This window comes from Equus asinus, chromosome 11 (genome assembly GCF_041296235.1).
Source record: "Equus asinus isolate D_3611 breed Donkey chromosome 11, EquAss-T2T_v2, whole genome shotgun sequence".
NCBI lineage: Eukaryota > Metazoa > Chordata > Mammalia > Perissodactyla > Equidae > Equus > Equus asinus.
Window position 1 is genome coordinate 83,122,283 of NC_091800.1, and position 576,716 is coordinate 83,698,998.

At 47.9% G+C, this 576,716-nt stretch overlaps 1 protein-coding gene and 2 long non-coding RNA genes across 6 annotated transcripts; all 3 read left to right on the plus strand.

Moving 5' to 3' along the window:
* Positions 1–67,152: 67,152 nt before the first annotated feature.
* LOC123289681 (uncharacterized) lies at positions 67,153–412,851 on the plus strand. Of its 4 annotated transcripts, XR_011506667.1 has the most exons (7): positions 67,153–67,274; positions 173,679–173,729; positions 206,581–208,604; positions 401,471–401,625; positions 403,470–403,605; positions 406,729–408,250; positions 410,680–412,851. It is a non-coding gene; the product is annotated as an uncharacterized lncRNA (long non-coding RNA). The 4 variants fall into 4 exon arrangements; XR_011506666.1 differs by lacking the exon at positions 403,470–403,605 and having other exon boundaries at positions 410,680–412,850; XR_006533749.2 differs by lacking the exons at positions 67,153–67,274; positions 173,679–173,729; positions 206,581–208,604; positions 403,470–403,605 and adding an exon at positions 299,381–299,624 and having other exon boundaries at positions 410,680–412,840.
* On the plus strand, positions 369,646–373,691 carry SOX1 (SRY-box transcription factor 1). Its single transcript, XM_044779687.2, has one exon. The coding sequence runs from the start codon at positions 369,661–369,663 to the stop codon at positions 371,638–371,640; it is 1,980 nt and encodes a 659-aa protein (XP_044635622.2). The 5' UTR covers positions 369,646–369,660; the 3' UTR covers positions 371,641–373,691.
* Positions 412,852–419,601: 6,750 nt separating the features above from the next.
* On the plus strand, positions 419,602–439,662 carry LOC139046525 (uncharacterized). The gene is made up of 5 exons (XR_011506669.1): positions 419,602–420,221; positions 424,766–424,842; positions 425,634–425,694; positions 426,437–426,614; positions 431,320–439,662. It is a non-coding gene; the product is annotated as an uncharacterized lncRNA (long non-coding RNA).
* Positions 439,663–576,716: the final 137,054 nt, after the last annotated feature.

Consider the following 576,716-nt stretch of genomic DNA (forward strand, 5'->3'; position numbering starts at 1 on the left):
CAGAAAGGAGGCAGCAAATGAAATGAAGGAGCCGGAGACTCAGGAAGCGCTGTCTGTGCTCTAGAAAGAGCACCCGTCCAGGGGGTGGGAGGGCTCCTCTCCTGTGTGGGGTTACCTGCAGGACAGGAGGCAGGGCCCGTGGGCCGAGCAGCCGGCTGGACCAGTGCACGTCCCAATGGGGAAGTGGCGGAAGATGCTGGTGGGCTGAGGCTGGCAGCCGCCGCCTTTGTGGCTCCTTTGGGCACCACGGCAGCAGCCTGTGGTGTGGTCCCTTCGGTGGACCCCAGCCTCAGTGCCTTCATGGGGCCGCAAGTCCATCACTAGTATTAGTGTGGGCAGCAGTAGGTGAAGGGCTGCAGTGAAGGAGCTGAAGAAGATAAGATGGTGGACATTGCTTGGCAGTGAGACGAGAAGTCACCGTGATGCCCCGAACACCTGAGAGATCATGCTGTCTCTCTCTCTCTCTCTGTCTCTCTTTTATTGGTACCAGAGTTTAGCACTTTTAATTTGTTCCAAGTCACTGAAGTAAAAATCATGATAAAACATCCTGCTTTTCTTTACAGCTCCCCAAAGCAAAAACAAACAAAAACCAACTTGTGTAGAAAAAAATTAATTTTGTACAATATAAATTCAAAACCTACAGACGACGGTTAGCTTGGTGGTACATCTTTTTAAAAAGTGTCTGTGAAAAGTGTACAGAACCGGGCTGGGGCAGAAGTTGGGGCTGCTAGTGGAGCAGAGAACCAGAACCAGAGCCAGAAAACACCAGTCCGCGTCTGTGGATGGGATGCAGTTTACTACCCAGCCCTCTATGGCCTTTGGGACAGTGTAGGCTCTGGATTCCAGTCACCTGGGTTCAAATCCTTGCTCTGCTGCGCTCTGAGGTCTGGGACCAGTTATTTAAGCACTGGAGGGTCTGGTTTCCGCCAAGTGGGGACAATAGTGGAATCTATCTCCTAGAACAATTATGTGACTTACATGAGATAATTCGTATGGAGGACTGACCTGAGTCCCTTCAGTGTGGGTGGGAATCAACCACGTGCTGTTCACATCATCCTTCACAGAGGAGAGATCGGTTACCGCGAAGCCTGGAGCTTTCCAATCCAGGTCCTTACACCAGGACAGATTTCAACTTTGGCGGTTTCGTCGCCTCCTCAAGGCCCTGCCAAGGGCGGTGGCCTCCCAGCCTCTCTCTTTTCTCATCTGACACCTGCCCTGTTCTGTGTCCTGCCCTCCAGGGGCCAGCCTTTGGGGAAGTAGTGACGCAAAGCGGAATGGATTCCTCTCTCCTACAATTTATACGTGGGAGACTGATTCTGAATTAATCACGCACTCCCTAACGGCCAATTGCCAGTGTCATCTCGGAAAAACTGTCTTATGTCACTCTGTTCTCTGGTTGTTTCTCAGTTGTACATTTCTGAGGTGTGCCGTGTGTCCGAACACACCCTCCTCCTCCTCGTCTTTGTAGTTAAGTTGCTTTTCTTTTAAAATACAAACGCTTTTATCCTGAAATATTTATAGATTCACAGGTGATTGCAAAGAAAAGTATGGGGAGGTTGTGTGTGGAGAGCCAGCCTCCGTCAGTGCTGATGTTGCGTAGCTGTGGTGTGGTGTCGACACCAGGACAGAGCTGTTCCACGTGGGCTTGCTGCTGTGTGTGCATGCGATTCTGTGCTGTGGCCTCACGGGTGTACCTTCGCTAACAGCCCCACACTCCAACCACATACCTGCCCCGTCACCACCAGGCTCCCTTGTCATGCAGAATGTGCCCTTAGAGATTGGACTTTTATACTCAGCATACTTTTTCGAAGTTCGCCCAATTTTTGCGTGTATCGATAATTTGTTCTGCTTTATTGCTATATAGGAATCTGTGGTGTGGATGGACCTCAGTTAGTTTAACCGTTCATCCATGAAAGGACATCTGGGCCGTTTCCAGTTTTTGGCTATTACAGTTAAAGGTGCAATGAACATTCACGGACAGGTTTTTGTGTGGACGTAAGTTTCTTGGGAATAAATGACCAGGAGTGCTATTGTTGGGTTACACGGTAAGTTCATTTTTGCTTTTAAAAGAAACTGTCAGACTTTCCAGAATGGACTCACCATTTCACATTCTAGAAACAGTATGTGGGGGGTCCAGTTTGGCTTCATCCTCACCAGCATCTGATGTCATCACTGTTTCTATTTTCATCATTCTCGTAGGTTTGTGGTGATATCTCGGTGTGGTTTTAATTCGCATTTTCCTAATAGTTAATGGTTTTGAATGTCTTTTCGTGTGCTTACTTGCCATCTGTATGTTCTCTTTGATGAAATATCTATTCAGTCTTTTTCCCATTTTCTTTTTAATTAATTTGTTTATTTATTTATTTATTTATTTATTTATTTTTTGAGGAAGATTAGCCCTGAGCTAACATCTGCTGCCAATCCTCCTCTTTTTGCTGAGGAAGACTGGCCCTGAGCTAACGTCCATGCCCATCTTCCTCTACTTTATATGTGGGACGCCTGCCACAGCATGGCCTGATGAGCGGTGCCATGTCCGCACCCCAGATCCGAACCGGTGAACCCTGGGCCCCCGAAGCAGAACGTGCGCACTTAACCCCTGCGCCAGTGGGCCGGCCCTGTTTATTTATTTTTAAAGATTGGCACCCGAGCTGACATCTGTTGCCAATCATTTTTTTCCCTTCTTCTTCTTCTCCCCAAAGCCCCCCATTACATAGTTATGCATTCTAGTTGTAGGTCCTTCTGGTTGTGCCATGTGGGATGCCGCCTCAACATGGCCTGATGAGTGGTACCATGTCTGGGCCCAGGATCCGAACCACCAAAACCCTGGGCCTCTGAAGCAGAGCGTGTGAACTTAGCCATTTGGCCAAGGGGCTGGCCCCTGCCCACTTTCTAATCAGATTGTTTATTTTTTTACTGTTGAGTTTCAAGAGTTCTTTATATATTCTAGATACAAGTCCTTTGCCTGATATGTGATTTGCATATATTTCTCTCAAGCTAATTGTTTTCTCATCCTCTTAACATTCTCTTAATTAACATTTTTAATTTTGATGAGTTTCAGTTTATCAATTTCTCCTTGCTTTTGGTGTCAAGTCTAAGAATGCTTTGACTAGTTCTAGATTCTAGAGATTTTTCTCTTGTTTTTTTTCCCCTAAGGATTTTATAGTTTTACATTTTGCATTGAGCTTGTGATCCATTTTGAGTTAATTTTTGTATAAGGTGTGAGGATAGGTTCATTTTTTTTTTCTTTTGCCTATGAATGTCCCATTGTTCCGGTACCATTTGTTGAAAAGGCTATCTGTCTGATAAATAGTGTTCACACTTTTGTCAAAAATCAATCGGGGGCCATGTGTATGTGTCTATTTCTGGGTTCTCTCTTCTGTCCCACTGACCCGTGTCTGTCTGCTGCCATCACCACCTCATCCTGATTCCTGTAGATATGTGTCTTGAAATCCTGCAGGCTGATTCCTTCTCTCTTCTTCTCCTTCAAAATTGTTTTGGCTATTCTGAGCCATTTCCCTTTCTACATACATTTTAGAATAAACCTATTTATATTTATAAAGAACTTTGCTGGGATTTAGGTAGCAAGTGTATTAACCCTATGGGTTTATTTGGGGAGAACTGCCGTCTTTACTATGTTGAGTCTTATAATCCATGCACACGGTCTGTCTCCCCGGTTAGTTAGGCCTTCTTTTATTCATTTCATAATTTTCAGCATACAGATCTGGCACATGTTTGTTTCTTTGGAGCAGTTGTAAATGGTATTGCATTTCTGATTTTGGTTTCCCCTTGTTTAATGTTGGTTTATAGAAATGCAGTTGATTTTTGTATGTTTATCTTATAACTGTCATCTTGCTGAACTCAATATATTAGTTCTAGGAGTTTTTGTCGATTCCTTAGGATTTCTACATGGACAATCGCATCATCTGTGAATCTAGGCCATTTCTTTCTTTCCAATGTGTGCGCCTCTTATTTCTCTTTCTTGCCTTGTTGCACTGGCCAGAACGTCTAGCCTTACACTTAATAGGAGTGGTGAGAACAGACATCCATGCCTTGTCCCCAAACTTAGGGAGAAAACGTTCAGTCTTTCATAGCTACGTGTGATGTTAGCTGTGGGTTTTTTGTAACTGTTCTTTATTAGGCGTAGGAAGTTCCTCTTTATTCCTAGTTTGCACAGAATTTTATTGTAAGTGGATATTGGATTTCATCAAGTGCTTTTTCTGCATCAACTAATATAAGCATGTGATTTTTCTCCTTTAGTCTGTTGATCTGGTTGATTCCCTGATTCATTTTTGAATATAAAGTCAGCTTTGCGTACTTGGAATAAAGCCCACTTGGTCATGTGTATTATTCTCTTTGTACTTTGGGGGCTTCGGTTTGCTAATATATTCTGAGTATTTCACATTCAAGTTCATGAGCAATATTAGTCTCTAGTTTTCTTTTATCTCTGGCTAGTTTGGGTATCTGAATAATCCTAGCTTCATACAATGGGTTGGGAAGTACTCTCTTCTATTTTCTGGAGAAGATTGTGTAAAATTGGTGTTAATTTTTTAAGAGTTTGTAAGATTCTCCAGTGAAACCCTCTAGGCATGGAAATTTCTTTTTCTAGAGCTTTTAAATTACAAATTCAAATTTTTAAGGTTGTAAGACTACATATTTTTCTCCTTTTTGAAAAGCAGGAGGCAGGTACTAGGAGAGGTTCTTGGATAAAAAGCACAGGTCTTGTGGGGAGGGAAATAGTAAGACGTGGAGGTAATTTGGGTCAGTGTCACCATGACCCTGAGATTTCTTACTTATAAAATGGTCCATTTGTTGGCTACAGCACGTGCTACAAAAGTTCATCTTTCTTTTTATACATTATGTTCCTAAGACATTTCTGGCATGATCTTGATAAACTTTACCATTTCCTATTTCTCTTTCTCTTTTCAAAATTTTAGACCTTTACAATATAGAAATACTTCTGGTCTTAACCTGGTTTTCACTCTCTCTCTTTCTCTATTATATTTAGAAGTGTGTTCCCAAAGTCAATTTCTTTTCTTGAGTTTGTTACAAAAGAAGCAAGCATCTGCCCTGATAACTAATGGAAACGGAAAATCTCCTCCCAGCATGGTCCCTACTTGTGCAAAGGAAAGTTTTTAAACCATCCCGTGTTCTACTGGCAAGTAAATCGTGGGATCTTCCAGGATCTACATCAGTGTCAGTCAAGACAGCGCCAGTTGTAGGGTGTCGATGCTTCGAGAACATAGAGTCTTCTTTATAGTACTGTTTACAACACGTCTCTGGAAAATATAAGAATATGTGGATGCTCTCTGTATCTGATGTGCTGGCTACTGCGAGTGTGGCTTTTCACAGTTCCTTTCCCTGTGGGACCTAGACGGATACTTGCTACCAAGTAAAGTTTATAAAGGGTTTCAAATGCATTATTTCAAAAATATGGGTGTTTTTTTATTAAGCTGGGGAGGAGATGTAAATTATGTCATCAAGTCCCTTGGAACAATAATTTGCCTTTAGGAAATATATCTTGCAAATGTTCCAAATGTATTTTTTTTTAAAGGAAAACACACTCAAAAGAACACTTGTTTGATCGCCCATGATGGTGAAATAGGGGGAGGATTTCTTCTTCGAGTATGTGATCTACACACAGAAGATTGTAGAATGAAGGACCGCTATTGGCTTGGTTTTTTGTTTGTAGGAACAGCAAAGTAACCCACTTCCTGCCTGGTCACTCACCCAGCAGAGACAAAGCTGGTGCTGCTGCTCTTGCCATCTGGAATCGTCCCACAAGAAAACCTCCTATTATTTAGAAGTGCATTATTGTCGGTAAACAAACATTTTCCTGTTCATGATGTTGAGGGAGAGGATGCTGAATTAATTGCTTGCATCCCGAGGCAGATCGTGTCCCCTGAAAGCAGGTTCTGTATAAATAACAAATTCAGATTCTGTCGATGATATGTCTTTGGACTGCTGCTTATTTTACCTTTAAGATGTGTGAAACGCTGCTGATCCTTTCATTTCTTAGGAGGTGAACAATTGCATCATTAAGAGACATTTAAATGATGTTTGATTTTTAAAGCAAGAACAGGAGACAAATGGATGTGTTCAGCCCAGACTTCAGATCAGGTTTCTGTTTTCTAAACTTAATGTGTGATATCAGCCTATTAAAGGCATTCTTTTACTTGATGCCTTCTCCTCCACATCAGACGTCATCTCCATGGGTGTTTTGTATTGTTTGCATCTTAGCGAGTCTCATATTAAACTATGGTGCAGAAGGGGAAAATAATTAGACTTATGGCTTTGTACTTTTCAGTTTCTAATTTAAAGGTCTATTAAAAACTAACTCACGATAGGGTACATACAAGGCCATTATCTGTTTAAATTAGCTTATCAAAGTGAAATATCTCCTTTGGCTGTTTTTCTGGAGAGGAGAAAGCAGATGGCCGACCCTTCCACTTGGTGAAAACACAACTGGGATTTACCATAACTGCAAAACCCATTCAACACAATAGTCATCGTTAGCCAGTTAGTGATAATAATTTCTATATAATTTTTTGATACTCAATCTTCTCTTAGGACAGCTGGAGGGCGGTGACCTCATGAGCGTTCAGGCCAGCAGGAGGAATTGTTGAGGGCCGGGTCCTGAGCCCCAGCAGGATGCTGTGCCTGCAGCGGCTCCCATGGGAGGAGCAGCAGCACTGATGCTCGAGCTGCCCGTGGTGCATCTTGTACCTCGGGTGGCAGCTCCGACTTGGTCCTAAAGATGGGGGAAAGGAGGCTGCTAGCTTTGCAGGTGTCACGGCTCTAAATACCTGTTCTGTCTGCCGGCTGATTCTAGACCATCTTTTCATGCGATTAAAGATTAAGTTCACACTTAGTTAAAGATAATAGACTTGCAGACACACCAACACGGATTCAGACCTGGGGCGCTCCTATTTTAGACGTTTTACCTTGTGGGGTTTATTTTCACTCTTTGAGTCCATTACTGCAGTTTCAAAGTGTGGACAATATTGTTTTGCTGAAGTATTTTCATGCCTTCTCTGTCTGGGAAACCTTTTCTCACATAAATTAAATGCAGGCTAAGTTTTAAATGGCCCAAGACTTTTCCCTCTTTCCCTAAATTCCCTATGACTCTTCCAGTCATATAGTAGAGTCTTGTGATTTAAACACAGTGTAGAAAGGAAGCTATAAAAATGAAATGTGGACGGTAACGTCAAGTTGGCAGGGATTTGCGTGTCGCCTGCACACGGGAGGAGCTCATGAAGCAGCAGGGTCACGCTTTGCTGCTCTGCACGTGGTGCTGACCACTGAATAGATTTCACTTTCCACGTCACGTGGTGAACATGGACAGCAGCCTCTGACGTGTCTGGAACAGCTGGATCTGGGAGAGAATCCTGAATCGGATACTTACCCACTACGTTGCCTTGGGGTGGTCCTTCAATGTCTTTGTGACTCAGATTCTTTATTTGCAAAACAAGGATACAAATACCCACCTTGAGAGCTGTTGTAAGAATTCTGGGTGTTTCTGTAACAAGCTGGCCAGCATTTCAGAGCTCTAAGGGCACACCTGGTTTCTTAAGGAATTTGCTGGGAATGCCATCTTTATAGCACCTCCAGGAGGCACTATTATTGTTCTTACTGTTGCCTAGACACCCAGGAAGATGGACCCTCGCCACCCTTGCTGCCGTGTAAATGGCTCTCCACGAGCTAGTGGTCCTGCTAGACCCTGACAGCATTTTCCCTAGGGAAGTTCTCTACTTCCTGTAAAGCCGGGTCTCCCCCTCCCTCGCGTGGAGTCTGATGTATGCTGTAGTGATAACAATATACAGAAACCTTCGTCTCTGATGACAGGAGTGACAGTCAGTCCGGACCCTGTACTCATGTTCCAGATATTGATGCAAATCCTTCCTAATTAACTACAGCTCCGTTACAAGTGATCAGCTATAGGGCGGGAAATGATTCGATTCCAAGTAAAATATGGTAACAATGAATTTCAAAATAACTCAAAGCCTCAATGCCTCTTACGAGCTAAAAATAATTTAAACATTTTTTAAAAATCAATGTCTTCAAGGAGAGCTGTCATTTTAAATATACATATCTCTCAGAAAGTTTATCTGACGTGATGGTTTAAGCTTTAGGAAGCATTAGTCAACATGTGACAGGAGGCAAATGATACTTGCAAAAATGACTTCCACTTTTTTCCCGAAGATGTTAATATCTTCAGAAGCCACATGTTCCGTGTGAGGCACCGCATAAAAGGAGCCACACAGGAGACAGCCCAACTTCACTGTTTTCTGGCTGTGTAGCCCAGGATAGTAGAACCTGTGATCTCATCTTTTGAAGCTTAAGGCTCCATATCTGTAAAATGGGATAATGTTACCTACACCTCAGATTTCGAGGATTAAATGAAATAACGTATAAATATACATAAATCGCGTGGCCCACCTTGACACAGCTGGGTGTTTAAGAACCGCTCCCTTCTTTTCCTATGATTATGGGGAAACAGCAAAAGCATTTAGTAATTTATTAAATGTTCTGTCCATTAACATATTTCTGATCTGGGTTTTGAAATCCTGTCCACATACCCTCCAAGGTATCTTTCATCCTGCAGAATCCACAAGCATTTACAGACCTAGTGAATGAAGATAACCCACTGTGGATTCACGGGGGCCACTAATCCACTCCTAGAGCATGACCCCCTCTCGCGAAAAAGATCAACAAATATTTATCAGCTACATAACACCTCGACTCCATTCAATGGAGTCCTTTTATAGGGTTTCCTAAAGGACGGAGATAAGAAAGCCAGGAAGGCTGGCGCTGTTACACCTGTGTGTGTTTATTCAGGTCTTCAAAAGATAAATACTGTAATCAGGGAGTCAAATATTAGGCAATTATAAGACTTCAGAGACTAGATGATGAATTCAGTCCCTGTCTCTCTAGTTGGGTGATGGATTTAAATCAGAAACAATAATCTTGTCCCAAAAGGGAGCTACACTCCCTCCTGGACCGTGAAAGTGCGGGCTGAGCATCCTCTGCCTTCTATTTGTTTGTGTATTTTTCAAAATAAGTTATGCATCTTCTCAAGTAAACCTGGGTGTTAATCAAAAGATCGGTGCGGCTCATCAGCTCCATCCTTGCGCTTGGCTAATTGCATTAAAATTCTTGCATGAGCACACAGCGGATAGCACAGCCGCGTGGAGCGCTCAGTCAGCGCTGTCCGTCTTCTGCCCCCTCTAATTCCCGTTGTGTACTTGCCTGAGCTTATGAACCGGTTTAACTCTGAGAGGTCTCCATGCCTTGGAGCACACACAGTCCTGTCACGGGGTCATCAGGGTTTCCAGAAAAAATTGGGTACCTGCAAATCCACTTTGTGGGATGTTTGGGCCCAGCTGTCACTTTGTCTTCAGTGAGGTCCCTAATTTTGGAGGGCCATGACTCCCCAGTATCTGAAATAGGATTGGGAACCAACCATCCCTATGCATGGAGACCCCAGAAGAGAGACGGGCAGGCACACCTGAGCAGCAGCCAGGAGCAATGTGAAGGCTGTTGCAAAGGGCTGCTGGCTTCTTAGGAGACTGGCCCGGAGGGTGCAGGCCACTTCCCTCGGCCACACACAAAAAAGTGGGGACCTACTGAGGGCCAGGGCAGAGCCCATGGTCTTTCAGATTTGGCGTTCCTTTATGTCCTCCATTTTCCAAGGATGGTGGCCTTTAAAGGGAAGGATGCTAAGCAGGGGACCAGGCCTTCAGAAAAGGAAGGTACTGACCCCCCAGCACTGAGACACCGCCAAGAACACAGTGGGCCCTCAGACAACCAGTGAGCTGGATCACAGAAGAAAAACGGGTGGGGAGAGAGGGAAGTAACAGAGAGAAGAAGGAACAAAACAAAGGAGAAGAAAGCTCCCAGGAGACCAGGGCATGAAGAACAGAGGGCATGAGATGCAGTTACACTTAGAGAGGAGCGACAGGGAGCGAAGACAGTGAGAGAGTGTCCAAGTCAGAACATGTGACGTGGCTGAACAAGGTTTGATGTTGATCACAGTTTCGCTTTATTGAAAATTCCTTACCTATCAGGTACCACGCTGAGTAATTGACATCTGTTGTCCCATGACCTTCCCAAGAAGCCTGGAAGGTGGATATCACTGTCCAGACGTCACAGGTGAGGGAGCCTTGTTTCAACAAGTGAAGTTCCGGGCCACCACACAGCCCAGCCTCGAGGTGACAGAGGCGGAAGTCACAGCCCAGTCAGCCCCACCTGTTTGCTACCACACTGCTCTGGTTTTGTCTACATCAGGGTTGGCGAACTTTTTCTATAAAGGGCAAGATAGTAAATATTTTAATCTTTGCAGGTCAGAAAATCTGTCACAGCTACTCAACCAGACCCCTGCAGGGTGAAAGCAGCCGCAGACAATATGTAAATGAATGGCCGTGGTGATGTACCAATAAAACTTTATCTACAAAACAGACAATGGGACAGATGTGGATGGAGAGCCCACGTTTGCTGATGCCTAGTTTACTTAAAAGTGGGCAGCTCCACTGAGGGGAGAAAATGTCAATTATGTGCCTATGGGGGATAAATAGAGGAGAGTGGAGGAGATGCCAAGAAGCATATTTAATAGGGTCAAAAGCATGTCACGCTACAGGCTACCAGCAGGTTAGGATAATGGTGTTTCTTGCAGCAGTTTACTTTTATAATCTTTTCTGCTTTGAAATATTTTTCATATACTTCAAAAATATAAATTAAGTCAATCAATGTCCTTGGTTTGAATATTTTCTTTCCTAAGCACCAGTCCCCAATATCTTCTGCTTCAGTGACCTCCCTTCCTGAGAATACGCTCAGGTGCCTTCCAAGCCGTCACACAACTCTTGGGGGCCGGGGGAGGCATCCAAGTAGCTGAGCTTATAAAGCATCTTATTTTTCACCTCAGTCCTTTCGTTAGCTCTTCTCTCTTTTGGAGGGGAATCAAAGAATTGTCCAATGTCTTTTTATGTTTCCTACCAAGATATCAAACTCAAGCGTGAACGACTTCTCAGCCAGCAAAAGTCACCTTATGGAAATTGACTTAATAATTTGTATGTGTATTTTCTGTTTGTTGGAAGTGTTCTGCTACAAGTAGACCATTTTACTATAATTCATTTTTGTTGACAGTAAAATACCTTGAAAATACAGCACAGAGGTGTCATATTAGAACAAACTTGAACTTTCAGTTGCAGGGCGTTGATCTGCATTAGCTCTTCAAAGAAAAATACACAAAACGCGGCCTCTTGTCCAACAAGGAAACAATTCAAGGACACAGCTGTTGATGCAGCTTGAGTGAAACTTGCTGTTTTGTTTTGTGCCTGAGTAAGGGCACTACAAAAGCATTACCTTCATTTGCTTTGCCTTTTCCTCGTTTGCATCGCTGCCAGCTTGTTTCACCTCTGTCCATTAGCAATACCGAGAAAAATTTCCTGTTGTCCTCAATTAAAGGGTCTCTTTGAGCCTCCTGCTTCCTAATTGTTTTGTCTCTGCCCATCAGAAGTACCAGGAAAAATTTTTGTTCATCATTAAAGCATTTCCCTTGAATCATAGGATGTTAGAGTCATCCGGGACCTCTGGGGCCATCTGGCTCGTTTTTAAGCCACGTTATGCCCACAAGAGCGCTTTGGTGAAGTCTGGGGGCGTCCTCAGAAGTGGATGTGCTTGGACTGAAATGCCTGGAGATTCTCATGGCTCTCAGAATGCAGATACAAAAGCAGAATGTTGTAATTACCAGAGAGACACCTGGGCGTTTATCCCAGAAATAAGATCTTCCCCAAAGATTAGCAACCTGTTTATTCTCATTTCTGCTTTCATTGTTTGCCCAAGTTGCATGAAATTGATGGTAGTCTTTTTGAGTGCTGGGAAATATTATTTTAAAATGCTTAACCAGGAAGCCAGACATCCTGGAAGACCTGTGTTCCTATTTTCATCAACTATGAAAATACTTTGGGTTGAGCGAGTCTTTGGGGAGTAGACAATCCACATCTGTATTTTTTTTTAAGCACATGGCACCAGTTTGAGGTCATTAGACCTAGCATCCTTGCATTGTAAGAACAAAGCTGTAGAGTGTTAAGGCCCAGCTCAGTGTTAGAGCAGGGGTTGACCAACCACATCTAGGGCCAAATCTGGCCCACACCCATTTCTGTATGAGGTGATCTAAGGATGGTTTTTACATTGTTAAATGGATGGGGAGAAAATTAAAAGGAGAATGGTATTTCATGGCACATGAAAATTATATGAAATTCAAATTTCAGTGTCCCTAAATAAAGTTTGATTGGAACACATGCCCCTTCATTTACATACGGCTGCTTTGGGGCTACAGCAGCAGAGCTGGGTAATTACAACAGAGACTGTCTGGCCTGCCAAGCCAAAAATATTTACTATCTGTCCCTTTAGAGAAAAAGTTGGTGACACCTGCCCTGAAGGTCATACCTGGCACCTTGCTCGCTTCTCTCAGGTACAGCATCTGCTCTGAGTGTTTACTAAGTTCTATTTATGTCCATGGCACTGTGGTTCTGAGATATTTCCAATCTGCTCTGAACCCACAGTGTGGGGAACTTCAAAATGCAACAAAGACATAAACACTGATGGATAAATAAAAATACACAATAGTTGACTGTTTGACATTAAAGATCCAGGCACAGCAGGCAAACCAAACCAGTCCCAATATCAAATCTTTCTCGCTGAATATAATGCATTTCATCAAAGATTTAGGAACCCTGCTTGCTCCAGGCGCAGTGGCCACAGGGCCCAGGCAGCAGCCCTGGAAGAATTGGATGCTTTCTGCCTCCCTCCTCTGGCCCTTCTTTGTTGGGTCTCTGGGGAATCTGAGCCGCAGGGAGCGCCTGCCTTTGTGCTGGCAGATTTCCAGGCAGCGGGGCAAGTGGAGGCAGGGCCAGCATTAATCTGTAGTCAAATGCACATTTGTTTTTCTACTGTTCTGCCCAAAGTTTCTGGAATCTATCAGTTATATGGATTATGTAATAAGAGCCAATCAGCTCAGTGAAAACAAGCTTCCAAAAGGCAGAAAGTTTAACTTGTAACAAGGGGGCCCGTCCATGTCAGGTTTTAGCCTATGGTGCACCTCTCTCTCCCTCTTCCCTGCGAGTCGTCGCTTTCCACTTGGCTCAGTTTCCAATAATTGAATCTGAAGGGTGAGTCCTCATCCTCCAAGAATTGCCGATGGAGCCTGTGATCCTCTTCTGGGCTCCTCGGTGCCCCAGCACTTCGGTTTATTGACAGGTAATTAGATCAGACTGTCACTACATCGATGTCAGTGTAAACATCACGGGGCAAGCAGCTGATCCTCACCAGGTCTCCACTGGGTTGCCAACCGGCTTTGTCAACACGCCAGTTGAGGGCTGTGTCTCCCATCCTGCGCCTAATTCCAACAACTGCAGGAACCGTGACGGGGTAGAAATCTGGCATCTCAAGACTTTCCTACTGACATGTTGACTCTCCTGTTACCTTCAACATTGAAGGGCACCAGTGACAGTAAAACTAAAAAGACAGGGACATGCAGACTCCATCCTCCTCTGCAAGTCCTCCCTCTCGTGTGTCACTTGCAGGAAGAAGTAAGTTCAGCAGAAGGACAGAAGGCACAAAGCCCTGAAATGCCTGTTGGCTACAAGAGCTTCCGCTTTTCCTCCTCCTGAGTTTTAGTTAATGTGAATTTATTTGGGGAAAAGAAGGTTAGTTTCTTATTCTGAGACAGCCTGTTAGACAGATATTTGTTGATAACACTATAACTGACTAGCGGAAATATGCTAGGTAGGTAAACCATAAAAGTTGGTAGAGACTCACTCATAGGTCATCCCCCACCTCTCGACAATGGTGACGTTCACTGTGGCTGCTGTTTGCTGGCATTGGCTGAGCACAGGACACTGTGCTGAGTGTCTGCTCCCACTCCCTCATCTGTCCCTAATAACCCTTTGAAGTAAGTACTCGAGTCCTCCCCATTGTGCCAATGAAGAAGCTGAGTTCAGAGAGGTTTACTGTCTTGCTGAATGTCACACAGGTTGGAATGCAAGTGGAATTTAGGTCTGTCAGACTGTGTCTTCTATGCTCTTAACCATTTGTATTAATGGCAACAGAGAAATTTTCATCTGTTATAATTATTTGCATTAGCAATTCTAGCAATGATGGCCAGCTCAGGAGAGGACGGGTGGTAGACAATAAACCTAAACAATTCTAGCGAGGTCCAGCAGGTAGCCTAGACTCAAAGCAAGAAAACACAACTCCCAGGGTGCTGACCTCCAGATGTTTTGCTTCCTGTAGGATAAATGGCAGAGCCCTTTGGCTGTGGGGAGGAGCAGGGGAGCAGCTACCTTCCCTCTTCTGCTCGGTTCCCTCGTGTGTGCTGGAGGAGTGGGCTCCCCAGATGTGGGTCGGCGCTAAGGGAGAGTCGAGTCTTCCACTGTCCCCTCCCCCCATCAGATGCAGATGGCTCCACTTCTTGTTGCTGTTTTGATGGTTTGGTCGTTGAGCTATCTGAAATCTTCCTTGCTGTTGCCATAACGGAATAGGGGAGCACAGCAGACTGAGAGGGGATCCACTCAGGAAAATTTGTATTTGTAATGGAGCAGAAAACAGCATTTAATTTCTAAAAGAAACTACAAAGAGCTCTTAATAAGGTTCAGTGTGATTTTTCCTGCCTATGAGGTAGCTGGTCCTGATGAGATGATGCATGTAATTAAGGGCAACGTTTTACACTAGAAAAAAAAATGGGGGAAGAATTTATGAAGTGATAAGCAATTTATGGCAAAAATAAGGAAGAGAACCGATGCGAGGTTGTTTTTCTTTTTTGAAGGGGAGACATCTCGGGCAGAGCTTTCTCTGCTTCACGACCTTGACCAGCTGGGCCTGGCTATGTTCTGCCACAAGCAGAGGGAGCTGGACCCAGGTGTGGCCAGGGGCAGCAAGGACTTCTTGCCTCCTCCAAGAAGCCTTGGAGCCGCGCTGAACTTCAGTATCGTTGGCTGCAAAGTGGTGAGGACTCTTGCCTTGTGACTCCCCCACCACGAGATGCTGCCTGTTGATGCATTTGATTTTAGTACTGAGAGGCCTTTGAAGGCGACAGAAATGCTTCAAAATGTCACATCAATCAATAAGGCATATGGCATTTGGGGGAAAGAACAAATAATACGTCTTATCTTCCTTGTGGTGAACGTATGTTCTATTTTATTTTATTTTCGGAAATTAAAAGAAAGTTGGAAAAAGGGTATATGTGCTTGCAGTTAAAAAATAAAAAAAATTAAAGCAGTAAGTACAAAAATAGGCATATTGTGAAAAGTCGTTCTGTTCTTTACAGGCAGCCACGATAACCAGCTTCTCGAATATCTTTCCAGCGGCCTTCTACATGTCTGTAAGCACATGCTGTGTGTACAACCCTCAATCTATAATTGTGTATATATATTTCACTTAATTCATATATTCACTTCTATATGTCTGTGTGTATTCACTTCTATATGTCTGTGTGTATATTTTAAAGATAAGTCGTAAATACTGTTCTGCACCTTATGTAAGATCTCTTGGAGATAATTTCTTATCAGCACACCAGGTTATCCTGCGTTATCTGATCTGACACACGGCTGAGATTCACCTGGCTTGCACAGTAGCCTGCATCTGTTTAACATCTTGCAGTGCTTTTGAGCAATGCGTGAGTGACTACTGCCCTGAGTCCCGAGGTGCCCCCGCTGCCCCACCTGCTGCCTTGGCCCGAGGAGCTCCAGGGGTGCATCCTGAGGGCTGTCCTGGCATGGCCCCCCCATCCCTGCTCCTGCAGCCTGTCTCTTTCCCGTGTCTCCCCTGGCCCATGGGAGAGGACACTCCAGGCCGCAGAGCTGCCACAAAATGAGCGGATGCTTGAGGCCCGTCTCACCCCCAAGCTCTCCTTGTGTGCCATCTGTGAGAAGGGCAGCCTCAGTAGAATACTCTAACTACCTTAAATATCTGTAGCATCAAATCACTTTGGGGCCACCTCACGGTTTTTGACGGCTGTGATAGATTTCATTGCGTGGCTGTACCCTGCGCGTGTTTAACCTGTACTTTCTCTATGGCATTTTACTACTACATAGTGTGGTCAATGAACCTCTTTATACCACGTGCATTGTAGAAGGTGTTACTAGAAATGGGTCAAGGAAATGAGCATTTTAAATTGAGAGCGAGAATTAGTAACTCCCTCCAAACCCGATTTGTTTCAATTGACGCTTGAAGACTGAGCCTACGTGGGCCCAGATTTGTAACAGTGTCACACAGCGAGAGTCCACATGCTGCACAGCTGAGGCTCTGAATGCAGCTGGGTGGACAGGCCAAGGGTCGTTGCTCTGGCTGGAGTCACCAAGGTGGTTTTTGGTGCTGAATTGAGGCTCTGAAACACAGTGTCTTGGATGTCATGGATCCCAAGCCCTGACTTCCCAGGGTTCAGGCTGCTGCCCCTGCCCCTGTCAGCCACAGAGCATCTTCTGAAACCAGCTCGTGCTGAGGACAACGATCCTCTGAGAATCAGGAGCTGGAGGCTGTGACCGTTCAGGGAAACGCCCGTCGCACTTTCTCGTCACCCACCCACCACCACTGTGTTTCCGTTTCTATCCTGAGGTGGCCTCGGGATCAGGACATTAATGAAAAGAAAACTCAACTGGACATTGGCCTTCTTATCCAAACCTTCATAGAATGCAAAGAGAAAGAGGTAAAGAAGCTGCCTTAAAATCAGGAAAGCAGCCTAAAGACAAGAAGAATTGTCGTAACCGGTAAAAGGCATTTTATTTTATGGCCCAATAGTTCTACTTAATAGTTATCTGTGGAATATAATTATACTGTTTCTGTGACATATAAAATATGCTTAAGTTCCTCAAAAAATTAAGCATAGATCTATCATATGACTCAGCAATTCCGCTGTTGGGTATAGACCCCATATAACTGAAATTAAGTACTCAAAGGCACATACAAAATACATGTACACACGTGTTCATAGCAGCAGTATTCACAATGGCCAAAACGTGGAAATAACCTGAATGTCCATCAACAGACGATGGATAAACAACATGTGGTCCATCCATCCAATGGAATATTACTCAGCCTTAAAAAGGAATGAGGCACTGACGCGGGCTACTACATGGATAAAGCTTGAAAACATTGTGCTACATGAAAGAAGCCAGACACAAAAGGCTGCATGGTGTAGGAGCCCATTAATGCAAAAGGTCCAGAATAGGCAAACCCATAGAGAGAGCAAATAGATCGGTGATTGCCAGGGGTTGGGGGAAGGGGAAGGAGGAGAAACTGTTTAATGGGTGTGGGGTCTCCTTTTGGGGTTTTGGAATTAGATGGAAGTGGTGGTTGCACAACATTGTGAATATTCTAAATGACATTGAATTGTTCTCTTTGAAATGGTTCATGTTATGTGAATTTCACTTTAATAAATTTTTTTTAAATGCTTAAAAGGCACAGTACAAGGAAAGATAGCTGACTTTTTCTGTTTCCTGTTCCATTAGGAGATAGAAACTTGCCAATTACGTTTTTGACTCTAGGTCAAGGCCAGCTTTGTTCCGGCCCTGTGTAGGTTTTCTCCTTATCAGGATTTAGCTCAGATGCTACCTGGTGGATCTGGTGTGTAATTTTGGTTTCAGCAAGGGACAGTATTTATCCTTCCGGACAGATTAGTCAGTTGGGTTTATACATTGATAATTTATTTATGAGAAAAAAAACTACACGGTTTTCTCCAGCTTTAAAAGAAGCTGTAAGAGGAAGTCCGTCACTAGGTTTTTTGTGTCTCTGAAGTCTGAAATCCAGGCACGACTCTGGCCCAAGACAGCCTTGTCAGCTCCAACCCCTTCCCGCATGACGGGAAGTGAGTTATTTCATTTATCGGAGTGAGCTGTTTCCACCTCAGAGAGGTCCTGGACGTGTCACAGGGCCATGCGATGGTTCCTCAAGACTTCCCGCTTCACGGAAGCTTCTCTTGGTCCCCCAGATGGCCCTCTCTCTGGCTGCACCCAGACTGGACTGTTTGTGGTCTACCACAGTGGTCCCCGTGGCTGCCTCCGCCACCTGTAAATCCGGGCAGGAGACAACGACTGGTTTCCACGAAGATGGGCTGCCCCCTTCCAAGGGCAGACCTGGGCTCAAGGAGAATGGAAGGGCGTCCTTGTTCTCAAGGAGCCGCTGGCATTGGATGTGGCAGCGAGCGTGCAGATGGTTCCACAGCTCTTCCTCTGGACTCAATAAAACCCACCCACGGGGGTCACACCCCGTGCTCTGAGACACAGGCATGCGCGGTGGGCTGTGGGAAGCGGGGACAGTTTTCAGGAGAGGGACTCAAATATTAGGCAGATTTTGAAGGATGGGTAGAATTTACTTTGTATTTTAATTTAATACCTGTTGTTGTTATTATTATTTTATATAACAAAACTGGGACATAGCTATTATCCCCAAATCAGAAAATACAAACCAGTGAAAAGAGAATGACTAAAGACGATCGTATCTGACTTACCAAGAGACGCACTGTTGGCACTTCCGTGTGCGACTTCAGAACCCTCTCCCCGTGCGCCTCCCTGCCTTATTTGTCTATTTGTACTATTTATGAGCTAATTAGTGTGTATCAGGCACTGTGTTAAGGGTGTATATTTATATATACAGATTTATTTATTGAGAAATAGCATCATAGCATTCATAAAGTTTTATAATCTGCCTTTTTCTCCTAATAACATATTGATTTTTTCCCCATGTAAACAAGTTTATTTCTACAGCATCATTTTAAATGACTGCAAACTATTCTATTATGAGGCTGTATAACAATTACTCCCACATGCCCTTGTGTCGGGTTCTTCCATTTTTGCCAGAATAATCAGACTGTGGCGGACACTCTGGTTCTGATTATTCTGCACGTTCCCAGTTATTTACTTTGGATCAGTTCTCAGAATCATCGCATCAGTGGGCACGTACATCTTACAGGTTTTTTCCAGCATGCCACTAAACGGCCTCCTCAATGGCACCAATTTATGCTCTTGCCAGTAGAACAGGGTTGTGTCTATTGCCCTGAGAGCTCGCTAAGGATGTTTTGCCAGTTTGAGAAGTAAAACTTCACCAGCTGTTTGTGTTTCTTTGCTTACTCCTGAGCGTTAAGTGCCAGGTGCCGCCTAGCTATTTTGTCCTCCCCGCCCTCCTCCCTCCTTCTTCCACTTCCTCCTCCTCGTCTTCTTTAAATTGTCTTTTCACACTTTTGGCCCATTTCTCCTGGTGTTTTAGTTTTGGGTTTATGGAAGCTCTTTACTTATTAAGAATATTTGTCTTAAAAGCTGAAACCGCACTTGCAGGTGAACGTCCCTGGGACTCGCAAAGGGGTAGGGGAGAGTCTTCTAAGCAAAAGGAAGGAGACGAGCCATGGTTCAGGTGGAAATGATGACGCTCGCTTAGGAAAACACGTGACTCTTGTGTGAGCTGCAAAGTGGGTATAAGAGGATGAGAACAAACGTGGACGAGAGCAGCTGAGGCCAGAGCACAGGGGGCCTCAGATGCCAGACTCCAAACTCTGAGCAGAAATCCCCCCAACACCCCTGAGCAGGTTAAAAGGGGTGTGTGTGTGTGTGTGTGTAGCTGACCAGAGGCCAGTACGTTATTCTCCTTGATACGACCGTGATCTCTTTCGTCGATGGGAGTGGAAGGAGTTTTCCGGTGTGAGAGTTTTCAGAAATGCCAGTAGCTTAGAGATCAGATTTCCTGCTGCGTCTCCCCACAGTGGGAACAGGAATTTTCAAAGACCTAGCTCCGAGCACGGGTCATTTTCGTTGGATGAAGGCAGTAGCTTTCGAGATCTCACTGTGCTTGGTGCTGTGGGAGATCCTAAGCTCTGGAGGTGTTTCCAGCTCCCGGGGAGAGACAGTCGGGGGAACTAAAGCACTCGCACACCCTGACTCCGTCCTCCAGATATGTGACGTCCCCTAAGATGTGTGCTTCCAAAATGGAGGAGTCACACTTGGTTGGGGAGCAAAGAAAGACCAACGAGGCTTCGGGGGGTTGGCTGATGCTGGAGCTCTGTCATCCTTTCGACCTTTGTCCTCAGAGGTCCAGGCGCTGGGGCCTGGGGCTCTGAGTTTCTTCTTCATCTGACCCCGCTCACATCCTGCCCCAGCTCACACGAACAGCCTACAGCGGGTGAGACGCCAAGGCTGCAGGCGTCTGTGTTTTTCTGGAAGATGTTCTCCTGAGGCAAAGTTTAGAGGTTTGGAACAGGAAAGGGTCTAACCTTTTGGGTTAGGCTAGGCTGTTTCAGAGGTCAACTCCAGCCCTGCTGGGCTCCAGGAAATTGTGTGTCACTCGGCCCCTCTGAGCTCGAATCATCTCACGTGTCAAATAGTCCTAATCCTACTGTGTAGGTTGAAAATGTCCCACCCAAAGTCATATGTTGGAGCCATAACCCCAGAACCGCAGAATGTGACCTCATTTGAACAAGGTCATTGCAGATGCAGTTAGTTAGATGCGGTCCTCCTGGGGGAGGGTGTCCCTAATCAAGTGACGGGCGTCCTTATAAAAGGGGAGGTTTGAACACAGAGAAGACACCACAGGGAGGACGCCATGGAAGACTGGACTTGTGCTGCCACAAGCCAGGGAACCACTGGGAGCCTTGGAGAGGCCTGGACAGAGGCTCCCCCAACGCCTCCAGAGGGAGGTGGCCCTGCCACCCCTGTGTCCCGGACTTCTGCCTCCCAGACTGTGCGAGAATAAAGCTCCGTTGTTTAAGCCCCCAGCCAGGGCACTTTGTTGCCCCAGGACACTGATGCACATACCTACCAGGGAAGATTTGGGGAGCTCTGGATGGGCTACACGTGTGAAGGAGGTCCTGGAGCAGCCCATTCCTGCAGGCCTCTCCTGTCCCCTGGCAGGATGTTGTGGGGCCGGGATAAAAGCATTGTTCCCAATTTTGCCTTCTCAGCTGTCAAAATACAAGAAGTCACCCCCATGAAAAAGAAGCCATTTCAGTTTTTTCTCTTGTTTGCGAAGTTACAGGGCAAATGTTCTTGTTTATTTTCGACTCTTTCTGAACTTGCATGATGCAAATCCCCAGAACCCAAAAGAGACCTCTTGGAAAACACTCCACGATTTGTGGCAAGGAAGGTCAGATTGCTTGAAAATGACTAATGATTAGTTTACGGTGCTTATAATACAGGTTCCATAACAATGGAATTAATCTTTAGAGAGAAAAATTAAAAGGTAGTTTGCTCCCGAGGGAGCTGTTCAGGGTTTGCACATCAGGGTGATGAGCACTCATCGGGACAGACAGCAGAACCCCAGGGCGCCTCATTGTTTAATCAGTGTGGGGAGCATCACGCTGATTAATCCTCCCGCTTCCCTCTGACAGCGCTGCTCGCCGCTGCCTGCGTCCTGGGTCTGCTTCCCTTCTGCAGGATGCCCAGGCTCTGTGCCCAGGGCTGCTGGCCTCTCTGCCCGGCCTGGGGGCAGCCATGGGCGTTGGCTGGTTGTGCATCCCTCTGCTTTGGGCCCGTCGCTGTTGTCATTTGGTTTGTTGCAAACCCCAACCTGAAGGGCAGCACACCTGGAAGGCGCCCACAGGTGGGGAGGGGGTTTTTCTTCCCTTCTGTGCATGCAGAGGGGTCCCCACTTTCCGTGCTGGAGCCTCCAGCCTCCGCTCGAGCTGGCAGGCGGTCCCAACAGTGTACACAGACGCTACCAAATTGAACGTCTCCCGGGGACCTTGCACCCCACATCTGCAAACACGGCCACTAACTGCATCTACACCTTGGTTGTCAGAGAGGAAGTGCACACCTGCAGAAGTAGAAAGGGCTCCATGAAGTCCAAGAGCTCCCCCTTGATCGCCCTGAATAGGGAGTTCCCAGAGACCCCCAGGCTGAGAGCCTGGGCGTGGGGCAGGTAATTAAGATAAAATAAACACGCGCTGCACCTGTCACTCGACCCAGTGTTCTGGGTGCAATCAAAACCACTCCTTTCCCATTACAAGGGAATTAGTTAAAAGTATTGTATCTATTTTGATTGATACAGTTTGTTCTAAGAGGGTGAATGTGCTTGTTTATCCATTTATCCATTTTATGTACATCATTACACCGTGGTGTGAAATGCTGGGATTCCAGGAGGCCCCTTAGCATTGCCGCTCAATAAGGCTCCTGACTCCACGGCATCCTCACGGCAGCTTTGAGGCAGAAGTGAGCTGTGGCTGCATGGGGCCCTCACTTCTGATGGTGCAGCTTTTGTGCAGATGCTTGGCTCCACAGGGGAGGAGGGTGTGCGAGCCTGTAAATAACCGAGGTGGGGGATAAAGCTGCCTGGCGGGAAGGGACAAGGCGTGGTGGTTGGATGACATCCTTACGTTCCCTCACGCTGGACTTGGATGATGGAGAGGAGATGGTGGACGACACGATGCTGCATTGGATGGAACTTTCTGTGTGTTCAGATTCAGAGACTCGGAATTGCACAGTGAATTTCCCGGCTCCAGTCTCCATTTGCATAGTCTGACATTTCACTGTCTCCTAATTTTAGAATCTTGGAATAGTTCTGAAGTGGTAGCTTTGGCAACTTCAGAATCTTATTCTAAGGGCAACAAAGAAAATTAGCATGTATATATTAGCGTGATTTTTTATTAGCCTCGAAGAGAAATACAGCTTGCTATTTTCAAAACTGCTCAGCAGCAAACAAGGAGCATTTATCAGTATTATTGAAGAGAAGAGGAATTTTCTGTCATGTTACCTTGTGGCACAATTAAATAATCTTTTATATGAAGAATTTTACTATTTGTAAAATATATTGTCTTATAAAAGGTTGCTTGTTTCGTTTTATGGAAAACACAAAGACCTCTTACAACAGTAAGGCATTCTCTTAACATCTTAGAACCATATAATAAAATTGTGCATACTGCCATGCCAGTGGGATGGATTTCCTCCAAAATTTCTGGATGTTAGCATATTAGTGATTGAAAAAGCTATTGTTTGCCCTCAAGGGAAAATCTCTTAGCATCTTACCAACAAATTTTGAAAAGGTATATGTTTAAAATAAATCTTCACCTTACTTTTGAAAGAAAAGTGTAAACATAGCAACAATTTAAAATCTGCCCAGATTTGGCGCCCTCGGAGGAGAAGGAGGCCGAGGAGCAGAAGGGTCCCTCAAATGCTCCTGCGAGCCTGGCCTGGTGGGGTCGTTGTTTCCTCCTCAGGCTGAGAGCATTTTATTTTTATTCTCCACATGTTTGTTTATATTTTCTTTCATATGAGCTTAGCTTCATTTCTAGAGTGTGATTAGCTTTCCCTGGGGAAAAAGCAAAGTGGCCCCAATATTGGGTAACTGCCGATGGAGGTGCTGATATTCCATGTTGCGTGCGTGGAAGGTGTTTCCCCTCCAAGGACGTTCAGTCGGTGGTAACTGGAAGCTTCCTCATTAACAGCGAGTTTTCCTAGATGCAGCCATGGGGAATCTCCCTGGCATTGCCATCTCCTTTGCTGGTGTTTGACGAATGGCTGCCATCTTACAAATCAGGGCATGCCTGGTTGGGAAAATATGAAAATAATGTGATGTGCTGACAGAATCCACTGCAAACACACCCAAGAGGAGATCCCCCAGCCTCCATCCGCCCCTCTCGGCCACCACCCTGCCACCGTCTCCACGTGAACTCGTTCATGGTCCTAGAGGCCAAAGTGGGGGCTCACCAAGTCGCTTGTGTCTCAAAGCTCTGAACTGGAAAGCTCTGTGACCGTGACTTCTAGTCTTCCATGGCTGCTCCTGTGTGCTCTGGGAAAGCAATACGCAGAGTTCAAAAAGGAAATAGAAAAACCTATCGCTAATGTGGACCTGGAAGTCATCCTGGGCATTCTGATAGAAAGAGGATGGGACAGCTGATTGTCGCTGAGCAGAGGCCAAGGATCTGATGGCAGTCCTTTCTCTGGACACCTGCTCCACCTCTCCTAAGAGCGTTGTCCGGGGCTTTGATTGAGCACCTGCTGCGTGCCTGGGACTGTACGAAGCGTTGTATGTATGTTAGCTCATTGAGTATCTACAACCATCCTGCGAGGTTCGTGTCGCCCTCACTGTGTAGATGAAATATCCACACAGATGAGTAGCTGTCCCAATATCACAGCCCACGTGTGACAGGATGCAAACCCAGGTCTGCTCCGCTCCAAACCAAGGTCGTATGCTGTGACCTTGTGGTTACTGGGGTCATATTTGAGGGGTAAGCTCTTATCCGAAAGGATGATGTGCCCAGTGAGGGCCATCAAGAGCCATCTGCCTCCAGCAGGAGAGAGAGAGAACATGTTACATGGCAGCAGAATTTCCCTGTAGTGAAGGCAGAAATCCCTGGGGGAGCTCTTGAAGAGGACTGCGAGATTTCTTCTATAAGAAGCAGCAGCAGCCTCTTCCGTCCGGAAAGGTTTGTGTGTGGTGCTGCCTTGAGGTTGAGCACAGGGTCCCAAACAGCTGTTCTTGTGCTAAGGTTCTTATTTCTTGGAATAACTAGAGAAAATAATTTCTGTTTCTTTCCACCTGTGGATATTAATGTGAGTATATTTAAAATGCATGAATTTGGTTACATAAAAAACCAAATCACAGAAGATTACCTCTATTCTCCTAGGCCCAATCAGCGTCTTTCTTAACTCCTATACAGGGTGGAATTGAGTGGGATAGGAGAAGTGGGGGAGGAGCTGGGGAACTGAGTCTTCTCTGGAGTATTCCAGCTCCAGAAATATGCCGAAGACGGAGCAGATGATCAACGAGATCATCCGGGCGGTGTCTCTGGAACAAAATGGTTCCTCTTTCCTTTTGAGACTGTGAGGACCGCACAGAAATTAGGCAGCCTCAGTGTGGCTCTGTGACCTGTGCACAGGGGTCTGGAATTAGATGCTGGTGTCAGGGCCCAGTTTTCACTGCTCATGGGGCCCCTTCTGTCCTCTGTCCTCTGGTCACGGCCTCTTCTGCAGGACCTTCATGAGAAAGAGTGCTGGGTCCAGTTTTAGAATGTTTATTGACAATTTAAGCTTAAAGATTCTGAAAATACTTCCTAAGGAGAAAGGAGACAAGTTTTTCGTTCCTTTCTTACATTTTAAAATTCCACTAAGAAAGCAGGCCTTGAAAAATTCTTTGAATGACACCTAGGACTTTTTGGGGGCAAGTCTATAAAACCTCCACATGGGTACAACCATAGGTGCCTTGGAGCAGGACCGCCCTGCCGTCACTGTTGTGCTGTAGCTGTGAGGCAGAGCTTGGGGTCCCCTGGGGGAGTCACAGACGTTGCTTCAGTGCATGTCGGGGACAGGCGTCCTGCTGTGAGGAAGAGCCAGCGTTTCCTAGGGCAGACAGGCTGTTGTGTGACAGCTCGGGCTCTGTGGCACCAGGAATGTCCCTGACAGGGACGTTGACATAGAATGAAGTAGGAGGGGCACCCTGAGGGGACAGCAGGTGGCTCTGAGGTCAAACATATTCCAGCACCTGTGAGCCAGACGAGAAGCCATCAGCATCAACCTTGTTATTTGGGGAGTGGCTAGATGGCATCTTGCTCACCTCGTCTTTGAATCTGTCTTTTAACTCTAAGTAGTAAAGAGTTGGAAGACCTGCTGGGAACCAGCCTAATGGGCTTCAGCTCGAAAGGCACTGGTGGCCTTTAAGTGTACATCTGCATTTCTCCCTGTTGCAATCCCTAAAGGCGAGAAGGAAACAGTTTAAGGCATGACCAAGAAGGAAAGGATGTTTGTAAAGACGAAGGTACTGTAGCTGTTTGCATCCATCAGGGTTTTTTCCTCCTTCCCTTCTCCCCGTAAAACGTCCTTACACTCAGGCCCATCGGAAAAGGCTGTGTCTGAGGTCAGGGAAAGTTTCAAAACTTTACAAACACATTTCACGCCATAAAATGGATCTGGACGTTGACCACAGGGCAGCTCATGTAATGTCTCTGGTGGTGAAGATGATGATGATGATTCCTGCAGACACGCGTATCGAACTGAAAGGGCTTCCACGTGTCGCCTCGAGTTAGACCTGAGACAGCAGAGAATAGATCACGTTGTGATGAGGAGAGGGGCTCTGAGCATCCGAGAGCCGCCTGGTGTCCTGCGACGTCAGGCCCCGTCTCTACTGGACAAGGCTGAGTGAGGTCAGCCTTGCGTGCTAGTGGGGTACATACCTGATCAAAGGGACACAATTCCCTAACAGGGCAAAGTGTGAGTCTGGCTGATGGGGTTGGAAATATGGGGTCTATCATTCATCCTTTCATTCTTTTGGTCAACATGATTGATCAGGCCCTTTCTCTGTTCTAGACCCGACTTCTGGCTGCAGACACCAGAGTGAACAAAGGAAACGGGGAAGCCCATGGTTAGTAGAGGAGATAGGAAACTAGTGAAGCACAGTACGCGTCCTGTGAGGACAGACGTGCATGGTGTGAGGGGAGCACGTGGTCCCTATCCAGGGAGGATGGGTGGGGCAGGATCCAGAGGCAGTAGAGGTGTGGGTCTGGGCAGGAAGCTGCAGGCATGAGGACCGCAGGCCCATCCCATGTGGGAGGGAGGGCAGAGGGGAGGCTGGAGGCACACCCAGGCCTCGTCCTGAATGGTCCTGGACTCCCATGGGAAAGCTGCTTTGGAGAGTTTTAGCAGGGTGACGTCATACACAAACATTCATCCTTTTACATGAATGAAGAAGAAAGCCCCCAGGGTGGAGGTGGTCTCCTGGGGGTCAGGCCAGAGGTTTGTCAGGCCAGACCTGAGTGGACAGTGGTGTCCAGACAAGAGACATCTGGGGAGAAAGGTGGATGAAATGTGGGACTGATGACACGAGAGGTGGAGGGCAGGGCGGGGTCAAGGGTGTTGACTGGTCATCTGGCTTTGGTACGGGTGAAAGGTAGTGCCCTTCCCAGAAGCAGAGAGGACCGAGCAAGGAGCAGATTGGGGTTCAGCGGGGGAGAAGATGAGTTTATCTTGAGATGGTGGCAGAACATTCTAGTGGGGATGACAGCAGTGGATTTGCAGGTGGCATCTCAGCAGACAGGCACAGATCTGAGGCCATGGGAAGCAGGATGATTGATGCTAGCTGCTGAGCAGACCAACCCCAAATCTCAGAGGCTTAATATAGCAAAGGCTCATTTCCCATATGCACGTGTCTGATGGGGGGCCTTCCCAGACAGGCACATCTCCTGGACATCATTCTCCAAATCGAGGTCCAGAGACCCATCTCGATCCTTCCATCTTGTGGTGCTGCCCCCTCTTCTGGCCTCCTGGAGTCCTTCCAGCCAAAGCAGATGCAGTGAAAGTCTGGAGAATCTCCCGGGAGATCTTACAGGCCCAAAGGTCCCATGTCCCAGCGCAGCTGCAAGGGAGGCTGAGGAATGTAGTTCAGCTGCATGTGGGGTGAAGGAACGGGTCTGGGGACCTCCAGCCAGCCTTTGCAACCCATGGGAATGACTGTGGTCTCCCAGGGGATTTGGCAGAACCACCCATGTTTAGGGCACAAACCAAGAAGAAGGAAACCATGGAAGTTCTGGCAAAGGCCGTAAGTGGGAGGACTGCATGGGGGAGGTCACAGAAGGTGAGCTCCAAGAGTGTCCTGGAAGGAGGGAGTGGGCAGTCACTGCTCAGAGGTCAGAGTCACAGTAGACACATACCTACTGGCTTCAGGAAAGGAAAACTGCCTGCCGTTTCTGGTCTGGACAGTAAGGCGAAGCTCCCCATTCATTTACTTTATTTGTTTACCTTCCCCGTCTGGTGTGGACTAAATAGACCAAGTTGGAAATGTGTTCTTATGTATTCACAGCTTTCAAGTTCTCAGCTTGTGTAATTACAAGGGACAGAAGCTGAAATTTCATCTGTGCTATGTCAACTTGAAAGGAGTCAGGACTGGAAGTGACTGGAGCTCTGATTTGCACTTCCATAACTGAAGTGAAGAAAATTGATAGTTCTGGACGGGAAAGAATGACCAGGTCTAATTCTGTAGACCTTAAATGTTATCCAGGGGAGAAAATTCAGCAAATGGGACAAAGATAAACTCGGTTGTTCATTAATATATATTCTAACACCTATGAGAGATGTAAAAATTGGCCTCATTAGATTGGTACCTTGCTATACATTTTTGCCATTAATATTGTTCATTTTGAGCAGAGATCTGGGCTTACCACCTAAGAAAGAGAGTTCTGTAAATCAACATTTCAGTTAAGGTCAGGCAAATAAGAGGGCATCTGAAGGGCAATAGCGCCCCGGGGTCCGCTTCACCTGCACACGGTTCTGGGCGGACCTCAGCATCCTTGGTAAAGTCTGCCCATCTTCAGACATGGCTCCGTCCTCACTCACAACACACTGTGCTGTGGTTACTGGGTTGCGTGCCTCTCTCCCTGCCTGCTCTGCATCCATAGTGCTTAACACAGATGTGGCACATAGTAGGTACACAATAAATGCTGAATTGTTGAAAGAGTGTATTTGAACCATTTTGTTTGATTCTCTCCCTACCCTGCCAAGGTGAGACAGGACCAGTAGTTTTCAGATTTACACCTTAGGATGATAAGGACGTAGAGTGACTTGTGCTAGTGGGTAGGAGTTAACTTGGATTGTCTGACTTTGAGGCAAGTGTCCCTCTAGCATCTAGAAGCTTCTAGGAGCATCTAGAAGCACCAATAGCTTCTAACACAACTGGGATTTTTAGACCTGCTTGTTCTAACATACTGTATTTATATAGTTCTTATATCTCAATTTTATTTTGATCACAAGTATTATAGCAACAATGTGTGGATTTCGTAAAAGCAGAGGTTTAATGATGCTCAGTCTTGCTCTTCCTCCGTCCTTGGGAAGGGCATTCTGATAAGTGACTACATTAAAAATAATCAAGGTATCTTCATTTAAGTCACTGGTGGAGGATTTAAAAATTTTCTATCAGGGTTTCGGGCATCACCAGGACCCTTCAGCCTCAGAGTCCTGGGTGTGGGTTAAGAGGCTGCCCAAGGTGCTGCTGCCATTCTCCTCTCAGTTGTTATGGCTCAAATTCACCTTCCAGAGAGAAACACCATCGTCTGAGCTATTTATGAGCCTCCACACAAACAGTGCACCTGACAAGACTTGGGCTCTTCTCTCGGGAGTTTACAGCCTGGGATAGTGACTACTGCTAAGACTCTGCCATCCGGTCTACCCGGTTGTCCCAGTGTAATTATTAGCAGTGCCATCTTGCTCTTCCAAGAGAGAGAGTGGGAATTGTCTTGTGATCGCCCTGCTTAGAGCCAACATCTGTGAGTCGTCTTGGCTCGAACTAAGCACTGTGTACCGTCTGCATGGTGCGCTCACTGCCCAGTTTAACCTTCACCACATCACCAAGAGAGCTTTGTGCCCTTTGATGGCACAGATCCTGGCGCTGCCGCTTGGGTTCAGATGCTGACACTGTCATCCACGAGCTGTGGACCTGGGGAGAGCTGTTGAATGTCCTCGAGCCCAGTTCTTCCATCCGTCTGTGAGGACACCAAGGACAGTAATGGCCCTGGTGGTTGGAATAAGGACAAAGCACCGAGCCTTTGCAGAGCACTTAGAGCTGAGGCACAGGGAGAGAATTTGGTAGATAGGTTGTTACTGTCCCCATTTTACAGATAAGGAAACTGAGGCTCAGAGAAGTGATTTACCCACAATAACATAGCCGATGACCTGCAGAGCTAGAATCTCATGTGTTTTTTGTTTAAGTTTATTTTAAGTTCAAATAAGGAATACATATATTTGATGGGAAACTAAGGTAGGAGGGAATCATCCAAAACAATCTCACTGAAAATATCAGGAATGTGAGGCCAAAGAAAGAAATAACTTGGCAAATTTCTGATGACCAGTTAGTTGAAAAGCCAGGACTGAAACCCAGATGTCTTGTTTCTCTAGTTTTAATTTTACTATAATTCTTCCAATTCACCAAAGAAGAAAGCCTTAATTTTAATATTACCAGTAGTATGCAATGGTGATCAAGGACTGGTAGATGCTCTAGAATCCCCACCCCCTCCCCCACTATCACCCACCCCATCGTCACCCCAACCCCATTCCCAGCATCACCCTGTGCCTTCCCAACCATCACCCCTGCCCCCACCCCACCGCACCCCACCCCCTCCCCCACCATCACTCCCATCCCTTCCCCCGCCATCACCCCACCCCCTTCCCCACCATCACCCTCATACCTTCCCCCACCATCACCTCATCCCCTCCCCCACCATCACCCCACCCCTCTCCCACCATCACCCCACCCCTCTCCCACCATCACCCCACTCCCTTCCCCACCATCACCCTCATACCTTCCCCCACCATTACCCCACCCCTCCCCAACCATCATCCCCATCCCTTCCCCCACCATCACCCCACCCCCTTCCCCACATCACCCACCCTCTCCCCTCCCCTCACCCCACCTCCTTCCCTCCCATCACTCTACCCTCTTCCCACCATCACCCCCACCCCCACCCTGGCCATCACCCCACCCCCCAGGTCCATCAAAGATTCAAGAGCCGAATTAACAATTTTAGCCATTAAGTAGGGCATAGGCTTGGATTCTGAAGAATAACAGCCTTTTTGATCTTTTATGTCTGTATTTATTTAAAAAAAAAGCAATACAGACCCTATTAGGCTGGATCAAACTGGGTAATATGTTGGAAGTGTTTTATAAGCTCTGCTATCTTTCTTTTTATCTTATTTAATTTTTCTTTGTTAAATATTTTAAAGTCATTCCACATGCAAAATAATGCCTGTGGGCTAGAGAAATGAGGAATTACTATATAGAATCCCTATTTTTAAGGCACCTACTATTTATTTGAGGAGACAGGAAAATAAACTCAAAGAAAAATTAACCGAAAGGCAGATTGATAATATGGTTTAGCAGACAGTGTTACAATGACGATGACAAGGGTGACAGAGCGGGAGGGAGGAAGCCCTCGAGGGCGTCAGGAGGGGATCCACAGAGTGAGCCTGGAAGGGCCGAGGCTGCACATGAATTCTACAAAACAGACTTTTCTTGCCCGTCTAAGATAAACTTGTGGTTTTATTTCATACGTGAAAAGAAACCTTGTGTTTGATAGGACTGTGAGAGAATCGGAAACTGCTTTCAACAGAGGTAGCATGAAATTAAACATGGTTTTTAAAAACAGAAAACAATGGCCTTTTATCCTAACAAATCTCGTTATACTGAGGATTAATAAATAAGGCTCATGGAATGTTTACTGCATACTTGATGTGGTTTCCACATGGCTTGACTAATTTCAGCCTTACCGAAAATTTACAGGTGAGGCACTATTATTATCTCCAATTTGCAGAGGAAGAACCTGAGGGTCAGAGAGGCTAAGTAACCTCTCCAAGGTGGCAGAGCTGCCAAGTGACAGACCTGAGATGTGAGCTGAGGCCGCCCGGAGGCCGTGTCCTCTTTGCTGGGGAGACACGGCCTGCTCTTCTGTAAAGACTCAGTAGAACGCAGGCAGTTTGGCCCCGGGGCTCCTGAATTCGCTAATTCTTTACATTCCTTGGAACCTAGAGCCAGCTGCTTTTCCAGGGAAATGTCATTTCTTTCCTTATTCTACAAACCTGGAAAGCCATTCTTTAATGGGCACCTGGAGTAGATTCCTGGGGCTGCGGTAACAAAGCCCCCCAAACTGGGCGGCTGAGGCACAGAGCTTTCTTCTCTCACAGTTCCTAGGCCAGAAGCCCAAGATGGAGGCGTGAGCAGGGCCCTGCTCCCTCCCAAGGCTCTAGGGGAGGATCCTGTCCTTGTCTTTTCTGGCTTCTGGCGGCCCCAGGAGTTCCTTGGTTTGTGGATGCATCTCTTACATCTCTGCCTCCGTCCTCACATGGCATCTTTCCCCTGTCGTCTCCTCTCTGAGCCCAAATTTCCCTCTTCTTGTAAGGACACTGGTTCTGTGTGACCAGGGCCACTCTACTCAGGGCTGACCTCATCTTAACTAGTTACGTCTGCAACATTCCTATTTCCAAAGGAGGTCACAGTCTGAGGCTCTGGGGGTTAGGGCTTCACCCGTCTTTCTGGGCACACGACTCAACCGTCACAGCCCCACACAGAAAAGGCGTGGACCCTGGGAGAATCATACTCGACATGTTCAATAACCATGAGATTCAAGTTCTGACCGATCAGAACAGATGCTTGGCTGACTGGACACAAACCAAAAGGAATGGACACCTGTCTGTGGACCCCTGACCAGTCCAAACAGGGGTGCACTGGTCAGGCCAGGCAGCCTCTCCTACCCCTGGTCAGGCTGAACGAGTCTAAAGGGCCACCCTGGCCAGCACCACCAACGCCTTAGTGTTCCACTCAGCTCGGCCAATGGCTGGACACCATCTCTCGCCTTGACTGAGGGACCTGGGCGCTTACGTGGAGTGCCAACACCTCACCCGTGTCTGTACGTGGGTAGAGGTGTCCTAAGCCCACCAGTCTGGAGAGCGTGAGGTCTGAGACCACCACCTGCACCAGAATAGGAGAATTCCCTCTTTCTCACCCGGGGGCAGAGGTGCTGGCTGTGTTTGTGATGCCGGAATGTGGTCAGAAGGAGCGCCTATCTCTCCAGCTGTCCCCGAACCTGCAGTGTCCAGGAGAGATCAGCCTCCTTCTTAATGGGATGAAGATAAAAATCAATGGGGACGGCGGTAGCCATGCCCCACGCTCCGTTCCCCTCCGAGTCCTAGAAGATAGGGTCCTATAGACAGGTTTCAGGATCTTGTTTTGAAGGAAGAAAATGTATCAAATATAAATAGAAGTTGCTTTAATTTTCTGGGTTCTTATAATAAATTGTGGCATCCTGGTCAAGGAGTGTACTTACGTTTATTCAGATCTCTTAAACAGCATCTCCCAAGTAGCTAGAAGGTGAGAGTTACTGAATTGTTCTCAATTCCATCTCTTACCTAGTCTTGACCCTCTTGTATTTGGGGAGAAGGACCAGTAGCCCTCAGCACTAAATTAAACCTCTTTGCACTCCCCCTGCCTCCGGCGTCTCCACTTTGCCGGGGCGCTGCTTGTCTGAGAACTGCTCTTTCTCTTTGTAGAGAAGTTTTCTTTTCCTCTGATGTCTTTAACTTAAAAACAAAAATCAAAGAGTTGTACGATTCCCATCGGGACACATTATGCAGGAGGAAATTATTCCCATTAGAATCCAGTAAATTTCACATAGATCTAGGATTGCTTTTATAATAAAAAATAAATGTTCTATAAGTGATAGTACCAGGGGAATAGCACCAGTCCTGACAGAAGCCTGCTTGATTTTGTGCTCAGAAGCCAGTTTTTCTGACTCGTTTTTGTGTTTCGTCTTCCTGGGTCACCACCACGTAGCAGTATGACGTGACTTCACAGCACCTAGTATTTGGTGGGTGTTCTTGGAAATAACCCTTTATTTGTGCCTTAAATATTACTTCCTTTAGATTCTCAGTACGTTCAGTGTTATCGCACCATTTCACCTTAAAAGGCTTGCACTTCATCAGGGGTCCCCTGACCGTGCACGACCACAATGCTGTGCTCCTGCAGGACCGGGCCCTCTCCCTGGGGCTGAGGTCAGCCCGAGAGATTCTCTCGACCACAAGGTGAGTGACAGTTGAAAGACAATGTCAGAAAAATATCCCGGCACGAGGAGAGTGAGACGCAGGGTCTCCAGCATACGCGGTGTGAAGCGAAGGATTAAACTTGTCTAGAGAAGGGAAGCTGGTGGGCTATTGGAGAAGAGGGGGCAGCCCGTGCAGGAGGGGGCACGCCCAGCTTCACGTGCCAGTGCTCAGGGGTCTGCTCGATTTTAGAGCTGCTGGTGGGATTCAGAGAAGAATAAAGCTGTGGTGTGTAAATTAAATAGCCACTGTAAATTAAAATACCCCAAACCACAGTGTGGAAATTTCAAAGTCAGAATCTCTCACTTGTTTACCGATTGAGCTATGAAATAAAAACCAAACCAAGTCTCTCTTTCTCATTGTCTCTCTTTTACACAGACACAGAGAGAAAACGAAAGACTTTATTCTGTCTTTGCAAAGTTCACAGCCTTCACACAAATATTTGGGTCTGTCTCTTTAGGTTTATTTTGTACTGGGGTGCAGGTAAAAATTCTGGGGAAGAAAGGCCAGGAGGCTTGTGGCTCCAGGAGCTGTCCCAGCCTCTTAGAAGTGATGCACTCTTTATGTTAATTTAAAAAAAAATGTTGGTCTCCATTTGTTTAATGGGATAAAGCAGTTTCTTTTAGCTTGCTTGAACTCTCCCTGCTGGATTTCGCGGGAGAACGTTATTTATAGATTTCAACATCGTTTTCGGCACATGGCTGTGAGCTACGGCTGTGCAGCCTCCAGAATGCTAGAAGCAAGCGCCTCCCGAATGAACATGCGGGGACCTCGTTGTTTTCCTTCCTTTCTCTCTGCTGTCGCGAGGGCTGGAGCGGAGTTTGGTTCACATCACAGTTACAGTGTTAACTAGGTGACATATGGGTGGGGGACATTCCTGCTTGTCCACTGCAGCAGGGGAGGGGGGCGTTTCCATAGAGATAAGAAGCAAAAGTGCTCCGTGCCACCTCATTGGTATGCATCCCCAGTTCAGGTTCATTGTGCTCGTGCTAATGACAGGGTGTCTCGGTAATAAGGATGGTGCACTGGAGAAATTTGCTGCCTTGGTATATTTTTCCCTGGCAGAAAACTACTTAGAGACTGTAGTCAGTAAGAAGAGTGACTGGCAGGCTGAAGAGGCTGCTTCCCAGCATATGGGGAAGACTGGTGCTCTGTGCCACATGCATATGCTGCCATTAAACTCCAGCTTTGCGCTTTGTGTGTTCCTGGGCCCGTGCCAGGAAGCCCACCTGCTGCAAGAATACTTGTAAAGCCCAACTCAAAAGTGATTGAAAAGCTACGAGAATAAACTGTAATAACACAGTGCTTCACAGATGGGACATAATTGCACGCTAAAGTGTACAGCCTCTGCAGTAATGAAAACACGAGCCATTAAATTAAAGTCATAAGGGAAAAAACGATAAAAGTCTGTTGATTTTTTTTTTTTAGTTTTATTGCAAAAACTTCAATTTTCCTGCCCTCATTAATCAAATACCATAAAACTATAGTGTGACTTTGTTCTGGTGGAGGTTCAGGCAATTAGAGTGATGAATGTTGATGAAAATGATGTAACTTTTGTCATTCACTTGCTAGGATAGCTCAAAGCCTCTGTAACGGGAGCCGCTGGATTCCGACCCGTATCTATCAGTTTGAAGATTGAAAGGGCTCCGGGCCTCTGGCCCGGGAGTCCGTGGGGTGGTTTCTCTAAGTCTGTCCAAGATGAGGGCCATATGAAACAGAACTTTGGGTTTCTTTGCTCAGTCTGAACACATGTGCGAAGTGCATCCTTTCTCCCTCATCAGCCCACTCCTTTTTCTTGAATATTAGTAATTTTCCACTTTTTTGGGCAATTAAGAGAGACTCGCCACACTGTGTGAACACATGAACCACTTGAGAGATGTCAATGCGGCTGTAATTGGGGGTGGCCGGGGGGCTGGAGCGCCAGGCTGACATGTAATTAGCGGGCCAGGCGTGTGGGAGGGTGGGAGGGTCGGGGCCTGAATGGGCCGGCGGCCGAGCCGGAGGCCTCTCCAGGGCTGTCTGTACAAGAGGGCCGGCTCCATTGTCTGCTCCTTTCTGTGGGTGGGCCCTGTGAGGAGAAAGAAACATTTGTGTCTCTGTCATCACCCAAGTAAACAGCCCTTAAAAGACTTTCTTTTCTCATTTTTAATTATGCATTTCTTTGGCATTCCTCACGGCAAAGTAGAAGAATTCCCATCCATTCAAAGAAAAAAAAAGAAAAACAATTAAAAAACAAAACGAAAAGCCCCAGAGACCATGGGATAAATATGTTTTCAATTTACAAATGGAGGCAGGTGCACGGCCCCGTGTCATCTCGAGCGTGTTTATGGAGGAAAAGGCACCCGACTTTGGAAGCATGGTTTTTCTTCTTTCCCTGCGCATGGCCCTCAGAAGGACGTTGGGGTTATTTCTCTCCAGTTTCCCTTGCTTCAGGGTCTCCTAGTCACTAGAGGTGCTGAGAAGTCGCTCACAAAGCTGCTTGGCCCCTTTCTGCAGTAGCCGCAGCTACCCCACTCCCCAGGAGGTGGGTGTGCAGCTGCCTGACAGCTCCCAGCAGGCTAGTGGTGGGTTCAGAAACTGATGATAAACAGAGGCACACGTCATTGCACAGTCCGGGGCTGAAGATGACCCACGGGCACAGGGAAAGCAACAGGGCGGGCAGAACGTGGCCATTTAATCACTGGACTGTTGCAGACTGTTTTTCCATGGGCAAGGCCATAGGAGCCCTGATTCCAGGTGTGGCCTTGTTCTCAGGGCGCCCTGACGGTTAGAGGACAGCACGGCCAGGAGTCAGCCTCCTGGATGCTTCCGTCTGCCATGTGTGGGGGTTCCTCCTGCGTGGGACTGCGCGATGCCTACCTGCCGTGAATATCCCGATGCTCAGGGTACAGTGGGCTTCAGTCACTGGAGATATTATTACTGCTTTCCCACCCGAGCGTTTGCGGGGTCCTGCTGGGCCAGGATGTGTGGAGTGTCACCCTGTGATGCACTGTTTGTGTTGTGGCTCTGGCTCACACTGCCTGCCACCCGCCTTCCTCGAACTGCCCGCTTCACAACGAGTTGCCCCCAGATGACTGCCGGGTCTGCTGTCCTGCGGCGGCCGGCCCATCAGCCCAGCTCTGAGTGGCCCTGGCAGGTGTCTGGAACGCGGTAGGTCTGGAGAGGACTGAATCAGATGAAATCTGGGAAGGAATTTCGGCTCTGATGTGAACTTGAGAAGGAAGCAATATTTGGCCTTACCCGGCTGTGTGCTGGCTTGGCGTGAACCTCCTTCATGATCAGATCCGAGGGGAGAGCAGGTGCCTTCCTGACATCCCCTTCATGGGGCTGCGGCTCCCGCTGTTGCCTCCTGCCGTCTGCTCTAGACTGAAACACGGCCAAAGACGGCCCCTCTAGATGCTGAGAGGGACGTACCCCTGGGCTAAGCATGAAGGGAGAACGGTGGTCGTATTGATGATTTCTCCTCCCTCAGCCTGACGACTGATTCATAGCAAGCGCAGAAGTGTCTGCTTCAACTTAGACACGGTCTGAGGGCCACATTTGTTCCCCCTGAAATTCTAGAGAAGTATTTGAAAGCCAGTACACTGTTTCTGAAGCAACGTGGTGTAATAAGAATTTACCTATGGTTGTTTGAAGGAAGGTCATGGGTGATCCATGGCAAATGAGTAATTTTAGAATACCTGGGACCCCGCGAGTCTAAATTGATTTTTTTTCATTGTGCAGCCTGGCTTGCTGTCTTGTCATTGGGTACCCCAATCTGAAATTCTAACAAAACAGCCAGGCTCAGAGGAACATTGTGAAGACTCAGGAGGTCATACATGAAAGCATGCAAGGCTCAGAATAGCTGCCTGAGAGACCTGAATGTTTCCGCACAGCACAGCTATTAACCAGGGTATGATCAGAGCTATTTCTTAAGAATCCCTTTTATGAGTGTATTTCTCTTATTAAAAAAGATTATTTATGAATAGGGCTTGGGAGTCGACTGTCACCATCCTGAGTGACCACACTCATACCCTGTGGGGGCGTTAGTGGCACATTTGTTCTTCTGGAACCTGATACAAACAAAGGACTTGTCACCTTGACAAACTTTGTGCTTTGCTGACTGATGGCCGGTTTTAGTTGTTGGCTCCTCCTTTCTCTGCATTCTTTCTAATTCCTAAGCCCAAACCCAGATGAGATGCTCAATACGTTGCCTGCTCGCTAATGGGGTTGCTGAAATTGAGGTAGTTCGAGGTTATAGGACCGTCACACACCGGCTTCCCTTCACGCCACATGCTCCGTCTTTGGTGGTGGAATTGGTTGGCTTTCAAGTTGGGTCAGTTGTTTTCTCTCTACCTTAACAAGATGCTTTAAAAGAAAAAAATGGTAGGGCCAGCCCGATGGTGCAGCGGTTAAGTGTGCATGTTCTGCTTCTTGGCAGCCCCGGGGTCGGCCCGGGGTTTGCCGGTTCAGATCCCGGGTGCGGACATGGCACCGCTCATCAAGCCATGCTGTGGCAGGCGTCCCACGTATAAAGTAGAGGAGGATGAGCACTGATCTTAGCTCAGGGCCAGTCTTCCTCAGCAAAAAGAGGAAGATTGGCAGTAGTTAGCTCAGGACTAATCTTCCTCAAAGAAAAAAAAAAAGAAAGAAAAAATGGCAATTTCTTTCATAGTGGAACCCTTCTGGGAAGGATTTGAGGTAACATAATACAAGTGGGTGCTATTTAAAGAAAGGAGTAAAGGTTACATCAGAGGTCTCTGTAAAGGATCGTGAAAAGTTACAGATTTGGGTTTCTGTTATGATATTTTATTGGTTTTTCCCAACTTGCCATCTTCTGGCAACAGTGGAATTGGGAAGAGAATTGCTTCAGCTTCTTAGAGGGTCAAAGCCAACAGCTGTTCTCTGCTGGGGACGCATCACACCCGACACCCTATGTGTCCTTCAAAAACACACCCACTGATGTTCTCAATCATGATGTGGACGCTCCCCGTCTCTCCAGAGTCCAGAACTATGGGAAACAAATTCTAGAACACAACGGTCCTCATCTTAGATTCACTGGGGCCAAACACCTCTAGCTGGGCTGTGCTTCACACTTTGTTTTTTTTCAAAGGACCTGTCTGTGCTTAGCCACAAAAATCAATCTCCGCTCCCCACCTCAGTGTCTCTCGGCTGTTGCTAAACGCCTTTTGGGCAGTTTTTGCCTTTCTTCCTCTTCTGGCTCCCTCCTCAACAGTTCGTCCACGTCCTTAGCCGTGTGCAGCCCTCCTGACTCCGAGTTCCTTTGCTGATCCTGGAAGTGTCTGACACTTGGATGAGAAACCTTTCTGTGCTCCTCGTTGGGCCTCAGGCTCACATGACTGTGGGGGTTCTTTTCCCAGGTGGGCAGGATGACAGCCTATGATCAGCCACTTGGAGCTTCTGCATGGCATCAGTTTAGCAACAAGGTAAATCAGAAGTGATTTGTAAGGCCTTGCTTGTGTCCTTCGGAGGTGAATACGCATGTGGAAAGCTCACCCGCGGAGCCATGGTGGGTCCCCTGAGGTATCGACGATGATGGTTCTCACCCCTGTCCAGCGTCTGAGGCTGCCCCCAATGGCTCTGAGCTTATTTTTGACTCCTCCTGCCCAGGGGAATTGCATCTGGCTCTCAGCTCAGGGTAGGGGCCCTGCCTGAAAGATCGTGTTAGGGCTGCAGTAGGTCGAATTAAATCATTAAAACTTTCCCACCAGTGTGACCAACCTGTCTGATTGCAGTGGTCCAGCTGGGATGGCAGCAGTGCCTGGTGGGACCCCGGCCAGCATGGCCAGTGGCCTGTCATCATAAGTAGGGGGAGCGTCACCCCGCACTTACTTCTGGAGGGGGCGTCAGGTCCCCTCAGCTCCAGTATTCTAACAGGCTACTAGAAAAGTGGCAAGGAGAACAAAGGCTCTGAGGCCCAAATGGTCCAATGCTGCTCCCAGCTTAGCAGTTGGATAGAGCAGGGGAGGAGTTTGAAGGCCCGGGTTTCACCACGAATTTTATTGCCTGGGCTTCATAGCACCGGTCACAGCACTGGGCTCCCTTCCCGGAGACAGGTGCGTGTGCCGGCATGCACACAGCTGTCCGTGGAAGGATGGAGAGCTCTGGAAAGCTTTCATTGCAAATGTAGTGAAGCAGCATTAGTGGAATTCCTTGTGAATTAAGGAAAAGGTCTTCCCTGCACCCCTACCACCCCAAAACATTGCTCCCTGTGGGGTTGGATTCCCTGGGAGACAGACTCTGAGGTAGAGATCTGCGCGCAGAACTGGTGGAGGGCGAGCTGGGGTGAGACGCAGTTCAGCAGAGACCTCGGCACTCGCATGGGCATCTCCGGGGGTGGGGTGGCTCTTCAAGTACACCGCAGCTTCAGCCTAGGAGGGCCCACATAGTGCAGGGGAGTGACCTTGGAAGGATGCTTGGTCTCCCGGGACGGCCGTTAACAAAGTACCACAAACCAGGAGGCAGAAAGCAACAGAAATTAGTTGTCGCAGAGTTCTGGAGCCCAGAGGTCTGTAATCAAGGTGCCGACAGGGCCGAGCTCCCTCTGAAAACTGAAGGGGAGGGTCCTTCCTGCCTCTTCCAGCTTCTGGTGTTTCCTGGCTTGTAGAACCATCGCTCCAATCTGCCCCCATCGTCACGTGGCTGTTTTCACTCTGTGTGGGTTTCTGTGTCTCCTCTCCTCTTACAAGGACACCCCCTGCTCCAGTATGACCTCATCTTAACTAATTACATCTACAAAGACCCTGTTTTCAAACATGGTCACATTCTGAGGTTCCTATTGTCATTGAGGGATACCACTCGACCTAGAACCAAGGGGCAGCTTCCTCTGGCTGAGGCAATCCTTGAGGGGGTCTCAGCCGTGAGCCATCGGCCCTCTCTTACTGGGGGCTGTGGTCCTGGAGGGGGCATTTGTCCATCATGGACCTTGCTCCGTCCTCATGTGCTCTCCCTGTGAGCTCTTACTTGGGCTTGATGGAAGGGGCAAAGTTAGATAGGGCAGGAGTTTCTGGAACTCTTGCACGTGAGGATGATAACGTGGGATTGTCACTTTGGTCCTTGTGACAGGATCTGGACCCCTGGCTACCTACTGTCCTCACTTTCTCCCCTGGTCATTTTCTCTGCACCCGCTTGACCCACCCACCCTCAGACACTGCTCTTGCCGCTTCCTTCTTCCTTCAGTGTCAGACTCTGCCTTCTTCAGCCGCATACTCTTACCAACCTGGCCCCACAGTCGTGGCCTTCTTTTCCTTAGGATGGAAGGAACGTTGCAGGAAAGAGGCTCCAGTCAGCACTGGGAAAGCCAGGATAAGCTCATCTGAGGAGTGGAATGGGAGCCCGTGAGGGCTGTGCAGAGGTTCTGCAGAGGAGGGAAGGGCTCTGAGAGGTTTGTGTCCCACAAGCTCGTCACCTGGGACCACAGGTGTGAGGACTCGAGGTATGAAATTCAACCCTTTATATGAACCCTGAAGGGTCGTGTAATGGAGAGACACTAGAAGACAGTGTACCTAACAATCCGGGGGTCAGATTCTCACAAATCAATAAACAGCGAACTGAGACAAAGGCCAAGCCAGCCCACTGGGTGTCTGATGGGGAAGGCGCCACGCTGGGCCCTTTGCTGGGATGTCATCATCTCCCTACGGGCGGATCATTGTCTACCGGTCCCGTGGCATTGATCATGCTTTAGCTTCGAGAGAGCACATGACAGTGTCTGCTGCACAGGGAGGTTGTGTCTCTGGTCAGAGAGCAGCTCAGCAGAGCTCCTACTGCCCAGGGCTGCCCGCTCCGCCCGTGACACTGCCCGCCTCAGCTCCAGCTTTGTCCTTTCTGTCGGTCCTTCACACAGACCAGGAAGAGCACAGGGTTCGCCCGCCCCGCTGTTGGTCCTGGGCGATTCCTGCCCCTCACACATGTGAATATAGGGTGCCCTGGGTGAAAGTGTACCCCCAAATTCTTGTCCTTCCCAGAACCTCAGAATGTGACCTTATATGGAAAAGGGTCACTGCAGAGGTAGTTAGTTAAGGTGAGATGAGGTCACACCGGAGCAAGGTGGCCCTAGTCCAATATAACCGGCGTTCTCATAAGAGGAGGAGAAGAGACACGGACTGTCAGAGGGAAGACACCCTGTATGACAGGGGCAGGTTGGAGTGATGAGTCTGCGAGTTGAGGAAGGAATGCCAAGGATCACTGGAGCCACCCGGAGCTAGGGAGAGGGCCCAGCCCTGCCCACACCTTAATCCCAGACTCCAACTTCCAGACATGGAAGTCATGTTTGGTTGCTCTAAAGCACTGAGTCCTGGCAGTTTGTGACTGCAGCCCTGGGGCACTGATACCGAGGGTTGCCCCAGTTCTAATGGGCCTGGGACGCAGGGGTCCTGCGGAGGAGGAGCGAGAGTTCCCAGAGGGATGCTGTGGGGCTGGGTGGGAGGGCTGGGTGAGCGGGTGGAGGGGCCAGGGTGCCAGGCTGTTGGTGGAGGGAGCCTCAGTGAGACGGGGGCCAGAGGCATGTGGGCTGCACTGGAAAGACTCCACAGGGGAGGCTGCTGAGGGCATTGTGATCTTCTGGGGATGAGGACAGGCCTGGGTGAGGGAGGTGGAACCATGATGGCTGAGTCCTTTCTTCCAGAAGCCACTGCAGGGCCGTTGCTCCTGACATCCGTGAAGTTCCTGTGCCCCCTGCCCCCACGGAACACTGCTTCTCCAGTATTCCACGACTCCGAAGGGAGAACTGCAATTTATTTTTCTTTCTTGGCTACAATTAGGCTTCCAACCACGGTGAGCCGTTCCCTCCATCACAACTTAAGACAATGAGCGAGGGTACGGAGCGAAAGCTACGAGGCGCCGCGCGGTTGGGCAGGGCTTTATTCCCGAGCTCAGGCCCAGGGCGCAGAGGCCTCACTCTCCAGCAAGACACAAATCTGAATGTGGAATGTCATTAGAGACTCGTTCCCCCAGTACCGCTTCTTTTTAGAATAACAAAAACACATCGGTGGTGAGTTTCAGTGTTATTTTTAATAAAAGAAAACCCTTTAATTTACATATATTTAAGGCTAAGTAAATGAAAATGCATTATGTTACCACCGTTCTACTGAATAATGAGCCCACAGGGTTCAGAAGAACATTTGCTTTTCAGAGCTCGCACACCCCCAGCTCGAGGCTGCCGCTGGGTCGAGGGAGGGGGCACGCTCGGTGTTGTCAGGGCCACACTCAGTGTTGTACGAGCTGGGCTGGCAATGCCCCAGCGGGAGACTTGGGACAAATGGAGTCTACGTCAAGTGACAGCCCCAAACCTGCTCATCTGGGCCCTGCGCCCTACAGATGCTCTGAGCCCGTCTCCGTGGCAGGTGAGCCCGGGGTTGGCATTGTGGCACACACCCCTCCCTGTCCTGAAAGCCCGGCTTGTGGCACTGCCCGTCCAACACCGAGGCCGTGAAAGCCAGGGAAACAAAAGAAATCACACACACACACACACGTCAATTCCCCTACATTTTATTAGAAGAAACATGCCCTTGGAATCACTGAAAAATCAACCTTTCCCCAGACCTTCGTGACAGGTGTGGCTTCCCCGCCCTCCCAGCCTTCCCCAGAGAGGACGCGCTGAAGCCGTGTGTCTTCTCTGGGGTAACATGGGCGAAGCGTTTAGCGCAGAGTCTGGCGTGCGTTCCCCGAGAAGGAAGATTAGCCATTGTTACTACCGAAATCTTATTAACGAGCAGTTCCTGTGTTCTGCACTGACTTCAGTGGTGGCCATGTTTCCTTTTCCGAGAGAGAACTTCTTGTCAACTTAAATAAAGAGGTAAACTGAGGCAAGTTCAAATGACCAGAAACTGAGTTTATTCAGGAATAGCAGAAGAGTTGCAATTTGGGAAACACAGGCTGTAGCACGCACAGGCGAGTCTGTGGAGGGTTTGGGGTGGGCTGTGTGTGGGACAAGAAGTGCAAAGACGGGGTCCAGCCAGAGTTCCAGCAGGAAGCCCATTGGCTTGAGGATGGGGAGAGATTCTCGGCAGGTGTCCATCGGTCAGGAGATAGGTTTCGGTTTTTCCATAAATTGGTTTCTTGGTTCTTCAGTTTTGTTTTCCTGAGGGCACAGACATGAAAGTCTATTTCACATCCTGCGGTTCCATCTCAGATTGAAATCCTTTCACATTCTCTGCCTCCAAGGGCACGTGCGGCCCGAGAGTCTCCCCTCCTGGGTTCTCTGCCCTCCTGCTGCTGGGAAGTGTGGGCTGCACATGGGAGAAAGAAACCACCACCAGGGAGGCCTCTTGTCTCCTTCTGTCGGCTCCCTGGGAGTTCTGAGAAATTCCAGCTAGCATCACTTTGAGGCCGGCTGCAGCTTCATCCACAGAGCAGGCCCAGAGCCTGGAACCCTGTAAGCTGAGCTGGGACCCAGGTCTCACGGGGTCCTTTCCACCCCGGAGCAGGTTGGCCGGGCTTCACGGAGGAGGTGGCTTTAGCATCCAGCCCTGAAGGGCACTGAGAAAGGAGCCAGCCACCTGCTGGCCAAGGGGCTGAGTGGCCCCCAGGAGACCCGGCCAGCGGGAGCAGCGAGCCACGACAGGCTAGTCTCCTGGCCTTTCAGTGACATTTACTGCCTCCGTGCAAGGACACGCTCTTTTCTCTCTGTTTCTATTTTCTCCAGTTAATCAGGTGTCTTGAAAAGAAGCTAGATAGGGGCATTGTTTGCCCTGACAACACCCTGATGATCCTGTCTGAGGAGATCAGAGGGAGATGTTGCCTTTCTGAGCGATAGAGTCATTAGGGAGACCTCTCATCGCCTCAGAGCATCTCGGTTAATTAGCACAGAAAACCTGGAAATGGCAGCTATAATTTTTCTCCAGGAAGTATCACTATTTTTACTCTTGAGGCATAAAATGCCCATGAAAGAGCTTCGAAGGACCCCATTTTGCAGTTCAATGGTGTGATAATTTTCGTGGAATGGCTGTCTATACTCCTATTCGAAGGACACTATCTTGTGCATTTGATTAAATTTGGGCTGCAAGTTATGAACTGGACTAATGAAATCCACTCCTATCTCCCAATGGCCCGTTGGTCATCAATGAACACGCAGGTTTATCTACCGCAGTGTCTTGCTGTGAAACGGAGATGAAGGACGTCTGGGGATGCACGTGACCACCTTGAAATGAGTTTATTTCTGTTTAGAAAATCGTAAGACGACATTTACCAAACAGCATAAGGTAACAGGCTTCTGGCTTTGGGTTATCGTGAAAGTTACGGCAAGGAATGCCATTCAGAGAATTTGGACCATTGGTTTTATCTTAGACCATTATTATGAACCTGTGTGACTCTGGTGGTGTTTAAAAATGTAACATAAGATACTTGGTCTGTTTGCATTGTGATGCCAAAAAAGTGTATTGTTCTATGTTAAAATTTCTAATGAAGGGATAGACTGCTTTTGTGATGGTGACACCTCTTTATTTCCTCTGGCTCTTAAATTGGATGAAACTTGAAATGGCTCATTTTAAACCTGGTTCCTAGAGCGTTTCTTTTGATCCTCCAACCATCCGCTGGAGGTGTGGCCTGACTGCCAACCAGACGTCCAGGGTGCTGTTCATCCTTTGCTTTCAGGAGTGCTTGTGTTTTAGTTTTGGTTACAGATAGCCTTCGGCACACTGTTCAAAGTCTTGTGACCCTCAAAGGGTTGGGGAGAATGACATTTGAATCTTCTCTTCCTCCCGAGATTCCCCTGTTTTTTTACCAGCTGTTTGGAGACTGGCTGCCCGAGCCTGCCTGAGCACGTCCTCATGAGGAGCTGCAGAGGGCGTGGGTGCTCTTGGTGGCGTAGGGACAAAGGCTGGGGAGGGCTGGCTGGAGGCATGAGGACGCACCTCCCTGTGGAACGCGCGGTCCTCTGCGCAGGAGTGGCTGGAGCGAGCTGGGGAGGAAGTGTGAGGTTGTAGGGAAGGAAGGTGCAGCCTAAGCATCGGTCGGCTTCCCAGGTCTGTGGGCATCAAGGCAGCAGGCAGCACCTTGGTTAATTCCAACCCCGCTTCTTTCGGGAAGCCCTTCGTGAGTGTCCACATTCTTAGCACAGTGTGATGGATGTCTGTGATTTTATGAGATGTGCCTGTGTCTCTCGTAAACTGCAAGCTCTGGAAGAGGGGGCCACACTTTCCTTGTTGTGGGGACCCCAGGAGAACACAGTACCCAGCTCGCGGATGCCTGCTCAGGGGAGGATGGCTCATGTTCCCATGTGGTTCAGCACAGGCTCCTCCCAGCAGCGCTTCCCGAGGACCTTTTCGCTGGTGCTAGAACGCTCTTTGCGGGAACCCGATTCTGCATGTTTTACACGTTGAAGCAGGTGACTCAGCAGGATGTCATGTGTTACCTTTAAGGACACGATCTCATTAGAGATTTGTGGGGCTATTTTCCACGAAGGCCAACGCTCTGCTAAACTCATTCTTTAGGTTCCATAGTGTGCCATTTGGAGATGAGCTCACCCAGGTTAGGAGCAGGTCCCCCTTCCAGCTTCCCTTAGGGGGGAGTCATAACTGTCAGAAGCATGATAGGACTGTCAAAAGTGCATGAAATCAGCTATGCAAATGGTGAAACAAGTCACAGTTCCCTTTGTTCTGTGACAGGGTAAAAATTTCAAATTTTTCATCATAGAGGAAGTTAGAATTCCAACACTTACACATCTAAATACTGGGGGCCTGTTCCCTTTCCCACTTCTCGTAACCAACAGTCAGTGGTGCAGAGTCAACTAGTGACTCTGACCCAAGATTACAAACTGGACAGCAGCTAAATCCACGCCAAATATGTTCTGTTTGGCTAAGAAAACCTGAAACCGTTAGATGGGCAAACACGTTTTCAGTCTGATCCCCGGCCCCAAACTCAGCGTTCTCTGGGCCTCTGCCCGGGTCTCATGGATGGTTGGGTCTCTCCTTGCAGAGAAGTTCTCAGGGAAGACCTTTCTTCGTTTTCACTGCCTCCCTAGTTCCGTTGACCTGCCTGTGACAGACCCACCAGGATGGCTTAACCCGAGGGCCTTGAGGAAGGAGCAGGGAAGTCTTCAGCTTCCAGGGCCTGCTTGCTCCCCTGCCTCAGTGGTCCTTGTGCGCTGAAACAGCTGTTCCATCTCCAGTCGTCTGCCTATGTCCCAGCAGGGAAGACCGAGGAGAGAGCAGGACAAAGGGTGTGGCCAGCTGGTCTGCCGCCTCCCTCCGTACTCCTAGGAAGACAGTTGCCTTACCCAGTCCCACCCCAACCTCCTCACTCGCTCCCACCATCAGACCGGGTCCGGGGGCCTCTGGGCTGCCAGAGCGGTGAGGGTCTGCCCTGCACCCAGTCAGACTTCCAGACACCAAGGGGCCCTCAGGAACACCACTTCTTGAGGCATCAATCCCTGATGAAGTGCTTTCAATAGTTTGCTTGTCTTCAAACTGACTAGTTCTAAAGGTCAAGAGAGTGTCATGGAGCCTTCGCTTAAGGAGCTCCAGCAAGGGCGTGCTCAGGGCCGGCTTCTTCCCGCCTGCGCTCCGTCCTCGGTCAGACTGAACTCTGTGTTGGAGAGTCCGCCTCTGGTGAGGATGTCACACAGTGCTGGGGCGGGCAGGAGTGGGAACTGGCCGTGCTGTCTTGGACGGGGAGGGACAGGCAAAGCACCATCCCCCAGAGAGGCCGCCTGGTTCAAGGAGGCCACCTGTTCCGGGTCCCGCAGTGGGACCATCTGTGGGGTCCAGAGCACATTCCCAGTTGGACCCCAGATGTCTGTTTCATGATGCGCTCTGCGGGTTAGGCTTGAGCTGTTAGTCACGCCGGCACATGCTGTGCTTGTCTTGGTTCTGCCCTGTGTCCGTCACCTGCCAGAATCCTGCACTAATAAACCCACACACAGAGACCACCATCTGGGCAGGGCCGCCCTCAAGAACCAGAATAACACAGTACAGAAAGGAGAGTTTCAAGGACAACCAGGGCTACCTCCCCGGAGCCTCTAGGTCTCAGAGCTCAACTGCCATCTCCACCTTCTCTGCCTGTTCCCTGTCACCTGTCCCTGGTCCCTCAGGCCACGGGTGAGAAGCAGAAAATGCACCAGGGAGAAGTACCCATCAGCAGGGGGGACAGAGAGAATGTTCTGGAAGAACAAAGGTTGGAGCAGAGTCCCAGGGAGTTTTGGTTCTTTCCCTCTCCCCCCAGTGAGGAAGGCAGGAGAGAGGAGCCATGCCCTCCAGGTGCAGGTCACCCTGGGACCCTCGTGCCCTTTCTCTAACAGGGGAGGAGAAGGCCCCTCATCCTGGCCTCGCCCCGCATGCCTGCCCTTGATCCTGCAGAGAACTTGGGGCCATATGGCGACATCCACCAGCCCAAGGTCTTCCACTCCTCAGTGGCTGCAGGCCCAGAACTCATGCTTTGGGGGGAAACAGAGTCCCCCCTCCTCGCTCTGTCTGGTCTCGCACCTCCTGCCTCGCAACTTGTTCTACAAAACAGAGAGGCGGCTACACTCCCAGCCCGGGGACTCAGGGTGTGCAGCCTTTGGATGGGGGTGGATCTTCAGGAGGCAACGCGGCGTTGGACATGATCAGAATTCTGGGCGCCCAGGGACTGCAGGGGCTGTATTTTCTCTCTGCTGCTGACTGCGGTGCTGGAGAAGACCCTGAACACGCCCCTTCTCAGCCTTTCCACCCGCGCTGCTCAGAGTCATCACCAGATCGTTGGTCAAATGGAATGTCAGGATCCTGCAAACACTTGTAGCTGCATAAATATTGAATAATTACGAGAGCAAACTCCACATGCACATGCCACTTTTCACGTATTTTTTGCAGGGGGAGGGCGATGCCTGGAGCTTCATCCTTTCAGAAGTGTGAGCAAAGCTTACTCCCTCAAGGAAATTCATTCATTCATGCTTCATTCATGCATGCTGGCCTCCGATAGTGATGGCATACTTACTGTGTGCCAGGAGCCACGCTGGGCACAGCCAGTGTCCCAGCCTTGGAGGAATCCACCCAGTGGTCCATTGGTCACCAACGTCAGAGTCCCCTGGGAACTTTTCATAGGCAGCTCCCTGACCTTTGCCTCAGACCAAACAAATCAGGGCTCACAGGGGTGGTCCCCAGGAATCTGCATTTCCTCAAACACCCTGCAATGCTGGCGACACTCAACTTTGGGACTCGCTTGTCAAGGAAGACGGTTTCTGGCCAGTGATGTCTGTAGGGGCAGGTATAGTGGGGTGGGGTCTACTGTGGCTCTCTCCGATGTGTGACCTCCAATGTGAAACCCCTAATGAGGAGCCCTCAGTCTGGTGTCCCCACACGGAACCCCCAATGTGCCACACCCAATGTGGAGCCTTCAACGAAGAACCACCAAATGTGGAACCCTCAAATGTGAAATCTTAATTTGGAAACTCAGTGTGGTATCCCCAACGTGGCTTTCACAGGATAAGTTGTCAAAGTGGTTGTGACTACTCAATTCTTGGAATGGCTGCTTAAAATACTGGAGGAAAAGACTAGTATGGTATATTAAAAGGCAGCTTTGAAATTCGCATGTCCAAATTTAGATATAAATTTTCCTCCACCTGAAGGAGATAAGGAATCAAAGTCACAGTGTAACTTTAGTTCACATAAGAAAGCAGCTTGTCTCATAAGTTTCATAGATTCTCATGTTATAGGATCAAAATAAATATATCGTGTGGTCGTGTGTACATTTTCTGAATAAATAGAGTGGAAGAGCAGCTTCACGTCGCACCTGTTTGCTCAGCCCTGAGTGTAGACAGACTCTCCTGCTCTCTACATGCATTAGAACTTTTAGTTCCAAATGATAGAAACCCAACCAAAACTAACTGGAGGAAAGGAGGGGCTATGTGGGTCCATGCTGCCAGGAAGGCCAAGAGTGGGAGGACCTCCACGCTGGATGCGGGCTCTGAGAGCGTCGCCAGGTCTTGCCCTGCATTTGTCAGCTGACCTTACCCCCGATTGTTCTCAGGACTTTGGGAAAGATGGGCACTGGACCCCGAGCTAGAGGACAACCGTCCCTGACCCAGGGGAAGAGATTCCGTGCTCCCAGCCTTCATGCATCGGGCTGTGTCCACACCTCAGGTCGCACACTGTCTTCTACTGTCATGCAGCCACACAAAATGAGGGGTCCTCTGGAGGTGAGACCTCTGGGTAAACAGCCAACATCTGCCCACACACATCATCTGCCCTTTAGGACCCTAACCCCCAAGCCCGGACCTGAAGCATTCCTGCCTATTCTCAGTGTATTCACCAGGAAGACTGGCAACTTTATGCTGTGCCCACCAGGCGCCCCACCTGCCTGGGCACGGCTGTGGTGTCACCTGTATGGGGACCAATCCCCGCCCTTGTGGTCCAGGTGCCTCCAGGCCACTGTGTGGGTGTAGGAGGTGGAGTCCCCTGTGCTGTGTGGGCCCAGGTGGGCTGCAGCTCCTCTCACTTCCATGCTGACACAGGGAGGAGATCGCCCGCCTCCCTGGGTCCTCTTGCCTCAAGGGTGGAGCTGGACCAGGGTGTCACCCAGAGAGATAGTCCTCACGGGGACGTGGCTTTGTTACTGGGCCAAAGCTGCCGGCTGCCTGAGCCCCTTCTCCATTCGGGTAAGTGTTCTCTCGGGCAGTTCTCGAGGTCCCCCATCCACCTCATCGTGGCTTCGTTAGTCAGCTTGGGCCGTCACATCAAAGTGCCAGAGGCAGAGGGATTGAACAACGGAAGTTTGTTTCTCACAGCCCGGAGGCTGGAGGTCGAGGTCAGGGTGTCGCAGGGCTGGTTCCCTCTGCGGCCTCTCTCCTTGGGGTGTAGATGGCCGTCTCCTCCCTGTGTCCTCGTGGGGTCGTCCCTCTGTGTGTGCCTGTGTCCTGATCTCCTCTCCTTCGAAGGACTCCAGTCAGGTTGGATCAGGGCCACCCCGCTGACCTCGTTTTACCTTAGCTACCTCTTTAAAGGCCCCAGCTCCAAAGGCCGTCACCTTCTGAGTACTGGAGGTTAGGACTTCCTCACGTGGATTTTGGGGGACACAGTTCAGCCCGTGACAGCAGCCTCTCCTGTCCTTGCTCCACACATGAGGGCAGGAAAGGGGACGCTTTCGTTCCCAAGGGGCAGCGGCTCATACTTTTTGGTGAAGCTCGAGGTCAACACCGTTAGTAGTTGGAGTCATTTGTCAAGGCGCCCTGGTGAGTCCATCCTCATGGGTTTGGCCGTCTTCATCAGCCATGTTTTAGGGGTAAGAGCATCACTTCCCATTTTCGAATGTCTAAAAATATCAAAAACAACCTCCATGTTATCGTTTCCTTTTTAGGTTTTCTATACATTTTTCATAATTAAAATCATGATAAGAAACTGAAATTATTAAATGTTTTTAAATTCAGAAAATTTTACTGAAAAAGGTGGAGCCTGGCCACTGAAGACCAACTTTTGCCTTTGCGAGAGTGTTTTTCTCCAGTGCGTGCAGCGCCTCAAAGGGACCACTGTCTCCGGGCGGTTCCCCCACTTCTGAGCAGTTGGCAGGGGTCCTGGTGGCTCTCCTGGGACACACACCTGTCATCGACCCTCGGTGGATTTTGGGGACGGAAACCTTTCCCACAATTAAGGTTCACAGAGAGGAGCAATCTGCTTGTAGTCGGAAACCGGATAGTGTAAGCCAGCTGTAGACTGAAGGCCAGCTCCTCTTCCTTTGCTGAGTGGGTGGAGGGGCCATCCCTGTCCTCTGCTCCCTGTGCCCTTTTGTGTCTGCTGCAGGATCCGAGATGATGGCATAATTGTTTTCCAAGCCATTTGCAGGGACTTGAAATAGCTTTTGTTGGCTGGTTGAGGTTGTCACATGTTGGGGGGGAAAGAAAAATGAAGTCAGAATTCTTTGTTCTACAACCTGTTGGACGGGGAGCCCTCTGCTGTGGGGTGAGGCTCCCGGTGGTACCGGGGGAGCTGGGCCTATGCCCAGAGAGTCATCACAAGAAATGCAGAGCTGCCCCGTTTTCACGTTAGACCGCCCCCTCTTCCATCCCAGACGGGTTCTGGACAACGCCTGTTCTGATTCACTAGGTTAAGAGCAGGACGTTGTATATGTTTCCTATCAGAACTCAGGGCTCTGAAGATAATTTATGATGCAGAATTTCTGTTGACTTTGATCCTTTTTGGTGGTTAAGTACTAAGAAAATGGAGACTAGATGTCGCACAGCTGGTGTCCGGAGCTATCCAAGGACTGAAATCCTCAGACATTAATCCTCCTCGGGCCTCCGTCCTGCTCTCAGGGAGGGGTCACCGCGTGGGTGAGGGACGGACTCGTCTGTGCCCAGGGTCTCCTTGCTGGACCTTCCTCACTGGTAATCTCACTTCCCATTTACCGCCGGCCTCATCTCACAGACGATCTCGTGGGCTCCGAGTTCCAGTGCTTGTCCAATGGCTGCCAGGCTCTGTGTGGCAGGAGGGGGGTGGAGAGCCGGGCCTGGCTGCCGCTCCCGGTCCCTTCCACCACAGCTTCCTCCAGAACTGAGATCAAGTCCAGTTGGACAGTCCTGGGCTCATGTGGCTTTACCACGGCTGTTTCCCAAAGAACGCACCACACGTCAACAGTGGCTCTGTGACCCAGGCAAGCTGATTAAGTATGACTCCGTGAACTCTTCTTCTATCCTAAGGATGATGTTTTAGGACCTTTTCTTTAAAAGGGTTTCCAGGGTTGGGTTCCTGGGAAAAGAGATTCTGAGACCTGGATTTTGTGCAGGAAGTTCACTGGGGACTCTCTTAAGAAGTGCCTCTGTCGGGGAGGGAGCGAGGCAGAACCAGCAGAGGAATTGGAGTGGCAGTGCAGGCCCCAGACAGTCCCAGGGGAGCTCTGCACGGGGTCACCCCTGCTCCACCCGCATAACCGAGATCACCTCTTTGTCCTGCTCCGTCGGCCAGTCACGAGGGACCTGCCCCCGTGGGGTGATTGAGGGAGAGACACTAGTGCCATGGTGGGAGAGGATGTGGGGTTGGGTCCCTTCTCTGGGTGTGTCTGATCCCAGATGCACCCCTCCATGCTTGACAGACTTCTAGGGGGCTGTGGACCTGATTGTTCCCACTCATGACGAGCAGTTCTGGTGACATGGTCACTCCACTGACAGGTGCTCAGTCTCTACTTGGCCCCCTAGGATGCCAGATGCCTTCTGTCAAATGATGCCTAATGCCTGGCTGTGGATGGCACAGCCTCGCCTCAGAGCCCTGTGGTCTAGGAGGAGATTCTCCCCTTGGTGTGCTACGACGCAGCACATTTCCCACCACGATGCCTCCAGTCCTGGAGGGACTTTCAGGCCATGGGTCCACGGTGAGGATTGCCTGCACCACTGCCTGGACCGGCTGTGTGTTCCTTTCCTTCACTGGGACCACCATGGCTGGGAGCTCTTTCTGTTGCTAGGTCAACATGGGAGCCTTCCAGCCTGCTGGAAGCTGCCTCCAGAGCCCAGAGAGGCCGCGGGTTGTGACTGCTTCTATGTGGTGGAAGATGTGAGCATTGATCATTTCCATCTGCTCCAGAGGGGGCGTCTCAGCCCTGAAGCTGTGCTCGTTCCTAGGGTTTATCTCCCGCCCTCTGAAGCTCTTGCATCTTCCCATGGCCTTCAGCATGCTTCTCAGTTCTGGCTCTTGTGCCATCGATGTGGTGGACCAATGTGGTGTTCCGTGGAGAACTTGGACAGTGAAAGTCCCGTAGGACCACCCGTGGCAGAGGGCACGGAGGCGTTCTGCATCCATCCCCTGCGAATGTGAGCTGCTTTGGTCCTTCTTACTGTTAGGGATGGAGCAAGGGCCCTTCCAGATCAGTGGCTGCATCTCAAATTCCTGACGCCTTGGGAACTTTTCCTCGTGGAGAGTCCTCTCTGGGCGCGGCAGCTGCCGTGGGGGCTGCTGCTCCAGCTGAGTCTGCAGTTATCCAGGCTCCTTGACGTTTTGTGGAGGACGCACTGTCGAGTTAGGTGGAATATGGCAGAGGCGACCACCCTCATATCCTTTGAGTCCTTCTGGAGTGTAATATCATCTTTGATTTGCTAATTTATTTGGGGAGGGGGCAAATTTCCAGGTTTCCCTCGACCCTCTCCACTCTGGTAGCTCTGCGCCTGCGGTCCGGGGAGCCACGTAGGGCCATTCCAATTTTACGGAACACATTTAGGTATACGCTTAGCTGTCGGGGAAATTACCTTGATGTGGGTCTGTCCGTGGACCTGGGTTTCCGATGCAAAAAGTGTACTTGAAGTGTTCAGAATTACCCAAGAGAAAGAAATGTCATGTAACTTTATACTTAACGAGGTGACCTCAATTTAAGACTGGTTATTTTTTATTTGAAAGACCACACAAACGAGTACATTAGTCTAGTTAAATTTATTAGCTCATACCTCAAACTTTGGCTCAGAAATATAGCTATTTGACCAAGTGAGGAAGAGTCTTGGAGGATGCAGGATTTGGACTGGCCTTTTGGGTAAGACTGGGGCCAGGTTTGGGCAGCAGAGTGCTTCAAGTAGGGGCCGAGCTAAGGCCAGGCCGGGGGCAGGAGCAAAGGTGAGGGAGGGTCACAAGCTCACAGCTGATCCCTTCTCTCCTGGCCTGGCTTTCCAGCACACGGACAAAAAGGGCTGGCAGAATATCTGTTTCCTGTTAAAAGCGATGTTTTCTTTGTGGCTTCTTTGGCTGTTTTATTATTGTTTGATGCTGCTCAGGTGCCAGGATTACGAGTGTAGGACGTGGTGTGTATGATTCGCAGAAGCCCCAGCCTCCGTCAGTTTAGGCATGAAAATCCATATGAAGAAAGTGCAACAGAGCAGAGCCGGCAGGCGTGCAGAGGGGAGGGCGGAGTCATTCCAGTGGAGGGGCGTTGGCTTGGGGTGGATGCACCATGGAAGGAAATGCAAACATTTGGTATGGACATGTCCGTCCCCCCATACATATAGATGATCATCTATCTATGATCTGGAGTTAACATGCGTCCTCAGAAAATGATTTGTCCACAGTTATCGTTTTGATTTGGCCTAAATGTGCTCTGGGTTACTGCCTCTCGAACTTGATGGTGCACACAAGTTCCTTGGCATCTTGTTGAAATGCTGATGCTGGCTCTTTGGGTCCAGGAGAGGCCCGAGACTCTGCCTTTCCAACAGGCTCCCAGGAGATGCTGGTGCTGTGGGTCTGCGGCCTGCACCTTGACCAGCGAGGCGCTGGGCCTGTTAGCCAATGAGATCTGAGGACGGTCAGTCATGGAGAACCCGAACCGGCTGGGTCAGACGCCGCCACGGCTGACGCTGGGAGGGAGGAACCTCGTTGCCTGTGGAGCCACCCCGTGGCCTGGTCCACCTCGGGCTGCCCTGGGGCTCCCTGCCCAGCTGCAGCTGCAAGTGCCTGCTCTCTGTCTCTGACCCAGCCTGGTCCTGTGGCCGGCTGAACGGCCTTGTCTTCCTTCTAGTTCCGCAGAAGCAGAGCTTTGGGCGAGGGTTCGAGTGCAGGCCAGTTATTTGGGAGGATGGTGAGGGGTGGGCACAGAGCCCCCTTCTACCCTACAGTCTCCTCAGAAGAGCATCACCAGCCACTCATTCATCCAAATCAGAAAATGTGCTTTTGTTTACTAGTCATGTTCCAGTCAGTCTCAGTTCTGTCTCCTAAATAGCCCTCAACATCTGCTTCTCTGAACCGTCCCTGCCTCTGCCTACTCTGGGCGGCTGCCGCCTCTCACCTGGACCCTGCGCATTTCCTACCTGGCCTCCACTCATCCGTCCGCCGGGCCTCAGCGCCATGCATCCCCTCCTGAAAACGCAAATTTACCGCCCTTCTGTGTGGAGCATCTAGTGGCTGCTCCCGGCCCTTGGGACAAACTCTAAAACCTTCAATACAGCTTAGAAGGCTGTGTCGTTTGGCCCTCCGTCTTCAAACTTCGAGTCACACCACTCACCCTCTCTCTGCTCAGGAGTCATCACTCACAGTGGGACTAAGATAGTGTCTATATGTGTGTGTGTTGTGTGTGTGAGGCCGTGCACTTTGGATATGTTGAGTTGAGGAGAAAGAAAGAAGACCATGACCTTTACTTTGGGATGGATGGCATTTTTGTGCAGTTGCCCTAGAAGGTGGATGTCTTTATCCTGGATAGAAGTTTTCAGGCTCCACTGCGTGCAGTCAAGTATCGCTCCAGGCTGCCATTCCTGAGCCACAGAGATTTAAGTACCTGTAGTCTGTGTTCTATCTAGAATAAGTTCTCGTGACTGGGGCCTGGAATGTATGTCACGGAAGTCACGCTTGCTTGCTATAGGAGATCTGGTTGAACAGTGTATTGATCTCAAGAGTGAGACCCTTATTTGGTTTTAAAAATGATTACAGTGACATATTTAATTGGACATTCATAGCCCGCAAGTTTGAAGGAGAAAAATCTCCCTCTAGCTTTTGCTCTCTCAACAGAAAAAACAAATTGCGCAGCACTGTCAGATCTTTTTAGACCGCCCGTTTTCCCTGAACCAGCAAGTTGATGTCATAAACCACTGCTAGCCTTCCTACTGCTGTCCTGGGTCACCAGACTGATAGCGTGCTTGTTCAGTGACGTCTGACGGTCTGCTCGAAATCAGCATTTTCAAACATGTTTACAGGACAGAGCAGTATTGTTACAGGTCTCACTGGTTCGATGGTTTTGGCATTATTTGGTAAGTGATAGAGACATCACAGCATGTAAACTATTGTTTTGTTTAAAACAAGAAGCAACAGAACTTTTCGACATGTTTTAGCAAATCTTAGGAAAATTCACAGGTCTCCTCCCTGTGGGTTTTGGAGGTGAAAGTGAAAAGTGATTTCAATATACACTAGTTCACGGTGAATTGTGGAAAATTAAGAGGAAGATTGTCACCCAGTGGAAAAAGGTGTCTAGAAATATGTGAGAAACTTGTTCTTTCTTTCACTTCCAGCCTCAAGCTAAAAACAAACAAACTCTCTCTCTATATATATATTTCATCTCCAGGAAGAAGAGCAACTGTCCAGGTGTAAGGTGTGGAAGTACAGAGGTGATTTGTAAAACAGAGGAATTAGTACAGAAAAAGTGTGTAAACAAAACAAACCAGGATTAACTGATGCCATTTTGGACTTGGAAAGCCTCTAATAATGACACATCCCTCAGACACCTCCATTGTGACCGAGAGCAGGACGTGCAAATTGTTTCTCTCTCTGATTTGCCCAGATCGCTTTCTCCTCTCTGCCCAGACCACCTCCAGACAGTGGCTGACTCTCCGCTGCTCAGCTGGTTTCTCCCCCTAAATGCAAGAGCCGTGCTGTGGGAATCCTGGCTCCGTTGTTTGTCCTGGAAAGAGGGCGGTACAGGGCACCGGAGGATGGCGAATTTTCTCCTCTCTTCTCCTTTCTCTTAATTCTATGGCAGTGAGCATGGGTAGCATACGGTTGCCTCGATTTCAAGGTGCTTTCCTCTGCCCCCTTCTTCCATGAGGCATCTTGCCTCTCTTGTGCTAACAGTGGGCTCCTCACCTTGCACACAGTAGGCGCTTGATAAATAGATGTAGAAGGAATGGATGATTAAATTAAAGTATGTTTGTTGGAAGGACCTGTGGCCTCTGATACAAGTGCTCACATGTCAGGAGGAGAAGCTTAAATGAAGAGAGACTGGCAAAGGCAATTGGCCTCCTTGACTTGCCCCCATGGCCGCCCGCCTCACAGGGGCTCTGGCTGGGGTCGCAGCACTCCCAGAGGCAGCCTACTGCCCTGTCTACTCTCCCACCAATGCAACCTTTTTCTTTAAAAAAAAAAGAGTTCCTCAAGTCTATTTATCCTTATAATTCTTTTTGTTTAAAATATATTTTCTCTTCCTAAATCTTAATCTCATCTATTCTTATATTTTTCACTTCACATCTAGTGGGTTTTAGACTTTTATCTTACTCTTCCCTCTCCATCATCTTTTGAGCTTCTTATCTCAGTTGAGTTAGCTTTTTGGATTTAGCTTTTATTTAATCCTCATCAACCATATCCTCAACGCTTCTTTTTAAAGGAGGATGCTCCACATGGGCTTGTAGGCTTTGGGATCAGACTGTTCAAACACAGCTTGGGGAAGCTGTTTGGGCTTTGGATCTTGAAGGTCATCTGTAAGACGGGGACATGAGTGGGAGCCGGGTCATGGCAATGCTCTCATAATTAATACTGTGCACCTGCACAGGGCAAGCTCTCCATAATTTTTAGATGCTATGAGAGGGATCTTGATTATCATCATCTTGGGATTTTGAGTCTTTTGCTTTCCAATTTCTCCTTTATTTTCACTTATTTATTTCTACTTCATTGCCTATTTTAATCTATCTAGTATGTGGTTTTCCTATTTTAATATAAACAATCTCGTTAAAATATAATTTAAAAATACGTCACAAATAAAAATAGCATAAATAAATGTACAAATTAAAAATAATAACACTAACAATTGTTTATTCACCACTCAACTTGAAAACATAGCACATGGCTAGCCTGTGCCACTCCCTCTCAGGCATAGAACTTCTGGTCTCCCACACAGAAACCGCACCACACTGTGTGACAGTTATGTCCGTGCCGTTCTTCACAATTTCAGCACAAATTCATGTATCCTGAAACAGTGTACTGAATGGTTTTCTGAAATGGTTTTGCTGAAGTGGAATTATACTCTATGCCTTGCTTTTTCCACTCACCATTATATTTTTGAGATTCGTCCATTTTCACTATTTAACACAATTCGTTTATCCCTTCTGATGAGAGAGATATTTGGGTTTTGTACGGTTGCGGGATTTTTTCCTGTAGTGACCACAGCTGCCCTGGACCCTCTTGTACGTGCCTCCTTGCTCACTCTGCCGTAGTTTCTCCAGGTGTGGGATGGCTAGGCCACGGGGCATGCGCAGCTTCAACGTGAATATGTGGTGACAAAGTGTTTAACAAGTTGACCCCCTCCAGCAGTGGGAAGGAGTTCTTGGCTGCTCTGCATCTTCACAAGCACTTAATGTGGTCAGACTTTTTTACTTTTTTAAGAAATAGAGCCAGAAAGTGTGAAATGGTATTTCACTGGGGCTTAACTTGGCATTTCCCGGGTCGTAGTAAATACAGTCCGTCCTGTACCAATGGCCGCTGCTGTGAGATGCCTAACGTCATCTTTCACCTGTTTTTCCATGGAGTTGATGGTTTTTTTCTTATTGATTCAAGAAAGTTCTTCATGTCATCTGGATATTATTTCTTTGATGGTATATGTGTTGCATTTATCTTCTACCAGTTTGTGATTTATTTTCATTTACTGTGGAGTCTTTCAATGAACACAAATTCTAAATATTAATGCAGGTGAATGTATACATCCTTTCTTTTATGGTCTGTGCTTTTTCTAACTTAAAAAAATTTCCTTTATGAAATTTATAAATATGTTATCCAATATTTTCTTCTAAATGAAAAAATATCCTCTCACCTCTAGGCTACTAATCCATTCTTTTCGTATATGGTATGTGGCAGGGAGCCCAATTCTTGGTTTCTTTGCATTACCAGTTGTCCTATTCTTTTCCACTCAACTGCAATGCCAGCTTCATCAGAAATCGAGTTTCCATATATGTGTGGCTCTGTTTCTAGGATCTATACTTTATTCCATTTGTTTGTCCATCCTCATGCCAATACTGCACCATCGTGATTACTATAACTGTATAGCAAGTCTCAGTATTTGGTATATGGTTTCCCTACTTTAAGCTGCTAATATGATAGTTATATTAATATGATTTTTAATGCAAAAGCAATCTGAAAATCCTGTAATAAACTCCATTTGGACGTGGCTTTCATTTGCTATTGATTTTGTTAGTATTTTTGCATTTGTGTACATGTGTGTTGTTCATGTGTGAGATTGGCTTGTCATCTTTCTCATACTACCTCTGATTTTGATAACTAGCCCAATAAAATGAGTTGAAGGAATGTTTATTCTTTCTATAATCTCTGGAATGTTTGTGTGATAGAATTATACCATACTTGGTAGAACTCACTTATAAAATCATCTGTATTTTCTTTGTAGATAGATTTTTAAATATTGATTTAAAGCATTTAATGGTTACAGGATCGTTCAGTCCTTTTGGGGTTAGTTTGGCTAACTTGTTTTATGTAAGATTTTGTTATTTTCACGTTTTTAAAAATTCATCAGCCTAAATGTATTCCTAGTACTCTTTGATATTTTAAATCTCATCATATATGCATTATTACCTACTTTTTTAATTTATGCTATGTGTATTTGATTTTCACTCTTTTTATCTTGATCATCTCCAGAGATTTGTTAATTTTATTCTTTTTTTTTTTTTAACAACTGTAGTCAATCTTTTTCTTCTTCTTTTTCTTCTCCTCAAAGCTCCCCAGTACATAGTTGTATGTTCTAGTCGTGAGTGCCTCTGGTTGTGGCATGTGGAATGCTGCCTCAGCATGGCCTGATGAGTGGTGCCATGTCCATGCCCAGGATCCGAACCAGCGAAACCCCAGGCTGCTGAAGCAGAGCACGCAAACTTAACCGCTTGGCCATGGGGCTAGCCCCTTATTAGTCTTTTTTAAAGAACCAAATTTTGGCATTGTTGATCCTTTCTCCCATACCTTTATTTTCAATTGCATTAAATTTTGTTGCTTATCATTTCCTTTCTTTTGCTTTGTAGGATTTATTTGCTATTCTTATATTTTATTCATTTCCAGGCTGTTTTCTTTTCTAATATAATTTAAGGCTGTAAATTTGCCTCTTGTCATGACTTTGGCTGCATCCCACACTTCTTGATACCTAGCATTTTTATTATTGTTCAGCTTTAAGTATTTTTCAGTTTCCATTGTGATTACTATTTTGATCCATAAGGTTTTTGAAACTGTGTTTCTTGCTTCACAAATACATGGATTTGTTTTAAAATTATTTTGTTACTGATTTTGAACTTAACATAATTTATTGAGTCTAAAATTCTATACAAGGAGTATTCAGATTTCAGAAATGTTAAAGTGTGGAAAAAATGGTGACAGCAATTATAAGAAGTCACTGATTGTAAGATATATTGCAATTTAGAGATATTAAAAACTGAAAAATAAAATTGTGCCTTAGAATCTATAAAATTTTGTTGCAGTCAGAAATTATGTGTCTCTGTTATATTAACTTCTCTAATTATGGTGCAATTTGCTTTACTTGCTAGTATATGGTCAATATTTGTAAATGTTTCCTTGAGTGTTTAAGAAAATTGTTCATTCTCTACTTCTATATATCCCTATTACATTAACTTCTTTAGTAATGTTAATCAAATATTTTATGTCCTTACTGATTTTTGTCTATTTGGTCTATTGGTTATTTATAGGAGTGTTTTAAAAATTTACCTCATTGATGCTAGATTTCCCACTTTCTCCTTGAATTCCATCTAATTTTGTTTTATATATTTTGAAACTGTGTTATTAGATACAAACTGTGCTTAGAATTGTTATGTTTTCCTGTTAAACTGAGCCCTTTATCAATACGTAGTGATCTTTTTTAAAATGTCTCTGGAAATGCCTCTTGCCTTACAGTTCTTTGTTTTTAACTGATACCGATCTATCAACACCAACTTTCTTTGGTTATTTGTCTGGAGCATATTTTTCCATTATTTTGCTTTTTACCTGTCTATGCCCTTATATTTTAGGTATTATAAATGTCATATAGCGGGTATTTTAAAAATTCAGCCTAGTTATCTTAACCTTTTAATTAGGAAGTTCTGTTCCCGGGTATTCATTGTGCTCACTCACACGTGTGAGCTCCTTCCTCCTGCTTCACTTCCTGCTCTGTCTGCTCCGCCTTTCTGAGGTTTCCTTTTTCCTTCTGTTCTCACCTCCTTTTAAGTTCATTGAATTTTTTCTTCCTTCTTCATCTTATTTTCCAACTTAATTTGGAAGAAATACATTTGATTTCTATGATGTATTTGGTTACTCTAAAATATTAATGTCATAAACCATTTGACAGCTAATATTTACGCTCCTTACAAATGTCACAAACACGTCAGGGTGCTTCATTATAAATTCTGTGTTGCAGTTGTTCTGGTTCTTAGTTCTGTCTTGTTATTTTTAACCACAGAAATTATATGGTATTATTTTCCACAGCTAATGTTTGTTCAGACTTCTCCACATATTTACTATTTTCTTTGATAAACATTCCTTCTTGCATCTCAGATCTTTTTTTCTGGGATCCTTTCTCTCTTCCTAGAGTTCACCCTATAAAAGTTTCTCTAATGAGGGTCAATCATGAGATTTTTGAAATGTCTTTATTTCATCATCATTTTTGAAAACACATTTAACTGACTTACAGTTTTAATCAACATCTATTTTTCCCCCAGCACTTTAAAGATACTATTCCATTGTCTTTGGCTTCCCCTATTACTGTTGAGAAGCCAGCTATCTTTCTAATTCTTGTTTCATTTTAGGGAACTTCTTTTTGTCCTCCCTGGCCATTTAAAAAAGTCTTCCTTTGTCATTAGTATTCATCACTTTTGCTAGGATATGTCTCAGTGTGAATTATTTTTAATTACTTTTGGGAGTTTATAGGCATCTTAAATGTGAATAGTCATATCCTTGAAAAATGTTGGAAAAACTTCCACCATTATCCTTTCAAATACTGTCTCTCTCCTATTCTATTTTCTTTCTAGAATTATGATTATAAATATGATATTTTCTCATATTATGCCACACCTCTTAAATTTTATTCTATATTTTTCTTCTCTTTCCTTTCTCTATCTGCTCCATTCTGGGTAACTTTTGAGAATTGAGATCTATCTTCCAGTCATATAATTCTCTCTCCAACTGTATCTAGTCTTCTGTGTAAACTTTCTGTTAGTTTCTGCTTTCAATTATTAGATTTTTCATTCTTTTAAAAATTTGGTTCTCAGGCCACTGTTCTATGAATGGTCAAGAAAGATTCCAGCTTTTGCTAGTGCACTTTGCTCATTGTTAAGTTCTAGCAGCTGTGCAAAATATGTTAGGAAGAAAAAATGGCTGTTAGATATCATTAACTTTTCCTTGATCCTCAACTGTGTGGTCAGAAATTGATTAGGGCACATGTGATCAGCTCAACAGAAATCCGTGGATCTTGCTGTTTAAACCAAACCTGTGCACTAATGCTACTTTGAGCTGTGGCCGGTTTGTCAGCTTAGGTAGGAATCCCAGGGGGGAATACAAAACGGTTACAGACCCTTTTCACTTAGATTATCAGTTAATGACTGGCTACTAGTTTTAGATGAGCTAGATGACTACCTCCATGACAGAGGATAGGAACAGAAATATTGTCCTGTGTGCTCTCATTTGGTGGCAAACCCTGACTCCAACTGATAAGAGGCTGTTTATAATCTTGATCCCATTTGTCATGAGCATTCATACACTTCACTGCAGAAATATTGATTTGCTTGATTATGGTCTGCTGCCTGCGATCCTCCGGCATGTTAAATAAAATATGGTATTTGACAGAATTTCCTTTCCAAAATTTGAAAAGTTATTGATTCTGAAAAGCAACTGGCCCTAGGGATTTTAGATAAGAATTTTAGTCCTGTAATACTTATGTCATTGTGCTCTGGTAAGAATTAAATAAAATAAAGTATAGCTCTTTACATACTGTTTGGTATTGAGTAAACCCTCCATAAACAGCAACTACTGCTATTATTATTATTGAATAGTTCCAGATACCTCTCTGATTGTTGTACTTCCTAAAGTGGTCTTGGGGACAAGGGGGCAGGAAATATTGAGCCAGGCATCTTAATGTTTATATGATGTCTTGCATTTCACATGTTTCAGAGTGCAAGGTATGTGAGCATTTCGGAAACACATTAGGCACTGATATAGATTGGAGCCAGCAGGACTGAGAACTTAAATCTAAATGGTTCAATGGGGAGGGAGGGAAATAGGAATGTGGAACAGTCTGCTTCGGAAGTCAGAATCTGTTCTGGGGGTTATGAGAACCGTGTTGAAAAATTATTGGGGCAGCAAATGAGCTCCTTGCTTTCCAGCAGGTGGTCTCAGTCAAAGGGACTCAGCAGGAGGCGGCAGGGGAAGCATTTTCTTCTTAATCAAATTAGCAAATATTTTTAAAGATTACTTAATGCAAATATTTTTAAAGATAAATGCTGGCTGATTGGTTAAGTTGAAAAATAGCTCTTTGTTACACTAAAGCAATAACTCTTTGTAACACTAAAGCAATTTGGCAATATTTATCAATGCTCTTAAGAATGTCCATGTCTTTTAACTTACACTCTCCATTTGCAGGAATCAGTTTCAGAGAAATGATGTGAAATGGGAAAAAATGCCTATGCAGGAAGATGTTCATCACAGTGTAATATGTAGTATATAATAGAGAAAGATTGGATACTTGTGGGAATGTCTCGGGATCAGTGAGTGAGAGGAGGCCACGCTGTCTCTCGTCTCCTTTGTGGGGAGGAGACAACAGGGAAGCAGGATGCCATGTGCTGCCTGCTCCAGGCCCCTGTGTCTCTCCGCAGGCTCTGAGAATTCTGAGTCACAGACTGTACATAATACACATTTAAAAACGCATTTAAACATCAGTCATTTCCTCCTTAAGCTTTCCTAAACAGTGAACGCCATCACGACCCACTCGGGTGTCGTAAAGGACGCAGATGCGCACTGGAGTTACTGCTACGTTAGGATGTTCACACAAGGAGCGCTCAAGTTTTTGCCTACATCCTAACGTGTGTTTCTCCGGTCGCTCACTGAGTCTCAACCGGTAGCAGATCCAGGCTTCTTGCAGACGCCTGAAGCTTACACAGTATAGCCCCCATTAAGGAAAATCATAATAAAGTATTATTATGAAATTCAAGGCCCATTCCCAGGTCCTTAGAAGGGGCTATAAAAGAGGCCTGAAGTTGAAGCTTCAGCAGCCTCATGATGAAGGGACCGTGATGAATATGACCCCTGACTCAAGGCTGCCCTGAGCACCTGACCCGACCCTGACTCCTTGAGCCTTCTTCTCCTCTAGGCTGTGAGGAGACTGCAGGACTCTGCCGGCTGTACGTGGCGTCCTTGCTCCTGGTCCAGGGGGCGTCTCCCCTGAGTTCACCTGAGATGGTGCAGCCTGAACCCTCCGCCTGCTCACCTCCATTCTCTCTGCAGGAATCCGTGCCTCTTCCAGGGGCAATCCAACGGGCTTTTGACTGAGTGTTGCAGGCAAAAGACCTGACGTTGTGACACAAGCTGCTCTCTGGTATGGCTGTGAGCCCACTTATCACTGAAAAGTAGAGGAGAGACTCCTGAGAAAGGAAGAGAGACCCTACGAGCGAGGGGTGAGGGGAGACGCCTAGAGGAAGGCTTCCCTTCTCACTGACCGAGGCTACAGTTTAGGGGTGTCAGGTGGAGGACTCAAGTCCAGAACAAGTGTTAGGGACCGATGGATGCCCCCGGAGGGAGGCTCCTGGAGGGTGGAAGGGTCTCCCCACCTGTTTACTTCTGATTCCAGCCCCCCGCCCAGGCCTGGCGCAGAGCAGACTCTTCATGCAGTGACCGGAGCCTGGGTGGGGACGGGACGGAGCGCAGGGCTGCAGATGTGCAGGGCTGAAACCAGAGGGAAATTGGACACAAAACGGAGGTGAATGAGGGGGCCAGTCTAGTCCTTCCCACAAAGGAAATGAGCTTTGCCAGGAACGTGTGGAGAGTGGATCCCAAACTGCTGGCTGGAGGAAGAGAGGAAATTGCTCGCACTGAGAGCTCCTGCGGTGAGAGGGGTGTCGGAGCACCACCTCCATCGGGCCCAGAAGGGCGGATGACTATGTCTTCAAGCACCGCCCTCCCAGGGTGAGGCCACTCACACTTTCATTGAAAGGAGGGGATGCAGCATCCCGGGAATATTTGAATTAGTGTTGAAAACGGCCGGGATGGTGCTGTGAAGGACCGGCACCAACGGACCAGCACAGAGATTCCAACATAGGTCTAAAGTTGGGCAAGGCTTGAACATATGGACCAAAAACCAACATGAAACCAACTTCTTGGGGCTAACAGCCTCCACAACCACCACAACTAGTTCCAGACATGGCAGAGTTAAAGGTGAAAAGTTTTAAAAAGTGTCTAAAGCAATTTATATCTTTTTAAAGCAAGAGGAAAAATGACTTTGTGAAGAAAGCATGTTGAATTATGGAAGCAGAAAATACAACCTATTAAACAACAAATACAAAATATTAGAAAGATCTCAAGGGATGGGAAGAACACGATCCCGAAGAATTCAGATCTGGGGGCTGATGCCTTGTTTCCATTGAACAAACTGCAAAGGAATTAACATTGTGCTTACACAAGAGGAGGCGGAAGTAAAAACATTTTAAATGTGGTGTAAAACCTTGAGAGAGGAATTCCTGTCAAATTATTAAACTAGTAAACATGGAAAAAATAAATAATAACTCAAGTGTGAGAGGCTGGATTACACAAGCCCACTGCAAACTACTGCTGATAGCAGAGTGAATAAGTGTGAGGTTTCCTGAGAAGAGAGCCACAGAAAGATCCTTCAGGAGACGTGTTGTGGGACTAAGGGGACAAGAAAATCGGAAGCTACAGTGATCAACACTGAACACACCCAAAGCTGTCCACACGACCCCTTAGCTGTTTCTTGGCTCAGAGAAGCTGGAGAAAGGGTCAGGCCAACTGGCAATTGCACCGGGACTAGGAAGAAGTTTCTGCTCGCTCAGATGGGCCCCAAATAGTCTGTGTTGACCTCACCACCTGCTTCCAAGATGGTCTGCTTTCAGTTCTTTGCTTCCTCCTCTGTGCCCAAAGCATTTCCTTCTTTTTTTTTTTTTAAAGATTTTATTTTTTCCTTTTTCTCCCCAAAGCCCCCCGGTACATAGTTGTGTATTCTTCGTTGTGGGTTCTTCCAGTTGTGGCATGTGGGACGCTGCCTCAGTGTGGTCTGATGAGCAGTGCCATGTCCGCGCCCAGGATTCGAACCAACGAAACACTGGGCTGCCTGCAGCGGAGCGCGCGAACTTAACCACTCGGCCACGGGGCCAGCCCCCAAAGCATTTCCTTCTTAACTCAACTGTGATAACAGCTGTGGTGATCCTGGCATAATGTCCACTGGCCACCTACAGTGGGCCGCCTGGCTGAGTGCGTTCACACATCATTCCGGAACAGGAGAGCACCCTGGATGACCTGGATATTGCACAGAGATGGAGATAACAGACAGGTGGAGCCCAGGTACCCTGAAGTCAGGCTGAGAGGGAAAGGGCGTCCAGCCTGATTCTGTGTTCACATTCGAAACGTGAGTCATGACAACGTGCTGGGGCCTGGGCCCAAAAGGCATCGTTTGGAAAGGATTCCTCACAGTGTGATTTTTAAAAGATTGTCTTGAATGTGATTATTCTAATTGGAAAAATAAATGCATGTTGATTGTAGGAAAAGTGCAGTTTTTTAAAGATAAAATCAAGATCATAATGTATGAGACATTTTGTATCCTGAATTTTTTGGTTGGCACTACATCATGAGAATTTTCCCATACCAGTGAATGGTTCTCTAAAATGCTTTCTGAATATTACTCAGTGGTTCCTTATAAATGTGTAGTTATTAATTTTAAGTTTATTTTAAAGTATTCTTCTCTTGATGAACATTTAGGTTTTTATTCCCCAAGTTTGATATAAAAAAAATTACAATTTACATCCTTGGCCCAAATCTGAGTGTATATTTCTGATTGTTTCCTTAGGGGGAAAATTATGAAATACAATTGCCAATTCCATCAGAGGTAAACATTTACAAGGCATCTGAGACACACTGAAAATCTGCACTCCGGAATTTCACACAAATGGACATGCCCATCAATAAGGTATGGAAATGATTCCTGATTCCTAGCTACATTTGACAAACTGAGTATTGTTATTTTAAAAAATCTTTGCCACTTTGACCAGTAAAGAAATGCTATCTAGTTTTAAGTTGTATTCCTTTGGTCACTAGTGAGGGTAAAGAATTTTCATGTGGTGACTGGCTATTTATTGGTCTGCATTTCTGAATTGCTTATTTGTATCCATAGTGCACTATTCTATGGAGATACTTTTTTCCTATTGATTCACAAGTCCTGTTTACATATGGAGGTATTCAATAGCCATTGGGGTATTGTATTTCTTTTAAATATTTTCCCCAATTTGTCATTTGCCATTGTATATTTTTTAACAGTAAAAGGGTATGAACAATTTACATTGTCAAATCCCTCAACATTTTTCTTAGTGTTTCTATTTGGATGCCATGTTTACAAAACCTGTCTTCACACCAGATATTTATGCACATAAAATTTTCTTTCCCTAAATTTTCTTTATGGCTTTGTTGTTGCAATAATCCTTCTTTAGATGTGTGATATGAGTACAAGTGTCAAAATTTATTTATTATTAATAGTTGAACAATTATTCCAGCAGAATTTGCCAAATAATTCAGTTTTTCTCCACTGATTTAAAATACAATTTTATATTACTAAAGAATAAAACATAGTTCGGTTCTATTTCTGCTTTTTTGTCTGTACTATTGAAGTCCTTAGTCGTCTGGCAGTTCTGTAAAAGCTGAGTGAGTGTACTCTCACACAGTATGTTTCAATATGCAGCAGTGGTACACCCCATCATTATTTTTCTCTTTAATGATCTTTATCTTCCTTATTCATTTATATTTCCTTATATAGTTTAATATAACAGTTAAAATTTGCTAAACTATGTTGTTAGAATTTTTCTTGGAATTTCTTTCAATTTATTAAATAATTTGGGTTGAGTTGACATCTTTATAATACATGTAATGGCTTTCCTATCTAGGAATAGTATATGCTTGTTTTATTTATGTCTGCTCCCTTGGTAAATATTTGCTTGATAAAGGTATATTTTTAATCATACTGATTTCAATATTTTTTATGTTGTGTAGTTATTTACAGTTTTTGTAGTTATTTACAGTGTAGTATAAACAGTTTTTTCATTATTGCTGATCTATAGGAATTATGTTAATTCTTGTACATTTGTTTTTCTCCTGATTGTGTAAATAGATACTGTAGTTTACTTTGAAATGTATTATCATTTTTTGGGAGAGAGGTGGAGGACAAAATCTGACTATATGGAAATAATGATAATTATTTTACAGACTTATCGTTCTCAACATTTCCTTTCACCTTTCTCTACCTCTAATAAATTATATACTTTTATCTCTAATGGTTTGAAAAATAAAAACTTAGATTTTCAATCTCTCTAGCGGCTACCCTTAGTGTTTCTAAGACCTGAGTTCAAACTATTCTCTAACTATGCACATCAAAATTTAACTCTCAGCTATGCAAGATTAGGAAATTCTCCTTCCATCCTCTGAAGTAATTTCTGAACATCACTTATTATTATATGTTTAGAAATTATTTGTTAAAAATAATATGTTTAATATGATTACTAAATAAATCAAACAGTATTTAATATAATCTGGGGTTTTAGAGCCAGGTGGTAAGGATAGTGAAGATGATAATGCATAGTACTTTATTTTTCAAGAATATTTTGACCTTTAGGTTTGATTTCAGAATTACATTTACGATTACATAGATTTATTTCTGTGTTTATCTAAGGAGGTCCCCACATTGCATTCTGTGTTCGTGTCCCCCTTGGGTTCCCTGTGTCTTAGATACTTTGTTTGGGAAGATGGAGAGGGTAGTCTTCTTCCTGGGGTCTTCCTGTCTGCGAATGGGGTCTGGCCGGTTTGCATGGGGAACCAACTTGCATGGGGTGAGCACTCTTGTTCACTGCTGTGCATGCGCCACAGAACGTCGTGTCCGCGCATCGCCGGTGCATCTGCCGCGTGACAAAGCCAGAGGACAGCTTCCACTTTGTTTATATGTATTTTTACCCTTAATACCTGAAGGTTTATGAGATTATTTTCTCGCGCTTGAAATTTAATTCACTAGCACATGGTTAGGAGTACGTCTCTTCCTTTTATTTTTTCCCGAATCCTTAGGAAGCGTTTGTGAAGTTTCAGCTCACGGCAGGTGTGCTCTTTGCTTGTTCATTCTCCACAGACATAATGTTTCTCTCTCCTTTAAAACTCTATCGGATCTTTAACCTGCACTCAGGAAAGGAGTTCAAGTTTGTCTTCCAAATCTTGCCTTGAGTTTTCTGTATTATCAGTCGGGCTCTTTCCTGCTTTGATGAAGATTTCAATTCCTCTGTTTCGTTCCGGTTTCTTGGTGACTCTCCCTTGCTCCCCTCTTCGCATCTCCGCTTAATTCTTACCTGTGTCCCTTCTCATCACAGTCTTTGTCTTCACCCCATTTCCTTTCTCCTGGTTTTCATGCAGCGTATGTGATTTTATGGATTGTTATTGAGCACACAAGACGAATACTTTTAGGAACTTTCTTTACTGTTCCACAGCAGATGCTTTTCATTAGTAGGTCTTTCCCCTTCCTCTTGGAAGGATTTCTCCTTTGTTTCCTGTGGTGGACAGTTTAGGAGACACCCTTCTGGATTCTCTTCTCTGCTCATCTTGAACAAGAAGGGAGACGAGGAGGGCAGTGTTCTCGCTGCCCCGTCCTGTCCGCTTTGGGACTATCAGGGTATTTTCCCCGTCTTCAGGGGTGGGAGGACATTGAGCTGGTGTAGCCCTTTTGGACTGAGGAAAGCTGACCTGTTCCTCCTCTAAATGCAGAGAGAAGCACACATTTGTGGATACTTTTAAGAGTAGTCCATCTTTCTTCCTTTTCCTAAAACTATGCATGAAATAGCCATCCCCTAAAATGCATGGCTCACCTCTTTCTCCCTCTTTCTATTGCAATTTTTTCATTCCAAAAGGTATTGCATTTTTGGTCACGACAGGCCCTGTGGGGATATGCAGACTCTCACTGCACCCTGCCCCAGGACACTGTCCCGTCTGCCGTGGCAGGACGAGACGGTCTGTATGTCTCCCTGATTTGTATGCAAAATAAGTGATATTTTGTACTACTGTAAACAGTTACAAAGTTTTACATTTTATTTATCTCCTTGACGTGCTTGGTAGCATCAAGTAGTCATAATTAATGCAAAGAAAAAATAACTTTTAGAAGGGTATTTCACGGAGTCAACCATGCACAGGACATTCTTTAAATCCTGCTGTCTTTGGAATCCCTTTCTGCTGTTTATATTCCCGTGGGTACTCAGGTGGTTCTGGTATTCTTGTGGGGAACCAGAACTTCTCTTGAAGGGGCAGTGAGAGAGAGAGGAGCTGGGTAAATATTTTTTAAATCGTTACCGCTTTTTTTAGGGGAAAAGACACATGGATGAGGGACAGTCGTTGTCGCCCTGTTAATTGAGAACTATTTGCAGTAAACTATCTGTATCACACACGGCATAATCCTTTCTCCAAGTGAAGGTCGGGACAGAGCATCTTATTTTGTCTGCAAGTATTGATGCGCCCGGGAACGTCACCTCTTGGTTCAGAGCTGGACCGTCCTTGCGAGTCGCGAGCCTCCTGACCCTGCAGCAGGCAGCTCTCTGAGGAAGGTGCTTGTGGGCCCCGACTTGAGCCTGGGTGCTGAGGCCGTTATTTTTCCTAAACTAGTGACTCTCTGTGAATCACGTTGCACAGAGCTGGCATGCCGCGTGTGCCCAACAGCTCGTACTTGTGGTGGGGAGCAGTCACGTTGTGGTTCACCGGGATTGCTGGCCCGCCACCTTCAGGCACAGGGCAGGACTGCAGTGTCTGGCCCGCTGTTAAGCAGAATGGACCTTATGACGGGTGTTGCTTCTGGGTCAAAGACTTACTTGTTGGCTAGGACCCTCCCCAGCTCTGTTCCACATCTGCCCAGAAACCGGCCACGTTCAGGAAGGCGCTGCTCCACCGGCCTGGGGGAAGCAAGCCCATGCCGACGCGCAGTGGATGCGTGGTGTGAGCAAGAAGTCCAGCTTCACTGGCTTGCTCCGGGAGACCGTGGAGTCACCTGGTCTTGTGGCACCTGCCGATTCTGACTGCTACGTGACTTTATACAAGAGGTTTTCACCAACTCACGGCGGTATAGAAGGGAGCCCCCTTCACCTCCTTGGAGGTAATCTCGGCCTCTCTGTCCATCATCGTGGCAGCAGAAGGGCCACCAGAGAGGCTTCCTCTCACCCCTGGAAGCTGCGACTGGATCGCGTTCTGTGCAGCAAGGACTTTGTATATGGGATTAAGGTTATGGATCTGAGGACAGCGAGATCCCCCGGGGTGTGTGGTGGACCCAATCGAATCACATAAGCCCTTGAAATCAGCTGGCGAGAGGAGGCAGAGGGGAGCTCAGAGGGACCCAAGGGTGAGATGCACTTGACCCGCCCTTACTGGCTTTGAAGGTGAAGGCGGCCCGGAGCCGGGGGAGTGCACAGCTCGAGGAGCTGAGAACAACCCGCACACAGTCTGCCGGGCAACGGGCTCTCAGCCCTACAACCACAAGGACATGGACTCTGCCAACAACTCAAATGCACCTGGAAGCAAGTCTTCCCCAGAAATTCCAGATGAGCCCACCAGGCTGCAGCACCTCATTTCAGCCTGTGAGCCCCAGTGCAGAGGAACCAGCTGAGCCCACCTGGACTTCTGACCCACACAACTATGTGACGACCCATCTGCATCACTTTAGGATGCTGAGTCTGTGGGACTCTGTTACAGCAGAAATAGGAAACTAGCACACTCTGCTAGCAGACTGGCTTTTTGCCTCAGTTTCCCTGCCTGACACTGCAGCCTGCCCTGAGCCCCTGTCTTGTCTGCAGCCACGACAGTTTCCTCGAGCATTCGTCCTGGGCCCTGCAGTTGGTGGGGCTGAGGTCCTGGCCTGTCCTGTGGCCGAGCCTGCCCGAGGTGCGCAGGGCAGGGTGTCCCACCTACACTACGTCAGCTATGGGCCCAGCAGTGCCCCCCCGGTTCACCTCAGCGATGGCTACATGGAGCTCCCTATGTCTTGGCGACAAGATGCGCTAACATGGTCAGCCTCTTGCTTTGTCTTCTCTAATTCCCTAGAGGGGACAGGAGAGTCGTGAGTCAGGAGGCAGGGGATCCGCACAACGCCGTCCTCAGGGGACACAGGTGGCACCTATGCATCCTTTAGACCGAGCATGCTGTCCTGTCATGCTGCTTCACGTCCGCCACCTGTTTTTATTTAGTTATTTCTGTTTGCTTGGCATCCTACATGTTTTCTTCTAGGCATTAGTAATAATGACACCAATAATAGTACTAACAGCTAGCACAGATAGAGCGTTTACCATCTGCCAGGCCCCACCCTAATCGCTTTCCTTATAGTCTCCCGTGATTCTCACAGTAACCCCGTGCCACGTAGCGTGGGATGTCTTCTTCTGTGGTTCTAGCCTTACGGATCTTCCTCCCTCTTCTTTAACTGAATATTTCGAAGGGAGAGTCTTTCGGTTTGTGTAAGAGAATAAATTCCCTAAAGGGAAATACGGCCACGCAGCTCTGGGGACACACACCATGGCTTTCGCGGACAGGAGCACACGTGGCATCACGGCTCGTCTGAGGTGGGTGGGTGCTGAGCAGCAGCAGGCTGCTTCTGGGCCTCTTTCCATGAGAGTGCCCTCAGGACCATCGCAAACCCCCAGGCGCTCTGTGTGGCTCCACGTGTCCAGGCCGGCCTCGGGCAGAGAAGCCTCCCCTGGCCTGGTCCACTTGCCACCACAGAGCTGGACTGCCTTTCAGAAGGGATTTGCACAAGGCCTGCTTGTGGCCATTGCTGATCTGCCTGACCCCACCGGCCCACAGGTAGCCTGCATCCTGGCTGGGTCAGCACCAACACTGGTCCATGCCTTTGCCACATCCCAAAGCACAGGCCTTCACAGCTGGCCTGCAGCCTCATTTCTCCTGTTGTCCTGTCTCCCCTTCCAAGGGCCTTCCAAGGCCAGCGCCATGTAGCTCCACGCACCCCTGGGGTCCGGGCACTCTGCCGTCCCTCCTTGCCCTCGCTTCCCTCTGTTACACTCACAATAAAGGCTCCACACGTGAGCTTTGTCTCAGGCCCTGGCAAGCTGAGACAGAAATTACTAAGACTAAGGAAGAACAAAAAGGAACACTTACGTAAAAGGCACACAACTGATCAGGAATTTCAAAGGGCACATTTTTGATGTAATGACTGCGTTCTGGTGCCCCAGATGCTGTACACTTCCCATGCCCGGAACTTCCTCCTCCCAGTCTCTGGCTGTTCTCCATATGGGGTCGTGTCTTTTCCACCTTTTGGAAGCCACTTGCCGTGTGTCTGGACCTCCTTTTCAGGTGGCCCTCTCTGAATGCCAATAAATATCTCAGCTTTAAAAGGACAGCAAGCAACTCTTACGATCAGTGTCTGAGACTCATGTGCTTAAGACATCTCGTTCCTCATCCAATGATTACCGTGTGCATGCCGCAGCTATTCAGCGAATGTCTAACTAGCAAGTGGCACACAGGATGCTATGTATCCGTTTGACAACAGGAAGCCATTTAAAGTTTAAGAGCAGGGCATTCTGTAATGAGATTTTTAAGAAGACAACTTTGGCAGCTGTGCAGGAGATGAAGGGGAGGGTAGTGACGTTGCAGACCGAAGGACTAGCTGGGAGGCGATTGCAGAGGTTCAAATGAAAGATGAAGGCTTGAGGTCAAGCAGAAGTAGAGACGAAAAAGGAAGAGCAAAACCAGGAGCTGTCCCAGGGTGGCCCGTTGGATATAGGAAGCCGTTCCTTCCTGATCCCTAGACTTCAGGCTGAGCGCTCTCATTGCTACCTGTCAATCCAAGAGTTTATTTTTGGAGGATCCACCTTGCCTGGATTTTGAAGCTTAGAAGGAACCAGAGCCAAGATAAGGGGTCGGCCACCCCTTTGGACTGTGTCTTTCAGGAAACAGCCACAGCGGGTACTTTAGGGAGAATATTCCAATCGGCAGAGAGTGGAGGAAGCGTTGTGGCCACTGGGAGACTCGTGAAAGGAAGGGCCCAGGTGAGGCGTGGTGAAGCCCCACTGAGCTCTGTGAAGGGAATCTGTGCTCTTCCTCATGGCTGCTCCCTCGTCTCTGCACTCTTCGTGTCATTGTGCCGCTCTGATAGTGACCATCGTATTCTGTACCGAGTCGTGGTGGCGAGTGCATGTATCTTAGATCTTCCCGCCCTCGTCGTGCCATCTGTAGGGCCTCCTGCAGAGCAGGCGGTCAGTCTCTGTGGAATTAGTGCTCTTCTGTTGGCTTGCTTTACCTTCTGCTGATCCCTCTGCCTGGAATGCTGTGTCTTCTCCAACATGCATCCATCTCAACACTGCGACCTAGTGTAGCATCCTCCTCCCCAGGAGGCCTTCGTTGGCCCCCTGCCCCCACCAAGGGCATTTCTCTGTCTCTCGTGGCACCCAGGCTTATCTGTGCCGCTGCTCCTGAAATCAGCCTCCTTGTCCTTCCCACCCGCACTGTGAGGTCTCGGAGGGACGGAACTCTCCCTGTTCATGGCGGGATCTCCAGCACAGAGGCAATGCTCACTTAGCACGTGGTAGGCCCTCAGTGAGGGGTGAACTAAATTGAAGAATCAGAGAAATGACTCTGAACCAAATTCATTCCTGTGGTAGATTGCAAACTGTGGCCACAGATACCTTCCATTCGAGTATGCCCGTCCCACTGCAACGTCATTTGGTCAATCTTCCCATCAAGAGGTAGGGTCTGTTTCCCCACCCTTAGATTCTTGGCTGGCTTGGGACATCCTTTGATCAATAAAATGCAGCAGAAGTAACATATTGCAGCTTCTGGGCCTATGTCTTAACAGGCCTGCAGCTTCTGCCTTCACCCTCCTGACCTCCTACCTGAGGCTCCCAAGTAGAGAAGCCCCTCTAGCCTGCTGGAGGATGAACGAGAACCGGGCAGCCCCGCCCACAGCCATTGCCAACCACCAGACGTGGGCGTGACGCTCAGCCCAGCCAGCCCTCCAACTGCACACAGCCATTTGAGTGAGCATAGGCAAGGCCTGCAGAGGGACCGCCCAGCCAGCCCACATTATGGAAAATAATAAATCGTTCTCAGCCACTAAGTTTTGGGGATGGTTGTTATATAGCAAAACCCAACTAGCACAGTTGTCTTGGATCTGAAGAGGAGAATGATGCAGATAAGGTGATGATGTCGACCATCTGAACTTACCAAAATAGTGGGAAAACGTCATCACTGGCTTTCTGGTGGGTTCTCTCCCACGAGCTGATGTTCACGGCTCTGTCAGAAGCACAACCGAGCCAGAAACATATGGTTTGGAGACACGTGTCTCCCAGGATGCTTGCGGGCTGCAGGTGAGACACGCTGAGCAGGATGGTAATGATGATTGTTGCTGATGATCTTGGGGGAGCACAGTGGAGCACTCATGATTAAGTCAGCACTCTGCGGCAGTGTAAATGGATCTCGACCACAGAGCTTTGCAGTAACCAGGTGGCTCGGGGAGGCACCCGCCAGCCAGATGTGTAAACACCCCAGCTTGGAGTGCCCTTATGCTCAGAGTTGAAGACCGCGGATGCTGCGTGCACATCCGGGTAAACAGCATAGCAGGCTGACTTCTGAACCAGGCGGAGCAGGAAGAGGGAGGGGTGTGGTTTTCAGCTCTCTTCCTTCACCGGGTCACGGAGAAGGCCCTGGCCAGCTGGCTTCAGGCAGGGCCCGGCGTGAGAGGCTGGTTCTCTCCTCTCAGAAGCAATTCACATCTTTAAAGCCGATTAATGAGCCGATGAGATGAGCAGTACCTGGGCATGAAGTGACAGTTCATTTCCATTCGGTAAACACTTAGGACCTGCCTGCTGCACACCTGGCTTGGTGTTCAGCTCTGGAGCCCAAGGGTGAGAGAGGACATCGAGGCATGCAGGCTCTGTGAGGGGAGAGTCCATTCGTCCTATCCAGTCAGTCCCATTCGTTAAAAATGTAGATAAATATGTTTATGTTTAAAAATGTATCTAAGCACACCTGTGTTGGCATAGAGAGGCCTTTCTTAGCTTGGCCTTATCCAGAAGGGTTTTAGATTTTGACCCATGGCTGAACCTGACTCTGGAGCCTAATGCTTGAGAAGAGGTCAGGGTGATGCGCTAAATAAACAGATCAAAGGTCAGAGGTCAGAGGAAATTACACAGACCTGAGACTCAAGCGTGAGGCGAAAGCCAGGCCCCAACCCCTGCCCATGTCACAGGGTTGAGGGTTGAGGCTGGGGTGGCAGCAGAGCCCATTTAGAGAGCAAAAGTGCTGACTCAATGCATCTTGTTCACCTGGGGACTGTCGCTTTAGAAAGAAAAGAAGTTTTCCGTTTCCTTGTACCGCGTGGATCTGGTTTCCAGCTGAAGTGTTCTAGGGTAAACCAGTTCTAGAGTAATCTAGAGCTCTTGGCCATCTCGTGAGCAGACCTTTCCAGATTCCATCAGATGAGGGCGCCCCGCTCTGTGTCACTGTCTGGTATGAGGACACCAGCCATGTTGGATTAGGGCCCAAAGTTCATCAGAGAGGGGGCTGCAGGACCAAAGGGCAGCCCGTGCCCTGAGCTTGTCCACCTGACCTGTGAAGAAACTCTTCAGACTGGGAAAGATGGCCAACTTCGGAAGGCCTCGTGAGGAGCAGGGGCCTGAGCGCCCTCCTGCCGCTGGGGGCTATCTGCCTGTGCTGTGGTGGCGGCCTGGCTGGACAGGGCAGCTTGGGCACAGGTCCTGCTGGCCTCTTTCCCCCACGCATGGTTGGAACCTCTGCCAGAGGAAGCCTGGTGACGTGGCCGCGCCGTGGCCCACCTGCTCTGAGCTGCCTCTCTGTGTCCCAGGTGCGGTGGGGCTGGTCTCCTCTGGGCTCTGGGTTCTGTCCCCAGGAGGCCCCGCTTCCTTTGTAGCACTGGCTGACTCCAACGTGAGTTGTCGTCTTTTTCTAATTCCTTATCGTCTCAGTTTCCTGGGCCCACTGTAACAACGTACCATTAACAGCAGAAGCTGGTCTCTCACGGATCTGGAGACTAGAAGTCCGAAGACAAGGTGTGCGCAGGGCCGTGCTCCCTCAGAAACCTGTGGGGAAGGGTCCTCCCTCACTTCTTCCAGCTTCTAGTGTTGCCGACCGTCCTTGTGTCCTTGGCCTGTAGACGCATCGCTCCAGTCTGTGCCTCTGCCTTCACACGGCCTTCTCCCCGTGTGTCTCTTCTCCTCTTCTTAGAAGGACATCAGTCACATTGGATTAGGGGCCTACCCTGCTCTGATGTAACCCCATCTTAAGTAGTTACATCTGCAATGACCCTATTTCCAAATAAGGTCATATTCACAAGTACCAGGAAGGACATGATTTGGGGGTGATGCTAACTGACCAGTACACTTATCAAATGTTCTTTCCAGGCTGTTGCTTTAGGCCAACTGAGCACGTGGATTCTTCCCTGTGACTGGGCTGCCTGCGTTGTGATGCAGGCTGGGCCGAGCTGGAGGGATGCAGAGTCTGCAGGGGCGAGGGGAGGGGAGGACACATGTGCTCTGCTCTCCCTTCTCCCTCTTGCTTCCCGGCCCCACAGTAACGGCTGTGATCTACCTTTCCACCGCTCTCCTCCAGGATCCTTTCACTCCTGGATCTGCAAACTCTCCTGTTGATGGTATGCCCCCTGTTGCCACCTGGCCATGTTGTCTAGATCAATGAGAGCACTGATTGACTTACCAGTAGTTTCTACCGAGATGAGTCAGCTAGTGGGGGCAGGGAGCAGATAGCTAGAGACAATTAGCTCCCCAAATCTACCTGTTACGTGGGCAGTAGCTGCCCCCCAAGGTTGCAGCAATAGTAATTAAGGCAGCTAAATTTCTAAACCAGATAACCCCCAAAATATCAGGCGTAACACATCAGCTTATTCCCAGCTCCCATTCAGACCATTGTGGGGGTTCCTGGTGGGGCAGTTCTCCAGGTGGTGATGCAGGGATCCAGGCCCTTTCTGTCTGGTGCAACACCATCCTCAGCATGTTGCTCCCAAGGGCACCAGGACATCGTCTCCCCTCCAGCCACCAAGAAAAGGGGAGAAGAACATGGAGCATGGCTCTTGGGAGGTGCAAGCCACTTTCTTCCCCGTTCCATTGCCCCTGCTATGTGCACGGTCCAGTACGAGAAACAGTGTGGAACGAGACAGAGGGAGCCTGTCCTCACAGGGCTCATGTTCTTATTGGGTTAGTGTCACCACTGACCCAGTCGCCCAAGCCAAAATTCCATGCATCAGCCCACTTTTCTTGCAGGATTTCTATACCCAGCCAAAATCTCAATCAAGTTCGACATTTGGTTCAGTGTATTCTTCCTCAATATCTCCTAGATCTGTCTTCTCCTTGACACCTGCCACCTGGACCACCACAACAGCCTTCCGGCTGATCTTGCCTCTTGTGTTGACTGTCTTCAGTCTCCGTACCACATTCCCAACAGAGCCATCCTGATTAACTAGAAATCAGATTGCCATATGGTTTCAAATACAATCGTTTCCCCAGGCTTACTGCATAAGGTCCAAATTCCTTAGATAAAATGCACAATCCTCAGAATCAGGCCTCTGTCAACTTCTCCACCCTTGTCCCTCAGTACCCCCTCACTTCTCTCCAGAACTGTGCACAACATGCCCATTCTCACCAAACCACCTGAGGTCTCGTGGATACTCGTGCCTTATCTCCATGCCGTTGAAGGAATACGGTTCCTTCTTCTTACCCTCTTGGTGAACCCCGATGAATTCTTCACTTTTATTTTTATTACATATTAAACATGCATATAGTTAAAAAGCTGAGTCATTCAACAATATTTGCACGAGACACAGAGGTCCCGAGGCCGAGTTTATCTCTCCTCCCAGACAAGCATGCTCAAGTCCTCTCCGATTCTTTTGGTTTTTCTCTGCACATTCCCAAATAAAAGTGCTTCGATGGCTCCTTGTTGAGTTTCTAATTTTAGGCATTTATTTGTTTGAGTTTCTACTGTGAAAGTGGAGTAGCTTTTTTTTTACCAAATGCCACCAGCCTCCCAGGCTTATAGTACAAACTTATTTTCCATGTTTTTACGTTACAATGACTGTCAAGTGCTATTCGCAGTTAAGACACGCAGTGCACCGTGATGACTTTTCCTTTTCCGCACACATGTCCTGGAGTTAATTGTCTTTTTACCCCTGTGTTTTCTATGTATTTATAACTAATTCCAACCCAAGCTCTAAGTCTCGAAAGCCCTCAATATTTTCAGGTATACCAGATATTTTATCATTTTCATCTTCTTGGAGAATCTCTTCCTGAGTGTCTTCTAATCCAGACTTGTTTCCAGTTCCTCCTGGGGCACCGGTGCCTCCCTGGGACCCCACCTCACCTTGTCTGGGGTCCCTTGCTTTTCTCTCCTCTTGGATCTCTTGTTTCCTGGACCTCGTCTTCTCCTCTTTCCTGATTCACTCCTGCTTTTGTTGGAGCACTTGCTTCAGTATTTTGCTGATAAAGTATACACAAGTGGTATCTGAAAATAATCTTTATTTTATCTTCATTTTTGATTTGAGATTTTTGCCGGATATCGTTTTCATCCAGGGTTTGGAAGGCATTTCTCTGCTGTCTTCCGGCTTCCTCACTTGCTGTTGAGAAGGCTGGTGCTGTTCTGATCCTTTGTCTGTGAGCTGGTTTCTTTTCTCCTCTGTCCTAGAGCTCCATGATGCGGCACCATGACGTAGGTCTTTCTTCATGCATGGTTCTGGGCACGTGGTGGGCTTCCTCAGTTTGGAAACTCATGTCCTGGAGTTTTCTGGAATGATTGCATTGGTGATTTCCTCCTCTCTGTTTTCTCTTCCTAAAACCTCTATGATTTGGACATTGGACTCCTGGACTAATGCTCTGATATTCTTATCTTTCCTTCTTATTTACTATTTCTAAATTTCTATTTCTATTTTCTGTTTATTTGAGTTTTTACTCTAATTTCTGGGAGGTTTACTTATGAGCTTTCCATTTCTGACATCATATATTTAGTTTCCACTTTGTTCTCCGAATGATCCCTTTTTATAGCCTCCTGTTCTTGTTTCTTCAATATATCATCTCTTATCTCTCTCAGGATATTAATGAAGTTCTCTGTAAAGTTTGCTCCCTTCCTGTATAGTCTTTTATTTATCAGAGTAAATGTCTTCTCGCTTATGTGTTTTAATCTCTGTGTTTCAGGTCAGAGCCTTTGCTCATGTGTCTGGTGATACTTGGTTCCTGGTCGTATTTAAGAAGGAGGCAGTGGGCCGGCCCCGTGGCCAAGTGGTTAAGTTTCTGTGCTCTGCTGTGGCGGCCCAGGGTTTCGCCGGTTCAGATTCTGGGCACGGACATGGCACGACTCATCAGGCCATGTTGAGGTGGTGTGCCACGTGCCACAACTAGAAGGACTTGCAACGAAGATATACACCTATGTATGGTGCAGGGGGGGCGGGGTTGGGGAGAGAAAGCAGAAAAAAAAAAAAGAAGATAGGCAACAGTTGTTAGCTCAGGTGCCAATCTTAAAAAAAAAAGGAAGCACTGAAGGCCAACCGGAAGCTCCAGGCCTGTGGGTGGGGTTTGATGGCTGTGGGGTTTTTCTGTGGGGAGGTAACTATTCCTCTAAGTTGGGGCACTTTAATATTAGCATCTTTAGGTCTTTTTTCTTGGCCCAATCAGATGCCCCAACCTCTTGTCTGGACTGCAGGAGGCCTGACAGCTCGCAATCTGAGGGCCTAGCCAGAGAAGGACTGAAGATGTACATGTTTGCTTACTTTCCCTGTTTCTCGTGTGTGCCCCACACAGCCATGCTGCAGCCTCCTGCTTTGCTCGTTCTGAGGCTTAGCCTGTGGTCCTGCCCTGGGATGAGGGGTCCTTCCCCGGCCTGGCTGTATTGGGAATCCGGGTTTTAATCAGACTGCTTGTTTCTATCCCCATTTGATTCACAACTTTCCACGGTCGCGAGTGCTGTCAGCTACTCGACCGACTGTGGGGGGGTCCTGTCCTATGCTGTGGGTCACTCTTCAGTCCTCCTCACGACTGGCTGAGGTTCAGCTCTCCCAGGTCTTTCAGATCAGTCACCAGTCATGCATCTACTCTCCAGCTCCCGAATTTGTGTTCCTGCCCTCACTTCTCCTCTCCTCTCTGTCCCCCTGGGTTTCCACCTTTAAAGGAATCTCAACCCGCCTTCTTGGAGTGGACTCAGAGCACGATTCAGTCTGAGTCTTTCTGGACAGAACACAGGCTCACCTCTCCTTCGGTGTCTTCCTAGTCTCTGTCCAACCAGCCGGCAAAACTGATTGCTTTGCCCCTTTGTTTGGGTCACTCTTGCCCTCAACCACGCCGTCTAGACTGTAGTTCCAGTTTCCTCATAAGCCAGAACTGGGTCTTGGTTTATTTATCTCCAGCCTCTGCCACAGTGCCTGGCATTCAATCACTCATTCACTCATCAAACACTTAAAGAATGCTGGTTATAGACATACAAATATTGGGAATACAAAGATAAACAAGACGTGGCTCATGACACTGAGAGGCTTACCTCAGGTCACAGGTTAGAAATGATGTGAAACATAGAATTCACATAACCTTGTATGTTTGTAGATATATGTGTATATATTTACATACACATATACATATTCAAATATACTGCACTCAATAAAATTTGTATAACAAATGATATAGTCTTTCAAAATATTGACCCCATTTTCAAAGCATAAAGAGCTAATGTGTACAACCTTTGCTCCATTGTCGTATTTACCAGCCTATTAAATGTGAAAAATTTTTTCTGCGTCTGAAATGTATGTGCGTAAAATACATAAGTGTTTGCTCATTAACTCACTGGCCATACCTGGCAGGCAGACAGAAACACTGGTGAGATAAATTTGTCTTGCCGATGTTACGTCTGTGTTTATGAAGTTGTGTGCATTCACTCTTTTCCCTACAACGTCCAGCAAATAATGGTCTCAGAGGGCACAGTATGTGGCAAAGACTTAATAAGTATTGGATGGATGGAGGGATGGGTGGGGGTGGCTGGAAGGGCAGGTGGATTATGGACGGAGGGGGGCGTGGATGGAGGGATGGGTGGGTGGGGGTGGGTGGAAGGGCAGGTGGATTATGGACGGAGGGGGGCGTGGATGGAGGGATGGATGGATGATGGTGAATGGCGGATGAATGGACAGATAGCTTTTGAATTTGAATTAATGATTTCAGAGTATGGGCAGCTTTATTAAAATTAAATGACGTGACGTACTAGAAGACACTTGGCAAACCCTAAAATAAAATGCATGAATCAAGGCATCATATTATATAAATAAAATGCATTATAATCGAGTACTTATATTCTCTATACTGTGCCTGTACACCATTTGTCCTTTTCTGTTTCTTCAATACTCAAGGCCATGACATGGGAAAATGGACAAATGTTTCATTCATGCCCTTTTATCCTAAAGTGCTAAAGATTAATGAGAAGGGGAAGGGTTCAGAAAAATCAGAATTGTATTTATTAACCGTTTCTATTTTATTCTTTATTTTGGTATATCTCTGAAACTTCATCTTCTTTAAAGAAAAAAAAAGAAAATCGTGAGAAATTCTGGGCAATTTTGAGTGTTTAAACTATACGCTTGAATTAACTATACTTAGTCCTTCGAGGAAGGTAAGGGGGTGCAGAGCTTTATTATTTTTCCTGTCCTAAGATCTAGGGCAGTGGTTCTCAACCGTTCTTAACTTGGGCGCTCCCACCAGGGGGAATGTGGCAATATTGAGCGAAATCTTCATCCCTGCTGAGGTGGGGGAGGATGAGGTTATTGGCATCTGGTGGGTAGAGGCCAGGGATGCTGCTAAGCATTTGACAACCCATCGGAGAGCCCCTGCCGCCCACCCCTAAAAGGATTATCTGGTCCAAAATATCAATAGTGCTGACGTTGAGAAACCCTGGCCCGGATGCAATAGAAACTGCAAAGGTCTTGAAAGATCGTGAGTCGTAGAAAGGAAAGGAAGATTTGTGTGAGAAAGCTACACACAGAGCACCTCACTTAAGGATGCCTGAAGACTTGCCCACCCCCCTTTCCTTGTGAATAACCTCCAAAGGCTTGAAAACTCTGGGCTGGGATTGTCGGCTTGTTCATTTTTATCCATAACTGATTTATCTAGGAAATCATGTAACCTAATAAGGCGAAGCATTAATGCCCCCTTGCTGGGATAAAATATTAACTCCATAAAAGGCTAATTTGGGAAAGGAAAAAGCAAGAGCCACATTTCTGAGAATCTCTTCCAAGGACAAAAGCCAGGTTCCTTGCTTTGGACCTCTCACGTTTCCTCAGCTGGAAGCTGTCCCAGTAAACCTGCCTTTCTGGTGGAGAAGTCTGCCTTCCCTTCTCAGAGACGCTCCTCTCACAACCACAGCCGTACTTTGTTCGAGGTTTTGAGTGAATTCTTGAATCTTAAACAAGGAAGAAAAAATAACCAAAATTTACCAAAAATCTACTGTAGTGAACAAAATAATGAGTCGTGGAAGAAGGGCCTCAAAGGAGTCGGCGGATGGAGGGGAGAAGGGGTTTATTACTTTAATTGGCTTCTTAATGATTCTCTGTTTTCCTCTTCTGGCCTTTTTTTTTTTAAGGGGAAAAAACCCTTAAAACAGAAAGGTTAATCTAACTATACATTTTAAGCTTTTAAAGGCTCCATCACAGGACTTATTATGCTAAAAGAAACATACCTGGCATATTGCAGCTTCTAAATGTATCAGCAATGCCTGTAATGATTCACTTAAAACACCATGGTCAGAATTCTTTCACATTATTTCTATGTAAATTGGATGCTTTACAATTACTATAATATGTGTGAAATTCCACTTATTATTTCTTTTAACATGGAAACTTTCATCACTTAACTCACTGGACAGAATATTTGAGCCATTTGCAATCATTAGAGGATTTTTGTTTGGTCAAACCCTTACGGGATTATCCTTCGGAAAAGACGGTGAATTATATTCATTGCAAGAAAACAGCAATTTTAAATATATAAGGGGCACCAGGAAACTTTTCATTTTAGCGCAAATTCAATATTATATCTTACTTCTTTTTACAGCAGGGTGAGCTTTTATCTTTAAGCAATTTATAAAACCCAGCATGTAACAGGAGTGAGGCACGCAGCGCAGATCAATCTGATAGATAACTGGAGCCTTGGGACAGTGTGGAGACGTGGCACAGCTGGGATTCAAGGCAACCGCTCTTTACTCTGCGAAGCTTTCCTTGTGATCCTGGTGGAGGTCCCACACGTCCACTGCTTTCTCCCCACTTCCAACACTGAACGCATGTCCTGCACCTTCCCTGCCCCACTGCCCTGGGCCCTCCGCTTTCCAGGCGGACCCTGGCCAGCCTGAGGGGTGAGCCGGCGACAGGCCCTCTCAGGAAACGTGAGCGTGAACTGTGCAGACCAGCTGACTGGTAATGGTCTCTCCCTTTGAAGGACATCAGATTTTCTCAAATACATTTGGGGAAGAAACTCAAAACCAGAAAAAGAGAGGGGGCATTATTACCTATTGAGCTGATTTCTTTTTGGGTTGATTGGTTCTGTTTATGGATCTGACACTTTAGACAGATGCTCCAGTTGTGGCTTGGCATATAAGTCTCTTTTCTTAGTCATTTGGGATGCTTTCTAGAGAGGACAAATAGCAAGTAAGTGGAAATTTGCATATATACACCCTGAATTTTAAATCAAAGTGTGTGCATGTTTGTTTTTAAATAACAATCGAAAAACTTAAATTCAGACCTTGATTAATAGCTAATTATGTAAACATCTAAATTACTAAACAATGTCTTTTTTTTTTAAATTGTGCCGTTTAAAAATGAGGCAATTTCTAAGTGACACAGCATGATATTTATTTCCCAAATTTTATTCTCCAAACTTTATCAAAGACAAGTTGAGAACTTTTAATGGAAGCTTTTACATATAGAATAAAAATTAAGTGATTTTTATTTGGACTTTTCTTTTCATCTATATCCCTTAAAGAGAAGATATTTACATTCCCCCAGAAAACTGAAAACACAATAGTTGTCATTTTTCTATTAATGTAATGTTACTTCACATTTTGATGGTAATCTTTTTAGACATATGTAAGAAATTTGAAATATGCCATGTAACATACACACTCGTAGCTAGCTACATATTTGTGTGTATTTATGAGTGTGTGTGTGAGAGACAGAGAGACCTGGAGAAGAATGGGTCACAACATTGTGCTTTGTTTCATCCAGAATTTCAGTTGCACAGACTTAACATTGGAACTGTATTAACACTATAATATTATTAGTCGAACGTATAATAAGCTTAATTGTTAACTGTGCCCTATGGAGAGATTTTGGTTTTTAAATAACAGATGAGACTGAAATTCAGGTTCATTCCGCGTTCAAGTGGAGAACAGTCAAGAAATGCAGGCAGGCCCACCAGCAGGCTGTGCCTCCAGGCACAGGAAGCAAACCTTTGGCAAAGCGAGCGATTCTCCCAGGCCGGAGTGAGCCACATGCAGCCAGGACAAGCACACAGGCACGCATATACGTATAGCAGAATTTGGGCATGTCTTGCAAATGACAGAAAGAGACAGCAGCTACCAACTACTGGATAATGGGCAGTCTATCTATAGTAGCTGAAATTGAATATATAAATGTTGCATATCCATTCTCACTGGACTCTTTGCTAGAAACGCGTGGATTCCAGATACTTAGACTGTATGCAGACTTCCAAATAGATGTAGCTACCCTAAGTGAACTAAAGAAAGCTGAAAGATGGGCATTACCCCCTTTGGGTTGAATTATTAGGACCGACTATTTTGTAAATTTTAAATTGATAATGTATTCGTAGCTAAAGCAGAGGAAAACCCAGTATATTTTTATCCCTTTTTTGTCAGTTCGCATATTTTCAAAGACCTCCTATAGTTAACATTATAATATAGTTAGTTGCTACAAATAATCGGGGGTGATTATAGGAAAACTGTCAGTGTCTGCTCAAGGTCTGAAAAGGCTGCAGCAAATAGCTTTTCTCTTTGCCATGGAGACCGGGTTCTGGTTTTCCGGTTACTCTGGAAACCAGAGCCTCGGCTGTTAGTCCTTTTCAGTTACTTTAGCTATTAAACCCTCCGGTTGAGACAAAAGGAAGGAGGGATGCAGACACTTCCTCAGAAAGAAAACCTCTGGGCCCAGGAGGAGCAGGACTCAGGCTGGGGAATGAAGCCTTGTCCATGCAGCTTGGTACCGTTTTATCAAGGGGGCGGCACGCTGCACCCTGCGATGTGGGAGCCCCCTGGAAGGTTAGAATCTGTAATCAGATTCTGCAGCCTGCCCCTCCCCCTTCCCCAAAAGATGGAGCCCGGGCCGCCTTAGGTGTGGAAGACCCCACACCCCCACTGTCCCAGGTTCCTCCTGGGGACGCGGACACAGACAACTGCACGTTTCACGTGAACACAGGGTATCGGACTTGAGAGGGCAGCAGTTCAGGGTCCCTGAACACAATAGGATTGTTTTGTGATGCAAATTCACATTGAGAGATTGTGCATCTTTATTTTGTTTTAAGAAATTGGAGCCAAAAATCATCAATATTCTCTCTATCCTATTAACAGGCCAAATAACAACCTAAGAAGATAGAGAACTCTGTGTTGTCAAATATTTTACAAACTGGGGAAAAAGCAGTTTGGAATATGGAGTTATAACTAGATTCTTGGATTACTTGCAAGCTAGACGGGTCCCCCTTCATTTTTTCTTTTCTTTTCTTTTCTTTTTTTTTTCTTCTTCCTCCAATTAGGAATGCTTTTTTCACCTTTGGCAATAGTTTATTATTGCCAGCATTTATGTTTATCTCACTTTTTGGTTAAAGTGTTCTCCTCTCAAGGAAAAGGAATTCTTCCTAGAAGAAATAGCCATCTAAACAGACCGCAAATAACCTGCTTCTCAGGGGAGCCGTCCATTCCGGCCCGAACATGGTCATACTAAGTGACACGAAACGCTAAGGGCCCCGTGGGGATAAACTGCTTTCAGTGGGCTAAGCATTCAATTATTTTTCATTTGAACAATTAAATGCGTCACCCCAAAATCTCCATTACTATTTCCCCTCCATCCTGCCCATTACTGAGGGTTCTGTCCTGGCCACAGAGTTAAAACTGAAATACTTGCTTTTAAAAGTAGCAACTAAATCAGTAACAATGGATATTTGTTAACAAATAGCAGCATTAAGAAGAAGAAGGAAAAAAGGGAACGCTTTCTTTTTCAATCCACTCTCTGACTGCTGTGCAGTGGTTTTAGTTATTTTAAATCAAAGTGGCAGGTCGACTGAATTCCTCTGTCCCCGTCTGCCTTCAGCATGATGAAGAGTTTACACGGGCTGTCCTTCAGCTTCGATCAGAGTGGGCGGGCGGATCTGAGCAAGTGCACACCCAGATGCATGAGGAGCCTTTCTGTCCCCTCGTTCTGGCAAATTGAAAACAGCAGTAACATAAAGAAAGTCTATAACTAAGTAAAAATTATAAACCCCATCCCCTGGGCGTCACTGCCCCACGTCAGTACTTTTCATGGTCAATGTGGCTTCCATATGACCTTGACCTTGACATGACTAGGATTTTCACAGTTGTCAAAAACACGGGATTCAAGATGGCACCAACACTCCTCAGAAGGCCAATATCGTTTTTAATGGCCCTGTTGTATTTCTATCTAAATCACATTGATTTCTCTCTGAATGAAAATTAAATGATAAATGAGTAAAAGCTTACTAATCAAAATTAAGCTCCTATTTAAAGAGAATTCAGAGCCTAAAGATATACCATTAATACTTTATTAACGATCATGAAATCAGCTTTGGTTTTGGAAAACACAAGTGTAAGGGGATTAATAGAGCCTCAACCCCACTCATTTACATTGTCATTTATTTTCTGGATAACATCATTCATTCATTCATTCATTCATTCAGTTCTTCCAGAGGTTTTTATTGAGTGCCTGCTATGTGCTAGGTCCTATTTCTGGTGCTAGGAGGAGTTTCAGGAGCAAAGGCGTGTGGACGTCTTTCGGGATGCCCTTCTCAGATGCTGTCTGGTAACTGAGCTCCTTGGCACCTCTTGGAGGGAGAGGCCGAGAGAAGGGAGGGAGTCCTGTCCTTGACGAACACACACTCATAATAATGTGGTAGAAATTACTTTGACCCAGGAAGGTGAGGCTTGGTACATATTCCTTTTCTCTTCCTGTTCCCTCTGACCAGTCAAGACAGAAAAATTCCATCAACTGTAAGGGCTGCCTTTTTTTCAGTCACTCATTAAGTAGCAATATTTGTGTAGCTCTGATATTTTCATGATGTCTGTGTTGAACTTAGTACAGCTCAGTAGGTAAAGTGTACCCTTGGGCTCAGGCTCGTTCTGTACACTCCACCTTGATGTTTTACCAGACAGCAGCCTTCTGGGTATTCCTTTTGTTTTGGACTTGTTATTAAAATTGTGATTGAATTTTGGTTGTCTATTAGTATTTTCTGTAACTTTTCAAAGCACATTGTTTCCCTAAGCAAATTTGGTGGCTGCTTCAGAGATGCATATAAATTCTTAATTTGAATTTTTTTACTATTGTTTGAAAATGGTTATGTAATACATATATCCTTTGTGTAATGTCAGACATAACTCTAGGAGTTTATATATTAAAAGCTACCGTCTTTTATAAATTGCTATTTTAAAGTGGATTATTGTTCCTTTGAAACTAGAGTTTTCCAAACAGTAGCTTGTCATACATCAGTCTGAATACAGATTTACGTTATAATTTTCCATGAAATTCAACTTTCCTTTAAGAGTAATTGCATGAATTTGTGTGTGTTCGGGAGGGCCCCAGACTGCTGTGGTTGTCCTCGTGTGCCAAGATCTATTAAAATCTCCCTTACTCTGTAATTCCTTTCGTGGTTACTCCAGGTAAAAATGAGCTTTTTCTACCTGATTCATAACAGTTATTGCCTGTAAAGCTAATTTGACAGTTAAGATTATTGAGTCCTACAATATTTTTACTATGGCAGTGCTATGATATTCTTTAAATTTCATTTCTATGAGTTTCTGTCTCATCTCTGCAAGTGGACCATTAACTCCTCGAGGGCAAGGGTCCTATTTAAATGTCTATGGGTCTCCTTCCTCTCCTCACTCTGTTCCCCATTCCCAGTGCGTGGTGTACTGTTCCGCTCGAAATATTTCCTTTGACTGACGTGGAGTCAGCAGCACCAGCTGACGTGCGTGTCTGAACTGAAACCATGTCTGATTCTGGAGACAAGGGCTTGGAATTCTGGGCCCGCCTCTCCCGGTGGGCGCATCAAAGCAAGCCATGTGGACGTGCATTTTCTTACCTACGAAACTGAGATGGTGCTTCTTTCTGTTCTGTCCAGTCTGAGCATGACAGGTGACAAATGAAGAGATTGGTAGGCAAGCAGTCTCTCTAGTGCCACGACGTGCTTAAGAAGAGACCCAGGCACACAGTGACCTAAGTCCTTGCAAGGCCAGGTTGGCCAGGTGTGTGCCCTGCAGTGTGGGCCTGACCAACCGAGTGGGCATGTCCCTTTGGGGCTTGTTGCTGCTCCTCTTCCCTTTTCGACTCCCATTTCCCTGCTGTGCTAGTGCTGATGTTGAGTAGAACATTCCACTCCATCTGTCTAACCTGCCCTTGCATCATGGAGACGTACTTAACTTTGGAAACCTAGCACCCTGCGTGAAGGCGCTGATTTATAATGGGCAAAGAAACAGTAGATTTCGAAGATCTGTGATTTCAGTTGCATATTAAATAAAATTATGCTCTCTGGGACAATAGGGCCTTTCAGAAAATATAGACAGTTTATAGAGTTTTTTTTTTTTTTAACTCATTTCATTTTTAATAGAATCCTGTATTTTCCCCCGGCTTTATAATTTGTGCAAAATATATCAGAAATATACAAAAGTGAATGAATAAATGTGAAAGCTGCAGATGTGCAGGATTAATCTGTATTTTTTTGTGCAAAGGACATTTTATGCCAGGACAGACAATGAACACATGCTTTTCCTCCTCTGCAGCCTGGTGTTCGAATAGCTACAGTACCAGAAATTGTGTGCGTTAATAGGTAGGTGGATCCAGCGGTTTATTCATTTGTCTGTCTGAGCCATAGACAATCGTTGCAGGAGAATTTCTGGGGGCATTTTGACCATTTTGTAAATACTTTGTTTATGTAAGTTTTATTTATCTGTGTAAAGTATACAGTTTTCCAAGAGCCTCTTTTAGGTCAGAAATACTGGAAAACCTTAACGAGAAATGTCAAGTTAAGGTTCAAAAAGTAAATTCCCAAATGAAATTTTATCCCAGGCACGCTGAGATGTGTGGAATGATAGAACTGAATTTGCCCAATATCTTACCTGGTCTGAAGACTTCTAGAGAATTGCTATAGGTACCAAAAATCTAGACTTTGTTCCTGACACATATCCTGTGTCTTTTGGACTTTTCCCTTTCCCAAATGCTTCTGGACTTCTTTCTCCCGAGTTTTGACAATACACTTCATCAATCACCGTGCGTGTGCATGTGCACACACACATGAAAAAGGAAAAGAAAGAAGGAACGCTCAGGCAGTTTGCACAGAGCGTGAGCCTGCCTATCAGCATAAGGTGAAGGTTCTAAAGGCCGAGTTTGTGGTCCTGGAGTTTTAAAGGCAGGGCTGTGCCCGCACAGCAGCACAAGAGCCCCCTACCAATGTGAGAACAGAGGTGGGAGTGAGGGCCGGAGGACACACCCGCCGTACGCATCCCTCTGCTTGCACTCGAAGAGACTGAGCAGGTCCGAGGTTTCTTACCACTATTAAAAAATAAAGAAAGCTGAAGAGGCTGGGTGTGGTCTGCACGAAGCCCAGGTGATGGGGAGATTTCAATCACAGCGGTTTTATGTAGCGGGCGCCACGGCGCTCCGCCCGTGTGGCTTTGAAGAGGACAAGGAGTTTCCTTGTGTTTACACTTTTTATTACTATATAGGATTAGGTCTGTTGCACACACAGAAGAGGAAGTCATTTTATTTTACACAAATCAGCTACTTAAAGTAAATTGAGATATATAGAATTTACCAATGAAATGAGTGATTTGATGTGAATAAAAGAGGTGGTGTGTTGTAAATCAACACTGACAGCCAAATGGGGAAAATTGACAGAGCACTGTAATCGCTCCCAGCATCCAGCGAAGTTATTGATCCAGAACCTCTATAATCCCCTTCACACAACACAAGCAATTTCATATAATACCTGTAATGACGGTGCATTCAAACTCAAGTAGCCATCTGAAGCATTGTATCTAATGGCGAAGCAGGCCTCTGCGGAGTAAGCGCCACGACTGGAACACAAAAAGCACCAGTGACTCCTGCTTTCATAGGTAACAGCCTCTGATAAGAGCTAGTTTAGAAGATAAACAGTTCCTAATGCCAAAGAAAATGAGCTATTAATTGCTGGCTTGCTAAATATGTTGTAAAAGACGGAGCGATGGGCGCAACATGGAGAGAATGTAACCGGATTGGGGGTTGATAAACTCCTCAGGTTATCCATACGCCCGCTATCTGATGTTAATTACAACAGAGCGAAGACAGCTGACAGGCATTTAGCTGCTGGGTCATTACAGCCTCCCAGGTGTTTTTCCCATGAAATGTTCCTCCACTTTTACAAGCTCCTTCTCTCACTGATGAATTATTCCGCAGCCTTATCAAAGCTTTGCCAGCTCCTCATTAATATATAGAGCAGGCCGCACTGTTCTATATATCATTGTCTTCCTCTTGGGGAGGGCTAATCTGTCAGCCATTATCAGCCAGTCAGCAGAAGGTAGGCAATCAGACCTGACAGCAAAGGATCCTGGGAGATCAGGCAAGGTTAAATGAGGCTGACAGTCGTGATAATGATGATTATACTATAAATTAAGATATGATGATAAAGGAGAATAAAAGACACAATCTGAAGCAATATTTGGTTTAACACGTCTCTCTTTTTCGTTACTGTTAAATGGCCATAACATTTATCACACCGAACAAGAATGGACGTTTAACTACCCTGATAAAACGGGACAGCATCAGATTGAAAACCCAACAAGTTGTGATTACAGTGTCAGGCACTTTTCCACTGGTAGAGAAAAAAAACGGGAGATAGAGCATATGTTATAATCATTCATGCATTATTCTGTAGAATGAAAAGAAAATAGATCTATTTTAGAAATGTCTTTCAGCCTTCTCGATGGAAAGCCAAAGGAAACGGTTAAAATATTCTTCTCCTTCCTGGATCGTTTTTATCAATGAAACAATAGGAAGTTAAGCGATCGTCTCGCCATCAGCCTTCTCCCCCAAATGCGTGTTTATTAGAAGCTGATTCAGAGACGGCAAAGGGGAGTTCTGGGAGTATCTCGTTCTCTGGTGAATTTTTAAATGAAAGCAGCTGGAATCAACCAAGTAGTTCCCGAGTGTGACTTCTCGTAGGCGGCATTTACAGGCTTACAGCAAAACAAAAGTGAGGCGCAGTTCACCTTACTTTCAAAAATTAAGTAGAATAACTGATCTTGCAGAAGGGGTTTTTAATTGCCTTTATTAATACATTTCTTTGGGTACAGAGGCTGTAACCTTTGAAACCTAAAGAAATTTTGACAGCTCCATGGGGGAAAAAAAAAATTAAAAGCAGGATCCTATTTCCCTCTGCAGACTCACATGTTGAATGTCATAGTTTCTAACCGTCAACCTTCCTGCACAGTGGCCTCTGTCGCCCGGATAGCTGTGTTTCACGCAACTTATAGGATGCATGTGCATTGTTTATCTCTGCATGTGGGCGGGCTGATGGTAGCATAAGTTATACCTTCCACAGTTAAATTTGCTTCCACAGTGGGACAACTTGTTTTCCCATCTTGTTTTCACTTTTTTAGTAGAATCTGGGATGGAGGAAGAGAAACCCCTTAATTCTCATTCACCTCCTTTGATGGTTTATCTTTTAGCCAGGAAAGAAAACATATACAGTTGAAAATATCCCCCTTTGCCCTTTCCTTGTGTTTAAGTTTCTGAAGGTGGGAAGTTGGGAGAATAAATTTTAATACCTCAGCTCTCTCTGGTACTGGTGGGTGGGTCAGCCTCTCAGGCTGGGATTTACTTTTTTATTTTTTGCAACTAATTTTTGTCCATTTAAGTCAGGGTTTCTCGACCTCAGTGCCATTGGCATTTTTCAACAAATAATTCTTGGTTGGGGGTGGGGGCTGTCCCGTGCATTGTAGACGTTCAGCGACACGTAGATCGCTGGCCTCTACCACTTGCCAGTAGCACCCACCCCCAGGGTGACAGCACACATTGTCTCCAGACATTGCCAAATGTCCCCTGGGGGCAAACCCGCCTCCAGTTGAGAATTATTGGTTTGAGCCAATAAGTTAGCATGTAGATAGACTGACATTACTATCTGGGACCTTTGCTACTGTCTATGACCCTTATACCACATGACCTCTGCGAGGGCTTCCCCATGATTTCTGGGGCTTCCTCTCTGTCGTGGGTGATTCAGTGGAAATAAGTTATTTTTGTACCATCTAAACAACACATTATAACAACCACTTCTCTACATGGTTATAAACCGACCTATTGCCAATAAACTTTAAAACAGCATATTTATTAACTGATTACTAGCACTTATCAGAGGAATGAAAATTGTACACGTTCCTTATTCGAACTGTGAGAGGAGGTTACAAGCCTTAGTTTATAAACCTGTTGGTTGGTCCTGGAATTGCTTAGGTAAGAACCATGGCCTGGCACTGAGGTTTACACTCAGCAGGGACCAGAAAAGCCGTGCCGGGGTCTCCAGGAAGGACCAAGGACATGTTACGGCGTTTGAAACAAAATGCATTCACGGTACATGCATTGATTGTAATATAAGCGCATGTTGTCACATGCCTCACAGAGTGTGTATATCATGTCGTTACGCAGCTTACACATAAATAAACACTCGTCGGCAAAGATCGTTTTGCTTGGAAACCTGTTACTGCCTCAGAATCGAATCTCCACTGTTGTTATGAAGATGGGGATAGATGGGGACTGCATTTGGCCGTTTATCCTCCCTGTGATCAGACTTGCACGGGGTTTTGACTAAACAGGCAGAGCAGCCTGGCTTCCTGCTCTGCCGACGCTGGGCGAGCTCACCCTGGCAGACCAAGGGCTCAGGCCCGTGAGCGTCCACTCACGCTCCGTTTCAATAGCATCTTTCCTTTAAGTTGCAGGGTGTGCCTGGCAGGGCCGGGGGAGAGAGAATCTGGAACATGGTTCGGCTCTCTCGCGGGGCATTTTGGTGGGTGTTAGAGCATGCCCTCAGCCTGGGGGCAGCCCTCCGGGCCCTCTAGCCCCTGACCTCGCAGCCCCATGCCCACCTGCCTGCAGGTGGTAGGACTTGATTTACAAAGCCCTTAAGATGTGGGGACCCACACGAGGAAAGCTAAAGCAGCCCCTTTATTTCTGGTAAAGGAGTTGTAGATGGAGCTTCAGTGCCTTCTAAATAACCTGGAGGCGTGTGGCGAGCCCTCTGGCTGCCTGGTGTGCCCCGAGGCTCGGCAAGTCCTTCAAACCCACTTAGGGGACCACCTTCAGAAATGCTGCTTATCATCTGGCCCTTGGCTCTAATTTTGGCACATGAGCTGCAGGCAGGACAATATCTTGTTCCTTAGTCCATCTTATTAACTTCATTTTGTTGGCTGGAGCCTGGCGCCGTCTTAGGCCCTGAACAATCACAGCTGTGCAGGTAGCTCCCGGAGAGCAAACGAGAGGCTTTCTTCCCAGGCCATGCTCCTGCAGAAATGATTTGTACCCTCGAGCTGATTGTGACCGACAGAAAATGAGAACCAGGAACATTCAATGCAAAGTAATGTGTTCTGTACAATTACTGGATTAATAATTTTATTCCATTACTGTGTGGGGAGAGAGGACATCAGCCTGAAGATCTGCAATTCTAGTGTATTTCTAAGCGTCCTGTTAAGAGAGTGAGCAGGGTCAGGAAACTTAATTATGCCATAACTAGATAGAAATTGCCAAGTGATAAAAAGAAACATCCAGACAGATTCAGCAGGAAATTACAGCTTTAATAATATAGCATAATGCCTCTTCTATACAATTAGTGGAGACACCCTGAATGGCTCAGAATAACAGGCTTGAGTTTCCAGTAACAACCAAAAATAATCCCACTGAAAATGACATACTGCATCTTGCTGTAAATATTATTTTTTCAAAAAAATAAATAGTACCATTATTCAATGATCAAAAATCTTATACTCCTTCCAGACCAGATGCTATGACCACATTGACACTTTGAAATGATGAGAGGGTTTGAAATTATGAGGGGAGTAATTTACATTTGCAAATTAAGTTTCTGGCATTATATTTTTAAAAAAATTGTCTACTGCATTCAGTCTTTCAGAAGGAAATGCCCCCGATGTGTGGAGGTTTATTCGGTTGCGTGTGAGCTCTGAGGGTCGTGGCACGTATATCACATTCTGTTTCCCTGAGAGCTCCCACTGGGGCTGACGTGGAAGAACGGAATGCCCTTTAACACACGCCTTGGAGGAGGGACTGAAGATGAGTGTGCAATTAATAAACAGGGGCAGCTGGCCCTTCTTCCCCGTCTCCAGAAATGAGGGAGGGAGAAATTTCTAAAGATCACACTGAGAGCCCTGAAATGAAGCGCTCAGGAACCTGAGCCGGTGTTTTCAGTCCCGGAGACTCGCCCTGCACAGCACGCGGCGCATGGCACAGCGACCTTCCTCCGTGGTGTCTCCTGAGTCCTTTTCTGTCCCTCGTGTGGAGGGAAAAGTCGTTTCTCGTGCTCACCCAGGAGAGCCCACGCTTTCATTTTGTATTCTGAGGATGCAGATTAATCAGCCAGCTCCCTACCCAGAGATGGCCATCCTGCGCAGAAATCTGCATATCTGCATATTACTGTTCTTCCCCGAATTTAATTTCCTACAGGAGCTGATATTAATCACCCTATTTAAACAGAGGGGATTTGGGGTCTATAGAAATATGACATTCTTTTTGGTAGAACTTGTAGAATATTTTTCTTTCTTTCTTTCTTTTTTTTCTATTTAAAGAGGCACTAGCCTTACTGGCTTATTCCTAAGTAGTTGCTGTTATTGCGTTTTATTTTTACTTGACTGTTGATTATTTGGATGGTAACAGTGAACCCAGATTCTACTTCTCAGACTCGAGAGGTGCTCAGCGCGTTTGGAAGTAGACAGCCCCTCGCTTTGATGACGGCGACGCCGATTGTCTGTGTACCTCCTCCACCCTCAGGTGGAAGCCAGGAAAAATTCACCGGCTGGCACAGCGGTGTTCAAAGAGCCCTCGCCGCTTCCCCTGGCGTACTGTGTGTAGGGGAGTCAAATTCATCAGCTGCCAGCACCTCTGCCAGGATTATCTGGCGTATTTTACTCTGGCTCCTGCAGCTCAACGGTGGCCCAGGCAGAAACAGGAGACAGACGAACAACGTGCCTGGAGAAAGACGCCGGGTGCCCCTGTGCACCAGTGCCAGCTGTAGGACGGAGGCAGGCATCAGTGGCTGACGAGATACACCGCGGCTATTAAAACGGGAGCTGCCATCCAGGTTTTTGTTTAGACGCGCACCCTGGGCTCTCTGGGCCACAGAGGCTAATTTGGATTGGCACTTTTTCTGCAGGGCCTGGCTCAATGGCACTGGGGACGGTGTGAGCTGGAGAAGCAGGGAAATGTTTGAAAAGCTGAGTTCCAAGGCAAAAGAGCTATGGAGATCCTGGCTGCCACCCTGTCCCGGACACTGAAATGTCCCGGAGCAGACCTCCTCGGAAGAGAAGTGGAGGCAGTGGGCTCTGTGGACTGGCCCCGCAGAGGTCAAACCGCTCCTGTTTTCTCCTCACTGAACAGTTTTGCTGTTGTGACCCGCAACGTGCGTGGGGCAAGGCCCCTCCTAAGTTGAAAGGAAGTTCTGTGGGAGGGGGCATCTTCGTTTATTTCCTCGAGGTCAAGCAGTACGCTTAAAAAGAGAACAGAATTGATGGCTCTCAGCAACCTCCACCATTGGTGATACCGCTCATAATCAAAGCAAAACAGACAACGTTACTTTTTTCTTACTCAACTAAAAAAATAGTAACTTTGTCACATTTCATGTTTTTTCCTTTAATTTGTTTGTGTCACAAAACTGAAAATAGGAACCACTTTTGGAGTGGCCGCCATCCATGAGACGGGCATGTGGAAGCGAAATGTTCAGCAGGTGTGAGATCCAAGGCTCTGCCACCAAGGAGAAGAGATCACCAACGTTCGTGTCACTCTTTCTCAACACCTAGGCTGCAGTATTTTCTTTGCCCATTGTAAATCACAAGGGTATCACCCCAGGCAAATAGCGGCTTAGATTGTTTATCTGTCTGTGCTAATAGCATTTTATTTGAAGTCTTAAAAGTCCCAAGTGGCTTAAAAGGGCACTATTACATGACTTCACATTTTATTACACAATGACTGGGTCCAGCTTCATTTGCTTTGCTTTGAAGTCTTAATGCTGCCAGCTGTCAGATCCACGCGCATCCTTTCCAATTTAAACTTTAAACAGGATCCCCTTGAAACAAGCCCCTTTCTTCTGCAGGGAATAAGGAGCACTTAATAACTTGCAAAAATATTGTTTTCAAGATAGCAATGTGGTTGCCACTGGTGCAATATATCTCACCGGTTGGTTTATTGCCCACATGTCTGAAAAAGAGAATAACAAGTTAAATTACTCTTTTCTAATTGAGGGAGTATACCTTTCTGAGCAGTTGCAGATATTTGTTTTCTGCTAAGTTATTTTTAAAAAGGAAAATCTCCTTTACTCCCCTCCACCGGCATCCTGACATACGTACATGCACACACGCTGAAAATCTCCGAAAGTTGCACAATCCTCGAAATAATAAATTTATTCTCATGAAAAATGTGTCCAAATGTTGGCGTATCTTCAAGCAGAGTTTCAACCCATAGAGATGTATAGGGCCTCAAGACAAGACCCAATGAGGAGAGGTCAGTGGGGTGACAAGAGACGATGTCGACCTTCCTGTGGGCACTGTCAACCCCAAGACCAAACCATCATCAGATGTCAATGTTGCTGCACCACCCAGAGTGAGGACAGCCTCTCCTGCCTTCCACAAAAGTACTGAACCATCCCGTGAGGTTACAGACAGAAACGCCCATGACAATAGTGCAGAAAACCTAAAGGACACTAGTTCACAATGGGTAATAGACCAAAAATTTAACTGGCTGGATCTTACGTGTGCGTGTTTGTGCGTGTGGGGTGTGTCTGTATATATGCGTGTGTGTGTATGTGGTGTGGAGTGTGCTGTGCGTATGTGTTCATGTGTGTGTGTGTGTGTGTGTGTGCCTTGAGGATTAAAATAATGTAAGTAATCTCCTGGATGACATCTCTTAGAGAAACCCCCTGGGGTTTTCACCTGGGCCTTCGATAAGAACATCCACCAAGGAAAACTTCTCTACGTACCTCTGGTAACTGGGACCTTTCTGGGGTTCCTCTCGCTGTCTCATGTGGCTGGAGCTCTCCAGGGTTGCGTGATGCGACACCACAGCCACAACGTCCAGGGAAGCGGGCTCCCAGTCTCATGACTCAGCACTCTTTCTTGGTGTTCTCCTTGGTGCCCATCAGTGGAATTGGACTTTAAGTGGGCTCGCCATATTTGGAACCAAGCCCAAGAGCCTGGGGCAGTCCAGAGCCTGGGGGCTTTCTGGAGGCTTGATATCCCGGTGACAGTGTCTCATGGGTGACTCCCACGCTCTGGAGTCCGCTGCCTCCTCCAACAGTTTCACAGGGTCCTCATTGGCCTGGCGCGGTGGGATGCACACATGAGGGATGGTCCTGCTCGAACACCGCTCCAGCGGGTGGGAGAGCTCGACTCCCACAGAGTCATTTGTCATAGAGTCATTTGCCACTGAGCTCTTGAGGTGCCAGGTGCAGAGGCAGCTTCCAGCCAGGTCAGCACACCATGGTGAGGCTGCACAGTTGGATACCACAGCGAACAATGCTGCCCTTCCTCTGTGCCAGCCACGTGCTCAGGCTTGGCATGAGCACCACAGACACCCTGTTTCACGGAAAAGGAAAGTGGAGCTCAGGCAGTGGAGGTGATTTCCTGAATTTGTCAGCGAGTGGCGCAGCATGGATTCAAACCCAGGCTCGTGACGTCGGAGCCCTGCATCTTTCCCATCACCATTTTTCCTGCCCATTTTATTTCGTTATTAAAAATTAAGGCAGATGCAGAAAAGTAGGATCTTTGGGAGGAAATGTGGTTGGTGCTCTTTGCAGATTTTCACACGACTGACCCTCTGGCTGGGGAGGGGCCATTGTAAACCTGCTGCCCCCCGGCCTCTCCGTTCTTGGAGAGAAATCAAGATTACCAGTGAGAGGGAACGAGGGCAAAATCCTTGGGAGTGAGTCCTCCAGCAAGTGCCAAGTCGGCATCCAGGTAACACTTCCAGGGAAGTGAGGCCATTGTGCCTTGTTAGGAACCCAGGGTGGCACAGTCAAGACAGACACACAGAGCTGATTTTTATTTCTATTTCCTTTTTTTGCCATGCAATTCTGTTTATTTTATCCAAAGTCATGAGAGAGCCCAATCTACAGATATTGGTGTAGAGGAGACGCGTGTCAGAAGAAAGGTAATTGACGGTAAATGTCAAATATTAAAGCCTCTGGTTATTACCCAGCATATTAGCAGTGGAAGCAGCTTAACAATTACAGCTGTGATTGACTAGGTGGGAACCGAAACCCTAAACATCAACTGCCAGAAGGGATAATTATAACACATTAGCACCTGCTTAGACAAGATTGACAGCTCCAGTCTAACATCTGCTTAATATCACTTTCAGACGTTTCTCGTGTTTTTTTTTTCTTTTGAATGGAGGAACATAAGATTTCCTCAAGGATAACAATAACCCAACGTCTATGTTATTCATTCACATTATTACGGTTGCTTGTCGTCTATGGTCGTGGATTCCTGCTGACACGTTTACAATTGAATGAAGAGCATAGAAATGGGCTACTGGGGACTAAGCAGGCACAGTCCTGGTACATTTCTAGCAAAACATCTCTGTCAATGCGACACATTTGAAAGAAATCCCAAAACACAATGCTTACTTTGTTGTTTGGGTCTGTAAAAAAAATACGTACGCACACGCACACACACGTGTTAAAATCGGATTGGCATCTGAAACAACAGTATCATAACCCCACAATAAAAGCCAAGGCAGCAGTGTTGGCGCCCATCAGACACCCAGCGGACAGTGTGTTACCTGGAACTCTGGGGGTCAGCAGGATGCGCTGAGACGAAGGGCATCGCACGTTCCTCCCTCCTTTCTGTGCAAAAATATTCGAGAAGCGCTTTGGAAAAAACCATCTGTCACTTTCTGATTTGGTTTAGCTACATCTCTATGGAACAGAAGGTACAGAGTTCTTGCCAGTATATTAGAGGGGTAGAAATTGGTCTTAATGACTTCCTACCACCCAAGCAATTGTTCTTCATTGTTGGATGAAAACTGTTTCGTTATTTAATATTCTCACTTTCTTTTCTTAGGATAGGGGGCTGGGGTAGTTTTCTTCTGCCTGACGATACCGGAATTGTGTGGTGACCCCTTTGATGTGGCTGGACACATCCACGGGTACTTCCAGGGGACGCACATCAACAGTGGTCAAATGGGAGAAGACTGCAGCATTGAATACGCAGGGGGGAGAGCTTCTCAGAGGTACATGTATTTATTCATTAACTTTTAAATTATACACCCACGCCTCTCTTCATCCTCTGATCACTCATGGATTCTCCCATTTTACAAATATTTATTGAGCATCTGTTACGTCCACGCCCTCTGCCTGGCGAGAAAGGCATTCCCATGGATGAGACGTGAAATCTGACTTCCTGGATTCTGGACTCTCTTGAACTACACCTGCTCTGGTTGGCTCACCACTATCCAGGCCCTGGGCGGGGTCTTTGGGGTCGAGGTGTGGCCCCTGCTTCTGGGAGTTTATCACATAAGAGGAAAGGCAATTGGTGAACAGGTCAGAACAAACACGGCCCGTGTTTCACAGAGCAGGAAGTGAGGCTGCGATGCCTGCCGAGGAGACCTGGGCAGGCAGGAGCCTCGACCTCAAAAAACTATCATTGGACTGAATCCTGAAAGGTAAGCAAGTATTAGTAGGCAAACAGTCATTTCCATCACTAACTTAGCTTCCTAAACTTGGATTTTAAAAAACCATATTAATCAAATACGTAATCTTTATAGTAGTGGATAAACTTATATGATAACGCCTAAGTCCTGTAATGATGAATAAAATTGTATAGGAAAATGCACTGTATTTACAAGCATAAAAATGAGTCCATGTAAAATAAAACCTTATACTGCACTGGGTCTCTTCTTGAAATGGTGCCGTTTCATTAAAAGAAAGATTTAGTGTGCAGATGCTAATAATAATCTGTATGCTAGGAAGGCATCAGTAAGATTAGTTCTTGATGCCTGAGGGCAGAGCTTTGCTAGCATAAGGGTTACTTAAGCGTGGATTTGGGTTCTTAGATCAGTCCTGATACGAGATAAGGAAGCGGCCTCCGATCGAGAGAACTCCAAGAATTGTGATGGGCACCATTGTCCACATGCATGGGGCCATCCAGGATCACACTGGGGTGGGGATAGCTCCTAGAAGATGCCCCCTCCCCAGGGAGAGCACCGAATGCAGAAGACAGAAGGCCAGCACTCCTGGAAGTGGAGCTCCTTGGAAGGAAGCCAGGTCACCAGGGCCAGGATCTCAGACCTTCTGCTTTTCCTTTCCCAATGGGGTCCCCTCCCGTGGTAGTACATCCAGGAGGGAAAATGGGGGAAAGCTTGCCCTCGACTCAACTTTGCCAACGACTGAAAGAGAGAATATACGCCCGGACGCACCTTCACTCCATCCTGACACACGGCATCCCTTACAACACTGGGCGTGTCGTCTAGGTTTAAAAAACATATGATGGAATATTTTCCCTCTTCCTTCTCTTTTCCAGTTCCATACTTCGTGTTTTTATTTCTGCCTCCCCAGTTACATTCTCCACAAGTCCTCTTGTTTAAAGTTGCGTGTGCTTAGCTCCTGGCCATTTATGCATCAGGCACCACAGAAATCCAAGAGGCTGATGTAAGTAGAAGAAACCACGGCTCGTGAAAGCAAAAGGGAATCCTCTCTTAGAAAGGAGAGAGTTGTCAGACATTCAAGACAGAAATTAGCCTTAGACGGTATGAATTGTACAAACTCCAGGCTGTACTAGGAATGGCGACCTTCTTAGCAAAGACCACATGGAACTTGCAGTTTTCTGCATGATGCATATCCTTGCAGCTGTATGAATGCCATGAATTGCATCCGTGCTCATTCTCATCTTCATGTTTCAAATGCTCTTTGAATGCTGCTTTACTGTTTTGGGTGAACAGTCTGCAGGCTTGCAGCAAATTGAGATACAACAATCAGGAAAATATTTGCAAGGGTAATAAATACGAAAGTTGGGATTGCTATTACTAAAAATGTACAGGGCTAGCCAAGAATTTGGACACGGCAGACATTGCTGTGACAGCAGATGATGGCGAGCAGTGTGAGGTGGGACGCTGTTCTTTTCCAGTAGCCTATTTCTGTGCACATCAAAAATGCCGTGACTTTAGGAACAACGGTTCCCACGTTGGGAGGGAAGAATGCAAGAAAGTCCATACCGCCTCTAATTGTCGCTGCTGTTCTCCTTGTCACCTGCACACACTCGGCAGCCTGCTCACCTGCTCTTCCAGCAATTTTTTCCAAGACATCCCACTCCCAATTCTTTCTCTGGGACGCGGGCCGTGCGTGTCAGAGGTGCACGTCCTGCTGAAACAAAGCTGGTGTCTGGGATTAAAATCCACGGAGACTATCGCATCAGCGTCTGCTACACATGGAGTCCTGCCCAACAAATGATTCATTAGCAATGGCAGTTTCAGTAAGTGTCTCTCCACAGAGGCTCACTATAGCCTGGCTCCTGCGGTGGTGTCCTCATTCCTCAACTGCCTGATTGTGGAAACTTCACAGGTGGGTGTGAAGGGACTGACATAAAAAGGGCTCTCCCTTCTGCTTAATATTGCAACATTTTCTAACTAGTTATTAACCTAGAGGAAAATGGCTGACCAAGTAGAGTTTCTTTAGTCTACTAAAAAAAAATTCTTGGGGGTCAGTCCCATGCCTGAGTGGTTGAAGTTCTGCGTGCTCTGCTTTGGCAGCCTGGGGATCACGGGTTCGGATCCTGAGTGTGGACTTACTCCACTCATCAGCCATGCTGTGGAGGTGACCCACATACAAAGCAGAGGAAGAGTGGCACAGGTGGTAGCTCAGGACTAATCTTCCTCAAGCAAAAAAAAGAGAGGTGGATTTGCAACGATGTTAGCTCAGGGCGGACTTCCTGAGCAAAAAAAGAAAAAAAAAATTCTTCACTGCCACCACAAAGAAGCCAATTTGTCAGTGTCCTGGGAATTGCTAATAATTAGACATTTGTACTGTATTAAAGCTTATATATTGTATTTTATATATAATATATTATACATAATATATGATTATAGCATAGTATAACTATAGTATAAAGCATATAATTTATCTATATAAATTATAGATATTTTATAGCTATATATAAATATAGATATTTTTATATATAGTAAATATATAGTAAATATACATTATATATTATACATATCTCTATATATTATATATTAAATATATATAATATATAGATATATAAATAAATTTATATAAATTACATATATCAAAAAATTATAATTTTTGAATATATTAGTCCTTAAGTTGTAAAGTGGCAAGAAATGGCTACTAATAAGTGGTACATATTCTGGAAGTAAACTAATTCTCTCTTTCTTGATGGGGGGGTGTGTGGCAAAAGATTTAGGTAAAGTAACAGAGCAGCCTGGTCCCCCACTCCTAGCCCGGAGCCCCTTCTATCAGCACCCAGAGGAGCACACTTGTGAGAGTTTCTATTTTCTCTAGGACCTGTATCCTCAGACTTAAAATGTTAAAACAGCAAACATCTTCTGAACAATGGCCTGGTTTTAGGAACAGAAAAGTGAGTGAAAAATAGCCCCTGCTCTCGAGGCATTTAAAATCTAGGGGAGTGTTGCAGACAAGCAACTGCAAGACAAGACGGTGGATACTGAGGGTGATGGCAGAGAATCAACAACGTACAAACGGGAACGTGGAAAAGAGAGGCGTCCATTTCCAGGGGAAGTGACAGGGCACTGGACATTGAAGGGTGAGCATCAGGTGGGTGGACAAGCCCCCTGAACAGCACAGTGTGAAGCCAAAGGGGGGTACCTCCCTGGAGGCAGTCTGTAGGTGGCTCAGCCGGGAGCAGGAGAGGAGAAATATTCAGATAGGTTGTCAGGGCTGGTACACGTTAAAGAGTTTTAGACTTATTTGTGGATAATGGGAGATTTGTTGCAAGAAAGCACTCTCCTTTTGTGGGAAAATAAGATTTGTTGCAGAGTGAAGGACGTATTGGAGGAAAGAGACCTTGATGGAGAGAAAAACCAGTCAGAAGTCCTTCATGAAAGCCTTGGAACTGAGGAAGAGAGCCTGAACTTGGTCAGCGGTGATCTTGGAGCGAGGCCAGAGAGGGGGATGGATTTGAGACACACTGGGAAAATGGCGAGGCGGGTCTCACTGCCCTGCGAGGGACTGAGAAGTGAAGGTGTTGAAGATGCTTATAAGGTTCAGGCCTGAGTACTGGGATGATGGTGATGCCGTTAAGAGAATGACGGAAAGACTTGGTGTTGGGTATTATCTGGTATCAATGCCTGACAGCAGGTGGAAAATTGAGAGTTCTCCAGCTAAGGAGTGGAGCCTCAGATGGTGATCTGCAGAGAGGTGACAGCTATTGCATGCAGGTGGTGGTTGAAATGCCATGGTTGTCCAGGAGAATAGTGAGAATAAGATGAGACAGTACAGGATAGTGATAAAAAAATACATTTGTAGATTCTTAAAAAAAACAAAAAATACCTTTGTTGCATGAAAGTGAAATTGTGTCCCATCTGTGTGGCCATCTAACTTCCCTTTCTCTGGACTCTGCTAGAGCTCAGCGTCTCCTTCTTCTCCTTCCACCTATGGGGACAGTGGACCTGAACTCTCAGACCTCTGCCTCCCAGAGGGCAGTTCAAGGTCAGCCTAGCGTCCAGGAAGGAGGGAGGGAGGAGGAACTCTAGTAACCATGTCTGCAGCCTCCTGAGGTTCCTCCCACTGGCTGTGAAAACACCTATGGCCTTGGCCCCTGTGCCATCCTCTCCCCCTGACCTGGTTGCTACCATTTGCAGATTCATGCTTTATCCTCACTTCCTCTCCTGCCCCAGCTCCTGGGTGAGCCCCAGGCTTTGCCCTGAGAAGCAGATGCTTTCTTCTATGCCAGGTTGCCTGGAGTCTACGTCTAACTTTATGATTTCCCATATTAATAGTACTGGAAAATTTGAGTGAAGTAGAAAAGATGGTAGAAAGAATCCTGTTTTTCCTTATATATCGGGCGCCACCTATATTGCTCTCCTTGTAGAAATGATCCCGCTTTTGCACATGAAGACAGACTGCCCCGCGGAACCAAGGATGGGAAGGAGCCCCCGATGAGAAAAGAACAAAGTCTGCCCTCCACGCTCCCTCCCGATTCCGCCAGTCTCTGGCAGCCACTGATCAGATTTGCATCCCTAAGGTTTTGCCTTTTTCAAAATGTCATGTAACAGACTCTTACAATGCTGTAGCCTTTTGAGACTAACTTCTTTAACTTAGCAAAATGAAAGACTTAGCCATCTGGAGCAGGAATCAACAACTACTTTTTCCTGTCTATTGCTACTGTGAACATTCACGTAAAGCTACTATAAAATTCACATAGTTGTGTGTGCATGTGTGAGAACATGAGTTTTGAACTCACTTTGGTAAATACCTAGAAGTGGGATTTCTGGGCTACATGGTGCCTATATGTTTAACTTCATGAGAAGCTACCAAACTGTTTTTGAAAGTGACTGGACACAATCCATCAGCCATCAATGAGAGCTTCTGTTTCTCTGCATCCTTGCCAGCATTTGGTATTGTTAGTTTGGAAAATTTTATTCATTTGTTTTTATTTTAACCATTCTAATTGGTGTGTAGTGATTTGTGTCTCATTGTGGTTTGAATTTCCATTTCCTTAATGACTAAGGATGTTGAGCATCTTTTCATAAGCTTATCTGTCATTGATGTGCCTTCTTTGGTAAAATATCTGATCAGATCTTTTGTCTAGTTTTCATTGTGTTGTTTTCTTTTTATTGTTGGGTTTTAAATATTATTTATATTCTACATAGGAATTCTTTATCGGATATGGATTTACAAATATTTCTGCCAGGTCTGTGGCTTTTATTTTCATTCTCTTAGCAGTGTTTTTCACAGAAGATAAGTTTTTACTTTGATCAAGTACAGTTTATCAACTTTTTGTTAAGGGATCATGCTTTTGTTGTCATATCTAGAAATACATCACCAAATCCAGGGTCAAGTAGGTTTCTTCTAAAAGTTTTATAGTTTTAAATTTTATGTTTAGACATATGATCTTCTTTGAGTTAAATTTTTGGATAAAGTGTGAAGTATGTCTCAAGGGTTTACTTATTTATTTACATAGGGCTGTCCAATATTTCCAGCAACATTTTTAAAAAACCTATCCCTTCTCCATTGAATTGATGTTGCCCCTTTGCCCAAAATCAGTTGCCTATGTTTTACGGGTCTGTTTCTGACTCCATCCCGGCCCACTGGTCTGTGTGTTAATTCTGTTGCTACTATCTGATTCCTATGTCATGAATTTGAGTGAGGTGAGGTCTTCTTTGTCAGAATTGTCTTGCTAGCCTTGTTCCTTTGTTTTTCCTTATGAATTTTAGAATTAGCATGTCGATATCCACAAAGAACCTGTGTGAGATTTGGATTGAGATTATTTTAGTTTGTAGATCCACTTGGGAAGAATTGACATTTTAACAACAATGAGTCTTCTAGTCCAAGTATGTCTTTATTTATATCTTCCTTGATTTCTTTCATTGGCATTTTGTTGTTCATAGTGTACAGATCCTGCACATACTGTGTTCTATTTATACATAAGTACTTCATTTTTTAGTGTTATTTTCAATAATACTGTTTTTTAAAATTTCAAATTCTAATTGTTCAGTGCTCAAGAGCTCAGCTGAACTGAGAGAGCTGAGCTGCCAGATGTCAGAGCAGCTAATTAAGAAAACAAGTCAAGTGGTAAAGTCAAGACAGCAGTCAAGCCTTCCATCACCCATGGTGATCGTGTGAGGAAGAGGCTAAACCAGAGAGAGTGCTGGCTCCCGCATTCCAGTTTTTCTCATAGAATGGCACCAGGTGGGGACAGATGGACTCGTGCAGACATGGAGCCATCTCAGTGCCAGTGCCGAGGGAGCCCCTGCAAAGGCTCCTGTGGTTTTATGGGCCTGGGGGGTGGGGGAAGCCGAGGGGAAGTCGAGGGGAAGGACTGGGAATGGAAAAGTAGTGACTATGAGTCAGAGCAGCGCAAAGTGTCTTCAAGATCTCCCCTTCCTCCTCAGCGTGGAGGTCTCGGTAGAGGCGCCTGAGGAGGGCCCCAGAGGAAGAGGCCCCCACACAGGGATGCCTGGGGAGTGCAGGTATGCACATGAGCATGGCGGGCCTGGGGGCCTGAGTCCTTGGAGCAACTCCCCTTGGAGACCATGATGTGTGGGCTGTGCCCCAGTCCTGGTGAGGGGAGGGCACTTCCCCTGTGAGGTCTGCAGATAGAGCCTTTGTAACTGCCTGTGGTCCAGCCTGAAAGATTGCGTGTAGGTTTGTGGTGGGGAACTGGACTCCTCAGCTGGTATATAGGAATGCAGGTTGACTCTTGTGTTTTGTGTTCTATCCTGTGAACATGCTCAACTCACTTATCAGTTCTAGGAGCTCTTTGAAGATTTTTTTTTTGTTTTTTGTTTTTTATTTTGACATAGACAATCATGTCATTTGCAATAGAAACAATTTCATTTCATCCTTTCCGATCTGTAGGTATTTTATTTCCCTCTCTTGCCCTATTGCGCTGTGTAGGACTTCCAGTACGCTGTTGAATAGAAATGGTAAGCGGGCACGTACTTAACTTGTTCGCAAACTTAGAGGGAAGAATTCAGCCTCATCATTCAGTGTGAGGTCAGCTGTGGGGTTACTGAAGATACTCTTGATCAAGTTAAGGAGGTTCAGCTTCTATTGCTTTTTGCTGAGAGTTTAGATCATGAATGAATGTTCAATTTTGTTGCATGCTTTTTCTGCTTTTATTAAGATGATCATGTAGTTTTTCTGTTTTAGTCTGTTAACATGGGGGTTTATATGCACTGATTTTCAAATGTTGAACTAGCCTTGAATTCCTAGAATGAACCCTACGTAATTGTGTTGCATTATCCTTTTTATATATCATTGGATTTTATTTACTGTTTTCTCCTTTTTCCATCTGTATTTATTTATTTCCCCTTCTTTTCTGCATTCTGTTGTGCTAACTGGGCCTTTTTTATGAGTACATTTAGTCTCCTATATTGACGAATTGTTTATACCTCAAGAAACTCTTCATTTTTCAATATAAATATGTATAGAAGTGTTTGGTTTGCCCTAAAATAATTTTGTACCCATTTCTGTGGAGTGGAAGGCCATTACAACAATCTATGGCCAATTTCTCCCTTCCTGCCTGTGTACTATTTTGGCATAATCTCTACTTTTGCATATGCTATAAACACACAATACATTGCTACTGTCTTTTTCCTTTAAACCAAGGGTCAGCTAAATTTTTATTTACAGGTCCAGATGTTAAATCTTTGAGGCATTAGGGGTATCTGTTGCAACTACTCAATTTTGCTGTTGCAGCATGAAAACAGGCAAGAAGGTATGCAAGTGATGGGTTGCTTTCCAGAAAAGCTTCATTTACAAAAACAAATTGTAGTTGGATTTGACCAACAGGAGATAGTTTTCTCATTCCCACTTTAGACAGTTACCTTTTAGGTTAAGTAAAAAATCAATTTAAGTTTACCGTCATGTATTCGGTTTCCAGTGACTTTTCACATCTTCCTGCAGAGTCAAGTTTGAGTCCAGTATATTCTTTCTGACCAAAGAAATTCCTTGAGAATATCTTTCATAAAATATGTCTGCTGACACTGAATTCCCTCAGTTTTTGTTTTTTTCCTGAGAAAGTTTTTATTTCTCTATTTTTGAAATATATTTTCTCTGGGTATAGAATTCAAGGTCAATGGTTTTTCTTATTCCTACAACTTAGAGGTATGACTCCATTGTTTCCTTGGCTTCTGTGTCCCTCTGGATGTAAAGTGTCCTCTTTCTCTGGCTGCCTTCAAGATTCTCTTTGATTTTTTTGTTGCTGTTTACAGCAGTTTAATGTGAAATCCTAGGCAGGTTTTTTTTCTTTTTAATTTTTGCTTTGTATTTATCTTACTTGATGTTCTCTGAGCTTATTGGATTTGTGGTTTGGTGTCTGTCATTAACGTTTGAGAATTCTTGACCAATATTACTTCAAATATTTCTTCTGCCCTGTTCTCTTTTCTTCTCCTTTGGAATTACACTTTTGCAGTTTGAATGTTTAATATGGTCCCATAGCTCTTGGATGCTCTGTTCTGGTTTTTTTTTTCCTACACACTTTCTCTTTGTGCTTCACTTTGGATAATTTCTATGGCTCTCCCTTCAAGTGTACTGACTCTTTTATGCCTGTGTTGAAGCCACTGATCCACTGATGAGCCTTCAAAGACAATCTTTATTTTTATTATGGTGGGTTTTTTATTTCTAGCATGTCCGTGTGGTTTTTCCTTTAGCTTTCCAGCTCTCTGCTGAAATTCCTGTCTGATCGTGCGTGTGACCCGGTTTTTCTGTTAGAGCCTTTACCGTGCTAATTGTAATTGTTTTAAATTCCCTACCTGATAGTTCCAACAACAGTTTCACATCTGAATCTGGTTCTGATGAGTGTTCTCCTTGGGAATGTGCTGGTTTTCCTCACTTCTTTTAATGCCTCATAATGTTGTATGGAAGCTGCATACGTTGTGTAGGTCGGTGGAGAGTGAGACAGAGTTGTCATGCCTGGACCGGGCCACGCCTTTCTTTCTACTGGACCTGTGGTGTGAGGTTTGCATTGACCTAGTTAGGAGTGGGGCATGTTCATGACTTATCGTTGCTGTAGCTACACTCAGTGCACCTCAGGCTTCTCATTCCTACAGGGATCACTCCGGGGAGGGAGAGGCAGGGAGCGGAGGGCTAGCTGAGCAACACTTGTTTGATTCTATGTTTTTGGTCTTCCCTGGACACTGTGCCTCCGAGAGGGTGCCTCAGAGAGGGTGTCTTGCATGCTCCTGCTCCTCTCCTTTTCCTCCCCCAGCAGGATTCTCAGGATTTCAGTTATTTGTTACTGGAAGCTCCTTATCTCGGTGGTGGGGGGTGTGGTTTCTGGTGCCCCAATTAGGGCTCATTCCCAGGCATGCACCATCCCCCTGGGTCTTGGGGTGTGGCTTACTCCGTTCCCCTGCCCCTCACCTGCAGCAGTTCAGGATTCAGAGCTTAAACTTGAAACCCAGGAGTAGGTTTTGATACCGCGGCTCTGGCAGTCTCCTTCTTCCAGCTGCAGTGAGCGTTCATGGGGCCCCATGGCCAGCAGACCACGGCTTGTTCCACGCTGGAGAAGGAGAGGAGGGCCGAGGTGGGGTGTCTTGCTCTCGCTCCCCCAGCTGCTGCTTTCTTTTCTGGGTCTTCACCCAAGGGCTACTTCCTCTTTCTAATCTTTTCCATGAGCGTTTGGTAGGCTTAGTAGAGAAAGAAGCTACAAGATCAGGAAGACTCCCTGAATTTCACCAGCCAGGGGGCTTCACCCTGGGCTTCCACCAACCCTTAGCTCTTCTGGCTGAACTCCTCTTACTAGTTGTGTTTTGCTGTGTCTGTTTGAAGTGACCCAACATCTGCAACTCCTCTCTCCCTACCAGCACTCTCTCCTTGAATGTTGGGCCAGTCGTTCGCTCTGCGACCTCAGCTCTCTGACAGGATCAAGCAAAGTTGTGGATTTGAAGTTAGGCTGATTCCTTCTCACTGTGAGGATGGGAGCAACAGTCCTTCCAACTCCACTCATCCTGGGAAGAGGCTGAAAGCCTCCAGGGCCCTCATTTTAACGATGCCCCCAAGTGGGCCCAGTGTGCACTAAAGCTGGTGAGTCTGCATTCCAGTGACGCTCACCTTGGCTGCATGTTAGAATCACCCAAGCAGATTTCATCACAATTTATGGGGGTGAGACCCAGGCTTCAGGAATTTTTAAAGCTCCCAGGTGGTTCCAATGTGCAGCCAAGGCTGGGAACCGGCCATCTAATCCTCTGAGAATTTGTTTCTTATGGTCAGCCCACCCATCTGTCCTGATGACCTGCCTTCCTCTGTAAGAGGGCCTCTTCTGAACTGACGGCAGCTATGTTACTTATCCATCCATAAAAGTGGAAACACCCACAGCCTCCTTGTCACTTTTCCCAACAAGGTGCCTCACAAATGACTCCAACAAGATGAAAAATGGCTTTGATTTCTCTAGTCTTTGGCTGGTGATGCTTATTTAAGCTTGCCAAAGGGACTCCTAATTGGTACCTTGTATTATTGTGGTTTCTAGAAACAGATAAAATCAATCTCACATAATCTTCTCAATTTGGTGATTATTTATATATATGTATTCTTCACTTTCCAATTCCCCAATCCAATCTCCCATTACAATTTTTGTCCTTCCATGCAGTTGGTGTTTGGCATTGAACTCTGTCACTATCAAAACGCATTGTGTTTTGTCATTTGGCTCCTTCATTCCTTTCTTAAGAGCCAACTGCTTTAATTTCATTGTTGCCCCCACACATAGCCAGGTTCTCTGGAACGGCTTGAACTAGTTCCTATCCTTGAAGGAAGTATATGCCATTGAAGACATTCATGTTTCAGACAACACCACTCTAATATTTACTCTCTTTCTGCTCCAGCCCGCACTCCGTTTTAAGAGTTTGGACATTCCAGATGCCAATTAGCAGTCGTTTTCAGGCTTCTCTTGTTTGCTCTTCTGTGCACATCTGATCAAGACCAAGGCTATTGTGTTTCCTCCAGATTGTCTGCACCATCTTGCGCTCTCTGATGGGATGTGTGAAACCTCGTGTGCGTTCTAGAACAGCGATTCTCAAACTCGTGTGTGCACCTGATTCTCCTGGGATCTCAGATTGTGGACGGATCTGGAGGTCAGGGGTGGCCTAGGATTCTGCATTTCCCACTGGCTTCCAGGTGCTGCTGGCGCTGCTGGTCCCTTGACCACACTTTGAACATCAAGCTACTAGAAGAGCTAAATAAAATGTACAAAACCACATTTTACCAGTTTCTAGAACTTTTTGTCTTCTTAGTTTTCAAAAAAAATCCCAGCCTAGGTTATAAGGTTCGATTAGTATTGTGTAATTTTCTTCCCTGACCTTATCCTAGATGCATTTCTGTCATACCATGAAGGCAGGGGCCCAGCCCACCAGGCCTGGACAGGGCCTAGGGCTGACAATTGACAATGAACCACTGAGATGGAAAGAGAGTAAAATGAATTGAGAAGGTGGGCAAGATATCAACTCAGAGAAATAAAACCCCATCCTTTTCTTAGTTTCTTTCATCGTCAGAGACCATCACTACAGGTTGATGACCTTGACATAGCTGCCTGGGCAGTTCCCTGGGAGGCCACTGCATCCTGTGGAATGCAAGGAGACAGCTGTCACTTTCCCCTCCTTTCTCCTTCCTTCCACTTTTCTCCCGACCCAGCTCCCACTGCATCCACTCAAACTGAAAAGTCCAGATTTGCCCACAGGGGCAGGGACAATATCTCAGACCTTTCCAGGATGGCCTGACATTTGTCAGAGGCCATGAGCTACCTGGAGATCCCTCAAAAGATGGGAGTCCCTGGCAAAGTGAGCCAACTACTCCAGGGTGCTTCTGCTCCCCTGTCCATGGGAATCTCCTGTCCTTGTGTGTCCTCAGCTCAGAGTCTGATTTGTGGGTTTGGGAACCATCTTGATGCCTCTCTTCAGGAGGACCTGGCAGCATTCCCCAGACACTTGTGGATTCGTCACTCAGTTTAATGACAGTTCACACCCAACACTGCTGGCCCTGACCGGACCCATGCTCTGGTTCCCCTGTGGCTGTCTTCATGATTCCTCACAGCTGGGAAGCCATATTGCGTGCACTTCATTAATTCTCTTCTCCCTCCAAGTACAATAGTTCTGGATTTTCACCAAGATGGAAAAATAGATTATACTCTTTTCGTCTCCTATTTAATAGAACAATCTAGAGAAACCTACATCCATCTGTTCACTGACACATAACATTTTCTTTTCAAAGAAATTTGTCTTTACTTGGTTTCACAACTGTGGCCGTGAAGTAATCTTAAATTCTGTGACCCTCCAAGACAGCACCCTGAAAGGAACACTGTTTGCACCAACCCAATTCAACCATTCACTCGCTCCTTCAACCAACATCCACTGAGCACCCGGGGACGGGAGCACAATACTGAGAGGAGGACGTCCACAGGAGATTCCAACGATGCCTTCTCCTAAGAACCTGCCGTCTACTGGGATCCACAGACACTAGCCATATGTGCCCAAGAGCTGTGACCAAGTCTATTGAGGTGGTTCAGGAATCAGAAGAGGGAGTAAGCAAGCAGACCAGGGAGGCTTGGAGGTTTCAGACACAGCCACGGCAGTCGAGGCCTCTCGTCCTTTCTGTGAGAAGGCTGTCGTTGTTAGGAATGGGTGCTGAATTTTATTAATTTGGGGAAGGGCAAAGGATGCCACGTTTTGAGTTGATTATAGTTCTGCTCTTCAAATCTACTGGTGTGTGTGTGGCTCTGGGAAGCATCCTTATGTTGACTCATTCATACGCTAGGACTAGCTCTGCGTACCGTGGCACATCATGCCCTCACCGGACTGTAATTCCATCCAGTGCTGTTTTATTTATGATTGTTCTATGTCCATAATGCAGTTGGCCTGTAGCGTTCTTTTGTTGCTTTATTTTCATTAGATTTCGATGCCAAGATAAGAATTAATTAATGGTGTAATTGGGCAGCTTTCCATCTGCATATGCAGGATCTAGAAATCTCCTTTCTCTCATTCCCACAGAAGGCACAGGCCCTTTTGCCCTTGTGTGCACCAGTGCCGACTTATTGTTTATTTCTTGACATCTTCAGGTTTGCTGCATCCACATGCCGCAGGCGCGTGTGTGGTGGGCTTGTTTGGCTTTGACAGGATGGCCCCATTAGATGGGAAATCAGCTACTGCTCTTGTTATTGTTTTATGATTTCCATTGTTAGAGTTACCTTTCACAGCACATGGCCAAGTGTGAACATGCACTGCTCTAAATCAAGGGGCATTTTCCAGGACCAGTTTATAGTAAATGCTGAGAAAGAATCTGATAGTGACAAAACAGACAGACTACACTTTCTGAAGTCAAAACCACATGAGTTTGGCCTGTATCCACTGGGAAATTCTCGCTGTTAGAGCTGCAGTCTGAGGAGAACATGACCCCTGGAGGTGACAGGTTTAAGAAGGAGTCACCTGCTACAAGTGCTGCCCTGGGCTCTTTCTCCCTCTGGTTGCATCATTCAACAGCTTACATAAAGATGATGTCTTACAGTTTAGTTTGCTGGTGAGAATGTAAAATGGTGTAGTTGCTATGGAAAACAGTAAGACAGTTCCTCAGAAAGTTCAGCATAGAATTGCCATATGATCCAGCAACTTTACTGCCGTGTATATACACAAAAATATTGAAGCAGGAACTCAAACGGATATTTGTACACTAATGTTCCTAGCAGCATTATTCACAATCGACAAAAGATAGAAACAACCCAATGTTCATCAACAGATGAATGAATAAACAAAAAGTGGTGTTTATGTGCATACAATGGGATATACAGCCTTAAAAAAAAGCGAAATTCTGGCACGTGCTCCACCATGGATGAATGTTGAAGACGTTATGCTCAGTGAAATAAGCCAGACTGAAAAGGACAAGTAGTGTATGATTCCAGTTACATGAAGTACCTAGAATAGTCAGATTCCCAGAGACGGAAAGTAGAATCCTAGTCACCAGGGGCCGCGGGAGGGGGTTGGGGGTTAGTGTTTAAGGGGCACAGAGCTCCAGTTTGGGAAGATGAAACAAGTTCTAGAGATGGATGGTGGTGATGGCTGCACAATAATGTGAATGTACTTAATGCCACTGAACCGTACACTTAGAAATGGTCAAGATGGCAAATTTTATGTTATGTGTATTTTACCACAATAAAACTATCTTATCAGGAGAGCTCGTGCTGGCTATTGGGAGCACTGTCTCAAAATGAGACATTTATATCTTGCCAACACAGGGCGCTCCCTTGGGTGACTGTAATTCATCTCTTGTTTTTAAAAAAAAGAAAACATAGGATAAAGAAGAGTCTCAGGTTATTTTGCTCAGATTTTGTTCCAAGATATTCTAAGAGTTGTCTCAGACATAGATTATTGCTTTGGGTATGGAAAATATATAAAACTATGATAGAATCTTGGGTTGGAAGGGACCTTTGAAGGTCACCATCTGTCCCCACGTGCAGATCCCGTATCACTTAAATTACTGAAGGTGGAGGGGACTCTGTTCTTCTTATGAAAAGGTCTCTTCATATCCCATTTCAGTTTTAAGCATTTCACTGACATGAGAATGTTCTTCATAGATAACCTCAGTCACTCTGTTCAAAGAGTATTGACAGAGAGCCCACCATGGCAACGCCCTGTCTCGGGCATCATGGAGTCAGAAGTGAACGAAGCCATATAATTTTCCTTACCACCCACAGTCCAAGGGAGGGGCCGGCACATGCACGGCTTGCTTCCATGCCTGTACTCTGACCCTGTGGACTGGGGGATCTCCTGGGAGCCATCTTTAAGTCAGGACTGTTGACAAGATGTCAAGACCAGAAGCAGCCTCCCTGCCATCTCCTCCCCACGCGTGATCCCATCTCCCTCCTTGCTTCCATCCAAGATCGTTTTCTAAGTGTCCGATAATCCTTTAAACCATCCGAGGTGAGCCCTGAACAGTTTCCTCACGCCCCTTTTGCTGTGTACCTTGTAAACGAACCTTGTATTGTAGAAAGGCGTCCTGGTTTTCAAAGTAATGGAATAAGTACGTGTGTTACAATTGTTAGAATGGAATTAGACTGGTATGCTTTTGACTGCCCCAGCTCACTTCTAGAATTTACCAAATTGACGAACTCAATCTTCTGTTCCAGAAATGTCCTAGTCTGCAGGGCACATCAGATGTCAGCACTGTCGCATGATCAGGTTTTGGGTGGGAAACACCTTCTGCTGACGGGTGTATGGACTTCTGGCTTATAAATGTCGGGGAAACTCAAGTTGATGGCAACTAGCAGTTTGCCATTTTCAGGGTTAATATCTATACATTATTTCATTATCTAATTGCTGATCAAAAAAATGTTTAGCTGGGACAAGAACTGACTCTTTGAGGAACATGACAGTTTATCAGCTCAGTTTCTCCCTTTAGTCATTGGTCCATTGACAGCTCTTCTCTCTGATCCACGTACTGGTTTACAGAGAGGATCCCCGTCTGCACTCCTCTGAGGCACACAGGGCAGGCGCTGTCCTATGGATGAGGAAGCTGAGGCTCAGGAGACTGTTTTCCCAAACAAGCCAGACTCAAACCTGCATCTCTGACTTCTGAATCCATCATGTTATTATAGAGCCAGCATGAGCATAGGAATTCCAAGTCTCAAATATGGTCAAGGATAAGGCTTGGCGTCCTGTGGGGTGAAATGCATTCTGGGCCACCAGGGGAAGCAGAACCCCATGTTGGTCTCTTGGACTTCTGAAGGTGGTGCTTCTGTTTCTTCATTACTTGCCTGGCTAAGCTGATGGTTCTAACTACTGGAAGGAGATCCAGAGGAGTGGGTATTGATGTAAAGATTAAGTTAAATGCCGTTATAATATGCAGCCTATAGTTGAACTGTTTAATCTATCCTTGTTATCTGTCACATTGCTCGGTGATTGAAAGCAATTGCATTACCAATCTATAAAGCTGGAGCTGCTCCCTGGGTGATAATTGACCAGATTTGTATTTCTATTCATGGGTTTTTAAAAAGAAGGTAAAAGTGGGTTGTGTCCAAGTACAGAATTTGATTGTGTTAATAAATGTGATAATCAGGTTTGGATGGGCAACAAACTGCCTCCCGCAAGTTGTGCGGTAGCACGACCTGCTGGGTGCCTGCAGCCGTGCAAAACCGGAGGCCATTGTCCCCAAATTGCTGTGTTTGTTGTACAGGATTGTTTCCACTGTGCCCACTGGAGTTATTTATTCTAAAAGAAAGTTTTAAATGAAGAGCCATGTGAGAAAAACGGAATTTCTTCCTTTACCCCTTCCTTCCCTTCTTAAGTCAGTGCTTGGCATTTGGGCACAAGGAGGCGGGAACTCCCTGCAATCACAGAGGGGGTCCCTCCCAGGCTGGGCTCCAGGTCTGCCAGTGTGAGCTTGCGTAGTTCCTGGTGGTACAGCCACCGAGACCTGACCAAGATCCTGCTGTCCTGCTCCCGACAAAGCGCCTCGGACGTTGCACAGCTCATGGCACCTTGGCCTTCTTACATGGGGCTCAAACCAACTGCTCACCGCAGCAGAGGACCTGGGACTTGGGACTGGCCTTGGGGTGGAAGGCACTGGACATCAGAAGTCGCCAGGCTCTGGCTTCGGTCTGCCACTTCTCAAGTTCGCTCTCGAACAGATCTTTCCGTCTTTCCTCCTCTTGTCTCCTCATGTCTCCATCCGGGGAAAGAAGCAAATTACCAGCCAGCCATGTGGGTTTACTTTACGTGAGGGCTCCACTCAGTTCCTGCAAAGCAATAGGCTCTCGCACCAATCGTACCAACACCAAGAATAGTTACTCATATTTATAAAGTTTATTAAAACTTTCTTCCGTAGGTTTTGAATCTTGGGAAGCCCAATGTTTAGAGTGGAATACAGAAGAAGTGTGTGTGATGACAGTGGGTTCCGTGGGAAGAGCTGGGGTCAGTTCTCTGCCACTGACCTCACTGGGTGGTCGAGTGACCTGTATGTGTAGGCGTCACCGTCTGTCAGAGGCCAGCCTTGAGCGTCGGGGAGGCAGCCCCAAGTGGGGCACAGTCCACTGTTGGAGTGCGTTGTATCCTGCCATGGTATGGGGAGGGCTCAGGGCCTTTGTCACCAAATGCAGGCGCATTTGGGGACACCATCTACAGCCCAGCAGCCTCTTCAATGCGATGGATGGGATTCCTTCTTTTAAGTGAAACGCCTGCCTCCCTGAGCCTGTCGGCCGCTCTGCTCAGGGCTCCTGGCCGCCCTGCAGCTGAGGCTGCTCCTGAGGGATGGTTCCATGAGGCTTTTCAGGAGGCAAAGGGAGTAAATTCATGGGCGGTAATCACTACCCTGAACTTTCACTTTGCCCCCGGGGGGCCTTAGAGCTGCAGTGACACCATCTGACATTTGGGTTGGCTGAAAATGCTGTGATCCCAGCTCCTTCTTTTCTGTTTTCAGAATCATCTGAGAGCACATGGTTTGTGGGAGAAGGCTCTGAACCTGCGGCTGGAGGCCTTTGCCGTCATGCGGGGAGCGTGGGGCGCAGGCCTTTCCCGCAGTTCATCTTCCGTCTCTCTCCATCTCTATGACTCCCATCACCATGGTACCTCGGATCCCGGCAGGCACAAGGCTAAAAACAGAACCCCGGGGGTGGGGGGCGTGTGCCCTTCCTGACTTCGGATCCTCTGGAGTCTGTTCTTCAGGGAACAAGCTAAGAGCAGCAAAGGACGCCCCCTTCCCTGGGCGCCCGGGAAGGCATGGGGCGTGGGTGGGGCTGCACCCTTGTCCTGGCCTCTGACGTGGGGGCTGACCCAGGCTGCTGCAAGCACAGCCTGCATGGTGCTCGGGGGCCGCTCAGGACCTGGGGGCTGCAACTCTCGCTGATCCATGTGCCTACAGGGGGCAGCTAAGAGGCTAGATGCTGTGCCAGGCGAGGGGTTCACAGTGAGTAACTCGTAGCCCTGTCCTCAAGGACGGAGCAGGCTTGCGCTGATCTGAGTCACGGGAAACTAGTGCTGTGGCAAATGTGCTGGTGGAGCCACTGCAGAAATGTCACAGGGCGTCAGGGAAATCCCAGAGGCTGCTTCGGGAGGGCAGCATGAGCCAGGCTGGACTTTGACCAGTAGAATGGACAGGACGTTCTGAGAGAAGGATGAAGCAACTCGAATACAAGTTGGCAGTAGCAGGTGACACAGGGCAAGCACATGCAACCTCAAGAGACTGGAGCATGGGGGCACCATGGAAACGACACTGAGGCCCAGTCAGGGCTGTTCGCTCAGCAAACACTTCAGAGCTCATGCCTGGAGCCCCCACAGCCCCTACCAGGCAGTGAAGATGCAAACCGAGGTGGGGCTCATGGGAGCATCCCACAGGGCCAGCAAGGGAACGCGGATTTGATGGGGGGCAGGATGGAGCCCAGGGAGAGTTTATTCAGAGAAGTCATCGACTAAATGTGTTTTGGTGTTTTTTGTGTGGGAATTTTCCTGTAAAGTGAAGGTATTTTCAGCAGTGAGTCAGCACTTAACATTACAAACAGAAATACCTTTTCCATGATGTCTGCAGTCATTTAAATTCATAGTTTAGTTCTCTCGTGTGAGGTGGCCCATCTCTGGGCAAAATTGTATTTCAGAGTTCTTTACCATGTACCAGGCATTTTCCGAGACGTGGTTTTAGTTGATTCTGTGGCACGCGGCTGGATGGGTGGGTATTTTCAGCTGCTCTCTGCTGTCGCAGAGGTAGCTATCTGCCTGTCCTTCCTGAGCTGTGAGTGACTTGAGAGGGACTGTGAGTCAGCAATGACCGAGGCATCTCCGGGGCCAGCCCAGTGCTGGTGGAGGAACGGGACACATTTTAGAGTGGACAGAATAAGGTGAGGCTGGTCAAGGCTCAGACTTCCCGGGCCCCAAGCCGTCCCCTCTCCCTATCTCCAGGGCTCTGCTCTGAGGTTACGCCCACAGGACCACCTTGGACTTTGGGACCGTCCTCCCCCCCCCATCTACACCTTCCTCATTCCTTGGGAGAGTTTAGTCATAGTCTCCACTAGCTTTTGGAGGAAGATGTGGTGGACAGGTTCAGCTAATGCTGTAAGATCCTTTATACTTGATGCTTTGAAACTTTAAAATAGGAGGATTTATTCACCGAAAGGACCCAACATCTGGAGATCACATTCTCTCCTAATTTCGGGGCCCTGGGGCCCTTCCTTTTGTTCCGGAACACTTCCACATGGTGCCCATTGCACTTCCTCCCCATCGGGGAGTTTCAGGTTAGGGACGCATAGACAGTCCTATCGCTTGGTCAGCATCTCCTGAGAAGGGGTCTGGTTGAGTCTACTTATAACAACCATCTGAGCAGACTTTTAGGTTGAAACTTGACCAGTTGAGCCAACTGTGTGAAGCTGACTGACTGTTATGGGTTGAATCGTGGCCCTCCAAAACCGTGTTGAAGTCGTAGCCCCCAGCATCTGTGAGTGTGACGATCTGGGAAACACTGTCTGAGGACGAGCAAGTGAAGACGAGGGCATGAGGGTGGCCCTAATCCCATATGACTGTGCCCTTATAAAGAGGGGAAATATGAACACAGGACAGACATCTAGAGAGAGGAGGCCACATGGAGACACAGGGAGAGCGCCACCTACAAGCCAAGGACAGCTGAGGCTACCAGTAGCTGGAGCAGATCCTCCCTCCCAACCTCAGGAGGAACCAACCTGTGGATGCCTCAACACCTCCGTCTCGGACTTCTGGCCTCCAGCCCATGAGTCGGTAAATCTCTGTTACTTAAAGCCCCCAGTCTGCAGGACTTCGTTAGGGGAGCCCCGGGAAACAAACACACTGACCATTAAGTTCAGGGCACAGAGCGGGTTGGCCCTGAGCCAGTCGAATCCCGGGTCGCTTAGGAAAACATTTCATAGATCCTCCACAATTATGTCTCAGGAACGTTTGCTTTAAAAAAATCTCGTATATTTAAAAAGAAATGTGCTATGCTTAGAACGTATTGTTGCAGCCTCTGGGAGAAACAGCCACATTTAACGTGATGCCTTCGTGGTCCAAGGAGAGTCTGGCACATGGGGTGGAGTATCTGGGATCTTGAGGAAATCCGGGGGTGTCGTCATCAGACGAAGCACAGGGGGATCCAGGATGCTTCCTGTAAACAAGGATCCAGCTGGTTGTCTTTCCTTCTTTCGATTTCTGATCTTTCATCACTTTAGATGTGTCTTGTGTGAGAGCTTTTCATCAAATTTGGCCATTTTTCTGCCCTTTATTCTGGCTGTTTAAAGTGCTCCACTGTGATCACTTTCAGTTACATCACTTGGAAAACCCTGATAATTAGATTTAGATCATATAATATGCTAATGCATGCAGATAGTAGCAGGATAAAGATTTCAAAGGCGCCCTAATGTATTCTCCCCTCGGCAGAGACAATGAGGAGCTGTGTGGATAATAGCTCTCTGCTGTCGTGGATCCAGGCAGGTTACATAAGAGGAGCCCAGGAACCCCCCGGGGCTGTGCTTAAGAATCCTGGGACTGGATCGCTGTGACAGTTACAAATTGCGATCCTTCAGTTGCTAAGCATGCTTCCTGGATGTGTTCCATGCCCCGTGCCTGTGACGTTTTGTGCTGCCATCTTTCGTTTTGTTACCGACATTTGTTGAGCATCTGGTGTCAGGGACACAAGTCGTGTGTTGTGGGGCATCTTGAGGTCTCCAGCACGGTCTTGTTCTCGCGGCTACCTGAGGGAACCACAGACCACGGACAGAAAAATGTCACCTGTTGGTGAGATGGGATCCCCGCCTGCCCTGAGTCACTGGGGGCGTGGGAGGGGAGGGGAAGGCACGAGGCCCACAGGCCGACCATTTTCACTTGGAGGAGTGGACACCTCCTGTGGGGAACCGAGGCCGGTAGGGATTGCTGGGCCGAAGCCAAGGTCACAAACGCTTTGTGTTGTCTGATGATGATGCTCTAGGAGACAGAACTCCCGAGGGTGAGAAGCAAGGATGCTAGGCTAACATCAGGAGGGTTGGGGAGGGACCCAGTTCGCTGCGTCCATGACCCTCCACTCAGCTCTGGGCCGGCTCAGGATGGCAAATGCTCGTTGTCTGGTGAGGCACCTGGAGGACGCCGACCCCTCAGTCTTCCACGTAGCTTTCCTCACGGGGTCATACACTTAGGGTCACCCTGCCCAGAGAGAAGAGGGGAGAGAGAGTCAGCCTTCCAGTCTTTTCACAAAGGTGGCTGTGGGGTACAAGCAGATCTGGCCTAACGCACGTTAAACAAAGAAGGATAGTCACGAAATTTAAGCTGGAAACTCAAACCGCTTACAAAGGCACGAGGCTGTCCCGACCCCCCCAAATAAGATCTCATCACCTGCACCCATCCCCCTAAGCTCCTCCCCCAGGACAGACCTGAGCAGACTCTTGTTCCATGTCTAACGCAGATATAAAATATCGAGAAGACTCTTTCTTACCGCTCGTTCCCACCCCCACCAATGAGAGTGCAGGGTCCACGAGCGATGGACGCTTTGTTTCTCCTGTTCCTTTCATGAAAATGGTGCAATTTTACCGCGTCCTGCACTTAGCAGACGTGCAATACCCGCGACACGAATGTCTGACCCCCGAGAGCAAGTGCTGGCACACACACCCCACTGGGGACGCCTGACACTCCTCGGACGCTCACACCTGGCGAGTGCGTGTGTGAGTGAAAGGGTGTTGAGTGACTCCATGTGCTCTGGAATGTCACTGTGCCCTGGGGTTTAAACAACGGCCCGTATCATCGGAAGAACTCAGTCCTTCCCTTCATTTTGCTACACATCTTTCCATTTTGCCTCTTGATCAGTTCAAATTCCACAAAATCGCTTTTCATCATACTATAAAACAGAAAAAGGTTGCTTTGTCAAGCATCGCTGTGACTGTTTTGAAATGCCAGTCTGTCTCTCTGTTAAGATTTAATTATCTGTTGCCAAGAACATCTGTGAATTAATGTTGCCCCACTCGTTTTGGAACAGAAATGATCAAATATTTGGTAGTAAGAAAGCCAAGCAGCGATGGCCACACCAAACACACAGCTTTCTGTGAAGGCTCACATGGAGCAGAATGACAGACAGTGAATCAGAGAGGAAGCAAGGGACAGACCAGCTCACAGGCACAGTGATCATTGGTCTGGTGGCCTCACTAACTTTGTATAATTTTCAGCAACTTTGCCTCACGGCACATGCATGTGTACACACACACATTCTCTGACACAAAGGCTCCAGCCTGGGGACCTTCCCCAGGCACCTGAAATCTGACTTACACGTCACTTTCCACTGGAGCTGCTGTCTCTTGAGATTTACTCCCACACAGTCAGGCTTCTCCAAACCCAATTGTGCTTGTCTCCACTTTGAGGAAATATTTTAATTTCTCCCCAGCCATTTGCACTTCTCCTTTGAAACGATGTTATTGAATACCAAGGCTCCGCTTCACCTTCACCCCCGTTTCACGGTTCAGGCGAAGTCTGGTGCCTTTCCCACAGGGAGCAGGCATTGAGCCCCTGCCTGCTCCCCTCTTCTCCGACACCGTTCTGTAAGCGCTCTCTCATTAAGGGTAATGTTCCTTCTGTCATGGGTATTCTGCCAGGGCTGTTCCTTCTCCAAATATGTTTTTTTCCATATCCACATGTCAATCAGCAACTTGTCTAAAGCTAGAAAATGATAGTCGGGAGAATTGAAACTGCTAACAGTTTTAACACCAAAATTTAACTATTCAATGTTCAGGAAGACTGCAGAATAAATAGTGGCATTTGAAATTGGGTCACGTCGCAAAGGCAAGTCTCCAAATTGGTCAAACATAATCTCCTCCAAAGTTGCAGGAAACATTCAGGCTGAGTCAGTTTCTCTTGAGTGAGTTGAAACTCAAGTGTTTCTGCCACAGGCCTTGCTGGCCCAGCAAACTTACTTCTTGGTTTTAATTTTTTAAGCTCATGTTAATTATTATATGGAACACTCAATTTTTCCTGGCCTCGTGGCCCAGGAGCAGAGCGTCAAGTGGTTTGCTTGTATGGGAACAAGATGGGAGGGGCGGGCAGCGGGCCCCGGAGAGGTGTTGGTCACTGGGCTATAGTATTTGGTCAACATCGCTGGTTCCTTTTCATTTTCGGTGGCTCCAGGAAGCAGGGATTGTCATGTTAACCTGTTCCGTAGAAGGTTCTCAGAAGGCAGAGTTCAGATGCTCGGCCTGGTGTCTTGGAACATACTGGCATCTGTCTACAATGATGGAACAGGCTTGGGGGTGGGCTGGCACTTCATGGAGAGACCCGGCTGCAAGGCCAGTGGGAAGGTGGTAGCTAAACTCCAAAGCGTCCGGCCAGTGTGCAGATGGAGGTCCAGGCAGGACACAGGTCTATGAGGCCAACGTCCCAGTAGGTGAGCGGGGTCACTGGACGTCCTGGAACAGTGATAACGAAGGCAGTCTTGTGACAGCACGGGGCCGCAGCGCTGGGCTTGTTGGAGCGCAGTGCTCTGGGTGGAAGAAGTGGACCCCTGCTGGATCCTACCAGGCTGGTAGGAGCCGAGACTCAGAGTTTCTAGCCCTGGGATGAAATGCATGGAGGCCTTGAGAGAAAAGGCGCCCACTGGGGCCCAGAGGCAGGAGCCAACTGGTAACCTGTTGGCAGTGCCGGTCCTGGATCCTCAGCCCCCTGCCCAGGCCAGCCTGGCTCCTGGAGGCCATGAGGCTAGATGCTGCCAGTGGGGTTCAGGGAGCCCAGGTGTGAAAAGAGGTGAAGCCGTGGCTGAGATCCAGGTGGAGCTGAGGCATGGAGGGCCCCAGTGTACGGATTCATGTGAGCCCTTCACAGAGGGTCCGAGAGAGCAAACATCCTGACCTCCCGGGGGGCCTGCAGGCTATGGAACAGGCCAGAGTCACACACACAAAATGTGATGATGGCGCCGGGTTTAAATGCTGGGACTCAGGAGGCATACCACCTGACGCCGAGGGGAGGATGCTGGTCTCCTGGGACTTCAGACGCACAACTGGAGGGTCCCTTGGGAGGGAGAGGGTCTGAGCAAGTGCGCCGGGTGTGCAGAAGAGGGTAGCAGAGCCAGGCTGGCCAACGTGCCATCAGGGGAGATGAGAAGACAGAGCAGAGACATCAGCCGCTCGCCCAAAGCCCAGACAGTTCTGTTGGCAGAACCAACTATCTGACGCCTCGTTCAGCTCCGTCTTTCCATCCCAAAAACCAATTAAGAGAGATAGTTCTTGCCTTTCCCAGCTCTGCTCTTCCTGGTGGACTGAAACCTTCAACTTACAGATGGGACCCAGGCGACTGGGGAGGCAGGCCTAGGGTTCCGTGCTCACCAGTTCTCCAAGTTTGTAAACCTCTCCAGGAGACTCAATTCCTGGCATCCACCCCTCCCCAGTCCTGGGACCACCTGTCGCAAGCCTGAATTGGGAGTCCCCATTCTGTAGCTCACTCAGGGCCAGCGTGTGGTTCCCCAACAACTGTGGCTGAGCTTTCCCCTGGTCCTGGGGAGCTCCCATGGGGCCACACCAGGCCCTAAGCCCCAGCCCTCCTGAGTGGGGCTCTGACAACCTCCTGTGACACCTCTGAACCCCACTCCTCTATGACTGAGGACTAGGCCACCGCCTGGCTGTGGGTGTCTCCACTTTGGTCCCAACCATGGGCTGGACCCATTGAGCCCTGCACCATTGAGGTGAAGCTCAGGGTCTCATCACCTAGACGCCTCCATGTGTACGACTAGAAACACCCAGACGTCTTCAGCACCATCGCCAGATTTGCCCTTAGGTTTATCCTGGCTATTTCGGGATTTTTCCCAGGGGGGCGCAGAGAGGGGCCACGAGGAGAAGAGTACCATGGGCCTCACCCCCACGCACATGCAAAGCACTGGATCTTTGGTGAATTATTTTGCAGACAGGTGCTTCTAGGAAGCCTCCAGCCTTGAGTTCACAGTGGGGTAATTATGCTGAGGGGTGTGGGGATGTGGATTTTGACTTCTGATAGACACGTGTCATAAAAGAAGGAAATAAAAGCCCGTAAGTCAGTGGGAAGGAAGAGAGGGAGAGCTGGGGAGGATGAAACACTCATGACAACTTAGAAATGACAAAGCTGACGAAACAGAATGACAAGAGTGGCAAAAACAAATATGGTTTAGCAACTGTGATTCTGACAGAAGGGCCTCCCAGATCTGGTGGTAAACACACGTCGGATCCGTGCCTTTGAGAGGAACGGGCTTCCCAAAGCTGTGTTGGTGGTGACGGGGCTGTGTGGGTTACACGTTCCTTTGTGGGACTGGTACAGGCAGAAGGATTTGGTCCTTGTGTGCTCAGACCCTCTCCTGCACCAAAGGTCAAGGACCCCAGGTGGCCGGCCAGGCCCTGCTCTTTCCTGAAAGAGCCCTTCCGAGGCCACGAGCAGGGCGGGGCCATGGCAGGAGGCTCCCCGAGCTGGGGCTCAGAGGCTGTGAAAGGCTGTGCCCAGGTGACTGTCCCCTGCCCCCTTTGAGGACTTGCTTTCAACGTCCTCTGAGCCTCCTTTGGCATGCAGCCACTCAGTCTGTATCCACCTGCTTGCCTTCGGTGTGGACGCTGCTCTGCGGAGCCTGGAGCACCTCCTCTGATGGGAGAAAGGCCCCTGCAGAGAGGACAGGACCGCGGCACACCGGCCTCAGCGCCAAAGACAAATCGGACAGAAGTGGCAACCCCATCTCTCCGACAGCTGCGACGGGACCACGTGCCGATAAGCATCAATACCTTGAAAAGGGCACGATTTAAGTACAAATTAAATACAAATCAAATATTCATCACTTTCCTAATGAGGTTCTCTCTCCATATCCTCTTTTCCTCAGAACGCAGGCTCCCTGCCTGACCCCGACCTTGGCAATAATTAAGCTCTTTGTGAGGGCCCCTCGGCCTGAGCGCCCCTCCCTCCCCGCCTTCATGTCCACGATTCGCCAGTTGGAACAGATGGGTTCGAGCTAAGCGCAGGATCCACACTTGACCCCATCCACACCACCGGTGGGAGGAAGGCAGCTGGAATAATCTCAAGTGGATTTCCAGTTACCAATCCCCACACAACTGGATTCTGTGTCTTTAAACCACTGATAACCGTCCTGACACGAAGTTTCGATCGTTTTCTCTCACCTCTGAGGCTCATTCAAGGCCACTGCGTGCCCTGTCATTATTTTGGCCACACACCCTTTCACATTTTTTATCCTTAATCTCAGTATCTTTCATTTTTCTCCCCTTAATTGCATTCACCACTTACCCTTCTTGGAACCGTCCCCTCAGAGTGACAATGACTTTCACCTCCGTCTTTGTCACCAGCCTGTCCAGTGAATCTCATTAAGCAGTGTTCTTACCATCCTGGGCGTCTTTTCTCCCAGGACTGAGCTGGTCCTGCCCTGCCCTCCGTCGCTGCTTCCTCCAGGAGTGCTTAGTGCCCATTTCCAGAGTCTGGTTGGACCTGGCGTCTTTCCTGCATCGTCCACCCCTGGCCACCATGAGCTGCTGCCAGCTGAGTGTCCTACAACGTCATGAGTGGGCCTCCTAAGTCTGGTCCCTTCTGTTTTCATGTCTTCGAAACAAACCAACAAAAACCACTTATTAAACAATATTCTGGGTAATAAAGCACTAAAAATGGTATTCTACAAGCTGGTCTCAATCGTCCATTGTTTCTTGTTAGCAGATGAAGGAGTTCTGTTTCCCTCAGCTGACTATTAGCTGTAGGAGAAATTTCACTGAGCAGACACTGCAGAAGCTGGGTGCCAGCATGTTGCTCCGTGTGTGTGTGTGTGTGTGTGTGTGCACATGAGCACATGACGTCTTACGAGTGTCTTTGTATTTCTCTGTACACTGTCTTTATGGGATAGAATAGCCAAAATCATTTCTATCCACTGGGACATTATCAGACCCATGATCTTTATCTTTCTCATGAAGCCCAAAATATAAATTTATTTGCTAATTCTTCCTGAAAGCAACACATCTCACTTTCGCTGGGCTTCACCTGCAGGATCTGGAGGCGGATGCTGCCTTAGCCCCGTGGCATCGTGATTGTCGCCTGCACCGTTTCCCGATCACCCGTGTTGACGTGATTCTGATTTCCTTCACCATCCTGGTGCCTCCTTTGGGAAATGTGTGTATTACCATCATCTGCTCCAGCCCCCTTTGTGAATGATGAGAGGAAATATTAATTGATTTTTTTAGGAATTAATTATCATTGCCATGTTTCAGAGACCCTGTTGTCTCTTGGTGGCCTCTGGCTCTATAAAGTTGCATTAAATTGCATAGTTTATCTTAATACTTCATGGGGCCTTCCTTTCATTTCTGAGCATGGCCTTCTCGCCTATTTTTTTTTTTAACTTCTTAAACTTCGGTATGAGGATCATTTTCTCATTCTGCTCTGCCCTGGCACTTTATATCTTATAAGGATTTCTTTTTTTAGCGTTCATCATTTTTACCCTTCCCTCTCCTATGTAATAATAATACTTAGCATTTATATAGTGCTTTTCATCTTCAAAGTGCTCCACAAACTTATGGAGGTTTAATTGTCTTGCCCTTACGGGCACTTCTGAATCAGCTACCAGGGGCCCTGATGCTGTCTTGGAGGTTCAGGCTGGGTACCCTCGGGCCCCGCCAGCTTCTCTCTGACCTCCCAGTTCATTCCACATGCAGGCGGCCTTCTCCATAAGGGAATGAGGAGCACCGTGTCCCTGAGAGCAAGCCACAGAGCGTATTTACACATTTCACCCCATTAAAACTGTAATCGATTTCTACAACCTACACCTTAGGACCGTCAGGGGGAAGCCTGGCACATTTAACACAGGAGAAGATGGAAAATGGGGCTGTGAGCTTGAACGTCTGGCTTCGTTCCACAAGCAGTCAGGGCAGGGGCTTCCTAGAAACGCTCGGCCATGGTGATCTGTGGGCGGGTGAACAGTCCTTCGCGGTACAGCACCGCCGACTGACTGCCTGCGGCGATCTGGCGAGTTTTTTTGAGAGTTGTTGTTCTAGGTAAAGATGTACTGAGTCACTTAATAGCTTTTCTTATAAAAAGCAGCAAGGCCACGTCATAGTCAGAAATGGAGAATTAAGAACAGCTTGTTGCTTTGGACTCCTTCAACATTCGCTTCCCTAGAGAAGCTTTATTTCAAATAAATACTGTGTCATCTTAGTGGACTCTTCTGACATCGTCCGCCCCAGGACCATCTCATCCAGCCCCAAAAGACCATACTCTCTTCATATTGTGTCCTCATCTCTAACTTTCATTTTTAAGCTTCAAAATAAGTATAAATATATAACCAAGCTGGCAATAAACCAATTTCTAGTGGTTACTTTTACTAATACCTCTTGAGCCACATTAAAAAAAAAAACAGTTTATTTACCAATCCCTTGCCTGGAACTTCAACCCATTGGGAGCGTTTACTCATATGTAGAGTTCAGTGACACTGAGGAGCATCCTGATAACTCAGAGGCGTGGCAAATTCTAAAGAGCCTTCTGACTCATTAAAGAAAGATTAGATTTGTTAGGACTAATTTTACTGTGAACTGGATCTTTATTCTAACACCTTGGAAGTTAACCATTCACTTATGGCACACATATAACGAATTTATTAACCAGATTTCTCGTATGCCTAGGGTACTATGCACACTCACTGTATTTATTGGAACAAACAAATGGTAGAGTCATGCCTTTCTAACTTGAGTATTTATTTATACAAGGCACGTGACCATTCCAGGGAAACTGTGATAAAACAGTAATACACAGGGTTCAGGAGTTACTTCTTGTCAAGATAATCACATCTGGATAGCATAATGGTTTTGCAGCCCTGGAAAGTCACATCATTTGTGGGACCCAACGATCGGATAAAGCATTCCATGTGACCTGTGATTAAATTGCTTATCAAGGCCATAAGTGCATTGCAAAGTTTATTGATTTCCCAGAAAATAATAATGTCTTGACCTTGCCATTGTTCAAATGGGATTAAATAATTCTTCCCAGCAGGGTCCACAATAAAAGCAAGCAGCTTTTATCTTAACACGAACGTGCTGAAGCTTTACTCCAAGATACTGTTTGACGCTGTTACTTGTTGGGCACTCAAGGAATGATGTTGAGACGTTCCTTTCCAATTAATCTTGATTGGAATAGGATTATCTTTTCCTCTGGATTTATATCTGGAACTGTGAGCCCTTGTCGCTAAGCGTCCTCAAATTCTAGCCTCTTTCAAACTTTCTGTCACCAGTGATCAAGTGCCCAGGGCATAATTGTGAGCAAAGCCAGACACCGTCCTCACGTGCTATTCTAAGAGTGTATGCACGTGTGCGTGTGAGCATGTGCATGTGTGTGGGTATGTCCATTGGTGCATGTGTGTGTGTGCCTGTGTTGGTGTGTGGGGCAAGGCAGGAAGGCAATTAAAAAGCGTGCTTATGATTTGGCCTGAGCAGAGAGGAGAGGGAAATGTGCAGCTTTCACAGATGGGGAAGCAGAAGTAGGGTTTAGCCCCGAATGCGAAGCACCTCCCTTACTCCCCACAATGACGTTAGAGGAAAACACGTTGACGTTAGAGTAATCCTACTGATGGATATGCAATTGCCTGCAGAGATAAGTCCTCTCGGTGAAGGGAAGAGAGTCCCGGGAAACCATATAACAAAGGAATTAAGGGTCGGGAAGGCTTTTCCAGGTGTAGAACTTGATCTGAGATCGTGATGGGAAAATAGGAGTTAACTATGGAGTGTCTGTCTGGGTTGTTTGCCTGGGTGTGTGTGTTCGGCAGGTTGTGTGTGTACACATATGTGCGCATGTGTGTCTTTGTGTGTTTATACATGTGTTGTGTGTGTGCATGTGAGTGCCTGTGCTTCTGTGTGTGTGTGCGCGTGTGTGTTTGGCAGGTGAGGTGTGTCTGCATATGTGTCTATGCCTGTGCACGTCCCGTGCATGTGTTTGTGTGTGCGTGTGTGTGCGCTGGCACATGGGCAGGTGGGCTGTGGCCCAGACTGAAGGAAGAGCAGGTACGAAGGCTGTGGGGAGAGGCAGCACCTCCCTCTCCAGCACCGGCAGCAGGTCGGGGTAGAGGGCCCGGGAGAAGGGGGCAGGCAGAGCCTGAGGCCAGAGGAGGGTTTCGGCTGCCAGCAGCGTGAAGTCACTGAAGGCGCGTGAGTAGGTCTTGTTAGCGGCATCAGATGCACCTGTCCAGTTCGCTCTGGTGTCAGCGAGGAGAACCGATCCAGGAAGGGCAGCAAAGAGCTTGTGGTGGACGTTTCTGGGGAGATCATTTGTAGTGGCTGCCTTCTCAAGGTCGGCTTCAAGGTACCCATGCAGCCGCGTCTCTTCAGTGCATCAGGTACAGGAGAAGTGAACACTGCCGTCCCCAGGGCGGAGCTGCCCGCCCAGCGCAGAACGGCCCCATCAATGAAGTCTTTCTGTGTCTCCATAATCCGGTCCCTCCGTCCAAATCGTCACCCTGGCTGCCGTGCACGTGCTTGTTGTTCTAGTTGCTTCTCATTGCCCTCTTTCAAAGCTGCCACCCCTAAAAGCAGCTGTGCCCTCAGAAAGCAGGGAGCCCATCCATCCGTGAAGGTGCAGGTGGCAAGGGATTGGCCAGGAGAAGGGCCGATGCGGCTTCACGGGGCGTGCGTTCCCGGCGCTACTTGACTGCAGGGAGGCCTTTTTGGCAGGTAGTTTCGGGGGCCGTAACAAAGTCTCACAAACTGGGGGGCTTCAAACAACAGAAACGTATTCTCTCACAGTCTGGAGACCCGAAGTCTGAAACCCAGGTGCCTCTGCAGGGCCGGTTCCTGCTCGGAGGCTCAGAGGCAGAGCGTGCTCCAGGCCTCTCCACCCGCTTCTGGGGTTGCCGGCAATCCCTGGCGTTCCCCTGCTTTGAAGAAACATCGTTCCAATCTGTCTGTGTCGTCACGTGGCTGTCTTGTCCCTGTCTCTGTGTCTCTTCTTATAAGGACACCAGTCATTGGATTAGGCCTGCCCTCCTCCACTGTCACCTCATCTTAACTAATTACATCTGCAAAGACCTTCTTTCCAATGAGGTCTCGTCTGAGCTCCTGGGGGTAGGACATCAACATGTCTTTGTGGGAGACACAATTCCACCCGCAACAGCTGACTTTCGGTTTTCATCCGCTAGAGTTGGAGGACTCAGATTCCAGGACGAGGACATTTTCCTGGATGGTCTTTCCTGAGACGCTCTGGACAAGCATCAAAGAGGAGAAGCTAGCCCTGCTCCATGCAGAGCTTGGCATTAAAGTCCAGACTTGGATCCTTCCTTCACGAGCACTGTGAGCTCTGGGTCATGAGAACTAGACGCCTGCATCTGAATGTGGCTTCTCGCTGCAGCCCTGAGATTTATTAGAATGATTTGGCCACAGAAAGCTTCATGCACGACCTGGCTAATGGGCAAGGGTCCTTCCCTGCGGAGCTGGCTTCATTACGTGCGGCTTCCTGAGACCTGGAGGGCGGTGGGTTGTTGAGTCGCAGCCGCTTACTGCTGTGTGCCTGCTGCTGTCAGGAGTCTTAAAATAGGCATTGGACACCACTCACTGAGCCTGTTGTGGTCCCGGCTACACTGCTGGTAATAACAGATCCAGGTGGCCTAAATTTTCTGTTTCTGATGGTGGATTAAAAACAGCACCTGAGCGAGGATTCATCCCGCGCCGTAGAGTCTGTGACCTGAGCTGGCAAAGGCAGAGACTTCCTGGTTCCTTCTCCTTCCGTGAAACTGGCAGATGCTTCTTATGCGCCATCCCGTTCCATGCCAGTATCTCCAGTGTCTGTGTTACAGCCATCATTAGCACAGCGGTCGAGGCAGGTCTCCATGAGGATCACCAAGTGAACACAGTTCCTTCAAATGGGCCCGAATCCCCATTACTGCGGTCCCCGAGCCCAGGGTCTTCCCAACCAGAGGGTCATCACCTGTTTCTTGTCACTCCTGACTCTCCTATGTCCTGTTCTTCAATCAGAATATACAGCAGTTAGCACACACTTTGTCACCGATGCCTGGGGTGGTGACACCGCCGCTCTGTGCCTCGGTTTTGTGATCCGTGAACTCTAGGGGCTGGAAGACCACTGAGCTTTCCAGCCAGGGTAGCGGCGGCTACAGATGGCTGCAGGTGTCTGAAAGAGTATCTCCCCTCCCCCGGCCCCTGGAATGGCCGGGCAGGGCCTCCAGCAGCTGGGGTGGTCGCTGGGAATTGCAGCTGTTTACCCCAGCATGCCATACAAATATTGTCATTTTTATGTGCCAGTGGCATGCAAAGGGAAGCCCTAGGATACAGGATCTCAGGGTCCCTTTGAGAGGAAAGCTTTTTATTTAGTTCCAAGTTCTATTCTTTGAGGCTTGATTCAAGTTCTGCACAGTGTTGTGTTGCCTGCCAGTTCCATCCCAGCCATTCAGTAAACATCTATCCCAGACCTACTGTGTGCCAGGCCCTCCTCTCCACACAGGTGAAACTGGGTGCCCAAGACAGTGAAGAGTCCTGCCCTCGGGGACTGACAAGGAACAAACAGAGATGAGTGGTGATGGGATGGTGCTGCGGCACTGAGAAGTGGGGCAATGCAGCCGTGAGTAGCTTGGGAAGAGCAGAAGGTAATTCCCTCAGTGTGATGAGCAGGGAAGACCTCCTGAGGGACCCACATCTGACCTGGAACTTGAGTGACAAGAGAAACCAGCACAGTAAAACGTTGAGACAAGAGAGTACTGGGCAGAGCTCACAGAGTGTCCAATGTCCGGAGGCAACAAAGAGCTGTAGGTGTTGGAGGAAGGAAATGAGGTCACCAGCTTCCTCTCGGTCTTAAAAACCTCCTGACACTCTCCTGTTGAAGACAGACTTGGGGAAATCCATCGAACATGTTTTCCCCACATTGGAGCAAGAAGAACTGTGGCAGTGAAGTGTCTGACATCCACTAAATATATATCTAACACATCTTGGGAAATCAAGTAACCACAATTCTCAACACAGCGTATAATCTGTCCATTTATTTGGGTCAGGTGCTCATTTGCAACACTCCTGTCCAAAAGGAAAGCACTGTTATATTACTGCGTAAATAATGTGCTCAGAAATAGGATTGTGAAATGTAGAATTGAGATTGGCAATAATAATTTGTATTTGTGGACTGCTTTTCCTCCTCTGACCTCAGAATATTTCTCAACTTAGTATGAAAGCGTGAATATGCTTTACACATCCTCATGGCAACACTGTGAGGCAAAGTGGCTAATAATAGTAATATGAAAAATAGCAGAGTTGATATTTACTGAATGCTGACGACAGCCGGGCCACACATATGCCTAAGGCAACAGGGACCGAACTATTTGTTGATAGATTCTAGGTCTAATAACACAATGCGCTGATTAACATGCTGCTGTTCAGCAAACATGCTGAGCCCCTACTGTGTGCCGGGCACAGGGAGTGGACACAATGGGCAAAATCTCTGCTCTCAGAGTTACTCAGTTTCCTTTAATCCTTCCAACATGCTAGCAGATGTTTGCTGTCATTATCCCCATTTTAAAGATGAGAAAACGGAGACGTGGAGACAGTAAGTAACGTGCTCCAAGTCACACAACTAACAAGTGGTAAAGGCAGAGCTGCCTCACCCGTCGTGTGACGTGGAGCGGGTCCCTCCAAATAGGCAGGCGAGGAGACTGCCGAGCGTTACTGTCTTCAGGACGCGCTGAAGGCGCAGGGAGAGCACGGCTCCGACCACCCTCCACCGCTGCCCTGCTCCCCAGAGCAGGTCAAGGTCCCTCCCAAGACACAGGACGTGGACGTGAACCACCCAGGGGTCCTATCCTGGGGGCACAGGAAGTGGACTTTAGTCCAGGACCTTTGTCCTAGAAGTGGTACAGATGGCCCAGGAGTCCAGAGCGAGCCCTTCAAGGCCCATACACTATTCTCCCGACTCACTGTGTCTTGTGTGAAGCGGCCCCTCGACACGCAATGCGATAAGAAGGGACGGTTTCCAGGGAGGTGCTGCCTCAGATTCCCACGCAGAAGATCCAGCGGGAAACAAAGCCGTGTGTGTCTCTTTCCAGGGAGGGCCGTCTGCTTTCCCCTGGGACAGGCGGCCTCAGTGCCTGGGAACGTCTTCCTGTGGGACAATTTACAGCCGTTCAGTTTTCCTTTCCTGATTAAACTTGGTAACCAGATATGCAGAGAAAGCCCTAGCTTCATGTCTCCCAGAGGAATCTCAAGGAATTCTACTCCGGTGAACGGACAACATTTTTGACCACAGAAATGAGGAACAGTGAAGTCATGCGATTGTGACAAACACATAATTCTCCATGATCAGAACGGGCTGGACCAGCGAGTCAAGTTCCGGTATTTTTATACAGAGATGGAGGCGTCCTTTTTGGGAGGGGGCTGATGATACCCTGACGGTCTTTTCTTTGGCAGCTCTTTTCCTAGACCCCGTTGTATCAGGTGGCACATCCAAGGTACTCCAAAACGTAGCAGCTTAAAGCAATGATCGTTTATTTGGCTCACAAGTCTGCAGTTTGGCGGTTTAGATGAGGACTGGTGGAAGGTTCTCTGGTCTCAACTGGGCTCTCTCACGTGTCTGTGGTCAGCTCTAGTCAGACTTGCTCTCTCTCATACCTGGACCCTGGCTTGGGCACCTGGGCTGGCGTAGCCTCTGTGCCCTGTCCTCTCAGCCTCCAGCCAGCCAGTCTGGCAGCTCACAAGAAGTCGGGCAGAAGGTCAAGAGTGAGAGGAAAAGCACACGGGGGGGCCGGGGCCTGGGACTGGCTCAGGGTCCCTTCCACTCAGGTCAGTGCCAAGGCCAGTCCGCCCTCGAGGAGGGGGCGATGGATTCAGCCTCCTGATGGGAAGAGCTGCTGACTCGCCCAGCCCAGAGGTGAGCACTCAGGGAGCAGAAGGCCAGCAGTGGTTTCTACACAGAGCCCACCACCCTCCGGGTCCTGCTCTGGAAGCATTTGAAGACGCAGTCCCATAGGCGACACCACTATTCTGCTGTTCCTTTCACTTCATTTTCCTGGGGATGTCTCACCTCTCATCTTGATTGGACTCAGGTCACACTCTGGTGTCCCTGGTAGACATCTCTCATGAGGACTCAACTCCAGGGCCACCAATCTTTTTGCTGAAACCCCCGGAGGCAGATGTGCGTTGGAGTTCAGAATTCTTCAGATTTCAGAATGATGATACATCCGTACGTTATACCTAGTGCACAGGGTCTGGGCAGTGCTTCGTAATCACACACACAATTCTTCTACATTAAAGCATGAATACTCGCACTTAGCAGGGCAAAGAGCGTCAATAGCCCCACATCGTTCAGCCAAGTTTCTGCTGCCCCATGAGCTCACACCCTGCCACCTGCCACCGACTGAGGATCAACAGCAATGGCAAAACTACAGTGTTCAGGATATCTTGGATCTAGAAATGCAGACAAAGGATTAGGGACCTTTGTAAAGTTTTAAAATAGACTGTGGTTTCCATGAGGGCAGAAGCCGGGCTGTCTCTTGGTTCCATGGTCTCCTCTATACTAAGCAAAGGATCTGAGACACAAATACCCAGTAAATGTTTGAAGACATAAGTCAGCCAACACCTCGTGTACAACGTAACCCTTGAGGCGGGTCCCCTCTGCAGGTGCCTAATCCCTCCCATTTGATGCCAACTCTGATTAAGGTCGTTTTCAGCAGAGGACAAATTCTGACCTGGCCCCATATTCTGTTCCCTGTGGAGGGCTGGAAGACCCCTCTCATGTCCCTAAAAATCTACAGCTATCCAGGCAATGAGCGTGTTATATGAAACGCTGCATCTGGAAAGTTAGGCAGGCAACCAGGGCTTTAGAAGGAGCTGGGAGGCATGGCAGGGAGAACCCGGAAGATTCTGGCCTTTCCTAGGCTCGGTTAATTGCAGGGTCGTCAGTTGGTTACTGCTGTGCTTGCTCTGAACTTTGTTATTCCGTTTCAATTGTTCAGACATTTCCCGAGCGGCTGCTGTGGGAGACACACTGTTCTTAGCGCAGGGGTTCCCAGTTGAGGGGGACACATACATGTAGATTGATATGATATGCTTATGATATGCTCTGTAAAGCAGCGTGAACAAACGCTACGGGAACATTCCGGAAGGAGCTATCCCTTCTGCATGAGGTCAGCAGAGATAATTTCACTAAGGAAGGCACCTTAGAACTGGGTTTTGAGGCTTGTATAGGAGTTTGCAAGGCAGGTAAGAGTTGGGAAGTCTTTCCAGATAGAAAGAAAGGCATGTGCAATGTTTGAAACTGCAATGGGGCCTGTTTGGAACAAGGCACGTAGGCAGACACAGGAACCGGAGAGGAAGTTTACTGTTCAGGTTCCACACAAAATATAAAATATATCCAAAGCTAAATAAAAATTATTTTTAAAGCAATCTGATGTCGTTTCAGTACCACTGCTAAGCAACGTTAATGATTTTTTTAAAAAAGGTAATATCAAGTCTCTGTCCTAAATAATAATATTAAGCATAATTTATTGCATGATTACGATAAGCCAAGAAGTCATCTATTGCTTCGCATGTATTAGCTCACTTAGTCCTCATCGCAACTCTAGGAAAATGTCATTATTACTATCATCATCATCATCATCATCATCCCTGATCAACAGATGAGGAAGCCGAGGTTTAAAGAGGCTGAGTAATTTTCCAAAGGTCACATGGAGAGTGAATGACAAGGTCAGGATTGGAACCAAAGTCCTCTGGCTCCAGAACCAAAACAATTCCCACGAGGATGTTAACGTCTACACCACATGCCGTCCCTCCAGGAAGACAAGCCACATGCCCGTCTTAGATGCCACTGTGGAAGAACAAACGCTATTTAATGCCAAAGCAAGAGGGACCAACGACACAAGCTGAGGGCAAAGAGGGAGATGAAAACCGCGCCGAGCCATTCAAGAGTGGATGTGCCATCTTTTCCCAGGGTTATTATTTTAGAATCATTATCTCTTCTGTTGGTACAGATAAGTTTTCCCAGAGCCACATTTGCGGCATAAAAGCAATGAATAGATGACTTTATATAAATGCAACCACACTTTTTTCAGTGGCAATATGTGTGTCTGTGTGCGTGCGCCTGTGTGGGATTTCAGGGGCTGCTAGTACGTGTGTGTTTGCTTGAGACTCAACAATGAAGAGTGATCGCAGAAAATGGCTCGCCTGGGGGCCGGGCATGAGGAACATTTGCAGCACATGGAGATCTCTCTGATTGTTTTCCTTACTGCTGAAAGTTGAGCTGTAGTTGGTAAACTGCCAGCTGGCAGATAGAATAGACGCCTCGCCTCTCCGTTTCTGCCTCCTGGTTCAGCAACTTGTGCAGCTTCCGTTGCTAGACTAATTAATGAGTATCTGATAAAACGAAAGGCAACATATTTCTTGTTTCAGAGGTGTCACAATGATGTTAAGTTGTTGCTTTATTTTCCAGAATAAGCAATATGATATAGAGCTACATCATTCTTGTTTAACACTGCAAGACAAGGGAAGTGGTCTGTGAACTCAGAGAGCCCGTCCCAGCTCCTCTCTGAGGCCTGGCTGGGCTCTTTCAGGAGTGCTGATGACAAGCAGCGTGGGAGACCTTTACCTCGCAGAAGGGTACTTAACCCAGCACATGTGAACCTAAAGGCTGGCTGCTCCACTGAGGGGGCTTGACCCTACGAATCCCAACATCTGGAATGACATTGGCTCCTGTAGGTCATCCAGACATGAAATAAGTGTCTAGAAAATATAATTAGCCAGACTGCACCTTCTAAGTTAAGTTCTGGTGCTCACATGATGAGAGCAATGATGGGTGCAGGGGAGGACAAACCACTATGTATTTGTAGCTAAACTGTGTTTCTACTTTCCCGTCCCTCAAAAAATAACTTACTTTTTCTTCCTTCTCTCTGCTCAGCCCAAATCACAAATAAACTCATTGACTGCCTTTCTGCCTTTCCGTGCACACAGACACCGACACACACACACATGCACAAACATGCACCGTGAACTAGCACACACACGTGAACACACACCAACACACACGCACACGTATGTGGACACATGGACACACACGTGAACACACACCAACACGCACGCACACGTATGTGGACACATGGACACACACGTGAACACACACCAACACACACGCACACGTATGTGGACACATGGACACACACGTGAACACACACCAACACGCACGCACACGTATGTGGACACATGGACACACACGTGAACACACACCAACACGCACGCACACGTATGTGGACACATGGACACACACGTGAACACACACCAACACACACGCACACGTATGTGGACACATGGACACACACGTGAACACACACCAACACACACGCACACGTATGTGGACACATGGACACACACGTGAACACACACCAACACACACGCACACGTATGTGGACACATGGACACACACGTGAACACACACCAACACACACGCACACGTATGTGGACACATGGACACACACGTGAACACACACCAACACACACGCACACGTATGTGGACACATGGACACACACGTGAACACACACCAACACACACGCACACGTATGTGGACACATGGACACACACGTGAACACACACCAACACACACGCACACGTATGTGGACACATGGACACACACGTGAACACACATGCACTCTTAGAATACACCATCCCAAAGAACTTCCTGTGATGATGGGAATGTTTGCTACCTGTGCTGTCTGTTATGTTCCCCACTGGTAACTGAGTGCTTAAAGTGAGCCAGTGAAAATGAGGAATGGGATTTTTAATGCAATTAAAATTTAATTAATTTCAATTTAAACTTATGGTTTATGGCTACCAAATTGGCCAGCCCAGTTCTAGAATGGAAGCCCCACTAGGATGGGACTCTGTTACCCTCTCCTCTGTACATCCAGCGCAGTGGGTCAAGACCTACTTATCAACCGAATGAGCGGTGCAATCAGAGGACAGGGCTGGACAACTCTGAGAAGCCATTGAAACTATCAGCCCACGAACGTTCATGAGCATCCAGAGAGAATCTTTCCAGTCCTGAATATTGACTGTCTAGGAAAGAGATTGCCTCAATGGAAAGGAATGGAATATTTTAGTTGTTGTTTTGCGTACCAGATTATAACTCTGTCACTCATAAATTTCCCAGTCTTTCAGAATCCATATATATTTCTTATCCATACAACTTGAGGGTGATGAATTCCTTCAAACGTTTCCCGGGGAGAGAAGCAGAATTGTGTGGTACGTCACCTTGTTTGTCATGGAGCTCCCTGGCTCCATTGTCAGTCCCGCATGATCTCAGAGCTGGGATGGAGTCTTCTTGCCCCTTCCCTGCTTTTTCCCTCTTGTCACTGCTCAGCTCCCACGTCTCCAGAACGCCCCCTCCCCACTTTGCTCAGAGCCGGCCAAGGACCGCTCGGCTCCTTCAGTCTCCCCAGACTTCTTTCTTCCCTCTCCTCAGGCTTTCCTGGTTTCAGTATACCTACTTTACAATGTGGCAGCTAAGATGAAATATGTCTTTTTGGGCAAAAATTTACCACCGTCATTGTCAATGTTGTCACGGGGAAAATATAAATTTTGATTATCCTTTGTGATAAGATGTCACGTTTGTTTGGGGGTGTTTTGGGCCATAGTGCCCAATTCTCTAGGAGAGATGTGGGCAGAAGATGCTGTCCATCTGAGCCACACATTTCTCACCTGCACAATGGGACTGGCAGGAGTGACGGTGGGCACATCACAGGGATGCGATGGGGATCACTAGATCTCTGTTAAATGCTCGACGGAGAAGGGCCAGTGCATCCTTGTCACTGCACATGGCTGGCTGCCACAGCTTCACATCTTGCCAGTTCCTTTTTAAGCAAAGTTGGGCAACCGTAAGTTCCAAATGAAAATTGCCAGGGAGCTCAACAAATAGCACATCTATGATGACCCAGTGAATAAACAGACTCCTCTGTGTAAAGCAAACGGCTGGCCCCACATCAACCGGCCTTGGCCCGGCGGACGGCGGCTGGGTGCGCTGACGAGAACATTAAACACACGTGGCCCCCAGATAAATAGGCCTATCCGTGTGCCCATTCTCCAAGCCACACCTGCCTGTAACGAGCTGCCCTGTTTGCAGCCCTGGGAAAGCCAAGTCTCCCGGCAGACAGCCCAGGAGGATAATAAAGGGAAGTGGCACCTGCTGCAGAAGCCGCAGGGCATTTCCACGTGCCCCGCCTGCCTCCTGGCCCTCCTCCTCCTGCTGGCCGCAGCTCGGAGCTTCTGGGGTCCACCTTTGCTCGCTCCACGTTTGGGTCCCACCCTCCCCCCGCCTCCACCCACACTTGCTCCAAGCCCAGCAGAACCACGGGAGTGATGGGGACTCCATCAGGGTGTTGTTAGGGCTGTCTGGGCTCACAATGGCCCATTGCTGGTGATTGACAGCTACTTACACTCAGCCTCCCACCGAGCTATTGGTGCGTGTTCTTGTTCTCTGCAATTTTAAACTGTTCCTGGCCTGAATATTAATACGTAAGGTCCAGTACACAGAAAAAAATAATGGCGTTTTAAACCCTTTAACATCGAATCTGCGTATAGCAAAATCATTCTAAAGTCTCCCCAGAAAGCTCTTAATTTAAGGTTAGCTGAGGCACGAAGGGCAAAGGCTGCATTGTTAGTCGTTTCTTCAGTGCGTATTCATATTTTCTTTATTTGGCTTGTATTAGGCCACTTTTGAAAGAAGAAGCTGAAAAGGACCGCACTCACATTCAAATAAAACGTGACGATGGGTTAGTCTTCTCTCTCTCTACCCTACCAGGGGACGTTCAGAGTTACATGAGACATTTTTAAAAAACTTGTCACGGGAGGGACAATTTGGAACCAATTATACATAACACATCATTTTGCACATCTTTATCTGAGATGTAAAACAACTCTTGCTTTTAATATCATCTTGGTATATATTTTTTTTTAAGGTAAATTATCCAGAATGTAAGAAAACATGTTTTTTCTCATTTGAATAGATTAGGTCTTATCTTTCTGCCTGCATAATCAACAGGATTAAACTTCTGAATGACAGGCGTGGGTGGTCAGGGTTGCGATGCTGAACAGGATTGCTGCAAAGGTGACCCAGTCCTCAGAGGCGCGGGGCTGGAGACACACAGGGTTGATCTTCCCATCTTAATCCCCCCCAAATCCTACCTTTCTTTTATCCTCAAAAAGTGACTGCTCAGATCCCGTTTACGGTACACCTCTCAGCCTCAGCACGTCGTCCCAGGGTGGAGACTGCCGACCTGACCCATGGAGGCTGACACTGGCCTTGCCCCTGGCTGAGGTGTCCTCTCCGGTTTTCTCACCATCAGCTTCCTCTTTCTCTCTGTTGCTATACTGTCCTCTTTGCCGGGAAGCCACTCTGTACCCCCGAAGCTTCAGGGAGGGCGTCGTGCTTCACCGCCTTGAGGGTGAAGCAGCAACAGACACTGTTTGAAATTGCTCTGTGCGGGAGACTTGTCTCTTCTCCTCAATTTATTAATTTATTCAGCTGTTTGTTTTTATCAGTACGGACTCATGGATATGGGAGTCATTTGCTTGTAATTTCATCCTTTTTAAGAACTGCCACCCACGAATAGTGCTTACGAGGTACATAACACACTCTAAAATGATCTCTTATTCGCTAAAACACGGCAGGAGTCTAGGGGATATTTCTGAAATATAAGTATACATTGATTTTATTAAGGACCTTCGAGAATGAAATGATAAGTAGTTGACTTTCACATATCCCTTTCCATAATCTCGTTTTATTATGCCCACTAATTCATTGGCATACACCATTAAAACTAATTTTAGGGATTTTTTTTTTATATTTCCCCTTTTTTCCTGACACGTAGTTCAATCACTTATGTTGGGTCTTTTATGTGAATTAAAAATACATCTGCAAACTTTATACCATTCTATTTAGCAATCCATTTATCCCACCTATTTCCATGAGTTAGTGCTGAGAGTTGAGGAGTGAACAAAATCAACCAGGGCACCCACCGTACGGGGCGGGTGAACCAGCAAGCCAGGCACACAAAAGCAAAGGGAGAAAGAAAACCATTCTCAACAGGAGCAAGAGCTGTAAAGACAGCAAAATGGAGTGCCGAGAGGGCTCTGCGGGCGGGGCGCTGGTTTTGGGGAGGCCAAGGGAAGGGCTTCTGAGGGGACGTGTGTGCTGTCACGTTAATTTCAGACATCTCGGTCTCGAGTCACAGCAGCGGGCATCAGCATATAGTTTCTTCATAATGGCAACCGTGTAAATGCATGTCATTGTGGGTAGACAGAGAACACGAGTGCTGTAGGTATTTTCTGCTTGTAAAACAGTCAGCAGCTTTTAGAGTTCACAGAACTGTTCACAGAGCCGGCCCCTCCTTCAACAGCCCTGGGGAGGAGGGGTGGGTAAGGAGCATGGAGCTATCATCTCACATCCCGGACGAGAGGCATGAGCCGCCTGTCCAACGCCCTGAGCTAGCCAGTGGCACCAATGGGACTCAGATTTAGGTTTTCAGGTTCCAGCTCTGCTGCTGCAAATGTCCTAACGTCTACCGAGCCCAGATTTCTGAAGATCCACCCTGGCTTCCTTCAGGCCCATCTATGACAGTGCCACGAGTCTCGTCAAAAGTCAGGCAGACTGTTCTCAGGGGCCATGGTGGGAACCTGGGTGACACACATTGTGACTAAAAGCAGAGCCGATCTTGTTGGTATCAGGGGAGGAATGGGACCCTCGCCTATTGACTGCTCCCTCTCAATCCCTCACAGGGAAGCAAGTTTACAACCCAAATTCACCCAACTGTTGTCCGGCCTGGTGGCCCGTCCCCTCCCTGAGGCTGTTCGTTTGTTGACTCCCGTCGTGAACACCATGAGCTGCTCCATCAACACATATCAGCACCCGCTGATTTCCAAGTTCTGAACCTCAAGAATCCCAAGTTCTGAAGGCGCCGAGGCGGACTGGAACAACCTCTCCCCTTGTAGAGCTCAGAGTCCAGAAAGAAGACAGATGTTAAGCCAATTATCACCTTCATTCAGCAGATGTAAATGGACAAAGAGCTGAGAAGGAAGTGTCCTGGGATGGTGGTTGTGTAGGGCAGGGGGACCCGACCTAAGGGGGTGGGTGTAGAAAAGGCTCTCCTGGAGAAGGGACGCAGGATGTGAGTCAGACAACAGGGCAGGAAAATTCCAGAAAGAGGAAGCACTTGTGGGAAGATTTGTCGGTTTAGAGAAACTGAAAGGCCAGGATGGAGGAACATTTTAGAAAGGAGAAGGAAATGGCAGGAGATGAAGCTGAGGCCATGACCCTTCACCCCCAGCGCAAAGCCCTAAGTGGTCGGCTCTTCGTCTGCTCTCTCATGGTTCCACGCTGGCTCTGCTCAGACATGTTCCTCTAGACTCCAAGTGGGCTCCACCTCGGCTTCGGAGAGAGAGAGAGCATCTCTCCAGACACCCACAGGCTTGCCCCTCACCTCCTTTGTCCTTGTTCACATGCCACCTGTCAGTCAGGGCCCAGCCACTCTGCTTGTGGCCCACCTGCCCATCCCTTGGGACCCCTGCTTCCTGCATCCCAATCTACTTTTCCCAATGTTCTTACCATCTAACATGCTACTGATTCCTTATGTTTTATTTGGTGTCTGACTTCCCCTCCATAAGGCAGGAATTTTTCTGTTTTGTTCACAGATGGCACCCTAGCGACTAGAACAGGGCATGGTTCTTGACAACTGTCTATGGGAACCGAGTAATGGAGAACCATTCAGAAAGTTTGGGCAGGAAAGTGACATGGGAACATTGGTGCTATTAAAAGATTATTGTCTGCGATGAGGTGGACGCCTTGGAGGGGAGCGAGTTCTCTCAGGGCCACCAGGTAGAATCTTATCAAAATTCTGTTGGCTGTTCTTCCTGGAGGCTGCAGAGACAGAGGTGGCCAGAGTGGGATTATTGGCTATAAAATGATTTTTTAAGCTTCCAGGCAAAACTAATCCTTCTTTAAAAATTAGGTGAACCCCAGGGAGGGAGCCCTGGAATCACAGCTGGAGATTGGGGCCCCGCCGCCTGCATCAGGACATGAACCACACCGATGCGGGCAGATGCAGGCAGCTCTCAAGCGCTGGCTGTGCCTCCTGCCAGCGTCGGGTAAACAAGAGAAAGCTCAGAAATTTGGTAAATTGAGTCCATACTGTATAGCAGAATGCAGCACTTAGGAACAAGCCTGAGAACTCGGAGTGGGTCACAGAATCAAGAAAAAGTATCCAAATTTCTCTACAGAAAACAAGCTCGTTGGCTTTGGAGTGTGGGCCACGACCCTCCATTGGCAAGATGAGGTGGCTCCCGAGGGTCTTCTACTTGCTCTCAGAATAAAAGGGGAGGGGGCTCTGGCTGCCAGGAAAGGGCAGGATGCTACTCCGAAGTCTGAGATTCTAGGGGGAGACGGCTCCCAGGTCTTGGAGACTTTCTTAGAGGATGGAATGACTTCCTTCTCTAAGAACTGAGTCTTCCCTGGGAGCCAGGCAGACTTCCTAGATCAGTGTCATATTAAAGTGCCCACCAGCACAGCAGTTACTGTCACACCCCATCTCTGGGGGTCACAGGGAGCAGCCGTGGTCCTAGAGGTGGCAATGCTGGGACAGACGCAGGTTTCTGGTATCTACCAGAGAGAGATATAAACCTTGGATGCCTGTGACAGATTCACCAAAGCATATGTGGGCTCAGGGAATATTCTTCTGGGCTGTAGGGAAAAATAAGAAGGACTTCCGGAAGGGGAAGAAACAGTGATGGCGCACTCCTGCTGGCAATTTCTTAGCCTTCCTCTATGACGAGGGTCACACAAATTTCCTTCCAGGCAGTAAGTGAGAGGCTTGTACTCAGCAGTTCTCAAAGTATAGTCTGCAGCTCTCAGGGGGTTTCTAGGACCTTTCAAAGTGTCCACAAGATCAGAACTGTTTGCACAAAAGTCAGGGCCGGCTTCATGGGCCTGTGCTTGTAAGGGTCTTGTGCGTGGTCTGATGATCTGCTGTTGGGGTCTTCAAATTCTTAGTAAGTTGTAAACAAGGGCCCCATATTTTCATTTTGCACTGGGCCCTGCAAACTATGTAATTGGTCCTGATGATGGTCCTAAGACCTGGGTGGAAGGCAGAGTCCTAGGATGGTCCCTGGGAGCCCCTCCCGCTGCCGTACACACCCTGTAGCATCCTCTCCCTTTGAGTGAGAGTGGAACTAAGGAATGTGATGAGATCTCACCTCCGTGATTACGTTACACGATACTGCAGATAGAATCAAGGTCCCAAGTAAGTGGACTGAGTTAATCAAAGAGATTCTCTTGCATGGGCCTGGCCTAATCAGGTGAGCCCTTTGAAAGCAGAGATTTTCATTGTCCACTCTGAGAAGCAGAAAGCGAACAGCCGTGATGGGAACCACCTACAGAGAGGGGCGGCCCCCAGGAGCTGGGAGCAGTCAGGCTGAGAGCTAGCGGGAAGACACGGATCTTGGTCATATAATTGCAAGGAACTGAGTTCTGCCAATAACCTGAGTTTGGAAGAGGACCTGAGCCCCAGTGAGAATCACAGCCCCAACTCCCACATCTACTCCAGCTTCGGGAGACCTGAGCAGGGGACATAGCTAAGCACTGCCCAGACTCCAGCCCCGGAAGCTGTGAGATAACAAACGCGTTGTTTTTAGCAGCTGGGTTTGTGGTAAGTTGCTCTGCAGTGATAGAAACGACACAGGACGCCGTGTGCCTCTTTTCTCTCTGCTGGCATTTGCTCTGACGGTGGGTGAAACTCCTGGAGTCCTAGCATCCATCAAGGCAGCAGCCCCCAGCTGCACCAGGACTCCTGCCCTCCTCACCACCGTGCACTTCAGGGGAAAAAGTCAGTTTCACTGCAGACTTTCCTGGATGAAGCCGTAAAAAGTTTTCACCTTATTAACTCTTCGCCCTTGGGTACGTGTCTTTTTAGTACCTGTGTCACCAAACAGTGCGCATGGGTCTCCAGCAGAAGCACTGGTGAGATGCGAGGCTTGCAGCCTGAGCTCAGCCCTCCGCCCGGGGAGCACCGCTTCCGCAGGAAGGAGCGTTACAGACAGACAGATAGCCTCTACTCAGACTCGGGCATCTGGCAGATGTTTCCCGAAAACGTCCCTTCAGAGAAAGTATTGGCAGTGTTGGTTGTCCATAATAAAACTTGAATGTTCAAGTGAAAATTAGAAACTTGGAAAACATACACCTGCCACTGTGAGCTTGGAACCTTAAAGACTTTTCTGCTGAGATTTCTGGGGATTTTAACAAACGTGATTTTTAAAAATATTGTCTCATAAAGTTTGACAGCATTTGGAAGACCTGTGTAACTCTAGGGAACTCATGATTTCCCAATGACAACGCCTGAGAGCAGAAAACCATGCTTTCAAGGGGCCCGACAGAACAATGGAGTTTAATGTGATAGGGTAAAAAAGCGTATTGATTTGGTTTCAGATTCCGTAACTAACCTTTAAGACACTACCGCCTGTTGAGTTTTGGTGGGGTAGCAAACAAGAGTATTCACAAGTGTCTGGAAGGCCATTAAAATACTCCTTTCCAATTGCCCATCTATATGAGGCTGCCTTCCCTTTGCATATTTCAGCCAGATCAACACACACAGCAGCGAGTGGAGTAGGAAGGGGCATGAGATCCAGCTGCCCCTACTAAGCAAGGCATCAAAGACATTTGCAAAAACATAGAACAGTGCCATTCTTCTCACTATTTTTTTTTAAATATACTTATTTTCATTAAAACATGTTATTTGTATTAATGTGTAATGGGTTTATTATAGTTATTTTTAAATGAACTAAAATAAATATGTAAACATTTTCCTATTTTTAATTTCTAGCATGGTAGACGTGAATAGATACAATCCACAGAAACAAACGCTCCTTCTGTTTTTCGATGATTTTTACTACTGTGAAGGAGCGTTGAGCCCAAAACGTTTGAGATCAACGGCTGGTCTAATCTGGCCTCATGTGCGAGGTGGGGGAGGGTGAGGCGGGGTGGGAAGAATATTAACGGCCATCAAGGAGCCAATGGTTGTGGGCTGAATTGCGTCCCTCCACAAAGATATGATCAAGTCCTCACTCCCAGGACCTGTGAATGTGACCTTACTTGGAAATGGGGTCAATGCAGAGGTGATGGAGTTAAAATGAGATCGTTTGGGTGGCCCTAATCTAATATGACTGGTGTCCTTACAAAAAAGGGAACTTTGGGGGCCGGCCCGGTGGCACAGCGGTTAAGTTCACACATTCCGCTTCTTGGTGGCCCCGGGGTTTGCTGGTTCGGATCCCGGGTGAGGACATGGCACCACTTGGCACACCATGCTGTGGTAGGCATCCCACATATAAAGTAGAGGAAGATGGGCACGGATGTTAGCTCAGGGCCAGCCTTCCTCAGTAAAAAGAGGAGGATTGGCAGTGGATGTTAGTTCAGGGCTAATCTTTCTCAGAAAAAAAAAGGGGGAACTTTGGACACAAAGATGGACAGACAAAGGACACAGGGAGAAGATGGCCACTTGGCTGGAGAGATGCATCTACAAGCCAAGGAAGGCCAAAAATTGCTGGCAGCCACCGGAGCTGGAAGACGCGAGGACCAATTCTCCTCCAGAGCCCCAGAGGGAACGCAGCCCTGCCGACACCATGATTCTGGACTTGCGTCCTCCACAGCTGTGAGACAACACGCTTCTGTTGTTTTAAGGTTTGTGGTTCTGTGTTACGGCAGCCCCGGGACGCTGAGTCACCCATGTATGTGCTCCCTGTGCTGGGCCAGTCACTTCACACGAGTTATTTCATTCCATCCCCCCAGGATCAGCAGAAACAGGAGCATTCTGTGTGTTTTACAGACCGGGAAACCCGAGATGAAAAGGAATCAGTGTTTCAAAGTCTGTGCTTGGTCTATTTCCATATGCGGCCCCCTCAGAACGGGGGCTTCTGTCGTTCTTCTACAAATCCACTCCTGTGAGAGCTCAATGGATTTCCTCCGGGTTGTCATAAGCCTGAAATTGACTTTGGCTAAAAACAGTCCATTTGCTGATGCAGAGCTTAACCTTTAATTGTGATATTCATACAAATGAGGTAATTATTATTTGATTATATCGGCCAATTACCTAACAGTAAAGTTAATAATTATTATTTTTACTGCTGAGCATTGTCAGCATCACCATCCAACAGTTTCATCAGCGAGTACAACAATGCAGTCCAACAAAATCTACAGAGTCTCGACTACACAGCAGCAGATGCTGGAGGGGATGCAAAGGGAGGGAGAGGTGCCTGCTAAAGGATGACCAGACACGGCGAGGACGGAGATAACAGCTGACAGAGAAATGCAGACAGGTGCCCTAGGGAGGTCAACGGACACAGGGTCCTACTGGAGAGAACAGGAAAAGTGAACCAAAGAGATGAGCGAGCTGTGCTCCAAGGAGCATTTGGAGGCTGCCCAGGAAATAGGCAGAGGCCTGGGGAGGGGCTCCCCACTCCCCCCGGCATGGGGGGGGTCACGGAGCAAGTGTTTGTACAGCTGCAGGAAGCTCTGGCCGTGCCAGGTGCTTGGGACTGGCCGTTGTCAGAGTCCTTTACAATTGTCCCTTGGATACTTGTTGCCCAGGGACAGGGCAGATCCTGGCCAAGCACGCTTACCTGGAGGCAGCCTACGCTGCTTGTTTTCACCTTTTTCAGATACTGTGTCCCCTCCTGCTCGCCTCCACTCCCCAGTCTTGGGAACCTATGCTTTTTGTGTTTTCTTTCCTTTCCCCTAAGAAAGCCTACCTTCCAGAAAGATTCTGAAGATATTTCACATTAATGTGTTAATGATTCTCCCTGGGGAAGAGAAGTTTGAGCTTTTAACAGGGATGAAAATCTTATTTAACTTAGGTCAACAGTGTGGATATCTGATGATGTGAGTATCAGTGATGTGGAAGGAGGCGGGAGAGGTCACATTTTATGAAAAAGGGCCTTCCCATTGCCCACAAAATCACTTGGTTCACCCACAAGCGGACACAGGCTGGACAAAGGCATGCTCTGCCAAGAACACAGCACCCACTTGTGCCTCAGTGGCCCTCCCACACAATTCCTGGGAAACGCCACCTTTTCAAGATTCATTCTGCATAGTTTAGCCTAAAATAGGTGACTCCTCAAACTCGGGTCTTTGGCCCAGCGTGATAAAAAGCTGAGCCTGGGAAGCAGATCCCGAGAGGGTCCGCTTGCCCTGCCTGGCTCGAGTCACGGCTCTCTAGCTGCTAATCCAAGTCGGGGACTTTTGTAAAGCTGAGAAAGTGTGAGCAGTGGCCTGGTTAGGGAGACACCAATATTCTGTACTTGACAGTTTGTAACATTCCATTTCTATTTCTAAACATGTGAATTGGTTAAGGATCTAGGGCCCGGCCCTGTGGCAGAGTGGTTAATTTTGCGCACTCTGCTTCGGCGGCCCAGGGTTTCGCCGGTTTGGACCCTGGGCGTAGACATGGCACCGCTTGTCAGGCCATGCTGAGGTGGTGTCCCACATGCCACGACTAGAAGGACCCTCAACTGAAAAATGGACAACTATGTACTGGGGGGATTCGGAGGGGAAAAAAAAAAGAAGATTGGCAACAGTTGTTAGCACAGGTGCCAATCTTTAAAAAAACAAAAGAATCCAGGGCCTGGCCCCATGGCCAAGTAGTTAAATTCACGTACTCTGCTTCAGCAGCCCAGGGTTTCACTGGTTTGGAGTTGGGGCACAGACCTAGCACAACTCATCCGGCCATGCTGAGGCAGTGTCCCACATAGCAGAGCCAGAAGGACCTACAGCTAGAGTATACAGCTATGTACTGGGGCTTTGGGGAGAAGAAGAGAAAAAAAAGAGAGCCAGAAGTTAAACTTCTTTCCACCTGGCTAACAATTTTCATGTAACTTGATTGAGAGGCTACTCTTAATTGAGCCCAAACAGGTCACCCACTCCTCCTGCTGTTCGTTGGTGGGCGTGATCTGCATTCCAGGGAAACAAATACTCCAGCGTTCTCCACCAGGCTGTCTACACAGGTCAATGGTGGCAGCTTCTTTTCTTGCCAGGCCACACTCATTGGAGTATTTCATGATTATTTCACATGGCAGAAATCATGGAAATAAGTTGGTGTGGGGGAAATAATAAGCAATTGATTAAAATTGGAGAAGCCAGTTGATGAGGTGCATTTTCCCTGGTGATTTGTGTGAAGTGCAAAGATCAAGCCATCCCTTTGTGCTGTAACTGAGCCGCTCTCACAGCAGACAAAATATTTCCTACCTGGCAATGAACTTGCAGAAGATTAGTCCGTCTCTGTTGTCTGGAGGACAGACCATCTGGTTGGTAGACCATCCAGATTCCTCATTTCTCTCATTACATCTCTTTAAATAATGAGAACTAGTCCCTTGTGTTTGCATGGAAAAGGTGCTCTTGTAAGGCATTGTCTGACTTTCTATCTAGTAATTGCTTCCCTGCCTTCCTGACGGGGTGGTTCGGTTGCTATCTGACGCTGAGAGAAATTAGATAAACTGTCTAAGTTTACACACTTAGTAGGTTGTCCCCTGATAACTGACCACAGCCCTCTCGTCTTTGGCGTTCATGTCGGATGTTTTCTCTTGGATTTTTTCCTGTGCACTGTGGATAAGAAAATGAAACTCAAACTTCTCAGCCTGGACTCTTGCAATGCTTCCTTTGGAGCACATAGATAATATCTATTTATTAAAGTTTACATTCTTGGGTTACCTGTCGCTTTCAGTCATTGAGTCCCGTTTTGCTGGAGACGTAATCAGGCATTGGCTCTATATTTACCTAGTAGATTTTCATCTTTGATTGAGCATAACATTTCTGACAGGTGTGAAGAGGAAACTGATGGCACTGTATCCACTCAGGACCACTTAGTGGATAAGTTTGGGGATGAGCCAAAACGTTGGTCATCTGAATGAAAGGTTTCTTCACAGAAGAGCAGGTCACCATAGACTTGATTCAACTTGATGGCTAAAATGCTTTAACCGGCCTTAAAACCCCCTTTTCAGCAGCCAAGGGTGATGTAAAATACAGGACTAACAGGGCACACTCTCTTCAGCCTGGGAATGCCTCTTGTTATGGAGGTCAATGCGCAAACTGCAAACATCAAAACAAACAGAAATGTAAAATTTGTCACACAACTATTTTCTCAACAACCTGTATGTGAGAACAGTGATGACTCTGCCATTTGTAGTCTAACTTAGAATTTGAATTCAGTAGTTGTCTTGAGTGTGTGATTGCCTTTTTCCTCAGTCTGTGAATCTCACTTAAAATTATTTCACTATCAGTGGTTGACTTTCCAATGAGTGGTTTGGGTTCAGCTCATTTGCTGTAAGTTGAAAAGCTTGTGTCCCTTTACATTTGGCCCAGACCCAAGGAGACTGTCTAGATGGACCATGATGTTGGGCGTGCCTTGTCACCTAAAATAAGCCAAACTTTTCCTACATATTTTCCAGTATAATCTGATAATCTGGTGAATTCTCCCTCCAATGAGAAATCTGACTTTAGTTAGTATAAATGAAATGAAACAATAAGGGTGTTTTCAGAGGGAGTACAAGGAAGGAGCAATATCGCTACTCAGATGGATACTGTGGTTCTGCCTAAGTTTTATTTCCTGAGCCACTGGTGTCATTTAAGATTTCAGCCTAGGTGTCTTCCCTTTCTAGCGGCTCAAAATAAATGAAGAGCATCTTATCCTAACAAAGGCCTTTATTTGATGGAAGAAGGTAACATCCATAAAGTATTGGAAGGATATTCCTTGGGCTTTCCAGATGAATATTTCATGGGTGAGGATGTTTAATTTGCATTGATTATGCTAAGGGCATTCTCAGTAGCCTTCATATAGAATATGATTAGAAGTAGATGTTGAATTAGAACAGCCAATTCCATTCTCTACGCAATTGCAGGCTTTTCAAACCGTTGAGAACATCTTGAGAAAATTCTGGAATATGGCGAAAGGATGTGGCCAGGAATGAGAGAGGGAAAATTTCGTTAAAGAGAGATGTTGGGCCTTGCATCAGAGGAGTCCCCGACGAGCAAGCGCAAAGGCAGGGAGAGAGAGTTATTATGTATGAAAAATCTGGCGTGGAACTAGCATGTAGAGCTGTGACGTGTTGTGCAGACAAAGGGTTAGTCAAAGCTTCATAGGATGGAAGTGAATGGTCAGAGAGCTGAGCTGCAGCATCCAGAACAGCCATAGAAAAGACTTCTGCAGGGAGAGTGGCTCTCGAAACATCATGGCCGGTTCAGGTGTGAAGTGAGAAGGACCTTGATGTATGAAGAAGGATCAGCGGGTAACTGTAGGGAATATGGCGGAAGAACCCTAGAGATATGGGGGAGATAACCATGTATGGGGCCCAGGGCTGAAAGGAAAGGGGGAGCTATCAGAAAACATCAGGAGAGCTGTGTTTACAGTTAAACTTGAGAAGCTGGGGAGGCAAGCAGGTCAAACGTAAACCCATGGGACAAGAAGATGCTCCCATTTGCTTGTTCTAATACTAATGGGCAAATGGAAAATCCTTGTCAGATGAATTGCTTTTTCCTCTTCAAGACACTTGGGGGAAAAATCCAGATATTCCGTTCTGAGGCCTGGCATGTGAGTTCGTTTCTGAATGGTGGTCTGGCCCCACTTCTAGTGCCATCAAGCCCGTCCTTGAAGCCCGATACCAGCCGGTCTTCACTCTCCATGTCAGGGCAGGGACTTTGTCTGTCCTCTCTGGTTGTGGGGCCACGGGCACAGGGAGGGTTGGAGAGAGGAGCTGAGAGCTTATGAGCTCTGGCACCTCTCTAGGAAGGCACAGGTACCTGGCACGCGCTCCATCAATAATCGCTGGGAGAACGAATCAACACATGATTGAGTAGATGCACGTATGTGTCAGACTCCCCGTCTGTGCGCAGGGCCTCCCACACTGTGAGCTCTCAGGAACTACTTAATTTAAACACAGGGCTGTTCAGAGTTCCTGGGCCTTTCCTCCAGGACACACAGAAGAACTGCTTCTCTCTGTGAAGTGAGGCCTGGCCAGGTGACTCGTGTAGGTTAGTGGAATGTGCGCGTGTGTCACTTCTGAGTGGATAAGTTGGAAAGTAGTGGAGGCCTCCACGCCCCCTTTCCCCTGTGACTGTGGAAGTATTAGCTGATATAGAGGTAGCATAAGATAGAAGCTTCCAGAATGCTGAGCCAGCACAGGGAGGACAGCTCTGCAGAGTATCCATGACCCACAACAAAGCTGAGAAATGCTGAGAAACAAGTTTAATTGTCTTCAACCACTGAGGCTTCTGACATTGCACAGCACTGCAGCATAACCTACCCTGACTAAACAGCACGTTTGTTTCCCACTATCCTTCGGTCAAGACGTGCTTGTTGTGGGTTTCTACTGAAGCCATCCTGGGCAGGCCTGGGACTGGGGACAAAGTAAACTGAAAGACTTCCTCGGAAAAGGTTGCCTGGCGTTTCATAAAAATCTCTGAAGAATGGGTCCCCAGCCTCCTGTGGAAATGCCTCCCTGAGCTCGTTCAGTAAAGAGACCCAGAAGGCTCCTCCGGCCTCACCACGGGTCTGCCTCATGCCCGGGGCCTCTCGTCAGACACACACGTAACACTCACAGTGGAGCGGCTCTACTCACACGCACGTCTGTCTGTGTGACCCGAGGGCCCTCCCTTTAGTGATGTGAACGCGTGCGTCCTGCGCTCTGGAGGAAGCCCCGACGGGCTTGAGCATCATACTTCTAATCGGCTCACCCGGCAGCACTTGTGGAGAGCTGGGGCTCTGAACACACAGTCCCCACTCTGAGAGTGGACTGGCCGTCTCGAAGGGCGTTCTCAGTGGGGAGAAGGGGGCTCCAAGCTCAGGACAGAGACCCAGGAGGCCGGCTCCCTGTCAGTCTCCCCAAAAGCGAAACGAGTGGTATTGTCCACACAAGCAGCCTGGCTGATGGCCAACGATTTCCCAGGAAAAAGAAACTGGCCTCTGCTTTTACTCGCAGCGGGGCTTGGATGAGGCAGAAAGGTCGGGGGGGGGGGGCCAAGGATGGAGTCTCTCCGTCCCCCACACTCAGGCCCCGCAGACTTCGCTTCCTCCGCATCTCCCACTTTAAACGTCAGCAAGACTCAGTCTCGGCTCCGTGTGCGTGTGCTCGCTCCTCTGTTGGACGAGTGCTGTGGTGTTTAAGGGAGCAAGGATGACCAGAGGGAGCCCTGGGGTTGGCGCTACTTCCACCCTCTCTGGCAGAGGGGCCGTGTACAGGACATCTCTCCCGAGCCCTTTCTTCAGCTGTGAAACAGAGATGGAAGAACCCTGGTAGCTCCGAGGATCCATGGAATAGCGAATTCCCAAGTCTCTAATGAGCTGGAAAGAACGGGAATCTGTGTCCTTCGCGCTCTGAGATCTCCATGAAGGGCGGGAGCTTCCTCAGGGCAGATTCAGCTCCAGGGAGCTCCGGTCAGTCCCAGCGGCTCCACGCACCGCCCTCCCACCCTCACGGCTTTACAGATGCCCGACACTGCCAGGCCCTCCTGTCGGGGCCTCTGCATTTTCTCTCCTGAAGAGCAGCCTCTACAGGAACCCCTGAGACCACAATAGTGCCGTCACCCAAGCAGGTGCTTCCTTCCAGGACAGGCTCAGAGCTGGAAGAGCATAATTACCCAGGAAGATGTTTAGCCAACCGGACCCTCTGTTTTGCGCTCTCTCCTTTCACCTTCGACTCAGCCTGGAGACCCTGCAGGGGTGGGGCCAGTGGGAGATGGCGACTCTGAGACGAGCCCGGTGCCCCATGCGCCCCGGTACTTCCCTTTCTTCCTGGTGCCATAAACACTTGCAGTGAAGCCCACACTGACTCCTGAAACGGTCTTTTTTTTTTTTTCTTTAATATTCCTCTGATTTCTGTTGAAACGTGACACTCAAATTTGAGACAGGAGCACAGATCAACAAACCCTGTCAGCCCTTGTCAGCCAGGTGTGACAGTACCATTTTCCTAAATTGCCGCTAATCTGCCAGAGATCTCTCCGCCCGCAGCCTCCATCGAGCTGTTTGCTCACAGTCGGTTAACACTTTAAATTTCCCTTTCTGAGGTGTCACCGTGTGCCATTTAGTGAGTAAGAACCGTGAGAGCAGCTCCAAGTGCACGGATTCGGGGTGCTGGAAAAAGCCGATTAGCTATTCAAGGAGAATAATCTTATTGAGAGTAGTAAGAGCCGTATAAAGAATGCTTTTCCCTTCCCAGCAACAATCTTCTAATTATGTTGTCAAGCTTGCTGTTGAGTTCTCCCCCTGTGCCATTAAGGAACCGTTTTCTATGTTAAGAAAGAGATCTCCAGATTGTGATGCTGTTTGCTGATTTTTTTATTGTTTAAAGAATCTGTATGTATTAAACCAAACATTAAAAAATGATTCATGTGCAGCATAATTACTCGAGATGAGGTGCAGTGACACAGGCAGGAAGTGAGGGAGGAAGGGGTGCGTAGGGGTGCTCACGGGGCCGAGTTGGGGCCCAGTGGCGTAAGGAGTAGAATTCCACATCAGTGCATGACGCTTTCACCTCGGGGACAAAATGCAATTACTAATGGGTATCAGCTAGCCGGGTCAAGAGTGGCCGAAAGGAGGGAGCAGCTGTAGGCTTCTGAGTGAAACGAACATTTCTGGTTCTGCGCTGAACAGGAGAAATAAGAAGTTGGAAATGTGCACAAACGTGCCCTCCTGGATCCCCCTCTTCCTGCTGGAGAGGGAAGAACCCAAGTAGCGAGAAGATGGTGACTTTACCGAGCTGCCCCCGCGGAAGTGGCGTGCAGGCCCCAGAGGTCGCACTCTGATCTCAGACGCACACCGAGCGGGAGAGTCAGGGACCAGGTGGAGTGTGTGCCCACTCTTGCTGGCATTGCCTTTCACTTTCAAGCAGGCAGTGTCTTCAGCTGTCTACTACCTGCTAATTTGAATAATGAACAGCGAGAGGCTTTTTCTTCATCTCCGCATGAAGCAGGACATAAAGAGTAGGTATCAAAAGATTTCATTAGAACAAATCCCATCAAGATGAACGAACACTGAAACCAAAGCTGCGTGGGCCACAGGGAGGAGACAGTGTTTCTGGGGAGTCTGCTCACCTGTTGGACCGTACGTACTTGTCACAGAGACTCAGCACCCGTTTCTTTTGCTATAGTAGGATTTTAGGTGGATTCTGGCAAATCCTACAGTTAGACAATTTGGAACTGATATGTTTGTGAGCTTGTCGTAACACCTCCTGGTGTACTGATAAGAGCAAGGGGTTATTGAAAGGACTTTTGTCGTGTTGGCAACCTGCACGATAAGATGACTCCGTCACTTGTCAATTACTGAGCAATTGCTAGGGCCAGAGTCTGCCCTCGGCAGGTACTCGGGAAACAAATGCGAAGAAAGCTTGTTCTTTATCTTCAATATGTCAGAAGTGAAACTCCCAGGAAGGTGTCAGTAGGCAGAAATGAGTGTGGGTGCCGGGTCAGCCCCTCCTGCCCGTGCCACCCTGGACAAAGGTTTGTCCTCTCTGAACCTGGGCTTCCAGACTATTAATAAGAATAGACATTTGTTTCAGGGTTGTTGTAAAGCTTAAAAGAAATTTCCTGGCATAAGTAAGTGCTCAGTAAATTGCATATTTCCTTTAACCAGCTCACAGTGAGAGAACCACCTGAATGCTGGTTTCCATTTTATTTCTTTCTCTCTTTTTCTTTTTTTGAATGAGCAATACATGCACAAAATTCAAAAAATATAGAAGAGTATTGCTGAAAAGTAAGTTCTCTGATTCCCGAGTGTGTGAGGCCCCTCCCTCCTCTATCACACTTGGGGTGGGACCAGGCATGGGGCTCACGCCACGTTGAACCAGAAACCAGGAAGAGGAGGCCCCTACCAACAGCATTCCATTGTTTGATTGTATGGATTACCATAAAAACTACCTAATCAATCTGCCGTCGACTGACTATTCTCAATATTTTACACCGCATCCAATGCTGCAGTGGATTTTCAAACACATGTATTTTGCACATGAGTCAGCATATATGAAAGATAAATTTCCTGAAGTGCAATTTCTGGGTCAAAAAAGGAATGCATTTTTTTATAAGAAATTGCCAAATTGCTGCCTGTAGATTCTGTGCCAACTTGTACTCCCTCAGACTCTGTCGGAGAGGACCCTCTCCCCACATCCGACATCCTCACCAACCCAGGATGTTCCCACTTTTTGATCTCTGCCAGGCTGAGAGGGAGGCAATGGTATCTCACTATAGTTTTAATGTGCGTTTTTCTTTTTATGAGTAAAGTTGGGAGTTTTATGCGTAAAAGGCATTTGTATTTCATTTTCTTTCAACTGTCTACTTGGATCTTGTGGCCATTTATTCTACTAGGTGGCTGGTCTTTTGCTTATTGATTGGTAGAAGTTCTTTATCTACTAGACAAATCAGCACTTTATAATATGAGTTCAAATATTTTGACTGAGTTAGTCATTTGTCTTTTCTCTTTGTTCCTATTCCTTTTTGTAATTCAACATTTTTTCAAATTTTTTATGTGAGGCAAAGATTTCTTAGGCATGACACTAAAAGCTTGATCCATAAAAGAAAAAAAATGATAAATTGAACATAATCAAAATTAAGAACTTCTGCTCTTCAAAGGACAGTTAAGACAGTGAAAAGACACATTACAGACTGGGAGAAAATATTTGCAAATCATATATCTGATAAAGAACTTGCATCCAGAATATATAAGAAACTCTTAGAACTCGATAATAAAAAGACAAATAACCCATTTTAAAAATGAGCAAAAGATTTGAATAGACGTTTCACCAAAGAGATAAAAATGGCCAATGAACACATGAAAAGATGTCCAACAGCATTAGTCACAGGGAAATGCAAATCAAAACCACAATGAGACATCACTTCACACCCACTAAGATGGTTATCATCAACTAGACTGACAATTAACAGGTGTTGGGGAGGATGGGGAGAAACCGGAATCTTCACAAGTTGCTGGTGGGAATGCAAATTAGTGCAGCCACCTTGGAAAACACTTTGGCAGTTCCTTTAAAAAGTTAAACAACTTACCGTATGACCCAGCCATTCCTCTCCTTAGAATCTACCAGGATAAATGAGAACATGTGTCCACACAATGACTTGCACCTGTAGCAGCTTCATTTTATAGCCCAAAATGGAAAAATACCGAAATGTCTAGCAACAGATGAGTGGATGCACACGTTCTGGTATACCCATACAATGGAATATCATTCAGGAATACAAAGGAACAAACTAATGACACACGCAACGAGGTGGGCATATCTCAAAATAATTCTACTGAGCAATGGAAACCAGACAAATAGCGTACACACTGTGTGTACACATGTGCACAACATTCTAGAAAATGCGAACCAGTCTCTAGTGACAGAAGGCAGGTCAGAGGTTGCTGGGGAGGATGGGGGAGGGAAGCAGAGAGGTTGGGGGGCGAGTGACAAAGGGCATGAAGGGACTTTGAGTGTGACTGTGATGGTGTGTATGGTCTTGACTGTGGTGATGTTCTCACAGACACACACGTGTGTTATCATCATCAGACTGTGCACTTTATCAATGTGGGTTTATTGTACATCAAATACACCTCAACAAACTGTTCAAAAAGGGGAAAACGTATGTAGCAGCAATCTCTCTCTTATGGATTCTGAGTTGCATGACTTTTTTTCTCACTCAGATTATGAAAAAAATTCTAAGATTTTTTTTTCTAGTATTTTTTGTAGGGCTAGGCAAAGATTGCTTAGGTATGATCTCATTCTGTTTCATTTTCACATGGGTATAATTCCATCTGGAATTTGTTAGGGTATATGGAGTCAAGTTGAAATGCAGCTTTTCCCCCAATTAGGCCAATGTCGTTCATTGCAAAACTTGATCTTTCTAGACTTACTTGAAATGCTGCCTTGATCATATAACAAATCCTGATTATCTTTGGTTCTGTTTCTGGACTCTCTTTTTTGATCCTTTGTCTATTTTTGTACCAATATTATACTGTTTTGATTACTGTAGCTTTCAAAATATGCTTTAATGTTTAATATCAGAAGTCTAATGATTTCTTTATTACTTTCAATTTTCAAAAACTCTCTGACTATTCTTGCTGATTTGCTTCTCCATGTGAAATTCAGAATTAATATATTTAGTTCAGAAACTCCTGCTTGTGCTTTTTAGAAAGGTGATATTTCGTTAAGTGCTTCGTGCTCTTGAGTTTTCTTAGCATAGAATCTGCTTATCCTAGGATCCTTTCCGTTTATTTGTCTTGTTTTATGCCCACCAGGAGTATTTTAATTTTCTTCATATAGATCTTGTAGGGTTTTCTTGTTCAATTAAATAAATATTTTAAGACCCAAGTTGCCTTATGGAAATTTAAAGATAAGATGGTTTCCTCGGAGAAGTAGCGAAACACTTGTGTGTCAGTGTTGGTTGTGATGTCCAGCCCTGGTGCCTGCTAACCAGCTCGCTGAGCCTGACTCAGGAGACTCAGAGGGGTCCCAGCCCCCGGGGGCTCCCAGACCTCGCCTGCTCTCTCCAAGACAAGCCCGGCGGGAAGCCTTGGCTGCAGGCGGGAGACTAGCAGGTGTGCACAGACCACACCAGCGTCCAGGGAAGACTGGCTGCTGTCCCCATGTCTGGGCACCAGGGCTCTGAGGAGCCCCAGGAGGCAAGTGGCCTCCTCCTGGACCGGCCACTCCTCCTGCTACTTCTCTGAACTCAGGCTGGTTTTCCGTTCTTGACTCCCTGGCCTGCCCTCCAGGCCGTGGTCTTCGTTTGAAACCTTACAACGAGGGCTATTAGGGATGATTGAATGCACACCAGGCCAGAAGGACAGACCTTAGGGCCTTCTGCTGGGCCCCTAGGACCCCATTATTTATAAAAATAATAACAGCCAACAGTTATCAAGCTTTCTACTGGTCAGGCGTCCTGCACGGCTCATTTAATATCCCACCAACTCTGTAAGGCAGGCACTGTTGTCGTGTGGTACAGATGAGCAACTGCCAGGCAAAGTGAAGTGACCAAAGGCCACACAGCCAGGGAGTGGCTGAGTCGAGATCAGAGCCCAAGCATTTTTGTTGCAGGGTCCACAGCCTTAAAATGTGGTTGGTTCACTACCACCCATTTACAGCCAAGGAATGCAAGGCTCCAAGCGTGCAGGGGGAGGGAAGCAGGAGAACTCATAGCTTAGAGGCAGGATTTCTAGGGGAACACGGCAGAGGGGCAGGCTGGCCCTTACGAATTAGAGTAATCCAATATGGCGGCATTGCAGGAGGCCAGGGTACCTCTGTGCTTCCAAACTCCTCTTCCACCTGCAGATCGACTTTTTAAAAGCTTCTGAAAGAGGATCTGGTGAGCCCAGCCAGCAACGCAACATAGGGAAGTGGGTCAGCTGTTTGCCCCAAAATGGGAGTCCAATGGAGTGGAAACATGGAGTGAGCTCACTCCCTGGGTACTAGAGGTCGAGAGCCAGCTCTATGTCCCTCCACACTGCGTGGGACTCGCAGCTGGGCAAGGGGGCGCTGGAGGACCAATGGGGCACCAGCCAACTTCGTCCGAGCTTTGCTGTTCCTGGAAGTGGTCCTCCTCGGTAGGGAAGGCTCAAAGGAAAGAAAGGACTGGATAGGAACAAGACCAGGAATTTCTATTTCCTGGCATTGCTGACATGTCTCAGGAAATCTCTCGTGGCTCTGTGCTAATTAACAAGGCAGGCGTGACACATTATTTCTATTAGCGGCCACTGTGCGAATGCCACCCCCACACGCTCTGAGACCTAGTTACAGAGAGTCCCGTAGAGCAGGGGAAGAGGCGAGGAGGAAAAGGTCAGGATGTGTGTACCCCTGGCAATCATCGCTTAGAACGCGCATCACCCTCCCAGCCCGCACAAACTTAGCATCGTGGCCTTAACTCGAGGTTATTTTTGTGGCTGGCTCCATTCTGTCGCACTGCTGATCACGTTTGCTTTTAAAGCTATAGACTGTCTGGTGAAGTGGAACTTAATAAATGGCCTACCCATCATCGTTCTTTCTCTCTCTCCCTCTCGGCCTCCCACCCGAGAAACACTCACGTGCTCCAGTGCTGGTCTCCTTTCCCTGGAGGAATAAACCGCGGCACCAAGCGTGTGAGTGTCTGTCTCTTGTGAGCTGCCTGGTCATGGGTTCTGGGTTCTCCTTCATGTCTTGGAACCACAGGAGGAAAGGATTTTGAGACAGAGACAGACCTCGAGAAACCGTCAGTCCCAACTCTATCTCGCAGAGAGGAGACTCAGAGTTCAACGTCCGCTGCGGTGGCATTGTTCTCTCTCCCTAACTAGGCTTGGCAGGCTGTTGCTCTGTCCTTCTAGCCAATCAACAGTTATTAATCGCCCAAGCGACACGGAGGAGAAGTTGCCTGGCTGGAAGCACAGAGGCCTCTGCCGTGTTTACAGGCACGACGCTCCACTTCTATGAGCCCAGTTCCTCTGTAGAAAGGCTTGATCATGGCTTCCCTGCATCCCGCTCAGAGCTGTGGGAGTTTCCAACCAGCTGGAGCGTTCTGAATAAGGCCAAGGCAAGTTTGGGATTTTCTGTCTGAGGAATGTGCTGAATAAATGAGTCTTGAGGGTGAGACTAGATTCTCGCTACCCAGTGTGTGTTGGGGGCATAGCTAAAGAAATAGTAATAAAATAAGAGGGCACTTGCTACTGTCCAGTCACTCCCACAATGGATGTCTGCAGAGTGAGATGGCTTGTGAACCGAAGGACAGACGGCCATTCAATCCAGGCCCAACTGCTTTCCAGCTGGGCCGTGCTGGGTGAGCCTCATCGGAGCCTAGCTGCCCCTGGGCTGTTCTGCGGGCTAAATGGGGTGTAGGCTGACCACCAGGTGCTGCACCTGTGCCCAGCGGGTGTCCAGTGAGCCGCTCCTTTTGTCCTAGGCCTCTGCAGCTTCAGGACAGAGGTCTCTGGAAAGGCTCTGTCAGCCCTGGGGGTCTTTCAGAGCTGGGTAGGGGACAGGCGTGGCGTGGGGCCACCTCTCAGGGAGGAAGGACTGGTCCTCCTAGACAAAGCCTGTTTTCCACTGAGTCCATGCGGGCACTCCTGCTCGGGGCCCAGTGAGTCACCTGGAAGAAGCCCATTCCACCTGTGATTTAGTGAACTGAGCTGCAAAGCGTGGACCGACTGATCGACTGGCGGGAGGAGGAGGGGGGAGCACCAGTGAAGGCTGAGATGAACTTAGAGCCAGGGTGTCGGGCCGCTGGAGTGTGGGTGTGAGTGTGTGCGGGTCGTCGGCAGGAGAGGCCCCAGCTGGGTCTGAAAGGAGAAGAGGAAAATCAAATGGTAAAAATCTAAAATCTGATGGCAGAAACTGTCGCTGCAGAGACGATAGACAGGTGTGGAATTGGGGGTCTCGGGTGGTGGGAGTGTGGGCGATGGAGAGAAGAGGAACTGCTGAGAACTGCTCCATGTCTCGGAGAGAGTGTATGAAAAGCAGCTGGAAGCTGAGTGTGCGGAGAAAGCTTGAGGCAAGGTGAATCTGCTCCCGCTGTGCACCTGCTCGGTTCCAGAAGTGGTCATGACGCTGCTGGGGCAGGAGATGCGTGTCCCAGAGGAGCAGGGACGCCACAGTCGCTCCTGGGAGGGGCAAAAGGAGGTCACCCAAGCTCTGCATCTGCCAGGGCAGTGCAGGGGTGAGCTGCACAGCCCGATGTGTCTGCAAGAGCTTCTGAGAGGGGTGCAGACCCGGACACGGGGGCTGGGGGAGGTGGAGAGCAAAGGCCTCTGGACTTGAGGATCCCAAAACTCATGGGCGAGGCCCTCCAAGGCCATCACCACGGTGATGGGCCACACAGGAACAGAAGCTGATGCTGCTTCCTGGTTACAGCGGGAGGGGAGAAGGGGAGAGAAAGCCGGAATTCAACAGGAAGGCAATGCCATCAGATGTTGAAGCACTGTGTGTGACTTGGGGTGCATCTCTGACAGTTGTCACGTGCTGTGGGCTCTGGGTCAACGGGTACCACAACTCGTTTCCTGTAGGGCTCTTCAGGATTGAGCTGGAGCTCATGGAGCCTGCTTATGGGGCATCATAACCTAAGCCCCCACTCCACTTTCCCTCTCGAGTCTTAGCAGACCCAGGCTTGGACTTATGCCCTATTTCAGTCTGAAATCCTAGAGACCTGGAGAAAAGTGGCACCCCAGCCCTGGAGTGGCAGTGGGCAGGCAGGACCGTCAGAGCTGGGGCCGGCTGCACTTGGGGCCATCTTCCACCCTAACCAGCTACATGAGCGAAGGCAGGAGGCGCTCCGACCCGTATAACAACTCTGTCCCCCAGAAAGAAAACGGGTCCTTGAAGTGTGAGAATCGATGCAAACAGAACCCTGTTGAGGGTCTCGATGTTGGAGCCACAGCCACCAGAGGACAGCGGGGGAGACGGGCTGCCCACGGTGGGCTCACTCGGAGGTCGGCAGGCACCAATGTGGGCTTGTCCCCAGGAGTCACAGCTGCCAAGAGAGTGGCTGGATGGCACGTCCTCCACCAGCCCAGGGAGCTTGTGACTTCCCGTGACTTCCTGTGCTTTGTCTGGGAGGCCCCTCTTCTGTGTGGTCAGGAGACAGACTCTGTAGTCAGACCATTGGGAAAATCCACATGTCCTCACTAGCTGGGCGATTGTCCTCTCTGAGCATCCATGCCCTCATCAGTGGACGGGAGATAAGATCCTAGTAACCAGTGACACCCCTTTACAGGGTCAATGTGAGGATTAAAGGAGCCCAGCAGTAGATTCCTGACGCTTCAAGGGCACCCAGCAGATGCTTCAAATGCATTCGTGGATGAAGGAGTGACGGAGCGACAGCAACAAGTGCCCGACACTTGTAGGAGACACTTGCCTAGGACGCCCCCTTCATCCCTGTGACACAGGAGGCGGTGTTAGTGGTCCCATTTTACAGAAGAGAAGACCAAGACTGAGAAAAGTAAGGAATGCGCCCAAGTTTCCACGTGGCAGACCAGGACACAAACCCCAGCACATCAGTGTCCCGGGCAGAGCTGCTTCAGCTTCAGCAGGCCAGTGCCACCTCCAGTCTCACCACCAGCGCCACCCCTGGTCCCAACTCCGGTCCTACCCCTGCTGCCACCTCCAGTGCCACCTCCAAGACCACCTCCAGTCTCACACCTCCAGTGACACCTCTGGTCCCAACTCTGGTCCTACCCCTGGTACCACCTCCAAGACCACCTCCAGTCTCATACTTCCAGTGACACCTCTGGTGCCACCTCTGGTCCTACCCCTGGTGCCACCTCAAGTGCCACCTCCAGTCTCACCTCCAGTCGGCAGTCCAGGCAGCGCTCACCGAGGCTTCGCTGTGGACAGCCGTTTGCTCCGCACATCACCCACCAGATGGGGACTTGGGCTCCTTCTTACTCCAGGGCACACTAAGGGGAAAGCAGAAGGCCAACCAACCCCTGGATAGTGCATCCTTTGTGACGCTGCCACCTCAAATGGACAACTGTTCAGTGTTTCCTTTAGCAGTGAAGCGTTGCCGCCACCCTCCATTTCTCCTTGTGGCTCTGACACTGACTTCGACATTTCACATCAGAGTGATCCAGGCTCAGCCCCCTTATGAAGGAGGTCCGGAGAGTCCCTGCTCCCTCTGCCTGGCACCACATCATTCCACAGGGTTTCAAAGGGGCGACCATGACCCATCCACCTGCAGCCCTTCTCTGAAAGAGCCACAACAAAAAAAAGAAAAAGAAAAAAGAAAAGCTGAATGGCCGCCTGCTCTGTGCAGCCCCAGGTAGGGTCCATAGGAGGCCAGAACCACTGGCCCATGTGAAGTGGTATCAGTCTTTGCACGCGTGCCTTTCATAATGGCCCCCGGCCATCCCGAGAACCGGTTTCCCAGGCTCCCTGGAGAGGAGTTGGTTCAGAACCTCCAAGGGAGGCACCTGGAGCGCTGTCATGAGTGGGACCCAGAGTTAGTGAGAGGCCGATCGCCTCAAGGAGTTGCTAGTCTGAGGGCCACGACTGCTGTGAGGCCCCAGGGGCTCACAGGGTACAGGGGTGACAGGTGCAGCTGGGCAGCCTGTGTCTGCGGATTAAGACGCCCGGTGGGGGGAAACCCGGTACTGCCTGGGACAGGCACAACCCTGCACGCTCAGAGCGAGCCGGCCCCCAGGAGCGAGCAGCCCTCCAGTTGCTGCACTTGGAGCAAAAACCGAGAAAGCACCGCCTTCAGCCCAAGTCCCTGAGTCCCCCCGGTGGACCCGAGGGGCCCTGGGAGAGCACGTGAGAGTCGGGCTTTTATGTTGGGTGGAATCCGCTGCAGGAAATGACAGAAAATTTGGCAGGAATGACCGCCAATGGACGCAAGGGTGTTACATCCTGGCTGTTTGAACCGCCATTGACCCCTTTGCGCAGACACAGTGGCCTCTGTTACCTCCCTCCATTAATCAGCTTAACATTCGCCCATAAATGTAAGGGGAAAACGGGTCATCATGCAGAAGAGACCATCCGGTCCCCATCCATGTGTTCCACCATCCACTCAAGTGCCTTTCGATGGAGCCGCTCTGGGGAGCCCTGGGGGTTTGCCAGGGCAGGATGTCACTGTGGAAGCAAGCCCTGTGGCTCCTGAGGCACAGGGAGTGAGGGTCTGTGCAGTGCTGTGCCCAGATCCTGGCCCCAGAGTCCCTCTCGTCAGGCCCCACCATTCCGGGGCCCACACAACCCCCTCTGCCTTGGCTTTGGCTTTCTGTGCATGGCCTATCACCATCCTGCAAATGGCTCACGGTGCTTCTTTAGGGCAAGAGTGCAGTTCCTGTGCGAGCGCACGCCCCATGAGGGCAGGGCGGGGGTCTGCTGGCCTCCCGGGAGTTGGGAAGGATCACTGGTGTGTGCTGGGTGCTTAGTGAAGATTGCTGAATGCAAACAGGAGAGGGAGGGAAGAGCGGGGGAGGGAGGAAGGAGGAAGAAGAGAAAGCAGGCTAGGAGAGAGGGCAGGCTCACCTCGCAGAGGTGGGTGGCGGGAGCAGCTGTTGATCAGCAGTCTGTCTGTCAATCCGCCTCGAGATTTACGTTCATCGACTATATCGTGGGGCTCCAGTGTGCAATTAGAGTCATAAGTGCCTCCTCACTAAGGTACATAATGATTCATGCTGAGAACGTAATTAAAATATTGTGCTAGTTTAAAAATAATACTCTATTAGGGTAATACACCAAAACGGCTAATTCAGAATGAGTGCTTCCTGCTTTGATTGCGTTGCGGCTCCTATGGTATATCGGATGCTTTCATCTGGAAGGCGACGGCCTCTGTCAATACATCCCTGCGCGGTGCGTTGGATTCCGGGCAGATGACATTTGAAAATCCCTGTGTGCTCCAGGGGTGTCTGCGAGCGACGTCTCGAGCTGACTCTGGGTTTTGAAGTTCTGGCATCGGGACTCGGCAAGGCTCCTCTAAATATCATCTGTGGTCCGTCCATGTGAGGACGGGCTGGACACCTGCTTAGTGACCTTTGCTTCTGTCCTTTTGCAAATTACACAGGTTGGAATTCGGAGACCTGAGCAAAGCACAGAGCCCGCGCTGCTGGCTGGGGAGGGGCCTCTGGGACCCTGGAGTGCCACGCAGGCCCCTCACTGCCAGGGAAAGGGGCCCAGAGCAGGTGGGGTGTTGGCACCCAGGCGCCACCCTCCCTGGTCCCCAGCAGGGCAGACGTGGGTCTCCGAGGGATCAAGGCTCTGGCTTTGCTTCTCTTCCTCCTGAAGGGTCTTGGGACAATGAGGGACCAGCAGCACTGATTGGAGGCCCCTGACACTTATGGAGAACATACCAGAATCACAGACTTTAGCTGCCTCAAAATTGTCCAGAGGCCACCCAGAAACCCAGGGTTTCTGACTCAGAGGGTCTGCAGCCCTCATGGGCTCCCCGGTGACACACAGGCTGCTGACTGGACCACCATGGAGGCCCCGTGCTTCTGGAGTGCCCGGGACAAGCACCTCATGCTGACGAAGGCATCCGGGCCTCAGGCAGCCCTGTCTTGAAGCTGTCAATGTTATCCCTGTGTGCTAATAAAATATAAAGCAAAATTAAAAAGCAGAAATGACACAAAGTGCAGGTTCAGAATCTGCCCAGGTTGACACACAGTGTGGCTCAGGGGCCTGTGCTCTTCTGAGGATGCTGAGTGTGGGCAGAGGAATCAACATGGACCACACTGCTTCCTGGACAAGAACCGCTCCTGTGGCAGTGTCCTGGGGCCACCGAACCAAGTGGCTTTGTTCCCAGATCAGGCGCCTTAAACAACAGAATCATCTTCTCTCACTGTCTGGAGGCGGGAAGTCCTGATCGAGGGGCGGGCAGGTGGGTCCATCCTGAGACCCCGAGGGAGGCTCTGTCCAGGTCCCGCCCCCCACTTCTGGTGGTTGGGGCAATCTTGGTGTTCCTTGGCCCGTAGAAGCGTCACCCCCATCTCTGCCCCCATTGTCACATGGCATCTTCCCTCTGTGTCTGTCTCTGTATCTCTTCTCTTCTCATCAGGACACCGGTTGTCGGATTGGGGCCCACCCTAACGACCTCATCTTAACTAGCTACATCTACACTACCAACCGTATCTCCAAATAAGGCCACATTCTCAGGGACGGAGTAGGGGGTTAGGGGACATCAACAGGTCTGTTTGGGAGACACAGCTCAACCCACAATAGAGGCCGTGTTGTTCTACCACAGCCGGGAAGCGGGATTCTGAACAGGAGCAGAATCCCTGATCCCGGGGCACAGCCCCTGCTGATGTACCCCCGAGGCGGGAGTGCAATGGGCGGGGGGCATGCAGGAAGAAACCTCACTGCCCGTCCCCTCGTCCCCCCCCGGCCCATCCCCAGTACTTCCCACTGGCTGAGCCATCCCAAAGCCAGAGCACCAGGGAGCCTGAGAAATGCAGTTCTCTGAGACCCAGAGCAGAGCTGTGAAGGGGAGCGGGCCTGCGGGCAGAGGCACAGGGAGGCCCACCCGACCTAAATTCTGGTCCTTTCCCCCTTCCGTGCTCATGCTGACCAACACTGCTTGCCGAGTCTAATAGGGTTGGTGAAGTCCTGAGTCCCACACAATCCCTGCCAGCAAGCAGGCTGGGAGAAGAAACTGGAAGGCCCCATCCACGAAGGAATCCAACCTTAAAATGACTCGAACTGCCCTCCTCAGTGGCCTGGCATCCGGCCGTCTTACTGTGAGAGGCTCCATCTTGCCCGGCCTCTCTTCTGGGAGAGGGAAGGAAGCCTGACCCAGCTCAGTCTGCACCCACCTGTGGGATGCTCACGAGGTTCTGTTCAGAGAAAAGATTGGCCTGACTTTTCTTAAGTCGTTCATTCTCATACCAGAGTGGGTGGAGAGTATTTATAGTCCTGGCAGTCGTTAACAAAATCACCTCCCTCTCACAGAGGCGGAGCTCATTTGATTTGTCTCTCTTCTCCAGAGTCTGGATGGTCACAGTATCGCAGGCATGATGTGGGGGTGGAATTAACGTCTGTGTACAGAGAATATGCTTGGCACGTCTATCCCAAGAGACAGGGAATTATACAGTGTCATAGCACAGGTGCTGGGTGGACAGACAAAACATCCTGTGGGTTGAAGGGCCTGGACCCCATCCACAAGCTTGGAGGGGTGATTGCCGAAATAGAGAGGAACTGGGCTCCGGTTTGCTGACAATTAGGGGGAAGGGAGGCGGATTCTCGGTGAAAAGTGAATTTATAATGGTTTCATGACCCAGACACATCATGTCCAAAGGATGGCAAACAGATTGCAAAGAATAGCCTTGAGGCCCAGTGGTGACTTGGGGCTGTCAGCATCACTCGGTCCCCCTCATCCCCAGCTCCCACGCCTGCTGGCGGTGCCTCCCCAGACAGGCCAGCAGGCACCTTTCTCTGTTTCTTCTCCCCGTGTGTCCATCTTTTCCCCACAGACTCCCTCGCAAATGCTACCAGTCCAGCCAGCAGCTCAGACCTCTCCTGGTGCTTGGCGGAGTTGACTCCTGAATTGTGGCCAAGCTGGTTATTTCTGGAAAGATCCTCCATTTTTAGGACCACCAGGCTGTCATGCACAGCTGCTGATTAGCACTGTGATCTCCCACATTACATCACACGGTTAAGCAAACCAGAACAGAGGCTAGGGCATGTTGGCATCTTTTCTCTATGGGTGAAAGTTTCACTTTTTATTTTATTTTTGTTTGTTTCGTTTTGGGAGGAAGATTTCTGGTCTTGACTTTGTTTTGAAGATGAATGTAGAAAGAAGGAGAAAACAGAGGTCAGGAAAGATGGAGCCGTCCCACCAGGCAGACTGCTGTGAGACTAATAAATATTGCACCTCGTTCCCTGTGAAGCGTGGTCTTGTGGGAGTGTGCAGTGGGACACCGGTTGGTGCCTCCAGAGAAATCAGTTTTAAAAAGGGGCTCTCAGGGAGGCCAGCCCCGTGGCCAAGTTGTTAAGTTTGCGTGCTCTGCTTTGGCGACCCAGGGTTTTGCCAGTTCAGATCCTGGGCGTGGACATGGCACCGCTTGTCAGGCCAATGCTGAAGCGGCGTCCCACATGGCACAGCCAGAGACACTCACAACTAGAATACACAACTATGTACTGGGGGGCTTTGGGGAGAAGAAGAAGAAAAAAAAAAGAAGGTTGGCAACAGTTCTTAGCTCAGAGCCAATCTTAAAAAAAAGGGGGAGTGCTCTCAGGAACTGTGCAGAGGGCAGCTTTTTACACTCTTTTATACCCATGTAGCATTAAGAGCGTTTTCAGTACAATGGGAGAGCTTTGGTCCGCCGTTGCTTACCTTGAAAGAAAGAGGCATTTTTGCATGGAAGCTGAATTTTCCTGACAGGCACGCTGGCTCTATCTTCCATGGAGGAAAACATCCTTTGACCCTGGGACCAGGATGCAGCCCCGGGCACCAGTGTGCATTTCATGAGTGGAGGGAGAGGCAGGGGTCTTCCAGGCCCAAGGTCCTCTGCAGAGACGGTGTCCAGGAATGGCACCTCGTGAGGGTAGGATGGGGCAGTGGCTGCCCTGGGAGCAGGTGGCCAGGGTCTGAGTCCCCCGCGCCCTGGCAGGAGTAACCTGTGACTTCTCTTCCCCTTCAAAGCCTTTCTCATTGTCTCTATCCCACTCGCTCAAGAAGAAAGACCTTGCTCAGTGCAAAGAGCAGTGGACTGGGGTCCATCCACCTGCTGTTTATCAATAATGGTCATGACTGTCACCAGGTCACCAATGTTGTCACCATCACCATCTTGTCTTGAGTAATCCCTGGCTAAGTACCTTATCTCAGTGCAGTGACTTCACCCAAACCTGAGAAGCAGTGGCAGTGCTGTCACTCTCCTTTTACCGGAGGAAACAGAAGCTCAGAACCTTTGAATAATGTGCCAGGATCACGCAGACGTCTGGCACCAATAGCCAAGGTGGTCAGCCTGGCCGCAGCACCCCTCCTGCCCTCAGGCAGAGTGTGCATCTCAGCTGCCTCCCTGGGGAGATGACCCACAGCCCTTCTGAAGTGGGCCGGCCCTGAGGTTCAGCAGGGCCCCACTCTCCGTGTCTCCTTGCTCTCCCGCCACTTCCAGTCACCCGGTTCTCATCTCTCCTCATAGACCTTCCTTGGCCCTTGGAGGAGGAATACACGTTTTAATATTTACTTTGTTTCTTGCATAAGACTTGATGCTGCCTGTTCTTGATTCCAAAAGCAGGTGGATTAAAATACCTATATTTCTGTTAGAAAAAGCCATCTTTAAAAACAACTCTTTGTTATTTTTCTGTGGACCACGGGGCCACCTGGAACGAAGATGGGCTGAGCTTCCATAGACAGACTGGCCATTCTGACCTGAGGGCTTGAGTCAACAAGATAATCCCACTTGCTGGTGGTTCCTCTCTGAAGGCTGAGCCACAGCTGGGACAGCACTGGCACGCACGGGCCCACGCAGCCCGCCCTCGTCGCCGCCCACCTGCAGCGTGCCACCTGTAACAGTCAGCACTTACGGTTACCTGCGTGTGCCGGGAACTGGCCAGCCCTCCAGTGACGCCTTCAGTCATCCTCCCCTCCACCTTGTGAAGTAGAGCCACTTCTCTGCCCATTTCACAGATTGGGAAGTGGAGTCACTTGCCCAGTTCCCACAGCTGGTGGGCATTGAGTCCCGGGCCCCCAGTGTCCAGGCCCCCTGGCTCAGCCCCTGTAGCCCCTGTGACGTGCTGCCAGGAAGAGGGTGACAGGGCAGTGGACAAGGAGTCAGACCCAGCTGCTCCAGCCACGTCTCAGCTGAAAACATTGGTGAAACGGAATCAACCAACCCATGGTCAACTATGCCACACACCAAAGAAACCCCTGGACTGAGCAGCTTTTCCGCTGGCTTCAGCAGTGACCATCTCTACCCATTTAGCTAATGTTTTTCCAGGAGGAGATGGGTATTTTCTATAAGAAATAATTACTGTGTTCGACTTGACTCTGACCGCTGTTCCCTTAGGGGTCCTTTCCGAGTTCCCCGCCTGCCGCTCAGCAGTGTTATTTTCTTTGCTGCTCAGCGGGGCACGGGTCAAGCCGTGGATGACCTGCGTGGGATAGCCTGGACATTGCCTCTGGCCTTGGGAAGGCTCTGCCCAGACCCAGGAGAGTCCATCTGCCCGCTCTCGTCACACTCTCCCCAGAGCGGAGAGAATTTCTCCTCAGCTCCTCGGCCAAGGGGACCCCATCACCGGCCAGGCTCTGTGGGCCTTTGCTCAAGGATCTCTCTCCACACCCTCAAGGCTCTGATTGTTGCCGGAGTCCTGGTTGCCCATCCCAGGCTCCTGTGCAGCCCAGACTGGCTGGTGAGAAAGTGCCACATCTGTTCCCAGACTCCAACAAGGCCAGGGCCCACAGGACAGCTGGACTCGGCAATGCAGCCAGCTGGAGTTGGGAAAGATCCTCGCCCGTCTTCCAGAATCCCGCCACATGGCTTCTCCACCAAGGCGTCTGTCCCCCGTGCTGGTGTCAATGAGCGCGGCGACGTTAGGATGCTCACAGGAGTCCTCACGGGAGCAGTCAGTTACACCTCGGAATTTTCATTTAGCTTCGTAATCCCTTTTTAAATTGGGAGGCGCAGAGCCGGCAGCTACACAGCCGATTATTGATGATAGCTCTTAGTAATTACATCCGCACCGTTTTTGAGTGCTTGCTGTGTCTCAGCTCTGTGTGACCGTGTGTTTTAACTATGTTCTCTCATTTAATTCTCATTGACACTCGGTGAACTTGGTGCTCTTGTTTTCTCTTTTCAGATGAGAAGATGCAAGAGGCAAGGAGTTAACTGACCTGGAGACGCTGAGGAGGTAGGTGGCAGAGCAGCCTGTGAGCCCAGTCTGTGCAGCTCACAGCCCAATACTTTCCATCACGCTGTGGCACCTGGCAGTGCCTCTTCGTCTGCAGGTTTATTTGCCTGGTCTCTGTCTTTCCCCTGGACTGTGAGTCCGCAAGGGGAGGCCTCGAGTCTTTTCTTCTCCATCGTGGACCTGACACCTGCCATGGAGACGGGTGCACAGGGGGCTCTCTGCAGATACCAACGAGAGAGCAAGGAGCCGCTCCTCACTCCATCACTGGCAAGGAGCGTTCCTTTTACTGGTGTCCACTCAATTACTGGCTCTTCCCCCGATCACGGGACAAGCTGAAAGGAGGCGTGGAGATGTGGGGAGAATTAGCCCAGCCTCCTGATAACTCTGGGTTGGGCAGAGGAACGGGGAGGGAGATGAGTCCAGAGAGGTCAGGAGCTTGCTAGCTGGCCCCGCGGCCAAGGCTGGTCTTCAAATGAGCATCTTTACAGGAGCTAGAGCATCACCCTAAGACGCCGGAAGGTGGGATCCCGGGGGACCCCTGAGGACAGAAAAGGGTCACTGTGCTGAGAGAAGGGGCAGCAGTGGGTTCAAGAGGTCAAAGGAACCAGCAGGAGGTCAGGACCTGGGAAGCGTGAGTCCCAGGGGAGCAGGCACGCACGGAGGGAGCAAGCTCCTGGGGAAGCCTTTGTGACGAGAGGGATTGGCTAAGCGAGAGTCAACCTAAGAGGAGACCATCCTCCCGGCCTGCCACACTCTGCCCCTCACTCTCAGCCCTGCGCTGATGTCCCCCGCTCAGGGGACATCATCAGGGCACACTGTGGCTTTCTGAAGGCCCAACTTGAACTAGAGGTCCCTCAATGGGCGGCCCAAGTGTCCCCATCTCTCATCTCCCCCACCCTGGGCACACGGCTGCTTGTGAAACCAATTAATCCATGAGTGAATGCATGAGTGTTGAAAGGCCAGGATGAAGAACTCCTATTTTTTTCAGTTCTGCTTTTCCTCTCTGAGAGAAAAAATTTAGAAAGATTAATGGTTGTGATGACAAATATATTTTAAAATTAGGGGTGGCATGTCTTTCCTCATCAATTTCTATTCTCTGGGTCATTAAATCTTGAAGTTTTAAATGGAAAGATGCTCATGCAATTAAAGCAGGGCTTCTGAGATGGGTGGCATGTCAAGGCAGCGGCCCCAAGTTCTTTCGCCATTTGTGACAGTGACAACTTTGTCTTGTCAAATCTTGGCACATCGGCTTAGATTTTTTTAAAGCGTCGTGCTGCTTTGATGGGACCACCTGTCAATTCACATTCCGTCCTGGTCTCCAGCGCGGCTTGTTTTCCGTGTCTCCTGTGCTATGGCCCCAGCACGCTCTGCACATCCCAGACACTCTGCTCCCACATCTGCCAGCGTGGAGCACAGAGGAGCAGGAAGTCAACACCATCAGAGGTGAGGTTGTTAACGTGCCTGAATCACAGGGAAATCCGAAGGCCACACAGCTTGGTCCACTTTTCCCAGTGAAACCCCAGTCCCACACCCTAACTAGCACCTGGCCATCAGCAGGCCGCCCCCTTGGGGGGACCAGAGAGAAGCCACAGCTACATGATGAGCCTTCTTGTCCTTCACGTTTCACTGGCCTGTAGGGCGCCCAGCTTCACCCTGCAGGGCAGGGGCAGGCACTCCTGGACATGCCCGGACTGATCGATACCCACTGCCCACCTGCGCCTGGTGTTCAGTGTCTGTAGCAGTCCCTGGGGCCACGGTTCTGCCTTCTCCTGGCTTGTCCTGTGTGGCTCTGAGCTCAGCGTCCCTCCTCGCAACCCTCCACGTGGTTGGGAGGGGTTGGCAGAGCCAGGAGCTGTCACCAGGGCCCGAGGCTGGTGTGTTCTCACTCCGCAGGACTCTGGTTGGGAAAGGAGTCAAGACTGAAGGCCTTCGGAAGCCACTCCCAGACTGCAACACTCCTCCCTCACCACCCTGCACCCCCATCAGGGTCCTGCTAGACAGTGAGCTCCGGGGACGGGGCCTCGTCCATCACCTTCAGATCCCCACAGCCTGACCCAGGACCTGCCATGTGGCAGGTGCTAACCAATCCTTGTTGAATGAAGGAATTAGAAAGAAGCCAACAGAAGCAATGGCTGAGGTGGCTTATGGGTGCCCTTTGCCGGGTTCTTCAAGACTCAGTGCAAACTCAGGCAACACTTGGCAGGGAAACACCTCCTGACAAGTGCTCACAGGCGCATCTAGAAAGGTGTCTCCAGTCACTGGGGCTGGGAGAGTGTGTGGTTCCTTCTGCGACCCTCAGAGGCCCCAGGACCCTCAGTCTCCCATAGTGGAGGGCGCTACGCCAGTGTTCTCTTCCAGCAGTCTCGGGTACCTGCATCAGGGCTGCCCGGGCACGCTGGTCTGAGCACATCCCCATCCTGCACAGGAGGATGTCGCTTCCTTTCCTTCCTTTTTGATGTCAGGGATGGGGGCAGACTAGCTCCTCCAGTTTATCAAAGTCATGCACACACCTGAGGAGTCCTCACCCCAACAGCGGATGGAACTCACATGTGTACCCAAAGCCCTCTCCTCAAGACTCTGTAAAATGACAATAAAAGGACTTTTTTTTTTTTAAGGGACACAAACCCACAAATGCAGAAAAAAATGGGACAAAGACAATAGGGACATCATTTTAGCTGGAAAACAGATGTATGAGGAGTGACTGACTCAGCAAAAAGTGAGACAGGTGGAAGCTGGGCTGGTGAGAGGGGAATCCAGAAGCTGGTTCATCCTGCAGATCTCACAGGGTCTGGGGCTGGAGGGGCAGTGTGCACGTGGCTGAAAGTCAGTTTAGGAAGCAGGTAGACCCCCGCGTGTTCCCCCAGCCCCCAGGTAGATGGCCACCCTCCCTCCGGGACAGGCAGGAGGCTGGAGAAGAGAATCGCTGGACCCAGGCTCACTGGGCAGAGCTGAGGGCAGAGGAGTCAGGGCAGGTATGTGTGGTTGTGGAGGCCCCAGGCCCTTTTCCAGTGGGCCCCAGATGGGACTGGCAGTGAGCGCTTTAGACCTCAGGCGGGGGAGGTTGGAGGGGTCCTCTCCCGGAAACTGGTGGACCCAAGAGAAAGACCTTTAAACACTTTCAGAGATTTAAGAACAAATAAATAAAAGGATTAGAACCAGGGTCCTTCAGACTTCTCAGCAGCAACGTTTGAAAGTAAGAGACAATGGAAAATTGCCTTTAAAATTTTATGGGAAAGATGATTTCCTCCCTAGAATTTTAACTCAAGCAAACTATTAAGGCTGATCACCTTTTCAGACACATACTTGCTCAATAAACATATCTCCTAGCCACCGTATCAGTGGGCTCCTGGGAGATGCAACACCCCCCCCCCCCCCCGCACCAAAATAAGAGAAAAAGCCAGAGAGACAAAGATATGGCGTTCAGGAAACTGGGACCCCAAAAGGAGACAGGCAAAAGGGATTCCCAGAGAGAGAATGAGAGGAAGTCAGAGCACCCTGGGCGGAGGAGGGGGCAGGAGGCACAGGACAGGTGGCTCCCAGCAGGGGGAAAACGGCAGGTCAGGTCACCTAGCGCCATTTGCAGTTTGAGAGGAGATTGACAGTTCCCACAGAGAGTCGAGATTTAGTGATAGGCACATGAAAAACTTATGCAATGGAAAAGCAAATCAATTAAGTCCAGGGAAAATAAGAGTTGTACAAGGAAGGAAATGGAACCGTAGTACGCGATGCTGGCTTGGCTGTGAAGGATAGCTGCATTGCCATTAAATGGAATCCCATCTACTCAAAAATCGACTACTCGAGTGACTCACGCATTGGGTGCATGGGGGCGGGAAGGCCTAAATAACGGGGAGAGAGAATAGGAGAGCGACACGCCCATTCTCCCTAGAGGAAGTCAGTAGATAAAACTGAAGTTAAAAACTCAAGGGATGGGAGCAGAAGCATGTTGTTTAGAAACGTGGAGATGAATACAAGAAGGAGCAATGGGAAGATGTCTCCCGACTGCCTCTGGAGACCGGAACAGACGATGGGAGTCGGCGGGCAGGACGCAGCTGTTTTGTCATCAGCCAATTTGAGTTTTTAGACTATGTACACGTGCCACTGACAATAGTATTTTTTTGAAGTTTGAAGAAAGAAAAAAGGACCCTGGGGTTCTAACAGCTGGTTTGATGAACTCAATGTGGGAGAGTGATGACTCCGCTGAGCTTCTAGCACTTTCTGGCATTTTCTGGCATTCATACCGTTGACTAGTGTGAATAATTCAGGACCAGAATAATGATTATGTTTTTGCAATTAGCTAAAAAAAAAAAATTAACTGCTTTCTCACCTCATTATCTAATTTTTCCCTATCCCCTAATTATCTGTGTGGACTTTGCAATAATTGTGGGAAATGGTAAAAGATGAGATAGGAAAAAAAGTCAAGATTTGCTTGCAGTGGTTGGTAGTGCTATTTCTGGTTTTAATTGGGCAGCAAGGAGAGCGGTGTCTTTCCTGAGCAAGCACTTCATTCGTCTGAGCCGTATTTTGTACCTACGTAGCTGAGGAAAGTTCTGCGTGAATGGTTTTAATGCGTTCATGCTCAACTTGCAGCTGCGTGGAATGCACATTTAACCAGAAAGGAGGCTGATCTTGCCTTCCTTTGTCTCTTCTTCCTACCTGAAAAGATGATTATGGTGTTTGAGTCCCACATCCTAGAATTTCCCCTCAGAAGAACGGAGGGAAATGCGGGTGCGCCACAGAAGTCCTCTTGATTTCAGTCTCCAGATTCTGCTGGAGCTTCACCCTTTCTGTTTTGCCCAGTGGCCATTGAGCTCGTACAGTGAGTTGGGGGAAAGGGGTGGGAGGCCATCCCTGGATCAGCCCCTGCTGGGATTCAGAGCCGGTCCTCATACAACCCTGTCACTTTAGAGATGAGAACCCAAAGCTCAGAGAGGTTTAGTAACTTGCTCAAGGCTACACAGCGAATGCACGGGCCAGTGGGGATTGGCACCCACATCCGAGTGGCTGTGAGGTCGACTCCTTTGTCCATCCTGGCCATGCCGATTGCATGTGACCTTTGGTGGTGCCTCCGCCCGCCCCATCGAGGGTTCAAGGGGCACGGATGCGAGTTTGCCGCGAGGATTCAGTGGAACAGCCCTGAGGAGCCAGGCACAGAACGATGCAGTGCGTCCCTCCTCCTCCCGTTTCTGTCGTTGCTGGGGTTATTGTTCAGCGACCTGCTTCTCCTCAGGGTTTGTTTTTAATCTAGAGACGCATTGGGACTGAGTGACTGGGTTTTGCACCATCTGCAGGACAGGATCCCACAGGAAGTCACAGATGAGAACTTCTTAGGAACAAGGGAAGGTGGGGATGTGGAGCAGGTGCTGGGAGCAGGCAGAGGCAGGGACACGGGGCGTTTCATTGTCCAAGGTCGTTTACACTGAAAGGGCGCTGTCTCCTGTGACAGAGTAACTCAGAGCTGGGTCTGAAAAGGCAAAGTCAAACGGAGACCCCGGGAAGCCCTCAGCGCCTCCTACGGAGGGACAACAGTCCGGGGCTGCATCCCTGAGCCCAACTGGGACTTGAATGGGTCTCGTTTGTCTGATAAAGGCTCACCTTCTCTTTTCCTGGTGGCTACAGGGGCCCACCTTGGGCGAATATAGACAGGCATCGAGACCAGAGCAGGCAGGCAGCGGATCCCATTGACCCCACACCCACCGCGAGGTCTGGCTCTCCAGGGGGCCAGCTGGGTATCCAGGACCCCAGGACAGAAGGGCCTTCTTCTCGGTCGGCCCCGATAAGCCTTGTCCTGGGCCTTCCCTGCCGGCTCGGAGGGGGCTCACTGGTAATGTGTGGCCCGGGACATTTCTGGGGGTGACGAGGGAGACAGCCCTGCCGGGGGTCGTGGTGGTCACCAGTGGAAGGAACCCTGGAAGTCTTGCGACCTTTTCATGGGGTGGCATCTCTGTTCAAACCGAGTCTTTAGACGCCTGATGTGTAAACTGATAAAACCGCCGCTTCGCTCAACACACTAGTAGGGGCTGGAAGCCCCTGCTTCACCTCCCGCTCGAGCTCACGGCCCCCAGGATCCTGGAGCACTGTTAGAAAGCCAGAGTCTGGGCCGTCCCGAGTCTACCCATGAGGAGACAAGCCCCAGGAGGCAGGGCCTGTTCCGGGCGTGTCCCAGCCGCTGGGACATTCTCTGGCGAGGATCGTGGGCTCCCAGAGCAGAGCCCCGGCTGGGCAGAGCTGCCATCCCCGTCCCCATCTTCAGTGGGATTCGAGTGTTTGGCTCCTTGAGCAGCCTGTGGTGGTTTAGTTCTCAGAAGCTAAGGGGAAGCCACAGCCCTGGCCAAAACCCGCACGACAGGACACACACCCTGGAAACAGGGCTGCGGCTCCCCTGGTCTTCAAGCGCTCGCTTTCAGCCCTGACGCCTCTCTTGATAAACGGGGAACCTGGGCCCTGCCCTCCCCACCCCCCTCGGTCAGAAAGCCGAATGCCTGTCCCGGCTCCACCTCCCAGCCGCTGTCCTCTCTGAGTGTGCAGCCTCAGTGCCGTGGCGTCTGGGGTCATCCAGACCTTTGTAAAGAATGTGGTTTTCCATTAGAGCCTGGCTGTCTGTGCCCAGGGCATCCGCACAGGCGGCCACTTGAGAGCCCGTCCCAGGCTGCTCTGAGGCACCTCGTCCTGATGTCAGCGCAGCGGGCTCTGCAGCCACCACGCCCGGACGTGGGGGTATGCTTCACTGTGGGAACAACTCTGCTGTGCCAGCCAGAGCCTGAATAAGATGCTCAGTCATGCCAGTAACCACTCACACCCCATACTGACCACATCCTGTCACATCCTGCCCATAGCTCATGGCCAGCTTTGACCCGAAGCCTGGGCTGGCTGGCCGATCTGCTTCATTGTCCATCCCAGCCGTTCACTCATGCAGTCACTCAGCAATTATTTCAGCTCACTGCTGTTGGCACTAACTGTGGTGGGCGCTCGAGAGGCAGTGAAGAGCACGATGGGCGCTCTCTGTCCTCACAGCCTCGACAGCTCAGTGGTTTGCATGTTGCAAATATCTGCACAAATGATGACTTACTATTAACAGCACTATGAACACGGCCGTGGGGCGAGCTGTGGGGCGCCCACTGGGGGCCGTCCCTCTCTGGATTTCAGGGGAGGTTTCTGGGAGGAAATGACGTTTTAATGCAACCTGCAGGAAAAGCACCAGGAGGCCAGCAAAGATGCGGGTGAACATCGGCTCTCCAGGCCCCAGGGTTGGGGCTGATGGCAGTGAATGTGGCAGAGCCAGCAGGCAGAGGGGCTCATGGCTGACCCGAGCAGCAGAGAGGGGTGTTGGCTGGAACCCCAGCCACAGGGCCTGGGTGATGGCACTTCACAGAGCATTGGGGGATGGGGAGCTAGGGCCCACACTCAGGGTTCCACGGAGAAACTGCCCCACGGTCCCGGGGAGCTGCATCGGCCCTTGCATCTGTGTCTGCCATTTAAGGAGTAGAAATTCAGCTGCCCCATTAGACGCCAAAGTCCCGGATTTGGTGCTCCAAGGCCAAGGTCAAGGTGGGACAGGGAGCTGCCTGGGGGGCACACCCTTTGTCTTCTGCCTGGTGGGTGAGCCTGCTTAACTCCAGCCCACATGTGGAAATACATGGTGTCCGAGCGCCTGCCTTATGGAGGCGGCTCTAATGGACCCTTCCTTTCCGCTCTCAGGGCCCTAAGGGGCACCTCGCTTCCAGCTGGCTGCTAAGTGTCGGCCCTGAACACTCAGTAATAGAAGGCTGATTGGGGTCCCTGGTCCCAGCCGCTTCACCTACCATCTCAACCAGCTGTCAAGGCAGTGTGACCCTCAGCTGCCTATGATGCCCCTTCTCAGCTAGCACCCTGACCAGTGGATGGCATGGGCCCGACAAGCAGGAGACCCATGTTCTTGCCTTGGAACCTGGAAGGCAGCTGACAGATCCAAGAGGGTGACCCCCCATCTTCTGGAGCCTCGTAGGGATGGCTTTGTGGTTCCCTCGAGTCAACAGTATCCTGTAAGCCAGGGCATCTGGGTGCACCCCCTCCCCAGACTCACTCCTCCCCGTCTATGGTCATAGAGCAGGGCCCCGTGCCCTCCCTGGGCCCAAGAGTTAGGGGTCAGTGTTCTCAAGGCCAGCACTGGGGAGCTGGTGGGCGTCCACCGGGAGGAAGTGTGCGTGTGGTGAGGTGTAGCAAGACCGCCTTTATTCTCCAAGTTGGAAATCTCCTTGTTGAATTAAGGGCAGTGCGGTTTCCTGTAGGGACGTGGGGTGGTTCCTTTGGCATTGCCTCCCAAGAGAAGTGCCCCAGAAGACACCTTCACTGTCTGGGATCACAGGAGGCCCCCGGCAGCCCACGTTTGCAAAAGGAAGGACAAATACATGCAACTCTCTCTCTTAAAAAAACCTGTGAAAAGGAAGTTTCCGTGTGTCCGGGGTGAGGGGGAGTTTGCCAGTTGAAGGGTTGTCTCTTCTCTGAGCAACCCCACCGGCCACACTGGATCTCAGCCATCTGAACAGAGAGGCAGCATGAGTGTGCTCCAGGGCAGCCGGGTCCTTCTCCCAGGAGGCAGGCGCACGTCCTTCCACTTTGGGAAGGGGCCTCAGGCTGCTGGGCACTGCTTCTTGCGCTTTCCTGGGACCCCATGGCCTGAGTCCATCTGCGAGCAAGCCTCACGCCCGCTGGAGCACCCGGCTGAGCTCTCACCCCCCAGACCGTGGACGCCCTGCAGGGGCTCAGCCAGGCCCCCAGCCCCGCCCTCTGAAAGCTGCTGAGGAGGCTCCTTCTCTTTCTTTCGAGAAGCCTCTGTTGGGAGGTCCCGTGCAGTCCTCAGAGTCCTTTATGACCAGCGCTCTGGCTCTCCCAGCACTGAGCGCCGAACCCCATGCAGGCCCCTGCCATCCTCTGCGCCCATCAGCGTCTGAGAGTCGTGCCCGACGTGCCTACGAATTTGCCTCCTTTGTCTGCCTCTCGATCTAGGACTCATTGGCAGACCAGCTCACTATATATTCTCTATAAAAGCCCCTTGTGTCATGGAGAATGTTCTCAAAGGGCAGAGTCACGTTTCCTCCCCCTTCAAAGGGCTGGCCTTGGTGGCAGGAGGGAAGTCGAGCACCAGCCGGGGAGCGACGTTGGCTGTGACTCTTGCAGTGGGAGGTTTTGGCTGAAGTTCAGGTCAGTTCTCTACTTCATCTTCCTCTGACATCTCACCAGTTTGCCCATGTCTGCACTCTACGAAGGGCCCTTGGGGATGAAAAAGGACCTCAAGAAGCCGCTTAGAAGAAGCTGTTCGGGTGGCTTCAACGTGACTGTTGGATAAAATCGTGCTTGGCAAACACTTTTCCCAGGACCCCTGCACAAGGAAGGAAGCTGACTTCTCGGCTGCCTCTGGAAAATCCTGCAGGATGGCCTTCCTGGTCATGCCAGGCTGGGGCCACATCGGCGGGAGCCCCAAAGCGGGCAGTTGCAAGGCCCTGGTGCCCCAGCGAGGAGTTTGACCTGTCCCTCCCTGGGACGGGCCACAGGCCTGCTGAAATCAGACCGGCAGGTGAGCCAGCCTGGAAGATGGTCCCGGGCAGTGGGAGCGGCCCCCCGAGTGTGACCATCGTGGGCTGGCCTGTGCCAGTTGCCCCAGTGGTCCATCCCCTGAGGCTGCCTGAGGCCCCATCGGCTCCAACTGCTCAAGGCCGCCCACCCTGACTTTTCTCAAAAAAAGTCGGTGGTGGGTGAGTGGCAGATCTGGAGGGGCTTCTGCGTCACTTAGGGCCGTCCTGCTGCCTGTTGTGTATCACTCACAGTTGTATTCCCAGGCCTAGAGCAGCGCCTGGCACATCGCAGGTGCTCAGAGATGTTTGTTAACGTTGCATCCCAGGGTCATCTGTTAGCCGTGCCCAGGCCGCCTCCCTCCCTTCCTTCCTTTTCCCTGGAGATGCCAGAGGGCTACTGGGAGCTGTGGACTGACTTGGGGCTTCCTGACCACGTGCTGGTGATTGTGGGGCCAGTACGCAGCCTCCTGCCGCTTGTCTCCACCCAGGGGGTCCTTCTCAGCAGCGGAGCACACGCTGTCCCCAGTTGAGCCCTGCTGTTCCAGGGTGCAGCACCCTTTCTCAGCCTGGGTCTCTTTCAAGGCCGACTGTGGACACCTGGTCTCCAGACAGGAGTCTCCTGGGAGGCCTGCTGGTCCTTCAGTCTCCACTTGTGTCTCCGCTTCGGGGAAGGCACTTGGCCCCCGTCTCCATCACCACCCAGGGGTGGATCCCACACGGGCTGGTGTGTGCCCTTCCGCGAAAGGGATCTCTAGGTCAGGGCCTCTGGCTACTCACCCATGAGCACCCCGGGGGCAGGGACTGCCTGGTTTCGCTCACTGTCTCAGCACGTGGGAGGGCTTAATAAGCGTTTGCTAGGTGAATGAATATATGAATAAATGCAGGACCGTCAGTGTTTCCCTGGAGCGCTCATCACCTTTCCATGTGCTATGCACAGACCTGAGTGTATAATATATAATATCTGATATAGTTACGTATGCCACATGTTAATATATATAGCCCTATAACATTTATTAACCATCTCCTGTGAGCCGCTGCTGCTGCTGACAGGTCAGAGAAGTGGCAGTCCTGACACAGTGGGGTGCTGTGTGACACAGGCAGAGGGGAGATGCTGTTTGCCCTGGTGTCAGTTAGGGGGGGTCCACCCACAGAACCTGGAACGAGTCAGTCCTCATGGCTGGAGGAGTGTGGAACGGCGGGGTGGGAAGGGCAGGCCCGGGCTGCACCTGAGTCACTCTGAGCCACTGGGCAGGTGGGGAGGCGAGGTAATTACTGGGGAAATAGCACGTGCCCAGTTCCAGACACCACATGCCAGGATTTGTGTGTAACACTCATGTGATCTACCCTACAAACATCCGTCAGGGAAGGGAACTTAGGAATCTCTAGTCTGGAGAGTCTCGACTTTCCAAGATTACATCCCAATAACCACACAATTGTGGGTCCCACCACGGTGAAAACAGAAAGTCTACTTTTCACAAACGTATTATAAGGGACATAGAAATCTACACTGCTGTCGAGAGAAAATTTAATGCTTATGGATTTAAATGCCAAAGTGATGAGCACACTAATAGCTATAAAGATGATAAATGTTACTTCTACGAAAGTGCAAAACATAAGTCAATGTTAAGCCATAATATTATGTGCAATTAATGTTCCTGCTTTGACTGGAACAGGAAAGGCAACGCCAGCTGCATTAACAGTGGTGACGCTGTTGTCGGGGCATGGGCCCTGGAGGGGCTGCAGCAGCTCAGGCGATTCCAGGAGCGTCTTCTCCCAGCATCTTGGTCAGAGATGTCACATTTTTTGCTTGAAATTAGCCATCGTGCGAGTATTTACACTGGAGAAATTGGCAAACACTACCAATCAGGGCTTTTTTCTTTTTCTTCTTTCTTCCTTTTTCTTTGAGAGCCAGTTGCTAAAGACTTACCATCACACCTCTGCCTGCATCCCACTGAAACCAAACATCCCAGTATTGGTTTCCCGTGGCAATTCTCTGCTCAGTTCCAGTCCCTCTGACCTCAGCAGACCAATAACAGGTGGAGAAACTGAGATTCAGAGAGACTTGGGCCAGTCCCAAAGTAACTAAGCTCACAACTGCAAAATGAAGGAAAAAATCCGGGCCATTTTTCACCCCACCAAACCTGCTGCTGTTTCTCCCTCTCTCTCCACGTGCTACTGTGGAAGGATACAACAAGCGGGGTTTGATGCAAGACTGCTTTACGTTCAGAACTGCAGGCGTTGGAGCTAACTACTTCAGTGAAGTTACGCTGTACATGGAGTGTCACAGAAGAGCACGTTTGCAAAAATTATTCGAGCGTGTTCTGTTCCTAGGATAGCGTTCACTGTTGCTCAGTTGTGGTCGTTATCTTTTACTCCTGATGAAAACATATTCCCCTAATTGTTCAAAATCATCTCAGGACTGATAAGTATACAATATAAGTATTTTATAGGTGTAATTCAATTAATCTCCAAAGAAAAATATCTGTAGGATGCATGTAAACATACTGGTTAAATTGTACATCTTCATTTCTTCCACTCCAGTGCCTGATACTGTGGAGAATAGACTATAAAAATTGCACCAAAGAGCTTAGTCTCTTTTTATCGCCTGTCAAATTATTGCTGCGACGCCCATCGTTGGTGGTGAAACATTGCGATCCGATGCTAGCTAGCAATGAAACGCCAAGTGTGAGTTGCACATTGAGTTTAGGTAATGTACCAGAAAGCATTGCATGAAAACACTAATTTTCTCAATATATATTAGGAGACGCGATGTTTACCAATGAGAAGTGAAGATGTTTTTAAACAGTTTGTTAAAACTTGAAGTCTTGGCCAGGCTGCGCGTAAACGCTCTCTAACGGGTGTTAAAATTGGGAGCAGAGGCATCCTCGGGGCTACAAGGGCCTGGCTGCACCCTCCACGCCCAGCTGGCCCAGAGAACGTCCTCGATCATGTGGACTGCACCCCAGGCTCTTTCCCTATTTGCTGTTTAGACATCACCAGCATTTGCAACATTCCTCCAAGCACCTGCAGTTTCTTCTCGTTCCTCCGTTCCACCTCTGCTCTGCCTTTGCCGGCGCACCTGACTCCTGAAGGAGAGCCCCACACCCGCTCACCCTTGAGACAGTCATTCTGAGGGAGGGCGGGAGCAAAACGCTGGTTTAATTTAATTTATCAGGCCTATAAAAAATAAAATAAGAGAAGGACGAGATATGTTATTATCAGCCTTAGATAACACGGGCATTCAAACATCTTATTATCTTATTATTGAACAGCATTTCCAAGAAGAGCCTCTTTGTGTCTTACACTGTTCTTATGAAACCTATTCTTCAGTTTTAAGGAATAATTGTTGTCTAAGAGCACCAGGGAAAAAATAGTATCTTGGGGATTTTAAAACGGTTGATCTGAACGAGGTCCGCTAACAGCTGGTTCCAGCTTCACCCCGTTTGACTTCTCGACGCGCCCTTTCCTTAGAGTTCTGTGACATGTTAGACCCTTGAATTTGGTAGACTTCATCCTTCCGCCTTTTTGAATGATCCTCGTGAACCGCACACAAAGTACGAAGAAGGATCGAGACCCGAAAGCGTACCTGGCTCCTGAGCATCGTCGAAATTATGCACAGAGTGTTTTCTGGTTCCCATGAAGTCTGCGGCGGCTGCTGCTGCTTCATCTTCAGACTAAATGCCTGGGAATGAACTGGGCGTTTATCTCACAGAAATAAATGTCTACCAACGTTCAAAGCCGGACACCCTTTCCATGCTCTAGGACCAAGCTAAATTATACACTAATTCAACAACCGCATTAACAAACAGACGGTCAAAGCACTTGTGGCTGGCGGAACAGAATGTCCAGACTGGAGTGCACTTAGCCGACCCGATGCAGAGCCAGAGGGAGCACCGTCTCCCGAGGGAGGGAGCATCCAGGGAACCACGCGTTCTCTCAGATGGCCGGCTGGCGTCTCTATATTTACGTTTACAGCATAACTGTGATCCTTTTAGTGACATCCTATGACCCCAGGAACTGGGTCTGACTGGATTCTATTTAAAGGATTTGGACAGGAAGGAGAAGAGAATTATTTCTCAATGCAATTTGTTTAATAAATGCATTTTATATACATTTTATATTAGTAAAAAAAATGGAGATTTTTCCATAAGACATTTGGAATATATGTAAAATCCCAAAGAAGACAATAAAATCAGCCCTAATATGCTCAGAGGGAAATCTTTGTTAATGAGCGTGGTCCCTCAGATTAGGTATTTCTCCCGTAAGCATCCTATAGTTCCTGAAAACCCTCAGTTCTGTGTAGTTTTAAAAACAAAATTGGGGTTGGGATAGACTCTCAAAATTTGTGGAAGTTTGTAACCAGAGCCCCAACAAAAATGATGTAATCCAGTGCCCCCCAGGGAAACTGAGGCAGGATGCGGAGATGTGCTTGGTTGTCATGACTGGGGATGCTCCTGATCTAGTTCGGTGGGGACCGGGGGTGTTGCTAATACCCACAATGCACAGGGCAGCCCACCACAAAGCATCATCCGGCCAAAATGTCACTAGTGCAGAGACCCCACCAAAACCTTCCCATCCCTGTAAGGTCCCCCTCATGACCTCGATCCTCGTCTGCCCGTTGTTGACTCGCTTATTTCTGCACTCGCTTAGTCATTTACAGACATACGCTGTATGAGAGCACAAAGGTGAAGAGGGCACGCATGTTCCCTCCTGGAGAACCCCACGGTCTAGACAATGAGGCGATACTGACAACATCAACCACGTCTGTTGACTCAGCCAGTCTCAGAGCCACCTGTGAGAAAGTCCTGCGATAACCCATGTTACAGAGGCAGAAATGGGCACATTAAATAACAACCTCGCAAGATGGAAGTGCCCACATCGGCACGCAAATAATGCTGTATGATCACAGCCAAGATTCACTGAATTCTCCACGCCAAGGGCCATGGAGGGAGTGCTGAGCAAAAACACTGATATTTTAGTAAACAATTTAGTAGAGAAACTGGTCGTGTTAATATTATACTCCAAAATGCAAATAAATTTTATTTCATTTTTTAATGCTCATCTTTTAAAAATCGTTTTTCCAAAAACCTGACTTATTCTTTTGTTTTTAAAAGATAAAATATTTCTAATTGCCTTTATATTGATCTGTGGTTTCTGAAAAAAATATATATGCAAGTGTAATTGTCCCATGGGGATAGCATTTTAAAAGAAATATATAAATTAAACAACATCTAAATTAAAAGCTCTCCCCTAAGGACAGCAACAGAAGTGATGAATTGATAGTGACGGATTTTATTTCTTTCATCCCAAGTTTCTAGGACAGTTTTCACACTGTACCGATGAAAATGAAAGAAAACAAGCCAAACTTACAGAATAAGGATTAAATTTTCGAGTAATAAAAATTGACTATTTTCTTGAGAGCCAGAGCTGCAGCTGTGTGGGTGTGTTTGTTTTTCTATGTGTCTCCACGTGTGCTGTGGGTGTGTGTAGCAATAGACGTGCAGAGAAGAGCCTAATCTACGCTGTCCAAAATGGAAGCCACGAGCCACGTGTGGCTTTTAAAATATAAATTTGAATTTAAGTTATTCAAAATCAAATAAAGTTAAAAACTCAGTTCTTCACTCACTAACCATATTTCACACGCCTGACAGCCAGGCCCGGTCAGTGGCCACCTATGGCCTGGGGCAGATGACATTTCCATCATCACGCAAAGTTCTGTTGACAGCGCCGTGATAGACCCCTGTGTTTCTAATTGCCATCTAGCAACAAAACGAGGGTCTGCTACAAATCTCCAACTCTTGGTTTTGTCAGCCTCTGTGAGTATGGATCATACCGCCGTATCAATGTGACATAACTGTTGTGATTGTAAAACTTGTCATTTTTGATGCCTTGAGAGAGAACAATCAGAATTTATATGAATATGTTTTCAAATCTGGCTTTGAAAAGTACTTCGACTTTGACCCTATAAACTGTTCAGAAGTCCCCAAGATCCTACAGCCGTGTTCTAGGATGAAAGGGACTTCCCAAGCGCTGTCTGTGGGATGAGGACCTGTGCACAGAGCAGACCCAGCCGCACGAGGGGAGGGGGGTTGGTGAGGAGTCTGCCTCCAAAGCTGCCTTAGAACCAAAAACTTGTCATTCCAGTGCATCAAAACCCTTTGGGCCATCCAGGGGCCCCCACAGGCTTTAGGGTGCTCTCGTGCGATCACCCTAGAATGGCACAGAGAATCGAAAGCAAGAAATCAAAAGTTTCCTTCAGTTAGAAGATTTGGCTTCACTTCCCTCCTTTTGGGAAACACCAAGATCAGAACAAACAAACAAGTTGAGCTGGAATTGTGTGTGTGTGTTTTCTTTCTTTCTTTTTAATTGAGACATAATTGGCACATAACACTGTGCAAGTTGAAGGAGTACCACGTGTTGATTGGACGCGTTTATATATTGCAGTGTGATTACCACGTGGTGTTGGCTAACACCTCCATCACATCACATAATTATTTCATTTTTCCGTGAGAACATTTAAGATCTAGTCTCTTGGCAGCTTTGAGGGGTAGAATACAGCATTGCTGACTGCAGTCACCGTGCTGTGCGTTAGGTCTCCAGGACTCATTCATCTTCTAGTTGCAGGTTTGCGCTCTTTGACCAGAATCTCCCCAAGTCCCCCACCCCAGCCTCTGGTCACCACCATCTACTCTCTGTTTCTACGAACTGAACGCTTTTTGGTTCCACATATAAGTGAGATCATACAGTATTTGTCTTTGTCTGATTTTTCTCACTTAGCCTAATGTCCTCAAGGTCCATCTATGTTGTCGCAAATGGATTTCCTTCTTTCTCACGGCTGAATAATATTCCACTTATGGGTATATATCCAAAGGAAATAAAAAGAAGATATTGAAAAGGTGTCAGCAGTCCCATGTTGTTGCGGCATTATTCATAGAAGCCAAGCTGTAGAAACAACCTAAGTGTCCCTCAGTGGACGAGTGGATAAAGAAGATGTGCGTGTCTTTTAAGGATAGTGGGTGAGAGATGGAGATTTGTTCCAGCCAACAGCTGGTTGGCTCCCTCCTGGACCTGAGTCCCTGTTAACCTTTCAGGCCTCCAAGCATTCAGTTGGCAGCCCCAGATGGCACTTATCTGCCCTGCCCAGGCTGGGGGTGGGTATTCATTAACTTTGGTGAAAAGTGCCTGCAGTCGCCATGGGGTCCGCATCACTGCAGGGTGGAGGGTTCCCTTCCCTTCCTGTGACTTCCAGATTCTCACCACAGCAATTTCCTTCCCACCTTAACAGGCCCCTGGTGGGGGGAATTCACGGCCCACGCGGGAACCTGGAATCACGAAACAACAGTCATAGGGAGCAGCCTCCACCCTGCACAGCGGGAACACGCTTCTCGGTGGTGGTGCCTTTGAAGGCGGAGAGAGTGCCCGTGCGGGTCTGCGGGGGCGTGCTGCCTCCGTGCAGCTGCGGGCTGATACCATTCTACTCCGGCTTTGTTCCTCACAACCTCTTTGCACTGAACCCCAGATGCAAGTGAGATGGTCACAAAAGAAGTATCTGGGTTAAATGCGTGCTAAACAGGTTTAAAATTACTGCTCATTGTTTGGAAGCAGATGCCAGCCTCAAACAAATGCAAAACATCAAGGCAGATGCAAAAGGGAGGGCGATTTGAAGATCGGGTCTTAAGTGCCCGATGCTGCAGGGGCGAAACGGGCTGGCCCCCCTGGCCGTCCACAGGCGGGCTGGGCAGCTGCCACGAAGGACGGAGCGCCATCCACTGAATCAGGAGCAGGGGAGAAAGGGCGGTCTCCCCTCAGGTCTTTGGCTCCCTTCTGATTCTCTAATTTCGTAAACAGTCATCTTTATTTCCAGTATCCTGGGAGCTCCTATGACAATGAGCATCAAGCTTGCTCCTGCTGTTATTTTCTGGAAACTCGATGAGGTTGTCCAGGAGCTTTTCCCTCTCCACACAGGAAAGCTCCCACAACCCCACCAATAAATAGCCAATATTTAATCATGGGCTAGTTGATACACACTTTTGTACTTTGGTTTTTCCATGGTCCAGTTTGCACGCCAGTGTTGCTTGTGTGTTCTGCAAGTTGCTAACGAACAGGCTCCTGGTTATGCACTCTAACCCTCGAGCCCAGCTTCCTGTGCAAACATGTTTAATACGGGACACGTGCTTCATGGGGATAGTGTTGATCATAGAAGCTGGACCTGTTGTCATGAAGCGCTCTTGGAAAGTCTTCTGTTTTATTGCAGCTCCGTTAGAGAAGACTGTCACAGATCTTATCCCATGCGAGGCATTTTAACACACACTCGACTCTTCCCTCTGTGGGCTAAACGTTCTTCGTCCTGACCGGTTGGGACTCTGAGGTCCGAGAAGGGGTTCAACCTGCAGGAGGCGCCCCTGGGAGCAGAGCGTCTGCCCAGACCTGGCTCCAGAGTCCATGCACTGACTCAGAGGAGAGGGCTCAGGGCCCGGCAGCTCATTCTTTTCGTTTTCAACGTTTTAGTGTCAAGACAATATTCGGGGAAAAAAGGGTATCATTTTACTTTTAAAATCTGACTTTTGATTGAAGTCGAAATATTTTCTTATTTTTAACTCTGTTCCATAAATGTTTTGCCAAAGTGACGGAAAATTATCTCCTGGACCAACGAAGTGCTTTAAACTTTGCTCTCCCTTTGCCACTTACTGCAATTTAGTGTAAAGGGAAATTTTTAAATACTCACATGCTGCTTTAAAAGATGAACCCGCCCACCGCTTATATGGTCTTTGCATGTCTCCTGTTCATGGCGGGGGCGGGGGAGGGGGTTCTAGAAGGACTCTTCCCCAATCATCGTCTGCTGATGTGAGCTTCTTGGTTATTTATTTATAACCAGATGGAGTTGTGATGCTTATCAAACCTTATGAATTATTAGCTCTTTTTGTTGTTGTTTTGTTTTAAGGAAAATTAGCCTTGAGCTAACTGCTGCCAATCCTCCTCTTTTTGCTGAGGAAGCCCGGCCCTGTGCTAACATCCATGCCCATCTTCCTCTACTTTATATGTGGGACGCCTGCCACAGCATGGCTTGCCAAGTGGTGCCATGTCCGTGCCCAGGATCCGAACTGGCGAACCCTGGGCCGCATGAGAAGCGGAACGTGCAAACTTAACCACTTCACCACCAGACAGGCCCCAATATTAGCTCTTTAATAATAAAATATAATAGCTATGAGTGAGCATCTGAAATATATGAACTATTTAATGTAATCCCACAATACAGATATTTCATTGATTCCACAAATACTTCAGAATTGACTATGTACAGAGCCCACCCCAGGGATCAGCCCCCTGTGAATTAGAGAGATGGACAACAAACAAATGAACAAATGCCCAGACGGCAGAGGGTGCAAACACAGTCTCATGCGAGTCAGGTGGGAAAGGCTTCTCTCCTGAGGGGAGTGGGGGGCCTCTGCAGAGGGCAGTGCAAGTGCAAAGGCCCTGAGGTTCAGTGGTTTTGGGAAGAGCCTGGAGGCCAGGGGTTGGGAGTCAGGGGCAGGGGAGATGGGAGGAGGTGACTTCAGGTCACAGGAAGCACTTGGCTTCCACTTTTTGTGAGATGAGAAGCCACAGGGAGATTTTCAGCAGAGGGACCGGACCTTACTCACACTTAATAACATGACTCCAGACGCTGTGCAGACAAACGCAGGAGCAGGGGCCCGGGAGGGGCCTCGGCAATAGTCCGGGGCGCAGGGTGAGAGATGACGGTCTGGACAAGGGGCGTTGTGGTTGAGACAGGGAAGAGTCACAGGTCTCTGAGTCTGTTTAAAGGTTCAGCAAAGAGGAGGCGCTGAGGATGGAGTGACGGGTGAGAAAAACGGAGTCAAGGACAACTCAAGATTTTTCACCTGAGCAGCTGGAAGAGATCTTTCCCTTTCTCGTTCCTTCCTTTCTTCCTCCTTTCCTCCTTCTCCTTCTCTCTCTCTCGGTAGGTCAGGGGCGTCCTGGGGAACCAACAGTTCAGTTTTGTGCGTGGTAAAGATGGGGTACCCATTAGTCCTCCAGTAGACATCCAAGTCAAACGGTTAACGGGTTTGAGACTAAACCTGGGCAGAGAGGGGTGAACTGGCAAGTTGATGTTGTGGGAGCCTGTACACAGGAGGCAACGCAGAGCCCAGGGAAGATCTGCCACAGGGAGTGGCTGCAGAGGGGGAGGGGGGGGGGGTGGAAACAGCAGCCCTGCCACCTGCTGCAGAATTGGGAGATGGGGAGCACTAGCAAACAGCACTGCGGAGGGGCAGCCAGAGAAATAAGAGGTGAGTGCAGAAGGCGGGCCAAGAGGAGTGGATGCAATGAGTGAGGCGGGAGACAGGGCCTGACAGATGGAGCAACCAGGTGGGCGCTGGGGATGCAGCAATCAGTGTTGGCGAGGTGCACGGAGTCTGAGCAGAGGGGTATGGGTGTCTGGGCCTGGAGGAAGTGGGAAAAGGGAGCTGTCCTTAGAGAGGAGTGGGGCCATCCCACATAGGCACAGGGGACAGAGAGCAGTAAGTGAGAACAGACAGATGGTGGCAGAGGCAGCAATGGAAACCTGCAAGTTCTTCTCTGATGGCTGCAATGTTCTTGGTGCTATGGGAAGGAAGCTGAGGGTGAGAAGGAGGGAGATGCTGGAAATTCATGCAAGAGGGGATGGTAACGTGGTCAGCTGGGACGGTAACATGGTCATCCGGGACAGTCACATGGTCAGCTGGGACAGTCACATGGTCAGCTGGGACAGTAACGTGGTCAGCTGGGACAGTAACATGGTCAGCTGGGACAGTCACATGGTCATCTGGGACAGTCACATGGTCAGCTGGGATGGTAACATGGTCAGCTGGGACAGTCACATGGTCATCTGGGACAGTCACGTGGTCAGCTGGGACAGTAACGTGGTCAGCTGGGACAATCACATGGTCAGCTGGGATGGTAATATGGTCAGCTGGGACAGTCACATGGTCATCTGGGAGACAGTCACATGGTCAGCTGGGACAGTAACATGGTCATCCAGGACAGTCACATGGTCATCCGGGACAGTCACATGGTCAGCTGGGACAGTAACGTGGTCAGCTGGGACAGTAACATGGTCATCCAGGACGGTCACATGGTCATCCGGGACAGTCACATGGTCAGCTGGGACAGTAACGTGGTCATCTGGGACAGTAACCTGGTCAGCTGGGATGGTAACGTGGTCAACTGGGAGGGTAACATGGTCATCCGGGACAGTCACATGGTCAGCTGGGACAGTCACATGGTCAGCTGGGATGGTAACGTGGTCAGCTGGGTCAGTAATATGGTCAGCTGGGACAGTAACGTGGTCAGCTGGGACGGTAACATGGTCAGCTGGGTTAGAGGGAGAGCTGCAGGGGTGAGGTGGGAGGGTTCAGGTTGGGGTGGAGGGAGAGGAGCATGTTCCAAGAAGAGGCTGGAGGGAGAAAGTCCTGGAGTTCCAGATGCACAGAGAGAGCTCGCAATGTGTCTGTGCCCGTCCCCTCCGAGCCGGCCTCCCAAAGACACGGCCGCCTTTGCCCCAGGGTGTCTGCGAGGGCTTTTCGAATGATGCTTGAAATCAGTCCAGCAGCCCTTGGAAGGAAAACAGACTTTTCTGGAAGATACTTTTAAAACTCTTTAAGGGATATGAAGAAATTTGCTTTGGGTTCGCACCTGTTCAGCTCAGCCTCGGCAAAGAGAAACTCTCCTCAGAGGAGATGAATCAAGATTACCCTGAAAACCAGCTCCATCCCATTCTTTTGCCTTAATTTCAAGAGGCCTCAGAGAAAAAAAGATAAATTCTCCCCCCAAAATATCACTTTTTTAATGCAATGGCCCTCTACCCGGGGTGAAAGTATTGGCCTGTGTAATAGAAGTGGACGCCGTCCTACAGGGTCAGGCCACTGTGAGGCTGACTCAAGTCCGTTCGTAATTTCCCAGATATTCTTGGAGCTCCTTATCCCGGCTTTGGTTAGTTCGTGCATCTCTCCTTGAAAATGAAAGTTTCACAGTCAGATTAAAAACTTGGCTAAATGTTGGCCAAATGTCAAACATTTTTAACCACTTTGGAAGCATAATCATCATTAAAAAAAAGAATACTTGGTTTCCTGGTCTGAAAACTCATGTTTGAGGCTTATGGATCAGATCGCCTATACTTTCTAAAGAGGTCTTCTTCCTGGAGAAATGTTCCCATACTTGAAAACCTTTTAAGGACAAAGCCCACTAAAATCCTTTACAGATGGGTGTAAGGACTGACTGTGCTCTCTGCTCCTGGCACCACTGGGTCTCCTTAGTCCCCTTCCAGCTGCCTCTGGAACCCTGTCTCGGCTGTGTGGTCAAGATCAGGAGGTGGAACGCGGCCGGCCTCAACCCCCGTCCCGGTGCTGGGCGCCCCGCTCCTCACTGACTGCGCCCTGCACCCCATCCTGCTCTTCACTAACCCCAGTCCATTGCTAACTGGAGCCAGCTCATGGTTTCTTTGAATCGGCTAGAATTGAAATGGCTCACAGGACCTGGAGCTGAGTGTCCATCCAGAGGGAAAGCTGTCCCGAGAGCTGTTGGTGGGTTTGCTTTTGCTGCACCAAATGCCCACTCTGGGGGCCTCTCTGTACAGACCCCAGTGTCCCTGAGGCGAAAGGGCCGAGGTGCTCGGTGCCAGTGCCACACCAGGGAGGTGATGAGTTAATGGGTTCGGTGACGCGCGTGGGGAAGGGTTACCATGGGGACAGGAGGAGTGTGTCCTCTCCCTGTGAAGCACAAGATGGAGCAGGACCCCCGGGGGATGTGGAAAGAGATCCCCACCTTAACCAAGAAAAGCTTCTGAAACAGGAAACCTGGCCGAATCCAGTGGGTTTGGAAGATATGGGGGATCCTAAAACATTAGACAGCTTCTCCACACCTTGACTGTTTAAGATGTAAAGTTGCCTGAAAAAAAGGCAATTTAGGGGACCAGTCCCATGGCCTAGTGGTTAAGTTTTGTGCACTCTGCTTCGGCAGCCTGGGTTTGGTTCCCAGGTGCAGACCTACACCACATCAACGGCCATGCTGTGACAGCAGCTCACATATGAAATAGAGGAAGATTGTCACAGATGTTAGCTCAGGGCCAATCTTCCTCAGCAAAAAAAAAAAGGCAGTTTTTGGACTTAAAGCTGTCGTCTTCATTCAGACCTGCAACAGAAAGGACCATGCAGACTGCAAATGTCCCAAAATCAACTCATGTGGTCCAAGAGCTTGATCAGGACCCCGATGCTGCCAGTCTGGAGAGAAGACTCCCCTCCAAGCAGATGCACATCATGGCTGCGGCCACCTGTGCCTCAGTTTCCTCTTGCAGTTTTGAGCAACAATGCTTCCATGTCTGCTTCACCTCCGAAGACCGAGCAGCCCTTGGGGATCCTCGAGAGAAAGCCTTTGCTTGCTGTGCGTGGCACATTGCAGTTTAAACACTGGAAAGAAAACCATTTGAAACATATTTACTATATTGGTAAAATCACAGTTTTTCACAAACGTGTGAACCCTAGGGGCCGTGAAGATGGTACAACATGGCCCCATTTTGCACCCTATTAAAGCCTGAAGGTGCTTCCTGTCCTCACGAGGGGGAAACTGGAGCAGCGGTGAATTCGTGAGGCTGTTTTCAGTGTACACAATACGAAGCAGAAAATTGAAACAGAGGATTACCAGAGGAGACACATTGTCGTGAGCCGTATAGCCACATTATTTCTCCTTTATTAAGTCCAGACATGATAAAGAGCCCTGCTCCTCCTGGGGTGTGCACAAGTGGGTGCCTAGAACCCTCATAGGCAACAATTATCTTTATAAATAGCCCGGCGGATGCCCGGCCTCCCGTATTCTCCGCGACAGCGTGCACAGCACAGGCTCCCATCCCCCACGGCACTTGAGCCTTCACAAACAGCGCACACAAAGCAGCCAGGTATGCGTCACACAACTTGGTCCAGGGGTGGGAGGCTGAGACACAAAGCGAGGTTAATCAATGGCAACCCCACCTGAAAACATGTTTTCAAAAACATCTTCACTTCCCACACTCCAATTTCCATTAGCAGAGAACAGATGGAGCCCAGACACGGAGGTGTTGAACCTGGCCCTGGAGGCTGTGGGGCGGGGGCGTTTCTGGGAATCAGCAAGGAGCTGGGCCTTCTATTGACATTTGGGATGCACGCCATGCAGGGCACCAGAGACTAACTTACTCACAGGATGAAAGGGTCCTCTGTGTCTCCTCCTGGTTGGGTTGTAAGCACCTTGTGCCGTGGGAATCATCTGGTTCTTTAAATGGGCTCGCTCGTCTCGTGGGTGAGCCTTGTGAATGGCATGGCTTCTCGGTGGGGAAGGAATCTCGAGGGGTTTGGGGGCTAATGTTCAGAGGAAAGCTATCTCCCTCTAGCCAGCACCCCCCTCCCCGAATAGAAGTGTTGCTTGAAGGAAAGCATGAGGCTGTCAAGAACCCACTACAGGATTGGCACAGTTATCCCCAAGCTTCAGACTCCCCGTCTGCAACGTGGCAACAAAAACACTAGCCAGTCCAGGGTTAGTGGCTCTAGCTATAAACTGCACGTGGCGTTTGGAGATGTCTGTTTGGTAGCTGGTCACCTCTCCCTCAGCCTCTTCAGAGGATGTTGGGCATCCAGCATGGCGGGTGTGGGAGTGGAACAATCTTGGCTAAAATGCAGGAACTCTAAGGGGCCGTACAGACCACTGAGGCTGGAGGTTCCCAGCCTGGTGGCCCTGCCCCTATAGGGGCACTTGGGGCTGGAGGTGGTTTAGGGGCACCCCTGGTGCAGTAGGTGGAAGCAAGGATGCTTGAAGACTGAGAGCCAGGGCCAGACTGAGCTTACGAAGAAAGCAGACTCCCAGAGGGTTTCCAGGAGCAGCTTTGGTGTGGCAGAGGAGAGCGAGAGCACGTGGGTGGGGAAGGAGTGGGGACTAGTGTTTTCTGGCTGCCCTGCCGTTTCTCTTTTTTTTTTGACAATGGCATGGATGGCTTTTTTTTTTCCTCCCCACAGCCCCAGTACCTAGTTGTATATTTTAGTTGTAAGTCCTTCCAGCTCTTCTATGTGGGCCGCCTCCACAGCATGGCTGTTGACAGATGAGTGGTGTGGTTCCTCGCCTGGAACCAAACCTGAGCCGCTGAAGCAGAGCCTGCCGAGCTCAACCACGAGGCCATCAGGGCTGCAGGTGAGCCATTGCTACTGTGTGCCAGGTACCGCTGTTATGACCTCACCCCACAGTCTCTTCTCATGGAATTAAACATGTAGAATACAGCACATATATATATATATATGTATATATATATGTGTGTGTGTGTGTGTGTGTGTGTGTGTGTGTGTACACACACACAATTAACATTATGAGTATATTTATATATGACCTAACATCTTTATCACATGTCATTTATATTTGTAGGGGAATCCTAGGATGCACTAGGAAGCAAACATAATGAGGTGGTACCCTGAGGACTTCATTCATCTCCCCTTGGGGGGGGCAGTGCTGAACATGTAGAAGTGGGCCTCCCCCCAGGGGCATCACCCATCAGTTTGTTGGTCAGTCTAGAAAAGGGTTCTGGGTCCGCGTCTTTCCTGGGGCTGCCTAAAGGCCGTGCATGCAGAGCTGTGCCACGGCAGCGATGTGGTATGGCTGGGAGGAAAGGGATGGGCCCAGCCCCACCCAGCGCCCTGGAGGGTACAGTTAGGCACTATAAAGTTTGGTCCATGTCTCCATGTGTGGATGACATGGAGGCCAGTCAAGGAGGAGGCTCGGTGGGTATGCCTAGGGACCATGCACATCCAAACCCAGCTGAAATTACTGAGCATTATTTGAGAAAAATTTGCTAAAAGAAAAATGCATTTGGGGGGCTAATTAAATTAGCATGTTCAGAAAACAAGGTATCCACACTTGTAAAAAAGATTTTAATAGCACACAATAACTCAGAACATCCTGCTGCGTCACAGAAGATCCCAGGGAAGGCTGGGGCGTTTCACTCCCGGGTGAGGACGGGATGCCGCCCCGGGGCGCTGGCCGTGGTCCTGACGCCGGCTTCCGTCTGCGCCGGGTTCTGCCGCTCTCCAGCGCTGCGATCGCGAACAACGTTGCTTACGTCCCTCAGGCTTCCCTTGTCAAAAAACAACAATGTTGATCGAGATTTGCCTGAAAAAGTCTCCATTTCAGCTCTAACCACCCCAGTGGTAGTTCAGTGACTTATATGCCTTTTTTCCATGTGCCGTGGGGATGATGATAGAGCAAGGATAGAGAGTACAAAAGCTCGACCCTTTACGGAGCAGACTCGGCCCCGCCTATCAGGACCTCTCGCAGGAGACGCTTTGGTAGCTGGGGTTTGGTGAAGCCCTGAATCTACCGATGGAAGACTCAGCTGCATCCGTCTACTGTCAGCTCGGTGTTCCCTGCCTCCCCCTGTATGCTGCATCTCCAGAACTGGATGATTCATGTGTTTCTCCAGAGTAACCTTTGACTAATCCAACATGTGTTTTACCTGAATCCTTCCCTCCCTCGTCTTACTGTAGACAGGATGGTTTACTGTTCATTGGCTTGGAAATTTATATCCTGGTTCAAAGTCTAACGCAGATACCACCTCCTACCCCAGGAAAGGGTTTTCCTAAAGGAAAACCACAAGTCCCCCAGGAACTGCAGCTCTGGGGTCTTCACCTGATCTCTGGCTTGAGGCCCCTTTATTCCTTGCCCCTCAGAGGGGCACATGGGAGGCAGCGTGGGCTCCGAGTCATAGCTCACAGACCAGCTGGCGGTGGTCAGACCAGGGTGGAAGGTGAGGGCAGAGGTTGGTCATTTCACAACTCACTATGGAAGGAGCCGCTGAGCTTGCCCATCAACTCTTGCATTCTGTGGGCAGAGGCAATGAGAAACCAAACAGAACTTGAATTAGAAGAAATAAGGTTGCAGCTTCCCTGCAGACATGCAGCAAAGACCCTGCAGTTCCCATTATGTGCAGCATTTATGTGCTGTAAAGTCTCCCTGAATGCTGAGTTAGCAAATATTGACCACTGCTCCCAGGGGAAATACAGGTTTAGGTTCCTGCAAGCGTCTGGTCACAACGTTGTCATCAGCCGATCAGTACATAACCTTACTTTACGTGTGTTTCTGTTTAAAGACACCTTGTTTAGTATATATTGTTGACTCATTAATGTGGAACCCACGGCCAACAGCACCATAACTCGTGCCTGAAGGAAGCTCGTCCAAAATGTAGTTTCTCCACGAGGCACAGCCCAGCCTTCTCACCCTGAGGAACCCGAGACAGCACCTTAGCACCACACTTGGGAGCCATGTAAGACAGAGAGAGCGCCAACAAAAGCACAAACGTGTGAAAATGTGGCACTAACTAGACCTCAGAAAGGACGTTTGCTCACAGTATGAGAGCCAGAAGAGGAAGGCAGAGAGTCACCCTGTTAGACCTCAGCCGGGAACATGCACATCAGGCCACTCAAGGTGTCACCCCTCGCGCCTGTCAGTCAACGGCTGCAAATGCTCTGCAATGAATGACTTTGGGGTTACAAATACATTTTAACAAGCAGACAAACTTATAAATACAGAATATGTGCATACTGAGGATCCTCTGCAGTAATTCCCTGGGGATCAGAGAGAGTTCTCTGCACTGGCCAAGAGCCGAGCAAAGTGTTTAAGAGATGAGGCTCTGATTTCAACCCTGGCCCCATCACTGCTGCTGTGTGACCTTGGGAAAGTTGTTTAACCTGTCTGTGCTCAGGTGTTGTCATCTGTAAAGTGAGAGTGGTTTATATAGTTCTGCGGCAGAGTGTCGTGAGGTTGAGTGAGGTCGTGCACCCAAAGCACGTCTGGCTAGCACATGCTCACTTCAGCAAACACTGATTGCTGTTACTGCTGCTGACAGCTTGTTATTGCAGTCCACTGTAGACATTAAGTCCACCAAGAAGAGTGGGATTATGAACTACCGTGTCCAGGACCCTATGACGCCTAAGCAGACTCTTCCTGAAGACAATACATACAATAATGTTGCCGGGCCTGCATGTAGCACATGGACAAAGTAAACTGCTCTGTTTCTTATTTAATCTACAAATTTTCGGGCTGAAAATTTTCCTATTTGAGATCTGAACTAAATATAGAGAGCCCGTGTCTAAATTTAGTAGGCCGGATCTCTCTATTCAACTCTGGGTCTTTTCACCGTCACCCCGCAGCGTGCCCCACTGGGCTGTGGTGACGCAGACCTCTTGCTGTGGGCTGAAATAGCCGCCCTCTCAGGGCTCGCGTCTGGGAACAGGCGGGGGCAGGGAAAGGCCCTGGGCGCCGTCTGTGCAGAGGGGCAGGAAGGAGCTCCGAGGAACGCGGCAGGGCCTGGTACCTGGTAGTTCCTTCTGTCTGTTTTCTCCTGGAGGAAAAAACATGGGAACCACAGTGAGGGGAAAAGTACAAATCAAAGAGTCAAAAGCAGCTACTATATTTGGTGAGAAGGCAACACGGGCTGGGGAACCTTTTGATTCATTCTGGTAAGAAATGGAAATTGGGATTAATTTGATAAACAGCCTGGGGTAAACTATTCACCTCGGGGAGGGAACTAATAATACTTTCATTGGGGGAGGAGCTTATCTGTTATGACTGGGTTTAGCGCCAAGAAAAGAGACCTAAAAATAAAATAATAAAAAAGAAAGAGAGGAAAGAACAGAAATGCAGAGCCGGCATGCACCTACACACAGACTGGTATGGTGGGCACATGGCCTATAAGAATCAAACTCTTTTCTGCTTTACCATCCTTGGGGAGTGACCCTTGCTCTCATGGTCCAAAATGGCTGTTGGTGCTCCAACCATCAAATCCACATTCCAAGCGGCGGGATGGAGAGGAGAGAGAAAGAAGCATACTCTTTCCCTTTCAAAGAGACTGCACAGAGGTTTCATGCAACACATAACTCCTGCTTACATTTCATTGGAAAAAAAACTTGGTCACAAGGCCCCACACAGCTGCCAGAGAGACGAGGAAATATTGTAACACTGTGCACAGCCAAAAATCATGGTTCTGTTCATTTTGAAAAGAAGAGAAGTGAGTATTTGAGAGGTGAGTTTCAGCCTCCTCCCCAGCACAATCCCCTAACCAAGGTGACTTGTTTCTCGCAACCCTCTAAGGGGGAATGCGACAATGGCAGGAGGAAAAAGGGGAGTATGGCTGTTAGAAAAGTGTCTGCAGGGATGCCATCCAGGTAAGTCAAAGACCAAAATGGCACCGTGTGGTGGCCGTCCTAACAAGATACTAAGTTAATATAACACAAGCTAATAAGGAGGCACAGGGAGGAGTCTGGCCAGTTATAAAATTGGTCCCAGGAAAATTCCCCACCAGGAGCAATCAGTGTGCTGCCCAGAGAGGCTGGCTGCCCAGAGAGGGATCCTACGCGCACTCTGAGCCGGGCCTTCCAAGCCGGTGAGTACAGCCTGCCCCACAAAGTGGTGGTGCCCGGGGCTGGAGAGTCACATGGCAACAGCCTCCGGACAAACCCACGTGCGCCTCCATCACCTTTAAAATGGGCCTGGAAGGGAAGATGTGGAGGTCACCAGGAAAAGCACATTCCCAAGGTCAGCAGGGAGGGCCCCGTTCAAACTCGGTGGGAAGGACCGTGAAATGGGGGGAGGCTGTGGAGGGTGCGCCACTCCTGGGAGGGCAGAGAGCCCTGGAAAAGGCAGCAGGGGGTGTGTGCACACCTCCAGCCCCCTGGCCCCTGGTTTCTCCCATTGTCACCTTCGCTGGCCTCATGTCCTCCTGGCTGGCTTAGACCGGAGCTGTGCTGGGACAAATTCCAGGTCGATCCGGGCTGGCATCACTGCTGGCCTGTGGGGCAGTTCCTATGCTGTGGATGCCCCCACCCCGAAGGTTTCCTGCTGTCAGTACGATGTCACTGAATGTGGAGTTGGGACGAGATGCGTAGTGTGGGGTGCTCTGTCCTCTCCTGACTTGCACGGCCCTTCCCTGAGGTTCTCAGGCCTGCCGGGAGGCAGCCGGTTCTCAGGAGTCACGATCTTCCTCCGGATCTGTTCTCCCCAAGCAGCAAGCTGATTCATACACCTTCTGCTCCCCAGTTACCGCCAGTTTTCACCCCTGGCTCGAGTGGGTCTCCACCCCTCCAGCCTCCAACAGGGGCTTCTTCAGCAATGCCACCAGACCACCTGCGAGGCCACGGGGTTCAGGTCACTCTGACCGCCCTCTCATTTCAAGATGCTGGTCTGTGTCAGCGTGGGACAGGACCCGCGATTCTTCAGGAACACCCCACGCCTCAGTGGCTTCTGCCAAGAAAAGGTTGTATTTGTTCCTGCCGCATGTCCGTCCAGGGTTGGGGGGCTCTGCCCCTCATCTTCTCTCAGGGGCCCGGTTAGCAGAGCCTTCCCTGACATGTCGCCAGTGACCACGGCTCATGTGAGGAGAATGGGGTGATCCCAGCAGCTCCACGGGCCAGAACTGGGGCCACCATGTCGTCACATCAGGCCAGGCCAGTCCTGTGGCCACACCTAACCCAAGAGGGATATGACCAACAGCACTGCTGACCGGTGCGCACACCAAAGTGCGGGGTCTGGGCCCCGATTCGGCCAGGGCGAGGACCAAGGTCAGAGACGACAGCTTTGTATACAGAAGTCATTCCTGGAGAAGCATCTTCCAGTGCAGCTGCCGACTCTGCCCCGAACCACAGAGTTATTGCAATGCCGAGCTAAAGGTCACGAAAGACCCTGACAGAGGCACAAAGATGACAAAATCCCCACAGAGGGGCCGCCACGCTCTTGTTGTCCACCCCGTGACTACCTGCTGAGTGAGGACCTGGGGAGGATGGAAAACAGGAAACGGGATTCTCAGCTGTGGCTGTGGGCCACACTCTCGGGCACATGGAGCATCTTCACCAGATCTTCTTTTGATCTCCATCCGGGCAAAACCATCGCTAAGGTCGTGAAAGGTGAATTCAGGTGGAGAAACATCCAGTGCTCATCTCCCCAGTGCCTGGAGCCTCTCTGCGGGGAGCACGTGAGCTCACGGTAAACCTCAATGACAAGAAAACAGAAGGAGAGTTACATTCTTCCTCCAATAATATTTCACTGCGTACCAACTATTTGCCTGTCAGCATTCCAGGCACAGTGGAGACAGGGCAACTCCAAGATCAGGACGATTTACTACCATTCCTCAGAATAATATAGTCTCGTGGAGTGAGAAATAAAGACTCTGGAAATACAAGAAAACGTAAAACAGAGGAAAGGGGGAGGAGGTCTTGGAGGGTGGGTATGGAGTGTGGAAGCACCTAGTTGAAGGACCTTCACGTCTCGTCTCTGCCCTAGCCGCTCACTTCCTCTCCCTGGGTGTGTCCCATGTCACAGTCGCTCACCTCTCCCGGCAGAGGTGTTTCATGAATGTGCACCTTATACAAGCAAATAATATGTTTTTATTCTTTTCTCCACTTTTACACACAAATAGTAGTATATTAAAGTACAGTATGTCTGGCCTGAGACTTTATTTCAAAGCCTCGCCATGTCAGGGTCCACAGAGAGACTCTTCACTGTCTTTCATGACTACATAGATTAAGTCCCTTGGACGAATAAACTGTAGTTTGTTGAACCAATTCTCTATTGTTGATCTGGTTTTCCAAAATTGTGAAATAATAAAAAATGGACAACATGCACAAGGATACCTGAGAGACTAATTTCTAAGAGAGAAATTGCTATTAGGAGTTCACAAGCATTTTTAACTTGAATGTATATCGTCAAACTGTTCCTTATAGAAGCTGTACGGATTTACACTCCCTCCACTTTGTACAAGAGCTCCTGTCCCTCTGCACCCTCCTTGTCCCTTTCCAGTCTGAGGGGTGAAATGATACATTGTTTTGGCTGTAATTAGCATTTCTCTGATGAGGCTTCAAATATTGAAGGTGCATTCATGTTTCCTTTTCTGTGATTTCACCACTTACGGACCCTGAACATTTCCATTGAGTTGGGAATCTTTTTTATTATTGACTTGTAAGAGCTCTTTATTTCTTAAGGGATTTGACCTTTTAATGAAATAAGTTGCAAATATTCTTCCCAATTGGTCCTTTGTCTTTTCATTTTGTCTGCAAGTGGGGAGCTTCATTCACAAATGTTACGCATTTGAGAGTCAGGTTGATCAATCTTTTCTTTTACCAGTTTTTGTCAGTTACAAAGACTTTCTTACTTTGATATTATCTTTTTAAAAAATATCCTGTGGTTTATTCTATTAGTTTTGTGATTTCGTTTATTATGTCTAAAATTTCTATCTACCGAAAATTTTAATGTAGTGAAAGGTAGGACCACTGGCCACTCAGTTGTTTCAACACTAAAACTGTTAAATAATCCATCTTTCCCTGACTTATTTGAAATGCCACCTTTATCACACACTAACTTCCTATCCGTTTTTCGGTCTCTTTCTAGATTTTCCAGACCATCGTGCATCTGTCTCCTCAGGCACTAATGCTACGGTATTTAGTTATTATGTCTCTATGATACGGTTGACTATCTGCTACAACCGATCACACTTACTCCTTTTTCCTTATTCTTAGTTAGTCTTGGGTGTTTATATTTCTATATAAATCAGCTTACCTTGTTCTCCACACGCTCCCCGCCCCAAAAAAGGAGCCTCTAGTGTTTTTATTGGAATCACATTAAATTTTAGATTAACTCAGAAAGGACATGCATCTCTGGGATCTATGCACCATCCTGTGTAAAACAATGTGCTCCCCTCTTCCTTTGCTCAAGCTTGCTCTGTGCCTTGAGGAGCATTTTCAGTTTTCTTGTAACTTATTCCATGTATTCTATCGTTCTTGCTGCTCTGGGAAGTGGAGCCTCTTCTCCAGTATTTCTCCCCGTAGGCCTTTGCACGTTCTTCCAGGGCCCTGCCTGGCTGCAGATAGTGTGGTTGGTGGATAGTCATCCAAAGATCTCCTTAAAAACAATGATAATTTTGCCATCTTTGATTTTCTTGCATTTCCTGAGCTCTTCACAGCTTGAGGGACGTCCTGCATAGTTGCCTAAGCAAAATCCTTCCCTCTCTGGCTGTGGATTTCTGCAGCCCTGCCTGAAATGTTTTATTGTTTGCCGTGGATCTAGCTAGAAGCTGTGGCTGCTCTGAAACTCTGAAGGCTTCCACGAGCTCTGCACATTTATGCATCATTGTCCTGAACAAATGATGCTCTCTCACTCGAGAAGGCCTCTTCTCTGTAACTATTGACTTAACCTTCTTTTAAGGAAGAAACATACGTTTGTCTACCAAAAATAACTTCCTCACACTTATCAAATCTTTGATCTTCGCTCTGCAGGCCCTGCCATCACCACAGCGCCGCCCGACCACAGTGTCCAGCACAGTGGACTTGAGCTGGCTGCCGCCCAGCCACCCTCTCAGCCACTCACAGGAAGTCGCAGAGAGTTTGGAGGCATGAGGGGCCCAGAGCCACCTGTAGGTTGACGTTGTCAAGAAACGAAAGCATCTCCTCCGGCTTGCCCTTTGGTCCTCATGGATGCACACCTCAGGCAGGTGCTGTGTGCCCACATCCCGAGACATTTGTCTCCTCCCTGAGGCTCCCCATCTATTTCAGTATGAAAGCTCATGTTTCCAGTCCTTCGTACCCAACGTGCACTGGTTCCAACCAATTTTGGGAATGGGCTCTACACTCTCAAAGAATCCTGCCTTCTTCCGTTTTCCACGCCAAGTTCACCAAACTGAGTCACGCGCCCCCAGAAGGCCTTGCATTGACCGGGCTCCACACAGACAGCATCCCTGAGACTCGAACCTGCAAGGTGAGGCCACCTTCTGCCTTTTAGTTTGAGGTGTTTTTCTTTTCTCTTTACTTGTTTATTTAAAGGACGCAGAGAGAAAAAAACTGATCAAGTCACCGCCTTGAAAGGCATTAGTGGGTAAGGGCTCACCCAGTCCACATTTAAGCCCCGTGCAGGCCGAGGGGGGCAACGGCAGAGAGGACACAGCCACCAGGCGAGGCCCCGCCCCCCACCCCTGCCTGGGGAGCTGGGAGCACTGCAGAGCCACCGGGTCCTAGGTACCCGGGACCCATCTGACCCACCTGAGAACCGTGTCATCGTTTACAGGATGGAGAGTATGTGGGAGAAAAGGGAAGTAGCTCTCAGTGTCTGACTGTTCAGTTGCTCACCTCCTTCAGGACAAAACGCCAGAGCTAAAATCATCTCTGCAAACGCTTATTTTTTTTTAGAACAAAATGATCTGTTTATAAAGAACTAGGTTATTTTTTGTAAAGAAGGTGTTTCCCCCTGGTATGATTTCCAGTCTTCTGAAGAGCAGAGCTGTCACGGACACAGGAGCAGAGGCTGAGCAGCCTCCCGCGGGAACACGGCTGGAGAGGGACGCTCTGCGGGCGGGAGGAGCGCGGGCGGCGGTGCTCGCTTCACCGGCCCTGGGGCAGAAGCAGAGCTCACCCTGGGACAGAGGACAGAAGGGCCCCATGTACGGCCGTCTCAGGTCAAAGTACCTTCAAGGGAGAGGAAGCTGCCAGTGACAGACAGACGTGCATGGCTTTGGAAGACAAGACCCTGCGTGGCGTTCTGACATTTCCAGAGCTGGCTGTCCATGGAGGGTGATCAGGAGGAAATCAAAAACACACCAAGTTGGAACTCACTGCATAATACAGATCAAGGGCAGTGTGCACAGAATGAACAGTTCTTCGAAGGACAAAACACGTTGGCCATTCCTCAGTGTGAAATTCCTAAGGTGTCTGTACGATGTGAGGAAAAGAAGAAGCTTAGAGGACGTGATGAAGAGATGGATGACCCATGCCAAGCTCCCACCCACCGAGAACCCATTCTGGAATGGAGACGGGTCAGCCAGACCTGTGTGTTCTTTAAGCAAGGCCAAATCTTTCCTTTCTTCCACCAGCTCTTCACAGAGCCCATGCTCCCTTATGGAAGGACTCTTTACCGTATTTTGTGACCCATTTCTTCTCCCGGTATCTAGACCAGTTTCTTCAGGTTTGAGGTTTGGGCCCATGCTGAGGTGCCCTCTCTGAAGAAGGCTGGTCCTGTCATTGGTTCTTAGACAATTTGATCCTTGAGGATGCTAGAATCCAGAAGAAACAGAAAAAAAAGATCCCTCAGAGCCCAGTGACTACACCAGCTGAATCTTGCTGGCTTCCTTATCAATCTCTCAACCCTGGAACAATTAACCCGGACCAACACGTCGAGAAAGGTCGATCTGGATTTGGATTACAAATTGCACCCATCTGAGAGGAGATGGAAGCTGTTCCCAAGACTTTTACTCCACAGCTGAGGGTTCCCAGACAGCCACAGCCCCGCCTGAGCCATCCGCCCTCCTCCCGTAAGTACGTGCATGCTTCCTAGCTCTGCTGAGAAGGGGGAGTTCCAGCAGGGTGCCTGCAGTGCTGGAAGGTTCTGGAAGATGCCTGCTTCCATGACGTGTTCATGGCGGATGGGGGGATTTCATCTCCAGATTTCATGGAATGTTACTGCCGTTTTCTGTTCCTTCAAATCTCATAATTATTCAGACAAGGAAACCTAGATTCAGAAAGAATTTGCTCGGGCTGATGCACGCTAATCGACAGAGGAGAATGGCCACCTCACATTTTTGTTTCCTTATAAAAAGGGGAGGGCTGGAAAACAGACAGGTAAAAGAACCATTGGAATTAGGAAAAATTGGGTCATAAAAAAGAGAAAAAAAGTTATAAACGGAATCCAGCTAGGTTTAGAAAGTGTCCCAATATAGAGTGAAAGCTTGAATGAATCTGGGTTTCTTGGATCTGGGGAAGAAGAAAGCCATGGGTAAGAGGAACCGTGCCTCAGGGAGGCTGAGATCCCCCGAGTGGCCACGGTGCCCAGGGGAGTGTGGACCACAGATCTCCTGAAACGATGGGGGAAGGGTTGCAGATTTAACAGACTGATGGCTTGTACCTGAAAAAGATGAATGCTGCAGGCGAGGGCCTGTCCCCCAGGTGCCTCATGGCTCCTTGGAGCTGTCCGGTTTGAAGGACTTGAAGACCAAGGCCTGACACACACACCTGGGCTGTGCTCTTGCCTCCCCAGGCGGGGGGAGCCTGCCAGCACCTCGGGCCCTGGGCTGGGAGCACAGGGGCAGCAGAGGGGGCTTCTCTGGGAGCTCTCTCAGGAGCTCCCACCCCAGCGAATTTTCCAAAGCTAAGGCGAGAGTAGAACCTCCCATGTCTTGAGAAGTGGTATTATTTTTTCCAGTTCTGTGAATTTCTGTTCAGTTGATGAAATGTTGTTTAAAAATACGAAGTGATTATTTCCTGACAAAATCAGTCATTCCTGTGGCACTCAAGGTTGCAGTACAACTGGTACTTTCATACGTTGTTGAGGGCATGGATGTCTTTAGAACGGAATTTTGCCGTATATTCTGCCATCCAAAGTAAACTCTGACCCACTAATTCCACTCTCAGGAATTTTTCCTAAGGAAAAAAGCTCAAGAACATACATGAAAATTTACATGATAATCCACTTACAGTAGCCGAAAATTGGTAAAAAGGCAGTAGCAGAACTATTTTATAAATTATAATGAATAAACCTGTTGGCATTTTTTGAAACTATTTGACGATACAGAAATTGCTCCTAACAGTGTAAAATGACCAGTGCGAGATATGGATATGGATTATACACTCAGATTACGTGTATAAGAAAAAGTAATTTATGGAAAAAGAGAAGCTGCAAAGGAATAAGCCTTATAATTAGATGTCATGACATTTTATTGTAATTTCTGGTATATTTGAATTTGTATTAGCCTCTTATTTTATACTTTCTATTTACTCCAGCTTGTGTTAGGCAGAATTCAAGGTGTTCCCCAGGATTCCCGCCCTGGTGAACACACCGTGCGTAACTGTGAAGCGATTAGCTTTCCTGGAGAGAGTGGGGCCTCCCTTGCCAGAGAATTTTTCTCAATGTCACCTCATTCTCAGTCAGGCCTCCCTTTTCACGGTGCCCCAGCAGCTCTCCCTCCACGTGCTGGCCTCTCCCCCCGGGAGACCGCTGGGCTTGCCACGTGGCACCTGCCAGCCTGGTGCTGTGAGTCGAGGACTGGCTCTGTTGCCCTGATGCCGACCCGTCTTGGCAGGTGCGGCCTCCCTGGCTCTTGGGAGGGGAGCTCTCAGTAACCCTTTCTCTCTGGGAAGTGGGAAATCTCTAACGGTTCAGATTCAGATGGCTTCCTGCTCCTCACCCAGGGGTAGAGGGTGGTGCTTTTCCCTTCCCCAGCTGCAGTGCCTTCTCATCTGTGCCCTGGGAGTGGCAGGGTTTGTTGCCCTTTTCCCCTTCGGTTGTGGCTCTTGTTCTGTCTTGGAGAAGGGTCCAGGTGAGGCTGTCTGCTCCACCTGCATTGGCAGGCATTCCTCTCCTGCAACCCACCCCCATGAGCGGAGCTTTGTCAGTCTTCCTCATGGGATCCTAGTAAAGGAACATAGAGGAGAGCCCACAGGTGGGTGCAAACTCCCCTTGGCTCTGTGACTCCTGTGGGTTTTCTACTCTTGCATTAGCCCACACTCAGCCTTGGGCAATTTAAAACTTTTAGCTGAGTTCTTCTCGGCCATCTTACCATGGGTAGCCCTGTCTTCTTTCTGTGCTTTGACCCAGGGATGTCGAAGTTCACGTCTTGTCTCTCCTGCCAGGCATGTCTCTATCCTTAGATTTCAGGTTAGTTGGTTGACCTGCATCCTCAGGGCTCTGATGGGTCCAAGAAAAGTCATGTTTGTGGATTATTGGCTTTTTCTTGTTGGTAGAGTAATGGCGACGCTATTTCCAGCTTTCTGCATCTGCTGCTCAGCATCCAGCAACTGCTTGCAATTGTATCTTTAGCCAGTTCCCTCTGATGGACATTTTGTTTATTCCCCATCCTTTGCTGTTTCAAACAGCTCTTGAAAAATAACATCATTTTTCACACTCATAGGTATCTCTGAGTAAATTCCTGGAAGTGTATTTGCTGGGTCAGAGGGAAAACGCGTCTGTAATGTGTCTATTTATTGCCATATTGCCCTCTTTAAACTATGGGACTTCACACTCACGCCAGCTCTCATCAACGCATCGTTATCACACTTTGATCTTTGCCTGCCCAGGAGGTAGAAGATGGTTTCTGTGTAGTTTTAACTTGCTTTTCTCTTATAGTGAAGTTGAGCTTCTTTTCATATATTAAAGCTATTTGCACACTGGACTGTATACTTAAAAATGGTGAGGAGAGTAAATTATATGTTACGTGTTTTTTTACCACAATAAGAAGCTACTTGCATTTTTTTCTGTGAATGAAAGATTCATATTTTTACCCACTTTACAATCGATGTGTTTGTCTAATATGTTTCCTTTGATTCTTCTGGGTTTCTAAGTAGATAATCGTATTTTCTGCAAAAAAAAAAAAAAAAAATGAGGATAACATTGTATTCCCCCATAAGTAATACTGGGGAGAGTAGACATTCTTATCTTCTCTTTGACTTTACTAGGGATCCTCCCCCTTCTTGCCATTAACTACACGGCTGATTATTGGTTTGATGTGGTCAGTCTTTATTAGAAGCAATCTATTTCTATCCCTACTTTCCTAAAAATGTCTTTTAGTCAAGAAACATTTTGTTTTCCTAAACAAATGCAGTTGAAATTGATTCGTATTGCATTTAATCAACAAATTAGTTTCAGAAGAACTACAGTTACCTGGTTGCTGGTGTTTAGTCCTACGTATGGATGGATGCAGTATCTACCACCGTTCCTTGTACATCAGCACGCTCCTATCTTGAGTCATTACTCATTCTTCTTTGAGTTAGCTAATCTATATATTTGAGTGATTTTTCAGGAATAATACGTGGCAGTATACTTCCTGAATTCTTACTTAAGTAGCAATATGTTTCTGTTGCCTTCCCCCATGAACAATAACTCAGCTGGACAACAAATTCTTGATTCCCAACTTTTTTAATATCAGAATCCTGTGGTCCCTTTTGCTTTGCTGTATCTTCATGGGACCCTCACATTGAAACCAGCCTGATGTGTCTGCATTTGAAATATTTTACTAGTATCTACTTGGCTGCATATACAAATTGATTATGCTTGGAAATCAAGCATTTTACTGGGCTGTCTCTAGCTGTAAGTTTCTTTTTATTTATTTTATTTAGAGTAGAGTATATCACGTAAAACTACAGATTCAGGTCTTCAGCTCAAAAATGTTTTGTTAAATTATAGCTTTGACTCTTGTGTCTCTTTCATTTATTCTATTTTCTGCTTCAAACATCCCAGTTATTTGTATGTTTAGCCTCTGTTTTGTGTCTTCTGAACCTATCTCCTTTTTTCAGTTTTCACTTCTTTATTCATTTTCTTTACTTTCATCCCCCACATCACTGATCCAATTTTCTGCAACTTCATCTCTGCTTTTTCTATTCCAGCACTGTTGGAAATTTTACTAAGACGTTATTTCTTTTATTGCATTTCTTCCATAAATGTTCCAGGCACTATTTTATCTAACCGGCTATCTTATCATCTCATCTTTTAGCTCAAGTTCATAGACTCCACGTTGTCCTCATGTCTCAGAGCGAGTGCAAAGTGGGTGTATAAAATGTTTTCCTTTTCCTGTATTTAATCTTGTTCAGAAGTATGCTAGTCCTCTCCCTCAAATATTAGGTTTATCCCTTTTGTACAGAAAAAATGTCCCTAAATGTCACATGAAGATTTTGTTCTGTCTTGTTTTCTGGGTCTTTGCCTTTCATCAGGAGAGGTTTTCTCAGCCTGGGATCTGCCCTGAGTGCTGTCCTCAGATGTCTGCACTGCCCACCTGCAGGCTCGTAAATCTTGCTATCAGCTCTTAAGCTGGTGTGCTGTTTGATAAAAAGTTATATTATGTGTTTGGTGGTCCAATAGTTGTGGCAAGGGGGAGGTGCTGGGAGGTGAGGAAAGCTGTGTGCCAGTGGTCTTTTTTTTTTAGTGTAGTTTTGGGGTTGTCCAGCCTCTGTTCTTTGTACAGAAAGTAGCCAAGTCTGGGTTCTTTCCTAATGTTTCCGTCTCCCGCATCCAGAAGGATTAATGTATTTTCTAGGAAGATCTTCCTAGAATCTTTGTGCATCAAAAGAATAGAAACAGAAAAGTGCTCACCAACAATACTTTCTCTTCGATGGGGCCACACCTGTCCTTGGGCTTCTGACCGGGGTGTTTCCCATGCTCCTTCTCTGTAGCAGAGAACAGTTCCAAGTGGAAGTTCAGTATCTGTCCCCCAAACTATGAGATTTTTAGTGTAATTTAGCCCAAATTGTACCCGCTCACATTCCATGACATTGCATCTTTTCTTTTCTCAAGAAAACAAACTCGTTGTTCAATCAGGCACCAGCTGTGCTATAACCAGTAAAAGGTTTTCAGGACTTCGGCTTCTTATTACAACAAGTTAGCCTGTGGCAGACCAACCTTCCCATCGAGAGCATCTAGAAAAACATAATAAAATTGCCGTAAAATAGCTTGAAGGCATCAAAGAGCCACTGGGGCAGCCTCGAGGTGGCGTCTAAGCCCGCGGAGATGGGAGTCTTGTTGAGACGAGCTCCGTGTTCCCCACTGCGTCAGCTTCCAGGCCTTTCCTGATTTACAAACACCATAGGCCAAGAAATAGAAAATCTTAGCAGACCTGAGAGGCTGAGGAGGCAGGGAGAGCTCCTGGGAGTCTCAGTTCAGGGTTCCCAGGTAGTTGTGGCTGGAGGAACCCAAGGCCCAGAGGAAGGGGAAGTGTAGGAAGTGTGGGCTATTTTTCATCTTGAGGCATTTGCTGAATCTTAGCCAGTAAAGGCAAGGGATCTAGAAGCTGTGGAGACAGAAGCTTCTAAGAGGCTGGTTGTCTCAGTGGGTTTGGAGACAAGACGGAGTTCAGGGCCCAGTGAGGAGGAGAAGGGGAAACACATAGACTATTCCAGACCAACTTGCTATGGGGGAGCTTGAGGGACACTACAGGATTCCGCTTTGTCATGGGTGCTCCAAGGTAGATGGAACTGAAGAACAAACCTGAGGAGCTGTTTGGGGCCTTCCCCCTTAATAATCAGTTACACACAGGCTTGAACAGATAAGAAGGTGGTTCTGCCCACTCGTCTTCCCTAGTGGCATGGTCGGTTTCTAAGCTCCCACCCATGCTCCTGGCGCCCGTCGAAATAGCCTCACTTTGTAGACTTTGCTGATGTCATTATGGGCTATTGGTTGAAAGTTAAGCATAGTTCTCAGAATAACTAGAGTCTCCTTAAAAGCATCCCAGAGTTATCAATGTGGAGCTAAGCTAGGATACCCAAGAGACTGGCAGTCCCCCCGACATGGCTGAAAGGGGGGCTTCATGAGGTCCTTCTGACAACATGGTTGATGCCGGAGTACAGAAGGAGTTAGGAAACCTATAGAAGTGCACTTAGAAATAAACTCAGTGCAAACTTCAAGAGGTTACCCACGAAGGGACTGAGAATTCTTGGCGATCATTGGAAAGCCATGTGACAGCTCACTGCTCTTTCCATGACACTGTGGCCTGAGTGCAAGAAATGGGTGATGGGAAGCTGAAGATGAAATAGGACCTCAAGCAGGACGAAGACAGACATGTCGTTTGGATAAGAGTCTCACCAGTTTCCCAGTGATGACAACAAGTAGCGTCTGTGAGCACACAAACTGGCTCCTACTACGGGGGTAAACCCTGGCTATACATTATCTCCTGTAATTCCTACAGCACCGACAATGTCGGTGCTAGTCGAGTACATGAGGAAACTAGAGCTTATAGAGACTCACACGCTTGTATAAGGTCAAAAAGCTGATAAGGAGCAGAAGAAAGACCCAAAGTCAGCTTGTCCCACGCGGATGCCCCTTCCCATGGCTACTGAGCCACACGCCCCTGTGCTCGGAGGCGTCAGCGACTCAATGAGCATTTGGCTGGTTTGCACAGAAGCAGAGGAAATTGCACGTCTGTCACAGCACTGGGAAGACCACTTGTTTCCATTTCATCATTTTGTTCGTTACAAGATCCTGCACTGAAAGAATGCTTTCCACATCTTATAGGTACACATTTGCACTGCCAGAAAGCCAACTGAAAAATGCAGCTAAGGTGTTTATGTATATGTGTGTGTGTGTGTGAGAGGGAGACTGGCCCTGAGCTAACATCTGTTGCCAATCTTCCTCCTTTAGCTTGAGGAAGATTGTTGCTGAGCTAACATCTGTGCCGATTGTCCTCTACTTTATGTGGGATGCCACTACAGTGTGGCTTGACGAGCAGTGCTAGGTCCATGCCCGGGGTCCGAACCTGCAAACCACAGGCTGCCAAAACAGAGCACACAGAACTTTAACCACTTGGCCACAGGGACAGCCCCTTAAGGTATATTTTTAAGTTAAAAAAAAAAAAAGCCTGAGAAAAGTAGGCGTGCTCTAATACAATTTATGTAAAATACTCAACTGTTTACACACGTCTATGTGCCTGGAGATGCGTGGGACTGGAGAGAGAGGCAGCAGCTCATTGCCCACAAGGTGAAAAGTGATGCACTGGAAAATGCCAGCAGACCTCAATGAAGAATAAAAGTTTGTTCAATGTGGGTGAGTTATATACTTTCCTACAGCCAGATGTGGGCAGAGCAATGGACCATAAGCTCACGCCATTAGAGACCACGTCCCAGTTTTCAAGTCCCCACCTATTGCTTGTAAGGGTCAAGAAACTACCAGGCCCTACATGAGTAATTAGTCAGGGCGCTCCAAAGAAATGGAACCAATAGGACATATAGATACAGATTAGATATATCTATGATTTATAAATATCTATGTATTCAAAGATAGATACAGAATCTCGTATAGATGGATATAGCAGTAAATAGATGATGGATAGAGGGATAAAGACAGTTTATTGCGAGGAATTGTCCTTTATGCTGATGGAGGCTGAGAAGTCACATGATCCGAGGCTGGAGGCCCAGGAAAGCTGGTGTAGTTCAGTCTGAGTGTGAAGGCCTGAGAACCAGGAGAACTGATGAGGCGGTTCCAGCCCGAGGGCACGAGAGAACTGGCCTCAGCTCAAGTCGGCAGGAGAGGGGTGAGTTGTCCCTCCTCCACCTTCTGTCCTCCTCAAGCCCTCACAGACTGCAGGGTGCCCACCCACACTGAGAAGAGCAGCCAGCTTTCCTGAGTCAGCCATTCAGATGCTGATCCCACCCGGAAATACACTCACAGACAAACCCAGAAACGATGTCAACCTGAGCAGCCCATGTCCAGTCAAGGTGACACACGAAATTAGCCACCACTGTGGGCATACCTCCACCATGCCCACTTCTCACAGACTCTTGCTCCCTAATGACCTGCAGAGTCAACACCAGGCCAAATTATTAACCCTTGTTGGGTCTGCAGACAGGAATGCCCTTGAGACAGGGGCAAGGATTAAGGGAATTTCAATCCTGCTTGCAGCGTTTCTGTATCTTTTTAATTTTTCACAATGATAATGTCTTCAGGCGTTACAAAGAGAGATAAAAAGATGCCTGTGTTCTGACTGAGCCGAGCAGGTGGGATGCACCCTGCATGGGGCAGTTTATGCTTGGCTGAGTCTGTTCTTTGAGTGGAGACACATGTTGTATCTTTACCTCTCAATCCTCTTCTGCTACAGAGACTACTCGGACTTTCTGGATGCTAAGATGTTTGGAAAAACAGGGAAAATTCCTATAATCTGACAGAAAAAGAATCGTCTAGATCAGCACTTCTCCAACTTTAATATACATATGAAATTCTTGGGTATCTTGTTGGAATGCAGACTCTGGGTCAGTGGATCTGGGATGATTCCCAAGGTTCTGAATTTTTAACAAGATTCCAGGCAATGCAGATGCTGCTGGTCCATGGCCCTCACTTGAGTGTCAAGGCCGTGGAGAGAAGACCAGCGCACAATGTTTGAGATCAGCGTTGCTCCAGCCGCAGAGTTCCTCTAAGGGCTGAAGACTCTTGATTGCCAATAATATTGCAATGAGAACTGGAGGAAAGCAGACATGATGGGAAATGTCAAATAAATACTTTGAATGAGCTCGTGGGCAGCCACTGTGGTGTGGAAAGTGCCATGGGTGGAGTTCTGATCACAGATCTGCCACCAAGTGGCTCTGTTTCTGCAGGGCTTCAGCCTCCTTGTCTGAAGTGAGTGGGTTGGATGAGACGAGCTCTAGAGTTTCATTCGGCTCTGAAATTGAGATTCTTATGACTGAAGCAGAATGATTCCATGGTGGAGCTTCATTGCTATGCATATAGAGTACTCCAGTCATTAAAGTTGACATGAGGGCTGAACACTAAGGAGCTCTACTGGTATAAAAGAGATCCAGATGTTGAGATTGGAATTTGCATGTTTAACTGCCATTTCTCAGGGAATCTGAAATGTCAAATCGTGTTCATGCCGGTTATGAGCCTGCAGTGTGGGGGTCCAGAGTCTGCTGGTCATGCAGAGTGAGAAGTCATATTGGTCTAAACTACGAGGCTGGGGTACTGTTGTTTCCTGGAACCTCCAAATCCCTAAAAAGTTTCACTGGCTAGAAAGAAGTTGGGGAAAGGTCTGTATAGCTAGTGAATTAGCGAAGTTATGATGTTAAAGGGTAATTGTTGTAGCCTGGGCCCTGATAGCCTTTCTTTTGTGCACTTTAAGTGTGCATAGATAACTTTCTATCCAAGAATGTGATTGAAACGGGGCAAGTGTGAGTCTTAAAACAGTTATCTCTGGAGCTGCTTCCCTGGAGTGACATGGGGTGTGAGGCCGAGCTGTGGGTCCAGCTGCCTCCAGCAGCCTGCCCTACTGCCTCCCGAGGCCCAGGCTGCAGAAGGAATTCATGCCAGTTGGCGGTTGTGTGGAAATAAACAGAGGTCACTCAAACGAAAGCGAGCAGTCTGCTTATTCCGAGCTCACTACTGGAGGGAGTGGGCCGCCGTCACTCGTGCTGGGCAGACACTCAAGGTGGGCAGAGGAGGGGCAGCTTGCCTTGGAAAAGGGACATCTCAGGTGGGCTCTGATGGGACTGTTGGCCCTGGGATGCTGGGGGCAGCTAACTAGAAGTGGGCATCCTAGGTAAGTGGTTAGGGGAGCATATTTGGCTTTCTTTGATTGGTCCTGAGTTGGAAGCATGGAGAAAAGTTAGGGAAGCCCTGGCCTACTTTGGGTAAGTGTTACAAGGTTATTGTGTGATTTCCTGGATTGTTGCCAGAGATAGTGGTCAACTTCCTATGTGTCTGACTTACGGAGAGCAGGCTGCTTCCTGGGCTGGCTCCTCCAGACAGGCAGTTATCTCCTGGGGCACATTGCTGCAGGCTGGGAGTCAGAGTTCCATCTTTATATATGCTCTGGCCGTTGTCCATTGGTATATTCAGTCTCTCAGTTTTCAAATGTAGCCAAAGAGGTGGAGGTCTTCCCAAAGCTTTAAGGGAGTCAAGAGGGTTCCCAATTCAGTGAAGGGAGCAAAGTATCCTAATGACATTTTAGGATAAGAGCAGCCCTCTAATCCAGTCAAGGAAAGTGGGGCCATATTCCATTCTAATGGAAAGGAAGCTTCTCTAAAGTATTGTATGTCATCCCCACAGCAAAAAGACAGAAGTCTACAGAGAATCTGGACTGGAGAACAAAAGACTGTGTGTGATGGTTCCAAAAGGGACTTAAGGTAACTGAGCCGAAGAAGAAAAGCAACAGGGAGACGGGGAAGACGAAATAGCGCTGCAGGCCTGCCAGCTCCCACCATGCAGATCCCATCATTTCCAAGCACAGTTGGACTAATGATGTGATCTTTAAACGCAGCTTAGTTCTGGACAGGATGTGCCCTGGAGAGAGTGGACAGGAATATTCTCGTGACAAAGGCTGAAATGGCACTGGGCTTCCTGTCATCTCTGCAAGATTGGGTCGCCTTAGGGAAAATGGATAAAACCGAGTTTCAGGATGTGCAGAGCGGAAGACCAGAAAGGTCCCGCCTCAATGGAGACTTCATGCGGCACCGTCGCTGTGAAAGCCCATCCCCAGATAGTTGTCTGAACAGGCCCTCTCTCTGGCATCTTTTAGCCAGACCACAAGCTCCTTTGGGGTGGCCATCCAGTGGGTGCTGTGCCAAGCCATGCTAGAGCTTGAGAGAAAAGGATTACAAAGCGGACCACTCAGTTTCGTCTTAATGCAAAGGAAAATGCATAGTTGAATATCCGTTGTGAGTAAGGACATTATGAAATACAAATTGAGCAAAGCAGAGCAGCTCCAAATTTTGAAAGAAACAGCAACAGAGAAACCAGCTTAACATTGTGTGATCAGAGAGAGAGTGTCTGCCTGATTTTGAGGTTGGGCAACTCATGAGGCTGCCAAGCAGCATTCCGGACAGAGCAGACGCTGCTCACAAGATGAGAGGATGGGTGCTGACCACGTGCACTAGGAGGTAAAATCCATGGGCACAGGGATGGCCACTTTGTCCATATTGTAAGCTCAGTGCTCAACATATGGAAGCAGCTCATCAAACTGAATTGAATTTTCTTCTTGCTTTCCCATGGAGACAGTAACATCATCAAAAGGAGCATCTTAGATGTAGGGTACAATGTGGAAAATTGATGATGCTGATCGTGAATGTGATTGTGAAATCCCTGGAAATGAGAAAACTGTAAGAAGCGGCCAGCATGGTGGGCACTTGTCTGCGAATGGCATCGACCTCTTGGGAGAGCAGCACTCATCACGCAGAGGCTGGGTCAGTGGGTCTCTCGATGCATAGAGGACATTGGTGGGGCAGGGGTGAGGGAGGCTTCCTCTGGCTGCCTCAGGGGAACACTCCAAAGTTCATGGAAAGCACAGCAGAAAGTAGGGTCCGTAGGGCTGTCAGGTAAATTACAGGACTCCCAGTTAAGTTTGAATTTCAGATAAACAATGAATGCGTTTTTAGTGTAAGTATATCGCAAATAGTGGTTGGGTATCCTATATTTTTATTTGCTAACTCTGGCAACCCCAAAGGCCAAGGCTCTAAAGTAGATGGATGCAGACAGAATCCTCATGTTACCAGTGAGAGGCTGCTTGGGGTTCTCAAGAGCCCAAGCAAGAGCATCCTTATGAGTGACGTTTCCCTCTCCACCTGGGTCCCCTTGGAAGCCCAGCGAACCTTGGCTTTGGCTCCAGGTCTGTGTGAATCCCCAAGAAAAGCCTCAGAGTCAGAAAGGTGCGGGGGAATGGAGGGGAATGGGAGGAGCTGTCGAGAAAAGTGAAAGGAATGATTAAGGGGGTTGGTGGGACTGTTTGATTTATGGTTTATGAGTAGAGATTTAAAGAGCTAGATAGGATTTACTTTGATTGTACAATGACTAATTATTCAAAGACTAATGACAGAGATGAATGCCTGTAAATATCTTTCTGGGCGAAAGCATCAAAGGTGATTAAACTCTGCTAGAATTAGGGACAATGGGACAGAGTTAAGAAGAAAAAGTTCTTAAGATGGAAACTATTTTTTCTTAAAAACACCACATTCCCATTCGCAATACATTCTTCATGTTGCATAGATCTCTTTGACATTTTGTCTACTATTTTATTCTTTCAATGATTTCCTCATTTGTGGAAACTCACGTTCCAGTCCTTTGGAATTCACGATGGACAAGAGTTGGTAGAGGCAAGAAGACTATAAGCATGTTTCTGTTTCTGAGACAGTAAGTAACTCAGTGTGTTAGACCATGTATGAAATGCACGGAGAGAGTGAAAAACACCATCTAAAAGAGGAGCAGGTAGGCTAGAAAAACCCAGAGTCATTAAGATTTCTGCATGGATGCAAGTCTCCAGGAGCCACTGAATCCTAGGGACTCAGGGGAGAACGGAGCAAACAGCAGGGACAAGCTTGCATTTGGAGGGTCCTTCTCAGAGATAAGCCAAATGGTTCTGAATGATGGAAAAGGGCTGCAGTGGTCCAATTGTGCGTTTTATTTAGGCACAGATTTGAATCTCAAGCACTACAAGGATAGAAGGAAAGAGTGAGGTGAGGCCCCCTACTGGGAAGTGAGCCTGACTGGCTGCCCATCTTCCCGTCTCCTGCTGCTCCATTGACCATCATGGCTGATTCACACTGTTGCTTCACGAAAATGGTCCTATGAAGAGTGCCACTTGCTAGTATTGGTGATGAAGGTGGAGAGGTGCAGGAAAGTGCTATCTCTTGGCCAGAGCTAAGGAAGTTTCATAAGTGACTTTGGTTCCATGCTCGTACACTTAAAGTCTGAATGAGCTGTTTCAGTTTTCTAAGTATATCATTTACTGCGTGCTATTGGAATACAGTGCTGTGTGCAAATTGGGGGAGGGGAAGTCTTGGGATATGCCCATCATAAATGTCCAGATCTACTGTCACGCTTTCCTTTGAGGAAAAAATAGTCAGAAAGATAAAGAATCCCACCACCTGAGTGGTTGCAACATCCTAATCAGTGGGTTTAACATAGTCTGTGGTCAAGCTAGGGCACCTCTCTGCCCACCTCAGCTTGAGGATGAAAGGTTGCTTCTCCAACGTTTGTATTCCCTAACCCACCGTGGCCACCGAGTGGTCCTTAGGACATGAAGAAGCACCTCTGACACTTGTTTCCCACTGTTGGCCGCCTAAGTCGTCATGTCACCAGTTCCCAAATATGACCTTGCTGAGAGGTGCCCCAGGGATAGACACAACACGTGTTACTGGACAACGTATTTTAGATGCAGAATCAGAATCTCTGTTTTATAGAAAATACAGTTAACAATCCTCTGTGTATAAATTAGTTTGTAAGCATATTGTAATATATAATATGTGTGCACTGATAATTCTGCTCACAACAGCTCTGAATCTATCAGCCTTTTATTTACTGGGTTGTTTTTATTATTTGGCACCTATTGAGTTCAGCAATTAGAACATCAGCTTCAAGGCAAGACTATATATTAATAATTATAATTAGATTTAGGAAAAATTAAAGCCAAGTGAAAACAAATGGCTACATCTTTGGAAGAGAATTTACTTCTTTGTTGTCAAGTTAGCGCAGAGCCGCTAAGGATTATAAATTGGTTTGTAGCCCTCCGCGCACTCTATTCGTGGAGCAGAAAATACAAGAGAGAAAGAATGAGGGGGAGCTCCCTGTACAGTCTCTAAGGTGACGTGAACATTTGTTTATTTAGTACCTAACAACTGAAAATATTAAGAAATGATATTCTAAAGCCAAGTTGTAAGGAACCAAAGTTGGTGCTTTATAGTTTTGTGCCTTTCCTCAGTGTTGCTGCTCTGACGACACTAGTCTTGCAGATTTCTATGGAAGCCACAGGGCACGGAAAATATGGCATTTTTACACATTATAAAATGGTCTGAAAGCGACTCGTCTGGAAGCCCTGAAGAAGGCAATCCCCTGAACTCTCCTGCCTTCTGGGAAGACTGGAAGTCAACCTGGAGGCGACCCCTCCAGTCTAGTGGGCGTGCAGCACAGCCGCCTCTGTGGAGCCCCCGCAGGGGCGTGTGGAGCTGATCATCACGTGCGCACGGCGACATGAGCCTTTCTGCCACTTCTGTGCCCACTAAACCATTTCAGTCACTTGCTAGTAAGAAGATATTTTGTGAAAGTTGAAGTGGCAGTCTGAGAAGTCCCCAGCACAGCAAGCACACGCTATCCAGGGGTCCTCAGGTGAGGGGCTGGCAATCTGTGTTGCCAGTGTTTTCTCTTTCCTACCTGGAAGGTGTCCTCTCTGAAGAAGCTGCTGGCGGCCCCCTGGGCACACTCACACAAATGTCTCTGCACAAGCAGAGGCCCCGCTCCTGCGAATGGTCACCCGGCAACGGCGCTTCTGGTGGAAGCCCTGGACAGGGACACAGGACACGTGGGTTTTCATTCTGCTTCTGCCATCAATGGTGGCATAATCCTGGGCAAGTTGCTTAACTTCTCTGGGCCTCAGTTTCTTTATAAATCAAGAGGATTGGACTTGATCCTAAGTTTTATGATTCTGTGTTTCATTTATATAAAAATTTATTCTAAGCTCAACCCTTTTCTGAGAAGCATCTGGGTTGTTTTGCTCAGCCACTTTCTAGAAGCAGAATCCAAAAATTAGAGAGGGCAAGATGTGGCATTCATAAGCCCCCCTGAGCAGCGTCCCCGGGGGCCCCGTGCGCTGTTCACCAGGACTCTCACCAAGGTGGTGTGGAAGGCACGCCCATATGTCACCGGCCTCGGAATTTGCAGATGTGCATGTGGTCCTTTAGAAAACAAGGGACTCATCACCATTAAGTTGATCTCCTTGCAGAGTAATAAGTCGGAAATTGCAATGAAATTAGGTTGATTTCTGACTGACAAATTTTGGTTGCAGTGTGAAGAAGAAATAATCATATTTAGAGCTGCAAAAGCCGTTACACCGTATTATATTTTAAAACCCTTTAGAGGAATTAGTTAATTAATTTTAACATTGTTATACTCTCCTTAATAATGTTCCAAAATACCTAGCAGTGATTAATCATGATCGGAATTTTTATCAGTCACGATCTAATACATTTTTCCGAAAAGAAGATTTTATTGCACATTAAAATTACTTAGTTTGAATTCTTTAATTGTAGGTCTTACTCTTGTTTGAAAATATAATCTTTATCCATTTCGTGTCATGCAAAGTTAGTGCTTCTCAAAAAAATAGTCTCAGACTTTGCCTGGATTCTTTTCTTTCTTTTTTTTAAGCCGTATCATTGAAGTTCATGTGACGCTAATGAGTCATTGTTTTCAACAGTTTCTGAGAGTTTCAGTCAGCAATATTTCATCCCAGAATAAAAGGTAATGATCCATAAATTCTTAATGCCATATTTTTATAGCCAGTAAATTAGTCTTTAATGGGTTCAATAAGTTCGGTGATGTATGTCATTAATTGTTAATGGTGTTTTAACTAGATAATTGTTATGAAGGGCTGTTTGTCATCACCACTGGGGGATGACTGATCCGTGCTATCTGTTCCACTTCCTGGTGTGGCACTTGTTTCCTCTGGCTTTGTTTGCTGAGAGCAGATCAGGGACCCGAAATGCACAGGCCAAATAGCAAATTCCAACACTCTAGTATCACGTGGCAGTGATGTTATGGTACGGCCTTCGGTTCCAATTTGTTTTTATCTTCTGTATCAGTTAGCTATTTGTCTTTTAATGCTGAGTAACAAACCATCCCAGACCTCAGTGGTTTACAGCAACCACCCCAGGCCTCAGTGATTTACAGCAACAATCGTTTTCACTCACTGTGATGGTTAGTTTTGTGTGTCACCTCAGCTGACCCTAGTTCCCAGTTATTTAATCAAACATGAACCAGGTGCTGCTGTGAGGGCATTTTATAGATAGAGCTAAGATCTACAATTAGTTGACCTCAAAGAAAGGAGACCACCCTCAATCATGTGGATGAGCCTCATCCAATCAGTTGAAGGCTGTAAGACCAAAGACTGAGGTTGCCAGGAAAGAAGGAATTCTGCCTCCAGCCTGCAACATAGAAGTCCTGCCTGAGTTTCCAGCCGGCTCCTGCCCTGCGATTTTGGACTCACCAGCCCCCATTCATGGGTGTGCAGGCTGGGTGAGGACTGGCTGACGTAGTCTGGATTCAGCTGGGCTGGGCTTGCTGCTACCGGTTGGGGCATTGTCTGTCCTGGTGTCTCTTGAGACACCCAGGGAAGGCTCTTCTTGAGCTAAGGCAGAGAAGCAGGAGGGCTAGCCTTGTCACTCAAACACATCTTGAGTACCGTTTACCTTACGTCTGCCAACATCCACTGGCCAGAGGGAATCAATGACGAGCCCACAGTGCAGGATGGGGAAGCTCACTCCACCTCTGGGGGAAGAACAGCAGAGTCACGTGCAGAAGACAAGGAGAGAGGGGAGGATGCAGAATGGCCAGCAGTAGTCGCAGCAGTAATTGACCTTCTCCTGAGCCAGAGGAGGCTGGAGAGCCACCGCCCCATAGCAGAGTCAGGTTCCAGCTGCCCCTACCACACCCACCCCCACGCCAGAGGGAATCGGGACAGCAGGTCAAAGACCTGCCCAAACTCCCTCAAGGCAGAACCTTCTTTGAGAACCTACAAGGACCCTGGAGAGGAGCACAGAATTATCTTCTTAAAACCTCACTTTTCGTTGCACCCACTTCCTCTTTGATTCAATGTTCTTTTTGGGCAACTTTACCCGGGTTAGGCATTTATTTTCCAGCCTAATCGGTGGGTTTACTTTTGTCTTTTTTGCGACTGTAAAATGCTGCAACTTTCCTCCTCTCTCTGCGTTTATAACCTTTCCAGACAGACAGTTTCTAAGGCTCCTGTCCTCAGAAGGCAACAATTACTTCTGCAACAGGACATGGGGGAGGGGCACAGAGGACATGACAAGACCTCCCAGAGGGAAGAGCATGACTTTGCCAGCAAAGATGGTTGAGCACTGGAAAAGGACTTCCAGCCAAGGGAAAAGCATACACAAAATCAGAGAAAATGTTAATTGGTGATAAATGATAATTACATCCTAACTCAACTGATACATGTTCCAGACGCTGAAGCGTGGTTATGGATCCTTTGGTAATCTGTTTAATCTACTAAAAATGACCCTAAACTATCCTCTCTCCCTCCTACTACGGGTCCTCTCTCCAGAAAAGAATGTCTTTGTGCACCTACAAACACACTCACACACACACAACACACACTTTCACAGCCTTCAATATCATAGCATACAATTAGAGGGCCTTGTGGGCCGATCTCTGGAGTAGAAAGTTATTTATGGGTTGAAATTCATAGGATAATTGATCAGCTGAACATGTGAGATTAAGGAGAGGAAAACTCCAGGGTGCTCAGTGTCTAATTTGGTCGATCGGGTGGAGGATGAGGTCATTACGGTCCTGGGACAGAAGAAGGGCAGGATCGGGGGAAGATGAAGATTTCAGTTTGAACGCGTAGAGTTCATCCACGTCCGGGAGGCAGCTGCCCGCCCGGGCCTGAAGCACAGAAGGGAGTTGGGGTTCGGGAGCAGGGATAGACGTGATTGGAAGTGTGAGGGCCGTGTCTCTGTGGCCCTCCACATGCTGGACATGGAGGGGACGGACAGCGATGGCCTGTGGGAGTGAAGCGGAGAGAGCTGGCTCTCAGAATCTAAAGGAGTGAGCTCCCAGGAGAGAGTGGGCCAAGGGCCACAAGCCAGGCTAGTGAGGAGATCACTGACCCAAAGGCCGTGGCTTTAGCAGTAAGGTCATTATTGTACAAATTAAACCACTAACCCCTGCGGGATGCTCGGTCTGCTTGCCTGCCATGTCTGGTCTCTTGGGAGACGTCCGAACTGAATTGAGGAGCGGCAGCTTCCTCTGCCGTGGGTCCAATCAGGGAAGCGAGTCGGCGTCCTGGGCAACAGGTGGAATCCGCCACTTGAAAAGGGCCCCAGGTGCTTCTGCTATGAGCCCCCCACATACTCACCTGCCTCGTTGAGAATCCCTGATCCCACATCTTAAAATTCTGGACACACTAACAGATCCATGAAGTGTTCTTTTCTTGAAACCCATGAGAATTGGACATGATTCCACTTCCTAAAAGATGTTCACTCCTTACCAGGAGAGGGTACTGGGGGCCAGGTGATGCTGCCTGTGGGCAGCCTTGGCCTGGAGTCACGGCCTGAACATCTGCAGGCCTCGAGAGGGGATCCTAAACTGAAAGGACGACAAGGGCTCAGCCAACAATAGACTGTGTCTCATTAATTCCAAGATGCTCATTTTCTTACGTCTGAAAATGTAGGAAAACCAGATGTACTCTGCAATCCATGGTGTGTCATAATCTAATGGGAAGCAATTTTTTGTGTTTCCTACAGTCAAAGGCGTGTGAGACTGAAATACTGTCAGTGTGGAGACCCAGTGCAAGGGAACAGAGAGTGATGGGCTGGTGACATGTTCAAATTCAGAAAAATACGTTTTCCAACAATACAAAGGCCAAACAAGATTCCTCTGGCTCAAGATTTGGCCTGGGCCATTGGTCTATCACCCTGGTACGGGCTGGGTCATTCTGTGACTGATGCATTTTGATGGGGGGGGACCTCCAAAGCAGGGTGGGACCTGGGGCGCAGGGCTGACCTCCTCACGTCCGAGGATGCTGCCTCTTCTGCAGCAAGACAAAGGAACTGGAGACCGGCCCAGGGGCAGGCATATCGGGGTTTACCTGGGAGGTCGCCACATGACTTTGTCACCAGGAGCCGAGCGTCTGGGGTCAGCTCACAGCTGCTGAAGCTGAGGACCCACCATTGTTAGGGGCCAGCCAGCCCTCTCTGGGGAAGGCAGCATCAATGTTATGCTCACCACTCAACCCTGCAGCACTGAAGGTGTCTTCACCTGACGGTGACCACATGCTCCCCACTGCCCTCCACCTTCCTGTGTCCACTAAGACACTTCTTAATCCCCATGCAAAAGCCTGGGCCGTGCTTGCCTTGCCTGCTAAAACACGGGTTTCTGGCCAGCAGAGCAAGCACAGTCTAACACCTTCACCCCCACACTCCCTATAAATTCAGTCAGTCTGTCAGGCTGCTGTAACAAAGTACCACAGACTGGCTGCCTTAAACAACACTTATTTCTCATCGCTGTGCAGGCTGGAAAGTCCAAGACCAAGGTGCCAGCACGTTCGGTTCCTGGGAGAGCCTGCTTCCTGGCTGCAGGTGGCCCCTTCTCGCTGGGTCCTCACGCAGCCTTTCCTTGGTGTGGGCGCAGAGAGCTCTCTCTTCCTCATCTTATAAGGATGCTAATCCCATCATGGGGCTGCATGCTCAGGACCTCATGGGAACCCAATCACCTCCCAAGGGCTCTACCTCCAGACACATCACTGGAGTCAGGGCTTCGACAGTTGAGTTTTAGGGGAGCACAAACATTCAGCAATGACAGCAATGACCCAGAAGCACGTGTTTCCTGCACTGGCTAGCCAAGTGCGTGAGCCGACCATCATGAGACTCCCACTGCCACCCGCACGTAGGCAGAGCCGTCCTGCTCTCACCAGGAGCCCAAGGGCAGCCCCTACAAGAGGAGTTCTTCTCATGCCTGGTACCTTCTATCCAGAGAGACAAGAGATCTTCATGGAATAAAACGCTTCTGCCCATGAGAAACAATAAATGTGTTATGATCCCCCACATCAGTGAAGATACAGAATTTAGATGTAAACCAAGCTTTGCTGTCCATGCTATTATGTATAAAATACCTCCAAGCTCAGCAACTTATAAATGTTGGAGGTGCAGCTTATTGCACCACCAATATGAGAACACTGTTATTATTATGCAGCATCTAATTTGTGCTGGCAAAACAAAAAACATAACTGCTTTCAGACACCTTATAACTCGGTAACTATCTGGAGAAATAACCTCATGCTGTTATGTGTAATAATAACAACCACATGAATCAATGGAAAGAAAGCTTGGCCATAGTGTAGAATACATATAAACCACATTGACATTATTATCTCTAGTTTAAAATGCATGCGAACTTTCTTGCACATGTAGATTCATCATAAGATCAAATATAATCACTGCAGTCATCAAGAAACGGTGAGGGTCAAAGCTAATCGAGAAGAGTAAGACTGACTCAGCACACTTGAGTGTCTGCTATGAGTCACCTCATACATTAAATTCTGTCATACAGAGATTACTAGCAGATTACTACCATTGAAGAGGGAGATATCCTAAGAAAATAATTAAATGTTTAAACCATCTGTTGATCAATAGATCACTGTTCATCTATGAATATTTTCTCTTCCTTGGTTTTTTAAAAATTTATTTTTAATTTACATATAGTAAAATTCACCCTTTTTGGTGTACAGGTATGTGAGTTTTGATCAATGTATAGAGCCCCGTAGCCACCACCGCAATCAAGATACAGAACAGTTCCATCACCGTCAAAGTTGCCTGTGCTACAGCTTTGAGGTCAAAACCTCTCCTCACCCTTTGCCCCTGACAACCACTGATCTCTTCTCCATCCCTCTTGCTTTCCCTTTTCCATATTGCCACATGAATGGAAAAATACAATATGTAACCTTTTGAGACTGACTGTTTTCTCTCGTCATGAAGCACTTGAGACTCCTGCATGTTGTTGTGTGTGTCCACGCTCTTTAGTATTCCATTGCACGGTAAAATCACACTCTGTTTATCCATTCCCCAACTGAAGAAAATTTGGGTAACTTCTACTTTTTGGTAACAATGAGTAGAGCTACTACAAACATTCATGTATAGGTCTTTACAAAAACATATGTTTCATTTCAGTTGGATAAATACCCAGGAGTGGGTTTGCTGGGTCATATGGTGAGTGTGTGTGTAACTAGATGAGAAATTGCCAAACCATTTTCCAATGGGGCTGTGCCATCTTACATTCCCACCAACAACGTATGGGACTTCTAGTTGTTCTGTATCCCCATTAACACTTGATATTGTCAGTTAATTTCTAACTGACAAACTTTTGTTCTTCAAAGGACAACACCAAGAAAGTGAGAAGATAACCTACAGAATTGGAGAAAAGATTTTCAAATTACGTATCTGATAACGGTCTAGTGACCAAACACATGAAGTACTCTTATAACTCAACAATAAGAAGACAAACACCCAATTTAAGAATGAGCAAAAGATCTGAACAGACTTTCTCCAAAGAAGGTATACAAATGACCAATAAGCACATGGAGACGTGTTCAACATCATCATTAGTCATCAGAGAAATGCAAATCAAATCCACAATGAGACACCACATCACACCCCTTGGCACCTATAATCAAAAAGACAGGCAATAACAAGTGTGGGTGAGGATGTGGAACAATTGAAATCCTCATACTTTGCTGCTGGGAATGGAAAATATTGCAGCCCCTGTGGGAGACAGTTTGGCACTTCCTCAGAAATATCCCATCAGTGCTGGTATGTTGTGTTTTGTTGTCATTCATCTCAAAGTATTTCCTAATTCCCCTTGTGATTTCTTTTTGGAAGGATTGGTTACTTAGAAGTGTGTGGGTTAATTTCCACGTATTGTGAATCCCCAAATTTCCTTCTGTTATTGATTTCTAATTTCATTCCATTGTGACCAGAGAACATACTTTGTACAAATTTCAATCCTTTTAAATTTGTTGAGACTTTGTTGGAATGTATGGCCTAATATATCGTATATACTGGAGAATGTTCCCAGTTCACTTGAGAAGAATGTGTATTGTGCTGTTGTTGGGTGGAATGCCCCAAAGATGTTGCGCAAGTCTAGTTGGTTTATATTACTGTTCAGGTCCTCTATTTCTTTATTGATCTGCCCAGTTGTTCTATCCGTTATTGAAAGTGGGGTGTTGAAGTCTCCAACAATTGTTATTAACTTAACTGCTTGTCCTGTCAACGTTGCCTCATGTGTCTTAGGCTCTGTTTTTCAGTGCACATTGTTTATAATTGTTATATCTTTCCGATAGATGGACACTTCATCATTATAAAACATCCTACTTGGTGTCTAGCAACAACTTTATCTTCACGTCTATCCTGTCTGATATTACTATAGCCAACAGTGCTATTTTGGTTACTGTTTTCATGGTATATCTTTTTCTATCCTTTTACTTTCAACTTATTTGTGTCTTTGGATATAAAGTATGTCTCTTGCAGACAAGATACAGTTGGATCATGCTATTTTTATCTATTCTTCCAATCTCTGCCTTTTGGCTAGAGTCTTTAATCCACTCACACTTTATGAAATTACTGATAAACGGTGGGATTTACAGCTGCCACTTGCTATGTGCTTTCTGTACACCCTACATCCTTTCTGTTCCTCTGTCCTTCCATTATTGCTTTCTTTTGTGTTAAATATGTGTTTTTAGTGTACCATTTTAATTCCTTCATTTATTTTATTATTTTTTTACTCATTTTATTAATAGTTTATCTATTCCCTCCCCCTCCTTTGTGCTATTATTGTCCTACAAATTGCATCTTTATAGATTGTATGGCCATAACTGCATATTTTTAATTATGCTTTATGCTATTTTCTTTTAAAATAGGAGAAAAAAATTACAAACAAAAGGTACTTTTATAGTGTTTTACATTTATCTATATAGTTAGCTTTACTGGGTTTTTTAATGTCTTTCTGTGAATTTGAGTTATTGGCTAATATCCTTTCATTTTAGCCTAAAGCACTAATATTTCCTGTAGGGCAAGTCTGCTACCAGCAAACTCAGTTTTTGTTTATCTGGAATGTCTTAATCTCCACTTCACTTTTAAAGGGTAGTGTGGCTGGATATAGAATTCTTGGTTGACAGGTTTTTTTCTACCAGCATTTTGAAAATGTCGTCCACTGCCTTCTGGCCTCCGTGGTTTCTGATGAGAAACCAGCTGTTCCTCTCAAGTCTCCCTTACATGTCATGAGTCACTGCTCTCTTCCTGCTTTCAAAAGTCTCTCTCTGTCCATCTTTCCACAGTTTATGCATCTAGGTGTGAATTTCTTCAAGTTTATCTTACTTGGAGTTTGATGAGCTCCTTGGATGTATAGATTAATGTTTTGCACTCCATTTAGAAATATTTTTGTCATTATTTCTTCAAATATTCTTTCTGCCCCTTTCTATCTCTCCTCTCATTCTGAGATTCCCATTATGCGTGTGTTAGTATGCTTGATGATGTCTGGTAGGTTTCTGAGACTCTCTTTATTTTTCTTCATTCCTTTTTCTTTCTGTTTCTCAGAATAGATGATCTCAAGTGACGCATCTTTAGTTCACTGATTTTTTTCTTTTGCCTGCTCAAATCTTCTGTTGAGCCCTTCTAATGAATTTTTCATTTCCATTATTGTACTTTTCAGAACCAGAAATTCTCTTTGGTTCTTTGTTTATCCTTTCTCTCCCTCTGTGATATGTTCTATTTGGTGAGACGCTGTGCTCATACTTCTCGTTAGTTCTTTGAACATATTTTAAATAGCTGATTTAAAGCCTCTGTCTAGAGATTCCAATATCTGGACTTTCTCAGGGGCAGTTTCTATCAATTGCTCTTTTGTCCTTGTGTATTAGCCATTCTTTCTATTTCTTTTTTTGCATGTCTCATAATTTTTTTTGAAAACTAGACATTTTATGTAATACAACATGTCTACTCCAGAAATCAGATTCTCTCCCCTCCTAGGGTTTGTTGTTGTTGCTCTATGTTTAGTAAACTTCCCAAACTAATTCTGTAAAGTCTGTGTCACGTGTGGCCACTGAAGTCTCTGATCTGTTAGCTTAGTGGTCAGCTCACGATTGGACAAAAACATCCTTAAGTGGCTGGAGCTAGTACATCTCCCAGTGTTGGCTGGGTGTTCTTGCTGTTCTAATCAAGATTCAGCCAAACATAGTTGCAGTTCTGAACTATTTCTGGTTTTCGGGTTAATGTTTCCAACTATAGGATTGCTGTTCATCCCTTTAATCAAGAAGCATTTTGGAAACTTTTATTTCTCTTAAAATGTTAGTCCAGAGAACTTTATATAGCTTGGATCCAACAGAAAATGCACATAATGTCATGATCTTAAATAAGAATTATTATGTTTTCAATGTAATTAGGACTTAAAAAATGAAATAAGAAGTCAGGTAGAGTAAGATAGACATGCAGCCTCTGGAGATCTTCCTCAGTCAGGAACAAGACCCCTTCGTGTGTCACTTCTTGAGTCTGGGCTAAACATTGGTTACGGCAGGCGCCACAGATGTCCCAATGTTCAAGCCACAGGTGTGTGCACGCATGACTTCATTGGATGGTGGGCCCGTGGAGGCAGATGCCTTTGTCATTTCTCATCCCACACAGTGCTGTGTTGTAGGATGCCCTCAGTGGAGGTTTCAACAGTGACGGTGGGAGAGTGGGTTTCTGTGCCCAGGCCTTTCCACAGTTTGTTCACAGCCTGAAATATTCACTTAGACTCAATCCTCAAGATGGACTAATTTGTTCTTGTCATATGTGCAAGGTTTGAGAGGATTTACTCTGGCGTTTAGTTAAGGCTGCAATTCATTTTGTGGAAATCACTTTGTAAATCAGCCTGATTATTGGGCTCAGTTTACTTTTGAAAATTTTGACATGAAAGAATTTATTGCCAAACCTCACACATACGCTTATTCAAATGCACACACAGAAGCTGAACTCACAAAACAAAACGAAATGAGCCGCACTCCGTGCTGGGTTTCTTCACCTCGTTCGTTCCTGTGATCCTAAGCACTAGTGGAATGAAGAGGTGTCAGTTCTTGTCAGCCACAAACTCAAATCAGTGAGAAAGCAGGAGAAGGCTCCTTGCCATTCACTTCAATATACCCAGAGCACAAAACGGTGATCGGACACCAGCAGTTTATGACAGAGCAGGACAAAACAAACAAACATACGTATCACTGTAAAGGTTGGTTGGTTCTTAAGAACCCTTCACATGAGCGAGGAGCAGTCTCAAGCCAGCAGTCAAGCTTCAGGCCCAGCCCTGCCCCACGTGACTGACGGAGGGGGGACGTGGTTGGTTGAGGTTCAAAGACCTGAGCTCTAATTGCCAGCATAATTAGAATAAGAACATGTTGCTCGCTCCAGAGGGGCCAGCCCTGCGCCCCTGGGAGAAAGTGTGTTTAAGAATTCCCACGGAGTCGCCTGGGAGGAAAGCTACCTCGCTGAGCCGCCAACGTGGTCTTCAGCTTGTCCTGTGTAATTTCGTGCCACTCTTTTGAATGTGCTAACGAGGCTTGTTATTTTTAGCCGTGTCAGCGAGGGGATCAGACGCCTGTACGGGTGTGCTGCTTGAGGAAGGGACGTGTTTTCACACAGCCTGAAAACAGCTTGAGAATGCCCTGTTCGGGGAAGGCAGAACTTTCTTTGCAGGCAGCTCCATTTCTCCCGCAAATCCGCCCCTTCCGGCCCTCGGAACGTGGAAGCATCGGAGAATAACGTTGTTAGTGACCAGTGAACGTGGGCGGGGAGCCCAGCCCTCATCTGCTGTGGAACCCCAGTGGGCCTTAACCTGTCAGTGGTTGCACATGGGGGCGGTGGGATGCTGAAACCAGGGCATGAGGACACCCCACCGCCTGTGTCCTAGATGCCTCAGATGATGTCCTGCATAACCTTGTGGGTAAAGTCTGGGCTGTGGGGTCTGACAGCCACTTCCTGGCCCTCAAGGCAGACTCCTTAACTCCTCTTTGCCTGTTTTCTGAACCGGAAAATAGCCGTGACAGTCGTGCCCACCTCACAGGAATGAAGTGTCAGCTGCCTTTCACACGCGCTGGTCAGACAGAAAGCGTGCGGTAACTGTTGGTTGCTGTCACTGTCTGAGCTGCATCTGTGCTCAGGTTTGTGGAGCCTGCATTGACAACCTCCAATGATTCCCACAACCAAGTCTGTGATAAAGGACAGATTGAAGCCCCAGGAGGCAGCTGGAAGCCAAACGGACAGACAGCGATTCCCTGTCTCCTGATGAGGCAAGAGATGCAGATAAGAATCTGCCTTCAAGAGGAATTTAGGATTAAAATGAATTCTAAATCCTAAGTGAGGGTTGTTAGAAGCAGGAGGTTAGCAGGAAGGGGGAGTAAGAAAGGCTGTAGGGCTTTGGCTGGGATGGAGCCCTCTGCTGAGGTTGGCAGAGAGGCCTCCACGCACCTCGTGGGAGGCAGAGAGGGCAGGTGGGCATCCAGCGAGGCTGGAGCCCAGGAAATCGCTGTGGTGTGGCTGCAGAGTTGGGAGTAGGCAGCCTACAGATGGTTTCTTGCTGCCATGAGCGTGGATGGGCAGCCTGGGGGGTTCATTGAGGGAGAGGTCAGCACTCAGCCCTGAGGGTTAGGGGCTGTCGCTGTCAGGGTGTGGAAGGAAAAGTGACCACAGGGGAGACCCAGGAGGCACTGAGGGGGAGCTGGTTAAGTTGGCGTGGTCCACTTCAGCAGCCCGGGGTTAGCAGGTTTGGATCTGGGGTGTGGACCTACACACTGCTCATCAAACCATGCTGTGGTGGCATCCCACATGCAAAATGGAGGCAGATTGGTACAGAGGTTAGCTCAGGGCCTGAAAGAAAAAACCATAAAAGCTCAAGTCCCATTCTACAGGGAAAAATGAAGAAATAACAGAAAATGGCGTATGTGAGGTTCAGTTTGGCGTCAAGGACAATTGCTAAGAGAGCCAACACCACAAACACAATGAAATCCATTGACCTCCCACTCTGGTGAGAGGGCCTCTCCCACCATCTCTCCTGTCCCTGCCGATCACTGGAGGGTCTGCATCACGGGCATGGCTCTTCTCTTGTTGATTGATTGTCCAAGTGGCCAGCCCTAATTATTATAGGGTTTTCTTTCTTAATTAGTTAAGTCCAGAGCTGCTATTAGGGCTTGGCTTTTAATTCACCCCTCACTCATGGTTGACTTAAAAACACACCTTTTCTGACCTCTGTGTCAGCCTTGTGCTCAGCTCAGAAATGTTTAGCTTCCCTGAATGGTGACGTGTGGAACAGGCTATGGCAGGCAGATAATCAGAGAACACACATTTTCCTTTGGGCAGGAGGTGACCTCTTCAGAGTCAATGTCGATTTGCAGCCTTGCTCTAGAAGGCATGTGTGCCATTCTGACTCAGCTCCGTGTTGTGCCTCTGAGATGAGTCTAACCTCAGTTCAAGTCCAAATTGCTGGGTGCTTGCCTGAGGTAGCGATGCATTGCATAGACTCATGAACAAAATTTCCTATATTTTTGGATAAAGAAGGGGCAGCAGGGGCTGGCCCAGTGGTGTAGTAGTTAAGTTCACACACTCCACTTTGGCTGCCCAGGGTTCACCAGTTCAGATCCCGGGTGTGGACCTACACACTGCCCATCAAGCCATGCTGTGGCAGCGACCCACATACAAAATAGAGGAAGACTGGCACAGATGTTAGCTCAGGGACGATCTTCCTCAAGCAAAAAGAGAAAGATTGGCGACAGATGTTAGCTCAGAGCCAATCTTCCTCATCAAAACAAGAGAGAAGAAGAAGGGATAGCAAACCTGGCCTCTGCCACATCCACCTGCGTGACATGAAGCCGCGCCTCTTCTCTCCACTTCTCGGGTTTTAGAGTCATGTCATAACCTTCACTGGGGCTTTTTCAGTGGGGTTCAAGGTGTCCAGGGCTGCGCGGGGCTGTCCGTTCACCAGGACAACCAGCTCTGTGTGGAAATGGCTCAGAGAGCACAGGGGAAGACCAGCCACCGCCTGGGGTGGAAGGACGGGTGTGACACGGGGCCCCGCTCCAGGTGACCCAGCTGGACTCAACGGTCACCTCGTGAGGAGGATGAGAGGATGAGTTGCCTTCCCCCGGGCGTCCGCCCAGCAAGAGGACGTCAGAGTGGCAGCTCTCCAAGACCTGCGTCGTCGGAGTTCCCCGAGGCACTGACCTCTTTCTAAACCAACGCCGAGCATCCTCTCTCCCGGGCTGACGGGCGCCCTGCTCCGTGGAGCGCTCACTAACAGGTTTTCTCTCGCCCTTTACTGCACGCCGAGGGCCAGGTCGGGTCTAATAGTCCCTTTTCAGCGAGCTGCCTGCGGCTGACTGTGGAAAGTGTGGGTTTGTCGTCGTTGATGGCTCCGGGTCATGGCTGTGATTATACCCTGTGCATCTTCTTCCCGTGCCAGCCTTTCAGCAGAGCAGCACATTATGCCTGGATAAGACTCAAAGAGCCGCTTAATATCAGGTTCTCTGGGGCTGTAATGAACGGTTCAAGATCGGGCAGATACAGCCGCAGCAATATTTCCGTACAGTCTACCGGTTAAAACACGTCAGTCCCGTCTGTGGACACTTTTTTGAGCTAAAACTCAACTTATCCGTCTGCCTCTATTAATGGGAAATGAATGAAAGTTGATGAGTCCCTTGCATTCAGCCCAGGGCGGGAAACCCGTGTGCCACAACCAAGCAGCTCGGGCAAGCACGCTGCGGGAGCTCAGAGGGAAACCAAACCCTGCGTGCGAGGGTGCCAGCCCGCGAAGCTCTCCTGCCCCTCAGCTGGGACGCTTGTGCTGGCTTGTCAGATTTTGTCCTTTTCTTGCACACTCCTGGGTGACGAGGATCTCCTGTTTATATTATTTTGGGATGCGGTGGGGAACCTCACTTCACGTGTGCACTAAATGAAAGAGACCCTTGATCACCAAGCAAATGCCTGTCTTCCGCCCTCTCTGAGGACGTGTCCTCACAAGGAAACCCTCTTTCCTCGTCCTTTTCCATGGTGTGCATCCACAGGTGTGATTGCAGGAAGTGCCATTTTCACAGCACACACACGTCTCTGCAGCGTGAGCTCAGGGGCTGAGGGACACGGTTTGACCGGCAGCCATGCCATGAGCTAGACAGGAGTCTTACGCTGGTGGTCTCACCTCCCCTGGCCTCTGCCTTCTCCTCGATTTGAGGTGCTGGCCAGGTGTGCTGCTGCACGGTCTGGCGCTCACCGCCCAGAAGCAGCGTCAGCCTCCACAGGTCAAAGGCAGAGTTGCCCACAACGCGCCCTTGCTCCAGATGCCAGCCGAAAATTTGGGGTCCTCTGCCCACCTGCACAGGCTGTAAGTCTGGGGGTTCTCGTGACCTCCCCAGGTGCAATAATTCACCAGAATGACTCACAGAACTCAGGAAAATGCTATATCTGCAATTAGCTTCATTATAAAGGACACAAATCAGGACCAGCCAAAGGAAGGAGCCCATGGGCTGAGGTCTAGGGGTCCCGGGCGCTCTCCCACAGAATCAGGATGGGTCACTCTCCCAGAACGTGGATGAGTTGTTGTCCAGAGTTTTTATTGGGCCTTACTACATAGGCGTGGTCAGCTGGTTGGGTGATTGAACTCCCTCCTCTCCTGGAGGTCGGGGGTCGGCCTGATTTCCTGTGGTTGGTCTTCCAGGCATGGCCGCCCCTATCCTGAGCCATCTCTTAGCGTAAGCTCTCTGGAGGGGCCCACCGAGAATAACAGAGAGGATCCTCTATCTCGGGAAATTCCGAGGGCTCAGAGCACACCTCCCAGGAACCCAGGACAAAACCAGGCAAATTCCTTATTACACAGTAATTATAATGAGCTCTGATAGGAGGGCTGTGACAATTAAACGAGAAAATGCACATAAGCATGAATCACCATGTCGGATCCACAGTTTACACAGTAAACGCTTAATAAACGTCAGCTGGTGTCCTCATGACTGTTAGGATCATCACAGCCCTGGAGAGGCCAGGGCCATCCCTGCAAAACCTTTACTTAAGGTGCCAGCAAACTTCCTAACAGGGTCCATGTGACCAATTCTCTATACGTCTATCTGTAAATAATCATTTCTGCATGAGCTAAGACACCTATCAGCCAACTGAAATTTTGTCAAGGTCTAAATTTCTAAATGCTTTTCAGAAAAACCTCAGTTTTCAGAATCTTAAAAGTGCATTTTGTTTACACTGTCTCTCACCTTTGAATTTTATCCGATATTCTGATGTAGTTTATGGGAAATTGATTGGTTAGCTCTAAAACCCGCAGGCAAACCAATAAATGCAGATCATTTTCACACTTATATGTAATTTTCTCTTCCCAACTATAATTTGAAGTTAGTGTTATTATCCACATTCATAAGTAATTATTCTGATGAGGCTCAAAAAGCTTATGTGACTACCCAAGATCTTCGATCTGGTAAGGGATGGAGCGTTCTAGAGAAGCGCAGAGTCATGTGAGAGGACTAAGTCGAGGTGTGGTCTTTGGGTCAAAGTTCCAGTGCTGTGCTTGGGTCGGGGGGGAGCAGGATCTCCCTTCCACCCACCAGGAAGACCAGCTGCTCCAGAGCTGCTGCTGGATGTGCTGTCATGCCAGCAGGTAAAGGACAAGGTGACGTACAAGACATCCATCAGATACCAGAGCAAGCCGTGGGTCAGGCCATCCTGCAGGAATTCCAAACGAGGCGGCTCAGGACCAGCAATGGCTCCCTTGCACTAAGGGTAGAAAGGTTTCAGTGGACAGCGTGCTTGGCAGATGACTTACAAGTGGCTCTCCAGGGGAAAAAAGCCCCGGTCCACAGTGTGCCACTTTCCACGGTGTCAATGCCTCCACCGGGGCCAAATTCAAGCCAGCGAAGCGCCGTCACTGTGTCTGAGTGGTGGGGAGACAGCACAGCAGCTTGGGCCGGGTGCTTGGCGCTGGCTCCGCGGGTCCAGGCCAGGCTCCTGCCCGCCGTGAGGACCTGAATCGATTTTGTCATCAGTCTTAGCTGCGTTGATCTGTCTCAGTCACCTTTGGATTTGTCCCAATGTCGTGTTAGAAGAGGGTGAATTGGAGCAGGCTGGAGGCAGAGTCTCGGGACACCCGACTGGAGCCCTCCTGGTGGACGCCAACTTCCGTGCTTGCCAACCACACACTCTCGCCTTGATCACATTTCTTTACTCTCAATGACACAATTGCAAAAACGAGTATACTTAGGGCATTTTTCCATCGGCAACCCTCCCTTCTGACGCTGGTCTCACTGTCTCTCCCTGGGCTTGTGTTTTCCGCAGATTTGTTAGCTCTCCAGGACTTTGCGGGAGTCGCTGACTGAGTGTGGAAGTTCAGGAAGGCTGGGTAGCTTTATAGCAACTCACGGAAAACAAGTCATGTTAGCTAAGTTTCAAACTCCAGGTTGATAGGACTGTAGTGAACAAAAAACATGGTGGGAAACGTTGAGGAGCATGAGTACAGCGAAGTGTCCTGAGGACCTGCAGCACGTTCCTGGAGAAAGGGGCAGAATTCGATGGCACCTAAACGAGGGGGGACGTGGACGGAAGGAGAAGAGTCACAAAGGGCCCTGACATTGGTCCTGGGAGCAGGAGAGCTGAAGAGGTGGAGGCAAAGATCTCCGTAAGTAAGGAGAAAGCAGAGCGCAGAAGGAGCCATGAGTCTGGCACTCAGTGATTTGCAGAGTCATTCTTCATGATCTCTGGGTGGAATTTGAGAAAAAAGGGGCCAGTCTGGAACAGTGCAACAGAAAGCACGACGGAGACTCCAAGTGACTCAGCTGCGTGGAAAAATACAGTAAGGGAACAGCACATCGTGGAAAAAGCCTACGAGCGGCTGTCGTTTTAAAACTAGAGGATATCTTCCACGGCAATCACAGGACCACAGCACGTCAAGCCCCTCTCTGTGCGCTTCCGTCAACACCCCGCCTTGTTTTCACTGGCTCTGTTTTCTGCCGGATTTGGAAATGATGCCTCAGCAAGCATCTGAGGGACAGCAAAATCCAGGCCACGACCTTCAGTCCTGTTCCTGCCAGAAGCCCGGGGAACCCTCCCCAGATCAGCGCCTCTCGGCAGGCAGGCTGTGCACTGTGGCCGCAGGCAGCCCTTGCCTGTGCCCCACCTCGCCTGTGCCCCCAGGCTAATTGGCCACTGCTGCTCCCAGCAGACAGGAGCCCTGTGGCCATATTTAACTCCCTTCTTCCTCTATGGGTATTTTTGCCGTTTTTTTCCCCTGCTAACACAGCTCACAGTCCTGCCGCATCAGTTTGCTCGTAGGAGCAGTTTGAGCATCCTGCTGTTAAATTTCCTTTGCACTTTGTCCTGCTGAACACAGTGAAAATGTTCCAGAAGCAAAATGTATTACAGGTCAGCATCTCGCAGCTGTTAATATGTTGGAGGTGTCCACTCCTTTGTGGGCATTAGTTCCAGTTGAAACCTGATCCGATCTTGATAACACAGTTCTGCTGGTCTCCAAGAGGCCTCTCTGCCCTCCAAGGCTTATTTCTACTTCAGCGCATCGTTACGTGGCGCCCACCTCTGTGTGATCAGAGAGGGTCGTTGTTTCTGGTGCTCTGGTTGGAACCACAGGTCTGTTCCTGTTGGTCTGTTTTCTGGTCGCTGCAGTGTCTCAGGCACAGATGGGCGGGCCAGTGGAGAGGGAAAGCCGGGTTTCTCAGGTCTTCCCTTCCGCCGCCTCCCTTCTCTGCCTCTCTCCTTCCTGATGCACTAGCCGTGGCAGGTTAAGAGCTGTATTACCAACCCCACCCTTTCAGTGGCTGCAAGTAATAACAGTCTTATTTCGTCCTCATTTAATCGTCCAATTTGTGGGCTATCCTGGGGACCAGGGGGATCCTGCTCCATGCAGCTGTTCAGGGCCCACTGGCTGGAACTCCATCCCCCACCGCAACCCCTGGCCCACAGATGAAGGCCGTGGGAGGTCCGGGAAAGTGGAATGCATTTGGTGAGAACCAAGCCCATCTCTGACTCTCCTGCGATTTATGAAGGAAAATGTAAATGCCTCATTGTCCACCCACGTTCTAACTTGGGATGGGAAACACTGATTTACTTTTTTTCTTTTTTGCTGAGGGAGATTTGCCCTGGGCCAACATCCGCAGCCAATCTCCCTCTTTTTTGTATGTGAGCTGCCACCACAGCATGACCACTGACAGACAGAGTGGTGTGGTTCTGGAACTGAACCTGGGCCGCGGAAGCAAGCATGATGAGCTTAACTAGGCCACCAGGGCTGGCCCTGAATTACGTTTTAAAGATTGCAAAATCTGATCCCTCTTGCTCAGTCAGTGGGAAAACATCTGTTGCCCAACCGGCCTGGATCACCATTCTGGGTGCTCCTCGCTTCCAGAGGCTGACATTTCCTGTATCTTTTATGATCATTTTGGGGGCATTTATGGCTGATTGATATGGAAGAAAAGCCTCGAAAACAGAACTGTGTTCTACAGTGGGACGTCCAGTTTCCGATGCTGCTCCCAGGGTAAGATCCTACTTGACTTTCGAGGCTTTGCTCCCATGTTGCTTCCTCCCTGAAGTGCTTCTCCAACCTTCCCCTCCTTTCCCAGAACCACCCTGTCCTGGCCAAGCAATTCGCTGATTCTGCATTTTCCAAGAGCACCTGCTAATCGCGCATGGAGCCAGGTCCACATGGTGCCGCCTTTGGGCACTGGTTTGCTTCTGCGGCCTGGATGTGAGCCCTCAGGACAGGCAGCCACCATCTTAGCCCTTAGATCTAGCAGGGTGCACACAGATGGTGCCCAATAAATGCCTCTTAAATGGATCTCAATTACGGCCTCAAATACAGCCACATCCAAGTGGAGCTGGAGGTGTAAAATGTGGTGTTGCTTCGTGGCTTTGAGAAGACAACGTTATGAGAAAGACAGTGGACAGGTACTTGGTTCTCCCACTTCCCACTAGAAATTGCAAGGAAAGCGCCTCTCAAAGCCGATGGGTCTCTTCTGTTGTGCTGTTGGATAGTAGTCAGAGAGTAGGAAATTCCCTGAATGTCTGTCACCGGGGAATCCCTAGGTGGCTCCTGGGACAGAAAGTGCAGAGGGAGGTGGTGGGCCTCGGTTAGCCATGCTCGAGGAGGCTGGAACCCTGAGCAGACAGGGCCCCTGGGTGGTGCAGAGAAAGAGGCTTCTGCTCTGGGAAGGGGGAGCCAGGCGGCGAGGGGGGAGGCCGGCTCCAGGTGTCTGGGGGAGGCCGGCTCCAGGCGTCTGCAGGAGGGTGCGTGATATCTGGGTGCCGGGGCTGAGCGTCTCGTGTCTGCAACGCCCCTGTCCCTGGGCTGCAGTAAGGTCGTCTCCTTGGGTGGGAAATCCGGGTGGGGCCTGAATCTTGCTTGAGCTCAGGCCCACCGGCCTGTCTCAGGGAGATTCTGTCCACAGGGCTTGCCCAGGGGGACTTGGCACTGCCTGGTGAAGGGGACCGATGGGGTCCTGAAGGCAACCCTCTTCCGTGGGTGCCGCCTCTGTCCCCTTCATGAGGCTGCGGATGACCCCACATCCCTCCTTAATACCTGGACCCGACCGGCACGGTCATCCTCCTGTCCTGAGCTGCTGGAGGAGCAGCAGGGCCCCTAACAACACATCCGTCAAGCTGCAGTTAATGACTTCACTGTTTTCAGAACTCTTACGAGACACCATCACAGATAATGTCATCAGAGATTACTCCCGCCTGCCTTCCTCACAGGGCCGTGTCTGTCTGGGAGAATTATTGGCCAGCGGTCAGAGGAAATTCCCTTCTCCTTATCGGGGCCTAATTGATGGGTTGGTTCTTTTCAGGAGGCAGTGGGAGGGGATGTAGAACTCCAAGTCAAATATCAGTTTAAAAATAAAAGTTTTTTCCTAAACAAAGTCCTTTTCTTTTCTACCTCAAATTAAATTGAAGAGTAAACAACATTGCACTGATTCTGTGCAAGAGAATGACTATCCCACTGGCTGCAGAGTTTCTCTCATTTCAAAACTTTGAAAAGTGAAGCCCTGCCACCTGTCCTAGGACTGGTGGACAAACCGTACACCCTCAACCTGGCCACTGCCTGCACGGGGCGAGGGGACCGGCTCCTCACTGATAAAAGTGGGTGTCAAGGCTGGCATCCCTGTCACAGCCCTTTCTCTTCTGTGCACTGAGAGTGGAGATGTCTTTAATCTCAAGAAGAGGATTTATCAAGTACCAAGCAGTCACACCTTCTCACGGCAAGATATAAAATTTTGCAGACCTTTCCCCTATTTTATATTATACATAAAATATTCTCAATATGCACAAAGAGAGAGAATATTCTCAGTACGTATATGAAAATGGTCTCTATATATGTAAATATTACATATTTTAATAAATAGTATGGGAAGCGTATATATAAAATACAGGATTTATGCATTATATATATTTTCCATGTAGGCATATATCTGTATATCTGTACACATGCACACACACCCCTTCTCTTTGAGGAATGAACCAGTCAGGTCTCCTGATTTCTCAGCATGTCATACAGTTTTTTAAATGCTATCTTGATCCAATTTTGAGGCCTGGCTGGAGCTGATTAAACTCACACCTCCAACCACCTCCCTCATCATCTATCACACGCAGCGCCACTGTCCAACTGCCCTGGTCACCCCAGAGCCAGGTCCCAGATAACTGAGGACAACCCCTCTGACCCAGGGCCCACCAGAATTATTCACACTAGCCAATCTTATGCCTGCTTGCCCTGCCTCATCCGTTCCTTCCGCAGAAACCACAGTAAACGTTCTTGCCCACATTCTCCCCCAGTTCCCTATGCCTCCTGCCCTGCCCTGGTGCTTCCTGTGTGGCCCTGCATGGTGTAACGTACCCCTTCATCTTGGGGTCTGTGAGTAACAAACTACCTTTCAGTGGCAGTTGTCTCTGGTCTGTTGGCCTTACCACACCTAAATAATAATAAAACCTACTAAAACACAGCAGTTGATCAAGCCCAGCTTTTCCTAGATGAAAAAAAAAGCTAGGCTCATGGTGCATGACCAAGAAATCCCGTGACCTGCCAGTGAAGACAGTGCCAGCATCTCCTGGCACAGTCCACCCCTCCCTACTTCTTCCTGGCAGTTGGAGAGGCATCCGTAGTGACCCTTGAACTTGGCCGTGGTCCACTCTTAATGGGAGAAGGTTCTCAGTGAGCCCTGGCCCAGCAGCAGCCAGCTGTGATGCAGCGACGCCAGCCTGGAGAGGAGAGCCATGCGTAGGCACTTTCATTTATCTGTTTACCTCGTCATTGGGTCCATTCAATGTCTAACTCTATGACCTCCCCGTCTTGTGTTAACTCTTTATCTAGTGCCCACACACTGTTCCATTTTAGTCTGATTTGGAATAAGATGATCTCTAAACTGAGAAAGAACCTCAGTCCACTGGGTCTGAGAATGGCCCTCCCAGGTTTGATCCAACACTCACACGGTCCTTTAGCCAATCAGAGTCTCTATGGCACTGTGGGCCTGGCCACAGAGGGGTCCTGGTGTAACTAGTGATGACAAATCCTACAATGGGACGGGCAGGGCACATTAGTACAGGGAGGTCGTTTTCCAGCCTTGAACGGTTCTAGCAACGTTCAGAAGCCGTGGGATTAGGGGGCCCACAGCAGAGAAGGGAAAATCATCCCGGCCTCCGTGATTGTGTGTGGTCATGGGATCCGGGACTGAATCCCCCCCGTCCCCGCTGTGCTCCCGGTTCCGACTTCCTGGGCACTCGGCGCCCTCCTCCTCGTACCTTGACCGCCGGGTATTCTCCCACCATCTTGCCTCCCCTCTTCTTTCCTCTGGTCTTTCTGGCGAATCATAAAGTGCTGAATTCCCGGGTTTTCTGCAGACTTCCTCCTCTTGGCCTCTTACATCACGAGAGGCTCTCATACCCCGGGTGTGTAAGCTGGAGTCCTTCCCTCCATGGCACCCTGCTCATGCCCTGTCGCCCGCTCTGAGGTGTCTCACCTGCCTCAGTGGCCCTCACTGAAGGTTTGCTGTCTATCTACATCGCACTTAGCGTTTAAAGTGGGTTGGAAATTTCAGCCACTTGATTCCTCAGGCACTTGCTCTATACACCCCAAGACATGATTCTCCCTCGTCAGGCCCAGTCACACAAATGCGGGGGTCTGTATACAGAAGGATGGCACCCCGTAAGGTCTTTGAGGGCTGAGGCGCTGCCCCATGCTCCCTCGATTCTGCAGGGAGAGTGATTCCCTTCAGCCTCCCCTCATGGTATCTCCAGAGGCCATGTGTGCGGCTGTGGCCACTGGTCCTGCCCTTTGGGAAAAGCTGGCGTGACCCAGGCATCAGCTCTCAGGCCAGCATCTCAGGGAGGGCCCAGTGACTTTCACAGACTGATCTCGATTATCATAGCCACAGTTAAGAACTGGAAATCCCCATGTGACTTTGTGATTGGTGGGGTGATGAAGACCCACCCATGACAGACTTGCAGGTCAAAGAAGTCCTTGGTGTCTGTGCCCAGTGAGCAGGAGCACCTGAGTTCACAGGCAGCGTTACTCAGAAGCCAGGCACCTGTCTTCTCCCTCAGGCAGGTTCCAGAGTCCTAGAACCTGGCTCATCAAGTGTGGTCCAAGGACGCTGGGAGCTTGTTAGGGATGCAGCGCTGCAGACCCCACCAGAATCTGCATTTCAGCATGAGCCCCGGGGGTTTCATGCAGCACTTTCAAGTTTGAAGGACACTGGGCAAGGCCTTGGTAGCGTTACAGGTAACCCTGGAGGAGGGTATCTCGAGCTGGCGAATAACCAAGAGGAGCCTCTCTATTCATAGCCATGTGTCTTCCCATATCTCTTTAATGATCTGATGAAGGGTAATGACATTTTGTGGGGAGTATTGTCTCTCCATTATCCCCAAATGCCGATTCATTGGTGGCCTCCTTTTTAATGACAGCGGGCTTCCAGGAGCAAAACTGTCAGTGGGGGCAACACTTTTCTCGTCCCTCCTGTAACTGTCCTCCAGGAAAGGTCCTTGTCTGGCAGGTCCCTGAATGGTTTTCATGGTGTTGGTCCATCCTCTTTCAATATAAAATGAATAAAGGAAGACAGGGCTTTGGCTGTATCCTAATATGTCATCAATAGGAGGAATTTCAACATAAGAATTAAGGTCTGGCCCACCCACCTGTTTAAATTCTGCCTCGCCAGAGTGAGACACAATACTGGTCAATTTAAACACCCGTAGTAGGACAATAAAGTGAACTGCGGCTCTGCCAAGTGAAAGTAATGAATGTGGGTGGCCAAAATTAGCAGGGGTAGAAAAGAGTGTGTGAGCCAGATCAATGACTGCACACAATCAGGGCTGATTGAGAAACAGCTTCCAGCACGGAAACAATGTGGAGCCAGCCCGGCCAAGTGGGCACAAACTGCTAGTTTGCTGAAATTCACAGTCAATCTCCAGGATCCCTCTATGTTGTTGATGAGCCAAACCAGGGAATTAGGGGGAGTGGGGGTGCATTCCCAGCATTCCCGCTGTCGCATAACTGTTGTCATTTCACACACTCCCTCTGGAACCCAGAACTGTTCATATTTATAATTTCAACAGGAGAAAGCCAGAGGCTGCCATGAAACATACTTGGTTGTCGTTCCTCATGCTCTCCGTGCTCTGCCCCCTGGACCCGGGGCTGATCCTGCCTCAGAACCACTATAAACTATTCTGATCATCCACAAGACTGACTCAGAACATTCAGTTGATTCTGTGTTGAACTGATGAGGTTACTACAGCCCCATCACCTCAGGTCCTTCCTCCTCAGGATCCTCAATGGTTCAGGGTTAAGTTTCTAAGATTTAGTATTGCCTGTGACCCTATGTCTTAAAATCTTCAAATTCATGCAGATCTGGTACTGTTGTGCATCCAGAAGTGAGGGGTTTGCTATCATTCTTCTTCTCCTGTGGAGAGCTTGGCCTGATGCCCAGTCTGTAGAACCAGAAATGTCTGAATTCCTTAAATTCGGAAATATCAAGACAAATCAAAAGAATGACTTAAGAAGCACCCTCTTCAGGTGTGTGTTCTCACTCTTACCCCAGGAACCCAGCATCCTGGGACCACTGATGCCCTGGGAACAGAGGCGAAAGTCATGCATCTAGTGAAAGTTCTCATCCAGCGGGAATCAGAGCTGTTAAGAAGAAACAGCCACAAATAATGCCTGTAGGCATTCATCCTGCCTCCTTGTCTGGAGGAAGGGCTGACGGCCTTGGGATGTTCGCAAAGTTACTGACGGAACTCTCGCTTTCCTCTTATCTTGAAGGTGACTTCCTTTATACGCCAATGAAATATGCCTCAGGTCACCGTATTCTCTAGAGTGTCAAGGAGATGCTATGCAGATGCTTTCTTCAAAGTTATCGTCGGTCCAAGGTCCTAAGTGACCTGCAGGACCAACTACTTGGAAACCAGCAGCTTTCGCACAACTGTGAGGGTAGCCTTCCTGCAGCAAGTTTCTTGGCGCAGCAGCCGGGCAGGTGCTGCCTCGTTTCAGGAGACCCTGCTCCTGTGTACATCAGGGTCCAGTCGGAGTGTTCCCTGGATAATTTCTGGCACTGAGAGAGGAGTTGGAGGTTAAGTGTTCCCTATGGGAAATCTTTATTTCTCCCCAGCGAGTTCCTGCTAAACCTGCCTTTATCTGTTTTTCAGGGACCTAGTCCCATGTGCATCACATCCTACCCGAATTTTGCACAGTCCTAACAGGTCCTAACAGGTCACCCTGCCCACGGTCCCACATGGCCCCAAAGCACCCTCTGCTCAGACAGTGGAGTCCACTTGCTAAAGGCCAGTCTGATCTTGTCAGTCTCTGGTGGAAACTCTTCAACGGCTTTCTGCTGCCAAAGGAAATCACCAGCACGATCTGGGAAGCCCCTCAGGATTTCCCCTAGACGCTTCTCCAGTGCATATCCTCAAATTCCTTTGAAGCTTATTCCTCCCATACCTCCATGCTCCTGCGCGTCATTCTCCTAAAACACCTGCCTGCTCCGCCTCCTTCAACCAACTTACTCCTGCTTTTCCTTGAGCCTGGCAGACACCTTCTTAGAGAGCCCCTCCTACTACCCCAGTTGGGCTGGGTGCCCCCTCTGTGCCCACAGTCCCCACCTTCCTCTTCCCCAAAGCACGTTGCAATTGTTTGTTTCTCCTCCCTGGATGTGGACACCTGTGTCTCAGGTGTGTCAGCCCGCATCCTCTCCAGGCTCACCTCTCCAGAGACAGGCAGATCACGCCATCACTTGTGACCACCGAGGAGCTTTTCTCGAGGTTTCAGGAACAAGTAGCCAGCATGCAAGGCAAGCAGGGCACTTTTGCGGGCAGCTCTAAGCAGTAATGGGTGGGGATTTGGGGGATAAATACCCCAGCCCCCTTGTCCCTCCATGGGGTGAGTCTGGGTGTGGCCTGCACTGGCTACTGCTTTCTTTCGTGGTGGTGAGGCCCCAGTTGCCCACGAGTGAAACTTGCTTGTTGTACACCATTTCCTGCCTCATTTCTGCATCCTCTGTTCTCCCCTAGAACCACTTCCAGTTAGGTCTCTTGCACTCAGGTCCTCGTCCCAGCTCTCCTTCTGGAGGAACACCAGCTGGAAGCAGGCACTGAGCCTGTCCTCTCTGTATCTCAGCCCCTGGCTTCATGTCTGAGACTGGGAAAACTTCCACAGACACTTGTTAAATTAACGATTGGCAGAAAAATAAAATGAACTTCAAATAAGTCTATCTTGTCAATGTCTCTAAAGAAGGGTGTGGTATCTGAGGAAGAAGTTGGAAAAAAATGACCAAAATGAGATGACCGACAGAGTGGTAAGATACGTAATTTTCCTGGAGAAGCAGACGCTTCGCTCAGATTGGTGAGATTCTGTCTGCTACGATGGGACTTCCGCATCCCAGAGCCGACCCCTCAGGCCAAGGGCCCAGGGGCCCTTCATCCAGCTCTGCACACTTACCAGTACCTTCATCCTCTCTCCCTGCCACTCCATCCCCCTGCGTTCTGAAGCCTCGCATCCTAAAACCAAAGGTCTCAGCCTCCAGGCACCGTGAGAACAACACCTCCTGGATCCCGGGCCTGAGCAATGACAGAGTGTTCAGGACGCGGGAGAGGAACCCTCGGAGGGATACAGGACCAGGAGGTGGGAGCCCTTGTCTGCCGCCTTAGGGATGGACCTGGCGGGGCCCACATTACCGGGGCTCATCAGGGTCTGCCTTGGCCAGTTGTCCAGCTTAGAAGGTGGCGTTTTCACCCCTTCCTCTGTCGCTGCCTCCCACGCTGCCTTGCTTCCACTCCCCGCCCTCCTCCATCTCTTCTCCTGGTCGCTTGCTAAGCCAGGTGCCTGGAGCTGCTCTCGGGGCCCGCAGAGGGCAGGTGGGCTACACGGTGTGCCCTGCCCTTGCAGCACCGTGGTCATGGTGAACCCCCAGCAAGGTGGTGGGAATACCGCCTGGGAAACTGAACTGTAATTCACGCGAACACTGCTCGCTGCCAACAGGAGTAATCTGAGAACAGAAGGCTCTTTTCTCAGTAAAAGGTTTTCGGGCACTTCCCTCCCCCATGTGCGGTCCTCTCCTGGAAGCTCCCTGACATGACAACTGTTGCCACCACAATACCATTATCTGAGTGTTAGGGCACATCCCGGTGACTCAACACAGACGTTCATACAGAGCATCTCGAGCGGGCCTAGAGTGACCTGTGAAGTGACTCGGCAAGTTTTGTGTCAACTTCACAGACGAAGGCAGCATTTCAACCTCTCCGAGCCTTCTCCAAGTTGGCCAACAGCAGAGCATCACCTCATCGGACTTCCCACACGAGCGCCTTCATTTAATCTGGCCAAAAGTCAACAGCTGCTTGGCACAAAAATTTACCAGTTCTTCAGTAATTTGAGCCACAAATGTTGGAATGTGGAATCTGTAAGCCTGGAAAACTAGAGGAAATGCATTCAGAAAAGTTAGAAAGTAAGTCATGTATATTTGCTCTATCTGATCAAGCAGAAGGTGGGGTGGGGAGGTCTGTCTGGTGCCCTCCTCCAGAATGGCCTAGGGTCTGCTCGTGGGCACCTTCCCCCATCACCACCATGATTAAGATCTGAGCGAGGGCTGATGGACTTGCTGGCCACCTTCACAACACGTCCTGACAAAGACCGGAGGGGGCCCCTCCAGGCAGGAAGGGGAGAGGAGTAAAGCGTCCACACATCCTTCTGCCTTCTCGGCTCTCTGGTGGGGTGCATGTGCCCCCAGGCGCTGCTGAACCCCCAGATCTGTAAAACTCTCAGCCCCCATTCTGTCCTCTCATTCCATGCGTACCTAGTTTTCTCTCCGCTCTTATCTTCAAATTAATGGCTTTCTTTTCTTTTAAAAATGTTTTCTCCTAAATAGTTTATAAATTTGACCTACACACCTTTCACCCCTTTTTCCTCTTCCTCTTCCTCCGGGTCCTTCAGCCCACACGTGTTCATGCTGCCCACCCTCGTCTCTGCTTGTCGCTTCTCTGACCTTCAGCTTCTTGCTATTCGGGCTCTACTCTTCCACTAATTGGCTTCTATCCTTTTATCATTGATTTTAATTAAAATTTACCTATTCTACCTTCTAACTTTATTGAGGTTTTGTATCTAATTTTATATGTTTGCTTTATTCCTCTTAATGTTTTTCTCTTAATACCATCTCCTTTTCCTACTCACAATGCCTTTAGAAGCTTGAGCTCTTTTCATGATTAAAAAATGCATCTTTTACTTCCCTCTCCCCACTGCTTTTATTTCCCTCTTTTCTCTTTGTTTTATTATGGCCAGCAAGGAGCCCAGCAATGCGCCCCAGGGGCGTGATCCAGGGGCGGGAAGGCCCACCAGAATAGGGGGTTTAGGGGCCCAGTTCCCCGGGACCCCTGAAGCTGGCCCTGGGGTCATTGAAAGTGGATTTCTCAGCCCATTTTCAAAAGCCACTTTCCAACGCTCACTCTCACTTGGGAGCTGGCAGGAGACGAGGGTTGGCTGCCCCCCCGGCAGACGCGCGTGCCTTCTGCTCCTGCCTCTCAGAACCAGGCCTGCTGCAAAGAGCTGTCTGAGCATCAGGCCGGGGCCAGGGGCTTAGGAAGGGCTCACAGCCTGCCTCCAGGGAGGACCCCTTCTGAGCAGGGTCTGGAGGGTCTCCATGCGCTCTGCATGCCCTCCACAGCCAGCCCCTTTGGCACGCATGAGCAGGAAAGAGAATGTGGCTAGACCAGGTTTATCCTAAGTAGGGCTTTGAACAAACAAACAAGTAGAAGCTGGGACACCCTCTTGATATTTTAGGGCTAGTTTGGGGCCACCCAAGCCCCCCAGCACATAGAATGAAGGAAATGGATTACCTCCAGCTGTGGGCTGAGGTCCTGTCTCTGTGGACAGGGGAGCACTCCCCCCGTGGCCTCTCATGGACCTCAGTGCTGCCCCCTCCTCACCCCAGGCCTCTACTGGTCACCCTGTGATGTGAGCCCGTCTGAGTGACCCCAGAACAGGAGAGACAGGGCCTGAGGAGGCCTCCGAGTTCACTCCCCCAGGAACTCACCCCCAACCTCCACCTCAGGCCAGGCGAGCGTGGCTTGCACGATTCCGTGAGCCACACAGCTAGGCTTCTAAGATACATAATAAAGACAATGCCTTGCTTCCTTGGGTCCATCACACCCCCTGGAATATGGATGTCAGGCCTCAGTTTCCCTGTTTGGGAGTTCAGGTGGCTTCATTACGAATCTTAAGAGCATCTTTCTCCTGACTCACCAGTTGCCTGGCCTCTGCTGTTTGAATTTCATCCACATGTTGGGTATAAAGAGGCATTTGCCCCTCACTGGGGTGTAGGGAGAAAGCTGGACATGGACCCTGGTGCCTAACGAGCAATTCACATTAATCGTTGTTGTGGTTACGTTACGAGCAGTAAGAGCGTTGCTGTTCTGAATGTGACCTGAATGTGACCAGGGTAGAGTCGGGGTTCCTGCTGTGTGGGGAAATCTTCCCAAGGGGTCATTTGGGGATTTGTGGAGGGAGCAGGGCGAGTTCAGCCAAGAAACTTTCTAGATCTATTCAAGACTTCTTGCTCTCTGAGACCTTGCTTTTTTTAACACTACTGCAATGTCTTCCAAAAGAGCCGGGTTGGTCCTCTGCTTGCTATTAACAGGTCGTTTGTGGTCTGTAACCTCCTGCATCGGCACAGGGGATGTTCCATCTGGAGTGCCTGAGCTGCATCGGCACGGGAGGTGCTCCATCTGGAGTGCCCGGGCTGCATCGGCACGGGGGTGCTCCATCTGGAGTGCCTGGGCTGCATCGGCATGGGGGGTGCTCCATCTGGAGTGCCCGGGCTGCATCGGCACGGGGGATGTTCCATCTGGAGTGCCTGGGCTGCATCGGCACGGGGGGTACTCCATCAAAGTGCCTGGACTGCATCGGCATGGGGGGTGCTCCATCTGGAGTGCCTGGGCTGCATCGGCATGGGGGGTGCTCCATCAAAGTGCCCGGTCTGAGAGGCCCAGTCATCAGACAGCAAACCAGCCCAGCCAGGGCAGCCCGAGAGCGTGAGAAGTGACCCCAGGAGCAGGCAGCCTGCTTTATCACATCTAAACCTTATTAATCCACTTCTGGGCTCTGGAGAATGCAGCTCTCGGCGGTCAGCACAGAAAGGCTGAGTTTAACTGCAGAGCTGGCCGAAGCTCTGTGCCCGGACGTGGACGCTGAGGTGGGGGCTTGGTGAGTGCTGCTGTGGGAGTCAGGCCCTGGGGACACTGGGAGGCTGGCCTCTCCCAGCCCCAAAAACCAAGCTTTGCCATCTCAGACCCGCAGATCCCAGGCACCAAATCATGGGCGCCAGAAATGTCCCCTCACAGGGTACAATTGACTTTTGTAGAATAAGAAATGTGTGAAGAATAATGTAGGACTGGCTGTGGCTCTTGCTGACCTTTCTGTATTTTGGACTTGTCAGCAGGAAGCGCTGGACAGGCCAACCTGGGTTAGTGCAGACCTCCCCTCACCATTACTGATGCCCACAGGAAACCTGACCTTTACTGTGACCCTAGGAGCTGAGGTCAGAGGACCACCTTTCAACAAATAACAATTTCCACTGGAAATTTTAAAAAGAGCAAAGTTTTTGACCCCTCTATCCCCACTCTCTGCCTATTTAATTTATGTCCTAATGACTGAGAACCGGTGTTCAGTGGGTTTGATACGGGTGCCCTATGAGAAAAAGATGGGCATGCTGGTGAGTGCCCGTGGCATTGTTCCACTGTTGAGAGCTGGGGTTGGCTGCTGGACCCCTGGCCCTGCAATCTTAGAAGAGCCAAAAGGCACCACTGCCCCGCCCTCCTCCAGCACCAGGGCTGCACTAGGCTGCTGTGCCCACACGCCTGCTGGCTTTCAGGGTCCCGGGACTGCTGTTTGGCAATCCGCCTGACTCCAGGACACAGCTGTTCCCCTCCCCCACCGTGCCTGACTGAGTTCTTACGGCCAAGGTCAATGTCGACACGCACTTACTTTGAGGTTTTCCTGGGCCAAGCCCGTCTTCAGAGATTTAGTGGCTCTCCGCTGAGGTCTGGGGCAGAATGGACTCAGCCCTACCCTGAGGCCAGCTGACCGACAACAACGGTGTCCAAATACAGACCAGGCCCTCCTGATCCACCACCTGCCCGGCCAGGACTGAGAGCGGCCCTGTTTATGGAGAAGACAAGGTCTTGGATTAACTTCTCACCCGCACTGGGTCATTTCAGCGCTTCCCCTCAGTTGGTTTTCCTGAATTCCTCTCTGTTTACCCTGTTCTCACTCTAGGGGTGGTCAGTGGCACGGCCGTGAGACTCGTTCCCATAGTCACAGTAAAGCTGTTGTTGAGGGGGCCGCCCAGCACAGAGCGTCACCTTCAGGAAGCATATTTCCAGATTTAGTACTGAAATAATCGTGCTTTCTCCAAGGAAAATGGTCTGCTTGTATTTTATGGATGCTTTAACCATGTCACAGATCCCGCCTCCTTTTTGCAGAAATTTCTAGAAAGCTTGGAACTAAGTGTGTGGCCTGCTTCTAGCAAGGGCATCGGTCCTTACCACACAACTTGGCACATTTATTTGAGTCCTGGCCTCATAAGGTTTTTAACTTTTTTCTCATCTCCCTTTTGACCCTCTTTCCTCATACTGGTTTGTATCTATGCGAGCCATCGTAAATTCATGTTGTAATGGAATAAGACAGAGGTACAAATGTACACTCAGTACAGGGAATCAATTTGGCCTGGTTTCAGGAGTCCCAGCCCTGCCACCAGCAAAGCTGGCCTGGATGGCCTCTCATGTCCTCCCGCGGGAAACCAGGGGCAGAGCACTGCTGCCCGCGGCGGTCATGCCCGAGGTAGCAGTAAGGAAGGAGAAGCAGGTGCTGGCAGAGGCTGCCCAGACTCGGCGTGCAACTGCTGCCTCCCAGGGCCTGGACACTCCCGCCCATCAGCATCACCGAGCCAGGAGGTCCTCTCGGGCTCTGTACCCACCCAGTGTGGTTCTGGGAGGGGCTGGGCCGGAGGACCCCTCACCAGTGGACCTGACCTTGCGTGGTACCCTCCTCCCTTGATGGGACTGGGCTCCTTCGATACCCAGCCTGCACATCTGAAGACCCCACACCCATCTGACTCCCTTATGTAGCAACATGGCTGAGTTGTAGAATTACGTTCAATTGTTTCCAGTTTGTGATTTTATACAACATGGGGGACGTCAACGGTCCAGTTTGATAAAAGACTAGGCCTTAAAATCAAATTAGTACATTGAAAGAAGACAAAATACAAATGGTAGGTATAAAAAAAACCAAACAGAGAACTTAATAGGAAACCAGCACAGCCATTCAGACTCAGAAGGGATCTGGTAGCAGATTATTTAAATCCCATTCGCGCTGAGTCTACAGTCCACAGTTACTTGATGTTCGGGACGATCTGTGCTTAGGGCCAACTCCAGGTGCGTTTGCTATGGAGAGATGCTTAGTGATGGTGGAAAATGCGCAAATAGATTAAATAGGATCATTGTACATTTTGAGGGCCAAGTAGAATTTCTATAAGCCTAATGGCTTTTGAAAGCCCCCTGCCAGGTTAGACGACGGCAGTCTTACCCCTTGACATGACCATGGCACCAGGGCTATTTGCAGGAACAGGTGAGACACGATTTTCCTGGAAGGAATCGTGAATAATATTTAGTACACAAACAGCACCGTCAAGTTTCCACCCAACCTTCTGTCCATATAAGTGATAATAACCCCGTTAGTAATAGCGTTATTGATGGAGCAACTACGAATGCCAGAGATGGCATCTAGGATCTTTACCATCACAACCGCCCGTGGGGTGAGGGTTATTATTCCCCTTGTGCAAATGAGGCAGCTGAGGGAGAGGCGAGCCCCCTGGTCACAAAGCCCTGTCCCTTCCTCTGTGTCAGGAGCGTCTTTCCTCTGCCCTGGAGTCTGTGGGACACGCCTGTTCTGGAACAGAACTTTCTCTGGCCAAGTAAAACTGGCCATGCTGTGCGACCTCCTGGGCCTCCTGTGTTGTTCACGTTGTTTACCCAGAGGGCCCATCGGCTCAGAAAACTGCATTGGAATTTGAGAGTTTTTTAAAAAAACAAATGCCTTTATCATATCCTATTTATTAACAATTTAAAAAGCTCAAGTTACAATTTCCTGGTCTTTCTGCATCCCTGAGAGAGATGTGACCACTACGACCTGGAGCGTTTTAACACAGGCCTTATTCTCGCCAAAGCCTCGCACTTTCAATCCAGAGCTGCTTCTCCTTTCATCCCGGGTCATCAGCCGCTCGCAGAGCCTGCCCTGGGGCGGGAGATGGGCACGGCAGAGTAAGACCCTGGGCATCTCCTCCTCTCCTCGCTTTGCACTGTCAGCACCCCGTCAGCAAGGAGCTGAGGCCTGGCAGGAGGAAGAGCAGGCTCTGGCCGGCCCCGTCCTTACACCGAGGGGACCATCAGCTTCCAGAAGCCCCCTGAGGATTCCATCTGTGGCTGGAGCTCTACAACAGGAAAACTGGACCGCTGGCTCTCCCTGAGGCCGGCTCCTTCCCATAGAGCCAGGCCTGAGGCTGCCTGACGTGTCTGAGCTGCCAAGTTGAGTTTGTCCGGGGCCAGGGTTCCCACGAAGCCTCCGGTGTTAGGTGTCCCGTTCCCAGGGCCTGGAGCCTGCGACAGGTCCCACGCGGGCAGTGCGATCATTCAGATGAACTGAAATCCATCATATAATGAGTCCCATGTGATACCCATCTCTGAGGGGACATGAATAAATCATTGTGCCCGACAGGGACTTGTGCCCAAGTGGACTGGCCGTGAGGAGGCCCGGCCGCACTTTGATGAGCGGGGCTATGGGACAGCAGTGAGTTAAGGATGAATGCGCCTCTCTGTTTCAGCCCACCTAAGTCCCTGGCACCTGCTGAAACTAGACCTGGGCAAAGGGCACAGTGCCCCGCTAAAGAAAGACGACGGGAACAAAGCTGTCACTCACACTCCGCAGCCAGGCTGGCGGACGTGCACAGGATGCCCCTGGGGGCCAGCGCCTGAGCAGCCCCTGCCTGGGAGATGAGCTCGCTCCTTTTTCTCCTCCCCCGCAACCTCCATCCATCAAGGCAGGGGCATTCTGTCCATCTGCCATTCCACAGTAGGTTCTCCTTTTTAAACCATGCTCTCCACTGCTTCCGAGGGGAGACAGCATGGCATGGCGTTCAAATGGGGGCTTGGGACATAAGCTTGAGTCCTGCCCCCACCCCCCTCACCGGGATGTGAAGTTAGGAACAGACTTCGCCTGCCAGGGTCTGGGGTGCTGGGCATAAAACCCTCGGCAGGATTCCATCAGGCAAAGAATGATATAGCATGAAATGTGTGATGGCAACCCTACCCCCTGCCACTAGCCTCTGCCCAGGTCCTTGCTGTGCCCAGATATCACAGAGGCCAGGATTTCAGAGCACCAAAAAGTTCTGCTTACGGCGAACTGAGCCTGCTCATTCGTAATGGCCTTAATCCAATGTGAAGTCCGATCAGACAGAAAGACCTGGCTTTCTAGGCCCCAGCGGCTCAGTGGAGCAAGACATGCCTCATAAATACTTGTGGCCAGCAAGGGATAAATTATACCACATGGACCCCAAGTATGTTTTGGCAGATGGTTCCTTCCTCGACTGAGAGCTCCTTAATCAATATGGTCAGCTCTTTTTCCTTTTTATGGAAATGTCAGTCACACAGAAGTAGTTGTCAGGTCCCATGTCACACGTGGGCCAGCTGCCCCAGGACACAGAGCGGGCCTCTCCGAGCAGCAAGCGCCAGGGCTTCAGAACCAGACACTGGGCCACACGTCCCCACAGCACACACCCCGTGGCTTCCTGAATCCCCCGTAGACAGCCAGGGACAGACAGACAGCTTCTCCAAGGATGAGCAGAGCCCAGGTCCCCAGTTCCTGCTCTCTCTAGGGCCACCACGGTGTCCCCCTCTAAGCAGTCTCCTGACCCTGGAAGAACAGATGCAAAGGCCCTCCAGCCTGCTCCCCTCGCATGCCAAGAGCCCTGGTCAAACCTGCCCCAGTGGTTTACTTCTCCCTGCGTCCCTCACCCGTCCCACCCTGGGCCTCTGCAGTGGGTCCCCAGAGCTGCCCGACATGGCAACACACGCCAGGGGCATGGACAGCAGCAATCTATTCTCTCTCAGCTCTGGAGCCCAGAGGTCCGAGATGGTGGCGTCTGCAGGCTGGGGCCTCCTGAGGCCGAGGGGGAGCATCTTCTCCAGACTCGCCCCCAGCTCCTGGTGGTCTCTGGCGGCCCTCGATCCCTGGCCTGGAGAAGCATCCTTGATCTCTGCCTTCATCTTCCCACGGCCTCCTCCCTGGCATGGTCTCTCTCTCCACGTGGGTTCTTTCTGTAAGGACACCACCCCACTCCAGGACGACCTCCCCTTACGGTGCCTAATTACATCTGCAACAACCCTATTTCCAGACAAGGTCACGTTCTGAGGCACTGGGAGTGAGGACTTCAACATATGGATTTGGGGCACAATTCAACCCCTAAGAGCTTTCAGCTGCGTTGCTAGATCTTGGTTCTCTGGACCAGGCACCTCCAGGGTCTTTAAATGTCTTTGTTCCTGTGCTCCTGACACTTTTGAAAAACTATGCCCCCCTCAATCATTTTCAAGGTGACATTGAAATTTCTGTGGCATAATTTTCAATAGTTGCATTGTATGCTTGCTCTAATATATTGCCTGCTGGAGCTACAGAATTTGGCTGATTCAATTTATAGCAAAGGTTCCCCACGTACATTAATGAGAAACCCAGTTCTCCTCATTGTCGGTCCACCCGGACGCACCTTCTGCACGGTCAGGATGGCTGGGCGATGCCGCCGTAACAAACAATGCCGGGTCGCGGCACCTCGCACAAGAGGACTCGGTGTCTGGGGCCGATCACAGGGCCCGGGTGGGGGTCTGCTCCTCACAGGTGCTCAGAGGCCTTGGCTGAGGGGGGCTCCTCAATGTGGGGTCACCATCCCTGCATCTGGGAAGGTCAAGCCCAGGAATCAAACACTTGGAAGCAACCGGATTGCAACTGTGTAGACAGGCTCTCCACCAGCAGTGCTGTCTGCGTCATTTCTGCCCGAGTAGTCACGTCGGATATTGTCATTTGGTCACATTCAGGAATCTGGTGGTGCTTCAGGCCCCCATTTGGCATAAAGGATTGTGTCAGCATTTCTGTTCTGAATTCCTATTTTCAATGATTTATAATGAAGCATCTTTTTAAAATGGTTTCAGCTGTTTGAGCTATATGCAGCCAAGAGAATAGATCCTAGGGCTTTTTTAGCACTCCACTAACTATGAAATTGTTTGATTTTTACAAAACATATTTAGCAAATTGTTAAAAGTATTGGCTAAACATAGCATTTCATAAATGAAATGTTGAAGTGATCAAGATGTTGAACTTTAAAATCATCTGCTTTCGCTGAACAGTGCCTTTTTTTACAAAGTTCAATAAGAATTTTTAACATAATTTTACACAACATTATAAGTGCATTGCTACATGTTGTAAATATCACGCCACCACACATTCTAATTACCTGATTACATTCATTTACATTAAATTTGTGATTAAATGTAATTTCATGCTTATTGAGTGACAATCCTTTGGAAACACTGCGGTCGTATTCTCTGTTGCAGTGTGTGAATGGAGTGCAGCCCAGACCTGGGATGTTGCAACAGCAATTAGTACATCCCATCCATTCAATAGCAGTTTCTCAAACGCAACTGCAGGCAGCGAAGTCGTGTGTCACGGACCTAACTCGTCATGAGGGAGGTGTTAGGGCAAAGATCCTTGTCTCTGAGGCTTTGGTCTTTTGGAGTCCTGGGTTATGTAGCAGGATTAAGATACTGCTTTGTCTTAAAAATTCGGAAATTTTGCCGTGTGTTATGATGACAGCTACGTTATAGAAATAGGCAATGGAAGTCACCTGCTTATATTCAGACCAAGCATTTCTAAGTCACAAGAATCCTTTCTTCGCTTGCAACATTTATAGTCTTTTTCCAAATTCTGTCTCATCTCCTACCATCACCATAGCAACCCACATCGTATGGCATGCCTGGGGACATCATCAGATCAGCTAGGAGGGGGAGTTTTAGCCCTGAATTTGGCCTTGAATGACTAATTTTATCTTCTTCTTGTGAACATTTAGCCTCGTGTGACATTTCAGCAGCCAAGTGCAGGCCATGAAATGTTCCTTGGTGGATCTTGGCTTCCCTTGACATCTTGATTCTAAAGCTTTGTTTGAGTCCTCCACGATGGGCAGCATGGAAAGATCAGGAAAAACCAAAACTACTTGTGTCTTGCATGTGGACCACAGAGAGACGCAGGTAGAGGCAGGTGCTCTAAGACAAGACAGGTAGGCTCCTCCGTAGCCCCAAGCATCATTCTTGGGGCCCCTTGCCTGCGTGAGGGTCTCTGGTAAGCCCCAGGTCCAAATGCAGCCCTCTCAACAGCATAATTCCTTAAATGAAGCAAAATAGAGCCTTCCTCACCGAAAGGGGAGAAATGAGGGCACACTAGTGACGCAGACACCTGGGTGTGTGTGAGATTTACCTGCATGGCTTGTGAAAACACAGATGGCCAGGCTGTGCTCCCAGAGTTTCTGATTCTGTGGGTTGGGGTTGGGGCCCAGGAACGTGCGTTTCTAACAGCTCCCAGGTGAAGCTGCTGCTGGCCCAGGTGGCGTCCCCTCTCAAGAACATTGTGGAGACATTGTGGTGGCCACCACCCTACAGAGCCTACACTGGCCTCAAGAATAGCACTGGGATCCAGGCCTGAACTCACCACCTGGGCCGTGCCTACAAAGCTGGGGTGGGGAGCACCCGCTTTCTATTTTCACCCTCCACCCCATTGTCAGCTCCTCATTTAGAAAGAGCAGCGTGACAGTCCTTCAGCTGGAAGACAAATAGCGTCTCTACAGAGCCGCTTCCTCCACGAAACCGATGTATAAACAGTTCTCAGAGATCACCGGGCTTAGGGACCTACTGAGCCGTCCAACTCACAGAGTGTTTATTTGAGGCCTTTTCCACAGGAAAGATTTGTCAAGTCGAATAAGACTTCTCCTCAAGGAACGCTCACATTGAAGATTCCCGTGACCCACTCCTGGTCCAGACTTTCGGCCGTGACAAGGATTTATACTGGGGGATGATATTTTAAAATCTAACTCTTCATGTAACTTTATCACAATTACAGTAAGAAAGTGAATAATTATACTTTCCTCACATTTCCTTCCAAAAATGGAAGTCATTGCTCTGCTCTTCAGCTCAAACGGGCGAGCTTCTCTTGAAATCAAAGTCGTCCTGCCAGTGTTCAAAATAAGCTGAAAGGTGCAACCATAAAAATAAGCAAAATTTCTGGAAGTAGAGGGGAGGCAGGAGGCAGGTGCGACCCTGTTTTGGGGTCCTAAGTGCTACGGTATATTTTCTACGTTATTGGGAAGAGGTGCAGAGGAAAGGCGAAAAAATATTGTTTTGGAAGCAAGTAATTTCTGGTAATACTAATATAGTCACAAATAATGGCTAGTTTACTATCATCGGGACACGTGCCCACGTTGGCATGTGTTGCTCCTGCAGGAGGCAGCGAGCGGAGCGCCGCTCTGTCCGGAGTCTGCGCCCGGCGCCTGGCCTGCATGGCTGTGGCTCTTTCTGCTATGGTTTGCTCGGCATGGCTGTCCTCCACCACAGAGAGGGACGGGGCGCCCCAGTGAGTTATTATTTCCCGCAGAAACAGCGGCTGCCTAAACCTCCTGGGGTCACTAAATTGCACAAACTTGCCCAGCGAGTATCTAACGCTTTATTTTTATTGTGTTTTCAGGCAAGCACATTCATTTATTCATTCATTCAGCATTTAACAAATATTTATTGAGCACCTGCCAAGTACTGGACACTGTGGATTAAACTACTTAGGAAACAGACTTTCTTTAAGACAGGGGACAAAGAGGGGTTTGGCTAAGGTGGAGATGGGCTCCCACGGGGGGCCTTGCCCTCTGGACCTGTAAACTGGATCCCATGGCTCAGCCGTCACCTCCATCCAGGCTTCTCCCCTAAACTTGAGTTCCATGTTCCCATCTCTTCTAGAAAATTCCGCTGGATGTATATTCTCCATCTCAGCATGCCTGAATTCATTTTGATTCCCAATCTATTTCTTCCTCTGGGCCTTAGTTAACCCACCAGTCAAGGAGAGTGCTGCACCGCTAGTCAGGGGAGCTGGGGGAGGCTCCGAGGTCTCTGTGGAAGGGAGGAGATCGCACGCACATAAGTCATATAAAATAACCGACAATATGGGGCAGGATCCGACGATGCCTAGCAAGCATCCCACGTGGTGCAGGCTGCGGGGGAAGGAAGAGCTCAGCGTGAGCACAGACAGTGGGGAGGGGTCCCCAGGAAAGCAGAGGCTGCCTGGGTCTCCGTCCAGAGGCAGGTGTGCCCAGGGCAGAGAGAGCCGGGGTGGAGGGGAAAGTTGACTGACACCTTGGAGCGTCCCCGGGAAGGATTGTAACCAGATAACAGAGCAAAATCTGCCAAGTTTCATAAGAAAACAAAAGAATCGGTATTTCCAGAATAAGTTTACAGCCTACAGATGAAATCAGACAGGCGTAAAGGGCAACTGCGGAACGGCTGGGGACGAGTTGGTGTCTGGGATTGTCGAGGTCGGGGAAGGCTGGTCTGAAGCCCATGACTCCACAGAAGGCAGAACGGCGGGCTGAGGCCCTGAGGACACTGGTGGAAGGCCACAGGTCCCCACCCTTCCAGAGGGCTCCCAGACTCCAGCCTCGCCCCTCTCACTGTGAGCATCCCTGGGCTCCATGTCCGGCCCTCCTCACACCTCACCCCTGCTCATCCTCCTCCACGGTCCCCACGTCGCCCACCCCCCAATTTCCAGGTTAAACTTGCACCATAAAACCAATGTTCAGTGGATATAGCTTTCTTTCTTATCAATAATTTAAAAAGCAAATGGTTGGATCCTTTTATACTCCTATTTATGAAAAAGAAAAGGTAAAGCCCCAGTAGTTTTATTTGCTATTCTTGCCTGTAAGCAGCTCCGGGCCCTTTAAAGAAAGTTTCCTGGTTTCTCCTTAGATGCTATTAGTTTTGGGGCAGTGGTCATGGCAGCAGCTGCTGACGTTTATGTCGGGCACCGTTCTGAGCACTTGACACGTATTTCGTCATTTAATCCTCCCCACAACCCCAGGAGGGAGGTACCGTGAACAATACTTTACAGATGGGGAAATTGAGGGTCAGAGAACTTAAGCAACTTTCCCAAGGTCACACAGACTGAAGATCTGACTGGTACTTCCACGATACTGTCCAATTCTGTGTGAGCAATATATCCGCCCCTCTGTGAGGCTAAGTGTGAGTTCATCCTGGGGAGCATCTGCATAAATAGGAAGAATTCTAAGTCCTGCATGGGATCCAGGCCCTCTCACCAACCCGGCTGGGCCTGGCTCTTCTCCTCTCAGAGGACTGTCCTAGCCCTGTTCTTCCAGGTGAGTTAGGAGAATGGTGGACAAGGAGCCCATCCCTTGGTGAAGGGACCGAGGCCCTAGGGCTGTCGGTTCCCATCATCGTCCTGCCCCAGCCCCCGATGTCGCCCCCCCCCCCCGCACCTTGCTGTCGTTGGTGCTGTCAGGTGATGGAAGCGCTAGCATCTCACAGAACTGTCTGAGCCGAGCTGCTGACATTTTTGAAGCTAAGCAGGTGCAGGAGGAAGAAAGCCACCGTGCTTTTTAGGAAGTCAGATGGCATTGTACGGCAGACATAAGGCAGGCGGCTGATTTCAAAGCCCAAAATCAGATCCTTTTATTTGTGTAGAATGTATCAATTTGGAATGCACAATCTGAAATCGCTGGGTATAGAATGTGATACATTTGATTGTAGTGTAATTTTTCAAGGCTGCACTCTCTACATCCTGGCCCGGGGTGACAGGCTCACGTTCAGGTTTACTTCCTCTGGAATCGTCACCTGGCGTCCCGAGAAGCACGCGTTGTGGGAAACGCTATTTCTGCTCCTGTTTCCAGCATGCGAGTCACACTCTTGGGGCACCTTTGTCTTAGTGAAGCGTCCACCTTCTTGCGATATGCTGCTTCTTAGGACTTTCAGATGGGTTTTTATTTGTGTTTTCACTTTCTTTCTTCTTGATTTCTGCATAATTAAACTTCCATGTAAACAAAATAATGAAAATAATCCTAGATTACAGCATTTGCTCTCGTCTCTTTCCAATTTTAAACCAGTTGTTTAGACTATGGTTTTTCCCCTGCAAAGCAGCGTCAAGTGCAGAGGAGAGAAAGCCTTGGGCATCAAAGCCCCCACAGAAGTGCCACCATCATCGAGCAGCTGCCCTGGCCATGCCCTCTCCCCAGCCTCCAAGTTCATTCACAAAGGGTAGACCGCCTTTCCTCGGGCCAAGGGCACTCTCACCAAGAGATTGCTCCTTAGGGGAAAGTGTGGAAGAGGACCCCTTCCCCTTGGAATTACAGTGAAAACGCTTGGCTGTCATTCCTAGAAACAGAACGAGGAATCATCTCAGAAAGGGCTTGGGTGGTCTCAGCCATCCTTTCCGGGTGTAGGGGGAGAGATCTATCCCTTCCAATGGCCTAGGTCAGCATGTCATCCCTCGGAGCTGTGAGGGCTCTCTGCCCTCTGTCTCTCTGCCCTCTGTCTCTCTGCCACGGCAGCATCTGCACTCGCCCCACGGTGGAGCAGAGATCTGAGCTTGGCGCGTCTACTCCAGCTGCAGTCGGAGCTCACTCTGGTTACTCTCAAATGCAGTGGGCTACACGGCCCCGTGGGCCACAACTTATTCCCAGGCTCAGTCACAGGAAGTGGCCCCGGCAGCGTGGAGTTCATTTCCATTTCCCCCTCACTGCTATTGTTGAGTTGACAGGGGCACCGTGCAGAGAAGGCTGTATCTTAGAAAGAAACAGGGAGGGAGGAGGGGAAAAGGGAGGAGAGAGGAAGGAAAGAAGGAAGGGAGGAAGGAAGGAAGGAAGAAAATAATTCTTCACCAATTATTTTAGTCATTAAAATAAATTGAGAAGACTAAAGAAAGGTTGCATTAAATAAGGCGCGCTTCCAACTTCCCCCTGATTTTTCATTTTGTTATGAATTTCAGTCCTAAGTGGGCAAGTTAGCTCTAAAGACAAGTCTTTTCCTCTGTCATTTCTCTGGTTTTTTCCTGGGCACACGTGTCTCTTGTACACATTGGTTTCTCTCTCTGAGGCAAAGACCATCAGATTTTTTACAAATACAGAAAACGTGGATGATGAAATCCCTCAGATAAGTCACAGAATTGACAATTCGGGAAGCATGTAAATGTTCCCACTGGCCCAGATTCTAGGATGATCACTGTTGACAGACTGATGCATGTGCCTTCGGCCCTTTTTTTTTCTGTTTATGTATTATTTTATCGTATCGTTTTTAATCAAAAATGGAATCACATTTTTCGTACCGTTTCACAACTTGATTTTGTGCTTAACGATAAATTGTGGCTATCTTTCTACGTCAGTACAACTGGATCCACTTTATTCTTTTTCTTTTCACTTGATGCATCATATTTCCTTGTACAAATGGTTTATTTTTTAACCAACCTGTTCCTGAGGGACATTTGAAATGCTCAGTTGCAATAAGTCATTTCCGGTTGTTACAAACAGCACTGTGGTGAACGATCTTTGTGGAGAGGACACACTTAGGGAGTGTTTCTGTAGCACAGACTCCCTGGGGTGGAAATATGAGCAAGCGTGAACACTGAAATGGTAACGTTATTGCCACGTTGCACTGGGCGTGTATACAGGGGCCCGTTTTCCACCCCTCTCTGTCTTGGTACCCACCGTGTAGAGAGGCACTTCCATTTCTGCTGCGTGGAAAGCATGGCCAGAGCTCATCACGCCCACCAAAGTTTCTCTTGGCTTCCCAATCTGAAAGCAGTGCACCTGGTGTTCATGGAGTCCCTGGATCTGGAGGAGATGGTACGCGAGTTCCGCAGGTCCTAATCCGTGCACTTTATGAAGAAGGACACGTTTTCCTAATGTGGCGTCTCCTAGGCACTGCTTCTCTCTAGACGTGCAGGGCGGCGTGGGTTCCCCATTCTCTGACTCTGTAGCTCATCTGCACTTCTTTTTTGTGTGGAGGGCGAGGGAGAAGAAGGAGTGATAACTAAATTCTACGCTTTCTTTCATTCCATCAGTTGCATCTCAATTTCCCTAAGCTGTGTATTTAGAGGATTTAACTGGGAGAGCCAAGTCAGCTGGTGACAAGGGCTTGCCCATTTCAGTCTGCTGAGCAATCTCGCCTGCAATCACCATCATTAGCTCCCAACCGGCCGTGGGGGGGCCGGCCTGCATGGCACGTAGAGGGCTGCTGGGCTCCAGGCTTCTGGCCCCGTGCAGGGTCAGACAGAGCGTCTCCGGAGAAGCCCAGGAATGCTAGGGCCTCCCAGAATCCATCATTTGTAAGGTGTCCTGCCTGAAGGGGTCATTGTGAGGACCAAATGAATTAAGCGGATTACTATCTGTGAATTCCTTAGGAGGTACCTTGCATGTAGTAAGCACAATTGAAGTGTTTGCTAAACAAAGAAATAAGAGGAAAGTCCTTTTCCGTTTTTTTTTTTTTTTTTTGCAATTCACAAATGCCAGACTTTATTGGTATTCATTTTTTAAGTAGGTTGTATCCTGGGTTTTTTTCACTCCCAGTCAGTTCAAAGAGTATTTAATGAGTGTATTAAGTTTAATGTACAATAACATTTGGATTAACCAGAATTATGTCATACCTGAATAATCTGTGATTTTAACTGGGGGACAGTATTGATCTTCCTATGGGGGAACTGACTTTTAGCAGTAATAGATCAGTAAGAACCACAGGAGATGATATTAGGGACTTATTTTTAATTCCTTGTTCATCACACAATTTGTAGAAGGAGCAGTACAATAAACCCACCAACCTTTCACCCAGCTCCTACTGTCATCACTATCTTGCCGTTGTGTTTCATCACTCTCCTCTGCATCAAATTTTCTTTTTCTCGAGTATTTCAGGGGACTGCTTCTCAAGCTTCAGTGGGCACAGGCAACACCAGAATGTTGTTCAGATGCAGATCCTCTGCAGTCAGTTTGGGGTCCTGAGACTCTGCATTTCTCACCCGCTCCCAGGGGACGCCCAGTTGCTGGGCTGGGCCAGCTTGGAGTAGCAAGATTTTAAAGCAAAACCTGGCCATCCTATCAACTACAGACACTAGGCATTCATTTGTTCCAAGTATAAGGAAAACAAAGTCCTGAATCCAAGCCAGCGTCTCCTACCTCCTACGTACGTACACAACTTCTGCATTTGTAATGAGAATTGACATTCAGGATGCTGACTCACAGAGCTGCAAATCCACAATCAGCAGAGAAAGACCGAATTGTGCTTCCTTTTCTATACTCACAAAGCAGGAAAATATTCTCACACATTTTACAAAGACTTCTAATAGTATTTCTCAAAAACAAAAATCGTATCTGGCTTAACTATAGTAATCTTAAAAAAAATATAAAATCTACTCAAAATGCCTCATTTTCTTTTTGTTTTAATTTATTAATTTTTTTTTTTTGAGGAAGATTAGCCCTGAGTTAACATCTGCCACTAATCCTCCTCGTTTTTGCTGAGGAAGACTGGCCCTGAGCTAACATCTGTGCCCATCTTCCTCTACTTTATATGTGGGACACCCGCCACAGCATGGCTTGACGAGCAGTGCATAGATCCACACCTGAGATCCGAACCAGCGAACTCCAGGCCGCAGAAGCAGAACATGAGAACTTAACCTCTGCGTCACCAGGCTGGCCCCCAAAACACCCCATTTTCTGCGCATTTCTGGTCATTAGAGCTTTCTGCCCGGTGGGGTCTCAGGGCCGTGGCCATGGAGGGCCCTGGCGGGTGGGTGCTGGGACCCCCTACAAGCCCCCTGCCGCCTCCTCAGCCTGGCCACAGCCCCCAGAAGCACACACCACTGGCTGCACGGCCCTCACTTCTCCCACAGATGCGTCTCCACTGCTTCAGCATGAACTCCTGCCATGGCGGGCTGCTACCTGGTACTGAAAAGAACGGTTTTATTTTAATGATTATACATTTATTCTAATCCGTAATGGGAAAAAAAAAACCTAAATCTACCGCAAGAAACCTTTGATTTCAGGAGTCTTGTTGCTTACTAAGTACAAAAAAATAAGCCAATTTGAAGTCAATTTAAAGAAAAGTATTAAGTAAATGGTGATACAGGTGGTCCAGGGCTGTGGTAAGGACTGAGGGCGACAATCGGGTGAGGGGTCACAGGACTCCCCTCGTGCTCTCTTCTATTTGGGACCCTTCGGTCTCTCGACTCTCTGCTCTCTGCACACACACACGCATCTTCTCTCTCTCTCTTCAAATAGGTGCAGAATGGCAAATGGGGTGTCTGCTTACTTAGATGTTCTGGTTAACTGAGAGCTAACCCCGATCTCTGCTTTCTTTCAGGAACTGATGAAAACCTTTAGAAAAAATTTTATCATATATATGTATATATTTTTTAGTTATAGGATTTTTCTCTGATTGTAGAACAAAGATATACTTGCTGCCAAGAGAAAACAAAAAACAGATAGACATGTATATGGTAAAAAAAAAAAAAAAAAATTGCCACCCCGTGACAAGCCAGAGCGCTTCCTCCCAGTCTGGTCATGGTGCGTCTGTTGTTTGGTTCACACACAGACAGCAGAGTGCCTAGTGGTATTGCCTCCTTGTCTCCAGTGATAAACCACGTGACATTTTACAAAAGTGGATAATCCAAAGAGGGAACTGACCAGCAAAGTTGGGAGTGCAGCAAAGAAATCTAAAGTGGAGATGATGGAAGTGAAATTCATGCTGAGCATAAACGGGGCTGTAGGAGAAAGAGCAGGCCATGGGAACGTGGACGCCACCGCTGTTCCCAAGACTGGAGACACACAGCCAGAGGAACGTAGTGAGGCCACTTACTGACATGAGTGAGGAAAGCAGCCATGACAAAAAGGAGGAAGATGTGCCAGAGGAAGTGACACCAGCAAAACACTTCATGGTAAGGAAACTCTCAGAGATATTTCATGGCATCAAGAATGCAAAGAATAAAGTGCTGGAAGCTGACCCAAACTTCGAAAGGAGAATTAACATTCTCCAAGGCGTAGAAAACATGCTCACGCCGCATCCGAAGACAGACAGCAAGAAGAAAGCAGGCACTGCTCAAGCTACTCTTGATAAATTTTTTTACCAAGAAATAAGGCACTTCGAATTCTCAATGTTTCTATTGTTTCAAATTACAGTGTGCTAAATAAAGATTAGAAAACTATCACTATTTTTCATTCCCTGTACATTGATAACTGACAATAGGAGAGTTTTTAATGTTTTAACGAAAGTTGTTGAAGGTCACTGCGCATTTGCAGTGTCCCGGTTGATCGCGGAGACGGCTCCTTCTGGCTGCAGCCCGTGCACTCATTTTCGTGCCCCTGCACCGTGTGCAGAGTGAGGGCGGCCCGTGCATTAAAAATGGAGGTATCCTGCGTTAGCTTTTCCTCTAACAAAACGTCACACCTTTCTTCTAAGTCAGGGAACACAGACCACCTCTTTCCTTTTAACTGCTGCATGGGAGCTGACTGGATTCCATGAGATTATCATAATTTACTCAACAAACCCATCTGGACAGGTTTTAGGTGGGCCCCATTTTTAAATTCTTCTACCGTTACAGGCGGTCCTACAGAACAGCGTGCACACTTGCGTGCTCTCAGCTCCAGCTCCTGTCGCTGCCCTGCTGAGACCCCTCCCTCCCATCAGGTGTTGCCAGCTGATGCCACTCTTGGCGTCCTCTGGTTGTCTTCGTCATCCTCTGCCTCGCCCCACCCCAATGGGCACTGTGAACGTGGTCCAGAGCGCCTCCACAGCCAGCACTGTCATTCCTTGTCGTGAGTTTGGTGACCCTGGACAAGTGGCTTAACTTCTGTGCCTCAGTTTTCCCAACTATAAAATGGGGTCCTGAATGTGTACCTCTCAGGGGTGTTCCACTGTTATGTGAGGTGTTGTACAGGACGCCTCGCTTTATTGTGTTTCACAAGTACTGCAATTTTCACAAGACCCTCCACCAAGAAAAAGATTACCACTCACTGAAGGCTCAGATGATGGCTAGCAATTTTTAGCAATAAAGTATTTTTAATTAAGGCACGTACTTTGTTTTTTAAGAAATCGTGCTATTGCACACTTACAAGAGTACAGTATAGTGTGAACATAACTTTCATATGCACTGGGAAACCAAAAATCCGTGTGACTGGCTTTATTGCCGTACTCACTGGATTGGCGTGTTCTGGGACGGGACTGCAGTGTCTCCGAGGTGGGCCTGTGTCGGGAGGGCTTAGACGTTGACTGGCAGGCAGCGAGCACTTAGGAGATGACAGACACAGCAGCGGTGGAGAGAGGCTCCCCGTTCATATGCGACGCTGCCTGTTCCCTACGAGGCCTCTAGGGCAGAGTTCCTCAACCTCAGCACAACCGACGTCTGGGGAGGACAATCCCTTGCTTGGAGGGTCTGTCTTGTGCCTTGCAGGGGGTTTGGCAGCATCCTCGCCCTCTCCCCACTCGATGCCAGGAGCACCCTCCAGCCATGACAGTGAGAGACGTCTCCAGACTTTGCCAAATGTCCCCAGGAGACAAGAGCATCCTCAGTTGAGAAGCACTGCTCTGGGGGACATCGCTTTTCTTTACTGGTTGTGTTACTTCCTTCTCCCAGTTTCCCAGGATAAATTCAGGGCAAGGCCATCTGGGGTCATGGACTCAAACAGCCATGGGGGCATGAAAAGCCATCCAGGAAGACAGAGCAACAGGGACAGAAAAGAAGGTATTTTGAGACAATAGAAGAAATTGGAATCAAACAGAGTATTATATGACATTAGGGAATTATCATCATTATTGAAAGGTGTGACGACGACATTCTGAAATGATACGATGCCTCTGATTTACTTCAAAACACTTCAGCCAAAAAACACAAAACAGATGACAGGAGTGACTGAGATGGGAAATACAAGAGGAAGAATTGATTTTTAAAGACAAATAAAAAGTTAGTAGAAGGACCCACAACTGAAAAAAATATACAACTATGTACCGGGGGGGCTTTGGGAAGAAAAAGGAAAAATAAAATCTTAAAAAATAATAATAGTAAATTTAAAAAAATAAAAATAAAAAGTTAGTTTTTGACTTGCAAACTTGATGCTGGTAAGAAACTCAGGTGCCCACGTCCATCAGGCAAGTGGACACATGGATAGGACTCAGCAGGGGTCTCAGGCTGCACTTCCAGGAAGACAAATGAGTGACAGGAGCACAAACATGAGTCCCACTGACGTGGGTTCCAATCCCGCTTCTCCTTCTTACTGCTTCTGTCACTTTAGGCAAGTTACTCATTCTCTCAGAGCCTCAGGTTCCACCTGCGTACAGTGGGGCCAGTTGACACCTCCCCACGGTGCCTGAGGGTTAAACCAATGATGAGTGTGCCTTTAGTGCAGTCCCTGGGACACAGCAAGCACAGCAAACACTGAACGGGAGCGATTAAGACTGGAGGAAGGTGACCGTGCAAACGAGTGAAAGCCCCCGAGGACACAGGCTGAGCAAGGAGAGAAGAAAGTCCAGGACAGAACCATAAGAAACACCATTGAGGGGCTGGCCCCGTGGCCGAGTGGTTAACTTCGCGCGCTCCGCTGCAGGCGTCCCAGTGTTTCGTTGGTTCGAATCCTGGGCGTGGACATGGCACTGCTCATCAAGCCACGCTGAGGCGGCGTCCCACATGCCACAACTAGAAGGACCCACAACGAAGAATATACAACTATGTACCGGAGGGCTTTGGGGAGAAAAAGGAAAAAATAAAAAATAAAAAAAAATAATAATAAAATAAAATAAAATAAAATACAGTTAAAAAAAAAAAAAGAAACACCATTTAGGGGACAGACGAAAGAGGGGTCAGCAGAAGAGACCGATATGAGAAGATCTGAGAGGAGGAGGGGGACAGGAGAGACCGGCGTCCCAGAGCCCTGGAGGAAAGCGCTTCACAAAAGGAGCGATGCTCCCTGCTTCACTGGAATAGCAAACCTATTGCCAGACTTTAGTATAAACTCACCCCATGGCGTGATTTGCTTGTTCTCAAATGATCCCTTTGTTTCTGACATCACCATTCAGGGACTACGTTCAGATGTGTGTGTTCATCTCCTCTCGCTCTGTTGATAATAAGGATTTGTGCGTTAGGGTTACAGGGCTGGCCAGACACTGGCGCCCAAAACTGGGCAGCTTCCATGGACAGCAGGTTATTAGTCACACACACTCACAGCCCAGGGCACAGGACACCACGTGCCACGCAGGGCCACACGGGGTGTGCTGGAACAGAGTGAACCAGCAGGCCCCATGGAGGGGCTCTGTCGTAACAAGAGGGAGGGGTGCCCCTGGTTCCCGCAGGAGGATGTGGTTTTGTTTGCGTAATTCCATGGCTGGCAGGGAGCTGAAGCCCCCTACTCAGGGATGAGCAGGCACTGCGCCTGTTCCCCGTGACAGGAGGGCTGTTGTCTGGGGGACCTTATCCACGGTGGCAGAGCTGGAGGAGGCTTTCTGTTAGGCTGTTCGAGCACCTCCCAGTTTCCCCAGATGTCAAGGCAGCACATGATATTGGGTCTTAATATTAGGCCTTACACAAAACATTGTTTATATTCAAAAGGACAGAAATTTAGTTGACTCTGCCCATCATCTAGCCTCCAGTGGGTGGACGGTCAAGCATGGCCATCTACCTGCACCTCCGGAAGGAGCCTTTAACCAAATGGTGACATCGGTGTCTCCTAGAAAGGACACGCCAAGAATGAGTGCTCCCTAGTCCGAGCTCCGTAGGCTCATACCCATTGCCACAGTCAGTAATAATTTGTGTGATTCAACTTGCGGGGCAAATTCAAGGGGCACCAAAGAGTAGGCGATAAGAAGTCCCCTCCTGGTCTGCCCTCAGCCACCAGCCCCTGCCTGGGCAGCCAGTGTTCACACTATACCATCATAACAGTACGCAGAAGTCAATTTGCTTGTGTAAAATAAGTCCCATGATGTCCTAACACCACAGTTTTTGTTACAACTCAACCTACCAACCTACAAGTCACTCAGATGCGTATGGAGTTGGTTGACATGCATCACGTGCATGGCCAGCCTGCGGAGTAAACACGGCCCACAGACAGCCATCCTGCCTTCCCCTCGGCAGTCTCCTGTCTCCTGGACTGATAGGGACTCTCTTCCCATTTACTCCGCCTCCTACTTTCTAAGGTTATCTGTGACCCACGCCAAGGGAGCGGCTGTTTGCTTGTCTGATAGGAGCACATTCACAGGATCTGCTCTCAGTTCCATTTGTTTTTATTGGTTGCACATAGCGTTTTATGGAATAGAAATTATCGCATGCCCCCGCTGTACGTGGACAATGCAGATACCATGGTGTGTATTTGTCTTTGCTTTTTTATAAACAGTTAAAGCTATTTGTTGCTTAGAGAGCCATGGCTGCAAGCTGAGAAAGCTGTGTGACATGAAAACGCTCTGGCCGGAACCCAGAGAAAACAACCAGCACTGGCATCAATGTTAGCTTCTACTCACCAACCCAGCAGTGTCCCCGGCTGAGGAGGGGTGCAGTTATGGCCAGGGACCCCACGAAAATCAGAACATTTTTACCTTTTTAAAAGTGTTTCCCCAGGGCCAGCCCCATGGCCAAGTGGTTAAGTTCACGTGCTCCGCTTCAGCAGCCCAGGGTTTCACCGGTTCGGACCCTGGGCGTAGACATGGCACTGCTCATCAGGCCACGCTGAGGTGGCATCCCACATGCCACAATTAGAAGGACCCACAACTAAAATATACAACTATGTACTGGGGGGATTTGAGGAGAAAAAGCAGAGGAAAAAAAACGTGTTTCCCTATTCTCTTCTTCATCTTCTTTTGGGTGTTCCCTCTTCTGACACTGTTGTCTTCTTCCCTCACGAGCACCCCACACCTCAGAGTAACGACTGTGGGCCTGCTTCTAGCCCAGCTCACTTCAGATAAGATGTCACCTTCTTTTTTGATGGTCTGATGTGAGGAAAAATGTGATAAAATTGCTGGGACTTCAAAAGGCAGAGCGAAGGGAAGAAGATCACTTGAATGCGTCACATCACCAGACAACTTCATTCACGCTCAAATTCAACAAGTACCGAATACAGCATGAATGTTTCGTATTATCATTACTCTGTTTAGATAAGTGTCAGAAAGGCCAGGCGATTTTCAGAACAATCTGTGAGTCTCAGCTTTTCTGAGAGAGAGGACGAAAGGAGAGAGAGGAGGAAAATGTTCTTCTGACTATCGATCTAATTACAGCAAATGTGTCATTGTCCGCCCGTGATTATCATCAGTGTGGAGTGGCGAAGGCTGTTTCCACCACTTGGCGCCCATGACTGTGACGTGGAAGCGAACTCTAAGATCTTTCCTCCTCCGTCCAGTCGACACCTTCTAGGCACAGCTTGAGACTGAACTCTGGAGCTGTTGTCTGCCATGTTTCCAATCCGTCCACCCACACATCACCTAGAAGTTTCCTCCGAGGGTTTCCTCCAAGTATGGGTTCACGGTGCTTCTCTGGATGATGCAACAGAAGGGAGTGAACACCACCGTTCTGCGGCCTCCTTTGACCATAGTGTTGCCCACAATCTACCCGCCTCTCCATCAACCCAGGAAGCTGCAAGGGCCTGGATATCACATCATGTTGAGAGTGGAGAATCTGGAGAAACCTAATAGTATCCAAAATGAAACTGCCATCATTGCAAGTTCGTATTCTGAAAAACTGTTAGTCTCTTGGAAGCATTCGTCTGCAGCCCTCTGGGAAATGGAAACAGACCCACAGGCAGGCAGGAGACCTGTGTTTTAGCCTGCTGCCATAGGCTGGATTGTGTCCCCCGTGGAGACGTTGCGCTCCTGACTCCCGTACTTGTGAAGGTGACTTTATTTGAAAAAGAGTCCTAGCAGATGATCAAGTTAAGGTGAAGTCACCCATTATGACGTGGTGTCCTTATCAATCCTAATCCTAATCCATTATAAGTGGCATCCTTATAAAAAGAGAAAGTTTGGGCACGGATGTACACACGGGGAGAGCGCGATGGGAAGATGGAGGCAGAGACGGGGTGATGCGTCTACAAGCCAAGGAACGCGAAGGATCGCCAGCCGCACCAGGAGCTGGGGGAGGCCCTGGAGCAGATCCTCCTCGGCGCCTCTGAAGAAACCACCCTGCCGACGCCTTGTCGTTGGACTTCTGGCCTCCAGAACTGGGAGATGATAAATTTCTCTCGTTTTAACGCGCCCCATTTGCAGTGCTTTGTTGCAGCAGCTCCAGTAAATTAATACCCTTGTGTGCTGTCCATCCTCTGGAAGAGACAGATAACCTTCATCAGCCCCTCAACGTCTTCGATCTTGTTTTCATTATCTGTAAAAATAAGAGGAGTTGGATGGGTCAGGATTTCAAGGGAAATAGCGCTTTGAACCACATCCTGTAAAACAGGCTACAGTGGGGTTGCTCTTGCCGAAGCATCAGCGGATGGGAGGAGGAACGCAGATGTCCACCTGCTGCATCCTCTCTTTAGAGCATCTGCAGAGAAGCCAGGCTGAAATCCACTGGCCGTCTTCCCTGAGGTCACTCAGCTCTAGATCATCTAAGAAGGAATCTATCATCCGAGTGCGTTACAGCACAAAATACTGTGAGCTATACACACGTTTGAGGAATAACTGGCCTTTAAAAGGTTTTCTTGATTGCAGGTTGTTGTTTTGTGTTTGATCTGTGTGTGTGTGTGTCTGCAAGAGGGACGAAATTGTTCACATGTTTTTGGTTTACTTTAGTGAATTTGCAAACCTTCCAAACCCTGGCAGATTTGACTGTCTGTAGCCACTTTCTCCATCCAATCCCAAATACAGTGGAAGGGGCTAGCTAGGGGCGGGGAGCCCTGACCAAGCCATGGCTAGTTGGCCACCAACAGCCTCAGCAAGAGGACACTTTATTAGAAACGCTCTCCTGGAAATCATTTTATAGCTGGCTTCTGCGCCTCCAATCTCTTTCACTTCAGTCCATCCTCCAGCATTCTTGCTGAAAAGAGGTAAGGAAGGAGGCAGTCAACAGAACCATAGTCGAAGTTGCACCCTGTGAACCGTTCCTTCTTCACTGTTGACACTCACAGCGATCCTGAGGCCTCCACTGACACGAGCTGAAACACCTAAGTGAGCTAAACACTTCACCTGAAATCAGTTAAAAGCAATTACAGTGTCAAATATGCTTTTTCAAACTCGGTATGGCCAAGTCTGTCCGATATTCCGGGGTGAAGTGCTGGGCTTCATGCCCCTATTTACATCATGAACCCCCGTTATTACGGATCTTTCTGACACTGCAAAAGGAATACTGGCCCCTCAAGCCTGAATAATTCCAATTTTGCTTCATGGTAGTCATAATAATTGCATTTTATTGGAAAATTTTGCACCATGTCCCACTGGCCAGTGCTTCTCAAGTGATACGCAGATGTACATGCTTCAGATGAACCTAGAATCAGAAATCCAAATTTGCAGGAAGTTAAGCGAAGGAGGAAGTTATGTTTTCAGTATATAAATGCTTCGCACCACTTTTCCTTAAAGAGTAAGTTTCTCCTTGTAAATTTATAATAGGATTTAAAAGAATCTGATAGGAGCACGTGTTACATACATTTTCCCGTGATTTGCCATCTGCCTGTACGAGTTCGGTAGACTCCGCAGTGGGAGCTGTTAGTGGTTCCCGTTCCGTGGGATGTCGCGCTCAGGCGCTGAGAGCCTTGTTCGGCGAGCAGGTGTGTTCATAACCTAGAGCAGTTCATATGCTGGGGGCCCCGGGCACGACGTGAACCTGCGAGCAGAGAGAACAGGGAGAGACTCACAGTGCGTGTGTGTCGTGGGCCCACAAAGGAGGGCTGACGAGTCAGCCTAAGGGATTACATGAAGTTTTGCAGAGAAAGTCACCTCAGAGTCGCGCCTTTCAGGCTGACAGCTCACCAGGTAGGGAAGAAGCTTTCTGGGAAAGGGGGGCATCCTGAGCCAAGGTTGGCAGTCTTCAGAGTGTCAGGGAGACTCAGCATGGGGCTTTTCCGGGGGTGGGAGGCACAGAGGCACCTTGGGAGGACAGAGAGACACGTGGTGCTCGGAGCCTGTCCTCGTCCCCACCGCTCTGCTTACCTGCTGGAAGCATTGCTCTGAAAGCCCTGAACCTCTGCAAGGGCTTTCTCTGGGGGCAAGAAGGTGTCCACCCCTCAGAGCAGGCCACTTGTGCCAGAACAACACTCCTTGCAGCCCCCCACCCATGGTGGATGGAGACCACCGCCTCCTCAGCCTGCAGGTGGGACAGCTCTAAGGCGTGCTCTGCCATGTCCCTGAGCACCCCCACGAACCCGAGCCCCCATAACCACAGCAGCAACCAGCTCACTGAGGCAGAGCTGTTACTCTCCTGCTGTCTTCCCAGGCCACCTGGGACACCCACAAACAACGCCCAGCTCTCAATCTGTCTCTGGATCGGTGTCAGGAGGAATCCAGCCTGAAATGGCATAGACTTGATCCTGGAGGCAGGAGAAGCCATGGAAGATTACAGAGCAAGGGGGTGACAGACCAAGATGGATGCTTCAGGGAGGTGACTTTTCCGGCCTCGATATGGAGGAAGGACGAGCCAGGAGATGAGGAGACCTGACAGCAGCTGCCGCCCAGGGAGAGCGCGTAGACACAGAGGGAAGGATGAGGCCAGGAGGGAACCCGAGGAGCCTCAGGGTCATGGAAGATGGAGCTGAGAAAGAGCGGCAAGAGGGGAGAGGGCAACCAGAAGACTCTTCACCAACTTCTCCAGAAATCCGGGGGCTCTGTACTCTGGGAGTCCTTGGGTTCTTGAGGCAAGGAAGTACTTTTGATTTCTGAGGCCATGAGATGGCGTGGACCGGTGCACAGGCTGAAATCCAAGCGATGGTGATGGGAGCTCCTGGCTGCCCTTCTTTCTCAGTTGGGATCCAGTGAACCGTGCAGAGGGAGGCGGGTGGAGAGGACGGTGGAGTCAGGGCAGCTAGCTCAGTTAGTGGCCTGGAGGGGCTTCAGGAGGTGCCGAGGGATCCCACGGACTGGTCTGACTCCCTCGGCAGAGGTGAACCGGGCAAGTAAACTGTCTTTGTAGACAGAACACAATTCCTTCCATGTAGTATATTTTTCATCCATTTATGTCAAATTTAATTAATTATCTGGTTAATCTGAAATTGATTATCTCTAGCTATTTATCTTCAACTTTGAAGAACAAATTTGTTTTTTCAACTTTGAACAAAACTGCAAGCAAACGTATTTCTCAAAATACAAATGCCTAGAGTAGTCTTTTTGAGGTTAGTTCCTGATTGCTGTATGCCAACTTTCAAGTATTTTCCAGAACACATGTAGCAGTTTCTAAATTTTCCTTTTTTGGAACTATTGAAAGATACAAGTTATCTCCTGCTCATTCAGTGACTATTTATTTTATGCACAAAACAGGATAGACAATCTTAGATCCAACTTCCTCTGGGAAGGGCCCCATTCTCCCTGGAAGACATGTTGATACATCACCTGGGAAGAGCGTGAGTTGCCAAGGAGAGCTCAAGGACTGAAACGACGTTGGGAAGTCGCTCCACTTGATAAAGAGGCAAGGTGGTCAACGTTTCTAAGGGTAGGAGAGAAGACGCAGCACACACGAACACACACACACACATAGGGCCACATGGCAAGGAGAGGCCAGGGCAGCAGAAATGTTAAATGGGGGAGAGGGTTCTGGTGAAATTTTGTGCCTTGTGCCCTTGGATTCCTCCTCATGACCCCACTGGACTATCAGCAGAAACAGTAAAGATGACGAAATGCTTCACGCGATTGAATTTGCCATGGCTACATTCTAATGTGTGCGTGCTTCGGGCAGAAGAAAATAATACCGGCAGGAAGATCAGAGACACAAGAAGGAATGCCAGCAGCTGTTGACTGTATACAACAAAAACAGTACAACGCTGAATAGGACAAGCAAGAATTAAAGTCTAATGGCAAGGTGAGGGATTGTCCACGCACGTCTGAAGAATTCCCACAAAGCCACGCAGTGGGGCATGGTGCAGGGACAGACAAATAGGCCATGGCTGGCAGATAACGTGGAATGGGGGCGAAGTGGGAAGCATGCCAGAAAGAGAGCCGGCCAAGGAACGGGGTCTCTACCCCTGAGGATGAAGTGTGACCTGGAGCATGGAAACAGCTGAAAATAAACTAGGATTTAGTCTGAGCATCCTTGAGAGTCAAGGTAACGTCACCAAGGGGTGGCAGTGGGAATGAAGAGACAAGAGTAGACATTTATAGAAATTAGCAAACCGGGCGTTTTGCGATAGGAGAGAAAGAGAAGAGGCAACATTGTCTCCAGGATTTGGGGCTTGGGAAGGTAGAATCAGTGCCTCCCAGAAAAGCTGGGAGTCTGAAGGAGAGCTTTTATTTGTGGCTGAAAGAAGGAGATTATGAGCTAAATTAGGGGTTGTCTGGATTTGAGGCAACAGTGAGGTGGGTATTCATGTGGAGATGTCCCCTAAGCAACTAGAAATGTGGATTTGGAAATCAGATAGGAAGTAAAGATTGGAGATAATGTGAGGCTAGAAATGCTAGTGACTGATGAAGAACACGGAAAGGAGTAGGGAGGCGGGCCAGCACCAGGAGCCGCGTCTGGGGCTGTCTCTGGACTTCTCTGTGGCTGGCGCAGATTCCCCAGACCTAGGTCGCACATGGTATGATGACACAAAGTCTCCAGTCATTATCATCAAGCACATTTTTGGCTTGAAGATGGTGGTCCTTCTGTTTGAATCTGCCAGTCCTTTTGCCCCTGTAGCTTTGATTCAGGTAAAAATGAAAGGAGGGAGGACGAAGGAACAAGGCCTGCGTGTGTGCAGTGTGCATTTCCGCGCATGTGTAAGAGAGAAGTGCTGAGTGGGTGGTGGGAGGAGATGGCCCCGGGAAGGGCTGGGGTGGGTTAGGGCTGGGAGTGCATGCAAGGTACACTGAGTCCTCGCTGGGCGCCAGAGGTAGCGGGAGTTGAGATATCTCGTGTCCTAGAGACAGAAGCCAAGCTGGTTGCTGGAATGAGATACGCTTGACAAACATGCACATGGCTGATGCCTTTTAACTGCAAACACACGCAATGTGGCAGCAGACAGCCACATTTCTCTGCATGGTCCTCCCATGTCTCTTCCTCTTTCAATGCTGACTGGTGAGGTGTCCAGCATTTCGCCCAGCAGGAGACAGGACAGGGCCTGGGGCCCCCGACCCCCAGCTCATGAGAAAGGGGTGGTAGGAAGGAGCGGAGGCACCTACAAAGAATGGGCGCCTGCCCCTCCCACGTCCCACGAGGTTCCACCCTGGCAACAGGCCTGCAGGAAGCTCTCTTGTCACTGTCACTCCAGCGTCCATTGGTTTCACTGCGGCAATGGCACACGACAGGGAAAAGGTGTGCGTTTCTCTTGGGAGCTACTCCAAATTCAGTCAGCAGTAATGTCCAGCCCATCCTCAGATCCAGAAGTCCCCTTTCAGTTGTCCCAGCCCAGGAGAGACGCTGGACCAGCTGCTGGGCTCCTCACTGTTCTGCATCCTCGTTCCACAGACGAGCAGCAGCATCCGTCCACAGTGGCCTCTGCCTCTCTCCATATCTTAAGAAGGAGCGCTTGCCACTGCCTGAGATCACCGAACAGCCAAGAGAGTGATGGACCACACCCTGCGTCCTTCCCTGTTCTGCTTTCCCTCATTTTTGGGGGTGTGTGCACTGGCCTTAAGTGACAAAGCAGGAAAGTATGGAAGATCTCAACTCTCTTCCTTTTGCACGTGTGTATTACCAGAAACGGCTGGAAGGCCAGCAGCAGAAAGCAGGATCAGGAGACGAGAAGGAAGCACTTTTTCTCCTATTTTGCCCAAGTTCATTTTCACTAGTGCGAATCCAGCGATTATGCTTTCAGTCATTCTCTCCTTTGTGCACACCCAGTGCCAGGCGGCACTGCTCATCTTCGTCTTCCTCAAGAAGCACAGAATGTTCTTTGTGTAACGCTTCAACATTCTCAGCCATTTCACCTCTCTGTGAGGCCATTTGCCTGTTTCTTTCAACACTGTTGAGTCGATTCATCAGTTAAATTACTTTATTTCCAGTACTCAGGGTCCTGCCTCTGAACACCGGTTCCCACTGGAAAATACAACAGATGAGGAATGTACGGACTGACTGAATTCATACGGGACTCGGAGCTTGCTCAGGATTTCCTATTTTTGATTTGTTCATTTTCTCAAATCCCTGATGTCGCTGTGGGGAGTTATTCATTCTTTATTCATTAATAGCTATTGATCGAGCGTCCGGTGGACAATGTCAGGAACTGGAGAGAAACAGTAAGCCAAGCAGACGTCTGACCCTCCGGGGGAGAGGCAGGCAAGAGCCAAATGCGAAATAAGCTCGTGGCAGGTGAGGCGGGGACAAACAGGGGGAGGAGAACCAGAGTGGGGCAGGGCGTGACGCGGGACAGCGCCCCAGAAGCGGGAGGAGGAGAGGGGCTGGCTCTGGAGCATCCTGGCCGGAGGGAGAGCAAGGCACCGGCAGGAAGGGGCTGCCGCCCCGCGTGGGGGTTCTGTGCTTTGTTCTGTTTTTCGGTGTTTTGACTCTTTCTCAAGTCCGGAGGCGTCCACGTGGTTATCATTGCAAGTGTGTGAGCTCCAGTGTTTGAGGTTTGACTGCGTGTGGCTGGGGTGGCAGCTGTGGAGTGAGACCCGCAGCCCCGTGGCTGCCCCGAGCCACCCAGTTCCTGGGGCCTGGAGGAAGTTGGAAAGGAGAAGGCAGGCTCCGCCTCCCAGACGAACGTGTTGACCGGCTTCCACTTGAAGTGGCACCTGGTGCCCACTTCACACGGCGGGCGTTGTTACTGCATCCGAGTCACCCGCAGCCCTGAAGGAGCTCATGATTTAACTGTTTCCACTTATAGGTCAATTTTTAAAAAGACAACAGTTAATGCTATTGCAGAAACAACTTAAAAATAACTTGATAATGGAAACACACATGATTGAAGCTCAGACAATTCAAGGATATTCCATCTCCCTCTCTGAGGATCAATCATGTGCTGTTACTTTTGTTGTCCTGCGTCTTTCTCACTAATGTGAAAATAACTGATGAGATCATATGCATTCTCAGGCGGTTCTGCATATTATTAAGGATCAAAATCTGGCGGTGAAGAAGGAAGCCCTGGTGATAGAATACTCTCCAGTCATCCATGGATACGGAGAATTGGAGGGGGAAGGAATGGATATTTACAGTTACCCCTGAAATTGTGTTATGTCTGTGGCTTACTAACCTGGGGGATGAGGGCCCTCGTGTCATGGTATTAAGAGCAGAGGTATCTGCTAGAGGGTAGACTTCCGAGTCCATGACTTAATAGCTTGGAGCAAATCATTCGACCTCAGGGTCTTTGCACCTGTCACTCCCTCTGACTGTAAGACTCTTTCACACACACCCACTTGGGGCCCACGCTGTCCACTCAGGGGGTCCTCCCCTGATGACCTTCTGTTAGATTGGAACCCACACTTAGGCTTCCTGCCTGGTTTTTCAGCATAGCCCTTCTCACCATCTGGCACACTACACCTTGATTTGTTCACTGACGCTCTCCCTCCAATAGAATGTGATGTTCACTAGAGCATCCCAGGGCTGTATTAAAGAGATTCTCCACCTGGTGCAGCCAGGACACCGGCCAGAGAGCACAGCCCTGCCCGTGTGCGCCTGCTGAGGACCAAGGCTCAGTACCATGGGCGTGCAGAACGAAGGCTGCTGCCTCCTTCTCCAAGGCCGGTTGCAAATTCTAGATTAGCTGGCATGCATGTCCCATGTTATGGGGCCAAAGGTCCAGACACACTCCCAAGGTTTCAAAACAAGCCCCACACCCCATAATTTTCTCTAACAATGAGCGTATCAAGTATTGAATGGTAGGATTTCAGATCCGAGCACTTCCACCATCCAGGTGGTAAGGTCTGGCCTTGGTCTGTGGGACACCAGAGGATTTTCTAGAGAAAGTGACAGAGAACAACCCACAGGCTCCTGGGCACACATGGCAAAAAATTAAGAACCAATTCCCTTTTGTATTGTGGTAAAATATATATAACATAAAATTTGTAAGTTTAATCATTTTTAAGTGTACAATTCAGTGGCTTCTAGTACATTCACATTATTGTGCAACCATCACCATCATCAATTTCCAGAACTTTCCATCTTCCCAAAGTGAAACTTTGTATCCACTCAATGCTCACTCCCCTTTCCCCCTCCCCCAGCTCCTGGCACCTGCCGTCTACTTTCCGTCCTATGAATTTGTCTGCTCTAGAGACCTCACATGAGTGGAATCCTATGATACTTGTCCCTTTGTGTGTGGCTTATTTCACTCAGCATAATGTCCTCAGGGTTCATCCGTGCTATAGCGGGTGCCAGGATTTCCTTCCTTTGAAAGCCGAGTATCCATTGTGTGGGTAGACCACATTTTGCTCCTCCATCATCAGTCAATGGACACTTGGGTTGCTTCCACCCTTGGGCCATTGGGAATCATGCTGCTATGCACATACGTGTGCGAATCTGAAACAATTCCCTTTTAAAGCACATGTACTGTGGCCGGCCCAGTGGTACAGCGGTTAAGTTCACACACTCCACTTCAGTGGCCCGGGGTTCACTGGTTCAGATCCTGGCCTTGGACCTACACACCACTTATCAAGCCACGCTGTGACAGGCGTCCCACATATAAAATAGAGGAGGATGGGCACAGATGTTAGCTCAGGGCCAGTCTTCCTCAGCAGAAAGGGGAGGATTGGCTACAGATTTTAGCTCAAGGCTAATTGTCCTCAAAAGGAAAAAAAAAAACACACGTATTTTCAAAGCTGGGCGTGAGTAAGTAACCTTTCATCATAATTACAGGGGAGGCACGTTTCATCCCACGTCCGCTGTCTCTCCAGCCCCCAGGGATTCGTAGTCGCGTCATAGTAGGAAGTGCTATTATTTTAATGGAGGTGTCCCGAGGACTAAAGAGCAGACCCCATGGCCATGTGTTTGGAAATGCAGCCCTCGGAAAAAAGAGTGGAGCTTCCTGGGGTTGCCAGTGACCTGGGCAATGCTCCCCAGTTCTTTGTGTCATTACGACAAGCAGGCCTTGGGCCAGAACCTCTGTCAGCACCAGCGTCCGTTTGGGATGAGAAGATGGAAACCCCAGCACAGACTGTTTGACATGGGGAGATGGCCTTCTCCCGTGGGTGGGCCCCCAGGGCAATGGACTGAGAGGGTGGGTTGTCTTATTTCTGGGAAGCACCCCCTTCTTTCTTCTTTGCCCTCCCACTCCCAGCAGGTGGCCTTGAGTCTGCTTGTGGGCTCCTGGCCTCTGTGACACCTGGGGACCTGGCACCGTGACCCGACAGTCGTTATTCCCTCTGTTCTCTTCATCGCTGGGCGGTGTTCTCCGACTCGGCAGCACTGCCATTCGGCTTCGCGGCGATGCTATCCATTACACTGTCAGCCAGGCAGGACGCCTCGGCGCAGGCCAAGTGTCAACAGAAGGTGAGGAAGGAAATCAGGCGCAATCTGAAGCTAATTACCCTGCCTAGAAGTTAATTAAACGCTTGTTAGGAGCAGCAGGGTAGATCCTAATTAAACTTGTCTAATAACAGTCCCCTGACATTCCCGGACACTGGGACTCCTACCGGGCTTAAATCATTCCACACGGCAATAATACCTGTCACATCCCGGAGCCGGCGGACCCCACAGATGCATGGGCCTCGGGATGCTCTGCGCTAATTTGCCACATAGCGAGCACTTCACGTGTGTTTAATTCACATGCGCTTTAACTCGGGGACCCAGGATTGCTCCAAATGGTTTTGTCATTTTCCCCATTTTTCCAAGAGGAAAAGAAAAGGAACAAAAAATAACCAACAGGCTGTGGGAGCGGTCAGCAGCATTATTTTGTGTGATTTGGGGTAATGATCATGATTAATGCTTGTTGATTGTTATATCTCTGTGTTATGTAAATAAAGCTGTGGCCTTCTCCTTCCAATTTCAGGGTGGCTCAGCTGCTTTCATTGGGAGCAACAGAGGGAGGGCAGGGAGAGCCTTGCCAGCCTGCTGTGCTCCCCCAGCCCACACGTGCTCCCCCAGCCCACCATGCTCCCCCAGCCCACCATGCTACCCCAGCCTGCCGTGCTCCCCCAGCCTGCCATGCTCCCACAGCCTGCCAGGCTTCCCCAGCCTGTGGTTCTCCCCGAGGCTGCCCTGCTCCCCCAGCCCACCATGCTCCCCCAGCCTGCCGTGCTCCCCCAGCCCACCACCGCTCCCCCAGCCTGCCATGTTCCCCTAGCCTGCCGTGCTCCCCCAGCCCACTGTGCTCCCCCAGACTGCCATGCTCTCCCAGACTGCTGTGCTCCCCTAGCCTGCCGTGCTCCCCAAGCCCACTGTGCTCCCCCAACCCGCAATGCTCCCCCAGCCTGCCATGCTCCCAGAGCCCGCAGTGTCCTCCAGCCCGCCATGCTCCCCCAGCCTGCAGTACTCCCCCAGCCTCTGCTTGGCAGTGCCACCCAGGCGTCCCCACTGCAGGGTGACAGGGGTGCTGCAGGTCCCCCTCTGGCATTCAGGCTGGGCCAATGTGTGCAGGGAAGTAGGGACCACGGCCCCAAAGGGAAGTCCTGGATGCTAAAGGTACCAGTGTGACGGAAAAGGAAGGGGAGGGGTCAGCAGGGGAGGCCTCAAGCCCTGAGTGGAGGCAGAAGGGGTTCCTTCAGGTGCTTGCTCACCCTGAGAGAGAAGTGGCGAATGTGGAAAGAGAAGTCAGTGGCCACGTGTGTGTGTGGGCGGTTCGGCAAAGAGCAGGGCAGGGGAGGGAGTCCCTTATCTCTGGTCCTCCCGGGGTCGGGATTGGAAATGGTTGTGCTCAGAACAGAATTGTCAGAGATAAACGCAGGTTCTTTCTCATGCTAGGAGGGTTTGGGGTTGTTTTTTGTCTTTGTAAGAAACACATTAATGCCTCTAGGAAAACAACCCTGACTTCCGGCCAGGTTCCGCTGCTCAGTCGGCCAGTGGGGGCACCGTTCGCCTGAGGGGTGATCCTCCCGTGTCCCGGCTGCACCTCTGAAGAGAAGGATGTCAGTGAAAACATGTGATTGCTGACAGAACTCCTCCTTTCCGGAAAGCCCCAACAGGCTTTGTCCCGTGGGAATGGTCTGGCACTGCAGAGAAGCACCGAGTGTCAGATTTGGGGGAAGAGTAGAAATGGAATCAGCCATTTCTATTACAAAGTGAGTGCACACATTCATCCCCCAGAACCAGGCTTGGGCGCGTGAGGATGCTGAGTTCACTCATTGTGCTTCTGCAAATGGAGCTGTGGCCTGACGAGCGAAGTTGCCCCTGCCTGTTCCTCCTGGTCCCTTTGGAGACGGGTCGTGAAGGAGTTAAACCCGGCAGCCTGTCTTATTTTTCACCTTCTCACCAAACAGCATGAATTAATGAAAAGATGTAAGCACTCAGATCTTTTCTGGCAAGAATGCTTGTTGAAATAATCAATTAACCTTGGAAGATCAAATTGACAGGGCTCAAGTGCAAAGTTATTTAAGATGCCAGACTATCCAGCCAGATGATTGCATTTGTCGCAATGCAAGAAAGCAGCAAGAATGCTTTTGAGAAATTTCAAGGCTTCGTAAAGATTTAATGTTATTTCCCCACAGAATTAATCTGCCCATTAGAACGTACTTTAACCTCTTACGAGTAATATCACGGGATAACTTTAATTTACCTCTTTCCTTTATTCATACAGTGAAAATGATCTGAAGACAGCAAACATATAAATTAGTTTCAAGATTTTGCTTTCATTTATTTTAAAATGTTTTTTAAAAAAAATAAATGAAATCTCAGCTTGCATCCCATTTTTATTTTAATTCAGATATTCTAAATTCACCGAAGTACCACTTCCACATCCTTTATTTTGCCGTAGACTGCACTTGCTGTTGTGGAAACAAGATGCAAACATTTTATTCAGACTTATAGGATGAAAACTCCCATTTTAATAACTCTCTGGCCAGTGTGACTGTTTTTCAGAAAGTAATTGTACGTTGCCTGGGGTGGTGTGGATCCCAGAGAAGCGGTGTCTGTGGGTGAACTTGACTAGTGAACAACCTTGGCCGAGTCATGCTATACCAACCGAGGAAAAGCCGGGTCCCTCAGACATGAGGCAAAGACTGTTTTCTTCTGGATTCACACTTGTAATATGACGGAAGGCGTGGTCAGTTTTCCCATGGTGTGAACGTGCCCGCCTTAAGCAGTAGTTCCCAAGATGGGAGCAGCGATGTAACTTGGAACAGTGACTCTGCTGAAGGGAGCCTCACTCAGCCTCTGCATTCTCCGACCCCAGCTCCAAGGCGGTTTTTGTTTCTCATGAAAGCAGCCTGCTTATTGGTAATTCCTTTAAATAAAGGAATTATTTTCCTAAGCAATTTGTTTTGACTGTGTTGCATTCTAGCTTGTCCTCCTCTGCCGCGATGAAGGAAGAGCCAATCTGCTGGTTTCCTCTCTTGCCGCACATAAAAGACAAGTGGAAAATGAGATTTTCGAAAAGCTAAACTCCTAATTTTTGTGACAAAATGTGAATGAAAATGATGAACTTATTCATAAGAGATGAGAATTCTGAAATGAATGATTTATGGGTATAAGCGGTAAAATATATTAATTTAGCATGGAGGCAGGGGATTTAAATGTTATTTGGAAGTTGGGTACAAAGGACGGGCACAACTGTATGGAGGTTCAGACAACGCACTCAGCCAGTGGTGTGTTTGAGTAACTGTGAGTCCAAGAGCTCGGTAGGGAGTGATCCAGTGGGGTCCATGAACCAGAGGGTGGCGGGTACCCACACACCACAGCCAAATGTTTACGTCCATCCTGATGGCGCTGAGTTTGTGAATGTACCCTATAAACTGTATTTTGAGCCCTACGGGTTGAACCGATGGCCAGTGGCTCAACATTCTGTAAGAGCACACCTCTACTCTAACTCCGGGCTTCTCAGTCTCAGCACTGTTGACATTTAGGGTCCAATCATTCTTTGTTCTGGGGACTGTCCAGTGCATTATAGGATATTTTAGCAGTATCCCTGGCTTCTACCCACTAGATGCTAGAATCACCGCTTCAGCCCCCCCAGTTGGAATAATCAAAATTGTCTCCAGATATTGGCAAATGTCCCCTAGGGGGAAAAATAGACCCCAACCAAGAACCCTGCTGTACCTACAACAACCCACGGACATATGAACATCGTGCTCAGGCTAAGGAAACAGAGGGCTCAGGGCCCCTCCCTTCCACAAGCCCTTCTGAGACTCTGTACCTAATTTTGTATTTATGATTTTATGTTTGCAATTTTTTATGTCTTATTAAAGAGGACACCCCAAATTCTAGACATTTAGGCTACATAAAATCTGGACCTATACTTGAGTCTTAACCCAATTGATATTAATCAACATACTTTACAGAACCAAAATTTGTTCAAAATGGCCTCCCTCTCTTCCTCACTTGGTCAGTTTGTGCATAGATTCAGCTAGTGCACACGGGATGACCATCCCCACACTGACCACAACATCCCTGGCCTCATGGAGACTGAGAAGGTTTTGAGCAAAAGAGTCAAGGCCCATCCTGACATCACCTCCTGTGCTCAGATAAAACTTTCACAACCAAGGAAGAGGCAGGGTCCTGTTTTCATGCAGTTGAGGATTCCACACAAATATAGGTTGCCAACTAAAAGTTCTACTTACAATTTTTCATAAAGCTATCTTGAGATTAAAAATTCCTTTAGGAATAATTTCTGCTAGCATCTTCTTAACTCAAAAAACATAGCAAGGGAGGGGACTTGAGAAGATTATCTATGTGTATTTCCTACTGGAACTTTCTCTTTTTGGAGAAGTCAGAGCCCAGGTGGAGGACAGTCCTATATAAAATGACTCCAACTGTCTAACTGTGCACCCTCTCTTGAAACCTTAAAGATTTCTTTGTTTTTCATTAAAATTAAACCTGGCATAGATGGATAATGGATGGATAGATGTATGCAGAGATGATGGATGAACGGATGGAGAGATGGATGGTTAGTGGAGAGATAGAAGGATCAGAGGAAGAATAGATGGAAAGATGGATGGATGGATGGAAAGATGGAAGGATGAGTGGATGGATGGATGGATGGATGGAGAAATGGAAGGATGAATGGATGGATGGGTGGAGAGATGGGTAGATGGATGGATAGATGGATGGATGGATAGATGGATGGATGGAAAGATGGAAGGATGAGTGAATGAATGGATGGATGGATGAGTAGAAAGATGGAAGGATGAGTGGATGGATGGATGGAGGGATGAAGAGGTGGATAGGTGGATGAATGAATCAATAAAAGGATAGATAAAGAGACTGCCTTTTCTCTTTTATTTTCTCCTAAAAAGGAACACAAGAAACTGTCAGCAATGGTTAGCTATTGGCAGAACTAGGAATTTGTGGAGGATTAGGGTGACTGTGAGGGATTTTCACTTTTCATTCTGTACTTTCCGTAATGTTTGCATTTCCTTGTCATGTGTGTGAATTATTTTTACATGGTTGGCGTTATCTGGTTGGTGGGATAATGGGATGTTTGTTTTCTTTTTCATATATTTCAATATTTTTCAATGACTAAACTTTAAGAAATGGACCCCTCTATGAGCTTCCAGTTGTATAGAATAGTTTACACATCTTACCTCATTTTTGCTCAGTTCAGTGGACAAATTTCTGTTCTCATCTTACAGATTATCCTTCCCCCAGGCTACCGCCATTGGTTTCTCTGGTACATTTTGTTTTCTTCCTACATCTTTGCCCATGCTTTATTATTGTTCCTTGCAGGGTTGTCATCCTGTGTCCATGACTGTCCTTCTCCTCATCTTTTCTTGCTCTACCTTCCCTACCACTAGACCTGGGGACAGCAGCTGAGCCTGGTGTCCTCCTCTACCTTGGGCACCATACATCCCCTGGGTCACTGTGACAGTCAGGTGAGATACCAAAAGGAAAGCACCTGGAATCGCATTAGCACCCAGGAGAGACTCTGAACAACAGCTGCGTTTTCAATGACTGTGGTGGAGTAACTGCCTCCCTCATTTCTGTTCATACTTTCCTTTGTGGGTCCAAGTGATTTAAGACAGCCATCCGGGGCCGGCCCCCCGGGAACATCCCCAGGCCCACCCTCATCTGCTACGTCAGAACCAGGGTGGGCCTGGGACTCTCACACTTCCAGGGCCCCGGGCACCCCTTGGGCGTCCTGGTCCAACTTAGGTGAACGTCTGTGGATTGAGCACGCTGTGATTTTGCTCATTGTCTGTACTCTCCCCTGGTCTGGAAGTACCACAGGCCAGTCAATGCGATTCCCTGGGCCAAGCTCTTACCAGCAACCTCTCTGTCCAAGGTTTTGAAAAGTTTTAACCTTGCTCTCCAACCCATAGGGAAAAAAAATAGGGCGGGCATCTGTATAAGCCTGTTGGCCACAACAAAGTGAGGTTCCTCAGGCCCTGGTGTCCTCTGGGGTCCAGCGGGCCAGCTGGGAGCACAGCATCTCCGTGAGGAGGAGAGAATCACGCTGAGCTTGGCGTTGGTCCATGAAAGCACTTCTGTGGCTTCAGAACAGTCACGAACACCCAACTCCCGCCTGCTGGGCTGAGAACTGGAGTGCTAGCCAGCACCACGTGCTAAATATTCCCCTCTAAATGCTGGCTCTTCACTGCCAAAGAGTCACATGTTCTACTCCTGGTAATCGTATCAAAGACGCCATTTTTATGCCTTAAACCTGTCCCCGAGCCTGAAGCCACAAAAGGCAGTGGACGGAAGCTAACGCAAGTCAGGCTGTGGTGTAATATGTGAAACTTGGACTCCTAACGCAGAAGTCGGGGACCAATTTAATCCCACTGACGAGCGCCACCCTGCCTCAACGGTGTGCACAAAGGGAATCACAGTTCTCCGCTCCTGTCACTCTGGTGTTAACTGCACAACCTTAAAATATCTGCTGAAAAGGGAGAAATTCTGTCAACAGCCACAGGCTTTGGGCTCATAATGGAAACTGGTCTGTTCAACCCAAAGGTCTGTTTTGCTGCTGTCCTTTGGCACACGTCATGCCAGTCCCTGCCAGGGAGCTAAAGGAAGTGTACTCTATAACCCCTAGGGACACAGCTAACCACGGGGAAGAGGGGACTCCTAGGAGACTGTCAGAGAAAAACACTTCTAAGGACTTCCCCACACTGGCCTCGTTTGGTGGCTGCTCTGTCGAAATGCCCCCGTGGGCTCCTGGCTCTTAACCACATGTGTGCCCTCTGCCCTGCTGGGCTCCAGTCAATCAGACTTCATCCAGATAACAAAAATGGCCAGCTTTGGGGGCCGACCGGGTGGTGCACTGGTTAAGTTTGCACATTCTGTTTCTGTGGCCCAGGGTTTGTCAGTTCGGATCCCAGGCACGGACCTACACACAGGCGTCCCACATATAAAGTAGAGGAAGATGGGCATGGATGTTTGCTCAGGGCCAGTCTTCCTCAGCAAAAAGAAGAAGATAGACGGCAGATGTTAGCTCAGTGCTAATCTTCCTCAAAAAAAAAAAAATGGCCAGCTTGGCCAGCGCACAGCACCCACCAAGCGCTAGGCACTGTGCTCAGTTCTCTCTGCAGGTTCCCTCACTAAGGCCTTAAGGGAACCCTGTACAGTAGAACCATTATTATTCCTCCCGTTGTAGAGGAGGAAACCGAGGTAGGGGACATCAGGTGACTTGGCCAAGGCCATACAGGTTTAAACCACAGAGTGAGGATTTGAACCCAGGGAGTGTGGCCCAGGAGTATACACTGGTAACCACAAGAGTAACCGTCCAAACTCTACCTAGCCTTTACTGAATAGCCCACCCAGGGCATCGCTCTTCAGTCTACACACGCAGACAGTAAACAGAGGTCTGTTCACATTAGGAACCTGAGAAAGACTTGGCCAGGGTGGCTGGAGAGTCTGTTGGGGGAGGGGCTGTCAGTTTGTCTGCCTGGTGTGGGTCCTGTGTCTGTCTGCTGGTTCACATCGCCGCGTCTTTCCTAGGGATCCCCGCTGTCAGGTAGAAATGTTATGCGAGTCACAGAGGTGAATTCAACCTTTTTGAGTAACCACATTTTCTTAAAAAGTAGAAGGAAATAAGGAAAAGTAATTTTAATAATATACTTTGTTTTATCCAATATATTAGAAATGCACTATTTTCAATCCAGTATTCATTGGTGTTTACCCAAATGAGTTGAAAACTTACATCCACACAAAAACCTAAAGACAGATGTTTACAGCAGCTTTATTCAGTGACCAAAACGTGGAAGCAACCAAGATGCCCTTCAGCGAACGAATGCATAAACTGGTGCGTCCAGACGACAGAAGATGACTCAGTGCTAAAAAGAAATGAGCTTTGAAGCCACAAAAAGACATGGAGGAAACTTAATGCATATTCTCAAGTAAAAGAAGCCAGTCTGAAAAGGCTGCGTACATGATCCCAACTCTATGACCTTCTGGAAAAGGCAAAGCCTTGGAGACATGAAAAGATCCGTGGGTGCTGGAGGTTATGGGAGGGATGAGCAGGCGGAGCACAGAGGAATTTGGGGCAGTGAAAATATTCGGTAAGAGGCTGTAACGGTGGACACATGTCATTATAATTGTCCAAACCCACAGAACGTCCAACACCAAGGGTGAACCCTAAGGTGCACTGTGGACCCTGGGTGACGATGACGTGTCAATGGCGGTCCATCAGTTGTGACAATGTCCCACTTGGTGGGGCTGTTAATAGTCCGGGAGACTGTTGGGGAGTGGGCAGGGTTTACATTTGGATCTCCATACCTTTCTTCAGTTTTGCTGTGAACCTAAAACTGCTCCAGAAAATCAAGTCTACTCAATAATGTTTTTAAAAACACACCCTTTCTTTCCTGATAAGTCTTCAGAATCTGATGTGCACTTTGCACTCACCACACACCTCGATTCAGCTGGATTTCAGGTCTCAGTCGCCACCTGTGGCCAGCGGCTCCCACCACAGGTGGTTTCAACCCTCACCCGGCCTGGCCCTGCTCAGAGGCCAGGCGTCCAGCTGATTACCTGCTGGAGGAGCCAGGATGGGACACAGACGCTAAAGGCTTAGAAAACTGTGTGGCCATCGTTCCAGCAGCCTCCTGGAATGGTGGTGTCTGCCCTGGGCCAACTTCATCCCGCCTGTACAGAGCAGCACGTGGTGAGGGGCCATCACAGGCTGCAGCTCACTGTCAGGGACAAACACCTGAGCTAGCGAGCATCTTCTCCTGACTGTAGCTTTTCCCTCTCAGACACAGCACTGGGCAAGCCCTGGTGTTTGGGTGCTCAGAGCTCACCAACTACGATCCTGAAGTGGGATCTAGACTCATTTGGGAGTTGCTTGCTCAGTTTCAGTGGGGGTCCTCACTGGGGTAGTGGGCCCTTGTGGATGTTACGTGTGTGTTCCTGAGCACAGTGGATAACTATTATGTCAGAAACGGCTTGTGTTTTAGGACAATTAAATAAATTGATATCAGAAATTGTCTTACTTTGCTGCATAATAAGGTGAGAAGTTGGTTTTAAAATAGACCTTTAGAAAAAACACAAATCATAAAACATCAATTATTTTGTGTTAGAATAGACTGCTTTACATCTAAAAACCTTTTTTTGAGCACTTTAACTATCAATTGCTCAATTGAAAATTAAACTTGTTACTGATGACCAAATCTGGAGCCAAAATAGTCGTTCTGAGGATGACACAGTGGTAGGAGTGATGGGAAAGCTTCTCTCCGTGAAGTCCTTTCCTCACCGGGGAGCTCAGTGACCCTCATGATGACCAATGAAGGAAGCAGAGCTGTCCACGTCACAGACGACGGCACATCCTACCGCAGGGCCAGGCCACGCCAGGCCCTCGAGGGCAGGGTTCTTTCCACCCGCCACGGGCAGGACATGCTCAGATTTCACAGAACGGTCAGTGGGCTGGAAGATGCTCTGGGGGAGAGCGTGGGCTGTAGTTCCTGCCTCGGGTTCCAAGCCCCGCTCAGCTGTGTTAGTTGTGTTATGTAAAATGGAGCGAGTAGCAGCCTTTCTACATGGAGCTCTGGATGCTTCCATGAGAAAGTTCACGGAGATGAACACGGCCCCCGGCCCACGGTCAGTGCTCGGTAAGCACCAGCCACCGCAGCTCCTGTTCTGTTCTAATGAGATCGCATCCTGGGCAGTCAGAGGAGGCAGGAGCCGCACGCAACAGTATTTACTGAGCAAACGGAAGAGCGAGTCGATTTTTAGGAGGCTGAGAGAATAAATGAATATGAAATGAAGAACTGGAAAAAAATGAAGAAAGAGAGGGAGCGCCTGAGGATGGGAGGGACTGGACGGGAAAGCAGAACAAGAGAAGCCCAGCTTCACGGACCAGAGGGAGGGACACGCTCGTTAGTGAGGAGGGCAGGCCGCCAAGTCCTGTAATAAAGAAGTGATTAATGGAGGCAGCCCGGAGAGGGCTAGAACAGAGAGCTTTTGATACTGTGCGGTTAGGAAGGAGGACGGCAAAGAATTTTAAAGCATATGAAAAAAAAAAAGAGAAAGAAGAGCTGAAAAAAAAATTAAAGACTGGAGAACTCAGTTTTTTTTAATGGGTTTTCTGTTTAATCCGGTGAGGCATGCCCTGCTCTGCTAATAATGCGAATTTCTCCTTTGGTTACTTTTCCTCGGGAAACAGAAATCCTCATTTGAAAATCTAGACATCCCGTAACCAATAACGTGAAGAGAAATTCAGAAATACATCATGAAGCGATCATGCTATTTAAGCTCTTGAAGGACTGTCAAAGTCAGAGGGACGATAGCTAAATTCTACTGCCTGCACATTTGTTGTAAAAATTCAGATTCTTGCATGTCAGACGTGAAATCTCAGAGGGAAATGGATAGACTGCTAAGCGTCTGCCTAGACGGGACTACAATGTGAAGCAGTCAAATAAGACACTCTGAAACATTTTAGATAATATGGACTAAGCGGGAGAAGAGGTCTGTGTGTGATGACAGCAGGTCGACCTTTGGTGACTGCCCCTTCAAACGTGGACTAGAATTTTTACCTATTTCTAACGCACCATCACCAAGGTCGCTACTGATTAAATGTATTACACTGATATTTTGTGTCTCTAGGAAACACGTGGAAGTTGAGGGTGTATAAGTAGACGTGCATAAATTGTCAAGACCACTTTATAGTTGGAGAATTCGGAGACCAAACTGAGCCCCCAAATCCTGGAGTGAGATCCAGACTCATTTCCTAGCCTCCAGCCAACGTGCCACCCACTGAATCTTGGCCTGACCCACTTACCATTTGCCAACTAAGCAAAAAACTTGAAACTGTGCATTTTGTGGACCGTGACAGTCTGTTATATTCCAATGGCTTAGAAAGTAAATCTGCTTTTGAGGGTGAGGAAGTAATTCAGTAGCCAAAGCCCGCTCCCCTTGCCTGAGGGTCATCAGCAGGTTGAGACAGCCAGAGCATGTTACCAGGGGCACGAGCCACTTAGCAAATGGGACCTATTACATTATTATCAAACAGCAGGGAATTCACAAAAATGAATGATTTCCCAAAACATGGATTCTCAGAGTCACCACTAACTCAATAATTTATTATTGAGTCATTCAAGGTCAAGAATCTGGCATAAAAAGTTGAAAACTCCTATCGACAATAACAGATGTTTATTGGAGTGTCTGTATACTGAAAGTAATTATATTAATATCTTTTACTACTGCTTTTCATAGACCTCTGTATTTGAAACGTTTTAAAGTACTTGGGTGGTTTAAGAGATCTGAGACCTGATCCCAATTTGTTGACTGACTAACCTTGAGCAAGTCAAATTTCTTTTGATCTCAATTTTTCCCTCTGTAAAATGGGAATATTAGACCAACTGATTTTGAAGATCCCTATCAGGTTCTATTGTTCTGTGAACCTCCGTGACCCACACTCTCTGAGCTCAGTTTCCTCCACTGTAGAATGAAGATTTTAAGCAGGACGACCTCTGAGCCCTCTGGGCTCCCAATAAAGCCAGTACTGTGGATTCCATCAATCAGTCTTCTTAGCAGTATAGACACCGTTGCAGTAATCTTTGTAAAAACTGAAAATGTCTGAACTTCAGATAAGTTCTAGGAATATGCTCTCCCACCGTGACATCACCGATGGGGTCTCGTTCATCTTGTATCACCAGGGTTTACAACAGCAGCCGGAAGAGAGGAGACTTAAATAGACACTTGACAAAAGGGAAGGCGAGCGATCCTACTACGCTTCATGAGGCCCCTCGAGGAAGGTCCTTGTCTCTCTTTTACAACCACAGAGGCTGGAATGCCTGCACAGCTAAGAAGGGATGCAACCCTGATTTGAAGCCAGTTTTCAGTCTCTGGCTCAGCAATCTTAACTTTTTTCCCTTCCACCACCTTGTATCCATTATTTCAAATGGCAGCTCCTGTCCCCATTTCTAAAGATGAAGAAACTGAGGCTCGTGGCTGGCCCCATGGCGTAGTGGTTAAGTTCGACACGTTCTCGCTTCAGTGGCCGGGGTTCATGGGTTTGGATCCTGGGCACCAACCTACACCACTCGTCAGCCATGCTGTGGCAGTGACCCACATATAAAGCGGAGGAAGACTGGCACAGATGTTAGCTCAGGACTAATCTTCCTCAGAAAAAAAGAAAAAAAAACAACAACAAAGAAAATGAGGCTTAGAGAGGCTAGACACCAGTCCCTATCAGAGCTAGACAATCCAGGACTAGCCACTCCCAGCCTTGTCTTCGATTTCATTTCACTGTCTACTTTCACTCAGTCAACAAATTGTATGACTCATTTTTTTCTGAGTAGAAGTTTAGACTAATTCACTAAGACCTCAACCTTGTGACCTTCGTACATGTCGATCTCTCCAGAATCTGTCAAATTGTTGGCTTTAAAGCCACTCAGAGAATCCATCCTAGGATCTATGCACTGATATCTATTTCTACTTTTATCGTGAGAAATAAATAATTTTAAAAGAAGGTTTTACAAATGTCTTGCTACAAAATCTAGGTCATGGAAACACTGCAGCAGGGTCCCACCATGTCAGACGGTGTTGAGATTCACGTGGTTTCTTAGTGTTGCTGAGGGAAGTGCTTCTGGAGTATGAATGTGGTGCAGAGGGTCATTCCAAGCTGAGAACACTCTCATGGCCACACTGGCAAGGAGGTGGGGACACACTGGACAGCAAAGGGCATGCAGACCTTTGAAACACTGAAAAACAGGTTATTATCAAAGACAAGAGACAAGAGTTGGCAAGGATGTGGAGAAAAGGGAACCCTTGTGCACTGTTGGTGGAAATTTAAATTGGTGCAGCCACTAGGGAAAACAGTATGGAGGTTCCTCAAAAAATTAGAAATAGAAATACCGTATGATCCAGCTATTCCACTTCCGAATATTTACCCAAAAGGAATGAAAACAGGATATTGAAGATATATCTGCACGCCCACGTTCATCGTAGCATTATTCACAGCAGCCGAGATATGGAAAGAAGCTAAGTGCCTGTCAGTGATGACTGGATGAAGAGATGTGGTGTGTCTACGTACAGTGCAATGTCATTCAGCCGTGAGGAAGAAGAAACGCCTACCGTTTGTGACAACGGGGAAAGACCTCGAGGACATTATGCAAAAGGAGATAAATCAGACAGAGAGAGAGAAGTACTGTATGATCTCACTTACTAGTGGAATCTGAAAAACTGAACTCATAGAAACAGAGAATAGATGAATGGCTGCAGAGGCGGGGGTGAGGGGTGGGTGAAATGGGTGATGCTGGTCAAAAGGTACAGACCCCCAGTTATGAGATAAACTGGAAAAGAAATGTATATCAAGAAAAAGAAAACACTGAAAAACAGCTAGAGGAATGAGCTGTTGTTTTTTTCAGACTAAGGTGAGACACATTAATTTGCTAACTTAGGACAAAAAAGTAGGATATGGGGCCAGACGCCCACATAGACAAAATGGAGGCTGCCCATGTGGCACAGGGCAGGGGCGTCCACGTTCCAACTAAGCACTAGTGACGTGGCCTTGGGAAGCCACGTGGCCTCCGAGAGCCTTTGCCCCCTCATTTGTCCAACTCGGGCATTGACAGTGTTCTGCATCGTGGAGTCCACACGAGCCTCCAGGACACAGTGAGCTCCACGTGTCCCAGCTCTTCATTACTGCTGTGACGTTCGTCCTCGCCATGGCAGCAACACAGACCTGTGCCAGCTGTGTTTCCCTCCCCATGACCAAAGCAGGCATTCTGGGCAGAAAACAGCAACTAACGCTGCAAAAAACGCATTCCTTCTTTGACATATTTGCAAAGATAGCTCAATTCTGAGCAGGACCTGGTTAGACCTTGGGTGCGGTCGTTCCTCGAGTGGGGATGGTGGTGTCGGGTGAGACCACACACGCACAGCCCAAGGACAAGCATGCTCTCTGATGCAGCCCTCCAGAATTCCAGCTCGGAACATTCCATGGGAGACACGACCTCTGCCTGTCCCTGTAACGGGACAGGAACCACAGTCAAAGCGCCAAGTGGGTTTCCCTTGGGGCATGAGTGTCTAAAACTGTTTTACCAGAAGAAAACCAATATTCAGAAAGTGCTTTTTCCTCAAATTGGCAGGGGAAGTAGAAGTCTACAGTATATAACCAGCAGGGCCCTTTTCTCACAAATGCGGTGGAGTCATTTTCCTAAAGAAAGCTCAGCTGCTGACATGAAAGATTAAACAAAACAGCCGTGCCTGCCCATAGCAGGATGTAGAGACCCAACGGCTGCCATGGAAAGCACTCCCAGCCCCTGCACGGGGCACGTGGAGGCCATCCTCAAGTTTGCTGGAACTTATGGAAACTGTTATGGATGGGGAGACTGGTGTCCTCCAAGTGGAAGATTCTGGAAATTGCCAGAAGAGTTAAGGTGCACCTTCCACCTGGGAGTGTAGGCTGGCGCATTCTCGCCAATACCTCCCAAGAAAACATTCTAGGTCCAAATCGGGGGTGATGGGTGAAGAGGAGAAAGTGGGGGTGCTCGTCGGCTGAGCCTTCATCACGCTGAGTCTGTGGGGTTTTAGCTGATTTCAGTTTTCCCCCCAGAACTGGGGGATGGTTGCATCCAGCGTGGCCTCACCGCCCATATGCCATTCAGCTCCTGTCTGCCTTTTTGTTTACACTGGGGACACAATGGGAGCCATAGTCCTTCCAATACATCATTTATAAGTGTATTCTACCTCTGAATGTACAGGCAGAGCTGGCTGTGGGTGAATAAGCTCTGTGAATATTGCCAAGACACTGTGCTTTGTTCAGCATTATTCTTCACAATAGATACCACACTTTGGAAGTAATTTTAAAAAGGGAATCAAAATAGTGGTACTTTTAGCCTTTGTTTCTTTTATACCACACTGCATTCTCTGTCTCTCATTCAGCCGCTCCCATTATACTGACAAATTAAATAAACCCCTCCATCGCAGAAAGGCTCGGGCAGGCAGGACTTCACTCCGCGGCAGCCCCGGGAAGTCGAAATAAACACTGAGGCGGTTTCTGCTAGCGATTTCAGCTAACTTGGGTCAAAGAGAAAAAAACCCGGGGGGGCCTTCAGATGTGAGTTGGCCAGCAGCACCCAAGGGCTGGCCTCGGCAGCAGGTAATGGACCAGCGCGGAGGGCTGCCGTTTCTAGAGGTGCTGAGCGTTCTTCCTGCTGCGTGGCCCCTGGGAGCCAAACAGGTGAGTTCCAGGAGGCGCTGGGGCAGCGGAAGCCCAGGGGCGAGGGGCAGGCTGGGGCGCCCCCGCAAAGCCGAGCAGCTGGCCGCTCTGGAGGTCCAGAAGCCTCCCTCGCGAGCATCTTGGCTTTTCTCTCCTTTTCGTGAGGCATAATTTATTCATCCGCTCACTGATCCGCTTCCCAAAGACTGAGCGTGAGTCACTCAGGTGCAGAAGCAGCTCCCTCTGGCTCCCTGTCTCTGTCTCCTCTGTCTCTCTCTCTCTCTCTTCCTCTCTCTGTCTCTCTGTCTCTCTCTCTTAAGCTCTACCTGGACTTTTAGAAGTTTTCGTTTTGCGCAGTCACAATCTATTTTTGAAATTCCGGCAGAGGGAGAAGAGAGGAGAGAATTTTCGAGTGTCGTGTTGTTTCCGGTCTTTTTAAGGTGCAAAGATGCACTGGAGACATAAGGATGAACTTCAGAAGATGTCCCTCTAACTTTTGACCTGAAAACATTTTTACTTTTTCAGGAGAAAAAAACAAAAACTTTATACTTGGGAAGGAAGCTCCTTTAAATTAATAACATTATTTTTTTTTTAAGAAACAAATTTATTCTGAAATAAAGTGCACCTTGGAGTCATTTTGGTTAAAAATCTGGTTTATAACCGTCAGTAAGAGACGAATGTGGTGACGCTCTTTCTCTAAAAGTAACTCCGAGTGGACTTGGAAAGACTGCTGTGGAGGCTGTGGGCACCGTCTTCCAGTGTCCGTGCTGGGACCCCCATCCCCCCGCCCCCGTTTGCTCGTGCCCACTCTTAACAAAATAAGTGGAATTGGTGGGAAAGACGGAGGCCAGAGGCTCGTTGTCAGGGACCTCAGAGGCGGCCCGATTTCCTTATGAAAACAGAGCTCCAGTAAATGCCAGTTCCAAGAGATGGCTTTGAAGACTCCAGCCACCAGCTAAGATGACCTCATCTAAAATGCACGGCGTCTCAGGCACGGAGGGGGGACTCTGTGTTCCAACAGAGGCGTCCCCTGGCTTCGAAGTCAGAGGCCACCGCAGGCAAAGGGAAATATTGAGCCGAAAGAGTTTGAACAGAACCATCGGGGTTCATCTTTTATTACCAAAGAAAGACTTGAAAAAGCCCAGGTGAAATTTTCTTCCATTGTCTAGGAAAATTCTCTGTAATTTGCCCCCAGGGAAATCCAAGTGCCTTGTGGCTGGGCCTCCCCCTGCCCTACATCCTCTGTCCTACTCGCTCCTCCTCTCTCAGGGTAAATGTCTCCGGGGTCCCCGGAGAACAGAGTGGGCGAGTGGGGGATGCTGAAGGTCAGGGTTGCCCACTGTGGCCTGACTTTTAAGCTAAAGAGGTTTTTCTTTCTCTTGTTGCCATGTCAGGTCTAATTTGGCGGCATTATGCTAAAGGGGTGGGCCAGCTCCTGACAGGAGGGGGTTAAATGAGATTACAAGCTTTAGAGGCTGTCAGCAGCTCCTGCTGCCTGGGATGTTAAATTGCCATTTAATGGTCAGCTTTATCTGTAGAGTATCAGTGGAAATCTGCTGTTTTCAGCAACTTAATTGGCACTGTGTTTGCAGGAGTTTTTCGGGGAGGTAGGAGAGCTGACCAGATTTTAATGCTGAATTATTTAGAGATCACACTGGCAGAATGTCAGTGGAAGTCTGTGGTGCATTTTGTTTTTCTGAAGCACAGAAAGCTTATGAATGGGCGAGATGCCGGCTTCTGCTGTGATGCTCGAAACTTTCTAAAAATATTCGTGGGGTCTGATGCAGTTTATTTACAGAGGAATAAACAAAGACTAACAGTTGCTGTCACAACATATGTGCAGCGTCTGACTGCGCAGGGCAGTGAGAATGTGCAGAGAGAGGCCGGGAACTCAAAACAAGATGAACGTGTGTTGGTCTTCCCAAAATTTTAACAGATGGAATCAGTGCGGATCTGAGTGTTTCTGGGATGCATTACGGATGACTAAGGTGGTACAAACTGACATCAGGGCAAGGAAGCGTGTGTGCGTGTGTGTGTGCACATGTGCATGTGTGTGAGGGTAGGATGGAGTATACTCTGTGTCCAGCATGCTGGTTTGTCCATATGTGTCAAAATCGTGTGCGTGACGATGAAACTGTATGACATGGCGGACATCCCATCGCCTTCATCCTCCAAACTCATCAGTTACCTACCAGTCCATCAGGTCTGTTCAGAATGGTGGGCCAGGTATAATTTGGTATTTCTAAATGGGTACTCACTGAGGGAGGGGAGTGTGGTGTCCTCTTTGGATTACCTTTGGGAGAGTTTGCTCATCGGGGGGGACAAGTGGCCAGGAGCCTGAAATGTTGGTGGCACTTGAGGGAGACTAGGTGGCGAGTATAAAGGGGACGTGCGGAATTGCCAAAGAATAAAAGGCAGAAGGAAGAAAGAAAACAGAGAAAGTGTTTTCCCGGCAGACATCAGCATCGTCTGTTCCCAGTTAGGGTCAGTCCGGAAAGTTCAGGATTAGTAAATTTAATATCCTGTCAAAATTCTCATGATAATGAATCCTGGCCGGCGGCTGGCACAGCAGCGTCGCACTGCAGCCGGCGAGATAGCGCAGCTAATTTATGAGCTGGAGATTGTGCTGTGCTGGCATCGCGGGCCGGCCCAGCTCGGCTGAGGGGCGGTCCCCGCCAACGGGAGGTGGCTCTGCCTGTCCCCTTCTCGCTCAGCCCCCAGCCCGGCCGTTCCCATGGGGCCGCCACACCACTGGGTTACCCATTCCTCCCTCGTTCGCTGAGCGCCCTGGTCTTTCTTAGGAGAATCGAGAAAACGCCTTGTAGGAAAATCCAATTCTAAAATGATCTCTTGCTGGCCCGTTGTGCAATATTTTTAATCCACAAGCGAGTGTAGAGAGACGGACGCAAAAGTTTCAGAGCCGGGAGGGAGAAGGAGCGATGGGGAGGAGAGGGGAACGCTGGCTGAGACAGTAAATTGCAGAGGCCCTACCAGGCTCCTGGTACCCGGCCTGGGCAGTTTGTCGGGTGCGGGGGTGGTGCAAGATGCTACGTCCCTTGGAGAGGAACATAAAAACGAGAAAGTTCCTGTGCAATTTGTTCAAGGCTCTGCACCTCTCTAAGCAGCTGTCGGATCCGTACATTATGGTACATTGAATCTGAATGAGGCTCTCAACATCAAAACCTTGCATCCATTATGATATCATCTCCAGCTCTAAGCCGTAATGCTTATTAATTCTGCACCCATACTCTCCCGGCTTCAGCAAATGTATTCCATCAGCCTAGCATTTAATTTAATTAGTACAGCTGGGCTCTCATTCTCCTTTCTGTGTCAGAGGTATTGTCAGCACGTTCTGCTGTAACACAATTACTGATTGCTTTTAGATAGGCAGAAATATGATTAGGGTATTGGGTGACTGTATCATAAGCCTTATTAGATTCATTTGAAATCTGGAGATAAATAGGAAACTTTTATTTGCAGTGTAATGAGATTATGCTTATTAGGCCAAGACCTCACAGCCTTTTGCAAAGAACACCGTATCAGTGGGATTACGCTCTGGAAGCGCTCTCTGCTCCCGGCATCCGCGCCGTTTCTGAGCGCCTTCGAGAATTCGCTGTGTCGCACTGTGTACGCTTCAGGATTATGGCCACCTTGGTCTCTTCCTCATGATAAAGAAGCCCATGTCCCCCTCCCTTCTCAAGGTCTGATGGAGTGCGTACACCTTGAAATGGGCTTTTGTGTTATGAGAAATGTTTTGAAAAATCACTGCACAAGCTAAAAGAAATTATACTTTTAAAAGTACTTATTTGCTTTTAAAGATGTTTGCTTTTATTAGTTGTCGCTTTCAAAGATTGGCGTGTAGTGAATTTCTTAAAAATCTCTAGTGCTCGATCTCTAAAACATTTATCACTGTTCTTATTGTTTTGATAACAGCTAACACAATTCCAGAAATATTTATTTTTTCATTGGCTTTTACTCGATATTCTCAAATTTTTAATATTTCTGGAGGGTAGGTGAAGAAACTCTCTCCCACCGAGAATAAATCAGTTCTGAATACTGTGGAACCGCCGTGAAGGGGCTGGCATGATTTGAGGGGTCTACTGATGTAGAAAGAATTTAAGATGACAACGTATTTAGCTGAGCTACAATTTGTCAAGTATACTTACTGGTTATAAAATAAAGTACTTTATACCAAAGGAAAATGATGATGATTTTTCCTAGATATAAAAGGTTTGGAACGATACATAGGAATTTTGCTTTAGGAAAATCCAAGATGTAAAATCTAAATTCGCAAAATACATGCAATATCTTTAAACTATCAGTTATCTCCCATATAACTCCCATCTCCCACCCCACCCAACTTTTACCAGATAACGTTAACATTGTTTGATTTAAATAAGTCTAGGTAGATAATTTTCATGAATTAATTTATTGCGTAAGACCTACATATACAATGAGTGTGCTTTGGTGTTAACTTCCACAAAACAAGGAGCATTTATGTCTTTCTTAAATATATGGTCAAATTGAGATTTGTGAAAAGGAGAGCCTATGCTGGCTCACCCAAACCAAGAGCTAAAAAGGAAATGAGGGGTTGGGGGCAGGAACAATGAGCGTCATTGCTTAACGGATGCAGAGTTTCTGTTTAGGATGATGGAAAAAGTTTGGAAATAGATAGTGGTGATGGTTGCACAATGTTGGGAATGTAATTAATCCCACTACATTGCATACATAAAAACGGCAAACCGTGTGTTAGATATATTTTACCATAACAAAAGAAAAAGGGGGTAAAGAGAGACGGGGTGTGGGTGAGCACCGCCGGCTCCAGTTGTAGGTTAGGAAGTGCACTGTGGTCAGTGACTCCCTTCTTCAGTCCACAGATTTACCAATGACGGTGAATTTTAGGTTCCAATTTAATGAACTTTACACTCATTCCCACAAATCCGATTTGAGCATTTCTTGCCAAATAAAGTACAAGGAATTCCAACGAAGCCATTTGTTCTTTCCTCAAAATGATCCATGACAGAGATCTTGCTTGCCCTTGGCAAGAATTCTTGGTGGCAATAATTTGTGCCTGGAATTAAAATCAGCTGACTCTGTTCAAGGATTCAGTAAAGCACTGAATGAATAAGGAATGAGGAAACATCCAAAATATGTAGGTGACCTTCTATTTCTTCAGTGGCAGTGGGGAGAAAGTAGTCAACGGTCCTGCTGACCGCTGCCATCTTTTTTTTCAGCTTTATTGAGGTATAATCGACAAATAAAATTCTAAGATATGTAAAATGTGCGTTGTGATGCCTTGATATGCCTACACATTGAGAAAGGGTTCTACTGTCTAATTAATTAACACCACATATTTCTTGTTTATTAATTTTTTGTGAGAACTTTAAGTTCTATTCTGTTAACAAATTTCAGTTATGTAGCACAGCATTATCAACTACAGCCACCATGTTTCCCATCCGATCCTCAGACCTCGTTCATGTTATAGCTGAAAGCCTGTACCTTGTGACCAGCCTCCCCAAACCCCCAGCGCCATCTTTGAATGGGATGGATTGAGGGAGGTAGGATCTAAAAGCGGAGTGGAGCTGCAGAACAAAGGAGAATGGGGTCCACCCCAAGGGTGTCGACAGCCAGAGCAAGCCCTCTAAAACCCTCCTCGGCTTAACCAACGTGCCCCAAGAGCCCTCCTCATTCCCCCAGCACAGCGCACAGACACACTCCTGCAAGATGTGCTTGTGTTGTCTCCAAAACCCTTTTACACCACTTGCAACTGCTTGTGTAATTTGTAATTCAACTAAATATTATGTGAGTTGCTGAAATATGACTGCAAAAAAAAAAAGGGTCTTTTCCTATGAAAACGTAATTGAGTATTTTGGAAAGACTAGATAAAAGCAAGTCGCTTTTAAAAATATAGAATTACACATGGGTGAGACCAGTGTCAGTTATTAGGGAAAATCATTGGAACCTAAGACTCTAGATTCAGATTGCTTTGCAAGTGGTTCTAATTAATTGTTTCAGTTTAAAGAAATGTAGAAGATGCGTGAAGATAGATGCTGTTGCTGCAGGAAAGAGGACTTGAAGCCAGCCAGCACCCTCAGCCCTGCCTCAGATATGTTTAGGTTTCAAGTTAAACGACTCCAGGTGTAGCTCTGGATTTTTATGATTTCTTCTCTAACAGCCTTTTCTGATTACTGACCGATCCCAGCCCCAGCCTCTGAGTCCAGAGGACCTCGTGCTGGTGGGAGTCGGGAGGAGACGAGAGGACTGGCTGTGCTGTGCCCTCCTGACTGGAGTTTCAGCTCCAAGGAATTTTCCGGTGTTCTGTGGAGGTGGGTGGGGATTGCCATTGGGGTAGAATAAGCCGGTACACGTAAATAAACACCGTGTGGAAGCCTGGTGGAAGGGGCTAGATCCCTTCCCTGAGCTCCTGGAGTGGGACAAGGAAGGGACTGGAGCGGAATGAAGAGGAATGGGAGAGAAGGGTCAACAGGTAGCAGCCCATGCCCCCCAGCCACTTTCTAAGAAAGGCTTAACTGTCCATCTAGAAAACTCTCATTTAACCATCACACTCATCCGTGTTCTCCCTCTGCTTTCCCATATGGTCTCAAAACTGAGGTTTCCCCAGGTGAACAGAGATGCCCACCAGCAGCGAGGGCCCAGGGCAGGCCTGGCCTGGGTCCCAGCCCCAAGCTGGCATCTGGGTCAGCGTCCTCGAGCTCCAGTCCTTCTGCAAATGACCAAGGTTGAATCTGATCTCTGCACAGCCCTGCCTGCACTGGTGCCATATGTGGCCTCACAGGGCTCATGGCCAGAGAAGGAATGATCAAGTCTCCTACTCTGATTTCTTCCACCAATGAGAGAGCTTGCGCCTGCCTGCGGAGCCCCAGCCCAGTTGCTAAACTTCTCTGTTTTCTCTGTGTGTTTCACTCATTGGTAAAATGAAGACGTAATGAAAGCTTGGTCACTGGGGTAACGTTAGGGTTTAATAGTCGTGCTGAGCGATACATATGATATATATGCTATGTAACATGTGATGCATGTGTGTGCATGTTTGTACACACAGATACACAAACACACACAATATTTCCAAAACTACGAGCCCAGCCCAGTGCTCACTCGGGCGGCTGTCTTCCACTTGCTGTGACTGTTATTGCCTGGCTATTCCTGCTCCCACTCACAAAAACTAACTGGAAAGAAACCCTGTCTTCTAACTGGTTAATTAAATTCAGATCCGTGCAAAAAAAATCTTATTCGTCTTATTGAACCATGTACATTTAACCCAATCCAGTCAAGCCAATCGTCTGTACAGCCACAGCATAGGTCTTCCTACTTTTCTGTGTTGACCAAAGAGTAAAGATTTGAAAAAAAGAAAAATATAAATAAAGATAGGCAGTGAGCGAGAGCACGTGTTAGTTTTCCAGGGCTGCCGCTGCAAAGGCCCATAACGTGGGCAGCTTAAACAACAGAAACTTGTCCTCTGACAGTTCTGGGGGCTGGAAGTCTGAGATCAAGGTGTTGGCAGGGCTGGTTTCGTCTGAGGCTGTGCGGGAGGATCTGCTCCGTGCCTCTGCCCTGCTCCCGGCTGTTTGCAGGCAATCTCTGGCATTCCTTGGCTTGCAGAAGCGTCACCCTGATCTCTGTCTCTGTCATCACATGCCATCTTCTCCCTGTGTCTGTGTCTCTCGGTCTCTTCTGATAAGGACACCAGTCCCTGGATTAGGGCCCACCCTACTCCAGCATGACCTCGTCTTAACCCATTACATCAGCAAAGATGCTATTTCCAAATCAGGTCACATCCTGAGGCACTCGGGGTTAGGACATTAACGTAGGAATTTCGGAGGGACACAGTTCAACCCATGAAAGAGCAGAAAGGGTAAATTTCCCAAAGAAACGTAACAGGAGAAGTCACCACGCTTTACAGCTCCTCACTGCCTTCTGAACAGCCCCAATCAAAGCCCAGCAAGCCTCAGGCTCGTCCTATAAGCCCAGTGACAGTGGCTGCTGTTCCAACCTTCTTCTGCTTTATCACAAAACTACTTGGTGACTTGTTGTTACTTTTCTCCTGAAACGACTTGGCCACCTTGCTGTATTTCTGACTAAGGGAATCCACCTTGCAGGTGGTACAGTAGAAATGGACAATTGGACAGAGGTAGAGACTGGACATCAGGAGCCACACAGAACCCAGATCATCCAGAGAACTGGGTCGAGCTTGAGAACTAGGTCAGCGACTTTGAAGTTTCCATTTCGTGTGGGCTCCAGGGCGGGATTGTCCACCGGCGAACCTCCAGGGAGCTTCTGAGCAACGTCAGATGCGGCCTGACCCTGGCCCATTAAGCCGGACCCTCCGGGTGGAGGCCCCAGCGTGCAGGGAAGGCCCCTCAGGTGATACTAATGGGCAGCCAGGGTGAGAACCACGGCTCTGGGTGTAAGGGACAGGTGACTCTCAACATGCGGCTCTAAGTGGGAGGATTCTGGAGCAGTAGGGGAGCTTGTCCTCAGCGTTTCCCACCTCTCACTGAAGGGTCTGTCCACCCCCTGGCAACGGCTGCAGATCAGAGCCCACCCGACACTCGGTGAGCTCCCAAACCCCCAGCCCAGTCTTACCTTCCTTCTCTGGAGCCCTGTTATCCACATTTTTCCCAGCATCTTTCCGTCATCAGAACCTAGCTTAGCTGAGGTCAATCTCCTCCGGGGGTGGTCAGCTCCCCAGCTCCCACTGAGTGCCTGGCAGGGACTAGGGCCACATGTCATCCATGTTCGCAGACTCCTGGCTCCATCTCCTGAGAACCTCCTGTGCGGAAAGCTTTGCTCCCCTAGTGCGTCTCCAGACTAGAATTGCTCCACAGCGCTTGCTAAACGCACACTGTCTAAGACCTTCTAAATTAACACCCCTACAGGAAGGGCCAGAAAACACGTATTTTTCAAAAGCACCTTTGTCGTTGGTAACAACTGAGCGAGTTTGGGGATACAGCATTCTCTCCTGTGCCTCTCTCCACAGCGCCCTGGAGCAGCTGCTGCCATTACTCTCAGTTACTGATGAGGGAGCTCGGCTTAGAGGAGCAGCTTGCCCACGGTCACACAGCCAGCAGCTACCGAGGCCATTTTAGACGCTGCGGCAGGGTGAATGGAAGAGAGATTTGCGGGTGGAGAGGAGCTCAGTCTCTCTGGACACCTTTTGATTCACACTTATACACACGCACATCCCTCATTTTTCAGCCTTGGTTAAAAACTGTAGCAATAATAAGATGCTTTGCGGAAGAAAGCTCTTCAAGTATGCCAGACCACAAGAGGTCTATCAGCTTTAGTGACTGGTGCGTGGGGACAAAGGGAGTGCTGCATTATGGAAACTTCCCATCCCTGTTACCTGCAGGATCAATGGGCCGTATTATTAACTCCAAGGCAGACAGTGTGACAATGGCTTTCAGAATAGTCAGTGCGCTAAAATCTTGTGTCAAAGCAAATTGAACCATTAGGTGCTAAGCATATGTTTACCACTAAATAAAAATGATTTCTATCTCTGGCCTTGTTTTACCGGCAAAAGTATATAAGAAGGAAATACTGACAGATAGTTTTCCTAGAACTCGTGGGTTAGATGGGAGTGTGATAACTGCTATATGTTTGTTTGATGTACCTTCAAAGGCACAATCACAGCAGAAGTGATCAGAGTAACTGCGAAAGTCTGCATGGTAACCCAAAGCCCCAGGGAACAGTACCTGTTCATTCGGCTGAGCCTGATCTGTTTCCTATTAAAAATGTGCGCTGCCGCCAAAATCTTCCACCAGTCCGTTCTTCGGTGAGCCCCACTTTGGGTCAGTAGCTCCAGCTCAGGGTCCTGGCTCTCTGTGATGTCCTCTGTGGGCTGCTTGAGTGTACCAAACAAGGAAGCTAAAAATAATAAGAGAAAACATGAATCCTTCTAGGATTATCTTTCCTGGCATTCATGATAACTGTGTGTTTTCCAGAATTATGTCCCAAGACGAGAAAGCTGGAGGCAAAGCATTGTCAGTGAAGGAGCCCAAACTCTTCATGGCTTCTCCTTCGGATATGATAGAGTCAATGTCCTTCAGGACAGAGTGGGTTTATACCACTGTGATGGAACTTTATATCACCTGCTAGAACCTAAGCTCACAGCTGGCTGATCCTGTCCTGAAAATAGCTGGTAGAAGAAAATACCCAATCCCACAGTGGGCTTCCATTTATTCTCAGCCTGTTGAATTTTAATAATTTTATATAAACATACAGACTTCAATAAAGAGGGTAATCGTATTCTTCATCTTGGATCAAAAATATGATGGAGTCACCCCTGATGGTCTGTATATATTAAAGGGTACCACCGGACAAAGGTCCTCACATTCCTACTTATGATTCCTACTTTGTGATGGAAGTGAATAATCTTTAATCAGATCCTTACTTACATAGGAAAGAAAACAACTCAATAGAAGATCAAATTAGCTGTCAAATTGCGAGTTCAGCCAATTCATTCATTAATTTAAGCACCTATCTATATACTACGTATGTGAAAACTACATATGTAGGTTTATAATGTAATCGAAGAGGAAAGATCTCAGTCTATATCCACCAGTACAAAACAGTGCCACACGAGAGACTGGTGTGTGCTTCCACCATGTAGCCTGGAACTCCAGTTCTGCCATTTCCAGGCCCTGTGCCCTCAGGCAAGCTCTTTAATCTCTCTACGTCTCATTTTCCTCGTCTGTAAAATGGGGATGTCCCAGGGTGGTTGTGAGGAACAAACGAGATGATGCATATAATGAACTTAACACAGGGCCCGGCAGCTCGTAAGTCCTCAGTAGGTGTTAGCCTGGGCTGTTATGAGGCTGCTTGTATCAAGGATTGACTAGCTCCCCTCCAGATGAAAGTTCAGCATACTGATTGTCTGAAGAGAGTCATTCTCTTTTTCTCTTAAAAGAAGGACAGTCTCCAGGGATTGAACAAAAAAACGGTTTAGAAGAATTGGATCATTGTTTCCAACTGTGGACGGCAGTGTTACTGTTGTCTGCGGTGTCCACTCAGATTCAGCCCAGCTTCCTGACCAGCAGCCCCGCTGGAAACCTCCGGCTGCCCAGACTCAGCCTCCACAACTGTTCTCAGGCCGCTGGCCCAGGGCATCTGGAGGGAAACCGCCGTGCCCACCTGCACGCCTGGCTTCCTTTTGCTGGTTCTCAGGACCATCTTTTGGTCCCAAAAGGAGTCACAGGGTTGGAAACAGTTGGCTGGGACAAACTCGTTAGCCACAGAAAGAGGTTGGCACGCGATGGTCCCTGAGACTTATTGTCAAAGAATTTTAAACAGTAGTTGTGGTCAAAGTGAGTTTCAATGAACATGACTCAGGTATTCCGGCTGTTCTGCATTCAGATGTTCAGGAACGACGACGTCTTATACACCTGTGTTAGGTGTTCTCAGTGTGAATCTCTCAATTGAAAGGGACACTCCGATTGTGTAGCTTAGTGAGCACTGGACTCGTGGCCTAGACAAGCAAGCTGGACAGTCCAGGCTCACTCAGCAGCTATCAGTACGGCACATACTTCCTTTCCTTTGTATTCAAACTGCACGAAAATCACATGTACATCTTTATCCAGGGCCCTGAGTTCACTGCGCCCATCAAAGCACGTGAAATCATCACCAAACCTGGCTTCTGGCAGGTACTAAAAGCAAAGTCGGCTGCCCAAGGGTGAACTTGGGAGTCAACAGGTGGTTGTGTTTGAGTTCATGGGTCCTGAGATAACCCGTTCCTGTGTCAAGTGCCAGCGACTGTAGGCTTGGAGCTGTCATCTCTACTGCTGAGATGGCCATCAGAGAGCACCACGTCCAGCTTCTGAAGCACTTTTTATCTTCATCACCTATGGAAACATCAGAATGATTAATAAATGGCAAGAGGAAAAATCGCCACCCAGAAGTAATACCTGAGAAGTGATGCCTGTGTTGAAGTCACGCCCACAGCACTCACCTTCAGCAGCACGTGCAAAGAGCAAGGGGTAGCAGTGAAGACCCCCAGATGCTTCAGTGCGGTTGTAATCATGCTCTTCAGGGTCTTTAATGTGGCAAAACGAGAATCCTGGGAGACAAAAGCAGGCAGTCTCCAGCCGGGAGTGCTTGACTGGGAGGAGGGAGATGGCGTTCTTTGGAGGAGAAATTTGGGGTCAGCTGTGAGTCTGGGTGGCAGAAGTACCTAAAAGACTGACTGTCCTGATATGGCTTTAGATCTGTGTGTCTGAGGCTCATGTGAGTACAGGTGGAAAGACAACGTCTGGGGTGTCCACGACCCGTCCTTCCAGCATTGTCCTTCGATACAAAGGGATGGATCAATCAGCGAAACTTTCCTGAGCGTGAAATGCAGGATGCGAGAAAATGAAACAGCATGAAAACAGTTGCTGTCCTGAAGAAAATAATTTTTAAAAACTGAGTATGTAAGGCAGGGCACATGAAGACCACACGGCTGTGAACTGACACCCAGGTATTGGAGAAAGTGCTCTCGTTCCCATGCTCGGCCATGCAAGTTCCCCGAGTCTATAAACATGATTACTTTTGTTCATATGAGAAAATCAATAGTCACGCAGAATTGGGAGCTCAGGGAACGTCTCCTGTGCCCGTTAGTCCAAGACACTCTCATCTCAATTCCTCCAAACAAGCATTCAATATTCTCCATTTAGGTCGTTACAGATGTGGTCTGAGTTCAGGCTTTGACCTATGAATTAAAAGCCATGCATGACACCATTTTGGGAAGAGCATGAAAAAGCCTAGGGAAGTAGATTAATGGTCAATAAATCTCATGCCCTTTGCTAATATGATTTTGCCATAATAAGTTCAGACATCATAAAAACAAGATGTTTAACTGAATTTTCAATTCACTGAATAAGGCAGGGCAGTGATCTGGTTAACTAATTGAAGCTGTGGAGTTAAGGAATCTTTAAAGTGAAACGTCTCATGTGGCAGATGCTGGCTACATTCCCTCTGTCACCTAAATCTGCTAGACGCTGAAAATAGTGGTGAGATCCCTCTTACTCTGGGTGTGGGCTATCTTTCGATTGTGGTCCCAGCAGTTTAGCCCTTGTTCTTCTGCAGCAGCTGAAGTTGCCCCAGAGTAGCTGAAGAACGCTTAGAATGAAGGCCTCCTCAACATATTCCATCAGTTTCAGGGACTTTTTGGTTAAAGAGCATACTTTAAAAATGCAAATATCTAAACTTATCAGTTATTCAAAACTCAGTAAACTCTGTGACAATGAGAATGGTGGTAAAACCCAATTTTCAGCCACTAACCCCTGCCTGGCCACCCTCATCAATCTGGGGAGGGGGGACCTGGAGGGCAGGGCAAGGCTACGCAGGAAGAGGCCAGGCACCTCTATTGCCCAGGGGGCAGGCCTCACCCCTGCAGAGCAATCTGGTCCAGTCTCCCCACGATAGGCCTACAAAGCAGGTGCCAGTTTCCCAGAGGTTCCAAAAGTGCTGCCTCTGTTTCAGAAGCTCTAACCAGGACTGTCCCCATCTGTCCTCAAGGCAGAGTTGAGTCTGTCACCCGGCTCAGGCTCATCCTTCAACCTTATAATGATTGAGCCTCTTATCTCATTCCATTGGCTTTCCTGACTTGACAATGATATTGCTGTCCAACTGCCAGAGACCAGCCAACTGAGGAGATGGAAATTTCTAGGGGTGAAGTGGATTTGGGGTTGTGCACATCCCAAGAGGGTGCCCCCTTGGTGCATGGCATTGGGCTACCAGAGTAGGATGAGGTCCTGGGTGCTGGAGGAAATGAGTCAGTGGGAGGTCAGAAATGTGAGTGGACCAATCACAGATCAGAAACATGGATGGACCAATTAAAGGTCAAATATATGAAGGGACCAAAAAGAGGTCAGAAAAGTAAATGGACCAGTGGGAGGTCAGAAACATGAATGCACAAATCACAGGTAGAAAATGTGAATAGACCAAGTAGAGGTCAAAAACATGAATGGACCAATTAGAGGTCAGAATGGTAAAAGGGCCAGTGGGAGGTCAGAACTGTGAGTGGACAAATTACCAGTCAAAAATGTGGCAGAAGGTATGGCATAGGATAGGGGTACCAGGGGTAGCTCATCTCTTCTGCTTAATTCATCCCTCCCTGGTGGGAGGTGGGTATAATGAAAGAGAGACCATGAGAAAGAGCTGCAGGCCTGAAGACAAGAGAGAGGCCCTGTCCCCAGGCTGCCCCTGCCCAGTTCTGCTCCAGTCACCTGGCCCCTAAACCTTCACGGTGACCACACCACCAAACCTTCTCTCTAGAAGGGCCTCACTGCGTCTCTGCTTCTCACCAGCAAGCCAGCTTTTATCTAAAACCCCGTGGAAATGTTTTATGTGTAAAATCCTTTTATAATATAAATAGATATCATCATGTCCTAATACAGGCAGTTTTCAAACTCTTTTTTAAGCCACAGACCCCTCCACTCAAGCAAGATCTTACTTGGAAGTCCAAAGGCAAGAAGTCCAGATCCTCTGTTGGCTGGAAGTAAGGCTCAGAGCCCTGTGTGGTCACTCCCGCACCCGCCTGGTCCCGGCCTCCAGAGGCTCGGAGAATCTCCTAACCCAGATGTCCACAAGTGGGGGGATCACGTTTAAAGAAGCTAGGAGTGGAGTGTCCCAGCTAAGGCAGACATTCTCACAGTAGGCAGAAGGCTGGAAAGGTCCAGAGGGAGAAGCCTTTGATGCTGAGAATTGATAGAAATTCCTGAGAGTGCTAAGAAAACTCTTCCAGATACAGCTGACCAATGTTCCTGTGAATTAGTGGTCCTATAATCTGTGGTTACTAGAAATTCAGGGTCCGAAGGGGTTTTTCACCCATAGAAAGTATATTCCTTATTTCATGTCTGTCAACTAGGAAATAAGATATGCACTCCAGAAATTCTCCTGACATTTGAAAACAGCGTTCCATGCCAGAGTGCTTTCTCTCTTCCTCATCATTCCCATCCATGTGGATGCTCTGAGACTCACGCTTTGAAGACAGCGCCATGATCAGTGAGGGAGGGCCCGCTCCTGTCTGATCTCATTGCCTGTGTCATGATATTCTCATTCGAGTGATCTGAGTCATAGCTTGTCTCTGCCGGGGCAACCCCTTTTCCCCACCATCCATGGTGTAAGCCTGCTGGTTTGTCTCTGCCTCCTTCATCACCTTCCAGCCTGGCCCCAGCTCTGTCTGCTCTGGTCTGTCCTGCACATCCCTGCAAACTCATCTTCCTAAATTCCTGCTTTCATTGTGTCAGCTCTTTCTTCACCAAATGCCCACAAAGTGTTCCACATCGCTTATGGAATAAAATCCAGATTTCCTTCACACCCCTGCGCAACCTGGGGCTCTTTCTCAGGAGGTGTGCTCCTCAGCCCCTAAGCAACCCATGCCCCCGACGCCTCCTCCTCTTTCAGCTTCCTCTCCCATCAGCTTCCCTGGTGCCTTGAGAGCCTTCCCCTTGGAAACCATTCTCCATTGCTGACTCTCCTTTCTCCCACCCTGTAAATGTGGGAGGACAGCTCCCCAACAATTGGTGTTGGGTCTGCTTCATACCTGGAGTCATTTCCTGGGCCTGTCGTAGCCATGCACCACAGTAGGGGGCTTGAACAGCAGAAACTGACTCTCTCAAAGTCTGGAGGCTGGAAGTCCAAGATCAAGGTGTTGGCAGGGTTGGTTCCTCCTGAGACCCTGAGGGAGGGTCTGTCCAGGCCTCTCTCCTTGGCTCGTGGACAGCTGTCTTCTCCTTGTGTCTTGACATCATCTTCCCTCTGTGTCCGTCTGTCTATGTGTCCAAATTTCCCCTTTTTATAAGGACTCCTGTCATCTTGGATTAGGGCCCACCCTAAAGATCTCATCCTAACTAAATACATCTGCAACAACCCTATTCTCAAGTAAGGTCACATTTGAAGGCACCAGGGATCAGGACTCGGACATATGAATTTTGGGGGAACACAGTTCAGCCCGTAACACCACCTACATCCCAAATTCAGGATCTCCATTCCTGCTGATATGCAGGCCATTTCTTCATGAATGTTCCCCCATCACGTAAATGTGACACGACTTGGCCACTTACCGTCCCCTCATGACCAAGCTGTCATCCCAGCCACTCCAAGTGCTGTGAACACTGTCACATTCTCTCGCCTCCATTCACCACGTGAAAAGCTGTATTACAGTTTTATTAAGTTCCCACCTTTTTCTCGAATGTGTCACTCATGAGATTTTTGGGTGTTACATCTCTAACCCCTTTTTTCCATAAAGCTCTGTGGTTTTCACACGGTTTTTAGGAACATGTGTGTCACATTATAGCATTTGGAGTAAGCTAGATCCAAGCTCGATGCATCACTTCCTGCAGCTGGAAAATGAAAATGGAGGTACCTGTCTTGTAGGAATATTGGGAAGATTAAATTAGATGACACAGTAAATCCGACATATTGTAGGCATTTTCTAGGGTTTCTGGGTTTGTAGGCTGGAATTCAACACATCCCGTGCTAGAAGGAACAGCCTACCTTCCCAGGGCACTATCATTTGAACCAAATTTGGGGACATCTGGGCTGGAGGCTGCAATCCTTTTGGGGATGACAGTTGCAAAAGAAACACTATTTCTTCGATTGAATATATCTTTAGAGTTTGGCCATGTACCTTTGAGGTCTGCTCAAAAGTTCAATTATAAACAAATTCATTGTTCTTGGATGAATTAACTTAATTTCTGCTGCTCACCTCTTAAATATTAGAAAATACCCTCGCAGAGTGAGTGAATAAACCCTAAACCTATCGCTCAGTGAACAGATTGGCATTACCGCCTCATCAAATTTGTCAGGATTTTCCTCTTTGCTGATTCATCCAACTGTGGGCTCGCTTATTAACTCAATGTGTGTTATGTGTGTCTGGCTCTGTGGAGGCACCAGCTAAACTAGAGATGCACAGATCACGTAGCTCTGCAGCCTATTTTCAAGGGACTCACAGTGGGAGTAGAAGCCGTAGACATACAAACGACAGTAATGCAAGATCACGGGGTGCAAGCGCCTCCACCAGAGACAGGAAATGGCTGTGGGGACAGGGAGCCACCCTGGGCCAAGGGGTCAGGGAGGCTCACGACTACAACAGCATTCCCAGACACAGGTGCCAGTGGCCTGTCTTCCTCGGGTACTGCTCCGAGAACCACACTTTCTAAGTTGGTATTATAAATACAACTTTTATCCCGAAAATGTTCTTTCTCACCTGTTTTTTGCTGTTCTGTTCAAATAGATTTATATAAAATTACTAGGCACAGCCCCCCGTCCACATGCTCTCATACGACTCTCAACAGAGCAGCAAGATCCTTCTCATTTTCCCCCATTTACTTCCAAATCTCTCACCTTTGTCAATTAACAGCAGATCTTAACCGCACGTGAAAGAAATTTTGGTGCCTTTTAATTTCAATCCCACTAGATTTGACATCCAAGTATATACTGTTATTTTGTAGTACTAGCAATGGGGGCAATTCAATTGAAATTCAGGAAATTTCATCCATAGGTGCCACATTTGCATTTCATGAGTAGTCTTTAGTGAATAGAGTTTGTACATTCTCTCTTGAATGAAAACAGCAGTGGCAGAGGCAGCATTAAAGCCATTGGTGAGGATGCCCAGGCCACCTCGTAGCAACCGCCAGGTTTCCAAGGGCAAATAGCTCTTTCCGACCCTAAGCAACTTGACGAGAACATCAAAACATGCCTCACACCAGACCTCCACTATACCCATTAGTGTTCTGAGCTGCGACCTCAATCACGGGCGACAGAGCCCTAATTATTCAGGTAATTAGAAGTTATAACACTGGCAATATTAGAGGCAGAACTTCTAGAGCCCATTAACAATGTTACTTTAAGTGATCTGGCTGTGAACTGTTCAAATCTCTAATTACATTATACGTCTGTCTTAAAGGGTGATGGAATTAACTGATGGGAGCGGGGATTAATGTACACTGACTGCTGGAAACACTTGTAAGTACTATTTTCACAGGAACTGGCTGCAGCAATGTCATTCCATTTTCTTCCACTTAACTGTATACAGTACGTAGCATAAAACAAATCCTGACCTTGACATACTTACGCGCATTTTACGCACAAGTATTTTTGTTCTTTCTTTTTCTATTTAATGTGTTTCTCTCTATTTATGGTATATTCACCTAAACTCAGTTGAAGAGAAACCAAGGTACCTTTAGTTTATCTGTAAAATATGGGTTCTATTTTTTGGTACATATAAACGTTTAAACGTTATGCCCTTCTATCTACTACAGGATCAATTTGTTCTGATGATATAAAGTCGTAAAGAAAAATCTTCAAATAATTAACATACCATTGAATTTTTTTCTGCTTTTGTGACCCGAGTAATAAATTTTATATTGCACATATCACTGTATCTTGGTTTTCTACAATTTATCATGAAATCCAAATTGCTTTTTATTTAAGACCCAGTAAGATTTGCTTATTTTTCATAAGCTGTATTTGATCAAAACGAGGTGGTTTTTAAAAAATAAGACTTCCAGAAAAGACAATATTTCAGGTTGCTTTATTGAGAGCTTTGCTTTTTATTTTATATCATCTTTTATTTGAAAATCATCCATTAATTCATTATACACGTATAAGGAATGAATATTGAAAATCACGTTGCCTACCTTTAAAATCAGTCATCTCCCTGAGCCATTCATACCGGATTAAATTTAACGCTACAATTTTTATTTCTTCTTGGAATTGATAAGACTGTCTAATCTTCCTTCACTGTCTGACTCCAGCTTCTTGTTCAGCCCCCTCCTGTCCGGCACTGAGGAGCACAGCGAACACTCAGCCGGAGCAGCTCTCTTCTTCTCCCCGCTCACACTGGTGGTGGAGAAACCCCTTAGGGGCACCGCCCGCTCCTCCTTTCAGCTTTACTTCACACTAACAGGTTCTTGGTTCTCTCTGGGTAGTTGATGCCGATAAATGCGTTCAAGTTGGCAACATCAGCTCTGCAGCATCTGTAGAGACATAAGGGAAAAAGGATCCTTGAGCCCACTTTTGGCATCTTCTTATAATTCACACTGAAGGAATGATTAGTGGAGGAACCCTGTTCTTGCTTAGTAAAGTCACTTCCTTTCCTAATAACCGAGGCCCAGAGCCCTGGCAGGAGGCCCTGGAGATGAGAAGCAGAGGCCGAGGAAAGGGAACAAGCCTGCTCTGGGGGGTGGGGACCCACTGGGGATCAAAGATCCAATGATAGATACACCAAAGAAGACGGAACGCGTATCCAGCTGGAGCTTCCCCAACGTCTGCTGATTCCTTCCTGAATTTGAAAAAGCGGGGAAGCTGATATGGGGTCTGCCCCTGTTTTCTCTCTCTGTAGTGGACATTATCAGTTGCCTACCCAACAGCCATTCACACATGCTTTTTTTCCCCCTTTTCACTGAAATCCAGATTCTCCTCAAGTCTCCACCCCCTTCCCTTTGATCACATGCTTCCAGGGAAAGGGGTCCAGTCACGGCCTGAGGAGCCACCAAAGGGTTGTGGGCATCTGAGCCCTGACAGAGAAGGGTGAGGCATAACCTGTGACAACTTCCAGCTGACAGAAGGCGAAGGGAAGTCTGCTGAGGGGCTTCTGATTGTGATTTCTGCTCTCACAAAATGAGACACATAGGAAAATATGTCCTCTTCTTCCCTGGGACACAGTCAAGGGAGAACGTGGTCGTGTTTGAATGTGATGCTGGGGTGGAAGCAATCGTGAGAAGAACTGGCCTGAAGACCAGAGGACACCCTGAAGGTGACGGGAAGGAAAGAAAGAAAGAACCTGGCCCTGTTCACCCCATTAAAACCCAGGCACCAAGCTTCTTTGAGGCTTTTTCATCTGAGATTAAAATGAAAAACAAGTTCTTGTTATTGAAGATGGTTAAATTGGAGTCTTCCATTGCTTGAAGCCCAAAGCACCCCATTACAATCTGTTCCTTGTTATTTGGCTGTTCTTGGCACAGATAATCGTAAATGGAGACAAGAGCAAAAAAGGCAACATCGGGCCCTTCGTTCAAGAACACAAAGGAGAGTGAGGCTGCTAATTTTGCTGAAAAACAGTCAATCTGGTTCGTTAACATCAAACCCCCATGCTTCTAGAATCCTGCAGGGTGCCAGCCACCAATAATGACAAACAAATGAAGAAAGAAGAGATGAATGAAGAACGCTTTAGAGACATTGGAGAAATTTGGGGATTCTTGCCACAACATAATCTACGTGGCGAGAGCTTCTCTGGGCTCAAAATAGTCCTGTCTTAAGATAATTATACACCAGCCACGGAGGGGTGGCCTCATGTCACAGGTTCCCCTTGACTTCTGGACGCCGTCTTTTCTTCATGGGCGCTTGAGCTACAGACTCTACCCTGTTTAAGAACCAGAACTGATTCTCAAGCAAAATCTTCTAAGGATTCAAGCCTTTTCTTCCCACACTTGTTTAAAGAAAGAGGACTTATAAATTCCACCAGTAACACATGAGCACGTAGCTACAGCTTCAGGAAAGCTTCTGTCACCGTGGTTGGCTCTGAGAAGGAGTTAACACAGAGGGATTAATATCTATGCCACATAGGGCTGTATTCTGAGCAACTAACAAAATTCCCAGCACACCACAGGCACTCAGTCAACGTCGAATGCATACGTGAACGAATGCCCCTACTGTGGAGACCCTTTACTACGTTATTCCTTTTAATCTATGAGTCAAACTTAAGAGTAGGTGTTGTTAATGCCAATAAACAAATGCCTAAACTGAGTCAGAGACCGTAAGTAATTTGCTTAAGGCTACATACAGCTAACAATTCCAGATTTCACATCCATGTCTTCTCATTCTTTAGCCAATGCTTTTGCCATGGCCTTTGGAAATACGTGACAAGAGGTGTAAGGATTAATTTAATTTTTAGGTGTTATCCTCCATTATGCATTTGTTGGTTTTCTTTTTAAAGCACAGATTGCAATTTTGTAAAATATGAACCCTGCTAATTTGGAGCTTGAAATTAGCTGTCACCAAAATATACCAAACTTAAGTTAAAATTAAAATTTCTCCAGTTCTTACTCAATGTGGTACATAGGCTGTGTGCATCCACTCTCAGATACTCTTTCACCAGTCGTATTCATCTAAATAAGGAAGCAGGCACAACTACACACACACACACACACACACAAACGTGGTGGAGTATCGTGGGGCTTGTCCGTGGGGAACAATAGGTAAGGATCTCCACCCCAGCCCACCAGCACCTAATGACCTAATGAAATGGGTAAATAAGTCCACACTTTTGCATTCTTTGTCTTCAGCACATGACAACATTCTCACATGTTACTTCAGCAATGTCCATGGTTTTACACAAGAAGAAAAGGATTATGATAACAGCTCTTGATTATCGAGGACACAACTTTGCAAATACATTCGAGTCTGTCTTCTTTCGTGGGCACAGGGATGTCCATGTGCAGACCCCCCGCCCCCCACTGTAAGTCTCAGAGGGGCCTGTAATACCAGTGTCTGGAAAAACAGGACAGTTTTCTCCACATGTTCCACTTAGCCAAGGCCATTGCCACTTAGAGATAAAAACTTAGATTTTGCACATCCCAGGGTCATATTGAAAATATGTTTCTGATAAATTTTAACTTCTGTTTGGTTTAGATATCTTCATATAACATTATTGAGTCATTTTTTTCTTCCCTATAAAACATCAGAGAATTAACTTGGAACACGTGGGAAGACCTCGATGAAAAAGGAAATCCTATGAAGTGTAAAGAATTTTTGAGCTAAAATTAGTGAGATTATTAACATTTGAAAATTATGAACTCGGTGGGAGCGCTAAAACATTTTCATTTTTAAGAGCATTCTATCAGAAACACACTCTAAAAACATGTGCTGAACTCGGGACCCGTACCGTGAAGAGAGTTCAAATTGAGTGAAGGTATTTATACTCTCAGAAGATTGTCTCACCTTTTTTGATTTTTTTTTCCTTTCTTGTTAATGAGTATTGACTTCAAAATTTACTACTACAAAACTAAAGTCTTGCAGAATTATGCACTTCTGTAACACTCTCAGATGGCCTGCGAGATTTCAACGTGTCTCTTTATGAATACGCATGTCTACAAATGCGTGTGCTTGTATGCACAATGGAATAATAATTTAATTCATGGAATCGTGCCTTCCACTGGAGCAGATAGCTTTTGTTCTTGTAGATTGTTGTTTTGTTTTGTTTTTGAAGATTTGAGAGATTTGAGGATCTCATTGGTTCAATGAGCCAGTGTTCACAGAGGCGACTTTGAGCTTCTTCTGTAAATGCAGTCAAGACAAGGGTGTGCATAGCTCAAACTCGTGCAGAGACTGCTTAGCCAGCAGCAGGAAATGGTCTGGGAACCATGAACCAGTGCTAGAAACATGATACCTGTGCAAAGAGTGGGAAAGAGACTCCCTTTCCTGGAGGGTCATTTCTTTCTCACTTGCCTACAGCTGAAGGAGGCAGTAATCCCACGGGGAACCATTTCTCCACATTGCCAACAAGTGACTTCTGAACTTGACTTTTTAATGTCAACAACCCCCACTCTCCCAACTAACTTTAATGAAACATTAGTGTAATCTTTCATTAAAACCAGCTTCAATTTTATCCACTGAGGACACCCTAGCCGATGCTCTCGGAAGCCAACTCAAGATCAAAACTGAGCTGCCACCAATGATCATTATTTTATGACACAACAAAATACAGTGTTTTTAAACATTCTTTTCTAAGATGGAGGTAAGGGAAATTGAAGTTGGCTGCCAATTAATTTAATTCTTTGCCAGCCTCAATGTCAAGACAGTAAAATGCACTTGCAGCACCTCAGGTTTGTGGGCTCATAGCTCAGTCGTATCTGAGCAGCTGTCCTTAAACGTTTCAGTCTCCAGGCCACAGCACACTCTTCGAAGATAGAGAAGACCTAAGAGCCTTTGCGAATCTGAGTTATACCTATAAACATTTACCATATTACAAATTAACACTGATAAATTTTAGGATATTTATTAGTTGTTTAAAAATAATAATATAAAATTAAAATGATAAATAAACATTACTTTTTAACCTATTCTTTGAAAAATAACTGTATTTCCAAGAAAAGAAAAGCATTTTAATGAGATGAGTGGCACTATTTTAAGTCAAGCTTAATAGTAGACAGCTGGATTCTCGTAGCTGCTTCACATTCAATCTGTTGCTATATGCTGTCTTGTTTGAAATACGTGAAAAAATAGGGCCTTACACAGATGCGTAGCTGGAGAAAAGAGGAGCATTTTGGTAGCCTTTTAAACAGTTGTGGATATTCCTCTTTGTTACTACACCAAAATGTGACAAGAGGTTAATTGCACTATAGAATCCGAAACCATCTCAGAGAACATTTTGTAGTATTTTACATTTAAGTCCACTGGTTTATCTTGCACTTTGAATGAATCTTTTACCTAGTCATGATTTTATGCCATCATGCATCGGCCATTTGGGAAATATTGGTTCACAGAGTTGTGCAGTCGGAACATTTCATTATACTATATCCAAAAATTTCATTCATTAATATCACCACTGATTCATCAGAAGAGCCTTTAAGAATTGGAAAGCTGTTAAGCTCATAGTGGTAGATGCAAATTTTCAAAAATGTGAACTTCCATTTGAAAGTCAAATGTTATCCTTGGCAGCAAATACTGCCATTATTTTCCTTGAAGTGACAGATCGCTTCTTTCACTTTCACCAAATATTCAGGTTCAATTCCATAGTTTGTCTGTGAGGTGTTCTTTCAAGTAAAGATGATGAGCCATGAATTTTTTCAAAAGTGGCTAGTTTAGCTTGCAACTCACACAACTTGACGGTGTCCTGGCTGACACAATTGTCACACATTAGTGTGCATATATCCCATTTCATCACACAGAACCCTGAAAGGACAAATGCTCAAGGGTCAAGATCTAGTAAGATCAGTCATTTTTACGCCATCGTCCAGGACATTCTTAAGTACAGCTGGCATTATTATTTTTCCCTGTGAACACATGACAGTGAAGCACACCATGACTCCCAGCGCAGTTGGTGCCACCGCCTTGATCTGGGCTCACACCCCAGCAGCTCACCCGCCATTGATTCTGCGCCATCAATGCAAGTCTCCACACAGAGAAAGGGCAAATACCATCTTGCATTATCACGAAAACAGTTTGGAACTTGGGATTCTTTATAAAGGTTATAGGGTTCCCCAGGTGCCCGTGTACCACACTTTGAAAATTGCTAAATTAGATGATGAGTAAGGATTTTAAAATAGTAGTTGTATTACTAGGAATCTGTGAGAGCTCCAGGAACAGAGAGAACTAACTCGAGGGCGGGCCGTAGTGTGTGTGTGTGGGGAGGGGGGGGCGGTTATCTTCAGGACGGAACTGGCCACATGTGTAATGTGGCCTTGAAGAGGTTTGCCTAGGGGCGTATTAACTTATAAAGGGCTAACAGCATGTACAACTTGTGAGACTGGACCCACCAAATTGCAAGTGGAGAACAAGTAGAAATTCAGGGTCTACACCCGCACTGGTGTGCTGCCTGTGTAGACGAAGCAGCAGCTTCCTGCTCTTCTGGGAACAAGCTGAACACACTCCCCCTGCCTGCACTCACTTGGCCCCACTGGGGGTGGGGGTGGGGGAGGAAGAGCACACAAATCTCGGTACAACTGGCACAGTCGGTAATTTTAGTAAAAGCCAATAATCATTTTAAAAAATAGGGGTGCCATTTGCATCCTACAGGAAACAAAATAGTTTAATAAAAATCTTAGACAAGTAAGAAAAATGTCATATTTATAAAGTGGGTAAAATTTGTAAAATGTTAGTATGCAGGCATTCCACATTTCGGACCATAAATCCATTTTTTTTTTAAGCAAACAAAGACAATAAAAGCTCACAATGGCTAGAGCTGCAGTTAATCTTTAGAATTCAATTTATGCCTTGGCAGTTTACTCTGTTTTTGGTGAACGCAGGTTTTTGAAAGCTTTTTGGCTTCAATTCAGGCAAAACAAAACAAGACTGGAAATGTACAGTATTATGAGACGCTCAGATGGATGCCAAAGACACGACTCTCAGCTCGTTTGTTCTAAAGGTTGTGCATCTGATTATAAGTGTCTTGAATAAGCTTTTTTTGGAACAGAATGGAAAAGGCTAAAAACGGGGAGTAAATGTACTGCTAATGTGTATTGATGTTTTAAGAATATTGATAGTTCATCACCAGTTTATGCAGAAAATACATTACAAAGTGTTTGCAAGGTGTTTTTAAGTCTTGTCTGGACCAGTTGTTGATCACTTTATTACTGTTTAATAAGCCATTAAGGAGAAGACACAACTGCAATATAATTATTTATTAAACGTTTTACAGTGAAATGAGCACTTAGAAAGAGAGAACTGTCTCTGTTTTATCTTAACCAATAATTATAATGTATTTACCATGTGTTTTTTTGTCATTGATGCATGGTAAATTGTATGTGTGGGGGTTTCACATTTTATCCATACGAGTGGTTATTTTATAAATGTGCTAAATCTAATTAGAATATATACAGCCAAGAAAACCAGCCACCAACACAGAGCCCCACCCACCTGGCTATTTGTTGCCTGACTTGGTTCCCTTTGCTCCAGAATAGGCACTGAGCCGTGGCCAGTTAGCAGGCCTGGGTGGCAATTTCAGGATGAAAAAGGACTCTCTTTCTGGGAAGTTACTGGTGAGAAAAGTCCACACACCTGCAGCCACAGGAGCTAGTACCTGTCGTGTTTGCACTCCCATGCCCCAGCACGCGCGTGTGGTGTGATGGACCTACCGCGTGCTAATCTTTGCAATCTCCGGGGTCTCAATGAGCTTCTTGAAGTGATGTTTCCTAAGGTCATACAGCTAGGAAGACTGGTCTAGGTAACCATGTATGTTACTTCATACGTACTTCATAATATTTCATAATGTGTGTGGTGTGAGTCAACAATAGAACTTGAGAAATAAGAAAGGAAAATGAAAATTACAGGCAGGAAAAACTAAGAAAACCCCCAAAAGCCTTTATAGAGTGTATATTTTTATATGTAAAGATTTCAGGGTCCAAATCACCCTTAAAAACTAAATAAACGCAAGATGATGACTCATGATGTAGATTTGTATAGTTAGGAAGAGAAGGAGCAATCTGGATTTGAATCTCCTCTCCGCCACTTACTAGCTGTGTGATCATAGGGAAATTACTTAATCTTGCTGGGCCTTTGTTTCCTCTTTTGTAAAATGAGCATAATGATAACACCTACCTCATGGGTTCTTGTGAAGATGAATTGAATGAAGTAACCCAAGAACAGAGCTTGGCAGAGGCCTGGTAGATAGTAAGTGCTCAATAAATGGTAGGAATTGTTCTTGTTGTTGCCTTTGGAAAGCATAATGTATGAATCCCAACTTTTCCTTCCTTAATCACTGCACTATAAAATACTACTGAAGGAATCTGGGTGAGTTGACGGCCCGGTTCCCACTGTGGGGGAGGGCGGGGAGCCTGCCCATGCACGCAGGGTCTTCCACCAGGCCAGTGCTGCTTCAAGCGCTCCAGTTGCTGAATGGCCAGGAGACAAACACCATCAAACAATGGGGTTCCAAAATCCCTTCATTTTGGTGATGGGGCCAGAACAGAAGAAAAGGAATATGACCCAGCACGTCCCTTCTCAAACTTACCATATCTGCTCTCTCCCTTGGGTCTTTGAAATTTCCTTGTGGAAAATTTCAAACATACCCTAAAGTAGAGAGACTAGTATGATGAAACCCCGAGCCCCTCACCCGGGATAATTGTCAATATTTGGCCAATCCCTTGACCCCCCCTCCCACTTTTTACCCTGCTAGGTTATTATAAAGCTCATCCTGGACATCATGTCACTTCATCAGTAATAATATTTCAGTATCTGTCTTTAAAAGGTAAAGACTTTAAAAACACATAAGCAACATCATTATCACACCTAAAAATTAACAGAAATCATTAAAGACCTCTTGGATATGACACCAAAAGCACAGGAAAGAAGAAAAAATAGATAAATTGGGCTACATCAAAATTTAAAACTTCTGTACATTAAAGGGCACTATCAAGAGAGTGAAAAAGCGACCCGTGGAATGGGAGAAAAAATATATTTATAAATCATGTATCTGATAAGGGGTTAAAAGCCAGAGCTACAACTCCGTAACAACAACAACAACAACAAAAACCCAGTTAAAAGAAAAGGGCAAAGGCAGCCACTATGGAAAACAGTATGGAGATGCCTCAAAAAATTAAAAATAGAAATACCATATGATCCAGCTAATCCACTTCTGGGTATTTATTCAAAGAACAAAAAAAATACTAATTTGAAAAGATATATACACCCCTGTGTTCATTGCAGCATTACTCACAATAGCCAAGACTTGGAAGCAGCCCAAGTGCCCATCAACGGATGAAAGGATAAAGAAGATGTGGTATATATATACAATGGAATACTCTGTCATAAAAAAGATGAAATCTTGCCATTTGTGACACATGGATGGAACTTGAGGGTATTATGCTAAGCAAAATAAGTCAGACAGAGAAAGACAATTACTGTATGACTTCACTCATATGTGGAAGATAAGCAAACACATAGATACGGAGAACACATTGGTGGTTGCCAGAGGGAAGGGGGGCGAGAGGAGGATGAAGGGGGGACAGGGGCACATGTGTATGGTGATGGATGGAAACTAAACTTTTGGTGGTGAACATGATGCAGTTTATACAGAAGTCAAAATATAGTGATGTACACCTGAAATTTATATGTTATAAACCAAAGTGACTGCAATAACATAAAAGAAAAAAATAGGCAGAATAGATGTTTCTCCAAAGAAGATATACAAATGGTTGATAAGCACATGAAAAGATGCTCAACATCGCTAATTATTATGGAAATGCAAATCAAAACCACAATAAGATACCACCTCACAGCCATTAGGGTGATTATTATTAAAAAAAAAGAAAAAAGAAAAAAACAGAAAATAACAAATATTGGCAAGAATACAGGGAAATTGGAACACAAGTGCACTGTTAGTGGGAATGTAAAATAGTGCAGCCACTGTGGAAAACGGTATGGTAGTTCCTCAAAAAGTTCAAAATAGAACTACTGTATGACCCAGTAATTCCACTTCTGAGTATATAACCAAAAGAATTGAAAGCAGGATTTGAAGAAATATTTATACACCCACATGCATAGCAGCATTGTTCACAACAGCCAGAAGATGGAAACAACCCAAGTGTCCATTGACAGAAGAATGGCTGAACAAAATGTGGTCCATCCATACAACGCAATATGATTCAGCCTTAAGGAGGAAGAAAATTCTGACACCTGCTACAACATGGATGAACCTTGATGACATGATGCTCAGTGAAATAAGCTAGACACAAAAGGACAAATACTGTATGATTCCACTCACATGAAGTACCTAGAGTTGTCAAATTCTTAGAGATGGGAGTAGAATGGTGGTGGCCAAGGACTAAGGAAACAGGGGAATGAAGAGTCAGTATTTAATGGGAACAGAGTTTCAGTTTTGCAGATAAAAAAAGTTCTGGAGATGGACGATGGTGACGGTTGTATAATAATGTGAACCTGCCTAAATACCACAACTGTATACTTAAAAGTGCTTAGAATGGAAAATTTTATCTTATGGATATTTTACCACCATTTTGTAAATTTTTAAAAATTGACTAAAGTCTATAATATCAAACATCCAGTCAATGTTCACAATTTCCCAGTTGTCCCATAAAGGCCTTTTTTTAGTTGGTTCGTTCAAATCAAGATCCAAACAAAGTCCATTCATTGCAGGTGGCTGAAACACGTCTTAACCTCTTTTCTCGTCTATAACTGTTCTTCTTACCTCCTTTCCACTCTTGCTGCTTATTTCTTGAAGAAACTAAGTCTTTTGACTGTAACAGTTCCCATAGTCTGCATTTTGCTGATTCCATTCATGTGATTCTCTGTCCCCTGGATTTTCTGTAGATTGATCATTTTTCTGGAACAGTACTGTCCAATAGAACTTTCTGCAATGAGGGGGATATTCTCTATCAGCACTAATACAGTAGCCGCCAGCCATTGTGGCTATGAGCACTTGAAATGTGGCTGGTGCAGCTGATGGACCGAATCCTAGTTTTAATTAATTTAAAGTACTTTCAAAAGCCCGGTCTAGAACAGCACAGTCCTAGAGACTTGATTAGATTCAGGCATTTTTTTGCCCCAGAAGCATTTGACGGGGTATTTCCTCAGGTGATCAGGGATCTGCCCCAGAACCCAGCACCAGTGCCCTGGGGGGGTGGGGGTGGGGGTCAGAGTTACCTCTGTGGGGCCCATAGCTGGCCCAGTACGTGGACTGTCCCTGCTCACACCCCTCTGGCTTCTGCCAAGATTGACCTGTGCTTCTCACAGGTTGAGAAGCAGAGAAACAAGAGGGCAGTGACCAACGGGGGCCACAGAGCCACCGAGGACTAGAGACAGCATCACACCAGGCATCTTACTCAAACCCACACCCTTAGCCTCTGCTCTCCTGCCTGCTTTGATCTGGTTTCTTCCCAAAACGTTTATCTTCTGTGGCATGTCCACAAAATCATTATCTCCTTGTCTCATCCTCATTTTACATGAGTCTGCTCAGGGACCTTAAATTCAGGAATATATGAATTTCTTTAAATACCCCTTCTATGATTCTCGATACATCTACCCATTTTTCCCTGCCTGCAGTTGGACTGAAATTCTGAACTATGTTAATATTGACTCCATTGTTGCCAGCCATCTGTTCTGTTAAAAAGAAAGTGAACTCCTCAAGGTCTTTTTTTATAGGCATAAATGGATTATTTTCTCTTCTAGTCATTTTGCTTTGTTTTAAATGAGTGAACTTACAATAATGAAAAAGATTAGCTAGTACCACGTGCCACTGAGGTTGGCCACTGCACCGTTGTTACAGGTCCTCCATGATGGGGCAGCCGCTGCTTTCTACCTCTGCTGAGCACGTGCACGGATGTGCTGAGCATCAGGAAACTGACAGGTCACTTGTGAGCCTTGCAACCTCCTCCCGGTGACTTGACATGTGGTGCAAATTGCAAGGCGGTTCAGAATGACTTTCATCTCACAGCGTATGTTCAGAGAGGCGACCAGTGGCCCTACGTGCCACGGGTAGTGATGGTGTGGACAGGAGGGAAAGTGGCTTTGCAGGGCCTCCAAGTATGTTCAAACGCCAGCACTGCACAGTCCTGACCGTGTGACCTTGGGCTAGTCATCGATGCCTCCTGAGCCTCTGGGTTGTCACCTGCAAAATGGAGGAAATGTACCACATTGCACAGTTTATGCGGGCTGCATCATGGTAAGGACACCCCACGTGGCCCCTCTCTGCAGGTGGAGAAGATGATCCGACGGATTCGGTGGAAGGAGAATGTTGCTGAAGGAAATGGACAGGCCCCGTGCAGAGGGAACTAGCTCATCGGCCTCATCAAAGGAAAATGTTCCTCTGCCTGGGGGAGGCCACTGGGTCGATGGCACTGCAGAGACACAACTCAGAGTCTTTACTGTCTTTACAGGAAGGGGGAGTCAGCGTGTAAGAATCCAGGCCTGACAACAGCAGGTGTCCTTCTCGTGGTGGGAAGAGGAGACGAAGGTGCAGAGGGTTGAATTGTGTCACCCCAAAACTCACGTGTTGAAGTCCCAGCCCCCAGCACCCCAGAATGTGACCGTATTTGGAAATAGGGTTTGTACAGAGGTCATCAAGTGAAAGTGACGTCATTAGGGTGGACCCTAATCCACCTTTTAAGGAGGGTTGTTACAAGGTGGGGAAATTTGGACACGGACAGACATCCAGGGAGAGTGCCATATGTACGTGAAGACGGACACCTACAAGTCGAGGAGAGGGCCTCAGGAGGAACCAGCCCTGCCTTCACCTTGACCTCCGCTTGTGGCCACCAGCCTGCGAGACAGAGCTTTCCCGTCGCGCAAACTGCCCAGGCCGTGCTGCTTTGCTGCGGCCGCCCCAGGAAACTAATTCAGTGGCCAAATCAGAAAGGATGTCCGGCTCAGAATCCAAATTAGACCTGAAAAAGCAGAATATGTGGAAAAAAGAAATCTGCTGCACGTTAGGGGTATGGGTCCCCCCGCCCACCTCCTGCTTGGCGGTCAGCCACAGCCTTCACCAGTGCTGCTCGTCCAGAATCACTGGGTCCCAGCAGCCACCGGCTCAGCCCGGCCACCTCTTCTCCACCCCGCACAGGCTGGCAGCCAGGATGGGTCTGTCTGCCGCAGCCTGCACAGGGAGCTGCCTGGAGGACCAGCTGCGCCACAGGCCCCCAGGCCTGAGGTCTACACAGAGCTGACTCGTGCCCCAGATCTCTGCTGGGCACCTTGGGCAGGCCCTCAACCTGGGCACCGGGTCCTGTCCCAAACCCCAGCTGCAAGCAAAGCCCTCAGGCGAGTGGACCACCACCTAGAGACACAGCCTGGGAGGGGGCCTCAGCCGGCAGACGCCCCCCCAGCCTGTCAAGTCTTGGGGTCTGGAGGTGTAAGCCCTATGGCTAGGTCAGTCTCCCACATTGTGTCTCTCCTTTCCCTTCAGCTCATCAAATCCTCCGTTACACAAACATTTTTTCTCTCTCTTCCATCTTCTTTTTCCTTTTCGTTTCTTCTTTTCTTTCTTCCTCCTTTAAACACACTTTGTCTTAAATAATATTGTAAACTCCCAGGTGACAAGACTACTTCTTATTTTCTTCTTAGTGATGAATGCTTGGATTTTTCCCATTATTGGCTAATTTGCACAATGCTGCAATGAATAACCTTTTGCATACAATTATCACATGTGAAGATACATCTTTAGGATCAATTCCCAGACGTAGGATTGCAGCTGTGATTTTAATAGGTATTGTTAGTGTGCACGCCCCCCCCCCCCAGCACACCAATAACATGTGTACTGCTTTCCCAGCCCACAGAGCATATTTCCAAATTTTGGATTTTTATCAGGCTTCTGAGTCAAAACTGGTATCTCAGAAGGTTGAGCATCTTCTCACCCATTTAAGGGTCATTTGCATTTCCTTTTCTGTGGACCAATCTGTTCACTCCTTTGCCTGTTTTTCTTCGGGGTCGTTGGTCTTTTCTTATTGATTTGTAAGACACTTTACATATGAGGGAAATTAGTCCTTTGTGATATCAGTTGCATTTCTTTTAACTACAGTTGAATTTCTGAGTCTTAATTAGTTTTATCCAACCCAGGTTATAAAGGACTTTGCCCATGCCTTATTCTAGTATTTGTATGGCTTCGTTTGTTTATGTTTAATTTTTGGTCCATTTGGAGTCTATTCCAGTACCTGGTGTGATATGTGACTCCAAATCCATTTTTTCCTATTGGCTTTGCAGTTATCCCAACACTGCTTATTGGAAAGCACATCTTTCCCTTGACTTGAGACGTTACCTTTGTCAGTACTCATCTGTGTACTATCGTTCCTGCATCTGAACCTTCTCGCTGCCCCGGCTCCCCTCTGTCAGCGCCCAGCACCACCCTGCTCAGTGACTGAGTCTTCGTGTTTCCTGCCAGCTGGGCTGGGGCCCCTTCGTTGCTGTTGTTTTTTAGGATCTCTTGGCTGTTACTTATTTTTCCTTATGACCTTTGAAATTAGCTTTTTTAGATTTAAAAAATCACTGTTAGTAGTTTTATTGAGATCATATTGCGTTTATACGATAACTTAAGGGGAATTTACATCTTTCTGGCTTTGAGGCTTTTTACTTGGGACAACTGTGTCCCTCCGTTGGCTCCAGGTCTTCTTTATGTGCATGGGCTGAGCACCAAAGCTTTCCTTTCAGACCTCACTCACAACTCTTGCCTTTATTTCTAGTTTTTGTTGTGTCTGATGCTGCCGTTGTCATTTTTGTGACTATAAATTGGGGTCTTCTTCCATTTTATATTCTAATTTTTTGTTTGATTTTAAGACATATGTTCAAAACTAGTGGCCCAACCTCTCCAGAAGTGACAATATCATGAAAGCCAAACCAATAAAAAGAAACAGCAAAAGAAAAGCAGATAGGAGGACTCCTCAGATTAAGAGGAAATTGAGGTACCAGGACCAGTTCAGGTGATGCGTGATTCCTGCTTGGATCTGTACTTGTAAAAACCTACAGAGAACATTTTGGGGACAACTAGGGAAATTTGTTCAGGGCTGTATAAGGAGCTGTTGACACTGAGTCAAGGGTAGGTTGCTTAGTTGGAAAGGGTGTCGAGATTTTCTAGGAGAATGTCCTTGTTCTTAGTCCCCCCTTGAGTGTTGGGTAAAGGACCACCACTCTGCCATTTACTTCCAAATGGTTTGGCAACAAATGAGAACAAGACAGAGCTGCACGCACACCTCACACGTACTGAGAGAGAGCAGACAAGAAACAATGTTATCAATTGGTGAATACCAAGTGTTATTGCATTATTCTTTCAGCTTTTCTGTAAGTTTGAAATTTTTCAAAATAAAAAGTTGGGTCAGGGGCCGGCCCAGTGGCATGGTGGTTAGGTCCCTGTGCTCTGCTTTGAAAGCCCAGAGTTCACGGGTTCGGATCATGGGTGTGGACCTACACCACTCATCAAGCCATGCTGTGGAGGCCTCCCACATACAAATCAGAGGAAGATTGGCACAGATGTTAGCTCAGGGACAATCTTCCTCAAGCAAAAAGAGGAAGATTGGCAATAGATGTTAGCTCAGGGCCAGGGCCAATCTTCCTCACACACACACAAAAAAAGATGGGGTAAAAAGAAAATCTCTGTAAAATGATTGGTGTGTCGTATGTCTGCGCAATGATCCTTTTGGTGGTTTGCACACTGGGAAGGACCAGAATTCTAGGTAGAATACAGAGGATTTTAAACATCTGTGGGGCATCTCCCACCTCTGCTCCCCTCAAGTCCCCGGCGGGGCGCAGCCTCAGCTGCATTCTCTCTCGGCTCTGGCAGAAAATGCAAAGCCCTCTCCACACCCCCAGCTGCGAGAATTGCTTCATTTCTGTACTTAAAATGTCCTGATCCACTACCTTCCAAAATTCATTTAATGTTAAGGATTGTCTTCCCACTACACACATCCCGCCCCTGCACCGTGCCCCCTGCCTGGGCCTGCAGCTGCCTGGCTCCTGCCGTGGTTGGGATGAGGCTTGTCTTGCCCCTTGGCCTTCCGTCCCTCCCGGGCACTGGAGCTCCTCCAGGACACCAGCAGCGGGGCGGAGATGGTGCCTCAGCTGAATAGGTGATGTCCATGTGTGCTTCGTCCAATGCACTCCAGAGGACAGGTCCAGCCGGCACAGCCCCCTCTCTGGCCTCCACCATCAAAGCAAGGTCCCCAGTCTGCAAGGTGACAGAGCAAGGTTTCCAGCTGGTCCTGTAGAGCCCCTCAGTCTTGAGGTGAGGGGGTTAAAAATAAGAAACTTGCAGTCTGTGAGAGAGAAGCCACAGCCATTTTGGAGGGTCTGGCAGGAAAAGAGAGGCACAGTCCACACAGCCAAGAGGTCAGGGACGGTGCCCAAAGGCTGACATTTGAGATGTCTTAGATATGAAGTGTTTGCCAGATGAAAGGAAGGATAAAGGGCGGAACGGGGCAGACTCAGGGTGGGGGTGGACCCACATGTCCAGCCACTGCACGTAATTTACAAATGGGGCAGCTTAGTCTCAGAGAAAAGCAGAAATAGGGGGGCCAGATTGAAGGGGACCCAGGAAGACATGCCACCCGGGTTTTATCCTGGAGAAATAGGGAGCCACTGACAGGTTTTCAGCTGGACCCTGCTCCCGTTTATCTGCACTTTACAAAGATCATTCTGGAAACAATGTGGAACGTGGGTTGGAGGGGGAGCCAGACTGGGGACCCAGGACAGCAGGATTTAGCCCAAGCGCTAGAGGAGGAAGCTGGCGGCCGAGAGGAGGGGGTCAGTGAAGGAGGCTGTGCCCTGGCCCGACCGGACGGGGGCTGGGGGCAGAAGGGTGGAGCTCTGTCTTGGAGGCTCCTGCTGCGGTGGGGGTTCATTCAGAGAGGGGGCGATGAAGGGGAGGACGAGACAGCGAGTGCACACAAGCAAGTGCTTGCCTGCGCTCTACGTTGTCTGTGAAAAAGACTTCCAGATCACACCAGGAGAGAGAGAGGAAGAAGAGACTGGGAGACGCAGGCAGAAGGTGGGCAAAGGGGCTGTCGGTGCTGACGGGGCGGCCAGCGGTCAGTGGCTCTGGGAAAGATCCTTGTCCAGCAGCAGCTCCGACAGGTGTCTTGGACATGGAGGCACCATTTTCCAAAAATACCCGTGAACATGTTTCTCTATGCCGGATCACTGTAAGGAATATATGCTACAAACTCACCAGACACGAAGGCAGGAGGACGTGGGAAGGGGTGGCGGGTGCAAAATGAATGTAAGGTGGGTGGACGCCGTGAAGGCACTGGGAGACGCCGTGCTGGACACAGTTGAGAGGAAGGGTGTTAGGTACCGTGATGAGCATGTGGAAATTGCGTGAGCGAAAACAAAGCCAACTGACACAGTCCCACGTGGTAGGGACAGGAGAATCTGTGATCCATCCAGAGGTCATGGTGCTCTCAGAGAGCTCCAGGAAGAACGCCAGACCACATTTGGGAATGAATACTGCATTCACAGAGGCGCAGAGTTCTATCGAGGACAGTTGTGGTGTGGGAGTCATTGCTACCTTCATCCTCAGGGACACACAGCGCCCTCGGCACCTGCCGGGTCCTCAGAGCTCCTGCCTCGGTCTCCACGGCCTTCTCAGCCCAGCTGGCTGGTTGAGGCGATTCAAGAGGGCTTGGAAGGAGCCATAGGCTCTAGAAAGGAGGAAGAGGCATCTCAGAAGAGGAAGATGATGAAGACACAGACCTTGCAAGTTATACTGAACGGAAGATTCATTATCCTCTAAAACTTACAGTGTTACTTATATGATAAAGTTCACTAGTTTTGTGGGTGGATTTGTTCTTTCCCGTCTCTAGGGCAGCATCTGCATTATTTTCACCAACTGATTAATGGTCAGATATACGGTTCTCATCTAAGCACAGCTCTCCTCTGCTGGACACGGGCAGCAGGCTGCAGCCAGAGCGGCACAGATCACTCAGTGTACAAGATGCAGGCCGAGGTTGAAGCGGGTGCACAGAGAAGGCCCAGAATTGAGTCGAACAGATAGAAAGACCCCCAGAGTTTAGGAGCAGTGTCAGAGGAGCAGCATCATTAAGGAGGAAAGGGCAGGGCAGCATGGTCACGGTTTAAGAAGCAAGTGGCCATCGGCAGTGAGGGGCCCAGCCCAGAGGGGAGACAACGCCCTCTGCCCTGGGCCCAGCAGGCTCCAGTGAGTGCTGCCCCGGTCAGTGCAGGCCTGGCCAAACTGTATCCAGAAACTCTCAGGCTGCCCCGATGAGTGCACCATAAGCAGATGCACATTGACCGCCCAAGGCTCCATTGGCACGATCTTACCCATAACCCAGCGTGCTGGTAGCTCGGCTCTCTCAAAAACGCTTGAAGAAACTCAGGCTTTGGGGATGTGACTTTGTCAGATAAACAAGAAGAGTCTCACTGTCTTTGTGAAGAGAGAAAACGGTTTAGGAGAAAAATATGAGACACCAAATTACATAAGCTACTTCAGATAAAGATGGCTCTGCACCCAAACTGAGTTGTTGGCGTAAACAGAGGGAGGGGTAGACGGAAAATAACGCCCCTGATAACTGAAACCTTTATTCCACAGCATTTCTGCCAACAAACCACAGCACATCTTTACTCTGCGCGCCCAGAGTTCTTCCCGCAGCCCTCTAACGGGACTCAGTTTCTCTCTCTGCCACACCGTGTCCCCAGAACACTGGACAGCAATTTGGAACAGGAGCTGAAGATGTGGACCTGATATGAACCTGTAAAGGGAGGCCTGGGGACCCTGAGGTCGTGCTGGAGGCCTGTCTGAGCCATCTTTACCCCAACAAGGGCGCCACTAAAATTTTTTGCTAACTGGATATTGTTAAAAAGAGCAGATGAGGGGCTGGCCAGGTGGTGCAAGGGTTAAGTTCGCACGTTCTGCTTTGGCAGCCTGGGGTTCGCCGGTTTGGATCCCGGGTGCGGACATGGCACCGCTTGGCAAGCCATGCTGTGGTAGGCGTCCCACATATAAAGTAGAGGAAGATGGGCACGGATGTTAGCTCAGGGCCAGTCTTCCTCAAAAACAAAAACAAAAAAGAGCAGATAAATTCCAAGAATCTGACTCTGGCTGATTGACACCTGAGAGGGCGGGCTCCTTTAGAATGGGTCCTGGTGACAAGATGCCAGCTCTGACCTGGGGGGGTGGGGGTGACAGGTGCCACAGAGGATGAAAAGGGCAGAGATGGACTCCACTTTTGAGAAGCGCCCGCAGAACCACTGCCTCTTTCCCCAAAACTGGGGCAGGTGACAAAGGGAAGGTGGAGGTGAGTTTTCAGTGGATTCCTGTCTTTTCTCTGCCTAAGCTACATTCTCACAGTCCAACACTGCTCGAATTTTCCCAGAGTTTCTAAGGACCCAGACTTCGCCCCACATCCACCTCCCATCTAGTAGAAAGTATTTTATTTTATCACACAGGTTAGGTTTCTGTGCCTGTCAACAAAGGCCTCCTTCTCAAGGAGACAATCTGATTGACATATTTTCACACCCACGGAGTTCCACATGAAGTCAAAGTCCAAGCAAAATGCCACAGTCGCGAAGCCCGCAAGCTGAGATCGATGCCGGGCTCGGGCGGTCCCGCAGGTGGGGTCCGAGGCCGCGGCTTTGTTTCACGGCCCGGGATCTACAAGCCGAGGAGAGGCCTGGAGCAGATTGTCCCTCCCAGCCTCAGAAGGAACCCACTGCCCACACCTCCGCCTTGGACTTCAGCCTCCAGAAGGTGAGAGTCCGTTTCTGTTGTTTGAGTCCCCCACCCGTGGAACTTGTTTCGAGAGCTCTGGCAGGCTGATTCGGAGGAGAGTGTGCAACGTACTGGATGAGGATTTTATTATTCCATAGCACACCCACATCCTAACAGAGCTTGAGGACCGTCACCATTGATTGGGTACCCACCTTCTAAGAGCCCTCGACGCCCCAGCGCTGAAGCTTGTATCGCCCACATCACACAAACACCTCTCCCCACCCAGTGGCCTCACCTAACAGTCCTGCCTGGGGCGTCTCTCCGCCTGGAACACCCTCAGCTCATCTTCTTACCAAATCACCCCCGGCCTTCTTTAGAAAAGACCCTGCCACCCCAAGGTGCCTTCCATGGCCCCCTCGGCCCCTCCCTGGTGCTGCCGAGCAGGGAGTTGCTGGACACACACGGTCTATCTGTGCAGAGCGCAGGAGTCATGCAGTCACAAACCACGGGAACCCAAAAATACATCCTCCTCTATTTTTCTGTGACTGCGCCCTATTTTGTCGCAATCCCCAGTCCACCTGGGAGCTGACAACTTAATCTCAGTTGATTCCAGGTTTTCTCAGCCAATTCAGGGTGTTTCTCAATCCAAAAACCTTGGAGTCCGTGACATCTCTTCTCTCAGGTCCATACCCAGTCCATCAGCAAATGCACCCCAAACCTGTGCCCATCTCAGCATCACCACTGCCACCCACGAACCCTGTCCCCACTGGGTGGTGCACAGAGATCTCCTGTCTGGACGGCGGCCTCCTCATTGGCTCCCTGCTTCCACCCTGGTGTCCCATAATCTACCCTCCACCCAGCAGCTAGTGTGATCTTTGAAAATGTATCACAGTCTTGTCACTCTCTTGCTCAGAATCCTTCAATTGCTCCCAAAGTCACTCAAAATTCATGCAAAAGCCTTCGCAGCCCTCCAAGATCACCCCCATGTCTCCTCACTGACCTGACCCCTTTCGCCTTCTCTCATTCTGCTCCAGAAAACTGCTTCCTCGTGGTTCCTTGAGTGCTCCCAGCTCTCTCACCCCAGCGGCTGCTCCTGATGCTCACTCTGTGTAGAAAGCTTTAGACTCTGCCTAGAATCTCATCTTCCCCGACCAACCCGTGTTCCCTCTCCCCTTAACCATGCTTCATTGTTCCCCACAGTGCGGGTCACCATTCAGCATCGGCCTGCGGTGCTTGTGTCTGTTAGTTTCCTGTCTGTTTCCCTGACTGGAGGGCAAGCTCAGGGCTATAGCTCCAGAACCCAGATTACTGACCAGCAGGCGGCTCTGAATAACTGTGTGTTGAATTAATGAAGAACGGAGTTGCTTTTGCCCCTATAACCATCAACTGAGAAAGATAAGTCTATTCATTCTCCTGGATCTTAAGTTATTCTCTTAACTCCTTGTGTCACTTGTTCCTGCTATAAACTAGGAGCATTACTACAAATGGACGCATTTCCTTCATGAGAATCACGATTATTCGAAGTGTCTCAAGCGTCACTCTGGAGGAAATGTAAAATACAGTTTCTGGCTGCTGAGGCGCTCTGTGACACAGACACACGGCTGCACCAGGCGTGCTGTGTCCACGCTGCCAGGTTCAGTGTGGCGGCTCTTTGGGGTTCTTTAAATCTAAGTTGAATAAAACCAAAACTTCAGTATCCCATTTGCATTTGCACCCCTCAGGTGCTCAATAGCCACACGTGGCTGGTGGCCACCACAGAGGACAGTCAGATCCAGGACATCGCCATCCTCGTAAAAGTCCTGAGAGCTCAGGTCTAAACCCTTGATTGCCTGGAATTATTCTTGTCTCCAATTACTTTAGAATAAATTGGGGTTATTTAATGCAGAGAGAAAGAAAATAATTTATCCTGTTTAAATACTGTATCGTGGTAACAAAAATTAGCAGATTCATAAAAAATTATTTCAATAAACCATCTTGCCATCTGGCTTAATTCCACATGAACATGTACATGGAAAAGAAATAAATAAAATAAAACCATGTAAAACGAATCTGAGCATCGCCATTTGGAACATGCCTGAAATCCTTCCCCGAATGCTTGAAGAGAAGTTTCTACTTTCCCACTGTGGGCGGCGGTGCAAACCCGTACCAGCATTTAACACAGGAAAGTCCAGGCCTGCCGGTGCCGAGACACAGCATGGCTGTCCCGGTGCCCGTCACTGGGAAACGGTGCTGCGGGGCGGAGCTTCAGGGGTGCTTGTTGGCATACCTGCTGTTTCCGCTCCATCTTATTTTATCTAAAAATGTGTAGGAACCTCCGATGCTCTGATTCTCACATCCTGGAAAGGGGATTTCTAGACTTGAAAAGCATGCAAGTTGCTGGGCGCCCTCTTCTCCCGGGGTCACCACTGGACCACAGTCGGGAACTCGAGCCTGTGACCCCACACTCTGCGAGCCACAGCCCCACGCCTCTTCAACTACACAGCAGAGCTGGTAGCTCCTCTCCAGACTTGTATCTCATCCTAAAACAAGGCCACGAAATATGGATTTGAAGACATTCGGCAAGAAAATGCTAAATAAAATTTAAAAAGGCTAACCTTTATGTATCATAGTCCCACGGTCTCTAAGATGAGTGTGATATTATGTGCTTTTGACTCTCTGGGACTTTGGGTGTGAAATGGGGAAAGGATAAGTACTCCACTTTCAATTTTCCTCCTTTCATGAAGTCACTTCTATTCGCCAGGCTGAGGTTTCTCTCTCTTCCCACCTATATCCGGTCGTCCTGGCATCTCTTCCTCCTATTTACATTTCAACCTCTCTTCCTCTCTGTCTCAGCTGTCACCATACGTCTCACAGGGACAAATGCAACAGGCTCTTGTTGGTTTCTCTGCTATGTCTCTGCCTCCTGGAATCTATCTTCCACTGCACGAGAGAACTGCTTACAGTATTTGTACCTGGTTACATCGCTGCTTCAACTCCCTCCATAGTTTTATAGGGAGTTTTTTACTGAAACGTAACATACGTACAGAACAGTGCCCGGCTCACAGGGAATAGCCTGAGGAGTTGTCATGAAGTGAATCCCCCATATGACCAGCACCAGACTTAGAACCAAGGCGTTGCCTGTGCGCCAGAAGCCCTGCAGTCACTCTCGCCCCCACTATCCTGACTTCAGACACCGTGGGCGAGTTTACCTGATCTTGAGCTTTCTAAAAGTGGGTCTTACAGTCTGTATTCTTTTGTATCTGGCTTGTTTTGCTTAAAATGATGTTTAAGAGATTCATTGATGTTGATGTGCGTAGCAGCAGTCCATTCCATCTTTTCCCATGCGCTGTTGTATGAATATACTCGGCACCCAGCATATAGAGGGATTTTAATAATATCTGTTGAATGATTACTAAATAATAATAATATCTTTTAAAAGCTTTGCTCAAAACAATGGCGTTCTATAACCCAGAAGTGGTATGCTTGTGGCCATCACAGCTCTCTTTCCAGAATGAGTTCAAACTAGCAATAACCTTTATTCAGATTTCATTTTAAAGAGAAAATGTGCCACGTCTACAAGACAATCCTTTGGCCAACACAGGATTGGGACAGCAAGAAATGAAGACACCTGCTCCCCTTTGCAATTGCACCTGGAACTCTGTTTTCAGAACCCCATCGTCAGCTCATCTCCAGCATGCTGGTTGGATTCGTTTATTCCGAAGGCTTTATGCTCCCTGGAAAGAAACTTCATCTATTGCTCCTAAACGACTTTGACAGGCAGCTGAAATTATCCCGATGCAAACCTAACCCCATCGAGCAGAAGACCGAAAGCAGGAGCGTGGGAGAGACCCTGCATCTGGTGTGCCTGTGCTTTGTGCACAGGCATCAGCAACGACATTTTGCAGAAGCGGCTTGTGTTCAGGCGGTTATTGAGAAATCGCCTCCCTATCACAGCATCCCCTCAGTGCGCAATTGGCCAAGGCTCACTTCTGCATCCAAAGAAAACGTAGATCTCAAACAAACTATAGAAAACGCTGGAAACGTATAGCACACCTCCTTTGGCTAAAATGCACAACTAGTCATTGGAAAGAAGTTAATCTTTTGCTATGTTAATACCCTTAACCTTTTAAGAAAGACCAAATGATTGTCTGTTTAAGACCAGTGAAACTACTGATTTTCCCAGTTGCATGCTCAGAAGGAGAAGTGCTAACCCCTGGCAAAGTCCCCCAGATCCTTAGAATTATTAACACAACATGATGCGATTAATTTAGGCTGATGCCAGGGAGAAAAAATACTTTCTGTTGGAAAAACAATGGGATTAGACAAAAATATGTGAGATGAGCACACTTTTTTAATTCCTGGGAAGTTGACCTATTAGATTCCAGCTTTAACAGTGAAAACTTCTCTAGCCCAATAGGAAGTTTTATTAAATGAGCAGAGAAAGACTTCCTAAGTGGTCACATCTGAAGTTTGTAAAGGGAGGTCAGAGCAGAAGGCCAAGGGCCAGCCAGCCTCACTTCTGTCCCTGTGGCCTGTCACACCAGTGCTGTCACCTCCCTTTCTTGGTGGTCATTGCCTTTTCTTGTTTAGCCTCTATTGTGGGTTGAATCATGTTCCACAAAAAAGGCATGTTGAAGTCTACCCCCGAGATCCTCAGAATGTGACCTCATTTGGAAACAGGGCCTAGGAGGCTATGGTTAGTTAAGATGAGGTCACACTGGAACAGAAGGGGCCCGAATCCGATATGACTGGCATCCTTATAAGAAGAGAACAAAAGACAAAGGACACACAGGGAAGGGCACCATGTGACGATGGAGGCAGCTGAAAGCCGAGAAACCCCGAGAAGCGCCAGCCACACCAGAAGCTGGAGGGGGCGGGGAAGGAGCCCACCCAGAGTCTCAGAGGAGCAGGACCCTGGGACAACTTCTTTTGGGACTTCGGGCCTCCAGAGCTAGGAGAGGATGCATTCTGCTGTTCTAAGGCCCTCATTTGTGGTACTCTGTTAGGGCGGCCCCAGGACCCTGGTACAGAGTCCTAACTCAGCCCTCCCAGCAGGGAGAGAAGAAAGCTGCCACACCTCCCAGGTGGGCACGAAGCCGCGGATCTGTTCTTACAACCACATGAGACCAAAAGATTAAAAGGGAACATATAAAATGAATGTCATTTAGAGTGGTAGAATTCTTTATTTTCTTTTCTCTAATCCTCCAATTTTGTTAAATGTTGTTATATCACTTAAACTTTTGTTACGGTTGATTAAAAAAAAAAAAATTCCTAAGCTGAGTGAGTGTTCAGATTTGATTAACCACATTATTGCCAGCACACTCTGGGAGGGCCCGCTTCCCCTGACAGTGCTGGTGAAGGCCAGACCTGTCGGCTCCCAGCCCCGTCAGGAACTTATTGATCCCACTAACTGGGTGCATTGACACCCCTTTAAATTTTGTTCCAGGAGCAGGTGCCTCATCCCCCGCACCCCAGGCCCAGCCCTGACTGAAAGCATCATTCCCCATCTTCCGGTGTCCACTGTGGTTGTTAGAGAGTCAGTCAATACAGGCGATGCTCCTTGAAAGGGAGGCTGTCTGCTTTCACCAGCTGCTTTCTGGTTTTGTCAGTCTGCGGTTTTCCGCAGTTTCGCTATGCTGTGCCCTGCTGTGGCTCTCCTTTCATTTATCCCGCTTGGAGGACACTGGGCTTCCTGCTCCTGTGGTTGGTCATCATCTACAGTTCTGTAAAATTATCAGCCGTCGTTCTGTCTTCATTCTCTCGCTCCTCTCTTTTTAGAGCTCCAATTACGCAAATATTAAACTTATACACTGTATGTTCTAAAGGTGTGTTTCTTACCTTTACTTCTGTGTTTTTCATTTTTCATCTGTCCATGGTGATTTTTTGATAAGCTTCTAAAATATCTCCCAGTTCACTAATTCTCTCTTTAGCTCTGTCTAATTTGACCTTAAATCTAGGAAGTGAGTTCTTAATTGACTTACTGTATTTTTTTCTTCTGAATTCTTAAAAGTTTCTATTTCACTTTTTGCAGTTTCCAATTCCCTGTCCATTTTTTTAAGCTTGGCTTTATCTCTTACAACCTAGTAAATATAATCAGTCTATAGGCCACATCCAGCAGCCTTGGTACCTGGGGTCCCTGTGGTTGTGCTTTTGGTGTCTCTTGTTTCTGGTCATTCTCACCTGCTGTGTGTTACCTTTGACTGCATCCTGGACACAGTATTTTTTGAAAGTATTTGAAGAAACTGTTTGAGGCCTTGGATGATGTTATCTTCCTTTAGGGAAGATTGTTATCTGTTTCTGTAGCTGACTGTGGGGAGTAGCAGTCTGGGGCCACCTTAAACCAAATTCAAGCCTCGAGGTTTTCTTGGCCACCTAGTTGACGTGAAGTTGGGTTACAGAACTGCAGGAAGGCTGTTTACCCTCCATATTCCTGTGGTGAAGACCTTCAGGGATGTCAACCCAAAGTGGGGGTTATTTTACCAAAGTAACATTGGTAGGCCCCAATGTCCAACTTTTCTCCCTTGGCTCTTTGAGGCCACCAGAAGCGTGGTTCAAATTTCAGTCATTGCTTTCTGTTCAGTCAAGCCTGTAGGATCCAAAGACGCCCTGTGTGCCAGCGTCTATTGCTGGGTTCCAGTCCTCCCCCAGATTTTGGTCCAGTAATTTCTCACTATCTTGTCAATTCTTTGATGCTTTAAAAAATTGATTTTGTTTATTTTACATTTTGCCTGACTCTGTGGGATAAGGCAAATAAAGTTATTATATATTATTATATTTCCAAATGTTATTTGTATATAACTATACATTTTTTATTAATTATATATAATATATAATAATAATTAGCAAATTATCTAGTCTGCCATTATTGGAAGAGGCATTTCCTTCAAGAGGAAACTCAAATTATAGAAAAAGTTACACTTATAAAATTTTTCATCAAAACAGAGGCACTTTAAAAATCTTCCTTCCAATTCAGGGGCTGGCCTGGTGGTGTAGTGGTTGGGTTCATGCACTCTACTTGGTGGCCCAGGGTTTGTGGGTTCAGATCCCATGGTGTGGGCATGGATCTGCACACCACTCATCAAGCCATGCTGTGGCAGGTGTCCCACATACAAAGTAGAGGAAGATAAGCACAGGTGTTAGCTCTGGGCCAATCTTCCTCACCAAAAAAAAATCTTCTGAGTCATAGAGCTTCACATGGATTAACTCATTTAGTGTCACTGCCACTGTCTCAGATGTTGTACTGTTGTTATCTACATTTTTAATGAAGGAATTGTGGCCCAGAGACAAGAAATAACTTGACAAAGAATCCACAATCAGGAAGGGGCGGAGCTGACTTAAACCCCGGCCTGCCTAACTTCATAGCTCATTCTCTTCATCTCTGCGTTAGAGACAGGATTGAAAACTGATGTTTTAATCTCTGTTCTATGCAAGCGGAAAGAGTTCTTCAGGAGATGAGTGGCAACCATGAACAGTCAAGAAATCAATGGATAAAACATGCTTTCACCGCAGATTTTATACAAATCACTTCAACCATAAAATTTGACAGCTTGTAAATAATGGCTTAAGAAATCCGGAGAGAAGAGAGGCAAAATTAATTTAGAGGTTGATTCTTCCTCATCTTCGCTGTAACCCCCAGTTTTCTGCTTCCCAACCCATAATGGCACTTCCTGGATATTCATTTCATTTCAATTCGCCTTCTCTCTCTCTCAGTGTCTAAATGATGGAGGAGTTATAATGCAAAAGCACATTTATTTTAGGAAGTATATAGGATAGCAAATGTGTTTAAGTCATTGAAACTAGTGTATATTTTAGTAAGCCCAAAGGAGCATGGGATGATAATAAGGAACTAGACATGAAATAATTAAGTACTTAGATGCTAAACTTGGGCTTAACATAATCTAACCCCCAAATAACTTACAAATTGTCATAGAGGAACATTATAATGCACTTTTCATCATTATTTTAAAATGTAAAACAATCTTTTTGTGCAAAACACAGAAAACAAGTACAAATTCCAGAAAAGTATCAAAAGCAATAATTAAAAATTCTTATTAACTTCTGTTTTGGAGTTGATTGCATGAGACTGCCTTAAAGAAGTACACAACGGTGTTTTCTCTAAAACCATTCGGGTGACATCAATCTAACAGGCAAATATGAACCCATGTGGCAGAGCTGCACTTCCTGGGATCCCTGGAAAACGCAGACCCTGGTTCAGCAGCTCTGGGATGGACCCTGGGATTCCGCATTTCTAGCAAGCTCCCAGGTGATGCCCCTGCTGCTTGTCGTGGGGTATTTCCTTTTCAAGATACAAAGTTGAGAAAGGTAGTCCTTGAATAACATATAGGCGATGCAAGAAAAATTCAGTAATTGAACCAAAAAAAAATGTTCAGGGGCCTGCCGGGTGGCGTAGTGGTTGAGTTCACATGCTCCGTTTTGGTGGCCCAGGGTTTGCAGGTTCGGATCCCGGGTGCAGAACTACATACCACTCATCAAGCCATGCTGTGGGAGTGTCCCACGTGCAAAACAGAGGAAGATGGGCAACAGACGCTAGCTCAGGGCCAATAGTCCTCACAAAAAAAAAAAAAAACAAACAAAAGTTCAATAATATTCTAATTATTTTTATGCAAAATAAATTTGCCTACAAAATTAGATAAGGGTTTTACCTTAGCACTGCTCTTTTAACATTATTTTCTACCACTGCAAATGACTATCAAGGTGGCATGTCAAACACATTTTTTCAGACTTTTTATTGATATGCAAGACTTCAACAGTTTTTGAGAGAGCATCTCATGGAGCCTCAAAGACCCTGGTAAGTGTGTGTGTCAGCAGAAAAGGATGAGAGGGCCGCGTGTGTGTGTGCGTGTGTGTGTGTTGTACCTTCAAGCCTATGAAGATAGTAACACAAAAAATGTATTTTTATGTCAAGTAGCAAAGAAAAAAGTAGGGGAAAGACAGAAAATAGATGTCCTCACAGGCAATAGTATATTTATCCTAATTAACGGAAGTATTTCTTTTTTCCACATACTAAGTTCCATGTGATACAGCATGCTTTCTTTATTCCAGAGTGTGATTCATTTAAAATAGAAGACTCATAACCAAAATAGAAAATCGTCCATTACTATTATGGAGAAAAAATGCATGGCCCATATCCAAAGAGAGAGAGAGAAGGAAAGGGACAGACAGACAGAGGGAGGAAAGGGAGAGAGAGAAAAGGAGGAAGAGAGGGAGGGCGTGAAGACGGGAAGAGGATTGGAGAGAGGGGAGGGGAGGAAAGAGAGGTTGAATAACAAGTCTTATCAAGGGTGTTTGGCTATTATTTTTTTTTGTTCTCAAAAGAAAGGCATATTTATTTTATCTTTATATATAGGCATCCAGAGCCAAATAAATATTCAGTTCTAAAGTCTCCCCATGAACCTCTTATGAGGTGAAATGATTCCAAATGCCCTTGGGGAGGAATATGAAAGATAAGACTCAATTTATGTTGCAAACAAATCTCAGTTTGTAAAAATGGACCAAATTCCTCGCTCAACATTCTGTACCTCGCCTTTAACGAAACAAAAACTCTTGAGCAGATCGAGAAACAGGTAGAGAAACAAGCTAATAATGCAATAAAAGTAAAATATTTATTGTGCTTAAAAGAACACACTAATCCCTCAACATAGCCTGGCTTCTGACTGGAAGGTAATAGGCATTTCATTTTCAAGAAATTTGATAAGATTGGGTTACAAACTCGCTGTTGGCAAAATATTCTGAAAATTCACAAACTCCTAATGCTTCGGTTTACTTTGTGATCAAACAGCACCATTGTCAACATTGTTTTGTTTTTTCTTTTTCATTTTTGCTTTATCTGCAAATAAACATTCAATTTGTCAGAATTAGTGAAGCTGAGAATATGGATTCAACATCCCCATGAATCTGTTAACTGCAGACTAATTCTAAAGTTGCAGACTGACTTTTCCCCCCTTTATTATTTATTTATTTACGTAACACTATAATATTATATAAACTTCAGGTGCACATCATTGTATTTCAATTTCTGTGTAGACTACCTCACACTTACCCCCCAAAGACTAATTACGATCCGTCACTGTACACGTGTGCCCTTTTCTTCCTTTCACCCTCCCCACTCCCCCTTGCCCTCTACAAGCCACCGATCTAACCTCTGTATCTATGTGTTTGCTGTTGTTCTTGTCGTTTTTATCTTCCACATACGAGTGAGATCATATGGCATTTGGCTTTCTCTGTCTGACTTATTTCACTTAGTATAATACCCTCAGGTCCACCCTTGTTGTCACAGCTGGCAAGATTTCATCTTTTTTTACGACTGAGTGGTAATCCTCTGTGTATATATACCACATCTTCTTTATCCACTCATCCCTTGATGGGCACCTAGGTTGCTTCCAAGTCTTGGCTATTGTGAATAATGCTGCAATGAACATAGGGGTGCAAATATCTTTTCAAATTGGTGTTTTCATGTTCTCTGGATAAATACCCAGAAGTGGAAAAGCTGGATCATGTGGTAGTTTTATTCGTAATTTGTTGAGGAATCTCCATACTGTTTTCCATAGTTTCTGTACCAGTTTACATTCCCATCAACAATATATGAGGGTTCCCTTTTCTCTGCATCCTCTCCATAAAGTTGCAGACTTACTTTTGAAACATTTAGTTATCTTCTCAGTAAATTACAGGAAGAAAGAAAACAGTCTTATTTTACATGTCTGCTACTCTTCATTTCTTCCTGTTGATGCCAGTTTCCACCTGGTATCACGTCCTTTCATCCTAAAGGGCATCCTTCAGCATTTTTTGTAGTACAGGTCTGTTGGCTGTGAATACTATCACTTTCACTGACATGAAAATGTCTTTTTTTAGCCTTTTTTTAAGGATATTTTTGCTTCATATGGAATTGCTGTGGGTTGATAATCCCGTGGAGTTTTTTCTTTTGTCATTTTAAAGATATCCTTCTTTTGTTTTCTGGTCTCCAGCTAATTTAAAGATTTTCCCTTTGTCTTTGTTTTCATCAGTTTAGCTAAAAGATGCTTAGGTACGATTGCATTTATATTTATCTTGCTTGGAGTTTGATGAGCTTTCTGGATCAGTAAGCCATATTTTTCAGCAAATTAGACAGGTGTTTGACCATTATTTCTTCAAAACATGTTATACCTCAATATCACTTGCTTCTTTTTCTGGTCTCCAATTACATGTATGTTAGACCATTTGATAATGTCCGCAGGCCCCTGAGGCTCTGTTCATTTTCTTCAATTTTTTCTCTCTGGTCTTCAGATTGGATAATTTCTGTTGATGTCTTCAAGTTAATTTCTCTTCCTTCTGACATTTCCTACCTGCTGTCAAGCCTATCTAATGAATTTTTCATTGCAGTCACTATGCTTTTAAGTTCCACAACTTCCATTTGGTTCTTCTTTATGTTTTCCAATTCTTTGCTGAGATTCCCAATCTGTTCACTTATTGAGACTATATCGTCCTTCAATTCTTTGAACATGTTTATAAAAGCTCCTTTAAAATCTTTGCTAAGTGCAACATCTGGGCCATCGCAGGATGATTTCTATGGACCACTTTCTCTCTTGACTATAGATCTCATTTTTCTGTTTCTCAATATGTCTGGTAATTTATTTTTGTTTTTTTAGATTTTTTTTTCTCCGGTCACATTCAGCTGTTCAATTGCATGTATCAAATGTGGAGAGCTCACTTTTACTAAGATTGTGGTTTGTCCATAGTAGAGTTAGTGAAACAAGAATGGAGTCAGGGAGTTGAGAGTATTTTCAAGGGAGTCATTACAAAGATTGGTTGCAATATAAACTGGATCAGAGAAAACAACCCCAAGAGTTACAGGACTGTTAGAGTCAAAGACTGACATTTGCAAGTAGCCACCTTGCAGTCCTTGCCTGTCCACATGACAAGAACTCCAGTGGCAGCTGTTTATGGCAAAACAGTCACAGATATGGACTGTGGATCTATATACAGATTGTGGATAATATGTTATAGAACTGGATTCCATTACCTTCCTCTTTTCAGTATTGACTCTTATGAGCAGGCAGATCAATCACTGGATGATAGCCATGATCTTGATGTCATGCTTTGTTAGTGGGTATCTGTGGAAGCCCAAAGTGTTTCCCATGTCCTTCTTACTTGGCCAGATTTAACCTCCAACCTGCATTTATTTCCCTCGTGGATCTTGAGAGGGCTTGGTGTTAGGTTTTGACAGGGCTGAGCTAGAGCAGATCTTACTCTAGCATGTGATCCTAACTCCTAAGGCCATCTTTCTGGCATCTCATCTGGTTGCCACAGGTGTCGAGTGGTGGTCACAAGATCTCTCCCTGCTCACAGGGTGGAGCTCTGACAGCATCTGCACTGCTCACCCTCTGGGTTTTCTGTTTCACTCTCTGAGTGCTACTAGCTTCTAGCTGATAAGCCTCAGTTAGTCTTGCCCTGTGCAGCGACAGCCTGGCCCTCAGTCATGCACTGACGGGGGACCCCCACAAGGACCTCTAGGGCCCTATCATTGCATGGCTCTCTCCTCCCCAGTGTTCCACCCCATGGATCCCAGCTGCCTCAGGTACCCAGAACTCTGATTTCTGCTTCTCATCTCAGAGGGACCACCGTGCTCTCCTTGGGTTCCAGCCCTCTGCACTGTGGCCAGGACATTGTCCCGAGGCAGAAAGCCTGGGCATGGGGCTCACCTCATGAGTTTCCTTCTGTTAAAGATCGTGATCTTGTGGTGGCCATTACCTGCTGCTGGAGAACAGTTGCCTCACACGTTTTGTCAGATTTTACAGCTATTTGTGGCAGGAGGACAATCCAGTACAATAACAGCTTCTCCATCAAAGGCAGTTGCCCATTACTGTTTATGTTTACCTACCCAACACATAGTTACTGAGTGTCTGCAATGTGCTGGCATTAGAAACACAGCATTGAACAAATGACATGATCTTTGCCCTCATGAAGTTTACTGTCTATGGGGAAAAAAATGGATATTAAGCAAATAACCATAGAAATAAATCTGTAGTTAAAATTGTGATAGATGTTACATGTTTAAAATATAACAGAGTACCCTAACTTAGACTGGGGGAGAAAGGCTCTTTAAGCAAATGACTTGAGTGATGAGTAAGCCAGATGAAAGTTTGAGGGAGGATGTATAAGAGATGAATTAACATATGAGGACCAAGGAAAGGTTGTTAGAGGCATCCCCCAGGGAAAGACCAGAAGTGTCCTGGGGCTGCACATCGGTGTCTGGGGACAGCAATGCAAGATGAGGCTTGAAAAGGCAGGCAGGGACCTTGCTAATGATATGAGATCATATCTTCAGAGAAATGGGGCACCACTGAAATGTGCTGAGCAAGATCAGGTTCAGAAATGTGTTGTTAAGTGTAGGTAACAAGATCCTAATTGCTGATAATACATCTCTCATGGCTGGGTCTTCCAAGAGAGCAAGAACAAAGACAACTTTTGGATAACATGGAGATCAGCTGACGATGTTTATTTCAGGAGAATCAGTGTGCTATGCTGTGCTGTTGTCAGTGTTTATTGAGATGATAAAGTTTCAATAGTTAACCCTTCCTTTTAGAACATTCAGATGATGAAATCCTGCCTTAAAATCCTTTTAAATTTTGTGGGTTGGTTCTTTGCATTCTAACAGGTTTAGTCGGATGTCTCAAGAACCACCTGAGTGACAAACTCAAATTAAATGGATCAGGCTAGGACTCCAGAGGTGAAGTGTTAAGACAAAGATGAAGTTGATATTAACAAATCAGAAAAGTCGAAGGAGACAAGGATGGCCAACAGGAAAATCACTTCTACAATTACTGGAAATAGCCCCAGAATCTTCTCTCTATCCTTGACATGAAGATGCTAATTAATAAATGCCTATTGCTCTCAAGGTTATCCTTATGTTTCACTCTTCAATCCGAGCTTAAACATTTTTAAATCCTTGAGGAGAAAGTTTCAAACACAGTATCTACAAACTGATAATTTAGGTCAGCCCTTCACATGCTCACCAAATTGCTTGCTATTTCCATCCACTCAAATTAGGCAATTTTTGCCCAATATAGAAAAATATTGGTCAATTTTGGCCTCAGTCATCCAGTGATTAAAATTGTTTCTTTTTGGCAAGAAAGAATTAATATTCATATGCATGTCATGCTTTTTCAAACTATTGCAAAAGGAGCTATGTTAATTAAAATTTTAAATATATTCTGATATAGTAAAAGCAAGCATCTCTTCTGTGTAAGATAGTACCAAAAAGATGCGTAACTGTCTCAGTGTGTGTGTGCATGCACTGTAGGCAGCTCTATGCCCATAATCATGTGCATGTACAACCTACTTTCTCAATGTCACCTCACATATATTTTGCTCAGCTAAATTACTGAAAATAAAATGTATAGTATGATATATTGCAACCATATATTGTGTACAGTTTGTATATAAAAAAGAAAGAATGATTAAAAGTCGATGAGAGACTGTTTATAAATCTTGATTGCTTCATAATTTTAACTTTGAGCAACATTTTTATCATAATTATAGGCTTTCTTAAAGCATTTATGCAGATTGTTGTTGCTCAAAAGGGGGTTTATTCCATTTTGGTATAAACTACACTTTTTTTCTTTATGAAATCACTCTTTGAGTTCCTAATACTCAGTACTCTGCCAGGCAGGGCTGCAAAATTCAAGTAGCAGGAAGCCCTTCTCCCAAGAGGCCATCGCTGCTTCCCTCCTCGTCGCCCACCGTCTGCCCCAGTGCCGCGGGGGGGAGTGGGAAATCTCGGTAATAATAAGCAGTTGACAGCTTTATAAGCCTTTGAATTCCTCTTTAAACACTAATGGTCCTGTGAGGCTGGTACATTTTTGTACCCACTTCCAAGATCAAGAAATTAAACCCTACAGGTTTAAACCATGACAAAATACTCCATTATTCTATTCTAGAATCAGAAAGCATTCGTTCTAGAAAGAGATCTAGGCACTACTGAGGCCTGCTGCCTTCCTCTTAAGCTTACAAAATTGAGGTCCCAGAGAGGTGAAGTAATTGCCCCGCGTCATAGACAGGCGTTTGCCTGCGTCAGGCTCAGAAGTGGCAATTTCACTGAAATTCAGACAGCTGTTCAGAGGCGTTGGCATCATGTAGAGTCAAAACCAGAGAGAAATCCCATCACCTTTTCTCCCACGGAATCACCACTTTCACCATGTGATCACAGACCTGAAAGGTCCACACCACCAGAAGCAGAAACTAAAACAAAAGCCAGAAAAGCTTTAAGAGGTGTACACGGGACGAAAGTGGAAAGCATGAGCGAAAGACCGGGAAGAGACGTCCAGAGGAATAGCCAGTCTCCCCAGACCCGTCGGCAGGCCTGCCCTCCACAGGGGGACTGCACTCTCCATGGGCACGAAGACCAGGACTGCCCTGGTTCACGGCACATCCGCAGGGTCACTGTGGCGCCTGGCGCATGTGGGAGGTCAGGCACTATCTGTGAAATGAATGAACAAAGTTCTGAAATAACAAAAACTCCTCAAACAAAGAAGGAGTAAGAGCCCCAAATCCTATTGTTTAGGAAATATGAGGTGGCCCTGTGGACTCCAATGGAGTTTTAATTCAAGTCAATAAGTTGGCCTTTACCAGGGGAGATAATAAGTCCAAGATTTGGACACTGTTTCCCAAAAAGAGACAATTTGATTACAAGACAGCATGCGACACAGCACTGAGTTGTTCGTATAGACTGCAGGAGTTGAAGACCTTTCGAGAAAGGAGAGCGCATCCCAGGCTGGATGAACACTCTGAGATGTCAAGGTCCACGGAGCCCGGGGTTCCTGTCCTTGAGCCTGCTGCGTTGGTCAGACTGGTGGATTTTTCCCGGAGCAATAAGATGTGGCTTGACTTGACCTCACTCTATCCCCTGCTCCACTCTGCCAGGGCGGTCAACGTGAGCAGGTCTGCCAGGAAGACTAAACGAGAGGACTTTGAATAATAAGGTGCCTTTTTTGAGCATTGGGTCTCAGGTACTTTTACACTGATTATGTCATTTAGCTGTCACAGTAATCCGATAATGCAGGAGTTAATATCTCCATTCTACAGATTAGGGAGCAAGATCGGAGAAGTCGAGTAACTTGCTCAAGGTCGCACAGCATACAACAGCTGAACAGAATCTGGCTCCCAGGTGGGCGGGCTTTCACTAAAGCCCGTATCATAATCTCTTCACTTATAAATAAACATTTGGACTGCCACTGTGTACCCACCACTCTTCCAGGTCCCTGCCGCCCACAGAGCTGTGCCCTAGCTTCCAAACACTGCTGCACAAAGGCTGAACAGCTTGTCTAGATTACTCATGTGCACAGCACCTGGGAAGCAGGCATGGACCGTAAATATCAAAAAATCTTAGTTATTTTAACTTTTCAAAGGAAATCTGTTTTAATTTTGGATTAATTAATGACTGAGAAGGCCCTTTATTCGTGCCTGCATACTTGCATCCTCAAAGAGAGAAAAGTCTTTCCTCACACATACAAGTGTTTATGTGGGTGTGTACATAAATATCAGCACACTCTTCCTCTTCTTCTCAACAAGGATTCAAGTTCTTCTCCACTGATAATATTTAATCCCCTCCTCTTTGGCAAGGTCTTCCAATAATTGCAGCTATGCATCTATATTAAAGGGGTGGCGGAAAATGAAACACTGGGCCTTTTCAGCTCTGATTTGAGAATATTCTGGAAACCCAGTTGTCTTCCTGTTCAGCAACTTATGGATTCAGTTCTCTTTGCACCTGGTTCACTCCGAGGGGGACTATTGGGAGAGAAAGGGACAGAGGACGCTTATTCCAGTTAAACATGAATACAGAAATTCAATAAATCAGCAAAATCTCTTCTTTTGTGGATTCATCCATTGGTTCAATTTAAATCCTGGAGAAACAGCATAGAAGAATATTACCATGAGAGTGAAGTTATTATCTTTAATAAAGAATGGGTAGGTAGAACTTAAAGAATTTTTTGAGGGAGTGAATTCTAACCATGTCGAAACCACTGCAAACTATGATTTTAGAAAGTTGTCTCTTCTCCTGGAACCTCACCTGCAATGATGGTGTCACCCTCTGAATGAAGCTCTCCTTTCTCGCTCCTTCAGCCTGAATCATCTTTGTCTTTCAAGTCCCCTCCCAGTGTTCTGACCCTCATCGAACATTCTCTGATCTGAACTCCTTCTGATGGATACAGGCTAAACCACACAGTTTACACCAAAACTATGTGGTTCTTCACCACACACTTATTGCATATCTGTTACATTTAGCAAGTGGAACTTGCCCTACCCTCAAAAGACATAAGCCCCGTATATCTTAATAAGTCTACTTAATAAGGACCTGCTTCCTGCCCAGACCTACCTCACGGCTCAGAGTCAGGTGTGTTGCATGCCGAGGTCGGGCTGCCTGCTGGAGGTGACACCTGTCCACTTTTAACCACCCCCACCACCCTCACCTTTCCAGAAAGCTAGCACACTTCAGAAGACCAACCAGGGTTCCGTGGAATAATTGTGAGATGCTCAATCATGGCACATCATATAAAAACATTATACACATTCCATGTCAGCGTGTTGGACTCTATGCAGCCATGTCCACATGGGCCGGAGTAAATGTTTTTACATTACAATTCTTCCACAAAATTGGAAAACAATTTATTATAATTGCAAGACAATGAGGTTTCTTCAGGATATTCAAGTAATTTCTTAGAAATACTAGATTAAACCAGGGATTCCCAACTCTGGATTACAATCAGAATCACTTTGGGCCCTTTTTGAAATGCTGATAAGATTTTCAAGAGTTTGAGTCAGCTGATCTGTGGTGGACACTGGAATGTTCTAAATGGCTTCAGGTGATTCTAATGTGAAGTATTCATTCTTACAACTATTTCCCTAGGTAGGTCAGATGCTTTCATATGTGAAATAGCAAACTTTAGTAAGAAAGTGAAATGGGAGCATTTTCACTTTTGCACATTTAGAATTAATTCTATGGTCCTGTGAAAACTGCTTTTAAAAGGTTAAGACACCTGGTTTTCCATTAAAATATAATCATTGGACACAGAGAAGCTTCAGTTACCCTAAAATTCCATGCAAGTAGAATGTTTATTCTGTGTATTTTAAGGGTTTTATTTTGGAGGGGGAGAGGCATTAAATTATGTTTTGACCCCATTCCATCAATGAGAATACGAGAAACAAGTCAGGGTCTTATTTCAAGCACATATTAGCTGTGTGCACTCATGGAAAATGAGAATGACTCTCAGGCTGATCTTACAGGAAAGCAATTAAAATTAGTGTTTTGATCTCTATTTATAATAAAGTAGATAGTAGCGCAAAGATTCTTGGTCATTTTTTGAATGCTTCTCATGAGGGAATATGCAAAGCAGAGTGAGGTAACTTGCTTTCCTCAAAGGAAAGCCCTGAGATTTTTTTTTTTAAGCTTTATACTGACACATTTGCCTTTCATCACATTTTTCACTATAATCAAAATTTTCTATTTTGACCTTCCAGCTTCAAGATTAAGTTCTAAAAATGAAGAGTTGGCAGGATGGTTATACAAAGAAAGGAGGAATGTGGGTGAAGCAGTAAGTCAGATGCGATCCATGTTGTAAAAACCTGACGGTAATCTGTTGTGACATAGGCATTCCCTTGTAACACGAGGTGATGGAGGGGATCTCGTAAACATTCGCCTTCTGTACACAAGTTAGGCACCTCTTAACCATCAAGAGGTGAAGAGTGGGAGGACGATTCCAGGACGACTAGCGCTCTGAGTGAGGAAACGTGAATATTCTTACACTGATTTGCCGAGAGAGCGGCACTGAAGGACGCCGCGCCCAGCAACCACGCCCAGGTCTTAGCAGTGCGCGGGGTCCAGAAGTACAAATGGCTCCCCAAGCCGCACAAAGAAGAGGGGCGCGTTTCTTTGCGCCGCCACCCCAGGAGCCCGGGTCCTTTTGGACTAAAGGGACAGTGCAACAGTTCAGGCCTTCCGGGGAGGAGAGCCTGCTGGGACCAGAGCTGGGCGTCCCAGGCCCGCCTCTGGGGCGCCTGAACAAAGAAGATGCTCTGCACCTCGGCCCTCCCCTCCTCGCTGCGGCGAGGCCTGCGACTGACAATGAGGAACCGATTCCGACCCAGACGCCCAATGTGGGGCGCTGGGAATAAAGCGGCTGGTGTCCGCTGCGCTCTGCTCAGGGCTCTGGGCCTCTCTGGCCTGGGGCGGCCGCTGACATTTGAGGCCGCTGACCTTGGCCGTGCCGCCCGCCGGTCTTTTCTTCGGTCGCCGCCCCCAGTCTCACTACTGAGGCCATGGGAAAGGAGTTCGCTAGACAGAGGTCTGGGCGCCTGGGGCAGCGCCCAAGCGAAGCCGGAGGAAGGAGGCGCGGGGCCGCTTACACTGTCCACCCCTGCGCGCCAGGATCTGCAAAGAGGCCACCATCCAGGGGAGGGAAGCGGGTAGGATGGAGGAGGTCGGGGATGGGGTGGAGGCGCTTACATCTGACCTTCCCCCAGGCCGTGCCCCAGGGCATTCGCCACCCTCCTCCTCTGCCTGGGCTCCAGAGAGGCTCACCCTGGGTCCCACAGAATTCCAGGGTCGCGTCGCCGGTGCCTGGGACCCCGCCACGACTTTTGCAGCGCTTGCCTTCCCTGCGCCCTACACCCTTGTACACATGGGCTCCCATGCGCCAGACCTAGATGTGGGTTAAAACTCCACTTCACAACCCCATTGATATGAGATACGGGTTTGACATCTGTTTGCCAGAGTGTTTTGCACTTAGCCTAACACCCACTATTGAGTGACAAAATTGTGGCAGCCTGTCAAAGCCAGCTGACTGGCAGCTGCTCCGCTTACAAAAACCATTCAAATATTTGCAGGTTTTGAAGCTTTATGCAGTGTTGTACCCAATCTTTCAGTGATTTAACATGTAAAATATAAGTCAAAGTTTTAAATCTGAATTCCAAAATGTTTCCATTTTCCATACAAAAGGAAAAAGCTTTCAGGGTGTCTGCTGGAATGGGTCCAATTCCAATGCGCCTCGCTGTTTCCCACCGAGATTCCCAAGCAAACCCGGTTTTTAAAAAATGTCAAGGACCAAACTCTCTCTTCCTGTTGTTAGCGACATCTCGGATGACAGAACTAAATTACCTTAAACTCCAAGGGAATACAGTTTCTCAAAAGTAGATTTCAGAAAGAAATTAATCTCCAAGTAAAGAAACGCACCTGCTTTATTTTGCGTTTGACAGTTACACCAATGTGCCTTTGGGGGAAGCGAGCTCCTAGGAAGAGCATCCTAGTTAACATCTGAGCTCGTTGGCAATTTCCAAAATATCACTAACTCCTCTCTCTGCACTTCCAAATAGCTTAGTCCGATTAAGAAATAATTTGCAAATGACACAGTGTTTCTCTGGATTAAGGTCCATTGAGTAAAAGTCATGTGGATTTTTTGTCTCCACAATTAGAGCCAGACAGACAAGGGTCTCCTGAAAACCGCAGCTGCGAGCAATGAAAAAAATTATCATACGTTTGTCCAAGATATATAGACTAGTGCGCACCCTCCCCCCGGAACCCTGAGGGGGCTGACAGGCCCTCAAGGTGCTCCAATGTGCTGGACTTGTACATCTTTATTTTTCAAATGTTGATAAATATCTTTCCTTCTCGTGTGAAGGGGGAGTAAGCCCTTTGGGCAAAACGTGGGGCCATCAGTTTCGTCGAGGCAGTTAGTTTGCTTTTGACACACGTCCGGAGAGGATCGGAGGGGCTAGTTTTAAGTCCGGAGGCGCTGACATCTTCACACAATTCAAGAGAGCCAGAGAGAAGAGAAGAGAAGCGAGAGAGACGCGGCTCCGGCCCGGGCGCAGCTTCAGACTTCCTCCTGCTCTGCCCGGGTGGGCGGCGTGGGCGGCGGGGGCGGCGGGGAGGGCGGCTCCGACTCGCCTGCAGAGGGAGTCAGGGCGTAGCGAGGGTCTGCGCCCCGAGGCGGGGTCGCCGCGCCTCCCCGCCGCCGGACTCCCCCCAGCCGTGCGCGCCGGGAACGAGGCCGCCTGGCCCAGGGGACTGTCTACCTGGAGAGTTTTGTGTCCACAACACTAATCGTTAGACGCTGTGCTTCGTTCAGCAGCTGCCATTACTCGTGAAGGCACAGGGCGGGGGTGGGGGGTGGGGGTAAAAGCGTGTAGCAGAGCAAAAATAATAGTAATAAAAAAAACAGGCCCAAGTGTCCCCTGGGCGGGAGAACAAAGCTGCAGCTCCGTCCCGAGAGGAGGGGGCGGCGCTGACAACCCTGGGAAACGACCGAGGTGACTCTGGACTGCGGGTGGGGGGCTGACATCCTCCCGCCGAGAAGCTGGGAAGGGACTCGAGCAGTTGGAGACGAAAATCGGTAGCCTGTGCGATGACAGGAGTGACAACTATTTTATGGGGCGTGGGGGAAAGACTTCCGAGCCACTCGGACGGAGGCGCAGGAACAGGGGCAATTTTCCGGTCGCCGGCGTTCATTGGGCCCGAATCTGCCAGGCCAGGCCGGGCTGCGAGGGGGTGGGGGGACGGGGGACGGGGGACGGGGCCGGGAAGAGGGGGAGCGCGCGGCCTGCGTCCGGTGGGGAGAGGAGAGCGGACCGGGCGCGGCGCGGGCAGGCGGCCGACGCGGCTCCACCTCCCCGCTCAGAACGGCGTCGCAGCTGCTCGCGAACCAACTGCTCAATTCTATTCACTGTCGAGTAGGAACAAAAAAGTGGCTATTTATTAGAATACTTGTTTGCTATTGTTCGGCGCCACACAAAAGGCGTTTCATTATGTGGAGGGATCCCCCTTTTTCCAGAGAGAAACAATAACTTGAAATTGTCTTTAAAGTCTTTTCTATCAATAATAAATTTCATTTTCTTGTCTCTCTCGCCTGCAGCGTGTGTGTCTGGGAGGGTGTGCGCGAGCGGAGAGAGAGGAGCGCGTGTGCGTGTGCAGCGAGTGTGCGAGCGGGGGTGCGCGTGTGACTGCGCGTGTGAGTGTGCGTGCGCGTGGCGCCGGCGCCCGGGGCTGCGGTGCAGGCGCCGCCGGGAGCCGGCCGCCCGGGGTCCCAGGGCAGCGGCGCGCTCGGCGTTCGGAGCGGACGAGCCACCCGGCCCCGAGGAGCCCGCGGAGCTGGGGAGGTGCCCGCGGGCAGAGCGCTGGGGGCGCGGCTGTGCCGGACCCGCTGCCGCTGGAGGAGGAACTAACCGTAAGTGAGTCTAGAACTTGCGCGGGGGGCTTCAGCCCACCCGGAGCTGGGGAAGGGGGCGGGAAAGGCGCTGGGAGGGGGCGCGGTGTCTCTACGGCGACTTTCCGCAAAGGAGTGTGGGGTGTCCCCGCAGCTTTCGTCCGCGGTAGAGAACAGGTGGGTAGCCGTGCTGACCGCCGCGGGCGGACTCGCGTGCGGGGGTCCATTTGTCATTTTCTTGTCTGTAGGTTCCCTCCTCCCCTCCTCCCCGGCTTTTTGGATTGGCCGCCGCCCAATGGACCAAGACTGTTCCTCTCTGGGTCGCCCTTTTAGGGGAGGGGGAGGGAGGTCGAGCCCGTCGATTTGGGGGAGAGGTTTGCGTCCGCGGCAGCTCCCCTTTTCCTCCAGCCGGCGCGCCCCCCACCCCGCCGAGGCCCAGGCTCCGGGCTGCGCGCCCCTGCCCGCGGGCCGCGCGGCTTCTGCTGTCGGCCGTGCGCACCCGGCAGCGCGGAGAACTAAATTCGTGGGTTGAAATTACGTTTTAAAAATTAACATGTCGAGCGTGTGCCATTTAGTGAGAGGTGTTTGGGGCAAAGAATCAATTTAACTGTGATTGACCGACGGTCTTGACTGTGTTAATACCGCTACCAAAAAAAAAAAAAAAAAAAAAATCAATGAGCAGCGAGCCTTTGACTCGCAGCGAGCGCCTCTGGACTCGCCGCCTGGCCGGGAACCCGGCCGCGAGGCGCACATCTCAAGGTGGGGTCCGGGGTGCCCCAAAGCCCCGCCTGCTGACTGGGCTGCCGAGATGGGGGTGACCCCCTCACGGGCACCCAGTCCCCCTTCTGCGCGTCCTCCCTCCTCCTGCGAAATGGCACCGGCTCGGCACCACAGTACCATTCCGCGCGCGCAGTCCCTGCTCCCTCTCGCGCGGGTTTGAGCCGCCCGAAGAGAAAAGGTCGCGAAGTTTCAAAGGTGAGATGGATTTTCGGAGGTGGCTGGCACTGCAGGGACGGGCCAGGCGGGGCGGCAGCCAGCGACCGAGAACGGAACCGGCTGGCTGCCTCGCCTTTCGAGAAACAGGTGTTTGAACACGATAGCGGCCGCCAGTCAATTAACCCATTAAAAGCCCGCTTTTCCGCATTGATTTCCCCCGATCGCGGTGGGGCCCGGGTTCTGGAAGCTCCTTTGTGAAGGGCGGGGCGCAGGGTCTACACTGATGGCACCCCACTTGGCGCAGAGGACCCCCAGAAGCCGTGGCCACCGCAGCAGGGCTCCCCAGGCGGCCAGGACCGGAGCTTTCCCTGGCGCTGGAGTTGGGGAGTGAAGGGTCCTGCTCTGTTCCCCACCAGGACCCCGACCTTGTTCCCCCAGACTCCTTCCCCAGTTCTGGCCTGGCGGGTCGTGACGCCTGAGGCAGAGGGGCCAGCACCCCGCGCCAGTCAGTGTCCTCCCACGCGCTCAACCATGGCTGCCCACCAGCGGTGAGGGCCAGGATCCACGCGGAGAGGAATTCTGCCCTCAGCCCGCCTCCCGTCGGTGATCCCAGGTTTCCTCCCCCAGTAGCGTCTGTCCCAGATGGGCGACAGGTCGGGTGCCTCGGCCTGAACATCTGCGCGCCAGGGAACGCCACCCGTGCTCCCTGAAGACGACTGAAAACCTCCAGGTGGCCTCCCGTTCGGGTCCTCGCTATCACCAGGGAGGTTGGAGCAAAAAGGCCGAGCCGGGCAGGCGTGGGAGGCAGCATCTGGGAGCAGGGGCGGGATTGGGATCGAAAGGAGGGGGCGTCCCTCCAAGGTAGCTTTGGGGACTGCGGGCAGCTAGCCTTGCTGCACCCTGTCTCCCGGGCCACGGTCGGAGGGGACCCCCGGGCCCGCCGCGGGGCTGTCCTCCAGGTGGCGGCCTACCTGCGCGGTGGCGCAAGATACAACCACCCCGAAAGGCGGATGGTAACCAGCCTCTCCTCCGGGAGCAAATGCGCCTGTGTGTTTTGAGAGGTGAACACATGGTTTAGACAGCTGAAGCATGGAGAAAATGCATAGAGTTCCTACTCTGGACTCCAAATACCCCTCCCCTGCTGCCTGACGGGAGTCCTTTGTCCTTTGGGGGCCGCTCCCCAGAGCCATGGGTGCCAGCCCTGAGAAGTCAGTCCATGAAGGGAGAGATGGGGCCCAGCAGCCAGAGAGAAAATTCTCGGACGTTCACTGATTTTTCCTCACTGCCTAAGTTAAGCTCTAGGGTCCAAAGGCTGTCTAGGTCAGGGCTTTCTCTCTCTCTGATCAGCCAGACCTCCTTCCATCTCTTTTTAATGGTGGGTCACCCCCCAGGATGGTCAGTGCCCTGTTGTGGGGGGGGGGGGAGGTCCACTGGGGACCCTTGGGGTGGGCTGCAGATCATTCTCCATTCCTCCCGTCCAAGTCCAAAATCTACCACCCCAAATATCCATGGGTGAATAATCCAAGTGTCCTCTCCAAAAGGCCTGTGTGCCCAGGTAGCACCCGGCCCCCACCCCACCGCAGGGAAATAGCATTTCCCCAGCGAGACAGCTGGCTTCTGCCTCTGAGGTAGGACAAATGGCATTAAAATGGAGCCCAGGGCCCTCCCTCAGCTCAGCGCAGGGCAGCAGTGCTGGCTTTCCAGCCCCATCCCACGACCTGAAGGTTTCAGAGGCCCACTTCCTTGTTTGCTGTCTTCTGAAGTAAGCAGCATGTGCAGCTGGAAGGGCCTGAGTTGTGTCAAAGTGATGTTTTAATCTCATTGGAAAGTGTCTTAAAGAACAAGATGTAATTTATGGGAGATGCTCTGATGAGAGGAGAGATTGCAGTGGCTGGTCCTTTCACTCGTGTGGCCTCTTGTCATGTTTATATTGAAGCCTGCGTAGCTAATCTAATTTGCAATAACAGGGATGGCCTGTAAGAAAAAGCATCTCTGATTTCACTTTATTCCTTTTCATATAGAAATTCCTTATGACTTGTCTCCTCTTGTGAGTAATGCCTTTTCTCCTGGGGACTAATGACAGAGAACATGAGAAAGGGCCACAATTTCTCAGAACTGCAGCTCTTTCCTGCACACACCCCTGGTCATGGGCTCCCTGGACTTGATGGGGACCCTGCACGGGCCTGAAGCACTATTTGATCCCTTCAGCATAAGCGTTGGTGGGCCTCCTGTGTCAAATCCACCTTCTCCCGGAACTCAGGGATGGGCCTGCCAGGCTTGTCTGTTTCACTGCAGGCGCTGGTTCAGTTTCTCCCAAGGATTTTGGCTTTAGAAGTTAGATTAATCAGACAACCCATATTCTCAGACCTGTATGTTCTGCAAATTCTAATTCAAATAGTTAGGAAGCTGCCCCCATTCAGGAAAGTCTGGTCTTTGCTGAGTCTTTATGCCATCTTAGACAGAAACCAAACACACCTCCCATTCAGAGGAGGGGCTGTGTATTCTTATCATTGCATCTAACACAAGCATTCTTTATCAATAAAAAAAAACTACAGGCGTTAGAAAATTACAACTTTTGTACAATGTAAAAAGGTGTATTCAAACTGTTAATTATGGGGGTTTGTGTAAATGAAACTTTTGCAGTGACCCATTTAATTTTGTGGTAATTACTGACAAAATAAGACAAGGATGAATCACAATACACTGTATTTATCTTGAAGGAGAATATTGCGCTTAGGGAGTTAAGCCAAGGAGTATGAAACAATTTAGGGGGGGTTGCAGAAGTATAAAAAGTACATAAAAATCATCCTCTGAAACCGTTGAGATTAAAACCGCAGAGGCCCGGCTCAGGCTTTCTAGAGAGCTCATCCAACTCTTAGAGGCCAGCATTTTCTCCTCAAAATCCGCGGCTCCGGAAGCGTCTCGGCTCTGCCGATGCACCAGCTTGAGCACAACTTCGGCGGGTCCCAGCAATCTGGGAGGAAAAGAGCCAGGACCTCTTGCATCTCTGCTTCGGCTCCGGACACTCATCCCGGGGAGAGGAGGCTGGACAGACTTGACGCCCAAGCGGGACTCCCCGGTGACCCCCACACCTCCCAAGCACGGGCCGGCTGTAATTGCAAAGGCGGGATGGGGAGCGGGAGGAGGGGGTCCCCGACGCCCCCCTGCCCAATTCGCACTCCGCAGGCTTCTCCCTTCCCGCTCTTTCGCAGGACTTTTAGTGACTGGTCGAGGAAGGCACGCGGCCCGCGGGGTGTACTCGCCACTCTGGGTCTGACGCCGCGGCTCGGGCAGCAGCTTAGCCAAGGCCAACCGGGCCAGGCCATTGGGCACTGGCCGGAGTCCCCACTCGAGCCACTTTCCCACCGAGGCCTGAACAATCGGTGTGGACACGAGAATGCCGTCAGCCTGCCCGGCCCACAGGCGCCTCGCTCTCTGCGCGCCCACCGCGCCCTCAGCGCCACGGATGCGCGAGGTCTGCCCTCGGCCGGGGGGCGCAGTGCCCTCCCTGCTGGCACCCGGGCCAGGCCGGGCGAAGGATGGGAGCCCGGGCAGAGCTCGTGTCCTTAAAGGCCACTCAGAAGTAGGCGCTAAAGCTGCGCTCGCCCAGCCCTCCGGCCCAATTGGTTTGGAGGAGACCCCAGCACCTAGGTGTACGGGGCAGGTAGGCAGGCCTGGCTGAGATGCTCCTCGGAAAATTTCCAGCGAAAGAAGGGCCAGGCAGGTGGGGCGGCAGAGGGAGCCAGCGCGGGCGGCAAGGCCTGGGCCACCGGCACCCGCGCCCGCGCCGCCCGGCTTCGCTCCCGCCCCGCCGCCCTCCCTGCAGAGCGCCCGGAGATCCGCCGGGGCGAGGGCGCGATGCTCCCCTCGGGTCCCAGTGTTTTCCTCTCTGTCTTCTCTCTTTCATTCATAAACCTGGTGGCTACAGACGCAGCTTGAATATTGACGTCTCTCCCCCAACGGCTCCGCCGTTAACCCAATTACAGAATTCATCAAGAACTGTGTTGAATTATCTCTTTCCATACAGTATCAGCATTAGCCTAATTAAAAGCTATAATGTCTGATATAATGATTAAATCGTTAGCTCTGCTGTAGGGAAGCAATATTTTGTTTTCCCTTCAATTAGAAGCTGATTGAGGTTTTCAGAGCAGGTCAGCTGTGAAATTTGAATTATATGTGTGAGTACTGCTCACAGGGTGAGCCCCTACTCGAAAGCTCCCAGAGATTCTCCAAATGCTTTCACTCAGAGAGCTGCGAGGCGCAGAACAACACGCGCACGCACACACGGGGTGTCTGCTCCGCATTGTGAATTTACGGATCTCCACACTGATCGCTGGAAAGAAAGCCTTGCTTGCTTTCGAGAGGAAGGGCTTTATTTCCCTTTTCCTGCAGACGCGCCTGCACCAGCCCTCCAAACCCGCGCGAAGGCGAGGACGCCAGACACGCACGCTCAGAGCGGCTACAAAGCTCTCCTGTTCTGCGGCTATCCGTAAGGCGCAGACGTCGCTCCAAGTTCCCTCCCCGACGGAGATTCCCCTTTCCTTCTCCTTTCTCTCTTCCCCCTTTTCCAGGACTACTTTATCTTCCTTTGAAACAAACCCACAAAAAAACTTTTGTGCTACTTTGGCTCCTTCGGCTTTGTTTGGGAACAGCCTGGCCAAGTTAGCCGTGTCAAGACGCAGAGGGGGAACCGAGAGCGCCCGGGGACCCGAGAGAGACAAGCGCCCTCTACTACCCCCAAGCCCGAAACCCGCGCGCCTTGGCGCGCAAACCCCGGACCGCGCACGCCGAGCGCTGGGACGGGGCGTCTGGCTGTAGGAGCTGGAGGGGGCGCGGCGGCGGAGCGCGAGGCCTCAAGCCCGGAGCTCCGCGAGGGCGGCGGCGGCCAGCAGACGGCGATCGCGGCCCGCGGCGGCGCGGTCAGGCCAGAGGCGCGCGGGCCCGGGCCGAGGCCACGGGCCGGGCCGGCTCCCCCCGCGCGTCCGGCGGCTCCGGGCAGGGCGGGGACCCGGGCTTCGCCGCCGCGCGTCCCTGCGATGGCCCCCTTCCAGCGTCCCCCGCCCTCGCCGGCGCAGCGGCCCCCTCCCACGCGCGCGCTCCTCCCGCCTCTTCTCGGCCTGCGCCTCCTGTTGGCCGAGATGACCTCGAAGGCCTCTTCCAATTGAAATGGCTTCCTCTTTCTTTTTCTCTCTCCCGCGCTTTCTTTGCCGCACTGCCGCCTCTTTCTCGCTCTGCATCTTCTTCTCAGATCACTCTTTGCTCTCCCAGAAGTCCTGCCTAGGAACTGCCGACTCCCTCGTGGTTTGCCTCCCTTGAACTCTGGTCTCGGCCCTTTGGAGCGACACCAGAGGCTGGAAGGCTGCACCCTGGGAGGTCCACAGAGGCGCCTCCACGTGGCCTGGGTCCTCAAGTGGCCTCGGAAGCTGCTGGAAAAACTGTGGGAGGGCAGCGCCCTAGGTCTGGACCCGGGAAGGTGTCACCAGGACAGGCGATCTGTGCCAAGGCTGAGCAAGACAGGAGGAGTTTGAGTCTTCTTGGCTTCCCTACGGTGACCTTTGCCCCCCAGAACTTCTAAGCTGCCCAGCTCCCCGCGTGCTTGGAGCTTGAGACTGGCGCTGGGACAGAAAGTCACCTCCAGGTGCTTGAGAGCTGGCTTCCACTGAAAGATGGCTAGAGGCAGGGGATTCTAGCCACAGTGACCCTCTCTGCTTCCCACATCTCTCCTGAGCGTGACCATGGGGGGAGGGGGGGGGAAGAGCAAAAGCCAAAAGTTTTAGTTACTCCATACATGCAGCTTCAGCTAACGGTATTAAAGTCCAGAACTCAATTTATTCGAAACTCAAGGGCTTTTGTATAATTGCCTAAATATGTCACATACATATATATGCATTTATTCTGTTTATAAATGTATACATATGCACATATTCTGTGTACAGATATACTCTCATGCATGCATGTATTCTCAGTATGCACATGTATACATATGCATATATGTATATATTCTGTGGATATGCATGAATATACACATGCATGTATGTGCACATATTGTGTTTACACATATATATGCATATATTGTGTGTGCACATGTGTGTATACATATGTGTATGTAATTTCTTCTAATGATGGCTTGGATTTGAATTTTCTTCGAGGATCATGCCCAAAGTTAAATAAAGGAACAGAAATGATCTTCCCTTATCCACATTTCTAAGTTGATCTTCTCTTTGGCATTTACAACAAAGAAGTTTCTGAGTTGCCAAGAGAGAAAATTTGGTCAATCAACAGTGAATTAACACTTCGCTGGGGTCTGGGCTCTGACGTTACTTGGAAATAGCGTAGTCTGTCTTCAAATCCTCCAGTGCTTGGCCTTTAACAAAGTCCTCAGCTTGAAGGAGGTCCCTGACAATCTGGTGGGGGGCAGGAGAGAGAAACATAGAATTGGGGAGAGGAGGCGTTTCTCAAACTGTTTTTGGACTGTTTTCTCTCTTTTTAAAGAGTCCCTGGGGAGAGGGGTCAGAAGGAGCAAGAAACTGAGGTTCCCAGAAGCCAATGCCAGCAGGAGTGACTGTGACGCTCCTCAGTCTTCATGCCAGGATGGAAGGCACCGAGAGGTCTGGCACGCAGCGCCCTGCCACTGCCTAATTGGCACAGGCTGCTGCTGCCAATCATCTATCGCTTGGCAACAAGTTACACCTGCAGCTCTGGTTTAATACTTATGCACGTGGGCACCCATAGTGTGTGCACCCGCTTGGGCCCAGGGAACATCCCCTCACTCAAAAAGGGCTCATGGAGAGCAACCTGAACACTAAGCATGAGCATGATCCCACACAAGGCTAAACCATTTACCTCCCATTTAGATGCTCCGGAAAACAAGGGTAACGTCGTAGTTGGAAACAATTTTCAGGACTATGGTAGAAACTAGACCATTTCAAAGTCAGCCATCCAAGTTCCCAAAAGCATAAAGCATTCCTGCAATGCACACTGGAGTGCAGGGTGTTTATGAAATAAATTGCTCCATTGATATGGAAAATAATGTGCCAAGCCTGATTCATACAAAGCATTTTCAGGGGGTCTTAGGCTATTTAGTTTAAAATCTAAATTGAAAAGCAGAGGAAAGGACTCTTTCAATTGCTAAGTGGATAATATAGTTTATAATTTGTAAACCATTTCCTTTATTTCAGGCTTGCTGACTTTCCATAACACACTGATCTTAGTGCTCACCCATCGCCTCCTAAATTATCCAAGGAAAAACGGGTCTATAGCATTCTTAAACAATATTCTTGTTCTTTTTTTGTTCATTCACAATGTAACTGATATTTGGAAGTAGTGCATGAAACAAATCAAAAGATTTAACAAACTCGATTGGTGAAATAAGAAGGTAGTTGAAAACCAAGTTTATAACCTAGATTTTCCGTGAAAAATAAATATGAAATGACGTTTCCTTTCTAATATAATTATATATTATTTGATGAGTTCACTATTTAATGCTGAATGGCCTGAAATGAAAGCAGTTTAATCTGCAGAGACCAATTTGCTGTTGCATGGCTTACTGTGGCAACCCTGCAATAAAAACAAAAAAGCTACAGTAATAGTAACTGAGAGGAAAGAAAGCATTATCGCTATACCTTGGACAAGCAACAGGATCAGGAAATTCACAACCTCAGAATTTTTTTTAAAAAAACAGAGGGAAAAAAGAAGAGGCGTCCTGTATTTACTGCCCAACATATTTAAACGTCCTCATTACTACTCTTATGATGATGATCATCATTATATATTTATTTCTATTTCAAGATGGTCAGTCATGCCGCGTTGGGTTGGCTGCATTTTACCCACCAGCCACCTCCTAAGCACCGCCCTCTCCGGTGCGCACAGAGACGCTCCCCTTACTCCACGAAGACGCAGAAGGGATGTTTGGGCTCAACGGATTTTCTTCAAGAAGTCTTTAGGCCACTTTATCATTCGGATGGAAACGGTAGCATGAGCGCAATGGCGTTTCAATTGGGTTTGGAAATCTCTTTTGTACGTCCCAAATCGAAGGCACTTTGAGGTTTAAGAATTACAACCACAGGCGGGTGTCTTAATCATTCCAGGAGCCAGGCCCTTCGTTTGCATCATGCAGGAAAACGGCGTGCGTCGCTTAGTCCCCAGGCCCCACTTTTCCCATTCGGTGTCAGGTGGGCCCCGCTCCGCTCACGCGGTTCTCGCGGTTCTTAGGCAAACAGCTTGTGGAAGATTCCCCCAGAAGAGCGTGGGCTAGATCATTCTTTTGCGATTTCAACAAACTTTTCAACTGTTGTTGAGTAACTAGATTCCAGATAGATCTTGTTGTTTTCGACCTTCCTAGAAATTCCTTTTTAAGAGGAAGAAGCCAAATTGAGAGGAGTACATGAATATAATCCCAGGCTCATTCAAAGACCCCCCTCCAAAAAAGAAAAAATAAAGTTCAGGGCTGATGCTAAAAGAAGCTATGGAGCCAAGCCCGACACAAATGCTCCCCAGTTCCGGGAACTGCTGGGGCCTGCACTGTGAAGGCCTTGCCTGCGAGAGGGGGCACTGGAGACCTTCACACACGCGGCGGTGAAGCAGCCATCCATGGGAGGGCGAGGGGGGCCGAGCTGCCGAGCATCGCTGAGAAACCAAGGGGGAGCTTTCGAATTGTGGACCTCGGACGGTCCCCCCTGCTCCCGGGGGCGCGCCCCTCCTTTCGAGCACTCGGGCCGAGCGGAGGGCGACGTTCCCGCCTCGGTCCCCAACTTTTCCCTTCCCAGCAGGCGCAGAGTTGGCTGGCGGGGGCCTGAGGAGGAGCTGGGTCTCCATTGCGCTCATTAAAACAAGCCTCAGGGCTGTATTCCCTGCCCTACCCCCTTACCCCCCGCCCTTAATGATCCTTTCTTCGTCTTCGCTTTTAAACCCAATCGTTAATCGTTCGGAGCGCGCGGGCGGGGAGAGGCGAGGAAGGTGAGCTCGGGGTTCGCCGCCGCCGCGCGCGCTCAGGAAGCAGCGTGGCTGTGACCCCCTCCCGGGCCTCCTTTCCCCCCTCCTTCCTGCCCCTGCTCCCCCCTCCTGCCTCCCCTCCTCCCCGCTCCGCCGCCCGCGCCCAGTGTATCTACTCCCTCCCCACGTCACTCGCCAGCGCGCCATGCAAATCACCGCCGCCGCCAGCTCCCATTGGCCGCGGCGCGCTCATTTAATGGCAGCCCGGGCCCGGCGTATGGCTGCTGGGCCCCGCGCGCCGCCGGCCCCGCGTGCGCCTCCGCTCCCAGCGCACAGCCTCGGGCAGGCAGCGGGCAGCCCGTCCCGGGCTCGGCGTCCCCGCTCTCTGGCCCTCTCCGCGCGCCTGCGCTCCCTCTGCTGCCCCGGCCCCCCTCCCCAGCTGCACCGTAATCGTCCCCCCTCCGCCCCCCCCCCCCCCGCCCCGGCGCCTCGCTCCCCCCGGGCACCTGGGACCGGCACATGCCCAGCGCACGCGGCGCGCCGCCCTGCTAGAAGTTGCAGCCCCGGAGTTGGAGGCCGCCGAGAACCGAGTGCAGGAGGAAGGAGGCAGCGCGCGGCGGCGGCCAGCGAGGAGGCGGCGGCGGCGAGCCCCGGGCCGGGCCCCGCGCACCGCTCGCATTCCGAAAAGTGGAGCTGCAACTTGGCCACGACTGCACCTGTTTGCACCGCTCGGCAACGACGGCGACCCCGGGCATCGCTCTCTTTGGCAAGTGGTTTGTGCACGAGGAGAAACTTTCCACCTGTGAGCCGGACCTGCGCTGAGTGCGTGTGTTTTTGCCTCTTTTTTGTTGTTGTTGCCTCCACCCCACCCCCAACTCTTCTCTCTGCTAGGACCTCCTCCCCTCCACGCCTCGCTCTGTTTGAGCCCCTCTCCACCCCTCCGCCCCCGGCCGTCTATGCTCCAGGCTCTGTCCGCGCCGTGCCCGTGAACCCGCGAGCCGCCCCGATGTACAGCATGATGATGGAGACCGACCTGCATTCGCCTGGCGGCGCCCAGGCCCCCACGAACCTGTCGGGCCCAGCCGGGACGGGCGGCGGCGGGGGTGGCGGGGGCGGCGGCGGCGGCGGGGGCGGCGGCGCCAAGGCCAACCAGGACCGGGTCAAGCGGCCCATGAACGCCTTCATGGTGTGGTCCCGCGGGCAGCGGCGCAAGATGGCCCAGGAGAACCCCAAGATGCACAACTCCGAGATCAGCAAGCGCCTGGGCGCCGAGTGGAAGGTCATGTCCGAGGCCGAGAAGCGGCCGTTCATCGACGAGGCCAAGCGGCTGCGCGCGCTGCACATGAAGGAGCACCCGGATTACAAGTACCGCCCGCGCCGCAAAACCAAGACGCTGCTCAAGAAGGACAAGTACTCGCTGGCCGGCGGGCTGCTGGCGGCCGGCGCGGGCGGCGGCGGCGCGGCCGTGGCCATGGGCGTGGGTGTGGGCGTGGGCGCGGCGGCCGTGGGCCAGCGCCTGGAGAGCCCGGGCGGCGCGGCGGGCGGCGGCTACGCGCACGTCAACGGCTGGGCCAACGGCGCCTACCCCGGCTCGGTGGCGGCGGCGGCGGCGGCCGCGGCCATGATGCAGGAGGCGCAGCTGGCCTACGGGCAGCACCCGGGCGCTGGCGGCGCGCATCCGCACGCGCACCCGGCGCACCCGCACCCGCACCACCCGCACGCGCACCCGCACAACCCGCAGCCCATGCACCGCTACGACATGGGCGCGCTGCAGTACAGCCCCATCTCCAACTCGCAGGGCTACATGAGCGCCTCGCCCTCGGGCTACGGCGGCCTCCCCTACGGCGCCGCGGCCGCCGCCGCCGCCGCTGCGGGCGGCGCGCACCAGAACTCGGCCGTGGCGGCGGCGGCGGCGGCGGCGGCCGCGTCGTCGGGCGCCCTGGGCGCGCTCGGCTCGCTCGTCAAGTCGGAGCCGAGCGGCAGCCCGCCGGCCCCCGCGCACTCGCGCGCGCCGTGCCCCGGGGACCTGCGCGAGATGATCAGCATGTACTTGCCGGCCGGCGAGGGCGGCGACCCGGCGGCGGCGGCGGCGGCCGCGGCGCAGAGCCGGCTGCACTCGCTGCCGCAGCACTACCAGGGCGCGGGCGCGGGCGTGAACGGCACGGTGCCCCTGACGCACATCTAGGGATGCGGGGGACACGGCGGCCCGCGCCGGCGACGCGCGACGAGGAGCGCGCGGCCCGCTCGGGCCCGGCCCGGCGCGGCCTTGCTTTTGTACAGACGTTTCCGCGTTCTTGTAAAAAGGAAGACACCCGCGACGAGCACCAGGCGACACACGCCCCGCCAACTTTCCGGGAGCTCCTGGGGACCGCTGGGCGCGGACACAGTCGTGCGTTTTAGCCTGAACTTGGGTGTTTTCTTGAGACTTTTTGTACAGTATTTATCATCCACGGACGAGGCAGAGAACCTTCTGCTCGCCCGAGGGGACACAAAGACCACGGCAAGCGAGAGGCGACTCCAACTTTTCTACCCGGCCGGCGCGCTCACCCTCACCCTCACCCCGCATCGCTTCCTCACGGCATCGGGCTGCCCGGGACCCAGCGCCGGGGCTGTTCTCATCTGTTATCGATGTAGTAAGGCAGATCCAGACACAAGTTTTTTTGTAGTTACCGCTTTTTCGGGTTGGTTTGTTAATTTATACAAAGAGATTCCCCCACTCCTTTCACATGGCAGCGTCATATTCTGCGTTTTGTAAAACTTTCTGTATCTGGTTATTTCCATTTTTTGGTTTTGTATTATTTCTTGTAAACGCATTGTGAAGTTTCTATTTTAGGCGTTGCGGCGTGGGGAGGGGGACGCAGATGATGTACATAGTTTCCTAAAAAGCCTTTCTTCTAAAAACGAAAAAAAAAAAAATCTGCCCTTAAAAATGCATCGAGTTTTGAGTCAATAAATTTTTTTAAAGCCCGGTTTTTTCCCCAGAAATTTGAAACATTAATTTTATGTGCATGTTTTATATTCTCAAAATAAATTAGTAAATCTGACGAAGGAGAAAGAGAATGTCAGCCTGAACTAACAGCGAGGGACCCACAGAGGAGAGGACACGATTTTCACCGAGCTTCAGTCAGTGGAAGGAAATGAAATTAAAATTGGTAGATTGTTCTGTAGAGTTTACAGTGGTAATATGGAACGAGAAATAATTACAGGAAGATCATTTTATAGTTTTGGCCTTCGGTGTGTTGTGTCTAACTGCGGCCCGGCTCTGGCCGGCTTTGCTCCTCCACCTGGCCCGGGGTCTGCGCCGCAGTTGGGTCTGGAGCAGGAAGGAGGCGAGAAGACCCCAATGGCGGGACCAGGCCACGGATGAATGACAAAGACCACGGCGGGGGCAGGGCCCTGCAATTAACAAGATTGCAGGTGGAATATCTGAATTTGGCTCAAGGAAACGCGATCTCTCGAACCAAAAATTACTGCAACCCAGCCCCCTCCATCCATCCTCAGCCCCTCCCTCTGGCTTATTTCTCCTTGGGAAAGGGCAAAGTGATTTTGTTGGATTTTCACACACACGCAAAATCGACCACCCCCCCCCCCCCCATCCCCCGTCTGGACTGGGTTGCAAGTTGCTAACCGATGTGAATGCAAAATGAGGTGTTTATTATTCCTGACGAGATCTGAGGTTGTTTGATGCTTTAAATTTTTAATTATATTTTTTCTAGGTGTTTATCGGTACATTGCAGTTTTTTTCTGGAATTTAAAGTTTTCTGTAAAACTTTGTCTTCAAGTAATCTGACAGCATTAAATATTGCATTTAAAAGTTATGCTGTAGCAAATACGTTTTGAAATTAGTCACAACATAAAGCTGAAATTATATTTTTGAAAAGAAAATCCTTTAGGCCAGATCAAAATGTTGATTTCATCAACCCCTCATTTTCTCAACATCTTTTTTTTTTTGTCCTGCAATGAGTGAAGACTGTCCATCCAAAAATGGGTCTATGCTAGCTAGTGGGTTAATGAGAACCAAACTCAGCCTGCATTCGAGAATAGCTTTAAGTAAAATGCTAACCTGAGGATTGACATGTGTAATTTTTTTGATAGTTTTGCTTAAAGCACTCATTCCTTAAAGTGATTGAAAAAATTTCCAGAACAATGTCGCCTGCTTCTTTCTAACAAGATAACAAAGTCCCCCTCTTTTTTCGTTCCTTTTTTTTTCTTTTCTTTCTCTCTCTCTCTCTCTCTTTTTTTTTCTTTAGGAATCTGATCCTTTGTGAAACAGCGGTTCCTAAAAGTGTTTGGATATATGTGGATTGCTGAGCAGAACAGCGTCATGAGATAGTCTGGGAATAAAGGCCACACACAGGCCCCTCTGGGAGCCGCTTTGGGAAATTCTGTGATGCTGTGTTAACTCACCACTCAGCTTATGGGCCAGGCCACATTTGCTCTGAAATACAGAGTTAAATGGACTCTGGTTCTTTGCTAATTCCCAATCTTAGCGTCCCCCTGCACCTACTAAAGTGCAGACAGGTGTGCGGCTGGGCGCACACACGTGTGGGGCTGGGTAGTTTGTATCCGTGCTAAACTATTGTCTTAGCTCATCCCCAGCATTGGGAATGTGGGTCATACTGGAAATGTTCCAGACTATGGAAGTTTTCAGTATGGGGGCCGCGGGCAGAGCTGTGCGGTCATTTCCTGGAAGGTGGGCTTACAGTTCCGCGCTTTTCCGTGTGTGCCTCAGAAACAGCTGAGATAGTCAACGCCGGGTGCCCCAAGCCACTTTTTTAAAAACCCAGGAAGATCTTAAAATAGGGATTCCTGAAATTCAGCGAATTTGTTTTGTTGATTAGAAGCACACGGAGAAAAGCAGATATAAATTCTTTAATGACTCCATTTAAAAACGGCCCGGGATGAGAGGAGTGGAGATTAGCTGGGATTCCTCTCTCAGGACGGAGGTCCTGTCACCCCAGCAGCGTTTCTGCAATTTGAACTCGTGGAGAAAACATTCCGCGAGGCCCCGGGGACGTCTCGCTCCACTGCGACCCCGGTCCTCGCCAAGGTTCTCCTCGTCGAAGTCACGAAATGAAATAGGACATGATGATTATTACACGATGGCTTCATTCACTTCCCAAACCACACGGTGGTATTTCTATCGCTTATACCAATTTTGTGTGAAAACCGGGTGGAGAAGCGGACAGGACTCGGCGGCCTTGTACAAAGTTTGCATAACTTCGCGCCCGGCGCCTGCGATGGTTCGCCGCGAGCCGGCCACTGCGCGCGCCGGTCCCTGAGCGGAGGTGGCGGGTTTGCTGGAGGGGTTTTCCCCTTGTTTCTTTCTTCCATTTTTTCCCCCCAACTCACAGGCCCTTCTCATTGTTGTTGTTGTTGTTAAGACATTGACATCACTCCCGCCCCCATCAAAGAAACCCACTAGCAGCTAGGTGAGATGTATTAATTTTAAAACCAGGAGCCGGTACAGCGCGCTGGATCCGCAGATGTGTGTCGGGTGGCGTGACTGATAGGTCTATTAAAATCGTGCACGTGGGAGAAGAATAACAGGCATATTCACGCATTTCATTTTCCGGACAAAGACTGGGCAACGCAGATTTCTGTCTCCGGAAAGTTCGGGTTAATTCGAGAAACCCATCCTGGGCCGCGGGCCCGGAAGGCGCGCCCCGGGGCGGCCCGGGCTCCCGCACCCCCCGCGCCCCACCCCCGCTTCTGCAGCCTGGCCCACGGGGCAGAGGCTCCAGAAACGTCGGCGGCAGAATATAATAATAGGTTTGATTCCTTGGAAACTTCAAGTGAAAAGCAGACTTGGCCTTGGTGCCGCTCTTCTTCCAGCGCGACTATTTGGCGGGATTGAAAGGCTGGGCGTGAAAGGGAGGGGTGAGAGGGGCGCGGGCCCCCCGGGGTGAGCAGCCCAGGGAGGTGGGCCCGGGTCCCCGTCCCCCAGTCCTGCCAGGTCGGGGCGGCGAGGGGACTGAGAGAGGGCCGGCGGGTGGGCGCGCGCAGAGGCCGGGCCCGAGAGGAGGGAACGCAGGGACCCCTCACCCTCGCCCTCTGCTCCCCGCCCCAGCCCACCTCCCCCAGCGCGAGGGCGAGGCCCCGCGGGGTCGCGGAGCTCTTCCTATCCCTCCCTTCGCTCCTCGCTCCCTCCTACCTCCCTCCCTCCCTCCTAACCCCTCCCCGCCCCCCATCTCCTCCCCGCTCCCTCCTCCTTCCCGCCCCCGGCCCTTCCTCTCCAGCTGCGCGCCCGCCGGGACCCTGCTCCGCCCGCCCCCGGGAACCCAGCGGCGGCGGCGGCGGGCGGCGTCCCGCGCCTAGGGTGCGGGCCCCGAGTCCCCTCCGCGCGGGGGCGGCCGGGCCTGCCGGCTTCTCGATGTCGCCCTTCTCCTGCTCTGTTCGCAGTTGAGCCTCGAGCAGTGGGCGATTTCCTGGCCCGCGCTGCGCCTCCGGCTCACTTCTCCTCTCCACCTTTCCAGTACCCGCTTCCGTCTGTTACCCACTCACTTCTCTTCCTTCATTTCCTCCTCCCCTCCTTCACTCCAGCATCTTTCCTCCCCTCCGCCTGCGCTCCGGCCTTCCCTTTGTCTCTTCGCCGCGTCCTGTCTGCCCCCAGGGCCTGCGCCCCGGCCCCACGCCGTCCCGCTGCAGCCCCAGACGCTCCCTCTGAGTCTCGGGTCGGGTCGGCAGGTGCCCGGGAGCATCTTGTCCCTCCACGCCGTTCCCTCGGCCGCGTCCCCACGGGCTCGCTCGGGAGAGGCGTGGGGGTCCCCGGGCGCCGTCTTGGAGCCTGCGGCGCGGGCGTCCGCCCCCAACTCACTCGGGTGCAGCCTGGGCTGGGGCCGGGCGGGGTGTCAGCCGCCGGGGGATTAAGATGACTGATGCGAGGGAAGAGGGCAGAGTGGTTTTGTGTTTAAAGAGAGCAGGATTAGTAGAGAGAAAGTCCTGACCCGGGGTCAGCTGCAAGTCAAACCCTTTTACAATCAGCCGGCGGAACAAGCACGTCTCGGGGCCCGGCAGCAACAAGTGGAAGGAGGGGGGAGGGGAGGGGGCCGGGCTGGAGAGCGGGCTGAGGGCAGCGGGAGATGGGGAGACCGGCACCCCCGGGGTTGGGCGAGTGGAGGGCGGCGGGAGATGGGGATCCTGCACCCCTGGCCCGAGCCGGCACTGGAGGGGCCAGCGCGGAGGGGGCGCTGGTGTCGCGAATGACGGCGGTGTGTGCTCGGAGTCTGCAGGGCGGGGTCAGTCATCAAGTTCCTTCGCCCTCCCCAGGATGCCCGAGTCTCCCGTTTCCTGGGCCGCTCCTCCGGTGGGAGCCTGGGGAGAATGCTCCGGCGGCTCTCTGCTCCGGAGGCTCTGTCTTACGAACGCAACCCTGTTTCCCTAAGAAGCCCAAACCGAAAGACCAGGTCCTTGGTCGCCCTGCCTCTCACGTACTTGCCCAGGCTCTCCAGGAATCATCGTCTTACTTAGGTTCTTGCACACCTTTGGGGGGGGGCGGTGTGTAGCAGTATTGGGGGCGATGAAATATATTAAGGTGTTTGTCACTGGACTCCATTCTCCTTCGGGGGGAGGAAAGAGGCACTAATTTGGGTCACAAACTTGCGGGGGTCCTCAGGGAGTGAAATCCACAGGGCTCGCCTGAGAAGTAAGGGGAACTGGAGTTTGGGGTGAAGGGTGACAGGCGAGTCGGGACAGAAGGAAAGAAAGCAGATACATTTGTCTTCGTCAGCACTCAGGTTGGGAGTTTGTGCTGAAATAACACCATCAAGAGTTTTAACAAATAGGAAACATAGATCAGGAACCCATACAAGTGATATATTCAAAGATAGAAAAAGTTCATCCATTTTGATAGTTTTTTAAAAGAACAGGCTTGTCATATTTTCTTCTAAATTAGCTTTTCGACTTTAAATAGGAAAACACCAACACCAGACAGAGAGAGGGGGAGAAAGCAGTTTTAAAAACAACACGACACAAATACCTCCCAGTGGACCCACGCACATGCACAGGCGCCCCTGGGTGCCCGGGCACTACGGTGCTAAATGGGCTCCCGGTTCAAAAGCAAGTTACAGGCTGCCACTTGGTAAGTTGCTAAATGTAACCTATGGGGAAAATTTGTCTGGGGCTGAAACTCTGGACATTGTGAGTAATTCTGAATGCCCTGCAGGCAGCTCGCAAGGATTTAATTGCCCGCAGCCACTTCAGAACAACCATGTGGGTACATTAAAGACGTTGTTTGTGAAGAACAGCAGGTCATCACACGCAAAGCCTCGAAATAGTCAGCCAGTCAAATCAGTGGAAAAAATCAGCTTTTGTTAGATTTTGCAGTTTCAGGAATTAGGCATTCACTGCAGAGCTGCAGTTTTGAGAAATTGCAATGTCAGGCATGTTCCCAATGGGGAAATATTGTGAGTGTGGAGGAATGTAAGATTGGGTTTGACAATGGGGAAACTGACAAGAGTTATCACCCAGACATTGTTTTCTCTCCGAGCACCCCGGAAATGCTAACTGGAGATGATCTCTAGTGGCAGCAATAGCACTCCCGGTTCCTCCTACGCACTTACAAGATACACAAGAGCCTTTGACGTCTAAAGGACTGACCCAGGATTTCACACGATGAATACTGGAATTTATAGGGCAAGGTAACTTATAGAGATATAAAACCTATAAACAATATGGTGGCAGTGTCAAGATCGACCTGAAGACATTTAGAACAGACACCAGCTTATCTTTTTATTTCTAAGCAACAGAATAAGAGGAAATCTAGGTGAGCATGTTTTAACCTAGGAAAGAATTTAGAAATTTCATACCTTTAAGTCATCCAAACTCTAGGGGGAAATTTCAGTCAGTGGAAAAGCCCAAACTTCAGAAGTAAATTTAACACGAACATCCACATTAGACGGAGGAGCAGGAGCTCCATTCTTTGTGGTAGAAACTGAACTGAAGAGTAAAGTTTACCCTTGTAAAAACTGGCCATTTGCATTCTCACCTCACAGAGAAATGACATACCTGTGCTCAAAGAAAAGGAAGAATCAATATGAAAAGTTAGTTGATATGGTATTTATAGTATTTCTAATCTCTCTTGAGCTGTAGTACAGGAACATGGGAAAGAATATAAGATTTGGAGCAAGATAGTATTGCAGCTGAATCCTAGGTTGTCACATGTCAGCTACGTGTCCTTGGTCAAATGTCCTTATTTCTGAGTCCATTTTCTCATATGCAAAACAGAAATAATGAAAGCAACCTCATGAGGACATAGTCTGGATTCATGATCTAAGGTGTATGTGTCTCTAGCAAATAGTCATGTGTGTCTAGCCCTGAATAAATGGTCATTTGAGGTCTAAGCCTGTGTCAGCTCGGGCAGGGGAGACATGGAGAGTGGTGACATGAAGTGCCAAATTTGGCCTAGGTGGGAGCAACGGTAATGACACAAACCAATATTCCCATTCATCCATATTAATAGGAATTTCTCTTTAGAGTTACATAACAATCGTCACATTCATTCATCTGTTAACAACATTTATTACGAGTCGCTCGTATGTCCGGGCTATAGTGTGAGCGCGTGCTCTGCGTGTGGCCTGTTACCACTTGCTGAGAATGCGACCATTGACTGGATGGGGCTCACGGTCCAGTGGGTGAGACTGTCGCACGAGCAAGTATGATTTTGAGGGCCATGGTTGTGGGACACAGGGACGTGCCAGGTGCTGCCTGAGCATTTGTGCCTAATTTGGGGGGGTCAGGGGAGGCTTCTCAGAGGGAGTGAAAGCCAGACTGGAAGCTGAGACTCCTACTTCTGCTCTGCCCCTCCCAACGGTGGGTCTTGCGGTGAGGCGTGCACACTGTTTCTGTGTGCATCGATGAAGACTGTAATAGAAGTTTGAGCAGAGTATATGAGGAAGTGCCTTGTTTGCCAGTGAATGGCTGCTCCAGATTGGCTTTGGGTCATCAGAGATTTAGACTTAGGGATTCACTAGGCCGGTGTCTCACCTTCAGGTGCATAGGACGCCAGGAGAGCCTGTTTCAAATCCAGACTGGCAGACCCAGGCCCCAGGAGGGCTGCCTCTGGGGTTCCAGCAGGACTCACGAATCTGTACTTTCTTAGGCACACTCCGGAAGATGCACAACACTTGGGAAACTTGTGTTAGGGGATGAGCCCAAATATTTTTGGGGTAAATAGCTGCTGAGACTGTGTCTAGATCATTTATATCTGAGTAGCAATTTATTATTTATAAAGTACTCTCACTTAATTGTTCAATTTAGATGATTTTTGGAAAAAATTAAATAAGTAGGAGAAGAAAAAAATTTAAGCTGAATTATTAGAATCTTGTAAATAGAAAGGAGTGGGTGATGTACTGATTGTATTCTCCATTTTGTCGCTCTGGCTACCTGTAAACAGTTTGCCTCTCCTGAAGGGCAGTCAAGGCAAAACACAGGCGTGTACACCATACACACGTCTTGGCTTTCAAGAATGGACCATTCAAAGGACTGAGCAAAGTGGAGTGTTGTGCCCTATCAATTTCTAATTTTACCAAGTTAATTCGTATTTACATAGGCTAGGTCTGTCCAGCCCTAGTGAATGCAATATGGGCCCAAACACTCATGTCAATTAGTTCGAGTTATTTTAAAAATATTTGAAAAGTAGAAGGGCATTTAATAGTGCATATGAGATGGAATAAATTGGCTTGGTTGGAGACATCGTAATTATAATCATAATAATACTATGTTATTTAGCTATTGAGTTTTTCGATCCTGTCATCTGTAAAATGGGAATATATTGTTCTAACAAACCCTCGATACATTAAGTACTTTACATGTCTTTGAGAGAAAGAGGTTGTGCAATCGGGGGGATACCCTTATAAACAGAATAAACTATTACATATCAGCAGAATTTTATCTAGAAAGCATGCAGTTCCACGCTACGGATGTTCCGATTACTGTCAATCATAATAGCGACAGCATTCATTATATTTATAGATGCAGATCTGGATTAAGGTGTGGTCGTGGAAGAAATCAGTACCTGTTTGAATAGTACGTGAGAAAATAAGTTTTAAATAGGATATAATGAGAGAAAATGTTCTATAGAAAGAATCAAAACTATGTTGATAATTTAGGAATTTCAAAATGGCTTTTAGCTGATTTCAGGACACAGGGAAACTGTGATTCAGGAAATTTGATAACCTATGCTTTTTGACTATGGCTTTTTGAAGAAAATGACATTGTGTTTGTTGACTAAATCTCCCGTAATTTTAATGGATAAGAATGTCAATCCAGATAATCAGACCCCATGAATGGGAGGAGGAAAGAGTCTCTTAAACTCCTCATTTTGATCATTCTTACATGTTATTACTACCACTGCTGCTATTATTATTGGGACATGCATGTTCCTTGTACGCTGCCCACAACATCCAAAACTAGAGACATTGTGTCACCACATGATGTACACAGAGAGAAGAAAATCCTGTACTCAGAAAGAGAGGAGGAATGTGCTGGAACAGAGGTGTTTATATGAGAGTTAATGAGATGAAGTGGAGAAGGGAAATCCTGGGTGACTCTGAAAGCAGTCTTGCTCAGGGTCAAACATTAGACTGAGCATCTTTTTAGAAAACTGGTAGAAATTCTAGAGCTGGGAGCATTTACAACCAAAATGGACAAAAAGCTAATGAGCATATTTTAGCAATTCCTTGGCATATGAGTGTACATCTTAGAATTTTACCATCTCTAATTCTCTCTGAGTTGCATGGATTTAAATTTGATTACGTTAATTTGAGTAAAATATTAATGTAAAACCTTTTTTCTCATTTAAAAAAATAAATAAATCATTTAATCTTTCAAACTGAGAATACTACTAGAAATGTATTCTCAATTTTAAAATACTGACTATGAAATTTGGATAACAAACTAAATTATGCGCTTACTAATGGAAACTATATACAATTCTTAAAATAATTAAACCAATACTTTATTATCCAAAATGAATACATCACCTGTAGTAACTATTTGCAGAAAACTAAAATTATATTGAAAGTCACAGCTCAAATTTAATCACATATTTGCATTAAAAATACACAATTTTAAATCAATCTATAAGCTACAAGTTCAATATAAATTTCAACAGCTTGTTTAAACTGAATTTGAAACAGTTACCATTATAATAAATTAGGTTTGAGGGAAATAGAACATTTGCAATAAGATTTTAAGAGGAAGTCTTCACTTTGGGTTTTTAAAAAAACTTAACCAAAAAACAGGCTGCCTGTCCTGCTCCCCCGTGCAGCCCACAGCCGCGTGCAGGTGAAGGCTTCCCCTGGCCAGAATGTTTCCTGAGAGAGCAGACATGCCCCTGGGCGGAGATACATGTAAGCCAACATGCCCAATTTCACCAGGCTCCTGGTGACCAGGGACTGTGTCTGGCTTTTTTTTTTTTTTTCTAATTTTGATTTCACGCATCAGCACAGTCCCAGGCACCTCGTGGAGGGACAAGTATGTATTGAATTGAATCAGTAGAGCAGGGAGGAAGCAGGGACTTTAGGGGCTGGTAAGGAGCTGCCCATCAAGGAACCAGCACAGAGTGGAGTGAGCCTGCTGCACCCCAGGAGGCACCCCCCCACCCCGCCCCGTCCCGTGCATGCTCCTCCCGTGCATGCTCCCAGGTGCAGGGTCAAGCTGGCCTCAGGGCATCACGTAGGAGTGCTGACGAGAGAGGGTGCCTTGGGACTGAGCACGACGCCTGGCACATCAGAACGCTGGGAGCCGTACTGCCTTGTGGCTGTCGTCCTGTGGTTATTAAGGAGATACACAAAGGAAATCCAGTCCTGAGGGCAGGACACGGGTCTGGTCCTCCTGTGGCGTGGCTCTTGGACACCAGGGGATCTGTAAGTGTGAAAGATACGCACAATTATATGACGTAAATACAGACTGAGAGACTGTGGAGGCCAGGCAGCTTGTTTTCAGCTCTGAATTTCCAAGACTTGCTACACAATTTTGGCAGGTAGCAGGATGCAAGAATGTTTGTTTGTTCATCAAGTGAAGTGTTACCGTCATTGTGTTGTGTTGTGTTATATTGTATCGCATCATATTGTATCATCCTGGGCTGTTTTATTTTACGTTAAGGTAAGGTTGTCCTCAGAACCATAAGGTTAAAGACACACCGGGTGTGCAGGGCTGGTTCAGGCACCTGGAAAAGAGGCAAGGCAGGGAAAGGCAGCCGCTCTCTCAGACTGAACACTGGAAGCGTGGGGGCCCTGTGATGAGGCGCAGAGTGGGAATTTATCTCCTGCGGCTTAATCGTAGAACTAACCAGAAACCTAGGCGGGAGGTTATGGGACACACATCTTAAGGCAGTGACCTTGAGGTGGAGATAGGTCGATAGCTCGTCCCAGCCAGATCTGCCCCCAGATGCCTACCTTATTATTCTTCTCTGTAATATTCCAGACTGCAGCATGAATTTGACTGTGCAACTTGTGTGTACAAAACTGGAAATTCATTCCTTACCATTTGAGTGATGGATGTCAGTACTGTGCAGAGGAAAGCAGGTGGACACCTATACTGGGTGATATGGCAGTACCAAATGACCTGGCCCAACTTTGTCCCCTACTTCTATGGTTTCCCAAACTGTGAGCTGGGGCACACCAGGGACCCCATAGATCTGAGAGGGCAGCTCAGGATATTTTTAAATTTTGAGGAAAACACAGCAACGCTGGACATTTGGTCAGATGCCATGTGAGCTATACCTCAAGGTAGTTCATAGTCTCAACGTTCGCTTGTGGCTAAATCTCTCTTGATGACATCATATCTTCATGCAACTGGGTTTTCAGCAGTTGCTGTGTCAAATCAGTTCCTGTGGGAAAGGCCGTGTGGAGCAGGGAATGAGGTGTTGGACCCACCCTGGCCCCAAAGTTGGAGAAGCTGTGCAGTGCGGTGCGGCACTCACAAGCCGTTAATTAGCAATTGCGGTGGGTCAGGGAGGGAAGTGAAAGCATTATTTTCTTCATTCAACTTATGTAATTTTAAAAAATGACTGCTAAGTTATTGGACTTTACTTAAGAAATGGAACTGCTAGATATTTCTTTTGGCCTGGGGCACTGTAAAAAAATTACTGGGACACTCATGTTATGGTAAAAATGTATACAATTCCAATTGACATTAAATTTGTAGCTTATAGATTGATTTAAAACTATGTACTTTTACTTATATTTTGTCACTACAATGACATCATTTAATGTGAGCTGTGACTTTAAATGCAATCTTATTTTTCTGCAAATAGTTACTACAGGTGATATATTTATTTTGGATAATAAAGTATTGGTTTAATTATTTTAGGAATTTTATATAATTTTTCTTAGTAAGTGGATAATTTAGCTTGTTATCCAAATTTCACACTTTTTAAAAACTGAGAATACATTTCTAGTAGTATTCTCAGTTTGAAAGACTAAAATAAATGATTTATTTATTTTTTTAATGCAAAAAAAGGTTTTACCTTAATATCTGACTCAAATTAACATAACTGAATTTAAATCTATGCAACTCAGCATTAGAGATGGTAAAATTTTAACGTGTAAACTCATATGCCAAGGAATTGCTAAACTATGCTCGTTAGCTTTTTGTTCATTTTGGTTGTAAATACCCCAAGCACTAGGATTTCTACCAGCTTTCTAAAAAGATGCTCAGTCTACTGGTTGAGCCTGAGCAAAACTGCTTTCAGAGTCACCCAGGATTTCCCTTCGCCACTTCATCTCATTAGCTCTCGTATACACAGTTCTGTTCCAGCACATTCCTTCTTTCTTCCTGAGCGCAGGATTTTCTTCTCTCTATGTAAACCGTGTGACAAAATGTCCATAGTTCTGGATGTTGTGGGCAGTGTACAAGGAGCATGTATGTACCAATTATAATAGCAGCCGTGGTATTAATAGCGTGTGATAATGACAGAAGGGGCCAGTCGCTCAGTGTGTGACGGTGGCGGGTGGAAAGACAGAGGAGTCAGGGTGAGTCGTCGCTGTTAGCCCGAAACCAAGATGTTTGATGAACATTTTTGTTTTTTCAAATAATTATTTTATCTTATAGGCTGATCAAATATATACAAATAGCAGAAAAATGCTCCCTTTGAAGGAGATAGCTCTCAGTTATGCATATTAAACTTTCTTCAAAAGCTTTTATTATTTTAAAATTTAGTTTACTTCATCCTTTTTTGTTTTGTTGAGTAAGTTGAGGAAGACCCAGAACAGTCCAGGACGGCAGCGTGAGGAGAGAGGAAGCAGGAACGAGGAGGCGGCTGGTGACTGGCAGTTGTTGGACCCTCATTTCAGCAAACAGTGAAAGGCTGCATTGCCTGCTTGACCAGACCAGGGGACTATACGAGAGGGTTTTGATGCTCACTGTAAAAATACTTACAGACAGTCTCTTGCCCATTGAAGCCACGACTCTGATATGAACATACTTGTGTTTGAACGAGATGTGATTGAAATAGTTCAGCTGGATGTACTCATCACAATGACTAGAACATAGGAGAAAGTAAAGAACATAATTCAGGCCAAGAAATACATGGAACGTTTCGAAATGATCAGGAGTAAGGGGTTACCCAGAAGCTAGAGGTGGATCCATAGCAGAGGGAGTCAGAGATGGGTCACATTAGAAAGACTGAAATATTAGAAATGCAAGAAGAGTTTGGCCCGGAGGCCACCGTGCATCAGAGAGGAGCTGCATATGATGTGTTGCTGCAAAGAGGAGGGCCTGGACTGAGGACGGGGAAAAAATGTGGCGAATCGCACACATCCTCCACTTATGCTTGTGTAAGACTGTGGAGAAAGGAAGCTGTGAACCGGCCTGTCTATACTAAACAGTGCCCTCCTGTATAGCTTCCTGGGGCTGCCACAACAAAGTGCCACAGACACAGATTGGGGGGGGCGCTTCAAACAGAAATTTATTGCCTCGCAGTCTGGAGGGCAGAAGTCCAAGATCAAGGTGTGGGAGGGCTGGCTCCTTCTGAGGCTGTGAGGGAGGATTTGCTCCACACTCTCCCCAGCTTCTGTGGTTTGCTGGTGATCCTTGGGGCTCCTTGTCTTGCAGAAGCATCACCCCATCTCTGCCTTCATCTTCACATGGCGCTCTCCCTGTGTGTCCTTGTGACCATATGGACACCAGGCGTGCTGGATGAGGGCCCACCCTAATGCCCTCATCTTAACTTGGTCATCTGCAAGGACTTTCTTCCCAAATAAGGTCGCACAAGGAGGTCAGGACTTAAACATGCTCTTGGGGAATATCATTCAAGCTGTAACTTGCACTGATTTGACTTTGACGCTAATAAATTTTCTTGCTCATTCTGAGGGTCCTGGTTCTACTAGAAGATTGAATAGTTTAGTCTTTTTTGGGCTTTCAAATATTCTATGTGCAATTAGCCCCTAAATCTATTATAAACAAGACCTTTTGATACAACCAGTCAGGACCCTCAAACTGGCTTGGCGTCTCCCTCGAATGAACCATCTTCGTCACAGCACAATGGAAGCTGCAGCACAGAAGAGGGGACCTACTGTGGCCACATTAAGGCAGCACACCGTGGACACACCCACGCTGAAATTACCCCATACGTTTTGCTTCAATCACAGGAGAAAGGAAACTGCACAACTCCTGGCTGCCAGACTCGGCCTTATGTTTCTTATTTATTTTTAATTCAATTTATCCTATGTTAAATGCATCTTTGCAGACCACAAATCTCTTTGGGAAGAATGCAACGTATAAAGAGATTAATCACTGTTATAGTTCACATATATAATCTCATTCAATCCTCACAATACCTCCAAATTTTAAGTCTAATTATTTCCTCCTTTTTATAGACGAAGAAACTGAGGTTAAGTAATCGACCAAAGGACAAAGGATGTATCATTAATGAGCAGAAAACTCTGGATTAAAACTCTGGATTAAAATCTGGATTAAACTCTGGATTCTAATATTTATAATTAATGTAATACATACGAATATTTAAAAATTGGCTTTACTTTTAGAATGGTTTTAGGTTCACAGCACTATTGAGTGGAAAGTACAGAGATTTCCCACATACCCCTGTCCCCGCACATGCACAGCCTTCCCACTAGCAACATCCCCACCAGAGTGGGACACTTGTCACATTCGATGAACCCACACTGGCACGCCATCATCCCCCAGAGTCCATAGTGCGTGTTGGGGCTCACTCTTGTGTTGGACATTCTGTGGGTTTGGATGAATACGTAACATCGTGTAACCCCTGGAAACCACTGCTCTGTTTACTGTCTCCATACCTTCGCTGAGTATTTGTTTAAGGCGAGCAGTATTACAAGACTTATAAGGAAAATAGTCACCCTGTCTCACCCATCCTCATCTCTCAGTCCCGTTCCCCATCAGCAACTTGTCTTAAGTCCTTTGTCTCTTTTTCCCACCATTTATCTCCACTTGCTGAATTCTATGTTTGTGTTGCTTATTCTCGATTTATTAATTTTAGGCATTTGGACCGTATTCATTAGAGACGATACAGCTTTCACGTTCCTGTATGTTCTTCTCCAACCCCCTTTTTCCCAAAGTAGGGATCTCACTGGTTTTGTTAAATCAGTACCCAGCGTCCACCTTAGTCTGAACATGTAAGTACTGTTGGTGGCTGAGCCCAGTGGTAAACTATGATTCTATTTCCCGTCTTAGGAAACTTTCTTTCCTTTGTTATTAACGGTCTCACTTTGTGAGAGTTGTCCATTTTCTTGGTTTTCACTGTTCCTATCAAAACTCCTTTCCATGCTCTACCTCAGTATTGTGAACACCTTTGACAGTATTTTCTGCAAGATTAAAACCATGAGGAATTTATGAGTCCAGTCCTGGAGCCATTCCTTCCAGAACCCTCTGTCCACCTGCTCCAGACTGGATGGGCTGCTCTGGAGATTTGCCACATAGTTGTCACTGTCACTCTTCACTTTCCCTTTCGTCCATGTGAACCTCCCATTTCCTGGGTCCCGTGTGGTCCCTGTTGCCTGGCTGACTCCCTTGCTTTGGTAAGTTATATTGTCTAGTGGGCTCTGCGACACCGGCATGGTGTTTACCTAGGCGCAGGATTCTAGGTAAAAAGTAATCTTCCTTTGAGATTTTGCCTTCTGACTACCTATGCTGCTTTCCAGTAGTCCACCTTACTTTTTTTCCAGTTTACTGAGGAATACTTGATATGCAATAATCTATACATATATAGTGTATAATTTGATTCTTTTGACAAATGTATATGCCCATGAAACCATCACCACAATCAAGATAGTGAATATTTCCGTCACTCCCAAAAGTCTCCTTATCTTCATTACAAACCCTTCCTCCTGCCTCTTCTGCACACAGGTAACCACTGATCTGCCTTTTGTCACTATTGATTTGTTTGCATTTTCTAGAATTTTGTATAAATGGAACTGTACAGTGTGTGCTCTTTTTATCTGGCCTCTTTCCCTCAGCATGATTATTTTGAGGTTCATGCATATTACGGCATGTATCAACAGGTCATTCCTTTTATTGCTGAGTACCATTCAGCGTATGGATGTGCTACAATTTATTTATCCACCTCTTGATGGACGTTTGTTTCTAGTTTTGGGTTGTCATGAATATCTGTACAAGTTTTTGTAGGACATATGCATTCATTTCTCCTGGGCAAATACCTAGAAGTGGAATGGTTGTGTCGTATGCTAAGTATATGTTTAAAATTTTAAGAAATTGCAAAACTGGTTTTCAAAGTGTGTGTGCTCTATTAATTCCTGCCAGCAGTGTATGAGAATTCCAGTTACTCCACATCACACCAACACTTGCTTTTTAATTTTAGCCACACTGCTGGTATGTAGTATCCCATTGCAGTTTTCATTTGCTTCTCCCAATGATGAATAATGTTGGCATCGTTTCATGTGCTTATTAGCTATCCATCTATATATCTTCTTTGGAGAAATCTCTGTTCAAACATTTTCCTCATTTTTAGGTTTTTTTTTTTTCTGTAGTATTAAGTTCTTGTAATCTTGATAAAGTCCTTATAAGTTCTGGTAGCTTTTTGTTTTCTTTCTTTCTTTCTTTGTTTTTTTTTTTTTTATTGCAGCTTCTGTAAGATTTTTGACAAAGACAATTCTACCATCAGCAAATAAAGACATTTTTATTTCTTCCTTTCTAATCTAGATGTCCTTTTTTTCTTCCCTTATTGCACTGGCTAAAGCCTCCAGTACAATGATGAAGACAGGTAATGAGAGCAACGTTCTTGTCTCATTCTTGACCTTAGAGGAAAATCTTTCCACTTTCTGCTATGATGTATGATGTTAGCTGTAGTTAGTCCAATCTGCTGGATTCCCAATCCTTTATATTTGACCTGTTTTTATTTTGTTTGCTTGTTTTTAAATCTTTCTGTGTAAGATATTTTTGGTTTTTTATTCACTCTCTTTATTTATGACTTTTGAAATTGCCTGAAGATGTGCGTTATGTGACTTTTTTCATTTATTATACTGGGAATTTGATGTACTTTTTCAATCTTGAAAGTCATATCCTTCAATTTTGCTAAATTTCATGAATCATTTCTTTGAAGTGTCCTTCTCCCTATTTTACTCTGTTCTCTGTTGCTGGAATTCCCATGAGTTAGAGGCCACGTCTTCTACATCAGCCTCTGATTTTCATAATTTTTCTCTCCTATTCTCTCCCCAACTTCTCTTTTTGTTCTGACTTCTTGGAGAGTTTCTCATATTTATCTTTTACTTATTTTCTTGATTGTTTTTTCAGCAATCATATTTTTATAGCCCAGGATTTATTTTGTTCTCTGAGTTTTCATACATACATTATATATATATTCATATATGTATTGATTTTGCTCATTTGTTTTGTTTTAAATGCCATGCTGATTTTGTTTCATGGCTTTTCTTTCTAAATTTAAAACAAAAAACCACCTTCTGCTTACCCTGAATTGCTTCTGTTCTCTCAGAATTCCCTTTGCCTGTCAGTTTTGGACGCAGTCTTCCTTGTTGGAGGTTTTCCACAAGTGTCTGGTCATCTTTTTTATCTGTTAATATTCAAAAATGAGGCATCAACCAGCTGGTTGGCAGCTTTGGGAGTGGGCTGTAAGCTGTCTGGCAGGCTTTATTATAGCCTGAAACTTGAATGTTTCATTGCTAGAACATCCAAATGTCAGTTATCCGTACCTTCCCCCCTCTGGAATCCTTTTGTTTCTCTAGAGTGGAATTTTTCAGTTGCCGACAAGTCTTCTTGGAAGGGAGCAGGGGAAATGGCGGGGGACTCGCAGTTTAGTATGTAAACTTTCACCTAATCGTTCTCTTTTCAGGACAGCTCTTCTCCTCTGCTCTCTGCTGTACCCGCTGTCCCACAGTCTGGTGCCTCTTGGGTTCGGTTTTCTGCGAATGAATCTGTATCATGGGGGGTGAGGGGGGGTAGAAGCTGCTGTGCTCCATGGGGAGCGGGCTTCCGGGCCCAACAGCTTTCCACATGGACTTAAAACAATCTGTTTTTAGCCCTTCACCAGCCTTTAGAGGAACCTGGAATTTCTGGGTTTGAGCCTTTGGGAGGTTCTGTAGTAAGATTTAGCTTATTTCTTACCACATCCCTCATTTCAGGCTCTGGGTTTTGTCATTCTTAAGTCTGCTCATGCTTCCTTCTTATTTACCTTCTCCAGAAAATTTGTTGTTGTTCATAGGCTACCGCTGTCTCCTCCCCCTTTTTCTTACCTAATTCTCGTATTAACAGAGTTAAGGAAATCGCCGAATTTCGTGAGAAGTGTCCCGTGCTCTTGCCATTATACCAAATGGCTTCCAATCAGCAACAGCTCTTCCGTGTTAGAAGTCTAGAGAGTATCTCAGGCGGTTTTCCTTCGTTGGCTCATAATCCATTTAAAGGTCTTACATTGCTTGTCATATTGGCGGTTTCTCTTTTTTTAGGTCTTTGGCGTGTTGTTTTGCCTCACAAAGTTCTCTTTTTGCTCTGTCTCCCCACATCGGCTCCTTATAGGAAATAAAGCTAGCTCTAGTTCCTCAAACATGTCTTGTCCCAACATCGAGTGACACTATTTCACAGAATACTGAGCTCTGAGCACAGTCCCATGGGCACGTCTAAGGAGACTTAAGAGGTAAGAGTGGAATTCTGCAAAGTCAAAATATAATAGATGAAATCCATTTTTCCCGAACTTTTTAGGAGATACTTAACTATGATGTACTTTGGCAGGATGGACATGTAGGCCTAGAAAAGGTTTCGGATCGACTGATTTCCTGCTTTTTTTCATCCCTACCCCTGGATTCACAGCTTCAGATGTCTGTGAAGGCTCGTTGAAAAGTTCCTGGTCAGTGAGATTTTTGCTTCAAAAGATAAAACGTCCCAATGCCCGTTGTGATTGTTCGTAATTTGCTACTATGGTTTCGAGTCACCTATGACCGCCCCCCTCACTTTCCTTTTCAATTTGGAAAGACTTTCTCTACTTGACAGAGGGGAGGGAAAAGGAACGTGACTCCTGCAGAAATGAAGGAAGCCTCCACACAGCTGAGCAGACAGAGAAGTGAGAGCTGCAAATAAATCCGAATCTTGAAAGGGAAGTATTTCTGCAAAGAGCACTTCTTCATGTTCTTAGAGAAGTGGAACTACAATGACAACCACAACCGCCACCAACGACAGCAATAACAAGGTCCACCACCGGATGAGACTAAGGTGACAAGGGAGACCGTGCCCCCCCAAGATGCCATTCTCCAGAGAGTGATAGGATCTGAGAGCTTTATGTAAAAGATAGTTAAGGTAATTATTCCACTTATTCCACAAACATGGACTCTGATCTAGTGGTTGGAGATTTCCAAAGAGTTGCCATGGAAAAACTGTTTCACAAAATTATTAAGTGATTCATGGGCCCTATTCAGAAATGTTGAGAAATAGAAAATGGGTTTTATAAAGGTATTAATTCATTAATCTCTTTTCTATCACAGAGGAAGTGGCTGTGGCTAGAACAAAAGTGCCCCCAAATCCAGTCTAATGGAACTATTGTGGCAAAAAAAAAAAAAAAGATACACATCCTTTGAACGTAAAAAGAGAATCGGTTCAGGGACCTACAAACGAAACAAACACTCAAAAACACATTTTGCGGTAGACTATTTCATAAGGTTCAGAATCAGATGAAGAATTGATAAGGAAAAGATTTTGTATTCTCAAAAATACACATATACAGCCACACTTAAATATAACTGTCTCCTCCTCCTCGCTAGTAAATGACATATATAAAAAAGACAGAATGGAATTATGGGTGATATTGGGACTATGTGGACAATCCCCATGTAAGTGAAACACGTATATGATAGAGCAAATACAGGGCACAGATACACCACTTCCCGATGTATCTTCAACCAATACATCAAAAATACAAAACTCTATAACACAAAAACTCTTTGGTTTGGCTTTTAAAACAAAATGAATTTATTTAAGCAAACAAACAAAAATTCTTGTTAAGTATAAGATCATAAGATCTTTCTAAAATCATATTCTATAGACATAATCTCCTGCAAAGAGATCTTTAGTTTGCAGTACAGGAAACATAGCACTTTGGTGAGAAATTTGCCAGCAGAAAGCATTAGCTGTCTCGGGATTAAGAGTTAGTTTGCTAATTCAGTGCTGAGGAAGTGGACCAAACAAGGTTTCTGAGATCAAATACTGCTCTTTGGATTCCTTCTTGAATATAGCCAAGCCTGATTTCATAAAATAAACTCTGTTAGCCAAATCTGTATGCATTCTATTTCATCATGTGAGAGAATTTTCAATCGCCTCCAAGGGAGAACACATGTTTCGGTGAGTCTGTGAGTAAAATTCTTATTATAATTTACTTACAAGTTAAAAAGGACTAGTGATACAGAACTCTCTACTGAAAGTGTACTTGTGGGGGCTCGCCCTGTGGAGTAGTGGTTGAGTTCGCATGCTCTGCTTCGGCAGCCCGGGGTGCGTGGGTTCGTGTCCCAGGCACAGACCTCCACACCACTCATCTGGCCATGCTGTGGTGGCGTCCCACATATGAAATAGAGGAGGATTGGCACAGATGTTAGCTTGGGGCCAATCTTCCTCACCAAAAAAGGAAGTGTACTTGTGCATGCATTCTGCCAATATAAAAGGGGAAAGTACTTAGCAGAGATCAAGTATGTTGGTTCTCACGTCATTAACTTATTAGTGTATGTGGAGCAAGTGTTTTCAGACATGACGTCCATAAGACACCTATCATCTAGATTTGCTCGTTCCACAAATAAATAGCACCTAGTGTATATAAGGTACTTACATACAAAAATGTGCTATTTTGAATCATCTGGAAAATGTAATTTGCTTTTAATAGAATAAAGTGAAAATAGGAGAGAATTTTTTTCTACATTTAGGAAGAGAATAGCTAATGAATACCAATGCAGGTTGCAAAAGGAAAAATTAAATAACCATCCACATCAGACATGTAAAATCATACTGATTGAGGTGTTAATATTTGGTTTGGATATTTGTGTGCTTTTCTAGCATTTCTTAAGGGGTAATCATGTACCAGAATTACCTGGGATGCTTCCTAAAAATATGGATTCCTGAATCCCATCCAGGAATAGACACTTGGATTAGATACCCCTTAATCTGAGGGTGGATGTGTCTCAGAAAGCTTCATTTATAACAAACTCTCTGAATAACTGCTGTTCCCATGAAAGTTTGAGAACCACTGTGTTCACACAAGGCCTTGACTTCTTTGTTAACATATTGACTAATAAAATGAGAAGAAATTTCCACTTGAATTTCCCCAGGGCATAAACGACTCTTTATGGAGTCATTGAGTTATTCTAACTTTTGGAAGTTGAATTAATTCTTTTAACATACAAAAAATTGGATTTTAACAAAATTGACCTTAAGGCCATAAATATCCTCCTTAAGACCTTAGAGCTAGACTATGATCACTTGAGAGTTGACTGCTATGACTGGAGAAGTGAGTTCTTAATTAAAATAAATCTAAGTAGCTCCATGTGGCTAGTGGCTGCCATATTGAACAGTGCATATGTTGATCATTTCCATCATCATAGAAAGTTCTATTAAACAGTGCTGTCTTAGAGAGTAAATAGAGTGTCCGGTGGTACCCAATTGATTTTGAGTGTAACTAGATATGTGCATGAAGTTCTTTGGCTTCCTCGCAGGAAAGCTGCTAGAGTGAAACATTATAATGTATTATATTGTATTTTATTCATGGATACAATATATTTTGTGTACTGCATTATATTTATGGAAAATACAGCAATTCTGATTGGAAAGTTTACAAATGAATGGAAACATTTCATTTTAGATTATATTTTTCACCTCCAGAATTTCCGTCTGTTCTTTTTCATTCATATTTACTTTTCTATTGATATTCCCAATCTGGTCCCACAATAGGTTCATATTTTCATTTAAACCTTTCAACCTATTTGTAATGATTGCATTAAAATCCACATTTCTGTCATTTCACATCTGTTTCTTTCCATTGGTTTTCCTCCTACTCACATTTTTCTCACATTTTATTGTTTGTGTACATGTCTGATAATTTTGTATTGTACACTGGGCATAGTGGATGCTACAGTATCAAATGTCCGCTTTTTCTTTGTCTTGATGTAAAGAGTGTTAAGTTTAGTTCCTAGACAGTTAATTTGCTTGCAGATCAGTTTGGTCTGTTGACCCTTGTTTTTAAGTTTGTTAGGGCACGTCTGGAGTAGTCTTTACTCCTGGGCTAGAGTTGCCCTCTTCTTAAGGCATGGCCCTTCTGGGATATCAGTTGAGCACTTGGTGTGTTCAATGAGGTGTCCCTACTGGTCGATGGGTACTTCTCTGTTTCCCAGCCCCGTGTAAGTTCTGGAATTTCTTCTCAGCTCGCTTCTCCTTGGTAGCTGATCTCTGCCTGCTGTGTCTTGCCTTTAGCGTGCAGAGCCAGCTACTCGGTCAGGGACTCAAGGGGACATCTATGCAGATTTCTGAAATCTTCTCTGTGCATTCCTTATATCCCTCCCTCCAGCTCTCTCTTTGGTCCTACTCTCCAACCTCTGTCTCCTCAGCTCAGCAGGACTGCCTTGTTCTGTGTGGGCTCCGCTGCCTTGCGTCACAGTTTGGGGAGCACCTCCAGGTGGAAAGCCGGTGATCATGCGGCTCACCTATTTGTTCCCATCTGTCAGGGATCACAGTCTTGCACTGCTTATTGTCCAACCTCTGAAAACAGTTGTTTTATGTATTTTGTCCAGTTTTATGGTTTCTTAACACTAGAAGATCTAGTTTGATACTAGTTTTTCCATCATGGCCAGAAGAGGAAGTGCAAATGGAATTAACTGTCAAATACAGCTAAAAGAGAGCTGCTAGAATTTTTTTTAAAAATTTACGGAATGGACTTTCCAGTAATCAATTTGCAAAGAGGACAAAGTCCAGATAAGTTAGATTTACTTGGATAGAGAGGATTTTTCAGGGTTTAACAGACCGGTAATTTGTCACATGGTTTCATCAAGTTCTGGTTGGGACATGTACCCATTTATAAAATGAAATCAAAGAAGGCCATAGTTCTTACATGAATATGGCCCACTGGACATTGTGGCTCTTCTGAATCCAGTGCACCTGCTTGTTTAACCTTAAACTGTATCTTTAGTTCCCTAACTGTGTGCCCAGGTGATTGGGGACATCACAGCACACTCACAGAGGTGCCAAGGGATGTTTACAACTTTCAAGAGAGATGCAGTGATACTTCTCATCTAGTGGGTGATGCACAAACTACCAACCTGACGTGATTCACAGTTTAACACGAGGTTGTGCCACATTCCTTACAGCATCATTATCTTTGTGAAGCTGGGTTTTGGGCAGTTGCTGTGATGAAAAGAGTATCACACAAAAATCTATGTAGAACATGAAATGCAGGCGGTCGTGGCCAAATCTGATTCCAATGGCAGGCACACATGCCATTAATAGAAAATTATGGTTATTTAAGAATGTAATTAAAATATCAATTTTTCCTTCAATTTGCATGTATTATTTTTTTCAAGTGGCTAAAGAGTTGTTACTACATAAAAAGGCTTTAAGTTGAACCTACCTACTTAATAAACAAAACTATTAGCTCTTTGTTTTGGATTAGGATATTGTGGAAAATAAAACTAAGACACTGAGAAAGTTTGAGAACTTCTGGACCAGAGAGTTTATCTGTCTGAGCATCACTATTCCCATCTGAAAATGCAGGAGTTGCACCAGATTGTCTTGAAGGTATCTTTGTATTCTAACATTTGAGGAATCTGTGGTTCTGTATCACTACTAGTGGTTCCTAAGTGGTATAATAAATGTGGTATGTTAATTGGGTCACTTTTCCATCAGGGAGAGTAGAGAAGAAATGCCAGGATGGCCAACTTGTCTCTGAAGCAAGGGTTCCTATGGCTCCATAAGGAAAAGAGGAAACCAAAGATGGATCCATGAATGCCTTGAGCACATAAGAACTACGGGTTTAAAATCAGACATAGGATGGCTCTCGCCTAGAATAGAAACACTGTACTCACTCCAAAACTCTGCTGTGCCTTTAGACCAGCTGCTGTTGACCTGGAATCCATCAAGATAACCTGGGATGGAAGGACTCCAATCAGAGAATTCAGAATGTCCATTGAACTTGGGCAGAAAAATATTCACCTTTATTTTTATTAACCTTTAGCTACAATTTAGCTTTTTCTTGAGTTATGAATGTGGTCAATAAACCACAGGAGTATTAGCATTACCTGTGACTTTGTCACCAATTGAAATAATTGGTATTTTCATGTCAGAGTACAGTTGTTGCAAATATTTCAAAATATCATTTCTGCTCACAACTACTTTAAAATTGCAGTAGTTTTTAGATCTGCCACAGATCTTGGTACTCAGTGCATTATGGAGGAAAATTATTACTATATCACAAAATATCGTAAAAACATGTTTTGATATTTACATTTCAATACAAGTTGTTTCCTTAGTGATCTTAAATGTTAGTTTTAACTTTTTCTTGTGGAAAACTTGGAACATACATAATGGTAGACTGAAAGATGTATAGAACCACATATATCTATCAGCCAGCTATAGCCCCAAATCCTTTTCAATACTGTGTTAGCTTGTAGTAAGCCCTAGATATTACATAATTTCATCTGCAAATATTTCAGTATGTACCTCCGAAATATAAAAAGTTATTTTTCTTGAATTATAATCATAACACCATCCTCATAGTTTAAAAAACCAACAATTCCTGAAATGTCATTGAATATCTCATCGCTTTCAATTGGTTGATACGTTTTTTTTGAAGTCTCTTAATTTACAGATTCTACCTTCGTCTCTCTTCTCTCTCTCACCTTGCAATTTATTTCTTGAAATTAAAAAAAAAAAAAAAGGATTAGGTATCCTTGGAGCCTCCCCAGCCTGGCTGTGGGTTGCATACCCATGGTGTGGTTTGTCGGGTTCCTCTCTCCACTGTGCTTCCTGCAGTCTGAGAGTTGGAGCTCGAGGCTGGATGCCATTAGGGTGTGGAGGCAGAAGAGAGGGTGACATTACTCCTGGTTGTCTTGGTTAGCAGCCATTGATTTTCAGTGTTTAGATCCATTTGTTAATTAGGGGTTTCAGCATGTTTTATTTTAATTCTATCATTCCTAACAATTTATTATCTGTAATACTTCTACAAGGAAAAAACATGCCTCATCTGCTCTTTGGTTACCAGTGATAGAGTTAATATAGGAAGTCAGAATATACATGCTTGATTCTTTCCCTTTGTTTACCAATTTTCTAAATAATGAGTTGGTTCCTTTTATGGATTTTATTTTACTCATTTAGAAACATTATCCTGAGAAATTCACCAGACTGTTAAGTGGGTTGATGTCACAAAACCGTTAAGAACTCCTAATTTAGACCCTCCCAGGACATGTAGAGGTTAGTTGGAGCTCTTCTCCAGAGTTATGTCAACCGTGGTGATTGCTACTTTCCTCGTCCCCTCACAGCACTTATTCCTCATCTCACGCATTTCAGTGCTGGTGAAATTCCACCTTCTACAGTACTGTGACAGAGACATGTACATAAATCCTACAGTAGCAGGTGTGGTGAAGGGAGAGCATTCATTTGAAGTCAGACGGTCTAGTTCACACATTGACTATGTTGCTTACTAGCAGTATAAACCTAGGCAAATTCTTCACTTATTTGAGCTTCAGTTTCTTCATAATGAAAATGGTAGAAATGGTATCTAAGTTGAAGAATTGTTTTGGGTAATAAGAGGGAAACCTTTAAAGATTGAGACATCATTGGCCCTCAACAAATATTTATTAAATTTAACTGTTAGTTTCCCCAAATCAGGGGACTTGTTAATTAGATCTTTGCTACTGGCCATAGCAGTAAAGACATGTTTCCCATACTGTGGGAGACCCCTGGGAAGTCTCCATACTCCATACGAAGTTTAGCATACTGTGAAGACCCCCTCCTTCTTCCTCTTCCTCTTCCTCCTCTTCTTCTCTCCTTCCCTCTCTGTCTCTCTCACTCGCTCTGACTCACTCTGTCTCTCACTCTTTCTCTGTCTCTCTCTCTGACTCTCTTTTATTTCTTTGTCTCTGTCTCTCTCTTCCTTTCTCCCTCACACTCTTCCATACTAATTTCTCTCCTACTGAAGGCACAGGTACCTCTGCCGGAGTCAGAGCTTCTGATTCTGAAATGCTCTGTATAGTGAGCTGTGTTCCACCCACAAAATGGCGTCTCTCATCTCTTCCCTGGGTCTTCACTAGGCTGCTCCATTCAAGACCTTTCAACTCAGTTGGCGTCTCTCCCACCCCGGGCTTGAAATGGCCATATCCTGTTCTAACCCCTAATCCAATTAAAAATATCTGTGCTATGTTTCAGCCGATCCTTACAAGCTCATGCTGCATTTCGTTAGGTTAATCTGAAAAGTCAGCTGGGCCCTCAGAGCCACTCAGGATTCCTTGTGTGCACCTCCCTGGTCAGATTCTTCTTCCATTTCTGAGAGCTGCTACTTCAATCTTCCAGCCACTCCCCTTAAGCTGTCCAACCCATCACATCCTTTCCTTCTCTTTCAGATGACTTGGCTGCTTCTTCTGAAGCAGAGGTGCCTATCAGGATGGTGCCTGTGCTCAGACCCTATGTTCACCTCATCAATGTCTCATCAATATCTCACCCATGTTTCTCATCCATGTCTCTTACCCATGTCTTCTCAATCTTTCTCGTTGATATCGCATCAATGTTTCATCAATGTCTCTCATCCATGTCTCTCATCGGTGTCCCATTGATGTCTCTCTTCCCCTCTCAGAGGTCTCACTGAGGGTGGCATGGTGGACAATTAGGAGCATTTCCAAGTCCCGCAGATGTCAGTTGAGATGTTAACTTTCCTAAGTATTAGCTGTGTCCCCTGAGCCTCAGTTTCCTTATTTGTAAATGGGCATTAAAAACATCTCCCTCATCTTTGTTATGAAGAAAAATAACAGATTTTAAGTGTCTAGTGCACGGGGTGAATTGGTGAATGTTGAACAGTTAACACACACTAGCCCCTCTTTCTCCTCTCTAGCTCTCTCCCAGTCTCCATTTTGTTCTTAGGTCTGTTTCCTCCTGGCTCCACAATTATTCTCAATAACGCAGCACAGCAGTGGTTAAAGCCCAGCTTTGAAGTCACACTAGCCTGGGTCCAAATCCCAAAGTTGACGTTTCTGTGTGATTTTCAATTATGAAGAGGGGGTAGGATTATTATGGAGATTAAACAAGATAACGAAGGTAAAAATAAAAAATAGCATAGTGCGTGGTACCTGCAGTGTTTTTAATAAATGTTTGTGGTCATGACTGTTGCTTTTCACGCTCCCGAATCTCCAATACTCCTTGGCCATTGATCCTCCTCTCTCCACCACTTCCAGTTCCTAAAGAGCTGAAGTCTCCTTTACAGAAGCACATGGACGCCCCTCCCCTGCAGCCGCTGCACTTTCTCTCCCACCTTCAGAGCCAAGCCCAGACTTTCTGGTTGAGTGCAGAGTCTGTAGTCTTGATCTCTGTCTGCTCTCCTGTCCCCTTCTCACCTTCTCACCAGTGCATCTCTGCCCCACCATCCCACCTCAGGCCCTCTTGTCCCGGCTTACAATGACTTCCTAATGTTCCATTTGGGGGACTTTCACTGACTGCTTTTCTACATCCTTCTAGGTGGCCGATTACTCTTCCTTCCTAAATTCTTTCCTCTCTCAGATCTCCTGACATGAGCCTCTTGCTCCTCCCTCTCTGCCCACTGCTTTTTCCCCATCTCCCTGTGGGAGACCATATTGCCCAGATGACACCTTCATCCCTCTTCCCTTTTCCTCTCATATTTTCCCCTCGGCAATCTCATCAACTCTGTGGTTTCAACTACCGTTTCTGACTCCCAAATCATATACCTCCAACCAGGCTATCCTCAATACATCCCAAACAATCGAACGGTCCTCAGTGCTTCTTGTTGCCAAAGGATGAGGTTCAAACTCTTTAGTGTGGGTGGCATTCAAGGCTACTCATGATGTGACTCCTGTCCTTGCTTCCAGTCTCATTTCTGCTACTCCCTCAAATGCACTCTACTCCCTACTAATACCAAAAAAACCCTTGCTGTGTTAAATCCCAATACCTTTCCTTATAACTCCACACATTGGCTAATAACAAATCCTCTGCCTCCTCCACCCTAGTCCACATAGAAAATTCTTACTCAGTCTTTAAGATGCAACCCATGCCCTCTCTTCTCAGCTAAGCAGCGCCTTTTGGAGGCATGGGGGGAGGAAGCGGCAGAAGTAAGATTCTATTCTGTTTCTCAGATGCCATGTCTCATTTCTGCATGGAACCAGCTCTGGCCACGGTTCTGGAGTCTGTCGCTGGAGTGGATGTAGGAATACAGGCACACACCACAGCAATAATAACAGCAAACACGTATGTGATCCTCACTACAGGCTGGGAGTGCGTCCATGAGCTGCAGCGTGACTCCCAAGCTCATGCCCTTAACCCCTGTCTACACCTCCTCAAGGACTGAGCTCTGGACGTTTCGGGATCTTTCTCAGTCTTGGAGAGCATTTCTCTGACTCTTATTCTAGTTCCCACACAGAAAATTCCAGGCCCTATGACAAAAGCCAAGATCTGAGCGCCTTTGTGATCCCATTCATGGTAAGCAAAAGTGAAACATGATCATTTTACAGAATTAGAGACTGGAAAGACCTTCTGATTTCAGAAGAACAATTTTTAAAAATGGATTTGTATGCATAACATCCATTGCAGTTGGTGATAGTGGGGTCAGTGACTAATAAAAATGTCATTTCCTGTGATTTTTATAAATTACAGTAAATATGCCAGTAATCACCCACATTAGCTGCTGAAATGCAGGCAGCCATCTGGAGTAGAGGCCAGGGGACCTCACTGAAGCCTCAAGAGGTAGCCCCCACAGGTGCAAATTGACACCTCGGAAAACAGTAGTTAATACATGCTAGAATTTGGAGAAGGGGAAAGTGTTAAAATAAATGTATGTCAAGCAGACAAATTTGGACTTCTCCACAAGGATCTGTCACGTCAAACAGGAAATAGCTATAAATTACCTGTAATAGTAAAATCTTGTCATTTATAACCTTGAAAGCAACGGGCTCATTTAACACATCAACTCATAGATCATGATCTAGGACAGTCAGCCTGGGTATTTGCTTCACTTTTAATGTGCAGAAGGCAGGGCAAACCATGCAAGGGCCACACAAGACCCCACGGCATCCCATTAGCTCTCGGAGCCAGAGAGATGACTGCCCCCGCCCCGGGGTGATGAATATGTCAAGATATGAAAACCCTTTCTGCTCCTAAAAAGAAAATTAAGACGTGATTGGAAAATGTCATGCCTTGGGTAGTCTCATAATGAATAATTCCAAATAAATCCCACCATTATTCTGTTTATTTGTTTTACTCAGAAGCTATTTGAAGTCATTGGAGCTGAAAGTATGTTTCAACCTGCCAAGTGTATTTACTGTATCTTGTAATCATCTTGCTAACCAGTTCACAGGCAAATAATAATTGGACTTCCGTGTTTATTTCAGATACCTCAATACACACTGCCCAGAGATGAGAAATCCAGCTCAGAGACATTTTAAAGGGGCTGAAATGCCTCCGCTCAAGGGGTCCAGGAGTGCGCTCAGGAAGACGCACGCACAAAGCCACCTTATGCATCATTTGAAGATTCAATGGGAGCTAGGTATTTATGAGAGAGAGACTTACTGATGCTTGCATGCACTGAATAAATATTTGATGTTAGTTGATACAGGGTGGGGGGAAGGTTCTGGAGAGAAGGAAGAGCAAAGAACATAGTCAGACACCAAACTAACCACTCGCTTTATAGTGAGAAAAAGCCCTAAGAGTGGGAGCTGAGCATAAACCACACATTTACACACACAGTGGCACCACGAGCTATAAGGAGGGACAAAAGTGACATTGACTCAGAGGTGCGCTACATCCAGAGTCCTGTGTTCTTCTCCCTGGCGTCTCCATACCTCTGTGTTTTCTCCCTGACCCGGACTCAGTCAGGGTCTTCATTCGCTGGGAACAGGAAGTGCTGCGCTTCTGCAACTTGCTACCATCTGGGCAGCACCCGTGAGCATGTGGGGGCGTGTGCACACACGCACATTCCCACACGCATGTGGGCACTCACACACTGCACAGCCTAGAAGGGTGTGGCCAAGATAGCGGCCACATTTAGAATCCCTAGGTCAATTGGTTGGGGACCTTTCCCCTCTCTTTTGCTTTTCCACATTCTGCCAAGGTCCACTTCTAGTGGGGCGAAAATTTGCCAGTGTCCAAATGCATGAACACAAGCTAATTTTTTAAAAAAGCTGAATTTAATCTTAATAAGAAGTCAAAATTTAAAAGTTAGCTTCAACTGGTAAGCAGTTTAACTGGTTCCTTGCATTTAACGGGTTACTTTAAAAAATAATTGTTGATCTCTCTGAACTTAGTCCTATTTTCATAATAATGACCAGTTTCCACAGATGGATTAGTGGTTGTTGGTGAGGGAGGAGGAGGCATTTGGTGACAAGAGACAGTGTACAGGTAAAGAGTTTCGGCACCATTCAGATTACTTAGGCAAAAAGCCTGTAATTCAGGGAGAAAAAGCGATTCTGGGAATAAAATCAACAACCTCCAGTCTGGGCACCAAAACCAAACCAAACCAAGCCTAACCAAGCCTAACCAAGCCTAACAAGCCTAACCAAGCCTAACCAAACCTAACCAAACCTAACCAAGCCTAACCAAGCCTAACCAAACCTAACCAAGCCTAACCAAGCCTACACTATTCACGGTACCTTGGCAGACACCAAACGTATGTGAAGTAACACTCTGATTTTCTGGAATCCACATGCATCAACTAAACTGAAGAATCAAGGCTCTTTCTCTGGCCTAGGTCATTCCCAGAAATGCCAGCAATCTACATCTTTAGCCTCGATTGCCAGATTATTACTCATGAACAAATATTTGTCTTTTTGCTTTTTGTGGTTTTTTTGGTGAATTGAATGGACAGTTGTCGGGAGTCTGTGTCTAACTGTAGAGCATGTGTCGCACTTGTTCGCCACATATTATTTGAACATATCGTTATTTTTAACAAAGTTAATTTCCATGGAATAATGGGTAATTTTGAAAATATTTTGGGCAAAATGTTACAAACTCATTATTCGACTCACACCGTTCTGCACGCTGTATTCCTCTGGTTCTCACACACATTTTCAGTCTTATCTCTGGACCCTACAGGCACCATTACCATCAGTGACAACTTACAAGCATAACTGGCAGTTTTTTCTTTCATAGTGGCATATAAAATCAAGACGCATCTTAGAATAAATGGCCCCTTAGGCTCGTTGAAAAGAAAAAGTGAATGCGTGTGGTAGTAACTTACAGATAATTTCTGGTCCACATAGTCTAGGGTGGAGAGAAACTGTTTGTGTCAAGGATGAGCTATTCCTCCCTAAGACTTCCCCATGCAGGGACTGTAAATTATCTTCCCAATCTTCACCACGGCTCTTCTGGTTCTAAAAAGTCTTGTATTTCTAGTAGGTGGTTCGCGCTAAATTGCAATGTGTATTTGACAGAAGCTTTCTATTGCCTCGTCTATCACCAACTGGAAAAGTGACAAAGAAAAACTCTGGAAGACTCAAAGGACGAAGCGAGGAGCCCAGCTTCCCAATGGGTACGAAAGCTGGTGATGGGTCAAAAAAACAAACGAGTCAAAGTTAGTACTACTGAATGGGGTTTAGTTAATATTTTAAATTTCAAAATGAGCACGCACATTTGCAGTAAAGTGCTGAGCTGAATTGGTGCTTGTTTTCTGGAAACTTTACACGGCAATTATTGTAACACAGAAAAGACTCCACCACTGACCCCTCGACCTCACCGCGTGGTATTTCCATCCTGAATTCTTTCTGTTTGTTTCCTTGGAGCCAGAAGTCTTGGAGAGGATCGGGAGTCAATTATAAATATCAGGTTGGTTTGAGGTGGTGTGGGGACAGTAGAGAGAAGAGAAAGATTATGTTTGGCTTTTTTAACTTTTAAATGATAAGGATTCCAGACGTTTCCAGAAAAATAGATGTATTGGCTCTCTGCTCGAACACCTGCTTCTTGCCACAAGCCTGCTGGCTTGGGGAGCACACAGACACATATGCACACGTACATGGAGTGAATGTCTATATTCCCTTTTTTTCTGGCAGAGACATCATGTAATGGCTGAGGTTGATATTGCTTCTCTTTCGGCCCTGTGCTCTTCACCTCCTGTCACCCTTCTTGGGAGCATTACCTCGCCATCCTATATGTGCCATTTAAAGGGAATTACCTATTACTTCCATTATTTGTCCCTTATCAACTGATGTTACACTACAAGGATTTGCATTGAAAGCACACAAAGAAAGAGCAAGTCATGGCACATCGCCAAATAAAAGAGTAATGTTCTGGTGAATTTAGCCTAAATAATTTACTGCTATATAAAAGTGGAAAAGTGGAAGGTGAACCCTTTGACCAATAAATCTCTCCTGTGCGTGAAACCCTTATCTGGTCCCCTCCAACATATTCCACACGAGGAAGCCATCATCATTGGCTCTGGTTTGTTATTTGTAAACCTTGATCTTCTGCACTTGGTGTCCTAAATATGGATAATTAGCATCAGTTTATCACGCTTCTGCATATTTTCTCTCCTCTCCAAACATGCATGCTTCTATTGGCTGCCATTCTGCCACAGAAGATTATGGAGACAGATTGCAGAGAATGAATGTGCTAAACGAGATTAGGAAGGAATAGAAATAGCAACTTGGCCAATAAATTCCTCGTGAGAGCCTTATCATACAATTACACGTTGACTTGTTTCACACTCTCCCAGCCTCTTAATCCAACGCCCCCACCAAGAATAAAATTTCACTAATTTCTGAATTACTGCATATCCTCCTGACTTGTTACCGAGAATGGCTGGAAGGAGAAACACGGCTGAAAACAACATATCAAACTTCTCAATAAAAAATTAAACTTTAAATCTTCAAATGGGCGGTATGAATTTGGGATGTTGAAAGCGTTTTAGCACCTACAAATGAGTGCATAAAGCCTGGCACAGAGAGATGTTTAACTTCTCTTTTAAATTCTCTCCATGCGCCACCTTTGGGGGCTCAGCATTGTATGAAGGGGAGAGTTACCCTGCTCTTCAACAGAGCTATCTGATGTGTTTTAAAACAGGATAGAGTAGTCCCTTATTTTCTTCTCATTATTCTGGAGGACAGTCACGATGTCCCTGAGTACTTCCAGGCACATCACTTGACCGCTCTCGTACAGTGTCCTCACTCAAACAGGCTGTTTCACATGTTATAGCTTCTTACGCATATTCACGTCTACACATGAGAATTCTCGCCCACTCCCGGTCTCCTGAGAATGTAACCAAGAAAGCTGTCACCAGGCATCCACAGGGGTACTCTGCTCTCCTTCCTTCCCCCTTGTTCTCCCCAAGGCTTTATAACAAGTTTGGGATTTAAAGAGGCCCGTTAAGACAAAAGCAAGGTGCTGCAGCAGAGAAAGCCCTGCAGGACCGAGGTAACGCTTCCAGAAAGCGATGGAAATACAGATCAAGTCATAAAAACGATATCTTGGTGCTTGCAGAAGAGGAAAGGCTTCCAATTCATGGTGAGAAGAATTAATTAGCTAAAGAAATTCATAGCAATTGCAAAGAGAGTTTTTATGCACAGATCACCATGTTGCCTTCACTTTCTTTTCTCCAAGTCACGTCTATCAGGATTCACTGGAGAGGGCCTCATACACAATCGGAGAAAGGATTCCATGCTTCAGAAGACCTGCTCCTACTCTGAGTTCAGAGACATAACTGGACAACGTCGTTCAACAAACAGGCACTGTCTCCTATGCACCAGGCACTGTTTGCGATGGTGGGGTGTAAGAGCACCAAGAAAGAGCCTGCCCTGGACCCGGTGACAGCCATGGATGCTCATATGTCTTGACTTGACGGTTGATGAGTAGTATGGGTTTGCCTTCCGCAAGCTAGCAGATCTATTGGCTGCCAAGGATTTCCTTTTTTGGAGAGAGCGCCAGTCTACAACCTCCTTCCCTCCATCTATGCAATAGGGAGAGAGACCGAGGGCCTTTCAGGAAGCCCTGGGAGGCTCCTGTGTGAGGGGCACAGACTCTGTAGGAAGAAGTAGCTCAGAGACGGCCTGTCTTCCTGGGACCGCAGCCACAAACACATGCCATATGGTGGCAGCTGCAGCTCCAACAGCGTTTGCACTCGAGTCCTAAAGTCATCTGTCCAGAAAAAGCAAACACATCTTAATGTCAGAGAAGTTCTGCTTTCCCTGCATCCTTCTTCTTTCCAAAGCCACTGAAATCCAAGGATCCAGGGTTGGGGGACAGGCTCCTGCTGAAGTGGGTGAGGGCAACCTAGAGAAGGGATGGGACTGGTTTGTTGTTCTGTTTCCTTGAGGAAATGTTCTGGAGGCCTTGGAGCGCTGATTCGGGGGCTCATGTTTGGCTTCATCGAACTCCTCCACTCAGGCAAGGTGCACAGCCAATTGTAAATAAGTCCCCAGGCCTGAGGCTCCCCGGGGACTTGGGGCTTGCAGCTCAGCTATGAGCTGGGGGAACCTCCAGCCAAAATATGAGACAGATGAGTTGTTATTAAAAACGGTCCTCCCTCCGCTATGTCATATTTCCTGAATCGGTGAGCTAAGTTGAAGGGGGCGGTGAGAGGGAGCCGTTTGCCATTAATCTGGGAACAAACGGCTAACCTCGGTGACTGGTATTTTCGCTTTTCTTTTCTCACTTTTCTCAGTGCGGGGAGCGGTGGAGCCGCGCAGCGCGATTGTGAGGGGCTCTGCTGGAATTTGGCAGCGCGGAGGCTTGGAGAGCAGCCCCATGCTGGCTCCTATTCAGCGGGCCAGTTTTCCTCGAGCTTTGGAAGTTTCACTCAGCCGTGCACTCAATGGCTTCACAAAGCTGATTACAAGCTTCAGCGCATTCCTGAAGGAGCCAAAAGCGACGCAGGTGCAAACGAGCCGAGGGAGCCCCTTATCCCGGTGACAGAATGGGACAAGCTGGGAAAGGCTTGGACCACACAAATCCAAGCTCACCAGGCAGCAGAAAGCCTGCCTTGGGAACCGGGGGTCATTATCCGCCCTATTCAGCGGGGCCCGGGGACCCTGGGGGCCAGAGAGGCCGGCCGGGCGGGAGCTTCAGCGCCAGCGCGCGCCCGCGGCGGTGGGGACCCCGAAGGGCCCTGCGGCCGGCCCGGGGCGCTGGGTGGCGGGTTGTGCGTTTGCTCTGGCAGCGCCAGTGAAACCCGTGCCCCGACGGGCCCCTGTCAACACCAGTAGGGACATGGGAGAAAGAGCGCGCAGGAGGCAACCGGGTGCCTGGACCGTGCGCAACGTTTGTTCATCCAGCATCCCTGCCCCTGCCCACCCTGGCGCTCCGGGTCCCCGCCGGGCCCCTAGGCCACCGACACGCAGCTCCGAGGGTCGCTCGGTCCCCTCTTTCCCCCAGCCCCCCTTTCCTGTCCGTCTCGTGGTAACTGGGTCGGTGGAGAGCTACCCCGACGCGGTGCTGTGGGAGGACAGCGACTGTGCGCGGGGAGTAGGGGCGGCGGGTCACGGGACCGCCCCGTCGAAGAGCACTCGGCTGGGGCCGAGGACACCTTTGCGGCGAGTCTGATTCCGCGACGGGAAGGAGGGTCGGGCCTCTGCCAGGGAGTGAATGACGTCCCCTGCTCGCGTTGAAGGACCGACAACCCCGGGCTGAGGGCGGTGAAGAGAGAAGGCAGCGCCGCGGGGAGCGCGCGGGAAAGGAAGGTCGAGGCCCGGGAGGGGATCTCGGCGTAGGAGGCACGCCAGGCGGAGGGAGCTGGCACGCGGGGGAGGGAGCGGGGGGGGGGCGGAGCTGGTGCGCGGGCTGCCCCCGGGACCCTCCTGTGGCGCGTCGGGAGCCCCGCGCCGCGTCCAGACAAGCGCAGCGCTCGAGTCCCTGCGTGGGGTCGGCGCCCGGGCTCCCCTCCTGCACGCCGTCCCACCCTGTGCTCCCTGGGCCTGGGCCCTGCCCGCCGCGCGCTGGGCCGGGCTGCGTCCGGGGGTCCCCGCGGCAGGGCGCGGGCAGGGCGCGGGCCGGCAGGGCGCGGGCGCCGACGGTCTTTTGTCTGATAACTAATTTGAGTTAATGCGATCTTTATGTAAAGCTAACAGCGGATAATTGTCTATTTTCTCGCCAACAATCTCCATCACAATCACTTATCTGGAAACCTGCGGCTGGATTAATCGTTATATTCCCGAGATAAGCGTCGCCGCAATCCGCAGCGAATAAGGGTGAGGACATGAAAAGGCCTCCGCCGCGCTTGCGGGGCGGGGCGGGCCAGCCTGGCTACTGCCGGCGACCCCGTGTGCCTGGGGTTGGTGCCCGCGGGCGTGGCTGCTGGGTGCATTCTCCAGAGCTGGCTTTTGCTCAGATGGGTGGCGCGGGGGTGCAGGAGGCAGAGGGAGGAGGAGGGGGAGGAATGAGGCTGGAGAGGAAGCGGGAGGAGGAAAAGAAGAAAGATGGAGGAAGAAAGAAGAGGAAAGTGGAGGAGGTGGAGAAGGGAGGAGGACCAGGAGGAGGAGGAGGGGCCCCGCGGGGCTGCAGGCCGGGCGCAGCCTGGGTCTAGTTGGGCCTGAGGAGGCCCTCGGCACACCGTGACGCGGGCTCCGGGTCCACGCGGCAGAGGCGCTGTCAGTGCAGGAATCAAGTCTTTTGATCTGGGAGACAGGATGCCACCTCACTATTTTATTTTCTGCAGAAAAGGCTCGCTCCCTCCGTCTGGATTCCTCTAGCTTAATCCCCTGGTCCACTCACCCGCCCTGCCTTAGGTCCCTCCCGCAAGATGCCCTCCTCCAGGGTCCGCATCTTTGCAAATTAATGGCAATATTTACACTCCCGTCAGTGAGATCCCCGAAAGAGAAAACCCTGGTGTGGAGCCCCGGACCCAGTGCCGCAGCGCCCACCGATGGCCGATGGAATCGAGGCCTGTGGGGAAAAGGCAGTTGTAGGGCGACGATTTTGACTTTCTGAGCTGAAGTCAAAAAGTCGGTGTCAAATGCAAATCCGTGTGGTGGTGGAGGGACCGCGCGTGTGACTTTCTTGTGCACAATAAGGTGTAAAACGACTGACTTCTGAAACCAAGCAACGCGTATGGTGGTGACTTGGAAGTAACCCATTTGATTCCATTGACTTCTACGACCCAGATTTGCTGGCCGAGGGACCACCAGAGCAACTTTCCAAAATAGTGTTTCTGGAAAAGAGCAGATTCAGTCTCAATTCGTGACAGTTTTTGGCCACATAGAATGAAACTTTTTCCCTTTTGGCAGTTTAACTCTGAAACTTCTAAGAGTAGAAGAATACAGTGAACTGAAATGCCACCAAAGTATTGGATTTTTAGATAAAGGAGGACCCCAAATTATCCCCAAAATAGAGCATCGTAAATTCCTGTTAAAATCCTTGTCTTCAGTTTTCCCCTCCAGCAACTTGATGAGGTCTCTAGAAGCAAACAAGTGAACGGCCCTCCCGGGTCCGCTAGCCCGGCTGCGACCGCCTTTCCCAGGGCCGCTTTTTGTTGTGGCATTCGGGAACCATCCCACTTCATCTCTCACCTGAATCTTGTCATCTCGGCCATCTTGAAGTGATCTGGGAACAATGCTGGTCCCCGCGACAGACCCGCTGGTCAATCAGGCAGAACAGACTATGCAAATGGCGCGGAGAGGCGAAGCGCCCGGAACACTGGCGCCCATTGTCTCCGGCGTTTCAAAGCGCGGAGCAGCTGCGCAGACTTGTCGCCCCGGACCCTCGGTTGCCACACTAATGTCATCATTGCAAAACATCAGATTTTGAAAACTATACAATCTGAATTCATTAGCAGCCTTCTCGGCAAAGGCTTCTCTTCTCCATGACAAGTTTCAAACTCTTGATCCCCTCGTGTGGGGAGAGGGAGGGGGGCGAGCTTTGCAAGTGACAACTGGTGATGATCCGTAATTTCCTCTTTCTGGTGGATTCACAAACTTTAAAACCCGTGCTTGGAGTTCCGAGCCCGGCTGTCTGACTCCAACGACGCGGAGATTTCCAGGTTTTCGCGGTTTCTCTCAAGTGTTGCTTGCAAGTTTAGATTCCCTCAGAGCAGCCGAGGTACCGAGTGGAGTGAATTTAACAAGACACCGTCTGACGTTTGAAGGATAACGCCGGGGAGAGGTTTTGAAGTTATTTTCTTTCGATTGAACTCAAAACCATCGACAGCAGAGCAGTTTCGGCCCTAAAGCAAATGAGCTAGTGACGCGCGGGGCGCCCCTGGGCGCGCCCTCGCCAGCGGGCCGGCACCTCGGCTGCCCGCGGCACGCGCGTCTCGGTCACACAATTGCTCCCTCGGTTTTGCCGGGCTCACCATGCTTCTGCCTCTCCCTTGCCTCGCGCCCCCACCCCCCGTCCTCCAGGGTGACCTCGTTTCTCTAGACCTTCGAAGGCAGGAGGGATGCGCTTGGTGCCCGCGGCCGCTGCCCTGGGTGGAGGCCGAGCGCTGGGTCCCGCCCCGGCCGCACCTGCTGGCGCGGGGAGCGCGCGGCGCGCAGGCCGCTGTGGGGTCCGAGGGCGGCAGAGGCCGGCGGAGCTGAGCCTCCGGGAGGACCCGGGGCGCCTGGGAAGGCCTCTTTCCTCTCGGGTCAAGCTTGTGTTCTCCTCTGCTGCGTTGACGTGTCCTCCTTCTGCTTCTTTACAGCACTCCATCTCCACTCTCCTCTCCCTACTTCGTCCGTGGGCTGGAAATTTTTCCCAGGAGAAGGCAGTCAACACGGAGACGGGCACCAGGCCAGTTCCTAGCCCGGAGCTGAGAATTAAGCGTCGAGGTTGAAGGCTGCAGAAGGCCGAGGTCTCCCCAGGGCCCCGTGGACTCTCGGGTTCGCCCCGAGGTCTCCCCAGCAAGCTCTCAGGCCTCCACCATGTGACTCGCAGCCTCTGGAGGTGCCTTAGTTTTACCTTGGTTTCTTGACAAACTAAGGGATCAGGATTTGGAAGGAGAATGGAGCCAGATGTTGTTTTCGTAAGCACAGCAAGCAGAACAGGGAAATAAACAGAGAAAAGGCCCTATAGGGTGTCTTGTTTGGTTGGGGTGAAGGTGGAGGCCTCCGTCTCAATCCAGGAAAAGCCGTAGGCAGGCTCTTTGCAAATATGGACACCTTTGGGGGAATTGAACTAGAATACCTTTTTTCTCCCCAGAAAATTGTATGATTTAGGCCTGGACCCTGGGTTGCTCTTGAAGTCTCTGCAAGTCTTGCACCCGGGCCTGGCCTTGGGGCAGAGAGCCTCTCCAGGGCCCGCCCAGCGCCCTGTGCGCCCCAAGCCAGCCATGGCTGGGGAGGCGTACTGTGGAGGTCCTGGTTATAGTGGGTGGGCACACAGGACAATGTCAGCTCCAGGGAGACGGCGTTGTTGCCAGGTGGCTCACCGTGTCTCTCCAGGGTGTAGACAGCTCCTGGTTCATTGTAGGTGTCCAACATATGTTTGCTGAAAGGCTGAAAAGGCCCTTGCCACGGTGGAGCTGCTGGCCTGGCAGAGTGGACCACAGCAGGGCCAGCGCCCTGGGGGCTGGGGAGGGGTCCTGAGCTTGCCTCCCTCCCCTTCTCACACACGTTCAATCTTACGCTCGCCGTGCCTGTTCTTACACACACACGATTCACGTGCTGTGCACTCATGCACACTCACACAAATACCCAGAGTCTCTAACACACACAGACGCATGTATGCAGAGACACACACACATCCACTGTCACACGTGAGTGACATGCAGTCACACACACACCATTCCCCTGGGGGCCCGCAGTCACAGGCTGGCTGAGTGCTGGCGGCGGCTTGTGCCTGGCTCCTCGGGAGGAGAAGTCAAATAGGTCAGAAGAATATTCTCTTAGGTACACACACGTGGGTGAGGGATCCAGTCCTCCTGGGAATTCAACAAATGCAGCAAAAAAGTGACATCAGTGCAGCACAGGGCGGTTACTTCTGAGCTCTTTCTTCTGAGCGTCAGAGCCAGGTCACTGTCCCAGCTTGCTAGAGTGGGTCGAGTTATCACTTTGTTCCCAACGCTTCCAAGTTGCTACTTTCTCCCAGTGTAATTTCCTTGGCTGCCCATGTAGACCTCTGTTATACAATATGATAGCCACTAGCCACACGTGGCTACTGAGCACTTACAGTGTGACCAGGTGTGCTGTGACTGTGCAAGACACGCCCGATTATAAGGTGTGGTATGGGGGCTGGCCTGGGAGCACAGCAGTTAAGTTCGCACGTTCCGCTTTGGGCCCTGACCTGTTCGCTGGTTTGGATCCCAGGCATGGACCTGCACACCGCTTGTGAAGCCATGCTCTGGCAGGCATCCCACATATAAAATGAAGGAAGACTGGCATGGATGTTAGCTCAGGGCCAGTCTTTCTCAGCAAAAAGAGGATTGGCAGCTGATGTTAGCTCAGGGCTAGTCTTCCTCAAAATTATTTTTAAGAAAATAATAAAATAAAAAATAAAGGTGTAGTATGAAAGAAAGCATGTAAAATGCCTCATTAATCATTTTTAAATATTGATTTCATGTTGAAATGATACTTTTGATATATTCAGTAAAATAAAATCCATTCTTGAAATTAATTTCACTTGCTTCTTTTTACTTTTTCAAAATGTAGCTATTAGGAAATTTAAACTGACCACTGACCTGTGTGGCTCCTGTTGGTGGCTTATATTGTATTTCTGTAGGGCAGCCTTAGACTTTCCAAGACCTCCTTCAGGAAATGGAAGAGGAAAAGCCAAAATGGAGGAAGATGCTGAGCATGTGGTTTAGCACGAGGCGGTGCAAAGCCACCCTGGGTTAAAGTTGCTTTTGTAACATAATGTATTATCAAAGCTTCTTTTCTTTTATGAGAAGACATGATGGGGGGGGGTGGGAGAGGGGAGGCAGTACATATTGTATTTTATAGTTTGATTCATTTTCTTTCCATTTTAACTTTAATTCCGTCTAATTACTGTATTGTGATCTCAGTCAGCAATCTTAAATGAACTCTTAAGTAACTTTTGAAGAATCTTGCTACAAATGTTGGATAATGACGAGATGTAAATTACTGCAGGTTATTGTATAATGTCTACATCCAGCTGAAGCAACCCCTTTCCTGTTATTTTCAAATTTCAGGTCAGCATTTTGGTACTTTTCTGCTTTATTTTTTCCCCTGCAAGGTATTATCACCCACCCACCACCATTGCAGCCCAAAACAAAACAAGCAGAACAAAAGCTTGAGCACGAATTTATAGCTGGTGAAAATACTCTCTACGAAGCAAGAAAGGACTTCCTTCCCAACTCTTTAATTCCTATGATTGACTCACAGCTTTAAAAATTGTGACGTCACACCCTGGTCAAGGAGATTGCAATAAAACCTATTTGCAGGCTTTTAATATTTTAAATATGATTTTAAAATAGTCTATCTTAACATTGTAGAGACAAGAGTTCTAGAAACAAAGTTATAAAACTTAGAAATTACTTTTCATCCTTTGATGATAGCAAGAAAGAAGAGATTGCTCCAAGACTGTTGTTTTTAATAAATTCGGTACAACTGCAACAGGAAAATTCTGCATGCATAGCTACTTGTTACACACACGTTGTATTTTTTATATATTTATCTTGAGGGTTCTATAATTAATGAAGAAACAATTCAACAAAAATGTGAGGTGAGTCTATTTTACCAATAAATTAGAAGTATCTTATAGATAATTTTAGGTAAAATTTAAAATTTGTTTTTATCACAAAAGAAACTCTCCTGTTGCTCATTATTAGTATGTCCATTTACTGTTCTATTTTGGCTAAATTAAATTTAACTAAGGGAAAAAGAAAATGTGGTATAATACCAAGAATGGTCAAGGTTTGGTGGGTAAGCTAATTGAAAAGATTTATTCTTCGTATTAACTCCTTAGAAAATAGCACTCTTGTTATTTGAGGCTTCTGTTCAATTAGTAAGAAAATAATAGAAATATTTTATGCTTTAATCAAACTGCCTGTTTTTTAGGAGTTTCCAAGGGAATAACTGAAAAACTGGCGTGTGTCTTGCTGCAGAGCCAGCAGCATCTCATTGGGAACGCAGGTGACACCGCCACGGTGGATGTGCAGGCTGGCGTGTTATTATTAGGATGACAAGGTCATTTGTTTCTGTGATGACTCATGTTGGCTCTCATTAAACTTACTGAGATAACTATAAGAAGCAACTGCAAGAATTTAGCCACTTCTCACTGTCAACTCTGCTCTTCTACTTTTTTGGACTCTTCTCAGAGTAAAAGAACCAAAAATGATAAGCAAGCTTTGAGAGGAGAAGCTGGGGCACCTGCCCCCAGCCGGGCAGGAGGAGGTCCCACGTGCCCGCCAAGTTCCCCATGGCTCGTTCTTCTCTTTATTTCGTGTACCTATCTCTTGGCCTCGTTTGCTTCATCATGTTATGAAACTAGACAGACTCTCATTTGCTTTTCTGTGTTTCTTTTTTCCCTAAAGACTATAATGGTTATACACGTTCAAATATTCACAGACAGGAGATTCTGGGTAAATAATCTAAGATTAACTAAATTAGGTCAATGTTCATACAGGGCCAGTGTGATATGTCCCTTGTGTGAAATTATCTGGTGTCAGCTACATTGATTGAAAAAGCACTACAGACCGAAAAAAAAGACTTATTACAAGATGTCTCAAAAGCAGATAAGAAAGCAACGAAACCCTCTCGTAAATGAGGGACCTTATCTAGATTTTAATATGGCGGTAAGCAAATTGTAAATGTTTTTGCAAGTTAGACAACTTGCATAGGAAGGCAGACGTTTGTAAAGTTTCTATAATTCTAAGCCAGTCGCTATAGTTTGCATATCTGTCCATTGCTGGTAGGGTCTTTGTTCTTTTCCTCAAGATACGTTCCATAGAAAGGCTGAAATATTATCAAATTCCGAGCACATTGTCTAGACTGCATAACTTGTTCTGGGATGGATCAAGCCCCATAATGATGCCCGAATATCACTGGGTGAGGGCTCCCTCCTGCTCATCTGTTTATATCAAGCTTCATACACTGTTGCTTTCTCTCTGAAAACTGCTATTAATATCGACGAAATTCTTTGTAATGGGACCAAAATGTCAGTGGTTGGACAAGAAAGTCCTTGAGACTTTCGTCAGAGGTCACATCTGCTGGAGTCAGTGGCATGAGTCAGTTTGTTTTCAAGAGCTGGCTCCATAGCCATCTCGTAGGTGAGTAAAGGCTCCATCTGTCAGATCCTTGAATCACCATTCTCTTATCGGCGGAAGTTCACAAGTTGTTCTTCCTGTTACCACTATAATCTATTTATTATCACAAAAGATACTTAATAAGTTGACAATCTGATATAATTAACCGAATGGCTGTTAGTAAATATATTTCAAAAATAGACACAGACTATCTAACGACCAGAGGATGCCATCCCATTGAACAATTACTATATTTAGAACATACGTCCGAGTGGCAGTAACTGCAATAGCCTTCTCTTCAGGTTTGAGCTGTGTTTCTAATGCAAACGTACTGGCTCAGGCATGCAATAAGCTGTAATGAAATAAAGCTGGGGAGAAAACCCGACAGCCCAGAACTGCCAATTCCTGATTGCGATCTAACAGGAAAGGGAGCACTTTCCACGAGAGCATTGCAGTGGTTCAGATATTGCAGTGAGCAACAGCTGCAGGTCGACAGGAACTCTGGAAAAACAGCTGCAAAACAGAAATAGAAAAGCGAAATAAATCAGAGTTTGGGGTCTGGAATAAAGAATTTTTTAAAATTTAAAATACCAGATTTCACGTGAAAATGAGGGCTGAAAACAGTCCAGTTCTGCTCATGGGTCTGCTGTGGACATCAGGGGCCGACACCCCCTCCCGACACACACACCCCGACAGTGCTCATCCCCACGGTCTGGTTAGCAAGCCCAGCATTTGTGCTTCGGCTGCCAGTGCACTCCTGCTGTTGTGTCCGGCTGGGACAGGTGTGCTGGGGCCACTCGCATCCACAGGAAAATGGAAGTCATCAGCCCCATCTTACATGAGTCTCAGAACTTCCATTGCACCATCATGATTTGACCTTAGAGTCTGGGGGGTTGTTCACAACATGCCCGTTGTTCAAACCACAGGCACACTTTTCCTTGAAGGGTTAGCTGTCCCCTTGGCACTCTCTTTGGTGTGGCCTTCCTAAGTTTCCCGGCTATTTTCTAACTAGACCCGCACGGGCACCAACACCAGAGCTTGTGGCTGAGAAGCAGGAACACGGCCCTGAGCCCTCATCCACGCCCCTCGGCTCTTCCCGGGATGCCCCGGCTGCTCTGGAAGAAGAGTAAATCCAGCCTCTCTTTCCCGCTGTGCTGGAGGATGCACCTCTGGTGAGCGGTGCGGAGGAAGGAGGAGCAGCCTTCTCATTCACAAGCCAAATTCCCAGGCGCACCTCCTTCCTCCTTGATCTGAGCAGGGCCAGGGTTTATGGCTTTCAAAAACGTATTTCGTGTGCTTCTCTCTCGAGGAGGAAAGACGGAGCAAGGGAGGGAAGGGCTCTCAAAACTCATTCCATGGAGGATGTTTCTGAAGATCTGAGGCTTGGTCTTTCATTTCTAGTCTGCAAAAGTTAACAGATGCCTCACTGGGTTTATGCATAAGCTGCAACAGTAACTTATATTCCTTTTGAGAAGACAAGAGAAGACAATAGGGTAGAGTTTGATTCAATAGATATTTGATAAATATCTATTATATTCCTGGTACTTTGCAAAGTGCGGCATACAAAACCAAAAAAAGATATTGGTTATGATTCATGCTCTCAAGAAATTCTCAACCTTGTGGACAAGACAGGGAGGAAGCACTTGAATAGCACACAATTCGTCAATGTCATTCCATGGGGACCCTTGAAGGGTGGGGGCATCTGCGGCTGGTGAGATCACAGCATCCAGGAGTCTCAGTCTTGGAGAAAGAGGAGAGGCAGAGAAAGACATTCTAGGCACGGAACAGCATTTACAAAGGTGCAGAGGCATAAAAGAAGAAGTTGTTCTCAGGAAAGTGCAAGCCATCTGCCAAGGGGTATGTCTACAGGAATGCATGCTTTAATAATTCTGGGGTGAGGAGCCGTTTGGGGCTGGGGAGTCGAGGAAAGCTCCCAGGGGGAGATGGAATTTGCTTAGGGCCTTAGACAAAGAGCAGACTTGGAGAGCCTGAGCGAAAGTTGCCATCACTTAGCAGAGGTAGATGAGGTGGGGTTTCCACAGGGCGCTTGGGGTGGGGCATCCTCTAGTCTGGATGGAGCAGAAGACTAAGCATGAGAAGAGAGGGAGCAACCCTGGGGAAGGGGCATCTGATGGAGCAGTGCAGGTCTTGACAACAGGTGACAAATACAGACCAGGTTCTTCGGGCAATAAGGACCTGGTGAATGATTTTGAGCAGGAAAGACACTTGAGGTTTGCTACATCTTGGGTGTGTAGCCTAGCCGGGTGTGGGACATCTCACTACTGGAGTTGTTGTAAGGGCTCTGCCTGCTCCTCTTGATACCAGACCTCTTAACCTCAGGTCCATGTGCCCGATGCACAGTAAGCCAACCACCGAGACTCCAGAGCTTGGAGGTAGAGAAAGATGTGTTGAAAGTGGCTAAAGCGAGAAGGTGTGAAAGCAGGTCCTTTCAGATCCATCTTAACACAGAGAGAAAGCAGGGGGTCTTTATAGGGCTGAGGGGCTTTGGAGGTGGAGTTCTGGGGAAACAAAGGGGAAGTCCACATTTCTTTCACTTCAGATAAGACCTTGAGCAACCAGACTTCTTGGCATCAGGGGCAGCTGTGGTCACATCACCCAGGGATTGTAACTTTCTTAGAGGCATTCTTTTTCTTCTGGAAAACAAGCTCATAAATCCTTATGACCATTGAGTTACCCCTCTGGTTAAACAGGAAAACAGTAAATTAGCAAGCTATAGTCATCCATGGCTTCAAAGCAAGCATTTGGGCTCAGCAAATGCATCTAATGGGGATTGAGGTTATTTATCTAGGATTTACATCTGTGGCTGTGTTGGACATGAGGTCAAAGGGTAACCATATTCTCACTGAATATTTACAGCAACTTTCAGCTACCTAGCTTCACTCTGCCCCTGAGAACAGTCCTTGACAAGAATCTGAGAGCAAGTGAAGCCAGAGAGAGAGAGACAGAGACAGAGACAGAGAGAGACACAGAGAAAGACAGAGAAAGATGGATAGAGAGAGACAGAGACAAAGAGACAGAGAAAGACAGACAATCAGAGGAACAGACAGAGACAGACAGACAGATAGCGATCATTGCAGGTGAGTGGCTGACCTCAGGATTCAGGGAGCAGATGGGCTGCCCTTTCTGGGTGTGCATGGGACCACAGGCTGGCCCCTTGTTACGCCTCTGGTCACATCTTTGACTGACATGCCCCTCCAGTCAGTCCACTTTGGCTGCAGTGACCCCCTTCCTGCTCCCGCCTCAGGGCCTTCATACGCCTGTTCCCTCTCACCTCGAGTGGCTCACTTCCTGTCCTACATCAGCTCTTTGTTCAAAGACTGTCTTGTTGGTGTGGCCTTCCCTGGACACCTATTTAGGGTCCCCCAGCCATGATCCTTTTTTCCTCTTTGTCTCCATGGTGCTTACCCCCAAGCATGTAACGGACAGGTGCCTGGTCCCTTCTGATGACTGTCACCCGACCCGGGAGGTATCTTCCACTGGGAGCGAGCCCTGCCTGTGTGGTTTGTTGCAATGTCCTCAGTGCCCAGAACAAAGCCAGGTAGGTAGCAGGTGCTCGGTGGATGTCTGTGGAATGAGGGAGGAAAAAATAAGTGTGTGAGGGCAAGATGAAGATAAAGGCCTGATGCAGAGCAGAGGGAGCAGATGGGTGACAGCCCCAGGGCAGCTGGGGAGAGAACGGACGAGGGGAACGCATGTGTTGGAGCAGCAGCTTTAGGTCCACTGGAAGCACATGGCTGTGATTTGAAGGTGATACAGGAGTCAAGATTGTGTGTTTCCTCCAGCCCCCCAGGGGGAGGAGGGCGAGATGTTGGCGAGAGCTGGGGCCGGGCTCCTGAGTTTGCTGAGAGAGAGCAGGCGCCAGTGCTGAGGGCGTGTGCACACGGTCAGGAGGGTGCTGGGGCTATGTTCTGTCTGGGCACCGACAGAGGAAGGTGCCTGCCGAGGATGCGAGACTGGCTGAGCAAATCCAGTAGGATGCTGTGTGCTAGAGAGTAAGTGAGTACACTATGTAAGGTTTGTCAAGTGAGAGAGTTTCCTAGGCTTTTTGATAAAAAAAATTTTGAGTTGTCAAAATTTATAAAATACAAAATGCTTTTCCCACTATGACGGGCCTTTAATTAATATACTGGTAATAAAGATAAAAATACATAATTAATGCTTAAATATTTATAAATGTCATTTTTTTGTCAATTTTTCAAGGAATTAAATAAACGAAAACTTATTGAAATTACTGAGTTTCAAAGAGACGTCTCAGTACATTTCTTATTCTGGTCTGGAAAAATGTTCCCACTTTAAACCTTGTTAAACCCACTCTTGAAATACTCATGACTTAACAGTTAACACACATTTTGAGAATACGCATTACGTTCCATCCTTGATTTGTACAGACGGAAATGGCCTGTCTATTCAAGATGATATTTTCTTCCCTTCAGGTTTAAGGGGTGGGAGAACAGAAAGCAGAGTGGGGCCGGTCGCTACGAGGAAACACTGCTGGCTTGTGGACGTGGCGCCTTGGGTGCCTCCCGGTGCGTGGCACACAGAGCGCACAGGCGCCCCACAGATGGTGGCACTCGGAGCCGACGTCAAGCGCCTCCTGTGGGCCCGGCAGCGTTCCCAGTCTATACCTGGAGTACCTTGTGTGATCTTCAAAACGACCTGATGAGGTTGTGTATACCCTGGTGGTGGCCACTTTCCTGATGAGGACACTGAGCCAGTGGTGGGTTCAGGTCTCGCATCTGGGCAACTTGGCCCCAAACCCACCTTCTTCTCCCGCTTCACAGACATTTCGAGGATAACCATGAAAAAGACAGAGAAATGCTTGTCATCCATCCATGCTGATTAGGGAGAAAAAATAAAACAGAACAGTGATGCCCTTTACACTTTTCAGTGGAGGAATTGTGTGAGCATCTTTTTCCCGAATGAGTAGAGACGATTTGTCAAAAATGATGCTGGCGAGCCTACAAATTACAAAAACAGAACAGTAAACGCTCTCATCCTCAATGAGAGAAAGGCTGGGAAAGGTGAGTCTGACGGTGGGTAGGAGGGGTGAGCTCTCGGCAGTCCTGGCCCACGCCTGTCGTCCAGCCTGATTGCTAACACCTGTTTCGGGGCCGAGAGTGCCCTGGTCTGGGTGATCAGTTACATGGATAACCTAATAGGAGGGAAAGAAAATGAAGGAAGATGCGATACGGGTCATGAACATCCAGTGGAAACTGGGAGAGCCGTGGTCTCCAATCACACCAGAGCAGGTGTTGGGTGAGCAAGCCCTGAGGTGTGGAGAGAGCATGGGCTGGGGAGGCCCAGCTGGCCAGACAGTCCTGCTCTGGGATGAGCTGTGACCCCCAAAAAGACATGTTGAGGAGTCTGGTCCCGAGGCTGAGGGGTTAAAGTTCCACACACTCTGCTTCAGCAGCCGGAGCTTGTGTGTTTTGATCCCAGGTGCAGACCTGCTCCACTCATTAGCCATGCTGTGGAGGCGTCCCACAGGTAAAGTGGAGGAAGACTGGCACAGATGTTAGTTCAGGGCTAATCTTCCTCAAGCCAAACAAAAAAGAGGAGGATGGGCAATGGATGTTAGCTCAGGGCAAGTATTCCTAAACCCAGAACCTCAGAACGTGACCTAATTTGGAAATAAGGTTGTTGTAGACGTAATTAGTTAAAATGCAGTCACATTGGAGTAAGGTGGCCCTACTCTGACGTGGCTGGTGTCCTTATAAGAGGAGAGGAGACACAGAGAGAAGAAGGCTGTGGGAGGTCAGAGGGAGAGATTGGAGGGCGGCGTCTATGACCCAAGGGATGCCCACAAAATCCAGGATCTAGAAGAGTCAGGAAGGATTCTCCTCAGCAGACTTCAGAGGGGTGCAGCCCTGCCACACTTTGACCTCGGGCTCCCAGCCTCCAGAACGTGGCGAGAACACACTGCTGTTGAAGCCCCAGAGCATGGTCCTTTGGCACAGCAGCCCCAGGACACCAGTGAACCAGCCCTGCAGGGAACGTGGTCCTCCACACCTTGCCACATGTGCAGACGGGGGCGCACATGCAGGCTGCCAGCCATTGCTCAGTGTGCTTCAAGCCTGAAGTGGAGTCAGGGGCCACCCAACACGGGGGTACACTTGAAAGGAGGGGCTTCATGGGGGCTCCAAGAGGGACGTTGTCAAAGGTGGGGCAGTAAGGAAACCAGAGGGCATAGTGTGGGGTTTGGGGGTCCTGACTCTGGAGCTGGTCTCACCCTCAGGCCTAAATGGACGAAGGGGGACAGCAGTAGCCAAACTGGGGGTGACAGAGGAAGGAAGCTGTGTAGAGAGGGGCATGTCCTTCAGCTGAGGGAAGCAGCCAGGGGAGTAGGGCCCTCTTCCTCCTCTCCTGTACGCACCATCTCTCCTGCACCCTCCATCTCTTGTGCATCTTCCATCTCTACTCCACCTTTCTTCTCTCCTGCACCCTCCATCTCTCCTGCACCCTCCACCTCTCCTGCACCCTCCGTCTCTCCCAGCTGCAGCCAAGTTTGGGCGGGGTGGGTACTGCAGGGCACACAGGGACAGAGCAGGACCCTGGCTGTCTCAGATGCCTTACCTGTAAAATGGGAAGTTTGGCACATGTAATGGAGGTCCCTGCGGCAGCCATTAAGTTTCCACATCTGCACCAACTCCGTGGGGTAAGCCCTGGGAGAACAGCCAAGACAGGCCCTTGTCTCCACCTCTGAGGGGAAGGAATGTCAGCGGTCAGCAGGCAGTGGGGTGGGACAGGACATCTTATTCGTATGCAGCGTAGAAGGGATGACGAGGAAGCTCTTTGTACAAAAAAGCAACACCCAAGATGTCCAGCTCTCCATTTTATTTGGATTTTCAAGTTGAGTTGCCAGTTGCTTTTTTTTCATTTGCTGATGGAGCCAGCCGGGTCCACTCAGGGTCCCGACCCTCCCACTTTGTCGTCTTTCACCTGCGCCGAGCCCAGGGCCTTGGGAATCAACGGGACTGAGTGAGAGCCTGTTTTCGCATCCTGGCTTCTTCAGCCTCGAGGGATGTGGCATCAGCCTTCGAGGAGGAGAGGCCTTGCTGCTGGCAGCAGTCGGGGTGGAGATGATTTCAGATCTGATTGCATCTATGCATGGCAGCATAATTGCCAATCAGTCCAGGAGGAGATTAGATTCAGAGCCGCATTCACGTGGTCTGGTCCCACCTTGGAATTATTCTAACCTAAGCAGCTCTGGGGCCTGCCACTCAGGTCCTGGAGCCTGAGGACCCTGGGGCTGCACAGAGGCTCAGGCGTCTTTTCATTCCATCTCCCGGAGCCCCGCTGGGCTGGCAAGTCCCAATCAGGGGGCTGTCAGGGGGCGATTCCCATGCTGCTCCTTCGTGAGGCTGCTCAGGATGCCAGGATGACCTCAGGGTCCTTAATGAGCTCAGCAGCGGGGGGCTTCCAGTGCAGACCCCAGGAGCACACGGGCTCACAGCTGACATGGCAGGACGCTCACTCCTAACGTGCAGTCACCAGCCGCGAGGCCAGCAGTGGCCGGGCCCTGTGGCCTGGCCCCAGAGTGGGCTCAGAAGTGAGGCTGGCTGTACCAGTACAGATTGCGGCGCCTCCGGGAGGTGAGACACTGTCCCCACTTCACTCCCAGTCCTCCTCAGAGCTCTCAGGGTGAAATCATACGTTCTGAATTTGAATATGAAGAATAATAAATGAGAAATGAAATCAAAACTCCTCATATATCAAATGCACCACCGCGCGGGAGACAAGACTTTAAATAGATTCACGTAGACACATTTCAAAACGGGCAATTTGGATATTAAAACTCAAATGCTATCAGTGGCTTTGGGGAGCAGTGCCAGCAGTTCAGCTGGCTGGGAACAGGCCCGCCCCCACGCCTTGTCCCTGAGCCTCTAGCCAAGCGTACCTCCAGCGCAGTGCGTGGCGCCCCTGCAGACAACTTTCCCAGCGCTCTGGCCCCGTGGCATTTGGGGGCTCCCTCGAAGGCGGCTGTGGATTTTTCTCAGCTGGAACTTGTAACGCTACGTTGTAATCGTGGGTTTACTTTTCCGTTCCTCTCACCGCTTTGGGATGGAAACCCTGCCTCAATTTGACTTGTGTCTTCAGCACTGAGGATAGTGCCTGGCGTGTGCCAGGCTTGGCTGTGGGCGGGAGGGAGGGATGTGAGCAAGGAAAAAGGATGGAAGGAGGAAGGAAGGAGGAAGAGAGGGAGGGGAAGCACAGCAAAGAGCAGGAGAGGAGTAAAAGCCAACATCCACAAGAGTGTGGTTGGCTTGCCCCATTGGCGGTGTTGAAAGAGCACTGGCTGTTTCAGCTGGAGCAGAAGGTGATGAGGTGGGAGCCCTGGGGAGGGCTGACCGGGTGCCTCCCTCACCACCCCTCACCTCCCAGTGCTGCTGCTCCCCACTGGACACAGCCGAGACCAGCTTCCCCTTTAATGCTCAGAGGCTGTTCCAGCTGGCACAACTCATGGGAAGCTTTATTTATTATTTTTATTTTTACCATCCCTTAGTCTCATTCTCTAGAAAACAAGGCATTCTTTTAGGATTGGTCGAGGAAGCGTAATAAAGAAATCACGGTGAGCAGTATAAAGCGGTCCTTCCGATGGGATGGCCCGAGACCTCTGGGAGGCTCTGGTCATGTTTTAATCGTGAGAATGACTCCAGTCCTCAGACCAACGCGGTCTGCATGACAGCAGCATGAGAAGCTCTTCTGGGGGAACCTGGAAAAGTTGGGATTGTCTTGGGACTTGCCAATGCTTTTAGGAAGGTGAGGACACTTACTTTGACCTTAATACACTCACACAGTCTTTGCCTTGTTCTTTGTGTAAACTGGTCAGCACCTAGCTAGAGCTGAACACTTTGATGCCGAGAGATGGATCATCTCTGATTTAAAGCCTTGAGCTGAAAGCTCTAAATTTGGGTGTAATGAGCTCTTCTGACCAAGGGAAATGTGATATTTTACTTTTAGTAAAAGATCATAGATCCAGCTCTAGACGATTCTAACTTTACAAAGTCTTCGTGTGGTGGGGGTGGCGTGAGGTATTCATGGGATAAATGTGTGTGATGTGAGTGAAGCCAGCGATCTCAGAGACTTTTCACTTCACTTGTTGCTTTTCTGGGAGTTAAGCAGCAATAGCTTCTTCTCCAAGATCTATTTGCGTTTAGAAACTGAGCCATCATTCTGTTCTCAGAGAAGTGGTGTCGGAGACAATTACTCAGGGATGTTCCAGAAATTCCTAAATACAAAGATTAATTATAGTCATTTTTGGATTTCATGAAAACAGTTGTTTAAGAGAAAATGGTCATAAAACTGCTTTGTGATCATGCTCAATTTATCAAGGTACATGAAAATACAGCATAATTACTGCGGATTTTTGGGTTATTTGAATTAAGAAGTACCAAACTCATTTTGCAGCTATTTTGGGAAATAGCAAGAAGAAATGACTAATATAATGAATGACTGCTCTTTTCGAGCAGATTTCAAAATACAAGCTCTGTTCTATGGGGACCCGAGTGTGTGTGTGTGTGTGTGTGTGTGTGTGTGGTGAAATCAAGAGTCTTTCTTTTTTCAGAATTTTTCGTCTCAGAAGGCAGCATTCAATGGGAGAAGGAGGGAGAGAAAGAACAATGTTCTAGGAGTATATGTTCTGTAAGTGGCACTTACAATCACCAACAGGTCTTCAAATTCTTGTCATTTCTGGGAACAGGAATGGAGCTTTGCCCACGGGAGATCCCAGGGTAGCCCGGAGAAGCCCTGCTCTAGTGCATAAGGCTCTTTCTCCAGTAAAATCGAGTTCGATACTTTTTCCATGTGCACTGGGCTTAAACCAAGGAAACAAGACAGAATTCTGTTTAAGATTATGTGCAAAGGATGGAGTTTCTTTCCTTCTGAAACTGTCTCCTCAACACCAGCCCCTGCTCATCTTTCCCCGCTCTCCGTGAGGTCATGCATGCCCACAACAGAAGACTGTCAATTCAGTGTCTTTATTTAATCTGGAGCATTATTATTTGAGAATTTCATATTAAGATTCATAATGTAAAGAATAATTTATTTGTTTCAATCCAGTTAGGGACTTCAAAATCATCTTTGTCAACCTTTACCTTAGCATTCACTAATCATATAGCCTAAAATAGATAATTAATGAATATGGCTTTTCACACCAAAGGTGGAGTTTTAACAATAATCCTTACAAGTTCCTTAGAATAAAGACATTTTCTTTATGCCCAAGAGCGCTTGTCTTTTATACTGAACCCTTCACCCATTTCCTAAGTGTCAGCAGGTATTGGAATGGAGGGGTGATGCGAGTTAGCCAATTAGTTTAGTTACCACTAAATGTTAGTGTTTTGTTTCTAAGGATAAAGTAGTCCTAATTTCTTTAACCTTTTTTCACAGGTCAAATTTTCTTTTCTTAACTTTCTTAGTTTTTCCATGTCTTTCAGCACTGAACATATCAAAACAGCCTTTCCCCCAGCTTATACTTCATACCTGGCGTCATTAAAGGTAAGAGGGTTGCACTTCCATGTAGCAAGCCGATGGCTCACTCCCACCCCAGGCCGTCTCTCTGTGTGCTCTTGCTGAGCTACGGTGTTAGTATCTGCTGCTGTGGAAAAATCACCCAAAACATAGCAACAGACATTCACCATCTCTCAGATTCTGTGAGTCAGCAATTCGGGAGTGACTTGGCTTGGTGGTCTCTTGTGAGGTCATATTCAAGATGTCAGTGGGGCTGCCATCATCTGAAGGCTCGAATGGGGCAATTCTTTGTAGGAGAAATGGCTGGTGACATTTTAGGAAAGTGCTAGTTAACGTTTAGTTTTAAATTCTTCCCCATCCTGTGCAGAGTCTACCCTAGTGGGAGACTTTTTGATACAGATAAAGATTTGTAGCCACAGACGTTTATAGAGACATTACTATAAACCAGAAAACATTGGAAATACCCAAAATGGCAGCTCTGGGACCTGAAACTTTCAGAAAGTCAGGTGTACATGGAGCCTTGTGTGGCTGGTATTCGGGAGGAAGGGAGGAATATTTGAGTGTCCACTGTGGAAAAAGAAGTTCAAGCTGAGGCTGCCCTTGACTTCTAGCTGCTGAATGAAGACGAATTATTATTGTCCAGAAGGACTTTGGAGCAAATAGGAATAGGAGCAACACCAACTGTTTGAAGATCTCCAGAGCAGTGAAGAAATGGGGTGATGTGCAAAGGTGGGATGGGGACACGAGACACCTCAATTTTGTTTCACAGGACAGTGACTCTGGAAGGAGAAAGAGATTGGGAATCTCCAGAAGGCTGACTGTGGATTACGTACACGATAACTTCAATACAAAAAGGACAAAAACAAACTCAGAAAAACGTATGCATAGAAAAGTATGATGAAATCCACCAAAATGTCAGTTGTAAGTGTCTCTGGATAAGGATGCAGGTAATTTTCCTTTCTCTTAAGTTTTAATTTTAAAAAATTACAAGTTTAAATTTTTTATAGGAAAAATGAATCAATTTTTTAATGTACGCTTTTTATTGAAACATTTTTTTAAATCTCATGCCTTAAAACTTACTTGTTTTAATGCACAGTTCTATGAGGTTTTTTTTTCTTTTAAAGATTTTATTTTTCCTTTTTCTCCCAAAAGCCTCCCAGTACATAGTTGCATATTTTTAATTGTGGGTCCTTCTAGTTGTGGCATGTGGGATGCTGCCTCAGCATGGCTTGATGAGCGGTGCCATGTCCGTGCCCAGGATCCGAACTGGCGAAACCCTGGGCTGCTGAAGCAGAGCGTGCAAACTGAACCACTCGGCCACGGGGCTGGCCCCACAGTTCTATGAGTTTTGACTGATGCAAAGGGTTGTGTAACAACCACCACAACTAAAAGACGAAACAATTTCACCATCCCCCTCATTTCAAATTCTCTCATACTACCCCTTTGTGGTCAAACTCTGCCCCCAACGTTAAACCCAGGGAACTGTTGACCTTTTCTCTGTCCCCAGAGTTCTGCCTTTTCCAGAATGTCCTGAAAATGGGATCATGCGGAATGTAGCCTTTGAGTCTGGCTTCACACCTCGCACGCCACATCTGAGATTCATCCACGTGGCTGCATGCATGAATAGCCTGTTCCGTTTGATTGCTGGCTGGGTTTCCACGGTATGGAGGAACCACAGTTTATTTCCCACTCCCATTCAAGGGACATTCAGATTCTTTCCAGTTTTTGGTGATTACGAAAAAAGCTACTAGAAACATTTGTGAAAGTGATCTTTTTTGTGTGCACATTGGTTTTCATTTCCTTTGGGTAATTACAAATACACAGCAGTAGGATTGCTGGTTCTTGTGATAAGATTATGTTCATAAGAAACTTTTGAACTGTCTTCCAGAATGGCTGTACCATTTTGCATTGTGTGAGAATTCTGGTTTCTCTACTTCCTCACTGACACTTATCATTGAATTGAAATTATTGTAGCCTCTTAATGGGTGTACTAAATAGATTAAATATAGTGGTATCTCATTGTGGTTTAAATTTGCATTTCTCTAATGGCTAACAGTATTAAGCTTTTTTGCATGTGCTTATTTGCCATCCCATCTATCTTCTTGGTAAAACTTGTGTTCAAATGTTTTGCAAATTTTATTATCGGGTTGTATAGTTTCTTATTGTTGAGTTTTGAGAATTCTTTATACTCTGTATGCAAGTCCTTTGCCAGGCATGCTATTTACAAATATTTTATTCTAATCTGTGTCTTGTATTTTTATTTTCTTAAGAGTGATTTGGGCAGAGCAAAAGTTTTTAATTTTGATGGAAACAAATTTATTAAGTTTTCCTTTGTGAATTATGCTTTTGATGTTGTGTCTAAGAACTTTATGCTGAACCTAAGGTCACAATGGTTTTCTCCTCTATTTTCTTCCAAAATTTTTGTAGTTTTTTGCTTTACTTTTAGGGCCATGATCAATTTTGAGTTAATAGGGTCTCTTTTTTTTTCATATTGATGTCCAATGTTCCAGTGCCATTTGTTGAAAGAACTATCTTTTCTCCAATGAATTGTCTTTGTACCTTTGTCAAAAATCAATTGACCGTACTTGTGCAACTCTATGTCTGGACTCTATTCTCTTCTATTGATCTATGTGTCTGTCCTTTCGCCAACTGAACACTGTCTTGATTCTGTTAGCGTTAGAGTAAGTATTGAAATCAGGTTGTTTTAATTTTGTTCTTTTTCCAAATCGTTTTGGTGATTCTAGCAACTTTGCCTTTTCATGTAAATTTTAGAGTCAGCTTGTCTATTCCCAAAGAATCCTCCTGGGGTTTTGATTAGGATCGCCTTGAACCTATAGATCAATTTTAGAAGAACTGACACGCTAACTATATTAAGACTTCCAATCCATGCACACCATGTATCTTTCCATTTATTTAGGTCTTTGATTTCTTTCATCAGTGTTCTGTAGTTTTCAGCACACATGTCCTGCGTGTATTTAGTGATACAAATACCTGAATATTTCATCTTTTATACTATGACTGAAATAGTTGTTTAAAAAAATTTTATTTCCAGTTGTTTGTATCTAACATGTAGATACGCAAATTTTTCTGTGTGTGCATATTGGCTGTGTAACCTGTGACCTTGCTACCCTCAACTATTAGTTCCAGGATCTTTTCTGTAGATTCCACAGGATTTGCTATGTGAATGACCATGTCATCTATGAATAGGGGCAGTTTTATTTCTTCCTTTGTAATCTGTGTGTTTTCTCTTTTCCTTGCCTGATTTCATTGGCAGGCACTTCCTGTATGGTGTTGAATAAAGAACAGAAGTGGTGAGATGGGGCAATCTTACTTGTTCCTGATTTTGTGGGGAAAGCATTCAATCTTTACTATGAAGTACGATGTTAGCTATAGATTTTTTGTAGATTACCTTATCAGGTTAAGGAAGTTCCCTTCCAAGCCTAGTGTGTGCAGAGTTTATATCAAGCACAGATGTTACGTTTTGTAAAATGCTTCATCTGCATCTAACTAGATGATCATGAGTTTTCTTTGTTTATATGATGACATGTTTACCGATTTTCTAATGTTGAACCTGCCTTGCATTCCTGTGATAAACCCCACTCGGTCGTGATATGTCATTCTCACAATGAGTTACCAAATTCTGTTTGCTATTTCTTTGCTGAGGATTCTGTGTTTATGTTCATAAAGAATATTGGCCTGTAATTTTCTTATGTCTTTGTGTTTTGTATCAGGGTAATGTTGACCTTATAAAATGGGTTTGGAAGTGGTCCCTTCTCCTCTATTTTCTGGAAGAGATTGTATAGATTAGTATTATATCTTGCTTCGATGTTTGATAGAAATTTTCAAGTGAAATTATCTGGATTTTGAGGGTTTAAGGTTTTAAATATGACTTGAATGTGTTCAATAGATACAGGGAAATTCGGACTATCTATTTCTTTTTGAGTATTTGTTGTCTTTCAAGAAATTGGTCATTTAATCTAAGTTATCAAATAGGTTAAAGAGCTGTTCACAGTATTCCTTATTATCCTTTTAATGTCTCTAAGCCTGGAGTGATAGCCTCTCTCACTCCTGATATTGATCGTTTGGTTCTTGTCTCCTTTTTTCTTGGTCAATCCAGCTAGAGGTCTATAAATTTGATTGATGTTTTCAAAGAAGCAGCTATTGGTTTCCTCAGTTTTGTCTGGCTTTCCGTTCTCAGCCTGTGGAGATCTGCTTTATTATTATCTTCCCTCTGTTTCCTTCTGTTTAGTTCGCTCTTATTTTTCTATTTCTTAAGTGGAAGGCTAGAGTCTCGACTTGAGATATTATCTGTTTTCAAACGTAAACATTTAAATCTCAGTGCAGCTCTCTGTCCATCGCAACAGAAGGCCACCCTCTGCAGCACCCTCTCTTTCCTCCTCTCCTAGGTGGGAACTTTGGCTTCTTCTGTCCTCTCTCTATCATGCGTAGAAAATTACAAAAACTCAGGGGCCACCATTGGCCTTCCCCTGACTCAGTGATTGGCCCCTTCCTCTTCGTCTTGTTAATGTCCTTCATTAATTGTCCCTGAAGAAATACACTAAGTCTTGTGCCATATCAATGTATATTTGCCGTTTCCCCATTGCAAGCCCCTCTGAATAGGCGCCATGTCAGTGATCTCCCCCCACGGTAGGGGAAAGTGCCCTCAAGTGTTCAGGGCAGGTGTGGTCCCTGAGATAACACCAGGGAAAGTCAGATACTGCGAGTGTTGGGGGTGCATGCTGCCAAAGGACTGACGAGACAAGGGCATCCCTGATTCCTGACCAGGACGAGGTCTGGCCAGAGCACTCCCTTGGTCTCTGATCCCCAAGTGGAGTCCTGGATGAAGAGACGTCCTCTGCTGCCATTTGCCTTGGGGGACAGGACAGAGGGCAGAGCTTCTCATCCATTTCCACTCCACTATTTTCTTTCTAGTTGCCTTAATAATAAATGTTCCTTTGGCTCCTGGAGCCGTGATCTCTCATTAATTGTTTACACTAAGCCATCACTCAGGGTCTTCCTCTGGACCTGGACAGAGAGGAGCTCCACCTTCCAGCTCCGGGTCCCTCATGTAATGGAGCAGTACCGTGGGCCAAAGCTCTTCCCTTCCCTCCATCCCCTCCCTCCACTGCCTGGCTTCTCTTCCCTGCTTTTCCCCTCTTTCTTCCTTCTCCCTCTGCTTTTCTTTTTCTCCAAAGCTATTCCTCTTCTCCATTGCTCTGCCGCAAAGCCACCTAATACAGATTCTTTCTGTTCATTCTTTCAATAAATTAAAAATCTCACCTACAATTCGGAGTGAGATGAAAGGCCGTTCCTTCCACCTATTTTGTTGTTGACAGAGGGAACTACGTTAATGAAGTTCCTGGACTTGGGCCGCTAGGAATTTACAAGGACACCTTTGAATACGGCAAAGAGTATTGGTAAGACCACGTGGGAGCATTTAGCTCAAACCGCTCCCCAGTGCAAGGAGAAGGGGAGCTGGTGGGGCAGGAGTGTGATTCTTTGCTCAATCATAGTGACCACGTGTCTGATCGTGATCTCCTAAATATGCATTTTCAAAGTCTATAACGGCAGTTAAGTTGATATTGGGTAAAAACTAGTTTACGAGTCGTGCTAAAAACTGAATTTCAGCTGCCACCTCTGTTCTCTCCGTAGGAGAGCGACATTCAAAACTCGAAGCTGTGAACCTGAGGATTTCGAAATCATGAGGAATCTTTCTAACAATCCAGAGTTAAATCACGCTCCGTGTTGTCTTACTGTTAAGCACGGTGCAGCCTATGTCTTTGAGAGCTGGTAATCGCAATGTGCCCAGATTCTCTGCCTGTGCTGAGCCGTCCTGAGCCTCACCACCTCGCCACCAGCTCCTTGCCGAGGCCGGAAGCCTGGGGGTCGCCCTCGCTCCTCCCTTCCTCTCATCCTCCCCACCATCCAAACACATCTCCATCTGTCAGCTTTGCTGGCACCTGGTTGCACCGCTCCAGGCTGCCCCCAGGTCCCTCGCCTGCCCACCCGCTGACCTCTCACCCCCTCTTTCCTGCTTCCAGTCTGCTCCCGGTGAAGCACCAGCGACCCCCTCGGAGATGGTCAGTCAGACCACCAGACTTCCTCATCTGAAACCCGTTAGTGTGAAAAGGAAATCAAATCCAGGACGGTGGTCTCCAGGGCCCCGCCTCCCCTCGCCCTGAGCCCTAGGCGGTCCAGGCTCCCCCTGGCTTAGCAGCCAGCCTCTGACACCGAGCTGGGTCCCCCTCAGGGCTTCTGCCTTTGCTGTTCCCAGGACGCTCTCTCATGACCAGAAATGTCACCTGTGAAGAGGCCACCTGGTGGGGGACCCGCCCTCAGTGTTCTGTCATGGCCCTGGTGTCATTGGTGTGGACTTCCCACTGCAGTCTGAGCTCTCGTGTGAAGTGGATGCCTGGGCTCATGCACCGTGGGGGTCGAGTGCCTGGCACCACGCCAGCATGTCACAGGTGCCCAAAAATGCTGGCCAGTTGGAAAGCAAAACACAGCTCCTGATGAGGCAGAGAAGCCCTTGTTCTGGCCAAGAGTGACAAGGAGGGTTCCTTTAAACCATTTCCAGTGTTTACGCAGACGGTTCCGCCCTGGAGGGCTGTCACTTATGTAGAGAAGTGGGATGACAGACAGACAGACAGACGTCTGAGCAGCTGCTGAGTGAGGAGGCTACTGAAGGCCATCCCCACAGGGCGGGGAGAGGAGTCACCGACACTGACCTCAGGCGAGGAGTGTGACTGCAGACGCTGGGAGCAGAGCAGTGAGAAGCAGCGCATGGCCGTGAGCATGGACGCCTGGCCCCCAGGAAGCCAGCGCTCAGTGTTATTAACTCTCAAGCAACAGCACCCCCTGGGAATAAGTCTGAAGGCTGGGTGGTTTTTCTCTTCCTTGCTTTTAAGTAATTGATTGATTTTGGAGCCATGGCACTTGGTAATCGTGAAGCAAAGGGCGAAAGCCGACAGCACCAAATGGCAAGTCCAGCTCAGACAGGGGGACCCAGGCCACAGGTTCATGTAGAGGTCACGAGCTGCAGCTTCCAGGTTGAATGTCATCAGCACACGCTGCCCAAACAGCTTGCCGAGCATGCAGTGTTCGTCTCTTAGCTGTCTACTGTTTTTCAGATGGCTGGCCCGGTGGCACAGCAGTTAAGTTCACAAGTTTGCTTCGAATCCCAGGTGCAGACCTACACATCACTCATCAAGCCATGCTACGTGAGGTGTCCCACACAGAAAGTAGAAGAAGATGGGCATGGATGTTAGCTCAGGACCGGTCTTCCTCAGCAAAAAGAGGAGGATTGGTGGTGGATGTTAGCTCAGGGCTAGTCTTCCTCAAAAAAAATTATTGCCATTTATTTATTTATTTTTTTTTGCTGAGGCAGATTCGCTCTGAGCTAACATCTGCTGCCAATCTTCCTCTGTTTTGTATGTGGGTTGCCACCACAGCACGGCCACTGAGGAGTGATGTAGGTCCACACCCAGGAACCAAGCCGGGGCCGCTGAAGCAGAGTGCACCAGACCTAACCACCAGCCCACAAGGCCTGGCCCAAGATCGACATTTAAAAAGGTTCACATGGTACATGACACACACCGACTAAGTTAAAAGCTAAAGCTACAGTCCTGATTCTCTGACTCTCACCTTTGGGTGTGCATAACTCCATTGGATTCTCAGGAGCATTACAATCAAAGAAAAGATTATACCAGGTGAGTGAGAAATCTCTAGACACCAGGGCTGGCCCAGTGGCGCAGTGCCTAAGTTTGCACCTGGTGGCCCAGGTTCATGGGTTCGGATCCAGGGCACAGACCCTACACACCACTCATCAAGCCGTGCTGTGGCAGGTGTCCCATATACAAAACAGAGGAAGATGGACACAGATGTTAGCTCAGGGCCAATCTTCCTCACACGCACACACAAAATCTCCAGGCACCCACTACACGCAGTGGCATATTATCTGAGGTCCTCGGATACTAAGCAGTTGCCACGCGAACCCACCTAGAATCCCAATCCCCGAATTTGTTCTGACACTGGGCCTGCACCATCGGGGAAGACTTGTAGCTCAAAAGCCACAGCAGAGGTCCTCCCAGGGGTAGAATTTATCCTTCACCACAAACCCCCAGCCTCACTGAACCCAATGCTCACAGACAATAGAGATTGCAATGCTTCTGTGTACCTGGCTATTGTCCTCAAGATCTGTGCCAAGGGTCGTCTGTTTTAACCGCTCGGAGGTCAGCCCTCCCAGTGGGCAGGCAGCACCCCTGACCATCTACACGTGTGAAAGGCATCTGGGGAAGGGTCCCACACAATCAGATGTTCCGTAAACAGTGCCATCTTCTTTTGCCCATGCTGTGGGTGACAACGGCGACAGTGACGTGGGTGTACTGGACGCTCTCGAGATGATTGTGCTTTACTGATGCTTGGGCTGTGTGTTTTGTGTGTAGTTTGTGTCTACGCCTGTCTCTTTCAACAGGTTCTAAGCACATCGTGTGCACAGCCCAAGTCTAGCAGAGGAGTTAGTATGGAGCAAAGGCTGGAGACATTTCTGATTGAGGACAAAATGCATCCTGCAATCCCACGTCACCTGATGGTGATTGACAAAGGTTATTCGTGTTATAAATAAAGCTGGAGTCCCTGAGTGCCCTCGCGGATGCATGCAGGAAGCCTCAGGGAGGTGTTATTGTTTTCACTCGTAAAACACAGAGAATTGTTCTCAATTATAATGCCTGAGTGGAGTGGCGTTCAACAGAATAGGGCTTATGAGCACATCCATTGTCCCGTATGTTACTTGCTGTATTGCAAACATCCTTCTGCACCATTCCTCAAATGCACAAACTGGTGCATAAACACCCATGCAGAGAGGGAGTAAACAGTGCTGCTGACAGGCTGGCTAGGGCCACACAGCAAGAGACGCCGGGAGATTTGCCTTTGTTTTAAAACCAAGAGGAAAGGGCAGTTGTGACCCATGAGAAGGACATTTTCTGGCAGTTAGTAAGTGACCAGAGGAGTTTAAAAACCTGCGGGGGAATCAAAGGCCTTTAAGAAAATAAGCCAGTAAAAATGACCAGCTGGTCATTAATCTCCAGGAGCTGTCCGACCTGGGGTGGGAGCAGCATTATTGCTCCTATAAACCATACAAATGTAAAGAAGGTAATCACCTCCTTCATACACTGGGAAGTTAAGTGTTGAGCTGGGTGTTGCCATGGACACTCCAGGCTGTTTATAGCGTGGGCCTCTCCTGGCCATCAAGGGCCGATTCAGGAGCCAGCGAGAGCACGGCACTCTGCTTAATGACATTCATTAGGGGGACTAGCGTGCGGTGGGCCCTTTCTTTGAACATAAAATCCTATTGATTACGCACATGCCTTCACAAATAAAAACACGTAGAGAAGAGTAAGTCAGGAACCAGCCGTTACCCACGAGATGTCAGTGAACCTCCTCAGCGGAGGCGGAGGTGGCACCAGAGACTGGGAGTCAACACTGGGAGTCCACGAGCAACTCAGGTGACCTCTTCATTCTAGAAACCTATTATGCATGAATGATTCCATCAACAAACCTGTTCTGCGGCTTCTGCGGGGATGCAGGAGTGGCGTGGCGGGAGTTGTGCACAAACACAGAGGGAACAAGAAGAGGCTGATTCAAGGGGGACAGAAGAGCTCCACGGCCTTCACCAGAGCTTCAAAAGCTTCAAAAACACGACTGGAGTCTCCGGGTGTGATGCGAAGGCTGTCATGACCTCTCTGTGCCTGATGACTCGTGGTCTCGTCTCAAGGGCTTCTCGCCCACTGGCCGAGGGCGGGGACACTTGGGTTGTCTCTGTGTTTTGCTTCCCTCTGATTTTGTCACCCCAGAAGACCACGCTCCAATTTAAGAAAGAACCATTTCCTCCCTTTTCCCTGGATGTCCCAGGAACTATTTGTTTTGAAGGAATAACGGTAGTCCCCCCCAAAGAAAAGGAACACTGAGCCTTGGTTTTCGGACCTAAGGTGACCACAGCCACACATGCATTTCTGGGACGCCACCTCACAAGGCAGACAGAGCAAAACCTGCCGCTCCTTCCAGCACCGAGCAAGCATCCTGTCAGCGGACCAGTCGGGTGGGCAGGTTGGAGTCCACGCCGTCGCCAGCTCCAGGCAGGCCACACCACCCGATCCATGAGCGGCTGATCACGTCTGCGAGGAGAAGGGCAGACTCACAGGGTGAGAATTTAGAAACTTTTGTAGCAACTTCACAAAGTAATGCTATGTCTGCTGGATCTCAGTAAAAAAATCGGCCTGTATTTTGTTGGTTATTTTTATTTCACTTTTTTAGTAATTCGTTTTTATTATGTTTTACAAAAGTGTCATTCCATGACAGATTGGAAACTAAAACACTAGTTCTTCACCGCAGGCATGGGCGTCTCGGCCACACAGACGAAACCCGCAAGGTCCTCACCAGGACTGAACAGCAGCAGTGGGCAGCCAAGACCTAGCTTCCCAGAGGGGTTCATTTTGTGGCTTACTTTGTTTTTTTTTTCTGGGAAAGATTCACCCTGAGCTAACATCTGTTGACCATCTTCCTCTCTCGTTTTTTTTTTTTCCTCCATAAAACCCCAGTACATGGTTTTATATTCTAGTTGTACATGCTCCTAGTTCTCTGTGAGCCACCACCACATCACGGCTACTGACAGAAGAGGCAGGTGGTTCCACCCATGGAACGGAACCCGGCCACTGAAGTGGAACGTCTCGAGCTTTAACCACTCGGCCGTCAGGGCTGGCTCATGGCCTACTTTTTAAAACTCTTTTTCTCGTTTTGGAATCATCTCTAGGCTTTAGCTTTCCTGTTCTCTTCGTTTGTCGAACTTGCAGAGCCAGGCACGCCAGCTCAGATCCTTTCACAAACAGCCTGGTGCAGCCTTCTTGAACCCTGCACTGATGTTCCCAGCCGGGAAACATCCCAGGGACTTGGAGCCAGTTGAGGAAATGATCTGCCCTGGGACGGAGTCCAGAAGAGACCTGGCTCGTGCCAGGAGCCACCGGGAGCCTGGCCCCTCTCTGAGCATTGCCGGAGTTGGCGTACAAGCAGCATTAGTTTACAATCAGGTTGCACCCCAAGTTCAGTTGTACAGCAGTTGTTAAGACCCCAGAATACTTCTTCATGGAAATAAAGTCAAAGAGTGAAATTAGGTTCCCAGATAAGCTATCAAAGACCATTTAACCCTTAATGTAGCTAAACTTTTAAAGAAATAGTTTAAGGAAAACAGTCCACACATCTCTTAAGGCTGACAACACCCCTCCGTCCCTCTGTGTCCACCTCCGGACTGGTCTCTGCCCTGGACTTGCTCACGCCGAACTGCTCCTGCGGCTGCAGTCTGAGGGGCGCTTCTCAAACAACCCTCCGGGGCCCCCTGCCCCCACAACCCACACGGGCTCCCGAGCAGCCCAACTTCAGCCTGGCTGCCTCACTGGCTGTGTCACCTGCCTTCCTCGCTTGGCAACATCACCTGCTTTCCACCGGCCGGACCTGGAGGGAACTTCCCAGAACTGTGGGCCCTCCGCCTCTCTCCTCCCTCTGGGTGATCAGACTCCTATTCCCTGTATCTGATCAATACCTTCTCATCCTTCAGGTCTAGGCTTCAAGGAGTCTTCCTCAGGTATATTTTCTTGACCCCTGGACCGTCCTCCAGGTGAGATCCTTCGCTACCCCGAATGTCCTCCACCACAGAGCCCATCCTGGGGCCCCAGCTGCCCCCGAGACTGTTTCCCTTCCTTCCTTCCTTTCTCCCTCCCTCTCTCTCTCCCTTTCTTTCTTCCCTCCTTCCTCCTTTCCTCCTTTCCTTCTTTCTTTTTCTTCCTTCCTTCCTTCCTTCCTTCCTTGTCTGTACACAGTGCCTGGCACACAGCAGGTGTTCAGTTGAATGGAACTGAATTGAAAGGACCTGGACAAGCTGAATCTGTGCAGAGCATGGTAATGAATAGAGTGGGGATCAGACCACGTCGTATCAAAGATGAGAAATACAAGCCGGGGAGCTTACCACGGGAACCGATGACTTGGAGCATCCTTACAACTGTCTCCAGAGGCTTTGAGGTCCCTCGCAAAGGAACAGAGGTTGAACTTTTGCGGCTCCACTGGGCTGGACTAGGCTCCCTGGGTTCGAGTTAGGGTGCAGTTTCACGTGGTTTAGGATGGAGTTTTCTGCTCCCTTGTCTAGCAGTGCTGCAGATTCAGCAGGGCTGTGTTGGGAGGCCTCAGGAGGTGGCCAGAGGTCTCCTTTCAGAGAGGCTGTCTGTGTGGAAGGCTGAGCTCTATGATCTGGAATTCTAATGTCCACTGAAACACGGGAACGCCCTGCCCCACCTCCTGAGGCTCCTGACGCCCCTGGGGTCAGTCTGGCAGCTGAGCTGGGGCTTCTCCCCAAAGAGGACAGTTGGAGGAGTCACAGCCACAATTTGCAGCCCGTAGCTCAGGGAGCACTTCCGCGTGAGGGGTGGCCCCTCCCAGTCCACTCCCGGGATAAGAATAAAAGGCAGAGGGGGTGCCCGAATTGGCCGCATCCTTTCAGATTCCAAAACTTCTTTACGTTTTCAGCTTTGAGTTGAAAGTAAGACTAAAGTAAGAATAAACTAAAAATAAGTCTTTTACTATATTGTGGCTTCTTTCACTGATTTACGTTGTCAAAAAATTATTACTTCTTCCAATTCAAGAAGGTATTTTATCGTTAATTCGCTAAATAAGGCTTACCATTCAAGTGCTTTCATTCACACCAGCACAATGATAGTCACATATGCTCACAAACAGGCATTCAAGTGAGCGGGTTGGTTGGTTCTTGGTTGGTTCTTCAGTAATCCGGACCATCTTCAGGCACAGAGCAGGAGGCCTTGCTGGCCTCTCCGTAGGCCTCGTGAGGAGTGACAGAGAAGTCCCGCAGTGGGCGTTCCTGCGCACCTGCGGCTGTGCGGCCTGCGCATCGGCTGTTGGGTCCTGAGGGTTAGGAGGAAAGCACGCTGCTTCAACAAGGACACTCGAGTTTGCCCGATCTGTTTTTTCACTGGAAGGAGGAACAAAGTCCCGACAAGAATTGCAGTTAATTTTGCTTCAGATCCCTCTTTTCCTAATAGAGCTCATGACGCAGAGAGAAGTCACAAAATGCCTTTTGTTTGGTTGGTTTTGTTGCGACGATATTTGTCAAAGCTTCACGCAGCCCATTGTTTTACTTTGAGCTAAACAATCAGGACTCGAACCACGACTGAGGACTTCCTTCTCCTGGCGTGGTTTCCCGAGATGGAAACCGAGACCCAGAGAAGTGAAGTCACTTCCGCGACATCCAGGCAGCGGAAGCCATGGGTTGTCAAGCTTGGGGAAGCGACGGCTTCTCTGAAGGTGGATGGTCAGTAAGCACAGGTAAATTATCATTATGGAGTGAAAGTGGAAATAAATAAATGCATAAACCCTTAAAACAGAGTCCCATCTTGGTTAATAAGCAAGAACATCTCACTTTAAGATGACCGCTGGCCTGGCTTTCAAGAACATCCAGGAAGGTCTAAGACTTGTTCTCTCAGTGGGAAGTGTTGGGGTGACCTGCACACAGACGTGTAGATTTGTGCGCTCAGCGGTGATATGCAATACACAGTCATATGGGCACACAGAGTCCTGTTTGCCAAACTCGTAGTAATTTATGTAATTATACACATAATGTATTTTAACCAAATACACAAAGAAGATTTTTATAATGCCACTTAGGGTCTAGATTTAACTTAAACCACTACTTAGTCTATCTGTCTTAATAGGATACTAAAAGGGAATTTTATGACAACATTATCAGTAGCATTTTGCTGATAATTAGAATAACAATAATAATACCAAGATATTTTTTTCAGTAATAATGGTGTTATTAATGAGATTTTTATGAAAGACAGACTTCTTTGGTATAATTATGAAAATTGATCTTTTGCATTTTACTTATTCAGTGAAATCAGATAAGTGGCTTAACTACATGTATTATTTCTAATAAATATTCAAAAGAATGCATTTAAACAAGGCTCCTCATTCTATTCTTGCTCATATTCCTTGCATTTAAATAAAAGTGTAATTGCTCTGCTTTTTAAACCGCTAGTTTGGATTAGCTGTCTAACCTGTACAGTGTGGCTGTTTGCTGTTTGCATTTTTAATAGCTTTATTACCATTTGGTGAAGCCTTAATTTCTGACTCCCTTGAAGAGTCCTGCCTTTAAGTCAGCACTACAATTTAACCAGCAATAATCTGTCAAGATAAGATAAAGACCCACACCAGATGAAGCACAGTATTTTCGTGGGGCTTTCTGTCATTGTTAAAGGCAAGATCCCAGGATGTCAAAATGTAACCTCTGAAAGTTTTCTAAACTTTGCAGCATAATTTTACAGTTCACGTTTTTAATCAATGGCTCCAGAATGCATTATCTTGTTCACCCGGAGAAGTAATTAGAATCTACGCACAGTTGTCTGTGAATATATATATTTTAGAACATTAGCAGGAATATATATGTATGTGTGTTTGTGTGTGTGTGTGTGTGTGTGTGTACACATGGAAATGCTGCAAGTAGGAGCAGAATTCTTTGGTTTTTCAGCAAATGACTTTATTTTCTAAGAATCTGAGACTATACATATATGTATGCGTGTTTCATTTTTAAAGTGAGGTGAAACGTGCAAGTGGAGAGAATAGTACGATGAACACCCACACACCCATCACCTGATTCCGACAATCGGCAGTTCAGGGAGATCTTGTTCCGTCCGTCCATCTTCCCACTTCCCCTCCCTCAGCAAATCCCAAATGTCACATATTTTTGTGTGTAAATATTTAGGAGAGGATCTTTAAAAATTAAGGAATCATTTTATAAATGATTGCATACAGAGTCACATATAAAAAATTAACAGTAAATCCTTAACATCATAAAATACCTAGTCAGCATTTAAATTTTTCAATCTCCTCCCTTAATGTCATATATCTTACTTATATATGTCATAAATATAATACTTTTTCAGTTTTTTAGAAAATTTGTTTGAGTCAAGATCAAAATAAGGCTCCTACATTGTGATTGGTTCAAATGTTTCTTAATGTTACTTAAATGCTTCTTCTTTTTCAGTAGATGGTCTCACTGTTATTTCTTCCTCTCTTTTTTTCCTCATAATTTATTTGTTGAAGGACACAATCATTGATCTATAGGGTTTTCTACTTTGGGGATTTTCCTGATTGCATTCCATGATTTAGTCTAACATGCTTCTCTGTGTTTCCCATAAATTATAATTCGATCTGGGGGTTTGATCAGACTGGTTTCATGAGAGGAGGGCAAGACCACTTCCTAGGTGGTTCTGCGTGTTGTCAGGAGGCAAAAATGTCTGGCCGTCTCCCTCCTTGTGATGTGGGCTGCTGTTCCTGCTCAGTGTCTGGATACCTTAACACATTTCGAGCTGGGACACAGCCCTATTCTAATCCGTCACTTCTTCTCCACTTATTAATAAGCTGGAACACTTCTATAAAAAGGAAATTTTCCTCATATTATTTCTGGTTGCCCAGTTGAGTAGTTTATACTGGAAAGGCAGGATAAATATTTGATACCTTCCTTTTGTTTACTAGTTTTCAAAATAATGAATTATTCATCAGCATTCTCTAGTAGTACCAATTAATTTTTTTTAGTTTCATTAAGAACTCATGGATTTAGACATGGTGTTGTGTTCTAATCCATTACAGTTATTATTCTTTGATGATCAAATTGTCCCATCTTTGGCCAGTAGAAGCCTTCTTAACTTGGCTCCGTCACGGTACTTATGAGACAACGTCTCCCCACGTTTTCTATGCTTCCAGGCCCAGATCAGCTTCTTCTCCAAGGAGCTCCATCTGGTTCTTTTTGGTGAGAAATGGTATTCCAAGATTGCAATGTTGGCACTAGGGTTTACATGCACACATGCATGTGAGTATATAGTTACCTTGCTATATCTGGACTTCCTCCAGTATCTGTCCCAGCAATCTGTGATGAAGAACAGTCACAAAGCAGTGTCCAGAAATGGTCACTAAATCCACAGCATTAGGATTTATTTCAGCATCTGAATATTAATTTCTTCATGATCCATGAAGTGGATGCTATAATCAATTGGATTGGGTTATTGAATCATTAAGATACTCTATGCCAGTGTACCATAGCCATCTTTATTATCAAGATTTGGTCACAGGGTCATACTAATAAAAATACCAAGTGTAAGAGTTGAGTCATGATTTTAGGTCTCCCAAAGCCTTTTCTAAAGACTAATTACACAGAATTTTGTGGGACTCCATTTTCTTTTCTTTACTGAGTGCATGGGATTCTGTTACACCTCAAATAACCGTTTGATCAGGGGAGCAAAGCTTTTCACATCGAGGTGTACAGAGGCCACATGAGAGAAAAGCCAAGTAGTGTGGCCAGGACTCTGCAGGAAGGACTGTTCCATGCCTGACTCACGGACCACAGGTGGATGCTGCTTCCTGGACAGATGACTGCAAACCTGCGGGTCAAGCCTATGGAGGGGTGGAGAGACAGCGAGGAGCACAAGTCAGGCTCCATCCCTGCCCACTGCTGCTCCGGGGCTCTGGAGCACCTGCACATGGTGCCAGTTCTGCCTCCCTGAGCACACTCTGGTCTTGTGTTCAAATATGGGGAGCCCTCCACTGCTCCCCTTTATCTTGGATGCATCCTGCCATCTTCACTCGGGCATTCAACACTCTCCCAGCAAGGGCCCCACCCCCCTTCCAGTTTTGCTCCCCCCAGGGGTCTTGGTCTGCTCTGTTCTCCAGGCAAATGGAGCTCGTCCACGCACACTGAGCTGCCTGCTGCCTTGCGGCTCCGTGCACGCTCCTCCCGCCACCAGGAATGCACTTGTCACATCTACACCTGCCCATACCCTCTCCCACGGTCTTTTTTCAAATGACGCTCTCCCCGGGAATCCAGAAGTGATGGTTCCTCACAGTTCTCGCGGCTCGTATCTTGTGGCGCATTATGCTTCTAGAGTGGTTATTCATCGGCACCTAATTTCTGCTGCAGGCTTGTAAATTCTTCTTCCGGTTCAGGGGTCACCATTTTATCCACACAGGGCATGGTCCTGAGCAGGTTACCAAAATGTGTGTGCCGGCAGAATTGGAACAGTGACCAGCTGTGACAGGCCCTCACGGGGCTCTTCTGGCCTTTCAGGGACAACAAATAGCAACGCATTTTTAGCTCAATATAATCAATAGCACTGTCTTGGGTGAGTACAAGTATGTAAAATGGGAGTAAGAGACTCTGGCCAACTAACCTCAGACTTGCCCTTAGAATCAAATCAGGTACAGGCACACGCTCATACCGTGGTTGCGACATCACTAACAGTGGGGCTTCCCCAGGGGTCACTACAGCCTATTTATAATTTCTCCTGTGCCCCTTATGGGAGGATACCAAGGACCGCCTTCTGCTTCTACTCCTATAGAAATGGGGGACCCAGAACAGAGGCTATCACAATTGTTGCTGCCACTGTTAGTGGTGACGGGGCCATCTACAGGATGCTATCAACAGGGGAGGGTGGGTCTGTCGGCTTCCGGGCTGGTGTCGTGCAGACCACTCCTCACAGGTCTGTGCCCACATATGGGGAGGGGAGCACTGGCCAGAACCCAGACTGGTCCAGCAGAACTGCAAGTTCTCAGGTGACCAGAGGAAGCCTACCTCTGCAGACCCCAGGTGCCTCCCCAGGGGACACACCCAATGGCCCACACACTTGCTGGAGCAGCTGATGAGCGGCTAGAGGTGGATGAAGCAGACCTGAGCATGGACGATGGAGGAAATCAGGTCAGAAGTAGGACAGAGACACTTGCTTACCCGCCCTGGTTGATGATCTCACCTTGGTAGGAAAGGCAACTGAGTTCACACCTGAATCGCGCTGCATTGGAGCTGCTGGCCCACTGTTATCTGTCGGATGTGTCTGCAGGATTCGGAAGTCAGTGGCTGAGCTGACTCCTTATGGTCCGCTTAGAGTCAGCAGGACACAAAGGCATCAGTGAGGACACTTTCCTCTGTACTCTGAGGCTCCTCAGTGTCCTGGCAGCCATGGCTGGAGGAGGTGCCTGCGCTCAACCCCTTCGCGGTGTGGCCAGCTGGGTCCAGAGTCCTGCTACGTGACCCACACCCCCAGGAGTCAGCAGGCACGATGGGCCCAGACACAAGGCCTCACATTTGTCAGGTCTGGCTTCCAAAGGCTCTTACACCCAAATTGTCTCATTTGAAGCACACGAACCTGAAGGAGGTGGCCGTGGCCCTGAGGATGTGACATGAGGAGGCGAGAACCACTATCCCATTTTGCAGAGGGGAAAGAGGAGATGCAAAGCAATGGAGTCAGCACAGGGCACACCCATAGCCAAGGGAAAATTCTAGAAAGGCATCACCCAGAATTCCGAGACTAGTAATGTGTGCACATCGTTCCTTCTTCCCTTGTGGGGAGTTACGCTGAATTTCAGTTTATCCAGGAAACTTTCCTTTCCTTTAATCTGTTTTGGAGCCAGCTGACTTTTCATCACCAATATTAATTAACGAATCGTCTCTGAAAGGAGAAAACTACAGACACTGAGCACGCCCTTCCAGAAGCTGCCTCTGGAAACAGACCTGTTGCGAGGAGTCAGTTCTTAGGCAGCAGGCTGTTTGCAAGTCAAGCCACTTGTGAATCGTTCCTGTTTGCTGTTCCAAATTATTATGCTGCTTAAGAGAACACTCGGCTTTTCAAAGTCACTCTCTTAAGACTCGATCTTCAGGGCCCAGCTACAGTACTGCTGAGGAGGAGGCAGCAACCCCCAGAGCCGGGAGCACAGGCTCGGGCATCATCTCTGGTGCTTCCGCTCGTTGTGGAAACTCAGGCAAAGTGCTTATCCCCTCGTGCCTCACTCTAGAAAACGGTACTCATGGTCGCACTGCCAGCACAGGGCGCTGGGAAGGACTGAGTGGGCTGGCACACGCAAAATGACCCAGGGGGGACCCGGCTTACAGTCAGTGGTCAGGAATGCAGCTGTCACGATGGCGGGGGTGGCTCACGGCATTGCAACAGTGCACAACGAGCATCCGAACAGTAACCCAACAGGTTTCCCATTGAACAAGACAGTAGACAACCTCCCCACAAGGCCAACCCTTTTCCTCAAGAATAAAGGCGGCTCCTGCCTTTTGTTGGCCCTAATTTCCTCTCACTCCCTCTCTGTGTAGGCGAGGTTAACACGGACACACGGCAATTTCAGGGCGTGCAATGGGTGGCTGTGAACTCTGAGTGTGCAGGTGCGGCTGGAGCCCGGGGCTCACGGATCCATAACACATCCTTTCAGGACCCACAGAACATCTATGACTGACGCAGAGAGGGAAGGGCTTGTGGCACTATCGTGTTATTATTACTTTTTGAATCATATGGTGAAAAAATAAACATTAGCAAGTTTTTCATGCACTAAACAATGGCGCGTTGGTCAGAAGCCAAAATCCAAGCAGCCTGAAGGCTGACCAGGATTTCTCTGACGCCTTCCCCAGGGCAATCATCGCAGGTTCAGGGAGCCAGACCCAGGCTGTTGTAAAACTCAACACAATGAACTTGACAGACAGCCAGATTTCTGTTCTCGGCCAGTTTAGGGTTTCCATAATCTCATTATTATGCTTGAGAGACGACAAGTAATAGAATCTCAGGTAGCCGTTCTGGCTCTGCTCAGCCGCATCTTCTCCTCGATGCCGAGTTCCCTGATTACCTGCCCCGGCCGGGCTCAGTTTTCAACCACTTCTCCCGCAGAAACAATCGTCCGGTCAGCCCCAGAGCCACTCGCTGCAGTCCATGGTTTTAATGGGTCAAGCATTAAATTAACCCTTTAGCCCCGTCCCCCTGAGAATACTACACTCATTAAAAAGCAATTTACTTTTCAATCATTGTCAACGCAGTGTTAGAGAAGGAGCACGTAAGCAGGCTTCCTGGCTCTCTCTCTCCGTGTCCAGCCTTTTCAAGATTGTTCTGTGTCCTTTTCACCAACACAAAGGCAGGCATCAAGAGCCAGCTTCTTAGAAGAGTTCTGCTGTTTTGTTTGCTTTCATAATCTGGAAGACGATGGCACCAAACACTTGTGGGTATTTCACATTCTGCTCAAAGACAATAGAGGTAAGTTTGACAAAGGCTGGATGAATTATTAATTGCGCTTTATGGAAAAACACATCTATTAGGAATGTGACTCATCGGGCAAAAAGATTTCCTGAGATGCGTGGTTTTTGTGGTTCTCCTTGCAGCTCTGTCATACCCAATCTTGCCCAGAAAGGTCTGACTCTGACAACCAAATGCTGTCAGGCTCTGCAGAATGAAAGACGTGGGCTTGGAGAGAATGCCACAGCCCCCTTCTCAATCTGGGTGAGGGCAAACCCCCTGGAAACACCAGCAAATGGAGGGCTACAAAACTTGACACCCACAAACATGTAACATTGAGATTTTTTACTTCTTTTTATTTTGGAGGAGTTCTGGGGTGGGTGTGTGTGCGTGTGCGTGTCTCTGTTTCTTAGTGCCATAAACTTACTGAAAAACAGGCGACTGTGTGGCTTGGAAAATCTCACTGAAATGCCAGTTTCTGAGCAGACATGGCTTTTGTCTTTGCTGTCTCTGAAGCTAGGACCGTGCACAGCCAGAGCCCTCAGGATGCGTCCAGTAGGAGCACCGTGGCAGGTTGGAAAGGAAGTGCAGCCGGGCGCCGGGTCTGTGTTTTCTGTGCTCACCTCGGAGCACAGAGCGCTCCAGCCAGGCTCCAGGATGCTGTGGATGGTCTTGGACTTCATTCAAGATCACTTTCACTTTATCCCAAAGATGAAAGGAGATTGTGCAAAGGATATAAGTGAGAGAGGGTACCTAGATGCTGCTCTGTGTCACGCTGTGTCTTCCAGACACTTGCACCACATTTGGAGGTCTTGGCTGCTGAGGGGAAGTGAGGGGCTGCCTAACTCAGGGGAGCCTAGAAGCAGAGGCTCGTGGCCTTTCGTATGCCCAGCCAGGACGCTTTGCACTGCCCAACGAGTTCAGAACTCTGCTATTCAGGGAGTCCTGCCACCCGAACCTGGGCAAGGCTGAGGCCCTCAAATTCTTGCTTCACCTGGGGTGAGGTCTCACCTCTGCACCTGGTCTGGGGGCTCCCGACTTGTGCCCGTGCCTGGGCGTCCTTGGGGCAGCTCTGATAAGGCTCACCTCCAGGGAGATGGCAGGGGTGACAGTGGTGCATCAGCACGACGAATCAATTATCTTCTAGCTCTAGATACCCACATCTAGAGGTAGGTACCTCTAGATACCTACCTCAGAGACCCACAGCCCACCACAACGCCAGCTATAAGTAATCTTGAGCAGACTGGCACAAAAGAATTCTGTCCGTGAATAGTCTCTCACTGATGCTGTGGATCGAACTGTGTGCCACGCCTCCCCCCCCCCCCCCCAATTTATAGGTTTGAAGCCCTAACTCCCAATGTGATGGTATTTGGAGGCGGGGCCTTTGGGAGATAATTCAGTTTGGTGAAGTCATGAGAATGGGCCCTCATGATGGGGTTAGTGCCCTTATAAGAAGAGACACCGAGAGCTTGCTCCCTCCTTCTCTCTCTCTTCACCACAGGAGAACACAGCCGTCTAAGAACCAGGAAGTGGGCTCTCACCAGGACCCACGTCGACAAGCATCTCGATCTTGGACTCCCCAGCCTTCAGAGCTGTAAGAAATAAATCCTGTTATTTAAGCCACGCAGTGTATTGCATTTTGTTATGGTAACTAAGATAACTAATACAACTGGCAACCAAGAGGTCCATCAAATTGACGTTTCTATATAGAAGGCATAACCATGTTTGGACATTGACGTGGAAAGAGAGAAAAAATGCGTTATTTTTAAGGACAATTTAACTATCTTGTGTATAGATCAGTTTCCATATAAGAAGACGGAGGAAATCACACAAGTTGTTATTGTAGCATATTTTCTGCAGTGGAATATTAATGTGAAGTATGAGATGTGGGTGAGTTTATGCCAAAATGAGGTTATTAATAAGAACAATACTCCACAGCTGCCTGCTGCTTTTCATCTGGGAAGAGGTTTATAAAACCAAACCTGCAGGAAACAAATATTCGTGACTGCCACCTGCACTTTAAAGATGAAGAAGAAATCAGCTACAGAGATATTTTTAAAAAGAAGCTCTTGAAGGTCACGCATCAAGGTAATGGAAGAGCTAGAAAGAGAACTCGAGTGTCTGCCTCTCTCCTGCTGCACTGCCTCGTCCATCTGTCTTCTGAGAGATGGCTCGATGCCACTTAGAGAACAAAAGTTAAATCCTTCAGCTCCAGCATGTTGCTGTAAGTGCCGCTGGTTCTGACATTCCTGGGAACAATTTCCAAATGTCATTCTCTCCTTTGGGCAGTGGTCACATCCATATTTCCTAGGGAGCGGGAGCAGGTTGGGGTAGGGATAAGGAACCACCGGGTGCCAAGCACGGTGGTGTCTGGGTGTACCCTTGCAGACCCCCAGGGGAGGCGGTGCAGCAACCCGGTTTACAGAGGAGACTGCCAGCCAGGTGTGGAGCAGGGGAAGTAATCTGTCCAATATTTCATGCTCAGGATTATCTTTTTGGTCAAAGTGACTAGACAACAAGCATTTTTAAAGCAAATGCAAATAAATCCCATCACAACATCGAGTGGCCAGCCCAGTCATGCCACCAGCAGTGAGATCTGGAACTCCTTGGGTTCAGCTGTGTCTCAAAAAAGGTATGTTGAAGTCCTAAGCTCAGAATGCCACCTTATTTGGAAATACGGTCATTGCAGATGTAATTCATTAAGATGAGGTCACACTAGAGTTGGATGGGCTCTAAATCCAATAGGACTGGTGTCCTTACAAGAAAAGGAGAGCAACACGAACAGGGAGAAACTGAAGTGCTCTGCTGCAAGCCGAGGAATGCCAAGGACTCCTGGTGACCCCAGGAGCTGGGAGAGGTGGGGAGAATCCTGCCCTAGAGCTTTCGGAGGGAGCACAGGCCTGCGGGCACCTTGATCTCAGACTTCTGGCCTCTAGAACTGTAAGAAAATGAAGTTCTGCGTTTTAAGCAACTCAGCTGCAATCTACAACCACTGTGTGAGGACACAGCAAGAAGGCAGCTGTCTACATGCCTGGAAGAGAGCCCTCACCAAGAGCCAAACGTGCCAGTTCACAGGATTTGGCAATATTTGGGGACGAGGGAGTCTTCCGGGAACCTTGCAAATCACATATACACAATCAAGGGTCACTGTCATAAAAAGGATCTAGGACTTCTTGTAGGATCCAAATCTTTATTTTTCATCAAGAAATGTGTAAGAGAGAATGAGATGACGATAAAAATGCATTTTCAATTGCTTGACAGGGAAGAGAATTCAGTATCTTATACATTTTTAATTTTGGTCTTATGCTGTTAATGTTTCAACCAAAGAATGCAAAGCACCGTCTGAGAGTCAGAAACCTTGAGAAGAGTTTAAATCCTGGAGAGACAGTGTCAATTCATGTCTTTGATCCTGGGCTGTAACCATAATCTGTTTCCAAATATCATGGTTTGAGACCAGCGGCTGCTACTGTCACGGGAAATAAAACGAAGCAGTGGGCTGGGGTGTCTCCACTCTAAAGAGGGATGTCAGCGTCCCGACATTCACGGAACCCCTGCCTTCTAAATTCTCATGCAGATGTGGGTTCTTTCAAATGCTGTCAACCCACTAGAACCATGATTTGGTACTTATGAGAGCTCAGGAGCTGACATTTTAGAAATCTCAACCGTGCTATTAGGAAACTCTTCTCCTTTGGCAGAGAAAACACCCAGACACAGACTTGCCGCCTCTGGGGATCACTGGGTTCTGGGAAATACCGTGAAAAGAATTCCAAACCTTGCTCCTAGGAGCTGCTGTTCTGTGCACAAATATTAGAACTATGTTGATTTAAAAAGTGTCAACAATTATTTCTGGTAGATAACTGTTTGCTTCTTTATAAGAAAATTCAATCACAAAAATTTGAACTTTCAATGTCTGAAGACATGTTAGAGGTTTCAAAACAGAGAAAACCCATTGTAAGCCTACCTTTTAAAAAAACCGAATTAATTGGCTCATCTATACTGAAAAATTCAAGGGTAGGACTGGCTTCAGGCATGAGTACTTCAAGAGTCAAACAATATCATCAGGAGTTGGATTATTTTTGCTCTGACTTCTGCTAAATTGGCTTCAGTCTGAATCTTCGTGCACTAACATGATAGAGTCAATGGCTCCATCTCCAATATCCTTGTGAGTGTCAGCTCCAATGGCAAAAAAGATTTTCTTTTCTAGAAGTCACATCAGAAGTCTCATTTCGTCTCTTTGGCTGTGGTTGAGCAAAGTGCCCATCATGGAAGGAGTCACTGGGGTGGAGGAGACGTTGCTCTTTGGTTGGGTCTGGGCTGTGTCCTCCATCCTTGGAGTTGGGAATGGGATCCTGTGCTGCCTCGTGGACTGAGAATCAGTGATTTTGCAGAGATTCCACTACTAAAGGGATGGTTACCGGAGGAAGGTTACCGATGCTGCAGAACAAAAAGAGATATCCACTAACTTCCCAAATAGACGAATTAGGCGGTTACTATTAATGTTACAGAGGAGCCTTCGCTTAACAAAAGGATACTTTGCAGAAGGATTCACTGAAGATTTCCTTTAAGCAGTTGTCTCCAAGTGTAGTTAATCGCTTGTTTAGTGATCATTAATGCTTCAGTAGAAAGGCTGAGGGAAGAAAAACTTAAAGCAAGAATGTAAGAGCCACTGTCAATTGAGAATCAATCAAGAGAGAAAGAAAACAAATTCGAAATGGTAGGTTAGTCAACTGGAAAATGGGATTTGATTTGCATAAAACTTCTCACAAACGTGTCTATGCAGGAAGCAAGGTAATGTCTATTGAGGAAAAATTGCTCTTTCAGGAATATGGTTAGTAATAGTCCCAGTTCTCCTAAGGAAGAAAAACCATTCTGTAAGTTTCAGGTGCCCTCAAGGCAGGTGGGTAGAAAGATTCCCACAAAGCATCACCTACCACCAGTCCTTAACCTTGAGCAAGTCAGCCAGCTAACCAGCCACTTCCAGACTGGGCTGCCTAGTTGTTTGGGACTCCTGTTAACATTAGGGACTTTCTAGGGTACCTGAGAAGCCCAAGACAGTTCTTGAGATTAGTTCTTGTATTGACTGTCATGATCCAAATCAGGAATGCAGGTGAGATTTGCATTTCAGAAAGTTATAATTACTTATCGGCCATTGAATGCATATGAGGACTTTCGTTAACATTTACAAATTGTATAGGTCAATGTTAACTTGTTTGGGGATGTTTTAGTTCCATTATAACGGAAACTGCTGTTGTGTTATTATTTTATTTATTTGTGTTGTCATTTATATTTAGTCACTAAGTTGTTGCCACATTCAGGTTAGTGGCTCATCTTAACAAATTGTAACTTTCATTATTACTTAATGTCTGCTTTTGTCTGGTGTAGAGCCATTAGTCCTAAATTCTTAGTTGTCTGATATTAATTTGCCACTTTTTTCTTTTTGTTTGCATGTGCTAATGTACGTTCGCTTGTCCCTTTATTTTCAACTTTTCCTTTTTTCAATCACTTTGTTGGAAAGATTTTTTTCAAAACAGTATATAGCTGGGGTTTTTTTGAAACACAGTCTGATAACCTCTGATTTTAATAGAGCAATTTATCTCATTCACATTTAGTGTAATGATGGATATGCTTATTTTATTGCTCTGTCTTACTTTGTGATCATTATTTGTTATCCTTTCCTCTGTCTTCTTTTTCCTTTTCTGGTTAACACTCATTCCCATTTTTCCTTCTATTAGTTGGCATTTCTGCACTTTTCCAGTTGGCTAGTGACTCTCCACCCAGTCTTCATGCTCATAATTCACACATATTTGTCAATTGTTGGACAAAAGCCACAAACTAAAGTGCTCTATTCCCTCACTCCTTCCTTCACACAAAGCAAATCAGATAAGACACATGGAATCTTCTAATCTGTTCCCTCTTGGGAATGCCCAGTTTTTGCTAAGATAAACTTAGCATTTTTAGCTCAAGAAAATTATCAGGTTTTCCTTAGAAGCAAGTCATTTCTCCCTTAAAAGAACACAATCCACTAATAATTACAAAATTTTAATCTTTATTATTATTAATTTGGAATAAACTCTAAAGGCTGCAAAGTTCATTGCTACCCAGTATTTTTCCCCTGATTTGCCTCCTCCTTTCTTCAAGTTGGCAATGGCTGGAAGGTTGGCACTGAAGTTTCTTGAGTCCATTCTGCTTTTCACTTGAATCTTTCCAAAGCATCCCTCACATTACCCGTTTGTCATCTTCACTCAGAGTGTTAGGGGCAGTAGATATTATCATCTCCTTTTTACTGATGAGGAAACTGAAGCACCATCAAGCCTCAATGCCCTTTGCCTCATCCCACCCTCCAAATGCTTTGCCTCCCTAAGATACCAAAAGGAGTTTCCGAGGGTGTTAATATGTTAAGGATAAATGCCAGGATCTCAATAAAAGCATTTTAAGTAAAAAAAGACCTCTGTACCAATAGGAATACTAGGATAATTGAAATGCAGAAATTTATTTTAGTGAAACTCACATAAAAGAGACAAAATAGAACATTAACAGTCTTCAAAATCATTTATTTCCTTTTGTCACAGTTTTTTTTTTTTTTTTTTGTCTCTTCAGAACGAAGAATTGTTTTATCTGCACTTTGTGCTTCTTTACACTGATAAGTGCTGGAGAGTGGTTGGGGTGGCATGGGGTTGGGACTGGGTGGGGCTGGGTGGGAAGCTGAGGCGGTCCCTTGGGGTTCCTTTCCCTCAGTCTTTCATTTGCCCCCAGGATGTAGCAACGTTCTGTGATTTCATTTACCTGTTCACCTGATAGACATCTCTGAACTGGGCTCAGAGTGGGAACTCAGGGGTGCGCGATCCCATCCTTGCCACAGAGCAGCTCCTAGCCTGATAGGGAAGACAGACAAGAAAACTGAAAATCTCAAAACAATGCAGTATGCCCTGTTTCCAAAGGCGCTGCCATTTGCAGACTTGGTCCCTGAAGATGGGCTCACCTCCTCTCGGCTCTCCCAGCCACGGACGGACGAGTTCCCTTTCCCCTGACGTCACTGTTGGGGAGGCTGCGGCCTGAGCTCAGCCCAATCTCCTGGCTCTGGAGCCCGCCTCAAAGTGCGTGCCCAGCCGGTCACAGGTTGCCTCCACATCTTTGTGTAGGCTCATTTGGCACACCACCCTTAAGGAAAAGGTCCTGAACAGATTATGCAAATTTAAAGGTCAAAGGTGAGGGGAGAAGAAGGAGGTTAGCCTTACTCTCCACCGCAATCCCGGAAGGCGAGGGGACTCCCGGGCGTGCTGTTCACGTGGCTCTGCCTTCTTCCATCTCGGGGCCCTGGGGAGAGCTGCTGTCTTGGAGAGGCTTCTGCTAAAAGGACCGGCCAGCTTCTGACAGGCCCCCATTTCCTTGACTGCCCAGTGAGCCCGCTCTGTGACTCCTGGGGCTTTGTCCTTCCCCGAACACACCGCAAAAAAGTCAGAACACTAAGTTCCCCTTGCTCTTATCTTTCCCTTTTGCTGCTGCTGCTTCCTCAGATTCAAGGTTCACGTGTCGAGAAGCTTTTCCTTAGATTGATACCGTCCCGTGATCATAAAAACAATCCCTAGGAATGAACAGCATACACATCCTGATATACACACGGGTATTGGTTCATTTGCAGGTCTTGCTAAAATTAACACAGTACCGAAACTTTGCGAAGGGACAGCTAGAACACCGTGGGGGAAATTGTCTACCGAGCACGGACTGCCTCCTCATCACTCTCTGAGCCCGGAGCCACATCTATACCCAGTGACATGAAGAGGCAGCCGTCTCTTCTTTCCCAAGAACAGTGCCTGAAACTTAAACTTCCCTTGGATCCATCAAGAGGAAAAACACCAGACCTCATTTATTTGGTACTTTTAAAAGAAAATTCCATCAAGTTTCTCCTCAACTTTCTGAATCTCCGGGCGGTCACAAGGCCGGTTACAATTTGCCGGCACACTCCAGGAGGGTTCCTTATTAGTTTCTGTTTTAAAAAATTCATTTCTTGGATTTCTCAGAGTTCCAGGTAATCAAAGGGAACGTTTCAAAGCTCAACCTCCTAAGAAACGAGAGAGCTGACACTTTCGGTTGCTCTGAAAAATCAAAGTGGTTTTTCTACCCTCATAACTTCATTTTAGTCTCTGCACAAAACAGTCTTGTTATTCTTGGAAATATCCAATTTGGTAGGTGATTTAGCTTTATGAGATATTTAACATAGCCCCCTTGTGACTTCAAGGCTAGAAACTCGAGAGTTCACTGTGCAGCCGTCGCTGGAAACGCCTCACCTGCGTGCCAGCCGTCTCCTTCCTGCCAAGCTGCTAGAATGTGAATTCCTGGGGCGGAAATGGTAAGAGGTCTGTGACTTTTCACCTTTAAAAAATGAGTTTCCATGGTAACAGAAACACGATGGACAACTGGCAGTTGAAAACAAAACAAGCCTCAAGTCCAGGCTGTGCTCAAACTTCAGTCACAAAGACTTGCTCCCCAACCAGACCACCTTTTCATACAAATTTAGCAATCTGCGTGGAAAACAGCGGAATTTGGGGCCTCAGTAGGACCTGTGTGTCTGCAATTCTGCCTTGCCGAAAACACATGAAATTAAAATTTTTGTTTCATGCCTGCCTTCCTCTTTCCACTCTCTGGCAGGTGACTTTCAAATAAAGTAAAAAGGACGGAATAATTGGCCGATGGTAGATGGGGGAAACAATCGTGGTACCCAGCCTGAAGACCCTGGAGACACCCTGCGCTCCCCAAAGCCCAGGTTTCTTAGGGAAATACGTTGAATGAAACTGCCGTCCTTTGGGGATGCTTTTGTTTGTGTTATTTAATTACGCCGGTAGAGCCAAATGAAGTGCACAATTTATAGATCCTGTTTCTCACCGTGGAGGGAGAAAGTGATCTATTTGCGGGAGTTATATATTTTTTTCAGGCACTTTACGGAGACACCCCAACCCCCCTTGGTTGCTGACTGTAAAATAAGAAAACTATTACCCAGCTGGGGTAACAATAGGCTCCCACAGTGCCTTTCTGCTCAGCCTGCAGCTGCAGCGAAAGTGGAAACTCAGCAGCAGGGTAACATTCTTTCCTTGCAGCCTGTTTCTATGGGCAGGGAGCCCTCCCACTGATCCGATGTATTTTCTATGCAAAACTGCAGAAGAACTGACATTTTAAAAGTTTTGACCTTTGTGTTTTTTTTGCATGAACCAAGGCATACATTTTTTAAACCTTCTGACAGGGTGTCTGTTAGAAACGGCAATAGCCATTACTGTAATAATAAAATGTTTCAAAATTTGAAAATTCCATATTGAATGTAATGCACAGATAACCTTTGTCTGGGAAATGATAGTGATGTGGGCCTTGGAGCCACTTCCTTATTGTTCCAGGAAAGCAGATTATGACAGATTCCAGGCGTATTTAGGAAACGATGTCACTGGACTCGATGTTTTCATTTGCTAATTTAAGACTTTCATGATTTTCTTTCCCCCCAAAAAGGATTTGGAAGAGTTTTGCATTTATACTATAAGGTGTTTCCACTTAATACTAATAGTCATTTTGTTTGTTCAGAAAATCATTCTTTGATAACGAAAATATTATCTTAAAAAATTCAGTTTTGTATATCAATACATTTAGGGTTTTTTTCTTTTGAGAAAAGTTTAACTTTTATTTGAATCTAAAACTTCTCTATAAAAAAAAAAAAGAGAGGAAAACAAAATAATGGAGAGACCAAATACCAAAGAGAACTTTCTTTAAAAGACCTTCCAATTAGTAAGGACGTGAATGGGAGGAAAAAACTCAGATACAAAGATATAAAGAAAGAAAATGAGAGCAAATGAGATGTTGAATTGTTTGCAACAAAAGATGGGTGAAGAGGAGACGGAGGAGGAAATGCCACATTCCCAAGTTATAGGATTATGCTACTTTCGAATCACAGACCACAGCCTCAGAGGGACCGGGCCGGGAGCCCTTGGCCTCAGCCTGTGGGCCTCTCATCCCTAATTTGTCCTTCAGATCAGCACCAGCTGATTTTTTTTTTTTAATTTTATTTATTTTTTAAATTGAGGTAACATTGATTTATAACATTGTATAGATGTCAAGGGAGTATTATGCTGAGCAGCAGCCAATTTTAACTTTTAATTTTTAAACTGGAAGACTTTCAGGGGTTAAGGGGAGTTTATCTTTTCTGAGGTGTTTGGAAATAAGCATGCCAGCCCCTCCTCAGCTGCTCTGAAGCTGATGATCAAAACCATCGTCTCTTCCAGGAAACTGGGCCCACGCTCTGGACGCAGAGGAGGCTGCAGGAACCTGGCACTGAGTTCGAATCCTGGCTCTCCCTTTACTTCTCGCTTTGGGCTGGTCACTTAACTTCTTAGTCTTTCCTCCTCGAAAATGGAGGCAGTAACAGTCATTGTCACCAACAGACAACTGATGAGTGAGTCCCTATGAATTGCTAGTTTGATGTCCACCACGAACTTTTAGACAGGATTGCTTTCTGCAAATTACAAAATTGTTAAAATCCTGCAGATAACTAGAGCATGCTTTAATTCAGAAGATTCAGGTTGTGGCTACAGCATCCAAACCATTTGTCAATTCAAACCCAATCAAAGAAAAAGACAAAAATCAGTCGATCCGGGACAATATGAGTTTATAAAAATTTTGCGTTGTATATGGGGAAAATCTTTTAATAATATTATGAACGGACGTCCTTTAGATTATATTGGCATTTTCTTAACCAATGGGTACTATTTAGAAGTCCAAGTCATGGAATTTTAAAGGGAGGAATACTAACTTCACGTGGTCCAAACCTCTGTCTTTCACAAAGAAACGAAGGCTCAGAGAGGTTAAGCAACTTACCTAAGGTCACAAAGATAGGAGCAGAAGTAAAACTGGAAGCCCTTCTCCTTCATGCTTTTCCCTACCTCCTCCTCCTCACCTCCCCCCCTTCCTATTGTTTTCCTAAAACTTAAGTCACAGCAGCTGACGGAGGCTGAGCCGGACTACTGCTTCTCCCCTCACCCCGCTGTCTGAGCCCTGGCCCTCTGGGCTCCATCTGTCGTGGCAGCATCTTTTGCCGTACGTGCATCTCTCCTTCCAAGAGCACATCAGCAGAATACTACCCGTTAGGAAAGATCTCGCAAAAGGGCAGAGCAGAGGGACCTGCAAAGGTCGCAATGGAGAGTTCTGAGCGCGCCTTCGCGGCCCAGCTTTTTCAAGACGGGCTGTGGCAGCAGAAGGTAGATAGCCGTCCAAGAAGAGGTCACACGGCGACATCTCAGGAGCCTGCCCCGATTGCCCTTCACTACTTCCAATTGTCCCACGACTAAGACAAATTTGAAATGTATGATTTCTTGAAGTGCAGCATCTCCCCCGATAATACCAGGATGAGAAAGGACCCAAATGATAATGCTCAGCCCATTAGTCCCCCATCATGTGCACTGGGGACTCCCGGCTACGCCAAACGATGACGTGGGTCATCCGCCCGGAGGGGGGGTGGGCTGCCACAGGTTTGGGCTGCTGAGGTCTGACCTCGCCCATGCCATGGAGGCAGCGGGATGGCTCGAGTTACTCACAGCAGGCTATAGAGAGCAGCCCGAGGTTCTGGCCGGTCCAGAAGGGAAGGACAGAACCAGGCTGATGGAAATTTAGATAATGCAGGCGAAAAGACATTTCAACCCAAACCAGGATGCAAGCCCTTCAAGTCAGGATGCTACTTGGGACTATTGCTGTGCACACCAGCTCACAGAGCAAAGGAAACGTTAGCTGATGAATTCTTAGGGAGTCCTCAGGATTCCATACGGAAATTCTCAAGTGGGGAAGGTGTTCTGCCCACCTGGGACCATTCAAGTGCAGTGAAACTCACATTGTACCAGGAAGGAAGTAGCCTGCCATGTGGAGATTTAAGAATAGACAAAAAGTGTGTGGTTTTGATAAGGAAAATGAGATGCTAATTATTTTACTAACTAATTATTTCAAAAATTAGATCTGACTAGTGCATGCTTGTCAATCCTGAGCACACACTGGGAAAAATAAGTTCTGTCTCAGGATGTTGCATTTATCTCTTAAAGTAACTGTCGTTTTACGAAATTCTTGCTTTTCTGAATTCCTTCTGGGCTGGCTTTCCAGAGCCTAGTGGTAAGTGTGGAACTGGCTGGCCAGCACTAGACCAGTCATCATTTTTAAGCAAAGTGAAACAAGAGCCCTTGTCTTCAAACTGTGGAAAGGTTTTAGAAAGCAGTGTGGGACCCCCAGGGAGCAAACAAAAGTTCATCATCAGGGTCCCCAGCACTCGACTCAACAAAAGTGGCCTCAGGAGCATCTTGGGTCCCAGAGTGCAGGGTTTGCCTCCTACGAAGTTCAGATTTCTAGACGCGAGCCGGGGATTCCAACATCAAGACACAAGCAAAGGAAACCCAGACCTATGGCTGTGCCCCCGGTTCTCTTCTCATTCCTGGAAAAATCTCCTTCAGATTTTAGGAAACTTTACGAGAAAAAAACGAAGCCATTTTTCTGCGCAGACTACAGATGTGGACACACTAAAATGTCGATTTTTCTTTTCTGTGTGTTTTTTTTACTAAGCCCCAGTTTTAGTATCTGTAAAATGGGCATAGTCATAGTGTTTTCATCCCAGATATGAATTATTTCAAATAAGGACTGTGTAACACACACACAGTATAATGATCATTTTATTATGAAAAATGTCCACACGAGAAAAAAGCAGACTAAAACAGCTCCTTAAGACAAGAAAAGGACTCCTATGGAGAAAATGAAAAAAAATATGTATTTTCACAGTGGAATGGCTTTTGAGAAAAAGAAAGAAAATCTATCCACTATTGGCTGCATTCTCCATCCAGACAGAGCATTATATACAGAACATACTTCAGTACAACCATTTCTGAACCTTTTCTAGGGAAAAACCAGCACAGCAGATTTCAGAGCCAGAGCATGCAATGGTATCAAAGGTTGAGGGTCTTTTATGCTCAAAACAAAACATGTTCACAATCGCTTGTCTTTGTCTGTCAGTGGTTTCCTGTTACCTCTCAGTGCTGGCTGGTAACGTGTTCCCAAGACACAAAGGCCCAGGCGTGTACATCGCCGAGGATGCTTACAATAATTAGTCACAGACCCCAAAATGGGGGAACTTTAATGCAAACTGTAGTCAACAATTGAGCCTGCAGACTGATCATTGCCCGAACACAACGTGAAAAGCTGCAAAGGTATACATTGTCCTTTAATTAGATTTTGTGTGTCACTAGTTCGTTTGGCAGAAAAAGGTCTGGATCATGGCTACAGACGTGAACATGGGCTGTAAAATCTGTTGAAAAAGTCTAGCATCACTGCGGGGTTGAGCTGTTCCAGGAAAACTTGTCCTCTCTGGAGCGTCTCTCACCTTGGTCTCTGCTTTTCTCTCTTCTGGTCTTTTTCAGAGTTGGGCTACGGGTTGCAGCCTAACTCGGTCCTTATTCACAGAGACAGAGTTTCTTTCTCTGAAGCACCTGTTTCGGTAGTAAGTCCCACCTCAGGGACGTGAATACCAGTGTCCAGCACCACCGAGGGCCTGCCGTGCTCTAGCATTCCATGCGACTCCATGTGTGCCATCCCCCTGTCTTCCCACCAGCCCGCCGAGGCTGGCCCTGTTGGTCTCTGTGTTCTGCAAATGAGGAGCCTGAGCCTAGGGGATGAAGTCACCTGGACAAGGCGGTCTGGTGAAAAGGGGTTCTGGGGTTGAACTTGGGTTCTGACAGCAGGGCCGCGGCTGCTGCAGGCGTGTGCTGTGTCTTCCATCCGCTTTGGGGTGCTGGCCTCACCTCGTGTGGACGGGCATCACCCGGCCTTTCACAGCTGAATGTGCAATTGTGTCCATCAGAGCACACACGAAATACAGCACTTCAAAACCCACCTGAGGACAGTGTCCTCTCGGAAACTGTGGATCTGGGAAACAGGCAGCTGCATCCCACTCCGTGATGGCACGTGGAAAGTTCACCGCTTGAGGAGAGGAGTCCCTTCTAGTTCCCAGGTGAAGCGGGAGCTGCTGGTACAATTATTTGAAATTAGTCCTCTAAGAAGATCCATGGGGTGAGAGAGCATTTACCGTGTGTCTCAAAATCTCGGGGCTTTCTCTGTGAACGTGTGTCGTTTTCCTTCTCTCTGCTCTCCCACGTAAATACGAATATCAAAATGCCCACGTCAGAATCCATCCAAAAAAGGCTCTGCGTTTTCACATGTGAGACACTGTGACCTCTGTCGGTAAACAGCAAAAGGTCAGGGGTGCCTCTGTTCATTTATGTGACCCCTTTTTCTATCCTCTTGAATTTACTCACCTTTAGAATCAACCAATTATTTAGCAAATATTTTGTTGAGTGTCTGACAGATTTTAAAGACTCTGCTAAGTTCTCTGAGTACAGCAGTAAATAAAACGAAGTCCCAAGCAGATTACCTGTTTATGTATTTCTTCCTGAGCACTAACGGTCTGATTAAAAATTCATTCTTCTCCATCTTCCTTTCAATTCAGACCTCCCTCTCCGTTCGTCATTCTTGCTGGAAAAGTTGTACCAGCAAAGTAGTTTGATTCTTTACTCCAAATGTACAAGGTATTAATTTAAAAGTGGGGTGCTAACTTGAATAGTGTTCACCCAGTTTACTTATTTAGTTGACTACATTTAAATTTATTTGGTTTACTAAAGTCACAATGGTTTGTCAGACCATGGCTCCAGAAAGCCCGTCCCACGGGGCTCCCCGGGGAGGAATTTCCCCACGCCTGGCTGCACAGTCCTTGCTCTATCAATAGCGCCTAAGTTGACCCACTGACTGGACAGTTTCCCATGAAATGCTCGCCTTGAAAAATAGTCTCACTGATCAAGTCCCTCGTCTCAGGATTTCCCTGTGCGATTCCCAGACAATGAGGACGGCCGGGAGAAGGCAGTGAGGCTGCAGGACGGGAAGAGGCCGTCGTCGATCCTGCATCAGCCCAGCTGGGAAAGACAGAACCCGGCAGGGGAGAAGCTGAGAAGGAGAGAAGTTACAGGAAGGCAGGAACCAGCGGGCGGCAGAGGCCTCAGGGTCCTGAGGATGACCGAATCACCCCCACAGGCAGCGCATCCAGCCAGGCACTATGCTAGGTGCTTCTTCAGCACTGTGCCGGCCCACCCATGCAGGCCTGGTGGGACGGGGCTGTGATCGTCTCCTTGCACAGACGAGGACAGATGAGGTCCCTGGCATGACAGGGTCCCTTCCTCAGCCTCTGCTCCTGGCCCTCCGGGACTCCCAGGCACCCAGGGCCCAACGGCAACAACCTGCAGTCCACAGCCTGAAATAACTCGGGCAAATCTGCTGATCGCAACCTCGAGCGTCTGCATGATGCGCTGCTGGGACTTCCCACAGCCACCTTGGGGAAGTTGTAAGCTTTTCTTTATCGTCTTTTCATATTTTTTGTGGTAACACCTCTTCCTCTACTTCTGCCGTCGTGAAGTGAATTTGCGCCTGAGAACGTGGGACAGGGGCCACAAAGAGGAGACCAGTCTTACATTTACAAAGATATTTGCGCCAACACCTTCCTGTTGTTGTCGTGTCTTTCTCATCACTTTGCCACAGGGTGCCGAATAAGAGGTTCCAGCCTCCAGCAGGAGCGGAAGAACAGCTGTGATGTGTGGCTCCAGTCACACGCCTTTCTTTTCTCTTTCCCACGCAGGTAAATAAGAAGGAAGGAAAAGCCTGAATGTAAAGCTAGCCCTTTGGATGACCTTCAACAGAAGAAAAAGAAGTCTGAGGACCTTGGCTTACTGCGAGCGGCAACGATGAGAAGGAATCGAGCTTTGCTCTGCAGGCGAGTCACTGGGACCTCTGGGCCGTGTGTCCGTGCAGGTGGGTGTCAGACTCAGGAGCCCGACGCTGCGGCCAACAGTGAGGCAGCGCCACCAGTCAGGGAAGGAGGGGGACGTGGGGGCAGAGGGGGCCAGGTCCATTTTTGCGGGGCGGGGCGGGGAGGAAGAGAGATGCGCCGCAGCTCCTGCTCCTCAGGGCCGCCCACCAGAATCAGCTGGAGTTTGTTTTGTGCTCACCTGTCAAAATTCGATCAGGGCACAAATGTTTGCAGAGCCTCCTGGCTTATGGACTCTCTCATCGGCAGAGATCCCCCAGAGCTTCTGCTCTGCCTCTAGGAAGCTCTAATGCAGAGGGCAGACCACGCTGGGTCAGTTCTCACCTGGGCAGTGGACAGCCCGAAGCCTCTCAGGAGACATCGCATCCGAGCTGAGCCCACAGGGTGCTGGGAATTTGACGGGCAGAGAAAGCAGGAAGAACATTTCTGCCAGGTTGAAGGCACAGTGTGAGCAGAGACAGGGAGCCTCCGAAGGCGCCGGAGCGCAGGCTGGGGTGGGAATGGACTGGAAGGAGTAGAGCATGGGGAGGCTGCAGGATGAGACCAGAGGGCCCTGAGGGGCTCCAGCTTTGTTCTGGAAAAGTATTCGCCTACGTAGTGCAAATGGGGAGCCATAGCAGGCTACGCAGAAAGGTGGGAGATGGTCAGGCCAGGGCTCCTGGCAGCAACCTTGACAGCCATGTAAGGAAGTGATTGGAGAGGAGAGATGGGCGGCAGGGAGCCCCTGGAATAATTGTGTGAAACCAGTGAAAGAGACTTGAGGGCTTGGACTGGAGGAGAAGGGGAAGGAGGCACGGCCATCTTGATGCTCCCAGGGGAGCTCTCGGACAGGGCTCATTAAAGAGTTCAGGGTCAATGGCAGGAGCATATTGTGGAGGAAAAATGAGTGAATAATAATTCTATTTTTACTCAAAATACAACGAAACCATGTGCTGTCTCATTCTATTTACTTAGCCAGATACCGTCTGAATTAATTTCCTGGGGCAGCCGCGGCAAAGCACCACAGACGGGCGGCTTAAATGACAGAAACATATCATCTCACAGACTGGAGGCTGGACGTCCACGATCAACGTGTCAGTAGGGTTGGCTCCTTCTGAGGCAGTGAGTGAGGATGTGCTCCAGGCTCTCCCCAGCTCCTGGTGCGGCTGGTGATCCTTGGCGTTCCTTGGCTTGTAGACACTCCACCCCATCTCTGCCTCCATCTTCCCATGGCGTTCTCCCTGTGCGTGTCTGTGTCCAAACATCCCCTTTTTATAAGGGTTCCAGTCATATGGGATTAGGGGCACACCCTATTCCAGAATGACCTTATTTTAACTAATTACATCTGCAACGACCTCATTTCCAAATAAGGTCACACCTGAGGCACGGAGGGGTTAGCACTTCAACATATCTTTTTGGGAGGACACAATTCAACTCATAACACTGTGTTTTAAGGACTAAAAATTTAAACTATGTAAAAGCAAGATAAAGTTTCCAGTTCCCCTTCAACCACGACCTCAGAGTGGATATATTTTGCAAATCCTGCTCCAAATATGAATCAAAGACAGCCATCAAGTCTGCAGTTTCCTTGTTTGGGCCCATTGAAAGGCCCCATGAAAAAATGTTTATTTCCTCAGCCAACCTGAATTGGCCAATGCTTTAGACTTTGCTGGACATCTGGGGTTAAAGTTGAAGGTTGGATGGCTTCCCAGACTGATGGACAATGGGGGGACCACACAGACAGACCGCGCTTGGCCTCCTCACCCCAACTGCCAAAGAAGCACTCTCCCAGCAACGCTGTTGAAGGGCGAGCGGAACGGGGCAAAGATGGCACGGAGCCCGAAAAGTGCACCGGAAGATCTGTAATTTGGACTAATGGAAGCTCCAGATATAGCCGGTTTGTTACATAAGTGGCCTGATGTCCTCTTGCTTCACTTTATTTTTGTTGCCTTTCCATGGGGTTCATTCAAGGTCAGTGGTGGCTGAAGTATTTTTCCCTGCATGGACGGTAGTGAACAATGTGTCCTTGTGTAGACACGCCAGGCTGACCGACCGCGGGGGTGGGTGTCGTGGAAAGCCAGCAGCCAAGAACTCAACCGTCCGCGATTCCGAGGGGCAGAGCCAGCAATCAGCTGGTCTCCCCGGCCGAGGCCCTTTCTTCACCGTTGAGCAGAGGCTTCATCACATTAGGATCAGACTTCAAGTGTGGGTGGTTACAGCACATCCTTTGGGGAGCACACCACCCCCTGAAATCATGGTGAAGAGAGATGCAAAGCAAGCAATTAACCAAGAAAAAATATCCAAGTAGCTACCAGGAAATTCGTTAAAACAGAAAAACAAGCAGGATAATTGCACAAAATGCCTCCACCAACTTGGAGGAAAAGAGGGGCTTAGAACGGATGGTGACAGCTGGATCTCCCCTCCTGTCACAGCAACCGGATGTTTCGAGGAATACATTTCCTTTAAGATGGAAATGCACTTCAGTCTGAAAGGGGAGGTACCACTAACGTGGCTTTACAGAAGCATTGAAAGTTTCCTTACTGAAGACAAGGCACCCAGAGCCTCGAGCTGCAGATTTGGGACAAAATAGGAGAGGTTTCTGGTTAACTGCTATGTATACGGCTTCTGCGATTGGAAGGAAAGTTGTTCTTATAAATATGGCTGCCAGAGCCAGGGCAGCGTGATGTGCTGAAGAACCATTTTGTTCTGTTCCATTTGGTTTTTTTTTTTTCCCCAAAGAAACTCCATAATCCTCACGTCTTTGAGCAAGGCACTTTTCGTAAGACAGACTGTGCAAATCCATGACCCCCCTCCCCTCAAGGGGTCTTCAGGCAGTAGGAGTGGCCAACGGGGACCCAAATAAACCATTACAAAGCTTAAGACTGGAGAAGAGGATAGCATTGGAGGTGAAGAAATGATGGGAAGGAATGATGAAGAAATGATGGGAATATGATGGGAAAAGACTAGAAAAACAGTGAAGAGGTATTACTCTCTACTGTCACCAAGTACTGTTCTGCTATTTGCTACAATACTGTAAAAGCTACCCCAAAGGATTCCAGCAAAGTGGATGAAAATCTCCACGTACGTCATAGGACTGACCAATAGTTAAAAATCCTATTGGTGTCCTGGGAAAAGTGAAAAGTCTGGCAAAAGATATTACCTAGATCTCTAAGGCAGAAGAAATAAGATGGAAATTCCCAGGACATCTTTGAAATGTGGATGTCTACATACCTTGAGTTACCACATGTCCTGATTCTTGACAAGGATGGGCCGGGAATTTCAGATCTCGCGTTGCAGGAAGTTACCATTGATGGCTCTCATTCGACAGCATGGATAATCCTCCCTCGTGCCTCTATGAAGAGGACACTGGGTGAGGAGGGCCAGAGAGTCCGTGCAGGAACTGTTCCCAAGGAGCAGACAGGATGGGAGACAGGACATCTGCACCAGTGGAGCAGTGCGAAGCCAAGTGCCCCACGCCCCACGCGTGCGTAGTCCGAGTTAGATGTCTGTGTGGGAGGAGTGAGAAGCAAGGACGTGAGGCAGGCAACCAAGCCACGTAGAGACTGATTTCAAAATCTCAGACAACGATCTGACAAAGGAATTGTGTCGCTGTGCTTTTGTTGCCATCTTCTCTGGAAGGTAAATGTGATGTGGGAGACACAGCTCTGACCTCAAAGTACTGGGATTCCTGGTGTGTTTCTATAAGTTGTTTGTGTTTGACTTTGTGGCACAGAAGTATAGGGGCTCAAGTCTCCATTTATCAACGAGTTAGAACAGACCCAGAGCAGAACATTTTGACCAGCCCTGATGTTCATAAAAATCTGTTCTTCCTACCGTCTCTCCACCAGCCTTCCCACAACCATTGACAGAAGATATCAGCGCCTCAGAGAATGTGAACTCGAGTTCTTGACTGCCCGCTCTCGTCTACAATTGCCTGTGCTTGAGGATGCTTGCGGAGAAAGCCACCAGTAGAGGCCTCTGGATCTTGACGACGTCATTCTGAGCCTTTACAGAATTGATTTCCCCAACTTCGCCTTTGAGTCATTCGTCAGTCTGTGTTATGGGTTGAATTGTATTCCCCCCAAAAGATATGTTGAAGCCGTACACCCCAGTAGCTGTGCATGTGACCTTATTTGGAAATAGGGTCATAGCAGGTGGAACAAAGTTAAGATGAGGTCGTCAGGGTGGGCCTTCATCCAATATGACCAATGTCCTTATAAGAAGACAGAGACACAGAAAGAAGAGGGCCACGTGACGATGGAGGCAGAGACTGGGGTGATGCAGCCGTAGCCAAGGAACTCCTGGGCCACCAGGAGCCAGAAGTGGCAGGAAGAATCCTTCCTAGGGTCTCTGGGGAGAGCACGGCCCTGCCAACACCTGATTTCAGACTTGTGGCCTCCAGAGCCGTGAGAGAACAAATTTCTGTGTTTTAAGCCACCAGTTTTTGTGGCAACTTGTCACAGCAGCCCCAGAAAGCTAGTTCAGTCTGCTTCGAGGGCTGTTATGAGAAGCAAGCCGTAAGGAATTCGTCTTTCTGGCGTCACAGAGATCTGGTGGAGGACATATTCCTCTCCATCCCCCAGTGCACGGATTTTGGTGGATGTTGGTACCACAAACAGGGCTCTTTTCTTGAGCCAGCTTGTGGACCACCAGCAAAGGGTCGCTGGTGTTCAGAGCTGCGGATTCCCCTCCTCTCTGGGGCTGGGGAGGACGGGACAGCTGCAGTACCTCTGAGGGACCGGGGCCCCCAGTGGCTGTGAGCCACCTCATCTGCAAGCCTCAACGTGTCTGTCCATACGAGCGTCCATGCTTTCTGTGTGTTGTGGTTTGAAAAAGGCAGGAAGCGCTGTCCGAAAACAACTGCTCTGTGTGTTTATCCTACGGGCAGTCTTTGCACTGACCTCTTGGAGGCTCAAATTTGCAGCGCTTCTAAGCGTACACTGTAAACAGTTTTTAGTCTTGTTTCACACATGCTTTTTAAGGTACTCTAGGTCCCTTAGGATACCAGGTATACTGTGAATGAATGAATGAACGAATGAATAGAAGCTGAAGAATAAACTGAGGATAGAATGCTTGACAGAAGGGCTGCACTCACAAAATCCAGGACAATTGATCCTCTCATGAAATTCTAATCATCTATTGAGTTTTTCTTCTGTTAGAAGCCTGTGAGTTTGCTGTATTCTATTTATACGAAAGTACAATGGTGCCTTATCTGGGACCATGACAATCACACCTGTCTAGCTTTCTTCTTACTCTTTGTGTCATTATCTCTAAATAAATGTTTGCTGGCACCTGCTATGTCCTTAACACCGTGCTGGGCCTGACGTATCCGTTGCTGAATAAGATAAGGTTGCCGTCTCAAGTGCTTACTTGCTAAATTCTCTATAGAGAGAAAGACTCCACATTCAGAATTTCTAGAATGAACAGGAATTAACATTAGCAAAGAACTGAATGCCAGAGCCCATGCACTCTGCAAGTAAATCCTTCCCATAAGTACTTTTAATTTTTATTGGATTATAAATAACTTCCTGGGACAACAGCCAAAGGAAAGCCGCTTTGAGGGAGAAAGCTGAACCTTCCACGGACGAACTCGCCTCAGCCACAACTCACTGCTTTCACACATCAGTCTCCCTTTTAACTGATCATTGTCATCTCCACACAGGGATTCAAAACCCAGTCACGAGAACCAGAAGCACAGACTTAGGATGCTGTGGGAGACGATCGGCGGGGAAAGCAGGTGGGGGGAGTGGCGATGCTTGTCCGTGTGTTAATGTCAGAGTTCTCCTCGTGTCCCGTCTCGTTTCCCACCCGTGATCTACTTACGCTATTTCTGCCTCCACAGCAAGACGAAGATAATTCTTGGAGAAAGCTAGAGAGAGGAAGCAGGGAAAAGTCATCAGAGTGACAGTGGAAGGTGGAGTGTTGACCCACAGGGTTAAGCTCAGGACAGAGGAGTGCTGGGGGACAAACCGGCGAGCCCCCCATGAGGTTTCTGCTTCATGACAGGGGTGCCCCCCTGGAGGCCCTGTCTGTGCACTTTACGTAGGGTGGGGAGAGGCAATGGTGGGCAGCGAGCCCAGTGGTACAGCGCGTGGGAGAGAAGATAGTCAACTCCTATGACGACAAGGTCGACAAGCGGGGTCTTCTGGACTTGGGTCACTCCCACGTCCTCAGGGCAGTAAGTCAGAATGGTGCTCTCAGCTCCACTTCTGCCCTGCTGAGCCGACTTGGGTCTCAGACAAAAGGCACACGGGTTGCATCTGTTTCATTCTCCCACTGCTGCCCATTCTCCACCAGAGACGGGGGTTTCTGTGACTCAGCTTCAGCCAGACCCACATCCCTGGTGGGTGAGGGTCACCAGAGCTAACACAACAGTTGTCTGGAAAGGCCAATTCTACCAGCTGAGCAGGTGGCTCTGTGAAGGGAGGGCATGCTGACACCAGGTATCAACATGTTTTAAATTGCTGCTTGATTTTTATGCTCCTTTTTCTTTAACTGCCATGAGTCTCGGTCCAGTCTGTGAGAAAGCTTATCCACTTGGGTTGGGATCAAAAATAGCCCAATCAAGTGAAAACAAACCATTGAGAGAGCTTATTCTCCATCCTGGTTCTCGTGGTGATCTGCTATGCGAAAAATGAGAAATACAACGAATAAACATCTTCAAGGAATTCACCAGTAGATCAAGCAGATTCGGTGCGTGATGTATGCCAAGCGTTGCATTTGGTTCTGTGGGTTGTGTTACAGGCTGAATTGTGTCCCCCAAAACTCATATGTTGAAACCATGATGCTCAGTACCTCAGGGTGTGACTGCACTTGGACGTACGACCTTTAAAGAGGTAAATAAGGCTAAATGAGGTCATTAGGGTGAGACCTGGTCTTAGGGCCATGACTTGGAAGGGGACACACACGGGGAGTGTCCCTCACCCGGGGCTGAACCGCTCTGCCAGTTCTGTCCTCCCTGAGCCCGGCACCTCCAGCCGCTAGCCGCCGTGAACACTGCCTCTCTGGACGGTTGTTCCACCACAACTCGGTGGAAGTGTGCTCCCTGCCACCTAACGACGCTCCCTCCAGAGAACCTGCCGCCCTCCCTCCCTGCCCCGCGGGGCTCCTGCTCCTCTGCCGTTTCTCCATCAGACGTACCTTTCGTTCCTCCCTCACTCTCCACAAACCAGTGAGAAGATCCACCCTCCGGGGCCAGAGGTCAATCTTCTCTAATTTGCCCTTTGCCTTCCTGCGGTTAACTCTTAAGCTGGATCTTCCTAGACTCAGGGCTTGACAGGCAGTTGCTTAGCCTCCGACTTATCTCTGGAGTACTGACCTGCACCCTGTTGGACATGCCCCCCACTGAGCTCAAAGTCCCAAGCGAAGCCGATAAACATACACCTGGCCAGGGGCGAGAAGAGTCAGACTCTTCAGCCTGTCCCCTTGGGGACAGTGGAAGCAGACGTCGGGAAATCACTGAAGGACCAAACTGTCAGACAGTGGGCGGGTTTGGAGCACTGTGCACATGACCGCCAGCTGTCTGCAAAACTGGGGGGGGAGGGGGCTTCTGTTGTTATTAGTGGTGAGTTCCCTGCCCCCCACGGGCAGGATACTGAATAGATATTATTTACTGGGCACTTAAATAATTGGTCCAGCGGGTCTGAGCGGAAGACAGCTGCTGGCTCCATCCACACTGACTTGCCAACACATGGGCTGCTTAGAAGTCAGACTCTTGGCCTGAAATTGCTGCTGTCCCGAGGTGGGAGTCCCTGGCCAGGCGCATCGGCACACAGGTCATTCATTTCCTGTGGACAAGAGTCTTGTCAGGTGACAGGCTGCCCAGCACTCCTCCTCCTGGGGCCGAATGGCCGAATGCGCACTGCTTGGCAGGAGGACAGAGCCCTCATCACAGGAACGATTAGATGAGGGCGTGTCAGGGGAGACTCTCAAGCCCTCCACTGCCCGGACTTTGGAGGGGGGACCCTGCCTCTGGCCTTGAGGTCTCCTCCCTCCTCGCTGAATCATCTCTTCTTTGTTCCTCTCCCCCATTTCGTCTCTCCCCGATGAGGTTAACCTCACCCACAGGAGACCCCGGGGACTGTTTAAGAGGCCCTTCTGACTTGCCATCACATGACGAGGGAAGAAACGAAGCAGAAAACATAATTCTGGGCCACTTGGAAGAATGTCTATTTCTTTTCTTCTGCCTGGACGAAAGGTGACCAGACAGAGCTGTGGCAAAGCCCCCCAGAGGTGCTGGGGTGGAGCCGTATGCCTCTCTAAGATCAGAAAAGGAACATGGCTCATTTTTGCCCGAATTAATGATCTCACCCAGGTTCTCCTTCATTTGTCCTTGACACTCTAGGACGTGGTGTTTCTCCAGGCAGCATGAGGCAAGGCAATGTTCTACAGCAATCACAGTTCATGGAGAAGCAGCAGGTGTAATAATAATTAATGAGGACGATGATAATAATTGAAGAGGATATGTGCCAGCCTTGTTCTAAGCACTTCACGTATATTAACTTATTTAATTCTCAGACTAATCTTATGAGGTTTCTCCTCAATTTTCAATTAAGACCTCTTGGCCAGCAGAGCATAAGGTTGTAGGGCTGGGAAAGAAAATTTTGTTAGTGGGTCACCAGGAGTAATAATGGGTACTGCCACTCCCATTTCCACTCCTTGATTCCTGGACCCATGAATTCTGACTGTGGGAGAAACAGCACCCGCCATTCATTGGACGCTGATTCAGAGCATGGACAGCTTCCTGGAGAATCTTGCCCCAGCCCTGCGAGGTATCGCCACCTAGCAGGTGCTGTCACTGAGTCAAGGAAAGGTCATTTCACTGTTGTAGCAAGCCAGCTGCTTCGGGATGGTGGGGAACATGGTGAGACCGGTGAATTCCGTGAGCACGGACCCATTGCTGCACTTATTTTGCTGTGAAGTGAGATGCTTGATCAGATATAATGCCATGTAAAATAGTGTGCGCTGGATCATTCTGTAAGACCTGGATGGTAGTTTTGACAGAAGCCCTGCATGCAGAGGAGGCGGATCCATATCCAAAGTAAGTGTCTATTCCAGTGTGGACAAAATGCTACCCTTCCATGATGGAAGTGGTTCAACGTAACCAACACGCCACCAGGTAGCTGGCTGGTCATCCAGGGGAGTGGTGCTGTGTTGGGGGCCCCGAGCTGGTCTCTGCTGCCTCCCCAGTTTAGGTCACAAGCATTGCTGTTTAGACTGTGTGAGCATAGAGATCTCTAATGCACTTCAAACTCAATTAGGTGTTTGGTTCTGAGTGAAAACCGCTCAGCGAGGGGGAAGCGGCTGCCAAGCCCTTGGTGCAGCACACCACTACACAGAAACTTACCACGCCCGCCCAGAAATCATCTCTCCCTGTCTTCTCTGCTGTCACAGCCTCAGTTTTGTTCAGGTAGGGGTGAAAATCCCTTGATCTTGGAGAAGGCGAACTCTCACTTCAAGTTCGGGGTAAACCTCGATGGGACTGAAGCAGTCACGGGATTGCAATTCCACACGGCCCGGCCTTGGTCTAAGATGCATGGTGGCCCAGTTCTTGCCATGAGGTATAAGAGAAAGCCAACTGAGGGATGTTCTGGGGAACATTTTCTTTCCAGATTAAAAGGTACATCTTCACAAAGAAAACTCCCCTTGTCCACTGCCTTCCACCTTTCTGCTGAGATGTGGCTGTTTTGAGATGGGGCAGTTACCTTGTGACCACCAGTCAACAAAGTTAAGTACAAAAGACAAACTCAAGGGGCTGGCTCCGTGGCCGAGCGGTTAAGTTCGCGCGCTCCGCTGCAGGCGGCCCAGTGTTTCGTTGGTTCGAATCCTGGGCGCGGTCATGGCACTGCTCATCAGACCACGCTGAGGCAGCGTCCCACATGCCGCAACTAGAAGGACCCACAACAAAGAATATACAACTATGTACCGGGGGGCTTTGGGGAGAAAAAGGGGAAAAAATAAAATCTTTAAAAAAAAAAAAAGAAAGACAAACTCAAGAATATATTTATAGGAATATTCATCACACTTATTTATAAGAGCAAAAATGAGGAAAAAATAAAAAATAAGGGATTAGAAATGTAAACATATATTATATCCATACAATGAAATATTATACCACCCTAGACATTCTTTGGCAAGAAAATGTGTTCATGATAATTTGTTAGGTGACAAAAGCAAAAGTTAGGTTACAAATAGTTTGTAGGAACCAATTTTTTGTGAATGTGTGACTGTGTGTATAAAAAAGAAAATAATTGAAAGGTTATAGACCAATGTGCCAACACTGGTAATCTTTGGATGGTGAAATTATGGGTAATGTTTTTCCTAATTTTTCTTTAATGAATTTGTATAATGTGTGAACCAAATATTGTAAATACAGATTTTGAGGAGAGAGGAACAGGGTGGAAAAAGAGAAAAAGCCTAGGCACATTATCAAGCCATTGTGCCTCTCCAGAGCAGCCCACTTACAGATATTTTTCATGTGAACTAATTAAATATCCCCACTGCTTCTAGCACTATTAGATTTTCTGTTATTTGCAGTTGAACGCCCGCTGATATAACTCTCATATTTATGAAAAAGTCTGAGAGGTTTCCTTCTCAATCATTAAATGTATCATGCAAGCTTGATTACTCTTGAAATATTGAAATTGAAGATATTGAAATGAGGATAACTCAGAGGAAATGTTTTGCATCTCCATCCATATTTGTCTTCTGGGCTGCATTCTGACTGGCTCGAAAGTCAGTTGAGCTGGTCCGAAACTGAGTCCGGGGTAGAGGCTGGAAATCCAAAGATGTATTTCATGAACATCCATCAGTCAACAGGGGATAAATTTACAAGAAAACAATAGTGGGCCAAATAAACAGAAACTTGTTCAATGTCATATTAGTACTTTAGTAGCATCTTAAAGCTGGGGCCTTAAAGTTTTCCTTTTGGACTCTTTGACTTGCTTGAAATAAGAAACATAAAGAATTGGATTTTATGTACAAAATCATGACATTTGGTTAAAGCGTCAGGGGTAGAAAACACCAAATATTGTTTCTTGAGGGCTTTCCATAACTTTTAATCAATGGAACTTTTTTATTTAACAGCTAAGAATAATATTAGGAGAGTTCTCACTGTCTTTTAATGGGAAGCAAAAATAGAAAAGACCAGTTCCATACAGCTACTTCAAAGAACATAGTATTTAATAAAATAAAGTCTTTACGTAAGTGTGGAAAGTCAGGTTTACCGCTGAAGGACCCTGGCTGCATGCATTACCCAAAATGCAAATCATGAAGGATTTTAAGATTGTTGGTATCTGTATCTGAAAGAATCCTTGGTAAACCGAGAGGATCATGACACAATTAAAGCTCAGCATCCTGAATAAATCTGGATGCAGGAGCAGCCTGCATGACTTCACAAAGATAAGTGCTGCCAAGCGAGTCTCATCTTCTGAGAAGGAGAGAGGGAGGTAGGACAGATCAAGAGTGAGGTGCAGATGCCATTCATCTCCTCCTTAACAACTGCAGAGATACCTCTGGACCACGGGGGCAGGACACGGGTGTCAACCTGCCAGAGGAGACAGCCTCACCTGTGGCTGCAGGTCGGAATCTCCCATCACAATCTCTGAGCGAATACGACGAAAAACTCCCTCATGCCTTTATGTGCAGCATTGACCGTAGGGCTGTTCTCAGAGTCTTTCTTGGCAAACCACTTAGGGAGCCCGTCCTTAATCCACCAGCATTGAACCTTATGTCCACAAGACCAGGTGTGACTTCTCTGCCGTGTCACAAGCCCTTAAAACAGCACCGGGTCCACGAGGCCTGCTCCACGGGTATTTGCTCACTGACTGAGTGAGCAGATCAAGGACTCATCAGTGGAGCAGAGAACTGAGCCTTTGAGACTCGGAGCCAGGGTCTCTGCTCTTGGATCCCACATTTTCGAACTATTTGTTTAGGAGAATCGCTTTCTGTCTCTGGATTTCAACTTCCTCATTTGTAAAATGGGATAGTGGATCCCAGCCCCGTTTTCTGAGGTGTCGTAAGAATCAGAAGAGAAAGTGCATTTGGACATATTTTGTACCCTGAAATGCTGAACTGATGTGGGGGTGTCACTTTTACCATCACCTCTGCTCTGACAATGTCTTTGACTCCTTTGGTCAATGTGAATCGAATGTCCTCCCACAGTTTCTCTCTGGTTCTCACTGCCTCAAGCACAGTGCTCAGCCCATAGTGAGTGTTAATAAATACTAGTTGAATTCAGTTCGATGAAGATTAGCTTGCCTCTTTGGTTTAACATATATTTCACAGAGTGTTGAGTTAGAGCTACTGAGTCACAGGAAGTTTGGGCACGGCTGGAGTGCAGGACATAAGCAAGAGGGCAGGGGCAAGAAGACCCAGTCTTGAAAGACTTTTTATGCTCTGCCAAGAGTTAGACTCTGTCCTAAATTTGAAGAGATGCTCTAACCAAATCTATGAGTGTGTAGATCTTACGCTCCTTCAAAAGGTGGAGGCACTGAGGGTTAGCCTAGGGTCCCTTCCTCAACCTTTAGATACTTACAGAAGATCCAGAATAATTGCAAGCTGAAATAGAGAAATTCAGGGTATGGGGCATAATTTTTCTAAATTTATACAAAACCATACTCCTAGCTGGGGCACAGAGAAGCCAGAGAAGGTCAGGCTTAGAATGGAGGCCACCTTTCAATTCTGCTTGAAAACCTTGATTCAACTGTAAAAGGAGAAACTGGTTGTTGTTGTTGAATGCAGAATAGTTGGAACAAGCAGAGAGAGATAAATGAGGGGGAAAAAGCCGGAATAGCAAAATGGGACTCTGATCCCAGTACTCTGAAAGGTTTTTGTGCATGTGTTCAAAATTTCCAATTTTTAAGAAAATGCAGAAGTAATGTCTTATATTGCAGCCATATAATTAAGACAAATTTTAACTTTATTAAAACTACAGGTCGACAGTACTACATGACATAAACACTGTGTCATCACTTGGCAAAGTCAGCGAGGGTGACAGTTGTGACTTTTTGGTCAACATTGCATACCCTGCCTGCACGTAGCAGGGGAACACAGTAGGAGCTTTGTTCTATGTGTGTTGAGTAAATGAACGAAGGAGAGAGTGCATAGTGGCCTTTAGGGGCTCTTTAGGGGTAAGTGGATTTCACTTCAGCAAAAATGTTCTAGTGGGAGCACATCAGAGTATTTGGAACAGGGAACATTGCAGCTCCAAAGAAAAGTTGGTGTCCTTGGGTAGGAAGAAAGCAGAGAACATCTACGAGGTAGACAAGTAGCCCTGGCTGTTCGCCACCAAGAGAAAGACAAAAATACAAACCCACTCTGCCCAATGTGCAAATGATGTGTAACACACCTGCCACTGTGTTGGGGAGAGCTGGGATGAGCCAAACTGAGATAGAACAGTACCTACACTTCCTGCGCCCTTCCCTCTCACCCCGTCTCCTGCCGTGTGCAAGGTCACCTTCCACAAACTCTGTCTACTTCGTCTCCCTTGCCTGTTAAAAAGAGTTTCCCCAAATACACGTCACTGAGTAACATTCTCTTGTTCCTCGTTTCTGACCTTCCGTAAATAGATCCATCGGGTGTGCACTCTCCCACGACATACCTTTTAACTCACTATTCTGTTTCTGAGATTTAGTCATGTTGATCCGAGCAAAGGTATCTCATTCGTTTCCACTGTTTTCATCCATCCCCCATGTACCAGGTCCACCATATACGGTACTCCCCCGCTGAGGGACATCATGCTGGTCCCTCTTTCCTTCATCACCATTGAGGTTATGAACATTCTGTACCACATGTTCTGGTGCACACACATGCAAAATTTTTTTACTGCAGTATTTTCAAATTGTGAGATGTGGATCAACCCCTCAGTGGGTTAAGAAGTCAATTTTGTGAGATGCAACCAGCATTTTGTTTTTTTAATGAAAAAGGGACAGAGTAGAGCACAAGAGAGCAGAATGAAACAGAGAACATTGAGAGCATTCCAGAAGAAGCAGTGGGCATTTCTGTTCCAATTACACAAAGCTGGTTACTATTGTGTAATGTGAAATATATACTCATAGTGGGATGCGGTAAAAGAAAAAAATAGCTAAACTTTTACAAAGTGTGACTTCATTTGAGAGAATTTCTAGGTCACAGGGAACACAAAAGTCTTCAACATTAGCAGAGGCATTTGTTTCCTATGATTCTCATGACAAATTATCACAACCTGAGTGGCTTGCAACAACAGAAATGCATTGTCTCACAATTCTAGAAGCCAGAAGTCCTAAATCAAGGTGTGGGTAGGCCCCTGCTCCCTCCAGAGGCTCCACGGGAGGACCCTTCCTTGTCTCTTCCAACCTCTTGTGGCTCCAGGGCTCCTCGGCTTGTGGCCACATCACTCCAGTCTCTGTCTCCATCCTCACATGCCCGCCTTCCCTGTGTCTGGCTGCGCCCTGTTATAAGGACAGTCTTCAGGGGATTTAGGGTGGGCCCTAAATCCAGAATGAATGATCCATCTCCAGATCCTTAACTTCATTGCATCTGCAAAGACCCTTTTCCAAATAAGGTCACATTCATAGGTTCCAGGGGTTAGGACCTATCTTTTTGGGGAACACTATTCAACCCACTAGTGGCGACAATGCCAAATTTCAAGAGAGGGTGTACCAATTAATCATAGTGCCTAAGAATTCTAGTTACTCCATATTCTCACACTGCCTATTGTCAGACTATTTAATTTTTGCCAACCAGGTGAATACGAATTATTATCTCATAATAAATTTATTAATATTTTTCTGATTATTAATGAGGTTTCACATTTCTCTCTTTTTCTCTCTCCCTTTCTTGCTATTCATGTTTCTATTAATGTCTTCTGTGAAATGTTTGTTTATAGTTTTTCCCCCATTTCATTTGGGTTGTTTTTCTCTGGTTCACAGGAGCTCTTCGTTGATTTTGGACAACACTCTCTTGTGTTACAGATATCTTCTCCTAGTTGGTGGCTTCTGTTCATTTTTTAATGGTGACATTTTAATATTATTTTTTTTTGAAAGATTTTATTTTTTTCCTTTTTCTCCCCAAAGCCCCCTGGTACATAGTTGTATATTCTTCGTTCTAGGTCCTTCTAGTTGTGGCATGTGGGATGCTGCCTCAGCGTGGTTTGATGAGCAGTGCCATGTCCGCGCCCAGGATTTGAACCAACGAAACACTGGGCCGCCTGCAGCGGAGCTCGCAAACTTAACCACTCGGCCACGGGGCCAGCCCTTAATATTATTTTTTAAATTAAGCAGCAGTCAATTTGACTTTGGGACTATACAGTTCCATGAATACTAACATAAGGACAGATTCACGTAACCAACACCAAAATCGGATACCAAATATTTCCCTCACCCCAAACACTCCCTCTCGATATGGCTTTGTAGCAACAACCTTCCCCACATCCATCCCCAGGAACCCGCTGATCTGCTCTCTGTCACTGCAGTTTTGTTTTTCTGAAATGCAATATGTAAGGAATCTTACAGTATGAGACTATGTTGCCTTCTGTGACGCAGTGTGACATCCTCGAGCTTCACCCGCATGGTTGGGTATTAACAGCTGGCTTCTAGTTATTGCCGAGCAGTATTACGGGGCATCATGTGCCTCGACTTGTTCATCCATTCACCTGTTGCTGAAGGACACTTGGATGATTTCCGGTTTTTATGACATGTGTGAATAGAGTGTCTGTAAACCTTTCAGTACGGGTCTTTTTGTGAACATAAGGTTTCATTTCTACAGAGCAGAGCTCTTCAACCTCAGTACTATTGCTGTTTTGGGCCAGATAATACTTTGTTTTGGGGGCTATTCTGTGCATTGTTTAGCAGCATCCCTGGCCTCTATGCACTAAATGCCAGTAGCACCCCCCACCCAGTTGTGACAACCAAAAGTGTCTCCACACGTTGCTAAATGTTCCTGGGGGTAAAACTGCCCTGACTGGGATCCACTGCTCAAGGGTAAATACCGAAAAGTGAGGTTGCCGGTCACAGGGTAAATTCATGGTTCGCTTTATCAGTTTTCCACAGTGGCCGTGCCCTTTGTCATTCCCATCAGCCATATATGAGTATTCCAGTTGCTCCCCATTCTCGTCAGCACTTAATGTTGTCAGAAGAAGTTTCATTTAAGGCATTTAAATAGGTAGGGGTATAAGGGTATCTCATAGTGGTTTAAATTGCATTTCCCCAGTAGCTAATGATTTTGAGTATCTTTTCATGTGCCGAGCTGCCTTCCATATGTTCTCTTTGCTAATATGTCTGTTGTCCATCTTTATATTGGGTTGTTTGTTTCTTACATTGAGTTTTAAGAGTTGTTTATATATTCTGGATGCCAGGCCTTTGTTGGACATATGACTTGCAAATGTTTTCTCTCTGTCTATAGGTTGGCTTTTAATCTGCTTGGAAGCATCTCTCACAAATGAAAAGTTTTTACTTTTGATTAAGTCCAATGTCATTTTTTTGTGTTTATGAATTATACATTTGGAGTCACATCTACCAACTTTTTGCCTAATCCCAGATCCTGCGCAATTTCTCCCATACTTCCTTTAAAACTTGCATAGTTTTATGTTTTACATTTACTTCTGAGATCTACTTTGGTTAATTTTTGTATAAAGTGTAAGATTTATGTCAATGTACTTTTTTTTTCATATGGATGACCTATTTTTCCAATTTAATTTGTTGAAAAGATTATCTTTTCTTTGTTTAATTGTCTTTACAACTTTTTCAAAAACTAAACAGTCACATCTGTGTACGTCTATTTTTGGCTCTCTAGTCTGTCCCTTCTGTGATATCACACTGTCTTGATTACTGCAGCTTTATACGCAGTCTTAAAATTGAGCGGTGTGATTCCTCCAAACTTATTCTTCTTATTCAAAAGTGATTTGGCTATTCTATTTCCTCTGACTTTCCATATACATTTTAAAATCAGCTTCTCTGTATCTATAAAAAGTCCATCTTGGACTTTTGTTGGAGCTCCACTTGATCCATAGGTCAAATTTGGGAGAATTAATATCTTCACGATATTGAGTCTTCCGATCCATGAACATGGTATGTCTCTCCATTTATTTAAGTCTCCTTAGATTTCTTGCAGGACCATTTTGTAGCATACAGATCTTGTACATACCTTGTTAGATTTATACCTAAGTATTTCTTTTTGGGAAAAGCCATTTAAGTTATATATATATTCTGTATCCAGAATATATAAGAACTCTCAAAAACACATGTAAATATGGTTCCCAAATGTTCATCATCACTGTATAGAAATATGACTAGTTTTTTTAAACTTTTCCTTTTGAAATAACTTTATATTTACAAAAGAATTGCAAAGATAGCATGAATTTCCTGTATATCTCTCAACAAGCTTCCCTAATATCAACATCTAATGTAACTATGGCATATTTAACAAAAGTAAGAAGTCAACTTTGGTGCAATACTATTGACTAAGCTACAGACTTTATTCTGATTTCACCAGTTTTCCCACTAAGGTCCTTTTTCCACTTTCATGCAATAAGTTAGGAGTGACGTTCGCTCTTTGTAAGATTAGAATCTTAAGAATGAGAACTCATTGTTCTATGAATGTTTGTGTGTGACTACCACCACAGTTAAGATACAGAACAGTTTCCTCACCCTCAAAATTCCCCCACTGCCTTTGTCATCACCATCTTCCCCTGCCCTGAGACCCTGGAAACTACTTATGGTCTCTGTCCCTGTGGTTTTTCCTTCCTCAAATGTCATGTAAATGGAGTGGTACAGTAGGTGGCCCTTCAGATCTTGCTTCTCCCACTTGGTGTGATGCACTCATATTCCTCCACGTTCTTCCATGCGTCAGTAGTTAGTTCCTTTTTATTGCTAAATAGTATCCCAAGTATGCTTTTCACAAACAGCATATAGTTGGATTCTTTTCTTTTTAAATCCAGTTTGACAATCTTTACTTTGAAGTGGAGACTATGGTCCATTTATTTAATTACTTATATATTTGAACTTATAAACTATTGTGCTTATTATTTGTCTCCTTTTTGCTTTCTTTTGGAATAATTAAGATTTTCTCTCTTCATTTAATATTTTTTCTTTATGTGTTTGGACTTTAATCATTCAATTTCTGTACTTACTCTAGAAAATTTTACATGCACATTGAACTTAACTAAGACTGAAGTTAATCAATATCTTTGAACTCCTCTAGAATAACATAAGGCACACCGAACATAGTAACTCCAGTCTCTGACCTCATGATTTATATGCTATTGTTCAATATTTTGGTTCTATCTCTAATTTTTTAAAACCATGTTTCTGTGGATGTTCTTGCATGTTTACTATCTTATTTGTTTACCATTTCTTCATATAGTGTAAATCTTTCTTCTGGGATTATTTTTTTCTTACTGAAGGGCACCCTATAAATTTCCTACAATGACCAGTAGTAATTGTTCTAAATTTTTGTCAGTATGAATTCTGATTTTTTCTAAGCTTTGAATTCTGAGTTGATGCTATTTTTTTCAGAACTTTAATATTACTATTTACTGACTTTGCACTTCCTTATTTGCTATTGAGAAGTCACATACAGTCTAACTGTCATTACTTTGAAGATATTCTGCCTTTTTGTATTTTTCTGGCTGCTTTTATGATTTTCTCTTTGTTTTTGTATTCTGCAGTTTAACAATGATGTGACGTGTCTGAGGTGTGATGGATTTCTTTTTACTTATCCTGGCTGGATTTGGGGAGCCTCCTAGATTGTAGAATGGCTGTATTTTGTCAATTCTGGAAAATTCTCAGTTTGTCTCCACTTATTTCTATAACTGTTCTGCAATTCTAGTTAGATGTATGTTGACCTTTCTCATTTTATCCTTAACACCTCTTAATATCTCTATTATATTCCTTTTCTCTTTTTTCTCAGTAGTGCATTCTGAATAATTTCTTCAACTTTGTCTTCCACTTCCTAATTCTCTCCCCAGCTGTATCAAACCTGCTACTTGAACTTTCTGTTGAGTTTCTAATTTCAAACATATTGTGTGTGTGCATATACATATGTAGACATATACATGAATATAAGCATGTGTATGCACGTCGCACATACATGATATACGCACATACATATGTGTACATGCATACACACGTGTGCATATGTGTGCGCATACGTAAAAGATGGACTCGGATACAGACATATGTGCATGCACGCACACATGTAGACATGTACATGAATATAAGCATGTGTATGCACGTCGCACATACATAACACACGCACACACATATGAGTATATGCATACACACGTGTGCATATGTGTGCGCATACGTAAAAGATGGACTCGGATACAGACATATGTGCATGCACGCACACATGTAGACATGTACATGAATATAAACATGTGTATGCACGTCGCACATACATAATATACGCACACACATATGAGTATATGCATACACACGTGTGCATATGTGTGCGCATACGTAAAAGATGGACTCGGATATAGACATATGTGCATGCACGCATACATGTAGACATGTACATGAATATAAACATGTGTGTGCACGTCGCACATACATAATATACGCACACACATATGAGTATATGCATACACACGTGTGCATATGTGTGCGCATACGTAAAAGATGGACTCGGATACAGACATATGTGCATGCACGCACACATGTAGACATGTACATGAATATAAGCATGTGTATGCACGTCGCACATACATAATATACGCACACACATATGAGTATATGCATACACACGTGTGCATATGTGTGCGCATACGTAAAAGATGGACTCGGATATAGACATATGTGCATGCACGCACACATGTAGACATGTACATGAATATAAACATGTGTGTGCACGTCGCACATACATGATATACGCACACACATATGAGTACATGCATACACACGTGTGCATATGTGTGCGCATACGTAAAAGATGGACTCGGATACAGACATAGGTGCATGCACGCATACATGTAGACACGTACATGAATATAAACATGTGTATGCACGTCGCACATACATGATATACGCACACACATATGAGTACATGCATACACACGTGTGCATATGTGTGCGCATACGTAAAAGATGGACTCGGATACAGACATATGTGCATGCACGCACACATGTAGACATGTACATGAATATAAACATGTGTGTGCACGTCGCACATACATGATATACGCACACACATATGAGTACATGCATACACACGTGTGCATATGTGTGCGCATACGTAAAAGATGGACTCGGATACAGACATATGTGCATGCACGCATACATGTAGACATATGCATGAATATAAGCATGTGTATGCACGTCGCACATACATGATATACGCACACACATATGAGTACATGCATACACACGTGTGCATATGTGTGCGCATACGTAAAAGATGGACTCGGATACAGACATAGGTGCATGCACGCATACATGTAGACATGTACATGAATATAAACATGTGTATGCACGTCGCACATACATGATATACGCACACACATATGAGTATATGCATACACACGTGTGCATATGTGTGCGCATACGTAAAAGATGGACTCGGATATAGACATATGTGCATGCACGCATACATGTAGACATGTACATGAATATAAACATGTGTATGCACGTCGCACATACATGATATACGCACACACATATGAGTATATGCATACACACGTGTGCATATGTGTGCGCATACGTAAAAGATGGACTCGGATACAGACATATGTGCATGCACGCACACATGTAGACATGTACATGAATATAAACATGTGTATGCACGTCGCACATACATGATATACGCACACACATATGAGTATATGCATACACACGTGTGCATATGTGTGCGCATACGTAAAAGATGGACTCGGATACAGACATATGTGCATGCACGCATACATGTAGACATGTACATGAATATAAACATGTGTATGCACGTCGCACATACATGATATACGCACACACATATGAGTATATGCATACACACGTGTGCATATGTGTGCGCATACGTAAAAGATGGACTCGGATACAGACATATGTGCATGCACGCATACATGTAGACATATGCATGAATATAAGCATGTGTATGCACGTCGCACATACATGATATACGCACACACATATGAGTACATGCATACACACGTGTGCATATGTGTGCGCATACGTAAAAGATGGACTCGAACATAGACATATGTGCATGCACGCATACATGTAGACATATGTGTGTGTACATGTCTAGATATAAATCCTGTTAGATTTGGGTGGTTTTCAAGTCTTCCTGGTCAATTTTGATAGTCTTTTATTGCTTTCTCATACTTCCAATATCATTTATTTCCTTAAACATGTTAAGCATTTCTACTCTTAACACTCTTGGACTTTAAAATAAATTTTTGTCTTTTTAAAAAATATCATGTATTTCGTGTACATTGAGCCTCACTCCACGTGAGCATGTGCGTATGGTCAGGAGTTCTCACAGCCGCCTCAGAGCCGAGGCCGGGGCTGGTGTGCGTCCGTACGGTCCCCTCTGCAGGCAGAGTTCTGCTCACTGCGGAGGGTGCTGCCCTGGCGTCCTGGCTTCAGGTGTGGCCACATGCTCAGCTTCGGGCTCTGTTTCCTGCTTTGAGTGTAAGGTCCGTTAAACTCGGGCCAGGATCAGCAGGGACTGGCATACACCCTGTCAGTGCATGCGGATCTCCTGTTCACTGTGTTCCTGGCTCAGATGAAGTGCCTTCATTTTCCTCAAACTTAGCCCTTCATTAAAAGACGCCGTGTCCTAATTTATCTGGCATGCTAAGTGTGCTATCTCAGGACTAGTTCTTCTGAAAAGCTAATGGATCACATTACCAGAAATAAAGTCCAGGCAAATAGTCTTAAATGTTTAAACCATAAGCGTAATCATCATTTCTAAATAACTCCGAGTGGAAGATCTGACGTAACTTCCGCATGTTGTGGATGAACCAACTGAGGTTCAGACACGGAAACATGAAGCACCAAAGAACACGCAGGGAAGAGCAGGGGGCATGGCCCCAAGCCCGGGACTCCCAGCCGGTGCTCCCGTTGCCATGCTTTCCTGCCTGTGCAGCCAGTGTCCCGTCAGACTTGGGAACTAAGTGTGCAGCGGCTGTCTCGCTAAGTCAGCAGCTTGTGACCCAGCCTCTGCGCGTGGAGATAAGCAAGGCTGGGGAACAAATGCGGATCCTCCCGGGAGGTCTGGGAAGCTAGTGCGGGGAAGGAGCACACAACAGAGAAGTTTCCCAGATCGAAATGGAGGGAAGGCAACCAGGCCACTGCCAGCAGGGGCCTGGAGACAGATGTCCAGCATCACATCTGTGTGCATGTCAGATGAGTCAGGTCTCTGTGCAGCTATAGGTGGCCCCCAAACCAGGAAAGCCCCCAAGAGAGGCTTACTTTTCTCATGGCATATGTCAGTTGGCCATAGCCTAAGTCAACCTTATTTTGCAACACGGAGCTCTGCTCTGGCTAAAGTGAGAAAGTGGTCTACGATTGGAAGAAAACGCCTGTTCGCGTTCACACGGCCACACCGGGCACTCACGGCTGCCTGATCGCCGTCCAGCGGGTTTCCGCGTCTCAGTGGATGGATGGGCCTCATCTGTGTGATTAGCACAAACAGATGAAAACTCAGCATTGGTGTCCTCCGTGACTCGGGCACTTGTCTCCCTGGAGTCACTGTGGCTGTCACACCATCACCCATGGGCACTGGCCGAGGATGGCAGCGGCCCCCTCTCTTTCTGCCCTGGAGCTGGGGGCACACTCAAGAAGCTGCATCCTGGCTTCTGGCAGCCAGCAGGGGCTCCTCGGCTCTCCATCAAGATTTCTTCCTAAGTGGATATTATCTCACTTGAACAGGAATCAGGAAGGGTCAGAGCAGGTTCCCGTAGACTTGTGTGTATTCTATGCTTTTTAAAAACCCTACAGAGTGTCTCTCCCCCACCACCCCGCCCCGCACTGCCCCGTACTGAGGCGTGCGAGTCAACACTGAGGTCCCTCCAGCAGCTTCAGGCACCAGGAAGAGACTGGCAGAACCTCTGCTTCCGTTTCTGTCCTGGCAACAAGGCTGGAAGGGTGCTTTTCTGTTCTGAGGGAAGAGTTAGGGAGGCTACTGCTAATTTTCATGCATATGCTCCTCAAAGAGGATCTTTGACAAAAGGCTGGACCTCTGGAGAAGCTCCTAAGGAGCTAGAAGATCAAAAGAATGTGTTGCTCCTGCCTAAATATAAAAATCATTCAAAAGACAGAAAGACAGACATTTTCAATCTCAACATGAAAAGAACACCGGTTAATAAAAATGTAAATCTTACTTTTAGCCACTATTTTTAGTTTAATTTGAAGAGGCAGTAGGAGGAGTTCTCTTGGAAGCGTTTCCTCCATCCTAATTCTCTGATATTTCTTTCCATTTATTCCAGATCTCACCTCCTCTCCACGGCCCCTTCTTTCCTTTCCCGGGAACAAAACGATGGCGCCCCTCCTTCCTTTATACCTTTCCACAGCCTCTGTCCTCCTCTCACTAGATGAAAACTGGCACATAAAAACTGAACATAAATTTTTTCCTTTCCCTCCCTCTCCTTCCCTCCTTCCTTCCTCTCTTCCCTTCCTCTCTTCCGTCCTTCTTCTCTTTCTCCTTCCTTCTCTCCCCCCTCCTCCCTCCTTCCCTCCCTCTCCTGCTTTCTTAGAACCGGAGTTCATGTTGCTGTCAGATCCATTATTCATACACGTTCCTTCCTCCATTTACTATTAAGGTGATTATTGCTCCTCCTCCTCTGCTTTTTCTTTGCTCTTCTCTTCCAAAAAAGGGGGGGAGGTGAGTATTAACACAAACCTTCATCACAGTCTTTATTATTTTGGCAAGGAAAACAAATGGGAATCAAGGAGTCTTTTTCCTGTCAAGGTGGTGATGAAGGAAATGTCAATAAACCGAACAATTTACTGTGTAACTGCCTGGCTTGAGATCTTACAACACAATAAAGTAAAATAAAATAAAGCCCTAATAAGGAGAAGAGTTTCATTACATTCAATTTCAAGCTCTGGGTCACACTTTCTCAATAAGAACTAGCCTCCATCTGGTTAACCCTTTAGCTGGATGAAAACTGGTATTGGTTTGCTCAGAATGCCGTGTAGAGCCAGGACCCCACAGTGCGCTGCCCCCAGGCAGCCCCACCCAGCACCCCTGCCTCCCTATGTCACTCAGCTTCTGCCCTCCCCTTGCAAGCGTACTCAGGGCACCGTAAGCTCGATCGCAGAGATCTCCAGGGGTGTGGATCCCTGTCACCCAGACAGCCTGTCCACTCGCATGTGAAAAGAGAGACAGAGAGACAGACAGAGAGACAGAGACAGAGAGGGACAGAGAGAGAGACAGAGAAGGAGAGAGAGACAGAGGGAGAAAGAGAGAGACAGCCAGAGGCTTTTTGAAAGAGCGTTCCAGGGTTTCCTGGAAAGAAATCTGCGTCTACAGTGACCTGTGTGCACAGAGGTGGGATCTACTCAGACCCAGCACACTTGTTTCGGCAGAGAAACACACACGGGCATTTTGAAAACTCTCCCTCTCTCCGTAAAGGCCCTGGAGGGAGCTGTCATGAGGCCTTCGGCAGAGGCTGGTCACAACATCAAACCACCGCTTCCCAGGCTCCAGGAGGGCCCGGGGAACAGACTGCTGGTTGACCAGGCAGCCCAACTTTCCCCGGAAGGCGCGACGAAGACAGTGGGAGCCTCTCCCGACTGGGGCTGCCTCCAGAGTCCCCACACCGCCAGATGCTGGGGCTGCCCCAAAGTCCCTTCAGCAGAGCGGCTGGAGTGAGGGGCCTGGACATGCTGGCGGGAAGCGAGGGAGAAGAAGCCACAGCAGGCTGCCCCTTGGCTCCTCTTGGAGATTCTGTAGCTATATCTGTTTGTGTATCTATCAATCTATCATCTTTCTATCATCTATCAATCATCTATTTATCATCTATCTATCAATCATCTATCAATCAATCATCTATCTATGTCTATTTATCATCATGTTTACCATCTATCATCTATCTATCAATATCTGTAATGAGAAATCTCACTAGCAAATAACACCATGGATAGTGTTGTTCAAGGCCCCATCCCAAACCAGAGAGCCGGCTGGTTAGAGTGTAATGTGTCCTCCTGGGTTGTGGTGGGCTGCTCTGGAGTTTCTTGCCATGTTGGAGTTTATTATTGTATTGCTGCTGGGTTGTTAGCAAAGGCTCCCTGAGTCGCGATTGTCACCCAAACGAGCTCCCCAGGAGCAGAGGGTCTGAACTGTGGATCTAAGAGTCTGAGGCCCCAATTCCACCCTCTGTCTGCCGTTAAGCAGCTCCGAAGTTTATGTTGCTCGCCTCTCTAGTCCTCAGTTCCCCACCTGTAAAACTTCTCTTTACCTCTAAAATCCCAGGGCCCCGTCAGCCTCCCTTTCAAGCTGAGGAGACAGTTGTCATCGGGGTAGAACACGGAGTAGAGAGGTTGGACCTCGTTAACGGGAGAAGCTCGATTAGAAGGCCCCAAGGGCTTCAGGGCCTCATGTTGCTTGACGACTTAGAAGGGAGAAAAAGGCTCTCCCCTCCCTTCCCTCAGTTTGTCATGCACTTTTATTGTAAAATGCTTTTGTCACAAAGGTTTTACCTAATGTCTAGCACTGAGGTGTCTGAAAATTCCCAACTAGGGCGTCCAACCAACAAAATTAATTTCCAAGTCCCTTTAAAAACAACAGTTCCCGACAAAAACCTGATTATTTTCTCAAATCTCATTCTAAAAGTAGTCTAGAAAATGAGTACCCCACTCTTTTTCACTCTGTAAGTGCCAGCAACTTGCTCGAGGCCCTACGGTTCAGGGTCCAGGACGCTCTGGATCCCAGGGGCCGACAGTCACCGAGGTCGGGTGGCTCTCTCCCCTCTTTACCACGGGACCCTGGCTTCAGCACACAGACCCCGGGACCGCTCACACGGGCCACGCCACAAACATACTGGAACGCCAGAAAAGAAAGCTGGAGAGAAATTGGGGAAACTGCTGCAAGAGTTCCTGCTTTCTTAAGATTTATTTTATTTGTAAAGTTTGCACTTGTCGCAGACATCCATCAATGAAAGAGAACCACACTGACAAATACTTTCTCTTCCAGACCATTCGAAAAGGTGTGACCTGTTTTAAGAAAAGGCAACATTTGAGGGGGAAAAAACTTGGCAGAAGTGTTAAGGATGACGATTCATATGTCAAAAAGATTTGCCACTTTTTGAGAGACACATCACAGTGTTTTTAAAGTACTGTACAGATCCAGTGTGTTTTAAATGCCTTTCAATTGAGAGAATTGATTCACGCTCGGCTTTATCTCAATGTTATTTCACCTTAAATATAACGCAATAAAAACTTATTGTTCTCCTTTCCATTCCGGGGGGAATGTGTGCTTCCCCGCAGTTGAGGGAAGCGTCGGCACTCAAGCTGCCAGTGCGGTGCCGCAGAAAGGGGTCGAACTAGGATCTAGCTCGATTCCGCCTTTAACTCAGTAAGTCATGGTCCCTTTGGTCTCAGTTTGCCCACCTGTAAAGTGGGGTCAGAAATCCTCACCTACCATGCCTGTCACTCACAATGGTGATGGGTTTAAAAAGCAAGATAGCAAAGGCAGACTATCCTTACAAATAGGAGGTATTACTCACGTCCTGTAACCCGGCTGCATCCAAAATGGGCCACTGTTCATGGTGGCTGCTAGAGCGACACCAGGCTCGGTCTCTAGGGGCCACGGCTGCCCAACCGCCTTTTCCTCCAAGTCCACCTCCAGCCTGAAGGTCTTTGTGCTGTGTCCCCTTCCATCCTCCCTCCAAGCCTACTTGTCAGAAAAGAATCCGATGTCTGTCACTTCTCCTCCTGCCAACTCAGTGTCCCCATCCCAGCTCCCCCAGGGAGGGGAAGGAGAGGAAAAGGAACGTTAGTTCCACGCCCACACTGGGGACCAGGCTGTACTCCGGGTTTCTCATGGGTTGACTTAACTCCAACCCCCATACGGAGATGGGTGCACCCCATGGTGCAAATGAAAAATGGGAGCTCCGCAATTTATGTGACTTGTCCAAGATCACACAGCTAGGAAGATGCATCAGGGACCTTTGAATCCCGTCCCTGGATGCTAACCCTGCGTTCTGACCACAGAGCAAAGGGCCCTCTCTTCTGTTGCAAGCTCCACAGAGGGGAGTATCGAGGCCTGCCCTGGGCTGTCCACCACCCGGCCAGCCTGCGTGATTTATGGCCCAAAGGAGGGACATGAAGCAATTGGGCATCTCCTCCCTCAAGAACTTCTGGAATGATCCATGCTCATCTGTGCGCCCCTCACAGCCTGGGATGAAGTCTTCCCCTCTGAGAACCTGAGGCCCCTCTCCTGGGCCCCCAACGGACATATTCTCCTTGTTGGGTGGTCACCACATAAATGTGCTTTCTGGGAGCATGCTCCACCCACGCAGTCACAGACTCTGTTGTGAAGGACTGGAGGACCACAAGGAGCAGGGGGCTGGGCAAGGAGATGTTCTTAAAGGGGCAGTTAGCCCCAAGGAGGCTCTGTCTGTCCTCAGCTGTGGCCGCCCAGCTGGCAGGGGCTCGAGCCAGCACATTCTCCATGTGCGTGCTTTTAAGTAAGTTAATCAGAGCAGTTGTTTTTCCAGTGTCAGCGCAAGGGCTGAGGCAGTCGGCAGAAGTGAAGTCAAATTTGTGGTGTGCCATTCTTCAACATCCAGGTGACTGTTGCTTTGCACAAAATCGTTTGTATGTCATTTCTCAGTAAGTGGGATGTGCAGTGGGACGGCCATCTTTGCACGCTCAGCTGCAGTTCCTGGAAAGGCTGCGGAGGGATCCCCATCATCAAGGACACAGCCTCTCAGTCACTGTCCCATCCAGTCCCAATCTGTGACCAGCTCTCTCCCCTCAGCCTCGGGGACCTTCACCCTCCATTGCCTGGCACCGTCAGTTGGGCCTCTGGTGGTCCTCAGAGCCTGGAAGGGCGAGGGAACCGGGGGAGGGCGTTGCTCGTAGCACTGACCCTGGGCCAGCCCAACATGGGAAGCACCTGCAGGGGGTGGTCCTTTGATCGTCCTTCTCCAGCTCCCAAATCTGAGCCCTGGCCACTCACCCCTAAAACTCTGCTTCTCTAAGCAACCGGTGAGGATTGTGTAGATTACAAAGGGGTGGAGGCAGTGAGGGAAGGAGCAAACCAGCGGGGAGGGATGGAGCCTCAGGACAAAGGAGCGAGCGCATCTGGCCCAGTCCACAGCTTCTGTCCTGGACCCAGGCTCCCATCGTGGCAGCTGAGACTTACCCCTGCATTTGTCCCAAACATCTCGGCTTTCCTTAGCCTCCCTTCCAACCAAACTTCCTTAGCACGCATACACACGTGTGCCCACGGGAACACCCACTACGGTCCTATCAGTCAGCTTCTCACTGCTGTGGGTCCTTCCAGAAGATACTCGAGTTACACAGGATGATCCAGAGTCTGCAATCAGAGAAGGAATTTCTAGCAGAGACCTCTGGTAAAGAAAAAGGAGTAAGGGCAGGATGCTGATTCAGTTATTCAAATTATTGCTAAGCAGAAAGAAACAAATGGATTGAACTCGTGGGCCCCCCTTGTCCTGCTCTTCCTGCCGAGACAAAAGAAGTACTTTTGTAGCACTGCTCGATACAACCTAAAGAGTCAGCCAGCAGAAGATAAAGGTTCTGGGTGCTGAGCCTGGATGACCACTGGACGGTCTGCTGCATGTGCAACTTGCTCTTTGAAAACATCATTTAAAGAGAGATACCAACTTCCGAGTCAGTAATCAACAAGCCCTTTGATGAGAAATAGAGATGTCTAGTCTTGAGAAGGCTTTCTTATGGTGGCCACACTCAGAGGCAGTGGCGGAGGGAGCCGCTAAAGGCACATGGCACAGCATCTGCCTGGAGGGACCCAGGAGGGATCCAGGACGCAGGCTCCAGACACATGGCAGGCCCGCCCAGAACAAACCCAACTCTGCTGGGGATGTGAGGGTCCTCACACTGCCCTGCGTGAAACGACCAGTTAAAACCCTTACACTTAAACACACACATGCACACATGCGCACACACCTCACACATGCACACGCTCACAACGCACGCACTCACACGCTCTGCTTTTCTTTTACAAATGTCACTTGATTGGGAGGCAGCCTCCTCCAACAGCCTTTAAAACACCACCTAAAAATACTCAGAAAATCCTTCTTACAGAAGGTGATGGCCCTATTGATTAAAAGAAAAATTAGATTGAATTATTTTGGGAGACATAATGTCCATCATCAGTGAAAACGTGTGTTAAATTAATTCATTTGCTGGTTTCAGAGCAGACAAATTAGGAGCCACAGGGGAAAATCCTCTTAGAAATAGAATCTCTTCAAAAAGACACATATTGCTTCTTTCCTATTATGCTGTTCCTTCTCCCGTCAACATTGCATGCGCGCGCACACACACACACACACACACACTCTGACTGCTCTGATATCACAAATGCATATTTTATTTCAACAATAGTAATTTCATAAAGTTATTAGCTTCGGCTCGAAGGTAACGGCCGCAGAAACACACGACATGACGAGGCTCGCAGACGAACCGCCTCAAACTCAGGGTCCTCGGGAAGGAAGTGCGGGAGCTGCTCACCCCTCTCATTTCTTCCAGCCCTTCCTCTCTCCCGCACCACACAATGTGAAAATAGCCCCGAGCCGTGAATTGCCTGTTTATTATGCTGTGTCTGAAATACATATCCCATTATGTGGGGAAATGAAATCAACGAAGAAAAGAGAACCTGCACAGATCTATTTTTAGCATGTGGTTTGAATACTATAAATTTTAGGGTATTTTGCATCCCTCCCCCTCGGGCTCCGTGCCCCTTCAATCTTGTCAGCTGTAAAATGGGTCTCTTTTTAACCCCTAATGGATCTGTGAGATGAAAGGTGGGGTCATGAATTAGCGGTGCTGACAGCCCAGCGAGAAGGCCCCTCAGCAGGGCTCTCCTTTGTCTCGTCCACTCTGACCTCCCTGGCCCCCTCTGTCTGTGGGAACCGGACCAGAAGAATGCGGGGAGGAGGGAGAGAGCAAGGAGCGGCAGGCCCTGCTCCCGGCCGGAGCGGAGCTGACATTGTCCCGCAGCAAATACTCTGACATCACCCGGGCACACGTCCACACGACCCGTTCGTTACCTCCTTGGAGCTTTGCAGACGAAGACAAGAGGCCCTGCTCCTGAATTAAGCCCCCACAAGGCAGCGAAGGGTGCTCTCCCTACGGCCACGGCCGTCAGGATGTTTGTTTTCCCTGTGTACGTGGAGAGGAAACGGCTACACCCTGAACCCTGGTTTCAGGGTGGGAAGGTTGGGGCTGAAACTCGGGCGGGAAAGGAGAATGCTCTCGGAAGTCTGCAGGAACACACCCAGATAAAGCTGAACAGAAGTTGAGAAGGGACCTGTTGTTTCGAGGCCTTCCAGCTGGGGTCTCCATGCGTTCCGCGCACTCACTTGATTTATAATAAAAATGTTCAAGAAAATATTAAAAGCCACTAACGAAATGGCCCTCCAGCCTGGAGAGCACATCTGCGGAGGACCGCGGTTTTCAGATTCCCCAGCTGCTGGTGCCCAAGCCCGAGGACCGGCTGTGTGAACCGCCTTCAGAGTCCCTGCCTGTCCGCAGACGGGGCGCCAGGGCACCCAGGCCCTCAAGTCCTTGGGACAAGGAAAAGCATTTCCAAAAATAACCTGAGGGAAGCAATATTTGGTACACTGATTTTTCAGACAGGAGAAGCTGCAGCTCTGTGTAAATTTATTTTGTGAAGTTTCCACTTTTTAAGGACCCAGGGCATGTTTTAACTTCAAATAACTAGTTCATGCTGTTGTGTTCATTTATTTGGGGTATTGATTTTAAAAACCCTCCTCCATGCAGAACAATACCAATGAAAAGCCAACATTGATAAAGCAATAGGGGCTTCAGATAATTTTGTGCAGATTTTTAGGACAAGAAAAGGCCACACTGTGTTCTAACAGCAAAATGTCCTTTTCTCCTCCTCAAAACAAAAGAGATTTTAAAAAATTAACTATTAGTCGCTTTAATTTAAAAATAAGAAGAGATTCCTGGCTCAGGATTCCAGAGCAGGAAAATCACATCCCTGGTGCCCGTGTGATGGATGATGAGTGATTAACATGCGTTTCCTTACCTCCAGCGGTTAAAAATTCATAGTGCTCATTTGCAGAAAGTCCGCCGCACTTCAAGGGCTGGCAAGTTCTGTTTCAGCCCACCACTCTTTGTGTTGCTAATAAACGGCATAATGCTAGTCTGCTTTCAGGTACAATTTAAAGAGAAATTGAGTTACAAAAGACAGCCCGATTTCTCGCAGATGTGTGCTGTGAGCAGGACGGGCTGACAGACTGTCTCTTCTGCACTCGTATTTTGTACATGAAAAAGAGGAAGGCTTTAATAAGATGCCTTTGTGTAAATAGTTTAAAAACTAAAAACATTCTGCTGATACACGGTCTATGTTCTTTTTCCAACAGTCTTCAGCTATCCTGACAGTATTTAAGGTTTTGTTCCATCACTTATAATTTTTCACAAAAGAAAACAGGCTATGAGCTTAGTCTTATGTAGGGGAAAGACAATTATCTTACATATTTTCCAGAAAACCTTTAAAATAATCTTTAAAAGTTTGCACATTATTTTATGAAATTTAAAATATAAATTATAAAAGTATATTATTCTCTAACAAAACATCTTTGGAAGGTTTTGCAAATATATCAACCATTAACATTTTCCGTTTTTAAAAAAAAATTTCGGAAATTGTATTCATCCACAATGAATTTTTTTTGTACTTCTTCAGACACAGAAGAAGTTGCAAATGTAATTATATTATCAATGCTATTTCTAATGCAGAAGGTAATTTCTTAGGCTCACTATTAAAAAGACTAAAAATGCTCAATGGAGCCAAAAACCCACCCTTCAAAGCCAGCCTGACAACCGTGTTGGAAAGCTGCTCGTTGCTTTTTTACTGGTTATCTTTCTAAATAGAATCCATTAGAATTTCAGTCCTCATAACCATCATCTGTATATAGGAAAACAAGTTTTAAAATGCACAGAAAAGTAGAAAAATAAAAGCAAGCAATAAGATTAGGAAAACTAGCTGTATCTTTAATTAATTATGCAGTTTTCTTTCTTTTCAGCATCAGTGCCACACAGAAGGCGGTGCTGTCAGGAAAGAGGTGCCCACTGTTGCACCTGCGATACACCTTTTTGCTTGAGGAAGATTGTTGCTGAGCTAACAGCTGTGCCCATCTTCCTCTATTTTGTATGTGGGACACTGTCACAGCATGGCTTGATGAGCCATGCATAGGTCCTTGCCCGGGATCCAAACCCATAAGCCCCAGGCTGCGGAAGTGGAGCATGAGAACCCAACCACTATGCCACCAGGCTAGCCCTAGTTAATCCAGTTTTATGTCAACTTTCCATAGAAAAAATGGAAATACCGAGTATGCACAGCGTCACCTCTTAAGGACTTCTAAGCATCATCCCATGTACTTTCCCAAGCATCATGTTTGGGTGGATAACATAATTGAAGAGCCACTGACATCTTTGTCTATATTTTAAATTCAAATGAGCTGAACTGGTGGTTTTAAGGGCTCTTCTCATGTTGGAAATGTCTCTGGTTTTTACTCACCTGCCCAACTTCCCAAGAAGGTGGTCACAGTGGCGAGGAGAAGAGATGGGTGTGCGGTGGAAACAGGAGGAAGGCCCCATAAAGGGAGTTTGCACCCAGCAGGAAAATGAAGACTGGAGACAAACAGCAGATGACTCAGCCCAAACCCCACTGTTGACTCAGATCTCTGGGTACTTCTGGTGACCAAGGCCTCAGGACCCGGAGAATTTAGACAATTGCCTCAACTCTCTTTCTGTCTCTGGGTTTCAGTCTGCATAACGTGGACTGGGTTAAATTGGGGGCCATCTTAAATGGGTAAAAAATGTTTTGAAATGCTACAAGGAAAGCTGTGGTAAAATCAATTTTCAGGTGTTACCAGATCACATTTGAAGAAGTGTTCAAATTCTTGGAAGGAATTCTTGCGTGCATGTGCGTATGTATACTCAGAGAGCCCACTGACAACCACACTCCACTGCATAATTCCCATCCCGGCTGCTCCAGCCACAGCCACACAGTGTTTTCACCTGTAACCTCCTTTGGGAATGGCATCTTCCCAAAATTCACGTGCTGAAGTCCTACCCCAAAGTACCCCAGAATGTGACTGTATTTGGAAATGGGGTCATTGCAGATGTAATTAGTTAAGATGAGGTCGTACTGGAGTAGGGTGGGCCCCTAATCCAATAAAGCTGGTGTCCCTATAGAAAGGGGACACCAGGACACAGACACACAGGGAGAAGACCACATGAAGATGAGGTGATGCTTCTGTAAGCCAAGGGCTCCCAGACAACACAGATGCTGGGGGAGAGGCCTGGGACAGACGCTCACTCACAGCCCCAGAAGGAGCCAACCCTCAATGGCTGTGAAATAGTAAATGTCTGCTTTTAAGCCACTCAGTCTGTGGTCCTTTGCTATGGCGACCACAGGAAGTGACCATTCCTCCCGTAAGCAGTGGGCGGTCTGCTCCGTCCTCCCTCAGCTCCTCCATCCGCTGTCCGGAGTCAAGAGCAGCAGCGAGCTCCCCTTAGACACCAAAAAAGCATTTATCCCTCTGAATTCCACGTCTTAAAGCTCTTAGATTTTTCTTTTAATAGTTTTTAGTAGCCACAAAAGTTGCAATTCCAGTTGAACTTTTCCTTAAATTATAAAAGTTCATTTATTCTCTTTCTTCTAAAACCTGGGGATCACGCACTGTAGCTCCTCTTAGAATATGACATGAGCACAGCAGATTCCATTTTGAAATCATGAGCATTGGTCTTTGGGTAAATTCAGGTTCATGGAGGGGATGCCCCACTGTGTGATGTTGCCCACAACATTGCGGGTTCCTGGGGTGGCTTTCTCTCCTTTTGGTAAGATAGAATTCGTGTGAAGGGCAGCCCATTGCCATGTCTACTCTTATTTCTTGTTTTAATCAAGCAGAGTACTGAGCAGTGGAGCTGGCAGCAATGATTTGAGAGCAGATTTACTAGCTCACCAAGGAAAACAGAAGGAATCAGCCCCAGTCAGGGGGTGTCCACGACTGAGCTCTGCAGGAAGACCCGCCCCCACTTCTAGCAACTCTGAATTCCTCCCAAAGATCCACTCCGCCTTTGGAGCTAAAACGGTTCTTAGCGCATCAGAGAAGGCGATGCTGTCCCTCTGGTGGGGTCCTGAACACAAATTCTGCGTTAACAGCAGGGAGACAGGGCCGTTCCTGGGGTCCAGGTAATGGCCACATAGACCAGCGGTCTAGCACGTGGGCAGGCCAGGTCAGCCTGCTGGCGGTACTTCCTGTTGTGAGGTGACCAAGGCAGGAAGCCAGACAGAAGGCGCTGGGTCCAGGCGGCTCCACCATCCTGTGGGCGATGGTGACACATGTGGTGGTGTCCATGCAGGGGCCATGGTCTCCCTTCCTGGGGTATCCTGCCCTCCAGCCGGGCTCCCTGTGTGTGCATGCAGGGCTGTGTCTTAACTCTCTCTTGCATCCAGTTAATTCTGACACGGTGCTAAATTCACACGAGAGCCACAGCCTGTGTGTGGTCAGCTATTGGCTGATGAAGAAAAAGTGACGCTCTCAGTTCATCTGCCGTCGGCGAGTGGTGAGTGTTGGCGCAGCTCCTTGGGGCACTGAGGGTGATGGGCCATGGGCACTGCCACACAGGCCAAGCCGGGGCTGTAGAGCCCTTGGGTGTCCCCGCCAGAGCACGGACTCCACGTGCAGCACAGAAGCCACAGGAGCAGGGCTGACAGACCACTTTCTGAGGACAGCATGGGGGGCATGGATAACAGCCGAGGGGCATTTCTGTGCACCCAGGAACCGAAATGTCCATCAAAATAAAAACCTTTCCTCCTCGGCCAGCCCAGTGCCAGCTGGCTAGTCACTCAGCAAACTTGTTTATTTCTTATCATGGAAAAAAATCAGAGAAGTGCAGTGATCCCCATGTGCTCATCACCCAGCTTCAATGATCGCTGTACAGCCACTCTTGTTCCAGCTACACTCTACCTAATTCTGCTCCAAATCCCCAGACTGGTGTTTTAAAAATGTCACACAAGGGCCAACCCCATGGCAAGTGGTTACGTTCGCGAGTTCCGCTTCAGCGGCCCAGGGCTTTGCCGGTTTGGATCCTGGGTGTGAACATACACACCACTCATGAAGCCATGCTGAGGCAGTGTCCCACATAGCAGAACTAGAAGGATCTATAACTAGAATACGCAGCCCTGTACTGGGGGGCTCTGGGGAGAAGGCAGAACCAAAAGAAGACTAGCAACAGATGTTAGCTGAAGTGCCAATCTTTAAAAAAAATAAAAATATGAAAAAATAAAAAATCTCATACATCATATTATTTCATCCATAAGTATTGCAGTGTGGATCTCCAAGAAGAAAGGACATGTTAAAACACACACAGAGTCTCAGAAGTGCAGTGCCAACAATATGGTTACTAACAACACAGTTTAAGATTCTTTTTGCAATTCTTTGTGTCCTGAGCATATAACCCTACAGGGACGTCACAGTCAAAGCACTGAGTATTAAATTCACTTGGAAAAGCTCCTCTCTGATTATCCTTCCAAATTGATACACAATCGTATTTATTTGTTGCATTTTCCTTTTGGTTTTTAGGAATTTTTAATTTTGTTTTATAATTATGTATAATACTTACATCATTCCAAAGTCAAATCTACAAATAGGACCAGTGAAGGCTTGGAATTTAAGGGGGTGTGGCTGTGTGGGACCCTGTCCTTGTGGGGCTCTGCACCTGCCACCCATGACTGGAGGGCAGGCCACCCTGAGAGAAATCCAACATTCTGTGTTTTATCCCTCTACCTATTTTTTCCCCTGAATGTAACCATTTTTAAATTTTATTTTATAGTTTAAGCCTTCCATTGTATTTTTAAAATAAGCAAATACAAATACATCTGCATCTACGTCTGTGTCGAAATTTCAGTGTGCCCTCCTCCCTTTCATATGTAAGCGTAGCAGGCTGTACACACGCCTCAGCTGTTTTGACCCTGCAGAGCCCCGCTCTGTGTCTATGTGTGAATAAATGAATGCAGTTTGTTGAACGAGTCCACGATTGATGGATACTTAGTTGTTTCCAGTTTTTTGTTTTTTCTGGAGTTTTTGGGGTTTTTTTTTTTTTGCTATTACAAACAGTGCTACAGTGAATAACTCACATGTGTGTCATTCTATATTTCTGCCAATGCATCCTTCGAACAGATTCTTAGAAATAGGACACGTAATTTTGCTAGATGGTGCCTGATTCTCTCCACAGTGGTTGCACACTTCTGCCTCCAGCATTGTATGAGTGCAGTTTTACTGGCTGGCATTGCCAATGGAATGTGTTGTTAAGTGCTCGGATTTTTATCTGACAGATAAAAAACTGCTACCTCAGTATTTAAATATCTCAAGGAATGGAAAAGGACCTCTGGCGTGCTTAGCAGTGATCCTGTGTAGAGGCAGGAGACTGAATCGAGCTTGCACAAGGAGTGAGGTTTAACATTCATAATGGATTCTTTGGGTGAATGAACAACTGCTTGAGTGAATGAATGAATGTTGCAATTAAAAATCAGTAGGGGTCACACTGCTTGCTACAGATCCACTGGGCCCCGTGTTCATTCTCGGAGCCCGCGGAGAGCCTGCTGGCTGCACTCAACACCCTAGTTTGGACGGACCAGCTGCACACTCTCTGCCCTTCACTCTCGTTCAACCACCCTTTCCTTTTGTTTCCATGAATATTGATGAGACACCTACTATGCGCTGTCCCTCTCTGGGGGTACGCCTGCTCTCACCCTCTCTCCTGGGTTAATATGAAGTTTCTGAAAATGGCCTGGTTCTTATATTGTGCTGATCAGGGGGTCGGGGTAACGGACTGAAAACAAGAAGGCAGCTGTAATTTTGCTTTCACCCCTCTGCTTGCGTCCCAGCTCTGCTTTAGGGAGAGAAAGATGAAGCAGATGCGTCTTGAGGAAGTGTCTTACCTGAGATCCTGACTTGACATATGTCCGATGCCCAGAAGGCAATTTCCTTCTTAGAACCAACTTGAAGGACAAATCCTTTCCGTGTGGCTGCATACCCGGCATCCACCTGCACCTACTGCAGGCTGGGAGGGAAGGCGGGAGGTTGGAGTCTGAGAGTTGATGGTTTGGTTGTACATCTTCAGCCAGAGGAGCACATGCTGAAAATTGCCAGTGAGGTCAATTGTCTTTTGTGTGCAAATGTTCCTTAGCTTAGTTTGCCCCAGTGTGGAAGTCACTCTTCAATACCAACCATCAACCTCTTTCTCACGCACAAAGCTCACGTGGACTTGCTTGGGGGGGTGGGAGGGGACTGAAAATGCTCTCATTCTGCTGCTTGAAAAGGGTGACATTTTCTTACCAATAATTAGCCCTCGTCACCAGGCAGCACAGAGTGGAGGTGCTGACACATCCCTCAGGAGCAGTGAGTGATATGTGTAAATAGCATTGACTAGAATATGATTGCAAATGAATGACGGGATCAGGTCCTGACACAAAGTGTTCGCGCCCTGCGTCAGTCACGCTTCCCACCAGGTGCGGGCAGCACCCCAAGGGTGCTGGTCTGTCCCCCACCCCTGCCCCACCTGCACCGCCCACGTCACTGCCCCGCCGCCTGCCCTACTCCGAGACAGCGTGTGGCCTCCCTGCAAGAGGAGGCCTCTCCTTCCAGCCTTCCCTGCAGAACCTGGCTCGTAGGTCATGGAGGGGAGGCTCATGGGGACAACGGGACAGCAGTGCTGATGCCCAGCCAGGCTCTCCTCCCGGAGCCCCTCAGACAGGGGTGAGGCCACCTTCTGGTTGAGACAGCCTGACCCCTTGTTCATGGCTCATCCTCGTGTTGAGGGTGACTGCATGCTGTGTGTGACACGTCTACTCCAGTAAAGAGACAGCCACAGAGATGTCCTCCTCAGCTCCACAGGGACACACGAGAGGCTGGGAACAGAGATTCCTGTGAACTTTCCCCCTGGATTCTAGATAAGACCCCGAGGGAGGAAGACACGTTCCTGAGAGCCGAGGGGAAAGCTGGGCTTGTGCCCTGGGGGCCTCGCTGGTGCCCCCCACCGGGCCCTCTCTCCTCCCCACCCTTAGGAGGAGGACGCTGAGGCTCAGGGACCCTGGCCGAGGACACGAGTCATGAGGCAAGCCGGGTTCCACGCCAGTGGTCCCACTCAAGAGTCTCAGGTCCGAGTGCTCCCACTTGACCCAAAGACACCAGTACTTTGCCCAAATCCTCATCCTCGGCGGCCACTTGTTTAACTTCCTGCTCACGGTGGAGACATGATGTTTGCAGAGGCTAATTGAACTGTGTTGCTAGTGAGTTGGGTACCAAAGGTGAATGATAAAGTTAAATTTACACAGAGCAGGGGTCTCGTCTCTATTTCTGGGCATCCTCATGAAGCTGCTATAAACAACTCACTTTCCTGAACATTCATGGTTTTAAAATAACGGAAAAATGCGTTTATTTGTCCATCTTCCAGGGTGCTGGCCTTTCTGACGCTGGGTGTGGACGGCTGAAGGTCGAGTAGAGGGAGACGGTGCAGACGACAGAGCAGAGAATGACGTCTCCAGTTCCCCCTGGCTTCTCTCTGAGTCAGCGTCCCAGGAAGCAGGCAACCCCCTTGCTGTGCTCGTCTTTCTGTACCTGCTTCTGTTCACGGGGCAGTGCCCGGCAGCCTTGTCACCTGTGGGACACTTGTCGTCTCTCCTTTTAAAACGTTCTGTAAAGAGAGGGAGTACCTTCATCTCGACCCTGCTCTGCAGCCCGGGACGTGGAACCACCTCTCCTGACTGTTTATTGCATTAATTTCTGGGATCTTGCTTCAAATTGTGATTTTTTAATTCTTTCTTTTCAAGTAAGGGTAGTTTTCTGGAGAGGTAAGTCCTCTTGAATTCAGCATTCAAAGCTAGACAAACAGCACATGTATTTCCCCTCGTCCAGCTTGACGGCATAGAAGGCTCGGAGCCAGGACAGCCCTACGGCCTGGTGCGGAGACTAAGTTTCTCTTCCTTCCGGTTTTCCACGACCCGGCGGCCCAAGTGAGTGGTGCCCAGAAGGCTCTTCTCAGAGCGTGAAGCTCGCGTGGAGCCAACGTGGGGAAACTGCTGCCTTCAAGGAGGGCTTTAAGTCCTGCTGTTGGGGCTGCTGCAGGCGGGCAGTCAGACTTCTTGCCGATTGACACAGAACTGGTCGTCCCCATCAGCAGTGTGAGGCGGGGCTGTCACAGGCCTTCCGAGATTACCTGCCCGGTCTCAGCGTGGACTTGGAGTGGACCGCGTTCGGGGAGGTGGGGATCAGCAACGGCCGTGGCCAAGGCGAGACCCCACTGGGTCTCAGATTCCAGCCGACTCAGCCGGGTCGGGATGAGGGGTGGGAAGACGGAATTCCAGGGAGAGGCTGATACGACAGACACGCACGGGTGAGAAAGCGCACACCGGAGGCAGAGTTGCAGGAGTCAAAACCAGAAGAGTAGCTCAGAATCAGACTGCACAGCATCCAAACGGAAGTGATGACGGTTCCACTCAGTCTTCAGATAGCAGGCAGCCATTGAAAGGTTTCGATCAACAATGATATGAAAGACAAATGATTGTAGTAAACTCCTGGGTTTGTTTTTTTTTTTTTTTTTGGTATTCTGTCATGATTTTTTAAAATTAAACATTTTAAAGGAGCTAAAAGTAATAGATACCCTTTAAAAATATTTGGAAAAATACAGAAGAAAATGCTCCCCACGATGGCGCCGCTGTGAGACCCACATGCTTAGCGTTAAGGGTGAGGGGACCGGGGAAACAGAGGAGGGGAAATCACGGAGAAGCCTCACAGCGAGGGGTCCCGCGAGCCACTGGGTGATCCTCTTTTGTTAGCACTTCACTTCCTGAAGGAAATTCTTCAGCCAAATGACTCTGCCAAAATTATACGCTGTGACCTGATAAAACGGGTTCACAAAACGTACAAACACCCCAAACCTTGTGTTTTGGGACTGAAAATGGGGTCCAAGCCATCCTCTCAATGCTGTTTCCTTTGGCACAGTGAGCAGGTGTGCAGAAAGTGAGGGTGCTGAGTTTTATGACTCACTTGGAAGTGGAGAGCAAGCAGGAGAACCAGTCATGCACCAGAGTTTTCCTTGCTCCTCTGGTCGTTTGTCAGTTCCCCGGCACTGGGCCTTGAGGAAGGATTGGTCACACCTCTGCTCCCCTGCTGTCTTCATTACTAACACGGGCTATCTGAGTGCACATCGTTCCCAAGACGAGAAAACCGAGAAGCAAAACTGGGCTTTCCCGATATTTGGGAATCCTCGGAGAATAGGCACGGAGTGCAAGCATCATTTTCACTTCTCTGGAAGAGAAATGTCTTAGGAAAGAACTAACTGATGTGGCTGTCATCTCAGTAAACGGGGCAAGCAGCGCCAGCGAGCTGCTCTCTGACACACTTCACGAGGAAAAGGCGAAACTTAACCTGCAGTAGGTCATAAAGGAGTTTCCTAGCAGGGATGTGTGGGTGCACACACATGTGTGCACACACGTATGTGTATCTGGGGCTCCCTGACAATACGAGAGGACTGGACGGACTATCCTGAAAACAGTGACTAGCACAGCAACAGGCATGGCCCCGGCACCAGGACTGTGAAACGCTGGACCTGCGCGACCGTTTCTGTTGCTGTCACTAATCCTGTGGATCGGAGCTTCATCTGGTTGGGAGTGGTACTAACACAGAGTCCAACACGGGGAAGAATTGCGGGCACCAGTCACTTGTTGACGATGTCTCGGTCCTAAACAAGCCTTCACGTTTGACCAAAACATGCAGAATCTGAGCTTTAGAGAATACTCAAATATAATCCTGTGCCGTCTATGTTTTGGGGTGTGGTAGGGTCATTTTAGGAAAAATAAAAGAGCATATAAAATGACTTCTTAAATTATAACATAAAAAACAGAAAACAATTTCTGATCATCTTGTAAACCCCAGATGTTACACCTCGGTGTTCTTCTCTTAGCAGCAAAACCACACGAGCATTAAGAAGCCCTTCTCCCGGCAGCTTCGTGCACAAACGCCCCCAATCACGCAGGAGCCATCCCGTGCTGCTGCCCGCCCCTCTGTGACGCATCCCTCCCACCCCATGCTTACAATTTACGTAACCCCCTGTAAACTGAGTTATTGCCACAGAGCAAAGTGCTTATGCTTGAGAATATGCCCAACGGGATGCTGCCCATGGTTCTGAGCCCCTCGGGCACCTCCATCACCTCATAAACCTCTGGGGCGGGACAACGGCTTTCCAGAAAGGCCCCGAGGAAGCATGATCTTCCTAAGGACGGACTTTGAACAGTGAATGTGTGGAGCCAAAATAAGGAGACTGGAACAAGTTCTGCATGACTTGAAAGACACACTGGCATCCAAATTGGGTGGGAAAAAGTTAAATAGAAGGGAAAGGATGAAAGAAAGAAAAAAATAAAATAAAAGCAAAGGGTATCAGCCGACCCTCTTCTCTGTGTCTTGCCAAGGCGATGGCCAATACTGATTCCATCTCTGAATATCTCCACGACAAGAAAGGGCACCATATCCAACTAGCTAGTCAAGTCTAATCCTGAGGTTAGTTCCATTTCAAATAAGTTGACCTCACATAGGGAAGGACGAGGGTCCCTTCCAGAACATGGTCATCCTTAAAGCAATGCCCAGGACAACCGACAGCATCATTGATTGGGTCTCTCGGCAGAGAAAAGAAGAAGATAAACTTGCTTAGAAACACGTCTCTCCCCATGTCCTTCTCCTCTCTTTTCCTTTGGTCATTTTTTTGTTGAAAATCATAAGAAATCCATCGTCCCTCCCTTTCTCTTCCCTTCCCCCTCCAGCCAAGGCTGGACTGGGACTCGGGACCGTCCCTGTCACAACATAACCGATGATTTAAGAGCACCTCTCCTTGACGGAAGGTTTTGTGTTTTTGTTACAGTGAAATATTGTTGAGTTTCCCCCAAGTCTGAACAGAATCTGTAGCTGGAATAGGTGGAGCTATCAGCCTTCATATTAGCATTCCTAATTATCGCCAATTACCACCTTCAGCAGCAGTATCGGGGAAAGCGCCGTTCGTTAGCTAAACAGTGTGGAGTCTTCATTTAACACGACTGTCCAAGCAGGAGCGGTGAGAAAAACAGAGAACACTAAATATATATTTAAATGCAGACAAAAATCCCGTGACAAAGGACTTATCTCCTGGCTCAAATCAAAATTTTAAACAGTTTACTTCCTTTATGTCTTGCCAAGAGTTTTATGTAACAAACTTTCAGTGTCATGACTAATAGCGGCTCTCGCCAAGGATTGCTCTCTTAAAACAGCTCTTCAGCCCTCTGACGTGCAGCACACTCCTTATTACAGGATGCATTATGCAGGAGCTCCGCCGCGGTGATGGGACACGGGCACCCCGCGGTGAGAATGCCTATCAGAGCTTCTTTTAAGGCCCTCTCTCAATTGTCAGCAAAGTATTTTTTAAGGTTAAAAGGTGTAAAATTATTCTGAAATGCTTTTCTGACCTGTCGCCTATCACTGCAAAGAGCTATAGTTCATTTTTTTTTCTAAAATTGTATTTTTTGAAATGCGGTAATATTATAAGAATAAGCTTTATATGAGGAAAATAGTTCCCTGAAATGTTCACGATATTTTTTTTGCCTGCCTTCTTCTCCAATGACTGCCATATTAATCATTGTTTCATGCTTGGAATTATGATTTCCGATGCAATTTTTCTTATCCCAAGCCTCCGTGTCTGCGGAGAAATTAATATAAATGATCATTACATTTTGCATCTCCTTCTTTTCTCTCTGTCTTTTTTTTTCCCTACCGTTGCTGTTACAGTGGTCACTCCATATTCCCCAATGTCAGAGTCAAATTCACACTGGCATGAGGTCCAGCTCACTATGCAGAGGTGCGACGGCCAGGAGCTGGCATTGTCAGCACTGCACCCACATGCCAAGGGGAACCACACTGGATGTTGGTGGGAAAAGCAGCAGAGAGCGTGGATCCTCCGATCACCTGCTTTCACGGCTCTCCAAGCTTGCCCACTACAGAAGGCCCGGGCTGGCAGATCATTTCAGGTCAACAATCCCGTCATTTTAAATCCCCGGCCTATGAGGCCCCTGTTTCTCTAGTATGGCATTCCCAGTTGTCACCGGCTGCTTATGCTTCATTGCAATCACTGGTAGGTTTTGAAGTCCAGTTTCTGCCCAGCCCTGGGAAGAGCTTCCGGCACCGTCTCGTCCCGGATATAGGGAAAATCACTGAACAAATTCCCCCCGGTGAAGACAGCAGTCCCCCTCACTCAGAACAGAGAGAGGAGACTTCCTAGGGCAGGACTGTGTAAGCCAAGCCCAAACCTGATGGAAGTTACCTGCAAGCGTCTGCACACTTCATCCACAGCAAACCACTGAGTCAGAATCCTGCCTCGTCTCGTTGCTTTTTGATTTTGCACAGCTCCTGCAAAAACAGTCTGTTTCCTCGCTTAATCTTCAGGGAACAGTGGAATAAACCCTATGGATTTATTTAGAGTCTGTGCTGTCAATAAAGAACACGCGTGATGAATGTTCCTGAGGTCCACCTTGCTTTCTGATACCGACGAGGCGGTTATTTCTGGATTTATTTCCGTTTGTGAAGTGTTGTGAGTTCACTTGCATTTGCTTCTTAGTGGTGTAAAAACTGCTCTGCATTCTGCAGAACAACAAGCTTTACCTTTATTTAGAGTCTGTGCACCCAATTTCAGGCATTTTATGTGCCCTCAGCAGAGATGAACAGGCGGGGGGCCAGGAGCCCACAGAGGTTCTCAGTCAAGAGACGGGAACAGGGCACACCACATTTTGCCTCAAAACCTGTTTCCCCTCCTCTCTCCTGTGTCTCTGGTTTTTGATCTGTTCGCAGGAGAGGAGAATCGCCCCCGTGCACATTCTGCTGTCAACCTTCTTGTCCTTCTGCACAGCGCTGAGGGAGGTGTGTGGACCAAACACGGCACCAGGCGCTGAAGGAGGGTCCCTCAGGTGCGGGGGGAGATGGGAGGCAGCCACACTGCTCAGAGAAGGGCCTGGGCCTGGTGTCACCAAAGTCAGGGCAGATTTGCAGGGGGTGGGCGAAGTCTCATCCGTGGCTGGGGATAGGTGCTCACAGGGGCGTACGGGTTTGTACGATGTGCACAAGGAAGGCACGTCGATCTGCCAGACTCTGTCTCTTCTCACCCGGTCCCCCTCGTCCCCTCTCTTGTGCCGGGGACAGACCAAGTGACCACTGGTGTTTCTGGGACCCAGCCACGTCTCATGGACCCACATCACCTGAATTAGCTGCTATTTTGGTGTGAGCCACAATAAGTTACATAAGACCAGATGATCAGAGTGGGTCAACTCAAGGAATGATTAAGCTTCACAGGATGAGAAAACTTGAAGTTACCTGAACTCTTACAGCTCCTACAGGAAAGAAACTTGGTAGAGGGGTTCCCCAAATCTGATAACAAACTCTAAAAAGTTTAGGTGGTCTACCAAAGATAATTGAAAAACTGAAAGTTTCCTAAACGATCAGTAATTAAGAACAAATCCAGATTGACTTGAAAGAGTAAAGCCTGAATTATATTTCTCTTGTCTCTGTAGAAAACGCCAGAGCATGCAGTCAAACGACGGAGGGAAAGGTCGTAGAGAGGTGTGCCAGGCAGTCAGCACATTTTCCCCAGATTTCACGATGGCTGACGTGTTGATCCTTATATTAACATTTGTCTTTTGCTGTGATTTCATTTGTCAATCTAAACAAATATTCACTTTTGTACCTAATTTTGTATTTCTGACTTTGCATTGTTCTTCCTACAGAATCATGGGAACTGTAGCTCTCAAATCTTGATCTGCTCCCACTAATGCTTATCAGTTTTATACCCAAGACAATACTTTAAATGTGACTCTGAAAGCCTTTCTCTTCCTGTTGGTGGGAATAAAGACCATGTCATTCTTGTTTATATTAACTTGGGGTCACTCATCTTGCACGTGGTCAACACCACAAACACTTTGGCTGCTGATCTGAAGGAAAATCAGTAAGTACAAACTGTGTGCGTTTTGTTGGAAACAATGGCCATATTTTGCCAATGTAAAGAACTTTTCAGACGCTTAGTGCATTATATAATTCTACTTTTTTCCCCATAGAAATTGTTTTTACCTACGTAATTCAATGACTTCAGGCCAGTGTGGTCACACTCGTTAGCACGCACATTGCCACTCTCACCAGACCTTGATTGTGGTTGTGTGGTTGTGTTCGCCTCACACTCATGCAGCATGTGCACGGTTCAGCTGTGGCTCTGACGTGGTCTCTTCACCCTTTGGGTTGTTCTTGCCGATTCTGACACACCCCACAGTGCAGTCTTCAGGAGATGCAAGACCTGGGACTCAGAACTAGAACACTCGATCACCTTGCGATGTACCCTTGAGGAATTAATTCACTGCCCTCCAGCTTCCTCATCCGTCAAGTGGTGACAGCATTGCAGACCTCTCAGGACGATTTCTAACTACTAATAAATGAGAGAATTATGCTTAAAACACTTTGTAAAGGGTCCCTCAGGAGAGAAGGGCAAAGGAACACAGCATCCTGCATCCACCACAGAGCCAGGAACCCTCTGTGTCCCTAGATAAATGTCCTGAAACCTCAAGGGCACACCTGTGCCATTGGTGCAAAGACAGCCCGGGAGAGACTGGATCAGGCTCCACCAGACACACAAGTGGAGGGTTACCACCAGTGTTTTATGAGGAGAAATGGCCACGGCCATCTGCACCCGCCATGCTACCGTCGTAACCTTGTGTCTACTGTGTGGGTTTCAGGACAGAGCATGGTTCACCCCCTGCCTAAGAACCAGGTGAAGCCCCCTCAATATCTGAGAATAATCAGGACTGAACCAGCCACGCTGAATCCTAAAAATGGAGTCAAAACTTTACAGTAAACTGTGAAAACATCTGCTTGAGAATTTTAACTTGATAAATGGAAAAATAATTTTGCGAATAAAGGTTTTTTTAATTGTATTTTAACAAAATGTAGGTTATAACTGCAATTATGGGCTAATTCTTAGACTAGAAATCAATCATATAAATATCTTTCTGTGTGAATTTTTTTCTGATAAACTTGTGTAACTACTACGTAAACTATCCTTTGCACGTGACTTGTGCCTCATGATCGAAAAAGTTGATTTTGCAAAATATTGAAGGGCCTCACCAATTTTCCCAAGGGCTTCACTTACTCCTGAGCTCAGATCGTTCTCTTCTGAGGTGCCCACTGTGTCAGCCTGCATGTCATTGTTCTCCTGGTCAGTTCATCTCTGCCCAGATCATCACTGACCAATAACTCAGAGCATAATTAACCTCAAAAGATCCTCCATCTTCTGCAAGAGTTTCCACTTTTTTCTCATCAGTTTCCTCTGTGTTTGCATTGTATCTGATGATCACAGGAGACTGATCAAAAAATGTGTTGCTATGTTGATGGTGGTGAAAATACTATTGTTCAGTGGGGAGGATGTTTGAGTGGACACCACTCTCATAAGCACTCAGTCCACTAGCGGTTATCCTCATGTGTGACAACGTTTACTTCCTCCCACAACCTTGTAATCACCAGGACTTGGATAACCGATGCTCAGACAATGAGAAAAGAATGTAACTTAGATTTCGCGGATCTACTTATTCACAATCAAGATTTGGTTACTTAGGAGAGGGAAAGCCAGAGATGGGATGCTCCTTATGGAATTATGGGTATGAAAGATGGGTGTGTCTGCAGAAGAACATTTCCCAAAGGGCAGAGCATCCTCGTTCTGTCTTCTATACGGAATCAAAGAGGATTGGGAACGCAGGGTCACGCGTGTTAAAGAGGCTACTTTTCTCTGTTTGCAGGGGGTTTCTGTTGTTTATACGTAGAGCTTCTCAGAGAACTTTTCCTCTGCAGCTGGCTGGCCTGGCTCCCAGACTCCCCTCCAAGCTTTTACTCGTTCCTCAGGGCTTCAGTCTGGTTACTGACTTTACTCTGAATCTCCAACTTCTGCTCTGAACCCCAAATTCCTCACCTTCTTTCAAAATTACATAGTCTTATTTGTCTAATAAATTTTTTATCTTCTTATATTCGTAGTGGTTCCCTGATCAAGCCGTGAGTAACACTTGAGTCTTGATCTCCAGTAGGGCTATTTCAACCCCTCACCATTTATATTTATTATTCAGAAATATCTTGGTTATTCTTAAGCCTTGTCAATATCTTCAAATGTCCTTCTTGAGATATTGATTGGAAATGCATTAAACCTATATATACAATTGAGTATAATTGACATCTTTATGATACTGAGTCTTCATAACCATGAATATTTATTTAGGTCTTCTTAATGACACTTAATAGTCTTCTCTAGTTTTATGCCAAAGAGGTTCACATTGTTTGTTGATTTATTCCTAGGAATCATACTGTTTAATATAGTCTAGGTCCTGTTGTGATAACAAACACACCCAAGATCTCAGTGACTTAAAGCAACAAAATTGTATTTCTTGCTTTTCCAACATACTCCTTTCAGGTTAGCTGTGGCCTCTACTCACTCTGTGACCCAGAATGAAAGAGAAGAGGCCACCTCAAACATTGCTAGTTGCGATTGAATAAGGAAGGAAAAAAGTGTGGTGAATCACAAATTAACTGTTATAACTTCTGCCTGGAAGTGCCATGTGTCATGTCCCCTCAGATTTCATTGGCTAAAGCCACTCCTATGGCCACACCTACCTCCACAGGCATGGGTGGAGGTGGGAAGTATTTTGGTGGACAGCACCAGTCACATTTCTGGTCACCAAATACTTGCATGTCTCCTTCCTGCACATCGCCTTCCTACATGCAGAGCACAGCTGCTTCCCAAGGTGGGTTCCTGCCTGTGTTGCAGCTCAAAGTCCAGGATCTTCATCAGGCCCAGATCAGGCTCCTCTTGGACAAAACCTGGATCTAAAAAACACAGGTCGTCTGCTTCCCATACATCCAATCTACGATGGAAGGACAGAGGTAAGGTAACCACAATACACAGTCCCATTCAGAACCAGGAAGTCAGTGGTCTATGACACTTCCAAAATGCCGCTGAGCAGACGTGCGGATCCCCTGCTCTGAGGGTAGGTCATGTCTCCTGATTAGGTCCTGACTCTGCTCCTGGGTATGGCTTCTGGTTCACTGGTCTCTGTGGCACTAGGCCCTTCCTTCTAGAAGGTGCTTCCTTTCCATCAGCCTCTTTGGCTGTATTTGATATGGGCATTATATATATATATATATATATATATATATTCCTCTGAGCCTCCTTCTTGTTTAAAGACAGTGGGGCCCAAGGTCTCTTTTAGTCCCACATCACAGCCTCCTTTAGCCCAGGCTGGTGGTTCCTTTGGCAGTAAAACGTGTAGAAGCTTAGTGAGAATTTCATCTATTAGATTTTACTAAGCTACAGGTGCTCAGAGCCGCACCCTCTGTTCTTATCTACACCTCCCTGTAGATTTCCTTCATTTCTCTGCTTTCTTGCCCCGGTAGAGAAATGTCTTTCTCTGTTGACCTCACTGCTGGTGTTTTGGGCTCTGCTAGGAGAGCCACATCCCTGGTCTCTTCCGTGAGTTATTTTGTCTACTCTGAAGCAGTTGTTGACCAAGACAGCCCTAACAGTTCCTAGCAGCTTACTCTGTTAAGAAGTTTTAACAATGGGTACAACGACCATACCTTTCACGTGATCCTAGTCTGATGTGAAGCGGTCTTACAGCTTCAAAGCATTTCCAAGTTTATTTTTCACTATTTGGGGTGAAGCCATGACCTTTTCTAATCTTACAAGTCCATGAATTTGTGGACTCTCCATTTCCCTTGATTCTTGCTTGCAAATTGGCCAATTGTTTTCTGAGCTCATCTCCTCTTCGTGATACTCTGCCAAATGCAGACAATACCACTGTTGTGGGTTGAATTGTGTCCCCCAAGAAAATATGAAGTCCTTATCCTCAGTGGTACCTGTGAATGTGAACTTATTTGGAAATAGGGTCTTTGCAGATGTAATTAATTTAGATGAGGGCACATTGGGTTAAAGCGGGCCCTAAATCTAATCACCAGAGTCCTTGTAAGAAGAGGCCAGAGAGGAAAATGTCTTATGAAGATACAGACACAGACACACAGGGAGAAGGCCAACTGAAGGTGAAGACAGAGACTGGAGTGATGCAGCTGCAAGCCAGGGGATGCTCAGGATTCCAGGGAGCCGCCGGGAGCTGGAAGAGGCAAAGAAGGATCCCCCCAGAGCCTTCAGAAGCAGCAAGGCCCTGCCAATACTTTGATTTTGGACTTCCAGCCTCTGGAACTGAGAGAGGATAAATTTGTGTTGTCGTAAGCTGTCCAGTTTATGGCGTTTCCATTATGGCGGTCCTAGGAAACTAACGCAGCAGCCAACGCAGAGCACTAAGCCTCAGCTGTACCACCTCTTCCTCTGGAGCTACACGCCCGCCACGCGTGACACCAGCTCCCCCGGTTACTGCAGATGAGTCTGTCACCAGACGCTTTATTGGGTCTCACTCGGATCACTGTCTTCCCAGCCTTCAGTAACAGTTCCTCTTCCTCAACACCTGCTACTAAAACAATGCCACACATTTTAGGATGTTTTTAATAGACTTACTTTTTAGAGCAGCTTTAGATTCACAGCAAAATTGAGTGGAAGGTACAGAGATTTCCCGTGCACCCCTGTCCCCACACAGGCACAGTCTCCCCACTCGCTACATCCCTCACCACCAGAGGGGTGCGTTTGTTACAGCTGATGAACATACGTCAACACATCATTATTTTAGGATTTGATAGCACCTCACTTCCGGTACCAATTTCTAGACAGTCAGCATAAGGCTAGGTTTCACTGCAGAAACAAATAACTCTCAAATCTCAATGGCCTAGAACAACAAATGTTTACTTCTCATTCTTGTTACTTGAACGTAGAGGCTGGCTGGTGCTTCCGTTCCAGCTGGGACCCAGCTGCTGTATCAGACATCGCTGCCCACTGCAGCAGACGGTTGAGAATTGCACAGCGGGTCCTGGTGCATGGCCCTTCTGCTCATGTTGTCACACCTAAATTCAATAGGGTGGGCAGATGCAGTCCTCCAACAAGCTTGGGAAAAGAGTTGGGACTATATGGTGAATATCACCAATGGCTGCTCTAAGTTCGTTCTTTTGCTGTTTCTATTGTTATCATAAATGGTCTCTTTTTGAAAACTGTATTTTCCACGCGTACTTTGCTGGTGAATAAAAATGCCATTGACTTTTGTACTGTGATCCTGGTTTGCCTTGCTTAGCTCTCTTATTAAATATAAACATTAATCTGTGCATTCTGCCAAGTTGTTTTAAATGTGACCAATCATGTTGTTTGCAATTTCTGACAGTTATTTTTATAATTTTCCTCATCAATCCTTAAATCTTTCATTTCTTTTCTTGGCTTTATACACTAGGTAGGACTTTAAGTACAACATTGCACAGAATTGTTGATAGCTGGCATCCTGATTTATCTCCCATTGTAAAGATAACACTTTCAAATTATTTACTATTAAGAATGATAGCTACTGAAGTCTTTTGGTATAGACTATCAATTGGGTTAAAGAAGATTCTTTCCGGGGCCAGCCCAGTGTCACAGCGGTTAAGTTTGCATGTTCTGCTTTGGCGGCCCTGGGTTCAACGGTTCGGACCCTGGTGCGGACATGGCACCCACTTGGCAAAAACCATGCTGTAGCAGGCGTCCCACGTATAAAGTAGAGGAAGATGGGCATGGATGTTAGCTCAGGGCCAGTCTTCCTCAGCAAAAAGAGGAGGATTGGCAGCAGAAGTTAGCTTGGGGCTAATCTTCCTCAAAAAAAGAAGAAGAAGATTCTTTCTATACTAGTTTGGTAAAAAGTTCAACATTACTAAATGTTCATGATTATCACATACTTTTCCTGCTCTGTTGCAATAATTGTGTATTTATTTTTCTTTCATCCTACAAATGGGATGAATTGCATTCATACATTTTCCTAAAGTGACAGCACCCTTGAATTCCTAAGTTAAACCCAACTCAGTCAAGATGGATTCTCGTGTTAACACACCCAGCTGGATTATATTTGCTAATATTTTGTACCCAATTTTTGCATATATTTTGCAACTGGCCAGGCACTGGATACACTTTGGTGAATAAAATAGATGTGGCCTTCATACTTCTGGTTCATCTAGTCTAAAACATCTTTAATTACAAGATTTAGTATCAATTTAATAACAGATTTTCAAAGAGGAAGCCTACTGCATCATATACACATAATGATTGGTAAGACCTGGTCTAAGCATTTTAACCACTGAGGAACAATATGCACCAGACTATACGATGACATGTGGCTTGGGGGGCTCACCTCCTCGTCTGCTGAGCATCAATTTCTTCATTTGTAAAATGACGGGAGCACAATCTCTGTGTACCCTCTGGATTTGAAATTGTGGGACGTTCTCCCAAGGGATGTACCTTGCACATTTCTTTTTCAAATGGAGACGCTACTTTTTGGTGTGTAAATACTAATAATGTCCTTTATTGACAATAATTCCATTTTGAACTAGAGAATTAATATTCTCCTGGTGTTTAACCTACGAAAAATTGCATATGAGAGCTTTATTTAATCACCTTCTGACCTAAAAAAAAGGATTCATTTTGGGATTGAAATGTGGACATTGTAACCTGAACCTCTGCGTGAGGAGTTCTGAAACCAAGCAGTTGTAGCACAAACTTTTTTTTCATTTTAAAGATGAAATGAAACACAAACAAGATCACCAACTTAAAAAAAGAAAAAAAGAACGGTCCGCCTCATCTGTTGTGCAAAAACTCACTGTGCCAACTTCAGAATCTGTTTTCATCTGTTTCTAAATGAACTTGATCTTTGACACAATTCCTCCTACTGACAGCAAGATTCAACACCCTGAGGCTTATAAAACAGGGATAAAAAGCTTTCCAAATACCGAATAGCACTTACAAAATCAGAATTTAAATGAAGTCAGTGTAACCTAGGGGGAGATTTCATTTTCTTTGACGTATACTTGGAATCTCTTTTTAAAAACTGGATCAAATACTTGGGACATTATCGGGATGTTCCTGGAGCTGGAAGGTTTCCGGTGGAGAAGCCGTGTGCAGGCACAGGAACTGCCACGGTGCGCAAGCTTTCCGTGCAGCTCTGCGGGCTCTCCGGCTTCTTGGAAAGCTCTTCCCAACCAAGAGACTTTTAAAATTCAAACGTTGAAACTCCCTCTCTGTTGAAGAGAAGACAGAAGCTGCTCTTAGGCATTACAAATATTATCCATCCTATTTTTAACATCAAAAGCTACAAGCCAACAAAAAGACAAAGCAGTCAAGGGAGAAAAGAGCGCCCAGGAGAACACATATTTTCCCCTTAAAATGTCGATGAGTCTTCACAGACCCACTTGCAGGAGCCATGAGGTAACAGCACCCCCTTCTGAGAGCGAGACCCCAGGCTCCACGGAGCCCTCGCCAGGAGGAGGCTCCTCTCTCCCGATCACCCCCAGCACACACTTCACTCTCAGAAAACGGCTTTAGAACAATCCAGGCGCATTTACCTTCTGAGAATCCACTCGACAGGACAATGCGTTTAGTATTTACTCAACATTTCTCTGCCTCGCTGCACAGCGCAGTCAACGCGAGACAAGATTAGAAGCGAGTCACAAAAACCCGAGGATAAATTAATTACACTTCTGTGTAATTCCTTTTGGTTCTAATTTGGGAGAACGTTTCTAATTTATAACACTTTCTCTGGCTACAATGTTCCAATTAGCAAATGTAGGACGAAATCATCAAACTCCAACAGCACGGGAAGTTTTTTGTTTTCCTTTCTCTTTTGTTATGCTCTTTGAAGCTCATTCAAAAGAGTGCTTTCCCCACGTTCCAAACAGAAAACATTTATTAGATAATTACTACAGTGGTTTCTTACTCAAGTGACTTTGAGGACAGGGTGACCAAAAGATAAACCTTTAGCACCAAAATGTGGTAATGCATGGTCTTAGTGCCCCGAAGGATAGGACTGAGTTTCTGCCCAGAACATTCTGTGACTGGGGAAGAGAGAAAGGAGGGGAGGGAGGAGGGGTGGGGGAGAGTGGTAGGAAACCTTTCTAATTAGACACTAGAAAGCAGATTACCTACCACCTTAAATTATTTTGTGCAATGAAACTGATGCTTCATCTGATGGTACAAAAAACTTTTATCATATTTGCAAAAGTATATCATGGTTAAATAAACATTCCAGGACTTTCCAAAAACTAAGTAGCAGCTTCCATTAACTGGGCCTTGAAGGGGTTTGCCATCCCTGTGTTTAGTTGCGGTAATTTAATAATAATGCTGCACAGCTTTTAATTTCAGATTCTGGAAAGCACTTGGTTTTGCGTCTCGCTTTCCTGTTAGACAGAATCCCCTAGAACAGTACCGCTCAAACTGTCCATACGGAAGTACCAGTTTTCTTTTTAATTCCAATCCATTGAAGATCGTCTTTTGTAAAATTAAATAAAAATAAATTACTAGAAAAATAAAAGGCAAACACATACCAAATGCAAGCACTAGTCAGAATAAATATTGTGTGTCAAATAACTAAAAAAGTTTCTAAGCTTTCCCTCAATTTCTGCAGTTATTGTAGACTGACAAATGACTTGTGGAATCAAACCGTCAGAAAACCACACGTTATGCCACATTGCCTAGAGCTATGGTTCTCAAAGTCAGTGCCAGGGGTGCCACAGGGAACCCACTGGGGACCATGGGACGGTTTACATTGCCAAAGGAAAGGCAGCAATCCTCCACATCTGTCCTACACCACAGACTAACCGCCAGCTCCAGGCACTTCACAGCTTTTAGTATTAGATTGCCCTCCACTCCTTCCAGCCATGCCATGTTTGCAAAGCTGGCCTTCCAGAAGTTACTGTGATAAAAAGCAAGCACTGTTTGAAAACCTAAGTTGAACAGGAAGAGGATGTGGCAATATCCAGTCTGATTCCAAGTTTTGATAGCTTGTTCAGTGGCCAATACATGTTCCCATCCCATTGATAAGTAATTTTGATGATTCGAAGATGAAATCAAAGTATTTCTTTTTCTTTAAGTTTCATAAATTCTCATTGTTTGGCCCTAACTACTTAACAAACAGACCGGTTCAGGATTTCTTCTGGCCTGGAGCACTGTGAAAAAATTATTTGCGACTCTGAAGTCCCCATAAAGGATTGGGGTCATATCTTATCATCCTTATATCCTTAGGGTTAGGCAAATATTAGGGCTTGAGTCAATGAGTCAATGAGTCAATGTCGAATCAATGAGTGTTGAGTCAATGAGTGAGTGGACGACTCGATCGCTCAACACCCCCCCAATTTTGGAATTGTTCTGGAAATCATGAAAACGTCATAAAGAGTTCTCACATAACTCTCCCTCATCTTTGAGTCTTACACTTCCAAATGAAGACCCTCTTCTCCCCTGTAACATCTTGCAAAGTTCTCAAACACTATTTTGCTCAAAAGGATGGGAAGTGAGCGTGAAGGGACCGAAGGAAGAATAGGGTGCAGTTTTCTCGGGAATCTATTTCTGTAGAGAAAGTCTCGCTTCTCCGGCTGACATGTCTGTGGAGGAGTGGGACAGGCGCCCGACGGGGCACGGGGAGGAGATGTGTCCTAACGCGGCATGTCAATTGTGTGCGTTTTAAAATAGTGAATTAAAACAGAAATGTTTAAATCTCTCTGGATTTCTTCCTTCTCTGAATCATTCATTACTCCTGGATGTTTTAACTAATGTTTTCCCCATTTGACATTTGGACCCACTCGACTTTTAAAAAGTCACAAATTGTCCCTAATAACAGCACAAATTATGTAGGCTGTTGACTGTAACAGCATTTTTAGCACTTTATCTTTTGCACGTTACAGTGCAATCATTTTCATTAACCATTCCCGTATCCAAACAGCGTGCCAGCTTAGCATAAGAATAAAGCAATTTCCTGTTCTGCGAGGCTGACGTGGAAGTCCAAGGATGTGACACTTTGTGGCTAAAGTCGCTGAGTAGAAAGGTGCCAAGGTCAGGTGAGAACTTCACCCCGCCGACCAGTTGAGCATGTGCCCAGCCCTCTCACGCCAGGTCTCCTGCCAGGCGGGCAGTGAGCAGGCGGCTCGCTCCAGGAATCCACGCCCGCCCTTTTTCCTCACAGCACGGGGAAGCCAGGGAGTCAGGGTCAAAGGTTGCTTCTCTCCTGCTTCCCAAACGCATCCCACGGGCCTTCTCTTTAAAGGCTATTAATAGCTTCCCTGGAAATTAGCCCAAGACCCCTCCAAAGCAAATTAAGAGTAAGAGAATTTTGTTTCTTATTTTGAAAAAAAGAAGAAAAGTGGAAGAAGGCAGTAATTCAAAGGAGGAAGAAGTCTGTGAAGAACCTGTAATTACAGCAACATTTGTTGCCACGTCCTGTGCCTGGTGAGGACAGTGCGCGTCTCTCCACAGCCCAGGAGGCAGGCACCGCCTCCCGCCCCCAGCGTCGCAGCAGAGCCAGCCCCACAGCAGGATCGGTGTGGCCACAGCAGACAGCCTGGACTTGCACGCTTATCCAAAACAGCACCCTCCACCAGCTTTGATGGGTCACTGCAACCTAGGGCGTCAGTGACCACTGCTGAAGGAGCCAGTGCACCGGGTATTGCGGTCCTGTGTCTTCGGTTTCAACAGGTGTAAAAGAACTCTCGCGGTAAATGCAAACATCCATGTGAAGAGGAAGCCCTGGGACCTGAGTTGACAGCATCGTAAGTAGGTGACATTCCTCGATGGTCCCTTTAATCCAGCTCACACCTCCCACCTCTGTGAGGAGTCCTTTCATTAGAGACTCTGTTTAAACCATCTGAGCAGATTCTGTTTCCTGCCAGGGCGCTGGCTGGGGCAGCGGTGTTGCCACTTACCACTGTCACAATAACCACCACTATTAGAGACTTTTGCTGTGGGCCATGTCGAGAGTCACAGAGAGGAGGGATGGATTCAAAATCCTGGACGCAGATACCACAAGCCCACCATCTGGGGGACAGAAGCCCTTCCGCCACAGTGGTTTCACACAGCCCTCATGCCTTCTGACCACCGAGGACCAGCGCTGCACGTGGGCCTCACAGCCCACCCTGGAGGAGGGTTTCCAGGGCTGCGCCCATGACCTGGGAAAGAGGGAGAGGGCTCCGTTTTCACTTTCCTTTCTCTTCCACCCCAGCCCCAGATGTGCTCCCACCTGCTCTTTGCTGCTCCTTTCAGGAGAGCAGTTATTTTCTCTTTGGACGTAGGTCACGTAGAATAAGGCTTATTGCTCAGAATAGTGCTCTTGTGTCCACTGTGGGGCCAGCTCAGGGCTGCACCGTGGTTGATCAAACAGAGAGCCGGTGTCCAAGAAGACGACCTGTGGTCAGCCATGAAGGCAGGACTGTCCCACGCTCTGTAACAGGAACACTCATAGGCATTTGTGGGCATAACTCAATTTCAGGCCTCTAAGGTACGTCTTGCCATGTAGGATCGTTGTAATTCATATCAGACTCGATGGGCCCACCTCAAAGCCGTAATGGCTCCTGTGGCTCCAGGACGACGGCCTGGTCACACCGCGGCAGGCAGCGAGGCTGACCCGTCGGACGTTCTCCAGCACAACGCAGAATCATCAGGCTGGTGGAGGGGAGATTCAGCACCGGCTACACCTTGTGCCTGTTTGGATCTCCAGCTACGTGTCATCGCTCTGAGTTCTTGTTGCTAGGACCCCGCACATTTTCTTTTGGCCTCAGCTCTCCTTCAACCTTAGATTCTAAATTCTTAATCTATAACATGCCATTTAATTCTCAAACAACCCCTGAGGTGAATGCTATCACCATTACACAGATGAGACAATAAGGTGAAATACGGTCTCAGTCAGGGTTCCCCAGAGACGCAGATCCAGTAGGAGATAGATGATAAACGTGTGTGTGCATTTGCCTATATGTGCATGTAAGTATAAATATGTGCATAAAAGTATACGTGTGTATACATATGTGCATGCATATATGTGTATGTGTTCCTTTATTTATTTATTTAAAGGACTTTTCTCACGTGCTTCTAGTGCCACCTGGCAAGTCTGAAATCCATGGGGCAAACAATAGGCTGGCGACTCAGGCAGGAGTTGATGCCTCACTTTTGAGGCAAAATTCCTTCTTTCTGAGGAACCTCCGTTTTTCCCTTAAGGCCTTCAACTGATTGGATGAGGCCCACCCACTTGATGGAGGGCAATCTGCCTTACTCTGAGTCAACTGATTGTGGATGTTTACCACGTCTGCCAAAATCTCTGCAGTGACACAAGGTGTTTGATGAATGACCAAGTACTGTGGCCTCACCAAGCTGACACCAAAAGCTGACTGTCACAAGCCCTTTGCCCAGGCAGGCCCAGGACTCGAGGCAGCAGGGTCAGGACCCAGGAGCTGTGGTTAGGTGCCCAGAGTGGGTGCAGACTCGTCAGTCTTGTCCTCTGTGCATTCTGTCCGCAGGCTCTTGCAACCAGGGCCAGGAAGCCACTCCACAGGCAAGAGGCCGCTCACCCACCACACTCAGAGCATCTGGCCTGCGCTCCCTGAGCACCGTGGGGGCCGGACAAGGCCCTGCTCTCTTGACTGACAGTCAGCCAAGAGGGACGGACAGACAAACACACAATTAAATCAAAGATGAAATATCAGGGCAGTGGTAAGTACCAAGGTGGAAACAGAGCAGGGAGATGCGAGGCTGGCATTCCACTTTGGGGGGGGTCAGTGAAGTCCTTGGTGAAAGGCAACATCTGCCCTAAAAACCGAGTGCCCCGAGGTCAGAGGGAAAGGGGTGAAGTAGACGCAGGTGACAACGGGGCACCGCATACCCTCGCTGAGCCACACAGACCTGGGCGGGGAGACGACGAGAGCGGAGGCAGAACTGACGAAACCCAGAACGTCAGCACTGGTGGAAGAGGCCAGAGTCTGCCTCCAAACGTGGAACATGATCCTGAGAGAGCTGAGGAAGGAGAACCTCAAAGGGGATCAGAGTTAGGGGCCGCCCTTGACTGAGTGACCTGCATGTCACTTTCCCATGTTTCTATATCTCAGGGATGGCACCCAGCACGCGACACTCAGGAAATGCTCCTTAAGAGAATCATCGGATGTCATTCAATAAGCAAGAGCCCAGGAGACATTGGGAGTGACAGATAAAAGGGTGGGGTGGGGGTGGGGACAGCAGCTGACTGAAACTCTGCACTCCCCATTCCGGGGCCACTGGAATGGAAATTAGAGTTGTCCGGACTGGAGGAACTGGGCTGGGCCAGAGCTGCAGGCTGGACCCTTCTCCTGAAGCCTGTAAAGAACAGAGACGGCCATGCAATGCCTGTTCAGCTCACCGTGGACTGTGTACTGCCCCGCGGCTGCTGCCGGGCCTCCCTCCGTGTGGTCACGACCGCTACCGCCTGGCCCCTCCCCAAACCTCGATCTTCAGCTGCCAGGCTTTTGTCAGTTTGGGCAGGAGGAGACCCCCCAAATTTCTCCCCTCCTGCTGCCGCCCAGGCCTGTGATCTCACCGTCCACACTGCCGTTTGATCCAGAGTCCAGGCGGAAGCAGCCATTAGAATAAAAACACACGAGCAATAGAGGCACCATCTGACATGTGCTCTGCATGTGAGAAGACGAATGACAGAGGAAAGCTCGCTGCTGCTGCTGCTGCTGCTGTGTTTGTGGGACATGGATCCCACAGGCCAACCACGGGATGCCAGCGTGTGCCCAGGGGGACACCAAAGAATGAGAGCTCTGCTCCCTGAGGACGGGACTGGACAACACCAGCAAACACCCTTGGCACCGATCTCGCCGCTGGGACACGCATCCTCACGCCTCATGTCATGGGGCCTCCCTGCGGGAGTCTCACTCTCCAGGGAAGCAGAGCTCAGCACCAGGCCCAGAGGGGGGCTGGAGGAGGGCAGACGCCTGGCACAGAGGACAGACGTCACTTCTAACTCCGCTGCAACCCCCATGGTGGCTCCAGCCCTCAGCCACCACGGGGCTCCTTGTCTGTCCCTGGGTCGTGGAGTTTCACCGCCGACTCTGAGTCGTGCTCCTGACAACACCCTCGCTGCAGGGACGCTGGCCAGTGTGGGAATCAAATTGCCCAGATTTCTGAGCGTCCCTCAGGGCAGGGGCTGGGGGCAGAGAGAGCAGGTGGACATTTTCCTCGTTTATATTTCCCCAGAACCGACTCTTCAGGTGTCTGTGATGTTTCTTTCACTTTTGCTCTCCCTCGATGTCTAGGAAATGAGTTTTTGGAATGCCAGCTGAGCAGGGAGGAGCCAAAGCCAGGCTTTGGGAGAAGGCGAGACTGTAGGGCCACAGGTGACCCTGTCAGTGAGGATGACAGTGGAGCCGCTAGAATTAGGAGGGTCTGGGCTGCACGCGACAGCGCCCAGCGGTGGTCTACGATGTAAGACTCCCGTCCATTCCGATGTCAGAGGGGCCAGAGGAATCTGCACACTCCGGTGACGTGGGGGCTGCTCGCTTAGTCTCCGCCCACCCTTCTCTCTTTCTTGGTTTCATCTTCCAGCAAACCTTCCCTTCGCGGTGGATGGCCGCCCCAGCCCCCCAGGCTTGCATTCTGGCTGCTCGGGACCCCGGGAAGAGCGAGGGCCCCGTGTGCCGCAAAGGCCTTGAGTCCGGGGCTCAGTGGGTGCCTTGGGTCACATGACCGTGGCTGGGCCAGTCAGAGTGGCCCAGAAGACAGCAGTCTCCTGGCCGTGTGCCTCATCTACCTGCCGTTGATCCTGTCTCTTGAGATTCTCATGGACCAAGAGTGGAGGGAGGTGGCCCCCGGGAAAGTCAGGACAGGAGCGTGGCTACCAATAGACCAGACCAGCACATGGCCCTCCGGCCAGCAGGGTGGCCGCAGGGGTGCTGGCCAGTCATCCCCCACCCCAGGGTTACCTGCAGAGTTACCATGACCCCTGGGGGTCACGTGCTGGGCCTGAATGAGACAGCTCTCCTTCTCAGAAGGTTGGTTGCTCCAAATTTCGTCATCACTTGGCTACAAGTCTCCCCTCCAGAGAAAGGGGCCAGCATGGGTACCAGGGCTTCTCGATTTTCCAAGAGCCGAGGTGAAGCTAACGAGCGAACAGGGGCCGAGGGTAACCCCTGCCCACCTTCTGCAGCTGGGTGAATGCCGGTCTGCAGGAGGGACTGCAGTGTATCTGATTCGGAATGTTCCAAAGCGCCTCCACCATCTCCCTACCGCTGACGCCCGGGTGCCCATCCGCTGCGGGGGAGGAGGCTGGTCCTCTTCTGTTCTTCCTCCCTCCCCTCTTTTTCTTTTTGAGAAATGGAATTTTAAAACAGCCAGCAACTAAGGCAAACTCCCAGGATAACAGTCTGAGCAATTTACATAATGCGAGAGCTGAAGAGGAGGACGTGAGGCCGTCCTCTTAAACGGTGTGACACAGTTTAAAACAGGGCCCCTCGGCTGGCATTACAGTGCCGTCCTCGGAAATACAATTATAAAGCACTTAGGACGGCTCAGCCAATCAGATCCCTTGATTGGCTGCAGGCCCCTAACTCCGTAATCTTCCATCCGGGGCTGCCACTCGCTAACTGCTCTTGGACTGTTCGACTGGGCTGTTCGTCTGGAGCAGTGAACGTTCATTTCAAGAAATATTACTTTTTGTCACTTGGATCCATGTTCCCAAAATATCAATCCCGGACAAGGGAGCCCTTTGTTCCTGCCTCACAACGCTGATCACGACAGAGGATGCTGGCTGGGATGGACACTGAGGGGGCCAATGGTCTGAACACCAGCCCTGCATCAGGGACACCCAGACTCGTTATAATTTGGGGGACATCTCCGTGGGCCCACCTGTGAGACACGCTTTTGTCCTGTTGGTTTCTTCATCTAAACGGGTACAATGTCATGCCAGCCAGGCTTAGGGAATAATTACTCATGTGTGGGAATCTGTGAGCAATCAGGACGCAACTGAATGATCATTTACTCATTCATCCATCCGTTCGCCAGTATTTACTGAGCACATACATGGTGATGGCTCTGGGTCAATCCTGGCTTCCAGGCGGGGCCCCAGAGCCTCAAAGAGCTCACTGCTTGTATAGGAGACACACACGTGTTCACTACACACATGTAATGCACAGCATCACAGTATGCAGCCATGAGGCTGTTGTGGAAGGATATGAGCACTGAAAATGTGCCCAGGGAACACGCAGGATCAGCAGCAACTCCACGCCGGAGGCTGGGAGCGTGTGACCCCAGACGGCTGCGGGAAAGGTGGGAAGGCAGACAGGAAGGCCACCCTAGAAGGGGGTGAGGAGTGGCTGAGAGCGGGGCACGGGGCATGGAACACTGCGCTGCGGGAAGGCCCCTCTGCCCAGGACGCTGGGAGGGTGTGGGGAAGCCGTGGTGGACAAAGACCAGGACGTGAAACCACTGGACCAACCACGCTGGGCTGCATCCCGACCTCAGGCGACCTTGGAGCACTTCTTACCCGCTCGGATGCTGTTTCCTCATCTGCGAACTGGTGAAGTAGCACCAACCTCAGAGGATTGTCGCGGAGACTGAGATCATGTGTGCCCAGCGCTTCAGAGTGACCCGGGACCCTCCCACGTGTCTGATGGGATGGCAGCTGTCGTCACCATCACAACCCTTTACCGCAGACAGCGTGACGACAAGGGGGGCTGTGAGCCTCACAGTGCCCACTCTGCCCGGGGTCCACGTCCTCGAGACACGAGGCGTTGGGATGTCCTCAGGGTGCGCTAGTCCAGAGCGTGCACCCACGAGCACACGCCTAGATCCACAGGGTGCGTCTGCTCATGGGAAGCTGTGTTTGAATAACACTTGTGTGTGAAGAGAGGATCAGGTGGGGAATGACTCTGCACCCCTAGGGTCCTGCAGGAAGACAGAACACTTTAAGCTCTTAACACAGGGAACTTGACGTAGGTGAAGGAAGAGCTCAGGAGTCAAAAGGGGGAGGAGAGGCATCAGTGGGCAGCTTGTCCAGGTTCAGGTGACCAGCCAAGAGGTGGCTGGGGGAGCTGGACACGTGGGAGACACAGCCCTGCCAGAAACACTGCCTGGAGACAGAGATGGCGGCTTCGCCTCCCATCTCCTCCCAGCCAGTGGCGGAGGGCGTGGAGCCAGGAAAGAGCCCCTGGAGGGCAGCAAGACCTGAGCCGCCAGCAAACAGGCTGCCTGGGCACAGCTCAGAGACACCTCACCTCAGCTTCCTCGTGTTATTCCTGAGGACGTTCAGCCAGGGATTCTTAAATGATGTCCCTACAGTTACAAAATTGGTTAATAGTTATGCGTAGACATGCACATGCACACACAGCATGCAATATGTGCATGCACACACGTGCACACAGCGGCACATCAATGTGCAAGGGCGTGTACACACATACACACACACGTATGTGCACGCATGCACACCACACACACGTCTTAGCACGGGTGTGCACACACATGCACAGACACACGGCACCCAGAGGCATTCCCCACTAGCTCGCAGGGCTCATGGGGGCTTTCCGGGCCTGGAGGAGTCTCCGTGGCAGCCCCAGGGCACGGGTGAACTGTGGAGTCCCTCGCCTTCCATGTCCCAGCCGAGTCATGTCCCAGCAGCCCCAGCAGGTCCACTCAAGTGTCTCACTTTCCTCGTCCGTACAATGGGTAGATCCACAGGGCTCACCTTAGAGAATGCAGGCAGGCATGAGCCACCATGGAGCAGCCTTTATTATTCTTCCTTCCAGACCTCACCCCACCCCCTCACCAAACCCCTAAACCGCCCCCTGAGGCCCCCTGGGGAGGGCATGAGGCCCTGGTCCCCGACCCTGCTCAGCAACCCAGCACAGCCTGCACCGCCGCCGGTGATGTTGGAGAGGGCCTGAGGTGCAGGCCCAGGACACAGCCCCATGTCCCTGTGCCCACTGAGGCCAGGCTTCGTTGGACACAGTCTCTGCATTCGATGCCTGCGCCAGTTGGCCCAGGGCGGAAACGCCTTTCCTGTCTGTGCACTTAGTTACCTCGCCAAGGCCTGGGGAAATCACTTTCTTGAAGAGTTCTAGATGTTTAAAAATTAAACCAGCGACAAGCTGGCAGTGTCAAATGTGTCTTTTCCATGAGAAATAATGGCCTTCTGTAGTCTCTCATGCAGCAAGTGTGTTAAAGGCACTGAGCTCCCCGTCGGTGCTGACTCCAGAAGCTCACTGTGTTCTTCGGGTGTCTAGGATTCCTGCTTTGATGCTGAGCTTGTGAGCCATAAAAGGTTTGTCCCCTGATCGCTGCACAGTGTTCAGGCAGCTTCCCTTCCCACAGGAACGGGGAGCTGACTCGCTACTGGAGAGCGCGAGCGATTCTCCCTGTGGGCTGACAACTGATTTCAGGTGCAACGTTTCTGCATGTTGATGTCTAGATATTACAAAAATGCAGTGTAAACCAAAATTACATGCCTCCACACCCAAGCTCCCAGCCAGCGCAATCTGTGTCAACGTCCAATGTGTACACAGTGAAGAATTTCCAGAGAAGGTGACCCTCTTTGTCACTGCTCCAAAGGAGCTTCTCTGAGGTCAGGAAGGAAAGAAGACAGGTCTCAGGATCCTTGAGCCCGACAAACCTCAGAGAACGTTGGGAGTTTAGTGTCCCAACAATGTGTGGCGGTTCAGTGGTGGGGACCAAAGGCTCTGTGAAGAGAGAGCTTGGAAGCACAACCCTCCCTCTGCAGCTGATGAGGCCGCAGGAGATCAAGTTACCATCAGCCCTCTTTCTGTGACATAGAGCAGAGAAGTGGCCCGACTGTTTTCAGGCAGAACCTGTATGGGGAACAGCTTACAGTGGGTGGAAGGCTGGGATGGGCGTGAAGGAGCCCAGGCTTCTGGATGTGACTTTGCTCTCAACTCAGGAAGAGCTGTGGAGGTCGGGGGCTGGCCCGGACACTGCTCCCCAGTGGCAAATCCCGGAACAAACCAATGCTCTTCAGACTTCAAGGAGCGGCCCGAAATCCAGTTAGTGAGCTGCAAGCAGAATTCAGGAAAAATACGTTTAAAAAATAACCAAAAAAAATGTTCCAATGGAATAAAATAGACCAGAATAGAGCTGAAAATGTCAATGGGCCTCACATGTAAAGTACTGACCTAGAAAACGTCTGTTCAGTGGTGGATGTCTGTGTGTGTGCTACAGTCATGCGGGTGAAGGATCCTACACTAGACGTTAAGGCCAGCTTCGGAGGAAGTCAGGGAATTCTCAATTCATCCTTAGTCCCACTGCCACGCAGCAGATCTGCAGGCTGCATGAGGTGAGCAGGTGCACATGCAGGGCTCCGACAAACCCCGTGGAGTCACAAGTGTCGAGACCCACAACACACCCAGCTGGGACTCTGTCAACAACACCTCGTGAGTCCTCATTGGTCGGAGTTTTCACTCCAGGACATCCCCCAACGGCTGAGTCGCTGCAGCTGCCCTGCTGCTGACCCTGACAGACACGTGTGTTCCCGAATGAAGGAGTCTGACTGCCCTGCTTAATAGTCTCCTCCTCCAGGGGGGCCTCCAGGTGAGGGCAGCCCAGGCTCTGAGGGACACCCAGCCTTTGGTGGAAGCCCCATTCCCGCAGGTGGGGTTCTCCAGGCCCTCCGTGTGCACCCCCAGCGTGTCCTGAGTGTGGGGGGGCTGTGACTCTTGTCTGCTCCTGGGACACACGAGGGTCCCTGGCTCCTCTCAGGTTCATTTGTGTAAGACAAGGGTGGGGGGCAAGATTGTTCCCACCCTTGGCCTCTCCATGCCCCTCGAGGCTGGAGCCCTGGCCGTGGTGGGTGGAACACCTCCTCTGCCACAGAGTGACAAATCTGCAGCACTGCACACGCTGTCCTCTGCATGTAGCTCTCCCTGGTTCTCCATGTCATTTTTCATTGTGCGGTGTTGGCGGTATATGAGCGTGGCCCACATCAGAGTCAACCACAGGCCTGCTCTTGGCGAAACAGAGTCACAACAAAATGGCTGGCTGGTGTAGCTGTCCTTTCTTTCAGCTTTTGGACCAAGAGTGTCTCAGGATCTTTCTTCAAGGATAATACCCTGCCTCTGGGTAGGAAGGCCCTTTATGTGTGCAAAGCCCGTGCTGGGTTTTGGAAATGCTCTGGTCCCTTGGAGCTCTTGTCTAGCTAGACAGTCTTTTTCTAAACATGCCAAGCCAGAGAAAGCATCAGCAAGAGTGAAGCTAAATTCGCTCTGCAGTTAGCAAATCGGCCACAGGACCCATGAGGTCCCCTGGACTCTGCGTGCGTGTAACTGCCCTGCGAGGAGGTGAGCATTGGGTTGGCTGAATTCATCAGGATTGCAAAAACCCATTCTGCAACCCCACCGCCCGCTCCAAGACTTTAGAGTGAGACTGGCCATGCTGCTGGCTTTCACTGCTCTCTGCAGGACCCCAGCCCAGCGGGGCACCAGGCTCAGTGCACTGCCCTGTCCCACCTGTGAGACCGCGCACTGCAGCACAGCACAACAAAAGGTTGCTGATGAATTATTTGTTTAATTGTAACTTTTGTTTACTTGCTTTTTGTTTTAAAAAATGGAGGGAAAAGGAATATATATAATGAGTGCAATTTTATAAGTCCTGGAGGAATGTTTCCAACTGCGTCCCATGCACTGTTCTGGGCCCTGGGACATGGCTGAGAACTCATCTGGGCAGGGCTCTCCTGAGGCCTTACATCCAGTGGGGAGTGTCAGATAATAAAGAGTAAATAAGAAAAAATCTGATAGTGATTAGTCTTGCAGGGAGTTGTAAGAGGCAAAAGGATGGAGCTTGACTAAGATCAGGTGATCTGAGAAGACAGCATTCAAGCTGAGATGTGAATGGCACCCAGGAGCCCACCACGCCCAGGGCAGAGAGAAGAGCGTGTTAGGGAGAGCCAGCACTCTTTCAAAGGAGAAAACCTCAGTGTCCAACAAACTCAGAAGTTTGAAGGGACCTGGAGAAGGCCGGGACGGCTAGAGCGTGGTGGGCGAATGCTGTACGATGGACAGTGAGCTGGGAGAGGAGCCTGGGGGTAGGGCTTGGTTTCTCTCTGAGAGGGATGGGAAGCGTTGAAACGGAAGCTGCAAAGTCAGCTGATAAGATGTATATTCTTAGGAGACCATTCTGGATGTGGCAGACGAGTTGTGGGTGGACAACCGTGGACGCAGGTCACCACTTCATAGACTCTGTGTTTTCAGAGCTTTGGGCTGTGGGGAATGGGGACATGCAGAAAGGTGGACACATTTGGGCGAGATATGGGGTTGACTAGATATTCTAGGGGTTAAGTGTGGTAGAGAAGGAAAGAGAGACATAGATGGTAACTTGTAGATCTGGGGCTCGAATGATTAGGATGACAATGGAGTTATTTAGGGAGATGAGAAAGACCAAGGGAAAAGGGGAATAAAAAGTTCTGTGTGGGGCGTGTTAAGCTGGAGACACCTACAGATGTCAAGTAGAGAGAACACACAGGCCGATGACATAGGCTCCCCGAGTCCTGGAAAAGGACCCGGCTGCAGATAATCATGATGGTGATTGCAGGAAATGTTCCCTGAAACCAATGGTTTCAACCCTTGCAGAGTTGGTGCCTATTGTCCAGCACAACACAAACCTTGGCCAGAGGTGTGGACCCCGGCTTACTCTTTTCCTGGATCCGAGGCTCATAATCAACCCACATGCATTTTCCACATTAATAAATCAGATGAGCAAGTGCTGCAGAAGGGCATGGGTGTCAGACCATGGCGGAAAACGACTGTAGGTCCTGTTGCTAAGAGATGGGACAGAAGAGATCAGCTTGGGGTCAGATCCCAAGGTGAGGGATCTAACGAGTCCCTATCACCTGACCCTGGAAAAGTGAGCCCGGTGTTGACACCACACCCCTGGAAGTTTCAGATGCCCAAGACATGGCCCAGAGTCCCAGGGTTCTCTGGAGCAGTGGTCTGGACCATCTCAAACAGTCTCTCCATGCACACGTGGTTCACGCAGTAACCTGTCCCTAACCAACAGGGACGGTCTGGAACCGACTCGCCCTGGGAAGACGAAGAAGGAAGGGCCACCTGGAAAAGCAGCTGGCTCTCCCAACGTCCTGTGCGAGGGAAATAAAAACGTTGCACCAGAAGGTCTGCGATGAGTGAATGATGAGTTCCCTGATTTCAGTGAAGCTCTAAATGCCCTCCTGAGTGAGGTTCCGGCTCCCCCAGCCAGTGCCCTCTGCTGAGAAACCAAAGGAAAAGCATGCCACTGCTTGGGGATCCAAACTCTCTCTCCTCGGTTAGTTCCTTGAAACGATCCAAAGAACAGTGATGATCTCAGGCAAAAATTACAGGGTCTGGGCTGTTTAACCAGTAGAAAAATCTGATTGGCTGGAAGTCAGAAAGTGCTTTCTAAGGTGCTCACTAGGGTTTTCCGAGGGAAGACGCGAGCCTCTGTGCTTTGAGACCTTCTAAAGACCCACTGAAGTCTCATCCCATCAACGAGGCCATTTTCTCCTTCACAAATGTCTGAATTCTGAGAAAGACACTTGCTTCGTCCAAAGATGAGTACAGTAATTCCCCCGATTGTCCCCTTCTCTTCTTATTAAATACACTATTTTGTCCTACTAATAAATACCAAAGTAGAAAGAGTTAACTAATTTATTAAAGGTTTTTAAATCCCTTTTTGAAATCTGGGGGTTTTCAAGAGGAAGATTTTGGGTTCTCTCAGGTGAGAGGTTAGGGAAATTCTGAAAGAATAGCTCTATATTTCTATAGCTGAAATTAAGTGTATATCACAAAATTCAACATTCCAGAACACCTCCGATTAGACCTCACCTGAACCTGAAGAATGCCGGGACTGAAGAATTGTGAATTAAGACCATTGCACGTGTGTGTGCAAAGCGCATGGTCTATTGTTGGGGCACAGTTCGGTTTTAAATCATATCTTGCATCAACTCTACATAACGTCCAATCCCTGGGAGGGGCTTTGGGAAATTACTTTTAAATAGAGGTGGGTTTAAAAACATCCTCCTCCAAAAAATGTCTCCCCACCAAAACAAACAGTCCAAATACATACTTTAAGCCTCATTTTGTCTTTAAATCTTTGCACACTTGATGGGGATCAAGGCTTCTTTTGAGGGATGAGACTAAATTGGAAACTTACACGCATTTGCTTAGTTCTACCCTTTTCTGAATTCTCAGTAAGAGAAGAAGAGTTCTGCCCCCAAACGAGAAGATGCAGAACGGTGCTATCCCGGTATGCTGGGCAGTTGGAGACAGATGGAGGTTGGTGTCATTGAGAGATGCAACCCGGACTGTGCCAGCTGCACCCCCTCCTGGGAATCAGGGCACCCCCACGGCCACGTGCCTGTGATCCAGGCTTCCTGCGGGGAAGCATGAGCTGCTTCCTAGAGAAGGAGTGTGGAGTCCCAGAGCCAGCCCCAGGGGACAGCCATCCCGCTGCTGCAGATGACCCGAGGTTCTCTAGACCTGTGTCAAGGACCGCTCTGGGTGAACCCGGCTGGTTTGCCCCAGCACCTTGACAAAGATGCTACCTTGTCAAGTGTACAAGGTAGATTGGGGTGAACTTTTTTCTGATATCTTCCTTGAAAGTGGTGACAGTGCAAGGTCACGTGAACAACAAAGAGACTCCCCTCCTACAGCCTAGACACACAATCCCTCCTCAGTTCCCAAACGTTGCCAGGGTGGCGAAATCAAAACTGGTCCTTTCTCTACATGGCCCGCCCACGTGCGGAGCCGGGAGGATGTGGGGGATGATACAGGAGGGAAAGATGCAGAGAAGTGTTGCGCCACCCGCTGGGTAGGTGAGAAACCGCACTTCCGCCATACTCAGCCTCCGAATCCCGAAGCACCGACTTTTCGAGGCAGATGGGAGGAGGATGGCAGCTGCAAGCTCACTGCCCTCTACGTGACCAAGGAGGCACCCAAGCTGAGCTAAGGAAAGAATTTCCATTTTCAATCAAAATGGCTCCCGGACAGTCAGGTGGGATCATGAAAAGATCCACATCTTTGTATTTCTTGACTAAGTTGCTAATTTCCTAGGATAAAGAGAAAAAAATTAAAAATCCAGTAAAAAAAGAGGGAGAAATTTTATACATTTGTAAACTAACTCTAAAGGAAATATATTCAGGCGGGCATTTGATTTTTCAACTGCAACGCTAAGTGGAAAATAGCAACAAAGCAGTAGTTACATAGTCCTAAGGCAAAAGGCCGGTGAGTTACAGGATTATTCAATTACAGCTCAAATGTCGGGACCAATACAAGGCATGTTTGGGTGTGGGAGGACTCAGAAACAATGTACTTGTTCCAAAAGAATTAGTCAAGGAGGCACTCCATACACGTGAAAAATGAGTTAGAATAAAGAGTTTAACATAAAATATAGAAAAATGTAATAACGAACAAACAGTAGAACTTATAGTCAAGTCTGCATATCTATCAATGCAGTTTAAAGCTTAATGCAATGGTTAACCCCGATGTTTTGGACACCTTTAGTATATTTTGTCTGGTTTTTGAGTTCTTTTGGGCTGGAGGGTAAATTTAGTCCCTGTTTTTCCATCTTGATCAGAAGTGGAATTCAACTAGTTCTTCTTACAAGTTAAGTTTTCTAAATGTCACCGGTAGACAGAAATGTAATTTCTTTTTTAATGTTGATACGTATTATTCAACATTAACAAATATGTTATGGATTCTAAAAAATATTCTAAGTGTTCATGGGGGTGACGCATGTCTATAATCGAGCCATCTATATAATGGCAGATTTGTTTTTCTTTTTGATACTTAGACCTTTTGCATTTTCTTGTCTCATGCTGATTCAGTGTGGAGTAGAAATGGTGATAGCCTGCATTCTGGGCTTGATCTCTATTTTACAGGAAAAATTTTTTATGTTTTACTATTGGCAGCAAGATTTGCTATCATTTGGGATATTTTTCTTTTTCTCACTGTTTTTTAGAGACTTATTGACTGAAGGACATTTTCTTCCATTCCTATTTTAACAAGATTTTTATGAAGAATATGTATTGAATCTCATCCAATGCAACTGCAAGTTTTGAGAAGATCATATGGTTTTTCTCCTTCAGTCTGTGAGGATGGGAAATGACATGAATAGGACTTTTAAATTTTCTGCCCAACTTCAAAGAAGCCCCCCTGGGACGGGGTCTTCTATGTCTGTGACGTGGGGCCGTGCTCAGGTGCCAGTGTTTGTTTAGGATCCATGCAATTTACACACATGGATGAAGCTAGCCTGTAATTTTCATAAGGTTCTATGTTTTCATCCACACCAAAGCATTGGTCAATTCTGTTAACATTTTTAAAGTCCAGATCACTCCCAAACTTGTGGTCTTCCCTTCCCTCAACACTGGACCATCACCGCATCTTTTGCTCACAAGCCACACACGGCCATCTTCTCACTCACAGGTGGAACAGGGGAAGAGAGAACGAAAAGAAGAGAGAGGAGATCAGAAACGGGGCGGGCGGTAGAGTCAGGAAGAAGACAAGGTGTGCTCGCACACGAAGAGAAGGTGCAGACGAGGTGAACGCCTCCCAGGTCGGGGTGTACCCGTGACCCCGGACAGAAACAAGCGGAGATGGCAGAATCCCATTTGCTTGGTCTGGTCTGCCTCCTCTGGGCACCTCCTGGGCCCTCCTTTCTAGAGTTTTCCAGGAAGAACCCAAACTCCATGTAATGAGAATCGCATGCACTTTGCATGACAGTTGGCTCGAGCCGAGGACTCTAACGGCGGCATTGTGAGGTTCCTCAGTTTCTCGCTGGGCGTCTGGGGACTGTCTCTTCCCTGGCCTGGTCCACATTTCTTATCAGCTCGGTGCAGACCCTCTTGATCCTCCTGTGCTCCACACTAATCTTGCCGTAAGCTGGTCTGTGCAGGGCTATTGCTTCCTGTGTCAGGGACCTTGCTGCTATCTGCATAAAATTCTTGGCCTCTCGTCTGCAGCGACTCCGAGTTCACGTGAAGTGCCACCTCTCTATCAATTACTAAAGAGGCTTTGCTCCCTAATCAGTTCTGCAGAAACGCGTCTGGGTGAACTCGGGGCTCCACAGCCCTCTCTCTTTCTTTGCGTCCTCTCTGTTTTCTGGTCAAAGGTTGATATGTGATGATGATTAATCATAATAATAAGTTAGCATTTATCTAATCTCATTATGTGCGAGAAACTGCGCTAAGAACCACACGGACGCGCCAGCTCATTCCACCACTGGATGCGGCCTCATTTTACAGATGAGCTCCTGGGGCACGCTGCCGCAGAGCGCACAGGCTGCTTGAACACAGGCAGACGTGGCTCTTCTCGCCCAGCCCTCACACGCGTCCTCTGGGACCTTTCACCCCACCGCCCACCGAGGGGGCAGAGAGGAGCTGATGGCAAAAGGTGACTCTCAGGGCTGCAGGACTGGTTGAGGCTGAAACTGCTGGAGTAGAGGAAAGAAACGTGCTGGGCCACGCGCCCCAGGTGTCTGCAACTCAGATGTTACAAGTATTTTTAATAGCAAGTGGGGAAAGCACACATTACATTTAACAAAGCAAGAAATAAAAGAAGGAACGTTCCCCCCGCGAGGGGTCCGTGGAGCAGTTTGTGCAGGTTGATGTGACAGATTATCCCCCCGTGCAGTCTGCACCAGCTCCTCCGTGAAGGGCCGGCCCCTCCCAGCGCCAACGCCAGCCAGTCAGCAGTGGGCCTGTCCCTGGTGGACCCAGGCGGGGGCTGTGATCATTTCCTGCTAAGATCAAGGATTAGCAAGTCAGCCTGGCCCCAGACTGCAGAGGCCACTGAAGCCCGCGGCCAACACGCTCGGCAGGCACAGGGTTTTCCCGGCTGCCTGGAGAACTGCGCATTCACCCTCCTCATCTGTCGGCCACGTCAGTGAGGATAGGCGCTGACCTTATACTGCTGGTCAAACACCAGCAAGTCAGCGCTCACGTCCCAGCACCTAGTGTCCATCGGTGCCTTCTCCTGCCGCCCTCCCCAGAAGACCAGGGCTTCTCAGGTGGTGCAAACACCGTCCTAGATGGGAACCTGCTTGACAACAGACTGAACAGACAGTGGCTTCGTTCCTTTTCTTCCACCTGGAGCTGATTCTGAAACAACTGTGCTTCACGCCCGCACCTGCCCCCCAAGCACACGGTTAGAGTCCAATGGGAACCATGTCATTGAGGCTGTAACTGACAGTGCACAGAGGAAAGCCAAGGTTCATCCCAATGCTGAACGCCAAGGCTGGCACTGGCCAGCTGCTCACTTAGCATTACGTGGAGGACAGCTGCTTCTTTCATCCCAGATTAAGTGACAACGTGGGCGCTCAGGAGAACTCCTCTCAGGTTCCCACAGGACCTTCTTGCACAATCTAGGTCCTATCAGGAAATGGCCACTGAGGGTCAGGGGTCCACATTCACCTGTCTTTGAAATGCCAGCAAGGCAGATCACAGGCCCGCAGAGAGGGCAGGGCATCCTTCCTCCTGCCGCCCGGCAGCCCACTCTCCCTGCTCCGTCTTCTGTGCCCAGACCCTCATGAGCTTGGAGCATCTTCTGGTTTCCCTTCATGTGGGTGGGGAAAATGTGAGTTCATTTTTCTGAATTTGCCCTCTATTTGATTTCTGAAGGACTCAGAGGGAAATGTGCATCCTTTGGGTGGCTCTCCTTGGCTCTTGGACCATTTATTTAATGAGCATCTCTTGAGCGCCTTCTGTGTGCAAGGTAGGAAGAATGGAGCTAAGAACTTACAAGTGAGGGAAATGGCGGCACTTGAGTTGGTGGAAACTCTGGTTCCTAAGAGCCGCACCCTTCCGCTGACCTCTGAGCCAGCGGCGCCCAGCAGTGTCAGGACACACACCCAACAGAAGCAAATTGATGGACCCAGGGCCATCCAAGCAAGCCCCAAACGCATGAGCCCTTTGATAAGAATGCTTTTCCTTCCTGCCTGCCTAGGGGACCCTTACAGGACCTGTGACCACGGCAGGGACATTTCAATACCATCTTTTCCTGCTCAAAACTTTGATAAAACCCTTTCATCAGTTCGTTTGTGTTGATAAACAAACAACATAAGTCAATAAATGACCTGGAAAGAAGGTTGGACAGAAAGGTTTGAGCTCTCAAGTGTTGTCTGTGGTCATCATCCAGGGCTCGGAAACAAACGAACTCAAGACTCATTGGCTTCAGCAGTAAGCTATTTTATGTTATGTAGTTTCAAGGGCCAGAGGTTGGGGGGGGGGGCGGGTCGTGGCTCAGAGGATTTAGTCAAAACGCCAGCTGGGCTGCATGCTCTGAAGGCGGCACCAGGCTAGAGGATGGGTTCACCAGCTCGATTCTGGGCGGGAAACCTCTTGCTTACCAGTGGCCCCCTCCTTAGGGCTGCTTGAGTAGCCTCATGACACAGTGGATGCCACAAAGTCTTTTATGACCTGGATTTGGAAGTGTCATGCCATCATTTCTGCGATGTCCTGTTGAGTACACAGGCCAGCCCTCCCCTTTTCATAATAGGCTTTATTTGTTAGAGCAGTTTTAGGTTCACGGCAAAATGGAGGGAAGGTAGAGAGATTCCCCGTATACTCCGTACCCTCCACACATGCACAGCCTCCCCCGTTATCAACATCCCCCACCAGAGAGGGACATTTGTTACAATTGATGAACCTACACTGACATGTCATTGTCACTCAGAGTCCAGAGCGTACATCAGGGCTCACTCTGTGTTGTGGATCCTGTGGGTTTGGACAAATGCGTGATGCCACGTATCCATCATCATAGTATCACGTAGCGTAGTTTCACTGCCCTGGAAATCCTCCGTGCTCCGCCTGGACAGCCACTCACCTTTCTCTGTATCCACAGTTTGCCTTTTCCACAATGTCCCGTAGGTGGAGTCCTACAGTATGTGGCCTTTCAGATTGGCTTCTCTCACTTAGTAACAGGGCTCATTCATGTCTTTTCTTGGCTTAACAGCTCATTTCATTTTAGTGCTGAATGACACTCCATTGTCTGGATGACCCCAGCTTACCCATCTACCTACTGAAGGTCACCTTGGTTGCTTTCAGGTTTTCAGGCCAGCCCTTTGCAGTGCTGGAGAGGAGGACAGGAAGCATCCACTCGAGCAAGGGAGAGTTATTGGGGCCACCTTGGAAACCGGCCCTCACAGTCTACCCTGTGGCCCCAGCGATTCACATCCCTCCTACACGCAAAATACACTCACCTGTCCCCAAGGCTCATTGCAGTTTCGGCTCAAAGTCCAGAATCTCATCACCTAAACTGGGTCTGAGTATGGATGAAGGTCCTCAGGTGCGTCCCCTAAGTACAGCACCTTACGTATGGTTCCTCTTGATCTGAAGACTCACGAAATAAAAGGACAGTTGTCTGCTCCCCCTCTGCTGACACAACCAACATTCAACGGTGGGGCAGGCCCAGCATAAGCACTTTAGACAGTCCGGTTCACTTTGAGTTAATTTCTGCATGAGACAGGAGGTATGGGTCAAGATTCCTTTTCTTTTCTTTTCTTTCGTTCTTCACATGTTTGTCCAGCTCTTTGAGCCCATTGTTTAAAAAGACTCTTGTATTGAATTGACTTGTACCTTAGTGAAAAAAACAGTTGACCACATTTGTGTGGACCACTTGATCTGTGCGCAGCCTGTCACAGTCCCACACTGTCTGGATTACTGCAGCTTCCGAGTCAATCTCGAAACCAGCTTGTGTGAGCTCCAACTCTGTTCTTTTTCAAAATTGTTTTGGATACTCTCATTCCTTCAACTTTCCATGGGAATCTTAGAATCAACTTGTTGATGTTTACTGTGTCTATCCACCTCTATTCATCTATCTATCTATCTATCTATCTATCTATCTATCTATATCTACCTATCTACCTACCTCGATTTAGGCAGAACTGACATCTTAACAATATTGAGCGTTCCTGTCCAGGAACACACTACAGCTCTCCACTCACTTAGTCATCTTCGATTTCATTTATTAGCATTTGGTAGTTTTAAGCATACATATACTGCACAATTTTTGCTGTATGTATACCTAAATATTTCTCTCTTTTTGGGTGCAATTGAAACAATCCTATTTTTTTAATCTGAAAAGTTGGTTCCCCTGTACTCTCCCACTGGCGGGGACACTTTTCCCCAGTTGACCAGCCAGAAATGCAGACTGTCTCTCCAAGGTTTTGCTGTTGGTACCCAATGTGCTTTTCCCTACTTAGGCACCCTCAGGGCCAAGCTGAAAGATAGAGAGAAAGAGAAACTCACCCCTCCTCGCAGGTTCTCCAGGCTCGGCTCTCTCGCATGTGTCTGCTACTGTTAGTTTTCAGGGTCCTCGGGTAGTTGTCCTGGTATTTTGTCTGAGTTTTGAGTTTTAGTCAAGGGAAAGAGAAGTTGTAGTGGGTTTACTCCATCTTGGCCAGCACAAAGGCCCTGTGGGAAGATTACTTATTCCAAATTCAAATGTTTAATTGATAGGGATAGTTAAGTATTCCATTTTTCATGGGTCACTTTTGGTAATTTCTGTCCTTGAAAAATGCAGTCCACGTCATCTAGGCTGTCAAATTTAGTGGCACAGAGTTGTTCATCACATTTATGGCCTTTTTGTTAGCTGATATCTTTAGAAATTTTTTTCTTTTGTTCTTGATATTGGTAATTTAAGTCTCCTGTTTGCTTTTTACTAATTATTGCTGACTAGTCTAAATAGAGGCTTATAAGTTTCATAGATTTTTTTTTCCAAAGAAACAGCTCTGGCTTCATTTATGTTCTCTGTTGTTTATTTATTTTCTAGTTCATTGATTTCTGCTCCTGTCTTTATTATTTCTTTCCTTCTATTCATTTTTGGTTTAATTTTCTCTTCTTTCTCTAAAATCTCAAGTTGAACTCAGATCACTGAATGTAGATATTTCTTCTTTTTTAACATATGAATTTAAATCTATAAATTTCCCTCAAAGTACTGTTCTAGCTGTATCTCATAAATATTGATATGATGTATTTTCATTACAATTCAGCTAGAAATATTTTCTAATTTCCTTTGTGACTTACCCATGGGTTATTTACTAGTGTATTGTTTAGTTTCCAAATATTTGAGAGGTGTCCTGATTATGTTTCTGATACAGCCTGCCAACTCGGTTCTCCTGTGGTCGGAGAACACACTCTGTGTGCTTTCCGTCTTAGATCCACTGAGGCTCCTTCCAGGCCCACAACACGGTGGATGCACCTCGAGAGACTTTGTGCTGTGCTGGGGGGATGTCATTCTACAAACAGCTGTAAACTCAGCAAGGTTGACAGTGTCATTTAGACCTATTTTTTGCTGTGTTGACTTTTGTCTAGTTCATCTATAAATGGCTAATATAGGGATTTAAAATCTCCAACTACAATTGTGGAATTTCCTATTTCTCCTGTTAATTCTGTCAATTTCTGGTTTGTGTATTTTGAAGCTCTCTTATTAGAGAATACACAGTTAGGATTGTTATGTCTTCCTCATTAAATGACTCTTTATTGTAAAATTTTCTTCATTTCTGGTAGTGCTTTTTCTCTTGAAAGCTATTTTTATGATATTAACATAGCCGCTTGAGCCTTCCATGCTCCGTGCTTGCGTGGTGCGTCCGTTTCCATCTATTCGCATCAGTCTGTCTGTGACTTTATATTCGAGTCAGGTTTCTTGGAGAGCGTGCGGTGGGTCTTGGTTTTGTACCCATTTGGGAATCTCTTCTTTTTCTTGGGACGTTTAGTCCGCGGACATCTGATGTCATTATTCATACGGTCGGGTTGGCTCTGCCACTCCATCATTTGCTTCCTATTTGTCCCTTCTGGATTTTCTGTCGTTGTTCCTCTCTTTCTTTTTCACACCTTCCTTGGGTCATTTAAACAGCTCTTCTGGGGACTTCAGGAAGCGTTTAAGTCATCTGGGTCACCCAGAAAATATAAGGTGATCTTGGATAGCTGGTCACATCAGTCGCCTGGAAGAAGGAAAAGACAACTCCTTCTGGGGGAAGATAACACTGTATCAGGCCTCAGATGGTTTCTACGAGTACAGACATGGTGCACACAAACACGTCTACGTATATACGAAAAGCACACACTCACCACTGTCAGACAACAGTGACAATAACACACAACAATAACTGTTGTAGTAATAACTGTAAGTTAAGCGATAGACATAATCTCTCTGGCACGTTTGCGTTCTTCCGTATACAGGATACAGTAAAGCAAAAATTCTTAAATATACGCAAAGAATAGTGAATTAAAACTTGGGGAACTAAATCTGAATTTAATTCTATGACTTAACGGTTACATAAACCAGGGCAACTGACTACCGTCTGGTCCTCAGTTCCTCATCTATAAAATGAAGAGTCAAACTACGTGTTCTGTTACATCTCTTCTAGCTCTCACGTTCTACAGAAATAAATTGTATAGAGATAGAATGTACACAATATAGAGAAAAATATTTCTATTCAAAACGAAAATATAAAATTCCGTAGATTTGAAACTGCTTTAGTCAGGGTCCACGTGCAGAGAACAGAATCCACTCTGGCAAATTGAAGCAGGAAATGTGGGAAAGGCTGTTAAAACCGAAGACTTTAAGTCAAGTCTGGGGACAGCGCGCAGGGTCACTGGCAGACGGGGCTGCCCAGGAGCTGCTGGGGCTGGAACGAGGCAGCCCCAGATTCCTAGCACCTCTGTGGCAGTCGATGCCAGCAAAGGGTGCCGCCCCACCCGCCTCGCTCCTCGATTAGCTGAGTTTCAAAGTCAAAGCTCACACCAGGGCCTCCGATGGGGGCAACCCGCACGGCATCAGGGGCTCCAGCTGCAGGAGAGCCCGGGAGGTACAATTCTTAGGTTCCTCGTCTCTGGGGTGCAGGAACGCCCCCAAGAGGTCGTTGGAATGGATGCTTCACAAGCCTCTATTGTGCTGGCCCCAGACCTCGTCTTCCCAGAGACCAGATCTACAGAAAACCCTCCTGCCTACAGTGAGGGACGGAGCTGGGATGCGTGCACTTTGAAGTCCACACAGAGAAGGCCAGCATGCCCCAGCGGAAGGAAAATCAGGAAGGAAACAGTCCTGGGAACATAAAAAGAACACCATTTCTGGGAGAGACACTGAGTCCCAAAAACCTCAAATTTATCTGAAAAATCCCACGTAAGATAAAAATAATTATGAAAAGTGGCTCAGCCCAACATTAAGTGCCTCAGTTTGAATCAACTTGAACAACCAGGTCCCATGTCCTGACCAAGAGTTCTGTACAAATAGAAACCAGAAGTAGGTATTTTTCGTGCGTGAAGTCTCTGGGACACTGAAGATCTAAAAACGCCTCACCCCCTCCTCCCACCAGCGGTCGATATCCCCACCATCTTTACGAAATTGGGACTTTCAGGAATTTGAGGCGAGTTTGCCCCAACGCCCTTTCTTTTCCAGTACAGAGACACGTGGTAAAGCAAAAGAAGAGCCCAGCGTTCGTGCGCCCACCCCGGGTCCCGCCCATCTCAGAGACATGGGAGCTGAGACACACCAGCGGGAGCCTCATGTCACGGCCACTACTTGGCTCTTGGCGGCAACTCCTGACTGGATCTTGAACAGGAGTTTGTAATTTCAGAGGGCGTGGAGTGATTCAAAACAGGTACGTGTTAAACGAAAGGAATCTTCTGCTAGCTGATGGCGGCACCGGCATCACATTAATGGAGGGGCTGCCACACACGTCAAATTCACCCTGACAGGGCTGGCTCGGGTGGGCGCTGAAAGTGTAGAGGGAGAAATCTCAGAAGATGGAAATGCCCCCAGCAGAAACAAATGAAAAGCAAACGTGTGCGCTCTACTCACACACGCAGACAGGATGCAGACCTGGAACACACCTCCCGCTCTCCGCGTGCCACACAGAGCGGCTGGTCTGAGGGCGACAGAAGGCAGGGCCCCAGGCTTTCCAGCTGATGAGGAGCTCCTGAGTCGGAAGGGTGTCTTTTCAGCTCCTCTGCGAGTCTATGTGGGATTTAGAACCGTTCGCTGTTCTCCACGTGGTGGACCTGCACACAAAATGACTCACAGACGAGCCAGCCCAGTCATAATGCGAAGGAGCCTTTCCACATACAGGATCATCTGTGCACACGGTTGTCTATTCACAATTAACTGTTAGAACGCCGGGACAAAATCTGGCACTACCTTGCTCTTACGCAAGCACAAACCAAGACTCCCAGGCCACAGTGTATGTGGATTAATAACGATAATTCATATTGGCGACAATCCTTCCACAGAGCTTTACAGTAGATAAATCTTATCCCTCACCTCTGTGAAGGTTACTATTGTCAGAATAAGGACATCGGCTGCCCACGGCGGTGGCAGAGCGGTGACGGCAGCCAGTTCTCATGCCCTTCGATTCAGACAGTTGGGCGGCGCCGGTTCTTGCCTGCTCTGTGCAGAGCCGAGGGCCCTGTGGCTACAGCTGTGGTCTGTGCTGTTCCTCGGGGGGATATTTCAAAGCTTGCAAGGATACAAGCTCATTTGACGGTATTTACTGAAACTGGTCTTTGGCAGGTCTATCTCAAACAAGGTCAGAACTCACCTTTAAATGTAATTTTCAACAAAATGGTAAAAACTTTACCAGTAAAATGCAAAGTCCAGTGCATGCGATGTTGCTGTGTCTCTATCACAATGTTTGGATTAAAGAAAAAAGCTGTCCTATTTATACTCAAGTGCAGGGGCGTGTTGTGTATGTGTGTTCAAGATTCTTTTTTTTTTAATATTGTCCTCTGAGCCAATAACATCGTGAGTGATGCACCATTTCTCTTTTTTAAAGCATGCTTTTTGGTGAGGAAGATTGGCCCTGGGCTAACATCTTTTGCCAATCTTCCTCTTTTTCTTTTTTTTTCCCCTAAAGCCACAGTACACAGTTGTATATCCTAGTTGTAGGGCATTCTAGTTTTTCTATGTGGGACGCCACCACAGCACGGCTTGATGATCGGTGCCATGTCTGCACCCAGGATCCGAACCAGCAAACCCTGGGCCACCAAAGTGGAGTACATGAACTTAACCATTCAGCCATGGGGCCGGCCCCCTATTCATAGTTCCTGATGGGAAAAAACATTCAGACTTGTATCCTTTAATCTTTTCCTTCCTGAAATATAGTTGAAGTTGGAAAGGACGAAGGATGCGTAACACAAAAGCACAGATGAATTCGAGCATCAACGCGTGGTATCAAGGACCAGGGTGAGGGACACAGGAAACATTTAAATGCTGTCTGACTATTAAAGTATTACGTGTTCACTTGATACAATTTCGAACAGCTACAGCACATGAAGTGGGAAATTTAAAGTTTCCCTTGTCCGTCCTTTCCTGGCTGCCCAGGTCAAACCCTGGCTCCAACATTTGCCGTCTCTGTGACCCGCAGCAAGTTATTGAACCATCTGTGCTTCAGCTCCTTCACCTGTAAAATGGGGATAATACTTATGTCTAGTTGTCTGAGGGGTAAATGAAGGGGTAGGCATCTACTGAGCCCCATGCCACATCCCCTCATTCTGTCTCCAGCTACCTGCCCCAAGTTGCTTCAAGAATTACTTAGGTTTAAAGAGTCGCTTATTGCTTAAGCTGCTTAAAGAGCTGCTTATCAAACGCCATCAGCATTCAATAGTTTTAACAAATGCCTTCAGCATTCAATAGTTCCTCAAAGTTGTTTTTCAGGAGGATGAGCAGTTACCTGCCAACTTGAGCAGTCCAAACCATGCTGCAGGAATGACACCCATGCAGAAAAATGCAACAATGTACAAATGTAAGCTTTACTTCATTGTAATACTGGGAACACCACCCCAGCAGGAGCTAAAGTCCTATTAACATAACACATGATGTCAGTGGAGGCGTGTGTCTGAACTGCACATGTGCCAGCCTATGCCCGCCTTTACATGGAATGACAAAACTCACATATTCTCTCTCATGCATATTCATTCTCTACCCCAAATAAAAGGCACCCACTCTCCTTGTTCGGAGAGCCATGGCTTTGTGAAATTATTCCCCATGATCTCCTTTGTGCTTGCTGCATGCTGCAAATAAAATTCTGTTTTGTGTGACAACTACTTCTAGGGTAACTTGATTAACTCACCCAGGAGAGGACTCGCTTTGGTCCAGTAACAATTCCACCTCAAATTTCAGCTGCAGATCTGGTGAACAATTTCCACGTTTTCTGCCAGAATCCTACCTCATCACTTTGTAATCTCTACTTTTCTGTCTCTGAACTTGTTCCAAAGCCAGGAAAACTCACTCACCCATGTGTGGAGCAGCCTGGGAGGCTGGGCACGGGGAGCAGCTGCTGTGCCCATGGGCAGCAGGTGCAGGGTCAAAGCCCCATCTCCAGCCTTTGAAGAGACCTTGTGAGGCCCCCTGAGCCTAAGTCCTGCTGGTCAAGAAGACAGCTCACTGCACCCATAACCCAGTATTGTGTCCTCATGGCTCTTGTCATTGCTTGAAATTATCTTCTGTGTTTGTTTCCAGGGGTCAGTCACAGAAACCAGGGCTGTAATTGCCATGAGTAATTCCTCCTTACTTGGTTATGAATGAGTTTATATAAAATATAGTATACATAGCAAATGTCTTTATTTTCTTCCTTCTCTTATCCTCTTATCATATAACATAAGATGTGTTGACTTCGTATCACCATATTTAAGTATTGTTAACTCCACATCAAAGTATTTAAATCACAGGATATCAAACAGAAGAGGAAACGTCACTCTTCTGGACTAAGGGGCATTGTGTTTTCGGTTGTACAGGAGAGTGGCATCGTGTTAGACAATGATGACTGTGTTCTTGTCTTTATTTGGACATCAGGTATGGTTGGAGGAGATGCGTACGGGTGAACCTGTGATGGTGAATTTTATGTGTCAACTTGACTGGGCCACAGGGCACCCAGACATTTGGCCAGATGTTATTATGGATGTTTCTGTGAAGATAATTCTGGATGAGTTTAACATTTAAATCAGTGGACTGAGTAAAGAAGGTTGTCCCACCCTCATCTAAGCAGTTCAAGGCCCGAATAGTACAAAAGGGCTGAACATTTGGTTAGAAAGAGGAGCTCCTCCTGTCTGACCACCTTTGACCTGGAACATCAGCTTCTTCCTGTCTTTGGACCCAAACTGAAACATCAGCTCTCCTGTGTCCCCAGCCTGCTGACTCACCCTGCAGATTAGGACTTTCATCCTCCATAGTCATGTGAGCCAATTCCTTATAATAAACCTCTCTTTCTCTCTCCTTCTATATATATATAGGTTCTGTTTCTCTGGAGAATCCTGACAAATGCAGACTTGGGTCCCTCACTAGAATCCAAATACAGAGTGCGGAAACCCTGTCCTTCATGGTCAGGGTCACGTCCTCAACCAGTCAACAAACAAATACATTCATGCCTCAGTCCTGAGCTCAGAGGAACCCAGGATGAAAATCTCTGGGGGGACGAACCACCTGCTTTCCCAGATGGGCCTTCAAGCAAGCGTGGGCCACTCCATGGGACACGGCCAACGTGGAAAGCACCCACACAGCCCACGTGGGTTAGCCCCAGTAACATGGTAGAGAAGAGGAAAACATGTAAACCAGTAAAAAACATTACTTTTCACTTAACTAACCCTCTCCCAGCTCAGCCTCAGAAACCAGAGGCACTGACCAGCTTTCCCTCCGACCAGGGACCATCTCCAGAGCAAATCGTCCCCAGGTCAGTGCACATCTATTGCCGGAGCTCGGCGTCCCCTCGGAGGTGAGCTCTGCAGGGAAGGCTGCTGAGGAGGATACCGCACAGGCAGCCATGTCGAAAGAGCCTGAGTCAAGAGGCATATGGTTCCCACTGTACTCGCCTGTAACACATAGAGACTTGGGCAGCCTCAGAGAAAGCCCCACGGGCAGGGAGAAGAGCTCTCCCCAGAAAGTGAGGAGGGACATCCAAGGAGGGCGGGATGAGGACATCGTTCGAAGGGCTGGAAAACAAAAGGTGAAGTTAACACAGCGTAATGATACAGCAATTTCCAAATATTATGTAAGAGGCAGCCTCTAGACAAATATTTTTGAATTTCTAATGGAAAAATGACATTTCTTTTATTTATTTTTTATGTATTTTTGAGTGTTAACAAATAGTTCTAGTGATAATTAGCATCTTTGTATATTTATTGAAAACCAGCACTAAATCTGTATATTTACAGAAAAACGCCTTAGACATAGATAATAGCACAATTCCATGTTTGGGAACTGACAGTTTCCTCTAAACATAGAGTAGAAATTCAGCAATTATCACTACAGCTGTTTGTTAAAATTTGACAATAGATAAATAATGACTAGAAATCAATCTTTTCATTAAAATTCAAGAAACAAAAAATATCTAAAAGAACTTTATTATTCCTTTAACAAGTCCAGACCAGTCTTTAGGAAGCTCCGAAACATACATTTTGGCATTGTTTTCATTTCATAGACCCAAAATGGTCTTTTTCTTTTCACAGATGTGCGTCAAAATCAAAATGGAGCTCCGAGGTCACGTTGGAGACGGGGCGCCTTCATCTGCTCCGAGGTCACGTTGGAGATGGGGGGCCTTCATCTGCTCCGAGGTCACGTTGGAGATGGGGGGCCTTCATCTGCTCCGAGGTCACATTGGAGATGGGGGCCTTCATCTGCTCCGAGGTCACGTTGGAGATGGGGGGCCTTCATCTGCTCCGAGGTCACGTTGGAGATGGGGGGCCTTCATCTGCTCTCCTGAGTCACCTGCATTTTTTGTTCACTGAGGTCCTTGGCAGCACACACACATTCCTATGATCTCATAGGAAAATCTCATTCAAGAAATATAATTTGAGTACCTACCATGTGCCAGGCATTGTCAGAGAGCTGGAGATTCAAAGATGAAAACTATACTCATCAGAGTACTAAAATTGCGAAGAAGAGACCCACAAAGGCCAGCTTCGTTGATTAAAATGTGTGGCATGAATAATAAAAACGTGGATTCATACTCACATCCATGCACGCACACACTCATACACTGTCAACATTCACACACATTCGCACACTCACACACTCACCCACATTCATACACACACAGATGATGCTTGAACCAAAGTGTTCACACTGCCTATTTTCTCCACCCACTGGACCAACAAATGTGTTCTTGTCCCAAATAAAACAAACAAACAAAAAAACCACTGGTTTGTGTTTTAGAAGTTAATTTGTTGAAAACATTGAGTTAGATATTATTTGTGCCCAAGAATTAATTGTGTGTTGGGCTTTTATTACAAAGAAAAGGCAGGAATTGCAATCAAAGCAAAGACAGATGAGCACAAGGAGCCACATTTAATTCCTCTGTAGTGGGACAGGCTCCTGTTCCCAGCAGGTAAACGTGGAAGATCTCCACCTCCCAGTGTCCATGGCCGGTGCTTGGCCTTCTTGTCCCCGGAGATGATGGCATGCACAGAGAGAGTGATGGGTCAGCCCACAGCAGAGTGAGCAACGGCCAAGAAAGACCTTCTCCAGTAAGACTCTCTGCAGGGTTTGCGCCTGATTTCCAGCTTGGAGGCGTGTGGGCACAAAAAAGAAGAGGTTGAGTTTGAGATGGATCTCCATCTAAGGATTCGGAGACGATGGAAGCCCCTTTCTCTTGTGGTTTCTGGCATTTCTTCCTCATTTCCATCATATCCGCCACATCGCCACACGTGCCCGTGTGAGCATACACCCATCCTTTAACTGTGGGGTCAGCAGTAACGCAACTACTCATGCTGGAAGAATGGCACAATTACCATCACCAAAGCCCACACAGTTCACAGATCTTCAATTCCGAGCTTTCCTTAAAAGATGAATATGGTATTTTCCATTTTGGAACTAGAGACATTTCTTTCTTTCTCTTTTCCTTTCTACCCTTCCAAAAGAGTCTGTATTTTGGATGAACAACAGTGGGGTGCCACCTCACACAAGGAAAAAGCAATTACTTAGAAATCATACGAGACAGTCCGACTCGTCGAGAAGCATAGTGAGTCAGCCCTTCCATATAGACAGGTGACCCTCACCGTCCACTGTGGGTCAGCCTCCAGGAGGTGACAGCCGCTAAAGCCAGCTGGCCACCCTTTGCAGACACCGTGGATGTGCCTGGGTGGGTCTGCACTGTGGGAGGGCCAGTCACCCCAGTGGGCAGCACCCAGGCATAGTTATGAGGATGTAGCAGAGAACGGAAGGGGAGGGTCCTCCTGATGTCACCTCTGTGTCAGGTCAGTCACCAGGACGCTGGGACTGCTGGTTAGCCAAGTTGTGTCTGTCTAGAAAACGAATCCCATTTCGGTCAAAAGGAGAGAAAAACACTTGAATTTGTCTTGGTGAGGGTCTCCATGCTGGGGTGTAGGCACAGATGGGCTTCATGCAATTGCTGGCCCAGTGGACAGACTCTGACTCAGTGGCTGACTGAACGTCTTTTCTGCCTGAGGCTGGGTGTTGGGACCCACATGACAGTCCGACATGTCTGCCCCAGAGATGCTCCTCATCAGGGGGGGTTTATAGAAACGGGTTTCTGCTGAAGTCATTCATGGACCCAACATCATCCCTGGGCTTGTACCCCTAACTCTGCCCCTGATGACAGCACCCCGGAGTCCCCGTTGCTGGAGTGTAGTACTTTGATTATAGCCCAGTTCACACTGGCCTAAGAAAGAGGTGGAATGCACCGGCTCATGTAACTGCGAGGTCCAGCTCCAGGCACGGCTGGATCCGAGTTTTCAAAGAGCGATGACTCAGCAGCTGTCCCAGCTCTGCTTCCATCTACATTGGCTTCCTTCTCAGGTGGGCTTGCCTCACACGGGGCAAAGACGGTGACCAGCATTTCCAGGATTAAAGCCCGCCAGCTTAGCAGTTCTCAGAGAAAGAGTGCCTCACATACTCTTAAATGGTTCAGAATAAGTATGTGTGTGTATGCCTCTGTGTGTGTGTGTTACATAATATATATATTGTATGCATGTTATATGGGCCCTAATCCAATGACTGGTGTCCAGCAAGAAGAGAGAAGTTTGGACGCAGACACACATGCACAGAGGGAAGACGCCATGTGATGACAGAGCAGAGGTCAATCAGGGCGATGCGTCTACATCAAGGAATGCCGGGATTGCCAGAGCGTCAGAGGCTGGGAGAGGAGGACGAGTCCCCACACAGGCATCAGAGGGAGCCTGCCCCACCCACACCTTGATGCCCGGCTTCTGGCCTCCAGAAACGGAGACAGTAAACTACGTTGCCATAAGCCACCAGTCCGTGGGAATTTGTGACAGCAGCAATAAGTACTAACACACCTGCTGAGGAAGTTCCCTGTGTCCTGGTGTCTGTTCTGCCAGAGGCTAAACTGGAGGGACAAGGAAACGCAGCTGCCCCATGTCAGCCACATCACCTCTTCCCAGCCCTGGTCAGTCGGGGATTAATGAAAATCCTCGATTCTAAAACATGTTTCAAACCAGTGATGGGGCCTCGTCATAGAAAAAGATGAGATGGGTTAGAAAAACTGTCACATTCTTTTTGGAGAAAACTATCTTCCTATTTGTTTACAAAAAATACTTGCTTTTCTTCAAAAGTGGAAATAAACCTGGTCAATAGGGTTATTTTATGAAAATGTTCAGTTCCACACAGTAATTGTAATTAAGCGCTGAAATCAAACCCAAACCAACCTATTTAAATGAACTCGAACACACAAGAAAACATCACACTCGTGTGAGATGCTGAGTCTAGAATCTTCCACAATCCCATAGTCCTGGGGATTCAGAGGAAACCTTCGGAGCCCAAAGACAATCTCTGGGATAAAGCAGTGTGGAAATGCAACATCCGATATATTTTTATAAAGCGTAAAGACAATCGCGACTCAGGCAGCAGTTTCTCCATATTCACATTTGGCTTGTGGTACCTTTAATGTAAAGCTGTCTATTTTCTGCCTTTTAGGAGTTTAGGCGATCGTAACATTTAACACCGCTCTGGAATAAGTGCTTTCTGAGAGGTTCACCCTCTGGTTCAGACAGTACTGCATTTCCCGATAAAATTTTATTTCACAATTATTACATTTTTTTGAAAGTCTTCATGCCACGAGATGTGAAGTCCAAAATATTTATGTTCCTCATTGTCAGTCTCTCCTTCTTAGAGATGTTGAAGCAAAAACAAAATAGACAACTCATTTTGTCGAATCAATGCAGACGATTATCACAGCAAGATGATAATACAGGAGCACAATACCTGCATTTTCCGCCCATCGCGAGGGAGCTGTGGGTGCTCAGAGGCGCAGCAGGTAACTCCTGTCAATAAAGTAGCCCGGATTTGTGCTCCAACAACAGAATAGGGGTCGAGCTTCAACCCACAAAAGTGATGAGAAGCAGTGTTAAGCCCCAAGTCAGCCCTGAAACCCACTTCTCGGCTCAGGGGTAAACTGCCTCGTGGGGACACGTCCAGCATCGCCTCCTGGAGCCCGTGGCTCCACCACAGAAAGACCAGGATCGGCTCAGGGCTGGAGGCAAATCAACCAACGGCGACCGACTCTCCTTCTGGAGCAGGAACGGTGACAAGGCATAGGCGCCATTCAAACGCCTCCAGGTGGCCTGCATCCAGACTCCGTTTCTCTCTGTCGCTGTCTCTCCTGCTGGCCGCCGCGTGGCCATCACCTTACGTCCCCTCTCTTCCTTCTTCTCCCTTCCCTGTGCCTCAGCTCTCTCTGCTATGGCCTCAGCATTTTGATGATCTCTTTTCCAGAAACAATTTTATAACCAGATAGAATAGGCCTCAATCATACACAAGTGAAGCAATACTTTACAGTATTTAAGCACACTTCTGAATGTCCTGAATATACATATAATTTGTATGTAAATTTTATGTCTATTTTGGCTTCCAGAGAACGCTCTCTCCAGAGCTGAAACTACACGCAAAGTTTCCTACAATGAGTCAATAGCAGACCCCAAAATATAGAGCATCCCATTGGCTGCCTAGCATGCGTCTTCAAGTATGCGAGGCTGCCTGTCAGACCCGAAGCAGCGCTGTGTTCACACGCACCCGTGTGCATTCCCTTCCCACCCACCCCACCTCTGACGAGAAGGACTCGCAGCACTGCGTGGCCACAGTCACAACCCCAGCGACATCGTGGGAGGGAAGGTCGGAAGCCCAAGCTCCCTGTCACGAGAGGAGGTCATAAGTGTTTGCATCTCTGTTGTAGGACATCCAGACCTTGTTTTCAAACGTGGAGTCATCACAATATTCCCTGAGAAGAGTCGTCTCCCTATGTGAGGGGCGGCCACGAACTGGCCGGTGGAAAACAACGGCCCAACCCAGTACCAGGCAGGGCCTCCAACCACTGGCCATCCACCAGCTGCCAGTGACACACAGGTCGTGGGCGGACTGTCCGTGCCTGTGAGCCGGAGATGCCAGGTCACCCTGAGCTGCAGCGAGAGGTCTCCATGCTCCCCCAAGGCCACCTGGGAGGTGGCATGGCAGGTGCCTCTGTCACGCAGAGACAGAGCCCAGTACGTGTGTTTTCCGTTAGAAACCAGGCATTCCTGAGGCTCCATTCCCAAGTGCTTGCCCGCCCCCCTCACGCCCTGGCACCCACAGTGGGTGAGTGTTGACCAGGTTGGCTTGTCAGAAGTTTAGGCTTGACCCTCACCCAGCACATTGTAAGACTCACTGACCGTAGCTATTACTACTGCTGTCATTATACTGATACCTGAGCATTTCTAGGTGTTAATAAGACTAATACTCACCCTCCGTTCCACCCTCCTCCCAGTTCTCACCCACCTGTGCACCGACCTCTGACCCCACTCACTCTGAGCCTCCATTCCATCCTGCCTCCTCTTCTGGGTGGGGGTAGGGAGGGGTGGAGGCAAAGAAATGGGTCAGGATGTCCTTTTCCATCATTCTTAGGGGAGTTAAAACCCTAAAATGGGGTCATCTGGTTTTCAGGTCGCTTCAAAGCGTCCTGAAATGTCACAGCACCCAACATTGGTGGGTGGTGGGCACTCCTCACCCCAGCCCCCAGCACCCTGACCGTCCATCCCGCTCTGATGTCCACACAGGCTTGGGAGAGGCATACAGCAAGGCTCTGTGAGGCTGAGGGGCCTGCCCCCATCACAGCCATTTCGGCCTTCCCTTCCTTTACCCCAAGAGCTCTGAGGCCACTCCAGAGAGCATCCAGGGTGAATGTGGACCACAGGGAGCTTACTGGCCCCAGCGACTGTGGTTCCTCATTGACCAAGAGGACATGGGAGGCAAATCACTACCCAGACCCATGGAAATGGATTCCAGAGGAGCAGAGTGCCCCACGGGGAGTGCTCAGCTGGACTTTGGTGACACGCCAGCCTGTCCCCACCGGCCTGAGCAGGGCATCTGCATTCATGATCAGATGTGCAGCCCTGGGGACAGAGCTCCTGCTGGTGCCTGCACCCCAACTGCTCGCACCAGGCCAGGAAGAGGCGATGCCCTGGGGCCTGACAGCCACTCACTGTGGCTCCGCCCCACCAGCTCCCTTGAAAGCAGCTGCACCCCAAGCCCCCAGGTGCCTGGTACGGCACCGATTTCCTTCTTCCAACAAACTCAGCTCCAGGCTTTGCAAACACTGGAGAATGTGAACTGTACTCGCCCCAAAGCAGGCCCGGGACACTCTCATGGCAGGAGGGGGAGTCCATGGAAGGTCCCAGGGGGTGGGGGAGGGACAGAAAGACTCCCTGGATGGAGAATCACTGGGTTAGTGCCTTGACTTCAAGATCCTACACGGGGATCCACCATTTCTTGTGGAAACATCTGCAAGAGGCTACCCTGTGGCCAGCTCTCAAGGCCACACAGGGAAGTGTGGGGCCAATGCAGTTAAGGCCTTGAGCTGCAGGGCCAGGGGATCAAACAGGGTCAGGAGTCTTGTGGCTCCCAGTCCCCTCCCTCCCTGTCCCGTGGGACCACAGCCACAGCGCCAGGCTCTCCCTCTGCTCCGTATCTGAAACCAGGGGGCCAGACACAAGTCCAGTCTGAACGTTCTCTCCACCCTGAACCAGCCCCTCCCCTGGCTTCTCACCTGTGACCATGCAATGGTCCCTTGGCATTCATGTGCCCATATATCAGCGAGGAAAGGAGATCTGGGGTGCAGCCTGGGACTCCACACTCGTCTGAGCTCCAGCCACTCATGCCGACACTCCAAGGACCACACCTGTGCTCCCCTCCCCTCCACACCTGGTCCTGGTTTCACCTGTGAGCGCGCACAGACTCAGCATCTCCTCTCCTCCATGTCTGCCTGCAAAGCCTCACGTCTCTGCGGAGGCTGCCTCTGCGCCTGTTCCCTGCCATCTCTCCCACTCTCATCTCCCCACATGTGGGCTCTCAGTCGGATATGATCTTGTAGAGACTTCTAGATGGTGCCTGGCATTGACATTTAACCACTTACTGGCAATTTCTTCTCAGTGTGGGTATCCAGATGCGCGTGCTTCATCTCCCACTTGGACTCAGACTTCTCTAGGCAATGTTCTTCATGAGGCTTCGGTTTAATTCCTCCCAGGGCCTAAACGGTGCTGCGTCAGATGAACAAGTGCTCCTTACATAACAGACACTTAGCTCACTTTTTGAGAAAAGACGCGAAAGCTACTCTTCACTGAAACCTTGGAGACGATTCCTCACCGTATTGCGATCTGTGAGAACACACACAACGGCAGATGGCTTGGGCGGTGTTTCTGCAACACACAAACGCTTTCTGTCACTTTAATAGGCTGTTTTTTCCAAATTCCTCATCTCAACCACACAGCGCTTGGATTCAGGGTTGCGTTCAGTCTGTGAAGGGGCCCCCAGGGGGGTGGCCGTGGGTGAGGGTGGGGAAGCCCAAACGTCAGCTCAGGTGTGGGCGACCTGCACCAGGAAAGACACACAGACACCGTGCAGCCCGCAGGACGCCCCGAGAGGGACCCAGCACCGCTTCTGCAGCCAAAAATGCACAGTCTCAACTTATTCATGAGGAAACCTCCGGCAAACCCAAACTGAGAGACATTCTAGAAAATTACAGGCCAGCACTTCGCAAAACCACCGAGTGCCACAATTCGTTAAAGGTGAATCTATGTTGAGGAATTGTCCCAGGTCAGAAAAAGCTGCAGAGGTGTGACCAAACCTGAGGTGGGACCCGAGATCTGATTGTGGACCAGAACAGGACATTTGTGGGGAAAGTGGTAACGTCTGAGTAAGCTCCGTAAAACAGCCAGTCAGGACGTCTGGGTGATAACTGACTGACTGTAATACTGTGCTTTCGAAACGTCAGAGGTTAACATATGGGGAAGCCGGGTGAAGGGCAGGCAGGAACTCCTCATACTATTTTTGCACCTATTTTGTAAGTTTGAAATTATTTCAGAACGCAGCTTATTATTAAATTATTATTAAATTTAATAATATTAAATTTAATTATTAAATTGTTAAAAATGAAGGCGGCTGTTGATAAGTGGGATTCCTCAGGATCTTCCCTGGGGCTCCTGTGACCCGGGCACTGACTCCCCCGCCCCCCAGCATGGGGAACTCCAGCCTCTGCAGCTCCGCCCAGGGACACAAGGACTTTCCTAGAAAACGGTGACGGACACAGTGCTGTTCATCTGTGTCTTGGCGCTGTGTGCTTCCCACACGTGTGTGCTGTGCCCACTGCACACCTTCCTCAGAACCCCCACACCTCCATGCAAGCAGGCCCAGCTGCCTTCCTGCAAACTCTGGCCAGCAGCAGCCTGGACAGGAGCTCCGTGATTTCCGGGTCATGTTTTTTATTCTTCTGCACAGTGGTTTGGGGGATCATCAGATTCAAGCTTAGGGAAGGGGAGGAACATTTTCTGCGCCCTCTTGTACTTTCGTCAGCGAGGGCGATGAATTCCAGAACTACCGGCGCTCCCTGTTGTTGAGACGCTCGGCTGACCCTGAGCTCTCCAGCAGCACAGCCCCGAAGGCCGAAACGCTGGGAAGCATATCACGCTCCTGCCTCACGTTGGGGTGAGAGAGCCCGTGGGCCTCTTCTCAGAGCCGCCACAGTGCTCGGGCCCACCAGAGAGGCTAGGGTGAGGGTCAGGGCCAGGGGCTCCCACAGACACCCTAGGGGCATCGTGGTCCAGATGCCACTCAGGGCGTGGGGGGCGGGCACCAGGAAAACCACCTCAGGTGAACCTCAAGGGGAAAAGTGTTCAGTCGACTATGCCTAAAAGCAGGTGCTTTTGAAGTCACAAACGGAAGGAGTGAGGGAGACGTCAGCAGGAAGGAACGTCTCACGTCTCTAGACTCAGCTGAGCGGGCGCCTCACTGACGTCTTTACTTGCATTCCCCCCCTCAACCTCATGAAGACCACGGGTGGCCTTACGTTAACATTACTATTAACATAACACACAACATACATGAGGTACATGTGTGATGCATAACACACTTATCAAATAGAGCATCCATAACACATCATGTGCATGTATGACACACACGTAACACACATGACATGCACAGGTGGCTCATATAATGTGCCAACATGACTTACATAACATATGTGTGTAATGTGCATAATGCACGCATGTGAATAACATGCATTCATATGGTGTCATGCACCTACATAAGTGCACAGCATGCATGCACATAACATGCACAGATAGTTGTAATGTATGTCCATTGCATACACAACATACATAATAGACATGTTTAGTAGACATAATGTACACATGCAGAATAACACACATGCATAACATACCCACGTACATAATAATGCATGCACAGAGAGCACACATGTGCAACACACATGGCTAACATGTATAATGTAAAAACAGGATATACATCACGTATGAGAGCTATAACACAGGTGTGTGAAACACACCTAGCATACACAGTGTGCAGACATGACGGATGCACACACACAGCATACATAAGGTGCACGCCTAGTATCAACATACCATACACGACAGACCTACGTGACGTTCACATCTCTGCTCCATGTTAACCCAGGAGGCCGCACACCATCATAATACTTTGTGGATGAGAAAATGGTTGATTTGCTAAGTGTTAACTTTGAAAATATTCTCCCGTTTTGGAAACTTTCTGGCATTTCTTTGCTTTGTTGTATGCACATACAAAGCACTGGGGCTGCCCCCTGGGCTACCCAGGACCAGCCTCCCCGGCACACATGCCTCCTGGCACCATCCACGTGAACTCCATGGAGCGGCGTCCCGCGGGCCAGAGCCTCCTCGGGTCATTGTCCCTGGGCCACTCAGTTTTCCAAGAGCCGCCCCCACCCTGAGGGCCCCCCCCCCACATGCTAGGGCGCCAGTCTTTTCTCTCTGAAGCCACAAAGCTCTCCCCGGGAGTGGGAGCAGGGCACTGGCAGTCCCCTGTCATTAATGCGTTACCGCTGTAGGCTTTGCAGCAAGCGTTCTGCGCTCTGGCCAAGGCGCATAATAAGTGTTTTCCAAAGGAAAATACTTGCAATTAAAGCTGCTAAGAACAGGGCCAAGAAGGCCAGGAGGAGGACGCAGCCCCAGGCTCGCATCCCACCTGCCTTCTCTTCCAGGCTGGGGGCCCAGAGCATGGGACCACCACAGAGCTGCATGGAGGGGAGGGTGTGCTCCCTCCTCCCTCCTGAGGCCCTGTTAAAGGGGCCACAGGCCCTGCTGTCCCAAGGAGCCCCAGTCTCGAGTCACTGCCGAGGTGTTTCATCTTCTCTCCACTTTCCCTCCCTGAGCCTGACGTAAGGCGTGCTCTTAGCTGCTCGGTTTCCATCTCCTGAGCGCTTTAGCTAAGCTGTTGGCACATCCGCTGTGAGAAACGACGCTAGGAAGCAAGTGCTCTCTCCTGCCTTTAAATCCTGGTGCCACTTGGAGAGAGAGGTGAGCACACGGGTTCTATCCGCAGGGACCTGGGAGAGCTTCGGAGGCTCTTGTTATCCTTCTTATTCAGACACTGAAATTCATTAACAGGCTCCCACCCCTCTCTGAAAGGAACTGGGGGACATTTACCAACTTCGAATAAACACTCCTGTTAGTTCGGCGTTTACAAGACAGACTCAGGAGAAGCAGCAGCGGAAGGGCCCCCTGGGGGCTGTGGGAATACGTGCACCTCTTCCACGGCTGAACCAGGGAGACACTAGTGTTCCATCCCTTGTGCTCCTGCGCACCCCCAAAGGTCGGCAGCAAAACCCAGTGAGCTCGCTCCAGCAGCGTGGAGGTGGCAGGAGAGAATGTCCACATCACCACCCCTCCAGCCGCAGAGGCCTGCACGAGTGTTCACATGGTGATCCAGCATGCCTTACAGAGCTGTGTCCAAGATTCACTCGCCGCACGAGCTTTACCGAAAACTTGTTCTGTCTGGCTCATCAGATTCCAGGCGCCTCTGGTGATTTCAGTGGCTCTAATTTAATTAACTTTAAAAGACCCAGAGCATATTGGTAAAATACAGTCCCTGGTCACATCTACATGATTGTTAACAGCCTCCCCAATTACAGGAGGGGGTCCCGACCCCTCGCACCTGGTAATTAAAATTGCTAATCACCAGCAATTATCTGGCTGGGCTTTAGAGAGAGAGAAACAGTCTGACCCTTTGCCCACCGCGGGAACAATGTTTGCTGTCCATCGCCAGGCGCGGAGCAAAGCTGTCCCGGCCCCCGCCTATTAAGTGCCACTAATAGGAAATCAACAAAAGAGCCGTGGCATCTGCGGGGGCGTCCGGGCCCCAGGTCTGAGCGCACAGGTGCTGGCGCGAGGCTGCCAAAGAACGTGCCCGAGCAGGGACATTTACCAATAATTAAGTGACTGTGCTCGCTGCAAAGTTGGCAGCACGCACCCGCAGCCGGCCTCCCAGCCGCCATCAGGTCCGGACCCTCGGGGGGTGGGGGCGAAGCAGGAGGCGCCTTTGTGCTGAGGGCTGCTTGGTCGAAGGCAGGCGTGGGATGGGGAGTTTTTCCTCTTCTTTTCCTTTTCATGAGTCTTCTCCGGGCCCCAGCAGAAGAGGAAGCTGCTGCGTAGTTTTCCTTTGCAGGGAGTGGGGTTTTCTGCTGTAGGTCTCAGAGGACGGAGCTCTGTTTCCATTGCTGGGTTGCAGTGGCACACAGGTGAGACTGGTGGTGATCTGCTCCTGGCAGAAGGTTCTGAACCAGTCCAGGCACCGAAAGGTGGCTCCCTCCCAGCGCTGGGCTTCTCAAGTCCCTGCCTCCTGATCCCCATGTCGTCTTCTGGAGACGCTCCCTCTCCCCTTTGGGCAGCTTCACACACAAGCTGCTCTTTCCTCTCTGCTGTTTACGGATGAAATGGTCCCATTTAGAAAAACTGCTTTGGGTATAAAAACAGCACGACACAGAAAGTTAAATGTGCCTGTGGTCTCAGACTCAATCGCCTGCAGACTACATAGCAGACGGACGGACGCAGGGAAATTTCATTCCAGCCCAGGACGGTGACGGGACAATCACTGTCCGCGTCTCCCTTTGGTCCTTTATGAAAAAATATAGTAAAATAAAATAACAAAAATTTTAAAATATGCGTTCTGGGAGAAATGTAAAAATAAAATGAACAAAATAAAATGCCTTACCCTGTCTGTTCCAGTTCTCCGCTTGCGCTTCTCATAGCCTCTCCCTCCTTCTCCCGGTAGCCCTGGGGTCAGGCCCCAGCTGTGGCGCCTCAGTGGGTAGGAGGGCACCTGGCCTCGGCACACTCTGGGTTATTTCTAATAAGATAGGAGGAGCCTGGCGTGCTCAGAGTTTTGCCAAAGCCACAGCACTGTCACTCAGGCCCGGTTTCCATGTGTATCTTGGAGGACGTGGCTGGTTTCTGGAATTCAATATGTGAAGAACCCAAGAGCCTCTGGGAAAACCAAAAACGGAACTGGGGGGTGTCTTGCCCTGCTCCCCACTTATGTCAGTTTAGACACTGCTTAGGGGGCCTCCTGGACTCGGAGCCCGAGGGAGCCCACACCCCAAGCTGGCACGGGGAAGGTCATGAAAGGCAAAGTCCTCTCCCACATGCTGGGAGCCAGACAAAGCCCACGGGGCGCATTTGTCCCCAGTGAGTAGAGACCGTGAGCCTTAGGGCGGACCTTGCTGGTGACTGCAGGACCCCAGCACCACGCACTGTGGACACGCTGCAGATGCTTGAGGAGCAGATTCAGGATGCACGCCTCTCCTGACCCTTCCCCCTCTGCTTTGCTCCCTCACCCCCCTCAGCAGCTGGGGGCCTGCGCTTGCTTCCCCTGCCTTTATCCCTGCTCACACGAGGTTTCTGCCTGTCCTCCCTTCCCCCGACTTTTCACTCCTCTACCTAACAGGCCTGAGGCTTCCTCTCTGTCCTCTCCCAACAACCTCGCCTCAACCCTCTTCCCAGCGTCCTATACCAGCAGTCCTCAAAGTGTGGTCATCAGACCCACAGGGGTCCCCTCCCGCCTTTCAGGGGGTGAGCAAGGTCAAACTATCTTATGACAACACCGAGATGCTACTGGCCTTTTCCATTGTGTGGACATTTGCACTGATGGTCCAAAAGCAATGGTGGGTAAAACTGCTGGCTCCTCAGCGTGCACCAAGGTGTGGGCACCCAACTGTGCATTGCGTCCTCGTTGTCTTAGCCACCCCACACTCTCAGAGCAGGGAAGACAAATGCCAGTTTCACTTAAGAATGTGCTTGATGAGACAGTAAAAATTATTAATGTTGTTGAGTCTTGACCCATGAGTACAGGCGGGGCTGCCTTCCCAGGCGAGAGACCCGTGCAGACTCACAGTGCTCCATGCTCTGACGGGCCTGCACCTGGTTGAATGCTCTGCTGTCACCATCTTGAAATTCTTAATAGTTTTTAAACAAGCAGCCCTGCATTTTCCTTTCGTTCCAGGCTCCACTAACTATGTAGCTGGTCCCGAGTCTGGGTCTTTCTTTAATATTCTTTGCGACGGAATTGGAAGAGTGCATGAAGTGTGTGTGCAGCACACCGAGGCAGGAAGACTACCGCCAGGAAGAGAGCTGGTGCGAGGGTTTGAGTTGCAAGCTAAACGAGCCACTTTTCCATGGAACACAATTTTTTCATGAAAGAATGACCAGCAGATAAACTGGTAATTCAGACATGGCTATTTGTCAGACATTTTCTTAAAAAAATAATGTGAGCCTGTCACTTTAAGGAAAGTAGCTGACAGTATTTCTCATCAGGGATAAAATTTGAGCTTTTGAGCAAAAATTCAAGAAAATGGATCTACTACCCTGAGCTTGACAGATTCTTAATACCGAAAAGCTTTTTTGATGAAGTCAGAGGTGATATAAATGAATGATTTTTTTGGTATTGCAAAATAAAATGCATCAACATTTTGAAGATCTGCAGAACTCAGTGGACAAACGATCCTGTTCAAAGTCCACAACAGGGCAAAGCGTTTTAATGTAAGAGTGTGAACAGCTCGTCAACGTAGCTCGAGATCCCACATCCTAACCAACCTTTGAAGAAACTCCGCTTGTCACCATCTGGTGCGGCATCAAAGAAGAACATCCACACCCCCCTGAAAAGGCTGTGACAGTGCTCCCCGTCCTCCGACCAGGTGTCTGAGCGAGGCCGGACCCTCTTCATCCGCTTCAACCACAGCGACACACTGAACAAAGAGATGAGAATCCAACCAGCTTCTCTCTCTTGAAGCCACACGTTGAAGAGATTTGCAAAGATGTAAACCAAGGCCACTATTCTCTTCAAATGTTTTTTATTTGGAAAGTCTCACTTTTCATAAAAATGTGTCATGTTTACATATAATGGATTTATTATAATTTTAAATAAATAAGTTTTAAATTTCTCAGTTTTAATACCTGTTCTTATATGTACAGATAGACGTAACAGAAACAAATGCTGCTTGGCATCCTCAGTAATTGTTAAGAGTGTGGAGTTCTCCAGAGACTGGACCGTTTGAGATGGTTTACACCTGCATCAGTGCTGCCAGCCACCCCGTGACCAGAGCAGGCCAGCGTCCAGGGAGCTCCTGCTCCGGCATGTCACAGACGCCCTTCCTCCAAAGTGCAGGAGGGCACTTTGAGCAGCTCACAGGGCTGCTGCCTTCACAGTCATTGTCTGCTCTGTGTGCGATTTCAATCCTGCCATGGAAGGTTAAGCATTCGTGCTCTCAGACACCTCAGCCTGGCTTCCCGAAGGATGAGATAGGGGCTCCTCTGCAAGAGCCAGGGGCACAGAAATCCACGAGGCCTCTGGAGATGGCCTGAGTGATCTGGATGCATCTGCAGGAGGCACGTGATCCTTGCATGTCAGACATAAAGCCAAATTAAGGGACTTCCGGTTCTGGACAAGATGAAGTACGAGCACTTCTCTCTATTCCTCCTGCTCAGTGCAACTACAGACCTTATGCATCACATGTCAAACATAGGAAGGCTGGAAACGGGGAGAGAGGAGACAGGCTGTGCACATCAGGACCCGGGGAGCAACATGACGTGTTCTCTTTGCCTTATACATCCAACTGAGAGATCCGGAAACACCATAGTCATGGACAAAAAAGCCCCAAGGAAAGCCAGTTCTCTCTAGCCAAAGGATCAGGAAAGGGGCTGCTTAGCAAGATGGAAAACCTTCAGACAACTACTTCCTCCAGCCTAGCACCGCCCAGCAGAGAAGGCCAAGTGGAAGGCCTGGACCTCCACCCCCGTTCTGCAGTAATGAAGCTCCCTACATCCCAATAGGGTGGTGTCAGCAGAGGCCCTGGGGACCTGGACTCCCACCCCTCCCTGATCAGTGAGGCACCCTCCCGCACCCCAATGTCAGTGTGGACCCAGTGAGGAACCTGGACTCCCACCCCTCCCTGACCAGTGAGGCACCCTCCCCCACCCCAGGGTCATTGGAGACCCAGTGAGGAGCCTGGATTTTCCCCTGAGTCAACAGCAGTAGAGGCATGATGTCAGAGGAGGCCTGCTAAATAGAAGATTAAACAAGACCAGAGCCTCACAGCATAATTTCTAAGGCGTCCAGGACACAATGGAAAACCATCCACCACACCGAGAATCAGGGAAGCCTCAAGCTGAGTGAGAAAGACAAGCCATAGATGCCAGTGCTAACGTGGTCTGATGTTGGAACCGCCTGACGAAGATTTAAAGCAATCATCACAAAAAGGCTTCCATGGCTAGTTATGAACATGCTTGAAACAAGTGTAAAGTAGAGCGTGTCAGCAGAGAAATCGAAGATATAAAGAAGCAGAAAACGGAAATTTTAGAACTGAAAAATACAAGACCCAAATAAAAACTCACCAGATGGGCTCAACAGCGGAATGTCGGCAGCAGAGAGAAGAGTCAGTGAACCTGAAGATAGAAAACAGAAATGACCAAATCTGAACAGAGAGAAAGCAGACTGAAAAGAGAATGAACAAAGCCTCAGGGCTCTGTGGGACTATAACGAGAACCTAACACGTGTGTCGTTGCAGCCCCAAGAAGAGACAGAGGACAAGGCTGAAAAGTGTGAAGAAATAATGGCTGGAAATTTCCCAAATCTGGCCAAAAAACAAAACCCATAAACCTTCAGAATCGAGAAGCTAATTAAGTCAGAAACAGGATAGATGCAAAGAATTCCACAGAATAGTCAAACTTCAGAAAACCAAAGACAAAGAAAAAGTCTTGAAAGCAGCCAGAGAGAAAGGATTCCTCATTTATAGGGAAGAAAACAAGGCAAATGACAGCAAATTTCCAAACAAAACCCCCAGGGACAAGAAGGAAGCATCACGACATTGTTCAAGTGCTGAAAGAAAAGAATCATCAACCCGGAATTCTAGATCCAGCGAAAATGTCCTCCAGAATTAAGGGAAAACCAAGACATTCTCAGAAGAAGGAAAATGAAGAGGAGTTTTTGCAGTCGGCTCTACCCTAAAAGCACGGACAAGGGGAGTTCCCTAAACAGACGAGCAGCGATAACGGACGGAATCTTGGAACATCAGGAAGGAAGAACGAAGAACAATTGAAAGAGTGAAAATAAGGGTATATACCATCAGCTTTCCTTCCCATCTTGAGCTGTGCAACTTACATTTGATGGTTGAAGCAAAAATTACAACTCTGTGTTTCTCAATGTATGGAAGAAATACTCAAACCAATAATTTTGCAAACAGGGGACAACAGAGAGACTTAAAGAAAACAAGTTTCTACACTTCACTTAAAATGTCAAAACAAAATCAAGTAAAATAATTTTAAAAAATAAAGTAATTCAAGAATTGTAGGAAATTTCAAAAGAGAAAAAACCTTGAGGATAACAGCAGTAACGAGCAGAGTGACCACTGGGATGTTACCTGAGAGAGGAACAGGAGCTCGTCAAGGAAAATGCCACCTTGTCCATTTTACAGATTGAAGCAGATCGAGCAACTTCGACAGCCAGAAAATAACTAAGTAAGAATTTACAAGCCAAACCCTGTGTACCTACTCCAAATTCAGTGGGTCTCCGCAGCCCCTCTCTGCTTCCGTAGGTGTAAGAAGTGCTCAGAGCCTGTACGTTCTCTTCCTTTTACTGAATCTGCGGAAGGTTTAGTGGTTTTAAAGAGCCATAGCGACTTGCAGACAGAGCTGGGAATCAACCTCTCTCTACTGCTTGGTAATTTCTAGGGCAGTGGTTCTCAACTCTGACTGCAGGTTCCCCCAGGGAGCTACCGAAAATCCTGCTGCTGGCACAGCCCAGAGCACCAGCACAGCCCGGAGCTCTGACAGCAGGCTCTCAGGACCCAGGCTTCCGGATGTAGGAAGTCTAATTTCAGTTCACTGTGCCACCAGGCTGAGGACCGCTGCTCTGGAGTGAATACCAGACCTTTACCTAGTTTTCTGAATTCAAGAAACTTTTAAATCTCACTGTTGAATAGAAGCCAAAGAAACAGCAGGTGACACAGCACCAGGAACGTGGGCGCTCACACCTGGTTTCAAACCCTCGTTTGCCCACTCACTCGTTATTACCACTGAGCAAGTTTCTCGCCCTCACAGAGTCTCATTTGCCTCCTCTGCGACGTGGGACTGATCCCAAGCTTGCTCGGTGGTTGTGAAGATTGAACTAGTGGAAGGGGTTGAACGGTGTCCCCAAGAAGGTGTGTCCACGTCCTGACCCTTGCACCCTGTCGCTGTGACCTTATCTGGAAAAGGGTCTTTGCAGGAGTGACCAAGGATCTCGAGAGGAGATCATCCTGGATATTGTGCTTTAAGAGAGAGAAGAGGTGAAAAAACGGAGAAGAGAAGATGGAGAAGAGATTGGAGCCATGCAGCCACGAGCCAAGGAGCTCCTGGTCCTACCAGAAGCTGGAAAAGGCAAGAAGGATCCTGCTGGAGCCTCGGGAGGGACTATGGCCCTGCGACACCTTCGTTTTAGATTCCTGGCCTCCAGAACTGCAAGAGAATAAATGTCTGTTGTTTTAATCCATCCAGTGTGTGGCAATTTGTCACAGCAGCCCCAGCAGCCTAAACAGCTAGTCACTGCTTGAAGGCACCCCATAAACAGCCCTCAATAATGGTGGCTATAATCAAGAAATATGATCACTGTTATTAAGACTTCTCCACAGACTCTTGCTTTATGTGATAAGAGGCTCTTTGAGAGTAGAGGAGACTGATAATACGTAAGCATTAAACACGCTTCCTTAGTGCGGGGCAGGCAAGAAACCAACTCCCCTCCAGGGCCATCTTCAGCGGCTGGTGGTGGCCGCCTGCACCACTGACGGCAGAAGGGTTCTGGGACCTTGTGCAGAGGGAGCAGTCTGTGATGGGGAAGAGGTGGGCTGGGGACACCCTCGATACGTAGATCCACCTGAGGACCTGGCTTCAGAGGATCTGATCACCCACCCTGAGAACACCCAGGCCCCACTGACCATTTCCTGGACACGGAGTAAGGACCTGGCTCTAGCAGCCTCAGCCGACTGGCCACCATTCGAGCCCTGCTCAGGAAGTGCCTGCCTCCCCAGGAGCTCATGGACTTGGCCTGCGCTTGCACACAGCCTACTTGAAAGGGATGGAGTTGGCCATGGCCTCAAGACACTGATGCTCTCCAGCAGGTCCTTCTGCAGGGCCACCTCCGTGCGATGGCATGGACCTGAGCTGGAGCCCATGGGCAGACTGGGCAGAAAGAAAGCAGACCACAGGGCTCTCAAGCTCTGCTTTGTCCTTCAGCGACCTTCATTGCAGTTTCCTGAGACACATTCTGGGGTGCTGTCCCTGCTCCTCCTGGGACCAGAGCTTGTGCTGGCTAGAAAGAGAGCACACCACCCACCACCACGGGAATTTATCAGCCCCTGCTGTGGCCCCCAAGAAGGCCTCAGGGACTGCAAGGAGCATGTGGACAGCAGGGCCACGTGACACTGGCGGAGGTGTGGAGAGCAGGCAACAGTGCCGGAAGGACGTAGAGCTTTAGGACGTGATGCCGTCGTTTAGGGAGGTGTGTTTAAGGCAGAGTCTATAATCCTGTCTGTCATGAGTTCACTCAACACATTTAGCTCAGCAAGATACTGCCACGGTCCAGGCAATGTGCCAGGCACACTGGGAAACCCCACTCTACCCACCTGGTGAGTCAGACACGAAGCAGACAATGTGGCCACACTGTGCATCAAACACACATGGAAAAGGGCTGGAAGACACACGCCAACACACTCTATGTCAGATTCTGAGATAGCGTAATCTATTTTCTCTCCTCTTAATACTGATGGCATTTTCCAAAGGAGTACATATCGCTTTAAGATCTTGTATTACCTTTGCAGTAGAAAAATGTAATACATGTTGTTTTCAAAAGGATGAGTACTTTTCCATCTAATTGATCCAGAAGAGCTGAGGAACTTGATATTATATTCCAAAGATCTATAAAGAGTCCTCCTTCACACTCAGGGGAAAAATTGTGGTGTCACCACGGCTGTTTGTGAAAGAAACTGTGCTTTTGGTTTTGAGGAGGGTAGCCCAGAAATGCTGAAATTCTAGCTCTGAGCCCTTATGTATGAGAAATGGTGGCTAAAAATGTTCCCTCTTTGTTAGAATCAAGGTGTTTGGTCACAATACTATGAAAAGGAGCTTCACACATGGCCTGAAATCAGGGCTCAGGAGGCAGCTGCCAAAGGGGACTCATGTCTCCCACAGTCCAATAGAGCCTAGGGCCCTGGCTTCATCTCTGCCTCCACCTGCACACCTCCATCTCTACCTGCACACCTCCACAGCCACCTGTACACATCCACTTTCACCTGCACACCTGCACCTGCCCCCTGCACCAGCATAGCTGCACCTGCACACCTGCACCTGCACACCTCCACTCCACCTGCACCTCCACCACCACCTGTACCTCCACTGCCTCCTGCATACCTCCACTTCCACACCTCCACCTGCACCTGCACCTGCACACCTCCATCTCCACCTGCACCTCCACCACCATCTGCACCTCCACCGCCACCTACACACCTCCAACTCCACCTGCACACCTCCACCTCCACACCTCCACCTGCACCTGCACCTGCACATCTCCACCTGCACACCTCCACCTCCACCTGCACACCTCCACCTCCACCTGCACACCTCTACCTCCACACCTCCACCTGCACCTGCACACCTCCATCTCCACCTGCACACCCCCACCTACACACCCCCACCTGCACACCTCCACCTCCACCTGCACACCTCTACCTCCACACCTCCACCTCCACCTGAACACCTCCATCTCCGCCTGCACACCCCCACCTGCACACCTCCACCTCCACCTGCACACCCCCACCTGCACACCTCCACCTCCACCTGCGCACCTCCACCTGCACACCTCCACTTGCACACCCCCACCTCCACCTGCGCACCTCCACCTGCACACCTCCACCTGCACACCCCCACCTCCACCTGCGCACCTCCACCTGCACACCTCCACCTGCACACCCCCACCTCCACCTGCACACCTCTACCTCCACACCTCCACCTGCACACCCCCACCTCCACCTGCACACCTCTACCTCCACACCTCCACCTGCACCTGCACACCTCCATCTCCACCTGCACACCCCCACCTACACACCCCCACCTGCACACCTCCACCTCCACCTGCACACCTCTACCTCCACACCTCCACCTCCACCTGCACACCTCCATCTCCACCTGCACACCCCCACCTGCACACCTCCATCTCCACCTGCGCACCTCCACCTGCACACCTCCACCTCCACCTGCGCACCTCCACCTGCACACCCCCACCTCCACCTGCGCACCTCCACCTGCACACCCCCACCTCCACCTGCACACCCCCACCTCCACCTGCGCACCTCCACCTGCACACCTCCATCTCCACCTGCACCTCCACCTCCACCTGCGCACCTCCATCTCCACCTGTACACCCCCCCCCTGAACACTTCCACCTGCACACCTGCACCTGCACGTCTCTTCCCCCAGGTCTTTAGTAAGCCTCCCTTGGGAGGCTGTGGCCCTCAAGGTTGTCCTCAGGACTTTCAGACCATCTGCAATAAACTGATGGGACCCTATAGTCAGTGTCATGAAGGGGCCCATCTTCCGCCCCCCGTCCGCCTTCCCACACTGCACATATGCAAACCTTTTCTGGGGTGTCTAGGAAAAGAAATATTGGGCACTGGGGGCCAAAATCATCCCAAAGCCCCTGGCCGCCCGCCTCCATCTATTGCTCGTCCAACAAACATCTTACACAGTGTGCCACCGGAAATCCACCCTCCACTGGCCTGTGTTTTGTAAATGGCACTGCTGGCCTTCCCGTTGCCCAGTCTGGAAACCTTAGCACCATCTCTACCCTTCCATCTCCTTTGTCTCCTTACCCAGCCAGTTAAGTGGCATAGACTTCATTTTCATGATAGCTTCCATCTTTTAAACCATTTCTCTCCAGTCCTATGGCTTCCTCCCTGGCTAGGCCTGTGACCTCTCCCCAGCTTCATGGCGGTCCTTCCCAACTGGCCTCCCAGCCACTCCCTGCTGGACTCAGGAGCAATCTCCCCATGACACCATGGGCTCTGACTGGGTCTCCCTGGTCAATGACCCCCCTGCCAACGGGCCGAACTCTGCTAATAGGTGTCTGAGACCCATGAGCTCACCAGCCATATCTCTATGCCAACTGCTGGTCACTGAACGTTCCCCTGTAGGAAGCCGGTGAGGCCAGGACCCCAGGTCCTCAGCCGTGCATGCCAAGACTCCCAAAGCTCAAGGACCCAAAGCCTCAGGTCTGCTTCCTTGAAGAGGGCCATCCCCTTCGCTGCCCACCATTGCTTCACAGTGAGGAGGAGTCAGATGGAGGAAGGGTGGAGCTGACACACAGGCAGCACCAACCACTCCGCGTGCGCACGTGGAATAGTTGCCGAAGGACCACGAAGAGGGGGGCCCCTGGAGTCACGTGGTACAGCCGACTTGAGGCCCACAGCAGATGGTCACCTCCAGACTGGCACTCTCTGCCACGGTAGAGCCACAAACCTTAGGCCAGTTACTTCACTTCTCTGCAGCCCAGCGCCACCCTCATTTGTAAAATCCTTTTGCAGAATTGTGGAAATTAGAAAGAATCCATGTCAAGGAACTAACTCAGTGCCCGGTTCTTCAAATGTGTTCACCTAACGGTGGTTGCAGGTGTTCTGTCAGCTGGCTGAACAGTTCCCAGCACGATGGGTCCTCTGCTGTTATCAACCCCTGTGTGTGTGTGGTGGTGGGAGGGGGGAGGTGGAATGGATACAAATAAGTAAGTAAATAAATAATTCTATCTATCCCTGTGATGGTCAATTTTATGTGTCAACCTGACTGGGCTCAGGGAAGCCCACACAGCTGGTAAACCTGACCTCTGGGCGTGTCTGGGAGGGTGTCTCTGGAAGAGACTGGCATCTGAATCCATAGACCGAGTAGAGAAGATCGACCTCACCATGGAGGTGGGCATCATCCAATCTGCTGAGGGTCTGGATAGAACAAACAAGTGGGGGAATGGAGAGTTTGCTCCCTGCCTGAGCTGGGACATCCATCTTCTCCTGCCCTCGGATGTGGGCGCTCCTGGTTCTTGGGCCTTTGAACCCAGACTGGGGCTTACACCAGTAACTCCCCTGGTCCCCGGTCCTTCAGGTTGGGACTAGAGCTGCACCACCGACTTTCCTGGACCTCCAGCTCTCAGACGGCAGATCGTCGGACTTCTTGTCCTCCATAATCGCATCAGCCAGTTCCTCATGATGAACCTCTTTCTACACATCTCTATATATCTTATTGGTTCTCTTTCTCTGGAGAACCCTGACTAATACAACATCTCCGTGTAGACCTAGACTTCTATCTATTATCTAGACCTTTCTATCTATGGAGAGAATCTCTTAGTTGCTGAATTTGTACTTGGGTTAATAGAAGTCAACTTTCTAAAGGATTCCTTTCTCCCAGTGGACGTGCCGTAGTTTCCCTCTTACTAAATGTGCATTTTTACTTTACACATTTTACTAAGAATTTCTCTAGTTTGGAGTCCAGGAAGAATGGGGCCTCTGTCGCCATGGAGGCCGCCTTTTTCCTTTTCTTCTCTAGGTCCTCAGGCTTCCAAAACATGAGCCAGGACAAGACATGCATGTGCCACTCTCCACGTGCTTCCAGGCGCAAGACCCCTGCATGGGGGTCTCACTGAGCATCAGGGAGTTCCTCAGGACGCCGGTCCCTCTGCTGTCACAAGCAAACAAACGTGCAAATGGAAGAGCATGTCTCAGCACCAAGTTGGGAAAGAGTAAGGTGACGCCGCCTGCTTGTGTTCAGGATTCTGATGCTAATTCAATTCTCAGGGATGAGCTGCTGATTCAGAGAGGGATTCGACTCTGCTAACACCTGCTGTGCACCAAAGAAACGTGCTTCCCAGGTTCTCCACCCAGACGGGCCCAGGTGGGTCACCTCACATTACAGGATTCCAAAAAATGATAAACCGCCTTGTTAAAGGACCACCGATGCCTCTCTCGACAGGCTCTGCAGGAGCTCACCGCCGCTGCCTAATTAGCCATGTAAGACAGCAGAGCCGAACATCTCCTTCCCCGAGACCAGATCTCAGCTCTGTCCCCTTTTCCACCCCATGTTAGACCCTCCGGGAAGAGACTGGGCAAAGCATCTGCCTGGCCTCTGTCCCTTGAGCCAACAGTTAAAAACAAACCTAAAATGCCTCCAACTTCTGAACGAAAAGACACACATGAATGTCCAGTGGTCCATGATGGCTACCTCTCACGTCTCCTGACTTAGATGCTTCCATCAGGCCATCGACAAATGTGCTTTCCTTTCCTGTGGGGAAATTTGACACTAAGTCCTCAGGAACACAATGGACCACCAATTTAATTCCACACGAGGATTTTCCTATCCGTTTCTCCACTGGGATCCAGGGGTTCTGCTTGTTTCCTGGAGAGAGTCATAATGACACCGCAATCACAATCCCGTGAGTTGATAATCCAAGTTCCAGGGATATTTTTAAATTGTGGTAAAAAACCCCACACACGTACCATAAAATTGACCTTCTTAACCATTTCTACGTGTGCAGGGCATGGTGTCAACCAGACGCACGTTGCTGTGTTTCAGATCTCCAGAACTTTCTCATCCTGCGAACTGAAACTCTACACCCCTGAGCATCTCCCCATCCCCTCCCCGCCCCCACAACCACATCAGCCTTCAGTTTTTGAAACCATCAGTAAGGACCTAATAAAAGAATCCAGAAAGAAAGAAAATTCTGACCAAAGGGATTGGGGGCTGTGAAAAAGAACAAGAGTCATCCCTGGGGAGGGAATCCACACACACGTCTCCCCCCGCCCCGTGGGTCCTGAGTCTGGGCAGCTCCCCACATGGATGCATGGGTACAGCCACGTACAGCGTGCTGCTTCCTCGGACTTGAGAGCGTTCTTCCCCGTGAGCTCATCTCTCTGACCGTTGCAGCTGGTCTCCTGCGCTAAAGGTGAAAAGGCTTGTAAAGTCATATTTTCCATTAAATCAAGTTGCGTCTCCCCAGCAATTCTGGAACTTGCTAGAACTATTTGCTTCTGTTTGTTGCATTACTCTCCCATCCCTCACAGGCTGGAGTTGACACTGTAAACATTTGGCATTCAGTTTCAACAGCCCACACCTCACCTGGGATGCTGTCGCTGTGGTCGGTCGAGGGGCATGCTCAGCACAAACACAGACAAAGCCAGCGACCAAGTCAGGAGATGCCGAAGGTCCCGGCACATTCTGGAACTTACGTCGCAGACTCGTTTCTGTCTGGAGGACCGACTTTGGAAGTATGAGATGCCATTTTGAGTTTTTTCCACACAGCAAGAATTAGACAACCATGTTCATTACATGGTTCTCACACGGAATGGTTGGTGCTTCTCACCAAGAAACCCACAAGGTAATCAGACATTTTGGCAAGACCCCCCCCCCCCCAGGGAGACCAGGTGGCCAGGAGAGGGGCATGCTACACAGACAGCCCAGAATTGAGCTCTGGTCAAATGTCCCCAGCAGAGGCCTTTGCACGCAGCAGAAGGCCAACACGGGCAAAGCCCCGCACGCAGGAGTTTGGAAATGTCATTGCACCAGGGGGCTTCACCCTGCCCCTCTCGCATCTGTGCACTTTGAAACACATGTGGTCAATCTGTAAATGAGGTGCTGTCCCCCACCAGGCACAAACGCCTCGGTGGTACCAGCACATGCAGGCTATGCCACCAGTGTGTCACCCAGGTGACCCATGGCCTCCTCAAGTCCCCTCCAGGCGCTTTGAGGACACCAGCAGCACCAGGCTCAGAACAGACCAGAACTCTCGGCCAGCCGGTCCCCTCTGGGGACGCTGGAGGATGATGCCCTCCACTGGCTGAGCCACTTTCTCATCACTCATCAGAGGCTGCAGAGAAAGCACTTTGAACCCCGAGACGGGAGCTGGAGGCAATTCCGTGTGATTGATAGCGCTAAATATGAAACCGCGTGTACCTCATCCATGAAGCACGGAATCAGAGGCGTATTGTTAGTGGGGAGATGAATGGAACTTGAGATAACCTTGGCAAATTAGGTATATGTTAGCATTAAGCTTTGTCAGGAAGCAGGCTATAGATTACAGCCATATTGTAACTCCATAAACTCTTCTAATGAATTGAATGACAGCGGTAATTTAATGCGGAACATGCCAGCTTAACCCTTTTAAGAAATTAGCCCCAGGTCTCTACGATGCCACAAGCAGAAGTGCATTTTCAAAGTTAGTTTAATATCTCCCAAGAGAGAACATGCAGCCAGATACAATAACTTCTTAAATTGTTCTGCGTATTAAAAACAAAAATTCAAGACCCTATGGGCAATTACATTGTTTCATAGTTAATTCTTTTCTGAGTTTTTTTTTTTTCCTACACATAATCTTCATTAGAGTCCTTTTTTTCTCCGAAGCCATCTCACTAAAGATACGGAAGCCGGAAGCCCCAGCATGCAGCTCACTTCTGGGCGATTACAGAGCGCACCGGGGGGGCGGTGTGCTCTCCCGGCAAGAGGCTCAGAGACTTTAACCAGAAAGGGAGGCGGTAATTCCACACAAATGCACTGCCTGCGGTGTCTCGTTGCAATAACGAAGTGGAATTTATAAATAAAAATAAGGTGCCGAGACAGACTCGCTGCATTTTCCGGCCATTACTGACAGAGGTATGACATAGGTGACAGCTAAGCTGGGATTGTGGAGCTATTTCAGAATTTGCTGTATATTTTAGTAAAAGTTGCACGGAGAAATAACTGACAAATCGATGTTGATCCAAAGAAAACTTTAAATTCAAATGGGAAAATTAAAGATAATATGTCATTATTTAAAATGTGTTGACACAGTAAAAAGCATTCTTTAGTTCTTATTCAAATGGAAGTAATGCAAAACAGGACCAGTGGATATAATTATTGCATCACAGGTTTCTAATGTTACAAAACTAAGAAATTTTTAAAATAAATTACCCCTATATAGGTGTATTTTCTCCCTTACGGAACACACTTCTCTGTTAGTATAGGTGCTGACGGGAACGTGTTCTTCATTTCTTTGAAGGTGGTGACAACATTTTTGTCGCTCTCTCTGCACACATATGGCACAAAACCCCGACACTGAGTGCCTTCAGATTTTCCGTGAGCAACCGCAGCATCATTTTCTCTGGCTCCAGTCGAAGGTGTGCACAGAACATTTCTAATGAACTGAACCATGGCACTTACACTAATGGGGAGAACGAGGAACAATTATAATCGTATTTTACATGTTTCAGCTGCACCTTTGGTCTAGTGATCTTCAAGGACCTTGAAGAAAAATGAAGAACATTGTGTTTCAGTAACTTATAAACCATGATCATTAAAGTATCTGAATTATGTACCTAAATGGTGTAATTTAGGAAGACAATCTAGGCACCTGTCACTTGGCATTCAGGCAGAAAACAAGAAATCAACTCTGAACTATCAAATTTCCACCAGTTTTGTGGGGCCGGAGGCATTCTTTTGTTAAATTGGACCCTGAATTTCCAGGCTCTGTAGGCAGACACGATTTCAGCCTTCGGAGAGAAGAGCGCCTGCCTTTGCTGGGCGGTCAGTCCCGCGGTGCACTGACGAGGAGAAAACCCCAGCTCTGCCCAGCCGCTGGCTCGTTGCGAGTGGACACAACAGAAATGGGACATGTTCATGTATAGGAAAAAGTAGCCCCCGCTTCTGGGGCCCTCCGGGTCTCGGGGAGCTCGCTCCTGCCACCCCTGCTGTTGTTCACAGACAGAGGCGCCCGCAGGCACATCCGGGCCTTTGGTGGACGTTCTGTGGCTCTGATGGCAGAGACAATGACGCCCAAACCTCACACATCTTCTCAGCCCACAAGGATGGCCGCAGGACCTGAGAGGGGACACTGGCTTGTTCTGTTTGCCCGTCTGAGTGCTTAAAAATCACAAATTCCACAGAAAAGTCCAGCTTCATGGCCTCTGAAAACATCAGGCTCAACCACGTGGAGCCGAAGCTCAGCGTGGACTCCCTCGCAGTCCATGCGTTTGCAGTCCGCACGGCCCACCCCTCGCTCCACCGGGCGTCGCCTGCTCAGCCCCCTCACCGTCGGCCAGCCTTCCCTGCCCCGACCCACAGACGTGACCAAAACGCCTGGTGCAGGCGCCACCAAGCTGGCCTGGTGTGGAAACCCTGCCTCCTGCTGGGAATTCTCTTCTTTCTGTGTCTTTCCAAGTCTTGTGTCCCAGGTGGGCTCCAGAGGAGCAGAGAAGGCACCATTAGCACCTTGCTGTTCTAAGTGAGGTCCTCAGGCCGGCTGGTGGCACCGCCCCCATGCGGCAGCTTGTTAGAATGCCTTCTCAGGCCCTGCTGGGACCCTCCGGGTCAGAACCTGAATTTTCCCAGGACCCCGGGGGACTTCTGTGCACATCCAAGTTTGGGACCCCTCCCTATGGTATCCTCGAAGACACGCCAGCAGGGCCTGCGGGTACTCCATCAGTACTGGTGACAAACAGCTGTCCTTGATCAGCAAGAGGGATGTGTGAGTAGTGGGAATTCTGGGCCTGCTTTTTTAAACAAACTAACAAATTAAACTCACACATAGTTAAATATAAAAATTGAGCTGCACCTACCCCAGAATTCTGACAGGTAGGGGGTGACATTAAGGAAACAGTGGCCAAAATACATCGCCCCTGTCTTTTCGATGGCCACGGTGCTGGAGGACTGATTGCCCCAGGACTTTCATCTGTAGGGTTTACAGAGGACCCTGAGGACAAGGCTCCCTTCCCGCCTGACGGAGCTCAGAGCATTTGCAATCGTCTTCTATGAGCCGGGCGCTCACCTGGGAGGTGTGCTCAGGTGCAGAAGACTAGAATGTCACCCGCCCTCCAGGAGCTTGGGTCTAGTGACAGTGTTTGCACACTTCTGTGTGCCATCCGAGAACAACAAAGAGGAGGTCGTGAAAGGCAGGCCCTGAGGCCTCACAAGGCTGGAGAGCGTGTGAGCAATGCGGCTCCCAGGCAGCCGCTGCCAGGATGCTGAGGAGGCAGGTCTGCGGTGAGGTGGGGACACGGGGTCTCCAGCAGGCACAGCGGGAGAGTCTGACGGCTGGTCAGAGGGCCACCGTGCGAGGCCCGCTTGTATTTGTCTCAGGGCATATACACAAAGATGCACACACCATAGTTTCGTTCTTTTTAACGAATAGGGAATAGAACCATCACTTTTGGCCAAAGAGCTCACGAAGTCTTCACAGAAGACACGCACGTGAGCTGGTCCTGCAAGACAAGTAGGACCGGGGTTGTTTTCTCAGGAACGCTTGTCCTGGCTCTGGTTCTGTCTTCCGAATGTTGCTGAATTCCAGATGACACAGGACCATCCTCTCCTGGGGCTCCACGTGAGGACAAACTGGAGGAAGGGGTGGATTATTCAAATAAATAAAGTCTCTGTGCTTGCCCTTGGTCCTGATGCCCCCTCCTGTGGGCTCAGGAATCCTACAGTCTTTCCCTCCCCTCCCCACCCTTCCCTACCCCACGGGCCCCAAGGAACCACACCTGAGCCGCCATCCGCTGGCCGGGGAGGAAGCCTGCGGCCTCTCTTGTCTCAGGCGCCCAGTTGGTGTTGCTGTCCACTCACCGTGGTTTCATGGAGCTCCTGAGAGCAGGGCCCCGGCTCTCCCAGCGGGCTGCCCACCTGGCCTTCCCCACTGCCCTACATGCAGAGCCCCCGCAGGGCCACATCATGGCTCTGGCCCACAGGACACACCACTCAGCCAGTAGGACAGCAAGCACCTCCCCCTGGTCATCCCTGACGCTCACGGTCTAGAGGAAGGAGCAAGAACTCGGCTCCTGTTGTGCCACCAACAAGCTGGAAGGGCTGGAGCAAGCTCGTCGTCTCCTCTGCAAAGGGGGAGCTCGGGAAACCTCCTCCAGCACTAAATTCTAAGATTAGAAACTGTCACTGTCTCAAATCATCTCCAAGTCCCATTTACCACATGCGGCCGCACCCTCATCCTTGGCTCATTAGCCGAGCGTTGTAGATCTGTTCGGATGCCGTGACTGGTTGTGCACAGTTGTGCATGGTTGTGCTCTGTTGTTCACGGTTTTGGATGGTTGTACGTGGTTGTGGGTAGTTGTACATGGTTGTTCAGGATTGTTAATCGTTGTGCATGGTTGCAATGCTTGTACATGGCTGCAGTGGTTATGCACGGCCGTATGTGGGTGCGACGGCTGTGAAGGGTTCTAACAGGTGTCGTGTGAGCAGGGTTCATCTCATCTACTTCAGGTGGCTGAGCCTCCACAGACACTGCATTTCCTCCCATCAGCCATAATATGTATGCCATGTCTTCATCACAGACCCTACACTCATCTATCTAGTGCAGAGCAGCAAACCGTCCCAAATTTCACAGCTTTCAAGAACAATGTAGTATTACTCCAGGATCCTGGGGTGTCCGGCTCAGTTAGGGGGTTCTCGCTTGGGATCTCTCGCACATTCGATCAGACGGTGACTGCTGCCGGACCTGTCCGAAGGCTTCTTCACTGCCGGTCTGGGCCTGAGCTGGGAGCTGGAAGGGCTGGGCTCTCTCTGCTTCTCTCCATGTGTTTCTCTCCCTCCCTCCCTCTCTTCTTCTCTCTCTCCCTCTGTCTCTCTCTCTCCCTCTCTCTCCCTCCCTCTCCTTATCTCCTTCCCTCTCTCCCTCTCTGTTTATCTCCCTCTCTCTCATCCCCCCTCACTCTCTCCCTCTCTCCTTCTCTCCCTGTCTCTCCCTCCCTCTGTTTCTTTCTCTCCCTCTCTCTCTCTCTTTCTCTCCCTCCCTCTCCCTGCCTCCACCTCTCCACGTGGCCAGCTTGGTTTCCCCACAGCCTGGCAGTCTCCATACAAGCATTTCCAGGTGAGAGTTGCACGTTACTCGTGGCCTGGCCTGGGACATCAGGGAGCGTCACCCCTGCCATATTCTGTTGGTACAAGAAGTCACAGCCCAGCCCAGATTCCAGGGGGTAGAGGAACGGTCTCCACCTTGTGCACATGAGGAGAGAAAGATGGATGTCAGCATCTCTGAGAGGAGTCCACAGTCCGATTTCAGGACACAGCTCTGGCTACTTTTCCAAGTTCATGCCCTTTGGTAAAATTAAAACTTGAGCCAAGTCTGGAAGGAAGGCCGGGGTTCATGAGTCTGTTGTCATACTTCCCTCTGTTCTGAGCAGTTTCATTCAACACAGGGCAGCGTTTGCACCCTGGTCTGCAACTCAACAAAAGGTCCGTCTCAGAGGGTCCGTGCCGGCCAGGTGGCAGAGATGTGCGCTCCTGTTCAGTCTGAACAAGGCCGGAGCTTTTGCTGAAAGGCACCTGTAGAGGTGGTTTCTACATTGGATCATGTTGCCGCAACAGAGGGAAAGTAAACAAGGTTGTAACAAACATGCAGGCAGCACTTGGCGGAGGCCAGGGGCCTCACTACGCCCTTTGCTCAGGTCCCCGTTTAACCCCAGCAGCCCTGGGGGGAGGCGCTCTGTGACCTCAAGCCAGCTGAGCGGCCACAGAGGTGCAGCAGGCTCTGAAAGGAGGGCCCCTGGCTGTGCAGCCGGGGTTTGAACCGCTGGGTCCGTGGCCTCCTGATGGAGATCCTGGTTCTGCTATGGACCCAGCCGCAGAACCCCGGGAGCCGCAGGGGGGTGCAGGGGGGTGGGGGGTGTCCACTGCTGGAGGGCTCAGAAGGCCCGCCTTTCTCTATGCCCCTCAAGAGCTTCTCCTTCCTGTCCACGAAGCATGTTGAGTCGCTCGAGTCTTGAGGTGCCAGTTTTCAAAGATTAGTTATAACAACTCAAAGAAATCCACACACCATTGAGAAACATTTGTGGATGTGAAGTAGTGTCAGCGAAAGTCCTGCTGAACCGGTGACACCCAGGGCCTCCTGCTCCAGGGGTGAGGCCCTCCCGGGGCGAGGGTGGGGCCAACGCTCCCATTCAGAATGACTGGTGGGTGAAAACCCTGTTTATAGCTACCGAACCCAACTGTTTCTTTCTATATACACAAAATATTTGTTGCGTGGTTTTGTTATAAACTGAATTTTCTAGTAATGCAACTATTTTGTAAATCAAAGGAAGATGGTGCTTTATTTAACTCAGATCTTTATCAAGAGTAGTTCACCCATTTGGAAAATCCTGCCAAGGACAGGAAAATACTGCCATTCCTGGCACATTGGACACAACACAGAGAGG

What these genes read in the sequence shown, in the direction of transcription:
- SOX1 (XM_044779687.2), top strand. Translation starts at nt 369,661, where the DNA reads ATGCAAATCACCGCCGCCGCCAGCTCCCATTGGCCGCGGCGCGCTCAT.